At 39.8% G+C, this 576,716-nt stretch overlaps 1 protein-coding gene, 2 long non-coding RNA genes and 1 pseudogene across 14 annotated transcripts; 2 read left to right on the top strand and 2 right to left on the bottom strand.

The window, feature by feature from the left end:
- Positions 1-102,565: 102,565 nt before the first annotated feature.
- Positions 102,566-489,983, top strand: ZMAT4 (zinc finger matrin-type 4). Of its 11 annotated transcripts, none has more exons than XM_054700911.1 (9): positions 102,566-102,673; positions 105,226-105,285; positions 182,277-182,382; positions 243,262-243,351; positions 311,009-311,165; positions 336,763-336,990; positions 365,696-365,792; positions 425,424-425,520; positions 459,745-464,085. In XM_054700911.1, the coding sequence occupies exons 3-8, from the start codon at positions 182,281-182,283 to the stop codon at positions 425,506-425,508; spliced, it is 759 nt and encodes a 252-aa protein (XP_054556886.1). In that variant the 5' UTR covers positions 102,566-102,673; positions 105,226-105,285; positions 182,277-182,280; the 3' UTR covers positions 425,509-425,520; positions 459,745-464,085. The 11 variants fall into 11 exon arrangements, 10 of the variants coding, with proteins under 10 accessions (XP_054556886.1, XP_054556884.1, XP_054556883.1 ...); XR_008553977.1 differs by lacking the exons at positions 102,566-102,673; positions 105,226-105,285 and adding exons at positions 140,904-141,033; positions 489,969-489,983 and having other exon boundaries at positions 459,745-461,709; XM_054700909.1 differs by lacking the exons at positions 102,566-102,673; positions 105,226-105,285 and adding an exon at positions 116,970-117,108.
- LOC119257840 (60S ribosomal protein L23a-like) lies at positions 138,883-139,345 on the bottom strand (annotated as a pseudogene).
- Positions 489,984-545,467: 55,484 nt separating the features above from the next.
- On the top strand, positions 545,468-567,481 carry LOC119256968 (uncharacterized). The gene is made up of 4 exons (XR_005127943.1): positions 545,468-545,602; positions 545,850-545,929; positions 561,634-561,718; positions 566,798-567,481. It is a non-coding gene; the product is annotated as an uncharacterized LOC119256968 (long non-coding RNA).
- LOC129146777 (uncharacterized) lies at positions 551,745-576,475 on the bottom strand. 2 transcript variants are annotated; one of them, XR_008553979.1, is made up of 3 exons: positions 576,371-576,475; positions 573,344-573,480; positions 551,745-551,822 (listed from the first exon to the last, which is right to left on the bottom strand). It is a non-coding gene; the product is annotated as an uncharacterized LOC129146777 (long non-coding RNA). The 2 variants fall into 2 exon arrangements; XR_008553980.1 differs by lacking the exon at positions 551,745-551,822 and adding an exon at positions 568,579-568,602.
- Positions 576,476-576,716: the final 241 nt, after the last annotated feature.

The raw sequence follows: 576,716 nt of genomic DNA, 5'->3' as shown, positions 1-576,716 counted from the left end.
TTTTTTTTTTTAAGATTTATTTATTTATTTATACAAGCACTGGGTACAGTCAGAAGTGCGGGAGGGTGAGAGAATTCACCAGAGCCAGAGCGGGGAGCAGAGCAGGCAGAAGGACTGAAGTACACTGCTGAGGGGAGCAGCGGGCGGCAGGAGAGGTCTGCACGGCATGTGCCCGGTGGCCGGGGAGCAGCCAGGGATCGAACCGGCGCTGCAGAGGCTGCGGGCAGCTTCGCAGCCCAGCGCTCAACCACTGCGCCACCGGGGAGGCCTGCCAGCACCTCTTTATATAATTTTCAGAAGGGGCTGTTGTTGCTGGGCCAGGAGGTACCTACTTCTCCTTTTGCTGGGAGGGGGATGCAACATCATTTCCTGTTGAAAATGCAGGGTATGTTGGGTCCTATAGTTTGCTGATTGCACATGTGTGGCACCTTAAGCCTCCTGACATCACTTAATAGGTTTTCGGTATATTAATTTTCACATTTTCCTTTTCTGATCAAAATAGTTTTTGGAAAGCATTGTTGATCAAGAAGTTTGTCTAAGATTCAATGACCTTTCTATCTCTTTGTGCCAGTAATGACCTTTTCTGGAGGTCATGTGCAAATACACAGATTGGAAACCTATTGTTACAGGGCATGGTGAGGGGCACCCCAAAACCCCTAAACCTACCAGCAACAGACCTCTCCTGCCGCCCGCTGCTCCGCTCAGCAGTGTATTTCAGCGGTCTGCCTGTTCTGCTCCCCACTCTGGCTCTGGTGAATTCTCTCACCCTCCGGGGCTTCTGACTGTACCTAGTGCTTGTATAAATAAATTAATAAATTAAAAAAAATAGCCTGTTTATGAGGAGAAATCTTGGTCCAGGGGGAAAATATATAGACCATGACTAAAACATATCCAAGAGATGGGGGTTAACTGTATGAAATCCAAATGCCAAACCTCAAAAAGTCCATTAAGCAATTTAAAGTGTTCAGGTGTTTTAATCAAGCTACCGTAGACAGAAGAAAAAAGGTGGGCACTTTGAAGCTTTATTAATATTTTCCCACTAATTTTGATCCATGAATGCTATCAGTTTATTGGTGAACCAAGAGTTTAATGAATGTACAGTGGAATGGAAATTTTAACTCCTCCAGTAGGTCTGGGTTGTTACTTGGTCCAAACGAGAGTTTTCTTTTTTTTCCTCTCCATATCAACAATTGTTGAATTTCCAATCTTGTTTTGCTTTATCTGGGTCTAATTGTTGGGCTTCTCTAGCCAGTTCTCTTAGGTTATCATTTGGTGAAATGTCCATTTGGATCAGAATAGAGGCCTGGCTGCCATTGGTTCCTTTGAGAGAAGCATTCCTTGTGGAAATATCAGCAGTGATTTCCTTTAGTATACAGAGAGTCAATTTTAGTTCCAGAATCTTAGTTAATAGCTGAGACAGCAGGTAAAATTATAGTATCCAACAATTCCTGAACATAAGTGCTGTTTTACATCTTATCTCCACTGGAAATGAGGAAGTGATGTTCTTTCCACAACATTCCAAAATCATGAGCTGCATGAAAGTATATCTACAATCAATGCATATGTTGGCATTTTTGTCCTTGGATAGGGTGAAACGTGCATGACTGTGTATAATTTGGCTTGTTAGACTTCAAAAGTCAAAGGCAAAGTTGCCACTTCAATTATGTCAAGGCATGTTGATATTGCACAATAAAAATACTGCCATTTTCACCTTTCAGATAAACCATGAGAAGCCAACATTCCTGAAAGGTGTTCCTTGCAGGTCATCATGAGGGTTCGGAGGTAATCTGTCAGAGGCTGACAGCACGAGGGACTTTGTCGGAAATAGCAGGAAGGAGAGTAGCAAGGTTAAGGTTATTTCAACATGAAAGATTTATATGGGGAGCAGTAAAAAGATTTCATAGGAGGTAAAGCAGCTGACAGAAAATGTTGAGTGTGATAAGAGTTCAGAAGGACTTCTGCAGGAGGTAAAACATGGTCAATGAGGCTGTCACATGATTTCCTCAGTGGAGTTAATCAAAAGATGCAGTGATGGTAGTAGCTCAAAGGTGAGGGGAGTATCCTCTTGCCACAGGGTCCAGTTGTTTGCTATGATACCCTTTGGGTCCATGGTGATCCTTATGTTTTTGATGAGTACTCTAAGGGATCCCCTTACTTTTCATACACAAAAAGAAAGAAGGGATTCTTCCTTTCTTTTAACTTGATAGTTCTGATTAGGGGTTTTGAGGGAACTATTTATTATTTTGATGGGGGGTGCACTGTGAATTTTGCCAACATCAGTAGGCGAATTTGCTCTTAATGAGGATGGTAGCTGGATCAAATGATCAGTGTCTCCAGAATCAGGTCTAGTACAGGGTAAATAAAAAAATGTTTAATGTTCATTGAATTCATTTTGTTGACTATTTTCATTGTTATTATCAACTTCTAGAATTATTTTCCCTTTTTGGGACCAAAATGCCAGCGTGATACTTTTTAAAGAAGTCCTGACCTAATAAATAAATTAGAATAGAAGTACTAAGGAGAGAAATCCCTAAGTAAAAAAGAAATAGGATCAGAGACAGGATCTTTTGAGGTTTATTGGAAATTCTCACTGAACTATTACAGTACTTTGAGATAGTGACTGCTTTATAGCAGTACAGTTGAACACAAAAAATAGCTACCGTGTCAATAAGAACAGAGAGATTCATTCCCAATGTGGAGAGTTGTCTAAGTTGATTATGAGAGAGGATCAGGAAGAGCCCCTGTGTCCCCCACATTTCATCGGGAATCATTGAGATGAATTAGGGAGACATTGGAAAGGCAGAATGGAAGACTGAAGGTGTTTGAAGTGCTTAAATTTCTATCAGTCTCATCTTGATATCCAGGTTCTTTACTATAATAACAGAAATTAATGTGGTTTTTGGTTCTGTATAGGGATTTTTATTTGATGGTTGAAGATTTAGGACTTTTGCAATCTTTTTTTTAAGAAAGTTCATCTTAGGTGCAAGCAAGCTGATTTTTCAAATAAACTAGATTTGGAATTAGTTTCCACTAATTCTTGACTAATAGAGGAAAGTCTCAGTTTATCCTGTTGACAAAAAGCAAAGTTGATGGTTACGCAAGTAACTTGAGCATCAGAAAAAAAGACCTGAACATTCTTTCAAAACAAATTGAAGCTGATTATAATAATCATGAACAGGTCTTTTGTATATAAGTATGATTTTTGTTCCAATCAATAGACTTAGAAAAAGCTGTTGGAATTGTTTGATAAAGTCTATCAGTGAATTTCCTAGTCTCTTGCCAAAAATTAGGGGTTTATCGAAGTCCTTTTCAGGATTTTTCCATCTGGCAAGTTTCATCCAATGTTTGACTTGATCCTCACCAACAAGCATGTGAATTAATTGATATAGGTCCAAAATTTGAATTATTGTGTTGAATTCTTCAAGAAGCCTGTAAGAGTCCTCAGTTACTTTTGGAAACTATGGATTGCAATTCAACCTTATTCCGGGGAACATAGAGCCTCAGAAGGTTAACTTTAAGGGTAGATTTTAGTAATTTCACAGGAAGAAGGAATCAGAGGCTTAGGTGAGAAAGATAGTTAAGTAGACGTCAGGGCTTCCTTGGTGGTGCAAGGGGTTAAGTCTCAACACTATGAAGCTGTCCACAGCCACTGTAGCATGAGTTCAATCCCTGGGCAGGGAGCTAACACACATGGTGAAGCAGACATCACCTGTCTCACCCGTTGCTCCCTTCAGCAGTGTACCTCAGTTGATCCGCCTGTTCTGCTCCCCTCTCTGTCTCTGGTGAATCCTCTAACCCCATTCCCACACCTCTGGCTTACACACCAGCTCTGGGAAGCATAAATAAATAAAATAAATCTTAAAAAAAAAAAGGAGACAGGGCCTCCCTTGGTGGCGCAGCGGTTGAGCGCTGGGCTGCCAAGCTACCCACAGCCTCTGCATCGCTGGTTCGATCCCCAGCTGCCGGGCGAGGGTCCCACATGGCGCGCAGACCTCTCCTGCTGCCCACTGCTCCCCTCAGCAGTGTATTTCGTCGTTCTGCCTGTTCTGTTGCCCGCTCTGGTGAATTCTCTCACCCTTCCGCGCTTCTGACTGTACCCAGTGCTTGTATCAATAAATAAATCTTTTTTTTTTTTTTTAAAAGGAGACATCAAATGGAGAAACTGAGGATATGGGGAATAGGAAGGTGGTTATAATTTGGTAACTTTTATTAAGAGAAAAATAAGGCATAGATAATTGTCTTTTGTATGTTAAATTTTCTAGCAACTTTATCTCATATATAGCATTTATAATTTCTAGAGGTATATGCTTCTTTTTATAGTAATTATTTCAATTTGGGAAAAGAACAATATTAATATTCAAATATCTTAGTTTCTTTTAAAATGAAAAAAGTATATATATTTATGTTCATAATGAATGTTTTAGTAGTTTCTTATTTTTAAATGATTTTTGATAGTCAGTGAATATGTATTACTTTGTGTAACTCTAAGGTTGCAAGTCACCAAAAATTTTAGAAACTGTTTTTAGGTAAATATAACAACATAATAATTCAAAACATAGTTGTTTGGATTGTTAAAACAATGGCTCAATAGGTTAAATTCAAATCTATGAATTTTATAGCCTTAAATATGTAATAGATTTATTTTTAGTTTATTTAGCTAGTAAGTGCTGGTAGAATAAAAATTGTATGCCTGAATTATATTTAGTGCCAACAGCTCTGATACATACCTTTTTTTATTACTCAATACCAAAGTAGTCTTACTTACCAAAGAAACACCAAAATCATGTGAACTTGAAAAGTATTGTGGGCTAATCTCTATATTTCTGAGAATTTTACGAGTATTTTATTTACAAAAATGCTCATTTTTCTTTAAGTCAATTAGACTATAACTCCTATAAGGGATTTTATGAATTAATTTGGCATACCATCTAGAGGACAGAAAATATCACATATATATAATTACATAAACATCAGATAGATGCAAATAGAGATCTTATTACTTTCATTCTAAAATTTTAGCCACAAGTCAGATACAAACACAGTTATATAAAACTCACTAGTTTATATAAGAGTTCTTATCTTTACTCAAATTTATATTTTTATTTAAATTGTGCTTATGGCAGATGGAGCAAGTTAAGGTTATCTGATAATCTATTTTTAATTGCATGTTTTCATTGTTCTGGGATATACAATATCTTTTTCAATAGAATATTTTAAAATAGCTTTTTCTGTTCCCTGAGTTGTTTTTGTTTTTTCTGGCTCTTTTGTTTTTTTTCTGTTTTTAAATTTTGTTCAGAATAACGATGTTTGATTCTCATTATATTCCTGGTGATCTCCAGGTTTTTGTTCATATATAATTTAACTATGGAGCAAGGGGGCTTGTTCTGGTGGTGTATAAGCAGCTTGATTCCTGGCAAAGCTTCTTCTTCCAGGATGGATTCTTATCCTGGGCAAAGCAGAGCTTATAAACTGGCAGATTTTATATTAGCTGAGTAAAGTCAGATAGAGGGCTTCTTCTATCTCCTTTGAAGAAGGGCTTCTTCTGGGTTGCCAATGCTTACATTAGACATCTAACTTCTCCCCCAAATTTATTTGTTTAGTTAGAGAAAGTATAACTTGGAATAAGGTTGTAGTAGTCAAAAACAAAACCAAAACTAAAACTAAACCAAAACCCATAATGATGTAATTGGCAAAATACATATACCAGCACATGCTATAATTTAACTTAAAATATGAATAAGACGATTAATAGTTTACTTAAAACTATGTATTATTCTGTAGTATTTATTTTAATGTTACATACATATTCATTTCAACAAAGGAACAGTGGGACTAGTGAACAGTATTAATTAGTCATATTTAATAGTAAAATAATTAAAAAGTAAATCATTAACAGTTATTGATTCAATGATAATATGTGTAAGAAAATAAATAAAATTTTTGCATCTTTGTATCCTCTGATACAACAATTTATCAGAACTCTTTCTTAGACTATTTATTATTTATCTTTTCATTTTTTTAAAAGATTTATTTATTTTTATACAAGAACTGGGGTACAGGCCAGAGGTATGGGAGGATGAGAGGATTCACCAGACACAGAGCAGGGAGCAGAACAGGCAGACTGATGAAATACATTGCTGAGGGGAGCAGTGGGCGTGACAGGAGAGGTCTGCTGTGCCATGTGGGTTTCTCTCTGGCCGACAGGGAATTGAACACGTGCTGCAGAGGCTTCTACAGCTTCACAGCGCTGTGCTCAACCTTCTGTGCCACTGGGGAGGCCCTATTTATCTTTTCATTTTTTAGGCTATATTATTATGTACTCTGAAGAGACAGAAATAATAATGACATTTTATACATCCCATGATACAGTTGAATATTTTGCATCTTTTTATTTCCTTTTCTTGTAGTACTTCTTTGAACTACTTACACTTCTAGCAGTCTTTTTTAATGTAGTAGTAAAACTAAATACACTCAAACTTCACTGACTGACAGCTGTTCTTATCAAGTCCACATTGTACTGATTTCTCATTTCAGATCAATGTAATGTCGTCAAGCTAAATTTCCTCTTATCAAAGGTATTACGTCTTAGACTAGTTAGGATTCTGCTTCCTAGCAGTAGCAGGTTTTAAGATTTGCAGGAATTAGTTTCTAGTTCTCCATTAATATTCATTCACTTTGTATCACAGACTTCAGAAAGACAGCAATTTGCAAATCAGGATTTTTGCATCTTTAAGTTCATCACAGAGGTTGTCCATATCTAAAATGCCTGTCATTTTTAAACCCTCTGAAGAACCCTGGGTGGTCTGACAAATTCAGTCTCTCCTTCTTAGGAAAAATGGTTTCAAAACCAAAGTAATCTGAACTTGTGAAATCAAAGCAGGATTCTAAATAAATGAGTGTTAGCAAAAAATTGAGAAAGTCCCTTTTAACTTGACTGCTCATTTCTGACCACAAATTTTGAATGCTGAAGTAGTCTTATTTCCAAAAGAGATTCTTCTTTTTATATTTTTTGGTCTATGACTTTTTACTGCAACCTACATATACCATTGAACACTCAGGTATAGTGTTCACAATCATGCCTATAAAAGGCAGATCATTTGCAGATCATCAAACACTTCAGGGGAAGCAGCATGTAAGTCTCTGTTTTATTATAATCCTTTTACAATTTCCATTTTCAATGTATTTCCAAAGAAAAAAGGACAGTCTTCTTGTCCTGCATTTAGAAAATATTATTTTATGACAAATCAACCTTTTAACTTATTTTTGATGGCTGCTAACAATTGCAGCCATCATCTAGGCAAGAGTACAACTCTTATTTTTATAGAAAATCACGAAGTGCTTCTGCATGTTTTAAAGGAAAGGAAAAGTGATCAAAAGCTTTCACTATGAAAGCCTCACTATCACAAGTAAGCAAATCATTTCTTTTTTAAAAAAGTGCTCCATACAAGGTGTGGAGGATATTTATTTATTTGTAAAGATTTATTTATTTATGCATACAAGAACTGGGATATAAGCCAGACGTACAGTGGGCGGGCTGGGGTGGGGTGAGGGGATTCACCAGAGAGAGTGGGGAGCAGAACAGGCACATCTACTGAAATATACTGCTGAGGGGAGCAGCGGGCAAGGCAGGAGAGGTCTGCTGCACCATGTGGGTTACTCCCTGGCTGACTGGGGATCAAACTGGTGCTGCAGTGGCTGTTGATAGCTTGATAGCACTGTCTTTAACCCCTCCTCCACCAGGAAGGCCCTGGAACATTATTTAACAGCTAAGATCTTTTCATTTTCTTTGCTAAGAAATTTATAGATTGAATGGTATATACCAAAATTTACATTTGTGCAGTTTGCCAAGTGTACAGATTGATGAGCAAAGCCAATTTTATTTGGACAAGATTGTTGATTAACATGATTTGAAATGCCTAAAAAAGCTGGAGGAAGAAATTTTTACTTTCTGCAATTCAATGCTTTATTTGATATAAGGTAAGATCACTGGTAAGATCTTACAGAATGAGTGCTAGAGTATAAGGACCCAACACAAGATCTATTGTATTAAAATTTTCCCTTTTGTTTACTTACAGGGCACTTAAGTTGTATCTTGTGAATTGGAATATGTAATTTTCCTACTTTATTGAATTGTATAGCGCTATCAAGGGAGGGCTACAAAAATTGTGTTTGTTTGCATAGTCTTCTCAGGATATAATTCAGCAGCCACTACTTTTATTTGAGCATTTGTTGTTGGAATACAAAAAACTTGATGGACATACAAATACTTGCCTGTCTTGGCCCGGGTATTTGAGGTTCAGTTTTTATAGGAGCTTTCATATCCACAAATCTATCATATTTATATTCTTTTGGTATATTATTCAGTGTGCTCTGTTTTGGGATTCACTTCTTTAATCTAGTTGTATGTATCCTTCCATCTGTTATGAAAACAGCACAGTGCTTAGCCTTCTTGTTAATGATATCAGTGTCTTATCTGTGAATTGTTGTTTTGAGCATACAAACACTTAGAAAACATGATCAAAATATTTACAGTGTGAAAAAGTAAGCCAGCACCATTTCAATGAGCACAATTATTCCAAAGTTAAAGTGAAAATTACAATGCACTTGAGTCATATCACCCCAAGTGCTGAAACAAGGGATGAGCCATGAATGTGAGCTACAACTCATGTTACTAACATAACTAGGAGGAAGTGTTACAGGGCAGGGAGAAGGGCAGCCCAGACTCCACAAACCTGCCTGTTCTAAATAGGTTCTGCCATTGCCGCATAAACACAAAACATGAGTCTTTAATGAAAAGGAACTTTAATACAATTAGTAAAGAATACAGGAAAGGCAAATAATATAGTTTCTAAATCAAACACCCAAAGTTACCCATCCCCTCATGGGTAAAAGTCCACTCAAACAGGATTGGCCCAGAGCAAGGCCCAAAAGACTGCCACAAGTCTAAAGCATCTTTCAGTGGGGACCCACAGAAAAGGATCAGAAACAACCAGACAAGTCTGGGAGGAAAAGAGCAAAATCAAAATCAAGATAAAAGCTGCCATTGTTATGCTCCCCGCGGGTCTCACCTACATCTGTGTCAACCATTCACAACCAAAAGGCAAGTGTAGTTTCTTCATGTGTCTCTCTGCTCTATGTGCCTCCTCCAGGTCTCCTCTGGCTTTCCATCCTGCTTCCTTCTCAATCTCCTCTGCAGCTTCCTCTCTTCTCTTTAGCTCCATCCTCCTTAGGGTGGGGCAGGGAACCTGGAACTTCCGCCTTTCCTAGGGACCACCCTGTTAGAAGAAGTGATGGTGACAGCATCTGTGGGAGGTGAAACTTCTATACCATATCCAATGACACTAAAGTTAGAATTGCTTTCAGCAATTCTGGCACATGGTTGCTACAGTTCCCCCCAACTTCTCACACTCATGGTGGAAAACCATGACTTTTCACACCCAGGGGGATTTCTTAGGATGTGGAATTTCAGTAAAAACACCAGGACAGTGCTGAGCAAGGTGAAGTAGTAGGCACCTTCCCAAGATCTGCTACCTTCGCCATGTCTGTCGGGGAAGGAGAGGCCTAAGGCACCATTGTCCCTGTACAAACTAATTGTTCATTTGACTTTAGGTTCCATTACTCAGCACAGTAGGACCTCACTTACTATTGTTGATAGATTCCTGGAAACTGATGCTAAGTGAAATGATGTATTTATTTATTTATTTATTTGTTTTAAACAGAACCATTTTTACCCTAACTAATTGACATAAAATAAGGGTTAAGTCCCTATAGCATATTTCTAGTCAAAGGAAACATCATCAAACTTCTAAATAAGGACCCCAAACACTTCTAATATAAAACAAGAATTTGTATTCATTCATTTATCTTCCACTTGACTTATTCCATTTCAGAATCACTGTCTTTCCCCTATCCCAGGAGCTCAGTGCACAAGCCAGGACAAACTCAGGACAGGATGCCTTTCCTTGCATCACAGGGAACACACACACACACATCCGCACACGTTGTCACTGGGATGAGTAAGACACGTCACAAACCTCACATGAACATCTTTGGAAAGTAGGAGCAAACAGGAATGACTGGAGAAAACCCATGCAGACATGGGGAGAAGCATGAACTCCACACTGACAGCAGCTTGGGCCAAGATTCAATTTTTTTTCCTCGTCAACATGATAATGATTATTTGCCCTTTGAGTAGACTTAATCCGCAGGAGCTTCAGGTGGAGAAACAGACAGGCTGACTCTCTGAGGCACAGTCTAGGCCAGATGTTCTAATACATCTTAGTTTCTGGACTCTGGTCTCTTAAAAATCATTGGCAACCCAGTGAACTTTACTTATCTGGGTTATAGCTGTCAATATTTATTGTATCAGAAATTGAAGTAAGAAATTTTTTAAATAATTATTTGTTCATTTACTTAAAAATAGCAATAATGTCACTGCATCTTAATATAAAAAGAGCATTTTTTTTCATGAAAAATAGCTTGATTTTTCAGAACAAAACAACTTAGTGAAGGGTAACATTTCTTTATACTTCACATTTTTGAAATATTTTTAATGTCTGGATTAATACAAGGCATCTGGATTTTCACATCTACTGTATTTGATATCCTGGGATATGTTGTTTTGATTGTAGTATACAGAAAAAATTTACACTATACTGACATGTAGCTGGAAAATGGAGGAGTATATATATATATATTTTTTTTTTTTTAAGATTTATTTATTTGTTTATACAAGCACTGGGTACAGTCAGAAGCGTGGGAGAGTGAGAGAATTCACCAGAGTCAGAGCGGAGGGCAGAACAGGCAGACCGATGAAGTACACTGCTAAGGGAAGCAGCGGGCGGCAGGAGAGGTCTGCGCACCATGTGGGACCCTCGCCCAGTGGCCGGGGATCGAACCGGTGCTGAAGAGGCTGCAGGCATCTTCGCAACCCAGTGCTCAACCGCTGCGCCACCCTGGAGGCCCAGTATATATATTTTTAAAAGTGATACAATTGACATAACATTCTATTTGTATATACTGGAAAATAATTACCATAACAAGTCTAATTAATATCCATCATCATTCATAGTTACACAATTATTTTTTGGGGGATGAGGAGAATTTTTAGATGTACTCAGTGACTTGCACAAATGCAATATATGTATGCTGTATCTTATACTATGCTGTATCTTATACCCCCAGGACTTATTTATTTTATAACTGGAATTTTATACCTTTAAATAGTCTTTCTAGATAATTGTGTATATTCTTCTCTTCTACACAAAAGCTTAAAGGTCAAAATTAAAGTAGTAATTTTACTCTTTTAGCATGTAACAATTGTTACAACATTCTTAGTGAATTATTCTTTTTTTTTCCTTGCCAGTGTATGGGAGTGAATAATACAATGACTGCTGGTGTAGCTTGGTATTATTGTCTAGATTCATGATAAGTTCTCTGCATTTTTACTTACCATTACTTTTGTGCTATCAGTGCAAGTGTCAACAAAGTAGAAAAGGCCAATAATGTCTTAGTACTATCATAATCATTAAATAATGATCATATTGACTCTCTGAAATGATCTGGTAGATTTCTAGGGTTTTGAAGCTCATTCTTTAGAACTGCGCATCTATGACCTGTCTTTTTTGATCCAGTTTATTATCAACTGACTACTTCCTTTCATGGCTGTTTTGAATTGTCTTTTGACATAGGTTTATTCCACATTTCTATTTCCAATCCTTTGTCATAGTTGAGTCCCACTGCATCTAGAAAAAACAAGAGTGTGCCTGCCATACCAACACAAGTACTCACATCTCTTTGTAACATTTGCCTCAAGAATCATAAAATTCACAGGCAAAAATTTCAGCTAAGGTATAAAATACTGTTTCACAAGCACGCTCATTTCTTATATAGGTTATTTTAAAAGTTCAACATCAGGAAGTTATCTGTACACATTTATGTGAATTCCATCCGCAGCCAGAATTTTCCCATATGTAAAGTTAAATGGGGCCTACTTAGAATCCTCTCTGTGATTGGTTAGCCCATGAACATGAGGTGGAGAGTTAATCTTCCATTGATTCTGTGTAATAAACAGTTGACTCAACAGGTCTAGAGTATTTAAACTCTACATTTCACAAAGAAGTCTGTCCCATAAATGTTCCTGGGATATAATCTCTAAATTCTTGGAATACCTTGAATGACGAAAATGTCTCTGTTTACCTGGGGTCTTGAACTATTCCAGATAATTTATGCTGGGGGCCTTAGGCCACACAGTATCAGTCTGACCTCTGGAGTGATTGGGGACTGGGAAATTGATCAAGCTTATGTGAATGACCTTCAATAAAAATCCTGTACCCCAATACTCAAGTGAGCCTCCCATTGTGGTAATGTTTACTCATTGTTTGCTGGGGGAACTACACACTGCTTGTAGTATTCCTTGGGGAGAGGACAAGTAGAAGCTCACTAGGTCTCTGTATTGTCTGTCTCTTTAGACCTTTGCCATCATGAACTGTGATAGATTTTCTGAGTATTGTTAATCCTTCTATTAATGGATTCAGCACTAAACCTGGGGGTAGCCTTAGGGACCTTTGACAAAAGTTCCTTTTCTCATTCTGCTGTACCTTAAATTATCTTTTTAAAAAATATTTATTTATGCATACAAGAGCTGGAGTGTAGGTAGTGAGCAGATTCACCAGAGACTGAGTGGGGAGCAGAACAGGCAAATCTACTGAAATGCACTGCTGAGGGGAGCAGCAGGTGAGACAGGAGAGGTCTGTTGCCCCACATGGGTCGCTCCCTGGTGGGGGATCCCACTCATGCTGCAGTGGCTGTGGATAGCTTCATAGTGCTGAGACGTCTTAACCCCTTCTGCCACCAGGGAGGCCCTTGTACCCTAAATTATCTTAATGAGAGAAGACAGGCAAAGGTGCTGCCTACCCTCAAGGAGCTAGTGGTTTAATGAAAGGAGTGGCTAGCACCTATGTAGTACAATACAAGGGACACAGCTCAGGTATACCCAGAGGGTCACATGGCTTAGAAAAGACAGAGAAGACATCTAGCTGGAGTATTCTGATGCAAGGGTAGAAGGGGTAGAAATAAACTCATCAACATTAAACACAATGTTCAAGTTGCATTTGGAAATGGAATCCATTGTCAGCAAAATCCTGAGTCAGAAACTATTGTCTGTAGTTCTCTCTTCCTGACCTTTACTTCCTTCTTGTTTTGTTTTTGCTTGAGTTCTTTGCCATCTGGCTGGCTCTCTATCAAAACAAACATATCTGATGTTTTTTGCACTTTGATAGAAACTCATTCACACCAATAAATTGTGCCTTCTAGGTATTTGCTCATAACTGCCTTTTATGTGTCACTGGGGTCTGGGACTACTCTGGTTCTGGTTAGAGCAATGTCTGGCAACAGCAAGATAATATTTTCAGAGAGGTGGAGATAGACTTCTAATGGCTACTGAACTTCTTGCTGTCAAGGCTGTTGGGAAAATAAATCTGTGCCAGTTTGTTTCGGGACAGAGTTGAGTTAGAAGGAACAGTGGCAACCTCTCCTTTCCGCCTCCAGCCTTCCCCAGTCCTAACGCAACTTATTGCATATCTCAAATCCAGAAGTCCCACATGCACAGAATTCTCTTTGTGTTACCTTCTTGCTCCTTAATCTCTTCTCCCTGTGGGTGACCATGACCTCCAGACAGACTGCCCTCAGTTGAAAACCTGGGTTTCCAATATCTGGGATTTCAAAATATAATCTTAAAATCATGTAGTTTGGGGGAAGCAAGTGAGCTGAGGCAGCTGCTCCATGACAGTGTGTGTGTGTGCTCACACACATGTGAGCATGTGTGTGTGTGCATTTTGTGTGTGTGCACACATGCACATGTGAGCTCTCGTGTGTGTGTGTGTTTGTGAGTGCACACATATGTTGTGGAGATTTACTATGAAAAGATTTTCTGTGCTAAGTAGAAGTTCAAATAGAATACCTCTAAGCTCCCAGTTCAGTATCAATATTCTAATGATAGTTGATGAAATGAGAGCTGGGAGCTACAGGGGAAAGGACGTTGATGTCAATAACAAGTAACAGAGAATAGCAAGAAAACACAACTTTAAAGTTTGGTTTCCTGGGTAAGAATATTATTAATTGCACTCATTTATGAACATGACTGGCCATATCAAGCTACTGACCATTTAATGTGGTAGCAATTATGTAGAATAGTTGACTTGCCACTTTCTTAGTGATGTTCTACTTCATCAAAAAACTCTGCACATATGCTTGCTTTTGATCCTTTCTCCTTTGGACACAGTTCATTGTCTACTTATAACCGAGAGTAAGTGAAAGGGAACATGGCCTGGGAAGACTTGATGGATGCATGTGCCATTTTGGTGCTATTGCGGTTTTTGCATTCCAGAAAGTCTGCAAATTCCACACAGTCGTTCATTCAGTGAATTCTTGCTATGTGCACGCCTGCTATGTGCCCTTGTCCACAGGGAAGGCAGGGGCACGCAGGGACAGAGAAGAGGGGCAGTGTGCTCAGTTCTTGCCTGAAGGAAATTCTCTCGGATGGTGAGGAAGTGGCCACCTGGAGGCCCCTTCAGGGCAACCACCCACCCAGGAGAGACTGTAACTGTTACAGCTGCAGACTCCCACTCACCAGGAGCTGCTGAGGGCCCTCCCTGGCTCTTGCCCCTGGTCCTGCAGGACTGTCCAGACCTACCCCACCTGGGACACACCCCTGTTTAAGCCCACTCTTTGTTTCTTCCTTTAAAAGAAAAATGGACTTTTCTTTGAGTTCATGCTCAAATGCTCCTTTTTCTTATCACTCTTATCCCACTACTTTAGGTCCCCAACTCCATGCTGGTCTCTTTGGAGGGTGGTATTTTGGATGAGAAATTTTTGACTAGGTTTTTAAGTTCTGATCTTAACTCCATAATAACTTTATCTTTTATAGAATAGTCCCTTTGTAAGATTATCACAGTAAATGCCCTGACTCTGTACCTCACTTCAAAATGAAATTGGGTGAAATGTCTGAAAGTCTCCTTTTAGCTGGGAAAGAGGAAGTAGCTCAGGCAGATGAGAGGAAGCTGTGTCAAAGCACCAGCCTCTTGTGGAATGTCTCTATGTGGGACCTCAGAATCTAGGCTGAAATGATAGGGTAGGTCTAGCTGGGCCTGGGTAACATGACTGGTAAACATTTTTTTTCTCAAAAGTTTCAATATGGCAGCATCACAGAGTGGAACAAAGATTTGGAGAGATACCATGATCCAGATAGCAATGGTCCTACTTAATAACTGTGGGAACCTGGAAAACATATCTAATATTGTGCCTCAGTGTTTCACCTTAACATGGTGTATTACTTTCTTAGGGTTGTGATAACAAAGCACCAAAAACTAGGTGGCTCAAGACAGCAGAATTTATTCTCTTGTAGTTCCTGGAGGATGGAAGTCTGGAATCAAGGTGTTGGCAGGGACTTAATTGCTTTGAAGACTCTGGGGAGAATCCTTCCTTGCTTTTTCTAGCTTCTGGGAGCTGCTGGCATTCTGTGGGTTTCCTTATCTGTAGTTGCATCACTCCAGTTCCACAGCCTGCATATCTTCACGCCGTCTTCCCTCTGTGTGTGCCAGCCTCTGTGGCCCAATTTCTTGTTTTCCTGCTGACACTAGTCATATTGGATTAGAGCACACCCTAATGGCCTTATTTGAATCGACTGCTTCTGTAAAGACCTGTTTCCAAATAAGGTCACATTCTGGAGTTTTGGGGGCTAGAAGTTCAATTAACCTTTTGAGGGGACACAATTCAACCATAATACATGGCACAACATTTGCTTTATAGGTAAACATTCAGCACCACTCTGCGCTTCAAAAAGGAGAGATATTTTTATCACTAGGATCATAGAAAGGGTGATTGAAAGTGATTGAACCTGCAACAGTCAGTCATTCATCCATTCATTATTCTACACATGCTTTTTGTGAGGCAACCATGCTGTTGTTGCCAGGGGCTAGCCCTTTTTATTTGTTCCCACTTTGCTCCTGCATTGGTCCAGATCCCCCGAATCCCCTCAGTTCCTGGCAGTGGCACCCTAACTCTTGTGCAATCTTGTTCCTCCCTGTTGGCCCCGGGGCTGTGCCAGGCCTCACTGTATATCCTCAGCTCTGCTGCTAGCACTCTGGCTGCCTTGTCCCAGACCTGCTCTTTCTGCTTCAGTCTTCCTAACTTCCAGGCCTTGCTTATTCCTACCAGGGAATAGGACAGCAATTCATGCAAGTCAACCATGGGGTTAAGCCATGGTTAAGCCAGCTATGGCTCCTTTCTCTAAGCTGGGAGAGTTTGAATCTCTCCTTTTGCCATTCTATGTGAGCTTCATCTGCTGCTCTCCTGGCTTCCATTCTGAGTTTTCCACAACTCATGCTGAACAGTGGCCAGACCCAATCCCTTTGCAGCATCTCAGGTGATTTAGGGATTGGAGGGAGGAGGTTACAGACAGCTACCTATACCTGTGAGAAGTTCCCAATTCCTTTATGTAGGAATCTTCTTCAAGGAAGTAAGGTGGCTTATGGGGAAGAACAAGAGGCCATATCTCTTGGGTGGCATTTCCTTGGAACTTGGATTTTAACAGGACACTTTCCCTGCAGTAGGATCCTCCAGAATTGAGAATTCTATGGAGTCTTGTTGAGTTGTTGCCCCATTATATTCAGGGCTAACATTACCTTCCCAGGGAGCTTATGTTAATGATCCACATACTTCCTTCTAAGCAGTGATTCCCAACCCTGGCTGGGTTGAGGAGTAGAGTCATCTGGAGGTGGGAGCTAAATCCATATTTCTGGGTATATTTGAAAAATGGAAAAATGCAATCAATTGAGACAGGATAATTTTTTCATTAAATGGTGATGCTGGAATGACTAGACATCCATATGCAGAGAGAGAGATGGGACAGGGGGAGAGAGAGAGAACACAGATCTTATACCCTTAACAACAATTAATTCTAAATATATCATAGTCTAAGGTAAAATGCAAAAAACATAGAAATTCTGGAAGATCTAGTGACTTTGAGTTTGGCAATGACTTTCAGATACAACAACAAAAGCACAATCCATAAAAGAAAAAAATTGATAAGTTGGACATTATTAAAATAAAACATTCTGTTCTGCAAAAGACACTGTTCTGAGAATGAAATGACAACAAGCCACAGACTGGGAGAAAATATTTGCAAATGCATATCTGATCATAGGCTGTTATCCAAAATATACAAAGAACTCTTAAAACTCAATAATAAGAAAACAAACAACCCAATTTAGCAGTGGGTAAAACATCTAAAAATACATTTGACCAAAGAAGATATGCAGGTGGAAAATAAATATATGAAAAGATAGTCAACATCATAAGTCATTAAGAAGTTGCAAATTAAGGGCCTCCCTTGCCGCGGACCAACGCAGCGGTAGACTTGCAGGACTGTCTCAGGATTGAGAAACTGTGAGGATGCTCAAGGAATCGGCGCATAAATGACAGACAGACACACAAATGACAAACAGACACACTTCAAGAGTGAAGATCTGAATGTAATTTGCTCAAAATCATCATACACTTTTATACCATTTCCAACAATAGATGATTTCATACAATTTAATTCTTTCTCAGCATAAAATACTTTGTAAGGCATAAGACATCTACTTTGTTATTCATGTTCATGTGATCGCCGTTCCATGACATGGCACAGTAAACAATCTCCAGGTACTGAATCTACACAATCATTTTAGCTTACACCGAACAGCATTCTTTAAGCTAGCTTTTCTTGATTCGTATCCCAAAACCACAATGATCAAAAACATTGATATTTACCTACTGGCACCTTCTACTTTTAGTGATCACGAGCAATATATTTTCTACGTAAGCATTTTGATTTTTATGGTGTTGTCTCATGTGAGAAGTATTATGATTATTATAAAACTACTATTGCCACACACTATTTTCTTTATCATGCATTTCCTGAAACTGATTGTACACATATAAAGAAAAAGCAAAGTAAGTGAAAAAGTAGTATGATTATAGACAGGTTGCTAGGTTGCTACTTATTCTGAAACAATGGCTATCTGATTAATGGTAAAACTGCTTTGTAGGTAATTCCATCAGGCTTGTTTGCAGGTGACGTTCTTAGCAGCCTTGTTTCCATCAAAGGAGGGGTTAATTACTGCGGGCTTGTTGCCTAAATTAGGCTTATAGGCATGTAGACCTTGTTTGATCTGAACGCCAAAGTTTATCATGATGAAGCCCCTCGGGGACTGCGCCTGTCTTAGGTCGTCAGGAGTCACAGACATGAGGCTGGCCAGTGCCTTCTTTAGTCTGCCCCCGATCTTACCCGTCATTGACTGTCCAGTCCAGCGCACAGGGGAAGGGGGTCTTACTCACTTTGATGTGTCTGAGTGAAAGCCTCCCTCTTTCCAGTAAGTTCACTGGCGTTCAGCGGCAGAGGCTGCCGCACTCCCTGGTGGTGCAATGGGTGAAGACGCAACCTATGAAGCTACCCACAGCCACTTCAGCACAAGTTCAATCCCCAGCTGGGGAGCTACCCACATGGCACGGTAGACCTCTCCTGACTTGCCCACTGCTCCCCTCAGCAGTGTATTTCAGTAAATCTGCCTGTTCTGCTCCCCACTCTGTCTCTGGTGAATCCTCTCACCCCCCACATCTCTGGCCTGTACCCCAGCTCTTGTATGCATAAATAAATAAATCTTAAAAAATAAATCAATAAATCAATAGATCAATAAATCAATTTTTAAAAAGAAGAAGTTGCAAATTAAAAAAGATGCACTACATACCTATTGCAATGGTCAAAATCCAAAATATTGACACCAAATGTTTACAGAAGATAGACAGAGTAACAAGAGCTCTCATCCACTGCTGGAGGAAACCCAAACTGGTACGGCAACTTTGGAAGACATTTTGGTATCTCCTTATTAGACAACATATGCTACTCTTACCATATGATCCCAAATAAGTGAAAGACTTAGGTCCATACAAAAACCTGAACATGATTGTTTAGAGCAGCTTTATTCATAGTTACCAGAACTTGAAAGCAATGAAGACGTCCTTCAATAGGTGAATGAGTAAACAAACTGATGTACAGATTATTTGTATTTATTTATTTATTGTTGCCTTTATTATACAATAGGATAGTATTCATTACTACAAATAAATTAGCTATCATGTACTGAAAAGTAATGGAGGAATTTTAAATGCACTATTGATAAGTGAATTAAGTTAATTCATATAATGTATAAATCCTACTAAATAACATCCTGGAAAAGGCAAAATTATGGTGATGATAAAATAATCAGCCATTGCCAGAGGTATGGGAGGAGGGAAAGGTGAGTAAGTAGAATAGAGGAAAATTGTAGGCAGTGAAATTATTCTGTGTGGTACCATAATGGTGGATACATGTCATTAATCAATTTGCCACTCTTGGGAGTGAGGGTTTATTAAATTCAGGAGGCCAAATAACCTGCAAATCTATTCAAATAAAGCAGTCAGGCTCTAGCACCCAGCCCTTCAAAGATAGCAGTGAACTCAGTTGAAGCAATGCTTGCTGAGTTTCTGCCACAGGCCCACACTAATGTGCCTGGTGAATACAGGAATGTAGTCTCTGGGCCTCTGCCTTCTGTCTGGCAGAGGACAAAGGTATACATGACATAATATGGAAACCCCATATCCTTCCTCTACCTCAAAATCATGGCCTTCTGAGGCTAGAACCCTCACTGCATGCTTGGGGAAATAGGCACAGAGAGGCAATTGCTACCACCCACTGTCCCTCAACATGCTGGTCTCCACGATGGTTGCTTTCAGTGTTTCACAGCATTGCCACTTCTTGGGTAGGGAAAGCACAGCTGAGAAAGCCTAAAAACTGCATAAGCCATCTGCACTTGAGGGTTAGAGGGGTTGGGTTGGTCTGCTTTGATTGCATATCTGTGATAGAAGGTACTTAAAGCCAAATTGTTTTTTATTTTCAGATCCCCTTATGGTGAACACAGTTGTCAGAGGAGAGGGTGGAAATGATGAGGCTGCCTTGCCTTACAGAAACTTAAAAATGCTTTAATGAACAGGAATTATTTGCATCTATTGTTCAGAAGCTCCGCAGCCTTTGGTTTCCACTTTGTTCCCTGTTAAATAACTAGAGCAAAAAGGAACATCAGTACTGGGGATAAAGAAACCATTGTGAATTTAGGATCAACCATGTTGGAACTGATATTTTGACTACAGGTAGTTTGAAACCCTGGTTCATCCTGCATGGACAACATCCAATATTCTTGACTTGAACTGTAGCATCTTCCTTTGAGGGAAGAAAGGGAGTTGACACTTTCTACAGAGACAGATGGTTAACCTTGGGATGCCCTAGGGTGTGTGTTTTTTCTGTTATTAAGGCCCTACTAAAGCATTATTTCAGGGGAAGTGCAAAAGGGAAGAAAATGTTTGTGCATATTTTAGGACAATGATGTTTTTTGAAAATTCCAGCAGCCAAGAATGGCCTTGGATTCCACCCAAGGCCAGTATTATTCTTCACCCTCACCCCTGACCCCACAAAGCAGTCCTAATCCTCCAACCTCTCTATGGGAAGCTTAAGAATAGAAGGAAAGCTTTCTGGGAGCTTAGTCTCTTTTCTGTAGCCTGAAAGCTCCAGGCATCAATTTACCGGAAAACTTAACAGTTGAAAGGAAGGTTTTTATTTTTATTTTTTTTTATGTTTTCATGGTAAGACTAGAAAACATCAGTTACTTTGAAGGAAAGTGATGGTTTTGGGGAATATACTTAGAGGATGACCAGTTTTCCTGTCCTAGCACCACATCCTCCCACCAAAAAACACTTCTTTCACATTGTTCTCAGACTTTCTATTGTCTCACCAAAGTCTGCCAGCCTGATGGTATATATTTGGTCCCTGCAAAAATGAAAGTTTAAATGCCGCCAAGGAAATGGGGCACTTTTCACTTTTGTTCTAGTTTGAAAGGCCTGCAGAATAATGAAAAATTCTAAAAATGTTTGTTTGTTTGTGTGTTGATGTCTTATCTATTTTCTGGTCTTCCTTCACCATCTCTTTCCCTTACACTGAAATAACTCTCTAAAGTAGAAAATGTTCAAGTTTTTGATGGGAAGTAATACCAACTGTTGCAGAGATCTTCCATATTTTTCTCATCAAATTGAACCCATGTAGAGTACTAGAAGAGGAATGATAGTCTGGTGTCAGGGAAGAATAAAAAGGCATATATGTCTAGTTTGCCTGAGATTGAGTTAGTTTGGGCATTTTGGCCAAGCATCCAGGTTGCTTTAGTATTTGTTGGATTCCTGTTTTTTAAATGAAACAATGTTTTTCATAGTTCCATTAAAATAAGCCTGGATGGCTCTGGCAGACTTCCTCTTGGTGCCCCCATGATGTGTGACATGCAACTGCAGTGGTGCTCTCCAGAAAATGAGAAGCAATGCCAACTCTGTTTTCTGTTACAGTTGAAAAACACCAACACCTTCCTATTAAGAACTGAGATAAAGGAGCCCACTCAGGAGCTGCAAGGAATCCTCAGGTCTCAAGGTGGGAAAGACACTTGTCACTTCTGAGCCTGTGGACCCCTGGGTGCATCTTTCCCTTTCAATGGGACCTGTGCTTCTGCCTGGATGCAGGAAATCTCCAGGCCACCACTCAGCTTGTGGGAAAACATGAGAAATTATGGGTGTGGAAAAAGAGATTATTACCTCTGTTTTCTCCTCTGTATTTTATAATTTCAGGTCTTTAATCCATTTTGAATTAATTTTGTATATAATATAAGGTATTGTTCTGGTTTTACTCTTGCACATGACTGTTCAGTTTTCTCAGAATTGATGAGACTTTCTCCATTGTATGCTCCTGGCTTTTCTTTCATATATTATATGGGTTGTTTTATTTCTGTATTCTCCATCCCATTGATCTGTGTGCTTGTTTTTATTCTAACACCACACTGTTTGATTACTATAGCTTTGTAGGATAGTTTGAAGTTATGGAGTAAAAAGCCTCTATTTTTGTTCTGTTTTTTCAGGATTTTTTTGTGCTTTTTTTTTTGGTGGTTCCACACAAATTTTAGGATTTCATGTTCTATTTTGGTGAAAAGTAACTTTGGGATCTTAATAGGGATTTTATTGAATATCTATATTGTTTTAGATAGAATGACCATTTTGACATTTGTTTTTTTCCAACTGTAGGTTTTTGATTTTGTAGCTACCTTAAAGTACAGATGTAAGATCTTCTGTATATATTCATCTGTACTGGTGTGATAGTTTGTTCTATGTAAAGATATTTTGTATTTGTTTGTTTTCACTCTTGTCCCATGTTTTATATTTTTAATGTCTAATTTTACATCTTTATGTTATATAATTCCCAGAGTAATTTTTGTAGCTTTAGTTAATTTTACTACTTTCATCTTTAATTCTCACTCTGCTTTATAGATGGTCAGTTCACTACTTTTATTGTGAATATAACTTCTAAAATGATATTTTTTTCTCTTTTGTATGTTTTCTTACTTTTATTTAGTGCTTTTTCTTTTCATTTTAGATGAGTATCTTTGGCATATCTTGTAATGCTGGCTTAGTGGTGATGAACTTCTTTAACGTTTACTTGTCTGGAAAGCTCTTGATATCTCCTTTAATCTGAATGACTAGTCTCAATTCACAGTGACTGTCATTTATCTCGTTCCTCTCTGTTTCTGTTTGCCATGATATTTTCCTCCTGACACCAGGTTGAACTCAGAGACATTAAACTTCCAGATGGAAGGAGGATGGAGCCATGGAACTATTCAAATGTTGCCAGGAAAAGGAGATGGTAATAATATCATATCAAGACTAATGGATGGGTTTGCTATCACACTCTTTTTAGACTACAAATAGTTCTTCAACCCAGCTATTATCCATATTATTCTATGTATCAATAGAGTGAATAATTGACAAATCTTGGTGTTTAGTGCTTGTGGGATTGTATACTGAAGACCACAAGTTCAATGTTTTAAAATAGATTCTGCTGTTTACTGGCAATCAGGATGCATGAAGCACATGTACTCCTGGCTCAATAACTCACTCTTGTTATCTCTAGGTCAAATGCGCTCCATTTTTTTAAAAATGTAAAATTGCATTATAACAATATATATTTCAGGTGTGCATCTTGAAAATCATTATGTATATATACTTTATTAATTTTACCATTAAAAATCCAATTCTAGCTTCCACCATATGATTGCCCTCTTTGTCTTGATTTACTTACTCCCTCTCCCTTTTTTCTGGTTACCACTAATTGGTTTTATAATCCAAAAATTTAATTTTGTTTTAATTAGTTCATCTGTTTTGTTTTTCTATATACCTTTGTATGAGTGAAATCATTCAGTCTTTGTCTTTTTTTGTCTGGCTTATTGTTCTTTTATGTACCTCTATGAAGAAATAGCTTACTTACTTCAGCAAGTGTTGAGGACTATCTTTATCTTTTTCTCTCCAAAATATTTTTTTCTTTTCTTTGGTCAGGAGTATCTTGGAACACAAAGGAGCTTTGTACCAAAGTAACTTCATATATATATATATATATATATATATATATATATATATATATATATATTTGGGATTTGGGGCTAAAATAGTTTATGTTGGGTGTGGGAACCTTGTATAAGGATGTCTGCAGAGCTGCCACTCATGGTAGAAGAGGGACAGATATGTCTCACCCTGTCCCTTTAAGTGTCAAAAAGTCCTCATTTTACCAAGACACACATAAAATACTACTCCTGTGGCCTAAACTGCTGTATTTCCCAAAGTGAACTTGGAGACACTCCAATGATTCATTCAAGACTTTTAAGAATATTCTAAACTGACTTTCAGTGTAGACCAAGAGACATGTTCTTGCTGTGATCAGGCTGAATGGAGCATTGTAATGCCAGTATTGGGAATCAGAAGTGAGTTGGGCCTGCACATTATGGCAAATTTAAGGTAGAAAAGGAAATGCTCCATTTCTTGAAATAGTTTACCACCTTCATTAAATTTCTGTATTTCTGGCATTGGGGAGGATGATGATTATTGTTCAAATGGATTGAGGAGATGATCACTTCCTCTCCTTATAGAAATGAAGCTTGCTTGAGTTATGAACAGAAAGTAGATCAATCAACATCCTGTATTTCCAGTTGAGACAATGAAAGATGAGAAGGGTAAAGTGACTTTCTCAAGGTTACATGCTAAGGGTAGGATATTAAAACTCAATATTTTGTCAGCAGACCAATGTCATATCTACCTCACACTCATATTAGTCTTCTCTTTTAGCTCCAACAATGAAAGATTGCTCACCCTTGATTGCTCACCCTTGATTTGGGTTTGCCTGGATCCTGCCACCTTCCCACTCCTTCCCCCCAGGAGGAAAAATGGCACTTGCATGGTGTTTTGATGGTTTCTAATGTGGGTGCTGGGTCTTCCTGCTCTATTGACTTTCTGGGTTGCTCTTACGCCTATTTTATCATTGCTTTCTTATCTCACTCAGAGGCTCCCAATTTTCTCCGTATCCTAGATAGTCTGTTTTCTCGGGCAATCTCAGATCTTCCATGTCCTCATCAACCACTTAGACCCTGATGGTAGTGAAATTAATATCTCTGGTCAATGTGTCTTCTTTTGGCTTTAGAAGTCTGTGGGACATCAAGTATATTTCCCTGTAGGTGGCTGACTGGCAGACCTACATCTATATCACTTCTCTTTCATAACATTTTATCAGCTCTGTGACAGATACACGAGCTTCTAACTTGGCACATCAGGCCTTCCCTGAACAGACATCAGTCTCATTTTCTAACATTATCTTCTCACCGCCCCTGCTATCTCTGTATGCCATCACCACACCATACCCTTCATCCTCTTCCATCCCGGGGCACATACCAGCTATGGCTTGTGTTTCTCAACTCTTTCTGAAACAATATGTTGAGATCTATAAGGCACAACTGTCCATAACATTTCTAACAAGAAATGCCTCATAGGAAAAGGGGCATGTATGTGCTTAAGGAGTAGGATATTCCAGAACCTAGGTGGGAAAGTATGTGGAGTTGGAGAAAACCCTAGAGACATCTTGTTTATCACCCCCTCCTTCACAGGAGATTTTTTTTTCCTGTGCTGAAAATAGTGTTTAAGGCTGATAAGATACCTCTACATTTTTTTTTTCCATATGAAACAGAGGTGCCATTGTCCTCAGTGGATTTCTGCTCCCTAAGACAAAATGATCTCTCTCTGTCGCCCCTGAGACAGAACTCCATTTGGAGCCTGAAGGTTTCCCTCCTTAATTGATGAGGAACTAATAAAGCGTGCCCTGTTCCTTGGACTACAGCCCTCTAGATGGCAGGATCCTCATATCACTTTTAGCCACATATTAAATTGCAGCCCAGAAGCCAAATCTTCTACTCTCTGCAAACTTAATGGAAAGCTAGGGAAGCAGGCAGCAGCAACAGGTAAATGATGAACAAGAGCCTTTGTGTGCCTGGAGTTATTAAATTTTCATTGGGAGAGTTTCATAAAATGCTCCTGGGCCTTATCTTAGAATAAAAGATTTTGGATCAGGGCAGACCATAGAGGTTATCAGAATCTCCTGCCCAGGTAGAAATCCCATCTACTGTAACACTGATAAATGTTTATATCCAGATTTTTTTTATATATACATCCCCAGTGACAGGGAGCTCACTGTGACTTGAGGCAGCCATTCATTATTAGAAAACAGAAAGCTTATGTTAGCAAGTATCCACTTCATAGTTAGCTAAAAATATAATCTGTTTCTAGAATAAGTTTCTGGATGGAACCCAAAATAAATTTTCTTCATATTCATTTCTTGTGAATCTAACCAGACAGAGTCAGGTAATTCAATTTGAAAGTCTTATGGAAATGGAGGGATTCTGAAACCAGTGTCCATGTACCCTGAGTTTGTCTGGGCAGCAAACATTTTATTTCATTGTCAGACCCAATTTGCAGTAGTGGTCCCTAATCACTTTCCTGTAAGAAGACAGGCAGGGTAATAGTTAGACCCATTTTAGTTAACTATTGTAGAAAAAAACAAGCATAATGACAGAAAAGATACCATAAACACAACCATCCCACATCACTGAGGCTTTAGGTCAGCAAACTTTCTACAAAAGGATTGATGGTAAAATTTTACTGTTTTGTGGACAATACCTTCTCTGTTGCGGTTCTGTTGTAGATTGAATGCAGCCATAGATAATTTGTAAATAGATGGGCACAGAGATTTGAATTTCATTTAATGTCCATGTTATAAAATTTTCTATTTTAAAAACCATTAAAAAAGTTTTAATCATTTAACAGCAAAAATCATCCTTAGCTCATGGGATATATAATAATAGGCAACTGACTGTATTTGATCCACAGACCAATTTGCCAGCTAAGTCAACTAAGCACAACCACTCTCTTCTACTCCAAACTTCTGCTGAAGTCCCTTTCTTACTCAAGGTGCTGTTGATGTTCTCCTGGAAAGACCTGCTGGGGAAGGGATGGGTATTCCATGGTACTAATTCTGGCCTCCATACTCCTGTAGGATAACTCCTGTACTCAGCCAAGGGCAGGGTGGATCACAGCCCAGCCAAACAATGGCTCAGGAGGGTGGAAATTCCTCAGACTAAACTTGGAAAATAATGAAGCATCTAAAGAAGATCATAAAGGTAATTGCTTTTTCATAGGTGATCCACAATATCCTCTCTGCCTTCATAGGCATAGGAGATATCATAGCAATTTCTCCCAGAAATGTTTTCCCCAAATTATTTCTTCTTATTAAAGGAGATTGTGGAAGAAGAAGAAAGGAAATATTGAGCGTATCTTTGGTGCCAATTGGGCACTTTCGCAAGAGTTTCCTAGAGATTACTTATCTCCTTTTAACATTAATAACTTTTTATTGAAGTAACATTGGTTTCTAACATTATATATATTTCAGGCATATTACTGAGTACTACTCCATTGTATATCTATACCACATCTTCTTTATTCATTTCTTTACCAATGGGTAGTTAGGTGGTTTCTAGCCATTGGCTATTGTAAATAACCCAGCAATAAATATGGGGGTGCATGAATCTTTCCATAATCGTATATTTACATCCTTGGAATAAATCCCCAGAAGTGGAATAGCTGGATCAGATGATTTCTAGTCTTCGTTTTTTGAGGAATTTCCATACTGTTTTCCATAGTGGCTATACCAGCTTACATTTCCACCAGCAGTGTATAAGGGTTCACTTTCCCCCACATTTTTGCAAGCACTGGTTATTTCTTGTCTTTTCTATAGTTAACAATTTTTACAGGTGTGAGGTGATATCTCATTGTGGTTTTGATTTGCATTTCCCTAATAATCATTTATTATTTAGTCTTTACTACTTGCCTCTCTCATATTCCACCAAGAAAGATTTCCTGGCTTGAAAGTTTGGATAAGTACATTGGATGCTTATTCCTCCTAGATGCTAGAGCTGCCAACTGTGCACGTCAAAGATCTGAGGGCAGTCAGGAGTTGACTGCTGGCTTAGAAATGAAGCCAGATTCCTCCTGTGGAAGCTGGCTTTGCTGTCAAGGGAGGAAATTGCCCTGGCTTCATCAGCAAACTGCTTTTGATGAAACTGGAGTCCAGCCAATTTCAGGTACTTAAGGGCTCAAATGAAGTTTTACGCCTTTATTTGTTTGTTAGTGTTTTGGCTAAAAAAAATGAAACAGTGAAACTCAGTCATAGTTGACGATACATAAAAGGTTAACTTTCGCCTTAAGATCCTACTAAAATCTGTTTCTTGGCATTGGCCAGGTCTTTTGGAAGACTAAATAGTCCCAAGCTGACTTCAGTATCACTTCTGCCATCTTGAGACTTAAGAAATCAATGATCATGTGATCACATTGATTAACAGCATATTTAATGTTAAGTATATTCACGTGGCATATAAATTGAATTTATTTTTAAGTGAATACTCACTTTCATAAAAAGAAAGCATTCTAGATGTATCTTACAGTGAAAGATCTCTTTAAATTCTTGGTGTGCATAAATTCTATGTTATGAGTAAAATGTGTAATAATTAATATTTGTGAAAGTTGTTTGGTATAAAAATTACTAAGTACTTTCAGACTTAAATAAATAGGGAAATTGACTGATGCATGTATAGGTTTAGGAGACAGGATGGGAGTAATGTAATTTTAGGCAGGATGCTTATGTACTTTTTTTTTTAAGACTTATTTATTTATGCATACAAGAGCTGGGGTACAGGCCAGAGATGCGGGGGGGTGAGAGGATTCACCAGAGACAGAGCAGGGAACAGAACAGGCAGACTGAAATACACTGCTGAGGAGAGCAGCTGGCGAGACAGGAGAGGTCTGCTGCACCGTGAGGGTTTCTTTCTGGCTGATTGGGAATCGAACTCGTGCTGAAGAGGCTGTGGATTGCTTCATACTACGGTTCTTAACCCTTTGTGCCACCAGGGAGGCCCAGGATGAGTATGTACTTTTTTTGAGAAATCAAATGTTTGTGAACATTTAGATAATTATACTAGACAGAATAGAGATTTTATCATATACTTATCTTTAGAAAAGTATATGATTGGTGTTACAACATTAAAAGCATTAAGTCTTGAAAACTATATTTACTTTTTGTCATTTAATTCCTTTTAGACCATAAATTCTTTAAAGACAAAGTACCATTGGACTTTTTTCATATTTCATGAGGAAGTCAAAGCACTTTGTCATATTTATAAACATAAAACTTTGTGAGGAGAAACAAAATTGAAAAATCTCACACTATGAATATGAAGATATATCATCTTTGATCCAAACATAATAAAAATGTAAAATTATGTGCAATAAAATAAAGTGTGAGAGAAAAATGAGATGATCCCTAATATCTTCTTCCTCTACAAACTTGATTGAATGTAAAGTCCCATTTAGCAAACATTTATTGTTCCTTCGCTATAATAGCAAACTTTTTGGTTTTATTAATGATAAATAAACTTTTAATGATAAGAATATACTAATTTACTTTTGAACAATATTCTCAGAATTTCATTCTGTAAGGATATTACAGATTAATTGATATATAATTGGCATATATAACATGATACTAGCTTCAGATGTACAATATAAGGATTCAATATTTGTTTATATTGTAAGATGTTCACCACAAGAAGTCTAGTTAACATCCATCAGTGCATATAGTTACATTTTTATTCTTTTGATGACAACTTTTAAGAGTTAGTGTCTTTCGATATGCAATACAGTATTATTAGCTATAGCCACCACCAATATACCACTGGTACATTACGTCCAGGACTTCTTCATATTTTATAAGTATAAGTTTGAGGGACAGTAGGATTTTTTTTTTTTTAAGATTTATTTATTTATACAAGTGCTGGGTACAGTCAGAAGCGCCGGAGGGTGAGAGAATTCTCCAGAGCCAGAGCGGGAAACAGAACAGGCAGACAGACTGACCATACATTGCTGAGGGGAGCAGTGGGGGGCAGGAGAGGTCTGCGCGCTATGTGGGACCCTCGCCAGGTGGCCGGGGATCGAACCAGCGCTGCAGAGGCTGCGGGCAGTTTCTCAACCCAGCAGCTCAACCGCTGAACCACTGGGGAGGCCCAGCAGTGTTTGTTTTTTTTTTTTTTTTTTTTTTTTTAAGATTTATTTATTCATTTATACAAGAACCGGGGTACAGGCCAGATGTGTGGGAGGGTGAGAGGATTTACCATAAACAGAGTGAGGAACAGAACAGGCAGACTGACGAAATACACTGCTGAGGGGAGCAGCGGATGAGACAGGAGAGGCCTGCTGCGCCATGTGGGACCCTTGCCACCCGGCTGGGATCAAACCAGCGCTGCAGAGACTGTGGAAAGCTTCACAGCGGGGTGCTCAACTGCCTGTGCCACCAGGGGAGGCCCGGGACAGTAGTTTTTGTTGGAGTAATCAGGGACAACTGAGCTTTGTACACTGCCCCCACCCTTGGGGCAGTAGGTGCATTAAGGGACAAACTTCCCCTCCTAAAGCCCACCCCTCCTCTGCCCCCGCCAACATCTGGCACCACCTAAGCTGGAGCACACAATGCTAGTACATCACCATATTAAATCATTTATTAATAATAACATTAAATGAATTAATACTTACTGAGTGACTCACGGTACATGAAAGCTTTATGTCCTTCTTTTATAAACTTTGCTGGTCTAAATTTGAGTGTTTTCTCCTTACTGCCAAGGGTCACTAAAATAGTTTCTTATAGAAAGCCTCTCCCTCCTTCTCCTGGCCTTACCAACTACCTAGGATTTACCTCTCCAGTGACTGTCCCACCTGCCAATAGAAAACAGCTGAAATTTCATTCACAGAATTAAAAAAAAAAAAATGTTCCTGTTAGGTAGCCTGATAAAGGAATAGGAATAAGGCAGTAAGGGTGAGGATTATTTGAGCCTCCAGGTAATAGCTATTTGCCAGGTAACATTTCTATTTTCCCTTTTGGTAAGCACATCCTATTAGCCAGCTATGGAGTTGGCTCTGTGCCAAGCCCAGGATACACTCCTTGACCCAGAAGCTTCTGACTGTGCTGTGTGTGGGTTTGGGTGGTGATCTTCAGAAAAGGGCCCTCTCACACCAGGAAGCAGCATGATAAAGAGCAAGTTTCCCACTAACTTGGGGTGCCCCCTGGTGTTACCGAGACAATTTTAAGGGTGGACATAGTGTTAAACTGCTTAACATAAGGAGAAAGATACTTGCTGTTTAATGCTCAGCCAGTCCTTCCAATTACTTGGAGGGGAGCTTTGTTTGGTGGCTCCAATATGTTCTATACTGGAGAAGTTACCTTTTGAAGAATGGACGAGAAAGTCCGAGGTTCAGGCCTATTAGGCAGATTAACATTAGCTAGAAAGTGAGGACCTGATTTTATATTTACCATATTGATCTTCAGTGTTATTTTCTATTTGTGATATTCATCCACAAACTGTTTTAGGTTTGTCAAAGAAACACGATGCCCCTTTTATCAAAGAAACTTGATGCCTCTTAAATATAACATTTATATTTATTAAATGTAAATACAGCTAAATACATAAATATGTAATGTATTTAAGTTAAATAAAGGAGTCCACTTGTAGAAACATAGCAAGTAACAACACATATGTGGTAAAACTTGTGAATTAGAACTGAAATAACCCAAGTTTGAGACACAGTAAGTTGTAGAAAGTACTCTAGACATGATGTGAATTATTGCATATTGTTCTGTCTTTGAGGGTGTGATCTTAGTCAAATTATTCATGAACTTTTTCAATGGAGGCTAAGAATATTCATTCTTCAAAATTATATGGAAGATTAAATGCACTTTTGAATGTTTAACACTTAACATGTCTTCCTCCTTTGCTTCCCTCCTCCCCAGATTGTACCATGCATAAAATTTCCTTATCTGCAAAGAAGGAAATTTGCTTCCCCTACTCTGCTCCCCCTACTCTCCATTGGGAGAATCTGTAAGACTTAACTCCAGTCAGCTTTGAATTGGTAGACGCCTTTGAGAAGTTTAATGAAAAAGCATCTGGCCTAAGCTTCATGGAAAGACATCCAGGGTCTGGGGATTCCTATTTCTGTTGCAGGTCTCTCCTAACTCCAGTTCAATTCAACATCGGCAGTATCTGTTTCTCCCAGGGCTTTAGACTCATGTGGCTGCACCACTGGCCAAAACATCAGCATGGCCATTAAGTGTCCTGTTTCACTCAGGGCCAAGACCTGTAGGAGTGCTCGTGAATTGGAGCCCAGACTTGGCAGTGGGTTTAGAGACTATTATAAGAAGGTATTGAACAGTCAGAGAAAGGTAAAGAGGAAGTGGAATAATCATGCCTCCTCAGGCAGAGAGAGGAAATGACTCCCTCTGTCCCCTGTACTTTGCTTCCTAATGTAGATTTAATAAGTTGGGCTACTCAAGTGGAAGATGGACCTTTTGGTGGGGGACTTAGAGTGGAAACCATTGGCCCCTATGTTTCAATTTCCCTCTTTATCTTTCTCTCTGTCCTTTGAGCTAGGATACCTATTATCTGGAGGCATTTTTAGTTTTGGAAGATTTGAGGCCATAGTGGGACATAGAAAAAAAGAGAATGGGCTGCCAAGGGCCTTCCTTGGATTCGGTGGCTCACAGGAGATAGGCAGAGGCCATCTTGTCAGGAGTCCTTTATATGAGGTAGTTCTTCAAGCAATGAGGTCAAGCTGTGAAGATGCAGGGCAAAACTTGTGTTGAGGTGCAAAGAAAAGGAATTTATTTTTTCATTTACTCACTTAAAATTGAGTTATCCAAACTCTAGAAGGATGGGCTCACAAAAGGTGAACTTTGTCACAGTGAATTCCTGAGGGGAAATAAAGATTTCCACCATCACACATGGGTTGTAATTGCAACTTCTGAGGATTTGGGACTCAAGAAAACACTATCTTGGACCAATTTCAGTAAGAATCAGAAAATAAAACCAAGATATCTTTCAAGTCTGCATTGGCACTCTGCCTCCCCCGTGAAGTCCTTCGAGGCAGTGCCAGCTCACCATGGCCTCCAAGTTGTACTGTCTTCAGTTCATATTTAACCCACTTGTCATTTGTTGTCTTGTAGAAGAAGCTCATGCTTTGCTACTGATCTTTTGGTTATGTTATTCTTGCTTCCAAAAATTTCACAAATACCTTAAAGAAAGAAAAAGGAAACCAATATTTATTAGGCAATTTCAGGAACCATGTTAAGTTCATTCCACATTCGTCAAGTGTCTTAATCCATATACCAGCTCTGTAATATATTACTTAATGTTTCTAGCTGTAGAAATGAAGTCTCAGAGAAATTGTGACTTGCCTAAGTTCATGCAGGGATGGGTCATGGTTTGATATGAAATAGCAAGCAAGGAATCTTGCATCTAGTTAGATCTTATAAAAGGTTACTAAGGACTGACTACCCTTAAAAAGAAAATAAAACACAGGGACAGGATGTAGTGGGGGAACGCTGGGCAACGTGACAGGAGACGACCTGTGTATTTCCTCCTTTGCTTCTGAATTCAAATCTTTCTTGCTCCCTGAGACACATGATCTTTTGTGACAACCCTGAGACCACCTGTGTCAACATGACTAAGTTGTTTGCTACAGGAAAACTTTCCTGGGAAATTTAATACTACAAATCTGTAAACAACTTCACTATTCTCTTTTTTTTTTTTTTTTTTTTTTTTTTTTTAGAGACAATTGTCTGCTCCCCTGGGCAGACAGCCCACTTATCAAATAAGAATTTACCCGTTAAGACTTGCTTCAGGATTCCAGCTTTGCATGTCCATCACTTCTAAACTATTTTATGACAAAATTTTCTTAATCAGTTCTCTGCTTTAAAAATCCCAACTTTTTCACTTGAGCCTAGAGACCAAAACTCAATAAATATTATCTAACTACCCCCTTCTAAGACATGACTAAGACTCAGTTAAGGTGGTGTCCTCCCTATGGCAATGACTAAATATTAACTCAGTTGAACTTTATTGCCAGGTTTTCTGGTGATATATAGGGGAATTAGATAACTTTCAAGTTTTGGCTTCTTTTTATCTTCATTGTGATAATGGTCTTTGATTGGCTTGTTAGAATAATAGGCTCTGGTGATAACTCCCAAATAACTATTTGAGAAAAGGCACATAAAATGGCTGGTGATGAAGTCTCAGTTTGCTTTCCCCTTCACAAGCTAGGCAAGAGCTGTTAGTTCCTGTTAATGTCGAGTCTTTGTTAAGAATCTAGAATACAGAATAAGTCAAAGGCAGTTTCTACTTTCTCAGAATTGAAATGTTATACACCCAAAGTGTACCCTTTAAAACAAGACTTCTCTTGAAATATTCTGAAGTATATAACACAGTTATTTTTGTATAAAATTTGCATACCTTTTGGTACAAAGGGCTGGAGGAAAGATCTTCAGTACATCTTTTGTTATGAGGAGATATCCTTCATGGGTATAGATGATTGTATGTGGAAACTTGAAAATCAAATATGTTACTTTATTGTCTTAGGTATTTTTAGTTGCAGGGCAGAAAATCTGCTGTAATTGACATGAACAACCACAACAAACTATTAGTGTACAGAACAAGAGGGCTGGTTTCATCCTCAGGCAGGATTATAGTGACCAGGCAGATCCAGGCTTTGCATCCAGACAAGGCAAAAGGGATGTTTTGAGAATAAGAAAATTCCTTCTCCATATGCCCCAGCAGGGGCCCCATCATGTAACCTCATGGCTGAAACTAAACCATATGTTTGCTGCTAACCCAGTATTGTCAGGGAATGGAATTACCAGAATTGGTTCAGACTAAGTAGAATCTTTCCCTGCCAATGGGCTCTCCTTCCACTGAATTGCAGAGGGTAGACTTATAAACAAAATAGGATTCTATTAGCAAGAAAGGACAACTGTGACCTGGGTGAGTAATTCCCAATGTCTGTTAACTATGAAAATTCAGCATAGTATATTCTATATATGCCATATTTATATAACATGTAGTACAAATTCTCATTTGTGAAATTCTTAAGATGATAACAGAAAAGAGGATTACCTAAAAGTTCTAAGCATAAGCTAGATCTTCAGATACTGTCCAGAAGATGTGTATCTATGGCACTATATTAAAAGTATCTGTTAAGTCAAGGTGTTCTAGAGTACAAAGAAAACGGTGTCTCCCCTGGAACCCCAGGCACCTGTAGGGGATGCCAGCCTAAAGGTTTTAATCTTTTCTTTTTTAAAAAAATACCTGAATTCTCTCTCTTTTTAAAAAAGATTTATTTTATTTTTTTAATGCATATAAGAGCTGGGGTACATGCCAGAGGTGCGGGAGTGTGTGTGTGTGTGTGTGTGTGTGTGTGTGTGAGAGAGAGAGGATTCACCAGAGACAGTGTGGGGAACAGAACAGGCAGACTGACTGAAATACACTGCTGAGGGGAGCAGCGGGCGAGTCAGGAGAGGTCTGCTGCACCATGTGGGCAGCTCCCTGGCCAGGGATCGAACTTGTGCTGCAGTGGCTGCTGTTAGCTTTATAGGTTGCGTCTTAACCCATTGCGCCACCAGGGAGGCCCTAAAGGTTTTAATCTTATCTGCAATGTGACAGTCAGAAAAACTAAGTGGATAAAATCCTAAAACAGCCATTGTGACACTGAACAGCTTTCAGAGCTTCTTTCTCAGAATTCTAAAAAAAAAGCCACCCTTGCTGTTCATTTGCTTAGGAGCCCAGAAAAGGGTTAGCAACAAGAACTGGAGAAGAGTCTGTAGTCTTCTCTTGTTCCTATTTTCTATTCTTGGAGTAAATAAAGATGGCAAGGGGAAGTAACAATAAGAATTTTTAAAAGATGCCAAGGGTATCTTTGTTCTCAGTTCGGTCCCCAAATGGCCTGGTATAAAACTATTGCCTCAGGAAACTATTAAGAACCTAATTTAGGATTTTGCAATTCCAACCCAATATATACATCTCCATGGAACTTCCAGAGTATTCCCAGATGATGTTCAAGTCAATAGTGAGGGTAATTACTCCTTCATTCCCTTGCCCCCTTGTGCTCCATCACCCTTGCCTGGAATGACTCTCTATCCAGGTTGGTCACTAATCTTAGGAAATGTAGGCTACAGTGATATCTATATATTTGCCTCTGGCTTATATAAAAATTATATGCAATTTAATGGCATTTTCTACTTTTTAAAGCACTTTCAATTTACATAAAAGTTTTATAAGGTCTCCTGAGGTAGGAGAACTTTCCCAGCTTTATTTGTGAAAATGTCCAGTTCAGAAAAGTAGATGACTTTCCTGGGACATAATTAGATGATTTTGGGGGATGGAGCTGGAGTTTAACTCTTATGACCCCAGTCTTGACAGCAGGTTATATATGAGCCTTTTGTTAATTTAATTTTTACTGCAAGTGGAACCTGTGTTCCCGTTGATAATGATGAAGTAGAGGAAGGTTTTTGGAGCACTGGAGGGTGGGATAAGGCAGAGGAGAAGGGGGAATATAGAGGTATAAGGTCCCTTTGGGATCTTTGGACCCTCCTAAGTATTCTGACACAGAAAATGTCTCTTAACTAAATTAAGCAAGAGTCTCTTTCCCTAGCTTAGAAGAGAACTGAGTGCAATCATTCCGTGTAGCTTCCTTCTTACTACTCCACACATTTTTTTCCAGTTTTATTGAGAAATAATTGCCATACACCACTATAATGTGGTGGCTTGATTTACATATATTGTGAAACGATGACCATAATAGTTTCAGTTAACATCCATCTTCTTTCTCATGTGGACCCAATAAGAAGAATAGAAAGAAAAAAAAAAGGGGACAAGTTCTCCTTGGATGAGTGCTCTAAGGTTATATCCTCTTAACAGTTTTCTTATATATCCTATAGCAGTTCAATATGTTTATATAAGTAAAGCCAAGTTAAGAAATTTCAGGACAAGTTTTGAAGAGAGAGAGAGAGGAGTCTTTTATGTGCTCTTGAGATAGTGGGGGCTGCTAAAATTAGAATCTTTACACATGTTGTGCACAAACTACATAGAGCAAGAGGGGGAGCAAATGATAGTGTCTGTAGCCCCGTCTATACCGTCACTGAAAGGTGGAGACACAACAACTTTCCATCCATGTGTGTAGGTAAGAAACACAATCTGAAACTAAGAAAGGTAACTTTAGAACTAACATTATCCTGAGATGAAAATCATACACAAACATTTGTTATTACAAAGAAACAGAGAATTTAGGACAAAACTCACTTGATGATTTCAATAGACAGAACAATCATTTGACAAAATCCAGTATTTTTTTACGATTGGAAAAAATCACACTCACAAACTAGGAATAAAGAGCTTTCTCAATCAGATAAAACCATCTGTGGAAAATCACAGGTAACAACATACTTAAAAATGAAAGATAAATGCATTTCTTTGTCCCCAAAATCAGGAACAAGACAAGGATGTCTCCATTCATTTTAAACCTTGTGATGGGGGTTCTAGCAGAGCAGTTAGGTAAGAAAAATAAATTAAGTTTGTGTAGACTGAAGAAAAAAAAATAAAACCATATTTATTTAGGGAGATGTCACCAAAATGGTGATAGAAGAAGTTCTGTGCTTTGAAGAACAATTAACTGGAGGGACACAATAGAGTGTCCTGTAGTTCAAGGTAAGGCTGAGGCACCCCTTGTGCACTTCAGAGACCAACACAGACTGCCCCAGGGAGGACACAGAAGAAATTGATACTTCATCAGACAGAAGTGGTGGAGAAAAATCCCTGAAGGCTGAGGACTGGAGCAGGGAACATAGACAATTGGGCTGTTGGCCCAGTCAGGGGCCCCTGGAAGGGCATCATGGAAGCAAATGTCCTTTGTCCAAGGGAAATCATATGCTCCTTGCATTACTCTGAGGGACGTGGGAACTTGACTCCAATGACAAGAGAAACAAAAGCAAAATTAAACAAATGGGTCTATATCTAATTCAAAAGCTTCTATACAATCAAAGAAACTTGCATCAGAAGAAAAAACTTCCTGAGTGGAAGAAGATAATTGCACATTACATCCAACAAGGGATTAATATTAAAAAATATATAGTGAACTCAAAACTCAATAATATAAAAAACAAATAACCTAATTTAAAAAATGAGCAAGGGATCTGAACAGATACTTTCCAAAGAAGACATTCAGATGACCCATAGGCAGATGAAAAGATGTTTATCATCTATTATTAGGGAAATGCAAATTAAAACAATAATGAGATATCAACCCATGCCTGTGAGAGTGGCTATTATTGAAATGAGAAGAAACATTGAAGAGGATGTTGAGATAAAGGAAAGCTTGTACACTGTTGGGAATGTAAATTGGTATAGCAACTATGGAAAGTGGTATCAGATTCATCAAAACAATTAAAAATAGAAATTACCTGTAATCCAGTTATCCCACTTCTGGGTATTTTTCTGGTACCCCCAAAATACAAACACTCTAATTTGAAGAGATATTGCATTTTTTAATGTCAAGAACTGGAAACAACCTAAGTGCCCACTGACTGTCAAATGGTTAAAGAAGATGTGGCACCCACACACAGTGGAGTACTATATAGTTGTAAAGAAAGACAAAATTCTGCCATTTGCAACAACATGCATGGACCTAGAGGGTACTGATGCTTATTGAAATAATTTAGATGGAGAAAGTAAAATACTCAAGTGATATATGAAGAAAACATGAAAAAATAAAGTAAACTTTTGGGCTATAGGACTAATTAGTGGTTACCAGGAGGGAGAGGGCAGGGGTTTGGGCAAAAGGGGACAAAGAGGACAATTGTATGGTGAAGGATAGAAGGAGACTTTTAGAGGGGAACTTAATGCGATACATATACACATGTTGAATGTCAGTGATGCACACCAGAAACATAATCTTCTAATGCAATATTACTTCAATAAAAATTAACTAAAAAGTGACATTCTGTAGAAATGTATGTAAGATGTTTCCATGTGACCTAAGAAACTTCCAGCCATATCTATTTACATATTACATGATCTAGTATAAAGAAAATCCTAGGGAATATACAAAAAGTCATTACAACTAATGAGTTTAACAAGGTCACCGGATGTAAGATCACTGCGGTAGGTGGAATCATAATTCCATTTCCAAAGATGTCCACGTCTGAACTCTCAGAACCTGAGCAGACTGTTAGGCTAGAAGGCAATGACAATTTCAGGTTCAAATGGAATTAAGGTTTCTGTTCATTCTGACATTGATATTAGGATATTTCCCTGAGGTAATTATTGGGTGGGCCCAATGTAATCATAACAGTCTGTCAAAATGGAAAAAGAAGAGATCAGTGTGATGGAATCAGAGAAGGGTAAGACATAATGTTATTGGCTTTGAAGCAGGAGGAAAAGAGGCCATAAACTTAGGAATCAAAAAAGCGTAGAACTGTGGTGCTTTGATTTTTATCTCAGTGAGACCTGAGTTGGACTTATGACCAATAGAACTCTAAGATAATAAATTTCTATTTTTAGCCCCTCCTTCCAAAATGTATTTGTTTTAAGTACCAAGTAATTCATTACAGTAGACAAAGAAAAGTAATGAAATCAATATACAAAAATTAATTGCATTTGTATACACTAGCAATGAACAGTCTATGAAATGAAGAAAATGATTTCATTTATAATTGCTTCAAAAAGAATAAAATGCTTAGAAATATATTTATGAAAAAAGTGTAAGACATAAAATATACTTAAAGAAACGAAAAGACCCTACATGAATGAAAAAAATCCCACACTTAGTGATTAAAAGACAATACTGTTAAAATGGCAAAACATCCAAAATTGATCTATAAATTGAACACAATCCCTGTCAAAATCCTTGCCAGATTTTTTTTTTTTTTTGCAGAAATTGACAAGATGAATCTCAGATTTATTTGGGTATGCAAAGGATCCAGACAAGTCAAAAACAATTTTCAAAAAAATAAAAGTTGGAAGACTCACATATTCCAGTTTCCAAACTTACAACAAAATTACATACAACAGTGTGGTATTTGTGTAAGTATAGACATGTAGATAGTTGAATGTAATTGAGAGTCCAGAAATAAAATCATCTGTTTATGGCCAATTGATTTTTGACAAGAAAGTGAAGATTCAATGGGGAGAAAGAATAGCATTTTAAATAGACGGGACTAGGATAATGAGATATCTACATGGAAAACAATAAAGTTGGACCTCATACTTACATCATTCACAAAAATAGCTCACAATGACTCATTGACCTAAATGTAAGACCTAAAATTATAAAGTTTATAGAGGAAACATATGAGTAATCTTCTTGAACTTCAATTAAGCACTTGTTTCTTAGATATGATATCAAAAGCTCAAGCAACAAAAGAAAAAATAGATAGGGCTTATCAAATTTAACAACTTTTCTATTTCGAAGGGCATCTTTAAGAAACTGAGAAAATAGCTCAAAGAATGGGAGAAAATGTTTGCAAATCATTTATCTGATGTGACTAGTATCCAGAATATATGATAATGTCTTACATCTCAACAATAAGATGTTTAACATCATTATTCATTAGGGAGATGTAAATCAGAACCACAAAGGGACACCATATAACAACAACTAGGATGACTTTAATTAAAAACACAGATAATTGCAAGAGTTAGGTGAGGATGTGGAGAAAATGTGACCCTCATGTATTGATAATGTGAATATAAAATTATGGGTTCACTTTGGAAAATATCTAGGCAGTACCTCAAAAGTTTAAATAAAGAGTAACCACATGTGACCCAACAATTTCACTGCTAGAATTTGAAATAGGATTTCCACACAAAAGAGTTCAAAACATACATTTCCACAAAAACTTGCATATGATTGCCATAGGAACATTATTCATAATATTCCCAAAGTGGAAACAACCCAAATGTCCACTATCTGATGAGTAGATAAACACAATGTTGTATATTGTTTGGCAATAAATAAGAATGAAATACTGATGGATACTTCACCATGGACAAATATTTAAAACATTATGCTTTGTGAAAGAAGCAAGACACAAAAGGCCAATTTAGTTCCATTTATATGAAATGCCCAGAAAAGGTAAATCCTTGGGTTCTGGAATTAGATAGTGATGATGATTGTACAGCTTTGTGAATTTACTAAAACCCACTAGATTGTACACTCCAAGAAGTGAATTTTATTGAATGTGAATTATAGCTCAATAAAGTTGTCACTTAAAAGGTTATCATATACACAGAACAGATTGGTGGTTGCTAGAGGTAGGGAAAAAGAGGGGTGGGCAAAAGGGGTGAAGGAGATCAAAAAGTAGAAATTTCCAGATATAAAATAAATAATGGGATATAGTATACAGGATGGCCACTCGCGTTAATAATACTGTATTGTGTATTTGAACATTGCTAAAAGAGTAAATCTTAAATGTTCTCATTACAAGAAAAAATGTAATTGTGTGGTGATGGATGTTAAATAGATACATTGTGATAATTTCACAATAAATGCAAATATTGAATCAGTATATTATACACCTGAAAGTAATATATCAATTATCTCAATTTAAAAAGTTACCATAGTGAAAACACTATCAGAATTTATAGAATACAATTAGTGACAGATCCATATGCCTCATCTTAGATAGGTGTATCAATACAAATGAAATGCTCAAATTAAATAAACGAAGTCTGAAGCTCAAAAAGTTATATAAAACAAATAGCATAGTAAACCAAAACTAAGCAGAAAAGAGAAATATTGAAGCTAAAAGCACAAATTAATATGTAGAAAATGGAAAAGTAATAAATGATGTCTTACATCTCAACAATAAGATGTTTAGCATCATTATTCATTAGGGAGATGTAAATCAGAACCACAAAGGGACACCATATAACAACAACTAGGATGACTTTAATTAAAAAGACAGATAATTGCAAGAGTTAGGTGAGGATAATAAATTAAATAATAAATTAAATAATAAAATGCTAAGTCTGAATATATAACCCATGAGTTAACCTAATCAGGGGAGAAAAAGAGAAGATGCCTAAATAAACAAAATAAGAAATGAGGAGAGAAATAATAATTGAAAAAGGAAATTGCATATAAATTGTAAAGGTTGTGAATTGCTTTGTTCCTTCCAGCACTTCTGTCTGACCAATGGGGTGTCCAATTCAATTCAATTAGGATACTAATTACTTGGAGTAGGCACAAACCCTACAGATTAAGGATTTAGTTCCACAAGACTGACCCCCTTCCATTTCAGATGCCACTCTTAAATTCTGAGCCCCCCAACAGCTATAAACTCACAGGTTCCCTTGACCCCCTCCTGAGGTTTGATAATCCATTAGAACGATTTATCAAATTCAGGAAGACTTATGTTTATTGGTCTGTTATAAATAGTACAATTTAGGAGTAGACAAAGGGAAGAAGGGCACAGGGAAAGGTTTGGGGTGAGGGTGGCTTGGAGAGTTCATGTCCTTTCTGGGTGCACTACCTTCACAGAGTCTTGATATGTTCTCTTGTCTGGAAGCTCTCTATATCCTGTTTAGGTTACACAGGCACAAAATGGATTAAATCACTGTCCATTGATGATTCACCTCATTCTCCAGAAATTCTCCCCTCCCTGGAGGCTGGGAGATGGGGTGGGGCTGCAATTGCCACTTCCTTAATTATTGAAGTTGTTTCTTGGGGTGACCAACCACATCCTGAAGCTATCTAGAGGCCCCCAGCCTCCAGTCACCTCATTAGCATGCAAAAGATCTGCATATCACTGAGGGGATTCCAAGTGTCTCAGGGGCATTTTGCCAGGGACGTGGATTGAAGACTAAATATGTATTTCTCATTATCTCACAATATCACAGAGGGACTAATAACTCACTTCATGCAAGTAAATTTTAAAACTTAGATGGAATAGATAATTGCCTAAGAAAACACAATTTACCAAAATTGATTTCAATAAAGGTAAACTATTAAATAGACTAATTTCCATCAAAGAAATATAGAAAGTCATCTAAGAACTATGCTATTAAAAAACTTGCCAAGCCCAGATGATTCCAAGGGTGATTTCTATCAAAAGTTTGGAGACCAATATCATACAGATTTATTTAGTTGTTTAAAAAGGATTACTTTCAAATTATTTTTATAAAAGCAATTCAATATTAATACTGCAGGAAACTACCAACTGTAATTACTTAAGAAATGAAGCCAAAATCTTAAGTGGTAGCAAAAAGAATTTCAGATCATCTTAAGAAAATAATGCATGATGACTAAGTGAGATTTATTTCAAAAATATAACAATAGTTTAATATTTGGAAACCTATTAATAAAATTCACTGTATTAATTAATGCACGAAAATCATGTATTTATCTCCACAATGGATATAGGCCTTCAACACAACCCAATAGTTATTCCTTATAAAAATGCACAATAGAAGAGGAACTATAGGGGCTTTAACGCGATGTGTTTGTGTGTGCACATAATTACACTACCAAGCTTAGCAATATACTTTGAGCTTAAAGTAGGATCTTATTGGGAAAATAACAGAGGCTTCTTCACTAAAGTCATGGATAAGACATCATTCCCAATGCTCTATGATATTATGCTGAAAGTATTAGCCAATTCAGATATAATAAAAAATATTGACAAGTTGAACTCCATAAAATTTAAAAATCCCTTTTAGTGTCAAAAACTGCCACAGCAAAAGAACAATTGAGAGAAAATAGTTTCGATGTATTTCATAGGTACTGAACTAATCCTGAGAAACTTAGAAATCAAGGAGGATAAAGGAGCAGAAACTTGGTAGAAGAAGAATGTAAATTAAAACCCCTTTGAGATAGTTCTCACTTATCAATTCAGCAAATCTGCAAAACTCAGTTATCAGCGCACTGTAGCAAGAGTGTGTGGAGAGGAAGCTCACATTGTGCTGGGGGTATAGAGAACAGGACATTCTCTATGGATGGGGAGCTGGAGAACAGCAAACAAAATCACATCTAGATATTTCCCCTGATAATGTAACTTCACTAATGCAAAAACAATATATGCAGAAAGTGATTCATCACAAGTATTTGTGATGGCAAAATGTTGGGAATAAATAAAGCCTGGTTGTCATAGGAGACTGGTTGAATAAATGGCAGTGCATTCACATAATGGAGCCCTGGGATTGCCCAACAGCAGCGAGCAAGATTTCTCGAAACTGGCACCAGCATTTCCAGACTATTTTAATGGGGAAAAGCAAAATGCAGAAGAGTTACTCAGATTTTGTTAACATGCATGCAAAAAATGTGGGGAAATGAAGGTATGTATGTGTATGTGTATTTATTTTTGCAAGAGGAAATACTAGAAAGGTAAAGTGGATCTTAATAACAGTGAACTTCAGTGAAAGACATACTGAGTGAAAGATATATTTGGTTCATTGTTCTTTTAATTTTTTTTGTAAGTTTGAAGTAAAAGATATTGAAAATGAAAAGAAAGCAACAACAATCTCCACCCTTTCCTAATGGGAGCTTGAAAATGTTCAGGCAGAAGTGTCCCTGGGCTTTCCCTTGCTCACTGGTAAGGAAGCAGCACTGCCTGGGCTATTTGCATGTGTTGAAGAGCAAAACATTTTAAAAGAAATCACCTGACGAATGCTTTTGCCACCCTTCACTTGGAATGTTCTTGTTTTTGCTCTCTCCTGTCCTCTGTCTGCCTTCTTCCCTGCCTCCCTCTCTCCTGGCATCCAACATTTAGTGGGTACCTGCCATTTGTCAGGTTGTGCACTAGGTACAGTGCTTTTCTAGGTGAAAGAGACCCAGTTCCTGCCTTTGAGAGGCTCAGTGTCCAGAAAGACAGGGCCAAGCCACAAGAGGCATGTAGTTCTACTGGAGCCCTCAGGGAAAGTAAAAGTGTCCTTTGAGAGCCCAGGCAGCCCATGTCTCCCTACATCCACACTGTCTTGGGCCATCACCCTGATTCTTTGTACCACTGGGGACAAGCATCATCCCCAGGCCTGAATAGCATGTGCAGGCCTTTGCTGACCTCACTGGGGTCTCTGTGCTGCCTTGTGGTCCACAATTTTGCACAAGTTTTCTTGGCTAGGTGAATTGGGACTTATATTCTGTCCTGCAGGCACTGGGCTGGCCCATTCCGCCACTGTGAAGGCATGTGGGAACAGTCTACTTTGTCAAACTGGCTGATTTGAAAGGGGGTTCTGAGATTTCCCTTGCTGCCAGCAAATCCAAGTATCCGGCCTCTTGGAGACTTGCTCTCCTTCATCTGTTGATCATGGACAGGACACAGTACTGCAGTGAGAAATCTTGTATCTTCCCTTCTTCTGATGGTCTATTCTTTCTTCCAGGTGACTGGCCCTGTCTAGGGAAAAATCACTCATATTCTAGATATGCCCATTTGTGGTATGGATGGGATTGGTTTCCCACTGATCTTTGTGTCAAGGAGCTTTTTTAGGGACCTCTGGGGTTTGCTCAGAATATCCCTGTTTTGGTGTGGTGGAACTTTGCAAGTTGGCTTGAGCTTTTTTTGGACAGGCGACTGCAGTTCTGTCCTGCTCCACAAGGTGGCAGGTTTTGCCTGGAAAAGGGGCTCTGTATTGCTCATTGCCCACTCCTCACTCAGAGGCTGGCTTCAATGAATTATGTTCTTTGACAAATATAATTGATATGGATTGCTTCTGTTAATGCATCAGAGACAATATATGCTCTGGATACATCTGGGTGATGTTTATTGCCTTTTCTGTTTAGAAAAAGAAACTAAAACAAGTAAGTCTTTAACCCTTTCAGTGGATCCTTATTAAAATGGATCAGAGAATTATGTTAGAATTCTAGGGCGAGACGAAGGAAATGACTGGCTAGTTACACAACTGAAGCACTTTCCATGAATTGTTTTTCACTGTGACACGGTAAATATTTCAATATTGCCTTGTTTTAAGTAATTCTGTGAGTTTGGAATTGCTTTTCTGTCATTCCTTTGTGTTGGCAAGATGATGCTCCAGATGTGTGACAAAGAACCTCGAAAATGCTGGAATCCCATCTGATCTTTCTCTTTCAGCCTAAAAAAATATTAGAAAGTGCAAGAATCAAGTCAGAAACTCATCATTACCATCATTAAGGTAGTGATCGGTGGGTATTTTCTTATATTAGTGCTTTATTTTTTGAGATCTAAGTCAATTCGTTTTATTAAAAATATCTTTATTAAAAAGGTGCATGATACTAGTTTGAAATCTCATGGACAGATGATGAGTTTACAGATAACAAAACTCAAACACTGAACATGAGCACTTCCTCGCTCCTGCTCTCTAACTCCTCCTTCCCAGTTTCTTGGTCCCTGGCACCTGATTGATCACCTGTTCACATCTCATTGCTGCCGGCCTGGCAGGGAGGTTCTACTCCTGGGGTTTTCAGTTTCCTGACTCAGAAGGCCACAGAGACGCGTTCAGACCAGACGCATTCAGATCACCTAAATGACTCACGGTCAATTACCCAACAGAGGAGGAGGCAGCTGGTAGGGAAGCTTGCCTGGAAGCCATGGCAGGAGAAAGAGGAAAGGCTCTGAGTAGACAGGGAGGCACACTGGGGGAGCTGGGACTCAGCTTCCTGATAGACGGTGTCTTTTGCTCATAGCTGATACAAATCAAGGAGCCTGGCCAGATTTCACTACCCACAGGCTGCCCTAGAAGCAATTTGTGTGGCATTAACTAGTAGAATGCGACGTCTTCAAGAGTTGCTGCCTTTGGGTTCAAAGGCAGTTCCTTGGATTCCAATTCTGTTGCTTTTAATGACTCTACTTAGGGGGATTTTGGAGGACAGGCAGGTCTGAGGTTTCAGCATCTGTCTTGTATGGTCCCTGAATCTCCTGGAAGTAGAGACTAGAAATCTGTCCCTTGCAGGCCTGGTAGGCCCAAGGAAAACCAGACTTGGTTGGTTAGCTCCAGCCCAGACAGTTGAACGTGGCTGGAAAAAAGCATATACCACGAGTACTGATGCACACGACATCCAGGGCCAGTGCACTTCAGTGGGCCTTCCTGCTCCAGGCAATCATGAATCATTTTCTTTTGAAGATGAAGCTTCTTCCTCTCTCTTCAAGTCTTCAAATTTCTCTCCCATCTTTACATTGATAAAGAGGAAGCAGAAGGACAGGAACTTCTAAAGATCACCACCATGTCCACACCTTTCACCACTACATGAACATCTGTCACCACCACATTCATGCCTGTCACCACCACATCCTCGCCTGTCACCACCACATCTTCACCCATACTGTGGATGAGCTGTCTCTGCTCTGTGAACACCCACTCTATGTGGGTCTGTCTTCCTTCACCATCCAAGTTGGTGGCACCAACAATTCTTCCCTTTCTCTCATAAATTACTTATTCTCTCCTGGAGTCTGTCAATCAGCATACCAACATGCTTGCTCCTCTCATTTCAAAAAAGCCAAGGAAAACAAAATTTCCCTTAACACTGCTCTTCCACCAGCTAGCTATGTCTTCAGAATGTTTTTTGCTTCCCCTCCTCTCATTTCTCTTGAACCCTCTTCAACAAGGCTGATCTGCCTCCACAACTCTGTTGAAAGTACTGTTATTAAGGTCCTGGGTGGCCTCCTTGTTGTCAAATCAGGTGGCCAGTGCTCAGTTCATGTGTTAATAGCATTGGCGCAGTCTCCACTCCACTCTCTACGCACACCCCCCTTGCCTCCCAGTTGATTTGCAGGGGAGCACATTCTTTTTTTTTTTTTTTTACTTTTTAAAAATTTATATATATTTTACATCATTGTTCATTTTTAAACAATTTGCTTTTTATTTTTTTTACCCCAGGTGTAGTCCCCATAGTTTCCTTCACCAAAGCACCCATGTACCATTATCTCAGTCCCCTGTGCTCCTCCCTCCTTCCCTCTAATCCCTCTCCCTCCTCCTCCCTGTAGTATGTTTCTGATTTATAATTGCACATTCTTGAACCTCTCCTCCTATCTCACCCCTCCTCGGGCTCTGTTGTTGGCTTCTCTCGGCTCTGTTGTTGAGGTTTGTAGACTCTTCTTTAATACACTCATGCCCATACCTTATGACCTTATGATTCTGGTGGCTTTAATGACCACCTGCATGCTGGCCATCCCCCGCTTGCAACTCCAGGGCACGGACCCCTCCTCTAAACCTCACATGCACTTATCCCACTGCCTTCCCAAACTTACCATCTGGTAGCTGATAGACTCCACAAGCGCAAATGTGCACAAAGGTGAACACTTGAACTTGTTTCAGGAGTGGTTTTTTCCATTTATCTTTATGACAATGCAATTCTTACAGTTACTCAGACCAAAAATCTAGGAGGTATTACTACTCTTCCCTGTGTCTAATCTATCTAATCTATTAGCAATTTCCAATTATTCTACTTTCAAAATATATCCAAAGTCTAGCCAACTTCTAGCACCTCTGCTGCTACCAGCAGTTTCAGGTCATTTTCAGGATCCATCCTTACCCCCTACAGTGTAATACCTTTTTATCAACTGCCACTTCCTTCACCAAAACCTTCTGAAGGTTCCACATTGCCCTAGAGTAAAAGGCAAAATCTACACCAGTGCTTACAGGTCCTGAATGAAAATCTGGCTCCTGATACCTCTTTGACCTCATTTCTCACTATTCTCTCCTCCTGCCAACTCTTTTCATCCAACTATACTGGTCTGCTTGCTCTTCCTCAGACGTGTCAGGTACTTCTTGCTGATGCATTTTGCTCTTATGTTCTGGCTACCTGGAATACTCTTCTCCCAAATACCTCCCTGGTCACCTCCCTCTCCTTCTTCAAATTTCTGCTCAAGCCTCATCTTTACATGGGATCTACCCTGACCCTTCCATTAGTACTGGGTCCTGATGCCCTCCCTATTAGCAACACTTCCTCCCAGGATATTGTTCTATTTTTCTTTTTTCCCCATAGCATCTGCACTATTTATTCATGCTGTATATATTAGGTTCATTGCTTACCTTTTTTTTTCTCCACTAGTTTGAAACTCTGCAAAGGAGTAATCTTCATTTATTTTAAGCAGTCACATATCCCGAGTAACTAGAACAGTGCCTGGCTCATAGTCATCATTCAATAAATATTTGTTGCAGGATGGATGGATGGATGGATGAGCACAAGCTTGTCAGTATATTTACAATTCCATTCTTACCAGGAGGTGGGTTATCACATGCTATTTACTCCCCCTCTGCAGATCCCACCCTGAGAGAAATTCTTCTACAAGTTCCTATTGGTAGAATATCAGGAACACTTACTGAGTGAGACATGGGATTAGACTGATCCAAGCTGCATATTTGCCTCCAGCAGCTGAGCAGGTCTGGGTATTGCTGCATTAGGTTTAGTAGATGACAAGAGGCAGTTGAAAGGAAACTGAGCCCAGAGAGTAGCTTAACTACAGGATTTAGGGAATATGGATACACAGTCGTTTTTAGGACTGTAGCTCTGAATGCCGTTAGTAATGGCTGGAGGTCTCTTCTGTGAGGATATTGCTGGCGTGAGGTGTGAGATGCACTTTCAGACTTTGCTCCAGGAGTGCACAAACTATGGCAATGATCTTGTCATTGCACAGCCAGCTTCTAAAGTAGTGCCTGGCAGCAGATGGTGGCTGGTAAATAATTATCTATGGGGTGCCTGAATGTTGAAGGGGATTTTGTAGCATGGGGCAGATCCCCTTCTACTACCCATTACAGGTCCCTGGATCTACACAGTTCTGGCAGCTTGCCACCTTCCTTCCCTACCTGTCATCTAAAGTTTCCTTTATTCAGTAGATGGTTATACTGTGGCAGTTTGGGCTTCATCTTGTGGCCTGTATGAGTGTCAATCCACGTGTGTGACCCGGCCGTGTTGCTTTCTTAGTCTTTCTTTAGGGCTTGATTTTTATCTTGAATGGCTAGTATGAATCAAGTACTGTTTTGGCACTTGGGGTAAAGTGGGGTAATAATGTTTCCTACCTCATAGTGTTGTTGGGGCTTGCTCACATATTCACAGTGTTTGTTATTCCTGGACACCTGCTCACTGTATTCCTAGTCTCTGTGGATGCAGCACTCACTAAATAAATGTCTAGGGAATCATAATGTCATATACATGTATTTGATGTCAGGCTAAAGAATGCACCTCCATTTTTGTCATAATGACCCTCTTATTCCCACTTTTTTTTAAAATAATTTTCTTTTCTTTTTTTTTTTTTTTTAAAAGATTTATTTATACAAGCACTGGGTACAGTCAGAAGCACGGGAGGGTGAGAGAATTCACCAGAGCCAGAGTGGGGAACAGAACAGGCAGACTGACGAAGTGCACTGCTGAGGGGAGCAGCGGGTGCGGCAGGAGAGGTCTGCACGCCATGTGGGACCCTTGCCAGTGGCCAGGGATTGAACCGGCGCTGCAGAGGTTGCGGACAGCTTTGCAGCCCAGCGCCCAACCGCTGCGCCACTAGGGGAGGCCATTATTCCCACTTTTATATCTTTTGGATGTTTAGACCAACCAGGAACACATTCTGTCTCACCTCAGGGACACTAGTTCCTTCTGGAAAGATGGTAAGCAGCTGCAGCTCTAGTTGAGAGAGTTCTAGTAAACTCCCTGGTGGATTTTGGTCCCAGGACCTTAGCGTCCTATTAAAAGTTGATGAGCACGGGTAGGCGGGAGCCAGTATTTTTACAGAGATGGTGACCTTTGGGCCTTTGACTCCCAAGGGTCCTTCCAATCCACATTGGCCCTGCCTGGAACATGGGCACATTCTCCCTGGACACTGACATCATTGCATTGAGAACTTCTGGAGGGGCTCGAGCAGCAGTGTAGTTAGATGGTCACACGGCGAATGGGAAAGATTCATTTATGCAGAGCCGGCTCCACCTGGACAGGTAAATAACAACTATTACTGTCTGCGGAGGCCTCTGGGCATCTGCTTAGTAACTTAAAGGAAGTGCTTTGGCCAGAGTCCTGAAGAGCAACTGCTTTTGGAAGCAGCTTCTGATGCCACCAGAGACCAGGTAACCAGCAGGAGCGTGGTGGGCAGCTAAATAGTCTAATTTTAGACCCCAATCTGCCATTTACTCATCTTATGACCTTGGGGAAGTCACCTTCCTTTTCTAGTTCTCAAGATTTTCTTACCATCAGAATCCTTTTTTTTTTTTTGTGGGATCCTTGCTGGCGGCCAGGGAACGAACTGGCGCTGCAGAGGCTGCGGGCAGCCTTGCAGCCCAGCGTTCAACCGCTGCGCCACCATGGGAGGCCCATCAAAATCCTATTTTAAAAGATATTTCAAGTGGAAGTCAAGTTTACAGTAATCCAATGTTAAACTGTTCTGAATGAAAAGGGGAGGAATTGGGGGTGCCTAAAGCCAAGCCTATTCAGAATGTCCTCTCAAACTGTGAATGCGGGTTTTGTGGGACACAGTGTGAAACCCCTAGACCAGAGATCATCTTTCTACTCTGAGCACTGGCAATTTTATGAGTTAGAACTACTGTTGGGATTCTTGAGGAATGGCTGTCAAAAGGAGTCGCTGCAGTGGGTGTGGAGAAGGGGGGCAGGCAATGATCTAGAATGGCAGGCAGGATGAGGGAGCTGACCATGGATTCCAAGGAAGAGTGATTCCAGGACTGCAGCCTTCCAGTTTACGGACTGGGTGGCTGACTCTCTCCCATAGCATTCAACCTCTAGGAATCTCTTTTAGTCATCCTGCAGGGCCCCTGCCCTGTCACTGCAGATGCATGAGGCATTCACCAGCTGGCTTTATTGTCTGATATCCCAGCTGGAGACGTGAAGATGAAAATGATGCAGTCCCATTCTTGTGGCACATAGAGTCTGGCAGGAGACTGTCAGAGCAGGTGGGAACAATTTGCAAGTTGTGTTCCATGAGACCTGGGCAAAGGCCACTCAGCTAGAGAAGGGCCCTATGCCCTCTGTCTGGGGGAGGTAGGAGCACCTCACAGAGGAGGGGCTGTCTGAACTGTGAATGAGAGGGAGGCAGGCAAGCTATGGGAGGGTGGTGGGGGTGTGAGCAGACCCTCAGGCAGAAGTGTGGGGGGCTGAGAACACACAGGGCTGCCTGAGGCAGTCCATCTCTAGACACAACTCAGGCATTTAAATCCAGGCTTATATACTTCTCCTGTGGAGCTCATGCTGCAGAAGCAAAAGCTCACTTTGTATAAGCCACAGGTGTAACTGGTGAATGGTTTGTGAACCTCTGTTTGTGAGAGATGATGTTAATGCCTGATTAAAATTATTGGAATCTTTTCATAATGTCCTGTTGGCAGAATAAATATTTATTTCCTTCAGACCCAATCCAAATATTTTTTCTTGGTGCTGTTTGTACATATTTTCTTTTGAAAATATCTAGTGATGAGCCACTCATAGGCTCATCAAAATAGAGTTTCAGGAAGATTCTTCTAGAATGAATGCACTCTGCCCAGGCTCCCTGAGGCAAAGGAAAAAGGGAACTTGGAAGTTTCTCACAGAGATATGTGAGTGAAAGCAGCTATTCCATTTCAGAGACTTTTTAAATCAAAACTTTGTCTTTATCAAACACAAACCCCAGCAGAGCCCATCAGGGCCTGGTTGGAGAGAAGAGCTCCCTAAGAGAGGAAAACTTCCCTTACCTTTCCTGGCTGACCCTCACCTGCCTGAGTGAATCTGTGGCCATCCAGAGCTTGTCCCCTCTCACGCCTTCTGGAGTGGATCAGGGGGCTGCCATCTGGTTTTTATTTCTTCCACAAACAACATCAGCATATGTCATTCACACTTGATAACAATCTTCCCATTTGGCTTTATTCCCTCCAGTTAACAAATATCAAATTGCTCCATCCTTCCTTGCCACCTTCACCTCTGCCCCTCCTTCCCCCTCAATTCCTGCACACATGCAAATTCTAATTGTGTTCATGCCCCATTAGGGAACCTCTTTGGGGAGCTGAGGGTCTTTTCAATCAATAGGAATATTCATGTAGCTCATCAAGATTCCTCCCCAGAAGTTCTCTCTGAAACCCAAGTTGCCCTTCACTCATATCTGATACAACTTATTACTGAACATCACATCTTTGCAGCTGATTCTGTATCTATCTGCTGAAATATATATGAAAAACTATAAATATATATTACATTTTCTTCTTAACAGCCCTATTCTAGCTCCACTTTTTGTCTCCTGGGAATTGATTAATTTTAAATTTTAAAATAATTGTATGACTTGGGGGCAAGGATTTCTGGCACCCCCAGTTACCCAGGGGACTGCAGACCGTGAACAGTGGGCTACAGACTTGGGGCAGAGACAGGCTTTCTTCTTGCTCTTTCCCGGGTGTAGTGCCTGGAGCCAAATGTGTGCTTGGTAGAGATTCAGTCAGTGGGTGGATCAATGTAATCTAGTCGTAATTTAAATCCCTGTGTTGATTGAACAAGATGAGGGGTTGACAGAAGCCCTGTCTCAGGAAGTGGAGTGCTTAGGATTGCAGCCAAGCTTGTGGTGGGGCTTCTAAAAGGAGATCCTCCAGGCTGTGAAAATGCCCTTGTGTGCAGGCCTGGGAACCAAGGAGCAACATGAGGTGATGATGGACAGGAGAGGGCTTGGTACTTCCAAGTAAGAGGAACTTCACCCCGATCTGCAGAGGAGTGGAGGAATTCATGGCCACCTTCCCCTCCAGAGTGGTGGGTGCTTTCTTCTTTGCCACCATCTTCCTGGCATATAGTGTTCATGTCATGCTGGGGAGGAACAGATATTCTCTCTTCATGGGGAGATGAGCCCAGGGTGGCTACTCTGCCCAGCACTTGGCCCAAGCAGACTTGCACTCTGAAGGAGACTGCTTACAGGTCAAGGAAGATCTGGAGTGTCAACTCTTCATGCAGAGGCTTGGAAAATGTTGATTCCACACTCAGGGCCTGGGAGACATTATCAAGCTTTTTCTAGAAACTGCCAGAGAGTAAACAGTCTAGACTTTGTGGCCATACAGTCCCTGTTGCAACTACTCATTTAGTGCAAAAGCAGCCACAGTCCCTACTGTAAACATAAGTGTGTCGTTGTGTGTCAATTATATTTAATTACAAAAGAGGCAACAGCTTGGATTTGACCCATGGCTGTAGTTACCCTCCCCTCCCCTAAACTCATGACTCTGACTTGACAGCTGGATTTTGATGTCTCTGTTCCTGACCATGTTCTCTATTTGCTGAATCCCTGAAATCATGACTTCTGATTCTAGCTGGGTCACCTGCTCCCAACCACTGGCTGTGTCTTCTGTTCAGACTGGACCCTGGCTCTGGTTGGCCCTCCATGGCCCCACTCCTGAGCCAGAGAAGAGTGAAAACAAAGCTAGCTAAGAGCAGTACAAGGGAGAGGGTGGAATTGCTCAAGCAGGAGAATGCCATTGTCCCTCTCTGGGGTGGATTGATGAGGAAGAGAATTCAGCCCAGCTTGTCTTCGGTGGGGCAGCTATTTAGAGCCTCCCCTATGCCCCACCTCACCCCCTCGAGCACAAAACCAACTTTAGTATCAGGTGAGGCGCCAGCGAGACATTTGGAGAACTCTGACCCGGGCTGGCTTACTCTTGAAAGTTTAAAGTGAAATGTCATGTGAAGTCAATAGGGAGCCCCAGAGAAATGCACACTGTTCTGTCAGCTTCTCGCTCTGCCTCTAGCTTGATCTCTTGGGTGTGATCCTTTCTTCACAGGATCGAAGCCTATTGGAATTGAATGGGGCTCTAGAGATCACTGGATCTAATTCTGTTGTGTTTTACTGACAAGTAAATAGAAACTCACTCCACATCACACAGCTAGCTGACAGCAGAACTGAGGTCCCCTGACTCGCATCTGTCCTTGGCGCTGTGCCTACCTTCCTACAATGTTCCCGTCATGGCGCCTCTCCTGAATTTCCTGAGTTGTTCACTTTGTTACTTTGAGAAGAAAAAGCCAACACTTATGAAAAAGACCCTAGGAAATCTCTTACCACACAGCTTACTCCGCTTCCAACTCCTCCAAGCCTTGTGCTCTAAACCTCTCCTCCACCCAGGAAGCCACCTTGGTTCACATTCCTGCAGTAGGTAGAGCATCCTCCGCAGGCAGCTCCTGGTGCTTCTAGAATGAGAGTTCATTAGGGAAAGTAATTATTACATGCCTCAGGCAAAACAAATTCTAGCTTTGCCTCACTCCTCAACCCCTGTGAGTCCTTGGGACACTGAGCCTCCTCATCTATAGTCTTCCCATAAAGTATGCACTCCAGTGGCGTGAGAGGATGGGTATGCTTCCTTTATTTTTTTTTTTTGAAAAGACAAACATGAAATAGAAACAAGAGGACCAAGGAGATCTAATTAAGACTCTGTAAAGCAGGGGCTGGTATCTCTGTGATCTGGCTGGAGTAAGATTGCTATTTTCTTTCTACCCTGTCACTGATATAAATGAGTTCTTAATTCCTCCTTTTGTGAAGAACAGGTTATCATGCTCCTATTCATTAAGTCACTCCAGGGATCTCTAGCAGAGCTTAATGGGAGTTTAAATTAGCAGCCTCTGCCTTCAGTACTTTCGGTGGGGCAAGAAGAGGGAGTCCTGGGAAGAGAAATTAAGTTCTCTGGATTTGGGTGCTGCGGTTCACAGAGGCTATGAGTGACATTGGAGGTCCATCAACCCCTGCTCATTGCCCACGTGGTAGAGTTCAATGGCCTTACTGGGAATTGAAGGCCCTGCTTGCTGTTGTCTTTGCAACATCACTCTCCCCACTCCCCAGACCTCCTCCCTCTGTGCACACTGTGGCTTAGGGTATGCCTCTCTGGCAGCCCCTGCTGTTTCCTGTTTCTGCAATGTCCCTCTCTCCTTCTGCATTCACCTAACAATTTTCAAGACATAACTGAAACATCCTTCTCTTAGGACATATCCAGCCCCCTAGATTTAAACTTTAGATTCCTCCCTTATAATGGCCAGACTCTCTGAAAACACCACTGACTATGCACCATTGCTCGCTGCATTTGACACACAGCGGTTTACTCTTTTCTAGGAGGGAAGAAAAGAATTAGGAAGAAGGAAAGATTTGGAAAGATGAAGGAGGGCAGGGTGGGCATCAAGGAGGAAAGCCCATTTGATAATGGACATTCCTCTGGACCTGGATATTTGGTGAAGAAGTGAGCCAGTGCTCTTTTCATGCCACACTGCACTGCAGTTCTGAGCGCTTTTCTTTCCTTGCATTTGCTGTCCTCCATCAACCTTTAGACTTCACCTTTTCTTTAGACACTCAAGGTGCACCATTTTTTTTTTCTTTACCACCCAACCCCATTTATTGGGTTACTGCACTCTGGGAACAGAATACTTCTTCAGGACCCCTTGGAATATAAGAGTTTGAAACTGGTTGAGATCCCTCACAAGGGCACCTCTTCCCCATCAGTCATGGACAGTTAGAGACTTGTGTGTGCTGCAAGCCTGTCTCTTCCATTTCAGGTACAACCTCTAATATTTGGCAGTGTAGCACCTCAGATGCAGAAAGCTCTTTCACTATTATTATTAAATTTGCTGTGCCTCTTAGCTATGCATTTGAAGTCATCTTTTTCAGAAGTAGATCTGGGAAATATTCCTAGGAAAAACTGGAAAGGGAGAGGCAGAGTGAGACGGGGGAAGGGAGATGCCCGGGAGGGGCCCTGCAGTGGGAATTACTGCTCAAAGTTGCTGGGCTTTCAATCTCCCCAATCAGCTATTCACTAACCAGGAGGCAGTGACTCCCAGGGACCTCAGTTCCCTGGGCCTGAGGATACACTGACGGGGGGCTGAGGGCACCTAGCAATCTAAGTGCAAGTGGTTAGACACAAAAAACACAGAGACAGGGAAAATTTCACAGAGGTAGTCTGGGGGTTCAGTGGAATCTAGTGGGCCACTAACAGTGTCCACTACAAGGTACACCCCAAACCTATATCTCTAAGAACCACTGACCTCGCATAGTTAACCAAGGTCTGCTCTCTTATGTAGGGAAAACCACATCAAAAGAAGGACATTCCTTCAAGATTACACAGTTGTGATTGGCAGAGCTAGGCCTTTGACCTTGGCCCAGGCCCCATGTCTGACATCCAGTCTTCTTTTATCAATATGGTACAAGCAAAAAAAAAAAAAAAAAGTTCTCATTGGAAAAATTTCAATATATTGTTTTTAAATTCAAATCAAACGTTACTTTCAAAAGATTTCTTCTTTTTAAAACACATTTATAGATTTCCATTAAATTTCAAGGTCCCCTAGTGTATACAAGGTCAGAACTTTTGTATGAAATTGAACTGAATAAATGTGATTCAGGTTATCTTTCTGCCTTGCAATCATCCTCTTTGTCCTGTCCCCAACCTTACGACTCTCTGAAACATGGTTAAAAATGACTTGCCTACTCTCCCATAAGACAATGCGTGGGTGAATGGGGAAGAAACCCAGACTCCAAGTTGAATGCCAGAACCATCCCCAAGACTAAGTTTTTAATTTTTAAAGTGCAGGTTTTAAGGGGAAGCGTCATGAAAGTCCTGATAAGGCCTTTGTGTGTGGCATCAAAGAAAAGGGCATTGTGCTTGCAAATTTATCTTACACCACATCTGTGTAAACTTTAAGATCTATCTTGTAAGCCCTCCCAAATTTTGAACATTGGCAAAACCAAAACAGCCCTTCTCCATTGTACTAAATTCTTCAGCCAAGTTTCTCAAGCAAGTAATCTAGCTACAACTCATTTTTTTCTTAATTTCTCTTTCCTTTTTAAAAAATTTCAATTATTTGTTTTTATTGAGGTAACGTTGGTTGACAAGGCTACATGTTTTTTAAGGGTACATTTACAGTCCCCACCATGGGCCTTTCAGGGAACAGAGAATGAGTTTGGCACAAAGAGTTGTCCTTGACTCCCCACCAGCATGAATAACACAACTTAAAATGCAAAAGGCGATTGGGGTGTCATTACCAGCCAGTGTTGACAGTGTTACATCCCTGCTAATAGCATTTTAAAAATGAGGGGTTTTTGCCACTGAAATTCTTCTGTGCACCATTAACAAGTCATATGGAAAAGCAATATAGATATTTGACAAAGAGCAATTAGATTTTACTGCTGGTAGGAGTGAGAAGGATCCCAGCAAGCTGGCAGTGGGCGGAATAGGAGGCTGCGGCATGAGAAAGCTCAGAGATCAACCCCGATCCTAGCCAGCAGTGTAAAGGGAACCCAAGTTGTCTGCGGTGGGGGGAAGCGTGAAGGAGAGTGTGTGTGAGAGACTCGTTGAAAAATTAAGGTTAAGCTAGTGATTGTTGGAGTCAAGTACACCCACAGATCCTTAGGCCAAACTCAGTATCTTTGGGAGATTTCTTATTCCCTGTCCAAGACAGAAAGTGCTTTCATGGGTCTGGGTACTTGATAATGATCCAGCGTGGGCTAATATCCACAGGGACGGGGGATTTATTTTAGAGTGCTCCTGGGATTGTCTTCCTTTTGGGACTTGGATTTCTTTTAGGTGAAAGTGAATGTATGTTATCCTGATGTTTGTTCTCAATCCACTCACAGTTTTGAGAATCCTTAGACATGAGGCCTAAAACCCAGGAAATCTATTGGGATTTAAAACCTACCATCGCTGAAGCTTAAGCAGGGCTTACTAGTAGGGTCCCTTGCAGCCAAGAAAAAGGCCCCAGTATGAAAATCTAGGTTTCATTTTACCTTTAAATTTAAGTTTTTAGAGATGCAGAATTCTTACTAATGCACAATGTATGTCATGTGCCTATATTGCTGAATATAATTGGGAGAACTGTGTTCAGAGTCGATCTGGAGTTTCTTGTTAATTGATTACCTTTGAGGGAGGAAAGGTTTTCTATTATTTAATAGTTTCATTTTTATTGAAAATAAAATTTATGAAATAAAGAATTGGAATCTATAAGGAACCTTGTGGAAGCATCTAAGGTAGTGATATCATCTCCTTGAATTCCTGAAACTCTAGAATTTGAGACTAGAGGCAGGTGAAGGCATTAAGTCAGCTCCTGAAGCCTCCCAGCCTTAAGATATTGTGATGTTGTGAAGTTCATGCAATATTAACTGTTATTATTCTTATTTCTAAAGGTAGGGCCACTAGACAGAACTAAGAACTAAGAAACGTCAGAAAATAATATAATGCATTATACTAAACCTCAGTTTTCTTTTTCAGACAATGGAATAAAAATACCTGCCTGGGGCCTCCCCGGTGGCGCAGCGGTTGAGCGCTGGGTTGCAAAGCTGACCGTGGCCTCTGCAGCGCTGGTTCGATCCCCGGCTGCTCCCCAGCCACCGGAGGAGGGTCCCGCATGGCGCGCAGACCTCTCCTGCCGCCCGCTGCTCCCCTCAGCAGTGTACTTTGGTCCTTCTGCCCGCTCTGCTCCCCGCTCTGGCTCTGGTGGATTCTCTCACCCTCCCGTGCTTCTGACTGTACCCAGTGCTGGTATAAATAAATAAACAAATAAATCTTTAAAAAAAAAAAAAAATACCTGCCTGGCTTCACTCACAGGATTACATTGAGAATTAAAATGAGATAATGTATGTGAAAGTACACATGAGTGATGAGTGCAATGCACACTTAAATTAGTGCAAAACAGCTGACACTCCTTAGCTACATGGAGCTGTGTGTGCTACCCCGACCCCTTCATTACAGACAGGAGCCAATTGGTTTTTCTTTCAAGAGAAAGTGGTGAGGGGCAGGGAAGGTGTTTCCTGGGTGAGGCTGGTGGCCAGCAGCCCCCTGGGTGTGGCTAGTGTGGCTCTGTTCCAGAACCCAGCTGGGTTGGTTGTGTTCTATGTCTCTCTGGTCCAGGGAGTTCTCAGCTGTCTTTGGGAAATGGAAGCCACTTAAATCATCAAATGATTGTGAAAGTCTCTAACAGCATTTGGAGTTTCTGGATTTGGGCTGGCCTGGGGGAGAGTCAAGGTCAAGGTCATAGGAACCCAAGCACTGCCACTCTGGAGAACCAACTGGACTCTTTTTCTAAAGAGGTGGCTCCTAAATTAAGACCTTAATTATACCCAATTATTTCTATGGGATCTGTGTGCAAGCGGTGGAACTTCAGGATGTGCTCTGACTCCTCACATTGCCCACTTTTATATATATTCTCCCTGGCAGGCATGTGGGTCTGAGTCCTAAGATTAGCCCTCCATATAGGTCAGACTCTCACTGCTGAATACCAGACCCTAATTGCATGAGTTCTGTTCTTTTCTGACCCTAGATGGATGAGGAGTGGAATCTGTTGATCTCCTGGGCCCTCCCCACCCTCAGGTGTATGTTTTAAAGGGTCAATGAGTCCCTCACCCACCAGGTTACTTGTTGTGTCAACTAAGTTTCATTTAAGATTTATTTCTTTTTATACATGAACCAGGGTACAGGCCAGAGGTGTGGGAGGGTGAGAGGATTCACCAGAGACAGAGCAGAACAGGCAGACAACAGAAATATACTGCTGAGGGGAGCAGCGGGCGTGACAGGAGAGGTCTGCCGCACCATATGGGATTATCCCCGGCCCGCTGGGATCGAACCCGCACTGCAGAGGCTCTGGACAGCTTCACAGTGCGGCGCTCAAGTCGCTGTGCCACCGGGGAGGCACGTCAACTAAGTTTCTTTTGATTATCAGCAATGAAATAGACTGTCTAGTTTAGGGGCAGGGAGGAGAGAGTGATTAGAAATCTCTAAAAGCTGAAGACTGGTAGCATCCACCAAAGCCTTTCTTCTTTTGTAATAAAGGAGTTGAAGCAGAAGGTGGTGTGACCAAGTTGTTGCCAGTGAGCAGGAGCAGGAGTGTCATGTGGCATATATATTATATATGTGTGGAGAGAGAGAGAGAGAGAGAGAGAGAGAGAGAGAGAGAGAGAGTGAGAGAGAGAGAGAGAGATTCAAGAAACTGGCTGATGATACTTCCACAACCATACTATGTAGCTGTTCTGGATGTTTTTCTAGAGAACTGCCATTTCTGTTTCACTAGAGAACACTAATATGCCATAAGTGATTCTTCCTTCCATCCCAATGCACACTGCACACTGGTCCTGGGGAAGTTTACGCAGCCCTTTCATGGAAAGTAGGAGAGTGGCTGGAGATCAATGGAGGTGACCCTGGAAATGCTCCTTCACCTTCTTATCATGTACAGGAGGTGAGGACCCCTCCCCCCTGCCCCACACACACCATGGGGCAGTCAGGAGCAACCCTAGCAGCCACACTTTGCCAAACTCTGGCTCCTTTGTTTGTTTGCTTTTAATTTACATGCAGAGGATTTAATTAATCAAGTTATTCTTTTAGAGAAATCATACACTGTCAAAATATTAACAAGGATTAAAAAATGGTATGTCATTAAAATAAATGCATTTTGTAAAAAGTTCCTTTTTCAGGGCATCTTATCATTTGTCTTTGCAAGGCACCTTTCCTATTGCTTGTTTTTTTTTCTCATTCTTTTCCATTTTTCTGTCGTAGGAGATGGTCCTAACATACTTGTTACGTGTTCTTTCATTTTGGCTTGTGTTGTTGGAGGGTATGTATCATAGAGTGTGCAAGCATTTTAATGCACACAAATAGAATTTGGTTGTTGCTTTTTTAATATCGAGCAATATGCTTGTAACATTTCTTCCTGTTGATCTGTTGCTTCTAACTGCAGCAAAATAGTCTGTCATTGTGTATCCACCTTATTTATTCCATTCTTCCCCCAGAAATGGGTCCCTAGATTCACTCTAAACTTCCCCCCACAATCAGTGCTGCCATAAATAGCCTTGTGTGGGTACCTTTGAGATTTTCTCTGCAATCTATGCCCAGGAACAGAATTGCTAAACTATCAAGTATCTGAGTGTTTAATCTAAGCACTTCCAGAATGTCCCAGGACGGTGCATTTTCCATACTCTCACCAGCACCACCCAGGGCTCCCATACACTTCACATCCCTGAAAACTACTGGCTTTATTATCCAGCTCATTTGTGCCACGTTGGTAGATGTTAAGAGAGAGAGCCTTGTTGTTTAATTTGCATTTCTTTAATTAGTAATCATCTCTTCATGTACTTGTGCTTTCAGGATTTCCTTTTGTGAACTGTGGGTTCATGGTTATTGACAATTTTCTTTTGGGACTTCTAACATATTCTTGTTGACTTTTTGATTTGCGTGTGTTCTTTGAAGATTTTCAGTACTAGTCCTTTTCAGTGTTAGATGCTGTAACTGGTCAAAGGATCTTATTTATTGGTTTCACTACTGATCTCATTAGAAAAGTCTTGAAGTATTGGGAAGTTGACAAACTTACAGTGTAAGTTTAGATGCTGTAACTGGTTAGATGCTGTAAACTGCTACTGGTCAGTTTATTTTTGGTTACCAAAGCTAACAAATTAAATGGGTATTTCACTTCTGGTCCCAACTGAGACACATAGATCAAGAGTCAGGACACAGATGGTTTGGTTTTGTGAAGAGGTTGTACCTGAGAAAAGTGCTGTCTCTATGGGGAAATAATGTTTGGAGATTTCTACCCCCAAACAAACCAGTAACTTCAAAGAAAGACAGATTTGGAGGTTTATGGCATTGCTAAAACTACCACTTTCAGAAGATAAGGGTCTAAATAGATTGGACAAATTTTAACAACCCTCCTTGTCTTTCTAAATGCATGGATAGATACATTAACCAGACCCCTAATGTTGAATTGTTACCAGCTTCTGACTAGCACAGGTAGTACTGCTATGAACATTTTCATACCTTTCTCCTGCTATTTATGGGCAAATAATTCTTCACAATAGCATTTCTTAAACTGGCCTCAGGATCCCTTTTACATTAAACAATTATTAATAGCTCTCTAAAGAGCTACTGATGATATAAATTATACCTATATTTATTGTATCAATATTAGGGATTAAAATTTAGAAAATTAAAATAAATTTATCAACTCATTTAAAATAACAGTGATACAGGGGGAGGGAATAGCACAAGGGAGTGTGGTGATGGGTCATGGGGGCTATGGTGGTGGGAGAGAAAACAATACTGTCTGAAATTAACAAAAATGTAAGAAAATAAATTAGTTCATAAAAGTTAAAAAAAAATAACAGGGATAATAGGGCAGCAAAAACACTCTGTATGATACCATATGATATTGATGCTTGTCATTATACATTTGTCCAAATCCTGAGAATGAACCCTAATGTAAACTGTGCGCTTTTGGTATCAAGGCAGGTTCTTAGTTGTAACAAATAGTACCTATCTAGCCAGAGATGTTGATGCTAGAGGGGGCTACCATGTGTGGAAGTAAATGGGAAATCTCTGTACCTTTCCCTTGATTTTGTTGTGAACCTCAAACCACTCTAAAATATTAAAGTCCATAAAAAAACAGTAAACCTATTATATGTTTGTATCAATAGTATGTTTTTATAAAACTAAAAAAAAAGCTAGCTCTATTTTCTCAAATAAGAAAATTTAATAAAGAGTGGCATTGCTTTACATTAAAATAACCTGTTTAAAAAAGAGAGCTGAACCCTCATACCTGCTTCTATAATCAATTATTTTTGTATTGGTTGAAGTATGTGAAAATAATCTGTTTTCACTCAGATGTGTAGATGGAAAAGGTGGTAATATTTTACTAGCTTATTCAGATAATGGTGGATATTCTTGATACTGTACCAAAACTTGACAAGTGGCAGATTCTTAAAGGTAAATTGCAATGTGGAATCTGAATGCATATCCGGCATTTTTTAGTTCTCTTTTACACTAAAATGTGTCGGTCTGTTTTACATTTTGACTGGATCCTTTACTCAAATGAGATTTTGTAGTAACACATTATTATTTCATATCAGTTTACTGTGTTATGCAGAAGTTACAAATGTGGGCACATTTCATATAAGATATCAAAGGATCTTATTTATTGGTTTCACTACTGATCTCATTAGAAAAGTCTTGAAGTATTGGGAAGTTGACAAACTTACAGTGGCAGATATAAGATTTTTGAAGTTCCCATTTTTGCTTGAAAGGTTGGATTTTACCATTGGTAACAAAATTAGTTTTCCCCTAATGTGTAAATCTCCATTCATTTTTCAGAAAACTCTCAAATATTCAAGTCTGAATAATCATGGTTTGTCTGTATTTGTTCCAAATAAAAATGGTATTCTGGGAAAAAAGTGGTTAGTTTAGGCCACAATGCAACAATTGTGTAAGCGTTTTCTCAAGACGACCTTCATGCTTCAATATGCAGCCAATATGCAGCCAATATGTTTCAAGTATCTTCCATTTCATCATGTAGAATATTAAAAGATGTTTATCAATGGTTGAGATTTAATAAAATCAACATTGTTTACTTCTTTAAGGATGTTCTTAAATAATAATGACAACTTCTTCTTTACTATGAGTACATGATAGGGAAGAATACACTGAAAAAGGAGACGTGCTACATCTAAGTATTATAATGAGCATAGTTTTGACCTTGCAGGACCACCCAAAGGATTTTTGGGGACTCTTGAGAGTTTGTGGGTCATATGTTGAGCACCACTGCTCTGAGGTGTAGACCTGGAGTGGAATTGTTGGTTACATAGGTATATATATCTTCAAATTTCCTAGATAATGTCAAAATGTTTTCCAAAGTGTTTATAACAATTTCCATTCTTACAAAAGAGTGGATTGTAAAAGCATTCTCATTTTTCTTTGTCCTCACCAGACTTGATGTGGCCAGATTTTTATATTTTGGCCCATATGCTGGACATGCATCAGTACCTTGCGGTGGTTTTCATTGCATTGCCCTATTGAGCTCCCTTCTTTATCTTTATTGGCTATTTTTGTTACTCCTTCATTCAAGTATTTATGTGTTTTGCCCAATTTTTTTTTTTCTTGATTACTTTTTGGGTGGTCTCTAGGCATCTTGGTATAATATGGGTGCTTTCTTCTTTCTCTCTTTCCTGAACTCCTTTAACTTCATTTCCCTTCTTTTTATCCTGAGATCTGTTTTTAGTTTCTTCCTAGTTTTTATAAGTTTATGGCTGCTGGAGTTTTTAGGCAGTCCACATTTTTTCTCCACTATGATCTACTGCTGCACTAACAGTGGAATCTGGCCTGAGTGACTGACAGCTTTCCAGGGGAGTGAGGAAGGGTGAAATCTGCACCCAGTACATTGCCCACCTGTCTTGTGTTGCAGGCTTTTGTTTTCTCTATGGCCTGAGCTCATTGCACAGATTGTATTAATAGTCATGGATGGGTTAAGTTATGGATGGGTAAAATGAAAGCTTTTGATGGAGGGGAGTAAGCAGGAAGAGATTTACAGTAACTGGGGATGTACAAATGGTTGGAGGACTCTGCTACTAGTGAGGAGCTGTATCTCCAATTATGACAGCTACCTTCATCCCAGAGGACTGAAGGATCCTTAGTCTTAGCAAAAGTTTCTATGCCCCGAGAACAGCATGCAAGAGACAAGGCTAAGTCTCCAAGATTCGTCTGTGACTGCTGTGGACAATGTGGATGCAGCACTGAGCATGGCTGCCGGGATGACAGTGGCTTCATACAGGTTCCGGTCCCCTGTAAACCTGGACACTCAGAAATGATGCTAGGGATGGGGTGGGAAATGAAATAGAGAGGAACTTCCTTGCCACCATAGAGAGAGGAGGACTTAAAATCACATTAAAGAGAATGAAGAAATGAGCACTTCTTACACAAAAGTTTGGGGACTGATATTTATGGTCATTCAAATCAAAGCTCTGATTTTACTTCTTATGCATCAATAGTGCTGCCTCTATAAGCTGAAAACACTCCCCTCTGGCCTAAATTAAATTTCCTAACTTCTTACACTGAGAAATATATGAGGCCCATGCCCACATTATCCAGTGTATTTGTGACATGCGTGTGGTCCAGGAATTTCTATTTTGAGTCCCCATATGATTTTTGATGTGGGCAATTTGTTTTATTTACTAGTTTTTTCCTGAGTGTCTGGTGAGGGATAACATTTCATTTGATCCTGCACTAGTATCTGTTGTACAAGGCTGCAGCCAGTATCAAAGATAATGCTTGCAAAGCACGAAGTGTGGCCTAGAGAGCAATTAGTGATCACCTTGATTATGATGCTTACTAGGGAAGGTGATACTTGGGTTTGGTTTGAATGGTTGAGGACAAGTTGGTTAAAGAATGGTGGGGAAATATTTAACATCTGCATGAGCGAGCATGACACACTGGAGGCAGGCCATCCCTCGTGGTGCGTGTCTAAGGGTTGCCGCTGCGAAGATGGGCAAGGATCTGTCTCTGTATGTCAAGGGTTGTAAATGGGAAATGACATGTTTGGCAATTGGATTGGAAGGGAGAGGAATTGGAACTGTGGAGACCAGTGTGTGGCTGTTCTAATAATGCAGGCCCACCTACCTGACAGTGACATCGCCCATTGCCCTGGCAGCTGCCAGATCCACACTCTAGATCTTTCCTTCTTCAGACCTGTCTGGGGTGTCATCTTTGTAATACATTGGTCAGTTATGATTGCGCTGACAGTATCCAGTGAGAGGGAGACCCCATTGCTGGAAATCCATAGAAAGAAAGCTGCCATGCATTGTGAAGTCAGAACCATCAAAACCATCCCTGTGGGGCCTCCCCTGGTGGCGCAGGTGGTCGAGCGCTGCGCTGTGAAGCTGTCCGCAGCCTCTGCAGCACTGGTTCTATCCCAGTCGGCCGGCAAGGGTCCCACATGGCACGGCAGGCCTCTCCTGTCTCGCCCGCTGCTCCCCTTAGCAGTGTGTTTCATCAGTTTGCCTGTTCTGTTTCCCGCTCTGTCTCTGGTGAATCCTCTCACCCTCCTGTGCATCTGGCCTGTACCCTGGTTCTTGTATAAATAAATAAATAAATCTTTAAAACAAACAAACAAAAACATCCCTGTGCACCATGGAGCCCAAGGAGGATTTGAAGCAAGCAGGTTATTCTTTGTTCCTCTCTTTCTAAAGTGGATGGCCCCAGGGTGAATTAAATATCCTTGTCTTGGGGTACAACCATCTAGTCTTAAGGTAAGGGTAGTCTCCTACTTCACTCATAAAATAGGCTGCCAATTATTCAGGAAACTAAACAAAGCTAGTCAGCTCCTAAAAGCTACTAAAGCTACAGTCCTTCTCCCCAGAAGTTTGATGATATTTGCTTCAAGCCTTACACCTGAGACCCATTTTGCTACATGGCTTCTAGGCTCTGATATTTATCGCCTTCGTTTACCACTATCCCCACATCTAGAACAGTGCCTGGCACATCTTAGACACTGAAATATTGGTTGGCTGAAGGAGTGCTTCTGAGGAAGTGACACACAGGCTGCTGAGGCTTATCTTTCAGCTCCCCTCCCTCTTCTGCATCAATCCCTCCCCGCTCCCAGGTCAGCCACAACTTTTAGCACCTCTGTGCCTGCATTTATAAAGAAGCTTGTCTCCCTTAGGTAAAAATAGCAATACTGTCCTCTGACCCTCTAGCTAATATTCTGTCTGCCTTATCTCATTTTCCATTTGCTCCTCAAACTTCTCACATCACCCCCCACTCCAGTGTAAGTAAGAAGTTTCAGCAAGCTCTTGTGTGGCTCCTGCACACTTTATAGCCATTTCCCTAGATTTGCATACAGCCCCATCCTCCTCAAAATTTTCCTCTCTCTGCTGCTCCCCTCAGCAGTGTATTTCAGTCAGTCTGTCTGTTCTGCTACCCACTCTGTCTCTGGTGAATTCTCTCACCCCCCACACCTCTGGCCTGCACCCTGCTCTCTTGTATGCATAAATAAATAAATCTTAAAAAAAAAAAAGTTCCTCTCACAGGGAGGAAATATTGACCTTTGCTGATTTTTCTCCTAATGTTCAGATTATTTTGTCTTGTTCTGCCCCCATCCTGAGTTCTTCAAGTTCTGTTTGACTCCTAAGTTTTGGGGGTTCCCCAGGGCTAGTCCTTAGCACTTTCTACTTTCATCTCCTGGGCTCACAACCTCTCCGCTATGCTGTATGGTTGTCCCCTCCCTAATTCCAGACTGATCACATCTTCCCAGACAGCTCTACCAGAGATGCTATCAAAGCACCCAGAATCTCATCTTGGGGGGGGGTCTATTTCTTTAGATCACCTTGGGAACCAACAACTGTGTCAGTGAGACCCCAAGATTTATTACAGTGGGTTTAATATAGGAAATTGGTGAAAAAGCATCGGAGAATTTTAGAAGCCAAAGGGGAGGGCTAGGGTAACCAGAGGAGGCAGCTGGAGCTTTTAAAGCAAGGGAAGCAGGAGGTGGGGGTTGGTTTGCAGAGCCAGGAGCTTAGGGAGGACTCTGCAGAGCTGAGATCTGATCAGGCGTGGAGAATACAGCCTGTCTGGCGCTGAAAACCTCAGGAGCTTGGAGTAGAAAGAAACCACAGAGCTGGGATTGGCGGGTGCTCTGTTTCTGCAGGGCTACTGCGGGCTGGTTCGAGGAGGAGGAGGAACATCCACTGCCCGCTGGAGCCCTCCGTGGGCAGGCCCGAGGGACACGTCCTCCCCCGCCTCCCATGAAGCATGCGCTCATATGGAGGTGTGAAATTGTAACCCTCAAATTGAATAGTTTGTAAATGATTGGCAAATCAATAAAACTTGAGAAAGAAAAAGAAAATGCTAATCTGATAAAATTGCACACTCACTGTCACAGGCACACTCACTGGTGGGCCTTCCTCATGACCTGACATGGTGCAAGGACCCAGGAGGAGCACTCCAAGTGTTCTGTCACCTTGCCTCTGTCTCCCTCTTTAGTCTCATCTTTGTCCTCCTGGCACCCCATAGTTCACCCATGTGGAATACAGGGGTATCACGCTGCCATCTAATTGTTCCTGAAATGCCTCCTTGCCATCCTATCCCATATCCTGGCTGTCTGGCAAACTCTTACACTTGTTCTTAAACCAGCTGCCATGGTCTTTCCTGAGCAACCCGCCCTGCTCTCCCAGGGCAAATTGCTCATCACTCTCTGGTGTCTCTACCTTGGTGCGTCTCTATCATATGACTTACCACACTGAATCACACATTTTTTTTTAAAGATTTATTTATTTATGCATACAAGAACCCGGGTACAGACCAGAGGTGTGGGGGAGTGAGACGATTCACCAGAGACAGAGTGGGGAGCAGAACAGGCAGACTGACTGAAACACACTGCTGAGGGGAGCAGCGGGTGAGACAGGAGAGGTCTGCTGCACTGTGTGGGTAGCTCCCTGGCTGTGCATCGAACTCCTCCTGCACTGGCTGTGGATAGCTTCGTACGTTGTGTCTTAACCCCTTGTACCACCAGGGAGGCCCTGTATCACACATTTTAATTTCAGTCTGTCTTCCAATATGAATTAGGATTTTGTTCAGCCGCAAGTGATAGGAGACCCCAAGTGATAGTGAAACAAGTGTAGGTGTTTACTCTGAGTCACATAGAAGTCGGCAGTCTAGCTTGGATGGACATTGACTGCTGAGACGTCTACCTGGTTGAGTCACTTTCCTCAACAGAGAGCTGTCACTATCCAAGATGTTTCTTTCAGCCCAGTCTCGTCTCTCAGGTTCAGTTCCAACCTGCTGGGAGGAGAAAAAGAGGGTGAAAGGCACACCTCCCTAGTCTTAGGCCACCTCCCAAACTACACACTTTATTTTCCCGTAGTTGCCATAACAAATGACCACAAGCTGGGTGGCTTAAAACAACAGAAATTTATTCTCTCACAGTTCTGGAGGCCAGAAGTTGAAAAGCAAAGTGTTTGTAGGGAAACACTCTCTCTAAAGGGCCTAAGGATGATCTGTTCTTTGCTGACACTCCTGGGTTTCATGGTTTATAGCTGTGTCTCCCCCATCTCTGCTTCCCTCTTCACATAGCCTTCTTCTTTTTTTTTAAAGATTTATTTATTTATTTATACAGCACTGGGTACAGTCAGAAGTGTGGGAGGGTGAGAGGATTCACCAGAGCCAGAGTGGGGAACAGAACAGGCAGACTGACAAAATACACTGCCGAGGGGAGCAGCGGGTGCCACAGGAGAGGTCTGTCATGCCAGGTGGAACCCTCGCTGGTGGCCGGGGATTGAACTGGCACTGCAGAGACTGCGGGCTGCTTTGCAGCCCAGCACTTAACCGCTGCGCCATGAGGGGAGGCCCCCACATAGCCTTCTTATAAGGATACCAGTCATTGGATTTAGGGCCCAACTTGCTCGGTGTTCACCTCATCTTAACTAATAATATTTGTGTAGATCCTATTTGTGCACAGCTCATCTACAGAGGTGAGCTATTCACCCCAGCACAGGAGTTTTACCTCTTCATTTTGCTAACATGAAACATAGTGTCTAACACATATAGGAACTTAACAAAAAGTTTCCAGAATTGAATCTAAGGGATTACTGGCTTCCAGTGTGTTTGGCTACAGTGCTCTTCAATTAACATTCACTGAGTTCCTTTCTCACAGGGCTGGTTAATCATTTTATGACATTTTCTCATGAAAAATTAGAACCAAATCAGTGTGGGATGACTTCCTGGTGATATTCATACTCATTTAAAATTCATTTTTTTTTCTCAAAATAAAACATGGACGTAGTTTAAAGTAAAGCAATACTTTAAAAATTTTAGAAGAAATTATGACAAAATGGAGCCTTCCCTGTCCCATTCCTCAGCCCTGTCTTCCAGATGCACCTGCTCTGAAATCTTCTGTGTCTTACGGTACTTAATGCCATATTTCTAAGTAACTTGTGTACATTGTCAAAGGTCAGCATTCCTGCAGACCTGCCAGGGCCTCACCACTTCCCTCCTCCGGCAATAGCCCTTCAGTGGCCACTGACCTGCCAAGATTTTTCTCTCTTTGCCCAAGGACTTTCTTCAATGGCTGCCTAACCTGTTCACAGGGCAGGCAGAAGGCTGAGGAAGTCCTCTCAAAGCAGCCCCCAACCTGATGGGACTTGGTGTATAAACTCACACTCCCTCACTCCTCAGATGGGCTGACTCTGAGCATGCGTCACACTTTCCCTAGAGTTTCTCCATACATTTAGGATCTAGTTGCCCCAAGTGGATGTCAGTGACAAAATGGAGGGGGTATTGGGGGTTGGAGAGTCATGCATTCTCTCCACTTTTCTATGGTATTTTATGTATTTTCAAGTGCACACACACATGCACACACACAATCTTCCATTTATTTTTTTTTAAATGTTATGTTAAAATATACACAACATAATAAACTGATCATATTTAACCAGTTTAAAGAGCACAATGCAGTAGCGTTGAGTGTATCCACACTGTTTTATAATCATCACTAGTACCCATCTCCAGAATTTTTCATCATCTCAATCTGAAACTCTGTACTCACTAAACAATAACTTCATTACCCCCACCCCCCAACTCCTGATACCCACTCTGAGAAAGTTTTTGCACTAACCCTTATATCAGCACCCCATTTCTAGGGAAATTCAAGCTAAGATGAACATTGACTGTTGATTTCATGTCATGGTAATTCATCATTTTTTCAACCAGTAAGTATCTACTATGTGGCAACTACCATTCTATAAGGTTTCTATTACATGAACTTAGGAAATGTTATAAGGAAAAACAAAGCATAGTAAGATGATAAGAGTGCTATAGATTAGGGGAACATTATTTTGGATACTTTTAGATAAGTAGAGACTTAAGTAAAATAAGGAATCTATCTAAGGGAACAGTGTTTTAGGAAGAGGGACAGCCAGTGTAAAAGCCCAGACTTGGGATAGACTGGCTTGAGGATCTAGCTATCTTACTGCCCTACCCATACACATGGCTGTGCCCTTTCATGTTTTCAAGACAGTTAAATCACATGTTTTGGATAATTAACATTTGGTTGTTATATTATAAAGCTCATGAAAACATTGTTCACTGCTAAGCCATTAGTGTTCTACAATATATATTTGCTCTTACACATCCTGGTTTTTCCTAGATTTAGAAATTCTTTTCATTTCTTGTTTAGCATCAACCAGGAATTATTAGAGAAGCAAAACCACCAATTAAATTAAATTTTTTTAATCAGTTCTATTATTTTTCTAAAACTTTCCTTTTTTTTTTTTTTAAAGATTTATCTTCATTTATACAAGAACCGGGGTATAGGCCAGATGCGCGGGAGGGTGAGAGGATTCACCAGAGACAGAGCAGGGAACAGAACAGGCAGCAGACTGATGAAATACACTGCTGAGGGGAGCAGCAGGCCAGACAGGAGAGGTCTGCTTGCCATGCTAGTTGCTCCATGGTCGGCAGGGATTGAACCGGCACTGCAGAGCCTGCGGACAGCTTCAGAGCACTGCGCTCAGCCTCCTTCGCCACAAGGGAGGCCCTAAAACTTTCCTTTTTTCTGCATTCTTCTTTAGGCATGGCACTTGACTGTCTTGGGGATTTCTGGATCCAATCTTCCTTTTCCTTGGTTTGGTCCTTTCTGCCTCTTCCTCTTAGTTGTATGCATATGTGTGTGTGTGTGTGTGTGTGTATGTGTGTAACTCTGTGTGCATGTGTGTCTGTATGTGTGTGAAATGCATACATGCATGTACGCCTGCATGCACGCATGTGTGCAGTGTCAAAACTCATCTTTAATAGTGTGACATGACGTGATAAGCCAGGGACCAAGGCCAGTATAACAAAGAATTGAAACACCACACACACACAACAGCAGTAAACAAGCAGAAGGAAACAGGCTAGCTCTTGTCACCAGCAAGCAGATTTGAAGAGATTTATGCAAGGACAGATAGGAAGCAAAAACAGCTCCCGTGCACACAGGATGGGTCCTGAGTGGGTAGCCACATAGTTATGCTCCTGTTTTGGGTCTAGGGGATGAGCTGTGGTGACTATGTAGTTTCTTGGTAGGTCAACGTTGGCCGATGTTCTAGCATAAATTGATTGGTGATAGTGTCATGGGCTTTTTTCATTTTATTGACTTTTCTCTCCTGTTGTGTCTCCTGGGGTCCATATCTCCCAGGACCCAGCCTCTATCCTTTCTGTTATATCTCTAGGGCCTCAGTCCCTGTCTGCCTGCCAAGAGTTAGCCCCTCAGTAACTCCTTGGAAAAAGTACATGGGAGACAGGACATTGTGTCTCCCATGTCTAAAAATTCCTGGGTCTACTCTCAACTTAGCTGATGGTTAGGTGAGATATTTAAATATAGAATGAAAATCATTTTTTCAATTCAAAAGTTTGAAGTCATTGCCCCTTGGTCTTGGGGTGTTATTCTTGAGAAATCTAATGCCATTCAGAACTACAGTTCATTATATGCAATCTTTCTCCTTTCTTTACCTTTCTATTTCTCCTTTTTCTCCGCCTCCTCCTTTTTCTGTCTATCTTTTAATTATCATTTTTACCTCAATGTTGTGAAATTTTATGATTAGGGTTTCTTGCTGTGGGCCTTTTTTCGCTCATTGTATTGGTTATTAAATAGACCCTGTTAATCCACCCTGATTTGAATTTTCCTTTTTAATTTCTTTTATGTCTTTATTAATAGCTTCCTACTTCTTTTTTTCCTGTTCTTTTTCTGCAACTTCGATTAATTTCTATTGGACTGCCTGAGTTGCTCACTGAATTTTCCTATTTGCCTATCTAGAACTCTTTCAGTTTTTTTCTCTCTTTTTCTTTTCTCTTTTCTTTTTCCTATTCCTCCTCCTTTTCATTCTTTTTTAAAAGTTCTTTCTGGGATTTTCCATGATCTTTGTGACTTCCAACTGAGTTTTGAAAATTTTGATGTTTAAAATTTTATTTTATATTTTGCTTATTTAAAGAGATTTAAAATTCTCTAATTTCTCCCCTTTGATACTAGAACATTCTGTTCTTCATGGTTGTAGTATATTCTTATATCTCTCTAAAGATACTGATAAGGCTCCTTGTCAGGAGTGCAGTGGGGGAATTGCAGTTCCCAGGAAGTTAGTGCTGGCCTGGGCAGCCCCCAGTAAAAAAATAATAAGTTACTGATTGTCTTTGGAACTTTTCTTTTGTTTTCCATTCTGTCTCTTTGGTATTTTAAAAAATTCATTTCTTTGTTTTGATCTTCACATTGAATGTTTTCCTTAAAAATCTGTTGATACTTTCCTGTCTGTTCACAGTTTAGATTGAAGAACTTGAGAGTTGATGTAAAGCTCTCAGATTATAGCAGAACATCAACTCACAGGTTTCATTGTTGGGGGTGGGTCTGCAAGTGGGCTTTTTCATGGGAAGACTCTCAAATGTATCTGTACCCTTATTCTGTTTATTGAGGGAATGTTTTCCTATCTTCTGCCCAGAATATATAACTGGCTACTGGTATTTGGAGACTGGATCCAGAAGGAAATGGTGAGGAGTCAAGGGATGAAGCTTTTTTTGTTCTGTAGACATACATCATTTAGTTCCTTTCTTGGGTCTTATAGCTCACCATGCCTGCCAGTGGGCCACGAATGCTCTTTTCTGAAGTCCACGTTATAGGGACATGGAAGGGTGTTATGGACAAAAATCCCCAATCCTCTTCAGGCCCCAAATTCATATGCTGGAACCCTTAAGCTGTGATGTGATGGTTTTTGGAGGTGGGAGTTTGGGGAAGCATTTAGGATTAGATGAAGTCATGTGGGTGGAGCCATGTGGGTGGAGGATTAGTGCCTTAAGAAAACCAGAGAGCTTTCTTCCTTCCTTCCACATAAAGATAAAGCAAGAAAGCAGTCATTTGCAAGAGAGCTCTCACCAGAAAGCCAATTGGCCAGCACCTTCATCTTTAGCCTCCTCTGTAAAAAGTAAGTATTTCTTGCTTTAACCACCCAGTAGATGGCATTTTGTAATGGCAGCCTGAGCCAACTGAGAAAAGGAATCATTCCTTGCTTGTGCAGACTCTGGAGAGGGGATTTGGGAGCCTGATTGTTGGGTACAGAAGCTTTCAGAACTCTGTTCTTTCCCCACCTTCCCCAGAACTCAGTGCCCTCATGCTGATATTACCTGGTCCTTCAGCAAAACTGATAAGCCACCCAGCTTTGTCCTGGTTGCGGTGTACTGCTCTTCCACTCCTGTCTGATTTCCAGAATATTGCAGAATTTCTCTTCTGCTGTAGTTTTTCTCCTCCTCTCAGTTTCTTTGTGGGTTTACTCCTTTGTAATTCCTTCATTATTATAATACAGCTGTTTCATGATGGATCAGATATAGCTGCTCATTTCACGTATTTGTGTGGAGTTTCCTCTTTCACTGGGCTGGTTTGCGCAAGCCGTTGGTGCTCCCTGTGGTTGGCAGGGATGCTAGCTCCAGCAGGAGAGAGGTGATGTTTGAATACAAGCCTTAGAGTACTGCATTTGAAGGTCTGCGCTACCAAGCAAGTTCTAGCTGTGTGTGCCTGGACACATCCTCGCTGTGTCTGATCATGTGGGGATGGGGGTTATGGTAGTACTTACATCAGAGCTAAGTAAGATAATGCTTGCAAAATGCTTTGTTGTTTTGAGCTCAGAGTCAGAGCTCAATAAATTGGAGCAATTGTTAAATTAATATAATTAATGTATAAATGTATTTCTCAGAGATAAAACACCTCTGCAAGTATTATCATCATTACAGCTAAGATTATACCTGATAAGAAAAAGACCTAATTATTGCACAGAAAATACCTAATAATTTCAACCTAGCAAGTTATTTATTAAATTATTTATTTATAATGATCTAATCATATCACTTTATTCTTTGCTATTTATTTGTCTAACTGGTTAGTTAATTATTATGCAGCTACTACATACTCAGCACCATATACCTAAGCCCGATGGGGGCTTACCCCGGAACCCAGGAAGGTGCAGATTTTGTCCCTAGGGAGCTTACAGTTTAGCCAGGGGAACATTAAGGAGCAGTTAAATATTGAGTCATGAACTATTGACTTAATGCCACAGAATCAAGTAGGGTGTTGGGTTAGATTAGGGAAAAGGTGGCTTCGCAGAAGATGCAGCACTGTCTGGGCTTGGAGGAAGAGGCAGGTCCATATATGCACAAGAGAAGGAAGGGCCCTCCAGGTGACAGAGTGGCTATGGCCCCCAGGGAGGGAGGAGAATCTGTGCGTGCAGATAACCAAGTGAAAAGGGCAAGGAAGAGAAAGGGGGGAGGTGAGGTTGGGTATTTGAGGTGAAATCATATGGTGGCTGGCTTAGAAAGGGAGGCCAACAAGCTGGTGGTGCACGTGGCTGACACTGAGCTCCTGCATGGGAGGACGCCAGGGTGAATTTGGTGCAGCAGCCCCTGGTGCTTTATTTCAGTCTCCATCTCACCCTCAGGAGAATGAGAACTCAGAGGGAGAAATCTCCAACCTTGCCTAAGAAGCTGAGCGAGGGGATGGATGAAAAATTAATGTGGGTCATAAATATTCTAAGAGCCAGTGCACCAGATATACTTAAGGATAAAGTTCACTGCTGCAGAGGGAAGCTGCTCCAGCGGGAGAAGGGGCGGTGGGGGGATCTGATTGCCATTGGTGGCTGCTAGTGCCATTCCCAGGGTTGGGGCTCTGGGATCCTTGGAAAGGCTGTCCTCAGTGACCGCCTATTGTAACAGGATTGTCAGTGTCCACTTGGTGAGGGTGGGTGCTGAAAGTCAGTGTTCTAGTTTCCTCTTTGACCCACTAGCACCTCAGAGAAGTGGTGTGAAGATCTTTCACCACAGATGGACAGTGATGAGTTTTTATATCTAATTACCTACCAAGTGACTTCCTTTTAAGAAGGGACACAGACAAGCAAAGGCTAGAGCTAGAGGCTTAACTTTAGTTCACAAGGAACCCTCTCTTTTCACCTCAAGTAGTTCTCCTTGGTGGGTCTCTGGAGTTCATTTCAGGACTATTGGAGTTTTAACTCGGCCTTCTGGAGGTAGGGTGTGAATGAGAGGGGAGGAGGTCAAAGCAGCCAGGCAGGAGAGGGCATGTGCAAGGCTTTGCCCAGTGCTGTGCTGATAAAGGTTTAACAACCAGCTCTTGAGGGTGGTGGGGGTGTCACCTTGATTGGTAACATCTGCTGAGCTGTGTATCCTCACTGTGACCCATCTTGTGCCGCCAGCAGCATGTCATGTAACAAGCACAGTTCCAGAACATTTAGCAATTGACCCTCATAAGCTGGTTGGCACCTTCTCATGCACATCATTGGTTCTGCATCTCTGGAAGTTCAGAAACCCAAAAGGTCATCATGCCTTTTACCATCAGCCACATCAGAACTGGGTATCTTAACTCACTGTGCCTGAGGTGACTGGGATTCTACATTTTTCTTGAAATCTAGAGTAGGTCAGCCTAGGTCAAAATTAAAAGTTAGAAACTGGAAAATCACTTGTGTTTTGGCAGTTGCTTTGGGCTCTGCCATTGGCCCCACACAGTCAGATGGGAGAGAGAAGGGGTGCAGTTGGGGAAGCACAAAGATTACCTTGGAAATGGAGGGGTTGATCTGCTGGCAACTGATCCAGCTCCCCTGCTCATCAGGGAGGTAGAGAACTCCTCTCACCAAGCTTTCTGATATCACCCCTGTGAGCCCTCAGAGGCCTGCTGTTGCGATGGCTGAGCTACATAAAGCGAGCTCCATTAATGGCCAAGCCCTGTGTTTGCTGAGGCACAGGGTCATCTCAGTTTCCCCAACATCCTTGGGAGATGAGTGTAATCTTTTTTTTTAAAGATTTATTTATTTATTTATACAAGCACTGGGTACAGTCAGAAGTGCAGGAGGGTGAGAGGATTCACCAGAGCCAGAGTGGGAACAGAACAGGCAGAAGAAGTACACTGCTGAGGGGAGCAGCGGGTGCGGCAGGAGAGGTCTGTACCCCATGTGGGACCCTCGCCAGTGGCCAGGGATCGAATTGGCGCTGCAGAGGCTGCGGGCAGCTTCGCAGCCCAGCGCTCAACCGCTGCGCCACCAGGGGAGGTCCGTGAGTGTGATCTTTATCCCCACTTTACATTCAAGGAACCTGAGATCTGGGTTAAATAACATGCCCCAGAAGACACAGCTGCTGAGGAACAGAGTTGAGCTGGAGTTTGAAGATGTCCTGTTTGGCTCTAGAACTTGCCTCCTCACCCACAAAATGCATTACAGGTGGAGGATCCAGTCCCCTTCTGAAGCTCCAGACCTTCAGGAGGTCTGGACATGGCCTATACATACACTTCTCATTTCTGGTCATTTGCTGCAGGGGCTCACAGGACCTCCCAGAACTGGTCCTGGAGCCAGATCAGCCAGTTCGTGGGTGCTAGCCCCAGCCCCAGTGCAGTCGGCAAGGAACGTGGAAGCTCAGGTGGGGCAGACACTGAGGATGGACAAGTCAGCAAATGGGGCCATGTGTCACGGGTACAGAGTAAATCCTGCCAAAATGAAGGGACGCCACCTCTGAGAAAGTACTTCCTTTGTGGAACAGTTTATCTTTTTTTTTTTTTAATAGAGGCATGTTTTATTTATTTATTTGTTTGTTTGTGTTTGTTTTTGTTTATACATGCACTGGGTACAGTCAGAAGCGCGGGAGGGTGAGAGAATTCACCAGAGCCAGAGTGGGGAGCAGAGCAGGCGGAAGGACCGAAGTACACTGCTGAGGGGAGCAGCGGGCGGCAGGATTGGTCTGCGCGCCATGTGGGACCCTCCTCCGGTGGCCGGGAGCAGCCGGGGATCGAACCGGCACCGCAGAGGCCGCGGGCAGCTTCGCAACCCAGCGCTCAACCGCTGTGCCACCGGGGAGGCCCGAGGAACAGTTTATCTTTGACCCTCAAGTAAGGACTTCGGATCCTGGGCTCTGACCACAGGACTAGGTGCTCTATAGTGCTGTCAAGCAGACTCAGTGCAGCAGTAACTAATGCAAGATGAGTCCAGCCTAATGAGCTGTAAGACGCCATCCCCAGACCTGCTGCAAAAGGTGAGGATTTTAATGAGTGCGAGAGGATTAGGGACCTAATCAGAACAGAGTGAAGTATGTCAGGGTGCTCCCCCGCCTCAATTCATGGACGATGCAATTTCAAGCAGTCAGTACTTATTATGTAGCCAGATCCTCTATACCCTGGAAAAGGCGACTTCATCAAAATTTCCTTGCTTGATTGGCACGTCCTTTAAGAGCTCCTTCTCCGTGTGCTCTGTGATTATGAGGTGCAATTTGCTGCTTTCTTGTCTTTCTAGCATTCTGTCCTCCCCCACATCAAACATTCCTCACTTTCCATTCTCGGTGTTTTTGCTTACTCTGGAATGACATCTTCAACCTGTTGGGTGTAAACCTTCACACTTCCTTCCTTCAAGAGGTAGTTGGAAGGAAGCCTCCTTCTTTGCTTCAGGTTTCTTCCCAACTCACTCCACCCCTGCTGGATGGACCCTTCCTTTCCCTGACACCCCTTAGAAGATTGTCTGCATATTTCCTATAACATGTCTCCTCTGTATCACATTTATATGCAAGGAAGTTTCTCGAGGGCAGGAGCTATGTGAAACTTATTGTTGGACCCATCACAGAATCTGACTTGGTGCCTGGCACATAATAAGCCCTCAGAAGATACTTGTTGAATAGGATTTTATATTTTATTTTCAGGGCCAATTTACACACCCAAAATTAAACCCAGGCAATGACCTAGATGGGTTGTCTGTAGGGCATGTCAGAGTCTAGCCGTGCAGGGGATCCCAGACACCTAAAGGTGGAGTTGTGTCGAATTCAAGTTTCTTTTCTTGGTCTGTCTTGTAAAAATTGCCTCTGTTGGCTTTGATTTCCACTTTGCTGAGAAGCAGGAAATGTGAGGACCAAGCAGCCAAACTGCAAAGGGGAATGAGAATGTCCACCATCCAAATGCAGCATGTCCAGCTGCAAGAAGAGAATCAACTCCTCATGATAATGCCTGAGGCCCAGAGAGTGATGGGAGAACTCAAGGGGAGAGAGAGAGAGAGAGAGAGAGAGAAATTACCAGGTAATTTAGCTGTTGTTAGCTCTGGGACCCCAGCTAACAAGAAACAAGAAACAGTTTTTTGCAAACTGATTCCCTGATGCCTGCAGCAACTGAAGAGGAGAGACTTGCCTGTTTCTTCCTATACTTGCCTTTGGATTTGAGCCTCTAGGTTTAAATGTGGCTTTGGGATGATGAAGTAAGTTGGAGGAGCTCCAGCCAGCCTCCCTCAGCCCACCCAGAAGAATACCTTCAGCCTTAGAAACCCAGGTTACCATCATGCCTTTTGCCTTTCGCCAAGGGAACTGGGGGTCTTGCCTCCCTGTGACAACATGGCTTGAACACGTCTTGAATACACTGAAGTATTTGGTACCCGTTTTCCATCGCTGCATAGCAAACTGTCATAAGGGCTCTCAGTTTCTGTGGGTCAGGTTCTGGCAGAGCTTAGCACAGCTCTGATCAGGGTTTACAGGCTGCAGTCTGGTGTCAGCTGGAATTGATATTGTCTTTGGGGTTCAAGGTCCTCTTCCAAACTCATAGTTTCTTACCATTATAAGAATGTGGTCCCTATTTTCTTGCTGGATATTATCTGGGGGTCACTCTCCGCTCCTGGATATGCCTCTTGGGGCCTTGTCATGAGACCTCTCCACAAAGCCGCATGGCAGATTGATTTTTCAGGCTTCACCAATTTGGAAGGGAGCAGTGAGTAGCGACCCTGGCTGCTTGGCTCGTTGGTGACATTCACAACCACACAAAGGGTGCACAGAAAAATCTAAGCCTGCTTTCCTAGAGCAGTGACCCACCTATGAATGTGCCTTGACAGCTTTCCTCTTTTGCTGATTTCAATCTCCACCCATCTCTCCCCATCACACTCCCTGGGGCCAGCCCCTAAATTTACTGCTTGCACCCAAATTATTATCTCAGGATCTGCTATTGGGGGAATCCATTCTTTGTGTCCACTTTGCTCTTCTTGAAGCAGCCCTGCTAAACCTTTTTCATTCTCTTCAGGTTTTAGTCACTTGACCTCAACCCAACCCTCCTGGGGAAATGACCCAGCCTGTCTGACTGAGCTGGAAGATGGAGGCTGCTGCTGCTTCCCTCCACGTGTCCTCCCCACTGCTCCCGTCTCCTTTCTAGTGTCCAGAGAAAGAAGTTTCCTCCCGTTGACAGTCATACTTTTTTCTTCTTGTCTCACTTCCTCCCAGGCCACTGGCTCTTCTTTCCACCCACATACAGGCTCAAGTCTCCACTGAAGTAATTCTTTCTCTCGCCCACCTAATGCATCCAACTTGAGCCACCTTCCTCAAAATGCAGTCTGCGCTCCCAGCTTCCACTTTTGCAGTGGCCACAAAGCCACCTGGGTCTTTCCCTCTTTCTCTCTATCCTGCCCGTGTGGCCTCCTCTGACACCAACAGCCTCCTGTTTGCAGGCTCCACGGCCTTTCTGGGTTGGGTTCTCGTTATCTGTTGTCACTGTAGGAACGGAAGCTCCTACTCCTTATTAAAACTCTCTTCTCTTCTGGTCTTCATGAAAGTGATCTTTTCTAGTTTTTCCTTTTCTGACAACTATTTTGACTTTCTTGTCCTTTCCACCCTTACATGAACATCCCCGGCCTCTGCCCCGCTTCCTCTCTCTGGGCTTGCCCTTGGCAGTCCTGCAATGCCAATAACCTGCTGGGCTCCCTGCTGCTGCTGCTCACGCTTCTCACGGCCTCTGCCATTTCACACTCCCCTCCTGGCTTCAACACCCATTCCATCCTGCGTCAGGGATGATTCATTTGGCACTAGTCCATCCTTCGAGAAATGTGGCATCAAGGCAAGCATGCTATCAATGAGTTTCTTCATTTTAAATGAGCCTCCACTTTGTGTGACCAGGTCTCACCCAGCCCCCCCAGGCCCAATGACAACAGGAGCTAAGGTTGCTCAGCTCACTTGCCAGCATGCTGAGGGCTTCTTGGGGACTATATATAGTCTTTCCTTTATCTTCACGATGGTCATGTGAGGTAAGAACTTTGCCCCTACATTTTTCAAATGAGTAAACTGAGGTCTGGACAGTTTAAGTAGTTGACCTGAGTAGACTTCCATCCCCCATCACCTTACCTTTTGCTGTCTACACCACCTTCTTCCTGTTTTATCACCCATCCCATTCCGAAACTCTGCACCATGTCGTCACTGCCTGGCACGTGACTGTGCCACAGACTCCCAGAGTCCAAAATAGACTTCTAGTCACCTCAGTCCAAGGGCTCTCTCCAAACTGCAGCCAGAGTCCCTTGCAGCTGCCCCCCTTGACTCTTCCCTAACTCTGTGATAAGGCTCAGTTTCTTTTCCCGCGATCCTGGTGCTGTCCTCTTCCCTCATCATGCTTCCCTCTCCACAGGGCCCACACGGATGCCTCGCTCCCCGCTCTCCCATGAACAGAGTCATGCGCTCTGTGTCTCTAGACCATGTACATGCTCTTTTTTCCTTCTGAGAATACACAGGGCTCCCTTCCCTGCCCTGAAATGTCTATTGATCCCTTCAAGTCCAGCTTCAATGCCCCTCCATGAACAGTCTTCTTTTGTGAGCCTCTAATCCGCTGTGCTTTCATCTTGTGTGTGCGGATGCTGTTCACACCTCACAGTGCGCTCCTGGAGACTGGGGGCTCTGCAGGCCCCAATTTTGAATCTCTAGGACTGACACTGTGCCTCATTACTGTGAGATGAATGATTATAGAAAGCTAATTTGAAGCTTGTTCCAACATAGTTTTTTATTTGCTCTTGTCAATGAGACTGTGAAGAGCAGAGTCTAAGTGATGGAGAGAAAGGGTAAGTAAGCGAGGAAACAGGAAGACTAGTTGTGTTCTGCCAGGGAAAACTGGGAAGATGACATCATTCCCTGTTATAGTTTGCTCAGGCTGCCATTAGGAAGCACCGGACTGGTGCCTTAAACACTAGATAAGCACTTTTCACCATTTTGGAATTTAGGTGTCCTTGATCTCCGTGTTGTTCTGAGGCCTCGCTCCTTGGCTTGTAGATGGCCGCCCTGCCTGTTTTCCTCACGTGGTCTTCTCTGTGTGCCCTCGTCTCCTCTCTTACAAGCATGCCATTCTTATTGGATCAGGACAGACCTTAATTATCTCATTTTAACATGAACCTCTTTAAAAACATGTATTCATATACAGTCATATTCTGAGGTATTAGGGATTAGGAATTCCACTAAGAATTTGGCGGTGGCATGGGGAACACAGTTAGCACAGTAAGCGCTTCCATCTGGTAGGTAGGCAGGTGATGAAGTTCGCCCTTTGAGTTTTACCATATATTTCCGGTAGGGGGCGTAGCCCTCACCATCTCCACCCCTCTGCCTTTCTAAAGTACCTAGAAGGGCGTATGGCCTTGGGCATCCCCATTCCTCCAGCCTCCTCATAAGTTCAGTGTCTGCCCAGCAGGCCCACGGGTGTCTCAGACTCCAGCTGTCTTGCTTTGAACCGGCGGAGATGCAAGGGGGCCTCTTTGTCCTCTTGCGAGATGCCTCCCTCTCCAAATGTCTTCATAAAGGTGAATCCTCCAAGGTGCTCCTCATCCTGTCTCCCTGCTCACAGCCTCCTGACCGAGCTACCTCTGACTGGCATGCTCCTCCCTCTTTGTTCTGGATTAAGTCTCCTCTTGTTCTCTAATCATTCAGCTGTGAGGCCTTGTCACTCCATGCACACTGCCAGGCTTTGAAAGCAGCAACTGGGAGTCACACCTTTATTCCTCGCAGCCCTGACTCAGCTGGCTCCATGTTAGGCACTCAGTAAATACTAGCTGAGATGAAGCAGAGCATAGAATGCTTCGTCCCATATACTCACCATACAGAATGAAAAAGCAGCTAAGATCTGAGCCCAAACCCTCTGTCTATAATTTTCTCTAGCTTTTCTCTGATTTCCTCCCCCTACCTCCCCTTCAAAAGGCTGAAGTGTGGAGGGAGTGTGAGGGGTCTCCAGGCACATTCCAGGAGGCAGCTCACCCCCTGAGCCCTGGCCCAGCTCCCCCACACTCCCCTTGAACCCTGTCTTCTCTGCATGTCCACCTCATCACACCTTCACAAGGGCCTACACCCTTCCTCTCTCCCTGTCCTGCCTTTCCCAACTCAGGCAAGGGCTGGGACAGAGCCCTGGTAAGTTTTGCTTCTCTGCCCTCAGCCCCACCAGGGGGCAGCAGGACTCGCTTTTCCCAAGTCCTCATGCCTCAGGTCCATATTCAGGTCTACAATGACTTTTCCCAAAATAGGTCTCTGAAACCACAGTCTAGAGTCGAGTACCTTGAAAAATGCGCTCTCTTATAAAATAACTTAGAGAATGCTGCTCCTTGAATGTCCTGTGGGGAATTCACCGTCTAAACAAGCACATTGACGGCTCCGAGAAGCTCCACAGTAAAGAGGCCTATTGATCTGTCCTTAACCAGCTTTCCTGACTTTGTGCTTATACGCTCAACCCCTCCTTCCCTCCCCCCTGCACTTAACAACTTTTAATATTTGGGCACACGTGTGGGACTTGCAGGTTTACAAGTGGCTGGTAGAGGAAGAGGAACACCAGAAGAGGACCTGCCAGCTGTAGTGCTGGGGGGTAGGGTCCACTTCGTCAGCCTGTCTGCAGGCTCTTGGATCGATTTGTGAAATGGAACAGAGCAAGACTCCCAGCTTGCAGCAACTTGGACTATGGCGTGGTCAGAGGCAGGGGGAGAAATGACATTTCAAGTCATGGCCACTGGAGGCCTGGCTGCCTTCCTCCTGGTCTTCCACTGTATTTTTGTCTCCAGCCCTCTCTCCACACCCCCGTCTGCTCCTCTCAGCTCAGCCTGAATAAAGGCCCTGAAACATTAAAGCTCAGCCCATGGCTCAGGTCACCAGAGTCAGGGAAAGTAGAACCCTGAGGCAGCAGTTAGGGTGAGATGCAAGAGCTGTCGGGACCTGTATCAATAGACTGATGTTCTTCTGATGAAATTCCTCCCATGGCCTGAGGCAGAGTAGAAGGGAAACAGCTTGAGTTCTCAGAGCTGTAGCCACCTGCTCTTGAGTATGCGGATTGTATCAGCGGCCTGCAGCTCTAGGAGAAGTCTCTGTTCTCCAGGGAAAGAGCAGAGGCCCCTATTAAGCCAGGACTGTCTTTGGGGTGCATCCTGAAGCACCTCCCTTACTGCCCTCATCCCTCCCAGCCCCATCCTGGTGCAGCGGGTGGGGGTGCTGTGACCCGCAGTTGGGATGGCTGGGGTGCAGACCCCAAACAGGGCACTCCACTGGCTCCCACCTGCAGCTTCAGTGATGTGGCATGTCACGGCACTGTGCTCATGGAAGGGACGGCTCCCCTTGGCTTAATGAGGGGATGCAGAATAGGGAGAGCAGGGAGCACATGGCTGGGGTGGAAAAGGTCCTGAGGAACCCAGCTGAGTAGTAATTACAGAGATAGATTTCCTGCTCTCTTCAATACCTCATAATTAATACAGAAGCTGGAGCAGTATGCCTGGTGAGCAAGCCCAAAGGAGGAGGCGAAACGGTGGTAGGCCTCACCAGACGCCTGGAATACTTCACTCTCCCTCTGAGGTAGGTGCTCTGGGATCTGAGCCAGCCGCAGTCATTTCAACAGCTTGATTGCAAGAGACAGAGAGGCAGGGTACATGGCACGGTGCATGGCACAAATATAGCCCCAAACCTCCCAGGCCTGTGCCTGTTACTCCCACTCGCACATCAGCCTGTATCACCCCTGAGAGCTGCTGGTCTCCCAATGGTGACAGAAGAGGGGTGATGAGAGGGGGTGACTAATTGTGAACATAAAGGCACAGTGACCTCAAGGGGGACTGGCACCGAGGGAAGACTGTAGTGGGAGCAGCTATGTCTGGAGCCTGACGGACGCTGCCTCTGCCACCTGCTGGTCTTGGGGGGCTGGTTATCGACTTTGAAGGAATCGTTCAGTTTCCTTCTGAACCATGATACCTGCACTTATTTGTTTAACAAATGATGTTAATATATCAATACATGCTAAGGTGTATTCTAAGTGCAGCAAGGAAAGCAGTAGGCAGAACATAAGGTCTGTCCTCTTAGGACGCCTCTTACAGGCCAATGTGGGACAATGAACAACTTCACACTTGTATGATATGTCAGGTAGTGATAGTCCTAAGGAGGTGAAGAAAGCAGAGGAAGGGCATGGAGAAGAGTAGAGGAGTGATTCTTCCCTGAAAGATGGTTAACAAAGGTATCTTCACTAATGTGGCGCTTGAACATAAACTAGATGAAACTTATAGACACCAAGGCACAGGGAGAAGTGAGTGCAAAGGTATTGGGGTGAATGCCTGGCAAGTCCATGAAAATGCTTCATGGCTGGTGGGGTGGGGACGAGGGAGAGAGGAGAAGGCAGAGGGGTGTGTGTGTGGGGGGTGTGTTTGTGAGTGCGTGTGAGCATTCTTGTCTGGATTTATTGATGTGATAGAAGGAATTTAGAGAGAAATCTAACCAATGGTTGAAGCAAGGAGAGTTTACTGTGGATCACACAACTGCCCTGAGCCTCACTCTGGGCTCGAGAGGTTGGGGGTCCTGGTTTTATGAGGTTGGTCACCAGGGCCAGGGAACAGGGCATTGGCTGGCCAGGGTTTTGTGCTTTTCAAAGCCAACAAGGGCCAAATTAACTCAATAACAAGACGGTAAAGTGACAAATAAGGACCAGGTTCCAGGACTCTGTAACGTGTATAAGGGTGGGCAGAACATGAGGGTTATTCTGAGTGAGATAGAAAGCCATCTGGGGCCTTGATCAGAGAAAGACATGGCCTGGCATATGTTGTAGAAGCCTCACTCTGGTTTCTTGGTGGAAAATAGATTTTAAGACTAAATGGAGAAGCAGGAAGTCTCTCAAGGTGAGAGTTGGTCAGTGGTGGTTAGGAATGATTAGGATCTGCATGCATTCTGTAGGCAGAACCTATAGAATTTGCTGTTATAAATAGTAGGCTTGTAAATAGTGAGACACAAAAAAATGACCTCAAGAATTTGTCCTGGGCAGTGACTAAAATGGAGTTGTCAAATTTTGACAACTATAGAAGAAGATTTCAGTTGTGGGGCATGGGACTGCAGTCCAGAGTCTGGCTCTAAGTGTGCTAAGTTACAGGTGCATGTTCAACACCCAAGTGGATGTGGTGAGTGGGTAGCTGCTTATGAGAGTTTGGTGCCCAGGGGAGAGGCTAGGGCTGGGAAATAGGCTGGTATCATCAATGTGTAGATTTAAAGATCTAAGGGCTGCATGAGAACCTCAAGAGAGTAAGTGAAGCTAGAGATGAAAGTAATTCTTCAATGTTTAAAAGTCAGTAAAGTGAGAAGGAACCAGCAAGGAGGCTGCAATTTGCTTAAGTAGGATGGGGTGCACAGCACAGAGTGTCCACCAAAACAGCCGCTGTCACATCATGATCGTCACTATTTTTATGGGTAGACTACAGGAAAGTGAAATTTTAAGCAGAAAAAGCAAGAAATCCTCTTTTTTTCTTCTTTTCTCTCTGGTTCTCCATTGCCCAGTCTTGTATTTACTTAATAAAAAAACTTCTGAATGCAGGCCTCTCCTGGTGGTGCAGCGGTTGAGCGCTGGGCTGCCAAGCTGCCCGCAGCCTCTGCAGCTTTGGTTCGATTCCCGGCTCTCGCCGAGGGTCCCACATGGCACGCAGACCTCTGCTGCCGCCCACTGCTCCCCTCAGCAGTGTATTTCGTCAGTCTGCCTGTTCTGTTTCCCGCTCTGTCTCTGGTGAATCCTCTCATCCTCCCGTGCTTCTAACTGTACCCAGTGCTTGTATAAATAAATAAAAATAAATCTTTAAAAAAAAACAACAACAAAACTTCTGAATGCGTTAGAACGGCAAGCCCATAACTCAATCAAAAGCCACCATCTTCAGGCACTCGGTAGGGAGAATGATCACTGAGCTGGGTCATCACAAGGAGCCAGGAATCTGACTATGCTTTCCCCTCTTACAGACCCAGGGTATGACCTGAGGCCTGACAGTTCATCCCTCCCGTCACTGAGGAGGATGGCGACTTCCGTTCAGGTGAGAATGCTGATCACGTCATCAGTGCTTTTACTCAGGTAGCATCTCTGCTATTTGCTTTTCTTGTTTCCAACACATATGGAGCCTATCTTCAATTATTAAAGAAAGATAATGTTTCTCCTGCCTCCTTTCTGAGACTCTGACCTTGAATTGATAGCTATTATATACTCACTGGTGCTGGCAGCGAAGTGCCATTGAGGTCTGACTGTCGAGGGTCCAGCCTGTGAAACCTGTGGAGCTCATTGGATCACTAGACGCCAGTGACTTAAACCATATAGTTTATTTCCTTTCATGATTATCTTCCTTGAAATGGGTTTTAGGAATCATGCCCTGGCTTTAAACATCCTTGACAGTCATGCAAAGTTCACTGCTGCATTGCAGACCTATTGCTTCAGACACCATCTTTTTTTTTTTTTTTTTTTTTTATATTTTTATTTTTTTTTTTTTTGAAATACTTCTTTTTTTTTTTTAATTAATTTATTTATTTATACAAGCACTGGGTACAGTCAGAAGCACCGGAGGGTGAGAGAATTCACCAGAGCCAGAGCGGGGAGCAGAGCAGGCAGAAGAACCGAAGTACACTGCTGAGGGGAGCAGCGGGCGGCAGGAGAGGTCTGCGCGCCATGTGGGACCCTCCTCTGGTGGCCGGGGAGCAGCCGGGGATCGAACTGGCGCTGCAGAGGCTGCGGGCAGCTTCGCAACCCAGCGCTCAACCGCTGCGCCACAGGGGAGGCCCAGACACCATCTTATGTTATTGTGGGAAGGCCGTTTCAAATGTTTTTTGTGGAGCACAAATCTATAGGATATTAATAAAAGAATTTATTACAGGGAAACTTAGTAAGTTTAGAAAACAAAAACAGGGGTCTTATTAAAGAGGGCTTACTAACAAGTATTATGGATTTCTAGAAAGGGGTAATATCTGCAAGATTTCCCATTTCATTGATCAAAGGATCCTACTTCAGTGGCACCTCTCTTGCAGTGAGTGCTCCGGAGAGTCTCTGGATGCTTTGTGCTCAGTCAGACCTGTGCCGCAGGCCGAGCCGTGGGAAGGCACACAGAGGAGGCTGCATAAGCAATTGATAGAGGAGTCTGCAGATATATTATCTGCATATGATCAGCTGATTCTCGATGCGCAGTGATCTTGGGTACCTGGGGTCCCAGGAGGCTACGCAAATCCGGGCTGTATCAGACAGCAGATACTTGTTATTTATGGGGCTTAGTTTAGAATAATTTAGTATCAGGAAAGGGGGTAGATCCTTGTGAGAGCTTGCTACCTAGCTTGCTACCACTAAGAGTTTCCCCCTCCTCCCTGATAGTTGGGGTCTCCCTCTTTCACTTCTAAACTTGAAAATCCCATTAATTCTCAAATTCCAGTCTCTGAAGCTCTAAGGACACTCTGCAGGGAAAGCTCTGCTTCTCCTTTTCACCCCACAGATCGACATGTATAGGTGTGTGTGCAGATTGCGTGCCCTCCTATTGATGCAAGGTTAATTATTTAGAAGCTAATGATTTCATTTTAAAGTGGGAATTGAAATATATTTTGCTAATGCTTCCAAAGTTGGGGAAGGAGGAGGGAGGAAGAGGGCAGATCAATGGATAAATATGATTGTCAGCTCTGGGTCCAGCCTTCTTCCCAAGGCTACATCTTCAGCCAGAAGGAACAGCAAGACAATCGATATCACACACATCCTAAGAGAACCACATTGGCCAGGCCCAGTCAGCACAGGAGCTTTGAGATGGGCAGGTGGTCCTGTAGGGAGATCCAGGGGAAAGCTTAACTCTTTGCTGTGCTGCCTCTACCTTCACAATTGGAGCTAAATTAATTTTTTTTTAATATTTATTTTATATAATTCTTAAATCATTTTTCATCTTTGCACAATGTGTGCATTTTCATTTTGGTTATATCCCCATACAATTGTACCCCGCCCCCCTCTTTTACTCTAGTTCTTTCTCTCCCCGTGGTGCTACATTACTTTGACTCTTAGAATTCTTTCTATAGTCAAGAGCTCTTGGAAATACGAAATCCCTGGGACAGGGATTTCTGTATCATGCCCTGTATCAGGATCAGAGCTGATTGCAGGTATTGATTTAGGGACAGGATGGCATAGACACCCAGTTCCCAGTGTGTATACCCCCAAGGCCAGGAAAGTGGGGGTGGCAGTTTAAGAAAAACCTCTGGGGCTGTTGGAGTGTGGATCAAAGCTCTCTCGGGGGGGTTGACATACACTCCCACCCTCTTCTCATTTGGTGTTTGAGAGCTGAGCACCATGAGTTTAGCTCACGTGTCATGACCTGTGGTCCCATCCCAACCACATAGAGGTGGGAGGAGAGAGAGGGATGTGCTTAGACTCAGCCCAGTTTGCTCTCCAGTCCATGGCCCAGGAGGAGGTAGAGTTTGTCCCCTTTAGAGGGGACCTAAGGCAGGTAACTAAAGACCAGTAAGAGAGGAAGACTATAATATTCTCTCTGACGGAACCCCCAGCACCAAGGAACACAACTGGAGGCAACCCTCTCCTCCCCTCCTTCCCACTCCCAGATACCCACAGCATCTGGGAATTCTTTTGTGGGGTTCCATCAACTCCCTGAGTTGAAAGCAGAGACCTGCATCCTGAGGTGCAGCCACCTTCAACTTCTCAAAACACGGGTGTTTATCAGGAGGCTCAGACTCCTTGGTCTTGCTCTGTCTGCAGAGGGTGACTGCACAGCAGGAAGGTGCACACAGGGCACATGCACAGCTCAAGGACCTAGAGCTGGGAGCCAGCCAACTGGTGACAGCATGGGAGCCAGCCCCAGAATGTGGTTCTCATGTGGTGAAGACCCTCTTCGGGCTTGCATGCAGCCTGGGAAGGGCTGTCTGTGCTGGGAGCCTCCTGGCTCAGTGCCACCCTGCTATGGCTGGCTGGTAGAGGCTGCCTTAGGGTAACATTTCTCAGAGCAGTAAGGTGGTCCCACCCCCACTTTACAAAGCTCCTTAGAAACTCTTTCTAGAGAAAACAAATGTATGTGTGGAGGGGGATATAGATGGAATCTGGGAGAAGGTGAAGCTTCAAACTTGGAGTAGATGAATACTTACAGAGCTTGCTTTGTAGCTCCACCTTGCATTCTCAAGAAGGGTCTAGTAATAATCTGCTGGAGACCCCATGGTCCCACAGGTCTCCTGAGGCTGATTGGGGCAGTGGTGATCCATCATCCTGTGGGTGGGGAGCATGAGTCACAGTTGACTGGGGCCATCACCACAGCAGGAGGATTGGGGTACCAGCAAGAGTCTGAGATGGGAGCGGTCCCCCAGCACCCCACCCTCCACCACCCTCCTCTTTAGAGTCACAGGACTACATTCACAGCAGATGCTCAATAATTGCTCACAAAACAGATCCGATATTGAATGCAGCAGAAAAGGGTCTGATTGGGGACAAAGCAGAAGAAGGCAGGAACATGATTTTTCTGTCTTTACAGTTTGGTTCAGGGCGGTCCCAGAAACCGCTGATGTTGGCTTTACATTATCCTTAGGGGGCACTGAATGACCCCATATGACCCAGCAATATTTAGAAACTCTACTGTTGGTGCAAGGAGAGAACAGAACCTCTTTTCAGTTGGGAAGTTCAATTATTCAGGAAGGCCCGAGCTCCTCCAGAAGGCCGGGGTGCACAGGGAGGCCTGTCACCCCATCAGTCTCACTCCAGGCTCAGTGCCACACAGGAGCCCTGCCTGCGAGAGTCTCCCGCCCAGGTCTGACATTCACATTCCCCTGCTGTGTGGGTGACATGGAGCCTCTCCTCAGAGTGCTTGAGCTCTAGGGTGCTTTCCCATGACAAAACTCATAATTAGAGTTCAGCAACAGCCTATTTCTTCCAACAGAATCTGTGTCTGATTCAGTCGAAGGTTTGCTTTGAGGCAGAGCCTGTTGCAAGCACCCTTTCAGCTGCCATCAGGGGCTGGCACTGTGGGTTCTGTGAATTGACTTTTGTCCTGAAGAAGCTTGTTGCTATCTGCATATGTAAACAAATGCTTATGCAGGTATAGATGCTGGTCTATCTTTCTTGGGAAACATGGTTTTCCACAGTGTCAGGCTGCGAAGACAGACATGTCATTATTCTGAAAGTCCTGTGGGGGCAGCTATCACACAGCATTACTCCGCTGCCCACGGCCTGTACAGAACAGCGCAATGGAGAAAGCTCCCAGGAGCACAAGCCACAGGGGGATGGGGGCGAATCCTGCTGCATTTTACATGTCTCCTAAGGGAAGAGCTTCTAAAAAGATGAGCTCAAGTAGGTGTCACTGTGGTCGAAATATGGTTTGGTTCATTCATCCCTTCAAGAAGCATTTATCCTACCAGGCAAGTAGGGAGAGACACAAACGTCTTCAGCGTTTGCAGGGGTATGGGGGAAGCAGCTGCATAAATTTGTCATTTTAAAACAGCATGATAGTGCTATAAAAGAACTGTTTTGTTCTTTCAATCATTCAATCATCCATTCATCCATAGCAACAGCAAAAGTTTTAACCTATAGAATGGGATTCCCCAGACTTGGGCCACTGACAGACCAGGTGGGGAGACAGGGATATGAGCCACCAAGTATAGCGATTACAAGCCAGAAGGCATGGTTTATCAGTGGAGAGGGACATGGGATGAGCAGAGGAATTGCGCAGAGAGGGGTTTATTCCAACCACCAAGATCAATTTTATCACCTGTGGTGGTGAGGTTTGTGTTGATTCCTCTCGGTGCTGCTGCATCCTTTCCTGGAACATTGCTTCCTTTCCAGAAGTGTGAAGACTTCTTTCTGCATGCTGTGTCTCAGGGTCACCCAGAGGGTAGCTCTGCCATCTGCCGGTATGGTCTGCTCACTTGCGGGCCTTTCAGCCCCACTCCTGGGGGGAGGAGTCACAGCTGTGTCTCTACGGCAACTTGGCCTGATTCAATCACAGGGTGAAGGCAGGAGGAAGGTCAAGTTCCTGATAAATTATACATTGCAGAGTTACTTATTCCTGAAGTCGCATTCCCTGTACATTTCTAAATCCAGGGACCTGGTGCTTCCTACAGAGCCATTTTGGTTAGAGAGGAGATAGCCATTCTAGTCCCCTGGCCAGGCTCTAGGGATGATGACATTTGCTCAGTCAAGGAGCAGGACTTTGCTTCATCAGGAAAAGAGCTCCTCTAGGCACTGAAAAGTTTCTGAATACCAACATCTTGAACGCAGCAATAATATCTGGGTAGCAGACAGGACACAACACAACAGAAGCTTATGCCTAATAAGCATAGATAGGTGTTCAACTTCACTATCCATCAAAGAAGTGCAAAATATAAACCTGCAATTTTTTTCTCTTCAAATTGATAAAAAGTTAAAAAGAAAAAAACCCATGCAATTTGCTACTGAGGATGTAGGGAAAAGATGATTTCTTCTTCTGCTGCCAGTGAGGATATATATTGGGGCAATTTGTGTATCAACCTTAAAGTGTTCCTAGTCTTTGAGTCAGTAACTTTAATTTTAGGATCTTAGCATAAGCAATAATCAAATTTATGTACAAGATTTATGTTCAAGAATATTTATCTCAGTCATTATGGTAATTGAAAAAAATATTAGAACTGACCTAGATGTCCCACAATAGGGGGCTGGTTAAATAATTGATGGCACAACTGAAGGATGGAAAACTGTTCATTCATTAAAAATGATTTTCTCAGACATCCAAGGAATCCAAATAGGAAAAGAAGAAGTCAAACTATCACTATTTGCAGATGATATGATAATATACATAGAGAACCCCAAAAAGTCCACAGAAAAACTAATTCAACTCATCAATCAGTTCAGTAAAGTGGCAGGATACAAAATCAACACGCAAAAGTCAGTAGCCTTCCTATACACAAACAATAAATCTGAAGAAGAAGAAATCAAAAAAACCATCCCTTTTTATTATTGAAACACAAAAAATCAAATATTTGGGAATAAATCTAACAAAAGAGGTAAAGGACCTATACAAAGAAAACTATAAAACACTGTTAAAAGAAATAGAAGAAGACACAAAGAAATGGAAAGACATCCCCTGCTCATGGATTGGAAGAATAAACGTTATTAAAATGGCCATCCTACCAAAAGCAATAATACAGATTCAATGCTATTCCAATCAAAATTTCAATGTCATTCTTCAAAGAAATAAAACAATTATTGATGAAATTCATATGAAATCACCAAAAACCCCGAATAGCCAAAGCTCTCCTGAAAAAAAAAGAAGGGAATGGAGGCATCACACTCCCAGACTTCAAACTATACTACAAAGCCATAATCATCAAAACTGCATGGTATTGGAACAAGAACAGACACACAGACCAATGGAATCGAATAGAAAATCCAGAAATAAACCCACAGATTTATGGTCAACTAATCTTTGACAAAGGAGCAAAGACTATGCATTGGAGCAAAGAAAGTTTGTTCAATAAATGGTGCTGGGAAAACTGGGTTGCTACATGCAAAAGAATGAAGCTTGACCACTACCTCACACCATACACAAAAATCAGCTCAAAATGGATTAAAGAACTAGACATAAGACCTGAAACCATAAAATATATAGAAGGAAATATAGGCGAAACACTACGTGATTTGCACATCAAAGACATCTTTACAGACACATCACCCAAAGCAGTAATAGAGAAGGCAAAGATCAACAGCTGGGACTACATCAAATTAAAGAGCTTCTGCACAGCAAAAGAGACAATAACAAAAACAAAGAGAAACCCCACCGACTGGGAGAACATTTTTGCACACAACACTAATAATAAAGGACTGATCACAAAAATCTGCAAAGAGCTGATGAGATTCAACAACAACAAAGAAAATAATCCCGTCAAAAAATGGGCAGAAGAGCTAAAAAAAAACTTCTCTGAAGAGGAAATGCAAATGGCCAACAGGCATATGAAAAAATGTTCAACATCACTTGTAATCAGGGAAATGCAAATCAAAACTACCATGAGATACCATCTTACACCAGTGAGAATGGCACATATTAAAAAAACTAGCAAGAACAAATGTTGGCGAGGGTGTGGAGAAAAAGGAACTCTTCTGCACTGCTGGTGGGAGTGCAAACTGGTCCAACCACTATGGAGAGCTGTGTGGAGATTTCTGGACCTACTAAACATAGAGCTTCCATATGATCCAACAATTCCACTCCTAGGTATTTACCCAAAGGACACAGAAACATCCATTCCAAAGAGCACCTGCACCCCTATGTTTATAGCAGCACTATTTACAATAGCTAAGCTTTGGAAACAGCCCAAATGCCCAAAATTAGATGACTGGATCAAGAAGATGTGGTACATATACACCATGGAATATTACTCAGCATTCAAAAAGATAAACACATGCAATATGCAGCAACATGGATGGAGCTGGAAGGGATCATGCTCAGCGAAATAAGCCAAAAAGAAAAAGAAAAATACCGGATGGTCTCACTCATAGCAGGAATCTAGAAAACTTAAATAAGGGACCAGGAAAATGAGTAATTATAAGAAAGTGAAAATCAAAATCAACAAAAAACTATGAACCAGAGACACTTTTTGGGGGGTTGGGGGCGGGAGGGGAGGGATTGGGGTCAGAACTGGGGGGTTGCAATTGTATGGGGGATATAAAAATAAAATTTATTATTTAAAAAAATAAAAAAAAAATAAAATGCATAACCAAAAAAAAATAAATAAATTAAAAAAAATGATTTTCTCTCTAATAATAAGAGATGATGAACATCATCCCACGTGCCTATTGACCATCTGCATGTCTTCTTTGAAAAAGTGTCTATTAGATCTTCTGCCTATTTTTTATTGAGTTATATTATTTTGTTGTTGACTTTTATCAGTCCTATATGTTTTGATATTAACCCCTTTGTCAGAGATATGATGTGTAAATATGCCCTCCCATTTAGTGGGTGTCTTTCCATTTTACTGCAGGTTTCTTTTGCTGCACAGATGATTTTTAGCTTGATATGGTCCCATTTTTTAAGTTTTGCTGTTGTTTCCCTTGCTCTGGGAATTAATTCCCTGAACATATCTCTAAGGTCTATGTCAAGGAGTTTAATGCCTATGTTTTTCACTATGCATTTTTTGATTTCAGATTTTATATTCAGGTATTTAAGAAATAACACCTCACTCCTGTGAGAATGGCTGTTATCTAAAAGAAGAGAACCAGGTGTTTTTAAGGACGTGGAGAGAAGCAAACCCTTGTACAGCGTTAATACAAATGTAAATTGGAAATTCCTCAAATATTAAAAAGATAAATTTCATGTGATCCAATTATCCCACTTTTGCATATTTACCACCCCAAAATTTAAAAAAAAACACATTAATTTGAAGCTATATATGTACCCACATTTTTATTGAAGCACCCTTTATAAGAGTTAGAAACCCTACCTGCATATAGACTGACAGATAAAGAAGATGTGGCATGTTTACACTATGGAATACTATCCAGCTATAAAAAAAGATGAAATCTTGCTATTTGCAACAACATGGATAGTCTTAGAGGGTATTATGCTTAGTGAAGTAATTCAGATGGAGAAAGACAAACACCATATGATTTCACGCATATGTGGTACACTGAGAAAACAAACAAATGGAACTAAGAAAACAAAACAAACTTGGATTGTAAGACCAACGAATGGTTACTAGAAGAGAAGGGGAAAGTGGGGTGGGTAAATTGGGCACAAGTAGCCAACTGTATGGTGAAAGATGGAATTGGACATTAAGTGAACTTAATGTAGTATACACAGATGGTGATTTTAAATGAGGCACACCTGACACTTAAATAATATTATAAGGCAATGTTACCTCAATAAAAATTAAAATTAATCCCACAGGGGAGAAGGAGGGAGAGGGGCCAGAAGGAAAGAGGGTGGGAGGGGCTCAGGGGACTGAGGTGATGGTGCACAGGTGCATTGGTGAAGGAAATTCTATGGGGACTACACCTGAGGGGGGGCAAACATTGTTTAAAAATGAGTAATGATGTAAGCTATATATTAAAATAAAAAATTAAAATTAAAAAAGGATTTTCTCAAAATATATTTAGTGATAGAAGGAATAGTAAAAAATCAGGGCATGACATACTAGGCGGAGCATTTCAATTTTGTTAAAATTTTAACAATACAAGGAAACAGTGATTAAAATAACATGGGTATGTGGTTATGGGGGCCTTTTCCCCTTAATACTTTTCTATCTTTTGTATTTACAATAGATTATTACATAGTCTCTCTGAACCTCAGTTTACTGCTCTGTAAAATGGGGCTCATCAGGCCTATTTGCATATGGTTGCTTCGGTCAGTCACTATATTCGAATGTACAATGTGACTAGCCCATCGTAATACTCAGTGAATGATTATAACATCATTGGTTTCAATTTACAATGACACACCCCAGAAACTGAGCATTACCATTACTGAGGTTGTTTTCCCACCCTCTGCTGTTATTAATATAAAAGGGTTAATTGAAAAATCTGTCATTTTTAGTGAAGCTCAGTATTAACCATTTTTTCTTACAAGGATTGATGAAACTTGGATTTTTTTTTTTAAATAATCTTCATTTTCACTCAGATTAGAGTTGTCCTCATTCAAAATCCAGGTTCCTATGATATCCAGTTCCTTAAGAACCATGTTACTCGGATTATTCTGTGCCAAGAAGATGCCAACTGTGTATTTACTAGAGAGAATTGTAGTCTCTGAGGTTGTAGTAGCTCAAAGTTCTGTTTGAAGTAGAGTTATCCACAATTAAATAGAGGTGGTGGCTTTCTTTTAATGGCCTCTGCAAAATGCCTGTTCCTTTCCACTCTAAGATTCCTTTATAGCACTCTTTCTCTTTCTGTGGTCTCATGTGTTTTCTTGGTGCCCATCTTCTTATGAGGCTGAGATTTAAATTCTGAACATTTTGGTGGGAAAAATAACATCTAGATGGGGTCAGGGTTGCAAAAGATCCCTACTAAGCAAACATAAAAATTGAGCAAAATCCTTACCCAGTTAGACACTGTTTATCATCCCTTCTGCCTGATACAACCTAGAATTATATTGTTACTGATTCACACCTATCAATTGTGAAGGTTTAGCTAATGGGATTATTTTGGGACTTTGAGTAGGTGCCCAGAACAGGGCTTAAGGCTTAGGTAAGTGGCACTGTGTCTTTTTTATGTACAAATATTGGGGGTTTCTTCCTTCCTCTCTCCATTGGTCTATCCCTCCTTCCCTTCCTTCTTTCTAATCTAATTGGCTTTATCACATAGCTCATGAATGGCAACATCCCATCTAGTTAGTAGGAAGGAGCTCTCCATCTTCTTTTCAAAGTAACACATTCCCAAGCCATCTGATTCACATGGAGGGAAAAAACCACTGCCACTAGCCAAAATGATTAGAAAAATTTGGAGGCTACAAAGGAGAGGGATGTGGTGGTGAAGCACTATATTATATATCAACATATGAATATGAGCTCTTGACTGGAGAAGACATGCAATCTCATAAAAATGTCATGCATCTAATGGAATGAAACAGCTAACTCACCCCAAGTGGCACACCCCAGATCTCTGCATGGACCATCTAAAGATGGCTCCCTTATATACTCCCTGTTGGAAGAGAATGAAGAGGAGCATGAATATCACAACTGTTTGGTTGCATAAATTGTGCTTAAGTTCTAGATTCAGACAGTTAAGACTATATAAATGGCATATGCAGGTAGGCAGGATTTGTGGGTTTGTGTGTGTATTACAGATGGAGCTTCCCTCTCCAGGAAGCTCTGATCACCAGCACCTTAAATTTTGGAATCCAGTTGGGATCCCTTACTAAGAGATGAGATGACTTTCAAACCCTGCTATTTGTCTCTAAAATTGGTATATTCACCAACTTCCTGTTTTCCAGGGAGTTAGTGGACTTGGGATGTTCTAAAAATCAGTCATGTCCACAAGTGGCATTATTACCTCTGGCGTAAGTGTCTACTCTTCTTTTCATTTGAGGGAAAAAAAGTCCAATTTCTTGTGGATGCTACCTGCTTAGGAGATGTTTATTTGTAATTGAATTACAGAGGTTTTATTTTATAAATGATGTTTATTTTGGCCTATTTATGAAATAATTTATTCTCATTGTAGGGAATTTAAAAATACTGGGAAATTAAAATGAAAACAAATTTCATCCTTAATCTCATCACATAGGAGGTAATCACTTTTAGTATTTTGTTGAGTTTGCTTTTTTTTAAAGATTTATTTATGCATACAAGAACCGGGGTATAGGCCATAGGTGCAGGGGTGGGGTGAGAGGATTCACCAGAGACAGAGTGGGGAGCAGAACAGGAGGATCTACTGAAACACACAGGTGAGGGGAGAGACAGGAGAGGTCTGCTGCACCATGTGGATTAGCTCCCTAGCTGGAGATTGAACTCATGCCGCAGAGGCTGGTGATAGCTTGATAGCGCTGAGACTTTAACCCCTGTCCACCAGGGAGGGCCCCTTTAGTGAGTTTGCTTTTTTATAGCACACTAGATAACTATGTAAACACACACACACACACACACACACACACACACACACACACACACACGGCTTTCTGATGGGCCATTTCCTTCATAGGGAAATAAGATGTCCCATAAAGTATGACTTTAGTTACTCCCCTGTGTATTAGGAAGGGGAAATTACGTCAGTTGCATTTGTTGTCTTCCAGAAAATTGTTCTTGCCACACAGTACCCAAAATGAAGATGGCATTATTATCTGTTGATGACTCTAAACCAATTGGTTGCCATTTTCCTAAATCTGGATGTATATAAGATCCAGGGAAAGTTTATGCAATATTTCATTAAAGACTTCAGTTAGTTGGCTCAGTCTTGTATCCCTGATCAAACTATCTCACTCTTTTAGACCCAATGCAGATTATCTAGGAATTTTTGGTGTGGTGGTGATGTGTGATATCCCATATGATATGCTTCTTCCTAACTTTTTTCTTACTCTTTCACTTTGTATACTCATTTTCTTTAATCCCTTCAATGTTGTGGTCTCCAGGATGTAACTTCCCTCCCTATCAAATAATCCAATGCTTTTTCCTCAGATCCTTTCTTATGTCTTCACATTTTCATATTTAATCTATCATCTTAATTGTGTGTAACTCTTCCACTTACCTCTGCTCCAGAAGTTGGAATAACTCAAGGCACCCTCCCATAAGACAGAGGGAAATTCTCTGCATGGGTTGTAGGGCAGACAATAGGATATGTACAGATAGGTGGCTGGTTTTGGGGAGGGGATTCCAACCTTGGCTGCTGCTGACTTTCTTCCATAATATCAAAACTAAAATTCATCCCACTCTCATGGAAATTACTAGTCCCTATAAATTTCTGATTCTTCATTTTAATATAACTTTGACCCTTTGTCTTTCCATGTCATATTTGAGGCCTTTATGAGACTATACATTCTGTTCCTGCCTGCCTGAAATTCATTAAAGACATCTTTACAACTTTAACTGGCAATGGAGAACTCCTTCATTTTTCTCTAATGACAAGAGACAAATCCCTTTGACCCTAGGGTAGAGCTGAGCAAGACTGTGATTTTGGAAAAATGTAAAAAAAATGAAGTTCCTTCTGTTACAAGCGTGTGTGATGAGTGAACATTGCTGATGTGTGGCTGCTCTTTCTTCTTTTCCTGCCTTGGTAGACCTGTCTTTTAGGTATGGGGTGCAGAACTGGGGCAAGAGGAGGAAGGGGAGGACTAGAGGTGAGTGGACTGGCAGAGGAGAATAGGTGTGAGAATTCCTTAAGAGGAAGTATGGGAGTAGCTATTGTGGTAAGAAGAGTGGTCAAAGAAAACGGAGAATTAAAAATTCTGGGGTCTATAAATCCCCTTTAAAGTCTCTAAGGAAAAATTTGAGTTATTTTACAGTTACTTTTTGGTTGCCAGACTTTGCAGTAAGAAAAAAATTTAAATTAAATTTACTTAAATTTATGCAGTATCTCCATTTTGTTAGGTGTTATTTTTAAAGGCAGGTGTCTTAATAGTTATCATGGACCATAATTTAATCAATTCCCTACCTTTGGACAGTTAATTTTAATTATTTTGTTGTTTAAAAGTATACCTATGATCAATAGCTTTGTCTATAATTCTCATAATGATTTTTCCCCCCTCAGGATAATTGATGGCAGCTGTTGTAGCAACCAGCCTAAAAATCTCAGTAACAAAGTGGGTTGAAGTTTGTTTTTTTTTAAAGATTTATTTATTTATGCATAAAAGAACTGGGGTACAGGCCAGAGGTGTCGGGGGTGAGAGGATTCACCAGAGACAGAGTGGGGAAGAGAACAGGCAGACTGACTAAAATGCATTGCTGAGGGGAGCAGTGGGCGTGCCAGGAGAGGTCTGCTGCACCATGTGGTTTCTCCCTGGCAGGGGGATCGAACTAGTGCTGCAGAGACTATGGACAGCTTCAAAGGTTGCATCTTAACCCCTTGCACCACCAGGGAGGCCCGAAGTTTTGTTTTTTTTTGTTCACCAGACTGCTGAGATGGGGATCCCCATAGGTACCAGGAATGAGTCCTTCCCTGTTGAGGCTCCAACCTCCCCAGGTCTTGAGGGCCATGCTCTGGGTCCTCTGATCTGGAAGGCAGGGAAAAGGGCATTCGGAGAAAGCACACCCATTCCTTGTCTCCTCAGCCCAGTGAGAGCACACGTATTTCTCATCATCCTCTCATGGGGATCCTTCACATGGTTCCTTCCAGATGCCGGGAGGCTGTGGAAGGAACTCTAGCTGTGGGCAGAGGAGGAAGAATGGATATCAGTTAACAACTTGCCAAGACCCTACCAATTTACTTTCAGAAGCGGAGGCCATCTGAGAAAGGACTTACACCTGCTTCAGAAGTCCCCTATGTCTGAATTCCAGGTCCCCAACTCCCTCTGACCTCTGATGCTGCCTTATTTTCCCAGGGACAGAGCAAAGCTGTAGTTGAGCCCATGGGTGTTTCCAGGTGTCTGATCCTGACTGAAGGAGGCTCCCTGTCCTTGTGAAATGTGACTAAATATCACCAACTCCGACTGGGAGGAAGAGTGAGGAGCGGGGAGGCGGTGTCAGGAGAAATGCTCTGACATTTCAAACTCAACTGCTTTTCTAGCCCCTGGTAATGGCTTCAGTAACTTCACAGCTGATCCCTACGATTGAGCATCAGGACTATTAAATGCTAATTGAGTTGAAAAGCTTCCCCCTCACGCTCTAAAACTCTCAGGCAATAAAGGGCTCCTGGCCAGTGTCCCGGGTTGTGTACTGGGAACAATGTGGTCAGCGGCCCCGTCCACCCTTGCTGCTATTCATCTTCCCAGTCTTGGCACAGTGGGCTTGCTATACACAGGCGTTTTCTTTCTTAGCAGAATGCCCACTGCTATGGCTAAAGCAATACTCTGGAGTGAGCTGTTTGCCCTCAAAATTGTTGGGGCCGCAGTTCCGAAACTCGCAGGACTCTAATGTGGGGCTGGATGTCCCTCGGCTCTGTTTTTTTCAGATCTGCGTATTTGGCAATCCTGTGGCTTGAAATTTTCCTGGAGGGAATTTCAGGGGATGTCCCCAGGATCAATGTAATTATTTCTTGCGGCCTGGAGAAAGATCTTCTGTGACCTCTGGTTTCCATACTCTCCTTCCCCATTCTCTGTTTTTAAAATTCTCTATTTGCCATCTCCCCACCCCCCTTTCACCTAGCTACCCGTTCCCAAGAGATGTGGAAATTGGGGCTCAGAGGCAAGATTTAGGGAGAATATTAGTATTTTATACTTGTTATGAAAATGGATAAACTGTCATCAAATTGACGAGGTAGCAGTGTCCTCGCTTCCAGTCCCATACCTTCAGCCTCCTATTCTGAGAAGAAGGCTCCTGCCATATTTTTGAAAATACCAAGTTAGGCATTAGGATCACTCGGTTTGACAGCGCAGGAGGAGTGACTGCTGCTGAAATTCTCCCTGAACCCCTGCCTTTGGCAACCATGCAATTTCCTCCTGGGAGCATGGCGTGGCCCTATTCCTGTAGCACCTCTAAAATCCCACCAACAGCTACACCTGTGCTTCTGGATCTCATTAAAGACATGGACAGCGACCCTAATACCTACCTCTTACTGTGTGCTGACGCAGGAAGGGGGCTTTGCCACACAGTGACAGTAAATTAGTTTGTCCAGTCTTACTGTTTGCCAGACAGTGTTTTTATGTGTGTTTATTAATTTAGTCTTTCACAGCACTGTGCCTTACGACCTATTAATATGCCCATTTCACTGAAGTGGGAATTGAAGTTCAGAGTGGTTTAGTATTGAGGAAAGTCTATATTTTATTTCCCAAATTAATATATACTGTATAATATAGGTATTTCCCACTTTTTGAAAATTCACACTGCTGCACATCTTTTGACAAAAACCCTACATCAGTACCTGTTTTCCGGAACAGAAAGAAATCCAAAGAGGAATTTCACTTTTACGACAAAGTCGAAAAGCGAAACGGGCTTAAGCGTTGTTTTGCAGCCTTGTGGACGCAGCGCTCGCCAGCAAGCAAGTCCCGCCAAGCTCCTTCCCTGACATCCCTTACCCAGGCTGCGTATGTATCATATCATTCCTGCTTTACTATGTGTTACTGTGATTTTAGGTCTTATGTGCTATTTGGTATGGTTTCATAGGTGATTTTTTGGAATCAGATGCTCAAAATATTTTCCATATTAATTAATGGATATTGCTTCTTCCCTTTGCGCCATTTCAACTTTCAAAGGTTACATAGGAATTCTCTAGTTTTGGATGGGGTGGGGGTGGGGAACTTTATGCCATTTATCATGTAGAGTGAATTATATACTCTACATTTTAGGTATATTTATTTTATGTATAAATATATGCATAAAACAGTGCATTTTAAAATGATTTTTACAAACATTTTGCAAGGGAGCTGTTATTACTCTTCTCTTATGGATAAGAAAGTGGAGACTTTAACAGCCTGAGAAATTCATGTTATGTCACCACATCACAACTAACAAGTCATTGAAGAAAGTCTGAATCCAAGTACAATAATCCTTTTTTGCAAAAAAAACATCGATGTACTTTTCTGCTCTAAAACATATTTTGGTCAGATGATTAAGTAACTCTCCCTCACTTTGTTACTAACACAGAAAATAAGACATCAGTGCTTTACTAGGAATTACCAAAAGGTAGAATCAAGCAGAAACAATGAGAGTTAGATAACACATCCGCTGGCTGAATCCGCCCTAGATAAACAGGCCTGCTTTTCAGAAGCCTCTCTGGGGAGGGATGGTCTGGGTTGGGGTGATAGCACATCGGGGCCCCAGTGCCTTTCAGACTAGAGAACAAAGGTCACCTCACAAATTATGTACATTGACAGCAAGTGAATAATTCTTTCCTTGAAACATGACAAACATTATGTCTAAACAGGCTATATTGAGTACTGTCCCATTATTGTCTTTTGAAAAATCCTATAATGGGACAGTACTTAATATAGCCAGTTTAGACATAATGTTTGTCATGTTTTAAGTTTTGGTTAAATGTAGTTTGAACCAGAAGCAACACTGGGTTAAGATAATGGTGTAACTTGGGATGTGTATGAATACAAACCTTGCTAATTAAAAAGAGATACGCAGATAAGAGTCTATTCCTTTGATAAACCTGGCTTTAGGAGAAAGGTTGATCAGGGAACCATTTTATTTAAGTGAAGAGAAAGTTCCAAGCATTAGTTAGCAGTTGGTAATCCCTAATTTGTGGGCTAATGTTGAAGCAAGTTAATAAAAGGAGCTTAGGGAAAGATCAGAGTGATGTTTCATAGAATTCTGGAGCAAGAGTGACCCTGGAGAGCATCTAGTTCAATGATCTCATTATAAAAATGCAGGCACTGAGGCTAGCAAAGGCGGGCAACCTCCCTATAGTTACAGCTATATAGTTATGCACAAAAATCATGTAAATATTATTTTTTGCATAGTTGTGTGGATGGGGAGCAGGAAAAGTGAGAAACATTTACATTTCTAGTCTTTGGCCAGATCTTCCTAATACCATTTGCCTAGTTCTATTTGGCACTATAGTCCCCTGATTCCGCACCCCCCCCCAAATATTGAACATTTTTAAATTAGCTGTAAAGAATAAAGTCTCATTAAAGGAAAAAAATGAAGTTAAGGATTTTAACATTATTTTATTTATTTCTAAAAATAATATGTGATGTGATATAAAATCTACAAGCTATAAAAGGTTAGACAGTTAGACAGGCTACAGTCAGACAGCTGACCCTCCTGAGGGTTCCCTGCCATAGTTTCCTCTGAGTATCCTGCACATGTGCAAATATGCACTTCCCTTTTCTTTCTGTTTTACACAAATGTCAGCACACTACTCATGGTGTCCTTCATCTTGCTTTCATTATTTAGCAACATACCTTGGGGACTGCTAACTTGTCAGTGCCAATCCAGTCGCTTCTTTCTTTTTTTAAAATGTATTGTTTTAAATTATATTATATTTTATTTTATAACATTGTTCGTTTTTAAACAATATTTGCTTCCCCCCACCCCTTCAGGTGTAGTCCCCATAGAATTTCCTTCCTCAATGCACCCGTGCACCATCACCTCAGTCTCCATTGCTCCTCCCTCCCTCCCTCTGATCCCTCTCCCTCCTCCTCCCCTGCAGTAGGTTTCACTTATAGCAGGAATATAGGGGAACCAAATAAGACATCAGTGTAAAGAAAATAACAACAGGACAAAACACAACAAAGCAAAAATGCTTCTTTCTATTTAAATGGCTGTGGAATCTTTTATTGTCTGGAAGTACTAGAATTTATTTAACACATTTAGGTCATGTTCTGTCTTGTGCTATTTCAAACAAGCTGTGATAAATATCTTTGTACATATATTATTTCATCCATGTGGGAATGTAACTGTGATATAAATTCCTAGAAATGAAATTATGAAGACAATGGAAACGTTTCTTTTATTTTGTTGATACTGTCAATTTTCTATACCATTAACAAAGAATGGGGTGCCTGTTTTTCCAAACTGTAGCCAACACTTGACCTTATCAAGTTTTCTTTTTCTTTTTTTTTATTTAATCAGGCTAGGTGAAATTATGAGAGGTAAAAAATATCTGATTGTATTTTTTTTTTGTGTTCAGACTCAGGTTGAACATTCCTGTTTGGAGCATATATGGTCTCTTTGGATACAAACACATACTGTGAGTTTTATACTTTAGGAAATATTTATTTCTATTTCATTTAAACATTTTTTTTTTCAGGAATCGATGGTGAATTTTATTAGTACTTATTGGAATCTAATTATCATATGATGCTTTCTCATTTGTTTGTTGATTCTTTCAACATATAAGTATCTGCTGTGTCCCAGGGAATATTGCCATTACAGGGAATATAGTAATGAATAGAAAAGACATGTCTCCACTTGTTTATAATAATCTATTCTATCTTGATATAATAATGTAAATTATGTTCATCAGTTTTCTAATGTCAAATCATTCTTTCTATAGTAAATTTCATTTTTGAACATATTACTTATACTTTTTTAAAAAGATTTATTTTATTTATTTTTGCATACAAGAACTGGGGTGTAGGCCAGAGGTGCTGTGTGTGTGTATGGGGGGGAGGTGAGAGGATTCACCAGGGACAGAGTAGAGAGCAGAACAGGTGGATCTACTAAAATACACTGCTGAGGGGAGCAGCAGGTGAGACAGGAGAGGTCTGCTGCGCCATGTGGGTCACCTCCCTGGCCAGGGATCCAACTTGTGCTGCAGTGGCTGGGGATAGCTTCATAGTGCTGAGACTTAACCGCTTGTGCCACCAGGGAGGCCCCCCAAACATATTACTTATACTTTTTATCTTATATTCTATTTAAGATTTTAACTTTGACATTAATAAGTGAAATTAGCCTATATTTTGTATGTGCTTTTTGATATTTTGTTATTATTTTTATCAATATAAATTTGTCTTTATAGAAAGATTTGGATGATTTCCTTCTATTTTAATGTGCTTTTGGTCAGTTTCAATTACATCAGATGTGTCTTCTCAGGTCTGTGGTCATATTCCTCTGTAAAACCAGCTGGGGCTAGTATCTCTTAGAGTTGTGGTTCTTTGACATTACCTGTATTTTTTTTATGGTAACTGGTCTGTTTGGATATACTATCTCATCTACTTTACACTTTAGTTTCTTACATTTTTAGTGTGTCTGGGTTTTCAAATTTATTTGCATAAAAATGAACAAAATTTTCTCTTTAGATCATTTTAACTTCTATAGCTGAGGTTATTTCTTCTTTTGAATAATTGTGTTTCTGTTGCTTATTTAGGTGAGTTAGAGGTATATTAATTTCATTGTTTGCTTTTGCCAAAATACCATTTAATTATGTACTAGGTCTTCCATTTATTGTTTCCTAATTTATTAATTTTTGGTTTTATTTTAATTAATTTTTGTTTCTGTTTTGGTATATTATTTTTGTTATTCCTGACTTATTTGTAGTATGTGTAATTAATTTTTCAGTCTTTTTTTGGTTATTAATATACTTATTTAAGACATTCTTTTTTAATACATTCTTAAAGAATTTTCTATAAAGCACTGTATTAGTTGTTTCCAATAGTTTCTATTATGTAGTGTTTTAATAGTTTTAATAGTTTTTAATCAGGACTACTGATGCCAAACTGACAAATGTCCCTGTAATGCTAGAGCCAATAACATGATCTTGAAGATTTCTGATAAGAGTAATAAAAATTAAGACTTATAAATTTATTTGAAATAATTTTCTACTCCTATTTAGGAGACTGAAACCAGGTCTGATTAAACTAAGTTTGATAATTTTCAAAAGTACCAAATTGCATAATAGTTTGATTTCCTTATTATTTGGTTCCTAAACACTGTCTTTTGAATTAAAACTTGTGTTGAAAAAATTAACATTTTTTTCACTAAGCCATTCTTTAAAAAAAGAAGAGAAAATCACTATGGTCTCCAAAAGCCCTTTAAAATAATAATTTTAAGAAAAGCTGGCTATGCTATAATTTATAGGGAAGAAACCATAATTTAATTTTTATCAGTGTATTTTCATCAAGCACAATTTACCTGAACGATAGTAAATAGTCCAGGAAACCCCCCCCCCCCACACACACACTCATGTAGTAACATTACTCAGGCTCAAAATAATATTTACTGAGAACTATTTTATATTCAGCTCAGCACTGATGAATTCAGACACATTAGCTCATGTAATAATCCTCTTAATATTGGTTTAAGCTAGGCATTGATATACCTTTCTTTTAAAGTTATGGAAATTAAACCACCGGGAAGGTTCTTTGCTCTGGGTAGGAAAGGACATAACAGGGAATCAACATTAGATCTTCTGATATTTAAACAGCTCTCATCAGATTAAAGAGAATGCACCAAATAAGGGTTAGCTGTCTATATATCTTCCCCAATATTCTCTGAAAATGACCATTATGTCAGTCTAACAGATGTGTCATTTCTATTATAAACGTTTATTGAACACCTACTTTCTACACAACCCCTCTCACACAGTGATTTCCCAATGGAAGAGGTACTGTGCCTCCTGGAATGTCTGCTCATTTAGCAAAGGGGCAGGTTGTAGGGCTTGGTAGGGCTGAGTACACACCAGGAATCAGAGAAGGAGGTCACTCAAGGAGAAGAGTGCAGATCTGGAATTCTGGAAGATGGTCCAAAGGTTGACAGTACAATTAGAAGCCACAAAAGGACGGAATATAACAGGAACAAAGGGAGGTTGCAAATAGTGTCAGACATAATTTTTGCAATGTATACATGGCGGGGGTTTCATTTTTTATTTTTTTGTTTTAATGTTCTGTCTTTGAAAATTAGTGAGCTTAATGGTGACAACAGAAGGAAGAAAAAAGAGAGGCAAAATAAGAGGAAGGGAAGCATAGATGGTTTAGAGAAGCCACAAACAATTGCCACTGAATAGGTATATTGTGATGTCATCCATTCCATTCCTTTATTTTCAGGCAGAATTATACTCAGACTTTTTTGTTAAGGTGAAAAAACATAGCTATGCACAGAATTATGCTCTCCAAAATTTGGTGCTAAAGTTCTGACCCTCAATTTGACTGCAGAAGATAAGACCTTCCTGGAAGTAACTAAAGATAAATAAGGCCATAAAGGACTCTGATCCAGTAAGCTTAGTTTCTTTACAAGAAGAGGCAACAGAGAGCTCTCTCTTCCTCTTCCCCAGGCAGAAGGTAGCCTCTGCAGATCAGGAAGAGAGCTCTCACAGGAACTTAACCCTTCTGATTTTGAGCTGGGACTTCCAGGCCCCAGAATTGTGAGAAAATGTATTTCTATATTTTAAGTTACCCAATATATGGTATTTTTTAAGGCCACCCATATTGAGTAGCACAAACACTATTTAAGAATAGCTTCCCAAACTGGGAATTCTCACTAGTCTTTCAGCAGTGGTGACCTTAATCATCATCAATATAGTATAAAGGTGAGGTAAGGGGATAGTATAAAGGTGAGGTAAGGGATCGTCCAAAGAACTATGAAAACTACTGTTAATCACATGCATTGCACCATCCCAAGGCAGTTTTAGGGAGTTTCAGGGCCCCCTTAGAATTTGGTGAAGGTATTGGAAGAGATAATTGGAAAAGTTGAGGGTAACTCTATGTAGAGTTCCTTGTGTGTAGGGGAACTTTCCAAGATTTGATGTTTAGGAGGCATTTCTACTCGTTAAATGTGAAATCAAGAAAGGAAATCATATCCTCCTGCAAACATATATGTTGTTGCAGTAAATGAAAGGTCATGTTAAATGGGGGAAAAGCTTAGGCCAATGCTATAATTAATCCATCCATTCATTCTTTAACAAATATTTATGGAACCCTAGTATATAACAGGCCCTCTGTTCTGATCAGGTCAGGAAGCTCCTTGCATAGATTCCTCAATTTCTGTCATCATTATATCTCGGTAAAGATGCATTCTTTTTGTTGATCATCTTGGCTTTTAGAACGTCCTGTTGGTCAGGACTCTGATAAACTTTTGTTTATGATCCCTCTCTTTCCCTGCCTCTCAAGACCTTCAGTCTCAGGATAAAAAGATTAGCAGTATTTTCTCAAGCTAGTCTTGGAGAAGCTCTACATTTAGTTTATAACCTTAGGAAATAATTCCCTAGTCAGTGAAAATGGAGAATCCCCGTTGGCCCTTTCTGTGCAACTGACTATCAGCTTTATGAAAAACGTCCATTTATGAATCTGCAACATTTGTGCTCTTATCTCACAGACTGGGTCATTGCACTGTGCCTATTACCGGGGTGGAAGGACTATATTTCTTTACACAAATGCTGTTCTCAATGGGGCCAAAAGGGAAGCACTATGAAAGGAGCACCAGTTCACAGAAGCTGTAGATCACTGAAGCCTAGCAGCGCCTTGAAAGTTGGAAGAAAAGATTAAAGGCCACTCCTAATCATAGCAGTGACATTGCTAAAAATACATTGGCATATCCCTCCTTTTCCAACCCTCCAAAGTCTTGGGCTGTGTTTTAAGAAGCTTGTGTCACTTTTAAAGCTTTCCTCCGGAAGTCTAAGCCCTTCTTAATAATTCTTTAATAACTGAAAAACAGAATTGGATTCTGAAACCCCTTCACTCAGATATTTTGTAAAACTGATGTTAAGAAGACTTAAGTTGAGATGTTGGCACTATCATTCTTTTCTTCATTTGCCACCCTGGTTGATCCTACAACCTCCTCAGACATACGTGCTGCATGTTTAGCAGTGGGACTGATTTAAGTGAATTGCAGCACCAAGGAGTTGTTTGCTCAGTGGGGCCATTGTGCTCTGACTTTGGCCTCAGAGCCATTGTGCTCTGAGGGCAGAGTGACCTCACGAACACCTTTTAAAAGTCTGGGATCTCTAAAAAACTAAACACTTTCTCTTTTCTCTAAGCAATATAGGCAAAGAGGGTAGAATCTAATGTATTCAATTTGGTTAGATGTGAAAACATCTCCTTTTCTTTAAATGGATCAATGATCAGTTTATGTTGGAATATAATGAGAAAGAAGAGAATTTTTGGAACATTTATTGTAAAGGTCTAATACTATAAACTGAAAAGGAAAGTGGAGGGACAGGGAGATAAAGAGAGAAAGAATGATGGGGAGAGGATAGAAGGATCAGAGGAAGTGAACCACTGGAGTTGAGAAGTCAGAGGAAACTTGAGGGAACATGGAGGCCTCACCTTCAAGAAAACTTTCATTTAAACCCTTCCAACAAGGGGGGAGGGGACTTTCCTCTTTCCCAAGATCCCCAGAAGAGCTTGCACTGCTTTCCAGTCCACACCCCAGGACTGTCTCTTCGTGGCCATAGGGCAAAATCCAGGCCCTCTGCCCTGGTCTCTGTGAGGATCAGAAATAACTGGTCATTCTCCACTTCACAACAGGAAGAGAGCTTGTTTAAAGTAGGCCCTCTGCTTTTATGATCATAAAATGAAGTCAAAAGGTAAAGTATCAGGTTCCCTGAATAAACTAGGTGGTAAAATAGAATAATTTTTTATTGAGGAGTGAGGGCTTTTTTAGTGGGGGGTGGCAGAGACATCCCTGTGGTGGGTGTGAGGGGTGGGGTCAAAAGTTTATCTATATGTCTAGAGAAAACAGAACAGTTAGATAACCCAAATCCTGATTGTTACGAGCAATTAATTTGTACATAAGCATTTTTTGTATCTTAAACTTTGAAATAAAAACTTAAGGTGATATCTAAGAAAAAAGGGGGCAACTCATATACTGCAAACCCTTGGTGAGCGAGCTGTTCTTGAGACCTGCCTTTTCCAGATACTTGACACTGTCCAAGAGTGTACTAAATAAACATAATCTCATATTGCTTTAACAATTTTGGGGTATTGCTGTATCAACTGTTGATTGCGGTTGCATTATAATGCAAACCATTGGTTACACCATGGTAACTGGAAATGTGTACAGTCCATTTCTAGCCAGAAGAACTCTTAGTATTAACCATTCCTGAGCACACATAGAATACAGGTTGTTCAAAAACACTATTGCGATTTTTCCATCAATTATCTTTCAACAATGACAGTGACCACCTAGAGATCCCCTTCCCTTATTTTCTTCTTTAAATCTAACTCCTTTCCATTTTCTACTTCTATTATTCCTCCTGTATCCCCTTTTAATTTTAAAAGGGGGAAATTTTTTTTTGATAGAAATTACTCCCTTCAAATGCTTCTTTATAGTAATAGGTCAATGTTTCCCTGCTAAGAGTTATCAATTTTCCTAGGCAATTTAGATGCATTGTTAGGCTAAAATCTACCCTTCTGTTGTCAGTAAAACTTCTTCCTTGCTGGAGAAAGAACAAGGAGTAGGGAGTCCTCTCCACCACTTTTAGATTCTTTCAGATCTGTGCATGTGATGATCAAGTTTGTCCAAGATGGGACACTTCATTCTCTCCTGAATATCTGAATAGGCTAACAGGCCTTAGACTAGATGTTGCCTGAAAGGTCCCCCCTCTTCCTGGAGCAGACCATTTGCTCCAGTTGTGAATGCAGTACATCTGCCCACTTTGTCATTAACTGCTCGTTGTTGGCATTTCTAAGTATTTGTCCAGCACTGTCCTCACTGGTATGGGATTTCATTGAGGATTTGGGCAACTATAGGGTGGTGTTAAGGCTACTATAGAAACTTAGCACACAGTAGCAACTCTGAAGATGACCATATGGAAACAATAATGAAAACATAATTAAGAATGCAACTAATTTTAACTCGTGTGGTACAGAAATTAAAATGGCCAGACAGAATAATAAGGGAAAGAGAGAAGGTTGAGATTGAGAGATGGCTGCCATCTCACCTGGAGAGGACAAGTAAAAAACGTGAGCAACCAGACAAAGGGTAGGACGTGGAATGAGCTTGCTCATGAGAGGGATGTGATGGGCGTAGGGTCATGGGGATGAGGGTATAAGAGATTAAACTGGGATGGATCAGATTTCACCTAACTCTGGAAGCCAGGCAGGGGAAGACTAAGAGACTTCAGGCCTATGTTTCCCAGACCTTAGAAAATATATATGGAGTATCTTCCTGAAAGTAAGTGTTGTACAAATATTTGGGGCAAATCAGTTTTTAACTCCTGTACTAAAACAAACATGGATATATTTGGAGTAGGATGCAAAATTGGCATGACTTCAGTGATAAAATTTGCATATATGAAGAAATTTTGGCTGTAGCTGATCACTTGGAGGAAACTTCCACACCTCCCATTACTCTCCTCTGGTAGTAGCACAGTGGTGGGAGAGTTTGTGAATTTCCTCAGGCAATAGGAAATGAAACTGCACTGGCCAAAGCTGTGCTCTGTGCCTGGAGCATCTTCTCTGCCCCTCTGAGCAACTTCTGGTTCCTCTCCAAGAGTTGATCTGACATCTGGCTGTGATTATGTATCATGTTGATATGGGCCTCTGCCAAGACATTGTTGCTTAATATCAAGTGGTAGGACATTTGTCTAGTCCTTTGTAGGTTGGTTTGCCATCCTTCTTTCAACAGCACTAGAAATAATTACTATTGTCCTAATTTGCAAATAAGGACATGATGTGTGGCTGGTATTAAAACATGTTTGTTGAGGTCTTTCAAGAAGACTTCTGTATTAGAACATGGGTCCTGCCAGGGAGGGGACCCAGTGTTTTGTTCTTGTGTTCTTGTGTTCATATTTTTATTCTGGAAGGGGGCTTTATGCCACATGTGAGCTGCCAGCCTCATACATGGAAGGCATGCTGACCTTTTTAATTCAGTTCTCCAGCTGCTATCAATTGGTGCATTGCTGGGCAATATTTAATGACAGCTTTCAGCTCCATACATTGTTTTATTGAAATAACATTGTATTACAACATATCTGTTTCAGGTGTGTATCATTATAAACCAACAGTATATACTATATTCTATTCATCGCCATACAATTGCCCCTTTTCTGCCCAATTTAATCCATCTTCTTGCCCCCTTCTCTTCTGGTAACAACCAATTTGGTCTTATAGTCTGAAATTTTGTTTTTGTTTTATTTGTTTTATTTATTTGTTTTGTTTCCTTATGTTTCACATGAGTGAAATCATACAGTGGTTGTCTTTCCCCATTTGACTTATTTTACTAAGCATAATAATACCCTTAGATCCATTCATCTTGATACAAATGACAGGATTTCATCTTATTTTTTTTAATTTTTTTTCTTATTTTTTAAGGCCCAGTAATATTCTATTGTATATATTACCACATCTTCTTTATCCAATCGTTTATTGATGGAAACTTAGGTTGTTTCCAGCTCCTGGCTCTTGTGAACAATTCTATAATGAACCTGGGAGTTTATATGGCTCTTCAAATGACTATTTTGTATATTTGGGGTAAATACCCAGATGTGGGTAACTGAATCATATGGAATTGCTATTTTTAATTATTTGAGGAGCCTCCATACTATTTTCAATATTGACTGTACCAATTTACATTCTAACTTACACTCTACAAGGTTCCCTTCTTCCCATGCCTTTCAGATAATAGCCATTCTCATAGACGTGAAGTGATATCCCGTTCTTGTTTTGATCCCATTTATCTACTGAAGAATTTAACTGAAGAAATATGGAATTTGGGTGGGCAATTTAGTTTTGAAATTCTGTCTGTCTCTGTCTTTTTCTTTCGGTTTATAAACAACTCTGGCTGTAATAAATTTAATCATGATTTGTACCAACAGAATCACCTGATTTTATTTTGCAGCGTATTTTAAATGATAAAATATTCCTCACTGTCTTCAGGCCTTATGAAGCCCTGTCTATTTTAATACCAACTTTCTGAAGACTCATTAGTAATTAATGAAATCATTAAAAGTGGTCCTTGGTGACTGACACCTTCCTGGCAACTACAATGCCCTCTTGTACATGCTGAAAATGTCACTGGCTTCGAAGGTTTGATTTGGGGGGTGGAGTGGTGGGTGGGAGGGGAGGAAATTGGATTACTTGAAGTTTCACAACAGACATCAGCTAGAACAGAAAGCTGTGAGTATGTTCCTCCAAGTTTCTCTACTTAGGAAGCTGTGCTGGGAGAAGTTTTCTGAAAAACCATCCAATGCTGGTTTGAAGAAAACCTGCTGATACCATGTTTTCACTGAAATGCTATTGTATGGCTCAACTCAATTAGTAAAGATGTAGTGTTGAACGTCACCCTCTTTTTTTTTTCCTCTTGTTTTCACACATTTTCTTCTTTCTTGGCATTGCCCAGATTTATTCTCCTCTTCTCCCTTTTAGGAACAGAATTTGGCATAAATAAGTAACTGAGAAAATCGTATAAACAGTAGAGTAAATGCACGGTTTCTCCAGCCTCCCACTGTAGGTCAGGGTAATTTGTTGTACCAAGTGGTTACCCACAAGAAAGATGGTAGTTCTGTGGCTGCTGTTTAATTTGTTTTAATAAAGAAACCTACATTCTTTCCTTAATTACTCAAAATGGAACATGACCCCCCTCCCCCAAAGTCTTGCAAACCGCTAATGCTCCGAAACTGTTAAATCAAAATGGACTACTTTGCCAGAGCACTGCCCACAAAATGGAATTGGGTACATTTCATACCCCAATGAATTTAAATTGTATGGAGCTGATATTTAATACAAATGCAACTACCAGTGGAATCTGCATACTTAATATGCATTCTCTAACTCAGAATTAAGCAGTTGATCTATGGGACACAAAGGGATCATCCCTCTCTCAAAGAGAATATTTTATGACCAGGCAGTTTAAAAGGCACTGACATAAACAACTGTTTGCAGTTTTCTCTCTCATCTTCAAAAGGCAAAGAGTACATGGAAGGACATGCTGTTTTAGACAAAGCATTTTAGAAAATTGCTTGCAATGTTTTGCTTTTCCTTTGAGGACAAGTGAACCTTTGATAGGTGTTTAGGAAGAGTTCTTTAATTTATTTCTCTTAGTTTTGGGGGGAGGGCAACAGAATACTGTGAAGGCACAAAAACGAAGCCTGCTTCCTCTTGGAAGTGGAAATCTTACTGCTTAAATCATAAAAGTGCTATTTACGGTTTTTACACCATGAATGAACTTGCCATATTATCTGGGACAGAGTCAATTTAAAATGAATAGTTAAGTTCAATTTCATCATTGTACCTTTGTAAGAATTTCACCTAGACAAATGAATGAATAGAAAACATACATTTTGCTTGTCCCAGATTTGATTCCTAATATATGTCACTTTTCTTTTAGCCATGAGGTTAGTTGGAAAGTCATGATGGAATTGTTTTAAAATTTTGAGTGTATGCCTTATACATAAAATGTGCATCCCACATCTTTTCATTTCCTTCAAATGCTTGAGGGAGGAGGAAGGCATCGAGTGAAGACCTGCCTCTTTTTCCAGAGAACAGAGGCCCTGAGAGCATGACAGGACCTCCCTAGTTACAGCAGTCACACTGTTCCTAGATTTGTCCCTTCTGGACTCCAGGTGGTGGCCCACCCCACCGTGTGCAGCTGGGTGAGCAATCACAATGGAAAGATGATTCCATGAGACTCAGAACCATGCACACTTTATGTTTTGAATTAGGTTTTATTAGTCAGCCCACACATTGAGTGCTAGGTGCTGTCTGTGGAGTTATAAAGATATATATATATATATGGTACTGGCTCTGTCCCTGCAGAGCTTGCAATGTATTTCGGGAAGCCAGGCATGTGCATGTGAAGCAGAAGCTCACTGTACAAGGCAGTAGCAAACATGGCATTCGCTTCTGAGGATGCAGGTGGTGATAAGGACTGCAGATGTTCAAGGCCATGGGGGAGGTCAGCACAGAACTGGACCGAAGGCCTGGACTGAGAATTAGGCAGAGCCCTGTAGGAGAAAGGTGAAGGGTTAGTTTTTAACTAATCTGGAACTTGATATTCCTAGAGCTTTTGGAATTCTTTTTTTCTCTGAAAAATTTTAGCCACTAAATGTCATTTCCATATGGTGAGAAAAATATATTGGGGGGGGGGGAGGAGGTTAAAACTTGTGCATGATTCCTTGTTGAAGCATTTAAGTTGGTCCCACCTCTTTCTTCCCTGCCTATGGCTGGTGATGTAAGTCTGTGCAATTAATATAAGCCAGGTCAGAATAGCAAAAATGAGGGTCTGTTAGAATTATTTAGCTCTGGAATGCTGTCTGTGTGGACTGCCCAGTGGGAACAGTGAGACATTCCAGACTTTCACTGACTTTAGGAACAGCTCATTGGAGACTCTGAATAGGGTGCGAAGGGAAATTGTCTGCTTGGCCTGGGGGCTTAGATGAACCATGAAGGAAAGAATGGATAAACTCCAGTGGAGGTACATAATATGTCGCCCCAAATCATCTAAAATGACCTTCATGTGCCCTCCAGAGTGGCCCCGGGAAAAACATCACTATACTCCTTCAGCCCTTACCTTGCTCTGCTTCCCAGAGCCTGTCTGATACAGGCAGAAACCCCACCGTTAGATTTCTCTCTGCCCTCAGGAACATTCACCAGTTGGGAAAAAATACGGCCAGAAAATTGTTGCTATGGGTTCTGTTTTGTGGAAGTTAAAATGCTGGAGCAAGAATCTGATTGCTTGATAGCTCCATTTCTCTCCTGCCCCAACCCCCATTCTCACACGCTCCCTCTCGCCCACCCCCACCCCCACTATATCTCCTCTCCCCCCTTCCCTCCACTGGACTCCCAGTTCTGCCCCCGTGCAGGGCTGGAGGAGAGCCTTACAGGTTGTCAATGAAACATGGAATTATTTCCTTTGATGGCTTAGATAATAGTAGGAGCCAAAGCAATGAGTGAGGTCGGCTGAAACCAATGCAGCCCTGCCCGGGACTGCAGAGCCAATCGCAAGAGCAGAGGGCGGGGCGTCGGCGCCAGCAGATAATTGCTAAGTGCATCGCTAGCACAGTTGGTCCGAGCTGCTGAAAGGTCTGGTTGCAGAGACACAACGCGTAATCCTCAGCGAGCTCCATCCCGGCAGCATCCTTCCACGGCTCGGCAGGGCAGCGAGCCTCGGGCACCAGCCCCTCCACCCCGCGGAAAAGGTACTCCCGCCTGCGTCCCGGGGGATCCTGCTCTTCCTTTCTAGGTGGCTTGCAGTTCAGCTTCTGTAGAGGGATTGCTCAAAGAACTGAAAAGTTTAGGGGAGGAGATGTGACAAAGGTGGGGAACCACCGTCTTTTGTTGGGAGGAAAACAAGCTGACAATTTGGAAAACTTCTGCGCTGTCCAGAATGGGGCTTGTTTACTACTCGCTCAATGAGCTGGACTCAGGTCTGTGGAAATAGGTCTGGTTTGGGGTTAGAGTGTCTGCAGGGTTGGGGTGTAGATTCAGGCTTGCTAGGTGGAGGGAGTTGGACCCCCATGGGCTGGCTCCTGCCCACCGTCCCTGGGAGGCTGAGAAACGTGATTGGTTGGTTGGATTTTCCGCCATAGGGTCTGCCCCCTTTCCATACCTTGACCTGCCTTCCCCAACTATTGTGACCTTCAATTTGAATCCTTCCCCAAAACTTCTGTCTTCTTGTCCCTCCTACCCCCTACCCACTGTCTCAGTTCCTTTTATTTGGCGAAAGGGAAAATTGCCTGGGGTTTGGGCAACTGTCCTGTTTGACCTGATGTGCATCTCCGAATCACACAATTTGGTGAGAAATCAACAGAACAGTTCTCAGAGGAAAAGAAATCACTTAATTGATTAGTTCCCGAAAACTCTGGAAGACTTTCCAGGTTTCCTGTGTACTGAAATAAAGGGGAGGGAGCGCTGTTTTATCCCGCATGAAGGTTACACCTTGACCCGAGGAGGGCGGCTGGTGCTGAGCTTGCAGCTGCTCTGGAAGGTGGAGGTGGTGGGCCCAGCGGCTCCCCAGGACTGGCTCTGTCTAGGTGCGCAGGTACCCCTGTCCAGAGGTTGGGGAGCCACGATCCACACTCTTTGATGACTGTTCTTCAAAGAAAATTGCTCCTCATGGCAGGCACCTGGTTCAGCCTGCAGCACCTTGAGCATCCTAAATTGTGGGACCACGAGAGCCTCCCTTGCTCTAAGACCCACTCTCGGTCCTGGTGCAAACTCCTTTTCCTGAGCCGCTACTGATGGAGGTGTTAGAGAGGTGAGTCTCCTAGAAAGCAGGGTCCCCATGGTAGGGGGGAGGTGTTGTGCTTGGTTTTGGACTTCCTTCCTGCATTTGTGCAGGCAGCTCCTATTTTAGTGCCATGCAGCCTTTTCCAGGTGTGGACAGGCTGGATACCTGAAGCTGCCAGCTGGGGCTGATCTTACAAATCCCGAGGCTTTGAGGCTTTCAGGTGGGTTTCCTTCACTGCTTTCTTTCTTAGACCCGCAACTATAAAGTTCGATGCCTAGTCCTGGTGAGAAGTGACTGTCCTGGGAGGGAACCACCAGCAACACCTTTTCTCTGTGACACTCTTCCTGCTGAGGTGCAGGTGACAGCCTTGATTCTCTGGCTTCAGAAGTCACTTTCACTTTTTAATTCTTATTTTCTTTAACCCCCACAACAGGTTCTCCTCCACCTCTATTAAGCAGCTATTTTGGGTGGGAGCTGCTAGAGTGGAGGCTCTACTCATAATGGTTCAAAAACCAGCTGCCAGACTTTTTTTTTTTGGTCAGGATTCAGTCAGTTTTCTCCTCTGCACATGCTGTCTGACAGTAAACAAAACAAACTTGCAGCCCCACAAATGATAATGCCTTTGTGCTTGAGAGTCTGGAGTAGATGCTGAACTTTAACTGGCTGTTAGGCCTGTTTGGTCCAAACACTTGTCTTCTGTGTCTGTTTAGGGCATGTGGCTCCCAAAGAGCCTGGGAGAGGTGGCACCCAGCAGGTGGGCTCTAGAATGGGGGCCCCTTGGTGTCCCTGAAGCCCATAATAAAACTAGAAGTTGCTTTTGAGTTCAAGGAATGCCTAGAACCAGGCACAGGTACCAGAATTGGGGATCCCTTCAATCGATGCTGACCTGCTGGATTTCTAGCGTTGTAGAGGACGTTAAAAGTAAGGCTTTTAAACTAGCTCCTGAATGGTGACTCATGCAGAGAGGAAAAAAGGCGGGGTGGGGGGGTGAGGAGTGTTGGAAAGTACAAGTGGGGCATGCTGGAGCACTTGCTTCTCCTCCCTCTCCCTCCTCCTCCTCCTTCCTCTTCCTTGTAGTTCCCCATTTGGAACAGAGATCATTAAAATAACAACTTTAGACTAAAAAAAGGATAATGGGAGCTGAAGAATAATTGATGGAAGGGAAAACATCATCGCTGCCACTTCACCTGGGATGGGGCATTAAACCCAGGGTCCAGCCCTTGTGTTGGGATCCAAATTGAAGAATTTCATTCTTGGTTTTAGGCTGATTCGTTCCGTGCGGGGCTGGTGCCAATGTGTGTGTGAAGGGATGATGCTAGTTGCGCAGGAATTAGCTGCTCATTCCTTCATCAAGCATGTAGCTTTACCCAGGACCCGGGACAAGCACCATCTGTAGATTTTTGTGTTTTCTCCCCTCCACAATTTGCCAACTAGGATTTCTCTCATTTAACTACTGCACTTTGAAGGGATTGCCTCCTGTTTCCACAAGCCCCAGGTGACTTACCTGGCAAGTAGAAGTTCCTAACTGACTTTTTGTTCCTCCACCTCTAATCTCCTTCCCCTTAATCCCCTTTCATCATAAACACATCAGTGAATAATCTCCTTGCTAACCTGCTCTGCTCTTGTCATTCTGTACTGACTTAGCTGTTAAAACTGTCCCCTGAAATAGGATGGAAAACATTATCTATTTTATCAGAGAACAGCCTTTTACTCTTCTATTTTCAAATTTAATTTTGCGGCTTTGGGAAAATCAAATAAATATGTTAATCATGTTGCGTGTTTTTGTAAATGATGTGAAATATCTTCTTTTTCTTTTGTGTATGTGTGAATCCCCCCGTTATTCTGGGGGTATGTCTGCAAGCTTGAGATTGTCTGGAGCATCCCCTGAAAGTTGGAGAGGTTGGAACATGATGCTTCTGTTTATTCAAGATAGGAAATTGGGGGGAAGGCTGTTTCAAGGTCTCAGCTCTGAAAAGTATTTATCACACTCTGCTATTTACCCCTTTCATTCGTCACTTAGGAAAATTGGTAGCCGAAATTAGGAGTAAATAGTTTACCTGACTCAGTTTTCCTTATGCTCACCTGCCTTGTCCTCTTACCCAACCTGAAGCAGGTACCTAAACAAACTTACTTATCTAATCTATGCCTCCTCACTTCGTCCCTTTCAGCTCTTCCTTCCTGTCCTTTAAGGGCAACCTAGTAGTTGATAATACTTTTGACACCCTTGTTCATCTTCCTTCTGAAACAGTTAATTAGGGGAAATCAGGAATTCTGGAAATCACATGGAGTTGGCCCTGTGGGAGCAGTGAGGTAACCTTTTCCCCATGCACCATTCTCTGCACACCTCACAAGAGCCTGTGGTTGGTGCAGCTACCCTGCATGAGGAAGGCAGAAGAGGTGTTTTGAGCCCAGGTCTGTTAGAGGCACAGGAAGTTCTGCCAGGCTCAGTCCTTGCCCCTCCACTATCCTGAGGCCCACTCACTCTCAACTCCATGCATGGTACTGACCTTGGAAACATTAGCCCAAAATGACATGTCTGTTGTTCTTCTAGTTTCTTTGTTCTCCGTTCTTTGATCATTCCTACATCTCTCTGTTGAAAATTGGAAAAGATCTACTTGTTCATACTAAGGTGTGAACTGCTAGCTCAGAGGTATTAAGTTCTTAATGGAAATCAAAAATGTTCATAGTAGAGTTTTAGACATCTGCTAGTGGGACTGGATAGGAAGTGTGTGGGAAATTGTAGCCCTTTGTTTTTTAGGTAAGCCTGGTCCTATCTTGTGTCCAGGATACCCTGCAGTCACTCAGGATATTGTGGTAGCAATATTTGTCTGCCCCTGGTCTAGTACTTGATCCCTCTAATTTGACCTTGGGGATTACATTTATTTGCCCTTTTTGCCTTTTAGTTCCTCACTAGGTGATTGGACTATTTCTCTTAAATCCTTTCTAACTTAACCTCCTCTCTGGATTTGCCACCGGTGTCTGAGCTCCGGCTGGGGATCCCACAGCTCTAGAAGGACTTGGAGCTTGCAGAGTGTAGTCCTGTGCGGGCCACAGTGGGAGTGGTGCTCACACAGCTAGACTCCATGAAAGCAGCTCGGGAGGAGTGGTGGATGTTATGCCAGAAGAAAAACAGGCTGAGGGGTGATGTAATAACTGATTTTGGTTTAGGAGGGGATGTTATATGGAGGATGGCGACCAGCTGTTCTCCATCTCCAGTAAGGATTGAACGAGAGAAAATAGACAGAAATTGCAGCAGATGGACTTAGATTAGGTATGAGGAAGAATTTTCCATCAGCAAGAGTTGTTAAAAAGGGAAGGTTGTGGCGCCTCCGGGATAATCTTCAGGGAAGGGGAAGCAGGAGATTCAGCTGAAGGAGGTGGCAGGGGCTGCGAGGAGGTGAAAGACAGGGCCAGCTAGTCCAGAAATGCCGGCCCTTGCCCCACAAGGGACAATTTTTAAAATTTCTCCCAAACCTCACCTTCACTTGGGGGCTGTCAAAGTGGCAGAGATTCAAAGCCCTTGGGAAGGGAGGGGTAGGCTCGCAGCCAAGCTGCCCACTGCAGGGATGTGGCCTTAACCTGCAACCCTGTCTCCATCTCTCCTTGAAGGTGTGCCACGAGAGTCTAGTCTTTCATTTATAATGTGGCAAATAGGCCCAGGGATGCTAACAGGCCTTGGCGTCATCACACAGTGACCCGATGGCAGAACTGGGACTAGAATCAAGTTCCTGTATCACCCCAGTCAGTGTTTTTTGCTCTCGCTCATTTTTTTTTTTTCTCTTTCAAAATTGAATAGACAGTTTGCTTTTCTAGGCTCCTAATTTTTCTCTAACCAAATGGCAGAGACAGGGACACCTGCAGTTAAGCAGTATTTACTGAGTGCCCATTACCACCACCCGTGCGCTTTACTCCAGCTTCTCTGATTTTACAGCAAGCACTCTGGTCCCAGCCAGTGGCGGAGAGGGGCTGCTGGGGTATGGTGGCAAGGCCGGGGTGGTAGAAGGCACCCCAGAAACTGGAACAAAGGGAAGGTGAAGTAGAACCGGTAGATCCAGGGAGGGAGGGTGATGTGAAAAACATATAGGGCTATTTAATCCGAACCTCTAAGAGACTTTAGATAGCTAGTTCAGAGTCCTCTCTGGATAATGAAATAAATGACTAGAACATTCATAGACTCTAAACAGGACATGTCACGAGTTACCTTTACAAAACAAAACAAAATTTTGAATTTCATTCAGATTCTCATTTCTGAGAGAAGCTTTGCTATGTGGGGCCGAAATTCTGCATTCCTTCTGGCCAGACTTGATTCATCCTAGGCAGACACATCTTCTGGGCCTGCTTGGAGCCTCGTGGCCAAAGCGGTAGAGAAGCCCAAAGGGTGCCATCTGCAGCACAGGAGTGGGCTGTTCTCAGGGCTCAGGTCCCGGGTCTTGATGGGGTGGGGAAGGAGCAGCCCCGAGAGAATGAGGCAGAAGATGTGGAGGGCTTTGCTTTGCGGGAATTTGAGCCAAGATGAATTGGTGCAGTAAGTTCCACAAATAAATACCTAATTAGGAAGAGCAGGCTTGTGGCCACTGAGAAAAAGGAGGAAAACTTGGTTTGTGCAGGGTTAGCTGGGGTCAGTGGTGAGTGCCTGGTGGTGTGTCTCTGTGCTGACAGATGCCTGGGCCTTTGTGGGCCCACAAGCATAGGGGTCTAGCAGAAAGGAGATAGTGGTGTCCTCCTGTGAGAACCGGCATAGAAACAGAGACCCTGCATGCCAGAGGTAGTTAAGTGGGATGTCTTTCCAGGGGCGACTGAGACATGAGGATTAGAGTAGCCAGAGGGGAAGGTGGGCACCAGGGACTGGGTTACCAGGTGTGAGACAGACTTGAAGAATGGAGAAAGTGTGGGGTGATGAGAGAGGAGGAGCAGGATAGGCTGAACAAGGATAGGATGCCAGGACTGCCAGTTCTGTTTGCAGAAGGAGCCCATGACTCACGGAGAGAACCTCGAAAAATGTCAGGTGGGCAGGCCAAGCCAGGTTGCCTCAGCTCCCACCCTGCATCCTCCTTGCTCTCATCACTCAGAGTGAAATTCAGGTGACTTCGCCTGTGTGCCCTCAATCTTGATGCCACAGACTGCACTAGAATACCATGAGGTGCAGTGAGCATGACAGTTACATATTCTGGATGCAGGGTGCACATTACCCCCAGTGGAGGTGGTCAGAGGAGGGGGTCCTGGAGAGAGGAAAACCAGAGAGGGACTGGAGGAATAAATAAGGTCCTCTCAGGTGGATGGGGTTGCTCCATGTGTCAGAGCTGTGAGTAATATTTGGGTGTCTCTGCTCCTGAGCACATGAGATTTTATTTTTGAGGGGAGAAGCATATTGTGGGTGCTCCCAGGTAGGGAGGACCAGCTGGCCAAATAGAGCAGCAGAAGGGTTTCAGGCAGGAAATGACACAGTCACATTTGCATTTAGGAAAAATGAATTATGAAGTCGAGACTGGAGCTGAGGCTTAGGAGGGGTTGGCTTGGCTTGGAGAAACTGGTTCTGAAGCAATTTGCTGCTGTCCAGGTGAGAAGTATCAGGGCCTGAAGGAAAACAGTGGCAGGGGAGAGGAGGCGGGGATAGCATTAAAGAGAGATGCTTCGACCCTACAAGTTTCACCAGATCAGGCAAAAATGAAGAGGGGTTGAGCATCCACAGGAGGAAGTGACGGGTGACAAGGAATGAGGTGGGAGTGGCTGTGTCCCCCGCCAAAGGCAGGATAGGAGCAAATGAGTTTAAATAAAAGAACACTAGCTAGACATTAGCATTAATGCTTTAATGAGGAGCTGTTAAACATGGGGTGAGGACTAATTCTCTCTTTCATAAAGTATTAAAAAATTAGTCTGTCCCCTGATTAAAAAAAAAAAAAAGTGGGCAAAGGACATGAATAGATAGTTTAAACCCAAAGAAAAGAAACACAAATGTGCAAGAAAATATGCAAAAGTGTCCAATCTCATTAATAATTAAAATATGAAATTAAAAATATCATTACCCCCCTGCTGGATGAGCACCAATGAAAATGATAATATCCAGCATCATTAAGAGTGCAGGAAACAGACATTTTCATATTTAGCTGGTGGGAAGAGAATATGCAAACATGGGTGATATGTCTCAAAAACATACCTTTGAACCAGTAAGCAGTACCTTTTCTAGGAATTTATCCTAAGAAATTATCGGAGCTGTACAAAGTAGTTCTAATCAAGGATATCCCTTACAGCATTATTCACGATAACAAAATATTATATGGGGGGATAAAATCTAATATGGCTCATCCATAAAATGGAAATCGAGGAAACTATTAAAATTGCATTGAATAATATATAAGAATTTGGGAAAATGCAAATCTGTGTTAAATAAATAAAGGTTTAAAAGTAAATACAGTAAATACAATTTTGTAAAAAATTGTAAGTAGTCACAAAAATAGAATGAAATAGAGTAATATATCAATGAGGTAACACTGATTTTTTTTTTTAAATTATGCATACAAGAGCTGGGGTGCAGGCCAGAGGTATGGGGAGGTGAGAGGATTCACCAGAGACAGAGTGGGGAGCAGAACAGGACGATTGATAGAAATATACAGCTGAGGGGAGTAGCAGGTGAGACAGGAGAGGTCTGCGCCATGTGGGTCACCTCCCTGACCAGGAATTGAACTGTAGTTGCTGCGGATAGCTTCATAGTGAAAGAGACTTAACCCCTTGCACCACCAGGGAGGCCCCAAGGTAGCACTGATTTTCTCTGGGTTTTAGGAAATAGGTGATTTTTTTATTTTGTTAAACTTTTCTGTATTCCCCACATTTCTTGCAGTAAGCATACTATTTTACAATCAGAAAAATAGGCTCTTTAAATCTGTCACACCACAGCATATGAGCAGTGCCCATATCTGTGAAGGGTGTCAGGCCCTGTGTTCCTCGGTGAAGAGCAGAGCAGGGTCCGGTGTTCTCATCCATTTAGTGAGAGGTGAAATGGGCACAGGAAATGCAGCAGGTGCTGCTCTGCATCAGTTGGGGGTGAAGTCTAAGATGTTGGGGAGGCAGGCTCTCTGTACAGGGATGTTGATCATGGCCACAGCCTTGTTGTTCCCCAACCCTACAGTGTCAGCCCTGGCTTAGTGTTACAGGTAGTGTAATTACGTCATCTTCTACATCTGATTTCACGAGGCTCAGGGCAGCTGTAACTTGGCCAGGAGCTCAAAGCTAGTGAGCGGCAGGACCACGTACCAGGGAGCTTTGGTGTCAGCACCCAGGCCCTTTCCAGAGAGGGCTGCTCTGTAGGGCTCCCCGTGCTTTTGAGGATGACTGGCAGATTTCTACCTGGAAGGTGCCGAGCCACCCTCCCTGTGTCCCAGACGCCATGCCTTGTGCTTAATTTGCTTATTAACTAAGACCAAAGGAATGCATCGATAGCTATCACATTTAGAGAAGGGACTTTGGGTGCTGCAGTCTCTCCAGAGGCAACCTCCTGGTTCTGCCTCCTAAGTATCTCATTTGTGGCTGCTTTTCTCAAATGCATTTGCTTCCCGCTGTGCTTCCCTTTGTTGCATAAACTCTGGGCAGCCTGAGAGTCCTGCTCTGTCTGAAAGTCACAGCTGGTTGACTCCATGATGGCTCCTGGCCCACCTGGGGGCCCTGGGGTGCCTTCCCTCCACAGTGCCCAGGTGGCAGTTCTGATGGGCATGTCTTCAGGGCAGACTTAATTGGGAAGAGTGGACAGGCCTGCTGGTAGGGAGGGAGGGCAGGATGAGGACAACTGCAGGCCACGTGGCTGATTTGCTGCTCTATTTATTTTAATAGCAACCCACATTTATATGATGTTTGGTATTCACGAGCCTCCGAGGTTGGTAGGGAAGGTGTTCTTATCCCCACTTTGTAGAAGAGGACACCAACAGTTGGAAGGACAAAGTCACTCACCTCAGTTTGTAGGAGCAGAAGAACTGGCATGGAAGGACACAGATTTTCTACCTGCAAATACTGCCCTACCTTGTGATCAGCAAGCGCCTCTCTGTGTCCGGGGTGAAGAAGCAAGGTGGGGCTTAGTGTCTGCTTGACAGACACTTGAGGATTTACAGTGGCACACATGGGGTGACTTCTGGTGTAACAGTGCTCTCACTGAGTTCCTGATGTAAGGCCAAGTGCAGGTCCTGCAGGTGGGGTTCAGGGAGGCTCCTGGAGCAGGAGGCCCTGAGTTCTGAGCACTGGAGGAGGAGGGTGATGTGAATGGAGAAGGGGATGTTCTTGGTGCCGGTGGAGGTCTGGAGCCCAGAGCTGGCATGAGGGTCATTTGCCTGAGTGGGAGTTAGGGGTCAGAAGGGTGAGCAGGAGAGGGTGTCCTGTCATTCAGGCTATGTTCATTTTCAGAATTCCCTTCTGTTTAACCAGCTGGGGCCAGTGTGGCTGTGAGGGAGTGAGTAGGGAGGCACTCAGGGAAGAGCGAGCAAGTTGGAGGGTCTTGGGTGGATTCTCTCTCCCAGAGTGTTTCTCTTAGTTTTGTTCCTGCTGAAAATGAAATTTACCCAGTAGGATTCCAGGAAGAGAGAATTTGAATGGTTCCTATTCTGCCAGCCCTCCCCTGCTTGTCTCTTACTTAGGGTTTTCAGGATGTGGGAAGAGGAAGGAAAAATGAAGAGGCAAAAAGGAAAAGGAAAAAAAGGGGGGCGCAAAGTGGAGAGTTAAGTCGGGGCTTGAGAAGCACATTTGGACGGGAGGGGGCAGCCGATGGCACATCAACCAAATCAGTGTGTAACCTCTTTTAAAGTTGTCATTGTAGACTTTGAAGTGTGATAAAACACAAATAAAAAATCTGAGACTATTCTTTATGTTAAAATTTGTAAGCCTTTGGCCATCACTTTTAGTAGAGAGGAAATTGATTGTGGAGCTGGGAAGTGCATCTGCCTCCAGCCTGACCCTTCTTTCTACTCCTTCCTGATTTCCAGGAGATGCTGCAGAGGACCTGGGGGGCCACTGGCAGGGCTGCCCCTTTGTCCCTGACAGTATGTTTGCTTGTCTGTCCCCTGGATCGGGTAAGCAGGGGTCACCGCGGCTCTAGGGCTGGGCGGCCTCTGCACTAGGGCGCTGCTCTTGGACTTTTCTATGATGGAATATGCTTCTCTTCCCATCCTTCAGTTTCCTTAATAGGAACAGAGCCTCTGAAATACTATGTGTTCATTTATTTGTTGCTCAAATATTGAGAATTGACAAGCACACTTGTAAGCTTTGAGAATACAGGAGTGGACACAACTGACCCAGCGCCAGCCTCTCAGGATCTATTTTAGTGGGTGGAGAGAAATGGAAATAAATGAGTAAACACGTGGGAGGGATGACAAGCACGATGGGGAAAGTGAAGGTGAGTGAGGAGAGTGTGGTGTGGAGTGTGACCTTGAGGGACCAGAGAACAAGGGCCTTGCAGGGTGACCCCTGTGGCTGTTTGGGGATGGGGGACAGCATTCCTGCTCTGGAGAGGCCTTCAGGCAGACACTTGAGGTGTCAGGTGTAGGAACAAAGCCAGGCTGCATTTCCTTAACCCACTGGGAAGTTTAGCTCAAAGGAGTAACGGTCTGTGATTTAGAAGGAGAACTGGTGTCCTCGTGGTGGGAGCACACCCCAGGGGAGCTGGTGCAGCCAGGAGGCAGTGATCCTGGTGTGTGTGTGGTGGAGGGCGGCATGGAGAGAGAATGGTCATATTTTGAAGGTGGAACTAACAGGATTTGCTGATAGGGCAAATGTGGGATTTGACCAAGAAATAAGGGTTCCAGGATGACTTTTAAGACTTTCAGTGTGCGATGGAAAAGACTGGTAGGAGCAAACTGGGGGAACCCTGGAAAGGAGGAGTTAGTTTCGGGACCTGTTAGATTTCTAAATGAGGTGCTTACTGGTCATTCTGGCCCTGGGCTGAGCACTGAACATCAGCAGCATCTAGGCCTTTCATGGCCTAGCGAGAGCGCCTGTGATGGAGCAGGAGGCAGTGGCTGCATGGGTGGGCGGGGGAGAGGTGCTGCAGAGAGCGCCGCAAACTAGTTTATGGAGGAGTGTGGTTGTAAAGGGGTGCAAAGAAACAAAAGGTTTACCGTAGGAGTGTGTGGGGTCAAAAGAAGTATTTTTCTCTTAAAATGGAAAATAACTGGATGTTTGCTTGCTGATGGAAGTGATTCAGTTGAGAGAGCACAAGGTGAGACGGGGAGGCCTTGAGGAGGGAGAGGACCGGGGCCTGGTGAACAGAAGCAGGTGTGACCTCAACTGGCCTCGGGGACAGCTGTGGGAGGGAAGGCGTGGGGTGGGTGGGGGTGGGTGGGAAGGACTTTCTTCTGTTGCTTCATTTTCTCAGCAGCTAGGAAGGAAGATCAGGATCGTGGAGATACGTGCCCCTTGGACTCAGAAGGAGAGAGCTGGGAGAGAACGACAGGCGTTCTGAGTCTCTAAATCAAAAGAAAAAGTTTCTTGCCAATGCTATCACTTGAACTTTTCACCATAAAAGGAGCCCTGTAAATTCTGATAAGTTAGGACTGAATTAATAAGGACACCAAGAAGGAGTGGATTAAGAGTTCTCAGGATCTGACTGATCCAGAGCTGCCTATCCAGTAGGTTTTTGTTTGGTTATAGTTTAAAAATTTTGATATGGCATTATATTAGCTTCAGGTGTACACCATAATGACTATATATGTATAATGATATATAATGAATATATATAATGAATATATATAATGAATATATATAATGACATTATATTTAATGTCTATATTTTATATATATGTATATATATATATGTATATATTATGGAAATGGTCACAATAACTCTAGTTAACATCTGTTACCACACAGTTACAATTTGTTTTTTCTTTTGGGTACAGTTTATTTTGAAGAAATGAAATTCTTTGCTTGGGATTACTAACAGCCCTCCTGATGATTACTTGTGTGAGGGTTGAGTGAGGCTCACTGAATTTTCGCCCCCTCCCCTCCTAAAGGTTTGTTTAGAAGATTTTCTAATTTTTTCTTTTTTTAACATCTTACTGTGGGACCTCCCTGGTGATGCAGCGGTTAAAGTCTTAGCACTATCAAGCTATCACCAGCCATTGCAGCACCAGTTCAGTCCCCGGCCAGGCAGCTACCCACATGGGGCAGCAGACCTCTCCTGTCTCTCCTGCTGCTCCCCTCAGCAGTGTATTTCAGTAGATCTGCCTGTTGTGCTCCCCACTCTGTCTTTGGTAAATCCTCTCACCCCCACACCTCTGGCCTACACCCCAGTTCTTGTATGCATAAATAAAATAAATCTAAAAAAAAAAAAAACAAATTAAAAAACCCATCTTACTATGAGGGAGGAGGGACCAAGAGGAAGATTCTTCTCTTCAATTTGTACCTTAAGACATTGTCCTGGGGAGAAGAGATCTACCCAAGGCCACATGATCTGGAGGTGGGGTGGAGCTCATGGTGTAGGACTGAACTCTTTGCTCTTCTCCTCTCTGACATCCCCGGAAGGAAGGCGGGAGGTGGAGAAGAGAGCTCCTAGGGTGGTTCTCTATTCCAAGCTGCTGGGACGAGGGAAATGCTGATATAAACCATGAAGAAGCACAGCACTTCCTTTGTTCTGTTTAGATGTCCATGGGGAAAGGAAAGGAAAACAGACCAGAGAGCAAGTGGTGCTGTAGGGAAGGAAAATGACTTGGGGTTTTGGAAAAGAACAACATTAGTCACTAGCCCAGCAGAAAAACAGGGTGGACGGCTTCATGCAGAGACTGCAGAGAGAGAGAGAGAGAGAGAGAGAGAGAGAGAGAGAGAGAGAGAGAGAGAGAGAGAGAGTGTGTGTGTGGTGGTGGGGGGATGGGGATGGTCCCTGGGCCTGGAGGAAGCAGAGGGTTTTTTGGGGAAGCTCCATAAGTGTGCCTAGAGACCAGGGTGTCAGTACACTGTCCATATAGCCCAGTTCTATGTCCATTCCAGAACTGGGGGTGTCTAGGACTTGTGATTAGCCCTGGACCTGTCAGATTAGCTAAGAGGGACCTCTTGGATGGCAAAGAGTCCAAAGCAGTGTGCTTACCTAGGGAATGAGGTCATTTTTAGGTGTGATAAAGGCAAAAAGGTGGTTCAATGCTGATCTTTTCCACAAACTTATTCCCAGTGGTCTTTTGAGATAAGAGAATATGGTGGCACAGAGGGGTAGGGATCCAGAGCTTTCCTGACTGGAGGTATCTTCACAGCCCTGGTTGTAGAGTCCATGTGGCATCTCCAAACCTCAGTTTTCCCAGATCTAAAATACCCAATGTCTACTATCTTTTTTTATTTTTGGAATAAATAGTGTGTTAGCTGTGAACTATGCAGCATAGTGCCTATAATAATTCAAGTACCTGAACATCTGTGGTAATTGATAGGATGCTGGTTCTCTCTCAGGATGGGTCAGGCTAGGCCAGGTTAGTGGGCTGGGGCAAGGAACAAGCTGACCCTAGATTCTATGTGGTTCTGCTGCTCTGATCCTAGAGTGCTTAGTTAGAAGGTGGGAATACCCTTTTCTGGGTTTTGGAGCTCATGCAGTTCCTCCCAAATATTGCTGGTCAAGGTATCAGAGAAAAGCAAGGTAACATTGCCAAGGAATGTGGTGCCTTCAACAAATAAATCCAAGGAAGGAAACTCTGAAATCTGCAAGAACCATAATATTGAGAGAGATTTAAAGGGGCCCAAAAATCCCTGCATTGCTTAGAACAGCAGGAACATAGATTTCTCTTACTAATCAAGTGATTTGTGGGAAAATCCTATCCATCTCTCTAACCTGAGCTGAATCAAGCAAATGATCGCTGCAAGTTGCAGAGTGAGCTCTGAGGCAGGCGGAAGGCTGGTTTATGATCCTGCAGAACTTTTCTGCAGCATGAATTCCTGGGTGAGCAGGTGAATTCCAAGTCAAAACTCCCCTTTTTCTAGCCTCTGTTTTAACTGTCAGTGCCAGGCTCTTTGTTGGGTGGAAGGATGTTCTCTGACCTGGGATATCTGGATATCCTTCCCATTTATTTGGGAAGTAGTGCTTGAGCTCCACAGCTATGCTTCTGGGCTCTCATCTTTTGAGGGGATTCCACTAATAAACCAGGGTTGGGATGGGAGGGGATTGGGGGGGGAATGTGCACACATTTCCTCAGATCACCCTAAAGAGTGATCATGGCCTGGCTGGACACTTAAACATGACATTATTATGGGAGGCAGGAGGCATTCATCTCTCTGTCTAGAGAGAACACAATGGATTTCTAACCCGACTTCCTATCAGGAAAGGGAGGGATGCTCTAATAAAACAGGCCCTGGTGAGAGCTGTGCTCCCAGCTGGTCATTTCAAGGGATCCTAAGTTTTGCTTCTTTCACTATGAATGGTTATTTCCCAATTGAGATTTAATTAAATTCCAGAACCTTCTGAGTAATCTCAAGAGGACTTAGATGAAGATGGTTTAAACTCTTCGATATAGAAGGGGAGACATGGTGTCTCACACACTGTGTGGGGGGACAATGGGGGATTGAAGCAAAGAGGACTTAGGGGGCTGATGTTATGAATCTTGGGTGTTAAAACCCCCAAATTGCTGAGGACTCTTTCTACACAGAAAATAAATTTACTAAAATTCAGAGAAAGAGAAATGAAAGGCCTTAAAATACTTAGAAAACTGTTTGGCTCCATGAATAAGGAACTTAGTAGAATAGTGAGCTGGGACTGTGGAGTCAGTGTTGAGACCTGACTTTTGAGAGTTGGTTGTTTGACCTTGTGAAAGTCACTGAATTGAACCTCAGTTTCTCTCTCAGTAGAGTAAGGATGAGAGGGCTTAACTTTGAGGGGTGTCATGTTGTGGGGAAGGTGATAAATTCAAGTCAAGCACTTACCACCAATAACAATTTCAGTAATAACAATAATAAAGATGCTAATTAAAATGGAAATGAGGTTGCCACTTTCCCAGCAATAAAATTCTTGACAGTTGAAAATGACATTGCTCAGTGTCATAGGAATATGGTAGAATAATAGAATGGTCTGTTAATAGGACTGTAATGTGCAACCTTTCTGGAAAGCAAGGTTTTGGAGGGTTTCTGTAGGATTTTATTCTAAGGAAATAATCAGAAAGATAGGGAAACATGTGAACAAAATTGTTCACTGTGTTGCTATTTCTTTCTAAAAAACTGGAATCAATCTTTGAAAGCAGGGAACAAGTATGGTTCATCCAACCAGTGGAGTATTAGGCAGTCATACAAAATATTTGAAGAATGTTAATAATGTGAAACAGTGTTCATGAAAGTGTATGTGAAAGACCTTCTAGATTGGCTAGTGAAGTATTTAATATGCATATAATATGTAATGAAATATATATGAATAATATACATGTATATGTAAAATATGCTAATATGTTAATATAGTGGATAGTGAACTTCTGGATGATTTTTGCTTTCTCTATTTTTTTGATAGTTTCCTTTTTTTAATGTCAAGTTTTATCAATTTTTATCATAAAAGTTTAAAAATGAACATGGAATCTAGTTTCTTTAGTGGATCAGGTTCTTGCCCTATTTGGGAAGTATTTCTCTGTGCATTAAATCTGGCATGCATTGCATGGACACTTGTGGGAAGGTTTTGTAAAATCCTCCTCTTATTTCTCCCTGACCAATGTGGAAGAAACAAATGTTTGGGGGATAGGACTAAATATTTTGGAACAAAGAGGTAGCAGTGGGTGTATTGTGAAGTCAGCGCCAAGCACAGCACATAGACTGCCCTGAAATCCTTTAGCTTCTCAGAAGCTGTGGATCTACTAACCATGCAAGTTTGTCACCATCAAAGCCACAGCTGGGCACAGCTGCCCTGTGTCTCCAAGGACATCATTGGAAAGCCAGGAACAAATTTTTTAAAAGAAAACAGCAGCCCTGCCTAAACAGTGCTCACAGAACATGGGGCCTGGTGGTGCCAGGGAGGATATAGGGAGACAGTGGGCAGAGGAGATGTGTCCCAGGGCAGGCATTCTCACAAAATATAGTCACCTCCAAACCCAGACCCACTGTGCAGGGCGAGGAATATGGCAATTCTCTAATGCATTATGTACGTAGATGGAGCTGGCTCTTTGACTGAAATCATTGTTTCGTTCAACAAACACCTTGCAAATTTGTGTAATATCTTGGGCCCAGTGCTGGAAAATCCCTAGTGATTAAAGTAGAGGCCTAAAGCTGTGAGGACCTTGCTCTTGTTTGAATGCTGAACAACTTAGTTCTGATAGGTTTTCAAAATCTGAATTTTAAAAAGCATATTGGCTTTACCTAAAGTAGGACACACTTTAGGCCTGCAAAATATTGTAGTAATAGTGAGTTTTCTCTTTTAGTGCAGCTGTTCCAAGTGTTATATAAGTTTAAATATTTCCCCTTAATTCCATCCTTTTTTTAATGACATCTCTGGGAAATAGGGCAAGGAGGGGTGCCATCTGCCTTCAAATGAAGAGCTGGTAGAGGGGCATTTCGGGATGTAATTTTGCTGAAAATGTGGTAAGGTAGCTGACAACTTCTGATCAGTGGGGTTCCCCATAATGATTGATCTCGATGGCCAGGGGCTACTTGAAGGCCGTTTGCTGAGGACACGCTGTGTGTTCTCTGCCCTCTGAAAACCAGTCATTCATGCCAGAACTTATTAAAATTTGATAGTACAGTGACTATTGTGTTTTTCTTTCATTACATTCAGTGCCAGAGTCAGGTTCCCCAAGTTTCTTGGAGGCACACAGTTATGTTTAGCAAATGTAAATTGTAACTTTGTAAAGATGCAGCCTTCCACTATGTAATATGTTGTGACTTGGGTTCTTCCTCTCTGCCTTGGAATGTGCCCAGATGTTTTGCTTCTTTTAAAGATCTGATATGGCCATGGCTGACTCTATAAATAGTACCAAACATCAGCTATAATGCTGGCATGATGCTGAGTTTTTTTTTCCCTTCCACCCACTAAAAATCTTGGGAGAAAATTCTCTCCTTCATTCCCCTCCCTCCCTATATATACACGTGCGCACACTCACACACACACACATCCACACGCACACTCACACACTCACACACACACACTCATATATTTAGGCAGTAAAAATCTCGATGTGTTCAAACACATATGTGCTTTTGTTTCTTTTTGTTTTTTAGGAATTGGGTTAAAAGGAGTTAAAGAGCTTTCAACAGTAAGAGCAACCAAAATGATTTCCTCAACTATCTACTATGTCCTGGCACAGTGCTAAATGAAATTAGTCCCTATCATCAAAACCCACAGTCCAGCAGGAGAGCTGCTTTATCAGTAGCTAATTACGCCTGGCTTCCTGGGCTTAAAATGGGACAAGATACCTTTTATAAAATTCCTGGGGATTTTTAATCATTGTGGAAAGGATCTCTAACAGCTGTATTGGTTTACTAGGACTGTGATAACAAAGTGCCACAGACCGAGTGGCTTAAACAACAGAAATTTGTTGTCTTCCATTTCTGGAGACTAGAAACCCTCCATCAAGGTGGCAGCAGCATAGGCTCCTTCTGAATCCATGCGGGAGGCTGATGACCATCATTCTCTGTGCATCTCCGCATCTTCTCTCTGTGTCTGTCCACCTTCATCAGAAGAAAGCCGGTCTTGTTGGATTAGAGTGACCTCATTTTAACTTAAATACCTTTGTTAAGCCCTTGTTGCCAAATAAGGCCATGTTCTGAGGTGCTAGGGGTTGGGACTTCACATACAAATGAATTCAAATTCACACAATATTTTTTATTTATTTATTTATTTTTTTTTTGGTGGGGGATGGATATAATTCAGTCCATAACAACAGTCTTTCAAGTTTTACTTCTACCTCTGGAAATAAGTGTCCTTATACCATCCCAGGTTGATAACAATTCTCTCCCTCCCTTCATTAAGGAGGGACTTAACTCAGCTCACATTACCTTGAATGTAATTCTCCTTGCCCCGCACCCCCAGCATCTCCAAGCCCATTTCCTCCTTTCTGGGGTGAATGGCGAGTGGCTGCCCAGACATGACACAGCCATCTTCTCTCTTCCACCTGGCACTTGGCTGCTCCATGTATAGAATCTTCTAATGCAGCTTGACCTGTGGGCACCTGCAAGGAAGGCCTTGGAAGAGATTTTGCTCTTCTCATGGGTATGCAGGAGAGTGGATCAAGGTCTCCTCACACTCGCCTGTGGCCTCCCTCACCTGCCACCTCTGGGCAGCGTCACCAGTCCAAAGTAGAGGCAGTGTGGCAGGGGCTTATCTATAGACAGCTCTCTACCACCCGCATCCCAGGAAGGAACCCTAACTCAGACCCTGCCCACATCCTTGTCCATGCATATCGGCCTGTTCCCCAATGTTTTTCCTAACTTGGGTAGCCCACAGGAGACATCTAGTGTTTTCACTATGAATGGAAGCCCCCAATGTGCTGGGCTGACATTCAATTCTTTTCAGACACACATTTCTTTTTATCTAGTGGGTTATAAGCACCTGTGCTCATTACGTATTTCTTTTTAACCTAACTCCTAATCAGCAGGTTTTATATGCTCCTTAGTCTCTGGATCAATGTTTCATGTTTTTTCTACCTGCTTGTGACCATCACACCTGAGGATGGAGCCAGGCAGATGCGTGACCCAGAGGCACGTTTGTGTTAAATATATCTGTGTGGACGAGAGGTTTATGTGTCTGATGGGAGCTGACTCGAGCAGGGAGCCAAGGGGTGAGTTATGTTTACTCAAGGAACCTGGAGTTCCCACCCTAGGGAGAGCTGGAAACCTGAAGGTCAGGCACAGAAGGAAGAATCTGGCTTTATTCCTGGCAGTTCTGCTACCTTCCTTTGAGGCCATGGTGGAGGCCCCACGTTTGTGTAACACACTAACATGGATGGGAACAAATGCAGCATGCGGAGGGCCGGCAGGTATGTGTTCTTGTCCTTGGTGCTTTCATCAGCCCTGCTCCTGACATTCTGAGTTACACTATGTGCCACAGATGGAAAATCCAGCAGGAAAACGGGATGAGGGGGAGACATTTTTCTTTTACTGAATTATGAATATGGATACCACCACCTTCTCTGGCTGTGCTTAAGAGAAGCCATTTCTGAAGCTACCACCTGCTATAGTCCAGTCAACTCTGGCCAAAAGTTCTAATTAGGGAAGCCCTTGAGATATTGATCAGATAAAAGTACTAGAAAAAAGTCCCAGTAGCCAGAACCGTTCAGGCACAAAAGTGTAACTATTAAAATATTGTGTTTATGGGGCCTCCCTTGGTGGCGCAGCGGTTGAGCGCTGGGCTGCGAGGCTGCCTGCAGCCTGTGCAGCGCCAGTTCATTTCCGGCCACCGGCGAGGGTCCCACAAAAAAAAAAAAAAAAATTATGTTGGGTATGACTAGCTGCCCTGGGAAAGGCTAAAGGAAGAAATGCCAAGTGTAATGCAAATTTTTATCATTTTTACCTGGGGGTGGAATGAAGGAAAAATATAATTTAGGGGAAGACTCTTAACCTGGGAGTGGCAGTCATGGACCCCCCAGTAATGAGATTTGAGTGGGTGATTCAGTACAACCTCAAGTAGGAAACTGCTAAGGTGAGTGCTGACTTACACTCCCACTCTGGGAGCTTTCTGCACTCATTACACTTATTCCTTTCAAAACAAACAAGTTTGTGCCCTTAAATGCTGTCGATCTTATCCCCTCACACCCATCCATTGTGCCCTCACTACATTTTTATTTTTGACTTTTTTTAGATTCCACATTCAAGTCTTTCTTTGTCTGACTTATCTCTCTTAGCATAATGTGCTCAAGGTCCATCTATGTTATCATAAACGGAAGGATAGCTTTTTTATAGCTGAGTTATATTCCATTGTATATGTTTGCCACATCTTTTCTATCCATTCATCCATTGGTAAGCATTTGGGTTGTTTTCAGTTCTTGGATATTGTGAATAATGCTGCAATAAATACCAGAGTCTATATATCTTAGTGAAATCCTGTTTGTATTTCCTTTGGGCATATAACCAGAAATTAAATCTTTGAATTATATGGTGGATCTATTTTTAAATTTTTAAGGAACCACATTGTTATCCATAAGTGGCTGCATTAATTTGCATTCCTACCAACGATGTATGAGGGCTCCTTTTCACCACATTCTTGCTAGCACCTATTGTTTCTAGTCTTGGTGATAGCCATTCTAACAGATGCGAGGTTGTCTCTATAATATACACTATAGTGAATATAGACAATGATATTGTACTATAGTAACATAATGTAATTAACATCACATTAATGGCAATCACATTACAGTATATAAATATGTCAAAGTAATATCCTGTATTCCTTAAATTTACAAAATGTAATACATAAAATTTATCAATTTTTTAAATAAAAGATTATCCCTTAATACACACACATGCACACACAAACACACACTTTAACCAGTACCTTCCCTTCCACACCTATCGCCTTTAGGGTGAGCCCAGAATATAGCTCTGGCTCTTTCAAAACGTTCTTCTCTTCAAGGTAATCTTGATGGCTAGATATGATGGGTGCTTGCATTACAGTTGCCTGCACTGGGTCAGATCCATCTGTCTCTGGAAGGCCACCTGAGCAAAGGCATTTAATGTTATATCTCCTGTGTGTTCAGAACAGTGCCAAGGTCACAAAAGAGGTCCAAGACATTTTACCCTCCCCATGTGTGGAGTTGAAAGACCTGACTAGAGCTTTAACCTAATATAGATGAGGAGACAGAATATATATCAAATATATATCAAATGATCAGAAAACAAGGAAGCATTCAGTGGAGTGCAGGGGGTGCAATGAACATGCAGAGGAGGGGGTGATCGCAGAATAGTGGTCAGAGAACCCTGCAAGTGCAAGGAACCATCGGGCTAGGACTGCATTAGTCTTTAGGAAGTAAAAGCAGGGGAAGGAACAAGGGATCCTGTGTAGGACTGATGGTGACAGGTGGAACATGGAAATCATCTGATGTCTCTTCACCATCACACTATAAGGTTTGATGATGCTTTTGCAAAATAGTCTCAATTTGTGTTTCTATGAAGCAGAAGCAACTGAAGGGAAATGATGCTTTGTACTCCTTAAAAAGTCCTTAGCAGCTTCCAACAACAGAATCCTTTCTCTGACCATCAAGCTTAAGGTTCTAGTCAGCTCTTCCAACTCAACGCTCGATCAGCTTCCTGCCATTGCCTCGCCTGTGCCTAATTGGGCCACCACACACTTCTCTGTGAGCTCTCTGTTGGTCTAGGACACATTGTTCCCCTCTACCTGAATGTCCTTACTTCAACTCTGCAGGTTCAAATCCTACCCATTCTCCAAGTTTCAGTTCAAATGCCTTGTTATCTATGATGTAATGATTCGCGCAAAGGCCCTGAGGTGCAAGTGTGCCTGATGTATTCCAGGAACAAGAATGCCGGTATTGCAGTGGTGCAAGAAAGAAAGGGAGAGAGAAGGTAACATTAGTGAAATAATGTAGGGCATCACTTAGGGCCTTCTGGGCCATTTTAATAACTGAGGAAGACAAGGAGTCATAGGAGGATTTTGAGAAGAGTGATTGATAGATTCACTTTTTAAAAAATTCTCTGGATACTATATTTAGAATAGACTGAAGGTGAAGACGGGTAGAGGCAGGAAATCTGTAAAGAGGCTACTGCAATAGTCCAGGTGGTTGGAAGAAATGAGAATACAGCTACATTCGATATATTTTGAATTTTTATTTTGTTATGGCAAAATAATTATATTTAGAATTAACCAGCTGGACTCTGTTTAGATAATCTTAATTTTGTTGTGAACATCCAAAGCATCATAGTCAAGAGCCAGTGCAACATATACCTTCTTCTCTCTGTCAGGTCTGATCAGGGTGTTGACCTTGGCCATGTCAGAGTTACAGAGTTTCTTCACAGCCCGTTTGATCTGGTGCTTGTTAGCCTTGACATCCAGTGATCACAAGTGTGTAGTTGTCTTCTGTCTTCTTTGTGGCTAACTCAGTGAGCAGAGGGAACTTGATGAAGGCACAGTAGTCAAGCTTGTCTCTCCTGGGAGTGCTCTTCCAAGATTATTTGGGCTGCCTATGGAGTTGCAGTGCCTTGGGCCTCCAAAAGGTGGGTGAAATGCAGATTTTTTTTTCCCTGTGGCTGCCTGTCAGCACTGCTTTCTTGGCCTTCAAAACTTTTGATGTGGCTTTAGCTTTGGGAGGGGTGGGGGCTTCTTTCTTTACTGTCAGTGCCATCTTTGTGAAAATCTGAATTTTATTTTTAATGGGTAGATGGGAGAAAGCAAGGAATCAAAAATGTCTGCAAGGATTTTGACCTGAACAACAGGAAGTCTAGAGTTGCCAACCCCAGAGATAGGAAAGGTTATGTAGGGGCAGCTGGCAAGTGAGGAGACTTCAACTGACCCTCATTGGACTGGAAACTACTTCGGAATAGGTGCATCCTATGGTTCATGTTTGTTGTCTTCTTAGGGACTTATGAATTATAACTGATGGCTGTATCATGTTTCAGGGCTATTATGATTGTGAAGAACTTTGCTCCGGGAGAATATCAATTAATTTTTTGATGATTGTTTAGGTCAGAGCTTGATATCTGGATGCTTCCCCAGCTGGGTATTTTTGCTTCTTTGACACCATCCAGAGGTTCAGTGACAGGTCTCCAGTGTAGCAGGGGTAGTTTGATGAGGATTTGATCTTAGGTGGCTTAATCTCATGAGTCACCCGGGCACTTGATAGAGGCACAGAGTATTTTGTTGGAACTAATCTTTTCTCTTCCAGTCATTATCACACCTAATGAAAATGATTAATTGGTGTTAATTGGTATGCCAACACAGTGTGAGTACTGTTAAAAATTAAATGTTCCTTTTAGATTTTGGTGAGATTAGAGTGGGGGTAGGGAGGAGAGGAAGGTGTGTTTGTCTTTACATTTGACCTCAGACTTCAGAGATTTCTAGCTAGAATCCCACATTATTGGTGGAGACATTTAGTAGAAAGGATACCCAAGCTAGCATAGGGGACTACGTAGTTTAAATATTCTCAGTGGAGTATTATAAGAGTGTGTTGACACTGAACCTGCCTGTGTCAATGTCTTCACAAGAGGGAATTCTACTCCACAGGAACTTACAGAGCACTTACTCCATGCTGGCCACAAGCCAGGCACAGGGGAAATTAAGGACACCTGCCACACCTGTCTTTAATACACAGTGTATTAGCGGCAGATGTATGCATAGTGATGGGTAGAGTTGGATCTTGAAGAGGTAGAGGTCAGCTGGACCTGGAGGGGATTTCTAGAGGAGATGGTGGTTGAGTTGTGTGGAAAAGATTGTGCAATGGTTGCTCAGATGAAATAAGAAGGGCATCCCAGGCAGATGGGAGCTGTGCAATGGAAGATGAAGCCGAAGAGGTGGACTCTGATTATGAACAACCTTGTAGACCATAATAAGGAGTTTGATTTTAATAAGCAACAGATAGTTATGAAAGGTTTTTAAGCAGATGAATTATATAAATTAATGACTTGATCCCTGGAGTAGTATGAAAGGGGAGTTAGTGGTATGAAAGAGGTAGGATTCTAGAGTCAGAGAAACTGAAGGATTTTATAGTAACCCAGACAAGAAATGATGGTGATTTGGATTAGGGCATTAATGGCAGAAACCTGTGAGAGGTATTGGTACATTTCTGCACCTAGATTACTTTTGATTCCTAAAACTACTCTGTAATGATAATGATGCCACTTACTAAAACCTGAACTTTTTCCTCACTTCATTTTTCCAGCTACCCTATGAGGTAGGGACCGTTATGAACTCATCCTATAGCTAAGGGAAATTGAAGCCCGGATTTGACCCAGACCAAGCTGCCCAAGGTCTCACATCAGCAGGAATTCCACAATACATGCCCTTAACCAGCCACTGCTTTTGCCTCCAGCATAGGTAAGATCCATTTCATGGATGAAGAGACTGTGTGGAAGAGAGGTCTTTGAGCGTGAGAGAGAGGGAAGAGTCTAGGTCAGCTTCTAGTTTGGGGACTCTTAGAATTAGGCACTGTCTGCAGTAGCCATTAACACGAAGAAAAGGCCTGTGGGTATGTGCTGTGTGCTTGAGCGTGTGTACCTGTAGGGAACAGACTTTTGATACAGGAGAATGCAATTCAATTTCCATGCTGTCATCAAATGTCTCCACCTTTCCTGATCTGAACGCAAGAACAGTAGCTTTGTGGTGAGTTAACTTCCCTCACACAATTAATGTCCCCTTGCCACTTATCTCAGTGTTTGAGGGTGAAACTGTCGATGTGGAATTGATATGGTCAAAAGAAACAAAAGGTGAAAACTATGGAGAGGACTGGTGTTCTCTAAAAGTCTGCATTTCCTAATTCCTGGTGAAGTTAAACTATTTTAAGACCTTCTGGGACTACTTTGTTAGGGTGGCCTGTTTGACTGCATTCTGTGTACAGGGATGTGGCTAATGGCAGAGGCTCTCTGGATGGATCTTCCTTTGTCAATAGACTTACTCATCCAGGTGAGACTGAGAGAACAGCCTTGTGAATGAGAAAGGCTTTTGTCCAGTGACAGCTCTAGGGCCTTCCCTATAAAATTTAGGATCTTTGGACCATTTTGGGGCCTGTCATTCCCCGAAGCAAAAACTCGTGGTGGACATTCCTCTGATATACTGGGGAATCCCTGCACTAAGAGGCCATCAGGAGGGCTTATGAATTTGGAAACATCTACCCAGTGACAAGGAAAGGTCATAGCAACAAATTTCAGTGACTCATTTGCATCTTGGATAATGTTCTAAAATAGCTTTATTTCTGAGAGCCAGTAAATACTGATAAGTGGGCATTTTTGTAGACAGAAAAACAAATAAGGAGCAATATTAACATTATCTTTTCTGTGCACATGTACGATGCAGCCTGGGAAGGCTGATTCAGGGCTGGGCTGCCAGTCAGGTGACATGGGCATTTCACAGATGGGCCAGCTGCAGCTGTCCCCTCTGTTTCTCTGAAGGTTTCTTCATCTAAATCTCTCTGTCACCTTGCATGGAGGATTTTTTTTAATCTCTTGAGACTTCAGAGATTGAGGCTTATTGGTACTGACAGCCCCTGATTATTTAAAATCCTGGAGGCCACTATTTCTGCGGTGCTGGTGCACAGAAAGTTCACCGGGTGGCCCCTGCTGGCTGCTTTGTGGTTGTGGTCTGTTAAGAGCCACATGGTCCCTCCTCTCCCCATGAAATTCTAAAGCAGCTAACAAAAACTAAAACCCAACAAAATCCCCTTCACTCTCTACCCTCCCTGTTGCCACAGACAATATCCCTCTCCTCAAGTGCAGACCGAGTTCTCTGACAATAGTCTTATAATTTTTTAAAGGTTTATTTATGCATACAAGAGCTGGGGTATAGGCCAGAGGTTTGAGGGGGCAGGGTGAGAGGATCATCAGAAACAGAGTGGGGAGCAGAACAGCCAGGTCCACTGAAATACACTGCTGAGGAGAGCAGCAGGCAAGACAGGAGAGGTCTGCTGCGCCATGTGGATCAACTCTCTGACCGGGCATCAAACTCGTGTTGCAGTAGTTGCAGACTGCTTCATAGTGTTGACGCTTAATCTCTTGAGCCATGAGGGAGGCCCTTAATCTTATAATTTTAAGCAGCAGAAATGTTCAGTTTACTCCAGGAGTTACTCAAGGCAGTGGGGCGAAGAGCTGTGGGGTGGAGTACATACTGTCACCACTGCCTGTAAGCCACTCTGCCCCCCTCTGCACCTGCACTGGCCCCGCAAGACCAGGCCAGAGGCCTGCCTCCCAGGAGAGGGGATTTGAGAGCTCACTATGGCATCCCAGGGTGGGAAGGCCTGGGGGGCTGGATGGGAGGAGTGGGGGAATCACTGTGTCCTAGTAACAGTCATACCTTGTGACAGGACTTGAGTCCAGAGGAAAGATGTTTCCACCAGCACCAAGACAACCCCTCTGTGCTTCTTCTCAAGCTGGGAAACCCTTAGGGTGCTCTGTGGGGCATGCCCTTAAGAGATCCTCAATTTGGGGTGTCTTGCCTGCCTTAAACTGTGTCCTCCTCACTGTTTGTGTATGTGTGTGTGTGTGTGTGAATGAATGTGAACATGTCCATGCATTAAGGTGGTGCAGGTCCTAGGGGGTGGGGAGGCTAACAGGACCTCCCTAGTGTGATTCCAGGCGTCTGGAGCTTGCTCTCTATTTCTAGAAGAAACCTTCCTTGTGGACTGACTGTTGTAGTGATCAGACTCCCCAAATTTGCTTAAATGGACCCTGATTTCTAATATTCTGTGCTGCTTTGAAATCATGCCACATAGTTTCCCCTGAAAGACCAAAATTGAGATGAATTTCTTTCATATTAAGTTTTAATCTAAACTAAAAACACATATATTTGGGAGTAGTAGATCACAAGCCCTTATTGTCATTGTAGACTCATCAGGAGGCAGTTTATCAAATCCTTTCCTGAGAGTGTTCCTTTAAGGCAGTAGGAAGGGCAAGAGGGGTCTGGCCTGGCAGTGGGGGGGCAGGCTTCCCTGCAGAGGAGCAGAGGCCCTCCATGGGAAGCAGTGTGGCTGTGAGGATGGATTTGTCCATGCCTCAGCATTGTCTCCGGCTGCCTGTTGGGCCTGATTCAGCCTTGGGAAGACCAAGTCTTTGTTGGCCATGTGTTTTTTGTTTTTTTTTTTTTTTAAAGATTTATTTATTTATTTATACAAGCACTGGGTACAGTCAGAAGTGCGGGAGGGTGAGAGAATTCACTGGAGCCAGAGCGGGGAACAGAACAGGCAGACTGATGAAATACACTGCTGAGGGGAGCAGCGGGCATGGCAGGAGAGGTCTGTCACGCCATGTGGGACCCTCACCGGTGCCCGGGGATTGACTATTGGCCGGTGCTGCAGAGGCTGTGGGCAGCTTCACGGCCCAGCGCTCAACTGCTGCACCACCAGGTGAGGCCCTGGCCATGTTGTTTTTTGCCCTATGTCCTGGTCAGGAAACTTGCCCATGTCTTTTTCCACTACCTTCTTGCTTCCACTTCTCCCAGACCTCCATGAGGTTTGAGAATTCTCTATTATAACTTCATGGCTTTGATAGTTTTAGATATAAAGTTGGAGCAATACAGTGATCTTTTCTCTACAGACCCTGGCTCATTCTGTGTTCATTCCTCCCATGCCATTTCCTTTGGACATTTCTTAAGAGTGGATGTAGCAGGGTGGTATGAAAGGAGATGAGAAAGACCTCATTCTACAGAAGAAAAAGGGAAGGTGGAATAAAAAGTGCTAGGGAGTTTTTAAAAATTGTTGTACTCCTATAGAAGAGGAAGGAGTGTTTCAAGAAATTGCACCTTTCTTTCATTCTCTCTACCTGGCCTATATCACCTTTAACCAAATGATGTAGCAATTCTTGAAAACTAGAAATTTGTGCCTGGCATCTCTGTGGGCCCGCAAGGCATCAGCTACTTCTTTATCTGACAGTGTAATGATAATGCACTTCCTGTGAAGTATTCTGATTCTCTTGGGCATGGAAAATGTTTCAAGTGAAATTTCTCCCTCATCATTTGACCTCCTTGGAAAGTCACAGAAAGGTCATGGACTTGTTTTACAAATAGGGGAGCTGATGAAGAGAGATGGGTGACACTTGTATGCAGATGACTCTGTGGACAAAATATGCAGATGTTTCAACCAGCAAAGGACCTCCTTGGGGAGAGTGTCTCTCAAGATGCTGCTTTGATCCAGTAGCCTCTTCCTTAGAATGGAAAGAAAGTCTCTGCTTACTTTGCAAGATCACAATTTAGACTTATTTCTGCAACTTATTTTTAAGATCCACAGTTGTAAATTTGACCTTATTTAATCACTCCGTGAATTCATTGTTGCTCAACATTTTTTTTCCCCGAGCATCTTTTATGTTTCTGGTGTTTATAGGGACAAATACATACTAGAAATATTCTGTAGCTTGTAAAATCCCTTTCCAGCATTTGAGAACATAAGACATACAAAAAAGAATAATGCAGAGGTCTTCAGTAGCACAAGAAAGACACAAACAAAATAAATAATTCACTTCAACCAAAGGATAATCTTCCCTCCCAGAAATAACTAGACTTCTTAATTCTTATCTTCTGTGAAATTAGAAAGATCTTCAAGGGTGGTAATGAAGAGATTAGGTGATGAGACCCATGAGAACTTGGTGAGAGGCCTGCATTGTCTGAGTCAGAGAAGAAAACACACAGGGGTCAGGGCACAGAGGACGTTCAGTAAGTGGCCACACATCTTTCTTCAGTTTGCTTAAAAAAAGACTGTCAGCAATAACTCTGGCTTTTATTATCACATCAGATTATATAAGGAATTGTATGCATGTTATTCACTCACATTTTTATTACTGAGAACCATGTGTCACTTACCATCCCAGGCACTGAGGGGAATAAAGCAAAGTCCCTGCCCTGATTGAGATTGGGGATCATCTCATTTTGACCTTATAATAACCCTGGGAGAGATATAATTTTATTCTTCTCTTGTAGATGATGAAATCGGGTCTAAAATAAGTTAAGTAGTTTAGCCAAATTCAGGCATAGTAATTGGCAGGCTGGAGGTTTAAATCCAAGTTGGCCTAACACCGAAGTCCAATATTGTATTTCTTCCCTACAGGCAAAAAAGTAATCCCCTAGATGTCAGTAGAAAGGCAACAGACAATGGTCAGTTAGTAAATATTTATGGGAGGCTTATATGCTCAGCTAATACCATGTAAGACAGTGGTATTATGCAGCATGAACGTGTTGCAAAGTTTGATAAGAATAGAATTTCCTTGTGAAGGTGAAGTTTAAGCCAGTTTTAGAAGGTTGATGAGACTATATATGGCTAAGGGGAGGGCCTTCTGGTGAAAGGCAATAATAAAAACATTAAGTGAATGGAGGTAGAAAAGGCAGGATAGGATGTGTGTCAGGTGGTGAAATGAGTAATGGTGTTTAAGGTCAAGAGTTCAGGTTGGGGAGCCAGGATAAATGGGGTTGGGGAGGTGGACAAGCTTATTCTGTTGGACTTTGAAATCAGAGAGCACACTTCAACTTGGGTGTAATAGGTAGAATGTGGAACTTAAGGAGACAGCTCCCTAAAAACAGTGGTGTCAAGGTCATGAATGTGGAGGGGGTGTGCAGAATATGTTGTACAAGCAGGATGAAGTTGGGAGGCCGAGGATGGGCCTGCTTTTGGTGGTGATGAAGAGTGATGGACAAATGGTTTTTACATGCTTATTAAAGTGAGCATCGAGCTGTCCAGATCACCCAGTGAGCTTTAGGGGCAAGAAGGGTTTCTAATGATTTTTGCTGGAAGATTGGTGGTGGCTGGAACAACAGGTCCAATAACCTTGGACTCTCTTCTGCTTTAATAATTCTAACCCAAACATTTTGTTTCTGTGTTCTTGTCCTTAGCCCTATTGAACCCTCATGATGTCCAAGCACAGTCTCGAATTAGTGGGGTTTCTTGATCCTAATTTCAGGGCAGGGAGGTTTTGTGTCTTGAGAAAACCTCTGGGGTAAACCCACAGAATGAAGGCACAGGCCATGTGCCAGGATTTGTTCCCTGCTTATGCATCTGTAGCAGAGCAGTTGCTTCTGCAGACAGAGTTCTAGGAGCTATGGGCACAAAAGCGGGTGGCTTGTTCTTATAAGAGTCTCCAAGCTGCTGTGGTCTACAGTCGTTTTGCTTACTGATATCCACGGCTCTCTTGATTTTGTCTGATGTTATTATTTTGAATCAGGAGATTTATAAATGTAAATTTAAGTGGAATTAAATTTTTTTTTTTTTTTTTTTTTTTGTGGGACCCTTGCTGGCGGCCTGGGAATGAACCGGCACTGCAGAGGCTGCGGGCAGCCTTGCAGCCCAGCACTCAACCGCTGCGTCACCAGGGGAGGCCTTGGAATTAATTTTTTATATCAACACACTTGCAAATCAGAACAAACCATTTGTTCATTCTCCATTCAACAAAGATATTAAACTACATTATCATATATTACATAAACATATTCCAGACATTGTGCTAGCCTCTGGGGTATGCCCCAGTGATCCCTACTGTCATGGATCTTACAGTTTAGTAGGCAGAGACAAACAGGACAAATAGGAAAATTCTGTAATGTTTCATAAGATGTTTGGTGCAGGGTAGAAAAATAACATAGCATGAGAATGACCTAAGGACTACCAGGGGGAGGGAGCAGGAGAGGAATGGAAACCACATACATGTAGGTGACAGTTGCACCAGACTCACAAGAAGAGACAGAGCAAGTTATGTTAATGTCTGACCAGAACCTTCCAAGTAGAGATGCAGTGTGTGCAAAGGCCCTGAGGTAGTGTGAGCCTTTGTGTGTTTGAGTGTATAAGGAGGCCAGTGTGCTGGGATCTGAGGAACTGGCTACAGTGACAGGTTACAGTGATTCAAAGAGCGGTCAAGAGGGGGAAAAGGTGTGCTTTGCCACCACTGTAAGAACTTCAGCTTTTACTCTGAGAGAAATGAGAACCTACTGGGGATGCCTGAGCAATGAAATCATAGGATCTAACTTATTTATCAGGATCTCTCCAATGCTTCTTTGAGAATAGAAAAGGGGTAGGAGAGGACCCAGAGGGACCAGGGAGAATATCATCACGTAGGTGAGAGGTCATGCTGCCTTCTGCACTAATTGTGGTGATGGAGAAGAGCTGGATTTATGGAAGAGTTAAAGGAAGTTCTAACAAAGAAAGACTTTGTTAGAAAGACTTTGTTAGAAATCTGTTCCAATCTAGCACTTACAAACCACTGTGTTTACACTGTCCTGAGGGTGCTGTCTAAATGCTGACCAGAGGAAGAGCATATAATCTCGTTTTCTGTTTGTGTGCCCTATGTGTATTTTTAAAATATGTGTGCATGCACATGTGTGCATGTGTGTGTACACACGTGCATGCATGTGGTCTTTCCTGTTGGATACCCACAGCCACAGCACTGAATCCATTTACCAAATCTATTATCTCTGGACTTCCCAGGGTCTCACCAGCCACTCACACACCAGAGAGAAGCAAAGTCTCCCCCTTGCCTTGGGCAAAGCATTTTAGTTGCATATTTTGCAGGTGTTGCCCTCCTCTTAATTATCCATCCACTTCCTTTCCCAACCCCCCTTTTTTTTGGAAGTCATAAAAAAAAGATAAAACAGCCAGATGTGAGCCCAGTCTCATCAGTAATCCATAAAACACCAAGCACACCCTACTCATCTCTCATGCTTTATGAAAAGTTAAAATTAAATCAGGGCAGTGTTATTAAGCTAAGTGATTTTTGCTGCATTCGGATGAATTCCTGTGTGTGCCACATCGTTTGTTGGAAATGTGCCTGGGGTTCCAGTGGGCTCAGAATGCACATCCACTAGCTATTAGTGGAAATAGATCTGCTTACAATGGGGCACCTGAGCTTCCCCAGCCCCAGGACACCATCACTATATGTATGTTGAACCCGCATGCCCACAGCCCAGGATGGTCGGGTGCCCACTGACCCTTAAAAGCAGGAAGGGAGACAGGACAACAGCAAAGGCCCTCAGCAACAGACACTGAGCCAGTGCATGGATGGATCTGAATTACAGAGGAAAAATTTCTTTCTGGGAGCCCTGCAAGATCAGGAAAGGCAGTGGGCAGTAGTGTATTCTGTAAGCATAGTGTTCTGTGGGTGCCGTGAAACAGAATTGTTGATTGATGCTTTCAGTCATGAGACATTGGGAGCAGCAATCTGGCTTGGAGCATGGTAAGTCCATATCTGAGATGGCTCCTGTTGGGGATGACGTGATCTTGTACCCACACACTTGCTTTCTTTCCTCTTGAGATCCTGGAATCTTAGTGGGTTTGGCATTTGGAAATCCAAGCATTTGTTGGAAAGACCAGATTGATGTTCAGCAAACCAGTAGGATGACAAAGTGTAGTCCTTAGCGCTCAGACCTTTATGTTCTACCTGGGCAGTAAACGCAGCAGAAGATGGAGTCAAAGGGTGAGTCTGAGTCTCAGCTTTACAAACTGAAGCTGTGGGGCCTTCAGGAGCCTTATGTTCTAAGTTGTAGTTTCTGTCTGAGTCCCAGGAAAATAATGTGATGCTTCCTAAGACTGTTGTTGGGGAGTCATGTACATCACCCAACTGCTTCAGAGTGGAAAAGATGCTGTTTCCTCATGGACCTCAGAGGAGAGGTGCTTGGGTCATTGACTGGGGAGTAGATTCCCTCAGTCAGACAGGCCCTGCTCTCCTAAGGCTCCATAGCACTGCAGGCGGAAATGGTGGAGGAGCCTATCTGAAGAGGGCTTTTCTGAGGGATATCATACCTGGTGTGTGTTGGCATGTTTATTCTGCTTTCATGACTCCCCTTTTTGTCTTGGACTTTTTATCTCAAAACATTGTATGAATCTCAGAAGTGGGAAAAAGTGGCATTTGTCATTCTTTGTTGTAGGTCATTGAGATCTTATGAATTCAGAAAAAGGCTGATTCTTACAGCCCTCGCCATAGCTGAGAGAACGCCACATACAAAAAGACACTTTTTTTTTCACCCAGGAATCTTGCATGAGAATTTGCCACTACAATTTAATTTCACATTTTTGCCTGACCCGCTTCAGAATTCATTCAGTAAAATTCTGTGTTGTGTGCAATGTCACTCTTTTATTTAAAGAACTGACTTTCCAAATAGAGGGCGAATTTCAATAAGCGTTTCAATAAAAGTGCTCAGGATTTTATATTTTTAGGAACTCGGTACTTCATAAATATTGGAATCTCATATCATCCAAATCAGCCTCAGCGCATTTTCAATTTCTGATGTGTTGTGACATGTAGTTCAGTTTTTTTGAGAAATATAATTTGGTAGACTTTTTACAGCCATCTCCTAACATGCTAGAGGCTGTCTGTATTTTTGTTCAAATTCAATTTATGCCATCACAGTACCCTAAAAACCAGTCACTTGGGCAAGTCATAACCCCACTGTATTCCCAGAGAAAAGATTTTAGAATTGAATCATTGTACCATCTCTGTGACCTGGGGTGGTGGTGTCCCCACCAGCTCTGTGGAGGCCCCCAGGCCTCTCCAGGTAAGCATGACACCTGACCTCTTTTGTTCTTGCCACTGAGGTTCCTCAGGCATCATCTGAGCCATCAGACTCATTCTCTCCCACCTATCTAGGGAGGGCTTGAGCATGTCAGCACAGTTTCTCATCCTGGGGCTGCCTCGCCTAACACCCCACAATTAGAGATTCTTTTTTTTTTTTTTTTCATTTCTTTCCAACTTCTTGTGAAATGCAAATACTTCTAGGTATCTAAGATTTTAGTGATGTGTGCCACCTGTGGAAATCCATATATCCAGTGTAGTAGTGGGAGAAGGGGAAATGTTGAAAGGAAAAATGAATCTCAAGGGCCTCCCCGGTGGCGCAGCGGTTGAGCGCTGGGTTGCGAAGCTGCCCGCGGCCTCTGCAGTGCCGGTTCGATCCCCGGCTGCTCCCCGCCACCGGAGGAGGGTCCCCCATGGCGCGCAGACCTCTCCTGCCGCCCGCTGCTCCCCCTCAGCAGTGTGCTTCGGTCCTTCTGCCTGCTCTGCTCCCCGCTCTGGCTCTGGTGAATTCTCTCACCCTCCCGCGCTTCTGACTGTACCCAGTGCATGTATAAACAAAACAAAACAAACAAACAAATAAATAAATAAAACATGCCTCTATTAAAAAAAAATGAATCTCAACATGAAACATTTTCTGCTGATTTTCAGAATACTGATAAATAGGCAAATGCCTTTCTATCCAGGTGACATGGGCCAGATTTCCCGAGCCTGAGGCAACGCAACTCTGGTTTACTTCATTCAAGCAAAAGTCAGATGCATTCACTTACTGGGAAAGGAATTCAGAGGGTTGTTAAATCAAGGCATTCAATTCTATGCCCTGCACACACATTGACTGGGTGTCTTCTATATGTTGGATATTATGCTAAATAAAATGTGGAGGTAAATAAAATAAGAATAAAATCTATTTTCATTTTCTAGAACTTTATAATCTAATTGATGAGCAAATAATAGCACAGGCTAATTATTTTATGTAGGTAAATACAGCAATACAAGTATTAGTGTGTGTGTGTGTGTGTGTGTGCGTGCAATCTTTTAATGAATACTAGATCATATCATGAGTATTGGTGACAGATAACTTCATTTAGGTTTCTGAGATAAATTAATGATTTTTACAAGGTCTTCCAAAATAGGTATCTAATAAGTGTATACTCTGATTTATTTTTTTCCTGGGTGGATTTCATCTAATCTTTTGCTTCAATGACTGCCACTTTATGTTTTTTTCTCAAATCTTTATCTTCAGTTCAGTTCTTGCTCTGAGTTGCTTTATTTTGTCATATTTGATTGTCTACTGAGCTCCTCTACTTGGGTGCTCCATAGGAATTTAAACTTTGCCAGTTTAACTTGACCCCGTCTGCATCCCCACTGCCAGCCTCTCTTTGCCTCTCCTCCTGGTTGTCGTGTGCCACAGCAAATGGCAGCACCAGTCAGCTCAATTGCCAGGTCATGGTTCTTGACTGCTTGTGTTCCTTTAAATCATGTCTTTCAAAGAATTCCTGACACATGCAGATCCTACTTCTTGTTAATTCCTTTCATGCCTCCATTTTTGTCTTGATTCTCTTCTAATTCTAGAGCAGCCTGCTGTAACCTTTCTCATGGTGTTATACATACACTCACAACTCACTCACTCTCCCACTTCCAATCTTGGTTCTTTCCAAAAGCGTTCCATATTGCAGTAAGAATAATAAAAATCTCATCACCTCATTTCTCTACTTAAGGTTCCTTAGGTCTGCATTGGTGTTGGATGGAGTCCAGACTCGTTCATCAAACTTAACCTGTCACTCTCTAGCTCTTCGTGCTTTATTTTCCAAAATCAGCTCTTGCTACCATCCTGCAAATGATCTTTGTATCATGTGAATGACTTTCTGTTCCTTGAATGCATCATCTGTTTCCAACTCTCACTCCTTTGCACAGCTCTCCCTTCAGCCTGGGATAGTCCTCTCAGTCCTAATTCATCCAACACATAAATCAAAGCACTTAGTACATGCCAGGTCCTGGACTGAGTGCTGGCAAACACTGCTGACATGGTCCTCCCCTCATGGGGTTTTGAACGAGTCAGCAGCCAACATTAAATTTAATATGTAAATGCGAGGGGTGATAAGTGAGGACAGAGCAGGGACTGTAAGAGTGTGAGAAGGGCCTAATTTCAATTGTGAGGGGTGTAAGGGAGGACTTCCTCAGAGGAGCAGAGAGACCTGAGGCTTGCACCCCTTTGGGGTCTTTCTCTCACCATTCCTCCAGGAAGCTTCTCCAGGCTTTCCCAGTTGTGGGATTAATGGCCTCCTGAGGGCTCACTCTAGCACCGCACACTTCCCTGCTGGATTATTTGTCCTGTTCTATGGAAATGACCTCTCTGTCTCTAGTTCTGTGATGGCAGGTCTAGAGTCTGATTTGTTGTGTCTCTGATTTCCAGCCCACAGTAGTAGCTCCTCATGTGTATCTATTGTCTGTTTCGATGCAGTTGGAAGCTCTTCATGGAAATGTGAGACACCGGTTTATAGTTTGTGTTCTCTGCCAACATTCTTCATGGACACTAAAGATTTGGGAGCCGTTATCCTAACAATCAAGGGGTTGACCCTCCTCTCCAGGGCTGCATGCAACCCTGTCTTTACAGAGCTTCATGTGTGGCCCTGGAAGCAAGTAGGACAAGATAGTGCTGTTGTTCAGCTGTGTCAGTATCCTTTGAAAGGACCTTAGGTGATACTGGAGATTGCAGTAAAGTGAAAATATGTCTTAGTTGATTAATTAAACCTGTAAACTCTGGGGGTGGGTGGGGATTGTGGCAATGACCCAAGTGAACACTGACTCATGACTGGGTTCAGTTTGGCTGCGGGTCCTCTGATGGATCCCCCTGCCTCACCCAGGCTGGTACTAAAACCATGCCAACTATCAGTTTTTATTTTTTATTATCATTATTTTTTTGATTGGAAGTGCTCAAGGTAAAAGGTTTTATGGAAAGGCCATTTCCAAACACTCACTGAGTATAAGCAAATATGACGATTTATATTTTCAGATGTGAAAACTGAGGTCGAAACAATCTGTGATTTGCCCCAGGCACAGATCCCAGAGCTGATTAGTCCTAGATCCATCTGGCCACAAAGTCTTTATTCTCTTTGCTATACAGCATAGAATGTTGCTACCTCTCAGTAAACAGAATTAGCTTTCTCTTGCTTCAGACTAACCTCAGCCTTTTTTAGGGGGGGGAATTTTGAGGTTGTTTGAGTAACAAGGCTGAAAAGTAGATGTGGAGATGTTGAAGAAAGGGCTTCTGGGACATCCCTGCTCTGAAATTAGAAATACTGTGATCCTGCCTATCCTTATAATCGGCTTAGCCCTAGTGATGTAACGGGTTCACAGCTGCACAGGAGCTTGGCTACATTGCAGGACGACTTACATTCCTCACCACTGCAATTACTATGGGCCGTCTCTCACACAAACACACAGCATTGGTTTTGAAACCTGGTAGGACATGTATAGACGGATGGCAGAGTTATTGCATTTTACCTTGAGCTACTGCTGTTAATCAGAGTTGTTTTGGTTATGTTAAAAGCCCACTGAAGGCAATAGCTGGACCTATAATTTTCTTTGTCTGATAATTAACTTAGAATCTTTAAGAATTGTGTGTGTGTGTGTGTGTGCACGCGTGCGTGTGGGTGTGTGTGTGTTGCTAGACTCTAGCAGCCACTGTTCAGAATTTAAAGAGGTTGAGGATGTAGATTTTCATGCTTGTGGGGGAGGGGAGTAGAGAGGAAAATGGTGTCCCTTTTCTTTCTGTGCAGTTGTGTCACCTGGTTGTCTCTTCCTCCTCTGATGAGGGTGGGGTAGACTTCATCCCTGCCAGAAAGAACTCCCTGCACTGACTTCCCCAAGCTTTTGAAGCTGGAGGGAAGAAAGGAGGCCTTGAAGGCAGGCATGTGACCCTACTGAGTATTTTGCATAAATCTAATATCCCAGGAAAACACAATCCTTTTGAAGTTGCTGAGGTCAGGAATGGCCAGGCAGGCCAGGCCCAGCTGGGGAGGAAACAGCATTTGCATAGTGTTTATTCTGTGGTCAAGGCAATTACAAAGGCTCTTTTTGGACCTCAGGAGTACCCCTCACCCCCCAATTTAGTTTTGTACAAGCAAAATGCATCTTAATGATAAGAGGATCCCAGGATGTGACACGATTCACCCGGCTGCTGGTATTGATGATAAATGAGGTCATCCTGCAGGGCCACCTTCTGTCCCACAGGGAAGGTAAATGGCAAAGACCCATGTCCAGTGAGTGTGGAGAGATGTCACACCTTTGATCCTGTTGACAAAGAGGACAAGGGACAGGTTGTGAGTGTGGTGAAGAACAGAATGAAAGCTGTGAGGAGGCAGAATTTCCAATGACAGGGGTTTGCTAATACCTTGAAAACTGGCTGAACTCTTCCTGGGTGGAGTGGACAAGATGAACTCAGAGGTGTGGGGATTTCTTCCTGTTTCATCTCTGATGCTGGCCTTTCATGGAACCTAACATCTTCTAATTAGTTACTCCTCCAGGTCGAAGCATTGAATCAAAGACTTCCAGAGATAAAACTATCTTCTCAGGCGGAGGTAACATTTTCACCTTGTCATCATTCACCAGTTCTTCTATAGACTTGCTTATTAAATCTGTCAATCTTAGAATCCAGAGGGAAGAGACAAAATGAACACTAATATCAGTGCCCAAAAGCAGCACCTAGTAACTGAGGTTCTATTCACCCCAAGACCTTGTCCTAAGGGGATTTCAAGGTGATTGTGACCTAATCGAAGGCAAAAGTCAAGTATTGAAAAATATGAAAAGTAAGTTTTGTAAGCAGTGAAAATATGTTAATTTCCCTATGTTAATTTCCCCAATTAGTGAAAAATTCCTTCTTCTTGTCTGTCCAGTTGAGCCCTAGAGTCATCTCTGACTTCCCTTTCTCTAGGTTTATCATCTGAAACAATCATTGAAATATATTTTGAAGTGTCCAGCAAAATGCATAGTTCTTCACTATAGAATTCAGTGAGTTTTGACAAGTTTGTATTATGTAACACATAGCCATATAAAAGTATGAAGTTCTTTATCACCCTGGAAATTTGCTGCTGTCCTTTCTATGACCAACCGCCAGAGGCAGTCATTGTTCTGATTTCTCTCATATAGAGTAGTCTTGAGTATCTTTGAGCTTTGTATAAGTGGAATCATATATTATGTACTCTCTTATGTCTAGCTTCTTTGCCTCACATATTTCTGGAGATTTTTCCTCATACAGGTAGTTCATTGCTTTTTATTGTAGAGTAATAATATTCCATTGTCTGAATATACCAAAATTTGGTTATTCTCCTATTGATGGGTATGTGGAATATTGCCAATATTTTACTTTAATAAGCAAAGTTGTTTTGTATAGTCTTATGAGATGTTTTCATCTCTCTTGGTTTAATATTTAGAAGTGAAATATTTGTATCACAAATATGTGTATATCTAAATACATATAAAACACATATACCATGTTAACAAATTTGCTAAACAGTTTTCTAAAGTGGATGTACCATCTTCCTTCCCACTGCAATGCATGAGAATTCAAAGGATGGTCTCATCCCCAGTGTTTGGTATTGTCAGTCTTTAAAATTGTAGTCATTTTAGTGGATATCAAGGAATCACATGTAATATTAACCACTAAGTTCCAATGAAAATTTCATGACATTGTATCCTAGATCTTATTTATTTGTATTCACTTATTTATAATCATCTATCCCTGACTTGATTAACTCATCTGAACTAAGTGTTGATCTCTTCAGTTCTCTTCCTGCAAGCCATCACACTGCTAGTATTGTCCTGCTGACTTTCTCATCACTTCAGAAATTCTCACCTGTAATGACTAACACTAATATCAGGATTTTTTAAACTTTGAATTGATTCTGATTGTAGTGAACTCTTCTTCAGAGCAGAACTCATCTGGTTGAAGGAAGATAGGGACCTGCTTAATCATCATCCCCGTTTGTCCTCTCTGTCCAGAGCAGCTCCTGAAGTACCTTTCTGAATCCCATGTATTCCTTGGTGTGTACATTGGAAACTGCCATTTGACAAGGCCCTCCTAATGTGCCCTGGAGCAACAACTCCCACAGATCCCTTACATTCCTTTCCAGGCACATCTTCATGCTTAGAGTCTTCTGAAAGCAAATACTATTTGAAGCCATACCCTTTAGGCCTGTGCTATCTCCTGTCCTTGGAAAATGCTTGTCAGTCAGGAAAATATGACATTCTTTGTGCTAAGGTACTCAAGCATCCATCCTTTATGAAAATATGTGGGGTTGATGTCTCCCTGGTTTGTACTCCCACTTTCCCTTGTGATGATCTTGCCAGTCTGCAGTAGTCTTAAGCATCATTATATGCCAGTACCCAGACGTCTGATCTTCAATTTCCTTTACTTCTTGGTCTCACCCTACTTTGCTTATATCCTTATGTCTAACCTGCTATCTCACATTATCTTCACCAATTTCCATGCTTTCTCACAATTCTCCTAGGATGGTACACATACTGTACTGTGCAAACATCTTTCCCCACATCTTTGCCTATAATTTCCTCCCTCATCTGCATACCTTCTTTGTCTTTTTTCCCCAATCCTGCACATCTTGTATTGGCTTCTCAATTTTGCTTCCTCCATAAGCCATGCCAGTACACCTAATCTCGGTGTGAACTCCTTCTTCTTGATTTATACTTATTTCTAAATTCCCTTGTAACTTATGTCTTTCCTGAAGGCCAACCTTTAAGATGCTCACCATCTATTTGGAGCGTTAAGACAAATGCAAATGAAAGGATAGGAACAGCATGATCCAGATCATGTCCTACTTAGACTGTGGGGACTAAGATTCAGTGGGCATTATGCACTATTTAGAGCATGTGGGTCTTGTGGGAGGAATAACCAGGTGGAACTCCTCTTTATAAAGTGGTAGTGAACTTCATGATAGCACTGAATGCTGAAAGGATAGAGCTATCCATGTGAGTCATGGGCAGACCTGAAAGATGAGTTTTACTGCCATCAATATTTGTCACTGGGTCAATTCTGTTTGGGAAAATGCTCCAGCCTCTATGACAGTGGGTTTTGCTTCCATCAAGCGCCATTGGTTCTGTGGTGGAGGACTGTGGTTCCCCACCCCTACTGAGCCTGTGGATTTTATCTCTGCTGAAAGTGTCCCTGGCCCTCTGCTTGGAATCATCTGAGCCTAGCAGTTAGAGCCTGAGGGGTTTTGAATCATTTGGCAGTAGGGCCGTCAATGCTGGGAGCAGAAAAACCCATAACCACCTTTAGTGGCTCCGTTAGGATTCAGGACATCCTGGCTCTGTGGGGTGAAACACCATGGCTTGTCAGAAAGATAATGTAGCTCCAATGGCTTCTGGTCTGGACAAACTATTTAGAGAGAGCCTAAGTTCAGTGGGCAGGTGGCCAATTTTTGAAGTCTAGTGTCATTTGAAATGAACACAAACAGCAGGTGATAGAGGAAAATCGTGAATGCCGCTGTGTTCAATTAGCTGTGGGAGTTTCAGCTATTGTTGGTGTGCAGTATTCATTGGATATAAATTTCATCTCAAAAAATGCCCGGTTTGTCTTTGATGTTTGATCTACTATTAAGCCACATTTATTATTTTTAATAATTAGCCCTTTTGAAGCATTCTACAATCATGCCTTTCCCTTCTTTTTCTTACCCACGTGTAGAAATTGGCCACTATTGGTATCTGGCCAATGTCTTTTTGTCTTCTATACTGTTTTAATTTTCAGAAACTATTTTCACACACCTTGCTGTCATGCCTCCTCCCTGCCTGTTCTGGTTCCAGCCACCCAGCAGTCTCTGGGCTAAGGACATATCTTCAGAATCCACACCAAGTTGATTGCTAAGAGTTAGGGGACAGAGAAATCCTGAGACCTGAGCTGGACTGCCAAAGGACTAACCTTCTGGAATCCCCTGCCTACCTAATTCATCTGACTCTTCTAGGTCTACAGTCTGATTGCCCTTGGCCCTTGAATTCTCACTGTAATCTCTATTTTGTTATCTAAAATATCCTTATAGTCTTCAAGTTTTTTTTTATTTTTTATTTATTTGTTTTATTTGCTTATAGTTGCTTACATAACTATATCTTAAACTCCAAGGTCTTTATTTCTTTTGTGCTCTCAGCCTTAGTATTCATAGGAGTTTAGAACTGGGTTTATAGACAGTTGATATTTCAATTATTACACTTCAATAAAAGTGCACATCACAACAGATTGAACACAGCCACAAATACTGAAAAATAGCTGTCTTCTAAGTCAGATATAAAAGAAGTTTGCAAAAATATGAAACTGCCATTCTTCACAGTTTTTAATATACTTAAAAAATAAATCATTTATTTAAAAATAATTTTATAGAACAAATTCCATAGTTCAAAGAGTTCTGTATATTCTCACTTAGTTTTCTCTAATGTTAACATCTTAAATTAACAAGGTATATTTGCCAAAACTAAGACATAAATATTTACAAATATTAACATAATTGTTAACATTAGTATTCAATTTTAACTAAACTATAGACTTTATTTGGATTTCATTATTTTTTTTTACTAGTGTTCTTTTTCATTTCCAGAATGCAGTCTAGGATATCATATTACATTTAGAATGTAGCTAATTTAATACATATATATGTGAACATGGATGTTTTATTATTATTTTAGAATGAATTAAAAAATATTTAAAAAATTTTCTCCACTTTTATTTCTGTAATTACTGACAGAATAAGTCATATAAGCAAAAGTCCTTTAGGATTTTCAACAATTTTCAAGGGTGTAAAGGGATCCTGAGAACAAAAATTTTGAGAACTGCAGATCTAGAATATTCTATAAGAGTAGAACATTTATATTTGTAAACTGTAGTCTGTAAGGGTAATTATGAGGCTAAAGTTTTATTTAATATTTCTAGATGGTTAATTATCTCCCTTCCCCCAAAGCGATTTATAAACATCCAGGAGTATGCAAAACTAAATTCAGTGAGAAAGAACTTTGAGACAGCACTGGATTAAATCACATGGCCTAGTCAGACTATAGATTAGAAGCACCTCATGTGCACTTGGCAACAATCCAGTCCCTGGGGCTACCGCTCTCAGTAAGACACAGGTGTCTCTCTAAAGAGCGTACGTTCTTGGGGGGAAGTTAGACAATAATTACATAGAGAAATGACATTGCTTTATGTACTGGAACATGCTCTAAAACAGAGAAAATAGTGTGGTGTGGTAAAGAGTGATGTCAACCAGAGAGGGTGGGAGGGTGCGTGTGTCAGGGGGCTTGGTCTTAGTTGCCTAAAGGTGGCCTGATGAAAGTCTGGTGGATGGAAAGCAGGCTGGAGCAGGTGGAGGAGGCGTGTGGGAGTGATGTGACTGGAGAGGCAGGACCAGATCAGTAGGACTCAAGGGCCTGTAGGGGATTTGGCAAGATGATGGCTGAGAGTGCAGTTAGATACTTTGCAGTAGCCCAGATAAGAGATAAAGGTATCTTTTTCCTGGTCCCTTATTTGTGTTTTCTAAATTCCCGCTATGAGTGAGACCATCTGGTATTTTTCTTTTTCTTTCTGGCTTATTTCGCTAGCATGATCCCTTCCAGCGCCATCCATGTTGCTGCAAATTGCATGAGTTTATCTTTTTTTTGATTGCTATGTAATATTCCATTGTGTATATGTACCACATCTTCTTGATCCAGTCATCTATTTTTGGCATTTGGGTTGTTTCCATAGCTTAGCTATTGTAAATAGTGCTGCTATGAACATAGGGGTGCAGCTGTCCTTATCATAAAGAAAATATCAAAATCAACAAGCAACTATAAATCAGAGACATACTACTGGGGGGGAGGAGAGGCGGGATTAGGGTCAAAATAAGGGGGGTGCAATTGTATGGGGAATATAACCAAAATGAAAATGCATGCATTGTGCAAAAATGAAAAATGATGTAGGAATTATATAAAATAAAATAAACATTAAAGAATATAAAAAAATAAATAAAACCCACCCAGAAAGGGGCGAGGGGAGAGATAAAGGTGGCTTGGCATCCAGACGTTACTTCTGAAGATTGTAAGATATTGTCATTTTTGAGTTAGAATCAGCATGTCTTGCTAACAGATTGGGTATGAGTGAGAAGGAAGGAGCAGTCAAGGAGGGATCTTAGGTTCTGTCCAGAATAGCTGGGTGCCATATACTGTGATGGTGAGTCCTTGAGACAGTGAATTCACACATGGTATTCAGTTGGGTTTAGGTTGGGCACACACACATGCACACACATGCGCACACACACACACTCACTCACACACACAGTGTTTATTTTTCTCTTGTCATAGTGCTTGGGAAGCAGAGATGGAATGAGTAATGCCATCTGGGTGAATATCGTCTCTTCCCACCCCATTTTCAGGGCTACATTGAGGATAACCAAGGTACAGGAGAACATCTGGGAATCGGGCTGTTTCTCAGGAGACAGGTGCTATGATTGGGTAACTATGTTGTGATTTTTTGGAATCCAAGAGATATAAATACAGAATCTTTTATCTCTTTCTCTTGGGAAGCTTGGAGCATTTTATCTTACTCCTCCTTCCTGTATCTGTGGGAGAATGGTGGGTGGAGGAATGTCATTACTTATAAATATATTACGAGTAAATAATGAAAGTACTCAGAAAAGCAGAAAAGCAGACTATTGCTTGTGGAGTGTCTGGTCATGTTAGTTTGGTTTAAAGATAACAACAGAGCTGCCGTGTGCTGAATGTGCTCTGTGGTCAGTCATGGCCAGTGCAGATTGAGGGAGATGCTGGCCAGCCTAGCTTCTTCCTCCCACATCTCCTCCCCCCCACCCCATCTCAAGTCTAGATTTGCAGACTGGGCTCTCTTGCTCTCTAAGCAGCTGTGCAGGCCAGCCTGGCAACTTGTGATGCCAGCCGTGGTAGTCGCCACCAGCCTGCTTGGCAGCAGCTTGTCTTCCCTGTAGGATGTGCCATCTGCCAGGAACAGAGAGCAGTGACCTGCAGGGGACCCCTGTGTTCCCCTTGATGGTGAGTTCTGGAGTCCTTTCCAAAGCAGATTCTTTGGGACTGACTGGATGATGCAGGGGCTAACTCTGTTTCTATGGGGTCAGGAGCCGTAGTGAAGGAGTTTTTGAATTGAGGAAGGGAATGGATGAAGAATAATGCAATCTCCTGCCCCCACCCCTGCCAAAGCAGTAATATTATTGGTAGTGATAAAGATAATAGTAGTTACCATTTATTTAATCCCTGCTGTGACCCCAAGAATTTCTAGGTGCTTTATATTCTTTGTTCTCCTCAAAACGGTATGAAGTGGATGTTATCCCTATTTCATAGATGAATAAATGAAGGCTTAGAGATTAAATGTCTCCCCCAAGCTATATAAACAGCAGTGTCCCCAGAGTCTGATCTTCTCTTATGCATGTATTACTGCCTCGCTCACCTTCGGCTTGTCTCTGAAAAGTTCAGTTGCCTTAGATTCCCCCAAAGAACTCAAAATAATCACTCTCCTCCTGGGTGGTGGCAGCGGTGGTGGGAGCCTCAATTCAAACATTGTATTGTATTCTGTGTCTGGAATACTTAGGTAGAAAACTGGACAGGATCCACACTGGCCCCTGCTGTAGAGTCTGGGGTCAGAGCAAAAAGTGTCACTTCCACTTGGATGAGACTTTACATCTTCAGGGCGACCTTCTTTCTTAATGCCAGGTGTTGCTTGGGGACAGAATTCTTTTCCTTCAAGAGTCACTGTGTACCTGTCCCCTTGTTGCTCTGGGCTGTCAGATTTCATTTCCCTCTATTAGACCAGCATCTTTTCCCAGGATGGCTGGCAGCACACGAAGGTAGACAGAAGGGGCGCTGAAATCCACAGCTCCAGCGGATAAACCTCTTCTTGTCAGATTACCCACTGATAGAATGCTGCCTATTCTTACCATTCTGTGGAAAAGGCTGGGGCTTACATTAGAGGCCATATTATGTGTGCCTTTTTTTTTTTTTTTTTTTAAAGATTTACTTATTTGTTTATACAAGAACCGGGGTACAGTCAGAAGCGCGGGAGGGTGAGAGAATTCACCAGAGCGGGGACCAGAACAGGCAAACCAACAAAATACACTGCTGAGGGGAGCAGCAGGCGCAGCAGGAGAGGTCTGTTCACCTTGTGGGACCCTTGCCGGTGGCCTGGGATCAAACTGGTGCTGCAGAGGCTGGGGGCAGCTTTGCAGCCCAGCGTTCAACCACTGCACCACCAGGGGAGGCCCTCATGTATGCTCTTGAGAAAAATTCCACATGACCTGTGAGTAGGTTAGCACTCTCCGGAGGTCAAGAAGAAGTGGTCTCTGGTGTTCCTGGCAGAGCCCTGCAGGCACTACTTGATTTTAAGTAGGCTCAGCTTGCACCTGGGGGAGGGGCTTAGCTTCCATGTGGAGGTGACTCCAGGGAAAACTCTAAGGAGAGATGTCACCTCTGCAGGTGCCTTCATTTGCCTTACAACCCCATTACAGAGAATATGGAAGTTATGAGGGGAAGAATGTTTTTCTTGCAGTTGCCAGTGGAGTGGAGCTCCTTGGGAAAGTGGTCTGTGGAGTGTGAGGCCGCTGGGCTGCCCAGCCCTGCAGGTGCACTTTGGGAGGTGTGCACCAGCTCTCCTTGCAGAGAGGAAGGTGCAGATGTCCCCCAAACACCCTTTGCCCTCGTACATCTGTCCTTTCTTCCATGTCCTTCCTCAGTTCCCCTTACTTTGACTAAGAGACTTTATTGCTTTGGGAACCAGCCAAGCTTGCTCTTTCTCTGGAGTCACAGGAGGGCATGAGCAGTGCAGTCAACACTGACATCACGCAGAGAACTGTGGCTGGTGGAGCATTTTCATCTAGAACATTTAATTTTCACAACATGTAGTGTGATAAGCAGGGTAAATACGACTATACCCATTTTAGAGATGGAGAGACTGAAAGTCAGAGAGGCTGTTTCCTCTGAGGTGACTGAATTGCCTCCATTTCTTTCACATAAGGAATTGGGAAAGCAAGAAAAAACACCAAGCAGAATAATCTGAACTTACACGTTAAGTTTTTTTTTCTGTAAAATAAAGGCCTACATTTCTACCCATGAAAGATGGAAGGGACAGCATTAGCTCTCCTGAGAGTATTTTCCCAGTGGTGGTTTGGATTCATCCTACCAAGTCCATGCGTCTTGGCCACGCTTGCCCCTGCGTTTCCCACTCAGTCTCTACCCAGAGAGAAGCAGGACCCACAGAGAAATGCAGAGGCCAAGAGTGAGTGAGCGAGTGGAACATCACTGTCTTTGTTAACAGTTTTAACCATTTATCAAAGGAAATGAAAAACAAATGTTGCAGTGATATTAATTAATCTGCATGGAGGAGGTGATCAAATACTCAGTGACTTTAATTATGGAATCCAGAGGCAGCAGCTCAAAGGCAGCCCCAGGGAGGTCTGTGGCTGCTGAAGGCTGACCCAGGGAGCCCTCTCCTCTGCAGAACAGGCCTCCATGCTCCCCAAACCTGAGCTCCAGGACCTGTGTTCTCCCTTCAGCTCCAAGAAGGACATCTGGGAACAGGGAGAATCCATCTCCCTGGGGTGGGGGGCGGTGGCGTGGGAGGTGGAGATGGGGCTGAGTTAGGTCAGGCTAACTGGACAACGGATTTAGGAGAGAGCAATAGTAAAAGGCTATAAGAACAAAAGTCGAGTATTATTTGGACAGCCCATTTAGAAGAAAGCTCACAAATAGTTCTGTCTCCCTAGTCTCAGCTAGAGTCGCCGGTGTACAGACTATTTAGTGTAGCTTTGACAGACCCGGCTGCTCTTTCTCTAATGCCTCAAGAGATGCTCTTTGGGGTTTGAAAGAAACTGTAGTCCAAACCTTGGAATTCTGGGATTCATAGGCTAGGAGAGGCGTTGCTTCCTCCCTGGTGGAACCCACATGTCAGCTGGCTGTTCCCTTCCCTTCTTTTGACATCTTGTCTCCTTCTGGGGCTGTCCTAATTGATGCTCAGCTCTATGCTGTCTCCTTGTTAAATCCATTTTCACCCTCAGTGTCCCTTCTAATCTTAGTTTGTTTTTTTTTTTCTTTTAAACTAGTAAGTGCATTATTTAGCCTTCAAGGGTGAAACCTTTCATAACAGGCTTTTTGCGTTTCCCCGGACAGTGAACACAGATTTTCACCATGTTCTCCCTGGTCTCTTGGGATTGTCTTAGTATCTGGACTATCTTGCCTGAACACGAGCAACTGTCTTGCCTGCAGTCAAAGTACAGGATGCTCCTGTTTTTTCCAGAAGCTGCCATAACCTGCAAGTCTGATAGAGCATTTCACCAATGACAGCAAAGGCCGTATTATCTCTCAGAAGCAGCAAAGTTGCCTGGCAGGGAGTGTCAGGGAGAGACCAGAAACCTGAGGGCAGTGTGTTTGTAATTGCCTGGAGATACCCATTAATAATTTTTTACTCTTCATCTCTTCTGTGGGCAAGCAATGGTGTGTCGAATCTCAGAACGAGAGTATTTACTCCAGAGAAAAAAGCTCTTGAAAATAATAATGAAGATGCTGAAAATGGTCTTTTTGGAACTATTTGACCATATTGATTTGGGAACAGGTCCAGAGGATTCACACACTTCTTTTAGAAGGAGATCCTCATCGTAGGGAAATGAGGGGCTGAATTAAGTGAACAGTGAGGTTTTAAGGACTTGGAGATGTGCTATGTAGTAGAGATTGGTATTCTGCTCAGAGCCTCACGCAGCACCTGCAATCATGTTAACTGGGATTGAATCTAAAACAGCCCTTCCTCGGTGCATGGGGCATTTGGTATCTTTGCTTTTGTCTTATCGACACTGTTTATAACACTGAGGCCCCCTTTGTGCCCCCTCCTGGAAGAGTCCTGTTATTTCCACTCACACCAGTGCCCTGCCCCTTCCCCAGACCACGTGTTGTAAGGCAAGTCTCAAGTGCTATGGGCCTCAGTTTCATTGGCAGATGTGAGATAAACATCCTTTCACCACCCCCTCTCCCGAGTAAGTTTAAGACATGGTGATGCTATATGGGATCAATTTGGGAAGTTAGAAAGCTTTGTTGCTAATGCAAGGTAAAAACTTATTTCATTCAACAGTTCTGTTTTCTTTACCAGTTTCCCCTTCATCACTTTTCAGTGGTCTTGTCTGTTGGTTGTAACCTTGGGCGTTTTGCGGAGGCCCCCAGGCTGAACAGTAGAAGTTGTTCAGTGTCAATTAGGAGGGCTTTTGCTGAATTGTTCCAATTGCAGTCGTTTTGAATCATGGTTTTCTAGATGAGATGAGTTCACAGCCTATAAACCAGAGGGGGAAAAAGAAAGGGACAGAGCCTGGAAATGAGTTCTCTAGCCTGTGGGATTTATCTTCTAATCATGCCCCCAATTGCCCACCCAACTAAAGATCAAAGTTGGTGGCAAATCCATTCAACCAATGTTCATTTCACTGATAGCTCTTGGGGTGTCTCTGTTGGAACTGTGTGTCACCACGATGTGTTGCTCACTTGCAGGGACAAATTCCCCCCAAAGGAAGGCAAGGAGCAGCCAGGGTGTGGGGCTTGAGTCCACAGAGCAGCAGTTATTGAATAAATAATGCTTTTCTGTGGAATAATCATTGTGGGTGTTGAAGGCTAGAGCAGTGCTAGTCCTAGCAGTGCTAGGACCTAGAGATAAAAGCATGCAATATTTAGAACTTGCTGCTGTTTCTTTGAAAAGATCAGGGGCAGGGAGAGTTTTAGTCCAGTGGTTAGAGGGCATGTCTGTGCCCTTCATAAGCCTTCCATCCTTGGAAACCCAGGGATCACCATATTTGTCTGTCCCACAACTCCCTCCTAAATCTGTTCATTTTTCTCTAGCATATAAATGCCACCTTGCAAGGAGCTGACACAGGGCCCATGAGGCCTCTGATGCAGTAGCACCTGGTAAATTATACATTTGTGGCCCTTGTCAAGAGGCGGTGGGGTGAGTAGTGTCTGGAGAGGGCACCCCCATGAAATGTGTCGGAACGAAGGGTCTGGTTCCAATTTACAACTGAGGTCCTACAGGGGGTCTTGGAGTCAGTTCACCTTCACGCAGAGGAAAGGGGAGAAGGAAACTCAAATTAGTTCCTGGTTTTACCTTTCTGCTTGGGACTCAAATGTCAGAGCTGCAGATGCTTTGGAGGAGCCTTTTAAAAATGTACTTTATAATATTCTGTGAGCCTCTGGTCGACTGAAGACCAGCCAAGGACCAGCCATTTCAGAGTTCCATAATCATTACCTTCCTCTTGCAGAGATTTAAAGTGGATTAAGTGATTAGAAGAGCCTAATTGCTTATGAACTCCCTCTATGACACTAGCAGGTGAAGGTGGCTTATAAATTGCTGCTTTTTCCTGATCCCCCAGTCAAGTGCATCAATCCACGCAGGATCTGTGATAAACCCAAGCAGGCAGCAACTGAGCTGTCTTTGCCTTTTCTGACCACGAGATCTGGAATTTTGGCAGAGCATCACATAATTTTTCCTCAGGTGGAGAAAAAAGCAAAACTAGAATATTTTAATAAGGAATTTAATAGGAGACCCTTAAAGCAAAAGCTGAAACGACAGTTTGATTTAAGAGCTCTGGAAAGATGGCTGGAACTGGAGTCAGGAGATGTGGATGGCCCTACTTACATGCATGATCTGGCCCTGACAGTTGCCCTTCCCTTGACATGTCACGTGGGCTTTTGGAGACTCAATAACTACCTCCTTCAGTCATGGGAAAATCATTAAATGGAGTTTCTGAATGTGGCATAAAATGTTTGGTCTGAGCATTTGTTTCCTAGCATTACTGTAACAAAGTGTCACAAACTAGGTGACTTAACAGAAACGTGTTCTCTTAAGCCTCTCAAGAGGCTGAAAGTCTAAAATCAATGTGTTGGCAGCACGTTGCTTTCTCTGAAGCTTCCAGAGCATTCTTCCTTACTTTTTCCAGCTTCTGGCGGTTGCTGGTAACCCTTGACTTGTTGCTGCAGCCTGGTAATCTCTGCTTCTGCCTCACATAGCCTTCTCCCCCATTTATTTGTGTCCAAGTTTCCCTTTTTTATAAGGACATGAGTTGTTGGATTAGCACCCATCCTAATCCATCTTCATTACATCTGCGAAGACCTTTTTCCAAATAAGACCACATTCCCGAGTCCTGGGAGCTAGAACTTCAGCATATCTTTTTAGAGAGACACAATTCCACCCCAAAACAGTAAATATTGACTCTGAAAGTGAGTATCTAGTAGCATTCTTTCCAACCATCCCACAGATAAGGGCTCAATGGCGGGGGAAGCTAAATGAAGGCTGGGGATAGCTCTGGCCCAGGCCAGAGGTGCACTTGGTGGGAAGTGGGGGATTTGGGGACTCACAACTCACAACTCTCACAGCACCCTGGGGTGCTGCTGCCCCTCGAGTACGTTGGCTCTATTCCATAGTGTCACCTCCTGCTCCAGCTGTTCCAGTGAGGCGGGGCCACTGGTGGGGGAGGGAAGACTATGTAGACTTCATCTTCCAGACCCCTTCCTAACCACGAAGGCCTTGTGTTCTAATCAGTGTGGAGCTTCTTGATTGGTTCTGAGACACTGGAAGTGTGTTGCCCACACCAGTCCAGAGCATCCCTGAGTTGATCTTTGGGTTGTTTTCTTTGGAAACATCTTTTAAGAATTTTAAGAATAAGACTCAGAGTAGAAACAAAAAAAAGTCTTTTTAGATTTGGTTTGCACAATAGCACATTCTATTTTTGCTTTTGCAGCACCAGTTAATATACTTAGAAAGGTCTGGGTACTTAGTACAGACAAGAGAGTTCCTGCCCCCAAGGGCCCAGTGTCCATGGGGGAGCACACTTTTGCAGTGGCTTATCTCAGCGTACTTAGGGAGCTAAGAGATCCTAGGAAGGAACCCATAACCCAGGTGAGGAAAGTAGGGGTAACAACGGAGGGACGGTGCTTCACACATGGACTGGCAGGATGATGGACAAGAAAAAACATGTTTAGCATTTAGCAAGGAGGCAAGAGCAAGCAGGGGACATCATCAGCAGTGGTGTGGCAAGCTTCCACATGACTGGCGTTAGTTGGCAATGCAGCTGGACAGGAGGTCTTGCCTGGGCTTCTGATGCCTTTGGAAGTTAGCAGTTCAGGTTTCAAACTGGTTCTCACCAGAAACTGTAAGCGCAGCTAAGGTCCTGGAGGAAAGCCAGCTAGTCAGTGGGGCCAGCCCCTCTTTTGGTGTGTTTCCTGCAGATGCACATTGTAACGTACTGTTCTGCCCTAGGCTTGTACTGACTAAGGGTCGAATGACATCTCCAAGGGACATCTCTTACCGTCAGACAATGTGTCTATGGTGTTGCTGTACTTCTAGTCCCCTGACACCAGTGTCCAGTGGGGTTCAATTGTACAGTTTCCACTTTGTGGGGCTCCACAGAAAATTAGCCAAGGAACTCTCCTGGGTGCCAGGTGGCTTGAAATATCTCATTAGGTATAGCTGTGTGGGAAGAAACCATATTTTTAGCAGTGGGTAGGAAGTGTTACTGAAATATGACTTATTTGACATTATGGAACTTGGAATCATCAGTTCAAGTCAGATGGTATGATAGTAACTGTAACCACATTGGAGACCATAGATCAAAAGAATGGGAAATGGATTCAGCACCAGCATAGCACTCTCACTAGCTCGCACTCTGTCTCATGCATATTACTAAGTAGTACTGAACAAATCTCAGGATGCAACATTATCAGAAACAATTCCTTTCTTAGTTATGCACACATGTTGCTTTCAGAATAAGTTTATGAACTTCTGGAAGTTTCTGGGATTTGGGGTGGGAGTTGATCCAGTTTCCCCATAAAGGTTTTAGCAGGTTGCTAATTTCTGAGGCAGTGAGGATCATGGGGTGGGGGTCGGGGGTAACCAAGTGAGGTTTGCTTCATGAGGAGGCAAGTGAGAAGAAATGCAACAGTGACGGTTTGCCAGGGGACAGACTCTGTTCAGCTTAGTGCTCAGGTTTTTCCTCACAATGGTTCTTGGGATGGAGGCCTATGGAAGAGAGGAACTAAGAGAGATTTGAAAGAGAGAAATTTTGGGCTGCCGTGCAAGTGGGGCAAGCCCAGTCAACCCCATGAGGAGTTCTGGACCTGAAATGGTCAGAAGTACAAAGGCTGAGCTCCTTCATCCTCAGATACTTCAGTGGGGGTCCCCTAGGTAGGGGTGTGACCCTGGGTATGTTGGCTTTCTACAGCAAGGGCCATTGCCAAAGGGGTGGGAAGCTGAAGGCTGGATGCCAGTTATGGTCCAGAAGTTGGGATAAATCTTCCCTCAAAAGGGCACTTGGCCATGCACCTCCTTGTTCGTTACAAGAAGTTCCAAGCACACATCTCAATGTGGGACCAGACCACTCAGTTAGCAAGTCACAGCCCAAAGCCTGGGAGAATGGTCTATTATTTTTGGTTGGTGAGAAACAGGAATTGCTGCTTGTAATTGGAATTGCCTGATTAGTGCTCAGTTTTAGATGAAATCAGTTCTGAAAAGAGAAATTTAAACTCTGACCTTAACATCGTCACATGTTCTGGTCTCTGGGCTTTATCATTCCTCACAAATGCTTATGGTAAAACTTGAGTGTGGCAGAGGAGTAGAGCTACACCTCAGTCCAGATGACTGCTCCTCCTCCCTTCAGCCCCTGCTCACCAGCCTTCCTGGGATCCAGCCTGGGCGTCTACAGCATTGGCTCTCACCAGTTGAAGTCAAAGCATCTGGTTTCCCAAACTTTATTATTATTTTTTAAATATTAATTTTCTTTATTTATGCATAGAAGAACTGGGGTATAGGCCAGAGGTATGGGAGGCTGAGCAGACTCACCAGAGACACAGTGGGGAGCAGAGCAGGCAGATTGATGGAAATACACTGCTGAGTGGGTGAGAAAGGAAATGTCTACTGTGCTGTCTGCTGACCTGGGATCGAACTCATGCTGCAGTGGCTGCTGATAGCTTGACAGTGCTGAGACTTAACCATTTGTGCCACCAGGGAGGCCCCCCAAAAAACAAACAAACACACACACACACACAAAACTTTAAAACAGTGGTTTTAGATGCTCTCTATCTAAAATAATTCCTCAAAGGAAGACAGGTAACATTCTTGACTAGGCATTGAGGTGTAGGGAAAGAAGGCTGTTTGAGGAGGTAGGTATTTCTGCCTTTGCTTATCCAGTGATTACTGGAAAGTCCCAGAATCTTCCTGGGTGTCTTTCCTGCATTCCCTGTGAATGTGAAGGGATTGGCTTAGGTGATCTGTATGGTTTTTTCTAGAGCTGTGATTTCCTTCCTTTCCCTCTTCACAGTGGGATATGGTCTCTTACTCTTTCTTATTCACTCAGTTCTGGATTGTCCAAGTTCCATGGCCTGTTACTTCTGCCTTGCCTAAAATTTCATTCCCTTTTCCACTGCCAGCCAAATTGTGTGTGGTCCCCTTTTCTTTGTGGACCCTTCCATCATCTGCCCTCCCCCCTGGGCACCCTTCCTCCTTCCCAGCAAGTGGACAAGGTAGGGAGGAGGAAGGCAATGGTGGTCCATTTATTTGAAGTCCATTAGGCCTTATTTTAGTTGTGCAGGACTGGCAAGGGAGCTGGTAGGGGAGCTGGTGATTTACAGGGGCAGGGTTACTATTGAAACAATTGTGATGGGGAGGATGAGGTGTAGCATTTGGAGGGTACCACCACACCTGTACTTGTTATGCCAACTCTTTTCCCAAAGTCAGAAATTGCTCAGCTAGGAGACACATCTGCATTGATATAGTTTCATTTCCTAGGACCTGTCTAACTCCTGCTCACCTCAGCTAAAAAGGCAGGAATTGATTCAGGGCAAGAATTCGAAAGTTTAACTACATTAAGAATGGAGTGGAGAGCTGTGTGCTTCCTCCCCACATCAGGGCTGTTGCCAGAGAGCCAAGCTGTCATTCCTGGCGAGGTGACAAGACCCTGGGGCTCTGATGGGAAGCACTTGCTCATTACCTGGCATCCCAGTGGTCATGACCAGCTGCTCAGTTTGCCCCCTCACAAGATGGCAAAGCAGATTTCACAATACACCAGCACCAGCATGCCAGGGGGTGAGAAGGATGAATATGCACAAAGCCAGAGAGAAATAGATTAGCCTTCCTAGATGGTGCTACTGATATTTGAGAGGGGCTTCTGGTTAATTTCCTCAGTGTACTCCTGGTTAGTGCCCCAGCACCATCAGCCTGGTCCCAACATGATGTTGTGCTTTTCCATAAATTGCTTGATCTTAGACCCTCTAAAACTGCCACATTCCATTTAATTGAGGAAGAGATTGATATTGCTCTGAGTGTTCTCTGTGAGGTCTGAGCTATTTAATGTCATTACCCAGAGCGCCAAGCAAAAGAAACAGTGTCAGGATTCTAATCTCTTGAGTTTAACACCCTTTAACAGGAAGTCTCTGCCTTTTTCCACCTCTCTCACAAAAGGAGGAAAGAAGTTTAACTAAGTAAAAAACACTTTTGTGTAATTTGCTTCCAGTCATGTCAAGCTACTGATGTTTAGGTTAGTTAGGTTAATGCTAAATAAACCTTGGAAGCATAGTAGCTTGGTGAATTACAAGTTTATTTTTCAATCACATCAAGTTTAGTGGTGTGGGACATGGAACTCTGTTCCATGCAGTCATCTGAAACCTGGGCTTTCAGAGACCCTGTCTTCTTTAACTCGTGACTTCCTGTTTGACCAGGATATATCAGCATCCATCCCAGAAAACAGTGAGCAGATAGAAGCTCATGGAGCAACACTTAATGGTGGGGTACAGAGCTGTACACATTACTTTGCCCAGATTCCATTGGCCAGAACTCAGTGCAGGTCACAGAACCTGCAAGAAAGGATGAGAAATGCAGCTCAATTTTCCTGTAATTTGGGGAAAGAGAAAAAAAATAAAGCAAACAAGCTCTATCTTTGTTGTAGGGAGTATGGAGGATTCATTTCTCCCATCTCTCATCATTGGTATCTTCATGGTGTCCATCGTCTCTCTGTGAATCTTTTTCATTTACCATCTGTAGTAACAGAATAAGCACCCACACAGTACCTTCCAAAGCAAAGTTAAGATCAGGTAACAACTTAAAGCTAGTCATGTGATTCTCATTCTGCCCTTCTGAAAAGAAGCAATCATTCTGAGTCGCTCTTCATTTTTCATCCAACATTTTTAAAGTTGTGGCTTTTCTACCTGTGTCCCCCATATATATGCTTTTATTTTAGTTGTTCTTGACTTGATATAAAGGAGTTCATGTATGTGCTTTTTGACTTTTTCTTCATGTGCACACGGAATTGCTATGATTCACTCATATTCCACTGTGTTTCCATGCTCATTCTTGTTGTGACTATACCGCAACTGATTCATCCACTTTCCTGTAGATGTGCACTTGGGCTGATAGCAGGTTTTGTTATTTGAACACTGCTGCTATCATCATCCATTACGTGGCTCCTGTTATACATGAGCTAGAGATTTTCTTGCTTATAAACTAAGAGTGCAACTTGTGGGTTGTTTAGCTTGATGAAAGAGTACTTAACCTTCAACTTAGCCTTCTGTGAAAAATGGATAAAAGGTGTGTCCACACCTTTCCCAACACTTGATATAGTCAGGTATTTTAATTTTTACTAATTCCTTCATTGTTTACTAATGAGTGCAATATTCATTAGTTTTGCTTAGTTTCCCATGGTAGCTAAATTCCCTGAGCTATTATTACTTCTAATACTTCTTGCTGCCTCCAAGGCAATAGGTGGCATTAAATTACAAATCAACTCTGAAATCTATAAAGAAGTTCTGATTGAAAGATATTGCAAAAGGGGTGGCCCCCATGCAGGCTTTTGTCAGTTTGTAGGCATGTGACTAGTGCCCTGCCCTAACTCTATAACATTTTAATTCCTCCCGCCTTAGCCAGCCCAGATACTTTTACCTGGACCCCAAGGTTTGCTGATTTTAAGAAACGCTGGAGATAAATCCAGACAGAATAGGATGCCCAGAGTAGCCAGGTCAAGATAGCATGTTGTAGTGGAGAATGAGTTGAAAATGTCTTCTTGGTGATTGACAGACCACGAAGCAGTTTTGGAATATGGATTAAAATAAAAGTAATGGTTTCCCCTACAGCAGCCGTGCCTGCCCCTGCAGCTGGATGTGGGTGCAGAACTGTGCCTCCAAGCCCTGGATGTGATAGTCTCATTTAAATCTGCCCTCAATCTGTCTGGCTTATTAGGGGCAGTCTTGTGAAGATAAATCATGTAAACAAGTTACAGTAATGGAATACTTATTTATAAATTGTATTTTCAAAGACTTGCATCCACTGTTACAGAGAAAAGTCTTGTTGTCTTTCAGCTTGTTAAGAAAATCCACCCGATTTTAGCAAGCATCTGCTCTACACAGTTAGCTCAGACATGAATTGGAGGATCCACCTTGACTTTCCTCTTTTGGCTGGTGGGGGAGGCCAGGAGTCTATGCTTTAAAGTGTACTGGCTTTTCCACCTGGGTGCATAGCCCTTTACTTTGATAGAATGAGCAACAGCAAACAGAAGGTCAATGTTTAGTTTTTTTTTTTTAGTTTTTTTTTTATTTATACAAGAACTGGGGTACAGGCCAGATGTGTGGGAAGGTGAGAGGATTCACCAGAGACAGAGCGGGGAATACAACAGGCAGACTAATGAAATATACTGCTGAGAGGAGCAGTGGGCGAGACAGGAGAGGTCTACCACGCCATGTGGGATTTTCCCAAGCGGCCAGGATTGAACCTGCACCGCAGAGGCTGTGGACAGCTTCACAGTACGCCACTCAACTGCCTGTGCCACCAGGGAGACCCAGAAGGACAATGTTTTACTCACCTGTGTTCTCTCCTGCCCTCCCCTCCTCTTTGTGGGCTACTGATCTTTTTGTTTCTCTCTGCCATGGTTTTCCCCCCATGACAGGGGCTCTGTTTTTACTCTGATATGAAATGATGAACCAGTGGAAAATCCAAGGTTTCCATCCACCTCCAAGAGTACAGAAAGGTGAAGGAAAATTCTTCTGACCTGCTGTGATCAGTGAAGGTGCTGGAATTTACCCAATAATGTCCTACAAGAGCAAATGCTGTTTTCCTCGACAGGAGCATTCCATCACATGCCCAGCCCCATCAGCCTGGTGCAGTTGTGTGGCTGCTCCTTACTGCCAGCTCCTTGGGTCCTCCCCAAAGTCCTTTTGGAGACCCAGACAGAGCTGCTTGCATCTTCTGGAATACCTCCTCACTCCATCTGCTTTTGAGCACATCCTATCTCTCCTGTTAGGTGGAGGCAAAAGTCCAACACTGAAATCTTAGTAAGGATTTTAGGGTCATGGGGCAAGTAGAGATTCTGGATGACGTGTGAGAGAACCAACCATCATCTACCAGCTGGTGTGAATATTTTGTTTATATGTAGAAGGAGCTAGGAGTTCTGTTTTTTTAATGCAGAATGGTGTGTCTGGGTCCTAGTACATGAGCCTTCTCTATGCAATCCAAACTTTGAATGTCTTTTTCACTGCCATATGCCTTGCGTCTAGAGCAGCTCCATGCACACAGTAGATGCTCAATAAAAATGTTTCATAAAGTAAGGAGGAATCCTAATGAGGCTTTATAATGTCCGGACCTGGGGTGAGGCCATGTGATGAATTCCAGAGAAAAAAGAGAGGCTAGTGTAGTCTAAAGCCTTGAGCACCATGCATGCTCCCCCTGACCCCCACCTACTTGTACACTCAGATGAAGGAAAAAGGATCAGAGAGGGCTAGGTGCCAGGGATAGGACAGGAATACCTCCTTGGGGTGGCAGAGGCATCTGGCTCACAGAGGTTGGCCAAGGCTGGGACACCTGTGGTTCTCCTACCCAGACATTCAGGCTAACCTGTGTCATATATAACTGAGGTTGACAGTGGCTGAAATTCAATGGCCCTGGACTAAGGGTGAGTGTGTGCCCAGCAGTGGCAGATGTCTCTGAGTCAGGAATCATGGAGCCTGGTTTTACAAGTGAAGAAAATGGTGCCATTAAAAAGCAATTATTGAAGTGGTGTGAGTCAGCGATGCAGCTCCTGGTGGTGCCAAGCAGGAGAAGGGAGTGGTGTGGGGAGTTTTCTCTTTCAGTTTCTCTCCTTTTAAAACAAAGCTCAGGCTAGAAAGCAGAGATTGCACCTGTATTTGGGTGAAGTGTGGGGAGGGGTCTGGCCTGCCAAGTCCCTTTATCTGAGCAACATCAGGAAAGGGGGAGGCAGCACAAGGCCAGAAGAAAGGACTCCATCCTGAGGAACAGGGAGCCCAAAAGGTCTTCAAGCTGGTGGTGTGTGTGTGTGTGTGTGTGTGTATATATATATATATATATATATATATATATATATATATATATAAATTTTATTTTAAATTATTTGTCATTGTCATTTATATATTTATACAACCTTGGGGCTACATATTTACACCTCCATGGATGCACATGATTCCCTCAGCTGGTGGTGGTTTTGTCCTTCCCCCGATATCAGCTACTTCACAGCGGTGTTCCTGGTTCTCCAGTCTGGCCACCTATGGGTGTTGGGGAGTTAAAGGAACTGTGGTGTGGAGTCAGAGGCCACAGGAGCTGGAATCAGGCATCTACTTTATCCGTGCTGCTCCCTGACCCTTTTCTCTCTCTGGCATGATTTCATGGCAGACCAGTGTGCTTTCATTTGTGGAGTACTTCTCAGAGTTCTTTTCTGCTATGACTGCTTGGTCTGCTGCCAAGGCAACCAGCCGTGCTTTCCCCACCTTCACGTGGAGGGCAATGTGCAGGGAACAGGGTGGACCTGCTTCCAGTCCTTCCTCTGAGGCTCCCAAGTGGGGGGTGGCTGGTCACTCTGGAGATGCCTGCTGATGCCCAGGTCTACAAATCTTTTCCCTTTTTTTTTTTTTGCTTGTATTTTGCAGACAAGGTGTATGTACTTGCCCCAGGAGAAGGGTCTGAAAGTGTAACAGTGTGACCATGAAAGTGCTAGAAGTAACAGGTTTAGGGGTTCTCTTGCAAGTAGGATAAAAACTCCAAAAGATGACATGGGAGCAGACCAAGACATATTTGTTTGTTTATTTTATTTTTGTGCTGATAGTGGACCAGCCCTAGTTCTATCTTTCCCTCTTGGAAGCAGAGTTTGACCTGCTCCAATATGGATAAAATAAAGCAGGAAAAAATTCCACAATATTGTAGAGATTTGCTTGAATCTATGACTGCATGTGAATAGTTTATCATTTCACATGCATCACCAGGGAAAAGTTCATTTTAACAGGCAGCATTTTTAGGGCAACCATTCAGCTGTTCAAAACTGAAGGAGACAGAAATTCAGTGTGTCTGCTTTGGCTACTGGGATGCAGAAGGCCAGCGCTGCCAAGAGTGTGGCCTCAGGAGTCAAGTTCTTTAGTGGTGGAGAGGATGGACATGTGCAATAGAGTGGGCAATTCTGGGTTAAAGAGGAGCCAGTAGACTGGGCAGACGGGTGCTGTGGTTTTCCAGGAGTTCAGGCCAGTGTGAGAGCAAAAGTAGGTGTTGAATCCAGGGATGCATGCTGTCACATAAGCACAGACTGCGGAGGTACAGCAGAAGTGGGTTAGACTGTATGGTAGATGCCAGTGCATGCCGTCCTGGTTTAGATAAACACAGGAAGGAGTCTGTGCCCTGAGGTCAGTTACAGCCTCCAAGGTTTTGCCTGGACAGTTGGAGGTCTCCAGGCCACAACATATGAATTCTAAGCAGGATGTCTGCTCTCTAATTTCATTTTAAATGTCTTTTATGGCTCTCCCCAGATTGAGACAGTAGGGGAATGGATGAATGGCTCACTGAGCACTGAGTTCCATGACAGGGAGGCAGCCCAGAGTGAGGGCTCTAGGCCTGTCACCTTTGGGAAGTTACATAACTCTTAAACTTCAGTTTCTTCATCTAAAAATTCGGATAGGTGCTCCTTCTTCCAGAAAATGAAGTCAGGTGGTAAGGCCCTTAGCACTAAGCCTCACCCAAAAATCCTTTATAACTTTACAGTAGTCAAGTAAAATATTTGTTTCTTCTGGGTCTAGGCCTTTTAGGGAGGTCACGTGCTGCTGGGAACACCTTTCAAGGAGCTATGACCTCTGATATGGAAGAGTTCATAAAATCATAGAAAGTGACAGTTGGAAATTCAACAGTCTTCCCCTAAAGACAAGAGTAACCCTTTGATTGAGATTGGCATGGGTCTTAAATCCTAATTTTATTATTTTTTTAAGATTTATTTATTTATGCATACAAGAGCTGGGGTACAGATCAGAGGTATGGAGGGTGAGAGGATCCACCAGAGACAGAGTGGGGAACAAAACAGGCAGATCAGCTGAAACACACTGCTGAGGGGAGTAGCGGGCGAGAGAGGAGAGGTCTGCTGTGTCATGGGGGTTGCTCCCTGGCTGACCAGGGATCGAACTCATGCTGCAGTGGCTGTGGACAGGTCATAGGTTGCATCTTAACCCCTTGTGCCACCAGGGAGACCCCTTAAATCCTAATTTTAAAGGATGAGTGAGAGAAGAGTGTAGGTAGAGGGTAGTATGAACAGGTCTCTGCTTTAATGATTTTTTTACTTCATGATGGTGCACAAACAATAGGCATTTAGAAGAAACTGCAATTTGAATTTTGAATTAGGGCATTTGTTTTTCACTTTCAGTATTCAATATATTACCTGAGATAGTCAACACTTTGTTATAAAACAGGCTGTGTTAGATGATGTCGCCCAGCTGCTGGCTAACATAAGTGTTCTGAGTGCATTTTAGGTGGTCTAAGCTGTGATGTTCACTAGGTAGGAGCTTTAAATGCATTTTCGGCTAATGATCGTATTTTCAGCTTACAATAGATTTATTGGGATGTAATGCCATCATGAGTCAAAGGCGATCTGTAAGTTATTAGATCTTAGAGATGAGGTTTGTAGTGCAAATGCCCAAAACTATGATGGAAGGGCACCTACAGGTGGGGGACATCAAGCCCAAGAAGCTAGAGTAAGGAGAGGCCACCTGGGGAGTGTGACAGCCATGACCACCACAGTGAGTGGCTGTGGGTCCAGAGAGCTGGTCCACATCCAGGCATTGGATGCCATGTGCTTTCATTTGTCTTCCCAAGGCAGCAGGTCACAATAAGAGGGTGAGAGAATGGGGGGGAGGGCAGAGTTCTTATTAAAGTGTTCATCTGCAAGTATCAGCATCTACTGAGAGCAAAAATAGACGTTAAACACTTAAGAACGGGGTCTTTACAGGCATAAGTCCTGAGTATTAGCTGGCAGTGGAATTCAGTGGAAATGAGTCATGTTTGTTGATGATGTTGTTAATATAAAAGAGAAGTCTATGATGGCAATAAAAGCTATGATTTCAGCACACTGAATTATCTTCCCCTCTAGGCTGTAAAGTGGTTCCATTTATTTATCTTCTTAAATATTTACAAATTCCCTCAGAAAATAAGAATAAAGATAATACAAAATTAATAATATGTAATGGTGGCAATATCCATTTTTGAGTGACTACCATAGCCCATGGTCTTTGTCAGATGCTTCTTTTCTACATCATCTCTAATCATCACAATAATCCCTTGAGGACATTTCTTCCTGTTTTACAAATCATGAAGCTAAGGCTCAGGGAGGGTATGTAACTTGCTGAACAGACTCATTGGTGAGTGACCAAACCTAGATTAGAATTAATGCCTCTTCATCTAAAGAACTCTATATGGGTTTGGGATCATCATGTCAGGAGTTATTTTAACACTATTAGAAATGGAATGGAATGAAGAAATTTTCCATGAAATCTGAAATTTCTTTCAGACTCCTGTCTTCCCCTACTCTTGTCGCTCTTCTCAAAATATTCCAAGGATTTAGAGTACAGCACAATCACCATTTTCTCAGGATGGGACTCATCACACATGAGCTCTGATGCGACAGAAGAGCTGACCAATAAGTGATCAAGGTCCTTCCCAGTCTGCACTGGCTCCTGATTCAGAACCATGGACAAGGCTATAGACAGGCAGTCTGATTTTCCTTTCTTTTTCTTACCAGCTCTCCTGTACTTTGGAAAGCCAGTGAAGCTGAGAATCCTAAAGAGTCAGAGGAGGGAAGCAAATGACAGCCTTTCCTCTTAGGAATTCCACTCTTTACACCATAAATCAGACCGTCTGGTTGTCTAAAGTGACCTACACAGAGCTCTCTTCTAGAGAAAAGGCCTCTTGCACAAACCAGGTTGACACTTGCTCACTAATTGCCTCCCACTGGAATTGAACTTATCCAGGTATTCCCCTCAGGCCTTGTGGATTTCAGAGGGGGGTCTTTATTGCTATTTTACTGCATATAGGCTTATTCAAATCAATATTCTTATATAAAACAGTGGAAAAAAACCATGGTATTCTCTTCTTCCTTTGATTTTTTTTTTTTTTTTTTTTTAGTATACACATTTTATATTCTGCCTTTAAAGCTATTTCTGTTGCACAGCTGCTTTACCGAGACTCAGACTCCTACGGGCCCAACTTGGTCCGACACGTACCTTGAATATCCTTTCACAGTGTTTGATTTCTGCAGTCGGTTGTATAATGAGGAAGGAGTGTGCAGTGAGTTTGGAGATTCCTATTAACCAGGTCACCCATGAATCTATTTTTGTGCACTTCTTTATTAGAAATAGCAGGGAACACGATAATATTTAAACACAACTACTTATAGGAACTTGGCTTCAAAAATACACCGTAATACATTTCTTTTCCCATTTGACATTTCAAAATGTTGTACTACATTTTCCCATCATCAAAACATTTCTTCTCCATTTTCATTCAGGATGTGAGGGGAGACTGTTACAAATGACAGTGGCTATTTTGTATGGTCATTTGGATTTGTGATCCTCTGTCCTGGTTAGACCACATAGGAAGTGCTTTGTTCTCTTCTTGGTACTGCCTTTGAAGATGGCCCAGAAAGAAATGTATGATAAGGCAGGGGAGGGGGTGGAAATACTTGGAAGAGGGAGCTATCTTTAAATACTTGAGTGAGCATAGCATTTGAAAAAGAGAGTAGAATTGATCTGTGTTGTACCCAAAGACAGAATCAGTGGGTGACAGAAAAGCTATAGTGGGACAGATCTGTTTGTCTAAAAACTACCTAACAACTGGAGTTGCCAGACTCTCTGGAATGGGTTCCATGTGAGGTAGTGAGCCTCCAGGCACTGTAGGACTCCAGCCTGATGAGGCTGTCTGCCACAAGTGATACTTTCAGAAATAACAGGTCACTTCAAGTGTGAGAGTCTGTGACTCTTTCTGCCTGACAAGTACCCATTGGCACTTGGGCATAAAAAAAAGAGGCACCCATTTTTCTTGAGAGCAGTAACTATGAATCCTTCTGAGTCTCTGAATGTAAGTGTGCTAATGGCCATTACAACCACAGTCAAGGATAGAAAGTGAGTTGTTTGTAGTTACTGAGGCAAGCATTATTATTTCCAAGGCAGATATTTTACTTTGTGGCCCACCTATTCAGATGGCTTCAAAAATCATTTAAAATGGATCCCAAGCCTTCATTTTATTGCATTGGTCAAGAGTTGGCTAACTTCTTGCCTAGGTCAAGATATCATTAAGGTGATAATGACCCATTTCCAGTGAAGAGATTTTCTGAGTTTACATATAGCACTTCTATATTTCTCCTTTTGCTCTTTATAATTCTCTAAGACAGCAAATATTGTCATCTCAGTTTTTATAGGAAGAAAATGGTGACTTAATAACCTACCCAGCATCACATGACTGATCTCATTAGACCTGGAATGGATCAGGGGTGTGGAAATTGGACTCGTGCAAGCTAGGCAGCATTTATGGTGATGTCAGTAATCACAATGTGAAATCACAGTCTCATGTGTAAAATGAGGGTGTTGGATTAAGACAAATGCCAAAGTGCCCACACATCCCTCTTGTTTGAGGCGATTTTGCCTTGCCTCTCCATGGGCATGCTGTCTGGCACAATCCTTACTTTGCGCTTGGCAGGTAGGAGGTAAAACAGAGTGGGGGCTGTGGGTTTCAGGAAAACATTCTCAGGTGTGTTTCCAGGGTGGTGACAGTGCCCTTCAGCTGCTCTAAGATACCTTTGTGACTAATTGCTTCTGTGAGCTTGCATCCTGTGGCTGTGCTTTGATTCAGGGCTTGGCAGTGGGGATATTACCATTGTGGGCCCAGTTGTGGTGTGGAACAGTGGAGGTGGCCTTTATGAATTTCAACAACCCTAAATGTAGATGAGTCAGTCAGCAGGGAGAGTGCGGGCTCCTCACTTTACACAGTACAAACTTGCAAGGAAAGTTATAGTTTAGCCTGGTTTTATTTTTAAATTCTCTCAGCATAACCATTATAGTCTAAACTAGGTTTTATATTCCTTTAAGGCTTTTGACAAAGCTAACTTCTTCCCATGTACTACAAAAGTAATACGTGTTCTTTGTAGAAAACTTAAAGAAAATTACCTAAGCAATTGCCTATAATTTCCCAAAGATAACTGCTATTAAAAGTGTGTTAGAATTTTCTGGAATGTTTTTCTATGTATCTGTACCTATTTTTAAATAAATCTAGTATAATACTGTATATACAGATTTCGTAAACCTCTTATTAATGGTAAGTGGTTTCCTATTTCACTAAATATTCTTTTTAAGAAGGGTTTTATTTGAATTTGTATTTGGAGCCACATAGTATTCTAGTGTGGGATGTACCTTTGTTCATGTAACCTCTTTCTATTGTTGTATATATTGGATACTTAGAATATTTTGTTCATATAAATCATGTGAAAATATACTCTTGCATAAATCCTTGACAATGCATCAGATATGTGATTTATTAAAAAGAGAAAAAGTAAAGCTGAATTTCCATTTTTATGGTACAGTAACCACACTGGGTGTTTAGCAGAGAATCATTAACTCTCTGCCTGCTCAGGTTAATTGATATGGTAACACCAAAGGGTTGGGGAGTTCCTTCCACCATTGCTGTCCTCAGATCTGTTTTGGTGTTCCTAACTTCTTCACACTACGTTTCCTGTACAAACATCACAACAAGTGGACTCATTTTTCTTTTCTTCTCTGTTGATTCTCGTTTAGCCTGATGAAGTCGTCCGATATTGATCAGGACTTATTTACAGACAGTTACTGCAAGGTGTGCAGTGCACAGCTGATTTCTGAATCTCAGCGTGTGGCCCATTACGAGGTAAGGACGGTTACTTTCACTCCATGTTTTCAAATGGAAGAAAGACATGGTTGTAGGGTTGACAGTGTCCCTCCTGGATGTAGGGCAAATTTTAAGAACTACGGGACTTAAGCTTACATAGTCTGAGATCAGACCAGGACAAGCATGTATGTATGGGATTGGGTGAGAGGACCCTGGGGACATTATTGTTAGGCCCTTGCTGCTTCGAAGATTTTGTTTTCTTCTTTATTCTTCAACTGCTACAGACTTGTGGGCTTTCTTTATTTGTGAGATCTGTCATTGCTCATCCTTGAAGTTCCCCTAAGGGACACAGGGCAGCATGCATTAGTGCCAGCTCCTCTTGCCTTGTGCGACTTTGCAGATAAGCTCAGTTGCTCTTTGTTAATCACTGTAGAAAACATGGCGGCATCAGTGACTCAGCACCAATTTCTTCCCCCAGATGGCTGCTGCCCTAAATGTGTTTGTCAGCATAAAGACTTCTCAAAGTTAGAACAAAGTTGTAAAGCCAGACACTTTTGAAGGACATAGTTCAGTAGCTTTGGATCTTTAGGATGGAAGAATATGTGGCCACCTTTTGATCCTCTGTTAGAAGAGAGAGTGAAAGGAAAGATGTTGATGAGTTTCTGAAAAGGGAACACAGCGCCATAGTGGAGTAGAGGGGCAGCTGGGGGCCCCAAGTGCTGAGTGCTGCCTGGCGTGTTTTCTGTTCAAGAGAACATATACCAGAGGGAGCATGAGTTTTCAAGTGTAATAACTTGTAAGTAATTTTAGATTGAAGGGCTTAGCCAGCAATTTTCTTTTTGTCTGACGAGTCTGACAAATGCCAGTTGTCACTGTCACTCACCAAAGTCCTCTGAGACTCAGATTCCTCTTTGCACAATGACAATAATAATAATAACATGCACACATAGAGATCAGAAGCACAATCAGCCGACCCTGCACATCCTCAGGGTTTTCTGGTGACCTGCGGAGACCTATTGAAATAGAATGTGCGTATATGCTTTGGAAGCGTTAAAGTGCGCCAAACAGGCAAAATTATATTGTTTTTCATGATTAACTCTGTTTCAGCAATATTTTGAAGAAGGCAAGTATAACTTGGTCTTCAGAGAAAACTTTTAAAAATCAGCATCTGTGAGAAAAAGTTACCATATTCTTTTGTCAATCGACAACTGAATGTTAGAAGTAAATGTGAAGTCAAAAGAATGATCTAACATGGAAGAAATTCATCTTTTAAAATTAAGAACTTTCTAATTTCTGAGGATATTGCTCATCAACACATAAGGTTTAAAATTAATATAATTTTCCATAGCTAAGAAAATCAGGGGATTCATCATGACTTGGAAAATTCATAGCCTCCTATTAGTCCTTTATGATCTTCCTTTATTAGACTTTTTGTGTTCATTTTTAATCATCTTACTCTATTCTTGAGGAATGAAATGGAGTTGTAGTTTTTTGAATCTTTCCTAATTCCTGAAGTTGCCTGTGTATTATAAATGGTCGGTGAACATTAGTTTGCAAAGATGTCCTGATATCACTGTCCAGCACTGCTATATTACCTGGGCTAGAAAAATCATGTCAGAACTCTGAAAATGACAACTCTTTTTTTAAATACAAAAAAAAAGTTTAACTGCTCAATGAAGAGTTTAGTTATTTGAACTCCTATTTCCCTGTTGCCACACTGTATCTTTGCTGTGGCATCATTTAATTGTTTAGAGGATGTGTTAGCATTTGTTGCATATGACATAGATGAGCTGGGAAATAAAGCAATGACAATATACCTGCGATTAGCAGTGTCACATATCATCAAAACAACCTTGGATACATTCCCACTTAATGTGGATGGGAACCCTGAATAAAATGTCGCTCTTGTCTCCAGGTAGAGGGGGGCCACTTCTTCAGTGAAAATGAGTAGCTCCCTTCTAGCTGGACCACTGCTGTGATGTGACAAGGGCAGGAATGAGGACACCTTCTGTCTTCTTGGTCTTTCTGCTTACCCCGGGAGACTTCCACACTATTTTTCCATCTCTAAGAGGATGGTTTACAGTAGGTGATCTCCAAGGTCATTTGAAAACTGATATTCTGATTCTACTACCTACCCCCTCCCTTAACACCCACCTCTGTTGAAATTGCATGAATAGTGGGCTCTGTGAGTGTACAACCCCATGCATTTCATTGTAATTGTTTTCACTTATTCTCAATACTCTACTACAATTTATTGTTTCAGTGTGATTTTATCCTCTGATTCAACCAGGTAATATTCCCACTGCCCCTTGGGGCAAATCAGTGAGAATTCTCTGTGTACTCTCTGTATGTCCAACTCTAATCATGTTAGTTACTTTAGAGGATTCTGAAGCTACTTGAGAAATAGTATCTGCTCCCTAAATGCTCATAGGTTTCCTTGGGAGGAAGAGCCTGGGTTAGTTCAGTGTGCTATAAATATGCATGTGATATGGAGAACGTGAACTGTAGAATTCCCCTCCTAGGGAGCTGCTGATCTAATTTGATATAAACAGTGCTCATTTTTCTGCCCGTTTGGCTTTCTGGTGTGTGCTATGTTATGCTGTTAACGTTTTAGATCTTTGCATGTTCTAAATTCAAAAGAGTGAGTCATCACCAACAGCTATTATGGTCAAAAATGATTTGTTGGGAGTTTGTGAATTATCTAGGTCTTCACGAATAGGTTAGGTTTAGAGATTACTGGTTTAGAGATTACCCGCAGCTTTGCAGCCCAGCACTCAACTGTTGTGCCACCAGGGGAGGCCCTGGAATGAGAAGTCTTGACATCTACAAGGGGCATTGAGGAGGCCAGTCCAGCTGTACTGTGTGGAGAATTTGTACTGTGGAGGGAGGCCAGTAGAAGCACATACAGTTAGGGTGTGGCCAAGGTGTGAAGAAAAGGGGCTTTGGACTGTTAATATGCTCCTAATTATTTAAGAGCATAAAATTATCATTGAACATTTATGAAAGGTAATTTGTTGTTGGTGTAGTGTTGGGGAAAAGAACAGGTTTTTTGATATGACTTTTGCTATGAGACTAATATATGAGTCCTCTGAAATAGGAGGAAAAAAAACACAACAGATGGATTAATACCTAATAGCTCATGCTCCATTTGAAAGGCTAAACATTTATACAAGAGCATAGCAAAACCCTGCATGTGTCTAATGGACCAAACTTTCCATGCTCTACTTTAAAAATTTGTTTTTGGCTATGAAGTTCTGAGATGGAAAAAATGGGAAAATCAAGACTTTATTTTTCTTCCTTGCTAGACATAAATAACATGCTAATGTTTCAGTGGGAAATATAATTAGGTGTTGTATCTGCTCACTAGATGAATAGTCCGAATCAGTCCAACAAGTAGACACACAGACATAGAAGGAAGCAGAAAACTTTGAAATGAAAGAGCCTGAATTGTTATGGAGCTTAGAAATAGTTTCCCAGTGAGGCCACTTGAATAGTTTGCTGTAGTTTTAAATGGCAAAAGAGTGATTTTCTACAAAGAGAAAAAGTTGTTGCAGAGGGCGCTTTTCTGGCATGTGGGAAGCAGAGGAGGTATACATGGAAGATCATGAGACATGAAATCAAAATGACAGAAAGATCATTTTTTTTTTAGTAAAGCTAAAGAAGATGAATGAATCAGCCATAAATGTGCCAGCCCCTATTTCTTGCTCCTGCTTGTGAACCCTGATATCACTGGTTGCTGTGCCATGTGTCTCATTAATTGCTTCTTATGAAATCAGCAGCTCAGATTTCCTGGCACTTCCAAATAAGACTGTGAGCTTCCTGAGGACAGGCAGAATTCACACATTGAGTTTTTCATTTATTTCCATACCACCTACTCTAGAACTTTGCCTGTGGTTGGAGTTCATTGATACAGGATAATGGAGAGGGTTGGAGTGGGGACTGGGGGACAGAAGTGGGGCCAGTTTAAAGGCAACATTGAGGGGTATCTATGTGGGGAATCAATATGTTCCCAGAAGATGGTCATCAAGCTGTCGGTGATGGTCTGATAGTGATATGAAAAAACACTCCCTAAACTGAGGGAAAATCTTTAAACCTCTCTAAATCTTGAAGTAATGTTAGTTCTGGTAAATGAACCCCATTACCACTCAGGCTGGCAGAACCTAGTATTATTGTCACATCAGTGTGGGCACAGGTGCATTGGACCTCCATAAATGCATGCTGGAGCAGATGTTTCTTGTTTCAGATGTTTGGATTCCCCTTCCACAGAACTTTTGCCTTCCCTGGCTTCTGTTTACATGAGGAGACAGTCAAAGGGCACTCTTTTGATTCTTGTAGGCCCAGAAGTAGATGGTATGTAAGTCCTTGGAGGGTAGAGGCAAAAAGGTAAAAATTAAGGTCTCAAATATGTGCTGATTGAACTTTTTTTTGTAGCTTAATAAATTATTTTTTATTTAATATATATTTTATATCCTTCTTCCTTTTTGTACAGTGTGTGCTTTCTCCCCATAGAAGCCCACCACCAATTCACCCATGCACCGTCACCATAGTCTCTTGTGCTCTTCCCTGCTATGATCACTTTCCCTCCCCCTCCCCTGCAGAATGTCTCTGATTTATATTTGCCTGTTAATTTTGTTTTTTAATGTATTAAAAATATTTTTTCCTGATCCCCTTTTGATTGAACTTTTATGACTTTCTGATGCTTCTAATGCTTTTATTGCCTCCTTCCCCTTAGTCTGTCACAACTTCTTCTCAACTTTTCCTCTCTAATTGCTTGAGTAAGCATATGGGCTGGGCAAGCCCCTTCCAGTGTATGAGATTGTGGGTCCATGTTATGTTTCTGCTCCCATTGGTCCTTCAGGCACTGTGTACCTCACTTGAGTATCATCAGGGCTTACTGGGCCCACACCTATTCTGGGTATTACAGGTGATATGCTTCTGGAGATGCGGGTACTTACTGCCTGGGGACAATACAAGATCTTTATAGCATTATAGACCTTTGTTCCTGTGAACATGCCTTCTTGGCACCATACTTTGAAAATCAGTATTTCACTCTTTAAGTCTCTTGAAGTAATGACATGCTTAATTTCTCTTAGACACTAATAAAATTTCTGGTGTATTTGCCCAGGTTAAAGCAATTCTGACATTCTCATAATGTCAGAAGAATTCAACCTCTCCCTGATTATTTGATGGTCTTAAACTTGTTTCTGGATCATTTCATTGATGATTCTTGAGCTGCTAAAATATTTGTAACCTTTTAAATTTTTATGTTTTATTTTAACAGGTCCATTCATTTTATCTTTTATCAGTTTTTTTTTTTGTCAAAATAGTTACCTGGAACACAAAATTATTAGAGAGGACAGTGAAGTTAACAGCAATAGGCTAAAAAGCACTCTCTACCTGGGACAACACAGACATTGGCTAAGAATAAGTGTCAGATGGTGTGCATGCTTAGTGCTCCTTGGTTAGATTAAATGAGCTGTGGGTGACATGAGCTGTCATCGTTGAGGGCCTATGATGTCACTCAGTGGATTTTAGCAGTCATGTTGATTTCCACTGGCTAGAACTCAATCATGGGGTCCCATTACAACTTCAGGGAAAGTTGTAATGTATTTCAGGTGTGAAGAAAAATGGAATGAGTTCAACAAACACATAGGTTTCTCTCCACCAGAGTCTACCCCTCTGATCACCAAACATTAATTTCATTTTCCTTTAGTACATAAAATGCCTTCTCCAGGGTGATAACCTCAAGTCTTACCTGGGCACTGTGTACAGCTCAAATTTCAGCCTCTCTGGGCAGGGAGTGGGCATCTCCATTAGTTGAGGATATAATTTCTTTGGTTCAGTAACTTAGAGTAAAAAAGAAATGTTATTTCATCCCCTTCTACTCCTTGGAGTGGTGGACAGTGCTAACATTTCCCATTCAGAAAAAGGAAAAGACGACCAAGAGGACTGACTCATAATGTTCAACTGCAAAGTTTTACTAGGTCTTCAACAAACAATATCTTTAAATGTCACCACTCACTTTTTGGTGACATGAGATATACAGCAAATGACTTTTCCAACTAAGTCAAATTTCTGGAATAATTCTGTTACATATTATTTATATCTGCTAATGTTTTTATAGGTCTTTTTTTTTTAAACAAGTTTTTTTATTTTTTTTAAGATTCACTTAGTTATTTATACAAGCACTGGGGACAGTCAGAAGTGTGGGAGGGTGAGAGAATTCACCAGAACCAGAACGGGGAACAGAACAGGCAGAGTGAAGAAATACACTGCTAAGGGGAGCAGCGAATGCGGCAGGAGAGATCTGTCGTGCCATGTGGGTCCCTCGCTGGAGGCCGGGGATCGAACTGGTGCTGCAGAGGCTGCGGGCAGCTTCGCAGCCCAGCGCTCAACTGCTGCGCCACCAGGGGTGGCCCTATAGGTCTTTGATTCTTTCATAAAAAACCTGACTCAAAATCAGTAGCAATTATTAATAACAAACAACATACCCTCAAGTTTTTGGTTTTCAGTCCTTTTCTTCACTTGTTCTAGAACAGAAATACCCAGTTCTCATAAAACTATAAGTTGAGTACAGAGAAGCTCTGCCTTCCATAGTTTTCTCGACAATAGTTTTGCCAACATTTTACCACTGTATAGCCAGGATCTGCTGTATCTCACCTCTTCCCACTTACTATGCATCTGCTACTGTGCAATGCTAAATATTTCTGTTATAGAGGAACCCCAATTTATTTGTAAAACAAGGTAGGATAACTGTGGTAACAATCTCAACATCTTAGAAATAATTTTTTTTCTTTGCTTACATAATGTCCTAGTGCATTAGTAGGGGGAGATTTTGTGTGATATGATTATTTTAGACTGAAGCTGACAGAGGTTCCACTGTCTATGCTCCTGATGTTGCAAAATTTCAAAATCCAGATGGTATCTAGGGGACTGATGGGCAATGTGGGTGATTGTGCAGATATTTTAGGGGCCAGACCTGGAAGAGGCAACATCATATCCACCCACACTCCCCTGACCAGAAGTCATCAGGCATTTTCTCCTCACTGTAGAAGAAGCTGGGAATGTGTCTGTGCTGAGTGCCCAGGAGGAAAATGCAACCATTTGATGAGCACTTAGCATTTCCTATGTGCACTGTATGTACATGGCACTCTAGGGGACATGGTGTTAGGGTCTGCTGTAGAGACACTGGCGATCGGGAGTGGGAGTGGAGAAGAAAGAGGAAAGACTGTGCTTCCATAAGCATGCACAGGAACAGATTCCCACAAGTACATGTGTGGAGGTGGCCATGAAGTTGTTACCTGTTTAATTGATCAAAAACAGATTTTCCAGTTGAAATTTGGAGCTTTTTTTTTTTTACTGAGTGGCTGAGTGGCAGAGTGGCATGTCTAATTTGTTGGCTTCCTTTTTGTACCTGTCTTTTGGGGCCAACCATCTTATTTCCTAGACCTTGTGACCTTTGTGTCCTTCAGGGGGTGAAGGGCCTCTCTCCTCCATGTGGCCTACAACCTCCCAAGGAGGCTCTCCAACTGTGCACTGGGGTTGAGGACATATTGGTTTCTCTGTGGATGTTTGAGAGAAATCTTTGTTCACTCTTCTCCTCCAAGAAAAGTCATTTCTCAGGAAAGGTCATTTCTATTCCTGTTTTCTGCTTGGCTTTTGCCACTAAATTCATGGTTACATCTATCAGCTAGACAGAATTCTGTTCTATGCCTTGTTGGTACACTTTTCCTGTGTTTATTTTATCATTTTCTTTCTCCTGTTTTATTTTCAATCTGTATCTCTCAATTATTTATCTTATCCTTTTGCATTAGCTATAGATATTTTTTTGGTATGTCTTCTTAAAGACTTTGATGAAAAGGTAGAGTATAAAATATATAAATGGCTAATATTTTATTTAACATTTTATTCACTTTTTGAAGAGTCAGTAAACTCATGTGAATTAACACACAAAAAGTATAAAAGACTATGTGATGTGAAAATTCTTCCACTGTTCCATAACTACTCAACTTTCCTTTTTTGGATAATCAATATGACCAAATTTCTTTGAAATGTTCTTGTATATAAATAGAATTTAATCTTTTCCTCTTATATATTTTTCATAAATGACCCCATGTTTTACTCTACATTTTATATTTGTTTTAGTTGTGGCATAGGTTCTCATTATGAATGTATCATAATTTGCAAATAAATAGACATTGAAATACATGCACATATTCTTAAGATACTCCTCTGTTCTTGGGCACTTAGGTTGTTTCCATAACTTGGCTATTGCATATAGTGTGGTGATGAACATAGGTATGCAGGCCTCACTTCATAGTAGTGATTTTCCATTCTTTGAGAAGATACCTAGGAGTAGACTTAGTGGATCGTCTGGTAGCTCTATCTTTAATAATTTGAGAAACCTCTATGCTGTTTTCCATATGAGCTAAACCAGTCTGTCTTCCCACTAAAAGTGTCCAGGTTTGTTTTCCTCCATGTCACCAATACTTGTTGTTTCTGTTCTTTTTAATATGGGCCATTCTTTTTTTTTTTTTTTTCCATAGAAAAGAGCTTTAATAAATTTAGTGTGCATAGCATAGAGAGAGAAAAGAAGAAAGGATATTAGTTTCTAATAAAACACCCAACATTACCCATCCCCTTTTAGGTGAATGCCCACAGGATTCACCTAAACAGGATTGGCCCAAAGTGGGGACACAGAGGCCCAAAAGGTTGCCACAGGTCTAAGGTGCCTTCTGGTGGGGACCCATAGGAAAGAGGCAAAAGTGACCAGGCAAGTCTGGAGGGAAAAGGGTAAAATCAAAATAGCAGTCAATCTAAGGGCTGCCATTGTCAGCCTCCCCAAGAGTCTCTCGCCCATATCTCTTCCAAGTGTCTCCTTCCATGTTCCCCAACTCCTTGGTGCAAATCCAAGGCTGAGAAGCAAGTATGACTTCTTCATTTGCCTTCTCCAAGTCTTTTCTCCCAAGTCCTGTTTAGCTCCTCCTCCCTGCTCAGCTCCACCCTTTTTTTTTTAAATAATAAATTTTATTTTTATATTCCCCATACAATTGCAACCCCCCATTCTGACCCAATCCCTCCCCTCCCGCCCCCGCCCCCCTAAAAGTGTCTCTGGTTCATAGTTTTTTGTTGATTTTGATTTTCACTTTCTTATATTCATTTTCCTGGTCCCTTATTTAAGTTTTCTAGATCCCTGCTATGAGTGAGACCATCCGGTATTTTTCTTTTTCTTTTTGGCTTATTTCGCTGAGCATGATCCCTTCCAGTGCCATCCATGTTGCTGCAAATTGCATGTGCTTATCTTTTTTGAATGCTGAGTAATATTCCATGGTATATATGTACCACATCTTCTTGATCCAGTCATCTATTTTTGGGCATTTGGGCTGTTTCCAAAGCTTAGCTATTGTAAATAGTGCTGCTATAAACATAGGGGTGCAGGTGTTCTTTGGAATTGATGTTTCTGTGTCCTTTGGGTAAATACCTAGGAGTGGAATTGCTGGATCATATGGAAGCTCTATGTTTAGTAGGTCCAGAAATCTCCACACAGCTCTCCACAGTGGTTGGACCAGTTTGCACTCCCACCAACAGTGCAGAAGAGTTCCTTTTTCTCCACACCCTCGCCAACATTTGTTGTTGCTAGTTTTTTTAATATGTGCCATTCTCACTGGTGTAAGATGGTATCTCATGGTAGTTTTGATTTGCATTTCCCTGATTACAAGTGATGTTGAACATTTTTCATATGCCTGTTGGCCATTTGCATTTCCTCTTCAGAGAACTTTCTTTTTAGCTCTTTTGCCCATTTTTTGACGGGATTATTTTCTTTGTTGTTGTTGAGTCTCATCAGCTCTTTGCAGATTTTTGTGATCAGTCCTTTATCATTATTGTTGGGTGCAAAAATGTTCTCCCAGTTGGTGGGGTTCTCTTTGTTTTTGTTATTGTCTCTTTTGCTGTGCAGAAGGTCTTTAATTTGATGTAGTCCCAGCTGTTTATCTTTGCCTTCATTATCACTGCTTTGGGTGATGTGTCTGTAAAGATGTCTTTGATGTGCAAATCACGTAGTGTTTCGCCTATATTTCCTTCTATATATTTTATGGTTTCAGGTCTTATGTCTAGTTCTTTAATCCATTTTGAGTTGATTTTTGTGTATGGTGTGAGGTAGTGGTCAAGCTTCATCCTTTTGCATGCAGCGACCCAGTTTTCCCAGCACCATTTATTGAACAAACTTTCTTTGTTCCAATGCATAGTCTTTGCTCCTTTGTCAAAGATTAGTTGACCATAAATCTGTGGGTTTATTTCTGGATTTTCTATTCGATTCCATTGGTCTGTATGTCTGTTCTTGTTCCAATACCATGCAGTTTTAATGATTATGGCTTTGTAGTAGAGTTTGAAGTCTGGGAGTGTGATGCCTCCATTCCCTTCTTTTTTTTTCAGGAGAGCTTTGGCTATTCGGGGTTTTTTGTGATTCCATATGAATTTCATCAATAATTGTTCTATTTCTTTGAAGAATGACATTGAAATTTTGATTGGAATAGCATTGAATCTGTATATTGCTTTTGGTAGGATGGCCATTTTAATAATGTTTATTCTTCCAATCCATGAGCAGGGGATGTCTTTCCATTTCTTTGTGTCTTCTTCTATTTCTTTTAACAGTGTTTTATAGTTTTCTTTGTATAGGTCCTTTACCTCTTTTGTTAGATTTATTCCCAAATATTTGATTTTTTTGTTTCAATAAAAAAAGGGATGGTTTTTTTGATTTCTTCTTCTTCAGATTTATTGTTTGTGTATAGGAAGGCTACTGACTTTTGCGTGTTGATTTTGTATCCTGCCACTTTACTGAACTGATTGATGAGTTGAATTAGTTTTTCTGTGGAGTTTTGGGTTCTCTATGTATATTATCATATCATCTGCAAATAGTGATAGTTTGACTTCTTCTTTTCCTATTTGGATTCCTTGGATGTCTTTCTCTTGTCTTATTGCTCTGGCTAGGACTTCCAGTATTATATTGAAAAGCAGTGGTGAGAGTGGACATCCTTGTCTTGTTCCAGATCTTAATGGAATTGCTTTCAGCTTTTCACCATTGAGAATGATACTGGCTGTTGGCTTGTCATAGATGGCCTTTATGATGTTGAGGTATGTTCCTTGTATCCCAAGAATTTCAAGGGCTTTTATCATGAATGGGTGTTGCACTTTGTCGAAAGCTTTCTCAGCATCTATTGATATTATCATATGGTTTTTATATTTCTTTTTGTTGATGTGTTGGATAACGTTGATTGATTTTCGGATGTTAAACCATCCTTGTGTCCCTGGAATGAATCCTACTTGGTCGTGGTGAATTATCTTATGGATACATTGTTGGATTCTGATAGCTAAAATTTTATTGAGGATTTTTGCATCAGTGTTCATTAGGGAGATTGGCCTGTAGTTTTCCTTTTTTGTGTTGTCCTTGTTCGGTTTTGGTATTAGTGTAATGTTGGCTTCATAGAACGTGTTTGGTATTGTCCCTTCCTTCTCAATTTTTTGGAAGAGTTTGTGAAGGATAGGCACTAATTCGTCTCTGAATGTTTGGTAGAATTCATTTGTAAATCCATCAGGTCCTGGGCTTTTGTTTTTGCAGAGGTTTTTGATTACCATTTCAATTTCGCTGCTTGTAATTGGTCTGTTTAGGTGTTCTATTTCTTCTTTATCTAGCTTTGGGTGATTGTAGAGTTGTAGGAATTTGTCCATCTCCTCTAGATTGTTAAACTTGTTTCCATATAACTGTTCATAGTAGTTACTGATTATTCTTTTGATTTCTGCTGTGTCCGTTGTGATTTCTCCTCTTTCATTTATGATTCTGTGTATTTGTGCTTTCTCCCTTTTTCCTTTGTGAGCCTGGCTAGGGGTTTGTCTATTTTATTTATTTTTTCAAAGAACCAGCTCTTGGTTTCATTGATCTTTTGGATTGTTTTTTTAGTTTCAATTTCATTTATTTCTGCTTTGGTTTTTATTATTTCTTTTCTTCTACTGGTTTTGGGGTTTTTTTGTTGTTCTTTTTCTAGATCTTTGAGCTTCGAGATTAGGTTGTTCTTTGAGTTCTTTCTTGTTTCTTGATGTGAGCTTCTATTGCTATATATTTTCCTCTTATTACTGCTTTTGCCGCATCCCATACATTTAGGATATTGGTGTCCTCCTTGTCGTTCAATTCAAAGAATTTTTTAATTTCTTCTTTGATCTCCTCATTAGTCCAGTGGTCTTCCAGTAGTGTGGTTTTATCTCCATGAGGTAGGATAGTTCCTTGCCTTCTTTTTATGGTTTATTTCTAGTTTGATGCCTTCATGGTCAGAAAAGATGGTGGATATGATTTCAATCTTGGTGTATCTGTTGATGTTTGTCTTGTGCCCCAGTATGTGATCGATCCTGGAGAATGATCCGTGTGCGCTTGAGAAAAATGTGTACTCCATTTTTTTGGGGTTTGGTGTTCTATAGATGTCTGTTAAGCCCAATTGCTCTAGGTCCTTATTTAGAGCTTTGGTTTCTTTACTTATTTTTTGTCTTGTTGATCTATCCATTGTTGATAGTGGTGTGTTGAAGTCTCCCACTACGTATGTGTTTTCTCTGATGTGTGTTTTCAGAGAGGACAACAGTTGTCTGATATATTTTGGTGCTCCTTCGTTTGGTGAGTATATGTTAATGAGCGTTATTTCTTCTTGAAGTATTGTCCCCTTGATCATAATGTAGTGACCATTGGGGTCTCTTTTTATCTTTTTGAGTTTGAAATCTGTTTTATCTGATATAAGTATAGCTGTTCCTGCTTTCTTTTTTGGTCCATTTGCTTGTAGGATTGTTTTCCATCCTTTAACTTTGAGCCTATTTTTATCTTTTGTGTTAAATGTGTTTATTTTTTAGCTAAATGTGTTTCCTGGAGACAGCAAAAGGTTGGGTTTTGTTTCTTAATCCAGGCTGCAACTCTGCGTCTTTTTATTGAAGAGTTTAGTCCATTTACATTTAGAGTTAATATTGATATGTTAGCATCTGTATTTGCCATTGTTTGTTTTTCCTTTGATTTTATTTATTTATTCTTTTAATAACTTTTTTTTTTTTTGGCCTTCTTTCATTGTTATTCGTCCCTCTGAGGTTCTGGCTTTAGGACTCCTTGTAGTATTTTTTGGAGTGGGGGTTTAGTTGTAATGAAATTCCGGAGTTTCTGTTTGTCTGAGAAGGTCCATATTCTTTCTTCAAAGAGGAAGGAGAGCTTTGCGGGATAGAGTATTCTTGGTTGGCATCTGTTTTCTTGGAGTATGTTGACTATGTCCCTCCACTCTCTCCTTGTAATATGGGCCATTCTTACAGATGTGAGATGGGATCACAGTGTGGTTCTGATTTGCGTTTCCCTCATCAGCATTCCTTCACGTGCCTGTTTGCCATCTGTATGTCTTCTTTTGAGAAGTCTTTATCTAGCTCTTCTGCCCAGTTTTTGATTGGGCTATTTGTTTTCTTGTTGAGTTGTATGAGTTCTTTGTAGATTTTGTATATTAACTTCTTGTCAGATGCATGAGATACAAACATTTCTCCCATTAAGTAGGGCATCTTTTTGTTTTGATGCAGTTTTCTTTTGCTGTGCAGAAGTATTTTGGTTTGATATAGTCCCATTTGCTTTTGCTTTTGTTTCCCCTGCTGTTGTACAATGAAATACTACTCAGCTATAAAAAATGATGAAATCATGCCATCTGTGATAGTGTGGATGAAATTGGAAGGAATTATGGTCACTCAAATGAATCAGAAGGAGAAAGACAAATGCCAGATGATTTCATACATATGTGGAATATAGAGGAATGAAACTAAGACAAAACTAAACCAAATGGTCCCCCACACCCCATAGAAATCTGACTGTAGAATTGAGGCTACTAGTAGGGAAGAACTAGGGGTGAGGATCAAAGGGGGATGAGGACCCAATGAACTATGGTGGAGGATTTTGGATACTCTGGTAGTGTGTGTGATGTGTTAACATACATCTGAGGAGGTATGAACCTATACAATTAAATAGTACAATAAAAAGAAATACTTGTTGAATTGATTGATAATTCCTTGATGGCCTTGACAAAACCCTTGTAGAAACAAGATTTTGTCCCTGTGAGCATTTGTTAAGTAAAGTACATATTGGTTGCTTTTCAAATCCTGATTGCATATTGATTGGTTATTGACAGTGACAGTTTTTCTTCCAGTTTTCCATCCTCAGCATTCACTTGAGAACATATATTTTGCTAACTTCCAGTCACTAAGCCATCTGGGCTTGTTGATTTTTTTTAAAACAAGAAATTAGCAGACAAGGGATTCTTAAAGGCTAATGACATAAGTAAGTGGACTTGAAAATTGGTCTAAGCCATTGTCTTTGCCTGCATTTCTTTTGTTGCTTGAAGAAGCTGTTGAGGACCCCTTGTACTCTTTCTCCTCTGTGATTTGAGGGCTGAATTAACTTAGGTTTTTACCAAGAAGATTTAATTTTGAGAATTTTCTTAACTTTGAAATTCATCTCTTTCTCCAAGCATCATATAATGATGTAAATGGCCTAGTCAGGCAGTGCCTGTGCCACCTTCTCATTGTCCTGGCAGTGCCTCCTACTCCATACACCTTACCCCTCACCCTCTCTTTCAGCTATCCTAGGCTCTAGGAGACTGACTTCGTTACCACTGTGGCAGGTGCCAGAAAGTGTATTATGTTCAGTCTCTGCTGATTCAACTATAGAAATAGTCCTACTTTTACCTTGAAAAACCTATAGGCAGTTTGGAAGTTTTAGATATTACTAAGACCAAATGAAGAAAAATAGAACAAAATTCCTTTCTATCACTGCCACAAATACCTCCTCTGGGCCTCCAGATGACCTGTTATGACCTGGTAGTCATGACCTTGACCTGATTCTGGCCGTTTCCCTACCTTCTAGTACAAGAAATTCCACCCTTTTATTTTTTCACCAATTTCATGTAGCTCTTGACTTAGAGTTAATAAGTTTATATTCTGGAAACTGTCCTTTCCCAGGTCTTGCCCTCTTCCTCCCCAGTTTTTGGTAGCCCTAAAGCCAGCCCCCAAGTTTAACTTGGGGAGCCCTACATGATGTTGTCACTTGCTTTAAAGACCCAAAGTCACATCTTCCTTTTCCATTTCATTGAAAGATTCATCTCCTCCTCAGGGCAGGAAGAGTGGGCCTTGCTGTGAAAAGTGCAGTTGGGGTACACAGTGTCAGAAAACCCATGTTGTGAGTACAGCTCTAACCAAGCCGCTGAGCTCTCCAGAGTGCAGTTTGTTCTGTAACATGGTAAAGCCAGGGTGGGCTTTCCTTTTATTCTCACTCTTCATATCCACCCCCCACCCCCCACTCCATATCCTCATGGATAACTGTTTTATTGGGGTTGATAAGTTTTTTATTTATATATGTTCTTTAAACTGTGTGTCCCTTTGTGGGCATGTATAATTTCAAGTAAATTTTATCTTAAAAAAGTCTCAGACTTACAGAAAAGTTGCAAACATGGTGTAGGAGATTTCTGTATACCCTGACCCAGTTCTCGTGTTGTTACCATCTTGCATTACTATAGTACATTTGTTACAGCTAATGAACCAGTATTGATACGTTGTTTTTATTATATAACAGACATTATAAAGTATGAAGTCTGTACTTTTCCTTATTCAGGTTTTTGTAGTTTTACACATTGTCCTTTTTCTCTTCTAGGATTCCATGCAGGGTTTCACATTGCATGTGACCCTCATGTCTCCTTAGACTCTGTTAGACTGAGATGTTTTCTCAAACTTTCCTTGTTTTTGATGACTTTGATAATGTTGAGGATTGCTGGTCAAATATTTATTTGAGTGATCCTCATGGAGTTTTGTTTGATGATTTTTTTTCATGATTAATCTGAGGCTATGCATTCTTGGTGGGTGGGGTAGGGGAGAAGAACCCAGTTCATCTGTCCTCATCTCATCATATCAAGGGTCCAGTTCTCAATATGACTCATCATTGTTAATGTTGACCTTGATCTCCCCACCTGAGGGAGTATTTATCAGGTTTTTCCAAGATAAAGTTACTCCTTCCCCCCCCACCCCCAACATTGTTCTCTTTGGAGGGAAGTCATTATGCATTGTATAGGCATTACTTTTTAATGTATACAAATGGCATTTTGATGTGACTCTCATTCTTTTCTTTAAATTTTTTATTGAGGTAATGTTGGCTTACAACACTGTAAATGATTCAGAGGTATATGTTCATACCTCTTTAGATAGATGCTACCACACCACCCCCAGCACCAAGGCACTCATTGTCTTCTGCAATGGTCCACGAGACCCCTTCCTCCCTTTGCTCTCCACCCTCTAACCTACCCCTCTGATAGCCTCAATTCTGTAATCAGATTTCTACGGTTGGTTTTGGCATAGTTTTGTCTGTTCTGTATTTTTGTTTCTCTATATTACACATATAAGTCTTTTTTTTTTTTAAGATTCATCTATACACACAAGAACTGGGGTACAGACAAGAGGGGTGGGGTGAGAGGATTCATCATAGACAGAGTGGGGAACAGAACTGAAATATACTGCTGAGGAGAACAGTGGGCAAGTGAGGAGAGATCTGCTGCGCCATGTGGGTAGCTCCCCGCCTGGGGATTGAACTCGAGCTGCAGTGGCTGCAGACAACCCCTTGTGCCACCAGGGAGGCCCGGTTTTCCCCTTCTGATATATTTTGCTTAGCATAATCCCTCCAGTTCCATTCATGTTGTCATAAATGACAAGAGTTTTAAATTTAAAAGAGTTTTAAATTTAATTTAAAGTTTTAAATTAAATTAAACAGACCAATTACAAGCAGCGAAATTGAAATGGTAATTAAAAACCTCCCCAAAAACAAAAGCCCAGGACCTGATGGATTTACAAATGAATTCTACCAAACATTCAGAGACGAATTAGTGCCTATCCTTCACAAACTCTTCCAAAAAATTGAGAAGGAAGGACAATACCAAACACGTCTATGAAGCCAATATTACACTAATACCAAAACCGAATAAGGACAACACAAAAAAGGAAAACTATAGGCCAATCTCCCTAATGAACACTGATGCAAAAATCCTCAATAAAATTTTAGCTATCAGAATCCAACAATGTATCCATAAGATGATTCACCACGACCAAGTTGGATTCATTCCAGGGGCACAAGGATGGTTTAACATCCGAAAATCAATCAACGTTATCCAACACATCAACAAAAAGAAATATAAAAACCATATGATAATATCAATAGATGCTGAGAAAGCTTTCGACAAAGTGCAACACCCATTCATGATAAAAGCCCTTGAAATTCTTGGGATACAAGGAACATACCTCAACATCATAAAGGCCATCTATGACAAGCCAACAGCCAGTATCATTCTCAATGGTGAAAAGCTGAAAGCAATTCCATTAAGATCTGGAACAAGACAAGGATGTCCACTCTCACCACTGCTTTTCAATATAATACTGGAAGTCCTAGCCAGAGCAATAAGACAAGAGAAAGACATCCAAGGAATCCAAATAGGAAAAGAAGAAGTCAAACTATCACTATTTGCAGATGATATGATAATATACATAGAGAACCCCAAAATCTCCACAGAAAAACTAATTCAACTCATCAATCAATTCAGTAAAGTGGCAGGATACAAAATCAACACGCAAAAGTCAGTAGCCTTCCTATACACAAACAATAAATCTGAAGAAGAAGAAATCAAAAAAACCACCCCTTTTATTATCGAAACAAAAAAAATCAAATATTTGGGAATAAATCTAACAAAAGAGGTAAAGGACCTATACAAAGAAAACTATAAAACACTGTTAAAAGAAATAGAAGAAGACACAAAGAAATGGAAAGACATCCCCTGCTCATGGATTGGAAGAATAAACATTATTAAAATGGCCATCCTATCAAAAGCAATATACAGATTCAATGCTATTCCAATCAAAATCTCAATGGCATTCTTCAAAGAAATAGAACAATTATTGATGAAATTCATATGGAATCACCAAAAACCCCGAATAGCCAAAAAGTACTGAAAAAAAAGAAGGAAATGGAGCATCACACTCCCAGACTTCAAACTATACTACAAAGCCATAATCATCAAAACTGCATGGTATTGGAACAAGAACAGACATACAGACCAATGGAATCAAATAGAAAAATCCAGAAATAAACCCACAGATTTATGGTCAACTAATCTTTGACAAAGGAGCAAAGACTATGCATTGGAGCAAAGAAAGTTGTTCAATAGATGGTGCTGGGAAAACTGGGTCGCTACATGCAAAAGAATGAAGCTTGACCACTACCTCACACCATACACAAAAATCAACTCAAAATGGATTAAAGAACTAGACATAAGACCTGAAACCATAAAATACATAGAAGGAAAATATAGGCGAAACACTACGGGATTTGCACATCAAAGACATCTTTACAGACACATCACCCAAAGCAGTGATAGTGAAGAGAAAGATAAACAGCTGGGACTACATCAAATTAAAGAGCTTCTGCACAGCAAAAGAGACAATAACAAAAACAAAGAGAAACCCACAAACTGGGAGAACATTTTTGCACCCAACACTAATGATAAAGGACTGATCACAAAAATCTGCAAGAGCTGATGAGACTCAGCAACAACAAAGAAAATAATCCAGTCAAAAATGGGCAGAAGAGCTAAAAAGAAACTTCTCTGAAGAGGAATGCAAATGCCAACAGACATATGAAAAATGTTCAACATCACTTGTAATCAGGGAAATGCAAATCAAAACTACCATGAGATACCATCTCACACCAGTGAGAATGGCACATATAAAAAAAACTAGCAACAACAAATGTTGGCGAGGATGTGGAGAAAAAGGAACTCTTGTGCACTGTTGTGGAGTGCAAACTGTCCACCACTGTGAAGAGCTGTGTGGAGATTTCTGGACCTACTAAACATAGAGCTTCCATATGATCCAGCAATTCCACTCCTAGGTATTTACCCAAAGGACACAGAAACATCAATTCCAAAGAGCACCTGCACTCCTTATGTATAGCAGCACTGTTTACAATAGCTAAGCTTTGGAAACAACCCAAATGCCCAAAAATAGATGACTGGATCAAGAAGATGTGGTACATATATACCATGGAATATTACTCAGCATTCAAAAAGATAAACACATGCAATTTGCAGCAACATGGATGCACTGGAAGGATCATGCTCAGCGAAATAAGCCAAAAGAAAAAGAAAAATACCGCATGGTCTCACTCATAGCAGGAATCTAGAAAAACTTAAATAAGGGACCAGGAAAATGAATATAAGAAAGTGAAAATCAAAATCAACAAAAACTATGAACCAGAGACACTTTTTGGGGGTGGCGGGCGGGAGGGAAGGATTGGGGTCAGAATGGGGCGTTTCAATTGTATGGGGAATATAAAAATAAAATTTAATATTTGAAAAAAAAAAAAAAGAAAGAAATAGAGATTTGACACATTGGAAAAAAAAAATAAATAAAAAAATAAATTTTAAAGAGCTTTATTTTTTTAAGTAGCTAAATAGTATCTCATTATGTATATATCCCATATCTTCCTAATCTGCTCATCTCACTCTTATCTTGCTATTTCATTCAGCACAATGTTTCTAAGAGCCAGCCTTGCTTCTCTACATCTGTCTAATCTCTTGCTTCTAACGGTTGCACAACACTGCATAGCGAGCATCTATCATATTTTGACTTTCTCATTGCTACAAGGATGGATAACTTAGATTGTTTCCAGTGTTCTTCTAACCCAAGCGATGCTGTGACAAACCTTTTCCTAAATAACCTTTGTAGGAATTTCTCTGAGATGGATAAGCAGACAGAGTAGAAATTGTGCATCATTTCTTAGTTTGACTAAGCCTTGCTCAGTAGAAGGCTGGTACATGAGAGTCCCCATATCCATAACTCTGCTCATAATGAACTTTGTTCAGCTTTCTGATTTAAGAACTGAGCTGATATTTAATATTTTAAATTGCATTCTTTTTTAAAAATTTAAACAACTTTTCATAAACTATTAGCTCTTTTATTTCATTTTTATGATTTCTATTCCTAACTTTCATTTGCTTTTCTGTTGATTGGTTGTGTTTTCTCTTTTGATGTCTTCATATATTCCTGTTGAATTGAGACTTTGTAGATCTTTTCCCAGTCTGTTACCTTGTTTTATCTGTTCATGATGCCCTTTGTTAATTGTGTTTAGACTTGTTAGTTTTTATAATACAGTTAATAACATTTTTGCCTTAGAGTTTATAAAATACTCATTAATACAGCATAAAAACATTAAGTGTACTTAATATACAATAATACTTCTGTTTGACAACTTTTTTTTCATACTCACATCTTTTAACTCTATTCAAGTCTACCTTTACATATATTGTATAAGGTAGGATTCAGTTTGGTTTACTTTCATACAGCGAACCAGTTTTCCTATCATCATGTACAGCCCATTCTTTACCCAAAATTTGTGCTGTCATCCTTACCATATACTAATTTTTCAATGAGTCCTTCACATAAATCTCTTTAGTCCATTCATGATTCTGTTTGTCCATACTGTGTTTAATTCCTATGCCTTGGTATTATGTCTTAATATCTGAGAGCAGTAAGTCACATCTCTTTCCTCTTCTATTGTAGAGTTACCTTTGATATTTGGGCAGTGTTTAATAATGCTTGAATAAATAATTTCGGTTGGAATTTTTGGAATTCCATCAAACTTAATAATTAAATTTGAAGAGAATTGATGTTGTTATACTATCAAATCATTTTGAAGTTATTCTTTTATTCAAGTTTAAATAATTTTTCCACTAAAATTTCAGAGAAATATAACTTAATAAACACATAATACAAGAATGCACATATAATTATTGTTTAATTTGGTCCTTAGTGATATATTTATACTTTGCTATAGTTCTGCCAAAGATCATTCAACTAAATTGTGACCATGTTGAGGACAAGGGCCATAACTTTCATTTCTTTTCCCTCCGTACTGTATCCCAGTATAGAGGGCCGTAAGGAATAACACAATTGACATCCAGGATCAACATACTATTGAAGATTTTTTTCTGGCCTCCTCTTTTACATTTCTCTTTCTTTCCCCCTCTCACTTTAGTGATTGCTTTCCCCTTCCATCTGTTTTTCTTGACACCTCCCCTGGGTGAGAATGTGAATCTGGCCATGTAATAGGAGCTTACACCTACCTCGTCTTATACAGCAAGGCTGAGCACTTTTTTTTTTTTTGCACTTTGGTGTATTTCCTCTTGGGGACGAACAATGTAACTTAAAACTCAGCCCTGTCAATAAGTCAAGGTGAGTTTTCGGCTTTATACAGCTGCATTCCCAACCATTAGAAAGATGTTAACATTTATTGCCAAGCTGTCTCTTAAATATCCTGTAATAAAAAGCTAAAATATGCTGTCTTTTTTCCTTTCAATTTCAGCCCTAAGCTGCATTTTCATTACCACATTTTCTTTGCAAAGTGCTATAACAGTCTTCATTGAAACCTTTATTGTTTCAGGTGCTCCCATAGTGGTCTCCTTTGAGCTAAAGAAAAAAAAAATTATTCTCTTAAAAGAAGGAAAAGGAAAGTGTTATAGTGGATCCTCTTTATTTTCGTAGTGTCACATCTAACGCCTGTCCTATTGAGCTTTTCAATCTGCTTTTCAATCTATGTAATTGTGATGATGCAGAGATCTGATTTGACCTGTACTATATCCAAGTCCATATAAAAATAAGCTGTATGATAATGAGATTTTTCTAGTTTAAAAGATATTTTAATCTGATTGTGTCACCATGCAAGGAATTAATCAAGTCATTTTCCTTGGAACTGTGTGTTGTGTGAACACATTACTACGATGGAAAGAAATAATTAAAATTATAATGCTGAATAAGCTGAGGGTACAAAAAAACCTTGTACCCTTTGCTGCTACTACTTCAAGAACTCAAATGTCTTTGGAATGACTTGGTATGCCTGAGATAAGATACTGCTGAGTGGTATTTATGGACTGATCAATATTCTGATTCTCTTGAAGAGGAAACAAAGTTTTGAAGTTAATCTTATGTCACTGGGTCTCCATGGCATTTAGAATTTTTCATGAAATGTTTTCTGAATAAAGGAATATGAAGTAATGTTTACCACCTAAGCACTTTGCAGATCAAAATATATTTGCTCAGAAAAGCAGTCTTGTAGCTAAAATATTAATGTGGCAGAGGTACACATTCTCTGTTTAATAAAAATAAAGAGCCACATTGGATTTTAAGGTCCAGAGCTACTCTTTAAATCTTTAATGACCTGTCACACCTACCGTACAACCTGCTTCACTATCATTCAACATCCTCAGCCTTTTAGGGTTAATTACAGAATTCAAGAGAGTGTTATACACTCCCCTGGGAATGTTATCTGAGAAACAGCAAGTCTCTTCTGCTTGTTTTTGGGACAGTGGTGTACAGGACACACAGGTTAATTTTCCTATATTTAGGTCAGCTCTGAGCAGAATACTTGAGAGATGGGTGACTTGCAGCTGTTCCTGAGTATTTTCCTCCAAGTTAGGGGTGTTATGACAAATACCCTGATGTTTACCTGCATTTATTCTCCAACATATTTTTTGAACCTCAACGTCCTGTAAATGCACCCTAATGCATTCCATTTTCTTTCTCTGCAGGGATCCCTAGCTGAAGAAGACAAAGATATGGCACTTGTTTTAGGTAGGGAGTGAAGAAAAAGGGGCAGGAATGATAACCATACAAATGAGAAAGGTAGCTTGAGAGATGCATAGCAACGTGCCATTCATCACGGAGATTTAAGATGACTTGTTTAGAAAGAAAATGCAATTTGACTTGTTCTCTATTTAATGAAATGTGAAAATAATAAAAAAGAAATCTGCCCCTGTTTTTTTCCTGTAGGCTAGATTTGTGTATATAATATATTTAATAATTGAAAAGAGGAAATGTGATTGCTTAATATCCAGAACAAAGCCCCGATTATGGCAGCACATCTCTGAAAATTAAGGCTCTTCAAGGTCACACTTCAGAAAGCCTTGCTTTTTTGGGTTTGGATGTTTGTCATGTGTGGTATCCTGGAAGTAGTGATTCATGTCTTCAGGAAATAGTTATTTTTAATGCACTGAATTAAACTAAAAAAGAAAGAAAGGAAAGCCCTGATAGTTAGATGCTAGTTATTTAATTCCTGGATGCTTAGAGGTTTGTAACTCTAAGAGCTCCAGTGAATTTTCACATGCTGTCGGTTAAATACCTGCAAGACATGTTGAAAGGTGTTTCTTGAGTGGGGTTCATGGATGTAATTGTGGGATTCCAGAAATTCTTCTAGATTTCATTTTTTTAAATTATAATTTCTAATGCATGTATTTTACCAGGTATAAGGATGAAAGTTTCACCTTTCCTATGATTTCAAAATAATGTTTTTCTATTCCATGTGTAAGTGAAACCATCTGATAATCATATTTTTCCTTCTGACTTACTTCACTTAGCATTAACCCTCCCAGCTTCATCCATGTTGCCACAAATTACAATAAATGTATACAGATATATTTTATACGATATGACTTTAGTTTATTAAATTATTGTTTCTCAGCCAGAAGTCATTAGATCCTTGAGAGTTTTGTTCTTCCAGACTAGATATAATATCTTTGTATTTGAGAAAGTCTGGTTTAAAATAATACTGTATATTGGAGCCCACTTCCAATCCCTCCTTCTGGGACTTAATTTTTTAAGTATTTAATGAATTAAGAGATTTTTTTAAATTGAGCTAATAGGTTTACAAATCTGTAAATTTGTTTGTTATGCAGATTCATACCTCAGTATCTGTATGTACCACCCCACGTTCACCGTCAAACCTAGTTTCCATCCATCACCATCCAGTGAATCCCCTCCTCGCATTCTATCATCAATCTAATCTGTCATTTTAATAATCTGAATCATTGACTGACCCACTTTGGAGATCATTGGCACAAGCAATTTAAAAAAAAAATTTCAAGTCCAATTTTTAAAGTTGCTTTTGTGCCAGTAATCTTCAAGTGAGTCATCCAAAGCAGATTATTAAGATCATCACTAGATTGATTGATTTAATGATTGAGTCATCCATTTCTTGGTATGTTGGTGGTATTAAATTTTTGAAAGTTGCCTTTTGTGTATTCAAATTGAAAGCCGTTTAGTGGAGCCCTCGCTGGTAAAGGAGACAAGATTGAAAATTTGGAATAGGAACAAAAACCAACAACTTTGTTTCCCTTGTCTAATTCTTTGTTCTCTGTCCAAATAAATTAAATGTGTTTATCTCTGTCCATGTATAAGAGAGAGTAAGAGTTTTTGATTATCTTTCTCTGTTTCTAGCAACAGAAATAGACACAAGAAGAGATAAGCTTGACTAGATACTAAGGACAATGCCTGCTGGGAACATGTCCTATTCACAGTCAACTGAGGAGAGCTGATATGAAAAAGCCCTTCAAATGGTTGAAATAGTTTAGAAACTTAGAGTGTAGGAGGGGAGTTGGTGGAGGGAGGTTTGTGCACTAAAACTGCTTATTATTTTAGCTACTATTTTATTCACTGATAAAACATTGTGTTGGCCCAGGATGAAGTCCTGGAAAATAAAGTTGAGAAACAGTAGTGACTGTAGTAAAGGTAGGGAAAAATTAATCTCGTCAGACTGCTGCTTCGGGTAAGCAAGTACAAATTATTTGCTTTGTCAATGAAGTTTTCCTCTATCAGAGCCAACAGAAGTTGCAAGTGTTGGGAACTAGCAGGGCCATCAGTGGGGACCTCTGTGTGGATTTATGCAGCATATGGAAACTCAAGGCAGCCCTTAAAGGCAAAATCAGTCAGGGAATGGAAATATTTATTGGCTTCTAAGTGTTATTTTCTGCTTTTCAGCAGTGTCTTCTTTCACAGAACTTGAAAGCAAGGCTTGAAAAATAAGATGTCCTACTCACCCTCGGCTGTCATATACCCTGGTATAAGGACCTTGGATTAGGGCCATACAGGTTGGCACCATTTTATCCCACTGTAGGACTTGATAAATATTTGCCAAGTGTGGAGGGTGAGGACACTAGAAAGTTCTTCCTGGGAAGTGTGCTGGGTCTTAATCTGCAGATAAGGTCTCTGAGCATAGTTACCCCAGTTCATTGTCGAGGCAAGTTCTCTGAAGACTTGGACTAAAGAGAGAGAGGAGGAAAGGAATGAGCAAGGGTATCCCTCAGGCTGACTGAGCCTTCCTTTCCCAGGTTGTTTGGAGTATAGTAGTTCACCTTATTTGTGGGAATATGTTCAACGATGATGCTAGCAAGTGCCTGAAAACATGGGTATTAATGATCCCTATATATACTGTTTTTATTTTTCATATACACAGCATACCTATGATGAAGTTTAATTTATGAATTAGGCACGCCAAGAGAGTGGCAACAATAGCTAATAATAAAATAGAACAATTTTAACAATATATTATAATCAAAGTTATGTAACGGGTATATGCCCTTGTGTGTTTCCCTCTCCCTCCCTCCATCCCCACCCCACACACACATGTTCACATACTGACACCCTCACAAAACACCTTTTTGGACATAATAAGTTCAGACAGGTAGACCAAGGGAAATTGGAGCCGTGGATATGGGGGAACGCTTGTATACTATGTCAACAGTCAACACCCTGCAGAAGGTGAAGACTGGAGCCGCTAGTGCTGCCTTCTGGTAGGAATTCACCTCTAAGGCACCTGCCTGTACCCTGGCTGCCTGTTCTAGTGTATTTACTGGTAGACCCATGTCCAAGTGGAGGATGCTGCGCTGAAGGGTGCAGGGCTGGCCGACTGACTGTGCCTGATGCGCCTCTCTACCCAAGGTCTTCTTCTTTTTTTTTTTTTTTTTTTGAGGGGGGGGGCTAGGTAACTTTTATTTATCTCATTTAATTCTTTTGCTGTTTATTTTTTTATTTAAATATTTTATTTTATATAATTCTTACATCTTTTTTTCATGTTTGCACAATGTATGCATTTTCATTTTGGTTATATTCCCCATACAATTGCACCTCCCCCCTTATTTTGACTCTATTCCTTCCTTTCCCAAGGTCTTCTTTATGGAAATGGCTTTCTTTTTACAGAGGACTGGGCACTGTGCCAGCTCTTATAGGAATCCTCTCAGAATATTCTTTTAATGACTCTTGAGGTGTCACTATCATGATTTTGCATTTGTCCTTTGAGAAATGGTGGTTCAGAGATATTATGTATTGGCTCAGCTGTAATACCTGGGCTCTGTTTTTTAGGAAATGCACCAAATGCTGCCTTCCTTGGTCTTGTTACAGTCCCCTTTTGTCTGTCAGTACAGAAGGGACAATTCCCTGAGCCTACACTGCCCTGCGTATGTGCCAGGCCCTGAGCCTGGGGCCCTGGAACACAGATGAACAGCATTGCTTCCCTCACTGCGTGGGGGTGCCTGGTGGCTGGGATAAAAGCCTGCTTGTTCTCACTTCCGGAGCTGAAGGGTCAGGTCACAGCCACTCTGATGGGCGAATCTTTAGGTTGGGTGGATTATCAGGCTGAAGTCCCTGAGAGGTGAGCAGGGCTCAGCAGAGTGAGTTTTCTGCAGTTAGCTATGAAGAAAGGGGATTATAGGCTTAGGGTACAAAAGCTAGAAGTCAGAGGCATGGGGACAGCTTGGCTATGTTGGGGTGCAGAGGGGGGAAAGTGAGCTGACCATGTCCAGACCAAGCTCCTGCTTGGGGCCCCTGGAAGTGGAGTCAAGGTGAACAGGCCAGCTCAGGAGGAGAGTGGTCACTGAGGCAGGGGACAGCTGGCAGAGCACAGCTGGTGCCTGCTTGACCCGAAGCACTCAGCATCTTCCCTGATATCCAAAAAGAGGAGAGAAAACAAGGTGACCTTTGACTGAAATGGGAAAAGAAATTTCAGGTCGGATTGCATGAAGAAGCAAAAGGAAATACTGTGGAAAATGCTTCAGATTTACAAATCCAGGCACTTTTACCTCCCCCAGGCCAGGGTAGCATCTGTGTGGGGCAAGGCAAGGGCGATGCTATTCTAATTAGTGCACTGAAGGCAAAACTATAGGTCTCTGCAGTTTGAAACCTTTTCCCTTCTTTCTTCTCTTGTTAAATACCACCTAGACAGTGACAAAAGACTGGGTGAATTTCAGGGGTTGCTGGGGACGGGGTGGGCAACTTTGTGAATTGCCGATGTAAGCACTTGCTCTTCACCACCTTTTCCTCCCGTGCTGAGCAGTACGGAAGGAATCATCAGAGACGGAGTATCTCTTGTTGGCCCCTTCAGTGCTGCTCTGAGTAAATGGCTCAAGGGCCATTTCTCTGAAAGGAAGACATACAGTTGGGCAGGACAGGCAGCAGTGGGGTGCTTTCTGCATCCTGATCCTCTGTTGTGTGCTCTCTCTGTGCCTGCGTGCTCTGCTCTAAATGTGGCTTTCGCAGTAATTTAAGTATGGTGTGGAAACTTCTGCTTTCTTTTTAGTCTCTCAAACCCCGGGCAGCCAGCCAGAGAGTAGAGCCTGAGGTTGTGCTAGTGAAGTGGGAGCACAGCCTAAACCTCTCCATCTCACACATCCAAATGACTATTGAGGGCTTGGAGTGATTAGTATTCCATTGTGTATACATACGATGGCCAGACCTACAGGGAGAAATCTTATATTGTCAGAAGATTAACAAAGATGTAAAACAACAGTCCTTCATTAATTAAAAAAGAAAAAAGACTTTGAATGTAAAGGAAGAGATGGAATGCCCAACATGGAAAACTTCAAGTCCGGTCTGTATTTGTAAGCGCTTCTTTTGCTTTTCACATCCTTTTTGTCATAGGTAGGACACAGACCTGTCTAGGTAGTGTCTTGTGTCAACTCTAAGTGGCTTGTGGTGATAGTTAATGGAATATAAAACACTATTTTTTGATGCTCAGGAATGCCACCCATTTGCAATCTGCAGACAGAAAATGTTTCTTATAAAGTATGGGGAAATTTTTATATGCAACGTTACTGTAATGGATTATATAAAACTAATCTGGACAGAAAGTTTATACCCTGAGTCCCAGAGTAGCAGACCTTTAAATCAATACTCCACTACACTGATGAGAACAGTTTCCCAATTGATGTATCAATGCAGCCTTCAAAGCAAAAAGGAAAGCCCCTGGGGAAGAAGCAGGTATGACACTAAATTCTCCCCTCCGCCTAGAGACAGCAAGGCTTAGAATTGAATTTCTGTAACTGTAAATTCAAAAGCTAACTATGTTGCTTAGAAATTGCACTAGAAAGCAGTCTCATGGTCTGGTGATCATGGTATTTCATAAGGATACCTTTGAATGCCTGATGGGAAAGATCTAGTGGAATATTGATCCATGCCTTCAGGTGCTAGTTGCATAAGGGCGTCTTTGCAGGAATGTAATGTAGGGACAGTGTAACCACTGACCATAACTCTGATAGATTGCCCCCTGGTCAGGTAGATTGATGTGCATGACTGTACATAGGTTAGGGGTATCAAGGGAAGGGTTAACTCCAGAGTAGATGTGTGATTGGATAAGGGTCTGTGAGTGGTGACCATTATGACAGGGCCGTAAAATGCAATTGCTGATGAGACTATATTGAGCAATTGGGGACTTATTAGTGAAACCATCTGATCCTGAACTTTCATTTTTGGAGAGACTTTTGATTGCTGATTCAATTTCCTTGCTTGTAATTGGTCTGTTCAAATTTTCTATGTCTTCCTGATTCAGTTTGGGAGGTTGCATGATTCTAGTAATTTGTCCATTTCTCCTAGATTTTCCAATTTGTTTGCATAGAAATGTTCATGGTAATCTCTTATGATCCTTTGTATTTCTGTGACATCTGTTGTAAATTCTGTTTCATTTCTGATTCTATTTATTAGCATTTTCTTTTTTCCTTAATGAGTCTAACAGACATTTGTCTACTTTATTTTTTCAAAGAAACAGCTTTTCATTTCATTAATCTTTTGAACTGTCTTTTGATTTCTATTTCATTTATTTCTGCACTAATTTTTATTGCCTTCTTTCTAGTGGTTCTTGACTTAATTTGTTCTTTTCCTATTTCCTTAAAGTATAAGTTTAGATTATCTAATGTGTTTTTTCTTATTTCTTGATGTGGGCATGCAATGCTATAAGCTTCCATCTTAGTACTACTTTTACTGTTTCCCATTGGTTCTGGTAGCTCATGTCTTCATTTTCATTTATCTTCAATATTTTTTAATTTCTCTTTTGATGTCCTCATTAACCCAGTAATCATTCAGTAGCATGTTGTTTGGTTGCCACATATTCTAGGATTTTCCTGCTCTCTTTTTGTGGTTGATTTCTAGTTTGATACCATTGTGACCTAGAGATACCTTGATAGGTTTGGTTTAGTTTCTAAATGGAGACAACATATTTCTGCATCTCTACTCTCCCTATTCTTAGTTTCTAGGGTTTCCTACTTGTCCTTTCCTGTCAGGAGAATGAATTTCTATTTGCCAAGAACGCCTAATCTCCCCTGTATTCCATCTTCAGGTTCTTATGCTTCCACTAACACAACCATTGTCATACAATAGTACAACACCTAAGTGATGACAGCAAGCCATCTGGTATCCAGCTGACATAGAGACCCAAGAAAGAGGCAACAGAGGTCACAGGGAACTGATCTTCTCAGAATGGTGGAAACCTTTGTCCATAAGGAAAGGGAGAGTTGGAAGGACAGAGGACAGTATATCTGTACGATGCTACCATGTGGCTTCCTAGTCCAGACAGCTATACCTTGATAAAGGACATGCATTTTCTTTCACAGTTGTCTTTCTCCATTACCTTAGCTTGTCAACAGTGAAGCATTAAAAACCCAAGCAAACTACTCCAGAAGAAACTGGACATAGAAACCTGATTATTGATACCTCACAGAAAGTGCCTGGGATCATTTTATTGGTGAAATACTTTGTGAAACAGTATATCTGTATTTCCTTTCCAGCCACCACAGATTTGAATTAATATCCATATTAACTCAAATGTAGACATGTAGTGCTCTATAGCATGTTGAGTAAAAACATTTCTGAAGTACTTGAGGTCCAAATCAGAGCAGATCCCAATGCCTCTAAGTGTCAAATGAGTCTCTTCAGTTTATGGTGCCAATGATTATTTCTCATCCAGGCTGTCGAGGGTAGTTACCTCCAAGACCTCCTGATAAAGCTGACAAGTTTCATTATCCCAGTACTATACATGGTATATACTGACATGAGGGGACCAATGGATTTTATTTAATGATAATTATGTTTTAGTTAAAAAATTGTTATAAGTAAAAATTGCCTTTTGACCTCTCCTAAATCAACCCACAAATAACTAATTTCAAGGGAAATTCTTTTCAGTGGAAGTGGACATTGTGTTAACTGAATGAGAAGACAGGAGAATGGAGAGAACCATCCCCCGCCCCCCCAAGCCATAGGTAGAAGCTTGCAATTGTCCTTGAGGCATGTATAGATTTGGGACAGAAAAGACATGAATATGAGCTTTTACCATGATGGCAAATGGAGGGACAAGTCTGTCACACTTTTCCTGAAGAAGTTGACAGTAGAAATCTGGATAGGTTATAACTATTGATGTCACATCTCAGGGTACCCCTCAACCTTAAGAAAGCTCAGAGCTGAAAAAAATGACCTAGAGTAAAACAAGTGGCTATGACTTTTGCAGAACTGCTGATTTAAAAACATTGGGGACATTTCTTGTCATGAGCTACTCATTTTATTTGGAAATCTCTGCAAGTGTTGGACTTTTAGGCATGACTTGGAGATAAGATTAACCATCACCAAAGCGTTTGAAACATCCCAAATGGAAAATTTGTAATGCTTGAAAGGAAGCAGCAAATTCGTGAAAGAATTGCAAGGCTGTTGTTAAGTCATGCTATCAGGAAAGAAAGGTCAATCTTAGGCAGACTGGAAAATTGACAGGGCATGTCTTTAGGACTTATCTGTGCCCCTTAAAGGCCCATTCAGCAGACTCAGCGAGGCTCCTCCCTCAGTTTAGCCTGTCCTGACTGACTTTCCTCTACATCTCACTAATTGGTGATGAAAAGCAAGGTGTTCTTTATTTTTTTATTGTCTTGTTTTTAGAGCAGTTTTAGATTTCAAAAAAAAAAAAAATTAGCAGAAGCCAGAGTTCTCATAGACTCTGTCATCCCACAGTTTCTCCTTGATTAACATCTTGCATTAGTTTGGTATATTGTTACAATATAGGCATCTGTATTCACATATCATTATCACCCAAAGTCAGTTTATCATAGGGTTTCCTCTGTGTTATATATTTTATGGGTTTTCAGAAGTGTATGAGACTTGCATCTACTGTTATAGTATCATACAGAATAATTTCATTGTCCTAAACATCACTTGTGTTCCACCTATGTATCCCTCCCTCCATCTAAAGTGCACGTCTCCACTAATATTTTTTTTCATTTTCATAGTTTTGCCCTTTCCAGAATATCCTATAGTTGAAATCATACTGAATGTAGCTTCTTCAGATTGGCTTCTTGCACTTAGTAATATGCATTTAAGTGTTCTCTGTGTCTTTTCATGACTTCATAGACGATTTATTTTTGTCTTTGAATAAAATTGCCATATAGGGATATACCATAGTTTGTCTATTCACTCACCTATTGAAGGTTAACTTGGTTGCTAATGGTAAACTTTTTTTGCTTTGTTTTGAAGTAACTTTGGATTACAACACTGTATATGATTCAAAGGTATAGATTCACACCCCTTCAAATGTATGTTACCATACCACCGAGGCACGCACATTCCTTTCCACCATAGTCCATTGGATCTCCCCAGTATTCTGTACCCTCCCTCCCTCTCTGGCAGTCTCAATTCTAAAGTCTGATTTCTAGGGTTGGTTATTGGTTTGGTTCTCTCTGACTCTTTGTTTTATTTTTCTATATTACACATTAGTAAAGTCTTCTGGTATTTGTCTTCTACCTCCTGACTTATTTTGCTTAGCTTATCCCCTCCAGTTCCATCCATTTTGTCCCAAATGGCAAAAGTTCAACTTTTTTTCACTTGAGTAGTATTGCGTAGTGTATATATGCCACATCTTCCCAGTCCTAATCCACTCATCTGTCTTTGGGCCCTTAAGTTGTTTCCATAATTGACTATTGTAAATCATCCTGTAATGAACACAGGAGTGCATCTATTCCTTCAAATTAATGTTTTTTGCATTCTTTGGGTAGATATCCAGGAGTGGAATTGCTGGATTGTATGGAAGATATGTTTTTAGTATTTTGAGAAATTGCCATACTGTTTTCCATAAGAATGGACCAGTCAATATTCCTACCAAAAGGATGTGAGGGGTTCCTTTTTCTCACTGTCCTCACCAACACTTGTTGGTACTGGTCTTTTTTGATATGAACCATTCTCACAGGTGTTAGATATTATCTTATTGTGGTTTTGCTTTATATTTCCCTGGTGATTAGTGAAAAGGAGCATTTCTTTTCATGTGCCTGTTGATCATTTGTATGTTTTCTTGGAGAATGTTTCTAATCTTTAAATTACCAATTTTAACAATTCAGATGTAGAAGAAAGTTACTAATTCGGGAAAATCAAATGTTAACAGTATACTATTTAAAAGACAATTTTTTTTAACAACAGTTTTAGATTTACATCAAATTTGAGAGTAAAGTGCAAATGTTCCCTACATACCCACTTGTCCCCATACAGACATAATCTCCCCCATTATCAACATCAATCACTGGAGTGGTGCTTTTTTAACCAAGGATGAAGCTACATTGATACATCATAACCACTTAAAATGCCTAGATTACTGTAGAGTTTATTCTGGATGTACGTTCAGTGATTTTGGATAAATGCATAATGACATTTATCCATCTTTATCATATCATATAGAGTACTTTCACTACCCTAAAATTCTCTTTCCTTCCAATTACTCACCCCTGGTAACTACTGCTTTTTTATTTTTTATTTTTTTATTTTATTTTTATTTTTTTAATATTTATTTATTTATATAAGCACTGGGTACAGTCAGAGGCGTGGGAGGGTGAGAGAATTCACCAGAGGCAGAGCAGAGAACAGAACAGGCAGACCGACGAAATACACTGCTGGGTGGAGCAGTGGGCGCGGCAGGTGAGGTCTGTGTACCATGTGGGACCCTCGCTGGTGGCCAGGGATCGAACTGACACTGCAAAAGCTGCGGGCAGCTTCGCAGCCCAGCACTCAACCGCTGCACCACCAGGGAAAGCCCACTACTGCTTTTTTAAAAAACGTTATTTTGTCTTTTCCAGATTATCATATAGTTGAAATCATGTAATTTGTAGCACTTTCAGATTGACTTCTCTCACTTGTTAACATTCATTTAAGTTACCCCTATGTCTTTTTATGTCTTGATAGTCCATTTCTTTTTAGCACTGAATAATAATTCATTGTCTGGATGCTCTAGTTTTATTCATTCACCTACTAAGGGACATCTTGGTTGCTTCCATATTTAGATAATTGTTAATGAAATGCTGTAAACATTCACAGACAGGTTTTTATGTGGCTATGTTTTCAATTTAAAAAAATCAAGATGAAGATGAACTATCCTGCTCAAACTCTTTAAAAAAAATCAAGAAAAAAGAAATTCTTCCAAACAAATTTCATGAAGCCAACACTATGCTAATACCAAAACCAAACAAAGAAAAATATAGAGCAATCTCCCTAATGAACACAGAGCAAAAATCCTCAACAGAGTCTTAGCACCAGATCCAACAACAAATAAGAAATGTTTATCATTACTTATTAGGGAAATAACAAATCAAAACCATGATAAGATACCACCTCACTCCCATGAGAATGGCCATATATAAAAAACAAAAAACCACAGAAACAACAAATGCTGGTGAGGGTGTGGAGAAAAAGGAACCCTCTTACACTGTTAGTGGGAACGTGGACTGATCCAGGCCCTATGAAAAGAAGTGTGAAATTTCCTTAAAAGACTAAAATGTATCTACCATAAAACCCAGCATTTCTACTCCTAGATATGTACCCAAAGAACACAAAAATACTAATTTGAAAGGAAACTTTGTTTATAGCAGCACTGTTTACAATAGCCAAGATATGGAAACAACCCAAATATCCCAGAACAAATGAATGGATCAAGAAAATGCATGTGGTGTATACACACACACATATATACACATACACATGCACACACACAATAGAATACGACTCAGTGATCAAAAACGATAAGCTCATGTCATTGTGGCAACATGACTGGAACTGGAAGGGATTATTCTAAGTGAAGTGAGCTAGAAGGAGAAAGATAAATATCAGATGGTATCATTTACATGTGGAATACAGAGAAACAAAATGAAGGATCAGAAAAAGACAAACTTTAAAACCAGCTCTTGAAAACTGACTATAAATATGAGGCATCCAGGAGGGGAGGAGGTGGGGAGGGAGGGAGGGAGAGGAGAAAACAGTGAGGAGAGCACATGGACTATGGTGATTGACTATGGGTGCTTTGGTGGTGGGAAAACTGGTGACCACACCTGAAAGCTGGGAGTGGGGGCGGGTAAAACCTATATTGTGAAAAAAACAAGGATGGAAAATAATAGTATGTCGTTAATTAAAAAAAAAAAAAAAGATGTTTGCCTAGGAAATTGAGGTATCTGTTGCTTTATGGAATATTTCTGCACCAATTTGGGTGACTGGTGCTCCAGAGCTGGCCCAGTCTAGGAGGTGGAACAACAGAAGTGAAGAGATTGCTGGCAGAGAGTTTAAGCCTCCCTAGGGCCTATGGTTGCCCAAGCTGATGGGGAAAGTCTGCAAGGACCTTTCTTCTAGGTCAGTTCCTCAGCCAGATATTTCCCAGCAGCTCGGGCTAACACTTATCTCTCAGCAGTGTTCTACCTTTGATCTGCAGGTTCAACCTGTATTTTTCCCAGCGGTACAGGCAGGAGCAGAGTGATCAGGGAGCTATATGGTCAGACTGTAGACAGGCTGCAGTCCCAGCAGTGGACACAGGCAGATGAGGGGCAGGTGCTTCTTGGTGTCTGTGAGAATCATTTGTAAAGATTGCTTTCCTTGCAAACCTGCCTCAATCCTCTCTTGGGACTTGTGACCTCTGTAGAGAATTGAAAACAGGGTCTCTTCCTAGCAACTACCAAGAACAGGATTTTCCCTGGAGATGTAAGTACCTGCTGCCAGGACCTGTGCTATTTAAATTTTGCTGAGAGTCAGTAAGCACCCTAGGTAAAAGTAGTAATAGCAATGGCCCCAGGTGATGATGGGATAACTGTTTTTCATCACACAGCTGTTGTAGAGAGGAATACCACAAGCAAAGGGCTCCAAGTGGATCTCATTCTGCTGACAGTTTTCACTGGAAGGCCCGTCCCAAAGACTAATTCCAGTTGCCTGTATCAACTTGTGTTGTCAAGCAAATAGTCACTGTTTTCTGACAAGCATTGTCCTGAAGTTGTAAAGACTCTTTGATGACCTCAGGCAACCCTAATAACAAGGGTGCAGGGTGTTTCATCCTCTTGCTGTGACTCCTTGGTTGATGTCTAGCTGTTGGCATCTGCCCTTGATTGTGTATATCTGGGGTTCTCTGCTTTCCAGAGTCCTATCCTTCTCCACAGGAAGACCCATTGTTTTTCCACACTTGGTCATGTGTATGCCCTTCTCTAATGCAGTTGGCATCTAGTAGGCTCCCAGATATGGGTATGAGCCCTTCAGTCACCACACACACACACACAAAAAAAATAGTTTTTATATCACAGCTGCTCTGTCCTCTGGTGGGTCTAGCTGCCCTGGTGACATTCCAAGCAAAATTATATATATTTTTTTTACTTTTGCTGGGTTACTCTTCCCTGTGAAAAATGCTGATCATCTCCTACCTCTGCCCCCTCCCCCCAATCCCAGGACTGTTGTCTTTGCCTGTGTGCTTTTTTTTGTTGTTTGATAGATGGAGGTGAGTCTGGTATCTTTAATATTTCACCCTCCTGACAGAACTCCTTGGCAAATATTATGTCTTGTATCCTGTAGTCTTAATATAAGGACAAAGCCTCAAGTTAAGGAAAGAAAGATGTTTAGCTAAAGTGATAGTAATTAACTTAGTGTTAAACAAAATGAAGAGAGGGATATGCCACAAATGATGGAAAAGAACAAAATCTAAGGGAAAAATCTAAATGCAACTGAACTAGGTAATTTGCCTGAAGAAGAGTTCAAAGCAACGGAGTTAGCAATGCTTACTGAAAATAAGGAGAACAATCAGTGATCAAAATGAGAATGACAACAAGGACATAGAAGGTTTCAAACAGAAATAATAGAGCTACAGAATACAATAGCTGAACTGAAATATAGAAGGGCTCCACAGTAGACAAGCAGCAGCAGCAGAGTGAATCAGTGAGCTGGAACACAGGGCAGTGAAAAACATCTAAGCAGACCAGGAACAAGAAAAAAGAATTATAAAAATATGAAAATAGCATAATAGCTTCACAGGTTAACATGAGGAGAAACGGGACACAGAAGAAGAGAGAAGGAAAGGGGTAGAAACATTTGACAAAATAATAGCTGAGAATTTCCCTACCTTGGGGAAAGAAACATCCAGATTCAGGAAGCTAAAAGAGTTACAAACAAAATAAACCAAAGTGAACATACTCCAAGACATAATTACAGTAGTAAAAACTTAAGATAAGGAGAAAATACTGAAAGCATCTGAAGAACATTAAATCACCTCAATGGGAACCATCTTAAAATTATCTGCAGATTTCTCATCTGGAATCTCGCAGGATAGAGGGAATGACTTGATGTATTTACAGTACTGAAGCAAAAAAGTTTTCAACTTTGCTCTGTCGTGATAGACTATCACTCAGAAATGGAGGGGGGATAAAGGACTTTACAGACAAAGTTTAAAGGAATTTATTACCACTAAACTGATCTTACAAGAAATAATAAAGGGACATCTATAAAACACAAATTTAACTTAGAAGTAGCAAGACATCAAAAATACATGTGGTGCAGGTAGGGAAGTAATAATGTGGACCTCTAGAATGAGCCTAATATCAATCTAACAGATTATAGTTATGGAAGTTTACATGAAAACCTTAGTAACCTCAAAACTGAGATCCATATAAGAAATTGGAAAGGGAATTCAAAGATAAATAAAAATAAAAGAAGAAAATTAACAAAACTGACAAATACAAACTACAACACTTCCCCCCCCAAAAAAAACAGGTAAAGCCATATTATATATATTTTAATAATTATCCTAAGTTTTAATAGGTTGAATTCACATCTGAAGATACAAAGTGGCTGAATAGATCAAAATTCAAAAGCTAATTGTCTGCTGTGTACAGGAACTCATCATAGCTTTAAAGGCAAATACAACCTTAAGGTACAAGATTAGAAGACAAACTACAAATGGTAAGCAAAAAAGTCAGGTTCATCCATATTTATATCAGATAAAGTAAATTTTCAGCTAGACAAGATATGACAGGGATGGATATATTAGAATGGTTAACTGCTTAATACAACAAGAAGTTAAGCACATCAATATATGTGCACCACATAATGGAGCATCAAAATACATAAAGCAATTATTAATTGAATAAATGAGTGACATTGATAGCAACAAAATGATAGGATGTTTTTATGGTCTACTTACTACAACGGACAGCTCAAAACAGACAGAACAAATAAGGACATAATAATCATAAATGACAAACTAGACCAGATGGCCTTAATAGATATTCACAGAATAGTCTACCCCCAAATAACAGAATTTACTTTTTTCTCAAGTGCACGTAGAACTTCTTGATGATAGGCCATATGTTGGGATACCAAACAACTGTCAATAAACTTACAAAGATTGAAATCATATCAAGTATTTGTTCCTATCAACTATAACTCACCACAAAAATAAAATTGGACAAACCTCAAATACATGGACATAACATACTTCTCAATAACCAATGGAAAATTAAAGCAGAAATTAAAAAAATACTTAGAGACAAATGTAAACAAAGACATATGGGATGAGTAGAGGTGGTACTAAGAGGGAAGTTAATGGCAATACAGGCCTACATCAAGAAACAAGAAAAAGTATCAGACAATTTAACCTTACACCTAAAGTGGCATAAAGAAAAACAGAATTTAGTACAAGGAAGGAAATACTAAAAATCGGTGTAAATAAAATCAAAACAAAAGATGACACAGATCAGTGAAGCCAGGAGTTGGTTCTTTGTAAAGAACCAAACACAAATTCGAGCATAACTGACAAACTATTAGCTATGCTTACAAAGAAAAGAAGAGAGAAAAAGGAGTAGAACAGAAATGGGGGAGAAAAACTTATAACAGGCATCATAGAAAACCACAGGATCCTAAGAGACTACTCTGAACAATTACATGCCAATAAATGGAACAATAGTTTACCAAGACTGAACCAGGAAGAGAAAACTTGAATATAAATATGTAATTATTTTTAAATCAATTTCTGATTATTTGTTGCCAGTACACATGCAATTGATTTTTGAATAGCAGATTTAAGTTGCGAAACATTACTGACTCAATTCTAGAATTAATTCTAGAATCTTAAAGATTGTATTCTCTAATTATATGATTATGTTCTTTGTGAATGAAAACAGTCTTATTTTTTCATTTTGGACATAAATGAAAACCATTCAAATGAGAACAAAAAAGCCTATTTACTTGGAGACTGGGAAGTATGGAAGTCAGCTACTGTCACCTTTGTTTGGTAGAGACTCATAAGCAGGCAGAAGAGTGGGAAAACTTCATAGCAGAAAAACAGTAGGGATTCAGGGTGATGCTGATAGGAGGCTGATGGCACGGGAAAGCTCTAGATGGCCTGACTAGAAATGGGCATTCAATGTGACTTGGTTGGGACAGATATTTGGTTCTCCTGTTGGTTCTAAGTTGGAAGCAGATTCTTATTCTGCATAGAATAAGAATTCTTATTCTATGTTCATGAGGGATATTAGTTTGTGGTTTTCCTTTTTGGTAATATTTTTGGTTTTGATGTCAGAATATAGCTATACCCATAGAATGAATCTGGGACTATTACCTCCTCTTCACTTTTCTGGAAGAATTTGTGTACAATTGGTGTTATTTTTTAAAGTTTTCAGAGAATTTCCCAGTGAAATCATCTGAATGTGATATTTCCTTTGTGGGAATTTTTTTTTAAAGATTTATTTATGCATATAAGAACTGGGGTGTAGGCCAGAGTTGCGGGAAGGTAAGAGGATTCACCAGAGACAGAGTGGAGAACAGAACAGGCAGATTGACTGAAATACACTGCTGAGGGGAGCAGTGAGTGAGACAGGAAAGGTCTGCACCACGTAGGTAGCTCCCTGACCTGGATACTCTTTTTTTTTTTTTTAATAATAAATTTTATTTTTATATTCCCCATACAATTGCAACCCCCCCATTCTGACCCCAATCCCTCCCCTCCCGCCCCCCACGCCCCCAAAAAGTGTCTCTGATTCATAGTTTTTTGTTGATTTTGATTTTCACTTTCTTATATTCATTTTCCTGGTCCCTAATTTAAGTTTTCTAGATTCCTGCTATGAGTGAGACCATCCGGTATTTTTCTTTTTCTTTCTGGCTTATTTCGCTGAGCATGATCCCTTCCAGCGCCATCCATGTTGCTGCAAATTGTATGTGTTTATCTTTTTTGAATGCTGAGTAATATTCCATGGAGTATATGTACCACATCTTCTTGATCCAGTCATCTATTTTTGGGCATTTGGGGTGTTTCCAAAGCTTAGCTATTGTAAACAGTGCTGCTATAAACATAGGGGTGCAGGTGTTCTTTGGAATTGATGTTTCTGTGTCCTTTGGGTAAATACCTAGGAGTGGAATTGCTGGATCATATGGAAGCTCAATGTTTAGTAGGTCCAGAAATCTCCACACAGCTCTCCATAGTGGTTGGACCAGTTTGCACTCCCACCAACAGTGCAGGAGAGTTCCTTTTTCTCCACACCCTCGCCAACATTTGTTGTTGCTAGTTTTTTTAATATGTGCCATTCTCACTGGTGTAAGATGGTATCTCATGGTAGTTTTGATTTGCATTTCCCTGATGACAAGTGATGTTGAACATTTTTTCATATGCCAGTTGGCCATTTGCATTTCCTCTTCAGAGAAGTTTCTTTTTAGCTCTTCTGCCCATTTTTTGACTGGATTATTTTCTTTGTTGTTGTTGAGTGCTGCAGTGGCTGCTGATAGCTTCATAGTCCTGAGACTTAACCCTTTGTGCTACCAGGGAGGCCCTTTGTGGGAAAATTTTTAACTACAAATTCAATTTACTTAATTGATAGGCTATTTGGGTTATATATTTATTTCTTTTTTGATACATATAAGTCCTTATGAAAGAATCAAAAGCTCAATAACTATACAGCTTTACCTAAAGCTCAACCCCAACTGGGAGGGAGGGAGAGATAAGGGCAGGGGACAGGCCCTTTAGGGCCAGAGGTGGGGAGGGCTGGAAGGGCTGCCTGGGATCCCAGGCCTGTGGACTGGAGCTGGTGACTTCTATCAGGCGAAGGGCTCCTGGCCAGGCAGGTGGCAGGTGGGAGGTGCAGCTTAGTGACATTGGTGACCGCTGGGTGTATTTTTTTTTTTTTTTTTTTTTTATAAATTTGGATATCCTCTTTTTTTTTTTTTTTTTTTTCTTTTCAAGATTTTTTTTAATTTATTTATACAAGCACTGGGTACAGTCAGAAGCGCGGGAGGGTGAGAGAATTCACCAGAGCCAGAGCGGGGAGCAGAGCAGGCAGAAGGACCGAAGTACACTGCTGAGGGGAGCAGCGGGCGGCAGGAGAGGTCTGCGCGCCATGTGGGACCCTCCTCCGGTGGCCGGGGAGCAGCCGGGGATTGAACCAGCACTGCAGAGGCTGCGGGCAGCTTCGCAACCCAGCGCTCAACCGCTGCGCCACCGGGGAGGCCCTTTTTTTTTTTTTTTGATTAAGGTTTGGTCATTTGTATTTTTAAAGGATTTAAAAAAATTAAGTTTTAGAATTTATTGGCATAAAGTTGTGCATAATATTTTCTCATTATTTTAATATCTTTATCATCTGCAGTGATGGCACCTCTGTCCTTGGTTTTGGTGATTTGTTTTTCTATCTTTTGCTCATCATCAACTAAAGGTTTAACAATTTTATAAACATTCTCAAAGAACCAGCTTTTTTTCATTGACTTTTCTCTATTTTTGTTTCCTACATTTTATATTTCCAAATTGATATTTATTTTTCCTCTCTTCTACTTTCATTAGGATTAATTTACTTCTCTTTATAGTTTTTGAGGTAAAAGCTGAAGTTATTGATTTGGGATCTTTCTAATATATGCATCTAGTGCTCTAAATTTGCAGTGGCATTTTCAAAGTCTCTATATAATGAATCAGTGTTAGCATTGATTGGGACATTAAAATTTGTCATGTTTTACCTTAGCAGTTTATAAGTTGGGGGCCATAAATTAGTCAGCACTCAAAGTTAATATATATTTCTCCATTAGTGTGTCAACAGCTTCTCTTGTGGAAACAGTGTTGGAATTTAATCTATATATTCAGAGATAGACTCTCACTTTCCTTTTGTTTTAATCTTTGTAGCAGATTTCAAAATTACATCCTATTGATACCTACTCATCCTTGGACTTGGAATAGCCTTTAGTGAAGTGTAACTCCAATTTTCTTCTATTAGCACAACCTGTGTTTGTGTATCTTTGTACTAGAGCCCAGACCCTTGAGGAAGAGGGATGCCATTAAACATACCAAAGGCAAAAGAAAATAAGGAAATGCATGGCTGAAAAAGTGTAGCAAGTGTATTGTGGCCAATAAATTGGGAGATACAGGGAGTGAATGTGAAGGATAATGAATGATTATTCATGGAAGGTGATTTTGAGATTTCACACACACACAAAAAAAATAACTAGAAAGTGCCTGTTGACTTTTCCTGCTTTTGGTGACATCTCTTTTGGTTGTAATTACTCAATGAAAATAATGCATCTAAATCTATTTGGCAGGTGACTTGTGATGGTGGTTTTGATCATTGTCAATGTATAATATGCATCAAAGATTTGGAGAATAAATGAATGAATAAATGCTTGTCATGTAATTGTATGTACTGTTTATCTGCTGGCATCAATGACCTATTAACTGCTGCCATAGCTGAAATACTCTGTACGTGTGCGTGTGTTTAGAGTTGTTTTAATCTTGTAAGAGTAGAAAATTATTAGAACTCCAACATTAATTTCCTCCCTTATCTTGGCCCAGCTTTATAAATTCACTCTCAACTGAGAGGAATAAGATTTGAAATACTAGGAATTCGATTTAAATGTGACTTAGAATCAACATATCACCCTTGTTGAAGTCCAAAAGAAAGGGCTGTGTGGCGGAGAACAGATGGTTGCATTTAAGGCACTAATTTCTGCTGGATTCCTAATTGAGCAAAGAAGAAAGAAACCCACAGCCTCAGCCTCCCCTTGACTGCTGTGTTTTGTCTTGCAAACCAAACACAACTGTAGTGGCTATTGGGGAGCTGACGACAGACAAACCCTCTATCCTTTAAAAAAAAGTCATGATTTTCCACCCTTTTCATCAGTTTTCAAAATTTTAGTACACTTATATGAAATAGCAAATCAGTCAGCAGGTATAAAGAAGTAGGTGGCAGGCTCGCTGGAAATCTAGTTAAGAGCAAGTAGCAGGAGGGAAAGGGCTATGCATGGTGCTGCATACTCATGTGATGCCCAGTGTTAGGATGATGACATTATTATTTTCCTAGGATGAGCAAATGTCCTTCTGAATGCATGATTATACTGGTTAAACACTTTCAGTAGTCCTGAGCTAACTTTGTACATGCATATTTATCTGTGGACTGACTTTTGAGAAGAGATTCTGAATCAGAATTAGATTGTCAAGAATGATGAGGGTAAAGAAGAAATTACAGAGTGCTGACCATGTACTTGAGATAGACAAGCAGAACTGAGTTTGACAGACAATTCTGTTTCCTTTGCTTTAACTTCAGTCTTCAGACAGTGAGACTAATTATTATGCTCTATGTAATAATTTAAAGTTGAGACATTTTTGGACACCTACTATATATCCTGCTTTGTTAGAATTGGAAGATTCATACATTACTCTTTGCCAAAGTGGTTGTGGTTTGGGGCTACATGAGGTATGCTGGGAGGTATTAGAGATGTGTGAGCTACACTGGGGAGTATTTTATAAATTGCTCAAATGAAAATAATAAGAGGCTAAGATATATGGTAAAGGCAGTGAGAGCTGTAAGAGGCTAGAAGAGAATGGCATTTGTATGTGGAGCAATTGTGGAAGTCTTCATAGAGGACCAGTCAGAATAGACACATGAGGGTTATTATATGTGAGCATATAAATGGAGGACAAACATCCCAGGAATTGAGAAGAGAATCATTACACACTTAATGGCAGAAGTAGACATTTGGTGAACTTATGATTGAATGGAGGAATTACCCTGTGATATGGCATTACAGTTAAAACTTCGTTTTGGTAGTTAGAAACTTGGGTTCAAGTCCTAGCTCTGGAGAACCTACGAGTTGAGTAGCCTTGTAGAAGTTAACTTTGATTTAACTTCAGGTGCAGAGGGATAAGTTAATCATAATTCATTTTCAATATTCTTCCATGCAAACTGTCTCTCTGATTTACTTGTCTATTATATTTACTTCTATCCACACCCTGGGAAGGACTTGACTTTGGGCAGGGAAGTTCTCTGTAGCTCAGGGGATTCTTCCAAAGGGTGGCCTGTGAAGACTGCCTGCTGACATTATTCTCTGTAGCAGAGGCAACAAGTTCTCCACTGACAGGGATCTGGGCTGAGTATGATCATGTGCATCAGACTAACTGAACTCTCCTACAAGTTAATAATGGGGTATCTATTGATTTTGTTAATTTTTCTAGATAAATGTTTTTATTGTTTGTGAATAATGAGGTTTTTTCTTCTCCCTTCCTATTCTTAGATTTCTTTTTTCTTTTTCTCTGCCATGTTCGTGAGACATTCCAGTGTTACGTTTGGCAGTAACAGCGACAATGGGCATATTTCTTGTTACTAGTCTTTAAAGAAATACAAGCAATATTTCTCTATTCAGTGTATTTTTTTATATTACATAAAATAAATAATAGTTCTTTCTAGTTCACTAAAGTTTCTAAAAATGTATATGTTGGTGCTGGATTTTCTCATATGATTTTTCTGTATTTGTCTGTATTGAGATTTTTTTTTTCCTTCCCTTGCCTTATTCATGTAGTGAGTAGCCCTGGTTTATTTTGATGCTGAGTCATGCTTGGACTTCTTAGATAATTCATGATTGAGAATGATTTTTTTTTTTAAAAAAACAATGTTGCATTCTGTTTGCTGATCTTACTTAGGTTTTGGCATTTAAATAAATTGTTTCATTAGAGCAATTTTAGATTCACAGAAAAATTGAGAGAGAGAGAGGTACAGAAATTTCTCATATGCATGTTTTCCCTCTACATACACCACTTCCCTTATTATCTGCATCCCCCATCAGAGTGATACCTTTATTATAACTGATTACCTATATCATCATTACCCAAATTCTGTAGCTTTCCTTAGGGTTCATTCTTGGTGTTGTATAGTTTATGGCTTTGTACAAATGTATACTGACATGTATCCACCATTATAGTATCATGAAGAGCATATTCAGTTGTAGAAGTTCTCTTGCTCCTTATCCATCATCCCCCCTCCCTAAATCCTAGCAACCAATGGTCTTTTACTGTCTCCATAGTTAGCCTTTTCAGAATGTCTTATAGTTGGAATTGGAGATTATGGCTTTTTCATATGGGCTTCTCTCACTTAGTAGAATGCATTTAAGTTTCCTTAGTATCTTTTCATGTCTTAATAGCTCATTTCTTTTTAACAATGAGTAATATTCTGGTAAGTGGATATAGCAGTTTATTCATTTACCTACTGAAGGACATATTGGTCGCTTCCATGTTTTGGCAATAATGAATAAAACTGCCGTTAATATCCTATGAATCATTTAGTATGGACATGAGATTTCAATTTTTTTATACACAAGCAAGATGGATTTTTTTTTCTGATTATCAAAGAGAAATTAAGTTAAACCATACAAAATTTCCAATATTTGACCATTTTTGCTTGCAAAAATAGCAGTTTCATATGATTCAACTTTCATGTATGTATGGTATATTATATCAATGGATTTTATCTGTTAAACCAATGGTTATGGTGGGTCTCTCACTTGGTTATGGTGTATCTAATATTTTTATTTTTTATGATTTCATTATTGTCTTTATATTGGTAACATCTTCTTAACTCTTCAAATTCTTATCCTTATTTTAAATTTGTGGTCAGTATATTCCAGTAGATTTGCTTTACTTCATTTTGTGCCTAGTCGCCTACAAGATTGCTGATGTTTCACATGAAGATAGAAATGTTGACAAGGGAGGTAGGCCTTAGAGGGAATGTGATGATTTTTACTTTGGAAGTTCTGAGTTTTAGTGGCAGAGTAGAATAGCTAAGGGAAATGTTTGAAGGTGGTTAGGAACAGAATGGAAATTGGAAGGGAGGGGGCCTCCCTGGTGGCACAAGGGGTTAAGCAATGCACTATGAAGCAACCCGAAGCCTCTGCAGCACGAGTTCGATTCCTGGCTGCCTGGGGAGCAACCCACATGGAGCAGCAGACCTCTCCTGTCTCGCCCACTCCCCTCAGCAGTATATTTCAGTCAATCCACCTGTTCTGTTCCCCACTCTGTTTCTGGTGAATCCTTTCACCCCCCCCCCACCAACATCTCTGGCTTGTGCCACAGCTCTTGTATGCATAAATAAATAAATCTTAAAAAAAAAAAAGAAATTAGAAGGGAGAAAGAGAGACTATGAGAAGGAAAACTGGTGGTTATACAATTTGGGATCTGGATGGTATCAGAACAGAGGCTTAGCCATGACCAGACTTCTTTCAAGCTCTGTACTTTTCAGCCTGTCTTTGCAGTCCCTGGGAGATCAGCCTTCAGACTGTTGGCTTCCTAAATGTGTTTCACACTGAAGGACAGTTCAGTTGAGCTGGGGATAGCTCATTCCGTCTCAGTTGCCATAGAAGGGGAGAGTAGCAGATTAGAAAGGAGGGGCAGTGGAGCCATGGTTTTCAAAAATCCTCTTGCTTTCTCAGTACTTGGGGGAGTTGGTGAACACCTAAATCTCAGGCCCTTGCCCCTAGCAGTTGTTATTACTAGGTCTGAAGCATTCCTTTTTAAAGGAATGCTTATGATTCTGAATCAGGTGTCCCAGGGACCAAACTCTGTGAAAGAGTGGCGGAAAAAGACTGTTTCAGTTTTCCCAGCACCGTTCATTGAGTAATCTGTCCATGTTCCATTGCATATTCTTTGCTCCTTTGTCAAAGATTAGTTGTTCATAGAAGTGTGGCTTTATTTCTGGGCTCTCTATTTGGTTCTGTGTATCTGTTTTTGTTCTAATACCAAAATGTTTTAATTATTATGGCTTTGTAGTATAGCTTGAAGTTGGGAAGGGTGATACCTCCTTTCTCCTTTGTTTTCATCAGTAGGGCTTTGGCTAGAAGGAATTATGCTCAGTGAAATAAGCCAGAAGGAAAAAGGAAAAATATCGGGTGGTTTCACTTGTAACAGGAATATAGGGGAACCAAATAAGAGATCAGTGTAAAGAAAATAATAACAGTACAAAACACAACAAAGCAAAACCAGACAATTATAAATCAGAGACATATGCATGGGAGGCGGAGGGAGAGGGATCATAGGGAGGGATGGAGGAGCACAGGGGACTGAGGTGATGGTGCATGGGTGCCTTGGGGAAGGAAATTCTATGGGGACTCAATCTGAGGGGGTGGGGGAAAGCAAATATTGTTTAAAAATAATTAAAAAAAAAAAAAAAGACTGCTCCAGCTCTGGTCTGTTTCATAGGGAGCAATGAATGAGGTGGGACCCAGGAACTGCTGCAGTGCCTTCTCTGCCATCCACGGTAGGGAGCGCTCCGAAGAGACCCTTGACATGTAAACTTCTGCCTCATGTAGGCTGTGTTTCTTTTCCCTCTAGCTGAGAGAAAGGAGTGACATAGGGACTCTGGGAACTTCTGGGAAGTATCTCCTGAATAAAGCTATCTTCTACTGAACACATGTATGTGTCTGAACCACCTGGCTCAGAAAAGATGAATTATTTCAGAAATTCCCTATTTTTCTTTAATTGTGCTTTCAATTCAAAGCATTCTGCAAAGAAGCTAAAATCTGGGACTCTGAGTAGGCAAGTAGATAAACTGAAAAGCAGGTGGCAATGGAGCTGCAGGTGATAGCAGAGTTGCAGCTGGCAGCCACTTGCATGTTTCTACTTAAGGTCTGTAGAGTTGTGTTAAACAAAACAAATATTGTTGGAAAGTAAAATATGCTTCAGAGTACTTGAATCTCTGGGGAATTCTGAAAGATGGGGTTCAAAAGGAAAAAAATTTTTCCCTACCATTAGATGAAATAAAACTGTTGATGGACAGACTGAAGGGCACCCTGGAATCCCCAAAACTGCACACTCTTAAGAAATTCTGCCAGTCAATTTTGAAAGCAAAGCATATTCTTTATAAGAGTGTGATATCTTTAATAGAATGCTTGTGCATAGACAGGATAGATAAGAGAGATAGAAGATCATTTCCTAATGAAACACCCAAAGTTACCCATTCACTCAAGGGGAAATAAATGTGCATCCAGAGTTGATCCAAAATGATGCCACTGAGGCCAGTGAGTTTGCCACAAGCCTAAGGCACCTTCTGGTGGGGAACCATAGGAAAGAGCCAGAGGGGGCGAGGGAAGTCTGGGATGAAAGAAGTAAAATTAAAGTACAAATCAAGATAAAGCCTGCCACTGTCAGCCTCCCTATGTGTCTCTTACACATGTGTCTTTCTGAAGTGTCTCTACATTTCTTGACTCCATATGTGTCCTCCAAGTCCCACAAGTCCCTGGTGCAAATCCAAAGCTGAGAAGCAAGAGGGCCCTTCTCCACATGTCTCTCCCCAATTGTCTCCCCTTCCTGTGTCTCTTCTGTGTTTCTCCAAGTGTTCTATAGTTTCTCCTGTCTGCTCAGCTCCATTCCTCATTAGATGGGGCAGGGAGCACGGAACCTCCCTTTCTGTAACAGATGCCTCTGTCACAAAATTATTAACCTATTTTTCTTTAGCCCTGAGGATTGTCAGCCCCACCCAACTTTATTTTTTTTTAACGATTCATTTATTTATGCATTCAAGAACTGGGGTACAGGCCGGAGGTATGGGAGTCGAGAGGATTCACCAGAGCAGAGCGGGGAACAGAACAGGCAGACTGACTGAAATGCATGCTTAGGGGAGCAGTGGGTGAGACAGGAGAGGTCTACTGCACCATGTGGGTATCCCTGGCTGGCCAGGGATCAAACTCAGGCTGCAGAGGCTGCGAATAGCTTCACAATGCTGTGCTTAACCCCTTGTACCACCAGGGCCCACCCCCCCCCCAACTTTAACCAGAAAATTTTGTGAGGAAAATCTAGTCCCAGCATGGACTGGTGGGGGAGGGAGGCTGAAGTGAGAGGGAAGAAGAGCAGGCAGAAATGGGAATGCTATTTTGTGCATGTTGTTTTACACTGAAAAATGTTCCTAATAAATTCATTGACTACCATTTTCAGATTATAAAGTTATATGTATGTACCTACAAGTATTCTTGAAATGGAATGAACATAAAATCTATGGAAATGAGGTTATATTTCAATTGTACCAGAGGAATCTGACTTTAAAAATATAATTTTTTTTGTAAGTTAGGGAATCTCTTTGTTTGACAAATATTCCACTACCTTGTTAGCCTTTGTATTTTTTCCTACTGCTGTGTGTAAAGCGAGGTCCATTTAAGTTCTATAGGCCAGTCACCTATTTTTATTTCAGATTTATTGAGGTATAATTGGCAATTAAATTTCTAAGATATTTAAAGTACTTATCATAGTGCTTTGATATTCAGATATATTGTAGAAGGATTCCCCCATGTAGTTAATAACATATCCATCATTATCTCACATGGTGTATGTATCTGTATGTGCGTGTGAATGTAATTTCTACTCTCTTAAGAAATTTCAATTATACAATACAGTGTTATCAAGTATAGCCACAATGTTTTATGTTATGTCCTCAGACCTTATTCATCTTACAGCTGAAAATTTATGCTCTTTTACCCACTTTTCCCTACTTTGCCAATGTGTAGTCCCTGACAGCCACTTTTCTACTCTCATTGCTCTAAGTTTTACCCTTTAAATTAGTTTAGATTCTGCATATAAGTGACACCATGTATTACTTGTCTTTGTATTTTCATTTTACTAAAACATAATCCCTTCAAGTTCCATCTGTTGAAAATGACAGCATTTTCTTATTTCTCCTGGGTAAATAATATTCCATTGTATGTGTGTGTATTTCACATTTTCTTTATCCATTCATTTGCTCACAGACACTTAGGTTGTTTCCTTATCTTGGTGAATGTGAATAAGCCACAGTGTATATGGGAGAACAGGCATTTTTTCAATATCCTATTTTCATTTCTTCAGATATATACCATGCAGTGGAAATTATGGCTCAAAAGGTGGTTCTATTTTTGATTTTTTGAGCCCCTCCCATACCTTTTTTCATAGTGGCTGCACCAATTTACATTCCTAGGAACAGTGCAAACTTTGCTCCACATCCTTCCCTTGTTATACTTGTCTTTTTAATGACTGTCATTTTAACAGTGACGTGATACCTCATTGTGATTTTGATTTGCATTTCCCTTAGCCCCTTTTCTTGTACCTGTTAGCCATTTGGATGTCTTCCTTGGGAAACATGTCTATTCAGTTCCTTTGCCAATTTTTTAATTAAACTGTCTTTTGGCTATTGAGTTGTATGATATGAGTTCTTTATTTGTTTGGATACTAACTCCCTTAGTAGAAAATTTTGCAAATGTTTCCTTCCACTCTGTAGGATGGCTTTCATTTTGCTGATAACTCTCTGCTGCACACAAATTTTCAATAGAAAGAAGGAAATAACAGCGATCAGTACATAAATAAGTGAAATGGAGACTAAAAAGATAACAGAAAATATCAATGAAACTAAGAACTGTTTATTTTTTATTTTTTTAAAGATTTATTTATTTATGCATACAAGAGGTGGGGTATAGGCCAGAGCTGTCGGTGGTGAGAGGATCTACCAGAGACAGAGTGGGGGACAGAAGCAGGCAGACTGACTGAAATACACTGCTGAGGAGAGCAGCAGGTGTGACAGGAGAGGACTGCTGTGCCATGTGGGTTGCTCCCTGGCTGGGATGGAACTCGTTCTGCATACGCTGCAGACTGCTTCATAGTGAGGTGCTTAACCCCTTGCGCTACCAGGGAGGCCCAGAACTGTTAATTTTTAAATTGTATTATTATTTTTAATTGTGGTAACATTGGTTTATATCACTGTATATGCCACTGTAACAGTGGTTTATATCACTGGGGGGATAGGTTCACACCTTTTCAAATGTTTGTTACCATAGCACACCCCCCCACCAAATCTTCCACCGCCATAATCTTCATAGTTCACTAGGTGCCTTCTCCTTTGTTCCTGGGCCTCACACATCTCCCTGGTAGCCTCAATTCTACGGAGAGGTCTCTAGAGTTTGTTTAAGTTTAGTTTTGTTTCTTCCTTTGTTTTGTTTCTTTCTATTCCACGTGAGTGAAATCATCTAGTGTTCTGACTTATTTCACTTATTTCACTGATTTATTCTGTTTACCATAATCCCTTCCGATTCCATCCATGTTGTCACAAATGGCAACATTTCACCTTTTTATAGCTGAGTAATAGTCATTGTGTCCATATACTACATCTTCTTAGTCCACTAATCTATTGCTGGGCATTTAGGTTGTTTCCATAGTTTGCTTGGATATGAACATTGCAGTATATATACCCCTTTGAATGAGTGTTTTGTATTCTCTGAGTAGATAACCTAGAAAAGGAGTTGCTGCATAATATGGAAGATCTAATTTAATACTTTGAAGACCCTCCATATCACCTTCTGTAGGGACTGGGCCAGTGTGTATTCCCACCAACAGTGAGAGGTGAGGATGTATGAGAGTTCCTCGTTCTCCAAACCCTCACCAACTCATGTTGTTTCTGTCTTTGTTTGTTTGTTTTGATATGGGTCAGTCTCACAGGTGTGAGGTGATAGTTCATTGTGGTTTTTATTTTCATATCCTGGATAAATGATGATGAGCATTTCTTCATGTGCCTGTTGGCCATCTGTATGTCTTTTTTTGAGACATGTCTAAGTAGAGCTTTTTAATTTGGGTGATCTGTTTTAGTTTTGTTGAATTGTATTATATATCTTGAATGTTAGCCCCTCATTGAATGTATGATTTGTAAATACTCCCATTTAGTAGAATATCTTTTGGTTTTAATGTTATTTTCCTTTGCTGCATGCAAATGATGAAACTCTACCCCCCCATATGATACCATATACAAAAAATCAGCTCACAAATATATTAAAGACTTGAATGTAAACCCCAAACCATAAATTCCTAATAGAAAGCAAAGGGGGGGGGTGGCGTAAGCTCTTTGATATAAGTCTTGCCGTAATTTTTTGTATATGACACCAAAAGTGAACAAGTGTAAAAATGAACAAGTGGGACTATGTCAAGCTAAAAAGCTGCTGCTCACCTGGTTATTTGTGTAGTTAATTAACAATAAGGAAATCACTCTATGCATAATTTTTATTTTTATTTTTTTTTTTTTAACTTTTTTTTTTTTTTAAATAGAGGCATGTTTATTTATTTATTAATTATATTTGTTTGTTTGTTTTGTTTATACATGCACTGGGTACAGTCAGAAGCGCGGGAGGGTGAGAGAATTCACCAGAGCCACAGTGGGGAGCAGAGCAGGCAGAAGGACTGAAGTACACTGCTGAGGGGAGCAGCGGGTGGCAGGAGAGGTCTGCGCACCATGTGGGATCCTCCTCCGGTGGCCGGGGAACAGCCGGGGATCGAACCGGCGCCGCAGAGGCCGCGGGCAGCTTCGCAACCCAGCGCTCAACCGCTGCGCCACCGGGGAGGCCCTATGCATAATTTTTAAAGGTACATTGTGGGGATAGATCAACATTATGAAAAAAATGAGAAATGGAGGATTCAGTTAACAGCACAGAGTTAAATTTGAGAATAATTATATGGTATACATCAAAGTATATAAAATAATAGGGTAAAAAGAGGATCTAATATGCAGATGTTACACACAAAGACTCCCCGTGTGAGCCCGGTGGCTGTGTCTCACCGCGCTGGTCTGGAGGCTGGCCCTGCCTTGCCTAACTGGCCACTCACCTCACAGCTTTACCTTGTTTTCTCCACAGACTCAGGACCATCCCGAGTAAATAAGGACTCCAAATAGGTGGAGGCCACACCAATGGCGTTCATCTTGGAAATTTTCACACAGTGATGATTTTGTAAAGGCCTGATTTTTTTCTTATTCCAGCCACGAATTTTATAGGCGAAACCAGGAGACTTTGGGAAATGGTAGTCTGGGATAGGATTGTGTTGTTTAAGCTTTCACATTTCAGAAGGATTTGTTGGCTTTATTGCTTCAAATAACCCAGTCTTCTGTGACTTTAATCACTGATCACACTGGCTTTATTTTTTCTCTCATCTCCAACTTGAACTTCTTTACAAGGAGCTTCTGGGGAAATATAACTTTTCCCCAAACACAAAAGTGGGACCTAGGTCAGGTGTATCACATTATTTTTCCTCCATTGGTCTTTTATTTCTCATGTGATTCTACTTAAAATGCACAGACATTATAAAGACTGATTTAGTTCTGTCCTCATACCACAGAAAAATGGTTCTTCCATGATTTGGTGGTACTATAATATCTTGAGTTGCAAGACTTTGACCTAAATTTGTAATGCATTGATGTGGTCACTTGTATAAGCAGACAGAAGTGCAGATTTAGTGCAAATATGTTTACACCGTTGTGACTATGGCACATTCTACCATATACACTCTCTGCAACAAAAATTCCTGTTTTTGTAATATTTAAGATAAGCATTTCTCCTTTCAAATACTCTTTAAAAATATATCAGAAAAACAAAGTGACCTAATTCTAGAAAATTTGAGGCTACCATTTTGCTTTTGAAAAGTGGACTGATCATTATGTATAAGAAGACAACCCAAGGGGATGCCTAGTTTAGATGGTGGCTCATGTCCTGGTGTCTTTAGCTTCCATACCACAGATGGGTGTAAATAGGCATTTATTTTCTCAATGTTCCGGAAGTCTAAGGTCAAGACACCGGTATGGTTAGTTTCTGGTGAAGCCTCTCCTCGGGGCTGACGGTTACCTCATGTCTGTAAAGAGAAAGGTGTCTGGTGTTCTTCCTCATCTAAAAAGGACATCAGTCCTATTCATCCTAGCCTCATCTGTCTATCCCCACTCAACCTATTTACTTCCATAAAGACCCACTCTCCAGTTATAGTCATTTTGAGGGGTGGGGGTTAGAGTTTTAGCACGTGAATGTGGGGAAGGAGTACAGTTCCGCCCATCTCTCTGCACATGCCCAGGATCGCGTGATTAACAACGAAAAGGCAGATTACCCTCACCTAGAGAATGTCTAACCCCAGATGAGATGTCTTTACTGAGCCAGCAGTTCATAAGTTGGGATTCTTGGAAATGGTGGAGGGTTAATTCTGCCTTTTCCAAAATCTCTTCCTTATCAAGCTGGAGCTGCATGGACCATGTGTCCATAGCAGCGTTGACTCCCTTTGCCTCTGGACTTTGGTGCCAGTTGCCTCAGTTTCCTGAGAGTTTATGCTCCAAGCTCCGTCTTCATCCCTTCACCTGCTGAGAGTGTTTCCTCCAATGTGCACACTCTGCAAAATGCCTGCAGGAGTTGTTGCCTAGGACTCTGTGGTCTGCAGGCTCCCTGCCTCTCTCTGACCTGGACTGCAGCAGTGGGATGTAGAGATGAAAGTAGATGGGTGATGGGGCTGACTTCACTTTTAGGTTGGGAGGGAATCTGTAGCAATTATGTACACAACACTTTCACACAGTCATTTTATTGAATCAGAGGTCTCGGATTCTTATTCTAGGGTTGCTTCATTCTTCTATTTATGCTTTCAATCTACAAGCCTTAATTGAGCTCCAACTGTGTGTTAGACATGGTGATAGATGCCTGGAAGACAGTGGTGAACAAAGGAGATATAATCCCTGTTCCCTGAGAATTTATAAGTTGTGGCATGTTGCACATGTCCCTTGGTCTTTCTGGGGCTTATTTTCCTGATCGTAAGGTAGAATGATTAGAGTGGTAAATCATCCATGTTGGAATGAATCTTTAAAGTTGTGATTTTTCCCTCTAATTGCTGGGATGTTTCAATTCCTTAAGGAATTTAGAAAATTAAAACAAAAGCATAGGAAAAATTTAAATCCCTTAGGATCCATGACATAAGTGTTAACCCTTTGATATTTCTTCCTAGATTTTGGCCTTTTCTGTGCATGCTCTTATGTACAGACATATATATGTTTAAAAAAATTGGCATTATTTTTATTCTGGTTTGAAACTGGCATTTTCTTAGAATTATTTCAGGAATGTTTTTCATGTCATTTTATGTTATTATGCTTGTTAATGACAGTTTGGTGATCTATCATAAAATTTATTCCTCTTGTTTAGGACATTTTACTTATTTTCTCATTTTCACTATCATAAGTAAATGTCAATACATGCTTACTTAAAATAATAGTAGGGTTATTGGATCAAACAAGCTTTTGCCTCTTGAATATACATTGTGAAATTTCCATCCAGGAAGCTTTTAATCAGTTTACATGTCTCTTAGTTATGCACAAGAGTCTAAATTTTCTGTATATTTACCCACATAGATATGTATATTTTACAAATCTTTGCCAGCTTAATAGTGGAAATGTGTTTTTATTTTAGTTAAATATTATAAGGTAGACTTTGAATTATCTTTTCATTTGCCTTTGAGCTGTCTGTATTTACACAATTCCTACTTATATTCATTGCCCATTTTAATATTATTTTTTCCTATAGGTTTGTTAAAAGTTTTAAACTGTTTTCTTTCACAGAGTGTGATGTATTTCCTGCTTTGTGGTGTTATATATATTTTATATTAAAAACATGTATTTTTTGATAGCCATGTCTCTCAGTTCTGCTTTTGCTTTGTTGTTTAGAAAACTTTCTAATCACAAAGTTAGGTATATTTTCCTAGTTCCAAATTATTGTGTTTATTTTGGGATGCTTTAGTCTATTATATTTATTTGTCTATTTATTCTGACACTAAAGCCACAGTACTTGTTCTGGTCTTTAGTATGTAATCTCCAGTGTCATTTTCCCCCACTTCTTTATCCTGTTCTTCTGCATTCTGGGAAGTGTCTACCTTGATATTCATACAGATCTGAAGTATAGATTCTGTTCCTGAACAGCTGTGAAAGATTTTCAAAATGAATCTGATATTTTTAATGTATTATAGTGGATCTTTTTCTCAATCAAAATATGTGCCATTTAAAACCAAGTTCTACTTATTATAATAGATATTTTTCAAAGAATTGCTTGATGTCTCTTCCTTTAGAGTTTTTCCTATCTTTTGTATTATTGAATTTTCCTATGTTTGCCATGAGTCTTTGGCAGATCAGAAAATTATTAAGCATGTGACTTATCTGCAGTGTGTGGCTTGACCTTGGATTCTTTCCTAGTCCTACTGAATCCTTTTAGGATCTTCCAATCTGACTTCAGCTATCTACTTGAGTTACAGACCATTTCAGCAGCCTAGCCAGGAGATCTGGAACCTGGACCTTGGGCAGCTCCAGCCAAAGTTCTATTGCTTATTTCTAGGGGATGGTTTTTCTTCCTAGATTTTCAGTTGGTCCATGTTCAACTCTAGGTGCTGGGAGTTTCTATATCCAATTTCCTTCCTGGGATAGTAAGGAAAAGCACATCCCTTTGGGAAAAAATTCTACTCATAAGAATGAATCTCTAACACTTGTGGATTTATGTATTTGACCTTAACTTCCTAATGAAGAATGCTTTAGCTTTTCCAGGGCTCAGTTCTAGAACCCTCAACCTTGGAATGTCAGTGAGGATGCCTCCTCTTTCTCCCTGAAAGATGGACCCCTGTCTCATTCAGTCAATCATCCTTGTGCTCCCTGGGGAAGTTAGACTCCAGTACTCATTCTTTACTCTAATCTGCTCCTCTTTGCTCTCAAACTTGGTGGCACATGAGAATCACTGTTCTGTAACTATCATTCTGTTTTCCCTTTTTCATACATTCTGACTTATTTTAACTCTTTTCTGGAAGTGATATAATTAGATACTCATGAAAAATTAAGGTGGTGAAGACTTAACTAGGAAATCAGAAAGGGATCTTAAAGTTTATTTGAAATAACACCTTTTCTGCCAGCCTCACAACAATGATTTGAGGATAAAATGAGATGATAGATGTGAAAGGGTGAAAGGACTTTAAAGACTGTTTAGAGCTTTATGCAAATACAAAGTTGTTTTGTTATCTCCACATTTTATGATACCAGAAATCAGTAGCTTTGTTGGAAGCAAATTTGAGTTGTGAATTTTTTTTTAAAGGAATATGTGATAATGGAAGATGACTATTTGGGTGAAGCACAAAGCCATTCTATTTCCATGTGCTTTGTTCCTGTCTTCCACAGCAGTAAACCTGAAATAGAGGTTTGCCTTGTTCTTTATCCCCCCCAAAGAAAAGAACTGAAAAGAACTGGCCCACATTTCCACTTTAGACCATTTCTCTGAGTGCCAAGAGATTGTTTCGGCAAAAGAAACTAATCTGCAGATAGCTCTGACCCCACACAATGCCTGGCATCAGGGCAAGGATTTTAATTAAAATGGAAGAGTTGGTAATTTCTGGTCTATCTGGGAAGCTTAAAGTTGATGTAGTTTGAATGAAAAGAATGACTTTTGCTTAAAATGCAAATATTAATGTAAGAAAAAGTCTGGAATTGGCTCTCAGTGCAATTGAAAGAGATTGTAATTTCTTTTTCATGTCTCTCCCCTTAGAGAAATGATCTTTTTCCCTCCTGAAACTCTGTGATATATACATCTAACATATAGAGTAGTATTAATAATTTTTTTTCCTCCTTAACTACCCTTTCAGTTGGCAGTTTGTCTTGAAACTGTGCAAATTTTTGGTATTAAACATCTTTGAAAAATTCATGGGAGTTTGCTGTTATTTGCTTTTATCTGGATGACATAAGCCAGTTTCAGAAATAGTTTTTCTTCCAGGGTTTCTTTTCATTTTGGTTTTGGAACAGTATTTGCCAGCAGACCCCATGGTCTTAATGACACAGTAAGCAAAAGTGTCCATATCTACCATGGGATTTGTCTGGACCAAAATAAATTTTTAAGCTTCGAAGTAACATGTTTTACTCTTAGTTTAAGCAGGTTCATCTCATTACCAAGTATTGCAATGATGAAAGTGTGTATTTTGAATATTGATAAGACATTAACAAGAGTAGATGTCAATATGATCAATTTTGCCACTATATGTTAAGCAGTGATGCCTTTTACTAATTAATAATCACTGTGAGAAGCAAAAAGTGGACAAAATGAGGACTTCTAATAGCTTGAGCATTATTAACTTATTTTTTTTTATGTTAAAGAAAAATTTGTGGTAGGACTAAAAAATTAAAATCATCCATCTTCCCACTACGTAATAAATCATGCTTTCTTTTTTCTATTACCTTCCCACATCTTATTGATATATGTACAAATATTTATGTAATTGTAATTTCAGTATGCAAGCATTTTTGAGCTTAACATTTTTCATTCAACATTCATTACTTAGAAAGTGTTTTTTCCCCCATCTCCATACATAAAGCTGCTTTACCCAGTCTCCCGTTGTAGAACATGTAGCAGAATTTATTTATTCAGTTATTTTTTGGTTTCTATTTACATAATGCTGCAATGAACATCTTTACCCAAATTGAATTTTTTTACTTTTTGCAGGGAAACTTTTTGTTTTGTTTTGTTTGTAAGAATGAATGGAAAGTAGTGAAATTACTGTGCCAAATTTCCAGCACTTTCTGGTAGTTGAAGGCTTGGGAGGAGCCAGGTGCAGGAAGACACTGTAGGTGACTCAGATTGCCCCTCTCTATGAAAGTGGTGAGTTTGTAAGGAAGAAAGGAGAGGACTCCTCAGCAGAGTGCCACCCCAGTGCCGCCGGCTCCAGGACAGAAGCAAGACCAGCTTTAGAATGCTCGGGGACATTTTGCTACCAACCCCTTTCCTTTTGTTAAACAACATCATTTGGAAGTGACTTTGGGTTTGAATCAGACTAACTGCAAGGGTGAATCCACCCTCCTTACTGAGAAGTGGACTGTCTTTGGGGTTTTTATTGACAGTGCTCCTAACAGTGTTGGCTTGTGGGTGTGGAAGATTTAGCTCTGACCAGGGAAGTCTAGAAAAAAGTGGTAGGAAGGGCAAGGGATGTCAGACAGAAGGGATAATGTAAATGAAGAGGTGGAATGCCTCTGAACCACCTTCACTTTGCAAACAGGAGGGTTTTCCAAAACTATTTCTTTTACCCACCCAGAAGGACAAAGATGTTAGCTGGAGTTTAGTCAGTACTTCTTTCATCAAAACTGGAGTCTGGGGAAGCAGAAGGAGAATAGCAGACTTTTTTAAAGAACAAAATCACTATTAAGTCTCAATTCCCAAAATCTCTCATCACTAATGACCTCATAACAGAGCTTATCATTTATTTCCCTTTTCTTTTCAGCTAATGGGTTCTTACTAGTTTTGTCAAACTGCAATTAAATAAATCAGTGAACTTCACCTTTTCTAGCAAGACTCTTTTTAAAAGAAACAATATTTTAGGAAAAAGAAAAACTGCAACTACCACAAAAACAGACCACATTATGAGATTTCCAATTTTGTCCAATTTTGTCCAATTGTTCTCCGGGACACCCAGTCTTAGAACAGACTGCAGGAGCTGTGATAAGAAGTTCTTCTATGGTAACAAATGCAAAATTGAAAACCCATTTCAGCCGCATTTGAGCTCAAATAGTTATCACTCTGTCTTTTCACCAATTACCTGTCTGTATACTTTTCACCAGCTCAGGCACTATGGCCATGTTCAGTGTCTTGTAGGCTTTTAAATAATATTTTTCTTTTTTTTTCTGTAACAGTTATTCAACCCCACATCTAACCCTTTACCTCCAAAAAACCAACAAAACTATAGAAAATATATATAGATTTTAGTAATCAATATACTTATCTGTAGAATGAAAAAAAAAATGATAGGTTGCACTGCATTGTTCTCAAAAGCATACAGAAGCTGAACAAAATACAATGAAATCATCTGACACAAGCCCATGAAGGTCTTTATTTTTCTGTTCTACCAATCTTCCAGGCAAACAAGACACCAAGTAACCCTTGGTTAAAACTTACTGTGCAGCCTAGAAATGGCTACAGATATATTTCAAAATCACACTTTAGTACTTTCACACATCTGAAATATTTTTCATATTCTATTAGCACTTTTAAAACCATTTAAAGACTTTAAAAATGTTCAGTGCCTGTCTAGAAACGTGGTTTCTTGCTGTAGGCACAATAAAGGAATTAAAGTATTGAGTGAAGAAGGCCAGACAGAAGAGATTTACAATATAGTCTGTAAACAAGATGCAATTTATTGTGTTTTCTGAAAATCACTTTGCCTTTGTAGCTAATCCATGAAGGTAAACCATCATCCAGGAGACTGGCTAGAATCAACTGTAAATCAAGGCAAAGTGGAACCTGGAAAAGAAAGAAAAAGTCTCCAAAGAAGGGAGGGAATGAGATTGGAATTAGGTGGCAATCAATTCAGGGAGGATTTATTTAATAGAGACCATATTTGAACCAAAATTAAGAATTGGTTCAATCAATAGGAGAATAGGTTATACATTACATAGATTGCTGTTGGTCTATCTCATTTGATTTTGATGGTAATCCTACTAAATACAATGATGTCCATTTTGTACCTGGAGAAAATGAAGCTCATTTGGTTATAAACAAATTAGTGTAAATTAGTGTTTAGTATCATACAGCTAGAAAGTTGTGGAGCTGGAACCAGGGTTCCAAACTTCTATTTCACTAGTGTCTTTTCACTTAGCCATTCTGCCATTCTATCTATCATTCAGGTACTAACTTGAAAGTTAGAGCTGTAGTATTCTTTAAATGGTGAGGGGTGGGGACTCAGTTCAGCAAAGGAGTAGGAGAAAAGATGGAACTGAGAAGCGGTCAGTTTTGCCATGTTGGGAATAGACTAGTCAGTGCAGGCAGAAGTCCATGGTCTGGTTAATCCTGCAAGGGTTGAGGCTTCATTTGTTCATCCAGTCTGCTTACTTGCATATAGCTTGGACTTTGATTAGTCTTCAGACTCACATACATCAGGGTTTTGTTTGCTTGTGATAGTTGAGTTTGGAAATTCTCTTTTGATAGCTTTGTAATGAGGCATAGGTATGGACTGCTGAAGGAAAGGCTTCCTTGGAGGTGCTCTATGTGCCCAGTTCCCACGGAGGCACTGTCTCCAGTTCTGCAGTAGGAACAAGAGAGACAGCAAGTGACCTAGCTTTTTATCACAGTTGATTCTCATATTATTCCCTCTGCTGGCCTATTTTTATTTTTGAGGATCATGAGATATAATATCCACATAAGGCTGAAAGATCCCAATGCTTTTTATCTTTGTTATTGCACCATGTTTTCTAATCCCAAAATTATATTGACCTAATAACCTTGGGAAAGTCACTTTCTCTAGGTGAACCCATTCTGCAGAACCTCTGGAAGCCTGTGAAAGGGTTTCCTAAGGAAAGTATTTTGCATTTGCAGTCACTGACTATGTGTTCAAGGATTTAAATTGCCTTTTCTTTCACAGTGTCTGCTTTTGCTTTTCCTTCCCAGAGTCGAAAACATGCAAGCAAAGTCCGACTGTATTACATGCTTCATCCCCGGGACGGTGGGTGCCCTGCCAAGAGGCTCCGGTCAGAAAATGTGAGTATCCGACACCATGTGATAACCTGAAACAGTTTGTTCTGTTGGCAAATAACTTTGCAGGCCTAGGAATAGTTGTCATGCCTAGCTTAGCTGAAAAATGGAGTAGAAGTAGTTCTTAAATATTACAGGAAATATTACATGTAAGCAAGTCTTTTTTTTTTTTCCCCCTTCCTGGGCTTACCAGTCTAGCAGTGGAGGGTTTTTTGATGCTATTGCACCAAGACCATGCAGAGAAAGAATGCGTGAAATTCTGGGACACAGAGAAGCTGAGGGAAGGGAGGTAGGAGCCATCAGAGATGGAGAGTAGGAAGCCAGGATCTGAAGGCAAAGCTGTCAGGAATATCAGATGCTTTGCATTTTAGATAATTCATTTTTCCCTTTGGTGTGTAAAGCAGAATGCCAATTTGTTCCTTATAATGAAGACTGTGTACATCTTGCAAATGAAAATACTTGGGTTTTTGTTCTGCGTCCCCTCTCCCAGAGGGAATATTTATTTGGAAAGGCAAATGATGATTAGAAAGTTGCTTTGAGGGTGTAAAGTCAGAGCAAAGGGTTTACTTCAGCCAGGCAAAGACTGATGAAATAAATATTCCTTCCTCCCGCAGGGTTTACTTTTCCTAATGAAGGGAATATTCATATCCCTCCTTTGCAGAATCCCTCCTTGATAAACACTGCGGATTATATAGAAATCCCTCTTCTTTTGAATTCTGAGGAGGCTGCAGGCATAGAGTTATATACCCCCTGCCATCACATGTGTTTATCATCCTGATTTTTTGCTACTGTATAGAAGCTAGTCTTTTTATTAAAAATTAATATATAATCATTGAAAAAACATGATTAAATTGTACTTGTGTATTCTTCATAGATAAAAAAGAACAAGAGGCCTACATGTGACCACAGGTAGTGAGTGTCAGTTGGTGCTGTTAGTGAGTACCAAATGTGCTCCTTAGCATCCCCCATATGAACTACTCATATACAGGCTAATCTGGAACACTTTGGGGTTCTCTTTAGTGTCTTGGTGAAAAAGCCCTTAGAGCTTATTGAAAGCAAAGATGTCATGGAAACTTTACCAGCTGCTAAGAAGTGGGACTGAGTCTAGTTCTGCCAGTTCTTAGCTGTCAGACAAATAATTGAGGACAAATAATTGATCTCATTGAATCTCAGTTTCTTCAGTAAAGATATGATTTCCTTACTGGGCTTTTGTGGGTATGACATTAAATGATAGGTAATGAATACATGATAAATATATGCCAGGCACTGAGGAAACAAAGAGAAAGGACCCACAGAATTGCCTTAAACAACTCTTATAGTGGGGAGGCTAGTGTGGTATAAAAATAGCTATAATGCCAGTGTGGGTGTTTATTAACATCTGCACAAAGTCCCATGGAGACAAAGGGCAAGTGAGTCATGCTAGGGTGATCCGATTAGGGAAGATGTTACTGAAGAGTTGGCATTTGAGCTGGGGTCTTGGGTTTAAAGTTACTGTCCGAGAGAGTGGTGGTGGGAGTGAGGAAGGACAGGGCACTTTAAAGTGCATTTCTATCAAAAGAACTTTTTAAACCACAGGAGAGATGACCCAAGCCATTTTTAAGTAATTGCCCCATCCTACAGCGATGGTGGGGCCATGTTTCCATAGGTATCTATTAGTAGAGAGATTAGTTTCTTCCCCTTGGAATTATCCAGGAAGGGTATCTGTATCCTTCATTCAATGGTATCTTATCCTAGCAGTCAGAAACAATAAGTTGCATTGACACTTGAAAATTGGCTCTTAGGACACAGATCGTATTTTATCCACTCACATTCTAATCATGAGTGGTCCACTTTTTTGAGCCCCTGGGGAGGACTCAATCAGAGCAAGCACAAGGAGGCACTGGGGCTCCATCTGTTGTTACTTGAGGATGAAAACTTGCCACTCTTGTCAGATATGTGGTTTACCCCATTCAGACCAGTTTTACCGGTCGCCTTGATGTCAGTTTATGGAGGGGAAGATTTTTTTTATTTTAGAGCAGGAGTCCTTGCCAGGATTCTTTACCAAAGACGCCCTTGAAAACCTTTCTGTATGTTATTTCCTGGGTTTTAGAAACTTTCATCTATTAATGATTTATTTAATTATTTCCTATACCTTATTAATTATAGGAAAATAGTAAACAGGAAAAGCAACAGAATCTTGTTGAAAGAGACAACTGGTCCTATTATTAAATGGTGATCTATAATTTCTATTGGGTGTTTGATATATTGGATGTAACACAGAATTTACCTCTATTCCCTCTTCAAAACTCTGAGGGTTGATGTTGATGATTGTTTGGACCAACTTTCTTTTATAGTCTCACACTTAAGGATCACATGGACAATAGGCAGGCTATATATAGAACATAACTTTAATTTACAAGTGGCAGCAAGCTCAGAAACGCTGTCCATTTTTCTATAGTAACCAGCCCAGGAAACCAGGAAAATAGGTCAGACATACAGGCAATCAGACTAATCCAGTAACTATCCAAGAACAATCCAGGTACAGTAACAATCCAGGAAGCTATACGATAACTCATAATAGGCCCAAAATGACTGGAACTTGACTAAGAACTGATCATTTCTCTACTATTTGTCCCTGCTTCCAACTTAGAAACAACCATAGAAAGCTGAATGTGTACCCCAACCACTGACAAAGAGGATGTCACTTCTAGTTGGTCCACCTGCAGCCTTAGGGAATTCCCAAGTCTCTCCTTATCCCCCTGTAAAGAGTTACCGTGCCTCTGCCTGCGAATGAGTCTTCTCAAGTGCGAGTGATGTAACTGACTTCCTTGCTGTAGAAAATTCTAAGCAATTTCCTTATCCTTATTTGGTTGGTCTTCATTTATTTCAATAGAGTTATAAAATGGGGATAATAATAGATAATAATAATATGCATAGGTTTATCATAAGCTCCAATGGAGACTCATTTATTTAGTGTTTGCTTTCAAAGCACTTATTGCATGCATTATTATTATTGATCCTTTCTCCACCAACTCCCTGCGTTCTTGGAAGGATGTAGCACTTTGTTCCACTTGCCCCTCTATTCCTGCCCATCCTCCCACCTGCCTTGCTTTGAGGAGGCTGTGACAGGCTTACGTCCCAATGCTAGCTGATTGTCGAGTTTTGTGACTTCTCTGAGAGACCCATCAAATGATTGGATTCTGAAAATGGAAAAAATTGGTTCCTGATTTTGCACACCCTGACCACGCATGAGACTTGGGCCCACAGTGATCCCTAAAATTGATGGGACTGATGAGGAATGGCACCTTCCCTCCCCTTCCTTTGCCCACTGGGAATACACGGCAACTCCAAATTTACTTACAGAGGAACAGAAGTGTTAATTATTATCCCTCAGGTTCTATTGTTATTTCTGATCTAGGTCAGTTGACCTTTTTGCTGCTGTTCTTTGAAAACTTAAATTCATTTCTACTTCATATCCTGGCATTGCCAGTTTTTAAAATTTCTCCTTCATGTGCTTTACTCTTTAGAACCTTCATTTGGAACTTCTAATTTTTTTCCCTAAAATTTTAGAGGAAGACATTTTCCCCTTGAGGCTACTGAGCAAAATTGAATGGGAAATAAATTGTTATAGTTGATTGCCTTAGAGAAATTTTCAGTAATCCCATGAGCATTAGAGTCAAAAAGGATTTGTGATATCATTCAGTACATTGAGAGTCTTAGTTTTTCACCAGTGGCCGTTGTTATTATCATCTCACTCATGGATCACATGCTTTGAAAAATAATTGTCTATTTGGGAAGCAGCACTTTTAAGTCAAAAGGTGATTTAGGTTTACTTTTATTTTTATTCTGTGAAGATAAGTAACTGCCAAGCCAAATCTCAAGTCAGTATTAAGTAAATAGTGTTTTTACTTGCAGTGAATATAATTCCTTCTAAGTGGAGGAACCTGACATTTGGTCAGTGTGATTAGGCTTATCATTCCTAAATATTTATATGATTTCCCATAGGTCTTGTACAAGCAGCATAGCTAGAGAAACCACCCCCCGCCCCCATCACTTCCTCAGGTCATGGGCATCCTGGTTCTTAGGTTCTAGGGCTCAAACTAATTCAATCCCCACTTATTGCAAAGCTGGGAATAAGTCCAAAGAAGGACCCAAATTGGTTAGACCTGACTTGAGACCTTCTCTAATTCTCTAAATCTTATTCCAAGACTTATTCCACATATCCTGAAATTGTGTCTTATTTTTAGGCATTGAATCCATTGTTGGGTCCAGAGCCAGCACACTGCTGTTCTGGGGCAAAGTAATAATAGTAACTGGCACTTATCAGGCGCTTCCCACTTAAGATCTAAATGCTTTACATACATTAACACATTTAATTTTCACCACTCTTGTATAAAGCAGGAACTATCATTATCCCCACTTTACAGAGAAGCAAACTGAAATAGATTAAGTAGCTTGACTCCGGTCACACAGCTGGTAAGTGGTAGAGACATAAAGCAGAATTCAAGAAAATTTCCTCTGGCAAACCTGGTCATCATCACTTCCTGAGACAGGAGGGAAGTGTCTCTTAAGGGCTGGGAGCACAGAGAAAAGCATGGGACCTTCCCAGCAGAGATAGGAGTTAGTATGAATCATGTCTGTTAATACCATGTTGTGGGCACCACTGTGAACAACACCCAGGGTACCATCCGGCACAGCAGAGGGTCCCCAGCTTCTGCTGGTAGGATGGGATGACCGAGGTTTCCTGGGGAAAGTGACACTGAGCTGATTCCTGCTGGATAGATGTGGGTGAGCCAAGTGGAGGAGGTGGGGAACGAGCCAATGTGAGCAATATCTTTAGGGAAACAAAATTCAGAGGTATTTCTATAGAATAAAGTGCCCGTGGGTGGCTGTGTTAGTTTCCTAGGGCAGCTGTAACAAATGACCACAGACTGGGTAGCTTAAAATAACAGAAATTCGTCCTTTCACAGTTCTGGAGGTTACAAGTCTGAAGTTAAGGTGTCGGCAGGGCCTCTCTCTGGGGGCTGTGATTGAGAATCAGGTCCGCGCTTCCCTCCTGGCTGCTGCTGTGGCTGGCAGCTTGGTGATGCAGCTGCATGGCACCAGTTTACCCCCCTCTTCACACGTCCTCTTGCTGCATAGCTCTGGTATTCTCTCCTCCTCTAAGGACACAAGTCACTGGATTCCTAGCCCACGATTGTCTAGTGTGGCCTCATTGTAACTAATCTGCAAAGATCCCATTTCTGCATTATTTCGCATGTCTAAGATGGATATACATTTTGTGCAATCCAAGCATTGAGGTTGGAATGGTGGACAAAGGTTTAAACCTAAACAAAGGTGTGTAATATTGGTGTTTATTGTACTTGTAAAAAATGCTGTATTCTTGAGTAGTCTGGGACTAAATTCTTGGGGAATTCTCAAAGATAGGTGCATTTACCGACTGCTTTCAGCTAGAAGTAGGGATTCTGAAAGCTAGAAGTAGGGATTCTGTCCCTAGCTCTGCCACATACTGCTTTTACAGCTTTATTTTGGACTTTGGAAACCTTACTTGCCAGAGTTTTAACCAGGGACTATAATCATGTACCTGCCTGGTTCTCAGAGGTGTTAAGAGGTACAAGTAAAAACTTCCTGTTTGTGAAATTACATGATGACTTCGAAGTGTATTTAAACTATTCTTCCATGGAATTTTTTTATTCTTTATATATTGTTTCCATATACTTCAATAGTACAATATACTCCTGGCTTCTGTGCAGTGCAGAATGCTTGTAATTTCTATAGTTCAGTTAGGGGCAGGCCTTTTAGTCTCATCTGGAAAACCTGACAAACAATTAGGAAATCAATATGAGTTAGAATGTATTTATGTGTATTAAGTCAGGAGTCAGAAAATAGCCATTGTCCAGATGTTGCCACTGCCTGTTCTTGTGAGGATTGCAACCTAAGAATGTTGGTTATACTTTGAAGGACTTGGGGAAAAAAAAGAATATTTTGTGACATGAAAATTACATGGAATTCAAATTTGAATGTCCATAAATAAAGGCTTATTGGAACATAGACACTCTCCATCCTTTACATATTGCCTGGGAATCCTTTCATTCCACAACCACAGAATCGAGTTGATGAAAGAGATTCTATGTCCCACAAAGACTAACATATTTTCTCTCTGGCTCTGCATGGAAATGTTTTCCACCTTCTCTGTGAAGTGGGGAGAGAAGGAAGAGAGATGTGTGTCTACCTGCTCATAATGTTCCCTTCAGGACTCCTAGACATCCTTTGTTCTTGCTAGAGTGTTTGATTTTAGTGCAGGAATCTGAAAGTTCTGCCCAATAGGAAGTATCATTCCAAACCCCTGAGCTGGAATCAGCATTGCTGTTCTTGTGCTTTGTTTCTTTCAATACAGATAGCTTGAAATTTATAAGCTTTTGTTGGAAGAATTTTTCCCAAGCCTGCAAACTCTGGAAACAATGAGGATGGTTTTTTCCTCATGCCATCTCTACAATAAAAGCAAAAATTCTGAATTTTCCTGATTTTGAGTATTCTTCATTGTCACTATAAATCAATGACAGATCTGAAGTCTAATATTTTTCTCTCTAAATTGTTTCCAAAAATGGAATAAAAACTGTTGCAATACAAATATGCAGATAATAATTTAAATGGAAAAAAAAAGGTCTCTTCACTGATATGAATGTGCAGGATGGGACTTTAGCTATCATGGCTTTCTAGACCTAGGCCTAGGTATCTAGGTTCTGAAGCTGATTTATTTTAAAAAAATTATACAATATATAAAATGTATATTTATGATAATGTGTGTTTATATATACATATATAGATATATTTATATCCAGATAAGAGGAAACTCGGATCCCATGGAAAGACAGCTATAAAAGTAGTTTTATTAAAACAGTGGGAGTTGTATTATGGGTCTTTGATTACTAGAAAGCCTCCCTCCTGTGCCCTGGAATTCCATTATTCTTTTGTTGACCTATCACTATATATTTCCTTATGTTAGCAGACCACTTATCAAGCCCTTTTCATGTATCAGAATTTATGCTAAATACTAGGTAAGTTTTTCATTTGAACTTTACTATGTAAGTAGGAATCGTGATTGCCTTCAATTAAGAAGATGTCAAAACTGAAGCTTAACTCAAGTATCTTCTCCAAAATCTCACACCTTAAAAGTGATAAAGGATTCAAACACAATACAGTGTCACTTCAGAACCTGAGATCTGTGTTACTAAATGTTGTTCATTCATTCTTTCATTGAAGACATATTAATTCACTGCCTACCAAGAGTCAGGTACTGTGTTGATTGTTGCAAATTTAATGGTTAATGAAACAGATATAGTTTCACTTTGCAGTGCTTACAGGATAGTGGGGGAATGGATTTTTTAATTTTTTTTAAATCATACATATATTATAAAAATTGAGGAATGCGATGGGAAAGCAAAGAATGGGGAAATCATAAGTCTTGGGGATCAGAGAATGCTTCCTCGAACAAGTGATGCTTGAACTCTGCTGGAAAGATGAGTTCTTTGATCCAGTCACAAAGGTTAGGGGCAGGAGAAATTCAGCCAGAGGGCACAGCATGTGCAAGCACCCTATAGTCAGAGAAATCAGGCCACACCAGTGTGGCTGGTGTTCAGAGACAGAAACAGGCAGCGATGTGAAATGTAGAGAACAGCTTTATGAAAAGAAGAATAAATGTGAGCTGTCAAGTAACAGGTTTTCAACAGTCCACTGAAAGAGATGATTGTGATGCCAGCAGTAAAAAAAAAAAAAAAAAAAAAAAAAAAGAGTAATAAATAGATTTGAGGGATAATTGTGTAGTTAAAAATGGATGAATTGGAAAATCAGTGTGAAAGAGGAGGAGGTTTCTGAATAACTTCCAGGTTTAGGACTTTCACAGCTGGATAGGCCTCTCTCTTAGAGTCACAGAACTCAGAGAGCAGCAAGATCTGAAAATCAGGGCGGAACATGAGGAAAACCCTTCCTCTAGGTTTTTCCCTATTAATCCAGGGTGAGCTGCCCTAAATTTGCACACAGGTGAGTTTGCCTCCAGTCAAGGAGAAGGGAGAAGCAAGGCAGAAAGTTGTCCTGTGAGCCTCTTCCTAGTCTGCCTTGCTTCTTGAGTGATGGCCAATCTATGAAGAGGGCCCCACAGAGTTGTGGGCTACAGACATCCAGATGGCAGGTGTGCTGAGACCCAGAGTCAGGAGAGTATGTTGGGGAGTTCAAGGCTGTCACCAGGGAGAGAGAGGTTAGAGAGAGGGCAGACCCAGAACCCTGGTTTCCTGAATTGTCAGTAGGAAGTTGAAGGACTTCCAAAGAGAAACACAGGAGTTGGCAGAGGTTACATACATGCTTCCAGGAGGACTAAGAAGAGTGTTATTTAAGGAGTTGGAACAGGGCCTCCTGGGTGGCCTAGGTGCTGAGTCTCAGTGCTATCACCACCACAGCCTGAGATGGATCCCTGGCCAGGGAGCTGACCCACATATGGGGCACCAGACTTTTCCTGTCTCCCCTCAGCAGTATATTTCAGTAGATCCACCTGTTCTGCTCCCCACTCTGTCTCTGGGGAATCCTCTCACCCCACCCCACCTCTGACCCATACCCTAGTTCTTTTTTTTTTTAATAAATTTTATTGTTATATTCCCCATACAATTGCAGCCCCCCCATTCTGACCCCAATCCCTCCCCTCCCACCCCCGCCCCCCTAAAAGTGTCTCTGGTTCATAGTTTTTGTTGATTTTGATTTTCACTTTCTTATAGTTATTCATTTTCCTGGTCCCTTATTTAAGTTTTCTAGATTCCTGCTATGAGTGAGACCATCCGGTATTTTTCTTTTTCTTTTTGGCTTATTTCGCTGAGCATGATCCCTTCCAGCGCCATCCATGTTGCTGCAAATTGCATGTGTTTATCTTTTTTGAATGCTGAGTAATATTCCATGGTATATATGTACCACATCTTCTTGATCCAGTCATCTACTTTTGGGCATTTGGGTTGTTTCCAAAGCTTAGCTATTGTAAACAGTGCTGCTATAAACATAGGGGTGCAGGTGTTCTTTGGAATTGATGTTTCTGTGTCCTTTGGGTAAATACCTAGGAGTGGAATTGCTGGATCATATGGAAGCTCTATGTTTAGTAGGTCCAGAAATCTCCATACAGCTTTCCACAGTGGTTGGACCAGTTTGCACTCCCACCAACAGTGCAGAAGAGTTCCTTTTTCTCCACACCCTCGCCAACATTTGTTGTTGCTAGTTTTTTTAATATGTGCCATTCTCACTGGTGTAAGATGGTATCTCATGGTAGTTTTGATTTGCATTTCCCTGATGACAAGTGATGTTGAACATTTTTTCATATGCCTGTTGGCCATTTGCATTTCCTCTTCAGAGAAGTTTCTTTTTAGCTCTTCTGCCCATTTTTTGACTGGATTATTTTCTTTGTTGTTGTTGAGTCTCATCAGCTCTTTGCAGATTTTTGTGATCAGTCCTTTATCATTAGTGTTGGGTGCAAAAATGTTCTCCCAGTTGGTGGGGTTTCTCTTTGTTTTTGTTATTGTCTCTTTTGCTGTGCAAAAGCTCTTTAATTTGATGTAGTCCCAGCTGTTTATCTTTGCCTTCACTATCACTGCTTTGGGTGATGTGTCTGTAAAGATGTCTTTGATGTGCAAATCACGTAGTGTTTCGCCTATATTTCCTTCTATATATTTTATGGTTTCAGGTCTTATGTCTAGTTCTTTAATCCATTTTGAGCTGATTTTTGTGTATGGTGTGAGGTAGTGGTCAAGCTTCATTCTTTTGCATGTAGCAACCCAGTTTTCCCAGCACCATTTATTGAACAAACTTTCTTTGCTCCAATGCATAGTCTTTGCTCCTTTGTCAAAGATTAGTTGACCATAAATCTGTGGGTTTATTTCTGGATTTTCTATTCGATTCCATTGGTCTGTATGTCTGTTCTTGTTCCAATACCATGCAGTTTTGATGATTATGGCTTTGTAGTATAGTTTGAAGTCTGGGAGTCTGATGCCTCCATTCCCTTCTTTTTTTTTCAGGAGAGCTTTGGCTATTCGGGTTTTTGGTGATTCCATATGAATTTCATCAATAATTGTTCTATTTCTTTGAAGAATGACATTGAAATTTTGATTGGAATAGCATTGAATCTGTATATTGCTTTTGGTAGGATGGCCATTTTAATAATGTTTATTCTTCCAATCCATGAGCAGGGGATGTCTCTCCATTTCTTTGTGTCTTCTTCTATTTCTTTTAACAGTGTTTTATAGTTTTCTTTGTATAGGTCCTTTACCTCTTTTGTTAGATTTATTCCCAAATATTTGATTTTTTTTGTTTCAATAACAAAAGGGATGGTCTTTTTGATTTCTTCTTCTTCAGATTTATTGTTTGTGTATAGGAAGGCTACTGACTTTTGCGTGTTGATTTTGTATCCTGCCACTTTACTGAACTGATTGATGAGTTGAATTAGCTTTTCTGTGGAGTTTTTGGGTTCTCTATGTATAATATCATATCGTCTGCAAATAGTGATAGTTTGACTTCTTCTTTTCCTATTTGGATTCCTTGGATGTCTTTCTCTTGTCTTATTGCCCTGGCTAGGACTTCCAGTATTATATTGAAAAGCAATGGTGAGAGTGGACATCCTTGTCTTGTTCCAGATCTTAATGGAATTGCTTTCAGCTTTTCACCATTGAGAATGATACTGGCTGTTGGCTTGTCATAGATGGCCTTTATGATGTTGAGGTATGTTCCTTGTATCCCAAGAACTTCAAGGGCTTTTATCATGAATGGGTGTTGCACTTTGTCGAAAGCTTTCTCAGCATCTATTGATATTATCATATGGTTTTTATATTTCTTTTTGTTGATGTGTTGGATAACGTTGATTGATTTTCGGATGTTAAACCATCCTTGTGCCCCTGGAATGAATCCAACTTGGTCGTGGTGAATTATCTTATGGATACATTGTTGGATTCTGATAGCTAAAATTTTATTGAGGATTTTTGCATCAGTGTTCATTAGGGAGATTGGCCTGTAGTTTTCCTTTTTTGTGTTGTCCTTGTTCGGTTTTGGTATTAGTGTAATGTTGGCTTCATAAAACGTGTTTGGTATTGTCCCTTCCTTCTCAATTTTTTGGAAGAGTTTGTGAAGGATAGGCACTAATTCGTCTCTGAATGTTTGGTAGAATTCATTTGTAAATCCATCAGGTCCTGGGCTTTTGTTTTTGGGGAGGTTTTTGATTACCATTTCAATTTCGCTAATTGTAATTGGTCTGTTTAGGTGTTCTATTTCTTCTTTATCTAGCTTTGGGTGATTGTAGAGTTGTAGGAATTTGTCCATCTCCTCTAGATTGTTAAACTTGTTTCCATATAACTGTTCATAGTAGTTACTGATTATTCTTTTGATTTCTGCTGTGTCCGTTGTGATTTCTCCTCTTTCATTGATGATCCTGTTTATTTGTGCTTTCTCCCTTTTTTCCTTTGTGAGCCTGGCTAGGGGTTTGTCTATTTTATTGATTTTTTCAAAAAACCAGCTCTTGGTTTCATTGATCTTTTGGATTGTTTTTTTAGTTTCAATTTCATTTATTTCTGCTTTGGTTTTTATTATTTCTTTTCTTCTACTGGTTTTGGGGTTTTTTTGTTGTTCTTTTTCTAGATCTTTGAGCTTCGAGATGAGGTTGTTTCTTTGCGTTCTTTCTTGTTTCTTGATGTGAGCTTCTATTGCTATATATTTTCCTCTTATTACTGCTTTTGCTGCATCCCATACATTTAGGATATTAGTGTCCTCCTTGTCGTTCAATTCAAAAAATTTTTTAATTTCTTCTTTGATCTCCTCATTAGTCCAATGGTCTTCCAGTAGTGTGGTTTTTAATCTCCATGAGGTAGGAAAGTTCCTTGCCTTCTTTTTATGGTTTATTTCTAGTTTGATGCCTTCATGGTCAGAAAAGATGGTTGATATGATTTCAATCTTGGTGTATCTGTTGATGTTTGTCTTGTGCCCCAGTATGTGATCGATCCTGGAGAATGATCCGTGTGCGCTTGAGAAAAATGTGTACTCCGTTTTTTTGGGGTTTAGTGTTCTATAGATGTCTGTTAAGCCTAATTGCTCTAGGTCCTTATTTAGAGCTTTGGTTTCTTTACTTATTTTTTGACTTGTTGATCTATCCATTGTTGATAGTGGTGTGTTGAAGTCTCCCACTACGTATGTGTTTTCTCTGATGTCTGTTTTCAGAGAGGACAACAGTTGTCTGATATATTTTGGTGCTCCTTCGTTTGGTGAGTATATGTTAATGAGTGTTATTTCTTCTTGAAGTATTGTCCCCTTGATCATAATGTAGTGACCATTGGGGTCTCTTTTTATCTTTTTGAGTTTGAAATCTGTTTTATCTGATATAAGTATAGCTGTTCCTGCTTTCTTTTTTGGTCCATTTGCTTGTAGGATTGTTTTCCATCCTTTAACTTTGAGCCTATTTTTATCTTTTGCCATACCCTAGTTCTTATATGAAAAGAAATTATTTAATTAACTAAATAAAAAAAATTGGGACAACTCAGATGAGGTCTTGGGACCTAGGTCCATCTTGTTCTTCATGAATTTAACAGAGATGGTAGGATGCAGGTTACACAGTTTTAGACTAATGGGGCCAGGGGCACTGCTTTATTCATCTTTGTGCCCTCAGCACTTCACACAGGTGGATTCCATAAATGATTGCTCCTATTTTCATAATAAGATATATGTTGAGATATCATGTGTGAGACATCATGTTTTTTCATGAAAATAATTATGGTTTAAAATAATAGTTTTAGCAAAAATTATCACTTGTGTAGAAAGTCTTACAGAACATTACTCTAAAATCCTATTTTAGTTATACATCCATCAAAGTGCCTTTATTAAAAGAGTACTTGTAAATTGAATTTAAGACAATCTCAAGGTTGTGAACACCGTTTCCAGAAGAATCTTCACCAAGTTCTTGGCCCTGTGTAGATCATCTTCAAGTGGAAATAACCTGAAGAAGGAGAGAGGCAGATTCTTGGAGGGTGGACTCCCTAGGTCACCCCAGCAGTTGCTTCTGGTCTGGGACCATCTTACCCCTGGCACACCACTCACTTATTTGCTGCCTTCCACTGGCTGCCTCTGCTACTAATGTCTGCCTTCTCCTGTCTGCCCGGGAGGCTTAATGATTTCACCACAACTTAAGGCTGTTCACGTGAGAGCTGTTTGCCCTCACACTGAGGTTGATGTTCTTCCTGGGTCCCAACCTGTTTCTGCCATAAGAAAAAGAAGCATGTTGAAGTTCTTTTCTGGGGAACGTTTTGCACAGTCTCTGGTGGGAAGATTGAGCACACCTGTGGGGCAATCTTGAGACTTGGAGTAGTATAGGGCATATTTTTTAGCATGTGGCTTTACTTTTGTTTCACATTGTTTAAGACCATTCTGATGACCACAGACTGCAAAGTGTTACCTAATAACCAGTCTCCAACTTTAGCTCTGAAATGTTGATTGGTATGTTTGTTTTTCTTTTTGGGTGGGGAGTGGGTGGGGCTCACTGAGGTGCATATGAATCTTGAGGCAGTTTGGTGCCTCACTCACCTGTGGTTCCAGGTTCCTCAGCTCCCTTCCCTTCCTGCCCTGGTTCCTCTTTCCAGGCATCTGCATCCCAAGCATACCTTTTTGGTCTCAACATTTCTTGTTAGATTTCTTTGCTTTCTATGTTAGGATTTCATAAATCATAAGTTTGTATTCCTCCTAAATCCCAGCTCTTATCTGAAAGTTTTTGTCATTCACTTATCTTTCCTTATGTATCTGGGTCCATTTATCTCAGCCTCTTCCAAGGCTGCAGGGAGGGGTCTGAAAGGATTCACCTCCCTGGCTTCCTTTGTCCTGCAAAGCACAGTGCATCTTTACTCACAAGGCTATGTCATAAATCATGCCTGCTGTCTTCCTGCTAAGTGACCCCTTGTGCCATTCTGTTTCTCCTTAGTGACCTCTGGGCATTCCTCATGCTCAGAATATTATTCTTACAGAGTGAGTAAGTCTGTTTCTATCGCTACATTTTGACTTGTGAGTCTTTGGCTTTGCTTAGGTTGATGTGTTCTTTTAGGAATATATGTATTTTTTTCTCCTTGCCTTAGAACCAGCCAAGGGTTGTGACATTAGAAACAAGATACATTTATAACTTCATGTGACCTGATTTTGGTGCAGGTACTGCTGAGACAGTGATGAATGACTCCAGATAAACGCCAGAAAAAAAATGCATTCATAAAATAGGGATGATGCACTGAGTTCCACTAGTTTGCAATAAAATGTCTTTTTGGACTTGGATCCAGCAAACCTCTCTTGTGCACCTGCCCTGTGTTGCAGCTGCACTGGGAGCTCTGCATATGTTATCTTATGTAACTCAGAACATTTCATCGTGTGAACATTACTGTGCCTGTTTTACAAATGAGATAAAGAAGGTTCACAGGGCAGTAGAAGCACACACAGGATCAAAGCTGAGGTCATCTAATTTTAGTACCCTTCTCATCCTGCCACCTTCCTGTGACAGCCTTTGAGGCATTGCATTTCTCTCCTTTTAATTTTTTTCTGTGTTTTTTAACTTACTGAAATACCATTGGTTTATAATACAATTTACAGAAACATTTCTTCACACTGTGACAAGTGTATATACTGCCACCACCAAAGATCTAGATGATGTCCACACTAGCCAATCCATCTACTCCAAAATCCCTCCCACCCCACCCATTTCCCCTCCAGTAAACACCATTCTGCTCTCTACATCTACAGGTTTATTTTTGTTTTGCTTAGTATGTTACTTTGCTGCTTTATATTTGTCTTTCTCCATCTGACTTATTTCACTTAGCATAATCCCCTCATGTCCCATCCACATTTGTCACAAATGGCATGATTTCATCTTTTTTAAATCAGTGAGTAGCATTTCATTGTGTATATATCCACATTTTCTTTACTCATTCATTTACTGGTAGGCACTTTAGTTTGCTTCCATGTCTTGGCAATTGCGAATAGTGCTGCAGAAACACAGACCCCTGGGTCACTTGTCATCCTGGCTTGATGAGCAGTAGGGTTGTGTATGCTTTTCACTGGTCTCTGGTTGTGGTTTAAAAAGGATGAATGATGGTATCTGCATATTCTGCCATATTGATAATATCAAGTGCATTCCTTTATTTTTTCGAAAAAGTGCACTTTCACTCCTGGCTCAGTCATTTCATATATCATTGACATTAGGAAGACTAGGATGCTGTAGAACATTCTTTTTTTTTTTTTTTCGAGATTTATTTATTTATCTATACAAGCACTGGGTACAGTCAGAAGCGCGGGAGGGTGAGAGAACTCACCAGAGTGGGGAACAGAACAGGCAGACCGATGAAATACAGTGCTGAGGGGAGCAGTGGGTGCGGCAGGAGAGGTCTGCCCACCATGTGGGACCCACGGCCAGGGATCAAACCAGCGCTGCAGAGGCTGCGGGCAGCTTCACAGCCCTGCTCTCAACTGCTGCACCACTGGGGAGGCCCAATATAGAACATTGTTTATGGGACTGGCTCAAGGAATTTTTCCACTCAGAGCATACAGTTTGTGGGGGCAGTGTTCACTGGGTCACCTTGCTCATTTCCTTTTTTCCAGGGGTTGATGACTTTCCAGACTTACGAAAATCAGAGGGCTCAGATGTCCTGGTGCCCTCAGATGGGGGCATACACTTTGCAAGTTTCCTTGAGGTTGAGTCTGGCCTCCAAATCCTGCTATAGCTTGGTGACTTTGGTGCACTTCTTTAATTTTTTGAAGACTTCATTTTTTCGTCAGAAAAAATTCTAGGACAACTGTAAAGAATAAATATGATCATGTGAGCATCAGGCAGAAAGCACAGGACATGGTAAACATTTGCTGGTCAAAAATTACATCTCTCTCCTTTCTAATGGATTGGGGAATGAAGAACTCTTTCTAATGCCATATTTGATAGACAGAAAACATACTATAGACTGATTAGCATAAGCTAGTGGGGAATTTTAGTGGCCTGGTTTCCAGAACTAAATGTTGCTGAAAGATCCCTTTCTGTGGAAGCTCTAACTAACTGCCAAGGAACTGGCAACACTGAGAAAAAATATTACAGTGTTCAATAACATTCTTGCTTTAAACCTAAACTAATACAAAGAGTGAAAACTACAGTGTTGGCATTTGCACATCAGAGCTTTGCTTGGAGGAACACGTACGTCTTATCACACCTTGGCTGTTATCCAGCTCCAATATTTAAGTCTAGCCAGAAGAGAGAGATTTGGACCAGCTCCAGGTGACAACTTGCACACCCCTCAGGCACGTGCACGTGCAGTTGCTTGTATTCCCCTCCCTTCTGCTCAGAATGCCTTAGACAGTCATGGCACAGTGATTTTAATAGATATTAAAAATGCGTCTGCTTAAGCGTGTCATCTTGAAATGCCATAGAAATTCTCTGTGGAAGCATATGTGAGTGAACGTGGTGTGGGGCCATTACCTGATTGCAGTAGGAACCGTTCCTCTTGATCTGTGACATTGTGTAGCCAAATAGTCTTGTAATCATGTATAATTCGTCTATTAGCTTTGTCTTTTTGCCAACCACAGTGAAAAGGAAAACCACATAGAAAAGGAGATTATTTTTATTGTGAATTCCGGTTGGGAAAAGGCATTTTTCTTCAAAGTTATTAACTTGGTTTTACAGCTAACCTTTAAAGGAATGTCTATGACTTCAGATACTTAAGAGCTCAGCAAATATTATCCTCCATATAATTTAAATGGTCATTATAAATTATGGCTGTAAGCACTGACTGTGTATCACCAGACACAATGTTGTCTTTCAAATTTTTGCTATTTTATTGTAAAAGAAAAAAAAAGTCTTGTTTCATCAGTGTATTGAGTGATGGTTGACCTTTTCTTATTAAATTTCCTCTTCACATTTCAACTGTACATAATCCTAGAAGGTCACTGGTTGGCATTAGATATCCCAGAAATGAATGGTCATGATGTTATATCCTGGAATTGACAAATTCTTTTTTTGAGCTCTCATTATCCATATTATCCAGTGTTGTGATGAGGGGTGAAAAATTCAAGATGGAATCATGACCTGAAATTTCCTCAACACCAAGAAATAAGGACGGTTAAGTGTGTCTGTCCTGCCCATACCTTGTATTTTCATGTGTTATTTTGTTTTTTTGGGGGGTGAGCATTGGAACTCAGATACTGTCCTGGCAGCAGGTGTCTGGTTCATATATAGTGATTCAGATAGGAGAAAAAGGAAATGAGATAGAAAAAATAGTTTTATCAAGGTAAAAATAAGATTAAATTGTCACCAAGGAATATCTGAGACAGAAAGTTATTGTAAGATTTCTCTGTGCAAGTCCTACCATCTAGTCATGAAACAGAAAGCCTGTAGTCCTGTTCTATTTCAAAAAAGGCTGAGAGACCTTGGATGAGTCACTAAATCTTTTTGGATTTTTCTTCCTCTGGACTAACTGATCACTTGCTTTTCAATTTTAATAACATATGATTTAAATACTCCCTAGGAAACCAATATTATGATTAATAAATAAGCTGAATTGATGGACTATTAAAATTTAAAGTGTTTCTTATGCTTTAGAATTTAGTAATTTCCCACTAATACTCACTTTGTGGATATTCCAGACGTGTAGCATGTGGTGAGTGAACCAGGCCCAGGGAAGGTTTCTGCCTTGGTGGGTCCTGTCAATGAATGGACTTGGTGCTAGGAGAGCTCATTCAAAAGATATAGCCTGTCTTGGAACTGAAGGAAGATTTCTCTGGACAGTTTTTCCTGAGTGGCATATGAAGGGTGCATTAACTGGTTAGAGAGTTAAGAGAAAATCATACCAGGGGGATGGGCCAGCATTTATGGAAGTTTGGGGAGGGAAAGAAAGAGGACAAGCAAGGCTAAAGCAGAACAAACAGGGTGATGATAGTAGAGCCTAGGATGATCACTAAGTAGGTTATAGACCTCTCAGGTCTTTCGGGTAAGGGTGTATAATTTATCATCTTAACTGGGAGACTTCTGAGACTAAAAAGGTACTATTAGTAAAGAAATTGTAACAATGGGTGTAGCCCAGTATATGTGACCAAAAACTTTATTTAAAGCCTCTTAAAGAAAAAATTGTCTTTGAGGGCATTAACAAGCTGTTGATAAATTTTAGTGATTAGATTTGGATTTCAAACAATTGTAATATGGAGAAAGATGGACAAAGGCCCCAGAGGGGGTAGTGTGTGTCTTGTCAGGCACCTCTTGTGGAGGTCCATGGGTCTGGACTAAGGTAGAAGAGGTGGAAGCCAGAAGTGAATAGATGACAAATAAAACTTGTCATCAATATCAGTGACAGAGAACTGATTGCAGTAAAGATCACACTTTGCTTCCACATGCTTTTATCCATGCCTTTGCTATTATCCTCCCAGCCTGACTCAGGGCTTGCGTAGGCCCTTTGCTTTGGCCAGCGGAATCTTTGCAAATGTACACAAGCAGAGAATGAAATGTGTGTGTGCATTGCAGCTAGAGCATGCTGCTCTTGGACTCTACAACCCATCTGGGCCAGCTGACTGGAGGATGAGAGAGCTTGTGGGGAAAAGGTGTGGTTTTCCCAAGGAGATTATCATAAACCACAAAAACCAGCCAACGCTGGCCAACTAATCAGCCTGTTGCAAATGCAGAGAGCAGGTTGATCTGACTAGGAACAGGCAAAACAATTAGCTTAGCCCTGCTGGAATTGCTGACCTGCTAAAGCAATGGCTAGATAAATAGCCGCTGTTTTAAGCCACAAAGTGTGGATTTGTTTGTTATATAGGATTTGATACAAAAACTGTTCATCTCTGGAAGAGGACCAGATTTGGGTAAACCAGTTTAGACTACTTTAAGGAGTAATAAGCACGTTTAGAAGGTAATGACATGGAACAAGAGTGGAAATACATATCTGGAGCTCAGAGGAGAGGAGAGACGTGGATGGAAGACATACATTTGTGTGTGATCTGTATGGTTGAGAACCTGTAGGGAAAGAGTGTGAGAAGAGAAGAGAGAAGGGGAGAGAGGACACAAGAGAGGGGACAGGGGAGAAGATAGAGGAGAAAGGAAAGAAAAAAAGGGGAAGGGAGGAGAGTCTAGATACCTATAGTTGGGAAGATGATAAGGTCACAAAGGAGACATGGCATAGAATAAAAAGGCAGAATAGGAGGAGAAGTAGGAGCATGTTGTATAAGGGAAGTTTACATGATTACTATAAAGTAGTGAGGTAAAATAATTTATAAGAGAAAAACGTGCATTTTCTTACTGTCTATTTAAATAAAATAGTACTGAATAGTCCACTTCTGTTTTACAAGGAGAGGAATTAAGTGATGAGCACTATCAAATATCAAGTGTTCCTTTGCTTTCTTAGCTCCTGGCTCATGGAGTTGAAGGACAGTGGTTTTGATGACCTTTGAGACAGGCACAGGATAAACTCATTCTCTGACTAGAAATGGGGGTGTTGCCTGGACTCTCTGGCTTTCACCACTGTGGAAGAAGAAGCCTGTTGTACTTTCTGCAGCTTTGTTCTCTCTCAGGGTAACTGCGTTTGGTTCTCAGAATGTTCTCACCTCTCTTCCAAAACCATGACTTGGGAAAGGACCTTAGAAGCTCATCCCTACGAAGATATAAATGACTGCTATGCCTAAGTCTTCTGTTTTGCTCAGAACACTAAATCTTAAATATGAAGAAATATCTGTGTATTCTGGTAAATGTAGTTACATGAATGTGGGGAAGATATTTAATGCATTTACTTGGATTAGTGCCCTGCAGTTTGCTTTTCTACATTGAAAGTATTCAGTAGTCACAAATTTGTAGATTTTGGGGTGTTTTCAGTCTAGAATAATCACACCTCAGTGGACTTACCTGCCCTGTTATAAAATTTGCTTCCCCTCCTATATGTGCTTTAATGACTTAATGATATCAAGCTTTTTCCATTTTCCCAAACTAAAAGCCACTGAGTTACATCTGAACAGCTCAGCTACCGCTTCCAGAGCCTGGGGATTCTGACTGGCTGACCCTGTTCCTCTTTTCTGTTCCTCCTGCTGTTTTGGAACCAGATCAAGCCTTCATCACCTTCCTCTTAGCTTGATGCCTCTGCCTCCTGACCCTTGTTCTAAATATGTCATTTTTTTTTCTATCCCAGCCTAGAAATTTCATCACCAGAATTGCTCTTCCTCAGTCTAGATCTGACTTTATCTCCATCCTGTGTTGATACATTGTTTTTTAGGATAAAACCTAAACTACTTGAGAGAGTACCCACCCAATTAGACTTGCCTCACATGTTATTTTTGTTTGAAGTTAAATAGGGAGACCAAGCTAAGAATTTCGCTCTGTCGTCATTCCTAGCCAAACGTGGTGTTCTTTGCTTTACATCTCTACATGAACATATGGTTCTTGAAGCATGTCCAAAGGGACCTATATCCAAGGTGGTCGTTGCTCAGTTTTTCAGTTGGAAGGATATTTGTGCATTAAATCTCAACAGATCCAGGCGCCTACACTGGAGAAGCCTGTTGGAAGTGGGGGGAAGGACCTGAACCATATATTCTTTCATTTAGGCCAGAAAATATTGGACCCATAGACACATCTTAGCACATTTCTTGCACTTCATTTGGGACACTGATGAGCAGAGTGTCTCTGATATTTCATAAAAACATAAAAGTAATGGAGCATGATGGGGACCTGGGGACCTGCAAATGGATCATGTCCCCTTGACTGCTCTGCTTACCCTGACCCCACTTCCTAGCTCCCAGTGATGAGCAGAATTAACTTCTATCCTTGCTGGTTAGGGACCTAGAGCCCTTGAACCCCAGACAGGAGACACAGTCAGTAATTCAATACCTTCTTCTCACAACAAAGAAATATCATAACATGCAGTGCAGGGAATCAGCTGTCATGTTGGGGATTTCCTCCAAGGGTCCCTTGATAGGCCTTCACTGTCATCCCAGTCAAGCTTCTGGGCTCAGCTCCTGGCATTCATCCAGGCAAACCTAAGATCATGTCAAGTCAGATATTCCTCACTCCTCGAAACCGTTTTTCTTTCTTTTTTATTTTTAAGCTGTTATCCCTCGCAGTAATGAAAGCCTTCTCCCCTTTTATTCACCTAGAGGAGCTCATTCTCCATGGTCCAACTTGAACAGCACCTGCCCATGTAGACCACTATGACCTGTGACCCCCTCAGCGTTCTGTATTTTCAGAGAGAAAGAGAGAATGAGAATATGAATCTTCTGTGTTCCAAGGGCTTCCTCTCTCCTTGATTAGGACCCAAAGGGTAGAGATTGTATTAACAGCTATGCTCCCTTTACAGCATTCAGACTTCAAATCCTCTTACATGTAGGGACTTACTGTATGACTGTATGTGGTCTGAGTGAATATATGCATGAGAGAAGATCACTTGGGTTTTAGCCAGACCTCTGTCAGCACAGAGCACCATTCCCTTTAAAGTGGACTTCTTGGCCCCAAGAAATGCTGTGGGCACCCTCAGCCAGGGCAACTTTGATTCATTGCCTGGGCCTTCTGCCTAACATCTTGGGACCATTAGGAAATAATCAGGAAGGAAACTCCCTGTACAACTGTCATCTTGGGTTACTGATTTCAGGTGTTAAATGAAATGACCAAATTAAACAAGTGTTTTAAAGCCCTGAATTCCTGTTGAATAGAGAAAATAGCTCACTTATTCAAAGCCTCTTGTCAAATATACCTGCCTTTGGCAGATAGAACCCAGGCTGCTTGTTTGGTCAAATAACTATATTATGTTCCTTTCAGATTATAAAATGATGTACAGCGATTATTAGTTTCTTCCTCTCCTCTCCCCTCTCCTTTTCTTGAAAATGTCACTCCAAGACATTGTATAGATTCTCTCCAGTTTCTTTGATATATCTGGAAATTATTCCTGTGATCTATGCATGCACATATGTAGTAGATAATATTTTTCTATGTATGCACATATGCATTTTTCTATGTATGCACATATGTAGTGATAATATTTATATATAAACTATAAAATTTATTTGTGAACTATATATAAACTCTATACACACATGTTTTTTGGTAGAAATGGGATCACATGACAAATAATGTGTCCTGCTTTTTTGTGCAATAAAAGAACTTAGTTAAATTCCTATATTAACATTCTTTTAAATATTATAGTGACTATTCTATATTTTATTTCATCAGTCTTTCCTTAATAAAAATTTATGGCCAGTAAAATTTTAACTATATTTTTATTCAATTATCTAGGTATTTATTTAGAATTAAGGTCTTCCAGGAACACTGCTGTATTAAAATGTATTCACATTGAATAGCTTTTTGATACATATAGCCATATTGTCCAACAGATTGTACTGATAAATGTTCCCATTCTCAGTGTACTTAGTGTCCATTTTACCTCATCCTCACAAATAATTGATATTATTCATTTTTCTAATCATTGCTAATTTGGCAGGTAAAATAGATTTTAATTATTAGGTTGATAGTGGCTTTAATTACTAGTAAGGTTGATTACCATGTCTTATGATTATGTCCACCTTTTCTAAATTTTTGTAATTTTTTGTAAATGGTATCTTATGTCATTTATCCATTTTGTTCTCTCCAAAGTTCATTTGAGGGAAATTCATGTGTGTGAGCGTGCACGTGTCTTTCTGTCAAAAGCCAGTACTGTTCAAATGAGGTTTTGATAAAGGGGAGGTAACCAAAACCAACTGAAAATGAATCTGCCAGAATGTATGAAATATGTTAGAGACGAAATGAAAATTTGGGAGAGTACTTTTGAATTTGAGGTCCCTATAAACCAACTAGCACGTTTGCACAGAAGTGTAGCATGAATTTTTAACTGAGGATCCATAAACTTCAAAGGGATTTGTGGATAGAAGTCTAGAGATTTGTGAACTTACATGTGAAAGAAATTACATCTTTATGTGCACTGTTTTCAAATTTAGAATTCCTTTGAATTATGCTAGCAGCAAACCATAGTAATATTAGCTGTTCTTGACATCTGATGCCAATAAAAACCACCAATGTTTTAAAATCACATTATTGTTGTTGAAGATAACTTGCAATGTCTGTTATGTTCATCATTACTAAGAAATGAAACTAGATGTTGTGATTTTATAAGAAGGCATATATGCTCTCTTGTTTTTATAACAAAAACATTATTTTGTTAGTTGCATTTCTCTACAAACAGTTCCTTTTGTAATCCCGTGCATATTCTTTTATGCACCTAAAACTATTATTTCTGAAGAGGTCAATAGGTTTCATCAGATTATCAAAGACATTCAAGGTACATATAGGTTTAGTATTGCTGAAGTTAAGAGACTGTTAAAGTTACTAGGAGATTCTAACTTGCTCCTTGATGAGAACTCAGAGTTCCTTCCTCTCTTTATATCCTTTTCTGGGATACCTCTCTTGGCCTCTAGGAGCTTTTTTAGATGTTATATCAAATTTATTAACATCCACCCACATTCCACTTTGGATACATATTATTATAAAAATTGAAAGCATTATTATAATTTTATTTCTAAAATTACTTGGTTATAAGAATCTAATTTACAACAGATGCAATTTCTTGACAACCATTGTGCTTACTCAGGAGTTCTTGTAAAGCGGGAAAATCTAATATCCAAATTGTTTTCTGAGTCTGATGAAATTTTCATGAGCACTAAATTTAATGATTAATGAAATTGACATAATGATATGTTTTATGTACATTTAATTAAACATAGCAATTTTGCAGAGTTTCCCATATTTTGGGGCCAAATCTTTTTTAAATCTGTTTTTTTTTTTGGTAGACTCTGGAAGGCACCTAGGCCCTGAGGCACCATGCTTGTACTGCCTAAATGATTAAATACTCCCAAGGGAGAATTGGCATCTTCCACACTCAGCCTTTCACAGAACACATCTTCCACCTCCTTCTCTTGAAAACTCCATTCTCTAACCATGTAGAGGGCACCTCACTGCCATCACCTCAAAGGGTCCAGGTAGCTATTTCTCCCTTACTGTGAGGGTTTGAAGTAGAGTAAGCACATTCCCAGCTTCTTGCTTCTCCACTCTTCTGAAAAACCTCCTCCTACGTCAAGCTTCATTCTATCCACATGTATCATCCCTAGTTTTCCTTGAACTGCATCTGTGTTTTTTTTTTTCTTCTTTCAAAGACTTATTTACTTATTAATGCATAGAAGAACTGGGGTGTAGGCCAGAGGTATGGGGGGGGGGTTGAGAGGATTCACTAGAGACAAAGTAGGGAGCAGAACAGGCACATCCACTGAAATATACACTGCTAAGGGGAGCAGCAGGTGAGACAGGAGAGGTCTGTTGCGCTGTATGTGGGCTAGCTCCCTGGCCCGGGATTGAACTCAGGCTGTAGTGGTGATAGCGCTGAGACTCTACACCTAAACCACCAGGGAGGCCCCTGCATCTATTGGTTTTATTCTATTTGGTCTTTGATTGTTCAGTCTACAGTCTCCCAGCTGCTGACCAAATACCACTTGGAACAACTTTCACATTCTGCCTTTTCACCTTAAAGTTTTGTGACAAGCTTCCCACTTTGTTCAGCATGTGTCTCCAGCTTCCAAATGATACATAGTCATTTCTCAAGAAATATGTTTCTTGAGAATGAGAGAATGATCTTTGTCTTCATTCTAATTCAGGTCCCCATTCCCATAGTGACACTTCTTTGTTACCAGGCTCTAGCCTCTCTTCAAGTATAAAATGCGGTATATAACTGTCTAATCATAACTTCCTATTCCTCTAGCTCTCTGACTCCTAATATTTTTAGCCCTCTCCTGCACCGGTATTTAGCCAGCACCCTCAGTGTCCCATCTGTGGTAGTGACAATGGAAGTGAAGTCAGGATTAGGATTGCCAGCTGCAGCCAGTGTGGCACCCAATTTCATGTGCCCTCTTTTTTTTTTAAAAGATTTATTTATTTATTTGTTTGTTTGTTTGTTTATTTATTTATGCAAGAACCGGGGTACAGGCCAGATGTGTGGGAGGGTGAGAGGATTCACCAGAGACAGAGTGGGGAACAGAACAGGCAGACTGACGAAATACACTGCTGAGGGGAGCAGCGGGCGTGACAGGAGAGGTCTGCTGTGCCATGTGGGACCCTCACTGGCTGGCTGAGATCGAGCTGGTACTGCAGAAGCTGTGGACAGCTTCACAGCACTACGCTCAACCACCTGCACCACCAGGGGAGGCCCGTCATGTGTCCTCTTTCATGTGACTCTGAAGTAGGTACTAATCTCGCCACTAAAAAAATTAAAATGAGGATTAAATTACTTGCTTAATATTATACAGTTTGAAGGGCATGGAGTAGAGACTTTATGCCATTCCTTATAATCTACATATATATATCTAGTAAAATCTCTCTTCTCTCTCTCTCTCTGTAAATAGTTACATGGATTTATCACTAGTCCCCCTTTCATCCCCCCTTCCTTAGGCACATTTACTCTACATTCTCATTCATCTCGTTTCATTCCCATCCATATACCAATGGACAACACAGGAACATTGGTCGCTAATGCTCAGCCAAAGGGGTGTTTTACTCCTTTCACCCCTGATCTGAGCATATGACACCAATGACTACTACTATATTTTTAAAAATAACTTCTGTTCTTTCAAATTCTATGACTTTCTCCCTTCTGTTTTTCAGTTGTCTTTTCATTCTCTTTTGATGGCTTGCCTTCCGGTAAACTCTTAATTCTGATACACTTAGAGATTTCATCCTTGGTTGCCATCTCTTCTCTCTGAAAATGTTCACTCTATTCTTGTCCTGGCTTTAATCATTGCACTGCTACCCATTTCAGACCTGCTTTCTCCCTACAGTCCTCATGCTCAATGGATCCCTCCATCTGATCCCATCAGATCTAAACTCATTCCCTGTATTTCCACTCTCTGTCAACAAGTATGTGTTATCTGTTGTATTTGCTTGGCTGCTCTGACCTCTGTGTCCTCTAATCCCTACCTCTCTAGTTTCCAAGCCCTGCCTTGCTTCATGCCCACCTGTTTTCCACACAGATGGCAGAGGACCCTGCCAAATTGCAAAAGCCATTCCTTCATGATTTCTCTCTTTTCATGCTATCACCCACATCTTACCCCATTTTCTTTCTTGAAGGTCTGAACAGCCAGAGGTAGATGCTCTATCACATTTCTGCTGCTCTTTATTATAGCTTCATTTGTATATACACTGATGTTTTCCCCCTCTTTTCTATGTGTTTTCATCCAAAATTCACCTGGGATACTTTACGTGTAAGAAGATCGGATTTCCAGCTTTATCTCAGCTATCAATGTACTGTGTGACCTGGAACAAGTCACTCAGACTATCTGTGCAAGTTTCTTTTTCCGTGAAAGGAAGATGCTTTCCAGGTTCCCTTTCGGGCATGCTGTTCTGGGGGTTCAAGTTTTGTGGTGTTTTCATTAGTTAAATGTCCATATGCTTTTTGTCTGCACTCTCTTACTACACAGACATTGACCTCAGTGCTCTAGCAGGACTATTACAATATGCCGAGTACTGTGCGTGCTTTGCAAATGGTGATGGTGGTTGCATAAATGCCCATTCTCTGTGACAAGGGTTGGAAAAGTGGCTGTAACACAAAATGGATTTCCCCTGATTTTACAGTGGGTTAAATTCCTGAAGCCAGCTCTCAAACATTTTTATCTGGTTTCTAACTCATATCCTGTAGTTTAGTAATTTTTAAAAATCTGGCACTGGCTGAAAATGAACTTTCCTAGATTAATATCTTTTTCAGATAATTGGCTATTCCTCTTGTGAGCACCAGAAATGAATATTTAACCATCTTGATGGAAATCCTTATAAAGTGGATGGAACATTATCTTTTCTTCTATAAACAGAAAATACTGAAAATAACTTAAATTCCCTGCATGACTAAAGCCATCTATTTTATGCCTTTATTACAAAGATATTTATTAAACACCAAATAGGTGCCAAGCACTGTGCTAAGCATTGTACTTACTATCTTTATTCCAGGATTTATTGCCAACAAAGATCCCTTTCGATGGCTCCACTTATACAACTTGATGGTTTTGCTGTTATATATTAAATCTGGAATTTTGAGCCGTGACAAGGTAGTGTTTCTGCCTAGAATATCAGATTTGGTGAGCAATTCAGATTGTCACATGCTCAGTCAGTAAAATGCTGAGTCAGCTGGGCCTGCAACCAGCCCCATTTAGCCGTGGGCATTCTCCCAAGAAAGAGTTGCAAATAGTTTATGTTCTTCCACAATCAAACTCAACAGGCTCTGTAATTTTTAGGTCACACTAGATACTGATTTTATTGCACTACTTGCAAGGAAAAGGGATACAGAGGCCATATGATATGCTTAGGGTATTTTATTTAAATCCTTGCACATTTATTTAATTACAAAACAGTAAACATGTGTTGCAAAATTCAAACAAGAAAGCATTATTGTGAAAAATGTGATTTCTCTGTTAATGCCTTTAAAGATTTCTTCAGTTGCAGACATTTCAGATTTCTCTTGGTATTTTCAGGGTTGGCCTGAGGCTCTCTAGCTTTATGGAATACTTATGTTCTGGAGAACTCTCTGTATAATATAGAGTCCTACTTCCCCTTTGACTTTAATTATAAACCTGGACATGCTTTTCTATGGAGGGTGGAGAGAATAGACTGGTGAGTGCTTTCTCATCAGAGAGAAGATGGTTGATTATGGTCTTTCGGAGAGTTGGAGCCTGCGGGCCAGCCCCTCCTGTTCTTTTTGTCCCCCTTAGTAGTGCCTTTCTCACTCAGGCACTTTCTTAAGTGGCCATTTTTTCTTTATGTGAAAATCATCAAAGTCTACATTCAAATATTCTGGATTTTGTTTTATTTTGCTTTCATACAGTTGATATGACTCAGATGCCAATAAAAGATATTTCACAAAGTGGATCTTAAAATTGGGGCCAAGAACTTTTTGTAGGGGTCATGTGAAACTGTGTGAGTGTGGTTTTGGTCACTATGACTGGGTCTGCTAGCCTTAAGTAGGAGAGGGTCTGGGATCCTAGATGTTTTGCAATGGATAGGGCGATATTTTACAGGTAAAAATAGTCCCATCTAAAATGCCAAAAGTGTGTCTGTAAGAAATAAACATTTTATTTATTTATTTATTTTTAAAGACTGATTTATTTATGCATACAAGAACTGGAGTACAGGCCAGAGGTGTGGGAGTTGGGGGTGTTAAGAGGATTCACCTGAGACAGAGTAGGGAACAGAACAGGCAGACTGACTGAAATGCACTGCTGAGGGGAGTAGCGGGCGATTCAGGAGAGGTCTGCTGCACCATGTGGGTTGCTCCCTGGCTGCCCGGGGATTGAACTTGTGCTGCAGAGACTGTGGATTGCTTCATAGTGCTGTGCTTAACCCCTTGTGCCACCAGGGAGGCCCCAAGAATTAAACATTTTATATTGATGTTTATTAGTTGATTGATTAATACAAAAAATATTTACTGAGCATCTCCTATCTGCTGACTCTGTTCTAGGTATTGAGAATACAGCCAGCACACAAAGTTCCCCTCCTTGTGAGGTAAAATATTTAGTGTTATAACAGACTGGTGTGTTCTTGGTTTCAATAGTTTGTTTAAGGTTACTTTATTTTGAGTGTGGAGTTGGATAATAATTGCCCAAATGGCCTAATGTAAAAGGGAACTGAGTCCTTTTTTTTTTCCTTGGAGTGACTTAAAATTCTAATTCCAATAATCTGTACAGTTGAGAGAAACTAGGGCAGAAAAATCCATAAGACAGAAATATAAACCATGTTAATTTTTGGAATTAGGACTTGGTTTTATGTTCTTAAAAACAATAAACACCATAATTTTGCAAATTATGACTCTTAAGTTACGAGTCACAGCAAACCTGAAAATCAAGTGTTTTGAAATGTCCACTACTTTTATTAAATATGAAAATTATTAGCAATTATCACATCCTAATATTCATGTAACAATGATAATATCTCAATAAGAGTATTGACTGTGACAGGAAAGGGGGACATGTAAAAATTTACAGTTTCTTAAAAAGTGTACTTTGTTTTACTTATTATAAAATCTACTTAAAATCAAATATAATAATATAATTAAAGGTGTACCTCCTTTAAAATTTTTAAGATAATTCTAGAAAGTTGTATGTAAATGAAAGTTTGCTTTCAAAATAGCTTTTTGTAGGTTAATTTTATTTTCAGAAGTGTTTCATCTTCTTCCTTGATCAATTTGCTGCTCTTTCATCCTTTCTTTCCAAGGCCCACAACTTGGTGTGGATTTCCTACCTGAACTCAACGTATTCTCAGCTGAAATCATTATCATACTGAAATAATTTCCCCTTCCCAACTACTGTTGTCTGACAGGGAGTGTCACTATTTTTTTAACCACCCAAACTCAATCACTCAGTTAGACTCAGCCCCATTCCTGTGTGTTCCAAGGCTAACGTCATAAAGTAATGCTCATGAAGCCTCTTCAAGGTGTAGCTTGCCCTGCATAGAAAACCTTGGTAACATGGAACACTGTTAAATACATCATTTTACTCAGGCTGCCAGAAAATAAAACCTCACTGGACACATTTCTGACTTTAAATTTCAGAAGGGTCCCCTCAAAGCAAGTGATTAGTACATACCTATGCCTAGAGAGGTTATACCTTTTGGTGCAGCAGACACTAATGAGAGGTCTAGTCAGTAATCACATCTGTACTCCAATAGGAACAATACTTGGTTCTCTGTGCAGCTTTGTGTGCAGCTGAATATAAGAATGGACAATGGGTTTTCATGTCTCCATTTCTTCCTTACAAAGAGTTGATGAATAACCTTTATGGGCCAGGCCATAGGAATCATTTCTGAGATGATCTTGCTAGAGCTTTTTCTCTCAATCTCCTACTGTTTTGCTCCAAAGAGACTGGTTTATCTTTCTATGTCCAGACCTTTATTAATAACTCACTCTTGGTTTGGTCCCATGCAAAATATGTCTTCAATGACTGTTTTCTTAACCCTGGCAGTGGCACCATGATGTGACAGTTCTATACCTTCAACCCATTTTATGTTGGGCATCACCCTTATGCCAGTGATAATGGTGCCATTGAAAAATTCTGGGGAGGAAGAACCCCCTCCTGCTTGGAACCCTCGCTGACAATCCCTAGTTTGGGCAGCACCAGGATATCTTGTGTTGCACAACTGAGCCAACTGCAGGTGACAGCGCAGGTAAATTTATAACTTACATGTACTGCATGTATAACTTGACATGAGTTCAGGATCCATCACTTCTCCTCCAGACTGTGGTGGCACATTTTTATTTGATCATGCGGCTCTCTGTCATTTTTTTTTTTTTTTAGAGAAGATGCTAAGTATTTCAGAAGCAAATGTTGTTCTCATTAAATAAGCATTAATCTTGTTCTTTGTCTTTGTGGAAAGGTTCATGACTCCTGATTGCCTAACCAATCCATCACACATCCCTCACCTAGCATTTAGGATTCTTTTTAATTTGACTCCAACTTACCTTTATAATTCTATTGCCAACCCCCTCTCTTTTGCTAAAAATCTGCACCCACACAAATTGATTCCTTTGCCATGCCCCATACTCATCTTACGATGTCCCATCCTCATCGTTCGCTCACTCCTTTATGCATATTTAGATTGCCTATCTTTTCTAACTTAAAATCCTGCTACCTGAATCTCTCATCTAGGCAGCCATCTTCTTTGTGAAGCTTTCCTCAAATTTCCTTCTGAAAGTGGCATTTCTATCATTTTAATGTTATAGCATCTTGTTTTCATCTGTCACCTCCTGTCACCTCCTGGAATGAATCAGTGAATGAATGAATATAGTTGTTGAATAAATAGAAAATCCTTTATTGAAGCAAATAACTTCCTGCTAATTTAGACATGTTCTAAGGTCGCCTTTCACAACTAATATCTCTTAAAATGGAAAGCTTAAAGTAGTTATCTGGAATCCATGTATATGTCATTCCAAATGAAATCTGAAAGGAGAGCCTAAGGCGCCACAGAGCGGAGTGATTCTCTTTTGCCTGTTTGTGAAATTGCCTTGACACAACTCGTAATAGGCTACTACTGCCCAACAAATCCAAAAGCTTCCCCATTTCAGCAACTTGTTAACAGGCACTTGAAAAACTCTAGTTAATTCTGTAGAATATACAGAATTCACTTTGAAGTGCATAATATTATTAACACACGTCTGTGAATTAGCATTATGACTAGGCATGCATTGCAAATTAGGTGCAGTTACCCTCTTTCTGACAACATTTTTTAAAATGTAGAACATAATGGAGTTTCAATGCATTTTGAACTGGAAGTGAAATATACTAGAGTCTTGATTTTTTAAAGCCTGTCCAAACTTAATGAAAGTCCAAGAATGGAGTCTATTCTGTTCTCAGCCCCTTTAATAACTTTTCTTCATGAGTATAGATTCAGAGCTCTTACAAAAGTGTGTCAATTTATTTCAAGTGTTAAGAAAAAAAAATGTTTTAAGTTAAAAGCATAGAGGACATGTTCAATGTGTGCCTGACGGGAGTGTCTGGTGCCAGGTCTGCATTCTTCTTCCTACGACTGAGGCAACTAGGCTGGCCCTTTGGGGAAGAGATGATAAATATCTATCCGACAACTGCTGAATATGGCATCCATCCTAACTGCATCAAGACCTTTCCTGACATCAAGGACATTGATGCATACTTAGAATTGTTGATGCATACTTAGAATTGTTATTAAACTGTCCTTCCTCCTCTGCCCAAGATTCCTCTTGGTGACTTAACTGCCACTAGGTTAGGGATCCATACTTGCCCATCCTCATGCTTCCTGGGCATAAGAGCCCTGCACAGAAATCTATCCCCAAGACTTAGGTCCTGATCTCTCTGACCTTCTGTCTCAAAGCCAGCTACTTCCTTGCTGCTGGACCTTCTGAGGGACGCAGTCCAGGAACCTCTCTGTCTGCTCTCCAGCTCTATCTAATGCCAATTGCATTCCCATGTCTACTCTCTCTCACTTGCTGGCCCTGCCTGCCTCCCAGTTGCTGCTTGGGTCTTATCAGCACCCTTATCTTTGAGCCAGGTCTATTTGCTTTTCTTTCAGGGGGAGCTTGTTCCCCAGGGTTTTCCTAGATCCTTGCAAGACTCCTGCCAGGTATATATCTTCATGTACACACTTTGGTGTGAACTCTTATCAGGGAACACAACCTGGAAACTTTTAAAAAGCCACACAGAGAAAATATACAATAAGTACAATAAGTACAATATATATATAAATAAGTATTTTAAAGACAATGAAGAATAAGTGTTGTGAATGTGTTAAATTAGGTAAATAATATGCATGCACATATAAAACTATTTTTGTATGATGCAATCCTAATAGCTATATGCCCATCTTTCAAATGAGGGACATATTTTATATCAACTCATCTTAAATCTGGTTTTCCTTTTATATATTTTTGTTGAAATTTTACATGTTAAATCATTTGTAAAAATAAAGTAGAGAATGCCAATCTGTTTTACCTCTCAGTGTTATTCAAACAGAAATAAGACTTGCATTTTCTCAGTATTTTTAATGAAACCAGCCCTTTAGGTCTAGGAATGATTTTGTTCTGAATGTGTTCATGAATATGGGCTTCGGTTCATGGATAACATGATAAATATTCAATTTACATTTCTGTTAGGGATTATCTTTTTTTTGTTTTAGTTTAAGTTAAAACCAATGTACTCAGATCATATAAAATTCGAATTGAAACTTTTATGAATCACAAGTGGGTACATTTTAAACAGAATGTGGTTCTTCAAAGATATTAGGTCTTATACCCTGACAATAATGTTCTAAATTATTTTGTTCAATATGTTCAAACTATTTTGAACATATTGAACCTTCAAGAAAAAAAGTACAAAAAACACTAACATGCACTAGCTAAAAGTTTTTTAGCTAAAACTTTTTTGTTGTTGTTGTTTTTGCTTATTGATTGGTTATTTAGTATTTAATTGGAACATGTTGATAGTTAAATGTGATGTGAATTTATTTTATTATTTAACTTGGCTGAATAGTAAAAGTTTATAAAACTGATATTTTTTAGACTATAATTCAAAACCGGTATGTATACGTGTTTGTGTCTATTTAGAGCAAAACACTGTATTTTCTAAAATGTCAGTAGTGCCAGAGCTTAGAAACACTGCTTCTGCAGAGAGCAGAGGGTCCTGAGTGTCTAGAGCATGGTAAACCCAAAAATAAAGTCTGTGGCCACCCACTGATCAGAAACACCAGCATTGATGTTATCTGAACAAGAAATAAACTTTAGCTCTGTTAAATCATTGAAGTTTTAAGGTTTGTTTATTTGAGTGGTTAGCAATACTTTACCTAATATACCAGACATTAAAATGTTGATACTCAGAGTAATATCTATTGCAGTGTCCTTAGCTGGAATCATGAGTGAAATTTACCTTAAGTCTTAATCTATGCTTCCTTTAGACCCTTTTTCTGATCTTACCTCAGGGGCATTGTCAGTTTTGTAACATACTGGATTTCCCTTCTTGTTTCAAATCGTAGGGAGGAGGTTGCAATATTATTTTTACCAGCATCTGTCCAGGAACATTTGGGTTGTAATTCTATAGGCTGCCCTTCTATCTTTAATGTTTTCCTTCCTTTATTTTCCACCAACACCAATTCTCATAACTACTTATTTTCCCTTTGGTAGCTAGGTATTTTTTTTAAAAAGGTTAGTTCATATTTTTGTGTGCATATAAAAGTGCAGATTATAAATATAAAAACATATAAATAAAACATGTATTCAAATACCAGTGTTCCTTTATTCAAAGTTTTGAATTAATAATGTTTTTTGTTTCTCAAATGTTGAAGAGATTTTCATCTTGTCTTAACCTTTTAAGATCCAGAGAGATCAAATGACATTCCCAAGTTCATAGTGATAACTCATGTAACTATTTCTATCTTTTAAATAGAAAGTGCTCTCTGCACTATGTGTAATGTTCTAAACTCTATGCATAATGTTTGACTTGCTCATTACTAACTGGAAATACTCATGAATTTTTCTTCTAGTGGTTAAAGTGGATTTATGCAGTGTTTTTGCAGTTTTGTTGGTTGCTTACTCAATATCTGTCTTTGCTTTCCTTTTCCTTCTGAGTGAGGCTCTGTTTCTTTTACATATTTACCCTTCTCAGTTCAGCCATAAGCTTCAGGTAAGAGAGAGTCCATCCCAGTACCTTTGGCTGCTTACCTACGGTAGTTAGTGGTGCTGTGTCCTTTTCAGCTAGTAGATTAATACAGGAGCAGGTGGTGTTCTCCTGGCTACTGAGGTACAGAAAAGAGAGCTGAGTTATGGGGAGTTTCACTCAGTCTTAAGAGACATAGGGAAAATTGTTCTCCAGGAGGTTTCTATGCCAGCCTGAGCTGATTAGAATTCTAGCAGCCATCTTGGGGTCTTAGGAGAGGTAGCCCGAAGCACATACTACACAGGCCAGAAAGATAAAAAGAGCCTGGGTACTTGTTGAACTTTCAAGCCACTAACAAATCTAACCTTAGAGCTATGTTACCTTTCAATACCTTGAGGTGTCACTATGAATTTAGGTATATCATTTGATCTCCCTGGTACTTAAACCAGTTGATTTGGTGTTTTCTTTTACTTGCTATGAAAAGTATGCCTTTTGGATGGTCAAGGATGGATTTGGCATTTGTATTGTTCCTGCTGGGAATCAGTGTGAAATCTGGGCTTGTAAACTAGAGACTGTAAGGCCTTTACCTTACTTAGAACACATGCTAAGAAGTAAATTCTTTAGTCCAAGCACCTGAGACAGTGGTTGTCAACCTTCTTCTGTAAAGGATCAGAAGTAGGTCGTGGAGGCATCATGAGCCAGCTGGTTTCTGTTGCACACACCCTGCTCTGTACTTTCAGGGCAGAAGCTGTCCACACCCAGCAAAATCATGCAATTGTGAACCAGGAAAATGTATACAAAAAGCAGGCTGTTAGTAAGATTTGGACTGTGGGCCATAGTTTGTCGACCTCTGAGAAATGATGAATACATTCTCAGTTAGCCCTGCACAGCCAGGACTGCTGGGGCATGGAGCAGCTAGCATACCAGTGGCCTGACTCTTGTTTTTCTCTCCTTTAACTCATTATCTGTCTTCTGGTGAAAGTTCCATCTGTAGCAATATGGTAAAAAGGCTAAAAGTCAAGAGTGAAAATTGAGAAACAAGATATATATATATATATATATATATATATATATATATAAAACTAACATATATATACACACACAAGATATATATATATATATAACTGACATATATATATTATATATATATATAAAACTGCCTTAATCAGTTACTCAATAGTTGATATATTGACTACCATTTTAGAAATCATTTGTCTAGAAAAGCACATAAACTTGATGCTACTGAAGTGAGAAAAACATCTGTGGAAGGTTTCCTCCAGCCCATCTGCTCTAGTATAAAATATCTGACCAAATAAAGGCCTACAGAAAATGCAGGTACATCTGGGTTATCTGTACAAGAATGCTGTTCAAATTAAAGAAATGAGAAAAGCTTTATTCCTAAAAGTGCTAGTCTGTAACATTTAGCCAGCCTAATATTTGAGATAATGATGAACTCTCCAAAACAAAATGGGATAATAGAAATCAGATAAAAGATTGATCGAGGAGAGTACCTGTGATGAATATCTATGGTGAGAAAAAAGTAAGATTAGAAAAGCGGCATAGAAATTGGAGCATCCTGGCTTAGATGATAGAATGATAAGTAATATAAGAATTATACAATTGTGGGGCCTCCCTGGTGGCACAAGGGTTTAACATGCAACCTATGATGCTATTCACAGCCACTGCAGCAAGTTTGATCCCTGGATGGTCAGGGAGCAACCCACATGGTGCAGCAGATGGTTCCTGACTTGCCCGCTGCTCCCCTCAGCAGTGTATTTTAGTCTGTCTGCCTGTCCTGCTCCCCACTCTGTCTCTGGTGAATCCTCTCACCCCCCGCATATCTGGCCTGTACTGCAGCTCTTGTATGCATAAATAAATAAATCTGAAAAGAAATTATATAATTGTGCACAGCATGTTCAGAAAAATGTTCATTAATTTTACAAAGTCCTTCTCTTATATCTCTCCTTGTTTCTTTAAGTGCCACACTGCCTCTGAAAGTAAGTGGAAATGAATTGATTTTATAGTAGGTCCTTTAAGTACCTGGTCCCAGAAGGCGACCTTCCCAGTGATGGGCTTGATGAGCCTCCTGTGTCCACCCTCAGGTTCAGCAAAGCCTAAGCACCTACCACTAAACATCTCAATTTCAAGCTCTTTGCACCCATTCAGAGAAGAAACATATATTGTATCCCACTGGTGCATGCTCCCAGAAACCTTTCTGCCAGCTCCTTAGTGGATTCTGATTAATATAAACATGCACAAAAGGAAGCAGAACAAAAAAGCTGCTCCCTTAAGAAGACCTTATATTAGCTCAGTTTCTAATTTGGTTCTCTCTGCCTTTTGGGGGATGAGACATGAATCTCTCTATCTTTTCTATATCATTCTCTCCACAGTCTGATTGCTGCTTTGCAATTAATTGAAAAACCCATGCTTTTAAGTTGCTGCCAGGTGACTTAGCAGGAATAAACACACTTACAGGTGCCTCGGGAAGCGCAACTATAATGCCTGGTAATTTCGAAATTACTTCCTCCTGAGTGTGCTCCCTGCAGTTGGCCCCTAACTAGGCAGCATTCTAGTGCAAAGTGGTTCACTTGCAAGTCAGGTAGTGATGGAAAGGAGCCATTATTCCAACTTTATTAGTGGAAATATAGACAGGTTAATAAACAAATGTAATCTTGACTTCTGATTCTTTGCTTAATAAAATGAATTATTGGGTGAGCATGGGGAGCTAATGGCATCAGGGACTGCCTCAGCCCAGGTCCTGAATCTCTTTTAGTCCCACACACTTTATCTCCTCCCTCAAATACTCTGCTCTGAATTTCTTCCCCTTACAGATCGTGCCATCCCTTCTCATCTTCACATTTCACATATGCTTAGCAAAGTCTTACACTTCAAAACCCAGTTTAAATAAATGCCCTCTGTGAAGGTCCCCAACAATCTCAAGAACAGCTATTCTCTCTGCTGTGTCTCCCTTTGTGACTGCGGCATATCACAGTGTATTGAAATCCACAAATGCAGTTTTGTATCATTCTCTCTCCTTTCACCATTAGTACCAGAAGGTCAGAGACTATAATCATTTTTGATGCCTGGCACACAGTAGGTTAATTTATTTATTAAATAAATGTGAATGAGTCGGACAACTGAAAAGCTAGCTATCATCTTAAACCATTGTCTAACAACATACTTATGTACAAAACCAGAGAGAACAAAGTTAAACCTGTTTTGGAACACCAACTGACAAAGTACCTATTTGCGAATTAATAAGCTTCAAATCCTACTAAAGGCATTGAAAGTGATTCTATATCCTGACTTCCTGTGTGCCCTGTGTGTATCATAGATATAAATCTGGTTTCTTGAATGGTTTTGTTATCCCTTCCTTGCCCGTCGTTTTGGGTTATATTACCAAATGAAATCCCAGAGTATTGTCAGCTTACCTGTTTTCACACAGTGCTTATCCCAGGGCAATTCTGTTGGGCAGAGAATGAGAAGAAAGCACCGGAAAATGGCCTTTGTATAGAGAAATCAAAGTTCAGAGGAAATAACAATCCCGAGGACAGAGGAAAACTGAAAGGCTAAGTAGGGCAACTAATCTGGCTCTTGGGGGAACTACCATAGTGGGGCACAAGGTAAAGGGGTGTTTCCCATGGGAATTTTAGGGGGCAATTTTGCACAGTGGGAGGGCACAGGTGTCATGCATCACAGTGCATTTTCAGATGTGACATTTTCAGGATGTGTCCCAGAACATATAGGGTACCTCCCTACCTCCATCTGCAACCTCTTTCTTCAAAATAAAGGACAAAAATCCAGTGCTGACCCCTCCTCTATTGTCAGCAAATGCATTGCCAATCAATGATTCACACTTTAATCTGTTGCCTGGAATTTGGAAAAGCAGATTAGAGCCCCCTGGCCCACGGATCCTTGTTCGCCAATGTGTGCACTTCGGAGGAAGAGACTCAACATGCCATTTTATTTATTTATTTTTTTTAAGATTTACTTATTTATACAAGCACTGGGTACAGTCAGAAGTGTGGGAGGGTAAGAGAATTCACCAGATCCAGCGAGGGGAACAGAACAGGCAGACTGACGAAATACACTGCTGAGGGGAGCAGCAGGCGAGACTGGAAAGGTCTGTCATGCCATGTGGGACCCTCGCTGGTGGCCGGGGATCGAACCGGCACTGCAGAGGCTGAAGGCAGCTTCGCAGCCTAGCGCTTAACCGATGCGCCACCAGGGGAGGCCCCAACATGCCATTTTAACTGTACCTAGCCAGGCTTTACAATGTGATTTCTATGAGAAGGTGTATGTGGGCCTTTGTCCCCTTTCTGTCCTGACTGAGGAAGTTTCCAAGTACTTGGTATTCAAAAGCAAAGCTCTGAGGATCAGTTTCTCACTTATTATTTATTTCTTTTTTTAAAGATTTATTTATTTATTTATACAAGCACTGGGTACAGTCAGAAGCACAGGAGAGTGAGAGAATTCACTAGAGCCAGAGAGGGGAACAGAACAGGCAGACCGACGAAATACACTGCTGAAGGGAGCAGCGGGTGGCAGGAGAGGTCTGCACGCCATGTGGGACCCACGCCAGTGGCCAGAGATCGAACCAGCGCTGCAGAGGCTGCGGGCAGCTTTGCAACCCAGCGCTCAACCGCTGTACCACCGGGGAGGCCCCAGTTTCTCACTTTTTAAAGAAGTCAGCTTCTGTTATGCTTTCAGAGAAGCTGTTTCTCCATTCAGTCTGCTCTGAGTGCAGATGCATTGGCAGGGTCAGTAAGTGGGGAAGAAATGGCCTTGGTGGTAGGGCAGGTCCTGTGATGCTTTGGAAACCCTTTCCTTATATGTGGGTCATTCTTGTGTTGAAAGAATATATATGAGGACCTAGGAAGGCAGGTTTGTGAGTATGTGGGTGTGTGCCTATCCTGTGGATGTGTGAGCAGGTCATGTGCATGCATGCGGGTGTGCCTATGTGCTCACAGGCAGATAGATGTAAACAGTCTCCTTTCATTGCATGTAGAGTCCCATGGTTTTGTTGATGCTTCATTCAATCCTTTACGTTTCTGAATTTTCTCCTGCTCAAGGGCAGGGAGGGTCATTCATGTTTCAAGTCTGGTCTTTCCCCCTAGAGGTGTCATCACGTAGTTTTATTTTTGTGCATCACAGAAAAAACAAAGAAACAAAAATGATTACTACATTTTTAGAGAATAATTTGAATATGACTTTATTATATTTGATGACATTTTACTGAATGACACATTGAGGGCTCTTATTAAGGAAAAGCAGAGTGCTACAATAATTAATCCCAAGCATAAGATGAGAGGAGGGAAAGTGGCTTTAAGACATCTGTGAGCCTACTGTGTACTTGCATGGTTATAAATATGAAAGCTCTACCCATTAAGATGCTTTAACCTAAGAGCTCTAAAATGCAGACACATGGTTTGGCTTTAAGATAACACTTTATGGTTCAGGAAACCTCTACCCTTGGTGTCACCTTAAGGTTTAAAAATAGCTTTCTTATGACATTTACTGTTCTGCCCCTGAGTCTATCTCTCCACCTCCCTTTCCCTCATTTTGATCGTGCTATCAGAAGACAGGGATTTCTAAAAGTGTCTGACAATCCTGAAATTGTATCTGGCCGAGATCTAGCTGTCCACTGATGTCACCCTCCCGTCATCCTTTTCCTGAGATTCAAATCGATGATGATAGCAGGGAGAACATTGATGCAGATATTTTTCTGACCTCAGAACAATATTGTATGTACCCAAAGCTGTCATAACACTGCCTAGAAATTGTTTTTTTTTTAAATTTTATTAGGAAAAGTTGGGGGACACTTACCCTGAATGGTCCTCCAATGCTAGAACCTTTCATACTCAGTGACCGTGGTGATTGATGCAATCAATAGAGACAGCAACCACCTGGATGAGATGACTTTCTTTTGGATCATTTGTGGTGTTGGCGTTTTCAAACAGATTTTTGAGGCTAAATACCATGGCTGAGAAGTGATAAAAGAGTATTGAGCTGCAAACATTCAGTATTGTTTTATTTTTTATTATTTTTTTAAAGATTTATTTATTTTTACACAAGAGCTGGGGTACAGGCCAGAGGCGTGGGAGGGTGAGAAGATCCACCAGAGAGAGAGTGGGGAAAAGAACAGGCAGACGATGGAAACACATTGCTGAGGGGAGCAGCGGGCAAGACATGAGCGGTCTGCTGTGCCATGTGGGTATCTTCCTGGCTGGCTGGGAATTGAACCCGTGCTGCAGGGGCTACGGACAGCTTCATAGCGCTGCGCTCAACCCGCTTCGCCACCAGGGTGGCCCATTCAGTATCCTTTTAGAATTAGGGAAAGGTGAGTCCTTTATTGTCCAAATTCATGGGGTATGTATTGTAGATGGTCTCTTGACCTTATTGTGAAGGACATACCAGAATTGTCTCCAGGTCTTACCATCTAACTGGAATTAACCTGGAGGAAGAAATATGGGGGCTGCTGAAAAGAATGGGGATTTGTACCATTTGGCTCATGGGGGAGCTGTGCATAACATGGCTTTGAGCCCCTTCAGGTGACTCACTATTGGGATGCCAATATCCCTCTGCTTTCTGTACTGTCTTTACATTTAAGTCCTAACAACTCTCGTGTGAATGTATTAATCTAAAAAAGAAAAAAGGAAAAACAGTACCTTAGAAACAAACATTTAAGAGAACCCCCAGGTTTTTTTCTGGATGTGACCCTCTTCAATTCTGGGTGCCCAGAAATCCTAGGTGTCTGCAAGAATCAGAGTAAATATCTATTTCTTTTCTAAGGATTCTGGAACTCCGTGATTACACCACAGTTAAACGTTAGAAAATGTATGTATGTCCGAAATTTCAAGAAAGAATTTAGAAATTGTCACTTGAATTCATAGGAATGTGAGAAAATTGCTTCCCCTCAGGAAGCCATCCTGCACCTCCAGAACCTGGAATACAGAGCAGCCTGAAAACCAAGGTCTAGACGGGGCTGTTTGCAAACTTTATGTTTTGTGAAAGGTTTTTGCCTGTTTTCCTCTCCATGTGTCTATTTCTCTCACAGTTGTATAGGTGAGTCTAGAGAGAAAATGATGTGGGAGGGACTGGTGAGCAGGTAATTGATTGCACAGTAACTATTGTAAAGAGGATTCTAGCCAAGGAGTCATGGGTGATTCTGTTTTTCACACTTTTGCCTAGCCCTTCTTCATACTATAGTCTTTGAATAAACTGACCATTTTTTAAGGCATTTTATATATTTTTTATTTTTTGTTAATTTTTTATATATATATTTTACATCATTTTTCATTTTGTACAATGTATGCATTTTAACCTTTGTTATCGTCACTGTGAAATTCCCACCACCCTTGTTTTGATCCTATTCCCTTCTCCCCCACTCCATCCCGTAGTGTGTCTCTGGTTTATAGTTTGCTTGTTGATTTTGATTTTTACATTATTATAATTAGTCTTTTTCCTGATCCCTTATTTAGGTTTTCTAGATTCCTGCTATGAGTGAGACCATCTGGTATTTTTCTTTTTCTTTCTGGCTTGCTTCACTGAGCATGATCCCTTCCAGCTCCATCCATGTTGCTGCAAATTGCATGAGTTTATCTTTTTGATTGCTGAGTAATATTCCATTGTGTATATGTACCACATCTTCTTGATCCAGTCATCTATTTTTGGGCATTTGGGTTGTTTCCATTGCTTATCTATTGTAAATAGTGCTGCAGTAAACATAGGGGTGCAGGTGTCCTTTTGAATTAATGCTTTTTTGTCCTTTGGGTAAATACCTAGGAGTGGGATTGCTGGATCATATGGAAGCTCCATTTTTAACAGATTGAGGAACCTCCACACATAAACTGATCATTTTTAAAGAAAATAATTCCTGTTCTCTAAACTATTTGCCGTTCTACCTGTGCTGACAATATTGTCACAAATAGTTGCCCCCACAACTCTCTGACTTACTTTTACCTTCAGGATTAGGAATCAGTAGGACTTGGTTAGATTTCCCAGGTCATTTGTACCCAAAATAGATTTCTTGCACCACCCTAAGGCCCACCGCAGAGGGTGCCAACATCTGGGCAAGGCCAGGCTAACTTCTGAGACAGGCTAGTGAGGGTGCATGATGGGTCCCTTTATGTTTACAACAGAATTCCTACTCATCATGAAACTCAGGATGCTGTGCTAGTCAATGAACAGCAACTTAGCTGTTGATTATAGCCATTTATAAATGACTATTCTACTTGAAGATATAGTCCAGAATTTGGCAATAAAGGAATAAAAGAGTACTGAAAAACAAAATGCTATCTGCAATGTGGCGTCCTAGATTGAATCCTGAAACAGAAAAAGAATATGATTGGAAAAACTGGTAAAATTCAATAAAATCTGGCATTTATTTGACAATAGTAATTAGTGTACTTGTCACAGTTACTCAGTTTGCAGAATGTGTCAGGATCACATGAGATATTAACAGTAGGGAGCAGAGTGAAGGGTATATGGAAAGACTACTATCATCACGACTTCTATAAATTTAAAATTGTTCCAAAATAAAAAAGCTTGTTTAAAAAATAAAGGGAACACACCATCCAGGCTCACAGTAACCTTACTTTGCTAAACTAGGTCCCTGTTTGATGTTGAAAGATTCTCTGAAATTTTAATCATGGGAGTTTTTTAAGGAATACATATTTTTACTGAATGCTTCATTTTGCATATTTCATGTTAGAAGGTATTTCTTTTGTATGGCTTGCTTAGTTAAATTGACACAGAAAGACTAGTGAATCTGTGATTTGTTCTGACCTTTTTGTATAGTCTGCAGCAGAGACCAAGTACATATTAAATGGTAAATGAGAATCTAAGAAAACCTTCCATCTGGCCCCTTCAAATTGGAACTTAAGGGCCTGCAGTGTGTGCAAGGCTTAATAGCAAAAGGATGATTCCACCCTACTGGGAAAAGATGGTATTACTGAGCAATCAAAGATAAAATTACAGGATTATAAAAGAGATACAGAATGTTTCACTAGTCTCCTTGTTAAAAGAAAGTGCTCAGAACTTTTCATAGGACAATGTTTTATATCCAGAGAGATTAACTTACCAGTGAAACAATTTCACAGTGATAGGTAGGCTAACTGTTGGGGAATAAGAAAAAGTTGAGCTGTGTGTGGGCTCCCCATGCTGCGCTAGAGAAACTGTTGGTGACAGAACTGCAGCCCTTCTAACCAGCTGGCAGCATAAATGAGCCCAGGTAGACGAGGTCCTATTATTAGAAAACTCCCTAAAACAAAAGCAGTAATGAAAATCTCCTGAAAGTGGCTAGACTTTTGACCCCAAGTCACATTGTTTTCCCTTTAAATAGAGAAAGACTCCAAGAGAGCAATTTCAGAAGATTTAGGGCATTCTTTAGAGGACGGTCACCTGGAAGGCTTTTTTCCCGTGCTCAGAATTTATGATGCAGCTTAGAACTTGCATTTCCAACAAGTTCTTGGGTGATGCTAATGTTTCAGATCCAGGTAATGTAATTTGAGAACTTAGATTTTCCTGAGTTTTTATGGTGAATTGAATTTTTTATTATTACTTTAAAACTCTGCATTAGTTTGTACCTTTTTTTTTTTTTTAGATTTATTTATTTATACACAAACTGGGGTACAGGCCAGATGCGCGGGAGGGTGAGAGGAGTCATCAGAGACAGAACGGGGATCAGAACAGGCAGACTGACAAAATACACTGCTGAGGGGAGCAGCGGGCACAACAGGAGAGGTCTGCCATGCCATGTGGGACCCTCGCCGGCGGGCCGGGATGGAACGGGCGCTGCAGAGGCTGCGGACAGCTTCACAGCCCTGCGCTCAACTGCCTGCGCCACCAGGGGAGGCCCCATTTGTGCCTTTTCTTAAGTTCTGATCCCTTCATTTTTTTTCCCTCGATGCTGTAATGACAAAGATGACAGTGGGGGGTGGGAGTGAACTGTGTTTCTGATTATCTTCTCTGGAGATCACTGAGGATGGAAGTGTATTTGGGGTAGTAAAGACATCAAACACAGGTACTTGTAGATTTCGGCAGGAAACCTGTTTCACTTCCTTGGTAGTTTTCTTCACTACTAGTGTGGTTTCACATGCAGCTTATTTGCAAGTTGTGTGCGTACTTGAGTTGGCCCACATGGGAACCTGGGCAGGGAACCCAGCCAACTGCAGTGGGTCACACTGGTGGCCCCACTTCCAGATCCTCATCTGGAAGTTGGGTTTCTTCCCAAAAAGCTAAAGGGAATTTCCTGTACAAATGCAGGATCTCTCCCCTTTTAACTGTAAACCTGAGATAGTGAGAATACAGATATGCTCCCTCTTTCTTTTAAAAATTATGTTTCTTTTTAAAAGTAATAATAAAAGAAAAAAGTCAATATGAAATATTTTGACAATATGAAATATTTAGACAATTAATTGTCTAAAGACAGGCAAGATATAAATTTTATGACATCATCTGTAGTATATTTCCAGTTTTTGTTTTCATCTTCTCTCCCTATTGTCTTTGTGAATAAATACATGCATGCATATGCAAATATTTTTGTATGTGGTAGTTGAGGTGTCTTTCTTTTCTCAAAATTTCATATTACACCACTTTGCTTTTAGAAAACACCTATATCGGTATCTATTTCCAGTCATTGAAAGAAATCTAAAGAGAATTTTTGCTTTTGTGATCAAAGGGTAGAAGCAAAAATAACATTCAGCATTGGTTGTGCAGCAGCTGTTCTAGATGGAATGTGAACCCCTGGCAGTGAGAACAACCCCCACTAACTCCTTCCTGCCCCAGACCTCCTTTATACGTGCTCTGTGCCTATCACATCATTCTTCTTTTGCTATCTATTAGTGTGATGTTAGATTTTATTTTTTTTTCTTTTTAAAAGATCTTTGAAAATTTATTCATGCATAGAACTAGGGTATAGGCCAGAGGTTTGGGGGGTGAGAGGATTCACCAGAGACAGACTGGGGAGTAGAACAGGCAGACTGACTGAAATATACTGCTGAGAGGAGCAGCGGGCCAGGCAGGAGAGGTCTGCTGTGCCATGTGGGTAGCTCCCTGGCTGGATGGAACTCATGTTGCAGTGGCTGGCGATAGCTTGATAGTAGAGAGACTTTAACCCCTGCACCACCAGGGAGGCCCCATGTTAGGTTTTATATATTATTTGGGATGATTTGGTAGGTTGTTTTAGGGGCCTGGGAATGCTCAGAAGTGTTTCCATATAAATTCGTAATATTGCTTATTCACTTTATGTCAGCTTGCCTTATAAATGCTTTCATGGAATCACTACTTTCAGACAGCAGTGGAAACTTAACATGTGAGCCATGGTAGCTGTTGTCTGTATGTGGCTTTGCATTGCATGTTGCATAAAATCAATGTGTTGGCTGTGATTTGTTAGTTCCTGTGTGATTTACATCCCACGCCCAGTGACTTCTCTGACTACATAACCTATTCTTTTACTCTGCTGCAACTATGCCTGTTCTCCTCACTCATCTATGAATGCACAGGCCACCTTTCTATTTGCTGTTCATTTCCTTCACTAGAACACTCTTTCTCCAGATGTAGCTACACTAGCATTTCTTCACTTCTTTTAAGCCTTTATTCAAAAATTCCCTCCACGGTGAGGACCTCTTGGACCACTTTAAAATTTCAGACATTTCTTTCTGTAAACTTCACATTGCCTTTTCATTTTTTTCCTCTGTAGTAATCACGGCTAACATAATACATATTTTATTTATTTTAATTATTACCAGCTTCCCCAAGTAGAAAATAAATTCCACAACAGGGCTCATCACACCTGGGTTATTCTCTGCCAAAGAATTCAATCCCCAGGACAGTGGCTGGTAAAGAGTTGATGCTCCATAAACACCTGTTTAAAACTTGATTACAGCATGCATGGAACTGGAGGGGATTATGCTAAGTGAAATAAGTCAGAAGGAAAAAGATAGATACTAGATGATTTATTTCATAGGTAGAATATAGAAAAACAAAACAATGACACTGGCAAAAGTAAATTAAAATAAAACCTAGAAATAGGACTGAAGAACTGAAGCTGTTAGAGTGGGTGGGAATGGGAATAAAGAGCGGTGGGGGTCCGGTGGTCTACAGTGAAGAATGTATGGGTGCTGTGGTGATGGGTGTGGTGTGGTAACATACATCTGAGGAAGTATGACTTTATTCCCCTAAATCATATACAGTGTTGTAAACCAATGTTACTTCCATCATCATCATCATCATCATCATCATCATCATCATCATCATAATAATAATAAAAAATAAGAATGTTGAATGAGTTTAGAACATCAATAACTATATTTCATATCCATTAATATCATCTTCATGATTTTAATAGCTTTGTTTTCATTTAATGACTTTTTATTTGCACTAATACCTAAATGTACCAGTTTGTTAAATGCTAGTTAGTTAATATATCACAGTTTGTTAAAATATTATCCTCTATTAATCTCAGTATGTATTTTTACTTTTTTGCTGTTGTAATCAGCATCTTAGCAAATAGACTTGTATGTATTTGCTCAAATTGCTGATAATTTCCTTAGATTAAATTTCCTGAAAGAAAATTTCTGGGTCAAGAAGAATATTTCTTTAAGGTTTTTGAGACAGCTTCATTAACCACTCCAGAAAGGATGTATCTTTCTTGAAGCAGTAACTTAGAATGGTCATTTTGTTTACCATGGACTATGGGATTTAAAAAAAAAAGTTCCCAATTTTTAGAACAAGGGTAAGAAATAGTAACTCATTAAAATTTTTGTTTCTTAGATTACTGGTAAATAATTTAAAAAAATAAAAAATATTATTATTGGACAAATACATTTCCTTTATACATTTTAAGTTTATGTTCTCTGCTTAATTTAGGGGGGAGTGATCAACTTTCTTTTAGAGCTCTGCAAGAACTCTTTATATAGATCAACATTTTAAAAATGCACATGATTAATATTCTTTGCCATTTGTTTTTAAATGTCTTCATGGTATTTCTTAATATACAGAACATTTTAATGTTAATGGAACAGGATATGCACATCTTTTCTGTTTCAAACTATTTTTCACTTTATGCTTAAAATTTTTAACCCATCCTAATAATGTATGATTATTTTTATGTATTTCTTCAAGTTATTTTGTGGCTTTATTATTTTTTCCAAATTGCTTTTTAATCTTTCAGTTTGATTTATTGAATAATCTAATTTTTCTTACTAACCTGAAGAATCCCCTTATTCTACATTATTTTGAATATGTCCTTTGGTTATTTCTGTTCATATTTCATTTTATTCAACTGCAACTTTCTGCCACAGAAGCCCACTTAAAAATTATTAGTTTTATATAGTTTTTTAAATATTTAGTGCTAAGTCACTCATTTTAATTTTCAAAATTATCTAAGCTATTTACTATCTTTTTTCTGGCACGAGAAATTCAGGATAATTTTTTTTTCCAACCTTCTGTGGTTAAACTTCCATTGAATTTGTAGATAAATTTGAGAAGAACTAGCTAATCTGGCCAGAATTTGTCCTTTTCTTAGAGTCATTACTAGATGTGGCTTGACATGCGTAACTCTTGACCAACTTCCAGTTTCTGAAAGTTCTTTAACTTCACAGTAAAGGTCTGATTCTTTGGTTAGCATCTTTTCTTACCCTGCTGCCTGATTTTCCAACATGAGGAGTCAATCCTTCACATTTAAGTGACAATTGCCAGCATCTGAGACTGCTGTTTTCCTACTAGCCTATCCATTTCTGCTGTTGAGATAGGAAGCTACATCTACCAGCATATAATGTATTAGTTGCATCTCTCTGCACAGCTGATAACTAGGAATCACTGTCACAGAATGGATGTAGAAAAATGACAAGTAATAAGAGTTTTATTAGTTCAGGAAGTCATATGATAAAGGATGTCCAGTATTTTTGTTGGTACAAATCTGGCCCGGGGGGACAGTGAGATGTAGATGTTTGCTTGTTTATTTTAGGGACCTTCCTTTCTGAAATACACCCTGGGTAGGTTTATAATAAAAAAAATATCTTATTCTTAAATATAGCTCTTGCTCTAGGTCAGGTACCTTTTTAAGTACTTTCCATATATAAGTTCATTTAATCCTTGCTATTACTCTATGAGGGAAATCCTATTATTATTCTAGTTTTACAGCTTATCTCAATTGAACTTTTTATGCCTTACAGCAGATAGAAATTCACTTTAAATTCTGGCATTAGGTGGTCTATCAAATTAATTTTTAGTGTGCATTTTATCCTTTTCAGTCTTCATTAATATTTTAGAGCTATACTTAGGGAGACACTTAGGGCTGTTAGCCAGGTGAATTTTAAAATGAAATTCTTGGGCCTCCCCGGTGGCGCAGCGGTTGAGTGCTGGGTTGCGAAGCCGCCTGCGACCTCAGCGGCGCCGGTTCGATCCCCGGCTGCTCCCCGGCCACCAGAGGAGGGTCCCACATGGCGCGCAGACCTCTCCTGCCGCCCGCTGCTCCCCTCAGCAGTGTACTTCGGTCCTTCTGCCTGCTCTGCTCCCAGCTCTGGCTCTGGTGAATTCTCTCACCCTCCCGCGCTTCTGACTGTACCCAGTGCATGTATGAACAAAAAAACAAACAAATAAATAAATAACACATGCCTCTATAAAATTAAAAAAAAAATAAAATAAAATAAAATGAAATTCTTTTTTTTTTAATTCTTTATTATAAAATAAAACAGGTACAAAATTCTCCCCCCCCCCAAAAAAAAAGATGTCACTTAATAAATTTGAAGACACACACCCTTGTAATAACTTCCCAGGTAAAGAAATGAGTCTTGGCAGTCATCCCAGGAGCTACTCTGTTTGTCCTACTCCTACCCTGACTTTTTGTTCCACTAAAATTACATGCTATTCTTTTCTAGAAGATTTTTTGAGGTTTTACATAGTGTCATTGCAAATATTGTCTCCCTAATTACCATAGCTAGTCACACCCAATTTTTAAAAGCATGTTTGAGTCTGTGGGTTTCTTCATTCCCTTCTTTTCCATAGAATTTTCCCTGTTTTTTAAAAAAGCAAACTTGGGTGCATTTTCCATTCAGAGTTTTCTAAAGTTTGCCTTTGCTGATTGTGTATTTATGGTTCCATTTAACTCTTTCTTATGCTCTTTCTATTTCCTGTAAATTGGTATATGTATCCAGAGAATTTATAGAATTTGAGATTGATGCATTTAACAAGACCACAGATGGTGTTGAATTCTTTTATCCAAAGACACATGATATCTGATTGTCTCTTTTTATGATATTAACAACTCTTGATGTTTAATGCATAGATCCATTGATTCCTTGGAGTTTGAGAATTTGTTTTTTTTTCTATAATTTCCTTTTCATGGATTAGTAGGAATATTTTGGAACAAGCATTTTTCTTCATTAAATGTTTGTTTTTTCTAGAAAAGGCAGATAAATTGCTTTATTTTGCTCCTGTGTTCACCAACTTTACATTAAGGAATTGGTTCCCTATCATTCTGCAGAGAGAACCAAATATGCTTTTTAAGAAATAATATTATGGATGCATAGATTTAGTATATTTGATACATTTTGATCAATTACATTATCATCCTTTTCATGTTCAAATTGTCCCGCTTTTGCTAGTGGGGATCTGTTCAGGTTTACTCCCGAGATCTCATGTCATGACTGCAGTAGTCTTTGATAACTTTCTTCTTACCTGGCATCATAAACTATTCCAGGCTTATCTTATATACTTCCTGGAGTCAGCTTTTTTTTTTTCCCCCCTGAAAAGATTGAGTTTCTTTTACTCTTCAGTGAAATGGTGTTTCATGATGGCTAGGGTTTCTGAATGTGATGTTGTTGTATTATTTTTAAGTCTCTTCAGTGGGAAGAAGTTTATATATATATATATATATATATATATATATATATATATATATAACTTACTATCTTACATGTGTTCTTCTGTTTTCTCTTTTTCCGTATTATATATCTGATGTTCCCAAATTCAATGTTCCCAAAACATTGAAATGAAAAGATTAGAATAGTCTGTAATTACTCATTTATTCTATCCAATATGACACATATAACATTCTGAGAATAACCATATTCATACTATCTTACTAATAAATTGACTAATAAATGAAAACATTTGCAGTTATGGGTCTTCCTGGTGGCGCAGCGGTTGAGTGCTGGGTTGCGAAGCTGCCCACAGCCTCTGCAGTGCTGGTTCGATCCCCGGCCACCGGGCAAGGGTCCCACATGGTGCACAGACCTCTCCTGCCGCCCGCTGCTCCCCTCAGCAGTGTACGTAGGTCCTTCTGCCTGTTCTGCTTCCTGCTCTGGTGAATTCTCTCACCCTCCTGCACTTCTGACTGTACCCAGTGCTTGTATAAATAGATAAATCTTTAAAAAAAAAATTTGCAGGTATGTTCTCCCCATTTCTAAATAGTTATATTTAAATGTCTTTTTTTTTCCTATAAGTCACTAGATCTATCATGCCACCACTTATTATTGTATTGATATCTCTTTAGTCATTTTGGTTATTTGAATCTTATATTCCAGTAGATACAAGAAGGGTTCATGAGAATAAAGTTACCTGAGTTCTTGCCAGTTATCATTTTGAACAATTTATATATTTAGATGTCAGTTTTGTTGGATATAATAATAAATAGGGGGCCTCCCCTGTGGTGCAGCGGTTTAGCGCTGGTTTGCGAAGCTGCCCGCAGCCTCTGCAGCGCCAGTTCAATCCCCGGCCACCGGCGAGGGTCCCACATGGCGCGCAGACCTCTCCTGCCGCCCGCTGCTCCCCTCAGCAGTGCACTTCGGTCCTTCTGCCTGTTCTGCTCTCCCCTCTGGCTCTGGTGAATTCTCTCACCCTCCCGTGCTTCTGACTGTACCCAGTGCATGTATAAATAAATAAATCTTTAAAAAAAAAAAAAGAATAAATAGGGTAACTTTTCTTTTCCTGAGAATGTAAGAGATGCTACTCCATTTGTTTTTGGAACCAAACATTGCATTTGAACAGTCTGCTGATAATCTAATTTTGTTTCCTTATAAATAAATTATTAGGGGCTCAAATATTTTTAAAAAAATTTATTTTAAAGTTTATTAATTTCATAGACTATATTTTAGTATTGGTTGTTCTGGATCAACATTCAATAATTGTGCTAACTTACAAAAACATACATACTGAATCAACATTCAGAGTCTGTAATTTCTTTAATTTGAATTTTAAGAGACAGCAATATATTTGCTTTGTAATCTCATTTTGATTTTCTATTTCAAGGTCTCTAATTATTCATATATTGGGCCACCTTTGTCTTTCTTCAATTTGTCATTTTCTATTGACTCTCTTAGCATCTCTTCTTTTAAATGTTTTCCTTCATTTTACTTTCTCTTTCTCTTAGAGAATTGTCCATTGTAATTATTCATCTTGTTTCTTCTAGTTTATTCTTCATTGTAGAAGTGGTTTATTCTTTTATTTCTAAATATTTTTATAGTTCTTCCACCTATTTTGGGAATTTGCTAGTTCATATTTATTATGTCCTTTCATATTGTATCGTATTCTTAGTTTCTTGTTTGGTTTGAAATACAGGGTTAACTAAAATAAAATGTACATTGTATATTATATATTATTATACATATGATATATATTATGTATAACACACTTTCCGTAATATTTTCAGATTACAAAGCATGCTTTCATACATTGCATTCTTTTATCCTGACTTTTTTTCTTATGAATACACAAATAGGATTGATTTTTATTTACCACCTACCATGGGAAAACTTTCAGATTTGAAAATTATAAGTGGCATCCAGTACACTTAAATCCAAAGCTTATGTCAGCATCTTTTGAATCCAGATCTGTCCCTTTATAATTTAATACTGTTTTTTTGTTTCATACCACATCATATGAAACACTGTCCATGATCCAGGAATGATACCTTTTTAACCCAAGTAATTAGTATCCCATTAGGTACTAAAAGATATATGCTAAATGGTGTTAGGTGTTAGGAAAAGGTCTAAATAAAGTGCTGTGGGACTTCTTTTACAAAGAATGAAATTTCTTTGTAGTGGGGAGTATTGGAGAAGATTCGATGAAGGAAATAGCGTTTGAATGACACTTGCATTCAGAAAGTCTAGGGAAATTGTGATTGGAAAGACATGGAGGAATGTACTCATAGCTGAAAGATAGGGAAAATTCATACATTGGTTCATTTTTCCCTTCCTATACTCAGTTCAACCATTTTTTTAAATTACTATGCTATGTGCTTGATGCTGTGATAGGATAGACATAGAATGAAAGAAGCCTGATCTCATCAGGAGACTTAAACTTGATATAACACTTAATGGACTGTCTTCACTTACTGGCAACATCAGACAAGGGCAAGCAGCCATATAATGGAGAGCAGGGAAATTTAAAGCTGGGATGTCAAGCCATTCTTTTGGCAGGCTCCTTGGTGTTCCTCACCTTGAAGAAATTAGTTTACTTGGAGCATATTATGTATGAAAATCAGTGGTGGGAGAAAAGCTAGAAAAGTGTCTTGAAAGTTAGATTTTTAGCAGTCTTTATATGTCATGATAAGGAATTTATTTTTAGGTGGTAAAAAGATCTTGAAAGTTTTTGATAAGACTGATCTAAGATGCCAGTGGCGTTTAATGGAAATAGCGCCCCCTTGAGTTTAGTTAGACAAGGATTCAAAAATCAGATCCACCACATTCTGTGAGTATGACACTTTGGAGGACTCATTTAAATGCTCTGAGGATTTTTCTCCCCCTCATCTATAAATGTGGGAATGTATTCATTTATTGTTTCACTGATTCCTTCACTTATCTGTACATTTTTTAACTTAACTAACATTTAATCATTGTTCCCTATGTTCTAAAGTCATAGTGTCCCAACTTAGTAGCCACATAGAAACATTTAGCACTTAATTAAATATTAATTATGGCGTTAATATTAATTAAAATTATCTGTAATTGTGAAATAAACCCCAGATTTCAAAGACAGTATGACAAAAGGCATATAAAATACCTCATTAATAATCTTTATGTTGAATGCATGTTGGAAGGAAAAGAATTTGGATATAATGTGATAAATAAAATATGCTTTCAAAAATTAATTCCACAGGTTCTTTTTGTTTTTTTAATACAATTAGAATACAAATTTGAATACAATTAGAATACAAATACAAAAATCTAATTGTATTTGAATACAAATACAATTAGATTTTCTAAAATCTATTAGAAAATTTAAATGTGACCTCATTTGTAACTTGTACAAAAGGACAGTGCTGTTTTAGATATGGTTGTTTAGTAGTGAATAATTTAGTAGTAGGAGACAGTAAATAAGAAAATTTGACTATCTAAGTCATAATTTTAGAATGTAAATTAAGAGCTGTGAAGAATGTAAATGTATTATTGCATTGTAATGCAATAGAGAGGAATTCTGGCTGGAACAGGAGGGATAAGGGAAAAGTAGATAAAAATGGGTTGAGAGAGAATTAGATAATTTGGAGATATAATTCAAGAATAAGGATTTTTCAGGTTTTGCTGATGGAGTGAGTTTAGAGGATAGAGGGAAGGCAAAAAAGGAATAAATGCTAAGCCTATTTTAGGATTACTATGAAAACAGTGTGATAAAATACATAAGATACCTAAAACAATGTGTGACACGTCTGACTCTCAGAAAATGGTAGTTGTGCTGATACTGTGGCATCTGAGGGTGTGAATGATGATGGGGAATCGTGCTGCTTGGAGGGAGGATCTGTCTGGCATGGGTATCATTCCAATTTTAAGCTTGCCTCATCTCTATCCAATCTCAACATGATGTCTCAAATGGAAAATACATTTTTTTCTTTGATAGTTTTTGAGCTTTTCAGAGCATTTAGACATTTGTCTTCCTCTCTTCTCGCCCAACTCCCACAGCACCTTTGTTCGCTCTGGCACAGCTACTCATTTGTGACATGTTTGTTAGTTACTTCTCTTTGTTAGTGGGGCTTATCTAACTTATGTGTTTGCTTTCTCTCAGGAGTCCTGGCTAATTTCTCCCTTCTGGGGTCTTGTAAGTGCTGTTACCATCTGCTTAAATATTTCTTCAATGACTGAAAAACAAATACCAAAGGCACACAGAGAATTCTACATCCGTCCTGAGTAGAAGTCTTCCTTCTCTCTTTCCTTTGCAAAATAATAATAATAATAATAACCATTTTCCCCAATACCAGGGAAATGGAGGGCTTGTAGACAGTGGGTGGATGGTTTCTGTCCTGGTGACAGGGCATATATCTCTCTAGTTGTTGGTACAATAAAAAGCTGGCAAGAGCTACAATGTAGATTCATCAAATGTAGACAGTGCAGCCTCTCCATGGAATGTCTGAACACCCACTGCCTACAGAAAGACATGTCCCTTTGGGGTTGGCAAGTGCACACTGTCACATGTCATTGCCACTAGAGCCATTTCAGTGTTGGGGATGAATTTGATGTCACTTGACCTTTCCTTCAAATCAAATCAATCATGTTAATGAAAGACATGGGAAAGATTATTGTATGTGGAAACAGATTTATGTGACCAAGTTAGAATTGGCTAATGGATGCTCACTTGAAGTCTTTCATTCAGCAACTACATATTTCATCTTCATAGAGTCTCTTCTTTGTATCCAGACCCATGGCCAGCTCTGGAGCTGAGTGAGGGAGGGTAACTAAAGTTCTTTGAGATGTTTTTTGATACACTCTTAAGAAAACACTGGTAAAACAAACATCAAGATCTAATCAAAACTCATGGCACAGACATTAAGTACTGGGAGAGGTCAGAGTGAAAATGTGGATGAAATTTGCAGAAATCCTGAAAGGACTCTGGATTAAATAGATCTTGGCATCTGGATGTGATTTGAATAGTTTAGGAGGAAAGAGAACACTATGACCTAAATGGAGTGGAACAGGATGCAAGACAACAGAGGAGACAAGCTTGCTGGGATCTTGCCGTCAGGAAGTGTGACTTGTAGCGCTTTCGGTCCCAATTAAGTGTGAGAGGAGACGGGACGGTCATTTCTGCTTACTGCCTCATTTCAAACTTCAATTACACACTATCAGCGGTGACATGCAAACAGCATTTATTGAACATTTCATCTTACTACAGCGTGTGTGCTGAGAGGAACAACTATTCCTGCCTCCAGCAGGGGTGTCAGACGGCTCTTGTCTTTAGCCATAGCTTAGTAGCCTCTACAGGTAGACTTTTAGTGTAGTCATGAGATGCCTTTATTTTATTTATTGTTGTACTTACCGCAATGTTTTCAAGAAAATGGCCACTTTAAAGAGGTGCTGCTTCTCAGTAATTAACCTGAGAACAAGAGCCGTGCAGCAATAGTGGCAATGGTTTATGTCATTATGGCCCAGTCTATACTTGACATCAAAAGTGTCTGCTCCATATTATTATTATTGTTATTACTAATATTGTGATTATTAATTTTTATTGTCTTTTTTAATTAAAGCAACATTGGTTTATAACACTATATGATTTGGGGGTATAGGTTCACAGGACTTCAAATGTAGGTTACCTCATTGCACCTACCACCCAAGCACCATAACCTTCTACCACAGTCCATTGGGTACCCACCCCCGTGTACTCCCTACAACCACCTTTCCCATCTAGTAGATGCTATTCTATAATAAGATTTCTAGAGTTTTTCATGTAGTTTTTGTTTCTTTGTGTCTTTTTTTAAAATTTTTTAATTTTCTTTTTAAAAAGATTTATTTATCTATACAAGCACTGGGTACAGTCAGAAGTGCAGGAGAGTGAGAGAATTCACCAGAGCGGGGAGCAGAACAGGCAGAAGGACCAAAGTACACTGCTGAGGGGATCAGTGGGCACGGTAGGAGAGGTCTGTGTGCCATGTGGGACCCTTGCCGGCGGCCCGGGGATCGAACCGGCACTGTAGAGGCTGCAGGCAACTTAGCAGCCCAGCGCTCAACCATTGTACCACCAAGGGAGGCCCCTGTTTTGTGTCTTTATAGTTTACATATGAGTAAAATCATTTGGCATTTCTTTCTCCTTCTGATTAATTTCACTTAATGTGATCCCCTCCTGTTCCATCCATGAAATGTCTTTAGCCCAAATGAACTTAAGTAATCACAATGCCAAGGATGTCCAGCAAGTGCTCTGAGGAATTCCATAAACTACACCTATACATGAATAAAATAATCCTCATTATGTCTTCCTTTCTCAATGTGTTTGCCTCTAAGTGAGGATACCCAAAAAAAGTTATGGCTTTAATGTTAGTATTTCTTTAAACTTTTGAAATAATTGAAATGCCTCCCTTGGTGTGGGTTTTTTTTTGTTTTTTGTTTTGTTTTTTTGCTAATAACATATTTATTGAGATACAATTCATGTATTATCCAATTCACCTATTTGAAGTGTATTTGTGCTATGTGAGGGTTTTCAGTATACACAGTTGTATAACTATCACCATGATTAACTTTAGAACATTATCATCGAAAAGAAATCCTGTACCTGTTAGCAGTTCTCCCCATTTTCCCGCACCTCTACCTCTATATCCCCCTACTCCTAGACAATTGGTGATATGCTATCTATAACATTTCCTATTCTGAAAATTTCATGTAAAAGAAATCATATAACATCGTCTATTGCGTCCAGCTCCTCTCACTCAGCACAAAGTTTTCTGGATTCCCCTATATTGTAGCATAGAGCAATACCTCATTGTTTTTACTGCTGACAATATATGCCAGTGTATGAATATAATGTATTTTATTTATTCATTTTCAGTTGATGGACAATTGTGGTGTTTCCACTTTGGGCCTATTATAAAGTATACTGCTATAAATATTTACATGCAAGTTTTATGTGGACATATATTTTTATTTCCCCTTAATGAAATATGCATTCAATTATCTTTTTTTTTTCCCCATTGCAGTTATGTTCTATGAAGTTACCACCAACCCTGAATTAGTAAACTGTAAGCCATTGCTCCTAGGGGAATACAGTGCTAAGTTCCTGTGAGCCACTGGATATCAATCTTTTGTCAACCCATCAAAACATAACCTTACCTTGTTTTGTGCATGCTTTGTTAACAGATTCCTTATTTAATGTATATTTCTTAAAAGTACTTTTTTGGGGGTTCTTTACAATAAAATACTAAGAAGAGTTTTAACATTTTCTTGACACTGAGCAGTATGGTGAATTTCTTTGGCTTTTAGCCTCACAACAATGCTGTCCATATTTTTAATTTTGATTGCTATCTCATGAATCTACAAATGTTGCCTCCTTTCCATATTTTCCCATATCTTTATCAATCATGCACTATAGATGTCGCTGTCCCACTTGCAGGAGCAATCTCAAATATGTATCAATGAATTTCCTCTTCTTTGTTCTGGATGTACTGTATTGTTGATTAACATTGAACTCCAGCCATAATCACTATTACTCATGCCTGAATGAGGCTTATCTTACAAGGGCATCTTCTCCATTGTAACTTTCTTGTGCTTGGGAACATTAGATAGCACTTCAGCATTATCCTTGGGGATCATTTTAAGCAGTAAAATCACCAAAAAATGTAGAAAAATGCAAAAGAATGTGACACTAAGTAGACCATGAAAAAAAAAAAAAGTCATTTACAGGATGAGTGGTGAAACAGGACAACAGAGCATCCCATTGTTCAATCCCAGCTGAGAACATGAATGTCAGGTGACTCAAATTTTTTCCACTATCAGTGTGGTGAATTACCACAAAGCAACAGGTATTGATTTGGGGACTACAAATAAATATTTGCAAGTAGGTAAATTTGGAGATATATATGTGTGTATAACAAAGATTGACTGTACCTAGAAGTAGAACTGCTGAGTCACACAGTAACTCTGTGTTCAAACATAGTAGGAACTGCCAGATGGTTTTCTGATGTGGCTATGTGATTTTACATTCTCACCAGTAGTGTATGAAGGTCACTATTTCTCTTCATCCTTGCTAATGCTTTTATTACCCATCTTTCTTATTCTAGTCCTAGTGCTTATAAAGTGGTTTGACTTGCATTTTCCTGATAGCTAATGAAGTCAAGCATCTTTTCATGTTCTTATTTGTGCTTTTTTTTTTTTTGTAGTAATATCTACTGAAATCCTATGCTCATTTTTAACTTTGTATAAATTTCAATAATAATATTGGGGACTTTGATACTGTACTTTCTATATTGGTTAAAATAACTAAGAAGAAGATTAAGGATAGAAAAGATTTAAGCAACTCAACCTAATAGACCTCCATATAATTGTGTATTTTTCCCTTCAGTTCTATCAGTTTTTGCTTCTTTATTTTGGGACTACATAGTATATTTGCAGATACATAAACTATCATGTCTTTCTAATGATTTGCACTTTGTTAATTATAAATAGGCAATCTTTATCTCTAGTAATAATTTTCCCTTAATGTTTATTTTGTCTGCTTTTAGTATAATCACTATAGTCTTATTATGAATGCTATTTTTTTAAAGATTTATTTATTTATGCATGGAGGAACTGGGGTACAGGCCAGAGGTGTGGTGGGTGAGAGGATTCACCAGAGACATGGTGGGGAGCAGAACAGGCAGATTGACTGAAATGAACTGCTGAGGGGAGCAGTGGGCGAGCCAGGAGGTGTGCTGCGCCATGTGGGTATCTCCCTGGCCAGGGATCAAACTCATGCTGCAGTGGCTGTGGATAGCTTCACAGGTTGCATCTTAACCCCTTGTGCCACCAGGGAGGCCCTGTTATTAATGTTATTTGCCTGGTATATCTTTGCATCCTTTTATCCAGTTGTGTCATTAAATCTACAGTGATTCTCCTCTGGGCAACAGACAGATTGCTCATATTTTCTTTTCATCCAGTCTTGCCATTTCTATTTTCATTAGGTTGTATATGCTTTCAGTTAGTATTACTGTTGCTGTGGTTGGATTTATGGCTATCATTTTACCTTTTATTTTCTTTATGAATTATGCTCTTTTTGTTCTCTTATTTTGCCTTTACCATTTTCTTTTGCATTAAGAGACTATTTTTCCCACAATATTTTAATTCCTTTAGCTATTTTTTCAATGTATTTTTTTGGATTTTTTTTTATTTAGTGATGGCTCTAAGGCTTGACATATACATCTTAGCTTATTGGAATCTACTTACAATTCAAGTTAATTTTAGCCAGACAAAAATGTTGCTCTTATATAGTTGGCTTCTCTCTTCCTCCTTTTTGTGCTACTATTGTTATACATATTACACCCATGTATATTACAAAGTCAGCAATATATTGTTTAAATTTTTACTTTATACAATTTCGTATCTTTTAAAGAACCTGAGAGAAGAAATAAGAGCAGTTGTATATTTCAGTGTCTGTTACATTAACCTTATTATTAAATTTCTTGGGTCTCAATTTGTTTCTGTGGATTTGAGTTACAATCTGGTATCATTTCTTTACTCCAATACAACCTGTTCCTGCCTATTTTCTTTGTGTTATCTTTATCAAATACATTTCTACATATATTAACTCAATTATGCATATGCATGGATTTTATGCATCTAGATTTAAAGTATTTACAGCTGTTATAGGGCAGCCCCAATATTGAACAGTTTGCCTGGCTGTGGGTCCTCACCCGCGCGCTTACAAGGGACTTATGAATACTCCACTACAGGCATACACAAAAGGTTAATAAAAGGCTTATTTACAAGGGAAAAGGAAATAAGGAAAATGTACAACTCAGGGAGAAAATAGGGAAATAAAGTCTTTAATGCGTCCTACCCGATCCACCGACCTGGAAACCCAAAGGCACCCTCAGCACTGGCCAGACGCTGCGAGCTGGCGGAGAGCCAAAATGGGGGAACCCCTCCAAAGCCCACGTGTCTGCCTTATATCAACCTGGCTGCTTAACCCCACCCTCAGGTCCCAGCCGCCTTCCCTTTGGTGGTGATGGGATTTGGAGTTCCCAGTGTCTTTGGCTTTGGCCTGGGGTGGGGGTGGAGTCCACAAAGCCTGTATGGAATTAGCTTTAGGACATCCTTTTCCCCCTAACACAATGAGAAAGAAGAAATATGGATATATATTATCTCTTATAATTACATAATTACCTTTATTGGTGCTTTTAAAGAAAATTTTAATTATTCTCTGATATGACTTGCTTTCAACTTGAATAACTTCCTTTAGTGTTTCTTGTAAGATGGATCTGCTAGTAACAAATCCTAAATATATTATCTCTCAGTTTTTGTTAATCTGAATGTCATTATTCAGCTTCATATTTAAAAGGTAGCTTTGCTAAATATAAGGCTTTTGGTTGATGGATTTTTTTTCCTCTCAGTACTGTGTATCATGTCATCCCACATCTGGTCTCTATCAATTCTCATAAAAATTCAGTTGTCAGCCTTATTGTGGTTTCCTTGTATATGCTGAACTGTTTTTCTCTGCTGAGTTAAAAATTTCCCTTTGTTTTGGCTATTGGTCCTTTTATTATGAACCATTTAGGTATAAATCATTTTGTGTTTAAATTACTTGAATGTTATTGAACTTGTTGGATATGTAGAAAAATGTCTTTCTTCAAATTTGAGATGTTTTCAGTCATTACTTTGAGTATTTTTTTCTGCTCTGTCTCTTTTCTTCTGGTACTATCATTTAATGTATTTGCTGTTGTACTTAATAGTCCCCCACATTTCTCTGAGGATCTGTTCAATTTTCTTCATTCTTCTCTTGTCTGGATTGTATAATCACTACTGGTCTATATTCAAGTTCACTTGTTCTTTCTTTTGACAGTTAAAATCTATTCTAAGTCCCCCTAGTGAATGTTTCATTTAGTTATTACACTTTTTAACTCCAGAATTTTCATTTGATTATTTTTATAATTTCCATTTCTTTATTGATGTCTTCCATTTAATTAACATCAGCATATATTATGTTACTTATTTAAGCATGATATCCTTTTATTATTTGGTCACACTTATAATTGTTTGAAGTCTTTGAAGTTACTTTGAAATCTTTGCCTTTTAAACTTAACATCAGTGTCTTTAAGCTTTATTTATTTATGCATACAAGAGCTGGGGTGCATGTCAGAGATGCAGGGGAGGGGTGAGAGGATTCACCAGAGACAGAGTGGGGAGAAGAACAAGCAGATCAACGGAAATACACTCCTGAGGGGAGCAGCAGGCGAGTCAGAAGAGGTCTGCTGCACCATGTGGGTTGCTCCCTGGCTGGCCAGGGGATTGAACTGCAGAGGCTGTGGATTGCTTCATACTGCAGTGCGTTACCCCTTGCGCCACCAGGGAGGCCCTTTAACATATTTTCAGGTAATATATTGTGCCAATATTTGATATTGATTTACCTTTTCTCTAGGGCTTGTTAGTAGGGCCATTTGCTTATTTATTTGTCAAATGTCCTAGCTATTTTAATAATATCTACTTTTTCACTATGGGCAGCAACTGTCATTGTTCAGAGGTGCAGCTTTAGTCATGAGTTTAGTCTCTTTGAGATTTAAAACCACAGTGGTTCTAGCAGGACCCTTTGACTATCTCTTTGTGTGATCTTTTCAATTAAGTTGCTGCCACTGCTGTCCTTATACCCAGCTTTTCAACTCTACTAATTGTGGAAGATTGTTCTATTGTTTCTGCCAATGCCCTGGGGTATAAATATTCACCAGTCTGATCTAGTACATGCAATCCTTTTGTAGTTTAATTTTGAAGTTTGTTATGACTCCAGGAATGCTCTCCTTAATTGTCTCCCTAGTTGTCCCTGGTAAACTAGTTGGCCTATGGTTTAGCTTGCAGCTCTAATGGGATTATCATCTTTCCATGAATTGTTTACCACCAAAGTCTCCATTGTTTGTGAGAAGACCCTGAGGCTTAAATCTTCTCACACTCTATTGAAAATAAGGTCAGTTTCATTTGGGAGAGTTTAGAAGCTCTTTGTTCTTATGGTCATCTTCTTCCCTTCTGTTGTGGGAAGAGTCTCTGTGCCACTGCTCTGTAGTTGTGGATGAGGACAGTGCTCTGTGTATCTCAGAGTGACAGCTCTACTTTATTAACTGGGCTGGGATGGAAGCCTCTAATTTCCATAGCTTGACTCTACTAATATGGAACTTTTATGCTAAAAGTGAGCTGGGGCAAGGGCAATCAGAATTCCAATATTCTTGGCCTGTTGTGCTGGGGTAAACCTTATGCCTATAAGTGGGTGGGGGAAGAGAGTGCCTGATATATTAGCTACATTGCCAGGAATTTAATTTCTGTATCTTGGAGCAGAAGAGGATGTGATCATGCTGATGACATATCCCTTGAATGGTTGATAGGAGAGGGAATCCTATTTTCTTTACTATACCCTACTAAAGTAGAGCTCTCATTATGCTGAACAGGGGATTTGTAGGGAGGGATAGGGTTGTGACTGAAGTGGTATAGGCTCTTGCTATTCTTACTGAGAGTTACTAAATTTACCCGAATAAATATTTCTTTTTTTTTTTAAGATTTATTTATTTATTTATACAAGCACTGGGTATAGTCAGAAGCGTGGGAGGGTGAGAAAATTCACCAGAGCCAGAGTGGGGAGCAGAGCAGGCAGAAGGACCAAAGTACACTGCTGAGGGGAGCAGTGGGCGGCAGGAGAGGTCTGTGCGCCATGCGGGACCCTCCTCCAGTGGCCGGGTTGCAGCCTGGGATCGAACCGGTGACGTAGAGGCTGCGGGCAGCTTCCCAACCCAGCTCTCAACCGCTGCACCACCGGAGAGGCCCTGAATAAATATTTCTTAATTTGATGATGTTTACTCTTAGCATACTTTCCATAGATTTTGAAGAATATGATATGTTATAATTTTCAGAAGTTATGATTATTTTGCTGGGGAGCAGTTTCATAGAGCTCTGACTCTAACTTACTGGAAATGAAACTCTCTTAGGCTTTATATACACTTACAGTAAAAAAAAATCAAAGAAATTTCTTAATTTCAAGTAAAATATCTTACAAAATTTCTTATGAGAAAAGAAAAGGCCTTTCATGACTAGATTTCTGGCCAGATACACTTTCTGAAAAATTACTAACTTTGAAAAATTCTTTGAACAAGTCGCCTTAGGAAACTCCACAATCATTTTTTTTTTCCTTTTGCCAATGAGGATATTATATAACTAGGATATTCATTCCTAGTCCGGGAACCAAAACGAAACTATGAAACCAAGGGATACCGGGGAACCCCCAAACTGCTAAGGGGAAATAATCCTTTCTGCCCAGACTCAGGGTTTGGTCATCTATCCACAAAGACAAAGGAATCAGACTCTTAGTGGTGCAAAAATCTTTAATTGATGTGAAGTTTAAAGGACATAGAGAGGGAGTGAAGAAAGGGTTTCAAATGACAGACTGCTCATCAAACTCCAAATATCACCCATCCCTCTCATGGGCAAATGCCCAACCAACAAGCTGGACACAGAGTACGGTGGCTGAGGCCCAAAAGCTTTTCAGAAATCCAAGGCATCTCCCAGTGAGGGACCATGATAAAAGTGTTAGGTAGGTTCCAGAGAGCTGGGACGGAAGACAAGATTCAAATTTCACGAAGCGTCATATAATCCATTATGAAATCAATATGATATTTGCCATCTTCTTTCCTGCCTATAAACACAATAAGATTACAGAAATGGTCTTTTCACATATCTCTCCTTCCCCATTCCACCATGTATATATACTATACACATATACTTTGCTCTTTCCTCCTTCCCAACTGTCCGTCATTCAGGAATTCCAGTTCGTGGCATACTGGGAATTACAATCCAAGACCTCTGAGATGTTGTCAGTGTAGAAGTGGGGGTAGGGAAATGGTGCCCATTCCTATAGCCTCAGTGACATTCCCTCTCCTTTTGCAGTGACACATCCTATAACAATTACACTGACAAAACTTCAGTATGACTGAAGTTATGTCTCCAGTTTAAACCCATTTTTTCAGATAACCTTAGGTTTCTCCCTCATTTACTTGATAGCTTGAGGGCTATTCTCAACTATTTAAGCCAGAAAATTTAAATGTATTCATTGAAGTCAGTTCATCAAACTTTATGGCGTATCTATGCTGGGTCATCTATTGCTCTGGGTGCAGTGAGAGATACCAATAAAGAGGATATGATGTGTAGTTGCAAGGAACCATTAATTTGGGATTCAGATAGTCAAGAATACAATCTGAATTTACATTCTCACACTTGGCAGGCATTTGGTTAATATTGAGATTCTCTCTGGTAGTTTTATCTGCACCAAGTTGATTAGTATAGTCAGAATGCATGGTATTTACAATTACATCATGTTACAGTGACTCCTTTAGTGAAATACCCCATAAACATGTGTTGATGTCCTCAGAGGCTACCTGGCTTCTCAACACACACACCCTCTATTGTCAAATGCCTGTACTTTCTCTGTCCCTCCTCTATAACTATAGCATAACTACAGACATGATAATTGTTTTGTATAACAATTGGTTGTCATATTATTCTTTGATTTTTCTATATGATGATGTGAATGACTTTGTCCAGAATAGACATCTAAGAATACATATTAACACTGCCATCATGAAAACTAACTAAATACTGCAAACATGTTGTACTTAAACCCTCAAGTTAGTTTATAAATTGTTAGTAGTTTGGGTTTTTTTACTGGCCATCTTCCTATAAGTCTGAAGGATTTTGGCTTGCAATTAGAACTCCTTTCCTCTTTGACTCTTACATCATATAATTTATTAACCTCACAAATCAATTCTCAGCTCCACTCAGTAAGCATTTGAAGGTCCACTAACGTGGTAAGCATTGTGCTAATTCTGAGTCTTCGGTCTCCTTGATCTTAAAGAAGTTTTGTAGTCTCATGAAAGAAACAGATATGAAAACAAGTAAATGTAATAATTCTCTGTCCTATTATAAAGTAAATATCAAGACACATAAAGGACCTAATGCTGACTCAAACTACTGGAGGAACAGTAGAAGTAGTCAGAAGATACTTTAGTTCAAGGAAATGATGATTGAATTAAGCCATAAAGGTAGACTCTGAAAAGATTAGGCAAGAAGTGCTAAAGAAAAGCATTCCAGGCATGAGAAAGACTTTAAGATGAAGATCCATACACAGGCTTAGTTTACATGATTTTTTTTTTTTAACTCACAATTAGGAGAGTGAGTCCAGTACAGGACTTTATTTCCTTGATTGTAGTATTTTCATTTTATTTTCTGTCTTCCTCCCTCAATTCTCTTGAAGTTGTTCATAATAAGGACTAGTCATATTCATCTAATATATTTAGTAGATTCTTCAATGTTGTCGAATTATTGAATTCCTAAGTCCACTTTTTATTATCCAGTTAAGGGCAATTCTTTGCCCTGAAATCTAGTTCTGAATGTAAATCCTATAATGACCACGGCCCCTGTATCTGGGCCTCTATTTTTTCCTTAGATACATCTCCAAGATAGATTTCTAGGGAGTAGGGATTGGTTCCTGTGGTCAGGATTGGCTGATCCTTTTTTAGGAAGTGACCTTTGGGATGCACAGATTTCTAAAGAGGTATGTAGATTGTGTGTTAAACTTTGGCTTATGATAATGTGCCCAATCTTAGGAATAACATGTTTTGACCTGTATCTTGCATAATAGGTAAAATAAGTGATTTGATCACCTACCTTTACCTTGACAACATTGTTTTTTTTAAATCTAGGATAAATATCCTGTAATATATAATGGGAAAGTTCCAGTTTGGGTCTTTCATCCCTACTGAGCTACCCTTTCATCATTTCTACACTTGGGCAATTCAGTAACTCCCTGATTTGTCATTTCCTGGTACTCCTGTGCTCTGTCCCTTCCCGGGGATTCAGTGGTATCTCCTAGGCTTAGTTGGAGAGGTAGGCTGGGGAAGTCAGCTCTCTCCTTTATGTCTTGGTCCCATTAGTCTCCACAGTAAATCACACCATGGTGTAAAAATGTTTATACCCTTTCTGACTTTTTTATTTTACTGAGAAGAAAGGTCAAAGCACCTGGTCTTTAACCCTCAGCAAGGTACACTCTGGTAGACACAGTCTCAGTGCCTACCCAGGTGTTTTACCTGAAGGTTTGTCCCTCTCTAAGAAGCCCTTCTTTGGGTCTTTCTTCCCCTCTGGGTAAGTCTCATCTTTCTCCATAGGACCCATTACCTCTTACTTCCCCCCACCAACCTTGGTACTTGTTAAATCTCAGTCACTAACTGTAGTATAAAGAGGGGGGACTCTAAGATGTAATATTCTACAGTCAAAATAATAAAAGGCAGTAGGTGAGGCTGTAACTCCAAATCAACAAAATCTCTTTTGAGAAGTCTTTCTTTTCCCTATCCGTGAAATTCAGATTAGCCTTTTGGAGCATAGGAAAGGGCTCTTTTCTTCATTATCTCTCTCTCTCCTCCCCCCTCTCCCTCCAATCCTCCCAAGGAACAAGAGTCATTATCAGCGATATTACCCACTAATGACTTAAAGAGGAAGGAGTTAGTTTTCTAACTGCAACATAATTTGTAAGGCAGCACTCTCTCCAGATGTCCGGATATCTTATTAGGCAGAAAGATATATAATTCCTCTTCTCCCTCCCATCCTCACCCTCATGCTCCTCCCCATCCCATTTTAAAGGGCACTATGGGTTGGCTAGGAATAAGAGAAAGGCCCTTGTGGAGCCAGATACTCATTCAAGACTGCTCTTAACCCCACATGCCTTGCTATTGGAGTTCCATTAAGGAATAGATTAACTCCTTATCTGAGACTCTGTTTTTCCTCCAATTTCTAACTCAGCAGGAGGGGAGTCAGTGGATTCATCTTCCCTTTGCATAATATAGGTAATTGATGATCTGTGTGCACAATAGCCAGGTGAAATGTACTAATGAAGGATTTTTTTTTCTAAATTATGATTCACTTTCATTAAGACTTCCATAGGAATAAAAGTCAAACTGGATTTAAACATTTTATGTGGCATGTAACAAATCACCTTTTCTAAATAAAAGGGAAATTACCCAAATTCTCCTAGAAAATTCAGCTGGCATGGTCATCATAGCTTTATTATATATACTCAATTTAATTATGAAGAGTGTTCACTTCTTTAAAGAAATATTACTAAAAAGAAATCCTTGACCATGTGACCATGTATCCTGGTGAGGCTAAAATTGGTCAAGGCAGAGCTGGATGCCAAATGATAATTTCTATTAAATAATTCAGACCGTCTGAACTCTGATATTTTACTTACTTTAATGAGTATAATGATGCAATTAGAGACTGCTCTCCCCTTGATGCCAGATACATATGTCCTAGTCTAATTGTAAGCCCCATTTTTCGTTGGGTAGCTCATGCCTCACATCATCCTATATTCCCTGTGCCTGGAGTAGTAGCCTCTGAACAAATGGTGATAGGAGTCAGTCACTGAGTAAGTCTTGATGATCATCATCATGAAGAAAAACAAGATTTCAGAGAAAACACTAGAAATTTCAATCAGAAAGTCCGTGATAAATCTCATGTACAGCAAAATGGAATGGGGAAAGAGAAATCTAGGACTTTGGTTCTCTCTAATACTGTTTTTTCTTTCTTCCTTGCAGGGCAATGATGCTGATATGGTGGATAAAAACAAGTGTTGCACGCTATGTAACATGTCTTTTACGTCTGCTGTGGTGGCTGATTCACATTATCAAGGCAAAATCCATGCCAAAAGGTTAAAACTGTTGCTAGGAGAGAAAACCCCATTAAAGACTGCAGGTATGTATGTGAACAACAGTATTTGGGAGACACTCAGCTCCGTGCTGGTTCCCAGCCTCATGCCTATTCCACTAAACATGCTCGCTCTTCAGAGGTAGCTGCCTGAATGGGAGTCTAATGGTGGCTGTCCTTCAAACCTAAAGGGCTGGGCAGGTAGACCAGCAGATCTTGCTCTCATAAAACCCTCAGATCTGGTTGCAGGTGCTCTTTCTCTCAATCTGACTCCTTCAGATTAGTAATTCAGCAGTTTGCAGATTCTAAAAGGCTGGTTACATCTGCCAGATGTCTGTCATATTTATTACATATTATGCAAGATATTATATCTATTATGTAATGAACACTTGCTGCTCTTCCCTTGTTTGTCTGTAATTTGCATGGGTAAGGGAATATGTGTTGTTTACCTTGGGTAGCTTCTCAACTGATGCCTGCATAATTCAAGATATTACCTGGCTCTTATCTTGATGGAAATAGGGAGGAGAAAAGCTGTAGTCATTAAAAACACTTTTGTTTGCAGGTAACTGCATTCTTTTTCTAAGATGTAGTTCCTGTTATCTTCCTAGGGGATCAAGCTTACTAGCTTAAAATGCTTTAAGACTAATAACAGACCATTTAACCTTGTAATGGCATAGCCAAAAATATTCTTCAGAAGTCTATCAAATAATGAAACTACAATATGGTTATAATTTAATCAAGATAGACAATCTGGGCAAGGTATCACTGTGACAAAGACTTTACCAGACTAGGTTCAGGTCTGAAGAAGTGGGGAGTATATTTCATGATGTCTGCTCTAATGCAATTAAACTTTAGCAGAGCATTTTATCTTGTTGTCTAATGAATTGTGCATAAATCGTGGGTGTAATTATTTTTTAAATGGTATTTTGGAAATTGGAAGGAGTCTAAAACAATGCTTGACTTTTATCCTCATCAGTGTTTTTCTTAAGGAAAATGTCATCTTTTACCTAGAGAATAGCAAAGATTCTTTTCACTGTATTTTTCTACTTAGTTTAACTAGAGAATATTGTTTTTGTAAAGGTGGCTGTGACATTCAAACATAGGACAGGGTTGCAAAACACATGAAATCTGGAGACAGGCCCAGCTTATTTGGGGCATACTCTAAGTATGGCATTTGATAGGCAGTGACTCGTTGAAATCCCTCGTTCCTGCTCTCTTAAAGGTTCAGTGTGCTCACCTTGTACTCTGTTCCCCATCAAACCTCTTAAAATAGACACTTCAAAGAAACAGTAACTGGGAAGTTTTTACCTGTTTTCCATGAATGAGTAACTAGCTCATTTGTTCTCTCTGCCTAAGCAGAGTATAGCTGTTAAATTTAATTTTGGAGGTAGTGATGGAAGAGGAAGGACTATGTCTTTGTTTATCACATCAATTAGCAAATGGAAGAGGTATTGTTTCTGGAAAAAAAAAATATCATCACATGGTAAAAATTGTTCATTGTGAATTTAAATACATCCTCAAGACTGGTTAAAAGTATAAGTTTTCTTTCCTGAATTCAAATACCCACAGAGCTGGTAAATATAACTTGAGGGTAATTTGTTAGTTGCCATTTGTGTAGCCCAATGGAAAAAATTGTAAGTGCTTAAATTACATCCTTTACTCAATGACTGTCATGGCTGTCCATGAAGCTGATACAGTTCTTACTGTGACAGAAATCGGGTTGCTGTTTAAACAAAAAGGCAGTGAGAATGGGGAGGAGCAAATAGCACTAAGAGCAGTGGTTTGTACTGGGGGGAAGGAGATTTAGTTGCCTTGTGCCAGCAGCTCCATTTCTCATCTATTTCAGGGTTTCCAGGCTTCACATCCTTCTTCTGCAGCTTTTCCTCATCCGTTCTTTCTGAAAGCTGCTTTCAGCACAAAGGACCTTAGAAAGTGGCAAAACCAGATAGAATTGGGGGGGGGGGCTAGAAAACTAACTTGGGCCCCAGGCTTAGGATGGTATCAACCCAGTTGCTGGCAGGGAGCAGAGAAAATAATGTATCTTGCTAGAGGGATGAGTCATTAGGTACAAGTAGAAGCAGAGGGAGGCACTGGGGGATTTGGCACAAGATAAGGCTTTGAGGGCCTGGTAAGAGGCTGGAACCTAGTACTGAAGTCTGGGTGCAGAGAACGTGCAGAGATGGAGTCAAGATTTTGGCAGGAAAGTCAGACAAGTGGTAGCAAGGCCCTGGTTGCAGGCCTGGGGTTTTGGGAAAGAAAAGGCTATTGAGAGAGCAGCAGGGTACCATCTTTTAGGAAAAGTACTGGGCTGGAAATCAAGTATAACAAACAAATCAAGGATCTGATTCCCAATCCTGGGATATGGGTGGAAGCTTGGTCTCAAGCACAAATTCACTCATTACAAGAACAGGATAAAGATCAAGAGGCACCAGGAAAGAATAGCCAGGCCACGGGTCTCTGACCTACCAAGTACAGCACCTTCAGAATGTGAACAGTCAGGGTTTCCTGCCATCATCTCTGCTGCCTTCTGCCAATCCCAGAAGCAATTCTTGAAGGACTTCACCTGAAGCTATGGTTACCCTGTGCACGTCTGGTACTACTCTGCCTAATCAACCAGGTTGACTGGAAATTGTTTCCATAATGAAAACAAATGGAAAAAAAAAAAAACACATATAAAATTCAACCAACCCTACTCAGGTATGCTACTTAAGCAGCCTCTCCATGAATAGCAGGCTCTTGAACTGTAGTGATCTCTGGGAAAGAATAATTGAAGCACAACTTATTGCTTCTAACTACTCCATCTGATGAGGGTGAGCAATTGGTGTCTGTGAATCATTGCCTTTCCTCCTACTCAAGATGCACTGTAATCAAGCTTTAACTGGAGCTCCTGAAGAATTAGTTGCAGATGGAGTTGCTTCTCCACATGGGTGCATATTTACTGGGATTTTTGAAATGCCTATTAGAGATGTGATGGAACAAAAACCAGTTCTACTTCTTCTAGGTTAATGTGTTGAAGAAACTTGATCCTGTCATGTTCTTCTAGATTCTACTTCATAATCTCACAGCCACAGTAGAAGATTTCTCTGTAAGATGAAAGCATGAGGAGGATTCTAGATCCATCCTGTACCTCTAGATCAGCAGATGTCAGTATATGGATCCTGCCTTTATTAAGACTAGCTTGAGGCTACCATGGGCCTGTCATTTGCCATACTGTGAGAAGGATTTAGAGGGGATAAAGAAGATAGAAGCCAGGAATATGAAGGGCATGAAGACCCTCTCTGGAGGAAGAGTAAACAGAGATTGTTTAAGCATTAATAAATGATTACTTGGAGGTAGAACTTTGGAAGGCTAACACAGAAAAGAGAGATTCATATTGTGTATGTGAATATGCACAGGTGTGCATACATACATGTGTGTGCCTGGATGTCACAGATATAAACAATGAGTGGGTAGGCATAACAGCAGGAAGGGCAGGTTTTCTGATCCAGCAGACGGTGTAAAGGAGGAGTCCAGTCCTGGAGCCCTGAGTAGCTTTTGCAGGCTTTTATTGGGATATACCATGTACACAACAGGCAGGAGTGCTAGGGGGCCGGGAGGCTGGCAGGCCTCCCAGGCCCCAGCAAGTCTTCACTCTATCTGGGTTCTCTGGCCTTCTCTCATGTCCTCTCTCTTCTCTGCTTCTCTGCTTCTCCTGCTCCTTCTGCTCTACTCTCTGCTTCTGGCATCCCTGTAACACTGTCCTTATAAACCCAGTCTTAGCCCAGGTGAATCCCATCTACATGTGCCCACACCCTATTCCAGGTGCCCGCCATCAGGCATGCATTTGGGACCACAGGATTCCATCATCTATCCCAATGGCGGGAGGGCAGAAAAGCCTGATACTTTTACCTTACCCTACAGTAGGGAATTAGGGAGTTAGATCTGAACTGAAGATAAGAGAAAGGTTATTAATAGTTCAAGATATTGGAGTTCTGTGATGAAACAAAAGTGGAAAAGAATATGTAAAACCCAACCAACTGGATCTAGATGCCAGACAGAAGCAATTCCTCTGTCCAGGTGTGCTGCTTCTGCTGTTTCTCCACAACAATAGGTTTTTGAACTGGTAGAACACAAGGCTATGGGGTTATGAAGGACAGGTGACTAATCACCTGGCAGGACAATACCTGAAGCCACCCAGCATGATACTGTTATAGAGCAACCCCGATATTAAAGGAGTTCCTGGCTGTGGGTCCTCACCCGCGCGCTTTAAAGGGACTTATGAATACTCTACTACAGACACACGCAAAAGGGTTAATAAAAGGTTTATTTACAAGAGAAAAAGAAATAAGGAAAATATACAACTCAGGGAGAAAATAGGGAAATAAAGTCTTTAATGTGTCCTACCCGATCCGACGACCTGGAAACCCAAAGTCACTCTCAGAGCTGGCCGGAAGCTGCGAGCTGGCGGAGAGCCAAAATGGAGAGCCTCCCAAAGCCCACGTGTCTGCCTTTTGTATCCACCTGGCTGCTTATCCCCACCCTCAGGTCCCAGCCACCTTCCCTTTGGTGGTAATGGGATTTGGAGTTCCCAGTGTCTTTGGCTTTGACCTGGGGTGGGGGTGGAGTCCACAAAGCCTGTATGAAATTTGCTTTGGGACATCCTTTTCCCCCTAACAATACCATTAGCCTAGGTGATGCTTAAGGTCCCTAGATTATATGGTCAACCTAGGTGACACTTAAAGTCCTTCCAACCCTGAGATTTTTAAGCCCTATGCTACTTACAGGGCTGACCTGCTAACATAATTTGCAGCATGAAGACTGGCCTGGGAGTCAGGAGATAGGAACTCAGCCTTCCTTCTGCCCTAACTGTATAATCTTTGATAGGTTGATTGTCTTTTTCAACCTCAGCTTTCTTATCTTTCATTTAATTCTAATACCAAGAGCAATTATCTCATTGGCCTGTATACAGAGCAAATGATAGATGTAAAAGTGCTTTCAAATGTGGTAGTTGCTGTGTTAGTCACAGGTGAGCATTTGGTAAGTAAGTTCTTTTGGGGGCAAAGTCTGACATGTTTCATCTCTCATAGCCTCCGATTTCCTAATTAACACAGTTTGTTCGAATACTACCTTGGTAGTAGAAAAAGGAGCCAGCCCAGCATGTTGTGTCTCCTTGAAGACAAACCTTTGTGGTGTGAGTTTTGTGAGGCAGGGCCTGACACTGCTGTGCTCACAGTGAGGTAGTGCTGGTGGTCGTGGGAAGGAGTGTGAATTGGGGACAGGGGATGACCTGCTTGAGAAGACAAACAGGCTCTGGACTTTAAGGTGTCCCATTGGGAGGAGAGACACAGTCACAGGTTGGAGGCAAGACCCTGGATCTGGGATTGGGAACTGCTGTGTATTTTCACACTTATTTTGTTTTCTCCTGTCCATGGCTGTTCTACTGGGTGAGTCTACCTTGACAATTGGTTTGTAATGCTTCTCACAGAAACACATCTGCATACTCATTCTGTATCTGCCACATTCCCTTACACAAGTTTGATGGTCATGTTCTTCTTAATGACAGTGACAGAAAAATGTACCTGTTGTTCAAGCCCTGCTTGAGCTGAAGTACAAGGAAATTCTATGGGGACTCAATCTGAGGGGGTGGGAGGAAGCAAATATTGTTTAAAAATAAAAAAAATTACAGAAAGACAGAAGAATACCTTAAATTCATGAATATTTAAAATGATTTTTAATTAAAAATGAAGATGGAATTATTTTCTTTTACAAGACATTTCTATTGTTACCATTTCATAGGAATTTCCCATAAAACAGAAAAATAAGTAAAAAAAAAGTATTGTGCTTGCTTTGAAAAATGTAAACCCATACAAAAAAGATTATTAGACTGAGTTCCTGAAGGTCATGAAGAAAATACTAAAGGAAAACATCACTTAACTGATTTTAACAATTTTTAAGAGAATGTGAATTATTTACATGAAATCTGAAAGGTAAAAGTAACTTTAAACTACAGGCATTCAATATTGTCTACCATTAATCAAAGTGAAAATTTAAGATTATCCATAATCTAAATCATAATATATTGTATTTAGGATTTATAAGAAAATTCATTTGTATTTGTGGCCATGATGTGACTTATCAAAAACCCATTTAGTTTCTATATTCCTCAGACTTGCATTGATTGTGAGGAGGTGTTGTACATATTACTTTGAGTGGGTTATAAGGATGGAGAGAAGAAGGACCTATTCAACCTACATTAGACTTGGCAAGAACATAAAAGACACCTTGATTGTGACAGGTTGGGATTGTTGTAGAAAAGCCTAATCTAACCTGATTGATACGTTGTCTCTTAAAGCTGCTGCTTCACATATTAGCTTTTATGAATACATCTATCATCCTTAGCAAAGTTGGATATTGAGTACTCTCTTTTATACAATTCCTAGACCTCACTGGTTTGACAGGTAATGGTATCAAATTTAGCAATAACCTTTCTTTCATTTTTGACTCTTTAGAGTTTGAAGTTGCCCTAGTGCTATTGGAAGATTTATAGAGAACAATTCTCCAGAGCCATTGTGCCCTTACCTATCTGTTGATGCACATAAGAACATTTTTTGACATAGAGTAGGAAGTTAATAAATATATATTGGTTAAGTTTCAATTAGAAGCATAAGATAGAATTATGATAGGAATTTAAATAGCTACAGTTTTATTTTAAAATTAAGTTACATTGGTTATTTAAATATCAGTTACATAAGATAATCAAAGACAATGGTTTTCCAGCATTATGGGAAGTGCCATGCTTGTACACTTGTTTGATTAAAAAAAAACAAAAACAAAAAAGCACAACTCCATTTCTCCTGATAAATGAATCACAGAATAATGTAAAGTACAAATACAGGTTCTAAAGTCATTCTCAGATTTTATGTCCTGGCTATGCCCATATGACCTTTTTCAAGCTATTTTAACTCCTTAGGCCTCATTTTCACATTTATAAAATTATAGTATTATTTGCATTATAGAATTATTATAAAAAAGGAGATGTATACTAAATAATTAATATAGTACCTGCCATGCAATTAAGTATAGAATGAGCGTACTATTGTATGATTGTCATTATTTATGGGTTCTATATTCTATATCACTGTAAAGGCAGGAATGGACACAAGGCAGGTTTTCTGATCCCATGCAGACCGGGTAAAGGAGGAGTCAGAGTCCTCAGTAGGTTTTTTTGCAGGTCTTTTATTGGGGTTTACCAGGCATATGGCAGGCAGGGGTGCTGGGAGGCTGGCAGGCTTCCCAGCCCCCAGCAAGTCTTCACTCTATCTGGGTTCTGCTGCTTCTCTTTCGGCTTCTGCTTCGGCTTCTGCTGCTGCTGCTGCTGCTGCTGCTGCTGGTGTCCCCTTGACGCTGCCCTTAAAAAGCACAGTCTTAGCTCAGCTGAATCCCATCTACCTATGCCCACACCCTATTCCAGGTGCCCGCCATCAGGCATGCATTCAGGACAAGGATCCATCATCTATCCTGATGGCGGAAGGGCAGAAAAGCCTGATATTTTCTTTACCCTACAGTCCACCCCCTCAGGGTTTTCTGCCATACAGTCTATACATATATATACAATTTTCTAAGCAAACAAACAATGCAGCCATGGCCCACAAAAGCAAATACATCAAATATAACAAAATACAATATAACAAAATACAACAGAACACAAATAAGTCCAGGCAGGGCACCAACCTAGTGCAAAAGACAATTATTGGTACCAGCAGATGAGCCACCAAATCGGCTGCCGAAGGCACTGCTCATACGAGGGAGGGGAATCACTCACGGCATCTACTATATCACACCAGGAGCCGTCAGGCTTCCTGGCCTTCTCTAGTCTCGGCTACAAGGCACACACAGCATCCACCCCCAGGATGCACTAGCTCTGGGATTGGCAATTTTATTCTGTTGGGGGTAATCACCATTCCTAAGGGTTTCTGTCTACAGTCACTCCAACACTCGGCCTTCATGGCCACCCATGCGACTCGCAGACCCCTGCACTCAAGCCAACCCACTGCACAAGCACATGGGTTGGGGATCCAAACTTTGCATTCGGCTTGGGCTCCACCCCAAGCCATGTTCCCCACCCGTCCCCCAAGGACAGGTTCCTCAGCTCCTCACCCTCGCTCAAGAATGAGCAGGGCATCACCCACAGGTGATTTTACGAGACTCACAGGGCTTCAGCATACTAAGGCTGCTTAACAGCCACTCAGGGCTTCTCAACTTAGCATCAGTACCAGCTTTTGCCTTCTCAGTTGGCTTTTCTCCTCCACCTGGCTGCTGGGCATGCACAGGCTGCTTTTGGCCATCAAGGCCCACTGGCCACCCCCAGATTCTCAAAAAAAACATCACCTGCCAAGGTCCTCCGCCTTCTGGCGGGATTGTCAGTCCAAGTTCATCAGTTCATCAGTCCATCAGTTGAAGTCCATTGGCCTCTCCTTGCATCAGCAACGGCCTGCTGCCTCAGGGGTCATTGGCTGGTCCTTTCCGGTGTTGTTGGCTGGTCCTCTCAGGCATCTCCTCCATGCGAGGTCTCGTCCCACAGCTCCGGACCGTATCCACCTTCTGTGCCGCCATGGCATCTCCAGCGTCATCACAGGCAAAGTCTGTTCTCCTTTAGTCCCTCCAGGTCTTCGGAGGGCTCCAATACCTGTCTACATGGATCCTGCCGACTTACGCCAATTGTAAGGGCAGGACAGGACACAGTGCAGGTTTTCTGATCCCATGCAGACCGGGTAAAGGAGGAGTCAGAGTCCTCAGTAGGTTTTTTTGCAGGTCTTTTATTGGGGTTTACCAGGCATATGGCAGGCAGGGGTGCTGGCTGGGGGGCTGGGAGGCTGGCAGGCTTCCCAGCCCCCAGCAAGTCTTCACTCTATCTGGGTTCTGCTGCTTCTCGGCTTCTCTTTCGGCTTCTGCTTTGGCTTCTACTGCTGCTGCTGCTGCTGCTGCTGGCGTCCCCTTGACGCCGCCTTAAAAAGCACAGTCTTAGCTCAGCTGAATCCCATCTACCTATGCCCACACCCTATTCCAGGTGCCCGCCATCAGGCATGCATTCAGGACAAGGATCCATCATCTATCCTGATGGCGGAAGGGCAGAAAAGCCTGACATTTTCTTTACCCTACAATCACCTACTCACTAAAATTTAGTTGTAACTACAAAATCAACATGCATGACACTTCAGTGACTCTTTGTAGACATGGGCAGGTGGTCCAAGTTTGGAGTTGCCCCACGTGCATGTTCTCAGCTGAGGTCAACTATAGGACACTCTGAATTCTTGCATCAGCTCTCACACTGCAAACAAGTATCCCTTTTACAATCTATTTAGTGTCATGTTTTTCCTATTTTTGTGCTTTTTATTGGTGATTTTGCCATTTAAAGTGACCCCCAAGTGTAGTGCTGAAGTGCTGTCTAGGGTTCCTAAGAGCAAGATTGTTGGGCTATGACTAATGGGGAAAAGTCATAGTTTATATAAACTTCACTATATATAGTGTTATTGGTTTTAAGTAAGTGTTAATGAATCAAAAGTATATATTAAATAAGAAATCTTGAAACAGAAGCACACATAAAACCTAGTTCTAAGTTATGCCTCACTAAATGACATTTCAGCCAACAATGGACCACATATACAATGGTGGTGCCAATAGACTGTACTATATGACTTAAGTGTGTTGCTGTACCATTTAGGTTTAATTGTGGTAGTGTTTAATTATACTCTGTGACAGGTGCATAATGAAAAAATTGCCTATTGAACTCAGTCCTTAGCACATAACCATAGTGTTAAGCAGCATATGACTGTGTATTGATCGGTTGATCTAAGTGTTGTGATCACAGGTTCACAGGAAACTAACCTTCAGTGTCCCTTAGGAGCATCAGTTCATTATTTGCTAATTCAGTGTCTGTGGAGACTTTGTAGAACATAACTATTATGAATCACAAGAATGGATTACTTACATAGCATTCATATTCATTATATACATATGTACAAAATGTTTTCAAAAGTCATCTCTCAACAAAGAAACAAAGATACACAATATTTTAAAGATCCTGGGTATGGTAACACTCTAGATGAGAAGGCTGAATCTAACCTAATAATGAAATAAATTATCAGAATTGATAATTATAAAGACATTATATTAGAAACACTGTTTCATTTAATATTCATAAAACACAAAGTATAAGGTTATGATTTTTCTAACCATTTGCTGATAAAGAAACTGAGATTGAGCAGGGTAAAGTAATTTGTCTGATATTTCACAGTCAAATATACAGTCCTGGAACATGAGCCCAGGACTGCTGAAAACACATTCTGAGGCCTTTCCTGAATCTCTAGGTGGCCTAAGTAATGCTTCAGAAAGTAACGTACAGGTTTTTGCTTACCTAATGAACAGCACAGTTCAAATCTCAAGCCTTCTCAGTAAGATTATGAGAAGCAGCAAAACCATAGATGTAGATATTTATAAACTTTAAATCAAATATTTCTCATTTGTAGTAACAATGGACAAAGTGGGAGAAGGAACAGATAAGCAATGATCTTGTCTACTCTGCTTGCCTTATTATACATGTAGTCATCATATTTATTACTCTTCTTCTGAAATCTTGGTGCTCTTTTTTCCTTCCTCATTTCTGTTTAAAAAACAAGAGAGACAGCTTCAGAACTTCTTCATAAATTTCTATGCCAGAACAGAATTGCTTATTTGAGTTCTCTGTGAATGAATGAAGATCAAGGTATTCTAGAACTGTTTGAAAGTTACATAAATTCAAATTTTGGATAATATATATTCTCCAGGTTCAATCAGCACCTTGTATTTGCATGTAAGATTTTATAACCATAGCACTTCCATCATCGAAATCAGTTTATTTGGTTTGCCTGGAATAACCTGTCTAGGAACTTGTTTTAATACATGCAAAACAATAGTTTGTCAAACTGGCAGATCCTCATAGAAGTGCATTTTCCTTGAAACTAGGAATACTGCGTGTTCTAAGGCATCCTCTCTAGATCCCTGCATTACGTCTTTGGCTTTTCTAATGCCTATAAATACAGATGGATAGGATTACAGAGCTGTAAGATATTTACCAATCATTATCTCAATCATCTCATTTTCCCAATGGGAAACCAAGGCTGAGAGAAGTGAAATTCTTTGCCCAGAGTAATCCAACTGGTTGATGGCAAAGAGATTTCTCTTCGCTTGCAGTAACTTTCCATGGTGACAAGCCTTCGGGAACAATCATACCAATCAGGTCACTGGCCACCTACAGTCAATAGGGTTTAAATCTATTAGCAGTGTGAAGTGAATTAAATTCCTTTGGCCACCCCCATTGTACACTGGAACATATGAGGCTTTGGACAATTAGATCAAGGCTACTGTCTTTTTATTTTATACTTGATGACCAATAAAACAAAGCATCATTGATTGCATAGAAGTAAACATTTTAACAATGAGGCCACTATCTAGGTGATTTTCACAAATCTTTTTAAACATTATAAACTCACTTTTCTCTTTTGGATTATCAAATAGTGGTATGAGGCAGCTGATGATTTCAGCGGCTTTTATGTGTTTATACCTTTGTTCCAGAAAGTGTTTTTAATACATTTTTATGAAGTAATATAGTAGAACAAAAAAATGATCAATTTCCTGGGCCTCCCTGGTGGCGCAGGGAGTTAAGCGCTGCACTATGAAGCAATCTGCAGCTTCTGCAGCATGAGTTCAATTCTCAGCTGGCCAGGGAGCAACCCACATGGTGAGGCAGACCTCTCCTGTCTTGCCCGCTGTTCCATTCAGCAGTGTACTTCAGTCTGCCTGTTCTGTTCCCCACTCTGTCTCTGGTGAATCCTCTCAAACCCCACACCCCACATCTCTGGCCTGTTCCCAGCTCTTGTATGCATAAATAAATAAATCTTTTAAAAAATGATCAATTTTCTTGTGCTTTCTCTGAACTGTCAATAGAAGATATGATCAGGACTCGGAAACTCTATAAAGAATGCATTACTATTCTGAAAAAACTATCAGTACAAGATTTTCTGGCAAATAACTTTAAATCATCTATTAAAGACAAGAATCCTAAAACTGTCTAGACTGAAGTTGAGAAGGCACTTTATAAAGCAAGTATCCCATCTGAAATAATTGGTAGTAAATATTCCAACTTTATTTTCATCCTTCAATTATCGACATATATTTAAATGTCAACCTCAAAAATCTTGCTTAATACTTACTTTGGTTTATATCATAATCAAATTCATTAAGTTTGAATTACTGGATGACACTCAAATACCATAAGTATATTCATTTATAATTTAAAAATAAGTTTAAAATACTTCTGTCCTTTAGTTCCAAAGATTAGAACCCTTTGTCATTGTTTGACAAGGGACCCTTCTCCTTTTTAGGGCCACACAAGTGATGTGGATATTCTGTCAGCCTGTGGGCTCCAGCTACTATTTTGTGATCACCCAGGAAGCCTCTGTGTGCTGGGCCTCCTTAGGCTGAAGGTAAAGACCCAGGGCTTCCCAAGAGGTGGGCCTTATTCACCTGTCCCTCTGGAGGTTGACATATTCTTTTCAGTTAGTCACCTCCACCATCCCTGGGCTTCATCCCCTCTGAGACAAGCTAGTTTAGGAAAAAGAAGACCAAGGATCCATATGGACACTCCTGGGGGACACATCAATTTTGGGAACTCTCTTTTCATACTTGCAATCTTCTCTTTTTCTCTGGTCCCTAAAATGTCTGTTATTTTCCTGACATTGGGCACACCTCTGCTGGACACCCACAACCCTTTGTCTGTTAAGCAGCCCAGAATAAATCCGTCTGTTCACTCTCTCCTGGCAATTGGGAAGTGAAACTTCAGGGCTTAGCTCTCATTTTGGAATGCAATGGAAAAGCAACTCTCATTTTAATGAAGTGAGTACAAAGCAAAATGAGACAGTTACTTTCTTATTAGGTTATTCTGCTATATAAATTGTCATATGATGTAGATGCAGAGCAAGTTCATCTGTGTGAAAACAGGAAGATGACACTTCAGGTTTTCATATTCCATTGACAGCTTTCAGAAAAGCTCAAGTGTAGGATATCCTGCGAAGTGATTATCTTCATTTGTCTGCTGAGCACATGGTAGTTTGTGGTTCATATTCTAAATCTATCTGAGATTTTCAAGAGGATTTTGGCCACATTGAGGTATCATGAATTACAAAGATGAAGTTAAAATTCCCCAACTAAACCTTTGCATTTCCTTTCTAAGCAGCCATTCTTACTGTTTCTGATACTGGTGGGAGATATGAGCTGGGAGTTTCCAGTGCAGTCCTCAAAACTAACCGATAGGAGGACTTTGGAAGTCAAGAATCCTTAGTCATTTAAAGATAGGATGACTGTTCTGTGCCACCTGTTGAGATCACTTAACTGAGAAGCAGGAGACTGGGGTTAAAGCTCCTCATGAATTCTTGCATAATTATATCTTGATTGTGCTAATCATTAGTCTTTCATTTTGCTTTTCGGTCAATGGAGCAGATGAAATCTTCATATCTGGACATTTCATTTTCAGTTAGCAAAACTAATATATCAAAAATGTGGATGGGCTAGAAAGGCAAGAACTAATGCCAGCATGAATATTTTAGTTGATCTTTCTTAACACAGAGGAGAGGTTATTTTTAGTCAAAATAAGTCAGAAAGAAAGATATCCATATATTTCATTAACCTGGATGATTTAATATTCAAGATTTTGGGGTTTTTAAAAATGTTATGTTTCATCTGGAGACTAGATGAGTTATCCCTAGAAATTCATAGACTGTTGAGTTATTATCCATCTCTATTTCCAGCAAGATGCCATTTGACTCCAAGTCCCATCGTCTGGTAATGCACCGTCACTGGGTATTAGTGATGCTCACATTCGGCAGAACCCCCTCAGTTGCTCATCCAGGTACAGTGAATATGTCTTAATGTCAGGCAAGACTTCCTAACCCTCCTCTCTTTTAATGACCCACTCTTCCAGCTTCAGTCTCTTTCCATTTTCTCATAGCTTTGGAAAATAGCTGGCCCTCAGTCAGTCCAAATTCTGTAATCTTCTGTGTATTTCAAGTGTTATTAAATTGTACTTCAGCTCCTAGTTCTCTGGCTAAGTAATTCCAAATCCTTTAACCATGACTCATGTACCTTTCTTCCTGAAGGTGGCTCTTATATATGTGTCCTATTATTGTATATCTTGTTTACTATAATAACAGCAAACTTATAATCAGTATATGAACATTTCCCTACCAGTAGATAAACTTTTCTGATTTACTCTTCCTAAACAGTATCCTTGCCTCATGCTTGCCTCCTTCCCAGTGTTTGCTCGGTTAGCCTCTCTATCAGTTTGGCAGGACTAATGTCAGTGTATGATACATATAGAATAGGAGTTAGGAGATTGGGTTTTTGTCTTAGTTTTCTTTATGGCCAGGACTCTAGAAAACTAACTTGCAAGCAGACACGGTGAATCCTTACAATATGGATATGAGATCAAGTCATTATCCCCCTTTAATTTGGGAAATATTCTCCAACCTATTCTGGGTTGTGGTTTTATTTTAAAGCCCTTATTATTTTCTCTATATCTGTTAGCTCATGATTTTTTATTTTTAGAAAGCACATGGATTTCTGTACAATTAATGCAACTTAATAAAATAGTTCTGTGAAATTAGATCAAAATATTTCCATTTCAGTGTTTGAGTTCCATGAAGACTGGGGTGGTGCCGTATGTCTAATGTGGAACACAGTGCTGGCACTTAAGAGTTGAACGAATGAAACATGAAAACAAAAGTGCTCGGTAAGATTGGGGTGAGAGTGAGTCTGTGCCAAATGCCACCCTCCATTACAGTGGTCCCCTGTTTGGCTGCCCATTGGAACCATCTGCAAAGCCTTAAAACCCACCATTACTCAGTCCCACCTCATAAGTCAGAGGTAATTGGCCTGGGTTGGGATCTAGAGTTCATAGATATTTAAACCTCTCTCATATGATTCTAATCCTCACCAAGGATGAGGACCACGGACTCCTAATTCAGCTTTCCAAATTTAATTTGCATAGGAGCTACATGAGGTTCTCATAAATGCAGAATCGCATCTGGGAGTCCAGAGTGGAGACTGAGATTGGTATAGACACCATAGACTTCCAGGTGATCTTGAAGTTCTTGATTGGTGGCAAGACTTCACTGGCACATTTGTCCTAAAAATTCTTCAGTGGAAATCATTTAAATTCTCTCATGTACTCTCTTTGACTGTGTCTGTGCAGCAACAATGAAGTGTGCATGTGTGACCAACCCTTAGGTAAGCAAATGGTTATGGATGATATGTCTAAATAATTTAGGCTGTGTGTAGGTAGGCTTTGTTCCCCTAGAGTCTGAATCAACCTATTGATTATCCAGCATTTACCTGCAAAGTCTGATCTAGATTAAAACCTCTTCCTTACTCTGCCCACCAGCCTCATTACTCACTATGAAAAGCCCTGGATAAGGCAGTGGTCTTTAAACTGCTAGGCTTGGGAGCCTTCCTGTTCAAGCATTTGATTCTCTGAATCTTTTGCTCCCACTGTTGGGAGGACTGACACATTGGTCTCTTAGTCTGACTTCAAGCAGTTCGAGGGTTGCTTTGAGGTTCATAGACTGAACTCAAAATGATACCAAACTTTCAGATTTAGCAGTTTTTAAATGGCAGTTCATATAAAAACCTTGATTTCTAGATCAAATCAAAGAAAACACATGTATAGCTGGTATTCATCATTTTCAGTACAAGAAATCCAGGATTTGTACCGTGCAAACTGTGGATTATTGAGACCAATTTTATTTTTAAGGATATATGCTTAAAGTAACTTAAAACTGATGTTAGACAGAGAAAGCACACCTTTTGGGGAAGGTGTGCTGACTGAAGGCAGAAGAGTTAGGTGCATACATTGTTCTCAGGGAACAATACCAGCAGTTATCTGCCTAAAATGACTTCTAAAGTTTCAGCATGCTTCCAGTTCAGGCCAAAAGGCCTTCCTCTCTCTGTGTCTTCCCTCTAAACTTAGCCTACACTTTATCTCTGCTGCGCTTCTGGCACTGATCACTTTTCTCATCTTCGAATCGTCTATAAATATTCATAGGGTATAAGAAATGAACCAGGAAGCTGGCTCTGCCGTTGAATAGCTGATACTGCTGGATAAGTTAATCATTCCCACCCCTGAGCAGGGAGTACAGATTAGATGAAGCCAGGGAATGATGGCAAAACAAAAAGAACAAAAGCAACTATCCACTCCCAAGTTTAAGTTTGTCATCCCTCCACCCCTCTCACAATGCTGCCTCTCATCTCCCTCTAGTCACCGCTCTAAGGATGGCCCCTTTGGAGGGACAGTAGGGGCAACCTTAAGTCACTGAATCTCTTTTGGGGAAAATCCACTGTGCCCTCTGGGACTTTTTCTCTTGTCTGAGGTTTATGAAGGAAGGCATTTCTAGTGGTATCTAGTTAGCAGGTCATTAATTTTTGCCCAAACAATAAGCAAAGAATATAGTATAGTATGATGTGATACTATGATATTTAGTGTCTAAACAATTTGGTAAGAGTTTATGTCTTCATAAAAACTTGATAATTTGGGGCCTCCCCTGGTGGTGCAGGCAGTTGAGTGCAGCGCTATGAAGCTGTCCGCAGCCTCTGCAGTGCTGGTTGATCCCTGCTGGCCTCCGAGCAACCCACATGGCCTCAGAGCAACCCACATGGTGAGCAGACCTCTCCTGTCTCGCCCGCTGCTCCCCTCAGCAGTGTATTTCATCCGTCTTCCTGTTCTGTTCCCCGCTGTCTCTGGTGAAGCCTCTCACCCTCCCTCACATCTGGAGTGTACCTTGGTTCTTGTATAAATAAATAAAAAATAAATCTTAAAAAAAAAAAACAAACCAAAAAACCCAAACTTGAGAATTTGAAAAAAAAAAATGCACATATTGAAAGAAAAATACAATATTTGTTCAGCACCCTGAAAAATCACGTATTAATGCACATTTTTGTCTTTGGGCACTTCATATCTTCCCAAACCTTAGAATTAGATCAAGCATTGCCACCTTTATTTCCCATTCTTTATTGGTTGGCTGGAGATACATCGCAGCCTCCAAAAATCCTGTTTTGCTGACATGTGAAGTTATTCAAAGAATTGTAGCATCTAATGTTGAAATGATGAGCAATGGGTTCCCTGCTGTGTAATTAGACATCATCATACTTTCCTCAGAATTTTAAAGTATGGCTCTCCTTTATGTTTGTTGCACCATCCAGGGGTACTTTTGTGTAGAATTTGGGAACTCTGGCCATAACCAAAGATTTTGACACAGCATAGAAAAAGTAAAACAATTTAACTAAATGACATTTGAAGGTCAAAGCCATGAGTGTGTTAGACTACGCTATACCAGGTGTTATAAGGTCAGTCTCAGTGGAGAGGATGCTATTATTGACTTCAGTCTCAATCATTACATCATAGTAGCAGAACTTCCTGAAGTAAAAGCGTGATTCTTTCTCTTACATACATAGCTTTATGGAGAATAAGCTGTTTCCCTACTTAACAAGAGTTTGTTCAACACATACTATGTGCTAGATGTGGTTCTGGCATCCGGGATATAACAAGATTAGACACTTGCCCCTGTGGAACTTCGATACTTTCCTCTTGTTTTCATTGCATAGACACATGTAGAGCATTGCAGCCTTTGGATTATTTTGTCAAACAATATGTGAAAGTTATAAAAAAGATTTTTATCTCCTCTAAAGTTCTATTTAATGGCTTATTTTCAAAGATTAGGATTCTGGAGAAAACAGGCATACTTAAGATATTTAGAACCTAATCAGTGACTGAAACTAGAGGGAATTATTCTATATTAATGAAAATCAATGATCTATGAATACTATATTAATGAAGACTGATGATAAATGAATGTAGTGTGGGTGAGGAAGCAATTCTTGCTAATAGGCTGATTATACTTAGAGTGTTGATACAAAATTGAATTGGTAGAATGGTTCTGTTAAGTCATCCTCATCTTTGTTTATTCTCAGAAAGTGTTTAATGGCACAGATTTGGAACATGGATGCTTTATACTGTTCTTTCATTTCCTTCATGGCACAGAAGAAATAGTGCATAGATTTTTTTTTTTTTCATATCATAGTCTTGGATAACAGTATTCACATCCAAATATATCCTAGGAGAAGAAAGAAGATATTTTGTCTTATCTATGTAATTAGAGACACTTTTGGATCTGCTATGCAGTGGAAAAACAGTTTTCCCTGATTTTTTTTGGAAAATAGAGGGAGCTGGGTTTTTTCATTGTATTTGGCATGAGTCTGCTTTCTCCCAACCTATTCTTTCTCAAATCAACAATAAATTAATAAATAAATCTCTGCAAATGAAATCTTCAGAGATTTAATTTAAAACCTGATTAGTATACCACAAGACCCCTAAGCAGTGTTTTGTAGACTTTGAATTAAAACAAGTTACTGTGAAATGCGGCCTATATATAAGTTGTAAAGTAAAAATGTTTTCCCTCTGCATCAAGAAGTATATATCCATGGATATAAAACAAATCACCCATAATCCACCACTTAGTGATTACCATTGCAAAGATTTTGATTTGTAGCCTGCTAGTCTCTCTCTATATACTTTTATATGTATATGTATAATTTAGTAATAAGTAATTTGGTTTGTACCCTACCTATAAGCCACATCCTCTAGTTTACATTATGTCCTGGACATTTTCCCAGTTACTAAATATTTTTTCCTAAAATATACTCTTTTTTTTTTGAAACTTTGATTTTGTCTTATTTTTTTATAAATTATTTTATATAATTCTTACATCATTTTTAATTTTTGCATAATGTATGCATTTTCATTTTGGTTTTATTTCCCATACAGTTCCCACCCCACTTATTCTGACCCTAATCCCTTTTCTTCTCCCCCCAACCCCCACTGTAGTGTGTCTCTGGTCTATAGTTGCTTGTTGATTTTGATTTTTACTTTATTGCAATTAGTCTTTTTCCTGGTCCCTTATTTAGGTTTTCTAAATTCCTGCTATAAGTGACAACATCCAGTATTTTTCTTTTTCTTTCTGGCTTCTTTCGCTGAGCATGAGCCCTTCCAGCTCCATCCACGGTGCTGCAAATTGCATCATTATCTTTTTTGATTGCTGAGTAATAATATTCCATTGTGTATATGTACCACATCTTCTTGATCCAGTCATCTATTTTTGGGCATTTGGGCTGTTTCCAAAGCTTAGCTATTGTAAATAGTGCTGCTATAAACATAGGGGTGCAGGTGCCCTTTGGAATTAAAGGAATTTGGAATTCTGTGTCCTTTGGGTAAATACCTAGGAGTGTAATTGCTGGATCATGTGGAAGCTCCATCTTTAGTAGGTTAAGAAATCTCCACACTGCTTTCCATAGTGGTTGGACCATTTTGCACTCCCACCAGCAGTGCAGGAGAGTTCCTTTTTCTCCACATCCTCGCCAACATTTGTTGTTGCTAGTTTTTTTTTTAAATATGTGCCATTCTCACTGTTGTAAGATGGTATCTCATTGTAGTTTTGATTTGCATTTCCCTGATAACAAGTGATGTTGAACATTTTTTCATATGCCTGTTGGCCATTTGCATTTCCTCTATGGAGAAGTATTTTTTTTTAAGATTTTTATTTATTTATACAAGAACCAGGGTATAGGCCAGATGCACGGAAGGGTGAGAGGATTCACCAGAGACAGAGCAGGGAACAGAACAGGCAGACTGATGAAACACACTGCTGAGGGGAGCAGTGGGCGAGACAGGAGAGGTCTGCTTCGCCATGTGGGATTCTTGCCCGCCAGCTGGGATTGAAGCTGCGCTGCAGAGGCTGCGGACAGGTTCATAGTGCAGCGCTCAACCACCTGCGCCACCAGGGAGGCCCTGGAGAAGTTTCTTTTTAAATGTTCTGCCCATTTTTAAAACATATTCTTGATGGCTGCATGGAATTTCAGAATAGATTTTTACAAATTATTTTATATCTAACTTGTTTTTATTTTTTTAAAGAAATTTTTTATACATACAAGAACCGGGGTATAGGCCAGAGTTTTGGGGGGTGAGAGGATTCACCAGAGACAGAGCAGGGAACAGAACAGGCAGATCGACTGAAATATTCTGCTGAGGGGAGCAGTGGGCGAGTCACAAGAGGTCTGCTGCGCCATGTGGGTTACCTCCCTGGCCAGGGATCAAACTTGTGCTGTAGTGGCTGCAGTGAGCTTCATAGGTTACGTCTTAACCCCTTGCGCCACCAGGGAGGCTCCTTTTTAATCCTATAAAGTAAGTTTAATGAAACTGTCAAAGGATTAAATTTTAGGAATCATAAGCAAGTTTCTAAAACATGAAAATCCCCTGAGTTGATATTAACTGAGATTTACTAGTACTTTCCTTAATGTTTTCACCACATGCTCATTGAGTATCTACCATCTACACAAGAGGCACTGTCCTCTGTGAGGAACACAAAGGAAATATAAGTTCTGAGCTCCAACTTTGCACAGTTTGCATCAAACTGAGATGCTTGACTGCAGAAGACGTTGGGCTGTTTGGAGCCTGAGCTGCCCATCTGCCTGACTGCTGCCTCTTTAGCCGGCATTGACCAGTCCAGTTGAATTCAACTGTTAACAGCATTTGCACATGGAGTGATAGTTGCTGAAGAATTCCTACTGTTATCAATATCATTTTGGGTAGGAAAAAAAGGGGAAAAAAGAAAGGCACTTTATCATAGGTGCTGAAAACCAGAAAAGTTATTTTAGAGAAAAAGCTTATTTCCAGGCAATTCCCACTGAGAGCAGATGTTGAAACCCAGGAATTGTGTTCTGCCTCTACAGTTAACCTGGTTGTTTACTTGGCCAATTGCTCCCTGAGCATCATTGGAAACCAATGATGCAGCGTGGGGTTGGTTTTGAGTCAGAAGATCTGGTCTTTTTCATTTCCTTTGTTGCTTATTAACGAGCCAGGGGGCTCTTTTAATTGGTTTATCTCCCTGCGTTTGAAGCTGCCCCACTGACCAAACAAGTTTTAGAGGCAGCTTAAATGAGAAAATACTTGGAATGGAATTATATCGCACAACATACCTAACTCAGAAGAATTGTGTGATATTAACACAATGTCACACAACTTGAGAGAATTAATATTATGGAGAAAAACGTCTTGGTTGAAAAAACTTACTTTAAAATGAATAAATCCTATAATTGTTTTCAAAACTCCCCCAAAATCTTTGTGAAAATGGTTTAATTTTTGTGATCTGAAAGTTAAGGAAGCTGCAGGAATGAGTGAGAAGAAGAGAGAAAAGGAGAAAGGGAGGAAGGGTAGAGAGAGCACATGTGAGACAGCAGGAGCAGGAGCCCAGGGGAAGTCTGTGAGTTCCCACATGAGGGTGTTGACGGACACCTGTCTGGAAGGCAGACTGGCAGGTGTACCATTGTTTGCTGGTGGTGTTATCCTCCATCTCTGGCTGAGGTCACCCACTCTGTCCTTGGGGATCTGACAAGTAAAGCTTTGAGATCTATGGGCAGAGCCTGTATGTTTGGTTTAAAAACCACATGCTCTAGCATCTGGAACAATTATTTTCAAAGTTTTCACTAATTTCTACTTCTCCAGTGTGATGTTAGTCATATCTGATCCCAGAAGCTAAAGTGACTAACTCATTCCAGTTTGCCCAGGACTAGTTTAGTCCTGAAAGCCCCAGGCCTGGGAATCCTTCTAGTTTTAGGCAAGCTGAGACAATTGGTAGCATGCCAGGAACTAGAGTAAGCGCTGGGATGCCATGATAAGTGCTTCAGAATAAATGATTCCTGTTCGAAAATGTAATTTCCAGAATGATATATAAATTTACACTCACTGAAATGTATAGAATAAGGTTACCCCTGAAAACAGATTGAGGTTTGAGAAAATAGTGGCTTTCAATATATCAGCTAAATCCAAATGAAGAAGGGAGATTTGTCTACATTTGAACATGTTGTCCTTCAACAATATAGTCTGCATCCAACTGTCACTCATTTGCTTATATTGATATTGATTAGTACAAACCTAGCTACCCAAGCCCTAAATGACACAGTTTAGTAGAAATAAGAAAACCCATGACTACTAACTTACTTTCCTCAGTTTTGATGCTAAGAGCAATCATTCGGTCATCCAGTCATTCAGGAAAAAAAGTATGAAATGTACACATTGTGTCTGCCACCAGCAAGGTGCTGGCACCAGGGAGACGCTGGTTAGTACACAGTGTCACAGCTGGAGGAAGTGTTCTAATGGAGGCACACACAAGATGCTCTGGAAATATATTTGTCCTTAAGATTAACTGTGGTGATTCTGCCAGGAAGAAATTAATATAGGAAATAGAAATAAATATAGGACAGATTTCATACACACACGTAAGCGAGTGCATGCACGCACACACACACATAATTTTAAGCTATTACTCAAGACAACTTACCCAACAGTCTACAAATAGCTGTAGAAAACCCGCTCCTTGAAAAATATTATGCAAGGCATAAATGAGATTGAAAAATATTTCAGTGTATGGTGATCCTTAGAAATCACGTTTTGGATGTTGACTTCCTGAAACTGTTTCAAGGATTAGAAAAATTTGAGTTTATTTAGTTTATTTTAATTACTCTGAACTGGCTACAGAAGCTGTGATCTTTTGTACAAAATATATGCAAATGCATATTTTGAGCCCTAAATCTGCCAAATGCATTTTGAAAACAGAAATTTTAGAGTGTTAGATATGTGATAAGTTACATATACCATATATTACGTTTCTATGGTTTTAAGGTAGTGATCCATGATAAGAGATATTAATAATTTCATTGGTGTGTGTATGCATGTTTATATTAACATAAGTAGTCTTGGTATATTCAGGCCAGGTTTTGATGAAGAATGAATCATAAGAAAATTTTGAAATTTAGGAGGTTTTGAATTTTTCTGACTTGAAATAAAGTTGTGGGCATGTACTTGAGAACACATCAAATACAAAGGTATCAAGTATTAAATATTATCATGATGATTCAGTATTTTGTACACATACACACATACACACACACCTTGATACTTCTTGCTTAACTTGTTCAGACCTCACAGAGAAGATGATGTCAAGAATCATTCTGCAGAATATGTGTTTAGTTATCTGGGGAGGGCAGATTCAGATTGAAAACCATTAATTTTGATGAATTAACTGTTAATTTTAAGTTGTATAAGGGAGGTAGATTCAGTATCGAGCTAATCTTTTTACAATTAGAATAAAAACATAAAATATAAAATTAATATAAAAACAAGCTGTATATTGGCTATCATGGTTTCTTAAAAATATGTTTTTAAATCAAAGGATATAATCTACCCTATTTTGTTTTCAATTTTTCTTTTTAGAATAATATACTTTGCCAAAGAAATTTGAGTGTTATGGTACATGTACACACAAAGATTTAATATACAGCCTGGAAACTGCTCTCTTCCCATATAACCTCATTACTTGGCATCCACTCAAGAAATAAAAGAGAGAGAACTTTTACACTTCATTCCACTGCTGCACTGTGGTTTAACTGTTGGTTTTAAAAGAGATGTTGGCCCTGAATTTTAACCTTGTTGAAACCAGCGCCCTGAGACATATGCTGAAGATCACATGCTCGGTGAGGGTGGAAGTCAACACAACCTGGTTTTCTGACTTTAATTCAAGACGGATTCCACTAATCTCATATTACTACCTTTGGTTGCCTTTATATAGAATATGAACTGGGTTCAGATTGTTGGAGATGATTAGAAACAGTAGTGTAATATAAATCAAATTTTGGGACTATACATAGGATAGGTTATTAGAGGAAAAGCTATAATATAGATGTGGCATCAAAGTACTTACGTGAAAGATCAGGTCATTTTACTCGGTAAATACTCTATTGTGCATCTCTTCTGCCAGAATATGGGGTACAAGGTATCAATTAATAAAATGGATTTTGAAATCTGTTTTTAGTGTCTCATTTAGAGAAAAGTAAATTATGCTTTAAGCGTCAACATTCAGTTAGATTGCAAACATTTGATATGTTTTCCACTGTCATCAAAAAACAATGTGGCTATAAATCCTGAGAAATTGATAGGTGCAGAAAACTTTGGAATCAAGATTCAATTTCCTTGAGATAAGTGGATAGAAGTTCTCTCACATACAAGTAGTCTGTAATCAATCTATGGCTTTTATTAGCATTTCTAACAGCAGAATGATACTGGATGTCTACTAGGATGGGATGGGCCACATTTCAGCTGTGTTTTCACATGGTGATTTATGACTGAATCAGGTAATGAGGCTTTTAAGAGATGTATTATTTCTATAAGTCCCAATAGAAATAATACCATTAAATTTCATGCAAACTAGCTAAAATCCCCTATCTGATGAAATGTCAGAATAGAGAGGAAAATATTCTCTTGAGATATTGTCACAATACAGGCATGTCTTGAATGAATGTCATTTAGCAAGTATTTATTTCCATCAGATATTTAATCCAAAAAAGCAAAATAGACTTAAAAGTTATTGAACCATTGTGGGGTTAAGTGGCACCTTATCTTGTTATTGATCTTTTCCTTGGAATGACCCTATTCTACATGGTCTGACCACAATGTGCACATCACAGAGGCAAAGAACAAGTACTGCTGTATTGTATTATGGCTAATGGGCCATGTGAGAATTTATGTTTCTTTTTCTTCTCCAAAGCGGTTGGATCAGAATACTCCCCCAACAAAATTAAACCCTGCATAAAATATAAATATGACTTAGGTATTGACCAAAAAATACCCCAAAATCTTGCTAATTTAAAAGTTTGAAAAGAGACATTATTGGCACTGAAAGGGACACTGGCCTTAGTATTAAGGATTTGGTTTGGGGTTCTGCCTTTAAAAACTAGGTATCACCTTATCACACCTTTAGTAAATCAGTCGGTGTCTCTGAAGTTCATCATCTCAGATGAGACAGTAATCCTAGTCATAGTTATTGTAAGGATGAAAGCAACTTGTATGTTGTAATGCCTAAAAATGTAATTTTTACTTGGTTAGTAAACGCCTTCAAGTTGAGTTCTTTTTTTTCCTCGCACCAAAAATAACTTAAGTTCACAATGGAATGTGTTAAATTAATAGCTGGGAATGTGCAATCTCAAAATAGTGATACATGTCTTTTCAGTTTAGAGATGCAACATCTGTTCCTATAATGTCTGTCTTAGGGTATTTAAAAAAAATACACTTTCAATGTCAATTTTAGCAGTTATAGGTTAAAAATAAGCTATCACACTAAACAGAAGTAACTGACAAAAAAAAGCATGATTTCGTCAGCTGGTACAATCCATGTCACTGAAAGATATGCTGCTATCCCTTGTGGGCAGAGCTCTTATTTATTGGTTATTTCCATTTATAACCCAGAGATGTCTAATTCATTCAGATCTTTCATGTCATGAGACTGTTCAATGTTTACTTCAAGTTTGGACTTCGATTTAATTAATAGATTGCTCATTTTCCTTCAAGAGATTATTTTTAGGAGGGCTTTCTTCGAAGGATGGTCTCACCCGAACTGTCAGGTAGATGTGGAGGACAGGTATGCTCAGTACCATAGTAACCTGGCTAGTGGTTTTCTCTCTTGCTTTTTCTTCACAGCAGCACCCCTGAACTCTCTGAAGCCTGCAAGGGTAGACACTGCTCCTGTGGTCTCATCTCCCTATCAAAGAAGAGATTCAGACAGATACTGTGGGCTCTGTGCAGCCTGGTTTAATAATCCCCTGATGGCCCAGCAGCATTATGATGGCAAGAAACACAAAAAGAATGCAGCAAGGGTCGCTTTATTAGAGCAACTTGGGACCACCCTGGATATGGGGGAATTGAGAGGTAAGAGAAACCCTTCTAATTTCTGCCATTGAAATGGACTTTCAAAAAAAGAATTGTTTTTCACAAATTGGGCAAATTCTCTGCTTTAATTATTAAGGATGACTGGTGTCATCCAAAAGGGGTAGAAGGAAAAGGAAGAACAGAGAACTAGCTCAATTTTCATAAGCTCCTTTGTTTCTAATTGTAGGCTATTTCCATTTTTTTTTTTTTTATTGACCATGTTCAGGTCAAAACCACCCATCCAAGAAGCAGGTCTTTTACCTTCTTCTTCATCTTTAAACATCTTCTCTAATGAATGTTTTCGTGGATGAGCAATATGGGAGAAGATGATAAAAAGGCCAAGTTGCATTAGGTTATTTTAAACTTTTGTACTTTCTACAGAATCGGTCTAAACAAAGTAATACATTAATCTACTTAACTGGCTTAAAGCAAGTCCCAGGCTTTTTTTTTTTTTTGATTATTGTTACTGAAATACCATTATTTTATACCCATGCTAGTGTGTTGGCAATATAGGCTTAACCCCCTCAGGTGTTGTCACCACAGCACTCCTGCCACTGAAGCATCCATAGCTTTTCACCATAATCCATTGTGAACCCCTATCCCCTTGTTTTCACTCCTCTCCCTCTCCCCCTCTAAGGCCAAAGATTGTGGTCAGTTTTCAAGTTTATCTGACCCTTTGTTAGGTTTCTCTCTATTCCACATATAAGTGACACCATGTGGTGTTTATCTTATACCTTCTGGCTTATTTCACTTCGTATAAGCCCTTCCAACTCCATCCTTGAAGCTACAAATGGCATGAGTATTTTTGATTGCTGAATAGTATTCCATGGTGTATATATATACACTACATCTTTTGATACACTCGTCTGTTTTTGGGCCCTTAGGTTGTTTCCATGTCTTGGGGAATTGAGGTGAGATGGTGCTGTGTGTAACTGTGCAGTTAATCCCTGGCTCCCCTGGCCCCACCCCTGTCAGTTATTTTCTCCACTGATGGAAAACTTGCATGCTTTGAGTCATGTGAGTTTTCACAGAAGTTGCTGAGCAGAAACTTGGAAACCATAGGGTGAGGGGCAGCTCTGTGGGTTCCTTGGGAAACTATCTACCAATGTGTAGAGCATAATGGAATATTTCATCATCAACTGTTATTTAGGTATTTTTTGATCACATCCACATTTTTGATAAATTTGATGGTGGCTCTGTAAAAGTGAAACAATGTCACAGGCTGTATTTTTCTGAGAGAGGCATTTTATTTCAGAAAAATAGCTCTTCAAAGGATGCTATTGATATATACCTCAGATGCTGTATGGTCTGTTCAGGAAATCATCATTCATAATAGCTACAATAACAAAATTTTACAAATCAATTTTTGAGAATGCGACTTGGGTTTAAACTGGGTTCTGCATGTACAATTCTTATTGTACAAGAATAACAAATTTTATTATCCTAACCTGGCTGTGAGCCTCCAAGAGGATAAATGACCTAGTGCAATTCCAGACCAAATAAGCAGAATACCCTGCTTTGTGAACTGAGAAGAGGGACAGGCCAGTTCTGATTGTGGTATTTGGGGAAGACCACCAAGAAAAGAGACTTGAATTGGAAGTAGAAACATGATTAGCACTTCAGCAGGTAAAAAGGCATTCTGGGTCATCAGAACCATCCATTCATCCATCCACCCATCCATCCATCCATCCATCCATCCATACATACATATATATAGGGTTTTATATATATATATATATATATAAAAATCATATACTATAGCTAGATAGACAGATAGATAGATACTCAGAGAGGCAGGGAAATACATGCTGTAGCAAATCAACACATTATCATAAAAGAGTCCTATAATGTAGTACAAATTTCAGATTGGAGGTCAATTAATACATCCATAGAGATTTATTAAAGATTGTTTTATCCAAGATACTTGATTTAAATAAAGGCAAATAATATTAGATAGAATGTATTTTGTCTATGTTTTCTAGTATAAAAATATGGGATTTAATATTTCAACATGTTAGATAATCTTATTCCAAAGACTTTTGAATCATTGGATGGAACTATTGCTTTTTGGATTTCTTATGTTTTCAGTCGATTGTCTTGTTAAAAAATACAAGAACAGTCTCTCCATAGCTAAAGATCTACTCGAAACTTGCTGTTACTGTCAGATAACAAGTTGTCTTAGTGACTCCTTCACAGCAGGGCACCGAAGGAGAAAAATAAGGGTTTATTTATGTTGTGTGCTAGCTATTATGACTTGTAGAAGAATTATTCCTAGAGCACATTCTTCTTGTCTATTTTGAATTATCAGTGTTGCATCTTTTATGTACAACTACATTTTAATGACTTGGGAGTCTGAATTCTGTACCATTTGAGCAGCCTGTCTTTTATGCAGAAGACAAAAAGGGCTGTTCTTTGACTTGCTAACTCAACGTGACTATGACTCAGTAGCACATGAAATGTGATTAGCATTGAACACAATGTCCTTGAAACCAACCTTTTCACCCACCCCAGGTGACATCTTGATATCTATTTATTCAGGAATTAAAGATCATAAAAGCTTGAGGAATAAAGTAATGATGACAACCCAGCATATTTTAACACACACACACATACACACACACACACACACACAAACACACACACACTTCTCTATTTCTGAAATGCTTATAGTGCACTATCAATCATTAATAAAGAAAAAATGCTCATCAGGCACATTTATAATGCAGGCATACCTATTACTTAAAAAAATGGCATCAAGCAGCTGGAGCACAATATGGCAGCATTACAGGCTTTCTCTCTTAGCACTGCTCAGTTTTTAAGCACTCCACATTTACTTAGTTATAATGGGTTTCTTGATTTTCTGTCTTTCACTCTACCTCACCTCCCATGTATTGTTAGTGCCTTTAAAGCAGACGTCTATGTCTCTTTTGTTCATTGATGTGTTCAAAACACCTAGAACAGTGACAGACACGTAATAGTAGTTTCTGAACAAATGAATAGAGAAATCAAAATTAAAAAATGAACTAAAATGCTATATTCTTAACATAGCAGTCATTTTCATTTCTAAAAGTTTCTTTTAGAATAATTTTCATAAGAAATTATGATCTTTTTCATCTAATTTTTGAAAAATGATATATAGTTAACATGTTATGAAATGTAGAGGTTGTGCACAGTATAGTTAATGCAAATGCCTGTATGACCCACATCACTATGAAGATACATAACTTCTCCAACAGACAAACCCTCCGTGTCTCTCCCAAGTCAATCCCAACTCCCACCCCAGGGAAGCACTATTTTTTGTATTTCACCATTGATTAGTTCTTATAATTCTAAAACTTCATGTGAATGGAATAGAAAATATGTGGGATTTTGTGTGTGTCTAGCGTCTTTTGGATAGCATGTATTTTGTATTAATTTGTTGGAGAGTAATAGTAGTAATACTACTATTGCTGAGTAGTATTCTACTATACAAAAATTCCATAATTTGTCTAGTCATTCTTCTTTTGATTTTTGCAGGTCTGTTTTGAATAAAGCTTTCATAAATTTATTTTTGTCAGCATATGTTTTACTTCTCTTGGTAAATACCTAGGAGTAGAATTTCCAGGTCAAAGTGATATGTGTTTTTAAGTATATAAGAAACTGCCAATTTTTCCCTCAAAGTAGTGGCTTATTTTATATTCCTCAAAAATATAAATTCTATATCCTCACCAAAATTTTTTTCAGTCTTTTAAATCTTTAACCATTCTTGTGTAGGAGTATATTTCATGATGGATTTAATTTTCTTATCCATGTTGACTGATGTTGACACCTTTATTTTAAATGTGCTTCTCAGTTAATGATCCTTTTTGAAGTTATCTGTTCATGTTTTTTGCCGATTATTAAATTTGATTGTCTTTCTATTATTGAGTGGTAAGTAGGAAGCTTTCAAATAATAATAATAATACAAATTAGTTATCAGAGACATGCTTTCTGACTGTTTATCCTAATCTGTGATTTGGCTACTCCTTTCTTAAATAATTTCTGGTAAGTAGACATTATTAAATTGGAGGTGTAATTTATCTTACTTTTTTCTTTTATAATCATTGCTTTTTATGTCCCATCTAAAAAATTCTTTACTATACCATGAGTAAAGATAATCTTGAATTTTTTTCTTCTTTAAATTTCATTGTTTTAACTTTTGCATGTAGGATTATAACATCTCAAATTAATTTCTGCTTATGGTATAAGGTAGGAGCTGAAATCCATTTTGTTTTTATACATCTATCCACTTACAGAAAATTTGTTGAAAATGTTTTCTTCATTTAATTTTCTTGGCACACATTTACCAAAAATTCACTGATAATGTGATTCTATTTCTGTACAATCTATTGTGTTTTACTGTTTTCTCTTTTTTTTAAATGAACTTTTATGATTTCCCATTGGTTTATAACACCCTATAAATTCTGGGAGTACAGCTTCATAATTCTATGTGTATATATGCTTCACTACCCAAACTCCTGGTACTGCCCCCACCATTGATTTCTTTGTTTTCATGTCAGTATAGCATTGTACTGATTTTTCTTCATTACTGGAATCTTGAAATCATCTATTACATGTTCCCCAGCTTTGTTCTTTCTAAAGATGTTTGACTGTTGTAAATTATTTCTATATAAACATGATACAGAATTTACGTAAATTCTAGGAAAAATTATGACTGTGGTTCATATAACTTTGAGAACTATTGATTTCATATTCTTTGGATAGATATTATAAGAGGGATTGCTTCATCCTGTGGTAGTTCTAGTCTAAGTTTTGTGAGGAACCTTTTACACTGTTTTCCAAAATGGTTGCACCAATTCACTTTCCCACCAATAGTATCCAAGGGTTCCTTTTTCGCTACACCATTGCCAACACTTGTTAGTGGTCTTTTTGATGTAAGGTGTTCTCACAGGTGTGATATGATATCTTATGGCTTTGATTTGCATTTTTTCTAATAAAAAATGATTAATGTACATGTTGACTATCTGCATGTCCTTTTCTGAAAATTGACTAGTCAGTCTTTTGCCTATTGTTAAATTGAGTTTTTGTTATGTTAATTTAGTTCTTATACACCTAGTATATTAACCCCTTATTAGATGTATGATATGTAAATATCTTCACCCATTCAGTAGGATCTCTTTTTATTCTGATAATATTTTCTCTCACTGTACATAAGCTCTCAGTTCTGTTACATTGATTCATGCATGTATTTTTATTCCAATATCATACTACTTTAATTATGATCATTTTGTAAATGTACTTTGATGGTAGAGAATATGCCTCTATTTTTCTTTTCCCAAAATACTTTAATCATTCAGTCTTTTGTGATTCCATATAAATATTAGGTTTTTTCTGTTTCTTTATAAAATATCATTGGAATTTTGATAGGGATTACATCGAATCTGTCTATGGTTTTTATAAAGTGGTCATGTTGACTATATTAATTTTCCCCATTCATGAAAATGGATTATCTTCCCATCTCTTTATATCTGGTTCTGTGTCTTTTAACAGTATCTCACAGTTTTCATTGAATGGGCCATTTATTTTCTTTGTAAACTTTATTTCTATGTATTTGTTTTGGGTGCAATTATTTATGGGGTTGTTTTCTTAATTTCTTTTGCTTCTCATTTGTTATTTGCAAATAGGAATGTAACATTTTTGTAGGTAGGTTTTTTTTTTTACCTCCCACTTTACCATATTCATTTGTTTTGTTTTTTTTTTTAATAGAGGCATGTTTTATTTATTTGTTTGTTTGTTTGTTTGTTTATACATGCACTGGGTACAGTCAGAAGCGCGGGAGGGTGAGAGAATTCACCAGAGCCAGAGCGGGGAGCAGAGCAGGCAGAAGGACCGAAGTACACTGCTGAGGGGAGCAGCGGGCGGCAGGAGAGGTCTGCGCCATGTGGGACCCTCCTCCGGTGTCCGGGGAGCAGCCGGGGATTGAACCGGGTGCCACAGAGGCTGCGGGCAGCTTCGCAGCCCAGCGCTCAACCGCTGTGCCACCGGGGAGGCCTGCATATTCATTTGTTTTTAATAGTTTTGTGGCATCTTTAGGAATTTCTATATTTAGATTACCATATCATCTGCAAGAAATAATATATTTAATTCTTACTTTCTTACTGATATGATACCTTTTATTTCTTGTTGTGGTTTAATTACCCTGGCTGTGATTAATTGAACAGAAGTTGTGAGTTGATGACTTTGTCTTATTCCTGATCTTAAACAGCTTTCAGTTTTTCTTCATTAAGTAGGATATTTACTGTGAGTTTGTAGCATATGGCCTTTATTATGTTGAAGTATGCTTCTGTCCACTTTTTGCTAAGAGATTTTATCATAAATGACTGATGAATCTTGTCAAATGCTTTCTCTGCATTTATTTACGTAATCATGTGATTTTTGTTTTCCTTTTGTTGATGTAGCATCTTACATTAATGGATTTGCATATTTTGAACCGTCCTTGCATCCCTGAAATAAATCCCACTAGATCATATTGTGTGATCCTTTTAATGCATAATTGAATTTTATTTTCTAGTATTCTGTTAAGAATTTTTGGATTTGTGTTTTTTCAAAGATATTGGTCTATAATTTTCTGTTTTTGTGATATCCTTTTCTGGATTTGGGTGCCAAGGTAGTGCTGGCTTCATAGAATATGTTTGGAAGTGTTCCCTCTTCTTCAGTTTTTGGGAAGTGTTTGAGAAGAATAGGCATAACTATCCACTGTTAAACTCATTTGGTTCTGGGGTTTCGTTTTTTAAGAGATTTTCAATTACTATTTCAATTTTCATAATTATGATTAGTTTATTTAAATTTTCTATTATCTTCCTGGTTCAGGTTGATAAGTTGTATAGTTCTAAGAACACATCTGTTTCTTCAAGCTTACAGCATTGCTGTATAATTGTTCATAGTAATTTCTTATGATCCTTTGTATTCTTTGGTATCTATTATATTTTGTCCTCTCTCATTTCTTATTCTATTTACTAGAATTGTCTTCTTACCTTTGTGAAACTTGCTAGAGTTTTGTCAGTTATGTTTTGGCCTTATTCTTTTATAGGTTGTTTTAGGTATAAGGTTAAACTCTGAGATTTTTCTTGTTTCTTGATGTAGGTATTTTTTTTTCCTGCATCCCATAGGTCCTGATAAATTGTATCTTTATTTTAAGTTGTTTCCAAGTATTTTATAATGTTTGCTTCAACTTCCTCATTGATCCAATGGTTATTGAGAAACATGTTTAATTTCCACATTTAAATTTTTTCAGTTTTTTTCTTGTGATTGATTTCTAGTTTATAGCATTATGATCAGAAAAAAAAAATACTTGGTATGAGTTCAATCTTCCTAAGTTTATTGACAATTGTTTTATATCCCAACATATGGTCTATCCTTGAAAATGTTCCATGTGCCTTTGAAAAAAATCTTTATTCTTCTGTATTTTAGTAGAATGTTCTACAAATGTCTATTAAGTCCATCTGGTCTAATTCATCCTTTTAAGGCTATCCTTCCCTTATTTATCCTCTCTCTGGTTGTTATGTCCATGATTGTCCATGATTGTACGTGGGCTGTTAAAATCTCATATTATGTTATTCTAATTGTGTTAATAATCACTTTATGTATTTTGATGCTTGATCATTTGATTTGCACATATTAATGTGCTATATCTTCTTGTATTAAACCCTTAATCATTATAATGTCCATTTCTGTCTCTTATTACCTTTTTTTAGCTTATATTTTATCTGATTTATGTTTGGTTGTACATGCCTTTTGTAGGATTGTCTTCCAACCTTTTACTTTGAGCTAAGATGAATTTCCTTGAAGTATAAGATGATTTTTCTTTTTTTATTTATTATCCCACTGTATGAATTCAGACCATTAATATTTAAGGTAATTATTTGCTGTGATTTTTATTATTTATTATTTTGATATTTTGTACTTTGTTTTTGATATTTGGATTTCTTTTTTGTGTTAACATCTTCCTTTTGTGTTATATTTGAATTCCTTTTCTTTTTTTTTTACATGTTTCTTTTATGTATTTTTGTTTTAAGGTTATGAGTTTTATGTGTAGGGTTCTATAGTTATAATCTATTTGATAGATTGATCAAACCTATTGTTGTAATGGTCTACATTTTTACTCTCCTTCCTCACCACTCATGCTGTGTTTTTTTGGTGGCTTCCTGCTTTTAGATAGGATTTTTTTTTTCTTTTTATGGGAATCCCTTTAGTATCTCCTACAGCATCAATTTATTGGTGATGAATTCCTTTAATTTTTGTTTATTTGTAAAACTCTATCAGTCTTTCTATTCTGATATCAGGGCAAGGTATTCTTGGTTGAAAATTCTTTTCTTGGGCCTCCCCTGGTGGCGCAGGCCATTGAGCACAGGGCTGTGAAGCTCTCTGCAGCGCCTGTTGGATCCCGGCCAGCCAGCGAGGGTCCCACATGGCGCTGCAGACATCTCCTGTCTCGCCCGCTGCTCCCCTCAGCAGTGCATTTCGTCATCTGCCTGTTCTGTCCCCCACTCTGACTCTGGTGAATTCTCTCGCCCTCCCGTGTATCTGGTCTGTACCCCAGTTCTTGTATAAATAAATAAATAAATAAATAAATAAATAAATAAATAAATAAATCTTTAAAAAAAAAAGAAAATTCTTTTAGCATCTTAAATATATAATGTTATTCCCTCTGGGCTTAAAGCTTTCTGCAAAGAAATCCACAGATAATATTATATAGATTCTTTTATAGATAATTTGTTATTCTTTAGATATTTTGGTATTTTCACCTTATTGTTCGCTTTCCCATTTTAATTATAATACATCTTTCCTCTGTCTGTTTGTGTTTTGTTTGGAACTTTTTCAGTTTTCAGAATCAGATTATTTCTTTTCCCAAATCATCACCTATCATCTCTTCAAATAAGGTTTCTCCCATTTCTTCACTCTTTTCTTTATGATGTATATGTTGTTTCTCTCTGTGTTATATTTTTTAGAGATAACTTTTTTTTAAAGATTTATTTATTTATGCATGCAAGAGCTGGTGTACAGGCCAGAGATGCGACAGGTGAGAGGATCCACCAGAGACAGAGTGGGGAACAGAACAGGCAGACTGACTGAAGCACACTGCTAAGGGTTGCTCCCTGGCCAGCTGGGGATCGAACTCGAACTCCTGCTGCAGAGGCTGTGGATTCCTTCATAGTGCGGTGCTTAACCCCTTGCTTCACCAGGGAGGCCTCTGTGTTATATCTTAAGGCTGTTGTGCTGTTTTTGTTATTTTTTTCTTTTTTTGCTGATCTGTTTCTGTTTGTGTATTTTCTACTGCTCTGTGCTCTAGTTCTTTAATTCTATCACCTGCCCCAGTGACATTCCAGAAGAAATTGTTACTGTCTTTCCTACCATCTCTAACATTGTCACTTTTCTCCATGGAAATGCTGACCCTCCAGTTATCTGATTTTTTTTTTTTCACGGATTGCTGTCTTTATCTGTATGTTATTTTGCTCCATTTGTCAGAAAAAGGCGTGCCTAATGTCTTTAAAATTCTTATCTTGCCAGAATTCATCATGGGGTTTTTTTATTGAGCTATGTTACCATTTTTGTCTTCCTTTGCTTCAAGTGGCAAGTTTTAGAAAGGAAAATATTCTTGTAGATTAATAAAGAATTTTTAATAGAATTGACTTAAATAGTTATTTATATGCATAACCTGGTTCCTGACTCAACCTTAGCATTATTTGTTCCAGAAACAGATGACACCTGCCTTCAAAAATTTAATTTAATAAGAAAATCATTGCTTCTTTCTGAAAATTGAGTCTAATGTACAAAATAATGTCATTGAATTATGGAACTATAAAATTCAATGGTAAAAAATACTTTAGAGGTTTTCTTTATAGTTTAAATTCTTCTTGCCAGCATACAACACAGATATAAGATAGCTTCTTATTTAGAAACAGTGGCAGTATAAATTACAAAATTATGGCTAGGTAGAGATAGAATATTCATTTTGCAGATCTTTATCATTTATCCTTTTAAAAGTTTTAGGGAAAAAATGCAGACTTATTTCATTGTTTCAGAGGAAACTAGATTATTCTTGCATAATTCTCATATAAAAAAATAATTCATTGGAAAATTTAATATTTTTTTCTGAACAGCATAAGCTGATAGTGCTAGAAAGAATACCAAACATCTGGAGCCTCGAGAAATAAAGTGCCTCTCTCCCCCTAAGTTACAGTTGGATTCACAACTTTTTATTATGGGTGTACGTATTTCCAGTGGCTCATCATTGCCTGACTAGAACTCTGAATAGTGAACTCTTTTGCTTAAAAACAGTTGAGTTTGGGGACATGTATTTTTAAATGTGTAGAATTTGCTTTGAACTCAAGTATGGAGTGGATATAGTCAACACTCCTATTTCTGGAAATGAATTATTTGCAAAGTGCATTTTATATCTTTAATAAAGGAGTTTTCCCCACATTCATGATTCTATCCCAGCAGAAGTGAATATAGAACAGCAAAGAATTCATATTCATTCTTCACAGGAGCTTGGGATTGAGAAGCAAAGTTCTGTGAAAAGAAAACATACTCCTAAGGAGGCCACTAGAATTTATAACTCCCTGGATAATACAGTTTCTGCTTTTATTAGTGGGAACAGGGATTAATTTCAGGGGATACAAGAAGCTTATCTAGGACTTCAAATCATAAAGTAGTATGTGAATCAGAATGAAAAGACTTACCTCAGAAATGATCACAACACTGGAATGAAAGGTTTTTGCTTTTGAATTATTTCTGTCATGAGCATTTGGGTGGCAGTGAGTGGGCTGGCTGCCTCATATCTTTTCCACTTAATCTTGGCCTGACCCAAGTTGCCTATGCAGAGGGACTTGGACACTGCATCTGCTTCAAGGCCAATGGGAGGAAAGCCACTCCAGGTTTCAATATGAAAAGTTTTTTTTTTTAGGGATTTATTTATTTATGAATACAAAAGCTGGGGTACAGGCCAGAGGTGTGGGGGGTGAGAGGATTCACCAGAGTCTAAGTAGGGAACAGAAGAGGCAGACTGACTGACATACACTGCTGAGGGGAGCAGTGGGTGAGACAGGAGAGGTCTGAAGTGCCAGGGCGGCCGGGATTGAACCCGTGTTGCAGAGGCTGTGGAGAACTTCACAGCCCTATGCTCAGCCACCTGCACCACCAGGATAGGCCTGAGGGCAGGGCTTTTAAAGCCACCATAATTAGTCAGAAATCAGGTGGGCAGCTAATCTGTATGGCAAATACTGTGCAGCCACACCCTTGCCATATTTAAAGTGAAAAGCATCTCACCCATAGGAGGAATTAATATAGTAAACAAGCCCATCAAATCAAGGATTTGTTTTTTAACCAAAATCTAGCAAAGACTTCTATCTATCATCTCTAGAACCAAGCCAACAGAGTATAATTTTATTGATGTGCAACACCCAAGACTTGGACTTGGGTAGATGGGACGGCAGGGACAGAGTATGCTTTCCCCTCTGAAGGTTGCCTGAGAATTCCAAGTGATTTCTAAACATTCCTGTCTCTGTCCAACAATCATATATCCTTAGTAGGTAACCAAATAAATTGGAGTTAACAGCTTGATTGTAGGCTTCCAATCTTCATGTGAAATGATGGAAGTGGAAGTTCTGCTCAGGTGACATGAGGTCAAGGTTTTAGGGAAAAAAAGCTTGTTAATTTTACTTATTTCTTCTCCGACCCATTTCTTTCTTTCTTCATTTCTTGTTTTCTATTCATTCCACTAGTACTGAAGTACTGTGTACTAGGCACAAAGTGTTGGCAAAGCTATGGTGAATGACAGAAAGCTCCTATCTTGAGAAGAAGATGGGACATAAAGAAGCAAATAATTTTTAGCTTGTGACAAGTGCTAAAGGGAAAGAAGTGGAGTGGTGTGATAATGAGATGTGAGGTTGATTCCTTTAAATGTCATGGTCAGTGACAACCTTTCAGAGAAGCTGACCTTTTGCACCATGACCTGAAAGAGAGGAAGTATCCAGACAGATGGCACCTGCTCTTTTCAAGCAGAGTTGCAAACACCCAATTGAAGGATGAAGTTGGCATATTTGAGGACTAATGGAAGGCAGACTACCTGCAGGTAATAAGAGGGGTAGTAAGTGAGGCAGATTTTTGATAGTCACATTGCATAGATCCTAATAAGTCATTGTAAGACATTTTGATTTATTCTCAGTGAACCTAAGTCTCATCCCCTCTTACTTGTGATTCCAAATGCTCTGCATTTTCTCTACATTTCCATTCTGTGTTACTTGCCCTCCTCTCTGTCCAAAAGCTGGTCCTGTTTGTGGAATCCAGAACAGAATTCACCTATTATGTAATTTCTTCATTCAGGGCCACATTTCTCAAACTGGTAGCAGATTTTTTGGGTAGCAGAATGTTCCAGTAAGGGAGCTAGAATTCATTCATGGTTGGCAGGATCAAAGCAAAAACCTGGGATGCCTTCAGTACTGAAGGACAAGAACAAGTGATTTAGATCTCTTTAATAATGTTGGCAGTGGTTGGATAGGAGGACAGAAATTTCTCAAGGAGAATAGAAATTTCTTGACAATTATTGAATAGAGGAGGAAATCAAACTCAAGAATATAACATGTTGACTCCTGCAGAATAGCAGGAGTGGTAAAAGGGAAAACACTAGTTGCATTCAGAAATTTAGGGAGAGGGAGAGTTTATTCAGAGAAAATGGACCTACAAGTGTTCATTCAAATTTTCTTACCAGAACAGAGGATTTGGGACCCTGATTAAACTCATCTAATTGGGCAAATAAAAGAGCCAGACAGCTCGAGTTTGGAGATGTCAAGGTGGATGTGGGAATAGAGAAGTGGGTCACCCAGATTTTGTGATCAGAGGTATCAGGCAAGCCATGAAAACAACTGGAGAGTATCCAGATTAGGAAGCTGAGTGGGATGAAGCTGTAGGCAAAGGCACAGGGGCAGGCTACAGCTGAGTCCTTGAAAGGAGCTGTGTGGAGCTTAAGGCCAGGTTTGGATGTAACAGGGGAAGCAGCTACAGAAATAAAGAATCAGATCTTGGTGGTTGTGCTTCCATTTAACCTTGAAGGTAGATCTAAAGATTTCTGGTAGGAAAATTACATAATGATATTTGTGTTTTTGAGAAATGTCCACACATGCAAGAATGTGGAGGTTGGATTAGAAAGGAGCTAGATAGGAGGCAGAGAGATGTGTTAGGAGACTATTAATTTAATCCCTGAGAAATTATGCCAGCTTTAAAGAAAGCCATTGTCTTGGGCAGATAAGGGAACAAAATGAGAGGAAAAAAAACATCACTGAATGTGAAATTCACTAGGACTTGGTAGATATGTTGTTTCTCCAGAGTCTGTTGACACTGCCTCTTTTTGATGGAGGGAGGGTCTGTCCACCCTTTATTCTTCACTAGCCGTGCCCTGAATCCAGATGCTGTCCACCTTTTTCTGAAGCATGAATTCCAGTGCTAGGTACTTGATGTTATCAGCCATAATATATTTAACCCAGTTCTTGGTCTGTCAAAGTTTCTTGATACCAAACTCTGTTTTATTCTTTGTATCACCCAGAGTATCCACAACATTGTATTGTTGATAAAAGATCCTGAATGAATGGCTCGTGGTTTGAGTGGTCTCATTCCGATAACCAATGCAAAGACTACACTGCACATTCTCTAATTTCTATGATGCAGTCAAAATGATAGGTCTTAAATGGATGATTCATCATTTCCCAGTGCTGAATACTTGATAATAAAATTACTGTGTCAAGTAAGCTGTGCTTTTATTATATTTACTAAATTAAAACAAAAGAATTAGTTCGCTTTATATTAATATTTTCAGTCTCTGAAAGCTGTATGTATTTTATGTAGTTAGAAATCAGCAGCAAATAGGAGCTGTAAGCAGATATGGTAATTATAGAACACAATTCTAAATTGAATGGTAGGGAAAGAGGTGCCAGAAGAAAATACTCAGCTTAGATTACACCTGGTTATTTTTGCATTATTATTTTTAATGTGTTTTGACACCTCAGCTGTTGCATATAGACTCTCTCTGATCTTCAGAGCCGACAATTTGGGTTAGATAATTAAACTACTTAAATGTCTCATGTTCCTGTCATATTATTGGAGTGGGAAAATAGTGTGATATAGAAGAGATCATTTTCATTCATTCATCCATCTATCCATCCAATCACTCACACTTACATGTATCTATTATGTTCCATGCTCTATACCTGAAGGTGTAGAGAATGTGGAAATGCTTTTGACTTTACTCTCAAAGGGTTTAAAGTCCGGGAAAGGAGAATTAAGCAAGAGGATATCTTTATTGAAGTAGCAGGACACAAAATATGAAAAAAATAGGAACTTAGGAGCCTGCTCTGCACACTGCTTTGGGAATTGAGAATAGTAAAAAAATACCTTCCAATTTGGAGTTAGCAGCAGAACATATGGAAATTGGCAACCACATTCTTTAGAGCAGAGAACTCATCTTGACTAAAACGTGGAGAATGGGAATGTGTGAGCCATTAGCAATCAGTACAGTGGTATTAGCCATGTAGTTGAGCTAAAGCTGGGAAGACAGATTAGAACCAAATTATAAACAGCCTTGCATGTCAGGCAAAGCTGAACTTTGATAGCCACTTTTTTTTTTTTTTTAGTAGGAAGATGGATCTAATATGCATTTTGAGAGGATTACTGTGTTGAAGTACATTTGGAGTGGAGAGAGTCAGAAAGCCAGGAAGTCTGATAGAATGAATGTAAGGTCTACAGGGTGACCTGGAAAAATGTAGGTTTGGTGGGGGGCAGGGAGAAGTGGAACATGTGAAAGATGTATTTCTGTTTGCATTATTCAGCATATTTTTCCCATCAGCAAAACAAAATGAAGCCAGAGCATTGGAATTTTCAAAGACACCTTGGCAAAGCCTTGGGAACACTAATAAGCAAATATAAATTTAATGTGTAATATGAGTAATAACTTAAATTTCTGTTCAATCTCAAGTCCAACAAGAAATTCAGTTGATGAACACTCACAGTAGTCTATTTACATCCTGTAGGGCAATTCCTTTCTTCAGCTGCAAGAGATTTTTGCTCATTATTGTTATTAATGAAGCTAATAAATGGGACACTGTCTAAAGAAACTTGGTTAACTCTTCATCATCACTGACTAGCTTCCAAAAAAGATGAGCTTGTCTTTTAAAATGGAATCATTCTGCCTCTCTGTATGCATTGTGGGCAAACTCATTAAGTAGAGAGCTAGAAACCTACTTGGATTGCTAATTTCAGAGTTGACTAATGCATTGGAAACAGTCCTGTGATATATGGAATCAGTGTCCTTGGTTGTGAGATGTTGACCTAAAAAAGGGCCAAAGCAACATCAAAACACAGCCACCCAAATCCAGGTCACTCACTGGTTCTTAGGTTGCCTGTTTTGGCTACATTGAGGCTGTTATCAATAAAATACGAAGCTGCTAAACAGTTTGTGTTTTCTACTTAGTGCTCTAAGGCCCTTCATTTGTATTGATTGAAGGTATCTGTTGCTTAGTTTAAGCTCAAGAACAAGGATCATATTCTGCAAGAGCTCAACACAGTGTTTTCCTAAGAATCAAAGAACATATATCCATTATGTTGGCTCTTAAATAGTTGTGGACTTTGTTGGTCTCAGGCATTCATTTGACAAAATAAGGGATGCTTATAATAGGATGAAAAATCAGGGAAAACCTGTCCTACAACAAATGAGAAATTTTTGTTTCTAAAATTATAGCTTTAAGTACATGGTAAAAAAAGAGGTTACACTGTTTTTATTTTAAAGCTGCTACAGAGAGATCTAATTTTCTACAGTACATGGGATACTTCAAAGTTGATTGTGAACTGAAATTAAGATGTATGAAACAAATGTTAGGTTTATTCTAACTACAACATAGCTACTCATCCATTTGCTTGCTACCTACCTTTGAATAGTAATTGGCATTGTGATAAACCCTGGGATATACAGATGACCTTGACCTGGATTATAAAAGATGTGCTCACCCCTTCAAAAAGTCCACAGTATTGTGATTTCTCTGGCAAGTGAATTACTGTGAAAAGCTTTTAACCTGAAGATCTCTAGTGTGTTTTGTGTGTATAAATGCATAGAGATAGGGGTAAGAAGCAAATAGAAGTGTAGTCCTTTCTATACTTTTGATCTATTTTTTCAAACACATTCTGCTCTTGGCAGTTACCATCTCATGTAAATGTTTCCCCAAGAAAATGGGGATTTTATAGTGGAGGTCGAGGCAAGGGAGGAAACAGCAGGCATCCTGATAAATTGTGTCTGGAACCTTTATATGGCTGTATGCCCAGCACCAAAATTGCTACATAAAAATGGAGACTCTAATCCTATAGTTGCTTGGCTTTCATAGTCACCTGAAAGAAAGATCTCTTTATTTATTCATCCAATGACCATTCAACAAATACTTACTAGGTGATTATTTTTTTTATAGAGATCATACTCAATGCTGGGAGGGCAACAGCAAGGCATGGTTCTCGCTTTCAGGAAACTTCTATGCCAGTAGGTAATGCAAACATTTTATCATTTAAAGGCTGTGTTTAACATCCTCAAGTGATTTACATGTCTTTACTGTAAGAAATAGGAAAATTTCTTCTAAAATCTTGGAAAAACAAATTTAACTCAAAAATATACAACAATGAAGCTAAAGATTTCTTTAGAAATGTGGAGGCTGGTGGTGTGCTGCCAATAGAAATGTTATTTACCACAACAGATCTTTTATTTGGAAGGTATGCATGATGCCTACATTAGCTAAGTGGGTTCTTAGACCTGAATAATGTACGAAAATATGCCATATCTTGAATTTGGAGTCTATTTTTACAAAATGTGACAAATAATGATACATTTACTGAAATAGCTAATGGACCAGTGAAGTGGTAGCATAGCTTTTCACAGATACCAGCTGGCAAACTGTTAAATGATTTGAAATGAGTTATCAAGCACTGCTGTTTTGTAAATAAGAGTCTTGATTTCTTTTGCCATTACATGTGAAAGAGAGGATTCTACTGCTCAGTATGAATGCTTTTGAGGGGCCCTGTGATTTCACAAAGTCCTGGTGAGCCTTAAGGTTCAGTATAGTGGACTCAGCAGAGTCAGAAACCCTAGTGTTGATTCCTGTTTAAGTTACTAACTAGCTGTGGTAACTTGATGAGTCATTTCACCTCTTTGGACCTTAGTTTCCCCTGTATAAAATGAAGTTGTTAGACTATGTCATTCTCGTCTCTTCTAGTCTAGTTTCCATCTAGTTGGTCTGAATCACCGTGGGAACTTTACTGTCCATGTGCTTGGAATATGGACAGCTGCACCTCCAGAATAGAAATTGGTGTATCAGATCGTCTAAGTTCAGTCTTAATGATGAGCAGAACTTGGGACCATAGGAAGAGTTTTATTTTGTCCCCTCCTTACTCTTTTTGAACACCTGTGGACTTCTGCAGTTCAGGGACAATGTAAGGACTCAATTCTGATATATGATCATAGAAAAAAAGCCTTTTATTATAATTTGGCTGTGTCTAGAGAAACCATATCTCAACTTGCAGTCCTAAGCAAACCAACACAAGAGAAAAGTGGAGACACCTCAACTTCTTCCCTTCAAACCTGAGAACTTGTTGTTAACCCCCAAAGGTCAATGCCAGCTTCTTTCTTACTTCCTCATCTCATCTCTGTTCCTCAGCACTCTCTCAGTTTCAAGTGTACATCTCTAAGTGTCCTATTTTCAAGCTCTCAGACATGAAAGTTCATTAGTCAGTGTTCGCTGGTCTCTGCAACATACCTCCACACACACCTGTACTCACATATACATACATTATTGCTGATCATGATGGCAGAATAGTTCCTATAAGATCAGTCCTCTTCTTGACAGTATTATAGGCTATGGACATAATTCATCCACTTGAAGGCAATGTAAAACAGTCAAAAATAAGCAGGAACTTGACAGGAGTGAATACTTAGAAAAATGAAACAAACTTTAGTGACTTACCTAATTTTATGGTTCCTGTAAACCTAATCAGCCACAAGTTGTTTGACTAAAATTCAGATAAAACCCTACAGTCTTAACTTGCTTGAAGAGCCAGAGGAAGGAGTTTTGAGAGACCACAGTACTAGAAAGTGAAAGGAAAATTCAAGGGGAAAAAGAAGCTACCAAGGGAAGGTTTCAAATTGTTTATATATATTGTTTATATACTATGTCCAAATTTATTTCAGATGTCTAAATGACATGAGATCAACTCCAAATAGCTGAGCTGAGGCTAAAAACACTGAGCAGAAATTTCACCTGCTGTCCCCACCCCTACACATTTACAACACTAGGGAGACAGAGTTTGCAGTTTGAGTTTAGCTAAGTTCACTGCCTACTTTCAAAATCGGTATTCTTTATTTTTATTTTTTTAAGATTTATCATACAAGAGCTGGGGTACAGGCCAGAGATGTGGGGGGTGAAAGGATTCACCAGAGACATTGGGGAACAGAACAAGCAGATTGACCAAAGTACACTGCTGAGGGGAGTAGCGGGCGAGTCAGGAGAGGTCTGCTGCGCCATGTGGGTTGCTCCCTGGCTGGCCGGGGATTGAACTTGTGCTGCAGAGGCTGCAGATTGCTTCATAGTGCAGTGCTTAACCCCTTGCACCACCAGGGAGGCCCCCAAATCAGTATTCTTTAGAGGGATATAATAGAGTCCAGAGTTTACACAAGGTATCAGTTCATAATGTCCAGATGCAACAGTAAATTAATATATCTCCATATGAAGAACTGGGAAAATTTGATCCATGCTCAAGAGGAAAAGCAATCAATGAAAACTGATAGTGAGATGAATGAGCTAATGAATATGCCTGGTGACAGAAAGGAAAATATACTTACAGTGAGATAGAAAATAAAATATTTAATCAATAATAGAAATGAAAAAATGTTGTGGGAATTTCAGATCTGAAAAGTGAAATATTCAAATTAACAAATTCACTGACTGTGTTTTTAAACACCAATTTGATTTGACAAAAGCACCCATGAAGCTGTAGTTAAATCAATAGAAACTACCTAATCTGAAGAACACAAGAAAAAACATTAAAAAAAAAAACATAGAAATAGTATGTAAGACCATGTCAAAATCTCTAAAATATGTTAAAGAAACATATTTATATATTTAAGAAGCTCATAAACACCACATAGGATGCATTCAAACAAACCACACCTCCACCGTAGTCAAACTGCTGAAAACAAAAGATAAAGAGAAAATCTTAAAAGCCACCAGAGAAAAAAATACATTACCTAGATAGCATTGGCAATGTAAATTGTAGCTGATTTCTCATTAAAACAAAAAAAATTAGATCCAGTGAAACTCTTCAAAGTGCTGAAAGGAAAACAACACAACCAGTGGTGTCAACCAGTGAAAATATTCTTCAAGTATAGAGGTATAATAAAGCATTTTCAAATAAACAAAAACTAAAGAATGTGTTGCCAACAGATCTACAGGCACCGGAAAAAGTGCTAAAGAAGTTCTTCAGGCTATACAGAAATACCAGATGGGAAATCAGGTCTTTAAAAAGGAACACAAAAATCACCAGGAATGATAAATATGTGGATTAGTGTAAAAACCTTTTTTCTTTAACTTCTTTAAAATACATGATTCTTTTTGATATCCCTTAAAATATCAAGATATAGTTTACAAGCCATTAAATTCACCATTTTAAGTTATACAATTTAGTGGTTTGTGTATTCACGAGTTGTACGACCATGAACAGGGTCAATTTTACAATGTGTCATCACCCTGATAAAGCCCTGTGCCCATTTGTCACCTCAAAGGGCGACTACATTGGAACTGCTGGGGATGAAAGAAATTAAAATCCAGTTAGTGACAGTCCCAGAGGGACTGTACCAAAAAGGTACAGCCCTGATCTATGGGCAATCTCATATTTATTTAGAACCAGGTTCAGAGAAAGTAGACAAGTATGTGGAGGAACCTACATGTGTTGGGGGTACATTATCTGGGATGCATCATAGGCTGGTAAAGCTAGGGTGGAGCATCGAGGGGGCTCCCTAGTTCACAGTACTCAAAGCATACTATCTCTGTTCCCTATCCTTACCTGTCTGCTAATCTGTACAAGTAAGCTAATTCTAGCTGATCTTGCTATTCTGGCCATATCTGCCTGCTGTTTTCAGCAGATATTGGTTTCCCAGTATGTTCCTCATACATGCCTCCTGCCTGACTGTCTAGCTTGACCAGCAGGAACTCTGGGCACCAAGACAATGACCCTGAGAACAAGGAGGCCTGGGGATTCCACACCACTCTGCCCTTAACACAGTCCTTTACAAACATTAATATACATTCTCTCTCTCTGAATTTGCCAGTTCTAAACATCTATAAATGGAATCATAGTATATGTCTTTTGTGTCTGACATCTGGCTTGGTATTTTTAACTTTCATCCACATTGTAGCAGGTGTCTGTACATCATGCATTTTTATTGCAGAATAGTGCTACTTTGTGTGGGTCACCTTTTGTTTAGCCATTAGATAATTGATAGACATTTGGGTTGTTTCCACATCTTGACAGTTATGAATAAAATTGTTTTGAACATTCAAGTAAACTTTTTTTTTGTGGATATATATTTTCAGTTCTCTTGAATATGTGCTTAGGTGTGGAATTGCTGGATATGTGTTAACTCTGTGTTTAGCTTTTTAAGAAACTAGAAACCTGATTCAGAAGTTGCTGCAGCATTTTGCATTCCTATCAACTGGTATGAGTATTCCAATTTCTCGACATCCTTGCCAGCAGTTATTATTGTCTATCTTCTTGATACTGTCCTAGTGTGTGTGAAGTGGTATCCCATTATGGATTTTTTTTTTCCTGATGACTATTGACATTAAACATCTTTCCTTGTGTTTATTAGACATTCATATGTATTTTTGGAGAAATATCTATGTATATCCTTTGCCAAGTTTTAAGTTTTTTTTTTCATCTTTACATTGTGAGAGTTCTTTGTAGGGTTTGAATACTAAACTCTAATATGATTTATACTTTTTCCTCCCATCTATGGATTATCTTCAGTTTCTTAATATAATCCTTTGAACACAAAATTTGAAAATTTTGATTGTTTAATTTATATTTCTTTATTGTTTGCATTTTTGGTACCATACAAGGAAACACTGTCTAATCCAAATGTCATAAGATTTACACAAAAATTTTCTTCTATGAATTTTATACTTTTAGCTGTTAAATTTAGCTTTTCGATTTCCATTTTGCATTAAATTTGTGTGCATGGCTTAAGGTAGGAGTCCTGTTTCATTCTTTTTTTTAAAAAAAAAAAGATTCATTTATTTATGCATACAAGAGCTGGGGTACAGGCCAGAGATGCAGGGGGTGAGAGGATTCACCAGAGACAGATTGGGGAACAAAACAGGCAGATTGACAAGTACACTGCTGAGGGGAGCAGCGGGCAAGGCAATAGAGGTCTGCTGTGCCATGTGGGTTGCTACCTGGGCAGCCAGGGATTGAACTTGAGCTGCAGAGGCTGCAGATTGCTTCATACTGTGGTGCTTAACCCCTTGAGCCACCAGGGAGGCCCATCCTGTTTCATTCTGTTGCATGTGAATATCCAGTTGTACCAACAACATTTTTCAAAAATACTACTTCCGTATTGAATTCTCCTGGCACCTTGCTGAAAATCAATTAACCATAAAATTATGGGTTTATTTATGGGCTATCAGTTCTATTCCATTGATGTAGTTATCTGTCTTTATTCAAACAGCATTCTACAGCACAGTCTTGATTACTATAACATTGAAATAAGTTTTGAAACCAAGAAAGGTCAGTGCTCCAACTTCATTTCTTATTTCCAAGACTATTTGGCTAGTCTGAATACCATTCATTCCCTTACCCTTTAAGGTCAGTTTGTTGATATCTCTAAAAATATCATCATTTATTTAATAGGTCTTTTGTTGAATTTGTAGATCAATTTGAGAAATATTGTTATTTAAATTCCTCCAGTCCAGCAACCCAAGATAACTATCCACTTATTTAGATCTTTCACAATTTCTTTCAATATTTTTATAGTTTCAGTATTAAAATATTTTGTAGTTCACCCATTTTGTTAAGTCATATTCTTCTTCATGTAAGTATAAGTGTATTAATCATTACAAGTATTTAGAAAGATATGTTACATTGATACTATATCTTACATTTTTGTAGAACTCATTATTAATTCAATATTTTCCTTGCTACAGGTCTATTGTACTCTTTTTTTTTTTCTTGAGTCAGCTTGGGTATCTCGTGTCTATAATTTATCTATTTTAACTATATTATTTCTATAAATATAATTTAACTATGTCATTTATTGGTATGCAATTGTGTATAGTATTTACTTATAATCCTTTTAATTTCAGATCACTAGTGGTGACCTCATTTTCTTTTTTTTTTTTTTTTTTTTTTTTTTTTAAATATTAAATTTTATTTTTATATTCCCCCATACAATTGCAAACGCCCCATTCTGACCCCAATCCTTCCCCTCCCGCCCCCCACCCCCCAAAAAGTGTCTCTGGTTCATAGTTTTTTGTTGATTTTGATTTTCACTTTCTTATATTCATTTTCCTGGTCCCTTAATTAAGTTTTCTAGATTCCTGCTATGAGTGAGACCATCCGGTATTTTTCTTTTTCTTTTTGGCTTATTTCGCTGAGCATGATCCCTTCCAGTGCCATCCATGTTGCTGCAAATTGCATGTGTTTATCTTTTTTGAATGCTGAGTAATATTCCATGGTATATATGTACCACATCTTCTTGATCCAGTCATCTATTTTTGGGCATTTGGGTTGTTTCCAAAGCTTAGCTATTGTAAACAGTGCTGCTATAAACATAGGAGTGCAGGTGCTCTTTGGAATTGATGTTTCTGTGTCCTTTGGGTAAATACCTAGGAGTGGAATTGCTGGATCATATGGAAGCTCTATGTTTAGTAGGTCCAGAAATCTCCACACAGCTCTCCATAGTGGTTGGACCAGTTTGCACTCCCACCAACAGTGCACAAGAGTTCCTTTTTCTCCACATCCTCGCCAACATTTGTTGTTGCTAGTTTTTTTAATATGTGCCATTCTCACTGGTGTGAGATGGTATCTCATGGTAGTTTTGATTTGCATTTCCCTGATTACAAGTGATGTTGAACATTTTTTCATATGTCTGTTGGCCATTTGCATTTCCTCTTCAGAGAAGTTTCTTTTTAGCTCTTCTGCCCATTTTTTGACTGGATTATTTTCTTTGTTGTTGCTGAGTCTCATCAGCTCTTTGCAGATTTTTGTGATCAGTCCTTTATCATTAGTGTTGGGTGCAAAAATGTTCTCCCAGTTGGTGGGGTTTCTCTTTGTTTTTGTTATTGTCTCTTTTGCTGTGCAGAAGCTCTTTAATTTGATGTAGTCCCAGCTGTTTATCTTTCTCTTCACTATCACTGCTTTGGGTGATGTGTCTGTAAAGATGTCTTTGATGTGCAAATCCCGTAGTGTTTCGCCTATATTTCCTTCTATGTATTTTATGGTTTCAGGTCTTATGTCTAGTTCTTTAATCCATTTTGAGTTGATTTTTGTGTATGGTGTGAGGTAGTGGTCAAGCTTCATTCTTTTGCATGTAGCGACCCAGTTTTCCCAGCACCATTTATTGAACAAACTTTCTTTGCTCCAATGCATAGTCTTTGCTCCTTTGTCAAAGATTAGTTGACCATAAATCTGTGGGTTTATTTCTGGATTTTCTATTCGATTCCATTGGTCTGTATGTCTGTTCTTGTTCCAATACCATGCAGTTTTGATGATTATGGCTTTGTAGTATAGTTTGAAGTCTGGGAGTGTGATGCCTCCATTTCCTTCTTTTTTTTTCAGTAGAGCTTTGGCTATTCGGGGTTTTTGGTGATTCCATATGAATTTCATCAATAGTTGTTCTATTTCTTTGAAGAATGCCATTGAGATTTTGATTGGAATAGCATTGAATCTGTATATTGCTTTTGGTAGGATGGCCATTTTAATAATGTTTATTCTTCCAATCCATGAGCAGGGGATGTCTTTCCATTTCTTTGTGTCTTCTTCTATTTCTTTTAACAGTGTTTTATAGTTTTCTTTGTATAGGTCCTTTACCTCTTTTGTTAGATTTATTCCCAAATATTTGATTTTTTTTGTTTCGATAATAAAAGGGGTGTTTTTTTTGATTTCTTCTTCTTCAGATTTATTGTTTGTGTATAGGAAGGCTACTGACTTTTGCGTGTTGATTTTGTATCCTGCCACTTTACTGAATTGATTGATGAGTTGAATTAGTTTTTCTGTGGAGATTTTGGGGTTCTCTATGTATATTATCATATCATCTGCAAATAGTGATAGTTTGACTTCTTCTTTTCCAATTTGGATTCCTTGGATGTCTTTCTCTTGTCTTATTGCTCTGGCTAGGACTTCCAGTATTATATTGAAAAGCAGTGGTGAGAGTGGACATCCTTGTCTTGTTCCAGATCTTAATGGAATTGCTTTCAATGGTGACCTCATTTTCATTCCTGATTTTAGTAAATTGTGAGTTCTCTCTTTCTTTTTTTCATTTAGAATTTTTTTTAAATGCATGTGATAAGATAAACTTCCAAACAAATATCTACAGATCCAAGGAATTAAGTTAGAAACCATTTCATATTCCACTTACCTAATAATAACCAAAATATCCCAGACACATGGAAATTTTTCCCTTGGTCAACCTATAATAGCTACAGGTTTGTCAATTCTATTGATAAGCAAAGAACCAGAATTTGGTTTGCTATATTCTTTTTTATTTATTTCTCCTCTAATGTTTATTATCTACTTCTCTTTACCTTCTTTGGATTTATGTTGCTCTTTTTTCTATTGATAGTTCTTCATATAGAAGTTCAGGTGGCCTTATTTTTTTTTCATGTACGCGTTCATAATTCTAAATTGCTACTTAAGTGTTGTTTTAGCTTCATCCAAAGTTTTGATAATTATATTTGCATTTTTATTATATCAGTGTATTTTTCTCCCTTTTGACTTCTCCTTAGACCCATTGTTTGTTTAGGAATGTATAATTTAATCTCTATATTTTGGGGGGGTTTCTCATATTTCTTTTTATTATTCATTTCTAAATTTATTCTGTTAAAGCTAGAGAATATGCTTAGCATGATAGCAAACCTTTTAAGTTTATTGAGTCATATTTATGATTTCATATATTGTCTATCCGAGAGAATGGACTATACGCACTTGAGAAGGATATTCTGCAGTTGATGAGTATTCTGTATATGTCTGTTAGTTTGATGTTGTTTATTGTGTTGTTAAGTCTTCAGTTTCTTTGTTGATCTTTTGCCCAGTTGTTCAAAAGTAGAATACTGAAGTCTCCAATTATTAAACTTGAATTGACTCTGTCTTCAAATCTGTCAGTTTTTCCTTTATATAATTTGGCAGTTCTTTTATATATATAAACATATATATAAGCATATATATATATAATTTAACCATGTATATAAAATATGTTGATGATTGTTACATAAATTTTGATGAATTTACTATGTTATCATTACATAATACCCTTCTTTGGCTTTAAAACATATGTATATTAAATAAAAGTCAGAATTATAGCATAAATACTAGAATTGTAAGATTCTTAACACTTTATGGGAAGTGATAGAATATTAATTCTAAATTGAACAAAAAGTTAAAGTATATGTATGGTCAAAATTCCTGAGAGAGGGCCTCCCCTGGTGGCGCAGGCATTTGAGCACAGCACTGTGAAGCTGTTTGCAGCCTCTGCAGCGCAGGTTTGATCCCAGCAGGCCAGCGAGGGTCCAACATGGCACGGCAGACCTCTCCTGTCATGCCCGCTGCTCCCTTCAGCAGTGGATTTCATCAGTCTGCCTGTTCTGTTCCCCGCTCTGTCTCTGGTGAATCCCCTCATCCTCCCATGCATCTGGCCTGTATCCCGGATCTTGTATAAATAAATAAACCTTAAAAAAAAAATCCTGAGAGAAACCACCAAAAATACAGAGAAGTACAGCTAAAAAGATAATAGATAAATTGAATGGTATACTAAAAGTCTAAGTTAAATAATGAAAAATATGAAAGCAAGGACAGTAAAACAATGAATGTGAAGAACAGGAAGCCTGTAGTAAAAATGAAGTCCTAAATCTAACCATTTCAATATTATACTAAATATAAATGTATAAACAACTTTAATTAAAAGCAGACTTTTCAGAACTGATAAAATTCAAGATCTAACTAAACCAGTAAGGACATAAGTATTATTCTTTTTTAATGGAGACATTTATCTCTTTGTGTGAATTTAGTACAGAGGGGATGATTATTTATCATGGTATGAATAACTCTCAGTAAGAAATTTGTGATTCTGTTGGTAAAAGAAGTGTGTTATTTCTTAAACATTACCCTGTTATATTACTGTTACATCCTATATATGTATTCCTCCAGTTAACTGTATACATGCAACATTATATACTTTATGATGATTTAAGGGTGTTCACAGGTAATTTGAATGCATTTTTTTCTTATGAAAATGGCACCTCTCTTGAGTTGTCACTCATTGTATTTACTACATTTCCCTGGTGTGAATTGTTACTCAGTGCTAGAAATCTTACTTGCCAAGCTTGGAACATACCACTTGTATCTCAATCAGGTATTTCCTTTGGTACTTTTATCTTAAGGTTCTCTATAACCATACATTGGGCTAAAGAAAATTCTTTACCCCAGCAAGAATATGACTGGATATGAAGTTCATCTTTTATTGATTTTTTTAATTTAAATTAAGACCCTTACTATAATAGAACTAAATTTCCTGTTTTTTCTTTCTGACTGTATACATTCATTTCTCTAATCTCTTAAAGTCTCTTAAACACAATATTCATTATCTCATGACTCTCCCTCAAGCCTTGTGTCCCTTCAAATACTGTTTACTTAGTAAAGTTAGGTGACACCATGGTAGACTGTTATCCTCAACATATATCAAGCATACATACTGCAATTATGATGGATAAGTATTGGTAATAATTAACCTTGACACTTGATCCATAACATTATGATCACACTATACTCTTTGGAAGATAATCACTGTACACAGCCCACACTTAAAGAGTGAGGATTGATTTTCTACCTTCTTCAGCGTGAACCATCTATATATATTATTTGGAATTCTGTTTGGGAGATTTGTCTATTTTCCTTGTTTATTCAATAATTATATCAGTATTACCTCATGGATTTACTTTTTTAATATTTTTGATTATAACTCATTTGTACTCCATTTTGTTGTTCTAGATTTAAGCTTTAAACACTTTTTTAACGCCTATATCCCTTTGATAAACTCCCATTATTGTGGGGGGGATTGGTTTGCTTGCTCTCCCTTACTTTCTTATACAACAAGATGTTTCAGGTTAATTTTGTTCATTCCTTGCCTTAATCTTAGAATCAGCCATTGATGAAAGGTGTCCTGGTTCTTTTTTCCTCCCACCCCAGAATGGCATGTGAAACCAAGATCTGGGTGCTAAGTTCTTTGCTTATTTTCATTTTTTTTCCTCCCTTTTATTGATCTAGTAAAATTTTTTTCTATTTCAAAATTTTTTTTTCTTTTAAAATTCAGTCTATGCCCTTTGGATCATCATTCCTCTACCATAAGAGTCTCCTAAATGGTTTCGCTCTTTAATCTATTTCCCATTTGGCAAATAGAGAGATTTTTATAAAATACAAATCTCATTAGGAAATTACCCTGGTTAAAAACCTTCATAAGCTCAGTATTGCCCTCAGGAGAAAGTTTAAACTTAATATTATTGGAAAGGATTGTGGTATCTGGTTCCCATTTTCCTCTCCAACATCACTTCTAAAAACTCTCAACCGCAGTTTACTCTCTATCCATACTGAAATCATTTTTTTTTCTTATGAGTCTTTGTATAGTTCTATTCCTGGAACACTACCTTTACTCCTGTCTTTTAGCACATGTGCGTGTGCGCGCACACACACTTTATTGGGTAGATTCTCTCCCTAGATGAGCATCTTCCAGGCATCTTTCTAAAGTGCTTCCAGTCTAGACTCCCTTCTTAGGTTTCCCCACAGGATCCTACTCTGTGGTTTCCTATTGCAACACTCATCACAATGTCAGCCATCACCTTTTCACATCTTTTCCCTTTAGACTGTGAGGGAATAATAGGGACTTTGTACCTTTGTTCCATTACTGTATTATCAAAACTTAACCCTGTTGCTTGATATTTGTTACTAAATGGAATTAACTGAGTTTATAGGGGTGATCCTATTTGGTCAAAAGTGGAAATATGGGCAGCTGAGAGTTGATTTCCTTAGTCTTCTGGAAATTCACTAAGAAAGTATTCATTTAGTGAGTCAATAAGTGAGCCTGAGGATGCTAGTCTCAAAGATAAAGTGGTCACTGGCATTGCCAAAGGAATATGCTTTCCCAAGTGTTAAATATACATATTTATTTTTGTGGACAGAATGTCCTTTAGTGTGTGAGCCATCTCCTTCATAGTGGGGAGAAGAAGTGAATAGCTAATATAACCTGTTTATTGTTACTCACAAGACAGAGTTCCTGACCTCCTTTGTTTTTCATTTCCAATTGGAAACAGAAGGCAGAGTACAGCTTCTGAACTGCTCAAGATGAGTTTTTATCTAATGTGTGGGCATATGCTTGGTTCAACAGACTGGGAAACCAGCCATGAAGAAATGGACAGAAATTCTAAAGCTGCCAAGAATTTACACCTGCACCTCATGGCTAAGGCTAGAGCATGGTCTCAAAGGTATTTCCAAGTAAATTCTAAAACTTCCACACTTTCACAATGACAGCTCCACATTCACAAAAGCAGTAAAACCAGGACAAGTGGATAAGGTTTGGCATAACACACCCACACCCCTTTTTACCTGGAGAAAACTTTAATATCTTTTAAATATCCTTCCTTGGGAAACTAGGACAGTCATTTTGCTCTCATGAAATAAGTCCTGGATGTAAGGTTTCCAGAACTACCAGAAAGGAAATGTTGTTTACCCCTTGTGAACATATGTACAGCAATGCTCTTGCTCTAAATCTGATAGTCTATTATAAACATTGTCTCCACCCCATTTGTCTTAACTCAGATTAGCATTAGTAAAGGAAATAGAAATAATATTATTAGCTCTCTGCTAACAGCTTTTCCAGGACAGAAGCTGAAATATACTGTCAGGTTTCTCTCACAAGGAAGAACATATTAGAGTGTAAGGTTTGGAAGAAAAGTCTTTTATTTTGTTACTAAATGGAATTAACTGAGTTTATAGGGATGATCCCATTTGGTTAAAAGTGGAAATATTGACAGCCGACAAAGGAAAGTAGTTGATTTCCTTAGTCTTCTGGAAATTCATATGGATTGTAAAGCCCCACATCATGATAATTGGAATGACCAAATGTTTATTTTTTTTCCCTGTTCTTTGTCTTTGATAGCCCAGGTGACTATTTTTTGAGTTCCTATATTCTTTAATGCTCATGTGCTATGACTGTGGGCCATTTGGTACAGATGTGCTTTGTTTATGGCTACTCAGGTTGCCAGATAAAATATAGGATGCTCAGTTAAATCTGGATTCTAGATAAATAACAAATAATTTTAGCATAAGTATGTAATAAGTGTGCAATATTTGGATATTCATACACTAATGTTGTTTATCCACAATTCAAATTTAATCATGCGTTCTCTATTTTTATTTGCTAAAGTTGGTCAAGTTAATGCCATGCCTAATTCTTCAGGCTAAAATAGCTTTAAAATTTTTAATTTTAATGAAATGAAGAGTAAGAGGTCATCTCAAAGGAGAAATGGGTTTGCTTCAGTTTTGCAACATCACTTTGGCCCTCTCAGATTACAAACTGTATAGTCATAATTTTTGAAAAGAATAGTCATAAGTACTATATCTTAAATAATTAATTTCTGTACAAATTATTGAGATGTTCAAAGTATGTGAAAAGTCACCTAAGGAAAGTAAATGTGTTCTACATTAATTTTGATTTCTATTAAAAAACAAAATTCAACTATGTAAATTTTAAAGATCTTATTGGCTTTATTTAATGATTCATGAAGTAAGCAATATCCATTCTAGATGACAGAAGGTAGTTCCATGGTGCTATACAAGGCAAAATATTTTATTGGCAGAAAGGAGTGGTAACAAGGAAGTTATACTAGACAAAATTGAGAACTGGTTGTTGCAAAGTTACTTTTCTTTTAGAAAATGTCAGTCTAGTTACCTAACCAGAGCAAATCAGGCAATTTCTGATTTACTGGGTTAAGATTCCCTTTCTGGGAGAGCCAGACATAATCCTCTTTGTTTACTTAATATATGTGACTCCATTTGGGACCAGTTTTGTTTTTAACACCTTTTTAATTTATACTGAAACACCAGTGTCTCAACTGTCGTATCTTTTCTTTTGAAGGATTTTTAATGTCACTTTTGTACACTACTAACCTTTCTTCCACTTTTCTCGTCAGATAGGTTATTTTATGCCACTTAGACACAGATCTCTGGAGATATTGGAGTTATCTGACACATTTACAGAATGATTCTCTTATTGGTATTGAGTTCATGTTAGCCACTATGAATATTGTTTATGAATATTGAGGAAGTCATGTATATTCTGTTTTGTAGCTGCTACAGTATATATACTATACTTTTTTTTAAAGTAAACTAAATTGACAAGACATTTCATATTTTTCCAAACAAGAACTTTCCAGAAACACCAGGACAGGACTCTACTATTGTTATAGAGCAACCCCGATTATGGAATTTGCTTTGGGACATCCTTTTCCCCCTAACACTATAACTTTAACACTACTTGGCAGTAAACCAAACCTAGATATTTTTAGAAATGCTTTTGTCATTTCCTCATTAGGAGACACTGATTTCATCTTTGTAATAAGTACTTACAGATAAAGGTAAGGGGTGGGATAATGATGTAGCCTCTGCTCGGTCAAGAAGTTGGCATTGTTGGAGCACTTCATAACCGTGTCTTTCAAGTATCACTTAATATATGCTTATATTGGATTCTACTGAGCCTCTTGCCTAGCCTTCACATCCCCATGACCTTTTTCATCAACATTAAGATGGATCTAAAGGAAAGGGAGAGGTCAGGGGAAAGAGAGGAAGAGGAACTTGTGTTAGCTTCTCACATTTTCCTTTTTTTTTTATTAAAACTTCCATCTCACCTGAGTTCTTTCCTGGATCTTTCTTTGGTGTAACAGTGCACAAATACACACACACACATATGTGTATATATACAAATGAATGTGTGTATATATGTATATGTGTGGTATGTATGTGTGTACATATGTATGTGTGTATAGATAGATAGATAGATAGATAGATAGATAGATAGATAGATAGATAGAACTGTTTGTTAGTTTGAGATAAACAATTGCCCTCGAAGCTATAAGTTTAGACCCAGGCAAGCAGGGACCCAAATACATATTTTTAAAATATTTTTTGGTGCGTGTGTATGTTTGTGTTTGTGTTCTTGCCTTCTGTCACTCACTTCCCCTCCCCATTTTGATTTTCTGCAGAAAAACTTATTGGGGAAAATGCAACTTTAGCTTGGCTGAACTTAAGAGATACAGGATTTTGTCTTTCCCCTTTTCTGTGAAGGGTTAGAAACCCCCTATAACAGAGAAAAGTGGACATTCTAAAGTTCAGCAATTGTTACCCAGGCAGTAGCTTTGTATAAGCACAGGGTCCCTCCATAACTAGGGGACTCAGTGCTGCCTGTGCATTAGTCCTGGCTAGTTTGCCATCTCACGAACTAACTCCAAACTCATTCAAAATCCTATAGGACACTTGACTAGTGTATGATTGGCATATCCCCAGTTTTCATAACTAGACCTGAGGCTGTACAAAGTAGCCACAGACAAGAAATATTAAGACATAGTAAAGTTGAATGTAAGAATTCTCTCTAGTGAATGGTCAGCCAATGTTTTTCTCTCTTGTTTGTGGCAAGATTCTCTGCCATCTTTAGGCTGTGCTTAACTTGACGGAGCAGGACCTGCCACCTAGTGACAGCCGCTCACTGCCAGCATCAAGTGTAGTCATTATTCCGTTGTTGTATAATGACTTAGTACTTATGCATTAGAATGATCACAACTATATAACTCTAATTGATTACAACTATGAACCCATAAAAGCTTTTATATTGCACTTAATATTTATAATGTGCTTTCTATTTGGTATTTTTTATTCTTCCAAATATGACCTCATATATTCACTCAGTATTTCCCTATTTAATAAAAACCTAAACAGTGCATATATTAATCTCTGACCCTCTGCTCATGTTCCATTTTCTACAAAGCACCACATGCTTTTTCTGAGGCTGTCATATATAGACAGAGTTCAAAAAATGAAAAATTGAACAATAGGTGAAGTTTGACCTGAATGTTTCCACTTGCTCCTTTTGATGCTTGTTTATCCTCACAGTCTCTATGCCTAATCTTCTCTTCTTCCTTGCTGTGCCTGCAAATCTCTACCCTATATTCCTTGTAAAAGATACATTCTCCTGTCTAATAAACAATTTTGAACTCTAGAAGGGACTCTTTCTGGATTTCCTCTCCTAATGGAAATGCTTTTTAATCCTTACTTTATCTGTTCAATGAAAGACTCTGTCTCCCATTAAACAAGCATAGACAGTAAAATCCTGTTGTCATTGTTGGCATGAAACTCTTCCAAGACCCACAAATTGTAGCATCTTGCTAAGTGTCACTTTACTCACTGACCTCCCAGGTATTGGCACATAGTGTCATGTTAAGTCTGGGAAGGACCCCTCTGCTTACCACACTTGAGTGATTCAGATGTTCTTCAAAGACTTGCCCAAGATGTCGACTTAGTCTGAATTGTCTCAGTGACCATTTTTCTGTGTAGCTTCTACTGCAGGAAATGACCCATATAATCCAATGAGCCAGTGGGTGAGATTGATGTCCCTAAAAACCTCGATCTCAATCTCACTCTCTCTCCCTCTCTCACTGAGACAGGAGCGGTGGATGAATAACCTTAAGGAATTGCATGTCAGCACCTTATTTAAACTCACTAATCCAAACATTGGTTGATTCAGACTTGAATGTAGAAATCACACATCCCCTTTGAAGAGGAGATGTCAGCCTCTTCAAGTCTGAGTCAGCCTCATCGTCACATTTCTGATTTGGTGCTCAGCAGTTCCCATGATAACTATTGACTTTTATTGTCTCTGTAAAATTGGTCCCATCCTGAGGATAATCTGAAAATTATATTATTTTATTTTGGTTATATTACTGTAGTATTCCTTCCAACACTTGCTATTTGGCTGAGAAATGTACCTTCAAGACAGAAGACATTTCATGAGGTCTGTGTACCCCCATGGGAATTGCAAAATTGTTTTTTTATGAAATCTATTTCATTAATTTTTTTTTATATTTCAAATTCAGACTGTCTTCCTCTTTTTGGAAACTTTTGAAGGTGGTTATTTTTTCAGGAACAACACTACAGCTAAAGAAGCAATTGCTTTTTAAGGCTATCTAGCTATGCATTTGGCAGCTTTCAGATCAGAAAAAGGTACTGTGACTCCCTCTGGAGGGAGGCGTTTGTTAAAAAAGATGAAAGGTTTTCATTAAAATACTTGGCAATTGCATCTTAAGAATTCGGTGAAATTAAGATTGATCTTAGTGTTCCAATCCCTCATAAAAGATTTCTCAATACCCCAAATGTACCTGTTAGACTGATCCTTGATTATCTGAGACACAAGCTTTCCCCTGCCCATTGATCCATTGTCAGTGGTTCCTTGTTGGTCCTCACAGCTCCACTGTTTAATTACAAGCTCCTCTAGGCTGTGTCACTTGTGATTGTCCTGCTGTTTTTCTCCTCTTAAAGTCCCAGAAACTAGCAGCACAGCAAATTATCCTCCTTTTCTAAGTTGTTTATTTTCCTGAAAGAATAATAGAAGGCAGTCAAAGAAATGTGACGGCATTTAAAGTTGACCTTCTGAACACAAAAAAAAGAAGAAAAAATCCATTGTAAGGCAATTTTGATTGTGTTTGTTAGAATAAATTGAGTACAGGCTTTAAAAAAAATGATGGATATGTGCAGGACTTTATGTCAGAGATGCTGTTTTTTCCCAAACTGAGAGCTTTTGTGCTTGATACTTCAACTCTGACTGCTTGGAGGAGTCACTTTTTCAGTTGCAGTCAGTTCTGTGAGTACAAACATGTTTCTCAAAAAGAAAAGGCATACAAAGCATGTGTGTGTGTGCATGTGTGTGTGTGCACGTGTGTGTGTGTGTATGTTTACACACTCAATATTTTAAGAAATTTACCCAGGTCCATTAAATGAAAAAGGACCTGATTATGTCGTAATCAGAAATGTATTGTAATAAGCACAGCCTTTTGGATATTTCCTTGATTTTGATTGCTGGGCTTACAGTTTTATAACATCTTACAGCAGATTGCTAAGAAGTTTACTCCAATGTCTAATCCTTAGTAAGGGAACTTGGTACTGACACTTTCTGATAGGTAGCAATGGGACTCAGAATGGCAGAACTCAATTTTTGTCTTGAAATTCTAGTTTATTTGACCCAATAGGCTTTGCATTTTAAACAGAACACATTTATAAAGGCTACGTCTATTAGCCACTCACCCTATAATCCCAAATATTTTCAGGAATCTTTTCATGGTCATGACACCAAAGTTAAGGAGAAAGTCATTGAAAATGCAGAAGTGATTTTACAAGGTCACAGAATTAGTGAAGGATATAGCAAATAGAAATCTGGTTCTCTTTCTGGAACACTGCAGGCACTCTTCAGTGGGAATTACTTTAAATAAATATTAAGTGTGCCTCTATTACCAGGAAATAGGGATTTTGATTGCTTTTGTGAGAGGATGGGATAATTTTGAAACATAGTATGAGCTCAAGTGTATGTATGTGACTTTGTATCTTGTTTGATGGGGTGGGGTGTTCTTTAAAGAGAAAGAAGTTAAGAACACATAGGAGGGCCTCCCCGGTGGCACAGCGGTTGAGCGCTGGGTTACGAAGCTGCCCGCGGCCTCTGCGGTGCGGATTCGATCCCAGGCTGCTCCCCTGCCACCAGAGGAGGGTCCCACATGATGCGCAGACCTCTCCTGCTGCCCACTGCTCCCCTCAGCAGTGGTCCCACATGGTGCGCAGACCTCTCCCGCGCCCGCTGCTCCCCTCAGCAGTGTACTTCGGTCCTTCTGCCTGCTCTGCTCCCCTCTCTGGCTCTGGTGAATTCTCTGACCCTCCCGCGCTTCTGACTGTACCCAGTGCATGTATAAACAAAACAAACAAATAAATAAATAAATAAACATGCCTCTATTAAAAAAAAAACAAAACACATAGGAGGCAGCAGGAAAGAAAAGTATGTAGATAAAGTAAGGTAGAAGGAAGATAGAAAATTTTCCCTAACCTAGTCTCTCCACTTGTGTTCAGCAACCTGAAGAAGCAATGATGAATCATTTCCAAAGCTAGCGTTTATTTTTTGGTGCCTTAGCTAAGTGGGCCTCTCAAATATTATCCAAAGGAAAATGGTTTGTTCAAGGTTGAAAGAGAAAACTTGGGAACATTGTTGTTCATCAAATTGGAATTTAGTTTTGTGTGTTAGTAGCTGAGTAACTTAAAGATGGACCACTGGGAAATCGCTGCCATTACCTGTGAGAAGATCATCCGTCATCTAAATAGGGAGACAGACTAGAGACATATGACTGGACTCCAGAAATATCACTAGGAAATCCCTGTAAATGTATCTGAGTTAATATATAACAAGTAATGTACAAGGTACTGAAGGGATGTGGAGATGACAGAATCTGCAGATTGCAAAATAAATCAGCCACTGGTATCTTTTCTATAAACATGTGGATGACTTCATTCCTACGATGCTTTTACACACAGGTGTATTGTCTGAGATTATTGGTGTTTGAAATGCTTGGGTTTTTGTTTATTTGTAAAGCGATCAGAAGGCAATATGAATGCAAAGCAGATACTTGAACTTAAAATCCAAATAACTCCTCCAGATAGGAAAACTTTACCTGCAACTAGGGTACATGTCTACCCAAGTCCACCTGCACAGAATTAAAATTTCTGGAGTCTCTCAATTGTGTGTAGAATGACTGTTTGATATACATATTACGCCATGGCTTACTTTTAAATATCTGGGTAAATTTAAGAATGAGGAAATAATCGCTTGGTGTTCTGAGGAGTGTTTCTGGGCTGTGAAAGATGATATTTTGGAGATCACAACAAATAGAAAGTACTGGAAAAAAATGCATATTCATTCAACTATGTTTAGATGCATAGAGAAATGAAACTTGTTTATCTAAATCTGTAGGGTCTTTTTAATGCACCTCTAACTGCTGGTGGATCAAAAAGAAATTAATTCTGTAATGATTTTAAAACTTAGTTTTATTGGATATTTAAACAAATCTTTTCATTAAAACTTCATCTGTAGAGTATGTGCTCATACCTCTTCTTTTATGTATACTACTACCCATCTCAGGAAATCATGCTAATCAATGAGTTTTTTGGTTTTTTTTGGATTTATTTAGTTATTTATACAAGAATCGGGGTACAGGCCAGATGCGCAGGAGGGTGAGAGGATTCACCAGAGACAGAGCGGGGAGCAGAACAGGCAGACTGAAGAAATACACTGCTGAGGGGAGCAGCAGGCGAGACAGGAGAGGTCTGCTCGCCATGTGGGACCCTCGCCGCCCGTGCTGCAGAGGCTGCGGACAGCTTCACAGTGCAGTGCTCAACCGCCTGCGCCACTAGGGGAGGCCCTAATCAATGAGTTTTATAGATTTTTTAAAAGTCTTTTTTCTCTCTTTCATTTTATCATTTGATAATATAAAAGTATTAACCTAACAGAAATAAGGGAGTAATGAAAGAAAACACTGCATCTCTATAGTGGGTCCATGGGTGGCCCCAAAAGATGTAACCATCCAGAAACTATAATGTGACCTCATTTGAGATAAAGATGTAGCAGATGTTGCAAAGTAAGGTCTCAAGATGAGATCATCTTGGATTAAGGTGAGTCTTCAATCCAGTGATGAATGTAAGAGGAAAAGGGAAAAAATAGAAACACAAAGAAAAAGGCCACGTGAAAACTAGGCATAGATTGACATGATATAAGTTGTAGGCAAAGACCCACCAAACAGTGAAAGAGGCAAAAAGGATTCTCTTTATATACTCACGGAGAGTGGGACTTTGCAGACACCTTGATTTCCAACTCTGACCTCCAAACTATGAGAAAATGAATTTCTGTTATTTGAAGTCATGCAGGTCATAAAAATTTGTTGTGGCAGCCCTAAGAAACTAATACAATCACATACAATCTTACCATAGTAACCCACTGGCTATGTGTCTCCTTTCTGTATTTCTCAGATACACACATATTTAATATAGTAGAGTTATGGTGTAGAGTCCATTTTTTTTTCAGTTCAAGGGCAAAAGGAGCTTTTACTTAATGAGCCTATTCAACGGGCCAGTCAGACTAGATAGTTGCCACCAACGTGGGACCAAATTTCACCTCAGAAAATGACTCCATGAATATATCCACAGATATCTGCATACAAAATATGTGCTTTAATAGGACTGAAGGTGGGACTCCCCTGGTGGTGCAGGCGGTTGAGCACTGCACTGTGAAGCTATCCACAGCCTCTGCAGCGCCCGTTCGATCCCGGCTGACCTGCGAGGGACCCACATGGTGCGGCAGAGCTCTCCTGTCTGGCCCACTGCTCCCCTCAGCAGTGTATTTCGTCAGTCTGCCTGTTCTGTTCCCCACTCTGTCTCTGGTGAATCCTCTCACCCTCTCGCGGATCTGGCCTGTACCCCAGTTCTTATATGAATAAATAAATCTTAAAAAAAAATAGGACTGGGCCTCCCCGGTGGCGCAGCCGTTGAGCGCTGGGTTGCGAAGCTGCCCGTAGCCTCTGTAGCACTGGTTTCAATCCCTGGCTGCTCCCCAGCCACCGGAGGAGGATCCCTTATGGCGAGCAGACCTCTGCTGCCGCCCGCTGCTCCCCTCAGCAGTGTACTTCGGTCCTTCTGCCTGCTCTGCTCCCCGCTCTGGCTCTGGTGAATTCTCTCACCCACCCGCACTTCTGACTGTACCCAGTGCTTGTATAAATAAATAAACAAACAAACAAACAAATAAATAAATCTTTTAAAAAAATAGGACTGAAGGTTAGTGATGCTATTGTTGAGCTGGTATGGCTTAGTTCTCTTATACTCAACACACATGTGAGGCATTTAACACTGTCCCTCATTTCCCCTCCACTCTACCATTGCCTATTGTGCCTTACTTTCTAAGCCTATTTTCTTCTGATAACTTGCCCTCTTCCATGATAATGTATACACTCAGAAACAAAGTTTTCCCTAACTAAATATCATAGCCCAGCTTTATTTATCTCTCACTCAAAACACTGTCATAGGCACTACAGATGCACAAAGATAAATTAGGCTCATATTTTAACCTGTACTTACTTTTTAGGAAGCACACAGGATTTACAGAATATAAATATCCAAACAGAGTCTAGAACAATGGTGGCTCACAAGATTAAAGGTAGGTCTCACAATGTCTCTGTTTGAATATTGGGTCTCCAATTATTTGGTTGTGTGAGTTTGGGCAAAAAGCAATCTTTCTAAACCTCATCTTGAAAATGGAACTCATACAGTTGTCTCCTACCTAAGTTTGAGGTTTTGAGAAGATAATCCACTAAAAGGGATCAGTTCTGAACTGGCAGGGAATATTTTTGCAATGAATGTTAGCTATTGTTTTCTAGTTATGGATGTAACTTTGAAAGATAGGATAGGCATCTGAAGTGCAAATAAAAATGCTATGAATTTTTCAGTACAAGTAGCATCTACTTTTGTTTAATGAAGAATGAAAATATTTGTGTAGAAGATGGAATTTTGTCCAGACAAGAGAATTTGGGTAAATGTGGCTGAAGATTGGATATCATTCCAGGTAGAGGAACCAACATGAGTAATTTGAAACTTTATATAGAGCAGCAAATTGATAAATAGACATTGAGAGGAAGTAGAAGAAATTAAAATTGAAAAGGAAGGCTGAGTGTAAGACTTTCTGAAGTAAACAGATCTACATGATTTTCCAGAGAAATGCAATCTTTATTTCCAATGTATAGTATATATTTATAGCTATATATTTGAATTTTAAGTAGTAGTGAGTCTGCAAAGTGTTGATTTGAGGTGGCATTTTCCCTAGTGGCTATGCCTTATTTTCATTTTCTCTAAATCTCAGATGAATTCAGAAGTAATATTTACTTTCTCTGAGCTTATTAATACCTTTTCAAATTTCAACCTCCCTGCTTCAAATTAGTAGTCATATTCTTTTGAGGCTCATTCCTTCCAGCTACCTATTTCTAGATGTTCTTGTCACCCCCTCCAGAAATTCTTCCTTTCCATCCAAAATTTCATGCTCAGACCACAGCTTTCTAAACATAAGTTTCTTAATTCTACTCTGTTTTTCCATGTGATTTTGTAATATAACAGATGAGAGGGCTGAGACCTCCAGCTTCACCATTTATTTGCAGTATGACCTTGGATAATTTACCCACCTTTTCTGAGCTTATTATAGAAATAGTCATAGGTTATACTTTATGATGTTATTAAGAAATGTAGTAATACTTGCGAAAAGCTTAGCATAATACTTAGTGTATAATAAGCTTTCCAAAAATTTCATTATTCAATGTTAAGATTTTTAGTCCTTTTGACCCGTGTATTATTGTCTTCTCAACTCTTTCCTGTCTTCATTTCATTTCTTATTTAACCTAGATATCAATATCTCTTTACCTTCCATACATCACTGATTAGCACCCTGTCCTCTTGTCTTGTTGTGGAGCTATTCAGGAGTCCTCACGTTCTTTCCTGTGATCAGGATTTCAAGATTCTAGTGGAGAAACTTAAACCTTGGGTCATTATAAATTAACAAAATCCTTCCTTAGCTCTTAACTCAGACCTCATCCTCCTCTGTATCTCCATATAATATTTTTTCCCATTCTCTAGGAACAGACAAAATGTATACTTTCTTTGAAGTCTCTTTCTAACCTCTACATTCTCTCTCAGCAGGTGGCTTCTGCTGCTACCACAAAATCAGAATTGAAACCTTTAAGCAGTAAATGAGTTGACCTCATGCTTTTGCCTCTAGAGACTTTCTTTTAGCTTTCTCCCTATCCTCTCAGATAATTCTCTAAGAAATGGGACTATATCAATCATAAAATCTTAATAACAGATTTACCTGTTGACCATTTACCACAAAGAATACTTATTGCTATATACCAAAAAAAAAAAAAAAAAAGATGCTTTTCTCATGAGATTTAAAGTCTGAATAAGCAAGGAATAATTCAATATGAAAAATCATTTTTGAGGGCCTCCCTGATGGTGCAAAGGATTAAGTCTCAGCACTATGAAGCTGTCAGTAGGCACTGCAACATGAGTTCGATCCCCGGCCAGGGAGCTAAACGCACATCGTGCAGCAGACCTCTCCTGTCTCGCCTGCTGCTCCCTCATCAGTGTATTTCAGTGGATTTGCCTATTCTGCTCCCCACTCTGTCTCTGGTGAGTCTTTTTACCAACCCCCCCCTACACCTCTGACCTACACCTCATCTCTTGTGTGCTTAAATAAATAAAATACATCTTTTAAAAAAATCATTTTTGAAAGCAGTTAAATCTTGCAGGTGTAAGATATTTTAATTATATGTCCTGCTTATAACTGAAAAAATTTTAATGGTAAATTATAATTTTAAAGTTATAAATTAATTATAAATTAATAAATGTAAAATTGTAATTCAAATGATAAGTTGAGTTATAATATTATTTGTTAATGTCATTGAATATTAATTTTAGAAGTATGTATGTCTTTCTGGTCCATGAAAACAGTAAATAATGAGTCTTCTCTCTCTCAGTATTCATTTTTTCTTTCTTCCATAGCTCTTCATTCTGTCTTCTTTTCCCCTTCCCGACCCATTGCTAGCCATGCCTCCCACCTTGTCCTTGTAAATGCACCACATCCACATAGTTACTCATGCCTAAAACCTTGACAATTCATTACTGATTCCTTTCTTTCCCTCCATTCTCACATTTGATCCAGCCATAAATTCAGTTATCTCTGCTCAAGAATTACCCATAATCTGGCCTTTTTAAATGAACTTTAACTCTGACTTTCCTAGTTTAAGCCATTTTAATTCTTCCATATTGTGGCCACACACAGCCTCCTTAATGTCCTTCCTCCTCCACAGTGTAGTCAGTCACATTCCTTGAGCATACATGACGTTGTCACATGCCCTTGCTAAAGTATCCTTAGTGATTTCCCATTACAACCAGAATAAAATCAGATGTTAACAGAGCCTAGAATAGAGCTTGTTAACAGGACCTGTTAACGGAACCCATGCAATCTGGCTCCTTCGCCTTCCTCAGCCCCTCCATCTCTCCAACTTCCCTCCTTCACTGTGCTCTAACTGTTGATTTTCTTTCTCTCCACTGGATACATCAAGATTGTTCCTCTCTCGGGGCCTTTGATTTTCTGTTCGTACTGCTTAGAATTCTGTTCCCTAAGTCGTCACATGGCTGCTACCTTCTCATCACTCAAGTTGCAACAAAAATGTCACCTTTGCAGAGAATCGTATCTCATTACTCTAGGTGAGGCAACTCCTTCCCATCATGCGCATCCCATGATCTTATTTCAACTCTTCAGAGCTCTTGGTAGCATGTGTTTAACATCTGTTCCTCTGCATCATATTGGAAGCTCCTTGGGGTAGGGGCTCTGTTCACTATCTTCGTGGCCACATCCTCAGTGACTTTGCCAGTGTATGGTCTGTGAACAGCGCAAGTCGGCATCTGTTGATTAACTCACCACTAGATTCAAGCAACTCTTGAATGTTTTGCCTCTTCAGCAACTGGGTGAATGATGGTAGTTATTCTCATAGCAAAGTATCTTTTTAATTAGTTCATTCCCTTTTTTCCAACATAGGCAGGAAGGAAATGTATATTGAGGCGTGACAGGAATCTATGAGACCAGTGAAATATATTCACAGCTAGTCCATCAAATATTCCCTTGTTCAACAAACATTTTTTAAGTATTAAAGGTATATCTTCTTGACTTCTTGGCTCCTCTTTTAAATAATTTGCAAATTAGTAAAAATGAAAATAAAATCGTGCTAGGCATTTACTGGTATTTTCTTGCATACCAAGCCTGCAAAGAAAATAACATTAGTCTTGGTTTTTGGAATCACAGAAGAATGCTTCTAGCAGTTATGGATGTCCCTAAAGCACCCTCTGAATCTATATTTTCATCACTACATTATGTTGTTCTTGGGCCACATTGTGCCATCAGGAAGCCAAGCCCGAGATGAATAGCCACTAACTTTCAGCTTCTTCCTTTGGTTTCATGAGGGGACATTTTCTCTGTCTTCATTGTATCCTGTGCTGCCTTCTCCAGTCTTCATTCAGCTTAGTGGTTAGCAATGTCCTTGCTAGACCCTTAGCTAGACAAAGTTTCCCTGAGGCCCCAGATGCTGATTGATTTGTCTTGGTGTCTGAATCCATGACACAGAATCTAACACATAGACAGGAGGCAATAAATGTTTGTCAAATAAAGTAAATGTGACCTCTTAGAATCCTAACATTTGAAGTGAGCTTAAATGCCCTCTTTAGCAAACAAGGCACACAACTCAAAGAAGTGAGAAAATTGGTTCAAGATCACCCAGTTAGTGGGAATGTTTAGAATAGAAATGATTCTTGGACCAGTGTTCTCTCTATAATCCCATATCAGCCATGCCAGGTCCCTGGAGAACTCAACCATAACCCTGGGAGGACCTTCTCTTAAGTGTGTCAGAAGACAGGTATTTGGGACATGAGTCTGTCCCAGTATCCTTAAATCATTCACCACACACAGTCATTCTCTCTTTGGGCATATGTAAGTGCAAACTCTGGATGTTTGTTTCATTTGTTTCTGTTGTTTAAATAGTAGCCCTATTAATTGGTTAGTGAAAAGAATGACCAGATTATTTATCAGTTGGACTTTCTATAGTGTTTTCATGTTGTGCAATCTCACCAAAGTGCAATTTAAACATGCTAAACACTTGGAACTGACTCTTACTTCTACTAAGCTTAGGATAACTGTTATTCTGGTAAATGGGAGTGGGATTTCAATTTTTACTAAAGCTAAGTGAAAGATTCAATATTTATAGTTCCTTTTAAATAAATCCCATGACTCTATAACTGATGTGTTAACTCTGACGTAACTGACAGAGGAACGCCATGGTGAGTTTTTTCAATATGCCATTTGTCCTACCTTGAACAATTCATAGATGACATCAAAGAACCAGTAGAATAATTATATCTTAGATTCTGAGTGACATCCAGAGGTCTGGTCTGAGCCTTTCATTTTTCAAAGGGAAAACATGCAAAACATCAAGGAAGCGTGTAATGTTTTCCTGATTCCCCGCTCCATTCACCAGAGACTGTAAAAGTGAGGCCTCTAGACCTCCGCTTTCAGATGTGGTACAAAACATGCCCGAGGAGTCGATTCCATTATCTTAATGATGTCACATCATGTCACTGCTGTTGCTATTCCTTAAGTTCTAACCTCGGGCTATAAATTCCCAGCCTGCCTTGTAGCACCAGGGTGAATCTGTTTCCCCCATCCTTATTATCTATTTCAACTTCTGAACTCCAAACTTTTGCAGATTAACAGCTGCTCAAACCTGAACTCACTTCAAAGCACTAGAAGTTGAATTATATCCTACTTTGAATACTGGTTTGGGACTGTCTCAGTCGCTCGTGTCTGTATTCAGCCTTCAATGCAATAAGTTTTTGCCTTGCATAAGTTTTCTGACATTTTCCCATCTCTCTTCCCAGCGGAGTTTCCTAGACAGGTTGGCCTGGTATGTGTCTGCCAGTCTGCTGAACACAGGCAGACTATCTAGCACTGAGTAACTTTCTTAGAGTCCCTGCAGCCCTGCCCTGTGAGAACTGAGACTAGAATCACAGTGTCTTTCTTTCCTTCAACTCTCTGTCCTCTGCTGTGCACCACCCACTCATATTAGCTAGAAAGACAGAGACCGGAAATGGTAGATATCACTCCTCTAATAAAATTACTCAGACCTCAATTTTGTGCAACAGCACATTGCTAATATCAGAGTATAAATAATCCCATCAAGACTTTGCTAGTATTCCAAATGGGCTGGATGCATTGGAAATGAATAAGCAGCAGGGGATATATAATCAAATGCCTCTGCTGAAAAATAATGCACAGTACAGGCTCAAAAGAAGCTCATGCAACAGAAAGGCTTGTCTGAGAAAACACTAAAATATAAACAGATCTTCTGAACATTTTTGTACTAGTTCTCATATAGATTGCGTTAGGCACTGTAATTGCAGAATTATAACCTATCAGAGCCATTTGTTATGTGATGACTCAAATAGAAGCAATAGGAAACCAAGTAGCTACATTAAGAACTTAATAATAAAATCTGTAAAAGAAACAGTGGGATGGAGGAATGTTGAACAATCTGTGTTATAATAGTGTAGGGGAGGTTTTACATCGGGAGCATCTCCAAATCTAAAACTGGTCTGTCTGGCTTTTGAGTAAAATCCTTGCTTCATTATGTAATAGGGTTTCTAGATCTTATAGGAAGGATCCTGAGACCAGGGTTGATCCCTTACCCTGGGTAGCAAAGACCTTACTTTGTCCTGGTGCTGTCCCCTGTGGCCTTCAGCCCTGCCTGCTCCAGGATGGAGGGAGTCCCTGGTAAGTTTTCCACATCAGCCTTTGCTCCAACATAGACCCTCTTGTCTCTCATATTGTGCAGACTTTTATTTTTCACTTTAAAGTTTGCCTCTGCCGTGACCTTTCAGGATGGAGAGTGGCAGAGGGGAAATTATCACAAGATGGGTCTATACTCAAGCCAGCTAGCAAACCTAGCCTGCTACATTTCTAAAGAAGCTGACAAACTTTCATATCTTGGGATTTCTCCATCCTCTTGAGAGTTAGTGAAAAAATTCTAAATTTATATTCCGTTTCAAATACCCTTCAAATGCTGGGCTTTTGATTGGCTAATGCCTTAATATTTATGGAATGAATGTTTCTACTCTGAATTTTTCTCATGAGTAATTGATTTGGAGAAACTAGATTTATGTTGGGCAACTCTATGCTTCAAGTCTCAATGGCCATGGTCGATCCCTTGGCAAAGCACATGTACTTGGGTTGTTCATGCTGCACCTGGTCTAGGATGATCGCCATACTCTCTTCTGGTATGTACTTCTTTATCCAGGAAAGCATAGAAACCGATTCACCGTCTATCCCTCTGATTCAAATACCAGCAATGCAGAGCTGAGGCTAAGAAATGGGTGAGATAAAAGTCTTCCCTAACAAGAGCTCTTCACTAGATGTTGCTCTCTCCAGGTGCCTGCTTCTCTCTGGCATCTGTCTAGTACCTGAACTTTGTGCTGGCTGAAGACTCTCCCTGTTGATACCCCAGTCACAGAGAAAAAGTTTCTGTAGCTGTGTCTCCCCAGTCTCCCCTCCTCGCTAACTCCATCTGGGCCCTTCTCCATCAGGGTCTGCTTACAGGCCCACCTGTGTGCTCTGCCTGATGCCAGCCTGAATCCTTGCACCGACGCAGCATAATCATTGAAGGTGCCAAGTGCACACCACCCTGTGGAGAAGCACGAATTATTGTACTTTTATTATTTTTTGGTTTTTCTCTTCCTTTGTCCTACATGCACCTCCCTGAACTTGGAGACTATGGAGAGTTTGATTGGGTATGCAAGCCATTTGCACTTGGAGCCAACCTCACTGGTGCTCAGTCCATATTATCCCCATCAATGCACGTCAGTTTGACTCAACACTGTTACCAGCATCTCTTTGCCTGAGGACATTCTCTGGTCACTAGAGCCCACTTTGCTGCCCCTAGGGCAGGCTGAAAGTATCAGAGAATTAGTATCCCTGCTCCTCCCCCCAGCAGCCTACCCTCAATGACTGTGGAAGGCATATCTGACCCTTGCGCCTCCACACCCCAGGTGGGATTATTCCCTTACATTGTATATTACACTGGCTTCCCAAGTCCCTAGTAGGATTCAACCTTGTTCATAGAGCTAACTTATTGGAAAGCAAATTTTCATTACTGTTTTCCTCATCTTTCTAGTTTCTCCACTATCCCATTAGGATTTCCTGTAATTGCCTCCAGATAAACTTCTTGCACTTGATTCCATGTTTAGGTCACTTCTGGAGAAACACGAACTGAGACACTGGTCAAACAGTCCCACTAGTGATGTGAGGTAGGAAGCTGTTTCCAGGTTAATCGTGGTTGGCCTGTGTGAGTCAGTCCCTGCTTTCTTCTTTCCATCTTTATTATGGATCTAACTCATTTTGTTTTTCTTTCCTACTTATAGGAAAGAGGTGATAGGCTCAATAAAAATGACCTCATAATTGAACTTTTTCATTAACCAAATGAATTAGCAGTTTAGCTTTAGAAATATTAAAAGGCAGTTAAATACTTTGAACTAAGTAGTATCTGATTTTCTGTCAACACAAATAATGTCCTCTTAAAAGATATTTAAACCATGGTTCCATTTTTTAAATCTGGAGCATCGGTTAGACACTATGAAATATATTTGGTGTCAGGAAGTATTATTTATACCTGCTTTTTTCCCAGACCCTCTGACAGAATTGTTTGCAAGCGTTTAGTCTCTTGGAGCGGTGGTGTGGAAGATAAATACCAATGACTCCTGCGGGACCCCGTTACAAATGAAAACAGTGCCTCATATTGCCTTTGTCCTGGATATCCCAGGACAGAGTTCTTTTCTTTTTCTTATAATTGAACTGATATTGATTTGGTGGTGTGTCTACTACAGTGGCAATACTTGATGGCAGTATCCTAATATTACTTCAATTAAAAAATGTAATTAAAAAAATTAAAAGGCAAGTGGATTAAGTACCAGAAAAATTTTAAAATGCCCTTTAATACTGAAATTGAAAAGTCATAGTAAGACGGTATTTGTCCTAGTGTTTGCTAGGTGTTAAAGTGCACACACAGTCCAAATCTAGTATGTGTGATTTAAAATGTAGAAAGTAGTGCTTTTAATTCCAATCGTCCAGCCAGCTATGATCATACCTTCTAAAGGTTGAGAGTGGGTAGAATTTGAGAGAATATGCCAGTGATCTTATTTGTGCGATGAGCCTTATTTATTTTACTTTTAATATTACAACAATTGTTTACAATTGTTATGATAGGTCATTGGGAGGAGTTTCCTTTCAGAAAAGACAATCATTTGGCTGATCTCAGGCTCCCTCAGTGAATTGCATAGTTAGTACATAGTTTGTGTCTGTGGCTGTAATTCATGGCACGTTATCTTGCCCACAATGATATAATCTTTCTTTGTGTGGCTTTTCTTCTGAATTATATGTAAGGTCATTGCTGGTGGGAACCGTGATTCACAAATACTTGCTCAAAGAATAGTCATAATATTTTTGATTCTTATTTTCCACTTGATTTTTTAGCTTTGTAAACATTTTGTAATTCCTAAAATCCAAATTGTGGTGTCAGTTTGGGTAGTGATCAAGGAGTCTATAACACTTAGACTGCATTATTAAATGTGGTCTCTGCTACCAAAATTATAACTATTTTCTAGATAATATTTAGCTTAAACTGTTGGAAATTCCAGTATTCAATTTAGAGTGTACATTAGATTCATCCTATCCTAAATACCCAAACCTAGACTCTAGCCCTGGAAACTCAGATACATGAGGCAGACATGGGGCACTATAATATGTGTTTTAAAGAAACTTCTTGTATATATCAAGGTTTTACAAATGCTGACCCATAATCTTGCTATTAACTGTCCCTAAACTCTACTGTTAAAAAATTGGTATGGGGAACACTCTGTGTATTATTGAATTGTTGGTAAAATATATGTACTATGAAGGATGTAATTCCTTACATTGCTCCGTGATGCTTGTGTAAAGGTAATAATGACATTATGGAAAAACTCTTGCCAAAGCTCAGAATCCAATGATACTTACGATAATTTTTCCTTGATAAATTTACTTCCAATTATTATTTTTTTAAAGATTTATTTATTTATACATACAAGAACTGGGGTATAAACCAGAGGCGTGAGGGGGTGAGAGGATTTACCAGAGACAGAGTGGGGAACAGAACAGGCAGATAGATTGAAATACACTCCTGAAGGGAACAGTGGGAGAGCCAGGAGAGGTCTGCTGCACCACGTGGATAGCTCTCTGGCCAGGGATAGAACTTGTGCTGCAGTGTCTGCAGATAGCTTCATAGGTTGCATCTTAACCCTTGTGCCACCAGGGAGGGCCTCCAATTATTATTCACCGTGAGACCTATTATGTTTCTTTCTTCACTCTGGTTGCTAGAAAACTGAAAGCCAAAGTTCATAAAATTACTGAAACTTTCCCCCAACAGACTTTTAAACTGTAAATATTATTTTTGTTTTAAAAACTGATGCAGGAAGACAAATCAGTCCAGTTCTTTTTTTAAATTATTATTGTAATGAGGCTTTTATATAAAGTTGCATGAGAAAATTTTTTTAAATTATGTTTTTATTGAGGTAATACTGGTTTACATTGCTTATGTTTTGTAAGTCTAGGATTTCCCCCCCTGCTGGTGATGTTACCATAGCACTCCATCATGCATGAAAGCATTTTTAGAAGTTTTCCTAGTCCTGATTCTCTAGAAAACAGAGCTTAAGGCAAAGATTAGATGCCAGTGTTTTGTTGCTAGATACAAATCCATAGTAGAGCAGAATATGAGATAAAAATAGAGAGGGTTTAAAGAAGGATAAGAAGCAATAAAAATTGATACATTGCTGTTACAGTGCTTGGGAACAGGCACTTAGTATGACACAAGGCTGTCTCTTAGTATGTGGTATGCCCCTGTCTGTATTGGGGAGACTTATTTTACACGAGTCCATATCAGGGAGAACTAGTGAGAATTCTTGTGTTTATTTCCATTCCATCCATGTTTTTCTTTGGGGCAAAATTTGCCCCATGGAAACCTAACTAATATTTCCAGGTTGTGTCACCTAAACCCATGGCCTGCAGTGTGATGTTTCCTTCAAGTTCAGAAGTGGTTGGAGGAGCCAATAACTCAGTGCATGTACCTGGCCTACCACTTTTATAAGCCAAGTGATGTGCTGGGCCCTGATAAAGGGCATCCATTGCAGGAAACTGGCCAGCTGAGGAAATTCCAAGATGACACATCTGATTTGCGTTTGATACCAACACAAGTAGATAAGGAAATAGGGAGCAGGTTAAAGTGTGGGGCGGGAAGAAGGCAGGAGGGAATGAAAATCCATAACTGAATAGGGTAAGCAAATGCAAGAAAGTTGGAGAAAGGTTTAAGCTTATTTAACCAATTCATATGGACTGGTAAAGAATTTCTAGCTTAGAGAGTAATTGGGTAGAAATACAGCTGACTGGACTATGGGAAAGAAGACAAACATTTATGGGAAGATAAGAAGATTGAGTAGGCTGAGGATGTGAAGACAATTCGAGATATATTAAGTCCACCTAACTGCAGGTCACTCTGGTGATGATACCAGTTGACTATTAGGTATGTGAGTGTGTGACTGAGGATTGACTTTAGACATCAGGTGATAACTGAAGTTCTTGAGTGGATTCAGCCAGTGATAAGATAGGAGCAAGAAGAAAAGTGGACTAAGCACAGAGACAAGAGATATCAACTGTAAGAAATGGATATTGTGTGTGCACGGAAGCAAACTTAGAAAGGGTTGACGCAAATATAAAATTAGATAATGTGAATGGATGTCTTTAGTAACTAATATGGAATAGAACCTTCATTCCCTGCCTACTGTTTGTGTTGAGGCAGAAATAAATATTGGGATTTGTACTATTGTCCCTGAGCAGTGGCTATCATTTAGCACAAGAGAGAGAGAATATGAATGAGGATTTAATGAGTATCCATAATAGATCACTAACTGTACTAGGTACTTTACATATGTTGCTTCATTCATTTCTTTACAATAACTGTGAAGTCAGTGGTATTACTGTTACTCTTGCAAAGCAGGAAAGGGACCTCAGTGTAGTATTATAGTAAGTATGGTGTTAAGAGTAGGACTTTGTGTTTGTTTGAACCCAAAGACTTCCACTATGCTAGACAACTTCCACCTTTCATAACAATTGGGATTTGATCATAGAAATTCTTGCTGAAAATCAGCTCTCTAGATTGTGGGGAGAGTTCCAGATCTTATTACTTGCAGTTTAATGCAGCACTGCAGCTGTTTGTCTGTAAAACTAAAATAGATGATAGTAAAATTTTATTTTCAAACTCTCTTGAGAAGTCCATTTGAACATCTGAAACTTTTACTTTTCATTTTTACTAATCTTCCTTTTTTACTCCCATCTTCACTCTCCCAGGTTTACTAATCACCCAGAATAATGAACATTGTAAAGTATTTCTTTTAGGAGGGGGTCCTATGTTGGTATAGGATAGGGCAGAATAATGTTTTTCTAAATGCAATTACATGCAACAGACAATAAGTTGAAGTGTGAATTTCAGGTCAGATTTATTCCACAGATAATATGTAATCATTCTAGGCAGATATAATTAATAATGACACAAGAATGTTATTTAAATGGCCCACAACCCAAATAATGCTGTCATTGACACATGGGACCTGTATGTTACTATTAATAAATTTTACACATTTGAATTGAATATGTTTATGCTAAAATAAAAGTGCACAGTAAAATAAACTGTTCCATGGTCCATTAAAACTACTTTTAAGGAAAACTACCACATCTTTTGCATTTGCAAAAGGCCCTTTCAAATTAAGCACAGACCACTGTTTTCAGAACTCAAAAGAAAATGCAGATGCCACCCCAGGACTTCTGGAATGTGATAATTGTATGTTTGTTATGTGGTGATGAAAAGAAACCTCTGTGTTAGCTGTCATCCACATGAATTAAGCCCAGCTGAATAATGCACAAGGGCAAATTTGGTTATTCACTTTGAGAATAGAAGAAATTTAGTGTAGGACCACCTGGGCTTCACATATCACCTGCTGTCTCTATTGCCCATCTCTTATCACTCCTTTCTGCTATTTATAGAACCTGCAAATTTGAATCAAAGATATACCCAAAGATTCAAGAGTGTAGGAGACACCATCTCATTCCTATTTACAGTCTCAAGGAAAACGTGGCAAATGTACAAATATCAAATTCTTATTTCTGTATAAAATTTAGGCACTTTTCCCAAGCAGAAAAGATAACAGAATTAAATTGTATTCATCCCATTTATGAAAGAGATTGTTCCTGCTTTCATCCAAATGAAGCAGACGACTCATTTTCCTTTAAGTGCTTTAACTGGCAATCAAGCGTTCCAGACAGATGCAATGAAAAAAAAAAAAGTATATGATTTGGTGGATCATCCACTTGATTAGGATATTTCTGTGTGATTTTGCTTGGATGTTCCCCCATGATATAAATGCCAAGCCTACATATTTGCCTCACACAAACCACTTTTGTTCTGTAATAGATGTCTACCTAAGGCAGGATGTTTTTACAAAGGTTGCCTATTTGATATAAGATAAAAGATAAATATCACCCAGGTGTTTTTGTGCATGTGAAAAATATCTTCAGTGTTATTTTAATTTATTCATCTGTGCTTCTGTGAATAATTTCTCACTTTCCTGGACTTGTATAAAATGGAAGCTTTCCAAGTTCTGGATTCAATAATCAGTGGGGATTTATTTGTGGATTCTTTATAGTTTTATTTGTTTTCAAGGATTGGTATTATTGGAAAATACTCTTATTTGTTTTTATTCTTTAGACAAACTATGTAGTGATTGCCAATTTGAATATGTTAAAATTGTAGCGTATCAGTCTTCTCACAACTCATGGCTAGATGCTGCCTCACCTTGGACCTGGTTAGCTATGTCAGGACAGAGTAATGTGGCTAGGGCTGGATCTGGCCAATGACAGCAAATTCTGTAACCCACATTCTTTCTCTGCTGGGCTCTGTGGGCTCAGCTGGGACATGAAGTTTCTTTTTAAAGACAAATAAATGAGTGTAAAGGACTTAAAGATGAGGTAGCCAAAAATCCGAAGTTACAACAAAAGGTTGGAAGGATGACTGAAAAAAGGGTCCTGAATCAGCTATTCATCAAGCAATCAAAAAAGTGAACCTCGGTAAGAAGATAATTGAGAAGAATCCAGAAAGAAATCTGACTGCAGTTTTGCAATAGTGAAGGTGTGTGCATGTGATTTGGCTAAATTCAAAAGGATGAGAGCTGGTTAGACTGGACAATATTAGGTCCTAACAATGTTTCTGGAGAATAAATTCTTACCAAAAGTGAAAATATAGTCACCCAGCCTTAAGCAATGTTCAGCATGTTACTGTTAATGAAACACACTGCAGAGAATCCCAAAGTTAAGTCAGGGAATGTTCCAGTGGGTAGGTGGAATGTGAGTATGAGATTTAGAGGTAAAGAAGAAACTCCAATAAATTAAAATAGTAACACTCAAAATGTAGTTCATCGTCCCTTGCTGGTTTGAGAGTTGATTTTTATGGTCTTGTAATGAGACAAGTATAGAAATTGAGAATAAACATTTAGAAAAATTTTACCAATACTTTATAGAGTAATTTGAAGACTGTTGAATCTGATAATAAAACATTGAGCTTGTGTTTTACATGTTTTTAATTTTATTTTCCTAATTTAATTTTTATTGGATTTTGTAAAATTATGGCCTAAAATATATTGAAAACTGAACATCATTAAAAATGAAATAATGTCACCCTCCACAACAGATATTTTGAGAAAGCACTTACTATGTAAAAGGAAAAAATAGAACTCAGAGGTTCCTCAATTTCTTGTCTTCTACCTTTGTCACCCTTTTATAGTTTTCTGTATCTACCTCTATCTCCTGGGAACTTTGAAAACCTCTTAAATCACAAAACATAATGTTTTTTGTAAAATACTAGACTGATGGTAACCAAGAAAGCAGATTGAGATTTAAGGGAAGAATTTCTGCCACAGTCGAAACCACAAGGACATATATGAACTTTCTCTTATCCTATGACAACTGAAAATACTCAAACAATAAGGGATGCCAAAAGTAAAAGTTGTTTTAAAATTGAGAAAATGGAGATAAGTCTTACACTCCTTCCAGTCAATGTTAGCTTCCTGATGTTAAATTTCTCACTTATAGATAGAAAAGTAGATTTTGCTTTTTTTCCCCTAAACACACTTGGTCAGAGGAACAAAAGTTACTTATTTTCTTCCCTGTCAGATTTCTATAACTCAGGAGAGGACAGAGCAACTTGCTTGTTGCCATGGGACTGCTTCTCCAGGACAAAGACCCAAACATCATCCTCAAGTTGAGAGCTCTTAGGTTCAAAGTAAGATGACCCCACCTAAGATGGCAAGCCATCATATGAGATGTTTTCCTATTCTTACCAAAGAGAAGAAACTCTCCCTTTGATAGAGAGAAGGAATATACTAGAAATGCCCTTTGTTGGTGAAATTTTTCAATTTAACATTGGAAATGTAGCTCATAACCTCCTTGAAAGTCAACATAGAAAACATTTAAATCTATATTTGTGTGTTTAATACATATATACATACATGTTATGTGTACATATTTGCATGTGTATTATAGATATGTGTGCACTTGACAGAAACAATCATACTGATAAGTAATTTTATTTTATTTTTTTTTTTATTTTTTTTTTTTAAATATTAAATTTTATTTTTATATTCCCCCATACAATTGCAAACGCCCCATTCTGACCCCAATCCTTCCCCTCCCGCCCCCACCCCCCAAAAAGTGTCTCTGGTTCATAGTTTTTTGTTGATTTTGATTTTCACTTTCTTATATTCATTTTCCTGGTCCCTTATTTAAGTTTTCTAGATTCCTGCTATGAGTGAGACCATCCGGTATTTTTCTTTTTCTTTTTGGCTTATTTCGCTGAGCATGATCCCTTCCAGTGCCATCCATGTTGCTGCAAATTGCATGTGTTTATCTTTTTTGAATGCTGAGTAATATTCCATGGTATATATGTACCACATCTTCTTGATCCAGTCATCTATTTTTGGGCATTTGGGTTGTTTCCAAAGCTTAGCTATTGTAAACAGTGCTGCTATAAACATAGGAGTGCAGGTGCTCTTTGGAATTGATGTTTCTGTGTCCTTTGGGTAAATACCTAGGAGTGGAATTGCTGGATCATATGGAAGCTCTATGTTTAGTAGGTCCAGAAATCTCCACACAGCTCTCCATAGTGGTTGGACCAGTTTGCACTCCCACCAACAGTGCACAAGAGTTCCTTTTTCTCCACATCCTCGCCAACATTTGTTGTTGCTAGTTTTTTTAATATGTGCCATTCTCACTGGTGTGAGATGGTATCTCATGGTAGTTTTGATTTGCATTTCCCTGATTACAAGTGATGTTGAACATTTTTTCATATGTCTGTTGGCCATTTGCATTTCCTCTTCAGAGAAGTTTTTTTTTAGCTCTTCTGCCCATTTTTTGACTGGATTATTTTCTTTGTTGTTGCTGAGTCTCATCAGCTCTTTGCAGATTTTTGTGATCAGTCCTTTATCATTAGTGTTGGGTGCAAAAATGTTCTCCCAGTTGGTGGGGTTTCTCTTTGTCTTTGTTATTGTCTCTTTTGCTGTGCAGAAGCTCTTTAATTTGATGTAGTCCCAGCTGTTTATCTTTCTCTTCACTATCACTGCTTTGGGTGATGTGTCTGTAAAGATGTCTTTGATGTGCAAATCCCGTAGTGTTTCGCCTATATTTCCTTCTATGTATTTTATGGTTTCAGGTCTTATGTCTAGTTCTTTAATCCATTTTGAGTTGATTTTTGTGTATGGTGTGAGGTAGTGGTCAAGCTTCATTCTTTTGCATGTAGCGACCCAGTTTTCCCAGCACCATTTATTGAACAAACTTTCTTTGCTCCAATGCATAGTCTTTGCTCCTTTGTCAAAGATTAGTTGACCATAAATCTGTGGGTTTATTTCTGGATTTTCTATTCGATTCCATTGGTCTGTATGTCTGTTCTTGTTCCAATACCATGCAGTTTTGATGATTATGGCTTTGTAGTATAGTTTGAAGTCTGGGAGTGTGATGCCTCCATTTCCTTCTTTTTTTTTCAGTAGAGCTTTGGCTATTCGGGGTTTTTGGTGATTCCATATGAATTTCATCAATAATTGTTCTATTTCTTTGAAGAATGCCATTGAGATTTTGATTGGAATAGCATTGAATCTGTATATTGCTTTTGGTAGGATGGCCATTTTAATAATGTTTATTCTTCCAATCCATGAGCAGGGGATGTCTTTCCATTTCTTTGTGTCTTCTTCTATTTCTTTTAACAGTGTTTTATAGTTTTCTTTGTATAGGTCCTTTACCTCTTTTGTTAGATTTATTCCCAAATATTTGATTTTTTTTGTTTCGATAATAAAAGGGGTGGTTTTTTTGATTTCTTCTTCTTCAGATTTATTGTTTGTGTATAGGAAGGCTACTGACTTTTGCGTGTTGATTTTGTATCCTGCCACTTTACTGAATTGATTGATGAGTTGAATTAGTTTTTCTGTGGAGATTTTGGGGTTCTCTATGTATATTATCATATCATCTGCAAATAGTGATAGTTTGACTTCTTCTTTTCCTATTTGGATTCCTTGGATGTCTTTCTCTTGTCTTATTGCTCTGGCTAGGACTTCCAGTATTATATTGAAAAGCAGTGGTGAGAGTGGACATCCTTGTCTTGTTCCAGATCTTAATGGAATTGCTTTCAGCTTTTCACCATTGAGAATGATACTGGCTGTTGGCTTGTCATAGATGGCCTTTATGATGTTGAGGTATGTTCCTTGTATCCCAAGAATTTCAAGGGCTTTTATCATGAATGGGTGTTGCACTTTGTCAAAAGCTTTCTCAGCATCTATTGATATTATCATATGGTTTTTATATTTCTTTTTGTTGATGTGTTGGATAACGTTGATTGATTTTCGGATGTTAAACCATCCTTGTGCCCCTGGAATGAATCCAACTTGGTCGTGGTGAATTATCTTATGGATACATTGTTGGATTCTGATAGCTAAAATTTTATTGAGGATTTTTGCATCAGTGTTCATTAGGGAGATTGGCCTATAGTTTTCCTTTTTTGTGTTGTCCTTATTCGGTTTTGGTATTAGTGTAATATTGGCTTCATAGAACGTGTTTGGTATTGTCCCTTCCTTCTCAATTTTTTGGAAGAGTTTGTGAAGGATAGGCACTAATTCGTCACTGAATGTTTGGTAGAATTCATTTGTAAATCCATCAGGTCCTGGGCTTTTGTTTTTGGGGAGGTTTTTAATTACCATTTCAATTTCGCTGCTTGTAATTGGTCTGTTTAGGTGTTCTATTTCTTCTTTATCTAGCGTTGGGTGATTGTAGAGTTGTAGGAATTTGTCCATCTCCTCTAGATTGTTAAACTTGTTTCCATATAACTGTTCATAGTAGTTACTGATTATTCTTTTGGTTTCTGCTGTGTCCGTTGTGATTTCTCCTCTTTCATTTATGATTCTGTGTATTTGTGCTTTCTCCCTTTTTTCCTTTGTGAGCCTGGCTAGGGGTTTGTCTATTTTATTTATTTTTTCAAAGAACCAGCTCTTGGTTTCATTGATCTTTTGGATTGTTTTTTTAGTTTCAATTTCATTTATTTCTGCTTTGGTTTTTATTATTTCTTTTCTTCTACTGGTTCTGGGGTTTTTTTGTTGTTCTTTTTCTAGATCTTTGAGCTTCGAGATTAGGTTGTTTCTTTGAGTTCTTTCTTGTTTTTTGATGTGAGCTTCTATTGCTATATATTTTCCTCTTATTACTGCTTTTGCTGCATCCCATACATTTAGGATATTGGTGTCCTCCTTGTCATTCAATTCAAAGAATTTTTTAATTTCTTCTTTGATCTCCTCGTTAGTCCAGTGGTCTTCCAGTAGTGTGGCTTTTAATCTCCATGAGGTAGGATAGTTCCTTGCCTTCTTTTTATGATTTATTTCTAGTTTGATGCCTTCGTGGTCAGAAAAGATGGTTGGTATGATTTCAATCTTGGTGTATCTGTTGATGTTTGTCTTGTGCCCCAGTATGTGATCGATCCTGGAGAATGATCCGTGTGCGCTTGAGAAAAATGTGTACTCCGTTTTTTTTGGGTTTAGTGTTCTATAGATGTCTGTTAAGCCCAAATGCTCTAGGTCCTTATTTAGAGCTTTAGTTTCTTTACTTATTTTTTGTCTTGTTGATCTATCCATTGTTGATAGTGGTGTGTTGAAGTCTCCCACTACATATGTGTTTTCTCTGATGTCTGTTTTCAGAGAGGACAACAGTTGTCTGATATATTTTGGTGCTCTTTCGTTTGGTGAGTATATGTTAATGAGTGTTATTTCTTCTTGAAGTATTGTCCCCTTAATCATAATGTAGTGACCATTGGGGTCTCTTTTTATTTTTTTGAGTTTGAAGTCTGTTTTATCTGATATAAGTATAGCTGTTCCTGCTTTCTTTTTTGGCCCATTTGCTTGTAGGATTGTTTTCCATCCTTTGACTTTGGGCCTATTTTTATCTTTTGTAGCTAAATGTGTTTCCTGGAGACAGCAAAAGGTTGGGTTTTGTTTCTTAATCCAGGCTGCAACTCTGTGTCTTTTTATTGAAGAGTTTAGTCCATTTACATTTAGAGTTAATATTGATATGTTAGCATCTGTATTTGCCATTATGTTTGTCTTTCCTTTGATTTTATTTATTTATTCTTTTAATAACTTTTTTTTTTTTTTGGTCTTCTTTCGTTGTTATTCGTCCCTCTGAGGTTCTGGCTTTAGGATTCCTTGTAGTATTTTTTGGAGTGGGGGTTTAGTCGCAATGAAATTCCGGAGTTTCTCTTTGTCTGGGAAGGTCCATATTCTTTCTTCATGGAGGAAAGAGAGCTTTGCGGGATAGAGTATTCTTGGTTGGCATCTGTTTTCATGGAGTCTGTTGACTATGTCCCTCCACTCTCTCCTTGCCCGTAGTGTTTCTTCAGAGAAGTCTGATGTCAGCCTGATTGGTTTTCCTTTGAATGTTATCTGTTTCTTCCCTCTTGTCAGCTTCATTATTTTTTCCTTGTCCTGGATTCTTGGGAGCTTTACTATTATGTGTCTTGCTGTGTTTTTCCTTTCGTCGTGGAAGTTTGGTGTTCTTCTTGCTTCTTGTATATCAATTTTCAGCTCCTTCTTCTCATTTGGGAAGTTCTCTTCAATTATATCCATGAATATTTTCTCTGTTCCTACATCTCTCTCCTCTCCTTCTGGAATTCCTATAACTCTTATATTTCCTTTCCTCATGGAGTCAGATAGTTCCCGAAGTCTTTCTTCATTCTTTTTCCTTCGTACTTCTCTTTCCTTTTCTGTTTTGGTTCTTTTTATTTCTGTGTCTTCAAGATTACTTATTCGTTCTTCCATTTCATCTATTCTGCTTTCATTGCTTTTCCCAGAGTTCTTTAGTTCCTCCATTAATTCTTTGATCTCCTGCATTTCTCTTACTTCCCTCTTTAGGGACTCAATTTCCTTCTTCTGATCTATCACTTTTTTAATTATGGCAATTTTAAATTCTCTTTCTGGAAGGCTCAGAAGTTCTTCCAAGTCGCTGTCGTTGCAATCTGGGGAGTGGTTTTCTTTTTGTGGTGTGCTTCTTTCCTGAGGCGTTTTTAGGTTGCGTGTGGTTCTTCTACTCCCTACTGTCTGTTTTCTAATTTGTCGTATGCGTTGGGACACTGTGTTGCTCGGACTGACTGACATCTTGGGTGAACTTCTCCGCTCCCCTCTGGCTCTTCCAGGAGCCATCTCTGTCTTCTGGGGGAGCTTTCTGCTGGTTTTAGGCAGTTTTTACTGAAGAAATGTCCCTGTTCTCAAATGGCGAAGCGGGATGCAGTCCCTGCGCCTCCGGTTTCAGGCACACTCTTCTGCGCACCCGGTCTGCCCCGGACGTGGGTGCCTGCTCCCTCTGTGGGCTCAGACTGCTGGTCGGAAGGGGCCTGGCGTGGAATAACTTCCTGGCTGGCCACTGGGTCCTCCAGAAACCTTCTGCCCTTTTCAAGCAGTCTTAAGAAATGTCCTGTTTTATAGGGTGTTAGTGACTTTTTTTTTTCCTGGTCGCTAGGTGGCGCCAGAGATCTCTCCTATTGTCCTTGGGGGGCTGTTTTTCGCCTCCCCCCACCCCATGGGACAGAGAACAGAGCGGGAATGGTAGGGTACACCTCAACAGCTTTGGGGTGCTGTGTCTGCCTTGTGCCCCACAGTCGTGGAGAAACCACGCCCCGAATTTTCGTGCCCCGGGTCTCAGTTCAAAGCCCTCAGTTCCAGGACGCGGGCTGTAGCCCAGTTCAGTGGCGCGGGAATGGCGCCTTTTGCACCGCTCCCGTGCCTGGGCGCCTGGTTCCTGCTCACTCAGGGAGGGACCTTCACCTCAGTGAGGACCTCCGTGCGTCTCCCCGCAAGCCTAGGTCGTCTCCCCGCAAGCCTAGGTCGCAGGCGCGGGGACCTGGGCAGCCGCGATCCAGGTCTGCACTTGCTTTTCAAGCGCGCCGAGAGTGCCGCTTTCCCGCGCCAGCTTACCGGCAGCCCGGGCTGTGTGCCCGTCTCCCGGAGTCTTTGTTCTTCTCTAATGGTGTCCGGAGCCGTTCGCTCACCGCCGCGGCGGATCCTGCAGGGTTCGCCTCAGCTCCCGTTCACGGGGTGTGGTGGCTGCAATAGTTCCTTTCCACTCACGGTCCCGCTTGCTGCGTCGTTTGTTCTTGTGGGCCGTTTTGATTTGTTGTTTCCTCCTCTCTGCCGGTCAGAGAGTGCCGCCTCTGTGGGCGGGGGAGGGGAGCAGGGTTCTGCGCTTCCCTCCCTTCTAGTCCTCTTTTATGGCCAGTTTCTTCTTCGGGCAGTTCGCTGGCGTCACCCGTTTATCTTCCGTGTCCCAGTTCTCACTGGGACCTGCCGCTTTTCCTCCCTATTAACTTTTTTTAATGGGAGATCTTACTCGCAGCGTCTCCTCGCCCTGATAAGTAATTTTAGACCTAAGTTGAATACCTACTATGTACCAAGCTTTACATTGGAAATACATAAATGAAGCAGATGTTCCCATTTTTCCAAGTGTTTTCACCAGTGTACAGGAGACCTGAATATTAGATAATTAACGTGCAATGGGGAAATATAAGAGAAAGCATGGAAGAAATTTCAGTGAATGAATTTTAGGTAGAGGCCAATGTCAGACATTTGTAAAGGTACAGGAAATATCAAATTTAAACTTTTGATTGATTTGACTGTGTCTAGTTATATTATTGAAATAACTGTTTTCCAGTCAAATTTTCTCACTTAATTGTAACTATAGCTAAAGATCAGTCATTTTATACTGACTGATTTGGAAAACTCCTATAACCACCCATATAAATACCCGCTGATAGTTATATTTGGAAATAGCTTAAATGTTGAAGAAACATTTTGTAGCTATTGGGATTTTATCTTACTGAATTGTAAATCTAAAACCTTATTTTCCTGTAAATGTTCACATAGAATTCCAAGATAACTTTAGATGCCCAATAAAAATAAACACTGAGCATTACTTTCATGTTTAAAATAAGCATATCACTTTTTGGCATATGAAAAAAAAATCTGAAATTGCCTGTGTTCTTTCTTCCCAATCTATGTGCAATCCCGTATCATAAAACTCAGGGACCTCTGAAAATATATATACTCTTTGTCTCTTTAAATACTTCCTTTTGAAGAGGCAGGTTAAAATCTTGGTGGAAGAAAAGCACTATAGTTCCTCTTGAATCCCTTTCCTCATCCACAAACACTGGTTTTAAATAAGCGTGAGATTCAAATAATAGCTCCATGAATTTTCCCATCCAAAAAGGACCATTTGGATTAAGTACTTTTTCAGAATCCAAATTGTCTATATTACCTCTTACTAGTAATTTATTTGATTTGTTTACCCATTCACCATGCAAACATTTACTGAGAACCTCTATATGTCAAGCAGCCCTTTGTGCTATGTCAACAAAATGACAATAAATGCCTAATTGAATGTTAGATTTTAATGAATGTCAAAGAATTATTTTTAAATATATATAGTATGTTAGATGTTGCTAAAGGTTATGGAAAAAGATGAGAGAAAAATATAAAAGGCACAGGATGAGGAGATTTACAATTGACTGCAGTAGCCCCAGTGGAGTTCTTAGAGTAGGTGACACTTGGATGAAGACCTGAAGGACCCTAGGGTGAGCCAGCCCAGATGTAGGGCAGACAGCCAACTTTAAGGAAAATGTCTGAGGTAGGAGGATTTAGAGCAAATAGGAAAAAGGAGGTCCAGTCAGAGACCCGAGTGCCAGTGTGAGGCCTCTGTGATGACTTCAAATGGAAGGTATTCAGACACATGCTACCACCTGGAAGAAAATTGAGGATGTGATTCTCTCTGAAATAAGACACAGAAGGACACACAACAAATAACTATGCTTCACATATATGAGGCATCTGGTCAAATTCTTAGAGAATGTAGAGTGGTGGGGTTGGGGGGTAGAGAGAGGGAGGGGACATGGTTTAAAAGGTGCAGAGTTTCAGTTTTATAAGATAAAAGTTTCCTGGACAGATGGTGGTGATGGTTCCATAACAATGTGAAAATACTTAATGCACTGAGCAGTGCACTTAAAATGATTAAGATGGCAAATTGCATGTGTATCTTATCACAAGTTTTAAGTGTTTTATCTGAGGTCTTTCATTAACAGCTACCAGAGTTGGGATTCAAAACTCTTTACTTGGCCTCAAGCTGGAATTTCTTGTATTATTCTGGTTCTTCCTTACCTTCCCCACCCTCTGCTTACCTGTATGAGAGCTGAGACAGGAAGGCAGAATGTCAACTGCTTAGCCACAGCTAAACATGCATGTGAGCTATGCCCACCAATGACTGCAAGGCATTGTCAGTATTGATAGGCAGGTTCCATGTAAATTTTAGTGAGTAGAAGTCAGTGTGCAAATATAAATCTATCAAATAATGTATATAATGCAGCAATATCTATATCTAACAATATATATTGATTATATATTTTGTATGTATTTCATAATTATATATGTAAATTATGTAGGCACTCCAAGGTCTACTGGGGAGTCAGTTCGAGCAGTTGGAATAAAAGCGCCACTGTCACTAGAGCCGCTGCCAGCTCAGTGTTTATAAGGACCTCTGGTATCAAGAAAGACTGTTAATAGAAGAATAAAACAGGCCTTCAGATGGATCCTTCTGTGTGCTCCTTAAAATAAAAGGATGCAATTACATGTCTTCCAATATACCCTTCTGCCTTTTCCTTTTTATTTAACTTATGAACTCAGATAATTACCTATTCAATCACTCAATTTAAGAATAAAACAGGCAAAGTATATTGAGAACCACTGTGTCAACAGCTTTCTAATCAGCAGTTCATGTAATGTCATATCTTCTAAGTTTTCAAAAAAAAATTTAGAATGAAGAATAATTTTCAATTCAACTCTATGCCAACCAAACATACATGATGACTAGTATATAAGAAAGCATTTGACCTGTCAAAAAAATGTGTATAAATAGCATCTGTAGAGAAGGTAGCTTGCCAGAATAATTTGAATATGCCTCAGGATACTAAAAATGAGAACTCTTTCTGGAATACTAAATTATGAAATCTCCCTCTCGTGAGTTTGGTCTTTATTTTTGTCCAAAGCAAAGGATCATTGTGATTAAAAATAATTATAGCCTACACTTACTGAGCTCTTGGTCCCTTTCCAAATTGATCACTTTTATTAATGGTTTTAATTTCATAGAAACACTCTGAGGTAGTTACAGTTATCTCTATTTCATACTTAAAGAAATGGAGGCATGACAGAGTTAAATAACAAGTGTGGAGTGAGAAAAGAAAAATATAGTTTCTCTGATGATTGATATTTTACTCTTTCATGTTTTATGTTTCCCATATTCCCTGGGCCTAATATACTTGAGAATTATTATTGAGTCACAGTCCTTTTTTAGATTTTTTGGAATACTTTGTTTTTTCCAAAACCAACAGTTTCTTTTATTTATAAATTGTAGATTTTGCTATTCTCTGTTACATTATAAATCAAACAAAATCAAGTGTGTTTCTATAAATAGGTAAGGTCACTGTGATAATGGGATTAAGTAGGGAGGTCTCCTGCCATGTGTCCCAGAAAAAGTCACTTCTAAAAGTCACAGTGGTGCCACATATGCCAGGATGTCTGTGTCAGACTGCCCAGTGGGAGGCAGAGCAGGCAGCTGTATGGACACTGTTTTCATAAAGCTCTCCCAACCCATCTGGACAAGCCTGAAATTTCACCCTTTTTTAAAAAAAGATTTATTTATTTATTTTATACAAGAACCGGGGTACAGGCCAGATGTGCAGGAGGGTGAGAGGATTCACCAGAGACAGAGCGGGGAATAGAACAGGCAGACTGATGAAATACACTGCTGAGGGGAGCAGCGGGCGTGACAGGAGAGGTCTGCTGCGCCATGTGGGACCCTCGCCGGTTGGCTGGGATCCAACTGGTGCTGCAGAGGCTGTGGACAGCTTCACAGCGTGGCGCTCAACTGCCTGCACCACCAGGGGAGGCCTTTTTTTTTTTTTTTTAAGATTGATTTATTTATACATACAAGAACTGGGATACAGACCAGAAGTGGGGGCAGGGGTGAGAGGATACACCAGAGACAGAGTGGGGAGCAGAACAGGCAGACTGACTGAAATACACTGCTGAGGGGAGCAGCGGGCAAGTCAGGAGAGGTCTCCTGCACCATGTGGGTCACCTCCCTGGCTGGGGATTGAACTCATGCTACAGTTGCTGCAGATAGCTTCATAGTGCTGCATCTTAATCCCTTGCGCCACCAGGTAGGCCCTGAAATTTCACCTTTAAAGGTGTTTTCTCCCAGTATAGAAGTCTTCTTAATTTCAGCCACCTCTATTAAAAGGTCAGTACTGCAGGGAAACAGCATATTGCCTGACGTGACTTAACACAGAGTATGGCAGGCTGTGTACTGAAGCCAAGATAAAGACCTGGCCCTATGAAATAGATGTCTCTAGTCAGGCAAGGGGAATTAACAAAAGAGCTAGGAAACTAAAGATTATTTTCACGTATAACAGACTGTTGTAGAGCAACCCCAATACAAAACGGGGTGCCTGACTGTGGGTCCTCACCCGCGCGCTTAAAAGGACTTATCAATGCTCTACTGCAGGCACACGTGAAAGGTTAATAAAAGGTTTATTTACAAGGGAAGGGGAAATGAGGAGATGTACAGCTCAGGGAGAAAAGTGGGAGACAAAGTTTTAAATGAGTCCTACCCGATCCGCCGATCAGGAATCCCAAAATGGCGCTCTCAGAGTTGGCCGCCAGCCAGGAGCGGTGAAGTCAGGAGGCGAGCGATCGCGAGCCAGAGAGAGCCCAAGGCCCACGTGTTTGGTTTTTTATATCCAACCTGGCTGCCCAACTCCACCCTCAGGTCCCAGCCACCCTCCCTTGGTGGTGATGGGATTTGTCTTTCCCAGAGTCTTGATGGCTTTAGTCTGGAGTGGGGGTGGAGTCCACAAAGCCTGTATGGGATTAACTCAGGACATCACTTCCCCCTAACAATTCCCCCCTTTCACTTTTTGCCACCATTTCCATGGTGATGAAGATCAAACATATGGATGCTGGGATACAGTCTCAGATGAAAGTTTTCCAGGGTTCCAGTCTGAAAGAAAACGAATCCCTCCAGGTAGTGTCCATTGTGGAAAGCAAAAGTCCTCCATTCCTGGAAAAACAGTTCATCAGTCCCAGCCGAAAGAAAACATCTGGAGGCATTAGCCAGAACAAGACAGCAGATATGTCAAAATCACAGGAAAAAAAGTTAAAATGGTTCAACTTATGCAAAAATGAATTCTCTCAACCTTGATCCCAAACTTTAACAGCATAGCAAAAGTTTGCAAATTAAGTCTACTTTTAAACCATTTTGCCTATTTTTGCATAAAATCACAGGGCAGAAGAACTAAGCAGCAATTTTAGCTGGCTTTGTTGAAATACTCCATATAGGATCAGAGCGAACCATTGGCATCCGGTCGATGTAGGCTTCAGGTACAAAGTTAGTCTCATCAGACTCCACCTGGGCTTTCCTCTTCTTGAGGGTACCAGGGACTTTTCGTTGGCCGGGTTGTCCAGTCCTGCCAATGGAGGCAAGCTTCCTCACCTTTTTGGAGGTCTCTGGAACCCTACGAACAAAGCAAACAGGTTCTCCTCTTCTTGGTTCAGCTCTGTTTCAACTTTCTGGAGGAGCTCCACACAAAGCCACACAATGAAACTTATGTCCAATTTTTTTCAGTTTAAACAAAATCCCTATGGAAGTTATGCAAAAACAGACTCTGAGATAAGTAGTAAAAGATTACTACCACTATTTTTATGCTGTGTTGGTATCAAGGGGAGAGAAAATGCAAACACAAGTTAGCTTTGTTGGGGAAAAAAATTACAACCTTGCTGCAGATCCTGGTCACCAAAACAAGAGAACTTTGTGGATTTAGAACAAAATGCAAAAAAAGCATGAGTATTATGTCAAGGAAAACTTAGTAAATATGAGGTGTATTTCCAAGTCTATTCAGTCCTTAGTAGAAAAGTTTTACTCTCAACAGTTCCATCAATAGGAATCTGTTGAGACCTTTTCTCCCTATATTTTCAGAAACAATTCCTGTAGATATTAAACAATTGAAGTATACAATATTACAAGGTGACAATCATCATTGACAATTTACATCCATATCAGGTCAAGGTGTTATTACCCGATTTCCCAAGTGACAATGCTTCCCTTCTAGTTTTACTCTACTAGGTGAGCCAAATAGAACAAATTCATCTAATGCCTTTCCCAGGAGGAAAGGGAGAAACTTTGTGGAGTGTCTCAGGAGCTCTACTGAGGTTCCACAAAATTTCCTTGCATCAGCCAAATGACAGGCTACCAAATTTGCACTTGAATTTAGATTTCTGGGAAGCTTTGCCATAAATATCAGAAAAATAACAGAAACAACAATGTTCAATCTCTATGAAGGCACCGGCTTAGTTCAGTAGCACAATGTTGACAATGAAACCATAACCTTTAGTTTTTCTCATAACTGGAGACTCTTTTTTTTTTTTTTTCACGTCTATGGGCACCATGTATACCAATTTGTCAATCACTGGAGGTCAAGACAAGGACACAAGGAAAGGACATACAGACATACAACATATAGACACAAAGAGCTCTTTAGTTATCATTTATCACGCGTGGGATATCTCATGCAACTGCAGTTTCACTCATTGGCCAAAGTAACAAAAAGAAAGCAGAGAAAAAAATCTCAAAGGTAAAAAAAGCAAAAAGTTAAAAAAAAATAACAAAATCAAAATCAAGATTGAAAACCTTTCTGTGTAAAAAAAAATAGTGGCAGCATATACATGATCCTAGATGTTATTTCACGTCTCCTAAACTTTGAAAGGAAGAAGATTGGTTAGAGCATGTTAGTTTTCTCAGGGTTTCTTCAGGAAAAAAAAATGAGTCCTTGGGTATCCTGTAACAATAACTGGAAAAGAAGTCAGTAATATTCAAGTTTTTGTCTGTTTCTTAAACAAATACCTCAAGTCCTCAATGGGTTCACAAGACCAATGGGACTTCATCTCCGGGTCAGTTCCTCCTGGGGCTTTCTTAACTCTGGAATGATGTACCCAGGGTTTTATGCCTGCAAGTTTCAGAGAAGTATGTGTGCTCAACAAGACATCATAGGGACCAGTCCATTTTTCTGACAGCTGGTTTTGAGCATCCCCACTCTGACAAGTCTTCAGTAAGACCTGATCTCCAGGTTTGAAGGGATGCAATGGTTGATCAGGAGGCATAGAGATCCTTGAGGTTGCAAAGTTATGAATCACTGCCAGAACCTCCTGGATGTGTTTCACATATTGCGTGATCCGGCAATCTTGTGTTATTTCTGGACTGGCTTTCAGAACTGAGGCCTGAAAAGGTCTTCCAAACACAATCTCAAAGGGGCTTAATTGTAGCCCACTTCTAGGTGCCACTCTTATGCGGAGGAGGGCAAGGGATAGTACCTGGTCCCAACGAAGTTGTGTTTCTTGGCACAGTTTTGCCAAGGTTTTCTTCAAGGTGTGGTTCATCTTTTCTGTTTGCCCGGAAGACTGCGGTCTCCATGCAGCATGCAATTTCCAGTTTATCTGTAACGCACTGCTCACTGCATGGGTGACGTCAGAGACAAATGCCGGCCCATTATCACTCTGGATAGAGTCCGGCAACCCAAAGCGAGGAATTATCTCTTTCAGTAGCTGTTTGGCAACCTCGGAAGCTTTTTCCATCTTTGTGGGAAATGCTTCCACCCATCCCGAGAACGTGTCGACAAAAACCAAGAGATATTTGAAATTGCCTGTTGTTCTAGGCATTTGTGTAAAGTCCACCTGCCAGTCCTCAAAAGGACACTTGCCCCGATAATGAACCCCAATGGCTTTAGGGTGGGAGTCAGTCTTGGGGTTATTCCTGGCACATAATTCACAACCTCTGGTGATCCGTTGTGCTATTTTGTGTAAATACGGGCCCTTCAAATATGGGCGCACTGTTTCTAATAAGGCATCTCTCCCATAGTGAGATCCCTCGTGAAGATGTTTTAGCACCGGATATACCAGGGCCTCCGGGAGGAGTATCATCCCATGAGAGTTTACTCTCCAAGTAGAGCTGGGATCAAACTCAGTAAATCCCCATGCACGAGCTCTCTCCTCATCCCGCTTTGTGTATTCAGGAGCATACTGAGTCAGGTCCACAAGAGGGATGAGTGCACCCTGGAGGGCAGAATGGGCAGAATGGGCAGCGACCTTAGCCACCCGATCGGCTGCCCTGTTGCCCTTTGCCATGTCAGACCCACCCTTTTGGTGGCCAGGACAATGCATCACGGCAACAGCTGATGGTAAAGCTACTGCCTTTAACAGGGCCAGGATTTCTAATGGATGTTTGACGTCCTTGTTACTGGCAGTAAGAAGTCCCCGCTCCTTCCAAATGGCCCCATGCATGTGGAGAATCATAAAAGAGTACTTGGAGTCAGTAAATATATTGACTCTTTTACCTTTCGAGAGTTCCAATGCACGGGTCAGGGCTATTAATTCAGCTTTTTGCGCTGATGTACCTGCCGGAAGAGCCTTGGCCTCCACGGTGTTCTGGACTGTCACCACTGCATATCCAGCACATCGACGGCCTTGGTCCATGAAGCTGCTGCCATCTGTAAATAGCTCCCACTCTGGGTCTGGCAGAGGCTGGTCAGTTAGATCTGGTCGGCTGGCATACACTGTGTCTATGGTTTCTAAACAATTGTGGATTAAAGTGTCATCCTCAGGTCCATCTGCATTACTTGGAAGCAGTGTGGCGGGATTCAGGGAGTTAGAAACCTGCAGCTTCACATTAGGATTGTATAACAGAGCTGCTTGATATTTTCCCATTCGCCCGGCAGTCAACCAAAGTCCACCCTTCTGCTCCAGCAATGTCAAGACCTGATGTGGCACACACACAGTGATGGGCTGACCCAATGTAAACTTCTCCGCCTCGTGTAGGAGGTCACAAGTGGCAGCTACAGCACGCAAACATGGAGGCCATCCCTTAGTGGTGTGGTCCAATTGTTTGGACAGATATGCAACGGGCTGCATTTCTGGTCCCAACAATTGGATTAGTACTCCAAGGCCAACACCCTGTCTCTCATGTACATAAAGTTTGAATGGCTTCCTAAGATCTGGAAGACCTAATGCTGGTGCTGAAATCAACTTTACTTTTATTTCTTCAAAGGCCTTTTGACATTCTGAGGTCCAAGACAAAGGTTCAGAGTCCAGGCCTTTGAGAGCATCGTACAAGGGTTTTGCTATTAATCCAAAATTAGGAATCCAAATCCTGCAAAACCCAGCCATACCCAAAAATCCACGCAACTGTCGCCGGTTGCTGGGGACTTTAAGGGCTGAAATTACTTGTTTCCTTTCTGTCATCAAGCTCCGTCTGCCTTTCCTAATTTCAAACCCCAAATACGTCACCGTTTGTTTACAGATCTGTGCCTTTTGGGGTGACACCTTATAGCCACATTCTGCCAGATGGTTCAGTACCACTATGGTATTTTCCAGACAAGATTTGTAGTCTGGACTTGCAATCAATAAATCATCTACGTATTGCAACAAGACACCCTGGTTTAATTGAACCTTCCTGAGATCCCTGGCCAGTATTTCCCCAAAAATAGTTGGGGAGTTCTTAAACCCCTGTGGAAGCACAGTCCAGCAATACTGGAGAGTGCTCTTGGACTTAGGGTCTTGCCACTCGAAGGCAAAAAGCGGTTGATCCTGGACATCTATTGGGATATAGAAAAAGGCATCCTTCAGGTCTAATACCGAAAACCACCCAAAGTCACCAGGTATGGCAGTTAATAAGGTGTAGGGATTAGGCACAGTGGGATGTAAATCCCGAACAATGTCATTAATGGCCCTTAAATCTTGGACAAAACGGTACTCGCCTGTATGGGGTTTCTTCACTGGCAGAATCGGAGTGTTGTACAGTGAGCGACAGGGCCGAATGAGTCCAGATTGAAGGAACCTTTCCAATACTGGCTCAATTCCCCTCAAGGCTTCCTACTTTAAGGGGTATTGCTTCCTCCTCGGGTTCTGCTCCCCTCTATCACTTCTATTTTTACAGGCTCAGCATTTTTTGCACGTCCTGGGGTTCCATCAGCCCATACCCATTTACTTACTCTTTCAACAATTTCTGGAGGTAAAATTTCACCTTTCGGTGGAACATCTTGAGTAAGTAACATCTGGAACCGCAGAGCATGCTCTGGAGGCACCTGTAGGTGAAGCCTCTGATGTTTTGGTGAGAATATAATTCGTGCGTTGAGCTTACTTAAAAGGTCACGACCAAGGAGAGGGATTGGACACTCTTCCATGTATAGGAAGCTGTGCTGGAGCTGTGTGGTGCCTAGCTGGCACTCCAAAGGTTGCAGGAAGGGTGTCTGTTGTGACTTCCCTGTAACCCCAATGACTGCTGCAGTCTTTTTGCTCATTTTAGTTAATTCGAATTCAAAACTGAGTATGTCGCTCCAGTGTCCACCAAGAAATCAATGAGACGATCCCCCACAGCGAGTGTTACCCGGGGCTCTGAGGGAGTTATTCTAATGGGCTTCTCTAGATCTAGTGGAGCCCCCGGGCACCCCTATTCTGCATCTGAACTTTCTCCATGAACTATCATCTGTCTCCTCTCCTCTGCACTTGGTTCTAGATTCCTTCTACTCTGTCTATATTCCCTCCTATCTTCACCTGAGGCTCTACCCTGTGCTGTCATTTGTCTCCTGTCCTCTGTACTGGGCTCTCGATTCCTTCTCTGTCTGTATTCCCTGTCATCATCTGAGCCTCCACTCTGTGCTAACATTTGTCTTCTTTCCTCTCTCCTTGGTTCCTGGTTCTGTGTGCTCCTTCTATATTCCCTCCTGTAACCCCTACGTGAATCATCATGTCTTGGGGTTCTCAGTCTTCTATCCTACCTTCTATAATTATTGCGTCTGCCGCTTCCCTGTAACCTGGGACAACTGTACTTCCAATGTCCCTCTTCCCTACAGAAAGCACACTGATTTCTTCCTAGGGGTTCACGTCTCTGTCCATTATTGTTTCCCTGAAACCCTGTTCTGTGTTCTCTTTGTAAAAAAACAGTCGCAGGTTTCGGTCTCCTGTCCTCTCTATTATTATAAACCCTAAATGCCAGGTCCACTACCTGGGACGGACTCATCTCAGTGACACCGTCCACCTTAGCTAACTTTTTCTTTATGTCTGGGGCACTATGGGTAATGAAAGCCATAGTGATCAGACGAGCATTTTCTGGGACATCTGGGTTTATATCCATGTGGTTAGTGTACGTTTGAATAATCCTCTCAAGGAACTCTGACGGATCCTCATTAGCTCCTTGCTCGAGTTGCAATATTTTGTTAAAGTTTTTTTGTTTGGGGATCCCCTGCTGCAGTCCTACCAATAAGCATTTTTTATACAGATCCAACATCGCCGTTCCTCCATTGTTAGGGTCCCATCCAGGATCTCTCTCTGGGACAACAACCTCCGGCTCTGGGGACTGCCTATCCTGTTGGTGGAGACGGTCAGCCTCCTCCCTGGCTTTCCTGAATACCATCCTCTGCTCATCCAGCGTTAATAAAGTATGCAGCATGGACTGTATATCTGCCCAGTTAGGGCGGTGGGAGACAAAGATAGAGGCAAACAAGTTCGCCATCCTCTTAGGAGCCTGCCGGTACGAGGGAACAGAGCTCCTCCAATTTAGGAGGTCCGCAGTACTGAACGGATGGTGCGACCAAAAGTACCCAGCAGGTCTCCCATGTTCATTTAAGCCACCCATTGGCATCTGGCGAAGGGGAAACTGCCCTGCCTCAGGTTGATCCTTCCTGCCAAAATGGGTGCCGAGTCTAGTGTGGGGAGGAGACGCCATTTTAGTGTCCTCCCCAGAGGGCAGTGGAGGCTGTGCAGCCTCAGGGGTCTGCACGGGAGGTGCTTTGTCACGTGGAAGAGGATTTTGTCCTGATGTATTTAAAGTATTTAAAATATGATGCTCCTCCTCTTCTAACTCTGCTCGCTGGCTGTCCTCATGGAAAGGGGAAGGTCTATCCTTTCTCTGCACCATTAGCCTAGCCTTCGCCTCCGCCATATCTAATTTATGGAGGGCGGCCTGCATCTGGTCCTGCATACCTTTAAAAGCTGACTCAAAAGTCCGATTTTGTTGTTGCACTTGATACAGCATGCTTTGATAAGCTGACTCAAAAACGTTACGATTTTCATCCCTTATACTCTTAATCGTTAAATCAAAAGCCTGATTTTGTTGTTGTATGGCCACGTTAAAAGCCTGAATTTGTTGTTGCATGGCTATGTTAAGAGCCTGAATGTGTTGTTGCACATTCTCAGTATGTGAAGTAGAACTTCTACCTCTCACAGAAACAAGAATGTAGCAAATGGCGCTTACACATATTACCAAAAAACCACCCAGAAGCACAGTCTGTAAAGGGATGGCTTGTAAACCACCCATGTATGTATACAATAGTAAAATCACGTGCCATACACCAGGCTTCATCAAATTATTTATATTAATGAAACTGGTGGTGATATTTAATGGAAGAAGACTACTCAAATTCAAGGCCGGAAGGAAACTGAAAGAACACAGGCTAGGGATGAAACTGTATAGGCTCATAGTTGAGGCCATATTTGAGTCAAAACACACCCACAAGGGCTGTACGCACAGGGAAAAAAACAGACTTTTCAGGACTAGAGACAAATATTACACTGCTAGTCCTGCAGAACTAGTGCGCTTATGGTGACCAATGCAAGGAATGTTACTTTGGGCTGGTCAACCGCGGGTGTAACTTGGAAACCACACCGGGTGCCAAACTGTTGTAGAGCAACCCTGATACAAAATGGGGTGCCTGACTGTGGGTCCTCACCTGCGCGCTTAAAAGGACTTATCAATGCTCTACTGCAGGCACACGTGAAAGGTTAATAAAAGGTTTATTTACAAGGGAAGGGGAAATGAGGAGATGTACAGCTCTGGGAGAAAAGTGGGAGACAAAGTTTTAAATGAGTCCTACCCGATCCGCCGATCAGGAATCCCAAAATGGCGCTCTCAGAGTTGGCCGCCAGCCAGGAACGGTGAAGTCAGGAGGCGAGCGATCGTGAGCCAGAGAGAGCCCAAGGCCCACGTGTTTGGTTTTTATATCCAACCTGGCTGCCCAACTCCACCCTCAGGTCCCAGCCACCCTCCCTTGGTGGTGATGGGATTTGTCTTTCCCAGAGTCTTGATGGCTTTAGTCTGGAGTGGGGGTGGAGTCCACAAAGCCTGTATGGGATTAACTCAGGACATCACTTCCCCCTAACAAGACAACTTGTGTGTTAAGGAGCGAGAGAAAAAGGGGGCAGGGCTGGGAGAGAGGAGTGGGGGGTTAACCCGATCTTATTTATAAAGTGACTCAAAGAATATATAATCAGTATTAGGACCTTTTTTTTTTTTTTTTTTTTTTTTTTTGCTGTTCTTATTTCACCTTTGAAGGCTTCTTGGACTAGATCTGTTGAAAATCACCTAAATGTTTCTCCTGCTTCCTAGGGTTTTTTGATCTACTAGGCAGTTAGAAAGTTCTAAAGGAGTTTTGAATATACATTCATAGTTCTAACAGATGACTAAAAAAGTTGACAATCACTCTGTCCTCAGACACACAATTCTTTGGCAGTTGTGGACCTATCACTACTGCTGAGGAGATCTCAGGGAATTCACAGGACATCAAAATCTCTAGCCCTTGGGAAGAAATGAGATGACCTGAAAGAGACTCCACTGCAGGGCACAGAGGGAAGGGAAGAAAGGCACACACTTTCTCCCAACCCTAATTGCAAACAACTTCCCATCTTCACTTTAACCCATTGTTGCACTTGATCCCCTAATTTACAATTTCATGTTAGGAGTAAAATCCAATTTATGTGAAAAGCAATCATAATTAAAAACTGTTCTAGAGAAAAAAAACTGTTCTAGAAAAAAATATTTTTATGAATGCATTTTAAATAAATTGCCCTGCCATGTTATTAGTTCCTTGTAGCCATGGATAACTATTGCATTGCCATAGGGCCCAAAAGAAAAAGCTTATATCAAGTTCTGTGAATTTCCATTTATATCACATCAGCATCCAGATCCGGAAGATGGTATCCTGCCCTTATGTTGTTATTTAATATATGGTTAAAATCACTGGAGTACAATTCAAGTGAATAGATTGCTTCAGAGTAGGTTTATTTATTTTTGTTTTCTTTAACATTCCATTCAAATCACAAGAACAAAACAAAAGCCAGCTCAAAAGCTTTGGTTTGCTTACAGTTTGCTAATGGCAATCATAACAGAGATAACCTCCAAGGCTGAAAATCAAGGTTGTATGGGGACTGAGTTCCTCAAAGTATAGAAATGTACCATCTATCCTCTGTCATATAGGATATAGCTGAACTTCCCAATAAAAAAAATCTATAAATGTTTAAAATGAACTACACTGTCCCTTTTGAATCCTCCCTGTAGGGTAACAATTTCCTAATCCTTTCTTGGGTCAGGCATCCTACATGGCTAAAATTGTCTTGTAATTACTGAGAATAAATTTATCCCGTAGATTTAGGTTTTGTTTGTTTGGAAATAGTTTTTGTAGATGCAAAACCATTTGCTTGCTGATTCCATTTTCAAGGCTTTGCATATATATACTATTTAAATAGAAAAAGAATTGTTTTAAAAATGTGTGTTCTTTGTTTAATTGACTGGTACACTGCAGTCTATGCCTGGAGGCAATAGGATGCACTCAGAGAGCTAAGCATTTAAACATCCTGACATGGTAATGACAGCAGTGTGGAGGAATACATGATTTCTTTTTTTTTTTTAAGATTTATTTTATTTATGCATACAGGAACTGGGGTGTAGGCCAGAGGTGCAGGGGGTAAGAGAATTCACCAGAGACAGAGTGGGGAGCAGAGCAAGCAGATCTACTGAAATACACTGCAGAGGGGAGCAGTGGGCCAGATGGGAGAGGTCTGAAGCTCCATGCAGGTTATCTTCCTGGCTGGGATCAAACTCCTGCTGGCCATTGCTTGATAGTGCTGAGACTTTAATCCCTGAGCCACCAGGGATGCCTAATACATGATTTCATTAACTGAAGCTGCAACAAACTGATCTTAGTGAGGATTCCTTAGCTAAAACTCACAGGGAAGTCTAAGAATGGCCATACAGGCATGGTCTGGTAAAACGTAATGGTTTTCAAGGTCTATTACATGGGGTGTAGGAAGTGTTATGCTTGGCGTTTTATAGGAAACTCACCCTTGGCCCCAATTTCAACTAGACCAAGTATATATTTTCTATTTTACATATTAATTTTTTAAAAACCTAAGTGCGGCTCTTTTTTAAAACTTTTTTTTTTTTTAGGTAAAGCTAGTTTATATTTGCTTTGGGGGTTATAGGTTTAAGCCTCTACAAATGTATGTTTTCACAGCATGCCCATCACCAGTATCCCAATAATCCCCACCATGTTCCATTAACTCCATTCCCACCCTACCTCTGTTGCCTTCTGGTTGCTTCAGTTTTACAGTCAGATATAAAGGGTTTATTATAAGTTCAGTTTTGACCAACCATTTGTCTCTCTATATTCCACATTCAAGTGAGACCATTCACTATATGTGTTTCTCCTGACTTATTTTGCTTAGCGTTATCCTCTCCAGTTCCACCTGTGATGTTGTAAATGGCAGGAGTTTATGTTTTTTTTAATACCTGAAATACATACCATTGTGTGTGTGTGTGTTTGTGTGTGTGTGTACGTGTATTGTTTGGTTCTTTTTTCTTCCCCCAGATTCACTCATCTGTGCTTGTGTACTTGGGCTGTTTCTATATAGGACTGCTATGGGCAACAGAGTACATAGATTTCTTCAAATTAGTGTTTTTAATTTCTTTAGGTAGATACTTAGGAGTGGAATTGTAGCTTCATATCATAGGTCTAATTTTAATCTTTTGAGGAACCACCATACTGTTTTCCACTGGGGCTGGACCAGTCTACATTGCCCCCAACAGTATAAGATGTTTCCTTTTCTCCATATCCTCACCAGCACTTATTTCTGGTCTTTTTGATGTGAAACATTCTCATGGGTATAAGATGGTATCTCATTGTGTAGTTTTTAATGTTACTATCTTTGAAATCATAAATAAATTCCAATATGGCTTTCCCATATATAATATTGTTATATTAGTAGTTCTGTGACTTTATTGTCTTTGAGCCATGCCTTCCTCACATGTAAGATGGACTCATAGTGTTTATAAGGAGGTTTTGAGGGTTAAATATGGTAATAATGACTCCATATTTGTAGAAAAACTTTGTTCTTTTACCTTCCAAATATCACCTAATTCTGTACCATTTAGAGTTTAAGTAAAAATCACCATGATTGATGTAGGATAAGGAACTTATCATAAGAATTGGTTTGCATGCAATTTTGAGATCTGGTGAGGCAGTCCATACAGCTGTTTCTTCTGCACCTAATGTTCGACCTGAAGTCAGAATGGCCAGCAGTCAGAAAAGACAGATGGCCCTTAGATTGGGAAGCGCAACAGCAAACTGCACTCTGAAAGGAAAGAATGGAATCCATGAGGATACAGTGAGTCTGTCTTTTTTCCTGAGTCATGGTGCCTCCAACCTCAATGATATAGGTGACCTGCAGTGTGGGTTGGATTCTTACAACAGATTCCTGTATACACATCCAGCCAAGGATTCAGCAGCACTGAAGTTGAAATCAGTGGAAGCTGAAGATGCTTATGGGTCTGGCTCTACCCCTGCATAAATGTGAGATAGCAGACCAGCTACATTGTGTAACCAAGGAGCAGTAATTGCTCCTCCACTCTCCACCATGCTCTTCTCTCTTTTTTTTTAAAAGATTTATTTATACTAGAATTGGGGCACAGATCAGAGGCTCGGGAGGATGAGAGACTATACCAGAGACAGAACGGGGAGCAGAATAGGCAGACAGCCCAAAGACACTTCTGAGGGGAGCAGCGGGAGGGACAGGAGAGGTCTACTGTGCCATGTGGGTTTCTCCCTGGCTGGCCGGGAATCAAATCCACGCTGCAGAGACTGTGGACAGCTTCACAGTGTGGCACTCAACCTGCTGTACCACTGGGGAGACCCCCACCATGCTCCTCTCTTTACTAACATTATTTCTATAGATAATGTAAGTATCCCTACAGCTTAAACTACCATATATATGGTGATGACTCCCTTGTCTATCAGAATATCCCTTGCCTTTATTTTCTACGATCCATGTTGACATGCTAGAGTTGGAAAGGCACATGAATGAAATAGTGTGCCACTAGCATTCTACCCTCCCTAGTGACAGACTTAGCAATCTTTCTTCATCAGCAGGAGTGAGGGGTTGTACTCTTTTCATAGCACACTGGTAATCATTATCAAGCAATCCAAATATACATGAGCTGTATTGTATTTTCTGTGCCTAGGAGAATAGGTAGAATTTATTGAAATGGATCTTACTGGTCATAAACAATAACATCTAAGTAATCAAGTATGAAAGTCAAGGAAATGAAGATTTGAGTTTGCAGAAACCTGTGTGGAAAAGACTTAGAATTGACTGATGGCAGGTTCAATGTAAGTATAGATTTCAATGGTCCACATAGATTATAATGGTTGCCAAATACACATATACAAACACACATGTATACTCAAAACTTTAAAGATATGAAAATAGGGCTGTGACAATCCTATTCTGCTTTGTACTGCCAAAACCACAACAGGGACTTGGGCTTAAGTTTAAGAATGCCATCAAGAAACAGAAAATGCGATCCAGAAAGTAATGTTAGAGATGAAACTGGGAACTCAAGCCCATATTATAATGAAAAACCAAAGAACCATATCAAAGTACCAGTGGACTTATAGGCTTGGTCAACAGAGTTTTAGGGAATGCAATCACTTTTGAATATTGATTTATTTAAAGAAATACAAATGAACTTATGTACAAAAGAGAGCTCAGGCCAGTAGGCAGAATTCTGCCAAATTTGAGAAAGCCTCCAAATGCAAGAAATTTCATGTCACTAGTGGAATTCAGGTAGACACAAACAATTCAGATTGTTAAAAATTTTATGCATATCTCATGGGGTTTTGGACTCAACCAGTGGTTTTTCCAGAAATGTTCACCTCAGAGAATGTTAAAAAAATATGAACTTCTAGGCTTCACTCTAAATTTACTAAATTACAATCACTGGGATAAAGTCTGGAATTTGTATTTTTAACAATTCCCACTTGACTCTCTAGTGACCAGTGTGAGAAGTATTACAATAGATGATCTCTAAAGAGTTGTGACCATTCCTGTCATCTGTCACAGAGACATATGCATAGTGGTTAGAACATAGACTCCTGAACATAATAGGCATAAAACCTGGCATTGTCTCCCACTAGTTCTGTGATTTTGAGTTAACTTCAATTTCCTGTCAGGATAATGACAGAGTCTGCTCATTGGGTGTTGTGAAAAGTAAATGAGTAAATGAAAAAATGGGCAAAGTAAGTACAATAGTGCTTGCATATGGCACATATTATATAAGTGTAAAGTTTTTTTATACTGGAAGATGACAATTTCATTTATAGGACAGTTTGATTAATGGATGCTTAAGAAGCAGAGGAGAGAGAAATAATTCAAAACCAAATACCTTATTGTTTTTACTTCTATCTTATTAATCATCTTTCAAAATAGTTCTAACTTTAATAAGCATTATATTATAAGGCATGTAAATATTTCTTTGAGTGTTGCAAGGTTAACAAAGCATAAATATGAATATGACATTTGCTTTCTAGTGATACAAAGCAATAGAATTATTATCAATAGAATTTTAGGGAGTGAATGAGGATAAAAAAGAAACTGACTAAACTAAAGTTTCTAATTTATTGAGAAATATATCTAACATTTTTGTTTAGATAAATTGAAAAGGACAGATCTTGGGCATACAATCTGAAGTATTTTGGTAAATGAATCTTCCTTGCCATTACCATCCCAATGAAGACACAGTACATTTCCATTACTCTAGAAAATTTCCAGGTACCCATTTCAGTCAGTCCCGATCCTTAGAAGATAACACCAGTCTAAATTCTGTCATTACAGACTAGCTTTGCAGTTCTTCAGCCTGGAAGAAGGAGAGCACACAGAATGTGCCTCTTTGTGTCTGACTTATTTGTCTACACATTATTTTTTTGAGACTCATTTATTTTGTTGCATCAATCAGTAATTTGTTTCCAACTATTATTCCATTCTATGAATTTTTATAATTTGCTTATCAATTCTTGTGTGAATGAACATCTAGATTGGTTTGAGTTTTCTTGCCGTTAGGAATAAAGACATTATGAACATTTTTGTATAAGTCATTTCATTATGATAAGATTTGTGTTTCTTAGGTAACTTAGGAATAGAAATGGTGAAATACATGTTTAACTTTATAAGAAACACAGTTTCCCCCTTAAGTAGTTGTATCATTCTCAAAACTCTTCAGGAATTTCGGTTGTTCCACATGGTCATTTACATTTGGTATTGTTTCATATGATGTTAGCATTTGTAATTGGAGTGAGGATGGCATTTGATAGGTTTTTAATTTGGATTTCCTTGATGACAAATGATATTGAAACTTTTTATGTGTATCATTTTTATATTTTCTTTTATGAGGTGTCTGATTCAGTATTTTGTCCCTTGAAGAAATTGGATTTTTATGTTATTGTATATTATTTATGTTATTTACATTGTTTAATATTTGTTTTCTTAGACAGAAGCTTTGACTTTTTTGTAAAATTGAATTTATCACATTTTTTATGTTTAATACATTTTGTTTCCTAAAAAAAATCTGTGTCTGAAGTTCATGAAGATACTCTATATTTTCCAAAAGTTTTATAATTTTAACTTTTAAATTAAAATCTATATTCAATCCGAACTTCAATATGTGTTGTTATGTAGAAATCAATGTTTCTTTTTTTCTGTTTCAAAGACTTCCGCAGTTGCAGTACCATTTGCTGAAAATCTTTCTTTCCCCATTGAATTGCATTGGTAGTTTTGTTAGTAAAATGACTTTGTGTAAGTTTTGTTTTGAACACTAACTTCTCTTTCATTAATGTAAGTTTACCATCATTATACTAATGCAACACTGATGTGATGACTTCAATTTTGTACCAAATCTTGAAATCTTCCTGTGTCAGTGAGTCCTCAAGACACTTTTTTAAATATGTTTTGACCATTCTAGATACTGAGATTTCCACATAAGTTAAAAATCCCAGTTATCTATTTCTACAAAGACACTTTTAGAATTTTGAGAAAGCACTGAATCTATAGGAAAACTCATGTCTTAACAATATGGAATTTTTTAGTTCATGAATATGGTACATATGTTCATAATTTCTCTCAACAATGTTCTATACTTTTAGTCTTGTACATGATTTAAATAAATTTGTCCTTAAATGTTTTAAAATGAGTTTTATACTCTTATAATCACAATTCAAAAATTTTCATTTTCCAGTTGTTTGTAATTATTTTTAAATATAATTGATTTTTCCCATTGACTTGTATGCTTTGACCTTATCTAATTCACTCATTCCAGTAGTCATTTTGTAAATCCCTTAGAATCTTTTATATAAGTAATCACCTCTCTCCAATACAATGTTGAGTGACATTTTTGACTATTACCCTAGCTTAAGAAACCTCAATACTTTACATTGTATCATCTGTAGTTTTCTGACAGATACTGTTTTTTCCTAGAATTTATTTTTAGATTTAAATAATTTGTAAGTAGAAATTTATTAAGTAGAAAGTAAATTTAAATTTATAAGTATTTTAATTCTTCACAATTCTGTGTATTCTACAAATTTAAATAGCAAATGTTGGTATTACAAGGCAACTTAGAATCTCCATAGTATATTTTCTATTAACAATATTTTTACAGTAAAACTTTGATGTTCAATGTGTTAAATTAGATATTATATGCTCTTCTTAGCTTTCATAAATAATCTATATCATCTTATAAGTGTCTTAATTTTAAAGAAGATAACATACATGTAAAAACATTTCTTAAGATTTTATTAAATTTAATGGCAGATCCAGACAGGGTTTTAGAATAGTTTTAGTGGAAATAGCAAGCATATATTGGAATCCTTGGACTCTGAAGATGGATTTCTAAAAGAGGTTGACAATTTTTATTTTTAAACATAAGTATTTTCATAAACCTGGCTCTAGAAATTTCTTTAACTAGTTATGTTGTTCTAGTTAAAGTCCTAGTGACTGATGCTGTTTTTTAAATTAAGGATATTCTCTTCCAGTTTTGCTGAGAATTTTGAATGGATGTTGAAATTTGTCACATGCTCTTTTTTACATGTGTTAAGATTGCATTGTTTTCTCCTTTTGTCTATTAATATAGCAATTTATTATTTGATTTTCAAATGTTAAACCAATCTCACTTCTGGGGATACACAAACTTAACTATAATATAACCTATATGTGTAATATGTACACACATATATCTATATTGCATTTCTGATATGCTGGTTTTTAAAGGATTTTTGTCATGTTCATACAAATATGTTTTGCAATTTTATTTTCCTTTTAGGTCTGTTAATTTTTTTTTGAAGATTTATTTATTTATGCATGCAAGAGCTGGAGGACAGGCCAGAGATGCAGCGGGGGTGAGAGGATTCACCAGAGACAGAGCGGGGAACAGAACAGGCAGACTGACTGAAATACACTGCTGAGGGGAGCAGAGGGTGAGACAGGAGAGGCCTGCTGCACCATGTGGGTTGCTCCCCGGCTGGCAGGGATTGAACTCCTGCTGCAGAGGCTGCAGATTGCTTCATAGTGTAGTGCTTAACCCCTTGCACCACCAGGGAGGTCCGAGCCTATTAATTTTTTATAGTGTGTGATACTGGTTCAAAAATAATTAAGCATATTTCTTCTCCTCTGTTTTCTGAAAGAAAAAAAAAAAAAAGTCATATAACCAGGGCCTCCCCTGGTGGCACAGGAGGTTGAGTGCAGTGCCATGAAGCTGTCCGCAGCCTCTGCAGTGCAGGTTCAATCCCGGCAGGCATGCCGGCCAGAGAGATTCCCACATGGCCCAGCAGACCTCACCTGTCTCACCCTCCTGCTCCCCTCAGCAGTGTATTTCAGTCAATCCGCCTGTTTTGTTCTCTGCTCTGTCTCTGGTGAATTCTCTCACCCTCTCACCCTCACCAACTGGGCCTGTACCCCAGTTCTTATATGTATGAATAAATAAATTTTTTTAAAAAGTCATAAATCAAAATCATGCAATCCTTAAGTGTGATAGAGTCATCAATGAAACATTCTGAGTCTAGAGTTTTCTTTGTGGAAACTTTTAGACAGCAAACTTAATTTTACTAATAAGTACATGACTGACCTGATTTTCTATTTCTAACACAATATTTTCTATTGTGTTAGTTTTGGTAGGTTAAAATTTTAAAGACAGTACCTATGTCATATACTTTGTCAGTTTTCTTTGTGTAAAATATTTTATAATACTCTTTTCCTTTTAAAACGTCTGTTACTAATACCACTTTCATTTTGGTAATTTATGTTTCTTTTCTTTTTTTAGTCTCAAATTTGCTGTCAGGTAATATTAATACTTCTACTAAACCCTTGTAAGAAGCATATTTAGTTTGGCTATTTTTTTTTCTGTACTTTGTTTCTAGTTCCTTCATTTATATTTCATTGATTTCTAATATCTAGTTATCTCTTCCCCTTTTTTGATTTTGATTTAATTTTCTTGCCTTTTTCTAGTTTCCGATGACTTATATTTTGATGACTGATTCTAAAACTTTCTTTCATTCTATTATAAAACTGCAAACTTCCCACAAAAAATTATTGAACCTAAACTTTCTGATACATTTTCATTATATAAAGTGCTTTTATTATTCAGCTCAAAATATTTTCTAATTTCCCTTTGGGTTTTTTCTTTGATCACAGGTTATTTGGAAGTATTTTGGTCTTTTTATAACTATTGTTACTCTTTATTTCTACTTTAATACAATTATGCTTGAAAAAATTGTCCTTTAAAATGTATTTGTTTTAAATTCAATAACATGTTTAATGGCTCAGCATTTTCTCTATCTTAGCATACTTTCCATATTTGAAAAAAAGTATATATTTTGCAGCTGGTGATTGGAGTGCTCTATAAACACCATTTAGTACAAAATAGTTGGTAGTTTTCTTTAGCTATCTTAAGCTTTACTGATTCTTTTGTCTTATTGTAATATCAATTACAGTAATTGTAATATCAGTAATTATAATCTCAGTAATATCAATTACTGAAAGAGAGTGGTAAAATCTGCTATTATTATGAACTTGTCTATTTCTTCCTTCAGGTCTTTCAATTTTTGCCTTATGTATTCTTAAGCTTTGTTAAGAGCTTAACTACCTTTAGAATTGTTAGGTTGTCCTGTGGATTTCTCCCTTTATCATTATAAACCATCCTCTAATCTGATGATATTTCTTGTTTGTAAGTCTATTTTGCCTGCTATTAACATAGGTACTTCTACTTCCTTATGCTTATAACTAATGTGTGGTATATCTTTTTCCATCATTTTATTTTCTACCTGTAAGTGTATAAAGCATGTCTCCTGAAGACAGTAAATACTTCAAACCTGTTTTCTAGCCAGTCTGACAATTTCTTCCTTTTGAGTTCATAGTTTTACATGTAATGTAATTGTTGATATGATTTGGTTGAGCTTTATCACTTGGACATTTGTTTTGATTTCTTTCATCTGCTTTCTATTTTTCCTATTCCTCTTTTTCTGCCTTCTTTTGGGTTAATCAAATACTCTTTATTGTCCTATTTTATTACTTTGTAGGCTTGTTAGCTTTGTATCTTTGTATTTGTTTCTAGGGAAAAAACGTATACATCCTTAAATTATTGCTATTTATTTAAAATTAACATCTGTCATCACAAGTAAAATATAATGCTTTTGCAACAGTACTATTATACTCCTATTCATGTTGTGCTACTGTTGTCATGTATTTTATATGTATATACATTATAAACACCACAGTATTATAATATACAATGTTAGTTTTCACTTTAAATTATTAGCTATCTTCAAATAAATTTAGATGAATAAAAAAAGATATAGATCCACATATTAAAACTTACTGTGTTCTTCATTTTGTCCTGCACGTATGAGTTTACAGCTGGTATCATTTTCCACTCACCTGAACTTTATAACTGCATTTTTTGTTATGCAGGTCAGTTAGAAAACTATTTTTAGTTTTTGTTTATGAAGAGTGTTCTTATTTAACTTTCAGTTTTGAAGGATATTTTTGCTGGATATAGAATTCTGAGTTAATGGTTACTTTGTTTTATTTGTTTTTTCTCTCACCACTTTTTGTTTCTTGAACAGTCCAAGCCCATTTATATCCTGGGCCTATATAGCTGCTCATACTCTTCCTTGACAACTCTTGAATCCGTTCTTCACATCACAGCTGAATTCTAATTGCTGTGCTTTCATTTCCTTCTTCTGTGAAAACTCTGCTGACCTCTCTGTCCAAAATTTTGCTTCTTCCCTGTTTCTCTTTCATTATTGTGTTTCTATCCTATGCAACACTTTCACAATATTTATGTTTTTATTTGTTTACTTGTTTCTTGTCTTTTTACATGACTAGTTCCATAAGCTAATTTATTCTATTTTATTCCCTGCTACATTCTTGGCATTCAGCAATATAACTGGCACCATAATTAAGGCATAATGATGTTTCTCTAACTAGAATGCATGCAGCTGAATTCACAGGGACATCTAAAGTCTGGCTTTGCTACACTTGAAGACACATTGCCTAGTTTTATAATACTAAACTGTTTAGCATCTATTTACACACTGTGGTAGGACAATATAAATACAAAAGTCACACATCTTCCAAAGTTTTACCAGATTCTCTGAATTAGAAATAATCTCTTCTTCTAGTCCCTATACCATTCTGCTTCATCCTGACTGATACTTTTATGATATAACTTGCACTGTTGCTGTTTATGTACTTAATTTCTCTCTCAACTCCAGTGTCAGCTCCTTGCAGGCAGGGATGATATTTCCTAATACATATTGGTAGTCCACAAATAACTTTCATGTCTACAAAGGTCTTAGGATGTTCTTAACATGGTATTACTCTGAAAATGAATTAAATATGAAAGTTAATATTATTGTTTAATAAGATTCTCTAGTTCTCTAAATAAAAAAGAGTCGTATAATACCAAAGTAATTAGGATTTCAACTAAGTATTAATAAAGGAGTGTGTTTCCACCAAGGACACTGTGTTATGTGTGGGGGAGGAAGACTCTGCCCCTTCTCTGCCTTTGTTCTTGTTTGCATGCACTGCCTTCTAGTTTATGTTCCCTGTAGTTTGCATCACAATAAAATGCCAAATATTTCCTGCCCACGCCACTGTTTGGCTGCAGAACATGAGAACTGTAATGGAAAGCAGCAGATCAGAATGTTTTTTAGATTTGTTGGTGATCTTTAAAATGCCCATCTTAAGAAAAAAATATTTATGGCTGTTACCAAGCTAGAGCTCCCTTTGTTCTGTGATCTTTGATTAGTCTGTAGTCTGAAGAGGACCTACATAAATAGTGGTTACCATTTTTTTAAGACAAGATTGATTTGGAGAATTGTGGAGAGAATAAAGCCTGAAGCTTGTTTTTGTATTCTGATTCCATGCATAAAAGGAAAATGGAGCAGCCCTGGATAAATATTCAAACAACTCACAAGCTGGTTGCCATAATTTATAGCCTCTGGACTTGGGGACTAGGTAATCTTTCTGAATCATGCACACCTGTGAAATAGAAAGCCAATGTAAGCACAGTTCTTCTTTACCAAATAGCGTTTTTTGAAAGACTTGGTATTTTTCTGACAAATTCAAGTTACCAAAAGAAATTTGAGTCTGTGGGCAGTATTTTTTTTTAAATGTGTGTGTATTTGGGGGTGGGAATTATGAGCCTGAAAATTTTGTTGATCCCAGACTCTATTAAAAGCCTATAAAATCTTCAGATGCTATGCCTAGGAATCTGCATTTTAGAATAATCACCAGAGGATGCACCCATGTTTGGAATTTTGAGAATGATTGCTTATGGTGGTAGACATACAACAGTCATCTATTTCATCTCTGAAATATCTATGCCTGGAAAGTTTTGAGTCCCTTAGATTGCTACCCAAGAATATACCAGAAATAGGTGATTTCATTTTTGTTTTCCAATTACTGAATTGACTCTTAATTGAACAGTTAAGTAGGGTCATCTCCAATTATGTGATTGGGTTATTTTTTTTATTTTTGTTGAGGTGTATGTTTTTCTGTGTGTGAGAGAGAGAGACAGAGAGATAGCAAGATAGAGATAGAGAGACAGAGAGAGGAAAGAGGGAGAGAGGGAGAGGTTCTTTTCTGCTTTTGGTATCAGAATAATGTTGGCTGCATAAAACATGTTTGAAAGCATAGTCTGTTCCTCAAAGTTTTGTTCGAGTTTGAGAAGGATAGATTTAGTTTCATTTTGGTGAAGGTAGAACTCACTAGTGAAACCATCTGGTACTGGCCTTTTTTATAGGGAAGGGAGAGATTTATAGGGAGGGGAAAATACTCAGGTATTTTCCTTGCTTGTAATTGGTCTGTTCAGGTTTTCTATTTCTTCCGATTCAATCTTGGGAGGTTGTATATTCGTAAGAATTTGACCATTTCTTCTAGGTTATCCAATTCTTTGACATAAAGATGTTCATGGTAGTCTCTTATGGTCCTTTATCTTTCTGAGATGTCTCTTATAATTTCTCCTTTGTTTCTGATTCCAGTTATTAGAGTTTTCTAATTTTTTTTTTTTTTACTCAGTGAGTCTAGCTAGAAGTTTCCCTACTTTTCTTTTCAAAGAACAAGTTTTTGGTTTCATTTCTCTTTTCATATTGTTTTTTTAAATTTATATTTAATTTATTTCACTCTTAGATTTATTATTTATTTCTTACTAGTGGCTCTTGGTTGCATTTATTCTCCTTTTTCTAGTTTCTTAAGGTGTGAGATTTGACTTTTTATTTGAGGTCTGTCATGTTTCTTGACAGGCCTGTATTGGAACTCTCAGTACAATATGGCAATCTCTAAGAAACTTTTTACCTGTTTATTTCCTCTCCAATCTCCTTTGTAAACTGGTTGTCGATGGTCAGCTTAGGTATGGAAGCTGATTCTAGACCATTTTTTTGGAATGTGGTTGTAGTTGGCATCTGTGTTTCAAGTCTTCATCTGGGTTATTGGAACACAAAGGTCTCCATTTTAATATCTCTAGAATTATGATAATAGTTAACTTTTGTTGCTTACTTATTATATGCCAGGCAGTCTCTCATGCATGCTTTATCTCACATAGTCCTTGCTATAAACCTATAAAGTATCAGTAGTTCAGAGAAGTGAATACTTTATATAAAGTCACATTTGTAGCAAGATTAAAGGCTCTTCCAATACTGTGCATTGTTTTCATCTTAGTAAAGTAGGAAAATGCTAGATCTTAGAAAAAAAATATTATGCATTCACTTTGGAGGGGAAATTCTGCACTATTTTAATATCCTGGCTTTATATTGGTAAAACAGAAATTTGTAATAAACTAGTAACAACTAAGACTTTTTAGGCATTTTAAACTATCTTATTTACTTAGTTGATATAATAACCCACTGGTGTGAATGAGCTTGTCTCTATTTAGTAGATGGGGAAACTGAGGTGAGGAACAAATGATTATTTCCTGTAGATCATATTGTCATGATTAATAGGGTACAAGAGCTAAACCCAAAGTTCAAATCATGAGTCTGAGTTTACTTTTTCTTTACTGGGACATTCTAGCAAAAAGGAATATACTCCACCGTGGGTCTGTGACTTGAGGCAAATGTTTAAAATCCTTTGGTTAAAGCTGCTTTCTAACATATTTCACTCTAGATGAGTCAATATTACAGATTGAGGTATTTTACAAAAGTTCTTGAAAGCAAAGAGCATCTTATCCATCATGGAGTCCCTAGTGTCAAGTCCAAAGGATACTCTGTAAATGAATGAACTATATAAAAACAAATGAATGAAAACCTTAGATTTTCTTGTGGGAAAGTAAGTTTTCATGTGAATTAAATCATTATAGTATCCTTTTCCTGGGTATTTACATTTATTTTACATTATGCTTCTTTTTCTTTTACTGAGGTACCATTGGTTTATAATACTCAACATAATTCAAGGTAGAGGATTACACCTTTTCAAATGTATGGTAGCAGATTACACCCACCACCAATGCATTCCAAATCCTTGACCATCATCATTTTTTTAAGATAATCCTGAAAAACTAACCCAAATGAATGTTTAAAGTTGAATTTCTGGTGCTGCCATTGGAGTAGTGGTAGAAGAACAATTGGGACAGATTTTTTTTTTTTTTTGAAGTCTCAAGTCCATTGCAGAAATGATAGTCCCACATGGTTATATGCCTTAAAGAAAAAGAACGCTTCTCTGTTTGAGCTGTAAAATGTCCAGAAACATTTTACCTCCAATCAAGGAAAAATATACTAATAATTTTAATCATCCAGAAATAAAGCAGGCTGCTTCTAACATCTCACACTCCTACTTCTGCAAGGGACCTATAGGTTGGACTCTGGATGGAGGAATTGAAGTGTTGGTGGTGGTTTGGATCAGATGGTCTCTCCTAATGCTCAATCCCTGAACTCTTATCTTAGAGAGTATAGGATTCATTCAAGTGGTTGATGACAAGACTGCAGCTAACTAGTCTCTGTTGTCCACAGGTCTGAGGCGCAATTACAGATGTACAATCTGCAGTGTCTCCCTAAACTCAATAGAACAGTATCACGCCCATCTGAAAGGATCTAAACACCAGACCAAGTAGGTACTTTCATAATTTCACCCTTTAGTCCTTTTGACTATAATTTTTAGTGTGATGAAGTATTTTACTTATTTCAAAACAAGTGAATGGATGCTACATTTCTGTAACGCCAATGTTCCTTGATATTTCTGCTGCTTAGGCCTCTAGTGATTGCTTTGCACTATGTAAAGAATGGCTTCTTCTCCTTTTTTTTTTTTTTTTTGGCATGAGTAGTGATTGACTTTTTTCTTCTTTTTAATTTTTTTCTTATTTTTCAAGGATGGTTCTGCACACTTTTTCAAACTTCAGGAATTTTTTTAGCTCTATACTAAGTGTTTTTAAATATACAATATTTACAGATAATATTATTATCTCTTTGTAGGATGTGTCAGACTTTGGCATTATGAGGATAAATTCTATTAATGCCTTTTACCACTTACCATGACTGGATAAATATTGTCAATTAGCATAGAGATCTAACAAATCTTCTAATATATTAAGTCATTCATATACATAACTATTTCCAATAAAAGGGAAACTTATTGAATTTTTTTAATCAAAAATTTTCATAACTTTAAGCTGGAAAAAAAGCCAGTGAGTTATAATTTCACTTTTATTTATACCGTGCATTTCTTTAAAAACCAATGACAGCTTTTGGGGCATTTCTAAATTAGCTGCTAGGACTGCTAATAAAATTCTCTTAAAATTAGAAAAAGCAAAGAGTATTTCAAAAATATGTAATTTTCCTGAGCATAATTGTTTCATTTCTCTCATATTCGTTAGGAGAATCATTTTACAGATTTTACTGTATCAAGCCCTCATGAGTAATGAAATATTCATTCAACAGACATTTATTGAGCACCCACTGCGTGTAAGACTCTGAAGTATGAACTAGGGAAGAAAAGAGGAATCCTATGTAGGTCTTCCTCTGTGGAGCTCCCTCCCAGTCCAGGAAAGTAAACAAAGCACTTGTTCCCTAATACAACACAAAGTGTGTACATGGAGCTCAGAGGACCAGGAGGGAGCAGCCAGCCAGGCTTCTCAGGGAAATTGTGCAAAGGCTGAGCACGTATAGATGAGGTTGCAGTCTGATTGTGCTGTTAGTCTAACCAAGATGCTTACTTGATACATTCGGAAGCCTTTATAAACATTTTTTGATTAAATGTAATATGTGCTTTTTAAAAATGAGTAATGATTTTCCAGGCAGGGATATGAAGATGGAACATTCCAGGCAAGGAAATGTCTTTGCAAAAATATTGTCAGGACAAAGGTCACATGGGATCAGAGTTTGAGGACAAAATGTAACCCAGAGTTATTACTGACTCTCAGTCTCCCTCAGTATTTGATGTCTCATGAGTTAAAACCACTTTCACTAGTTGCTTTACACTGATCTGCCTTGGAGGCCTTTTTAATCAAGGTAATTCTTCAAAAAGAATAGTTTCCATGATTTGTTATGGAGTACCAAGAGCACGTGTATTGGACACTCACCACACTCTCTCCTAGTATTTCATCATCTTTCCACAAGCATATGTTTTTAGAGGCACGGTATTCATTCTAATTATCATGCATCTGGTACAGACAGAAACATTACAAGTAGTTGCAACAATAAATGATAATCTTTTGGGAACATTTATTAATCTCATTAAATAGAAAAAGTAGACAATCATGACTTTAAGGGGCATGAATCATTAATAGCTAATAACTTAACAAATAACTGATACGTATTGTATCTCCAGCTTCAGGAGGATATCTGTCTCTTCATTTATTCATGTAACATTTCATGTGCCAGAGTCTGAGTTATGCATTTTCACATCAATTATCTCATTTAATCCTTTTCATTGCCTTTAAGATGAAATATCATTATTGACACACTATTGTATATGAGAAAGCTAAGACTAAAGAGACTGAGTGATTGACTCTTGCCCACAAATGACAGTGCCAGGACTGAACCTGGCAGTGTGTGACCCTTGCCTCTGCTTATCCATCTGACCCAGTAACCCCAGACACTGAGGAAGAGGTGTGCACATGGAAAGTGCCGTGATGGATGCTGAGAAAGAGGGCATCGCTTCCCTGATATGATTTAATAAATACATGTGATGCCAGAAGGGTACATCTCCTGCTCTGCTGACTTCTTTACTCCAAACAAGACATAATATGTTCTAGGTGGGAGCACAAGCTTTGCTTTCTAAAATGAGGGCAATGTGAAAAAAAGAAATGCAATCCATCCTAATATTCATTCATCAAAAAGGTTAAGAAAGATTTACCAATTCCTAACAAAAATGATCCAAATTAAAGGGAAATTAAAAAATAATGTCAGTAATGAAAGATATCCTATAGGTATTAAAAATAAACTTAGAGAATAGCATGGACAATCTTATATCAAATATGTTTTTTAAGTGTAGATAAAATAAAGTCATTAACAACTTACTAAAACTAATATAAGAAGAAATTCTTTAAAAAACACCAATAGCATGCTATTAAAGAAATTCAATTCCTAGTAAAAAACTCCCCGGTATAAATCCCTAGGCCCAGATCATTTCACCAGTAAATTCTTTCTGATGTGCAAGCAAGAAATAAAAGCAATCTGCCACAAACTTGTTCAGGGATAAGATAGAGGGGAGACCTCTCAACTTGCCTAATGAGGTCAGCATAACCTTAATACCAAGTCTGAGAAAATTATGGAACAATCTGTTTCATAAACAAAGACACAAACACACACATACACAATATCCAAATTAGGTATAGTGATGCTCCCTTATCCACAGGGATATATTCAAAACCCCCAATAGATACCTAAAACTGCAGATATATTTTTCCTATATACACATACCCATGATAAAGTTCAAATAAAATTAGGCACAGAAAAAGATTAGCAACAATAATAATCAAATAGGACACAATGTATATAATGAAAGATGTGACTGTGGCCTCTCAAAATATCTTATGTATTATTTTCAGACAGTGGTTGACCACAGGCCACTTAAAGTGTGGAAAGCTAAACCATGGATGGGATGGGGTGGAGGGGAAGCTTATACTATGAGGACAGAGAAACAGGCATGTGGAACAGGCCTGTTCCGGGTATTTTCTCATTTTTTGTCTTTGAGATAATTAAAAACATCCAAATATGAATATGGATTTGCCCAGGTCTCCTTTTAATTTTTGTTTTCTGCTTTTATATTTTAAAGATATATGAATGGATATTTATAAATATAGGATTTTTTATATATTCCTGTTGAATAGACCCTTTTAATCGCCATTTGTCATCAGGAAATATCCTTTCTGTTACTAGTAATACTTTCCTCAACTGTATCAGCTCTTGAAAGTTTTCAACATAAATATTAAGGTGACAGTAATTTTCAAGGTCTTGTATGTGTATTTTTAGTAATCATTTCCAGAGAAGTGTTGAGATGAGTCAATATTATTAAATTGTGTAGTGGAGAGAACACTGAATTGTGAGTCAGGAGATTTTATTTCTAGTGCAACCCTGTCACTGAGTGACCTTGGACTCTGAAAATCTTCTTTGAATCTCAGTCTGCTAATGGATAAGTGATTCCTTGCCATGCTTTGCTCATGGTCCTGGGGTTCTTTCCTACTGATCCCGAATTGAGTCATAGAATTCTTTTCAATATAGGTCCTAGTAACATTTTATGAGAGCTGTTAGTTGCTTTGTATAATCGGGTGAGTAATGCTCCTCCCCAAATTACTAACATACAAAATCTCAGAGCATGGCCTTATTTGAAAATAGGTTGTTTGAAGATATAAACAGTGAAGGATCGGAAGATTAAATCATTCTGGGTTTAGGGTGGGTTTTAAATCCAAACCTGCAATATCTTTATGTGAGGAAGTGAAGGAAGCTTTGGATGTACAGAAGAGAAGGCTATATGAACAGAGAGGCAGCAGTTAAGGTTATGTTTTCACAAGGCAAGGAACTGCAGAAACTATCAGGATCTAGAAGAAGCAAGGTTTCTTTAAAACTTTTTGAAGGAGGGTGCCCTGCTGATATCCTGATTTCTCATCTCTGCCCTCTAGAACTATGAAGGAACAGATTTATATTGTTTGAAGCCATCTAATTTGCAGGACTTGTTTTAGGATCACCTTAGGGCTTTAATATAGTGTGAAATTTGTTTGCCTTGTTCCACAAATAATCCCTTCATTACATTTCACTGGGCAAATGCTTAATAGTAAGCATTTGAGTAGTGATGATGGTGATGATAGTGATGAAATCACAACTGATAATTAGAGTGAAAGTTCTGTGTGATAGGAATATAGTAACAATTTAAAATGCTTTGAAAGTGTTATAATATCAGATATATACGGTGTCTCTGTTATTTGGTAAGTATTTGCATCTCTAATTTATAGGCTAGACTTGTCAGGGACTTGTCTGAGACCCCATCAAATATTGGTGGGTAGATCTAAAAGAAAAAAATAGTTTGTCTTCTGTTATTATTATTGCCATTATAAAAATTTCTTAAATTATGTTGTTATTGACTTATTGCTCTTTGCAAGTAGTAAAGAGGCTTTTTTCCCTTTTCTTGATAAATGGTATAAATAACATAATTGCAGTGAAATCTTGCTCCATTGTTAAATAGCAAGAGAAATATTAAGGATCTAATGTGATTAAAGATTTAGAAATACAAATTCTCAGGACTTCCAGGGAATTTAGTCTGTCAATTAGTACAAATAATTAAAATGAAATTTAAAGACATAGGAGTACATGCTATAGACTAATGAGCAATTCCCCCATAATGTACTTAAATTTAAGCTCAGGGAACATTCCAGACCTTGGGACATTATATTACCTATAAATAAAGGATATGAAAGTTTTCATTACTTACTTTGATACTTCAGTTGCTTGAAAATGAGACACAAGTGTCTAAGAGAATAAATCAGATTAACCTAAATTAACATTAATTTCTAATTTTCTTCTTCCTTTGAGAAGAATGGTGATGCCGTTCCTTTTTCATCATTTTTTCCAACTTGTATGAATTCTCCAGACAAAGACCTTATATTATCATTTCCTTAATATATTAATTTATTTGTAAAATGATTGAAAGGATATTGAGACTAATTTTCAGGGGCAGAATATATTTACTTTAAATTCTATGGGATTCAGTTCCTGCATTCGGGATAGTACTTAATTATCTTAGGAATGAACAATAATAAATAAAAATAATTTTGCAAGGTATGCTAATCACCACAAGCTTTTGTATTTATAATAAATAAAAGTAGCTTAAAGACTCAAGAAGATGTTCTCTTTTGAAACAAGCAAACCAACGACAAATCAATGCATGAACTTTTCAAAGGCTAACAATACAGATATCCTTTGTGGAATTTTCAATGTACTTAACTGGAATTAAACACTACATACAACAACCACTGGGATTGGCACTTGGAATTGTACTATTTCAGGAAAGAAAGTTTTCTTAAAAATCTATCATCAGCAAAGTTCTGAATGAAAAGGGCATAGGAAAGTACTGGAAATACAGCTGTCCTTTCCCAGCATGCCAAGTTATTTCTCTTCAGCTGATAATCATTTGTAGGCTTCTTGAAAAGACTTGAGATAAAAAATAAAATCTAGAACCAAAAACTACGCTTTTGCTCACCGCACTTTATGATTCTGGGTATGCAAATAGGAAGTGGGGTTTTGAAGTGTCCTCAAATCTTTCTAGCCAGGAGCAACCCTATGTACTGGAAACAGGACCTGCTGCAGCAGCAGGGATGAGGATGTGGCAAGGTATAGGGGTCAAAAGATGTTCTCTATTTAGCCTGGTTTTCAAGTCTACTACTGTCAATATCCTGCCTTGACTGAGGAAGGCCTCTGATGAAACAAAAAACTACATAGCTGTTTCTATATATATAGCACTAATGCTCAGGCAATTCTAATAACTCTATTTTTCCTAAGTCTCATTTGCATGTTTTTGCTATGCATGCCATACCTAGGGATACATTATATTTACAATATGTGAATAGATGAGGTCTTTTGCAGGCTTGAAAAGAACTAAATGGGGACCACTTTCATTCTTTCATATTACTTCTGGAATAACTAATGGCACCTAATATCCTTTAACTTGCTCATATGAAAATGTTCTAAGTTTTGATTTGCTGATAATCATTTGTGGGCATCCTAACCCCTTCCTTCTTGAGGGACTTGTAATCATTATTTTGTCTTGCTTGAAATTGGCATGATTTATGACTGTCTCTAGAGTGCTTCTGAACTGATGATTTAATGTCTCACGTATAATTGTGAATCCCATTGAACACCTCGATGTTCTTTATCATGCTGCTTCAGATAGTCATCCAGGACCAGTCACCAATGTGGAAGGACTTGGCATGCCTTGGTTCTAAGATGCTCATTTGCAACAAGAAAGAAAATAATTGGAAAGAGGATGGTGAACCCAGCAGGCCTTGTCTGGGAGGCAGAAAGTCAAACTTCAGCCTTGCTTCTCATACTTTGTGTGCCTTTTAACAGCTTCCAAAAATTATTTTTAAATAAAAATATTTTTAAATAAATAAAATTTAAATAATTTTAAATAAATAATTTAAATAAATAACTGTTGAGCTTCAGTTTAAATATAATAAAATGAGTAGATTTCAAATATGATGAGTTTTAACACTCACGTATACCATGTAACCACCAACCAAATCAAGACTTAGAACATTTTCATAACCACCCAAAGTTCTCCTGAGACCCTTTACAGCCAACTCTACCCCCAACCAACTCTTTCTAATTTCTATCACTGGAGCTTAGCTTTTCCTGTTCTAGAAGTTAAAGGAATAATATAGCGTATGCATTTTTTTTTTTTTTGATCTGTCTCCTTCAACTCAACTAATGCTTTTGAGATTCACTCACATTGTTGCATTATCAGTACTTCTAGTCTATGGTAGCTGGGGGTTCTACACAGTTGATTTAAAACAACCAGGACAGAAAATGCATACACACTATATAATTAGGCCCAGCACTATTGTGTCTGTCCTGAAAATGTATATATGCTTTGCCCTTGCTGTTACACTCTAAACAATGCAGTATAACAATTATCTCCATAGCCTTTACATTATATTAGATACTATAGGTAATCCAGAGGTGATTTAAAATATATGGGAAGATGTGACAGGTTATATGCAAATGTTACTCCATTTTATACAAGGGACTTGAATATCTGTGGATTTTTGTATCTTTGAGGGACCTGGAACCAATCCTTCATGGATACAGAGGGATAACTCTAGTTATTTCTTTCCCTGTGTTCTCACTGAGTTTCACTGTCCTCATTTGAACATTGAGGGGTTGGAATATAGGATAATCAAATTCTTTATAAGTTCTAACATTCTCTGATTTTATGACTTCAAGGTTCACTCCTTTAACTTTTTCATATTTTTCACCATCCTGATTATATGGAGCTCATTTTTCTTTCCCATTTGCATTTTTAATTTTACCACTATAAAAATATATGCATCCTTTCTATTCAGTCATCTATATGCAATGGCTCATGCTAGATTTTGGCTAATATGAGAAATAACTGATTATATCTAACTTTGAGTCATGGTACTTGAAAAATATTCCACCTCTCAGAATTGGAAGGGTTTTCTCCAAACGAAATGATGTTCATGCATAGGGTGACACGACTTTAAATGTTAAACCCTGTTATTTAAGTTAGAACTTAATGATCAATACTTTGAAGACTTTTTAAAATTTTTCTTCTCTAGATGTGGTACATATACACCATGGAATATTACTCAGCATTCAAAAAAGATAAACACATGCAATTTGCAGCAACATGGATGGAGCTGGAAGGGATCATGCTCAGTGAAATAAGCCAGAAAGAAAAAGAAAAATACCAGGTGGTCTCACTCATAGCAGGAGTCTAGAAAACTTAAATAAGGGACCAGAAAAAAGAATATAAGAAAGAAAATATCAAAATAAACATAAAACTATGAACCAGAGACACTCTATGGGGGGTGGGGGGTGGGGAAAGGAGGGTTTGGGGTCAAAATAAGGGGGTTGTAATTGTATGGGAATATAAAAATAAAATTTAAATAAATAAATAAATTTTTTCTTCTCTGAGTTAGTATTTTCTAGACATTCTACTTTATATTGAGAATAGCCAGATCTATGGAGTAACCAGAATCTGGACCTCGGTTCAAATATAAATTTATGAGTTGTTTATGGTCATATCTAGCTATCATTCTTAACAGTCCTTAACAGCAAATAGGAAATGTGTGTGTTTTCTATAGCTTTTAGGGTCACAGAAATATCTCAGTCCATTTCATGCTGAGTCGTCAAATACAAATCAAAATCTATAAAGTTAGCTTTCAGCAATGGTGATATTTCAAGCTCAGGATACAATTAGTTCAAAGTTCTACCCACAGCCCTGGTGCCATTATACTTTTCAGAGATATATCTGTCTATTCTCTTCCTTATTTAAGTGCCCTTTCTTCTAAAGACACCTAACAGGATAACCTAACATGTGCACTTTACTTTTTTTTATTTCTAAAACTGGCTACTGAATTTATTTCCGCTCTGAAAAAAAAAAAATTGTAATAGCATGAAATAGATGTTTCAAACTTCTAATTTTATTTCTTAGATAATGGATAACACTTAAATAATAATTCAGTTTTTTAACATCCTTTCAGTGCTAAGTAAGATAAAATATAGGCTATGATTTTCGTGGCCAGACAACTTACTCATTTAGAATGTAGGTATCCTTGAGAAGCTATATCAGAAAGGTCACTAAGTCTGTGTCATAAATTGATTTATCTGGGTTTTAAAGAGTTTCTCATTTAAAATCTAGCTTTAGGTCAGTATAATTCCTCAGGGCAACTGAGTATGGGGAGCTTCATATTTTCCCACTGCTTCCATTTCTAGAAGGTTTTGAAACCAATTGTATAGATATCTATTTCTTAGTCTTGAGCCACATGCCATAATTGTATTATTGCATATTATATAAGAGTCCTGAAGGAAACAATGTGCTTCCCATAGAAAGGAGAAACCAGGTCAAAGTGTAATCTGAAAGTATGTAAGCTTTCATGTTAGCCAGAGAATCTAAAAGCCAACTTCTACTGTTCCCTTTTGAAAAGTGATGGGAAATGGAGCAGACTCTCAACACTTATGTCACCACAGTCTGTGAAAAAAAAAAAAAATCAGTGCAAATAAGAGATTTACCAGTGCTTTTCATTATATGTGCACATTGAAGGGGCAGCTTTCATCTCAAATTTAACTCTCAAGAAATCCAGAAGCAAAGTAACTTAACTAGTCAATTGTCTAGAACATGAAAGTATTATTTCTAAAGTGTTTATTTCTGTAGGTAGAATTTAGTCCATTGTGATCTGGAGATTTTCAGTGAGACTTGTCATTTGGCAGTGACAGAAGAACATTCATTGACTGGGGTCAAGAGTGAGAAATAATTATGAAATGACCCACTGTGTGCTAAGCTTTAAATCACTTAGTAGAGAATGACAAATTAATAAGTTATATTTTAATCCTTAAATTTCTGATATAATTTTTAAGTAAGTGCCTGAACACTCAAGCTTTATGATTCTAGAGGGAGATTTTTGGGTCCATTGACCATACAAGTGTACTCATGCTTCCTCTCAGTGGTGATCAGCGGTCACTCTGAGAAGCTGTGAATGGAGTTGGGTTACTGAGCATAACTTTGACTAGTTGTGCCTCCAAGCATGGCATTGTCACCCAGCATATAAATATTTGTTGCAGTTTTCAGTGCTCATTGCAGCCTGGAACCTGAGTTTGGGGGGTAGGGGTGCTGGAGGAGATAAGTTCAGGATCCAGGTCTAGGGAAGAGGAAGAAGCACCAAGGACATGCTTACAGTTTTGCTCATGGGAAGTCAGAAACTTCTAACACCGTACCCAAAAACTACTTTCTTCACTCAAAAATTCCTATTTTCTTTCAAGAGTTCTCATTACTCAGGTAGGATAATTTAAATCTATAATACCAATCAGATATGCCATTGCTATTAAGTGAGTGATGAAAATTATATTATGATTATGTGAAATTTGTGATCAAAGAATAGTGATCAGAAATTTTTATCTGTCCAACTTCTATTGAAAACAAATCTAGTTATTCTTTCTCCCTTTATGTCTATAACACTATTTATGGTGTATGGTTCTAGTAATTTATAGTAAATGATTCATTCCTATAAGAAAGTGTGCAGATAAGGAGTATGACTAAAAGTCAGGTTTTCATAACAAGAACTGCTTTATTGTTCTAAAGTAATTGTTTTAAAAATATTCATGCAGGTAACTTTCCTTTCAACCTTGAAGTAGGATTATTCCTGCATCTTTTGACTAAAATATCTCATCCTATGCTACAATGAATAATCAACAATTGAGTCTTTCTTTTCTCAACTGTTTAATTAGGGTTGAGGCCAACACAGGATTTGAATGACTAAAGTCAATGAATATCATGAATATTATTCCAAAATGTTCTCTGCTAATTGTGAGTAATATCTCCATCTTTTGTAAGAGAAAATGACAGCCTGTAACTTTGGGCCCTCTATTGATAGGATTTTAGGGAACAGCTTTCTTTTATCAAAGTGATATATTTTCCCCTCATACTAGCTACTAGCTAACAGTCAAATATTTTTCACAGAGAAAAAAAAAATCTATTTTTCTACTTTCCTGTGGAAGTCCCATGGATAATTGCACAGTGAGATGTGCAAATGACAGATATCAGACTCATAGCTGTGTGAAATTTACATGGAAGAGGCTGAGGTAGAAAGTAAAGGGGACATTGCATTGGATATGAGAAGAGTAGGGGGACACTGGGACTAGCAAGCTCACACTTGACCTGTTTGAGCCCAAGATGAGGCAAACTTGAAGAAATAATGCCCTTCCTTTGTTGCATCAGGCAACACCACATTGACAAAGACATGGGAATCATGGAGCAGGTTACATAATGCAGGATGCTGTTTGAGAACAAAATCCTGGCTGTTTTTATTGATAGAATAATCATACAGCATCAGCTAGGTGGGTTAGGAGGACAAGGAGAAAAGTATGAATGAAACTTAGGAATGTCATCTAGGGCTTGGGGGGACATGAGTCTGCTGACCATGTTATCAGCTTGATGACCAAGTGTTGTAATTGAAACCAGACCCCAGAGACCCCCTGGCCATGGTCCTAATCTGATCAACAAGGCATTCCACTGATCAGCTTCTGGGGCCCCTTGTCATATGTCCGTCATCAGCCCCCCGGGTGTTCCTGGTCATACCTCGTGATGTGTGCATACCCTTCCCAGAGAGAGCAAGCTTTCTGTTCTTGATTTATTTGAAGGGCACTTTGTAAGGTTTGGCTCATATGACTGTTTGACTGGGCAGTTCTGACCTTTGTATAGGAATGCTGAACTGCAGGTAACCATAATGGTGACTGAACAGGCCACTTAAGACCCACATTCCATGTACTCTGGATACATTAAAAAGACAAGCAAAAAATATGTAATTTAATGAGTTCAATATTTTCTTCCAGAAAAAAAAAATTCTAGACTGCTTCCCCTCAAAATTTTGTCCTTTATAATTTCTTTGGCTTTTCTAGCTTATTATTTACAAAACAAAGGTTTCAAAATTTCTGGAACAACTGTAGATGTACTGGCCTCACAACTCACCCATGTTTACCCTTTTGAAGGAAAGATAAGGAATAAGTAGCTATATTATCATTTTTAATCAGAGAAATACTGGTAAGCAGTAAATGTTTAGCCTCTGAGAATCTGGAATAAGATAGTAGAGAAGACTGGATGGAACCACTAGATGGAAGGCCAGTGGTTTTGTTTGTAGGAGGTCTGACCATGGGCATCAAAGGTAGGGGCTAAAAGGGGCTTAGAAGCCCTATTCTGTTTCCTCTTCCTTCCTGAGCTTTGACAGTCACAGGACAGCTAGCTATCTTTAAGGACAGAGCCACTGGGTTATAATAAATCACATCCTTATCATCTACTTTTGTGTGTATTGGTCTGCTCAAGAGAGTTGGTGGTAGAGAGATGCAGTGTCAAGTCATGAAGAATCACACAAATATAAAGATTTTTTAAGTCAGTGCCAAGTCAAATTTTAAAATCTAGTTTAAAATATTTCTTTTTCTTATAGATTTTTCACTTTAAAATTATTTCCCCTACTAGTAGTACTCAAAGAAGATGAATTATGTCTATTACTTTTGGATTTAGACAGAGATGTAGTTATGACTTCCTGGCATGGTCCTCTTTTTGTTGAGCCCTTATGCTTGGAATGATTCAATTTCATTCTGTGTATTTATGTCTAACTAAATTTGAGATATTACAAAGATATAGAATCAGCCAATAGTGTGATCCTGACCTTCTAGAAGGCTAGAATTTAATTGAGGAGACTACATTAAAATACAAACATAATAAAGCACTTAAATACTGCTATATGAGAGTGATTTTATATAATATCATGCAAGGTGTTGAAAGAAGGGTAAGAGTCATGCAGATATGAATAGTGAGAGCAGTGTAACAGGATGAGAGGATCCTGGGCTGGGGAATTAGGATGAATTTATTTTGGCTTGGGCTGAGTTTAACTGGTTATTTAGGAAGATTCAGGTAGAGATGCCAGAGGGCACTTAGTTTTATGGGACTTGAATTCAGAAACTAGGTGGTAGTTGGAGATATAGATTTGAGAGTCATCAGCTCGTAGGATATTGTTGAAGTTGATGAGATGATAATAGAGACCATTGAAGGAGAGTATATAGAGAAGAACAATGGAGATAAACATCCATTCATACACACATACAGTGTCTGCACATGCGTGCGCACGCGCACACACACACACACACACACACACACACCTACTTGGAATGAAAACAGAAAAGAGAAATCAACACATTCTTCTCATAATGATATATATAACATGTTTTTTTTTCTAAGTAGGAGGAAAAGAGGTCAGACTAGTACTTTACAAACCAAGCAAGCATAACATTTCAGAAAGGAAAGTAACACGGAAGATAGTAATTAAATGCCAGAAAGAATCAGGAATAGAACTAAACAATTCCACAGGATTTGTCAATTGGGGAGTGTTTTTTGATTTTTATCAGGGGAGTCTTGCTGTAGTTTCAAGCCCTAGATGACCATGATGGCTCCAGTAAGTGTGAAGGGAGGTGTTACCAGTGGAAGAGGGAGAATGACTTGCAGCCAAGTAGGTGGTAGCAGTGAGCAGGGGTGTTGTTACAGGGAAAGCAGGTAGAAAGGCTTCTGCATAAGAAGTCAAAATTAAGTACTGAATCCCACTTAAAAATAAATAGAATGTAGGACCTCCCTGGTGGCACAAGGGGTTAAGCCCAGCAGTGGGAAGCTATCCACAGCCTCTGCAGCATGAGTTTGATTCCCAGCCAGGGAGCTACCCACATGGCACAGCAGACCTCTCCTGACTTGCCCGCTGCTCCTCAGCAGTGTATTTCAGTAGATCTTCCTGTTCTGTTCCCCACTATGTCTCTGGTGAATCCTCTCATCCCTCACCCCTGCACCTTCTGCCTGTACCCCTAGTTCTTATATGCATAAATAAATAAATCTTTTAAAAATGAAGCAAACCCCCTTTTTTAAATAAATGAATAAATCTTTTTTTTAAAATGAAGCAAACCCCCCTTTTTTAAATAAATAGAATGTGGAACTTCATACAACAGCTCTGTTTATTGGAAATGGCCATGTAACATCAAAAGTGCTATGTACTGACCTTCTTCCCTGGTCCCTGCTATTCTCTAGGACTCCAAGAAATCATTTGATTATCATTTCCTGGTAGCTGATAGGACAACAGAGCAAATGTGCAAGGCGTCTAACTTTCTCCAGTCTAGGAAAGGAAAGACATATTGATAGAGTGGGGTGAACTTAAGTAAGCTAAATAGTTATTTTTATGGCCTTGAAGTAATGGTAATTTATCCTAGAGGGAACAATCTGTAAATAGTTGGAAAACACATCTGGTATACATATATGGTGCCATGACTTAAAATGGAGATTTTTGGAATCAACTAAGAAGGTGAAAGCTAAAACCTGGGGAGTAGTTGTGTCCTCTAAAGTCGAGAAAGGGGCAGAAAGAGGATTACCTTGGGCATTGTCTGAACTAGAGTTCAACAAGAGAAACAAAACCACTAGGAGCTACCTTTTCCTCCAACACCTCTATAACATAAATGTGGATATGCAACTGATGTTTGACATTAAGAAATCATAAGATCCCCTTTGTATTGGACACTGGAGCTTGAAGTCTGAAGGAAAGGCTGTTAGAAAGAGAAGATGAGTATAAAATGGAGAAGAACAAGGACAAGGACAAATTTATGAGTGTGAACTGGAACCTATGAGAATGGACAGGAACCCATATTAGTGCTCACCACCTTCAGTTTCAATGAAGGGAGCATTCTGAGTGTGGTAGAACCTTATAAGTGTAAGGTGCAAAAATGCTGACCTGCCAGGTTTAAAAAGACAAACAGAAACAGATAGGAGAAGTGACCTCTAGGAAACATTTTCAGTCTAGCCATGTTATTAACATGCTATATGAAAACCACCAGAGTGCACGAACAAGGCTGCTAAATAACAATATAAGGTAGAATAGGTAAATGCCAAGTGAAAGATCAAAGCATTAAGTTTTGAGCTATTTTTTGTCTCTGAAAAAACTGAAATAAATCCAAGATATAGTAACTTCAGAGGTTCTCAATTTTCTTGGGCAGATGAACTTGTTATAGTAATGAATAAAATCCAGAATCTCTTTGCTTTAGAGACATACAAAATTGCAAATGAAATATCTTTTTAAAATGGAACTATATGCCTTTAATTAAAATATTCTAAAATCACATGTGCACAACAATATCTACCTAAGAATGAATTAATTCTAAAGAATTAAAATACTACCTGGAAAATCCATGGTTTCATCTGTATACTAAGATTAACTTGAGGGTAGTGACAATGATTTGTTTTCTCATTGATGAGTAAAGGAAGAAAACAACATTTTCTGCTAGTGCTATGACTTAGGGATTTATTGCTGAGTTTTCATGGATAACGGAGCATCTGTGGTTGGAAGTATTATTATTTTTGTAATTTGTTTAGAAAAACGAGTTATGATGCAATGTCCAATTTTCCTTGGTGAAATTGTCTATTTTACTTTCAATAAATACATTTAAAGTTTGACAGGATTATGGAAGATCATTGCAAAGAAAATAGCTTAGTCACTTTGTGAATGAGTAGAACTGGAAACTTATTAGGTGACACACATGTTGGCAGTGACAGGAAGCCATCTACTGAAGTTGGCACAAGGACAAGAATTAGTTGGAGAGTGAGACAGACTTCAGGGAACAAAATGTATGAAACTTAAAACAAACATTAAGTCCTTGCCCAGTCCCAGACCTCCTCTGCAGGTTTTGGGGAAGATAATCACACAAGTCTGGTCACAAAGAATCTTATAGGAATCATTCCTAGGTGCTGTATTCTTTTCTACTCTATACTCTCCCAAAGAAATCTAATCCAATACATATTATGTCCTACCCAATATATGCATATGAATGTGTATATATATGTATACACACATACATGCAAATGTATTATATATACACATACACATATATGGAAGCTTCTGTCAACTCCAACCCTGCCCTTTCCTGCTACTTAGGTGTTCAACAACCATCTCAAACTAATATGATTAAAATAGTAACCTTGATTTCCCTCTATGACCTATTTCCTCCCCCAATCTCACCAATCTCTAAATGATACTACCATTTTCCATTTGCTCATGGCAAAAGTCTAGAACTTAACCTTGATTCTTTTCTTTTCCTGTAGCTCCTGAAGCTACTCTGTCTCTTGTTCTCCACTATTAACACCCTAGCCCAAGCCTCTGGGTCATTTTGCCTGGATTCCTTGCAGCAGCCTCCTAACTTGCTCCCCAAGGGCACATTCACTTTTTAAAAAGCCATTCCTCACATAGCAGTCAGAGTAAACTTTCAAAAATATACCCAACTCATATTTTCCTGCACTGAAAATCCACTGAAGGTTTCCCATTGTACTGAGAAGAGAATCCAAACTCCTTATACTGGCTCACAGAGCCCCAGGTGACCTGACCTTTGCCCACTTTCTGTGTTAGCTCAGACCCCTCTCTCCCTGTTCTTCGTGCTCTGGGCATACTGACTGACCTTCATTCTGATTTTCAAAGAGCCAACTGCATTTTTCTCCTTTACCTTGTGTTTCCAACAGGTATTGGAATCTTTTCATAATGTGTTTTTCCATCAATCATTACATAACTAGCTCCTACTTGTCAACCAATTCTCAGCTTACTATCTCCTAAGTATTCTCTGCAACATCAATCTATTTTAATTTTCTACTTAGCACTTGCACCCCCTTCTGATATTTGTCTGCCTATACATCTATCAATCCATCCATGCATTAGCTAATACAGTAGAAGTTTTAGAAAATCAGGGATTTTTTAGGTCTTATTCACTATTGTATCTCCAGTACTAGAAAGCATGTACTACATTCTGGGAAGAGCACAAGTGTCTATGGTGATGGTGCATGGGTAAATTGGTGATGGAAATTCTATGGGGACTATACCTGATGTAAAATATATATAAAGAAATTAATTATAAAATAAAGACAATCAGAGGCAGATAATTTTAATATATGATGGGAAAGACCTCATCAGGGAAAACAGAGAGTGCTATGTATGCACAAAACAGGGGCAGCCAATCTAGGCTGTGTAAAGACTGCCTGAAAGAGGTTGTTGATAGTTGATATACAGCAAATTTAAGGAAGTCAATCTAAGAAGTGACATCACCCATTAGTAAATGTTGATTTATATATTTAGAAAAGAGCTTAGAGTAAAGAGGAAGAGAAATAGGCCTGAGAGCTAGGAAGTGTGTGTGTATGTGTTTGTGTGTGTGTTTGTGTGTGTATATGTGTGAGTGAGAGACAGAGAGAGAGAGAACTTTCTATAGGTAAAGGAGTCACATTGAAATGATTATAAAAATAGAAACAGAGAAAAGAACTAAGATATTAATAAGGTTGACTGGGAAGAGGTGGTGAACATCAATATTTGGAGGATGGTTGTAGTATTAGATGGAGTGAGCATTAAGCAAGTTACCTAAAGTTTTAATAGCTGTACAAGACAAAGAAAGGAATGGGTGGAAGTGAGCTGTGTAAGATAATTCCAGACTTCAAACTCAAGAATTGGACGGATGGTGGGGCATCACCTGACAGAAGGAGGAAAAGCTGATTTGGGAGAAACAGGAAAATTAGGAGTTCAATTTTATTCATGTTAAATTTAAGATGTCTATGAAATATTTAGTAAGATTTATTAATAAAAGTGGATGTAAGAGTTGGGAGTACAGTTCTGGGACTCTTCATATAGGTGGTAGTTAAAATGAACATGAGTCCTACTGAATAAAATAAAAAAATATATAGAGTGAGAAGAGAGGCAAACAAGAATGAAAGCCTGGAAAAGAACAAAACTTAATTGTGGGTGAAAGAAGGTATTTTATGAAGGAGATAAAAAAGAAATTTTTATAAAGGTAGGAGAATTTGTAGATAATGTCTCAGAACACAAGGAAGATTTTTAAGTGGAAGTGAAATCTGGCAAGAGAATGTCTGATAACTATGTATCTGGTATAGAAATGGGCTGTTTTGATGACCTTAAGGTTTATGGAGTCATTGGGAGAAAAGATACATTGAGATGTGTTAAGGGGTACCTGTGAGGTGAGGAAAGGAATAAGAGGATAAGAGTATTGGGGGCCTCCCTGGTGGCACAAGGGGTTAAGTCTCAGCACTATCAAGCTATCTGCAGCCACTGCAGCATGATTTCTATCCCTGGGCCAGGGAGATACCCACATGGTGTGGCAGACCTCTCCTGTCTCGCCTGCTGCTCCCCTCAGCAGTGTATTTCAGTCAGTCTGCCTGTTTTGCTCCCCACTCTGTCTCTGGTGAATCCTCTCAGTCCCCATCCCCCAATCCCCTTCCCCACACTTCTGGCTTATACCCAAGTTCTTGTATGCATAAATAAAATAATCTTTTTTTAAAAAAGGGTGTCATTGGGTAACTTAACTTTGCATAGAATGGGAGAGACCCTAGAGAAGATAGGAGAGAGAGCTTAAGCCTTAAATGAGATCCCGTTCTTCAGTGAAGGAGGCACCTGCACTCACACTGCAGGAAGAATGAAATGGATCATAGATACAGTATTATAGGCGAGGAGGCTGGGGTGTTTGTTGCATGAGATCAGTCATATCAGTGGAGTAGGAATGCTGCTCATCTATTGAAAATGAAGGCGAGGAGCCTGGAGGAGAAACCACCATGTACCTTTTATAGTGAAGAACATGGATGCTAAAATTAGAGCTACTAGTTGTCATCCAACTTACTAGTTATATAGCACTGGGAAAGTAGCTTGACCTGTCTGGGTTTCATATTCTTCATCTTTAAATTGGGGATAACAGTACCTTATCATGGATGTTTAAGAACCAAATAAGATTATCACCATAAAGTTAAGCACAGTGTTTAGCCTGGACAAGTTCTCAATAAATGTCAGCTACTATTATTGTTGTTAATCTTCAGGACTGTAAAGACTATCTGAGATGGTCAGTAAATACTGACCATTCTCATTCTGGAATGAGAGTCAACCATGATTTTTGAACTTTTTTTAGCATTTCTTAATTAAGTCCTGTTATTTCCTATTAATCTCAAAATATCAGAATGTTCAACTTCTTTCTGTATTAACTATTGCTGGTAAACAAACAAACAAACAAACAAATGAAAAAAAACCTCCAGGGCCTCCCTGGTGGCACAGGCCATTGAGTGCAGCACTGTGAAGCTGTCAGCAGCCTTTGTGGTGCAAGTTTCATCCCCTCTGGCCAAGGAAATGCCCACATGGTGAGCAGACATCTCCTGTCTCCCCCGCTGCTCCCCTCAGCAGTGTATTTTGTTAACCTGTCTGTTCTGTTTCCTGTTCTGTCTCTGGTGAATACTCTCACCCTCCACAGGCCTCTGGCCTGTACCCCAGTTCTTGTATAAATAAATAAATAAATCTTAAAAAAAAAAAAAAGAAAGAAACTAAAGCATGTGAAAAATAAAAGCTTAAAAAAAAAAAAATGCTCCAAACTAAGTTGCTTAAAATAACAAATACTGGGCCTCCTTTGGTGGCGCAGTGGTTGAGCACTGGGCTGCGAAACTGCCTGCAGCCTCTGCAGCACCGGTTCAATCCCCGGCCGCCCGCGAGGGTCCCACATGGCGTGACAGACCTCTCCTGCCACGATGACTGCTCCCCTCAGCAGTGTATTTTGTCAGTCTGCCTGTTCTGTTCCCCACTCTGGCTCTGGTGAATTCTCTTACCCTCCCGTGCTTCTGACTGTACCCAGTGCTTGTATAAATAAATAAATAAATAAATCTTAAAAAAAAAAATACTTTTTTTTATTTTATATATTTTTACATCATTTTTCATTTTTTGCACAATGTATGCATTTTCATCTTGGTTATATTCCCCATACCATTGCCACCCCCCTTATTTTGACCCTAATTCCTCCTCCTCTCCCTCCCCGTGTGTCTTTGGTTTATAGTTGCTTGTTGATTTTGATTTTTACTTTATTATAATTAGTCTTTTTCCTGGTCCCTTATTTAGGTTTTCTAAATTCCTGCTATGAGTGACACCATCTGGTATTTTTCTTCTTTCCGTCTGATTTTGCTGAGCATGAGCCCTCCAGCTCCATCCATGTTGCTGCAAATGACATGAGTTTATCTTTTTTGATTGCTGAGTAATTTTCCATTGTGTATATGCACTACATCTTCTTGATCCAGTCATCTGTTTTTGGGCATTTGGGTTGTTTCCATAGCTTAGCTTATATAAATTAGCTAAATACCTTAGCTATTGTAAACAGTGCTGCTATAAACATAGGGGTGCAGGTGCTCTTTGGAATTGATGTTTCTGTGTCCTTTGGGTAAATACCTAGGAGTGGAATTGCTGGATCATATGGAAGCTCTATGTTTAGTAGGTCCAGAAATCTCCACACAGCTCTCCATAGTGGTTGGACCAGGTTGCACTCCCACCAACAGTGCAGGAGAGTTCCTTTTTCTCCATATCCTCGCCAACATTTGTTGTTGCTAGTTTTCTTAATATGTGCCATTCTCACTGGTGTAAGATGGTATCTCATTGTAGTTTTGATTTGCATTTCCCTGGTTACAAGTGATGCTGAGCATTTTTTCATATGCCTATTGGCCATTAAATAACAAATATCTCACAGTTTCTGTGAATCAGGAATAATGCCAACTCTGGGTTGAAGTCACCCAAAGTCACCACTGGTCCCAAAGGCTCTACAGCTAACTTCTTCCAAAGTGAGAAATTCAAGAGAAAGAACTAGACAGAAGACATATGACTTGTGTTATCAAATCTTCAAAATCACACACATTTAACTCATTTTTTTCTATTTATTAGAATTAAGTCAAGTCCAGCCACACTAAAAGGGGTGATGGGATGAAGATGAAGCTCCTCCTCTGGAAAGTATGAAAGAGTCTGTGGACCACCACACTTCTTTTTTTTTTTTTAAAGATTTGTTTATTTTTATACAAGAGCTGGGGTACAGACCAGAGATGCAGGAGGATGAGAGGATTCACCAGAGACAGAATGGGGAGCAGAACAGGCAGATGACAGAAATACACTGCTGAGGGGAGCAGCAGGTGCTACAGGAGAGGTCTGTGGCACCATGTGAGATTCTCCCCGGCCAGCTGGCTGGAATCGAGCCTGCACTGTTGAGGCTACGGACAGCTTCACAGCATGGCACTCAACCCGCTGTGCCACCAGGGAAGCCTAAAGCCACCACACTTCTTTATAGTCAAAGTCAAAGAGTAGATCTCTGGGACCCTCTTGGATAGCAGCAGAATAGGCAGCTGCCTGCTGGTGATCCCTTCAGCATGGGAATATTCCTCTTCTTCCAGAAGATCAAACTAACCTGCTTGCTCAAATTCTCCCAATAGAAGTTTATGTATTTTTTGCCTTTGTCCTGAAGCACTGTCTCCTTTCAAATATAACAACTCTGGCAAGATCAAGCCCAGTGTCTGGCACAAGTAGGAGTTTAGTAAATATCAGCTCAATGGATTAACAAATCCCTGATGCTAATAATTTATTGAATCTTTTCCAGAAGACATTATTGAACAGTAGAAGATGAAGTGAGAATTTGGAGAGTAGAGACAGGATGGGGGCAAGGGACCATGTGGACTAAGGACAGAGAAGTAGGCACTGAGGGCACAGCTTCACAGGTGCACACATTCACAGAGGGCTAGCCCTTGGGCCCAAAAGTTCCAGGAACCTCTCCCAAACAATGGCAGCAGCAGCAGAACTTGATTTGGTGGCAACAAATGACCTAAAGAATGGGAGCAGTACTAGGGAAATTTCTCAGAACCTACAAAAGAAGAGCTTCCCTCAGAACCGGAGTTGGTAAGAAAGACTGAGAGAATAAGTGGGTTCCGCAAGAGTAAGAAAGGGTTATTATGATGAACCTTACCAAGTACATTTTAATTTTGGGGAAATATCAAGTTGCAAATTCATCTCAGACGTTTAAAATGCATCAGATGCCACCACAGCCCTGCCTGCCGAGTCCACCAGCATTTATTGAGCAGCGACCATGTGTCAGATGTTGTTATATGGTGCACATGTTTAGTAGCTTTCAGTCCTCACAAACACTGCATGTAAAGTTTTATTATTTTTCTTTTATAGGAGATTAGAGTTCTGGGAGGTCATGTTCCTTGTTCAAAGATACAGTAAGCTAAGGGAAAAACTGGAATTTGCATCCTACTTTTAAAACTTTATTATACCACTTCTTAAAATGAGAAATTGCAAATTTAGATACATAATGGATTAACGACCACTTCTTAAAATATAGAATCTCCCTTAATTAAAGACTAGGATGGGGTACCTAGTCTACCTCATTTCATTAAAAGTACTTATCTTAGCTTTGACGATAGGGTTTTTACTATAGTAGCACTTAGAATGGTGCTGATGATATTCTTTTAGGGTCTCCTCTGCAAATTCATGTCTTTCCCATCCAGATATAAGGCTGTATGTTCTTCAACAACAAATTTACCACTTCCTTCAAACATCCAGGCTATACCCAGTGCACCTTCTTTTGTACCGAACTATTAATAACATAACCACTAAAACAGTCAAACATACCAAAATTCAAAATTTCAAATACTTGACAACTGTACTTTTAATTGAATGACAACAGGACCACTTAGATCTTTCTTATGACCTTCATCTATTAAATTTTGCTCATTCTCTATTAGTCACTTAAAACATTTCCTCTTCCTCCCTTGTGTTTACCATGACCTTGGATTTCTATCCCTGACTCTAGTTTCATGTCATTCATTTGTACTTTACTTGATTAGTAAACTTCATTCATTCTTTCAACACAAATGTATTGAGTATCCACTATGTACTGTGCACTTTCCTAGTTGCTGATGAACCATTTTGGGTTGTGGGCCAACTGCTGTGCTCAGTTTTATGGGTACAGGGATGTTAAGATGACATCACTCTCACAAATAAATGCAGCATAAAAGGAGGTATAACAGCATTTCAAGTAGGATGCAGTGGAGACATGAGTCTCTAATGTTAACCGTGCTATTGTATAATTGTGCTATATATACAATATACTGTTGTTGTATATATTGTTTTATCTAGTGATTGTAAGATACCTCATAGAGGAGTGACATGTCAGATGAAAAGTAGACTTTACCAGATGGTCACTGTGTTAGTCTGGACCAGGTCTTCTGAGATGCAGATGCCAAAAGAGGATTAAATGTGCAAGAACTTTACTGAGGAGAAGCAATTGAGAGAGAAAATTTAAAGTGACCTGGGAGAAGCAGAGAACTGTCAGACCACATATCAGACCCCAAAGGAAGGAGAGGAAGGAGGAAAATCAAGTGTCAGTATCCTAGACTCTGGGTGGTCCAAGAAAGCAGTCCATGGTAGATGGGGCCAGAATTGACCTCAGAAGAAATCCCTGCCTTCCAAGGGCCTCCCTGGTGGCACAAAGAGTTAAGATGCAGCACTGCGAAGCTATCCACAGCCACTGCAGCACGGGTTCGATCCCCGGCCTGGAGGTGACCCACATGGCACAGCAGATCTCTCCTCTCTCACCCGATGCTATTTTGTTCCTTCCTGCTTCTCAGCCCCCTTCTCTTGGCTTAGGCACACTGGCTCCTTGCTCCTCCTTGGAAACCTCAGAATAGTCCTGACCTAACAGCTTTTGCATTTGCTGCTCCCTGGACCTGCTCCCTCCAAGGTCAACTTGCAACTCCCTGGCACACACAAATGGCAATTTTCCTTACCATCATCCACAAAATGGTCACTCTTGTTCCCATATCCTCTATTTCTCCTGTCCTGTTCTTTCTTCATAGTTCTATCTATCACCTTCCAATGTACTTTGTAACTTACTAATTTTCATTCATGGCCAGTCTCCCCATATTAAATATAAGGTGTAGATTTTGCCACTTTGAGTTCCTGCTGTATTCTTAGCACATTGAAACAGTGCCTGACTCTAAAGGTGCAAATGTTAACATCCCATTCAGAAGTGAGGTTTCTGGATTGAGAAAGCTGATTAAAATTCCCTAAGTCATATAATTAGTAAATAGCAAAGCTTCAGTTCAAATCCAGACCTGTGTGGTCTCAAGATCCACATCCCTTTCACCACACTGATTTCCTTTCTTTCTAAATAGCCAGTTCAATACTGTCAGACAATTAGGGAGGTGCTTCTGCCCGGGGGGTTGCCACTCTGAATTTTGGCCAGGGATTCTGATCACAAGAAATCTGTGTGAGAGGCCAAGAAAGAAAAGAAATAACCCCAGCCACAAAACCATGGTGGTTTTCACATTCACAGGAGTTAAATGCCCGGTGCTGTATGAGCTCACTGGAACCTCCTTCCTGACACCGGGCTGCATTGGGCAGGCACCCAAACTGGGAATACGGGTGACACATGTGAGCCAACCAGGGTTCCGTTCAGATTGCGCACACAGATGTCTAATTGGAGTTTGCTGTTTATTCACATAAGCTGCCTCACTGTTCAGAAACGGGAGTTAATCAAAATACTGCAAATGCTGCACCTTGAGAATTGTCACTCCTTATCATGATTACATTTCCATATATTTTTCATGTTAGTTGGTGTGTATTCTGCATTAAATTTTTAAAAAAATAAAAATTATATCCTACTCAGACAAGCCTCTGGTAACAAGATGTGTCTGAATCTGTTCAGAGGATCTGGCAGGCGCAGCACTGAGCCCTACCTTGGTGCAGCTTTATGAGCTGCACATAACCTACATTTCTGTAGCGATCGTCCTGGAGCGGAGCACTTGCTGCAGTGGTGGAGAGCTAGGCTCCTCTTCTAACTTCCCTTCCTTGTCTGTCATCAGGGAGTAAAGGTCACTGCCTGGGAGCAGATAATTATGCTGCCTCAGGAATTGGTGCTTCCCTCTGAGGACCGTTGGAACATAATTCATTTCTTCGGTCTTTCTTCTCAAGTATTAACAAAATCAACAAAAAAGGATTTTCTTCTCCACCAGGACATGCCAGTCCTGCATGAGAGCAGTCGGCATGAATTTTAATCAGTGTCTGTTTTTCAGCCCTGAATTTTCCATACATAATCAATTTCCTTTTGTCTATTAATTGAAAGTGAGTATATATAGAGCTTGAGAATTGATGGGTCTTGATATCTAGGATAGTCAAAGTGGCATTTGGGCACATTGAGAGCTGAGTTGGGGTCTGTTTTTCATGGAGCCCAAATATATATGTGGTATAGTAGAGAAGGATTTTTGTTCTCTTTAAAGTGATTCCACCTGTGGTTCTGGAAATAGGTCAGTGAATGCTGTAAATTGATTTACACAAGAAGGAATCCGATTTTCTCTATTTTTTCTAGCAATGAACTTATATAGAAGTGAGATGCATGTGGGTTCTCCTTACCTCGGCCTTCCTTTTAACTGTGTCTTGGGGTTTTACTTTGCTTTGTTTTTCGTCAGCTACTCTACCTCTCTTACCATTTGGAGGTGTGTGAAGGAGGTTATATGCAAGGAGTAGATCTACTTAGGTGACTCCTGACATTGACCCTGGAACTTCTGCATCAAAGGAACCCTTGGTGAAGGCACCTGGCCTTGGATACATGCACTGTTTTGTTTTGTTTCCTTTACTAGATATTAGGGAGGGGTAGCAGCATTTCAGAGGACTTCTGGGAACAAAGCAAATCATTCTTTGGTGGTTTTTCTCCTGCTTGATATTCATAATAGCATTTGTCCTCCCATTTACTAATTATATTACTTTGTCAGGGTTGTCATAACAAAGTACCACAAACTGAGTGACTTAAACCACAGAAATTTGTTCTATCACAGGAAGGCTCTGTTGCAGTTCTCTGCCCTCACTTCCACTAGTCCATTGGTTTGTGGCAGCCAAACCCCAACCCTCATATGGTGTTTCCCCTCTTCACATTCCTCTTTGTTCCAATGTCCCCTTTCAATGATGAGAGGTCATATTGGATTAGAGGACCACCTGCCTGTAGTCTCACCTCAGCTAATTGCATCTGCAATGACTATTTCCAAATCAGCTCACATTTTGAGGTACTGGGGATTGGAAACTTTGCATATGAATTTGGGGGTAAGGGAGAGAATTCAATCTGTAACTCTGACCATTAGTAATCTGTTGTTGCTTAACAAACTGCACCTAAACTTAGTGACTTAAAAGAACATTTATTATCACACAGTACCTGTGGGTGGAGAATCCAGGATGGCTTGCCTGGGTTTTCCAGCTCTTGATTTCTCTTAGGGCTTCAATCAAGACTCTACTACAGATGAACCAGTGTCCAATGTCACTCAAATGACTGGGTAGAACTTGGCACCTCAAAATTGTAGCAATGAGAGTCTCAATCCCTTGAAAACTACTGGCCAGAGGCATTTCTGGGTATGGGCATCTCATAACATATAGTTCACAAGCTGAACAAGCCACCAAAAGGGGGTGTGGGAATAAGACAGAAATCTCAACCATTTATGTTCTGTTTGTTAATAACAAAGTGCCAGCTGTGGCCTAGGCTCTACGGGAGTTCTTCACCCCAGGACTTGGATACCAGGGTGCAGGGATCTTTGGAAGCCATTTCAGCAGCAGTTTACCTTGGTCTGCTCTCTGAGTCATGCATCCTTCTTCATGAAAGTGAGTGCATGTTTGCGCCCAAGAATTACACTTGGCTTCCATCCTGCCTGTAAAGTTTCTGGGGTCTCCTGGCATCTTTTCATTTTGCACTGTCTCTATTCCTTTCCATCAGTGTTTTTGCTAATATCATTTTCTCAAAAGCTTTGTGGGATCTCTGTGAATCTTGTTGGAGTTCACTGCTTTAGGAAAAAATCCACACCCACAAATCTCTTTGAGAAAAGCCTTTCTCTAACTGTGGAGATGACTGAGACTATGCCCTTGCACTTCCTAGTGGTACTGTCCCTGGGGGTCCCTCAGGAAGACCTGAGCCACATTCTCAACCTCTTTAAAGGTCCCTGTGTGAGATGACACCAGCCTGAACTTGGAATCTTTTTGAAATCTTAACCAGGGGTTATGCAGCTTTATCTCTAGAACACATTTTCCTGACAGCCATTTCTGAAGGCCACTTCCTGGAAGCCATTTCTTAATTTTAGCATTTGTTGCTGTCCAGAGAGACCGACAATTTTCGAAATCATCAAGCCTTGATTTCCTTTTGTTTAACAGTTCTTCCTTCAATTGATCAGACAGTAAGAGGAAGCCAGATGGCACCTTTAACACTTTGCTTGAAAATCTCAGATCACCAAGTTCATTAGTGCTGATCAAGTTGAGGTGGTAATATATTTTAACAGCCTCTCCCATGTATACATGAAACCTTCCCTGTGCATCTCTGCTCTTCTTCGTTCCTCCACCACTGTTTTTCTTGCCCTTTGCTGTTCTTTACTGCCAAAAATGTAGCCAACATTTTTAGTATCTCCCAGGCAGACAAATATCTTATTTCCAATAGTTCAAATATATTAGATTCAAACCTTTGAACACTTGGAGTCCATAGTGCTACAGATTTATCATGTAAGCAAATTGCTATTAATGCTATAGTTAGCTAATATAATATCCCTGCTACATGATCTCAATTAAAATGCATAAAATAGCCTTTAAGGAGCAGTCAAGTCTTATTATCATGTAAAGTTATAATTTGCATTTGAATAGCTTTACCATAAAATTTACAATTTACAAAAGGCTTTCATTAACCCATATATTTCTCACAAAAGTCCTATATAACAGATGTCTTATCTCCAATTTAGAGATAAGGGGACTGGGACTCAGAAAGGTAAGCCATTTGCTATTGGTTAAATGATTTAGATGGTGTCAAGGGACTCCAACTCTGCACCAATATATCTCATTCTGCATCATGAATGTCCTACCGGGGCAGTATGGAGGGTAGAGTGATTTAGAGTGGGCTGGAAAATTTAGTGGATGGTTCCTAGATGTGACTGAATTGTCTCCAGTTATTGCATTTGCCTGCCATAGATGCTGCAGGCACTGCTGCCCTTGGTAGAAAGTGTTTTGTTTTGGTCTGCACCAGGGTGCCCTGGATGATGCCTCTCTAGATCATTGTCTCCCAGAGACTGTCCCTGAGTTCATACTCACTTTCTCACCCTCTCCCTTGGCCTATCAGCACATTTATAAAATAGAGTTTGTCTCTGTTTGCAAAATGTTCTGACAGCTTTCAGTAGTGTACTTGGACAGCTGCTGAAAGTTTTGGCTGTGTTTGTCATTGGTGCTGGTTAGGAAATAAACTCTGAGCCTGAAGGCAAAAAAAGCCAGTATAGAATCTCTCTCTCTGTGAATTTGTCATTTTAGAGTTTCTGATAATTTAGGTGGGCTGACAGAAAACGGCTGACTTTGGAATTGAATGACTTCACGGATCGAGTCTGTTACAGTGACCTTGGTCAGGGCACAGTGTTTCAGCATGTTGAAAGTGAAGGGGATCTAGATTATGCCTCATTCTATTTCTCCATTGAATAGATGTGGAACTTGAGGTTTGGGAAGATGAAGTGCCACTGGGAATGTAGTCATTACATAGAGCCCTGGATACTACTTTAGTGCTCTTTCTGAGTTCACCTCTTGTCACCTAATGTTTTGGGAGTTTGACAATAACATAATTGACAAATATCTTGTTATTTGAAAGTTTAAATTTGTTATTTGCAAATAGTTTGTATAATGAACATGGCATTATGATATTAGTCATACTCTTACTACCAACAGACCAACCCAGGAACCAAGGTCCTCCCGGATCCCCAGGGGCTCCTGTATTGGCACAAACGCCACTTCCTCCTTCAGCTTCCTGCTTCTCCTCTATCCTATCCCACCATATTTTCCAGTTTCCTTTTCAACAGTCTTCCTCACACAATGTTTATTTTTAGTCTTTGTTACTTCACTCCCCAGTCCTTCCCTTCTCTTCTCTCTGACCTCACCAAGGACTCCAACACGTGCTTCTGCCAACTCTTGCCTTTGTTTCTACTGCTCTTCTTCACCACTTTCAGCTTCCGTCTGCCCAGGGTCAGTTTGGGGGAGTGGCTTCCCACATTTGTAATTGCTAAACTGGGCATAATAGGAATCAACTGGTATCGCTGGCCTCCAGATTAGTAAAAGACATATAGCCCAGGATATTTGCACATGAGCTGGGGTGAAAAACTATATCAAGAGTCTAGACATTTGCCCCTCGCCTGCTCCCTCAGCTTAGGGTCACTAAAATGTCTAAGAGACAACAGATTATTTTAATATAAGAGTGGTCAATCTCTGTATCAAATATGTATAATATTTTTCTCCATTTCACTTTATTTAAGGAGAAATTTAAAGGATTTTGCATGGCTATCAACTTTTTTATAGAGCTCTGATTTACATTTCAAAACATATCTGATTTCATTTTCTTTTGATGGCTTAGTCTAACACTCTCTATTAGAACACCTTGAGATGGTGGAAATATACTGTAGCTACTCTAAACACACTATAATGGAGGAATGGAGTCCCCCGAATAAAGGAACTCAGGATGTATGAGAGTGCATGATGCCTCAGGAATGCTGAGTGTGGGTGGATGTGTCAGGAGCTCCATCAAACTCTCTCCTCTGTAAAATGGATGGTGGATTTCCCTACATGGTCCCTGGTGTCCCTTCTGCCTCTAACATTTCATTATTTTGTGATTTTATGATAAATGTTTTGCAAAGCAAATGAATACAGTAAACAAGATTATAAAGAGAATATTTGCTTTCTTGAAGGAATAAATTGTTCACAAGTACCTCAAGAGCATTCATTTGCATATAAACAATGAAAATTCCATATAAGCAGAGGAGCCTTGTTTTTTCTTAGGTGTTTTGGTAAATTAATAACAAACAGTTCTTGTCAACTTCCATAGTCTATGTGTATTAGGAAATGATAGAGCTGCATTCATTTTAAATATTCTATACTTTTGAATATTCATAATTTCTTGAATGTCACATTATGTGATTTTTCTCTGAATTAGCCTGAATTTTCTTCAATTACTTCTCAATTCATGGTAGTTATAGGAGTGTTTTTCTAGAAGGATTTGGATTAATTCATTGTGTGTTACCCAGATGTCATAGATGACAATTGAATCCCATTTCATTTCCTGTTGTCTTGGGTTAGCTTCAGACAACCCAACAGATTTTGCAAAAACCTGTTAGGATCCACTGTCCTACCTGCAATTTAATTCCAAATGTTTTGTGGACTTTTTGCATCTTTCTTCTCCAATAACTCGGTGTGTTTCTCCTCCCTCCCCAATATCAATCAGAGACTATATAAATATAGTAGTTGCACTAATAATAAACACTTTGCAAGTATTTATTTGTGTAGACAAATATGAAAGATTTGGGCATAACACAGAGAAACACCCAGCACAGAATAAAGCTGTCATCTTGGTTCCATTCCCTCCATGCCCCATCCCTGCCTCTATGATCTCTTTCTTTTCCCCCCAATCCTTCTCTTTCCCCTGCCAGTCACTCTTCTCAGAGGCAAAGTACATTGCACCCATTGTCTTAAGCACAGCAGCTCCCAATCACTTCCTGTACTTTGGGCATTTTCTTGTACTTTTGTTCCCCACTCCCAAGTGGCTGCTCAAAATACTTTTCAGAATACATTTTGTTAGGTAAGTTCAAGAAAGGATGTCTTGAGAAAATATTCTGCCATTAGGAGGGATGTGAGGAGCTGAACAAGTAAAAGGTACAGGATGAGTTCCCAGGCAGAAAGAAGAGCCTGTGCAAGCTATAGACACATGTCATGGCTTAGCATGTCCAGAAACTTCTGGTAAATCTTTGCGATTGGGAGCTAAGAGTAATTATGGGGAGTGACTGATAAAAGGATGGGGCTGGAGGGGAAGGCAAAGGTCAAGCACAGATGACCTTCGTGTGTTATAAAACAATGTTTGTGTTTTCTCCATTCGGTGATGATAACCTAGTGCAGCATGGCAGCCCAAGTGATGAAGCAGCAGAATTTGCAGAGATGCAGATAGAAAATTGGTGTAACGTCAAAGACCTGGGCTAGCTGATCATGGGGACTGCAGAGGACATGACATATTTCAGAGTGAAATAGGAAATAAGATTTGTGATTAATTAGTGGGTAAGGGGAAAAAAGCAACAAGGCTAGAAAAACCCTAAGTTTCTACCTTATTTGTTAGAGAATGCAAGCAAAGAAAGTATAGAAATTAGGAGATGTTTAGTTTTAGAAATATAACTTAATTTCATTTATCCTTGTACTATCTTAATAAATTGAGAAAGATAACAGGTCATTGGTGTACAGCAAGCAGTTAGAACACGTTCAAAGTTGTAACTGGGCCTCTCCAGTGGTGCAGCGGTTGAGCGCTGGGCTGCGAAGCTGCCTGTAGCCTCTGCAGCGCTGGTTTGATCCCCGGCCACCAGCGAGGGTCCCACATGGCACGCAGACCTCTTCTGCCGCCCGTTGTTCCCCTCAGCAGTGTCTTTGGTCCCTCTGCCTGTTCTGCTCCCCGCTCTGGCTCTGGTGAAATCTCGTGCTTCTGACTGTTCCCAGTGCTTGTATAAATAAATAAATAAATCTTTAAAAAAAAAAAAAAAACACTAAGTTGTAACTATTTAGCAGCATGCTTTTGGAAAATGTCTGGGACAAACTCCCCTTCATGTAACAAATTCTGGCCACATTATTTTACACAAGCATTGGTTTGCAATTTTTCTTTTCATGTCACTGTAACTTGCCACTTGGCTGTCAGATACAATGCTTGACAATGGCTGAGGATGTTCTGCTTTGTTTTTTTGTTTTGTTTTTTTTTTTTAATTGGATTATCAAGCCATTATAATTCAGGGTGGAATAAATGAACCATTTAATATTTCTTTAGTTGTTGCCTTCAAACTCACTTGGTCAGAACTGTTCTCTCTAGCCCTTTCCCCGTGATGCTATCTTAGGAGAACGGCATAACATTTGTGGTCGTTTGCAATGATGACAGTTTAATTTCAGTATTTTTTTTTTAGATTTATTTATTTATGCATACAAGAGCTGGGGTACAGACCAGAGATGTAGGGGGTAGAGGATTCACCACAGCGTGGGGAACAGAACAGGCAGACTGACTGAAATACACTGCTGAGGGGAGCAGCGGGCGAGACAGGGGAGGTCTGCTGCACCATGTGGGCCACTCTCTGGCCGGCTGGCTGGGAACTGAAATGTTGCAGAGGCTGTGGATTGCTTCATAGTGCGGTGCTTAACCCCTTGCACCACCAGAGAGGCCCTAATTTCAGTATTTTAGACTCCTTTTAAGTATTCAGAAGTCCTTTCCAGACTACAAAAGACTTTCTTCTCATGCCCAGTCCAAAGCATCCCCTCTCTAGATCTTCTAGTTCAGAATGGGGAAAATGGTGGGCAATACAACGGAGCTGTTTTTCTTAGCTGATCCGGCAGGTATGATTCCCATCTGACTGGGGGTGTGGAAGGCCAGGCCTTTTCTGCAGGTCACCATGTTCCTCTGTGCAGCAAGAGCTCTGGCAGGGAGTGGTGTTTACTTTCCTGACATGGAAACTTCTCATTCTGGACGGCAATGAAATTAACCATTTCCCATCATTCTCCATTTTTTGAACTGCATTCTAACCCCATAGCCCCATGAAATTCCTGGTAACCTTCAGTTACATTTTTTTTTTTTCTAGAAGTGAAATAAGGACAGGTTGTCATCATTTTTATGATGCTATCCATCAAAAATAAAGTGATCTCTGAGTGTGATTGGTATGTATACTAGGAATTTGAAATTGTCTCTTGAAATCAAATCAAATTTAAGATGCTGAGAATAAGGACTGTCCCACACCACAAATGGAAACTATGTAATGTATTCTTTCTCCCTATGACTTTCTTCAATTTTCTATTTAAAGAAATTTATGAAAATACATGAATTATGCAACTTATCTCTCAGATAAAAAGGAATTTTCTTTTTGGATTGGGTGACTGCATATTTATTAATAGCAGTAAAATTTTCCATGTTCTTTTGTATCAAATGAGATGCTGACTAAAATATGAGAGTGCCTTTCCAGCAATAATAACAGTAACGGATGAATAATTATAAAAGCTATAAGGAATCAAAAGGCATTTTGATTTGTTATTACTTCCAGGGGTTCAGAAAAGATCTGACTAATTATTCTAACTATAAAAAGAAAGAGTGTGGTATTTTTCCTCATTATAGGATTAAGTTCTTAATATTCCACTTTTACTATAAGTAAAAAAATTATAGTAAAATAAAATTCTCCTAGTTTCCTCTAACGATATATTCATGACTAAAGGCTGCTTAACTGCAGTGTGTTTCGTCACCTTCTTATTACATGGCAATGCTGCACTTCAAACTAATTTTAATTTAAAAGGTATTCATCTTTGCAGTTATAACAATGACATTACACTTGTTTGCTCAGTGAAAACTCCCAATCATTATGTCCCATTAATTCATGAAGATGACAAAGACTGTAGAATTTCCATAGGTCATGAGCGGACATTGGCAAACATTGAATACACCATATTAGAAGATGATTTTTCTTTTAGTGACAATGACTGTGCCTTTTAGTGACAATGACTGTGACTACCAGGGTTATACCAAGGCCAACTTCCAAAGCTATTTACAAAAAAAAAAAAAATGCATGTGGTATCCCTCGTTTTTGTCTGAATTAGACCAACAGCATTCAAATTCCTTTCGAGATTCTAAGACTATTCTATGTTAGTACTTTTTCTTAGAAAGTAAACTTTAAAGCTAGGCTGTGTTTCTCTAGTTAGTGATAGAGTTTTCCTTTGTACCTTGTGAATTTTCATCTACAATATTTGCACTAAGACATTTAAACCTTGGTGATGAGGGATAGGAACAACTACACAAGTATTCTAACCTGCTCCAGAACTAATTACCAGCTGCTAGAAGATGCTGCTTTGACAGCCTCATTGAGTCAGAAGACATCATCAATAGCATGAGTGAAATCCCCTCAGATAATGTCCACAGGTAATTTTGTCTTCTGATTCTGATCTTTCACAGGGCTTAGCTGTTTAACCTTTGTGCCATTAACTTAGCCAATTTGAGCCTCAGTGTTCTCACCTTTAGAAAGAGGAAAAAATGCAATCCACATTCAAGATGGTTTTCGGCTTAAATTACAATGGAAAGTAAATGTGAATTCTTGACACATAGCATGTATACTCTAAGTGGTAGTGTCTTCTTACCATAAAGGAAAACAAGACTACAGCCCTTTAAAAGTTGGTTCTATGTTTGGTTTAAATCAGTACTTTTTGAGAGTAAAACCAGAAGCAGTTTTTCTTAAGAGGGAAAATATAGAATGAATTGAGAATGAATTTGTAATATTGAAATCTAAAGTTATAAAGTCATTCTTCCTTCCCCACAAGGGGCTTTTACTAGTAGTTATAATCAAAACTTAAAGATGGGTATATACAGTATTCCTTAAATAAGAATCCCTTTATTATTTTCATTTTAAAAACCTTTGGAATTAATTAATTTAATTAATTAATTTGGAATTAATTAATTTGGAATTAACTTAGTATCTGAAATGGCAGTATAATATTATATATTTTCCTCTGCCTACATACAGATATATTGATAATTGAGTTATATACACAGATTATTTAGAACTTAAAAGATTCACCATATAAACTCAGATTTATTTTAATTTCATGGCTAAAGTGATGTGAAGGGTGGGAAGGGAAAAGAGAGAGAGAGAGAGAGAGAGAGAGAGGTAATTATGAAAGAAGGTAAGACTGTGTTTCCTTCTGTCTTATAGCCTGAAGAATAAGTAGTGAAAACATCAATCAAGAGATGTGAAAAAAAACCAGGATTTCTCTGCCGCGGAGAATTGCTTATCAACCACCAGAGGAGGATTCTTTCTTAGACAATGAACATTTCTTATGAGGATTCACAGATTAACATATGACTAATCTTAGCTTTGGAAAATGAATGAGCTTGCTTTCTTTCTTTTTGATTTTATGGTAAGTTATAATATTTGGATGGATTTTTAAAATTCTTTCCTGATCATATATTTAGCACAAGTTCTAAGTTATAATCCTATAGCAAACAGTGGGAACATCATTCAAGACAATGGAACAATCTTAATTTTCCATTCATTCTAGATTTCTTCCACATAGAGTTTATTCTATGAAATCTTTGATGATTGTGATATAAACCACCTCTATTCAGATTATTTTTTCATCATATAGAACTTGATTGGTGGCAACTTCCATAGAACCAGATAAATCTCTCTTAGTAGAAGATACATAATGGACACAAATACCAAAACTTCTCATTTCACCATCTAAATGTGAACCAGGTTTGCTCTCTGAACCATCAGAATGAAGAAGGTAAATAAAGAGAGAATCCTCATCCATTTTTTCTAATCATTCAAAGAACAGTTTCTCAAGGTTAAGCCAAGTCCTCATTGCAAGCTGCCAAAATAATAGCTTAGGAAAAGAATTAGTTTGCCTGCATGATGATCCTCTTAGGCAAAAACGTTTTAACAGCAGTTGACCTTGATGAAATGTTTTCCCAAAAGAAGAGGGATAAATCCCAGAATGAGTTGGAAATAAATGAGTATTTCTTATGAAGTTGACCTGAATGGTGGACTGTAATGTTGGGCACTGATGAATTGGAAAGAAGGGAGCAAATTCTGAAGAAATGACAGTCTTGGATACAGTGAGATTCCTTATTTCCTCTGTTCTTCGCTGAAGTCTTCTTGCTTGTCAAGATTCAATCACTTTGGAAAGAACACAACTGGTCAGTATGGCAGACCTGTAAACTTACTCACTAATGGAGAACGTTTCTGAGTGTAAATGGTAAAACTCTTTTTCTAGGTTTCATTCTTCTCCATTGTGACTGGATTTGATGTTCCTGCAGGCTGCCTACAAAGCCAGACATTTAACGTCTATTCATGATGCTTTGCGTGTCCAGCTGGCATCTGGCTGGCGTTGCGCTTTGACCATTGTGACCACAGGCACTTGATCTCCTGGTGTCAGGATTTTCTGAATGTCTATTGTTTTTCCACAGAGAACTGCGGTGGTTACAACTCAGTAAGCAATAAATGAAGCAACTTAGAAATGCACAGTGTTGTTATTAAGGTATTTGAAATGTGGCTCCATTCCCTTGGGGAGGACTCCATCAGAAGGGACCAGGGTTGCCTGTCTCTAGTGCCTGCAGAGGGAAGGAGTCACCCAGCCACAAGCTGTCCCAGGAGGGGAGTTGGGTTGGATGGGAAGCAGCCAACCTGTTTTGCTGTTTGGAAAGCACACTAGAGAGCTACAAACCTCCAATGATGACTTTTCTTTGAATGTGTAAAATAAGGCTTTATTTGTCAATTCTGCTGTAAAATAAGCACTGTCAAGTAAAAGAAAAGAAAAGAAAAAAATGTCTTTGTTTCTACTTGTATTGAGTGAGTAAAGTTATACTCTCACATATCTTTTAAACAACCTGACAGAGACAAGTCTATGAACATAGATGTCTTTTGCTTTACAGAAAGACCATGGCCCACTCTCTAAAGATAAAATTAAAGAAAAAATAATTAGCTAAATACACAAGTATTTCAGAGTTCTAGATTTAAATACCACTGCTCATTGGCCAACTGTCAAGTGAATACCCTGCCAGAGGGTTTTCTTGGTTATCAATTTTCTTTCTTTATTTTTGCCTGTGCAGACAAGGGAAATCATCAGTCCAGTGTACTGTGGAGGTGCCAATTTTGAGCTTTAAGCAATAAGGGCCTGTGAGTATGCTTTAACTGGGGAAAGTCTTAAATGCAAAGAACTGTATTTAGGAAGCTGGCTGGTGGTGGTGGTGTTTTTTTGTATGAATGTTTGTTAAATTAGGTTCTATTTTACTGTCTAATTTTCATGAACAATTGGGAGTGAGAATGAAAAGTAAATACTTGCAAAGCTAAATTAATTTTGGTGGCAGAGAAGTGACCCACACAGATCTGGAGGCCATTATGGGGCTGTTCTGGAAGGGACACCTGACTACCACAGAGATGTTGGGAGAGAAGAGGAAAAATTCAGGGAATTCCTATAAATCTTAGTACAGGGAAATGAGGGAAAAAACTCTGAAAGAGTGAGACTATTCCATGAATGATATTTAATGTGTATATACTTGTAGTAATGTCAACTAAACTAACCAAGTACTGCCCATTTGAAGTTTTGTTCCAATGAGGGAAAAATGATTCAAAATTAACATAATGCACATGACTCATAGCCTCCTTATAGTAAAGTGACATTTTTGTATTTAATAGGATCCTTGCTTAGTGGGCAAAATAGTCTATATCTTCTTATAGAGAAGACTCCTACAGTCCTGGTCATGCAATTCATTCAGCTTGTGAAGAGTTTTTCTTTTAAAGAATAGAGAGGTAAGCTTTAGGATAGCACCTGTGCCAGTAGCCACAAATGTCATGGTAGTGAAACCGAATTAATGAGCTTTCATTATATATCGTCTCTGCAGCCCAGTGCACTGATAAATATGATCATAAAGCAATCTGCTAAGTAGAGAAAACTACAGTGATCCCTTTCGCTGATAAAAGTAGCAATAAAACACTCATCTGTGATTGCTTAACCACAAAAGCATAGGATTTGTTTTCTACTTGCCTCTTAGATGACATATAAACATAAATTGAAACTGCAAGAGGTTTTTTTCCCTAACTTTTCTATTGAAGTGAGCTAATTAGACCAATCAGCAAAGATAGGAAAAAGATGAGATAAATGACAAATGCTAATACTTTCATTTCCATAAGGAAATTTAAGCCCTGGGGCAGGGATCCGGAGAGGAAGTGGGGGTCCACATCTCTTCCAAAGTTCATCATTGAAAGGGATATTTCCAGTAAGATATTAGAACTCCAGTAAGAAGATAGCTTTCTAAACTGTCAAGTAATAATAGACCTAGCCTCTCTACATTCCATCCAAACTAAATAGTCATTGTTTGCCCAACTTGTTCAGGTAATTGATTGTTCTTTTGTGACCAGATAGGAAGGGTCTAATCAATACATTATTGTAGGGACACATTTTTTTCCCCATTTTCTGCTTCTTACCTAATTTATTCATACTGAAGCCGTGCTTAAACTACCTCAGGTTTGTGGTGTGATCTAGCTAATTAATAAATGGCAAGTATATAAATCTCTGTATAAGTGCTGCCTTAGTTTGTTTTCTAGCTTATGATATGCATGTCAAATTAAATATCTGGATATTTCATTGTAATATTCATGTTGCTAAATTTGATTTTAATTTAATATATAAATATGTTAATGGAAAATGAAATACTCAGAGTCTCAGCATGAATTGAGAGCATCAAGCTCAAGTCTGGTAAATATGGTACCTCAGGAAACAAAAGGGTACTTAGAAGCAAAACCAACCTATTTTGTTAAGGAGATTTTAAAGCACTCATTCTCAAAGGGGAAGTCAATATTTATTTTCAAGAATTGGTTAAGTAATTTTGTATTGTAATAGTTAAAATGCCAAAAATCTATCAGTGATTTGGATTTACAGATTAGAGGGGATTTAGCATTATGCCTGTGATAATGCAACCCTTTATTCCTTCATATGTTGAGCAAAAAATGGAGGGAAGAATCACAGCTAGTCCATATAGCTGAAAACCTATAAGAGCTAAACATCTGCCTTGATTTGAATATTCCTAGGAAAATATCAAACACTGTTTTTAAAAGGATATCGAAAGAGAAAGGAATGGAATTGATATCTAATCTTCTTGGTAACATCATCTGAAGGCTCTGTAGCAACTAGTTAAAAAGTAATTTTACTGCTGCCTTTACTTTGCTGCCATTTTGTCCTATATGATTAATTACTCCTTAGTCATTATTCTGAGTAGCAGTTTTATTTGCTAATTTGAAATGCCTCAACTTAATTAGCAATTCATTTTGACCTTTAAAAACTACATTCTATAATCTTCAAGTTATATGAGTGAAGCAGGGGGAAAAAATCTCATTTTACCTAGCCCCCCACTTTCGGCTACCATTAGCAGGTTACATTGTTTCTGAAGAACAGACGATTGTCCTGTGACAAGCTAGCAAGTATGATTGACCAAAGTCCAGCTTCAAATTTCCTCTACGGATGGTTTTAATTTAAGAAAATTAAAGTAATATATAATGTAGTACATTTGACTGGTAAATTTATTCATTTTTTAATTAATGAAAAAAAAGTGTAATCACTACACACAATAATGAATTCCCCTATTGCATCCATGCTATTTTGAGAACTCTCAGCACATTTTCTGCTTGGATTGTTGTTCTTCAAATGATTAATAGTCTGAATATAAGACCGCCAACAATGAGCAAGATAAGATTTTCTTATGATGGCTGACTCAGTGTCCAAATATTTTGCTTTGAAATCAAAATTTTTATTATGTATTCTCTGATTTCTTGAAGTTATCTTCACAGCTCAGTGGTGTGTTAATCAAGGTATATAGCAACATTGCTGCTAATGTTTTTATTGCCGATTGTTCAAAATCCTGACATGTTGAGTCAAAACCCTATGTCCTATGGGTCCAATTTTTTTGCTGTAAATAGTCTCCAAGAAGCTCAGAATGGTAGAATGTGATAACCTTTCTAATAACAGTTCCAAGAAAGGTATGAATACTAAATATGCGTAAGCAAGATAGTATTTTATCAAAACTATAACCTCCTTGGTTGAGTTTGAGACTAATGGAACAAAGGGCATTGTATAAGGAAAACAACCAACAGCAATTCTTATTCTAGATAGAACTGTCAGCATCAACAAGAACATACCTGCTAACGAAAAGACAACCCTTGCCTTCTAGGTGTCCATAGTTGACTTTTGGAACATTAATTAGTGGTTTAAGTTTTCCCTTCTTTTTCTTCTCTTTTTTTTTTAAAAAATATATTTTCTTTTTATTATATTTTTATTGAATTTTTTGAGGTAACTTTGGTTTATAACACTGTAGGTGACTTAGAGGTACAGTCTCACACTTCAGATGTATCTTGTTAGAGCTACTTTGTGCCTTTCATGTTTGTTGGCCATGAGGAGCTCTTGTTCAGCACTCTGGAATGGCTTGTCCTTCTCTTCACCACTCCTTTGCTTAACTAGAGCATGCTGCTATTAAAAAAGTGATAGGTGGGCAGCAAATATATGGGGGTATTTGCCATTTCAAAGACATTTTTTAAGCAAGTCAGTTTCTACTTTTGACTAAATATATTTTTAAAACTTCTATCTTTAGTCTCCCTTTCTTTCTGATTTAAGTTGTTGCCAACACTAAGTTCATCACCTACCTCTTCATGGAAGCTACCACCTGTGGGTGTTCTGGGTATTCCTTAGGCTACAGAGTTTAATTGTGATGAAAGCTAATCAGTTGCCCTCCAGGGTGGTGATACAGCAAGTGTTCCACCTGGAGGCTTGTAATGCCATTTTTGACAATTTTTTCTTTCATCATTTTGAGGAGTAAATCAACTAAGTAATTTTGTTTCTAGTCACTGTTTCAGAAACTGCTCACCTTCCCAGGTGAATGATGAGCCTCCTGTCATTTTTGGACCAGAACTCATTTTTTGTCTAGTAATACATGCCTTAGTTACTATAGGGCATTTTCTGTGTAGATGGTGAGTGCAAGGCAGAATACATGACCTACCTTTATGAAATATCAGTTATTCTCTGACATTGCTGGAATTTAAAGAGAACAAGCCATTTTTCCTTTACAATTATCTTTTTCATTCAAAGGTCTTCTGAGAATACAGACACCCCCTAAAAAAGAAAAACCGAAACTAAAACCAGTTTATCTTTTTTCACAAGCTCAGGTAACTCCATTTGTGATAAGTACTATGTGCTATGTTTACTATAAAATCATATATTCACTTAGTAGTTATTTGATTTCAGGGTTCCAGATAAAGGATATGTTATAGGGAAAATGATACTGGGATGAAACAAACAAATAAACAAACAAAACCACTGGATTTAGAATATGGTCCTGCCATTTATTTGTTCTTTGGTTTGGGGCAAGTTATATCATTTTTTCTGAACTTTAGTTTCTTCATGTTTAAAGTGGAGTAATGATACTTTTCTCATAAAGCTGTAAAATGTAAGCACATTAACTCTTTGCATGTTTTTTCTTCTCCCTTCTTCCCTGCCATCCAACTAGCTAATCATTGTTCAGTGTAAAATAGAACTATTCAGTGTGAGTGCTGGAAGATACCTATAAGATTCTCTTGCTCATCTCTTTCATTTTGATCATTCTCCTTTTTAGAAATTTGTGAAGAAATAGAACTGTATAAGGGAAAAGATCACTGCTAGTATAACTCTACTAGGAAAAAGTTTCCCTGAAGACCAGAAACCAAAGTCAATGAGAATTCCCAGGAGACACGTTTGTCTTACTTCTGCAGCACTCTTACCTCCATCCCAGGCTCAAGCAGTCCTGTCAGCTCCTCCCCTCAACCCTTTATGCCAGGATTTATGGGTTTTCACATAGTAAGGTCTTCACATTTGCTGCCAGTCAGCAGAGCTTGTGATATGTTCCACTCCAGCATGGATGAGAGGTACAGTTCCTCAAGGTATTTCCAGAGGCAAACCAGAGTTGGGCATATGTGTTTATAGATCATTTGTACATGCTATATATGTGTGCACAGATATAAATATCAGTCTGTTCCAACGTGACCTATTCATTTCTACATTTTTTTCTATTTGTTGATAAGATGCAAGATGAATAGCACAGCTGTGGATTATTCTGCTTTGTTCCTTTGTCTCATGATAGCAGCCATTTAACTGTAAAAATGAAGCTGGATTTATGACTGCCAGCCTGTTTGAGTGGTAATAAATGTCACACAGACATTGCTGAGTCATAAACTTTGTGAGTTTGAGCCTAACCCACTCCATAAATCAGTTTACTACATGAGACCCCCACCCCAGAAATGTAGCTTACTACAAATCGTAGTTAGAACGCAGTTGTCTAAATAAGCTTGACCCTTGGCACTTTGAGTTTTCACTGTTATCTGATTAGAATTTCATGTTTGCTGAGAAATTTACCTGTGATTCAAGTCTTCGACATCATGGATGCTTGGGAAGCAGGCATGTATTGGTGTGTAGCCAGAAACTCATCACTGTGGGTGGAGGATTGAAGTCCTGTGGGGAGGAGGGAGCCAGCCTACATCTTACCAATGCTGTTGGGGCCACAGCAGGTGTAGGAGGCCCATTTGACACAGTCCCTGATCCAAAAAGAGCTGTGCCTGGTGAGGTGGGAGGTCTGGGACTATATGGTCACCTTCTACATATAGCCTGAGCTCTTAGACTAGATTTTCAAACAATAGCACATGCTGTCTCCCTTTACACTTTTCCTTCTCTGTGTGTCCAATTGCCCACTGCTTCAAAACCTGGCTCCTTAATCCCCTTTCCTGGAGGAGTTCCTACAGAGAAGTCATGTTAATTTCACTAGCTCCTTCAGGCTTCATGACCCTACAGACTCCTTCCTTGAAGGATCCTGCACTCCTGGTTAGCTCTCTGCATCAGCCATGCTTAGGTTAAAATCTGTCTGCCTTATATGCCATTGGGACCTTGAGGACCTTGACAGTCCCAGTGGAGGTAAAAGAGAAATTGATATGTCTGCACACATAATTTTTTGAAAACTAGTTTCACTGGTTTAATTATCTGAAGGGGTTTTAAAAAATCATTTCCAGAAATGATCATGAATGTCATTTGAAACTCTGTGACTTAGGAGGCATCAAGATATAGCAGCAAGAAAGTTGAAATGTTGACGTTTGAAGTGTCATCAATGCTCTTCCAACACACACACGTACACACATACACATACATACACATATTTATAAATACATACCCCGCTACTTCTCTCCAGGTCCAGCTTTGTTGGGTAAAACAGGGAATGGATAGGGACTAGATGGTTTCAATTACTATATAAAAATATGAAGTAACTGGAATATTAAATAAAGTGACTATGCATGTTTGCTACTGTGCACTATAATGAGACAATAGCTCTGCTTCAAGAATAACTTCAGTATTTTGGATTGTGAATTAAATCAGCTAAAAAAAAAAAGCTGAATGCAGCCAAATCTCATGAAGCAACACTGATGCTGCTACATCATTAAATGGAGTTTTCAGTGACTATGCCCAGAATATAACACTATCATAAACTCCCAAATATGTCCAGAGAGTATCTAGACATTTTACTCCGTATCTGGGGTGGTAAAGGATAAGGCCATGGTACCAAATGCATATACCCCTCATATGATATGGTCTTTGAATTGTTCATGCTTCATTTTCTTGAACATGCTGTTGTCCAATATGCCCATTTCTTCAGCTTATAGTGAAAAAACAACATTAATTTTATAACTCAATATGTCAAATAATTTTAACAATTAAAACTAAAGAAAATATTAAAACCAAAATAAAATCAATGTGTGCTCAAGGGCAGCAGAAGAAAAAGTCTGATCCCAGTTACAGGGATAGTGAAGCTATTCTGCAGCCTATGTGTTGTCAAAAACGCAGGTGTGTAGCCACCATCAATCATTTCCAAGAGTCATCCCATTACCTCCTCCTGCCACAGCCCAAACAGAATGTTCTGTTACTGCTCCCAGGCTCCTGAGTCAGAAAGAAGCAGCACAAACCAGCAAGCTCTTTGAAAAGAAACAAGGTAGCATTTTCAGCAGGGTTGTAGGAAATGTCTGTATGAGAAACAGAAGAGGCTAGGCGGTCACGCATAGCATTGAGGCTGCAGTGAGAGGGACAGGGGAGCAGGGCATGTTTCTCATTCCCGAAAATAGCACTGCTGCTGCTGATTTTAGGTTCTGGCTCTCTGCAATCGATCCCATTCTAATCAGATCAGATCGACTATTGAAAGCCCCAAATCCTTGTCTGCTGCTGTGGAGAATGCCCGCCCACTCCATGCTGGATGGGACAAAGGGAACAATGGAAATAGGCTTTGGAACATAGCAAACAGGAGACAAGAATTGCTCGGGTAATAATGCCAGCACCAAGTAGCATGAATGCTCTCTGCAGGGATAAAACTCTCGTGTGAAATAATGGTTGTTACGATGGAGAATGTAAATAACAGGGAGAGTTCAAATTGAGTATTTGACAACACTGAAATCCTGTGAGCGTGCATTGCATGTTTATTATTTGAGAGCTTTATTTAAACGAGGGCTGTAAAAGCTTCAAACAAAACCCTTGTATCACTTAGTAGGGGAAAGATTTTCTCTGTTCCTCACAGTCAGAAATGACAGGTGCTGTCTCCCGTGTAGGGAGGTGGAGAGGAAGTCCCTTGGAAGAGGATGTTTTAGGTGATTACTTAAGCCAATTTGCTCCTAAAATGACAAGATTGGCAAACTGCCCATTATCATATTGGCATATCGAATGATAATAATGTTCCCTAGGAATATCAAGGCACTATATTTGTTTCCATTTCCTGAGCAGAAGGAAGGAGGGTTGGAGGGGGGACTGGTTTCTGCAAAGCTGTTATAACTATGCAAAGCTCTAGATTCTTGGGGGACTGGGAAGCAAAAGAAGGGTACCAGGAAAGAGAATGTAGACAAAATCAGTGCTTTAGGAAAGGGGAAAAGTACGAGTCTTCAGAGATTGCCTAGTCTAAAGAGAATAAGTTGAAAACTGAACGTTGTCAGTGTCTTGCAAACTGGGGACAACCAATGGTATGGAGATGCCTGTGGGTGACCCTCTAAGGCACCCCCCCCCACCTCTCCTTTGTGGTCTCCCCTAAGGTCCATAAAAGGCTCAGGCATAGAGTTCTAATTCCAATTCAGCCATCAACTCAGACTGTGGGAAAGGTGTCTGATTTGAGTCTGCTTTCCTTGCCTGCATGATGTAGGCTTGATGTGAGGTGACCTCTCCGGTCCTTGGTCAGGACAATTCATTTCAGCCAATGTTGCTTGCTATTCTCTGAATGCATCAGAAAGACTACCTTCTCTGTAAAATAAACCAAGAGGGAGCACTCACTCCCCTGGAACTTCACTTTTGCCCCACATGTACACACTCTTCAGTACAAGATCTTTTAGAAAAGTTGCTGCTGAGGAGACCTCATTGTTACTGACCACAGCTGGACTGCAGTGGAAACCTATTTCAGTGTGGCTTTGCCTTGTGATCGGAGTTGGCACATCTTGGGTACCCTCCCAAGCAAGCCACCCGGGAACTCAGCATCCTCAGCAAAGACAAGGAAGCCACTGAGTCTGGGCAGAGACGGAGGAGACCAACCAGATGGCACAGATTCACCACAGCAAGAATGTGTGAAGAGCCATTAAGCAATTTCCAGACGACCTTGCCACCTCAGGTGTTATTTGGGAAAGTGTTCCTATCCACTGATAGGACAGGGCCTGAACACAGACACATGGAAAACTAGTAGGTCAAAAGTTGCTAGAGAGAAGCTGTAGAGAGAGCCTGGGATTGAGCCATCAGGTAAAAGACACATCAAGAGTGAAGTTCCAGCTAAAAGGGTAACTGAGCTTCTGGAGCTGACCATGACTGCTCAGCTGGTACTTGGCGGGGAGGCACTAAAAGGGTACCCAAACTGGAGCAGCTTGCAGGGATGTGGTGGGTACAAACTGCCGGCTCAGACTGAGCAGCAGCTGAGCAGGGGTGAGCTTCAAGAGCAGACACAGATGTGAGATGAAGTCTGAAAATGGAACAGCACACAGCCTCATCAGAGGTGCCAAATGGCAGCGCCAAATGGCAGCACCAAAAAGGCTAAATGAGTCACATGGAGAGCAGGGGCCCCAAGCCTGGATCCAGTTGTCCCAAAATGCACAAAATTCTGCCATATAGTTGCAAGACTCCAAATGTATTCAAATTTATTTCTCTATGTGTTTCTGAGGGGAGTCTAGGCCCTGAAACTTAGGGGGACTTTGCCTACAACTGCTTCTGACAAGGTCCATTATTGGTAGGTAGGTTGGTCAGATTAGCCAAGGTGCTCAGAAGCCCAACTACAGGGATCGTGCTGCTACCACAGGGTCAGCCTCCATGGGCACAAAGGTGCTCTGCAATGCAGTGAGGAATTAGGAGAGGAACAGGTAGACAGTGGCTGTTCTTCTGTGCTAACTTAGGCTCGTCAATAAAAATTCAAGTTAATACCAACAGATAGGCCTCTTTTGTGGCTGGAATCCTGAGCTATTGTAAGTCTTATTTCAATGTATTCCAGAGACTAAATATGCAGTATAGAAACATAAAGGTCAAGGAAAAGCTGTGTTTGACGCACAAACTTACAGTTCTAATTCAAATGCTTTTGCTGATCACAAAATTGGCATTTGAATTTATGTACATAAAAAATGTAACTGCTTATTCTACTGAGGGACCAACTGATCTATACTAGAGTATTGTGAGGCTCTCAGAGATGTATCTCAAATGCTGTGTATTTGATTATGCTCTGATATGTTCTGTATTGATATGTTCTGTATTGATATGTTCTGGTCACACACACACACACACAAAAATAACTTGTCATGTTAACTTTCTCTGGTAGTTGGTGAAATATTCCAGGCCAGTTTAATCCATCAATAGGAGTTGGCCAATATCCTATAGATCTTAAGCTTTAACTTCTTTTTAAAAAATTTATCCTTTTTCCTTTTGTAAAACTTCCCCCCAAATTTGGGGAAATAGATAAAATCAAATAACTTTATGGATAGAATAGTTAGTTCACATTTTCTCAGGAAGCTATAGATCATCCACAAGCACTTGCAATAAGCAATGAGGAAAATCTGTTAAATTTAGTAACTTTAGTGAAAGGAAATTAGATAGACATCATTAATCCTCCACACACACAAAAAAAATTAAGCTAACATGACTTTTACAAGAGACTGAAGGCAAAAAACATAACTTCCATCCATTTGTTGTTGGAGTAAATACCTTCTAGGCCATCAGGCCTGTACGATGGATGCTAAATGCTGGGAAGTATCTAACAGAAAGATAACTAAGACACGACTTTTGAATTTGGCCAGAATCCCTTCAAATGAACCTGAGAAGGAGGGAGCCCGCCACCCTCAGGATCCTGCTGGAAGGCAGGTGCCAGCGGGAACCCTGCTGCCTCCAGCTGCAGACTTTTTGGAACATACTACTCAGCACCCCTGAACAAAGTGAGAAAGGAGAGAAAAAGGAGAGACAATTTGCCCAACATCCCTGCTAAACAGAGGCAGATTGCAGATCAAAACCAGGCGTTGTAAATTCTGGTACTTCGTGTTTCCACAGGAGAGCTCAGACTGGGGCAGGAAGGCGCTCCCAACCCTACATGGTGTCTCTGTCCAGAGTTGTGTGCACACTGCAAATGTGCTGATGATCCTGAACGTACGGTGGATCAACTATCCAGCTTTTCCTGGTTATTGCTGATGTGCAATATGCTTTGCAGGTGGCACCGTGCATTCCTCCTTTGTGTATCATTGTGGCAACCCAAGCACCAGCAGTGCAGTATTTGTCATTTCAAAAAAACTACTTTTAAATTTTCATGAATAAATCTTTACTTTTCCCCATCCTATCCGAACTTCTTTTATTAGTGCCTTCAACTCTCTGCTCTGGTCATTTATTGGAACTGTGGAACTTAATGGTTTTTGTAAAACACTTCAATACAAAATCCAAATACAACCAAACCAATTAATCAAACAAAGAAAACTACTGGGCTAGAGTGTGTAACATTGTAGGGTAAGGTAAAAAATCAGGCTTTTCTGCCCTCCCGCCATCAGGATAGATGACGGATCCTTGCGGTCCTGAATGCATGCTTGATGACGGGCACCTGGAGTAGGGTGTGGGCGTATGTAGATGGGATTCACCTGGACGAAGACTGCGCTTTTAAGGGCGGCATCGCGGGGACACCAGCAGAAGCCAAGAATGAACAGAAGCCGAGAGAAGAAGAGACGCAGAGAGAATGCCAGAGAGAGCCCAGATAGAGTGAGGATTTGCTGCCAGCCTCCCGGCCCCCCAGTACCCCTGCCTGCCATGTGCCTGGTAAATCTAAATAAAAGACCTGCAAAAGCCACTGAGGACTCTGACTCCTCCTTTACCCGGTCTGCTGGATCATAAAACCTGCACTGTGTCCTGTCCTGCCTTTACAAACATAAAACTGCGTTTTGGAGATGGCAACCATAACTGAAGATTTTTTTGCCCTGACATGTAGTCCTGCTTGTTCCTCTGAACATTATTATTTGACAGTAATCAGAAAAGCTTCAGTGGCTGACTTGTAGCAAACACAAAATAGTTCCTGAGTTCTTTCTTAGCTTTTCAGTGAACTGAGCGATTCCAAATTACCCTACCTGGGACCAGGGTCCCATGAAGTGGTATGAGACTGCATCCTGAATGCTTTCATTCCCAATCTACCTGAGCAGAGCCTGAACCTTGTCCCCCAATCAGCAAGAAAGTAAGAGATCAGGAGAGAAATTCCTTCCCATCCATCCTCAGCCTCTCCCCTTTGCCCAAATAAACACTCCTATGGACACACTGAGTCCCACCCACCTTCTCATCCACCCACTGTCCTCGACCTCTTGGGCGTTCTGAGACTCTATCACCCTCCCCCGCAAAGGGTATGAAGGAGGGAGGGACTGCTCCATAACAGCCATCTGAGTGCAGGCCAGCTCTGGCCTTGATTCCTGCCAACTCCCTTGCTGTGGACAGAATTGAAAGCCTGATCTCAGCTCTGCCCTTGGTTTTCTTTCTTTTTAAAAATACTGTCATTTATTTCCAGGACTTCACCTCAATATTGTTATACAAGATTAGATCCTTGATTTGCACATCTGTAATTTAGAAATGATAATACCTATTTTAAAGTAGAATTGTGAAGAATAAGAGTAAAACAGAATTTAGAAATGTACTTATCACTATCTTCTTACCAAAGGTATTTCAAAATGACTTAGTGTTTAAGTATCACAGTTATTATACATTTATTATGGATTATATTTCTAATATTCCGAACTTCAACTTGATTGTTACTTTGTACTTCATTTTCTATTAAGATTGCCTCACTCTTTCATTTTAATTTATCTGATTTATTTTTGCTCACTTCACACCACCCTACCCTACCACATATGCCTTTTCAGTGTCCTGTTTCATCTTATTTTAGAAGTGTCCATTGTAAAAGCATGTTACTACTGGATTTACTTTTCTTTGTTTTAATCCTTGGACAGCATGTTTTTTACAGTTGAAATAAACTATTACAGATGTCTGCATTCTCAGAACATTTAATCTGAGGTCATTTTGCTCTGTGTTTTGTATGTTTCTTTCTCTTACTTATATGTTCGGTGACTCCTTTCTTCTAGTAATTTTTAGATTGGATAAAACATAAATTTTAGAATGGTTACCTTTTATCTCAGAATATTCTCAAAACTGTACTTCCTTAATTTTTGATATAAAAAATTAAGCAGCATTTAATTCTCCCCAACATGAATTTAAGAAACGATCAGCATGGTATAGGTGAGAATACTCCATCCTCTTAGACCTCTGTCAGAAAACCCTAGCACCATAAATATTTTTTTCAATCATGTTCTGAGAGCTGATGTAGAGGAGTAAGATCAATCTAGTCTGAGTTTTATTGACAAATGTTTGAGCACACAGTTGTTTTGTTTTTTTGTTTTTTTTTTTTTCCATGTAATAAGAAGGTGAGATTTGGACAGTTTGGGATTAGTGCAGCCTTCAAGGGTGTTTTCAAGACTCCAGATTCTAACTGTCCTTAAGCTGTTATATTTGTGTTCTGTCCTGATTTTTGATCTAAGGATAGACAGATTATTATTACTCTCAAGGTGCTCACAGAGTAGCATGTAAGAGGATAAAACATGGCCACAGAATCATTGACACTGCCCTTGTGCTTGAATCTGGACTGGCTTTGGCCACTAGAACATGACAGGTGCTGGTTTTAAGTCCAGGCCTTAGAGATTGGCTGCTCTCAGTTCCTTTCTATCACAGAGCTCATTACCACCAAGTGAGAAGTCTGGCCAGGGGAGGCCAGGGAGAGACCATGAAGCCACATGGGGAGGAAGAGGTGCCCAGTGGAGCTCAGCATCCAGTGCAGGCACGTGAGTGAAACTGACTATACTTGCCACGCAGACCGGCTGCCACTGAACCAAGAGAGCCGGTAGATACCATGCGGAGCCAAGCGTTTGTTCATTATGTCCTGACCAATTATGCTTGAGACAAAATAAAATGATGATTTTAAACCACTTTGATTGAAAATAGTTTGCTACAGAGAAATAGATTACCAAAAGAAAGTGTAGATCAAGTGACGATTATAAAACAATACAAAAGTGCCTTGGTATGGGCCTACCCGGTGGCGCAGTGGTTGAGTGCTGGGTTGCGAAGCTGCCCGCAGCTTCTGCAACACCAGTTAGATCCCCAGCCACTGGGAAAGGGTCCCACATGGCTCGCAGACCTCTCCTGCCGTCCGCTGCTCCCCTCAGAGGTGTACTTTGTCAGTCTGCCTGCTCTGCTCTGCTCTCCGCTCTGCCTCTGGTGAATTCTCTCACCCTCCTGCACTTCTGACTGTACCCAGTGCTTGTATAAGTAAAATTTAAAAAAAAAAAAAACCTCATAAAAAAAAAAAGTGCCCTGGTAGCACTTTTGTGCCCAGGAGAACACATTTCAGTGGTGAATTAAACAACTGTAACAAAAGGCCACTTTTCCAAATCAACTAACCCCAAATTAAAAATTTATATGTACTTTTTAAACATTTATTTATGTAATTATTAGCAGGATCTCTTTCTGTGATAAGTGTCAGAAATCTATTTCAAGTAGCATAAGCCAAAAGAGAACTAGATTTCTGGACTCAGAAGAAGAAATTCCAAGGTAGGACTCAGAGGCCAGGGGATGCCAAGGAGTCCAGTTCTGGAGGGGCAGCCTCTGCACAGCCTCTCCTCCTTAATCCCCACCCAGCTTTTGTCATCTATATCCTTCTCTACCTGCTTCACACTTTTGACAAGGTGTTTGCATGGGGATGTGAAGTGGTCTGTTGACAGTCCCACTGGAATAACTCCTTTCCCACTTTTGTTGTGTGGTCAAAGGACTGAGCAGGCCAGGCTCAGTTCATTCCTATGGTCTGAGGTTGGGCAGGTGGAGTTTGGGGATGAAGGAGAATAGAATAAGGTTAGAATATTTCTTAGGAGTTCTCACTCTGTTATGGAGTAACTGTCCTGGAACTTACACATTCAGAAGGGCTTCCAGAAAAAAAAAAAAATTGAAAATAAGCAAAATTCAGTGTATTACAGGAAATCACTACTTCAAAGACAAAGGTTATTAAGGTATGTTAAAATTATGATTATTATGTTCCTGTTAAGTGTAAAGCACGTTGTGGATTCTAAGTAAGATTAAAATGAAGGGTCTGACCTTAGGAATCTTCTGGTCTAGTTTTATCATGATACATAAAATTTTTATATTTTTAATAGTCACAAAAGATATAACTATGAAAATTATAGCCTAGTATGGACCAATTTCTGAATTTTGTTAGAAATGTAGTTTTATGAAGAACTCAAAATGTAATTACCTTGACTAATCTGTGAAAGAAATGCTGATAGATAATAGCATTTATGTTTTACCAAAGAAAAAAATTGATATTATTTATAGAAAATTGAACAATGAGAGAATGCTGACATCCTTTCAAACATACAAGTATTTTAATTTCCTGAATAAACTATTACTTTAAAATATTTTTATAATTTTAAGATGGATTCTGTTCTATACACTCAGTAAAATATTGATGACAAGTGAAGGCTCTATTGCTGTTGTGTGTGCACACAGTTGACTCAAGTGTGCTATGAAGGTAATTTTCTAAAATATTTACTTTGATCTACTTTCATATGTCATTCACATTTCTTTGGGATTTGGGGGAAAAGGTTTATCTGAAACTCCTGGAGTTTTTAAAAACTCTTGAAATATATTTTTTTTTCCTGCAAGCTATGTCTAATTTGGTTTCTTTTGACTCATTTTACCAGCTCTCAATGACCCTCTGTCAACTTGAACTCTGGGTCTGTTTTATATTTAAGATTGTTTTTCTCTGGTTATGTATTGGATTATTGCTTCTTTCCCATTTATTCATCTTAAGTTTAGTTTTTTCATGTCTGCATTTTTTTTTAAATCTACAATCAAGTGAAACTTTGAAAACTCAGGCTCCATACTGCTGCTTTGATTTTTTACAATATTGATTTTGTCTTTAGGGAACTCTGATGCATACTGTAGTTCTGTGGTTGCATTTTAGTTGTTTATAATCTTTCCTGTTTCTGCTACCAACTATTTTTTATCTCTTCCAGATTTTCAGCAACCTATTTTTCCATCTCAATTTGTTGTCTCAACAGCTAATCTTTCAACTTTCTTTTTATAGAGTGTTTCTATTCTTGATTATTGAACTTTTAAGCAATATTAAGCAAGAGATTTCAAAATATATTTTTGTGTCCTGGGCTCGATGATGAAAAATAAGTGTTTGCTCTTTTATGTCTCAAAATAATTTTTCTGAGCCTAATGTTTATTTTCTTTTTATTGCCACTCATCTTTGAGTAGGCAAAAGCTCTTAGGACGTATAATTTGCCCTTAAAAAGAACAGTATTCCCTAGCTCCCTTGTTTTCCTCTGTTTGAATTTATATGTTAGATATCAAACAGGAGGATCAATTGAAGTGAAGAATCCTTAGCCACATTTCTCGTGCTTAGCATTTATTTGTCTAATGAATATCCTCTAGACCTCCACTGTTCAATGCACTAGCCATTAGCCACAGGCAGCTCTAAATGAATTAAAATTAAATAAACTTTAGTGTGTCTTTTTCTTTGTGCTAGCCACACTTCAAGCATTCATTAGCCACTGTCACTAGCCACTGCGTGCAGATGTGGGATCTACTCATGACTCCAGAAAGTTCAATTTGGTAATGCTGCATGAGTCAGAGATTCTGAGAGTCTAAATAAAACTGTACAGTTAACTAACTATGGAAAGTCTAATTTATTTCTGTAAAATTAAAACATTCTGTATTTTTTTCTCTCATGATACAGAAAGTAAAAAACTGTAATCCTTAATGAGTCTCAGTCTCATTGTCCCTGTATCTATCACTGTTTATAATATCCTTAATATTGTAATATGCCAGGAATTCCCATTTATCAAATTCCCACAGTGGTCATTACTTATAGAGAGGAAACACGTTTTTTCATTATATAAAGAGTACAGTCTTTGGGACTGAATAAATCTACATTCCTTTAGGATGGAATGTGAGTGGAAGCAGTAGATTAAATGACTCTGCCTCAGTTTTCTGATCTGTAAAATGGAACTAATGATTCTTGCCTTAAAAGATACTTAGCAGGTAGATACCATAGTTGTCATTCAACAAATAGTGAAAATGATAGTTGTTGTTTCTCAAAGACACATAGAGAGTTGATATTAAAGTGGACCTTTTTCTAGTTTTGTGCTCACTCCTTTTTTTTCTTGACTTATCTAAATCATGCCTTACAGGAGTTCTACTCTAGGGGTGTTGGTGGTTGTACCCTTGAAAATTGGTGAGGAAGTCAGAACTGGAAGCAAGGTAGAGTTGACAAACCAATTTATGACTTGCTTCATGCTACCCTTTTGTTTTATACAGAACCTCAGAATATACTCAAAAGACTCATATTCACTGACCTACTGAGAATTTACCATGTGAAGGTTGAGCTATTGTCTGACTTTGAGAAGGAGTACCAAATCGTCCTATAGTTATAAGCATTAGGACAACCCTGCTTTCTCTTTTGTTTCGATATTAAAAACTGATGTCACTACCGCTTGTCAGGTAGAGGAAGTATACAGATAAAAATTTAGTACTGGTGAGAATAGATGCAGATTTGGATATAAGAATTCTACCATGGAAATTCACCCCTTTAACCTCAAACACAGAGAAATCAAGGCAAATCCTCCCAGGTCATATGGTCTCTTTAGCAACTATACAGTTCTGCAATTGAAGCATAAAACAGCCATTTTCAATGCATAAATAAATGTGGGGCTCTGCTCAATAAAATTTATTTACAAAGACTTAAATTTAAACTCCATATCATTTTCATATAACATGAAAAATTATTCTTCTACAGATATTTTTTAACCTTTTAAAAATGTGAAAATCTTTCTCAGCTCATAGGCTCTACAAAAACTCCTATGGGCCAGATTTGGAATATTGGCCACCTCCTTTTAAATCACAGAGTAGGGGGTAGAAAAAATTCAGAGACTGGGTGCCACAGACAAATGTGAAGTAATGGAGTATATTTCCAGCCCTGCCACCCCCTTCCCTGGTTTACACGCTCTTCTGTTACAGATACACCTCCATGAAGGGGAGGTACCATTTTTCTTGCCTCCACTTTTTCCTTCAGCCGCCTTTGATTACAGGCATTCCTGTGTAAAGAACTAGGCTTCCTGAGCAGGGGTGCTCATGTAAACTGGGGCAGAGCTGAGAAGACAGGTAAAGCTATATAACATGAAGCAGGTGGGCTCTTGCTTCTCCAGCTTTGATTTACACCTAGGGGCTTGGGGAGACTTGCAAGGAGACATCTAGGGGAGAGATATGTAGAGATACTTGAAAGAGATGTGGGTGAGAGACATCTAGGAAGGCTGTCCTTAGCAGAGATGACAGCCATTATCTTGATTTGTTCTTTGATTTTGTTCATTTTATCCCAGACCTGCCTTATTACATTTTTGCTGTTTCCAACCAAAAGGTATCTTAGACTTGTGGCAAGTTTTCAGTCCTCAGAGACCCTGCTTCAATCAACTCTGTTTGGGTAGGCATTTGCCCATGAGGTGATGGTAATTTGGGGGATTTTATGGGGAATCTATTATTAGGAATATCCTTTCTTTTTTTCTATTAAACATCTTTCACACCAACAGTCTGTTTCCTTTGGCTTTGTGCAATAGATGACAGATTCCCTTTTTTTTTTTTTTTTTTTGGTGGGACCCTTGCTGGTGGCTGGGGATCGAACTGGCGCTGCAGAGGCTGCCACCAGGGGAGGCCCCAGATTCCCTTTTCAAGCATGCACCCTCTAAGAGTTTGGGTCCCTGAGTAGCCCTCATTCATGCACTAACATTTCTTCTCAGGCTTTCTGCATTCATTTGGGTCTTCAGAGAATGTAACAGAGCAAGGGCTTATTGCCTAACATACATAGAAATCAATTTCTATGGCACCAGTTTCAAAAGAATAAAAGGTAATTTTCACAAAGTCAGGTTTTACAAACCCAATTCTGAGGATTTCTGTTAACAAACCCCTTTTCCTGAATTTTCAAGCAATCCCTTTTCTTTATTCTTCTTAGCTCCATGGTAAGCATGAACTTTGACTTAAGGTCAAGTGCTTCTGCACATGCTCTGGTGGTGTGACTCATGGACAATTGTCAGGTCTTGCTGTCTCTGAAATCAAGCTTGTAAGATAGTTAAACAGTCTCAACTATTTTGGCCAATGACAGATCAGCCATGGTTTTAAGAATTCACAGTGGCTTTTAGGTTACCAGGAACCTTCAAATGATATACCCCATAAATATGCCTTCCATACCCTGCTTCCAGTCTTCATTTTTCCAGCACAGAGGGTGGGGTGGATGGGGTGGTAGTAACTAGAACTTAGTAGGAAATCAATCTGCTTTGAATAATTCACACTGTCAGATTTTTTCATTTGTGTAAATCTCTTCTTTAAAAATTCAAAATCACTTTTGAATTAGAATAATGAGTTGAAAATCATTAGAACACTGTCAGATTTACCCTGCTTACTTTTGGTCCTTCTGCAGCCTCTGACATTTCCTCATAAAGCAAGCCAAAACAAAAGCAGTCCATGACTGACACCCCATTTTAGAAAAATTTCCTACCTGGTCACTGGACTCTCCAGTGCCTACTCCAGTGCCCTTTCTGAAAGACCTGTAGATATGTCTCTCCATTGTAATAAAGAAAGGAAAAAGAAAGCAACAACAACAAAAGAAACTGCAGGCTCAAAATGACATCTTCCTGCCGGCTCCATCAAGACTTAATACCTAACCTAATTGCAGTTTCAGCCTTTCCCAAAAGTTAAATCTTAAACCTTTCTTTAAAAAAAAAAAAGGGATGTATTTATTTGTGCATACAAGAGCTGGGGTGTTGGGCAGATGTGCAGGGAGTGAGAAGATTCACCAGAGGCAGAGTGGGGAGTAGAAGAGGTGGATCTATTGAAACATACTGCTGAGGAGAACAATGGGTGAGACAGGAGAGGTCTGCTGTGCCATGTTTCAATCTGAGGTTTTCTGGTTGGCATTAGCGAGGTATCTGCAGGGTAAGAACCCCACCACACATACCCGCCCACACACACACACACAAACCCCAGTCTTTCCCTTTAGGAAGTGTCTTTGCCTAAAGTAATCCTTCTTTGTTGTTTTGTTTTGTTTTTGCTAATGATCTTGTCCTACCCTTTTGCTGGTTATATAAACCTTTGATTTTTGAATAACTTTTTTTCACTGGCTTTCTACTTGCTGGATGGGATGATGTCATAAATCATTTAATAAAGCCAATTAGATCTTTAAAATTAAGTGGATTTTTTGATATTTAACATTGTCTTGTTCACATAGTCAGACTGGCTGGACTCAGAGTGCCCAAGAGCTTGTCTTGTCTAGATTTCCAAGCTCTGCGAGACTCCTAGGACAGACATAGGGGCTCCAGAGTGCAAAGGCCCTGGCTCAGCAGCATTAAGGCAGATCAGAAATTGAGCAGCATTTTCTGACTGTACCCAGCCCCAGCTTCTCCAGAGAACTGGGACACCCTACCTTCCCATTCCTGAAATACCAGCTGGCAGTTTATTCTGGCAGGCTAAGGGGGTGAAGTCTTCAAAGTTAGTCCTGTCTTAAGAGCCCAAGCCATGGAAAACCAATAAAAGAATAAGAGCTTGTGTTCCAGTTTTACTAGTACTATTAAATAAATAAATAAAGTACAACAAAGTCACTTAAACCCTGTGGTCCTAGACAGTCTATAAAATTAGGAACTGGATTAGATCGGTGTTTCTCCATTTGGAGCAGGGAAGCAGGAGTGGTGGCAACTCAGAAATACACTTGAATGCCCTGAGGATCATGCTCTCAATAAAATGCATCCTCCCTTACTCCCAATTGTTTGGTGGACAGGCTGTCCTAACAAACTCCACAAATAGGTTTTATGGACTCCACCTCCACCCCAGACCAAAGATATCCAAGACACCAAGAATTACAAATCCCACAATGTCATCATCACCAAAGAGAGGATTGCTGGGAACTGAGGGTGAAGTTAATCAGCCAGGTTTGGGCCTTGGGGGTCTCTTGGTTTTTCGCTGGCTCTCAGCCTGCTATTAGGATTCCAGCTCAGGGGAACTGGTAGGACACATTCACAAATTTATCTCCCTCTTTTTCCCCCTGAGTTATTCATTTCTTCATTTCCCCTTCTTTCGTAAATAAACCTTTTATTAACCTTTTTGTGTGTGCCTGCACTTGAGTATTATTATAAGTCCCTTTCAAGTGCAGGTGAGAACCCACACTCAGGCAGCCCATTTCATATCGGGGTTGCCCTGTAACAAAATGACAGTTTGGATGGAGTATAGGCAGATGTGAAATTTGAAAAGCTTTGCCAGGCACTGAGATAAGAAAATTCCAACCCAGGTGAAAAGCCCTAGGCTAAATCCCCCTGAGGACCCCTTGGGTTCTGCATGTCAGTGATTTTTGTGAAAGGAATGAAGTAGACAGTGTTATTGCTCTGTTCTTCCTTAATAATCTGCTGTTCATTAATGGAACGCTTAGTTTGAAACAATGTAACACTGAAAAACATAGTTTATATTGATTTGTTTTTTAACAAATCAGTTTTTAGGCAGTTGATTCCCTGAAGCCTCTCCCCTTTGAAATGACACTATGTGGGTTGGCACTGTTCTGGCTATCCTTTTCTCTCTGCCTCTTGAGCAGGAACATGTTGGTGTCCGGCAAAGGCATCCCAATGAGAAGTTACATACCTTGGAAGTAGCACATTGAATCTAAGACAAGGTCCATTTTGATGGACCAGCTGGTGGTCAGGGCAAGCCTGGCTTCTGGCAGCAAGAGTGGACTCCTTGGTGGTATTCATTCAGATTCTTTTCTTACACTATGTCATTGCTGGCCCTTGTAAGACATTCCTGGTCTCTTGCTGGTTTTCTGATAAGAGCAAGATATTTTACTAACAGATTCATGTAAGTTCTGTTCTGTGGGATGTGTCACACAGTTAACGCCTCATTGAATGGCCAGTGCTCTCCACTAGAGTGTAAGCTCCAAGTGAGTAGGGACTTTGGCCATCATGTTCTATTCTGTCTAGCATAGTGCCCAGCATGCTGTGGAATCTTAATAAAAAACTTGTTGCATATGGATGCTACCTTGTTTAAAGATTCTTTGCTTGTAAATACTTTCCCTCAAAGGACAGTTTTTCTCCAAACCACATGAGTCTAGAAAGCTTAATAATTCCCTTGTTCCGTAATTCCTTGCTCAGCTCAATCCTATGGAATCTCCCAGTGCTCCAAGCCCCCATTCCTGTGGGAATGCTAAGAGGGAGTGCTACCCCTGAGTTGTTTTTTTCATCTTCTGTCCTCCTTTTTCTTTCCTTCCTCCATCATTTTTCATCCCCCAGATTTCGTGTGGTTTCTGGCATCACAGACTCAGCAATGATGTCTAACTTCTCTAAGTGGGCAAGTGCCCAAAAGTGTTTCAGGGATTTGAAAGCCTGATATCACTCTATAATAGTGAATAAATGAAGGGGCTGTTGCTTTACGGTGGACCAAAAAGGTCTGGGGTAGGCCAGAAAAAGGAGAATGGGAATCACAACCAATGAGATTGCTCACATCTGAGATTTTCTGTCCTTGGACCACTTCACCCTCCAGTCCCTGTAGCCTCAGCAGCTAAGGCTAATGTGTTGCTGTCAGTCCTTAAGCACGTAGAGCTTTTCAGGGCTGGCAGGGCAAGTAAAAGTCCTGCTGAAGGAATGAAAGAAGACACAGGACTCTTTAGAAGTACTTCACTCATTGAGAGGAAGTCAACAAAAATGAGGATAAGAACATTTTAAAGCAAGTTGACTTGTATTTATCTGTATTTATCCAAGTTCACAGGGCTCTTAGCAGGTTGCAAATTAATACTTCAGGCCAGATTCTGGATAAGCCACAGGAGACCGACAAGAATCTACAAGCCTGGAAACTGAGAAAGCCTAATGGATCAGCTGTCACTTCCTCTATGTGGCTGGCAGAGTTTGTGTCAAACCATTTCTCCACATTATCAAAGTCATGGAGTATTTTACATCTCTCAATAACACTCACGATTTGGCAGGCTGAAGCATGCCTCTTTCCCTGCCAATTTGCAAGATTGTGTCTTTGCTGGTAGCCCAGCACAGTCCTGGTTTCTTCTCTTTCCTCGGGCAGTAAGAAAATAGTAGGCAAGATACAGAATAGACCTTTCCATATTGGCGAGGAAAAGATAAACGGCAGATTTGGGGAACTGAAAGGGACTTCTGAGCAGGAGTGAACCAACAGGGGAGAAAGGGGCTGGTTTGAGCACCCCCTCCAAAAGTGGACAACAAGGGAGTACATTATCTAGAGAGAATTTCTGAAAGATTCATAAGGAACAATAGCCTGCCTTTTGTTATCCATTTACTGGTAACACCAAACAGTGCTCCTTCCGCTGGTACAGCCTGTTTCCTCAGCCTCTCTTGAGGTGCAGTTGCTCCAGAGCGATTAAATCCAAATTTCTCATTTACTGATGGGGGAATGAGACCCAGGTATCTTGCCACTGACCCTTAGCTAGAGGGGCTCACAGAGCCAAGGTCTCTTTGCTGCCCCCCACAAAGAGTCCCTCCTTATTATGCTGCCTGACCCCAGGGTGAGGCCACTGGGTGAACTTAATCAGTGGACAAAATTGAATCATACTAAACAAATTAAGAATCTAAAAATCCTGGAAGAAAGCCCAGTAACTTCCCTCAGCACCTGCCTTGTTTACAAACCATATTTGAGAATTTTCAGTCTTAAAGCTATTTTATTTCTATCCTATGCCTGATTTATATAAAATAGTTTTTCTTGCCATGTTAAAAAACAACTATTTTCATGCATTCATTTACATTTTAAAATCGTTGTGAGACTTCTGATTTTCTTTGTGATTGTGTAGTAGTTGATTACAAAGTCAGGTGTGCAAAGAAAATCATATATTTTTAATTAAAGAGTCAGCTTAATTGAGACTCAGTTTTCGTCCCACCAAGCAGATAGGAGACTCAGCTCAGAGATTTAGGGGATCTCCTATTTCATGGTTTCAACCATAGCCTCTTCTGTGGGTTGAGTCCACCCTGTGGGGTGTCCTCTGCTTTCTCGCTCCACATTCAGCACCTTGACCTCTTCTCCAGCAAAGGGAATGCCATTCTTTTCCATTGTATTTAGTAGGCATTCAGTTACTGCATTTCTTGACATTTTGTATTTATTATAACCTGTGATTCTTTTTATTTTGAATCGAATTATTTCTCTCCTGGGTTTTAGGATCAGAAACATGTTATTTAAGGCCCAACTGGAAAAGGAATTAATCCAAGGAAATGAATCCACAAGCCAAGAGAAATGCGAACGTGGGAGTAACTTGACCAACACCCAAGTCAGGAGGGATTTTATATTTGATTTATCCACAAGAGGACATTGAATTCATTACCCTGACTGTCATATCTCCCTGAGTTATTTCCTATTCTGACCTCCCTCTACCCACATCATCTGCCTTTCATAGAAAAGTTAAATAATTTGTTTATGCCAGATCTTTGCCTTCACTCACTACCTCCACATGACAAGCATTTGTCAAATGCCAAGTCTTTCTCCACCTGCTTTGCAGACATGTAGAGAAGGAATAATGAAGAGGCAGGCAGGCACACAGAGGTAGAAGGAATGGAAAAACAGGTGTGCTTGGTGTGGTTACGTGGTCAGGTGATACAGAGAACAAGGTCAGGGCCTAAGAGTTTGACATTCAGACTCATTCCCTGAGATGTGTTTCAGAAAGTGAAAAGAATAACTCAAATCCCTTCTGTCCCTGTGCTGCTTAACAATTTACATAACATTCTCACATAAATAACCTCCTTTATTCTTCACATAGCTCTGTGAGGCAGGTGCTTTACAGATAAAGAAACTGGATTTTAGCAGAAAGTGACCTGGCCTGGATCATTCATTAGATCATTAGCAAAGCAGGGCTCAACTAGCAGACCTCTTTCTCTTATGCTTTAAGATTTGGAGCCTATTACAGTGGGAGAAAAACAGGTTTTGGAATCAGCAGTACCTTGACTCAAATCGGAGCACCTACAAGTTCTGTTACTTTGAGGAAATTCTTTAATAATATGCTGTTGGGAATTGACCTCATTTTTCCAAGCTTTGTGAAGACTATAAGTTAGTATAAAGAAATCCCACAGCACAATGTTTCCTCTTGAAAGGGGCTGAATCTCTAAGAATAGGAAGCCCCACATTTATGCTAGGAAATAGAGACAGACAATTATAAGCAGGTAAACAGACACAGATTTAATAAGAAGCTTTTAGTTATCCAGGCTCTATTTCCTACCTTTTCAAATGAATTTAGGAAGTTTTAGCCTAAGATAAACTTGAAATCCTTGCCTAGCAGCATGTCACAGCCTGAGATGACAGAACAAGTTGTTCTTGTAACAGACATTCCCATTAAATGAGGTGATCATGTGCCTCTCACCCCCATTTGCATACAACTTCCTTGGACTAGCTTCTGAAAACTAGGGGCATAGCTGAGTGGCCAAGCAAAGCTGTGTAACAGGGAAGGTGGGCCCTGGAGAGATGAGTAGAAGGAGGGCTGCTTGCTTCTCGCCTTTGAAAGTGCACCAGGGATTTGGGGGACTTGGTGGAGCCACGTGGAGTAGAAACATAAAGACACTTGGAAGAGACACATGGCGAGGCTGACAGTAGCAGCCATTACCTTTATTTGTACTTTGATTTTGCCTTGTCCCAGACTTGTCTGGCCCCTTTCTCTCTTTCCCTATGGTTCCCCGCCAGGAGGTGCTTTAGACTTGTGGCAAACTTTCAGGCATCCGTGGCTCCACTTTGGGCTGGCCCTCTTTGTCTGGGCATTTACCCACACGGGCATGGGTAACTTTGTGTGTTTTCTTGGGAAACTGCTATCCTTTTTTTCCCCTTTCTATCCACACTAATCTATTACAGCTGCTTTACACCAATAGTATGTTTTGTCTTTGCGCTCACGGATGGCTGGACCCCATTAAAGCATGGAAGTTTGGGGGGCCTGGGGTATTCCGCATTCACATGATAACACTCCTTCAAACTTCGTGCTTTATAGTGAAAGCTGCTTTGCATACATGTGTAGTATGTAGTTCTGTGGTAGGATTCGGAATTCAGGAGATTTTATTGCTGTGTGGTCATATGTTTGAACAAGCTGCTTAACAGTATTTGGAATGGAATGGTTTGTTTCAATCCCATTTTGGAGACTGGCAGGTAGTTTCTCTGAAAACTCCAGGTTAAGTTGAATATTGCTTTGATCTTGGTTAGAACAGTAACAGATATCTGAGGAGAAGAGGAGAAAGTTAATTAAAAGTGTTCCCAACCGGGCCTCCCCTGGTGGTGCAGTGGTTGAGTGCTGGGCTGCGAAGCTGCCTGCAGCCTCTGCAGTGCCGGTTCGATCCCCGGCCACCGGCGAGCGTCCCACATGGCATGGCAGACCTCTCCTGTCACACCTGCTGCTCCCCTCAGCAATGTATTTCATCAGTCTGCCTGTTCTGTTCCCTGTTCTGGCTCTGGTGAATTCTCTCACCTTCCCACGCTTCTGACTGTACTCAGTGCTTGTATAAATAAATAAATAAATTGTTAAAAAAAAAAAAAGTGCTCCCAACCTCGGTGAGGACAAGACGGTTGGGCAGTTTCAGGCCAGGGCTGCACAAGCATATCTCTAGTTGTGGGGCCTGGGGTCTCATGCTCACATATGAAGTTTCCTTCATGTGGGGAAGCCAGAGCTCCTGGCTTCTGCTCCTTCATTTGCTTTGTCAAAGTGGAGGTGCAATAAGTATCTGACTGGAAAATTTGGAAGGATAAATTGCTTTGCTTGCTTCATCTGCTTCCACAGTCCACTGTTTACTCCCAGGGATAGTCTTCCCTCACAGGGCAACAGGTGTGACTCAGGGGATGGAAGGCGGCCCTGGCACAGTATGGCCATTACCAAGTATTAAGTCTGCCACATTCAGGCCAAAATATCAGGAAGCTTATATTTTTCAGCATTAAAACACAGGATGATAAACATGTGTTATTTATTGTATTTTCTGAAGACTACCACTCTTGTGTATTAGGTCAGGGCTATCTTTAGCCCTGACCCTAAAAGGAACACCTTAAGGGTCTATGGGAGCCTTGGGAATGAACTGTTAAATGGATATAATAATTTGGGAGTGGGACAGAAGAAGAAACCCGTATCTGTCTTTAGTGACGTATCTTTGGACATAACTGACCACACACATGCTCATTTATATAATTTATATTGGAAATAACTATACCAAACTGAAGTAGTTGAGGACCCAAGTGCCATTGCTAAGTCTGCATTCTGCTAAAGAGGTCAAAGTTGTGGATCCAAAATCCATTACATTTAGTTATCCCTATAGAAGTCAAAACCTCTGTTTTGCCAGTCTATGACTATGTGGGGCTTTATACAACTCAGAGTGGTTATGTAAATGTACTTTATTGGTCACCAGGAAAGCCTCATGAAATTGTATAAATGGAACCACACAAAACCATCCCACCAGGAGAAATACAGCTCAAAGTATGTTGTATGAATAAAAAAATCAGAACTGATCACTGCATTGAATGTATTCAGTGTCATAGCAGCCTGATAGTTTGCACACACCACTGTTCAAATTGAATATTTATTTCTTAAGAAAATATTTATTATTACTTTCTGTGGAGGTGAGTGCTCTAGTAGAAATCAATAAGGAAAAGGTAAGGTTCCCAATGAAATTTATCTACCAGCTTAGACTTGTAGAAGCATGGAAAATGAAGTAAATTGAGAAGTAAATATAAAATTACCAAAATAGAAGAGTAGGCAGTAAATGCTAGGAAAGTTCCTCTTAGGCTGGGCTGCTAATGGAAGTTAAGAGAAGAGGTGAGCAGGATTCAGTAAGTGGGGTCAGGCTGGTGAGAGCAACAGTGAGGGAGTGTCCAGGTGGAAACCACTGTCCGAACAGTGGGCACAGCATGGGCAGAAGATGTAAGATGAAAATTAGCAGGCATTATTACAGCAAGTTGACTAATCTCAGTGGAGATAGTTTTATTTGACTAAATGAGAGATCAGGTTAGAAAAAATGGGCTTGAATGCTGAATTAAAGGATTTAGACTCTATTCTGTAATAAAACCAAGTCCTTGAGGACTTTTAGAAAGGGGTGTAACATAATTTAAAAATACAGAATGTTAAACTTTAAGAAAATGAATCTGGTACTACACATAATAGATTAATGGGAGAGAAGCTGGAGAGAAGGAAGCTGTTAAGTGGATGATAGATTAGTTGAAACAATAAGAGCTAAACTAGCATGGTTGTATAAGGTTTGGGAAAGATAGGAAAGATACTAACAATAGAATGGAGGCAAAATTTTTAGGACTTAATAATTACTTAGCTATAAGAAGGTTAAGGGTGGATGTCAAATCTAACAAAGCTTTCGGATGAGATGCTTGAGAAATATCAGTAAAGATTCATCACCCTATCACCCTGGGAAGTGCATTTGGAAGCATTTCAGTTCAAACAGGTGGCACTTTGCTCAGCTACTGCCTGCAGGTGCCCTGGCCTCGCTCTGCTTGGCTGAAGGCTAACCAGGTCTGCCTTATGCAGACTCAGTCCTGCCCACGTCTTTTGCTGTGGGGAACTCAGACATCTTTCTCTCCAGGGGGGCAGCCTCCTCAGAACCCCTTCTCCTAGGGGCCATGGCTGCAGTTTCATGGCTGCTCCCTAAGTTTCCACTTTGAGTGACCAGGTCCCCTAACTTTCTTTCCTAAAATAAAATTGCAATATTTCTATTCCAGGTCTCAGGTTCCTATGGGGGTGGGAACACATTTTGAGATCAAGCTCACATCAATGAACTCTTTACCAATTTCTGCTGCATTTTATTCCCAGACTGTATCTTGTTTCTGGCTTATTCTGCCTCATCTGGACTTACCACTTTGATTGCAATTCTGATACCTTCTGGATATTAAGAACAGCTTCCCCTCAACCTTTTGTCCCCACCTACATGAGCCCCCTTAACGAGGGATGCTAGTTTGGGGTGGATTTGACTTTGCATCAGCCCTTAGCACAGGTGAGTCTTTCTTCTTCTCCTGAGATTATTAATCCTTCCTCTGACTGATTGCCCCTTGTCTCTTTTGGTATCAGAATCAAATCACTGTCGCCTATACATCTTGTGAGATGCATGACTGTGGCTATTCTCTTAGTTTGCCAAAATCAAGGCGAGTGGTGATAGCGTGACATACATTTCAAAATGTTCAGGAGGGAGCTCAACATAAGATATCAGGAGGTCAGAGCCTGACATCAGGCTCAGGAGTCCTCCCGATAGCCAGACACGTCATTACAGTCACCACAAAAGGAAAGATAGACATGTACAAGTGAATCAGGAGAAAACTCTTAACAGCAAAACTTTACATCGAAAACCATCCCACAACTTGCTCTCTTAAAAAATAAAACACACACGCTGGTGAAAAGCAGCTGTGTTTTAGAGAGGACAGAACTTTGTTCCTACCTCAATTAATTTTGAGAAAAAGATTTTAAAATGAGCAGAGGATAAAAGACTGAATACCGAGAAGTCATAACACTAGAGAAATAGAAGAGAAGATGGCGTAGATGGAGGAGAACAGGGTCTGGCGCAGAGAGTGAGTGGGTGGTGGGAGGTGACAAATCCTTCAAAGTGAGGATGCAGTCAGCCCTGCTTCTCTCTGCCAGGAGCAGTTGCTTCTTTTCCATTCCTGCAGCCTTCTTCAGTGAAAAGTTTGTGATAGCAAATTAAAAGTTTGTGAAAACCTTTGGTCTTGTATGTTTATCCTTGTACAGAAGGTTTGGTGGGAGCACTTCTCAGCTTGGCCATGATAATGAGAGAATGAGAGATTGATGAGTTTTCTTGGTGGGCACCGTGGCCATGGAGGCTTTCATGCTTATGCGCCTGTATCCACAGGACTAAATCTCACCGAGCAGGAAAAAAGAACAAGCGACACATTTCCAATTCAATATCAAACAAAAATATATCATGGCCTTGAGCCAGTAGATATTCTGAGACCAGCCTTTTTCCCAGTCCCTTAAAAGTAACCTGCTGGAAGTCTTTTTTTAAGTGCTGTACTATTCAGCACTATTCAACCTCTGAGATGAAGGACTTGCCATTTAATGGGAAGCTACTTTTCAGTGTAGAGATGTTGCACTAAGGCCTTAGCTTAGCTCTTCTCCAGAGATTCTCATTGCTTCTTAATAAAATAGACCTGCAAATTCTATTGAGAGTATGAAGGTAGATAAATATGCAGATTTGAGGAGTAAAAGACTATTTCTCACCCCCCCAGGACACAGGACACATTATGATGAAAAGCCAAAAGAAAACATCTGAATCTCTCACAGGCATTAGGAGTTTCTGTTGAAAAATTGCGGAGAATAATTAGGATTAAATAGTTTTTGAGCTATTTAATTAAGCTGTGAATGAAAGAAGGTTCGAGTGTGCTGAGGAAATTAATAGGTCATGGGGTCTGGAACTAAACATGGCACCCTAAGTTGTAAGCCCCGGTGCACTTTCTTCTAGGAAATGGTAAAACTCCACAGAATATTGTGCCTGCGTTCCAGCCACTCTGCACTATTTGAGAGCTGAAGCTGAGGCATTTGATGGATGAGTATGGGCAAGTGGATCATATTGAAGACCAAAAGACATGAACGTGAGTTCAAGTGCTGTCTCTAGTCTTAACTGCGTGATTCTGTGCAAAGTGCCAAAATTCTCTGAATCTCAGTTTTCTTTTCTGGAAAGTGACTATGTTTACATGTGCCTTAAGATTGTCACAAAACTTGACTCAGTGATACATAAGATAAGTCTGGTAAATGTGCAAGCACCAGGAGAAGGCAAGGCATTCAGATAGCACAGCATGGGCAAATGCCCAAGGCAGAAAAACCTGGAAATTCCTGCTGTCTCAACCAAATTCATGCTCAAGTTCTTTCACTTTGCAAAAAGGCTTTAGCATTTCATTGACTTTTCCTGGTTTTAATGTGTGGGAGTTTATTGGGTACACACATAATTACATAGATCTTTTGAGAGGGTAACTTTCTATCTCTACACTTACTCACATGTGCACTTGTCTGTATGTATCTCGGTGTACATGCCTGGGAGACACAATTAATTAAGACAGAGGAGAGGAAGGAGATATTTTTGCCTGTCACATATATATTGATATTCTTTGTGAAGTTTTTAAGTTTCCTTTCAGTGAGAGAGGACAGAAAGGAGCTCTGCTTCTGTAGCAAACCAAGAGACAGGATTATTGCTTGCAGTCAATGTAAAAACAACTACCCATCCAGCATGAAATCCTATCAGGATTTCATCAGGACAGGCTTCCCACAGCTTCCCATTTCATCAGAATTTTGGGCTTCTAGAGGTCATGCATTGGTATATTTTTTTTTAATCATGAAGAGGAAAGATGGGCAAAGAGAGACACACCCCCAGTGTTCCCAAGGGCTGCCCCCCTCTACCATCCTGCCCACTTTCAGTAATCTCATTGTCTACACTTACCTTGTGTGCCCACATGTAAGCTGCTGAGTTTTAAAAGCATTGAAGGTACAAGTTGCAGGGACAGATTGAGGATATCTGTGTTTGCTGAGATTTGCATCATGAAATCAAAGCTGTTGGATACAAACATTAGTTGACTTAATAAAGTGGCTATTTTGATTTTTATCTAAAGGTTAAAAAAAGCATCAAGTTAAAGAAATAACTAAGTCATAAGCCAAAACTGGATCTTAAAGTGGATAAAAATCTCTCAGATTCCCACATTAGGGACATTTATCTTGTTTGTTGAGATAAGAGTTTGTTAATGACAGTTTTTTTTTGCTGAATGTCTTTATTATTCTTCCATTTTTTTTCTCCAGTTGTTTTACTTTCTCTGCTTGCTATCATGCTAAGTAAGTTACACTGAATTCAAAGTTTTGGGTAGTTCTATTTTTAAAAGAGATATGGGCCGTTCTAGGACCTCCCTTCTGATTATCAGGCAAACACAGAGAAGCTTCATTTTGGGTACAGCCACCAAAATGGCAAATGACTATACTGATTGCTTCCAGTATTTGCTGAGTAGAAACACTGATTCATGAGTAGTGAAATAGCAACATTACTCAGAAAAAAAATGCAAGTAGATCTTGTGGTTCATAGGAATGTATTGACACAAAAACACTTTGTTTCTTGTAATCAGGAGGAAAACCCACAATCACTGTTTTCTTTTTAAAAAATAATTGTAGCTTGTCAGAGTTTCAAGAATGGTCAGGGCTAAGATAATGCTAAGGCAGAGACCCATGGTGGGAGCAGGGGGTGAAGAATGGTGTCAGGTCTTTGTTAAGTCAAAGAATTTTGTCATTCTCAGGCTCAGGCATGTGAGCACAAACCATGAAATGGGACCTTAGTGACCAGGATGGGCTCAGACAGAGATGCTGACATTCATTCTGGGGCCCCATTTGGTCAAGATGGCAAGTCTATGAAGTGTTCAAGGCACAGTGTCCCCTGATTTGTGACAAAGATGCACCGCACGAAGGGAAGAATTTGGAGGCTGAGATATCCCTCTTCACAGGCTCTGTGCTCCCTTCTCTAATTCAGTCTTTTAGAATCATATATTTGAGGGTGACGAAACCAGCACAAAAGAAACTATTAACGAGCTATTAATGACAGCATATGAACGTGATGAGTAAGATAACGAAAGTTACACGGTTAAGCAAAATGCAAAGGAACTCCATTGTAAGAAGGTTTCTGCCATAAAATTTGAACCTTATGGATCAGATTATATGTACTGAGATCTTTTCATTTTTGTTGGATGAAATTTTAAGTGATCTCTCTTTTGCCACTCTTTTGCATCTCCTACCTTCCTTCTCATTCTGGAAATCTCCCAAATTCCACTGCCAAATGCCTACTTCATCTCAGTTAGGCACTGAGAAATTGCTTGCAGATCCTGGCCTATTTTCTTTCCTCCAAGATCAAGTCAAAACAAACGGTAGTCTTGGTGAATCTAGCCAGAAGGGCAAGATTTCGTCCTATAAATAGGGAAGGTCATACCACCAAAGTCATTTTATCACTACAGTCATTCTGCTTTTGCTTAAATGAGACCCAAATATTTTGAGGTAGAATAAAGAATACTGAAGTTAATGAAGGAAGGACCCCCAACCTCTTTTTATCTCATTATAAACACTGCTTAGAAATATAAACATCGTTACACAAGAATTTAATTTTCCCCACTTTGCTTTCCAAATCGGTGGTAATGTTCTGGTCCCCAATGCTCAATTTGGAAAGATTCAATGAACCTGTGCACTGAAAATGAATATCACCACAATCAGATCCTGAGCCATCCTGAAGCTGTTAAACCTCAATATATATGTTTTTAATATTAGTTGATGTGGATTTAATATAAACCAAGTATCCTAGTTAATTAAACGTGTTGCTAGGAATATTTTCAAAGCTTAATTTAAAGTCATATTCAATGGCCTTGGGCACCATTTTCACATCACTGGAGTATTATCTGTTCATCTTGGATGAGTAATAAACACTAGGAAAGAGACAGTGAATAGTATGTGTTTTCCTCACTTTCCCAATATTAGCTATTTACAACACAAAACAAAAACACTGAATCTTTAGGAGTTATCTTCCTGGTAACCCAGTCTTCTCTATTTGTCTCTCTCTGTCTCTCTGTCTCTCTCTCTGTCTTTCTTTCTCTGTCTCACTCTCTCAGAATCATAAGAATAAGAAGTATCCTCCAACAAAGCAAATCTGAAAAGCACAATTATTGTGGCTGGGCAATAGAGATTTTGTTTCTCAGAATATAATTGGCAATATTTGGAGGCCATTTTTATGGTTTTGATGGTGATGAGGGAAGTGGTTTTTGTGACATTTAATGGATAAAACACAGAGATGTTGCTCAACACTCTAAAGACACAATACAACCTCCTGCAATAGAGGATTAGCCTATTAAAAATGTCAATAATCCTGAGGTTAAGGAACTCTTCTCAGGAAATGATTTGCTAATTCTCAGATATCCCAGATACATTAAACGCAGCATCTTAGAAAATAAATGTCCCTGTTCCTGAAGTGTGGACACCCACATGGATTTCCACATATGCACATGTGCCTGATTTGGTCCTTCAAGGAGCAACTCTAGCACAACTTTCTTCACTGGCTTTCCCTGGTGTTCCTGTGCAAAGGAATATCTTCTACCCCTGTGTTTATAGACAGGCAACTACTGCAACATAGCGTACACCAAACCCACTTTATTCATCTTAATTAACCAAAATAAATACATGTCTAAATCTTCTCAGCTATAACTCTCCACTTAGACCATATGCTCCTCTTCTTTCTTGCCTGACAAGATATGTGTCTCTCCAGAAAACAATATAGAGCTAGCTTTGAATAAGGGCTCAGTGCATACTTGCTAGTGGATGGAGTGAATGGTGTTTACTTACCTGTATTTATCTATTTGTTTAGATTTACAATCATTTGCCTCCTTAAATAAAGGGAAAAAAAAACAAAGATAAAGATCAAGTCACAATAAAAAAATTGAAAAGTTAGCCACAACACAGGTTATTTTCTGTGCTTCTGTCAACTGGAGGGGAGGTTCCAATGATCGCTGCCTTAAGTTCTATTAATATGCTATAACAACTCAACAAAACTCAGGGAAACACTTATGTCCACCAGTTTATTGAAGGATATGAATAAGGATACAGCTCAACAGTCAGATGAGAGAGATGCACTGGGCAAGGTGTATGGGTAGGCGTGCAGAGCTCTGTGCCTTCTCTACATATGCCACTTTCCCATACCTCCCCATGTTTACCAACAAGGAAAGTTTCTCTAAAACCTGTACTTCTGGGATTTCATGACGTGATTGAGCACTAAGTTCACTTTCAGCTCAATATTTTCTCAAAAAAATGGTGAGTGGGTTGAAAAGTGCCACCTTCTAACTAGCCCCCATTCTGTCATCACCCAGGATCCCACCCAGATGTCCTCCATAGAACAAATGACACTATCACCAGGAAACTATAGGATTTCGGGAACCCTCTATTAAGAATCAGGACTGAGACCAACATATAATAGAAATATCTCACAGATGGATTAGTAGAAATGTTTAAGTAAATAATAAAGCAAAGGTGTTTCTTGATGGAGGGGGGGCTAAGGAAACAAAAATCAAAAGGTTAAAAACACATGGTAAAGACAAGTAGCTGTTACTGGTTTGGTCAAATTGAGCTGTCGGATGAACTGGGTGAGGTCACAGCTAAAATATATTGAGGTTAGATGGTGAAGAGCCTTGTATGTCATGCCAGGGTTTTGGCTTTTGTCTACAGTGTTGAAGGAGGGAAGTCTGTTCCCTTCTTAAACAGACACTGTGGATGGTGACAGGAGGGTTTGCACCTGCAGAAAGCATTTGGCAGTTGAGGGGGAGTTTGATGGGTGAAGGGGATACAATCCAACCAAGAAACATCAGCTTGTTTAAATAGATACTGAATCCACAGGTCTAGATGTTATTCTTCTCCAAGCAAGGGGGAAACAGCCAAAAATGGACAATGGGGACATAGATGCAATGTTCCCAGCAACACTTTTTGGCACTGGCATGCCAATCAGAGGGCTCCTTTCATTTCCTGTGGCAGGACTTCATGAGGATGTGTACCTTTCTGCTATGGTGGCCAAGTGGTAAACAGAAGTCTCCAGAACCCATGGTGATTTCTGTCAATCACCCCTTGTTTCCCAACTTCCGTGACAGAGCTAATAAGGGAAAACAGGAGTAACAGGGCCTCAATTGCTGTGAGAAAATGTAGGAACAAATAAGTCCATAGAACAGTGCTATCAAGCCACTGCAGCATCAATTCGATCCCCAGTGGGTCAGGGCACTAACCCACATGGCACAGCAGACCTCTCCTGACTCGCCCACTGCTCCCCTCAGCAGTGTAATTCAGTAGATCCACCTGTTCTGCTCCCCACTCACTCTGGTGAATCTTCTCACCTCCCGCATAACTCTGGCCTACACCCCAGTTCTTGTATGCATAAATAAAAAAACAAACAAACAAATAAATAAATAAATCTTTTAAAAAATCATAGATATGGATGAGAAGCTGGCTTTGAACCTAGTCTCTCACTTTTAATAATTAGGCTTTCTTCCAACAAATGTGGCAATGTCTTGTTAGCTTTTCTCTTGTCATTGAGAAGAAATTCCTTACTTCCTCTTTTACCTTCCCACCTCCTTGTTTTAGAGATAGGGGTTTGTTGGGGTTTTTTGTTTGTTTTGTTATTTTTCAATTATAAAGTGATAGCACCTTAGGTGGGAAATTCAGAATAAACATGAATCATCTGAATTCTAGAGGCAATTACTGGTAATATATGAAAGTGGATGTTATACTCTGATGAAGATTTCATATTTGTCATGAGCCCATGGTTAATTTAATATTTTTATATTTTGCTAAAAAAAAAAAAAAAACTATCACTAAATAGGGTGTATGAATTAGAATGGAAAATGATCCCAGCTATCGCAAACCCTTAGCTACCTTCGTTCAGATGATCTGACACCAGGCAATGATGAGTGAGTCCCAACAAGACATGTACCAACTCACAGCATGGGGCATAGTGTATCTTTAGGTGTGTTATTTAGTAAATAGATTGCATTGAGTGGATCTTCTACAAGAAAATGTAAACTGTTGACTTTCCAATCCAGGCTGTTGGATGGAAAGCAGTAGTTCTTTAAGGCAATGACTGCCTGGTCACTGCCTGGTGAATGCCATGTGGCCATTCACTATAATGTTAAATACCATAGACCCACTTTATACTGGCAGCCATTTTTCTTTATTGTCAGTGCAGTCTGAATAGCAGACATATGAGGAATTGGTCTTCATGTGCTAAATGGGACTCTTTTCATCCAGTAACTAATAGATTTGGGAGAATATGTTTCCCCACTGTTCCTGGTGATAACTAAAGTCGAATCATCATTCATTCAGGTCAAATTATTTTCCTGTTAGACATAAAATCGCTAAATGAGATCCACTGGAATCAAGATGAGTTATTGCTCTCTTGGTTTATTGAATAGGAAATACTCTGGTTCAGTCAATTCTCAGAAGCTCTAAGGAACTGTGAACAGCTGTTGTGTATGACCCGCTCTGGGGATCAGCAAGAGGGCAGCTACTTAGAGCATGACTCAGAAATTGCTCCCATATAACCTCTTAATTTGATTTGCCTAGAATTTTTGCTTTAATGGCACAAGATGTCCCATATTTAATGCCAAGAGGAAGGGGGGAAAGGAGATATTATGAAGAAGGCAGAAAGAGGGGTTTTGTGCCCATACTGTGTCTCTCCTCCTCACCTAGTTCTTAAAAATCAGTAGACTAAGCTACAAAGAATGCCCAGACATTGTCAACATCAAGATGCAATTCAGCACCATTTTTTCTAGACTCACCCTCCTGACTTTGTCTATTATCTGCTTGCTCTTTAGCTCCATGGCATGGTGATTCTTGGTCTCTTCCCTCTGTTTTGCTATCTGATTCTGGATGTTTTCGTTGAAAAGCTATTGAAATCCTTTTATGGTGAACTGAATTTTGTCTTCTTGCTCTTCTCTATTCTCCAATCCTTGGTGGAAAACAATTCACCCTAACACTAAATCCTATAAGCTGCACTCTGGGGATATTTCCCTCAAACCCAATTTTACCAGATCACCCATCATGGTAGTGGGAAGTACTGCACACTGAGTTTTCACCACTCAATTATCAGAAATCATCTCACTCTTATTTACGTGAAATAACTGACCTCATCCCAACCATTACTTAAATATCTTTGGAAAATTACAAAATACTGTCCCAACTATCAATTTTTCCCTACCCTTGGAATCTGGAAGGAGGGTACAAGTCAAAACTCTGAAATTCCGCTTTTGACTCTTACCAAACCCCAGAAGATGATGTGGCCTGTACTGCAGTGAGGCTCAGAGGGAAAGACCCCAGGAGTGTGCATCTTAATTAACAATAGGAAATGTGCCTCTAGCTTCTTTTCAAGGCAGCAGCAGCTCCTGTCTTGGATGATTGTTGAGTTTAAAAACCCAAAGTTTCAAAATGCTACACTCACTTTTCATTAAGAAAGGGTATGGTGCCAGGAAAGCAGGGTGGCACCCAGTCAGCAAGTAGCCTGGAGACTTCAGTCCTGCCAGACAGTCAGGAGGGTGCTGGCCAGGTCAGGTTTCTACTACCCTCATATCCCTTTTCCCCATCACTGCCTTCTGGCCTCTAGCCAGGAGGATGACTATTCTGCTAGACTGAAATAAGACTGGAACAATGGAGATGGGAGGAGGTATGTATTGCAATAGTATTTAAGAAATAGGATTGATCAGAGCCTGGTGACTTCCTGGGAACTTTGGGTAAGAAAGCTGGGGGAACAAACTGATTCCTAGATTGCTAGATTGAATGAGAGCTCATCATGGAATACAAAAGGAGCAAGTTTGGAGAACAAGGAAATTTGTTTTGTCATCCATTCATTGTTTTAACAATTATTGTCTATTTCTGTATCATCTAGTTGTTGAGGATCCATAAGCAAACTAAACAGACAACCCCCACTATCATGAATTTTATATCCTAATGGATGGAACAGAAAATAAACAAGAAAAATGAGCAAACTATAGATTATGTGTTATGCTGAGGACTACGAAGAAAAATTGTTGGCGAGGACAGAGAGGGAGAGCTGGATGGAGGAAAGCACTAATGGAGCAGTGACATTTGAACACATATCCGAAGAAGATGAGAGAATGACTTGGGCAGGATGGGTGCGGGACTAGGAAAGGGGAGGTTCAAGGTCTCCTTGTGGAGGTGTGTGTGACCTATTGAGGAGGTCGAGGGAGGACATGGCCACTGAAGGTGGTGAGTGGGAGAGGAGTAGGAGAGGAGGTCCAGGTAATATTGGGCCTCTCACCCACAAGGACCCATGTACTTCTGTAAGGATTTTGACTTTATGAGGGGAAAGTAGGGGAAAGTATGAGGGGAAAGTAGCAGAACTTGGGAGGATTTTGTGCAGAGTACTTAAATCTGGCTGATAAAGATTGTGAGATTCATGCTGATTTCAGAGGCATTAATGCTAAAGAAAAAATAAACATATGTCTCAGAATGGATGAACTCATTATGTTTTAGAAGGATCTCTCCAGATGTTATGTTGATATGAGACTGTGGAGAGGCAGGCGCAGAAGCAGAAAACCTGTTGAGAGACTTCACAAATACCCAGGGGACAATGACAGTGGCATGGACAGGATCACAAAGGAGCAGTTTTGAAGATAAGAGGTGGTCAGGTTTTGAAATACTTTCAAGGTCAAAGAGACACCACTGGCTGATGGATTTGTTTTAGAACAGGAGGGATAAATGAGTAGAGAACAATTTCAAGATTTATTATATTTAAGTGCCCCAAAATACAGAGTTTTACTGAAGTTAAGAGATAGAGAAATATCAAAAGGTGAAAGAAAATAGGCACACACACACACACACACAAACACAACAGAAATACTTTGGAGCTAAGTCTCTCATTCTCTTCCTCAGAATCTTCAAAGTTTTTATTTAAAGACAAGAAATTCTTCAAACCTTTCAATAAGGTCCTCTTTGAGAATCCAATGAAATCTAGGGATATCACATCCCCCAATGCATATGAGTCTATGTGGACAATATTATATATAGTCTTAGGGATTTTACAGATCCTCTGAAGTCTTCCATGGAATCATATCAGGGACCTCTCTTTATGGTGATAGTAAGCATAGTCAGAGCAACATTTTTTGAACATTTACAAGGCAATCTGCTAAAGGCATTATATGCATTATTTCACTTATTCCTCGTAAGATACACACACACTCACACACACACACACACAAAAAAAAAAAAAACTATTGCTATCTTGTGACCCTATTGAAGAGAAGAAAAATGAGCCTCTAAAAGCAAGGTCATAAATTAATTAGTGGCAGAGCCAAAGTGACTCAAGATTCACAGTCACAGTTCCCAATCCCTATGGCCTTTGCCTTTAATTTTTATTTTGAAACAGCTTTAGATTTATGATGAGCAGTAAAGACAGTGCAGAGACTCCTTATGTATCCTTCACCTGGCTTCCCGTTATGTTGACATGTCACCTGATCATACTAGACTTCTCCATACAACAAAAAATGGTATCAATCAGATTAACTTAAGAGATGAACAACTGCTAGATAAACAGACATAAGAATAAGACCATTGTCTTGATTTGCTGGCAAAAAAGTCCATTCAGTTCAATTGTCTGTGAAGTTTCACTGGATGACATTAGGGTCTTTGGGAGTCACCCAGATGACTTTGCAATATTAAGAAAAGTTTTGAATGAGATTCAGTATTCTTTTTAAAGCATTAGTAAAACTGGGCCTCCCTGGTGGTGCAGACCGTTTACTGCCGCACTGGGAAGCTGTTGGCAGCCTCTTCAGCATGGGTTCCATCCCAGTCGGCTGACGAGAATCCCACATGGTACGGCAGACCTCTTCTGTCTCACCCGCTGCTCCCCTCAGCAGTGTATTTCGTCAGTCTACCTGTTCTGTTCCCCACTCTGTCTCTAATGAATCTCACCCTCCCACGCATCTGGTCTGTACCCTGGTTCTTGTATAAATAAATAAATCTTAAAAAAAAAGGATTAGTAAAACTACCAGAACTTTTTTCTTCTAATAGTACTATTGGGGGTCCCATGATAGGAAGGGACTTTTGAGCATCTGGAATGGAAAGTGTAATATTAGAGATGCTTTAGAGTATAGTGGTTAAATGTGTGGACTCTGGAATCAGAGTGCCTGGGTCCCTTTGTTATGTTACTCATCATCATTGTGACTCTTTTTCCTCACCCACCAAATGAGAAGAACAGTGCTCCTCCCTCAAAGTCTTGCTGAGATTAACTCAGCAAATATTTACGTCTCTGAAAATGCATAAAGTTGATTAGTAGAGTTGGGGCCTATGAGATTCCCACCAATACTTGCTTAATTCTCATGAAATTTATCATATCTCATGATATCCCTCTTCTCTTCAATGTCATATGTAAAAATATTTCTAACCTCATCAAAAACTGGAAGTCCTTTTGTCCTTTTTCTGTCAGGTGTCCAATAATTTAGTACATGCTTCCTCAGCAGTTTCTAATCTGCCAAAAAAAAAAAAAAACTAGGTACTTAAGTTTTATGACCTCTACACCAGATACTACCTCTAACTTTCCTTAAGCCCCTCCATTTCCTAATCTCAGAGACATTTTATTCCTATAACACTTCCCTTTTTTATTTATTTAAAACATAGTTTAAATTCCTGGAACCCACTACTGTAGCTACCCTGTCTGATCTTCACCCATTCTGAAACCATAAGCTTTATGTTTTGAGTAATTGAAGCACAGTTGGCATGGCTAACTTATTTTCTGTCAACCCATTAGCCTAAAGAAAATGAGTCTGCTTCTGATGTGGTTTGGATTCTTTCCCCCAAACTTATCGTATCACTTACAGATCTTACTTTCTGGAGTAATACAAACATTGAAAAAACAGCTCTCTATGGGATATTTACTATCTCTCAGTATAAATTGAAAATTGCCATTATTTTAAATAATCTCTTCTCTACAAGTCATACGGGAGAGAAATGTAGAGGATAAAGGAAACCAAGAACTATGTCCTGCTATGTAATTTTTGTCCCTGGCTAAGCCTGGATATGCCACGTGTGAGCAAAAGGGAAGATGCTTGAACTGCACATTTTCATTTCATAGGATTTAAGGAAACCTCTAGAACAGGACTGGTTTGAAAAATTGGCAGAGTGACTTGCTTCCTAAAAGAAAGAAAGCAAGGGGCTTCTCTTATACTGATTTATTTAAAGAAGCTAAATTTTTCCAGTATTCTAACCCCAGGGAATCTCAAATCTAGGTATAACTGAAAGAAAAAGTTATAATCTTCACTTTGCACAAGGTCTTCTTATTCATAAATAGGAAGCTTAGCTTCAGAAAATATATCAGTGTATGAATTAAAAATCCATTAAGCAGCAAAAACCAGAAAAGTTGACTAAGATTCGTACAAGCCATGAGATAGCTAGCTATTAGAATGATATAGAGATAGATATGTTCTTACTAATTAATCTCTAAGAAGTTGATTTATAGAGTTGTACAGCAATGCCAACATGGAACTGGTAGATTTTTATGTGATTTTCTAGGATTCCAATAATATTGCCATGTGTCTGGCTCAACTCCAACTGTTAAGTTTTCACATGATTGTACGCTAAAGTTAGACTTAGGGGGGTGACCAGGACAGTGAGGAGAGAAAGAGAAAGAGAGAGAGAGAAAGCGAGAGAGAGAGAGAGAGAGAGAGAGAGAGAGAGAGAGAGAATCTTTTCTGATCCTCTCATTTCATCCGGGCAATAAAGGGAAATCTTTTCTAGAAACTCCCAGAACATTTCACCTCATATCTCACTGGACTGGTCTGACTGAGCCAATGCTACCCCTAATCAATCACTGGCTGAAGAATGGGATCCTAGTGCTTGTCTAAGAACAACCACAGTTCAGCTCCTGAGACCTGGCATCTTGCCTCCTGAACAAAACTGAGCATTGTTAACAGAGAGAATGGAGACAAATGACAGTGTTTGCTATGGCCACAAAGGCAGGCCTCATTGTCAGCTCATGCATTCATACATAATGCTGGGGCAACTTTTTTGGCAGTGAAGTTGTTAAATATCTGGGAAATTACACTTAAATAAAAGGACTTTGGGAATTATCTATTTTAAATTCTTGCCTGCACCCCTAAAAGAATATCATTGTTGATCTCAATCATAGTGTGTATCATACTATAGAAAAATAAACAGTGAGCTGCATGCAGATTTTCCCAGTATCTTTTATGATTTGGTACATAAAAGACACTCAGGAAATCTTTTCTGCTTGAATTGGTGGAATGAATCTTCATTAAATAGGTGAACACACTAAGGCCCACAGAAGAGAAACAACAGGACCAGTGTCACTGAACCAGCCATGGACCACAACTTGATTCTTCTGACTTGTGGTTGATCTTCAGTCTCACATATTACTTGTCCAAAGAAGGCATGTAAGAATTTTTTGGTGTACCCGAAACAGCAACTGCTCTGGGAAAAAAATGATGAACGTAAAACCGAAGAGGGAGTTTCTCTCATGTAGGATTGCCTGGGAAGCTCAGGAGAGAATTAAAATAATCAGCACTTAGGAGAAAGAAATGCCCCTAGGAAGCTGAAAGTACAGAGACCCTGCAATTTGGGAGTCAGATGTCTCTTGTATGAGGAGCTCCATCCCCAGTTCCAGCCTTTACCACACTCTGCAGGAAGATCCGAGCTGCACTGCCTGGTCAGCCTCCTGACACTGGTGTTGACCTTCCTGTTTGTTTGGTTTTTTTTTTAATGACTTGGTTATGTGACTTTCTAACTGTCCTCCTATGTCCCGGGGTAGTGGGTTAAGGATGAGGACACTTCACACAGCCCTGTGTCTTTTCTTTTTCTTTTTTCTTTTCTTTTCTTTTCTTTTCTTTTCTTTTCTTTTCTTTTCTTTTCTTTTCTTTTCTTTTCTTTTTTTTTTTTTAAAGATTTATTTGTTTATACAAGCACTGGGTACAGTCAGAAGCACGGGAGGGTGAGAGAATTCACCAGAGCCAGAGCAGGGAGCAGAACAGGCAGACTGACAAAATACGCTGCCTAGGGGAGCAGTGGGCCTGGCAGGAGAGGTCTGCACGCCATGTAGGACCCTCACCGGTGGCCAGGGAATGAACCGGCGCTGCAGAGGCTGCGGGCAGCTTTGCAGCCCAGTGCTCAACCACTGTGCCACCAAGGGAGGCCCCCTGTGTCTTTTCTAACTGTTGCCTATTGGCAGAATGGCATTTGTTTTATGGTAGCATAGACAATTAGCATATCTAATATGCCATTGGAGCAGTCACAGCCTGTTATGGGAGAAAGTGGGACTGATTTAAGCTTGTGATTTGTTTTCTTTATGACAAAGAGAGTGTAGAAGACAACTCCTTTTCACTTTCTGGAGATACTAGTTATCCTTAATTGCTAGGTGGAGACAGACCTTCATTTAAAAATCTTTTCCCAAATGGGAATACGTATATTTCTAACTTAAAGTTTCCCTAAGTAGTTATGTGCCTTAAGTTTTTCCATCTCCTACTTTGACTCCTTAATGGGCTTTGTTGAAACCATTAAACCATTTTCAGAATGTGAGTTCCAAGAAGGCAGAGACTGGTTCTTATTCAGCTCCAGATCCTTAGTTGTTTGAGCCTTAGTACCTGTACATTAAATATTTGTTGAATGAATGAAAATCCTTTAAATGGATTGTCTTCATTGTGACCCCAGATAAAGTTGACAAGAGGTGGGCCTAGTCTCACTCATTATTTCCTTGCTGTCTTCATTCCAAACAATCCTGGAAAATCATAAGGAGACAGAAGTCAATGTCGGAAGCATCATATTGTTGTTGGAATCAAGTGTGGGGTGGAATTAGCACTCCCGGTGGGTGCAGGTAGATTTATAGAGAAAGATCGGTGTCCTGAAGTCTCAGGTCTAGCTGGACATCTGAATAGTGAATGATTTGATACTTTTCACCCTCATTTCAAATAATGGCATGGCTAATTAAAACCAAATTGCAAGTGCACAGGCCCCAACAGCTATGTTTGTGCACTCAGGGGTTTGAGATATTCCCTACCTTGTCCAAAGGATTTGATGCATGGTTTGCTCCCTCTTCCTCTTCTTTTCCATACTAATTTCTTCTCATTTTGAGGCAGCCAAGCTCTAGCATTTGTGAGGTAAAACTGGCACCAAATTTCTCTTCAGTGTGCTTCCAGGTGCCACACATTCCTTAGAGGGAGAGCCTCCCAGATTTCCTGTCCACCCAGATTTCTGGAGACAAGAGGTGATGACAACCACAGATAAAAGAGCCTCAGACTCTAGAAAGACTATTAGCTCCATTCAGAATTCTTTCTCATCCGCCTGTGGCACTGAGCAGTAAGAGCACTGGCAGAAGGAGATGCTGCTCGTGCTATCCCAGCACAGACTCAGGGAAAATAGGGAAAATATTTTCCATTGGGTTTTCAGATGAATGCTATCAAGCTGTCAATGAACAGACCCTCCCGTTGCTTTTGAGTCACATCAAAGAGCCTTAGCCAAGGGTCCCAGCAAGCCAGTCCCTAGGAAGGTCTCACATGCAGTGGGCAGTTTGGGGCTGATCTTGGCCGGGATCAGCACTTTGCTTTCCATTTCCCCAGTTAACACTTGTTAGAAATTATAAAAACAAAATTTATCCCAGAAAACAAAACAAACAAACAAAAAAAAACCTAACCAGAACAATTACTGTGGGAGAAAGTAAGCTGTCTGAGCTACACACAACCTGCCTCCCAGCCCTCAAAAGCTGATGGCTTCGCAGACCAGTTCTTCAGCACCTTTAAGGAAAATACTATACTATTTTAACTGTTTCAGAACATGGGGAAAAAGGAAAAGTTCAAACTGATTTTATATAGAGCCAGCATAGCATTGATAACAAAATCTGAAAAGGCATGGCTAACAGCACACACCTATCAATCTAAATTATGACTATGCATTTACTGTAAAAACCCAAAATTCTCAAATAAAACACTGGTACCTAAAATCAATAAGCATATTAGATTAGTATATTATGTTAAGAAAAGTCAAGACTTTCATATTATAAAATCTATCATTAGTCAAATGTCAATAGGTTATTTGACTGTATTACCTTGGGTGGGATATGAGGGAGGTCAAGACAGAGAAGTGGGAGAGTTTTACAGTTTTTTGAGTCACATTTCCCTGGAGAGCACACAGCAAGCTCACAGGACTGGGGTGGGAGCACAGGGGAGGGCATGCGGCAGAGGGGGAGGGACAGCTGTAGACATTGCCTTCATAGTGTTTTCCACAGGATGAGGTGGTGGGGCAAGGTGAGCAGGACTAGGATGGGCTACTTGGAATAACTTTGCTAGCTCTGTTTTGGGCAAAGCTGGTACCCATCCCTGGGGCAATTTTCAGATGTGTGATGGCCTATAGTGTGAAACCCCAATAAGAGATGGTGGGGTGTGGACTAAACCATCTGCTCAAGAGGAGTTGACTAGCATCTAGCCAGGGCCTTCAAACAGAGTCAAGAGAGCATTTTAAAACTATATTATATAAATAACAGAAAATAACAAAATTTCAACATATATTTAAAAGAAATGTAATAAAATTTAATAGAATATACTCTTCCTAATTAAAAACAAACTTTATAAAAAGGAATAAAAATAGTAAGAAAAAATATTAATAGTTAATACTAATATTTAAATTTTTCTTTGACATAATTTTATGTACAATAATTAGCATCAGACTTTATGAAAATACTAATAGAGTTTTCCATTAGGGTAGAAATGAGATAAAGACATCTATTATCAGTGTGTTTTTAATAATATTCTGAATTATTATGTTATATGAAGAAAAGAAAGAAAGAAGTGGAAATTTAAAATGGAAATTATTTGCAGAGGATGGAACTGGACACTTAGAAAATCCAAGATAATTATTAAAATATTAGAAAATATAAGAAATTTTAATAAAGAGACTAGTTACAAAATCAGTATGCAAAAACATATACCTATTACTAATCAGTTACCAAGTATAATAGAAAAACTATGACATTTAAAGTAGCAACATCAAATTTAGGTGAAATAGCTAGGAATTAAGTTAGTAAGAAATATATAGTCTTGCAATACAGAATATATTGAATTCAACTAAAATCACAAAACACTATTAAAAAGTATGTATGTTAAAATAAGAAAATTAACTAATGTAAAAATTCTTTATACATGTTCTGTATTCTACAAATTCAATATTTCAGTCTCAAAGCAAGATATGAGTTTTGGAGAAATTTGATAAAATTATATTTTCAAAGTTACATGCAAAAATACTCATATCTTTTTCAAAACTGTGATTAAACTTTACCAGAAACTTAAACATATTGGCACAAGAGTAAATGGGTAAATAGACCAATCAATCTAATGTGATAGTAAGTAATAGGCTGTAATATAAATGAGGATATTGTGGATGGTAAGGATAGAAATGAGGAAAAGGGCCTCCCCGGTGGCGCAGTGGTTGAGTGCTGGGCTGCAAAGCTGCCCGCAGCCTCTGCAGTGCCAGTTAGATCCCCGGCCGCTGGTGAGGGTCCCACATGGTGCGACAGACCTCTCCTGCCGTGCCCGCTACTCCGCTCAGCAGTGTATTTCCTCAGTCTGCCTGTTCTGTTCCCTGCCCTGGCTCTGGTGAATTCTCTCACCCTCCCGCACTTCTGACTGTAACCAGTGCTTGTATAAACAAACAAACAAACAAACAAATAAATAAATAAATAAATCTTTAAAGAAAAAATGTTTGATTCCTAAAAGATAAAAAATTTCAAAAATAAGCAAAATCATAAAACAAGGGACAACCTGGGGAAATATTATAATATTTTAGTAAAGGATTACTTTTACTTACATATATAAAGAAAATTACATACCTTTTTTTTAAAGATTTGTTTATTTATGCATGCAAGAGTTGGGGTACAGGCCAGAGATGGGGGGTGGGTGGTAAGAGGATTCACCAGAACAGAGTGGGGAGCAGAACAGGCAGATTGACTAAAATATACCGCGTGCTCGCTTCGGCAGCACATATGCTAAAATTGACTGAAATACACTGCTGAGGGGAGCAGCAGGAGAGTCAGGAGAGGTCGGCTGCTCCATGTGGGTTGCTCCCTGACTGGCTAGGAATGGGACTTGTGCTGCAGTGGCTGCCGATAGCTTCATAGGTTTCATCTTTTTTTTTTTTTTTTGCTTTTTCTGATTTTATTTTATTTTTTTATAATAAATTTTATTTTTATATTCCCCATACAATTGCAACCCCCTTATTTTGACCCCAATCCCTCCCCTTCCGCCCCCTAACCCCCATAGAGTGTCTCTGGTTCATAGTTTTTTGTTGATTTTGATTTTCACTTTCTTATAGTTATTCATTTTCCTGGTCCCTTATTTAAGTTTTCTAGATTCCTGCTATGAGTGAGACCATCCGGTATTTTTCTTTTTCTTTCTGGCTTATTTCGCTGAGCATGATCCCTTCCAGCTCCATCCATGTTGCTGCAAATTGCATGTGTTTATCTTTTTTGAATGCTGAGTAATATTCCATGGTGTATATGTACCACATCTTCTTGATCCAGTCATCTATTTTTGGGCATTTGGGTTGTTTCATCTTAACCCTTGAGCCACCAGGGAGGTCCCTTACATACCTTATATGAGACTTATGACATAGATGAATAGAAAAATAGATGGGAGGGTATGGGTATGTAGGTAGATAGATAGATAGAACAAACTATTAAAAAATGGGAGTTCAATAATTTTATTTCTAAAACATATTCTGAAGGTATAGTTACACAAGTATGCAGTTATGTTTTAACAATAAAATAGTTGTAGGGTTATTTTTAATGGAAATGGAGGGGGAAAAGAACAGGGGTAAGGAAAGAATGATGGGAAGAAAGGGAATGGGGAGGGGGAAGGAAGAAAGAGAAAAATTATTTAAAAGGCATCTATCAATATCTAGAATTGACTCTAGAGAATTAAATTTTTTCCCAGAAAAATCTATTATTTCTTTCATCTTAAATCCAAATGTATTACCTGAAAGGCTTGAGATTTTTTTTCTCTCCTTTCTGTAATCTTTTTAAAAATTTGTTTGTTTTATTTATTTTTATTAAGGTGACATTGGTTTACACAACATAATTCAAAAGTATAGATTCACACCTTTTCAGATATATGTTACCACACCACATCCACCACCAAGGCTTTGGGTTTTATAGAGTTTTTGATAATGTTTTTATTCACCACACCCACATTGTATTACAAAGGATTTAAAGCAACCTTAAACAATATGTTGGATATAGTGAAATAGAGCATATAACATGTCACATCAGATTTTGAGATGCTGATTCTCATTCTCACTGACCATAGCAAATTGGAAATTATAAATTTATGTAATTTATATATTATATAATTTATATTATTATATTATATATTATTATTAAGTTCTGAGTTTCCTGGTGGCCCAAGTGAAAAGATAAGAACATAGAAAATTTCACGTTATAAAAGTTTATTTTTCAAATATTCAGCAAAGATTTTTCTTGCTCTTGAGTTGTGAGGAACTATCTTACATGAATTTCTGATTGCTTATTTTTGATGGCAGGGAACACTGAGCGATGTAGCATACTGCATTTTCAACAATATCCCTTCAATATATACTGACACAGATTAAAATTGAAGGAACTATTCCAGATAGTTCTAAAATTATTTTCAAATGCCACTGTTGTATTCCTAGCAGAATGATTTATATAGAAACAATTTAAGCCCTGAGAATAAACAAAGTGCAATGGTGTAGACAAAGAGCCATGTCTTGGATGCAGAATACTGAGGTTGAAATCTTAGCTCCAACACTTAATATTTGTGTGATCTATGGAATTTTAATTAACCTCTTTATGTCTCAGTTACTTTTCTTATAAAATAAGGATAAAAATAATAGCTACTTACGGGGTCGTGATGACTAAGCTACTTAACATATGTAAAGTGTTAGAATAATACATAATACATAGGAAGATTCAAAATAGTATTAGCAAGAGCATGATATATTCCACCATGTTTATGCTGAATCATATTCAAAATGCAAAAAATTAGGAAAAATGTATTTGTCAAGATGAATAATTGTTTCTTCTAATCTTTGTACATTAAAAAAAGTTGAATTCTAGATAACAACTATGTAAATGGTTATCCACATTAATTCACATGTTGTCTCTCTGTTATCCTTCTATAAATCCTTTACTTCTGAGTGCTCTTTGTGGGGAGGAAGTGTCTGGAGAGCTAAGTGTAGAAAAGCATTTCTATTATGACAGGAACAGTTTAGTTGGCACATTTAAAACATGACCTTTCTATTTCTGTGTTCAGGATTCAGAAGAGTTTCAGAGTGAAGTACCAAGAAGAAGCTCTTTATAGAGACAGGGTAACTTTGTTACTTTAAGAATAACTGTCCAGTGTATGTTGGAAGAGTCTTCCCTGCCAAAGGATTTCTGTGTCAAAGACTAATTTCAGATTAGGGAGTGGTCTAGACTTGTGACCTGAAAACTCAGGTCAGCCCACCTGTGAACTGCATGGTTCCAATGGGGTTTGGAAACTGCAGGACTAAGATGATGAGACACATCTGGATAGAAATGTGAACCATTCTACCATTTCTCAATGATGCAGAGGCAGGGTTCCTTAGAGCAATTAAAAAAAATCAATCCCCCCCCGCCCCAAAGAAGCCTAATACAGTCCCTAAAGATAATGATTTAATTGGCCTGGTTTACAGTTTTCAAGCAACCCCTGAGTTTCTTGTATGACCACACCCCTCATTCCATCCTTAGCACCCCTCCCATGACTATCCAAGTTCAGTCTTCTACAGCTTCTCAGTTGACTGCTGAAATAACAACCCCATGACTTTCTCTGCCCTTACATTTGCCCTTTGAGCTATAGCATTAATAGAACCACCAGAGTAACTTGTCTAAAACATAATTTGACCATATCATTTTCTAATTGTAAATATACCCTGGCTTTGAGTCATCTATATTGTGAACGCCAAGCTCCTACCAGGCACTACACAAATTCCTCACCCTGGCCCTTATTCCCTATTCCTCCCTGTTTACACGTTAACCTCCAAAGAAACAAAGTCTTGTGGTTCTTTAAATATACTATGTGAGTTTCCTCTTCCAGCCCTGCATGTGTAATTCCCACTTCAGGGTGTACATTTCCTGTCTCTCTTTCCCTGACTGTTACCTGTTTACCATCAAGATTCAGCTCAACTGTCTTTTCAATGTCTCCTGCTCCTACTTCTCTCATAAATCTAATACATAATATTGACTATTAGTTTGTGTCTATATTATCTTCTGGAATATAAATCAGCATTTTCGATATACTTAGTGCATTGCTTAGTGCCTAATATTTTCTGAAAAGACGAAAATAGGGCTGTTCACTTAAAATAAGGGGGTCAAGTTACTTCATCAAATCCTATCACAATGTCTGAATGAAATACCACTTGAGACCTCCCATCTTCTCTTCCTCAATTTCAAGCAAGTTACTGAAGTCTAATTACTTTTTCTTCGTACCTTAGAATATGCAGCTTATGGGCTCTATAAAAGGATACATATGCTGTAAATTGAGTGTGTTGGGGTCATTTTGTACACCCATTAGCCAGGGTGCAGTTATTATTGCTGCACAACAAACTACCACAAACTTAATGATGTAAAACAATAACAACTTTATTGTGCTTATCAATTCCAAGGGCCAGAAATTCAGACAGGGCACGGCGGATTGCCTTACCTCTTCTCTCTCAGTGATGTCTGGTCCTTAACTGGAGTGTATACATAGCAGGGGGCTGGGATCTTCATTCATGTGTCTAGACTTAACCGACATCATTTGAAAATGTGAAATGCCTGCACTGATGTCTCTTGTAGCTGAGTTTGTCACTGCATAGTCCCTGGGTTTCTCCAGGGAGCCTCCCCAAGAGAATCAGGTGGGGGTTGCATGGGCTTCTGTGACTTACCACAGGGACTCATTTCTGCCATACTCAACTGGGTGAAGCAATAGTAACTTCCAGAGCCTGATCCTCTGAGGACACTAATAAAGCCCGGCTTCTAGATATCTAAGTCAATGTCTAGATCCATTTATGGGACCGCTCACAGTGAGATCCAAGCCCTCGCTGGTGTTCCTCTTAGGGTGTTCCTGCAAGGGAGGGATGATTCATTTCTCATTGACCTGGCCTGCAGGGAGAGGTGGAGTTATGCATTCATATAAAAGAACGCTTCTCAGTTTCAAGGTCCTGGGACTTCTTTGTTTTAGGGGTACCCCCTCCCTTTAAGATTATTGTTCTAGGGAAAAACATGATCTTCTGTGATATATCTCAGGGCCTGTCTGAGAAGAATATGCTAGAGGCTATTACTCCTATGTTTCAAACAGTAACTTTCCACAATCTTATTCTTTTCTCTCTCCTTTTTTGTAATCTGACAAGTTTCTTTGAGTGTTGGAGAAACAGCATATTGCCTTAAGGGACAAGATATTTCCTATAATGCAGGCTTCACTCTAGTACTAGAAACACCACATTTTAGGATCTGTCCCTTATCAGTTAATAGAGTTGAACAGCCAAGATAGCTGGGAGCTTCTGCGCCCAGCCTTGCTCCTCAGAGCTGACCTTGTGTTTTCAGTCTCTGCTCATGCCCTTTCAACATCGTCACTACTCACCATCCTTTCCTCAGGGCCCGGTACTTGTCCCTTCCTCACCCAGAGGTGGGTTTCCTCTGCACAGAGCTGGCACATCATCCCAACCCAAGGGAGGGTGAAATACAGGAGACCTTCTTTAAAAACCAGCGCTCCATGCCCTCTTGGAAAAATTTCAGGCTGCTTCACAATTTCCCAAACAGCCTTCCTTATGAGATTTCTTAGATTCTCTTTACTGCCAAAAGTGCAGCTGCTCTGTGTCACCTATCCCTCCGGGCTGACCTCCCAAAAGACCACCATGGCAAAGCCCACTTGTCGGCAGTTTCCTCCTCCCCAACATTCATCCTTCTCCAGTGCCACATGGATGATTTTTCTACCTGCTTCTGGGAAAATAAAGAGTTTACTCCTAACAGAAACTCCAGTGCACCAGGAGGACAGACGTCATAGAGCATAGGGTGTCAGCCATTTTGTTATGGGAAAGTTTGGGTTTGTTTTGATTTTGTTAGTTTGTTTTTTCCCTGTTGGCTTCTGTCTTCATAGATAAAGTCCTTCTTCTGAGCAGGCCTGCTCCCTGGGCTGTTTTGCTTGAAGGGAAATGGAGACAACTAAAAATGTGGGTAGCAATTTTTAGCACCAAAGTTAGTAGATTTGTCCCATGGTAATTGGCTCCCGCTGCTGAGGTTGGTGGGGCCTGTGGTGTAGTGACTGTGGGACTCCAGACCCCTGCTTCCCTTTTCAAATAGGATCACCCCAAGGGCAGCAAAGCTGCTGCCTTTTGTCAAGCTCTCCTTGTGCATCCTTTATAGATAAGTGGGCTGAAGTTTCTGCCATATGGGCTGCTAATGGTGCAGCTGCCGCAACAGAGAAGCAACTCAGGGCTGAGGGAGATGGGTGTGCTGAACAAATGGTGCCTGTCCCAGGGAGCAGCACACTGTTTGTCTGGGATGCTCCCTGGGGCTTAAGTACATATTAATGGAAGCCAAACAGCATGTCTGAGAAATCTTACCTGCTGCAGACCCATGCCTGCCTGCTCTGAGCCCAAAGTGGCACACACATTTCATGCCACCCTCCTTGGGACAAGGTGTTTAGGCTATTGGGGGTTAGGGGACTTATAAACATGGAAATTCAGAACAACCTGAGTTCAGGAAGGTGAATTAACTTTTCTGAGATTCCGTTTCCTTATTTGTAAATTTAGGGTACCAATACCCATCTTGGAGGGCTGTGCCGATTTGAGAAAATATATGTCAAGCATTTTGCACGAAGTCTGTAAACAGAGCATAGAGCTTTGCATCAGAAAACCTGGGAAATAATCCTGGCTCTCCCACCTACTGACTGTGTGACCTTGGGGAAGACCCAAACCCTTAAGATCTCAGTTTGCTCCTCTGTAGAATAGCTTAGCAAGCATTTCTTAATTGATTGTTATTAGAGTAAAAGGCGATTTATCAACATAGGAAAGGAACTAGCACATATTAGAGGTGTGAAAATTCCAGTTTCCCCTTCCTTTGTTCTCAGCTGCATGCTCTCACTCATCTGTGCAGGAAATGATTTCCCCCACCGCCATGCCCAATTTATCAAGGCCAACGAGGACTTGCCTGGCAGGACCTTGCTGAGGATTCCATGCATCCAGTTCACAATTGCAGTAGGAATGGATTTTCCGCCTGAGGTGGCAAGAAGAAAAGGTGCATTAATGTGGAGCCTTCAAACTATGTGTTCACAAAGACCAATAACCATCCCTGAGAGGCGCAAGTCCAGGATTTATATAGGTGATAAGTCATAGATTTACCTCATTCTTTCCAAACCACCACAATGAGCTCAAAAGAGAAGGTGTTAATTCCCTCTTTTAAAAAATATAGGCCCTATAAAATAGCACGTTAGCTATTCCTGAAGGAGGACACATTTGATGAGAGAGGAAATAGGTAAAGTCAAAAGGGAAAGAAAACAAAGAGAAAATCAAGGACTGCAGCTAAAACAGAATGTTGCACAAAGAGTTCAGGCCCTTGGAGGTAGGTGAATCCACATGGCAGAAAAGGGAAGATGACAGGAAAAGAGCAAGGAAGCAGGTCAGACATCTCTTGTATTCTCCTCACCTCTTGCTTAGGTGGCCGGGGCTGAATTAGAGACAGGTCATCCCCGTCAAGGGTTCTTGATTCAGTGTGTTGGGAAGCAGTCTGCTAGCTGCCCTGAGGGGATTGATTGGACTGGGACAGAGAAAATCTCAGGTGTTCCCTGAGGTTTTGTGTCACTGATAGAGGAGGTTGAATGTAAGAAAGATAAAAGAATTCTGTGGCTGAACTTCAAAGCAAGATGGTTACATGATGTTTGAAAAGGGGGTCTGGGTAATGACACTGACCCAAGACACTGATGAATCTTAGTCTGAGGCCTCCCAGGATTGTCATATCAAAGTCAGATCTCTAACACCCTACTCAAGGTCAGAGTTCCAAGGGCACAGGTCACCTTGGAGCGTGTCATGCTGTTATTTACATTTGATGTTTCAGTGTACCTAAGACTCAGCAGTAAAGAAAGCTGCAGGAATTATTGCTTATAATTTTTTCACATGGAAAAGGCAAGTATAGGCATTTATTAGAATCATAGAGTATTAAAAACTAAAGAGATCTTGTTTGTATATGCTTACCAAAGACATTTGCAATGGCTCACCATAAACAGGGAGGTCCCGTATATACTGAAGCTGTTATCACAACCTGTAAAGGTGAAAGGGACAGAAGAGAGAAACAAAAACAAACCCAAACCCCAAACTCCTCTTTAAAATCCCCAGCAACTAGAGTTTTAGCCTTCCTAGCAACCAAGACAAAGGAAAACAAATGACCTTCAAGATCACCTAATCCAACCCCCTCATTTTATGGATTAGGAAATAAAGGTCTATATTATTTTTAAAAGCTTTTCATCAATGAAATGTATTTCTGTAGTCTCTGTAGCTAAGCATGGAATTATTTCCACTTTAATGTTTCAGATTGATTTTTTCCAATGGGCTTTTTCATGAGCCACTGCTGACCTCTCCGAAACCAATTACGCATCAGAGTAGAGCAGAATATTACATGAAAAGTTAACCTACAAGGAACAATGACTGTTGGCACAACAAGAAAACAGTGCCTTTCCTGTGACTACCATGCTCCTGACCATCAGCAAACCACCTATTCTAGAAGCCCTCTCAGCTTTCTTTAGTCAAATTACCCCCAAAGTCTTTGATCCTTTCATATTTCTCACTCCACTGTCCTGGTTTTACCCTAGTTTTCCGCTTTCATTTGCAGTTACTGGGCTTAAGGCAAAGTGACAGGGGCCCCACAAGCATCAGGGCTTGATATTTATTACCTGCTGAAATGTACCCCAGAGTTTGAGAGTCATTAAGGGGGTCATCTGGCAAGTCAAACTCCTGGGTAGCACACCAGACAATGAATATTGTGTCTGGGTAGTTTTTGATGGGTGATTATTGGACTGTTAGAGTCCTGAAGTCTCTGAGGCAAAAGAGAGGAAATCCTGTTGGCAAGGAGCCCTCTTGTACCATTGAGGTGATGGGACTGTGACCCTTGGAAGCCGGGACTGTGATCCTTGGAAGCCAGCATTCTGAAGGACACTCTGGAGTAAGCAGGTTCTCCTCATCTTCCGTGTCTGCGTATACCCAAGTCACAGTATCAGGTTTGCTCTGTCTCATTGACAACAACCAGCTCTGTGTGGCTGAAAAATCCTCCACATAGATGGAACTTGGCAACCTTTCTGCTCAACCCATGTCAGTCACCACCAGACAGTTTAATGTTCTCTGTAGCATGAACTAGATTCTAAGCCTTTGTCTGTACCTTCACAAGTGGCCACTACCTTGAAATTTTTGTTTGATTGCCATGATTTTCTTTATAATCTTACCATATGTTTCTATCTCTAAATAGTTTAGTGTGGTTTTGCATGATTTTTAACTGTCCATAAATGCAATCATTACATATATGTACGTGTGTGCAAATATATATATATATATATATATAAATTTTTTAAATTCAACACTTCATTCTGGGATTCTGTCATATTGTTGATTATAGCTATAATGCATTTATTTACTGTTTTAATTTTTAATTGAAGTAACATTCCATTATAATGTTATATACGTTTCAGGTGTGCATTATTCTAAATCACCAGTATGTACTATATTAATTTTACTACTAAAAGTCCAATTCTATCCTTCACAATATGATTAACTTCTTTTACCTGATATATCCAACCTAATCCTCCTTCTGGTCTGGTAACCACTAATTTAGTCTTATAGTGTAAAACTTTATTTTTGTTTTATTTAGTTCACATATTTGTTTTGTTTCTTTATGTACTATGTATGAGTAAAGTCATAGGTCTTTGTGTCTCTCAGTCTTATTTCACAAAACATTATACCTTTAGTTTTATCCATGTTGTTGCAAACGGCAAAGGCTCATCTCTTTTTTTTTTTTTTAAAGATTGATTTATTTATTTATACAAGAACCAGAGTACAGGTCAGAGGTGTGGGAGGGTGAGAGAATTCACCAGAGACAGAGTTGGGAGCAGAACAGGCATACGGGACCTAAGACACTGCTGAGGGGAACAGCGGGCAAGGCAGGAGAGGTCTGCCACGTCATGTGGGTTTCTCCCTGGCCGGCGAGGAATCGAACCGGTGCTATAGAAAGCTGTGGACAGCTTCGCAGCGCAGCGCTCAACTGCTGCACCACCGGGGAGGCCCAAGGGCTCATCTCTTTTTATAGCTGAGTAATACTCTGTTGTATATTATAACACATCTTTTTGATCCAGTCATCTATTAATGGGTACCTCTGTTGCTTTCAACTCTTGGGTATTTTAAATAATGTTTCATAATGTATTTGTTTTAAGTTTGTGTGCATGTACCTTCTTTTTTCTTCCTGCTATTGGTAGACACTTATGTTCCTAGATAGCTTATTTGATATTACAAACAATTCTGATATGAATATTCTTGGACGTGTGTCCTTATGCATAGGAGCATAGGTTTTTTTAGGGTTTATAACCAGGAGAACTCTGTCATAGTTTCTATGCAGTTCCATAATTACTAGGTAAGTACAAATTGTTCTTTAAAGTGTTTTTACTAATACACAGTTCTATTAATGTGCTTAGGTATAGTTTTTCCATAATTTCTCCAAAACTTGATGTTATTAGACTTTACTATGTGCCATTAATAATGACTATGAAACAGCATCTCTTCAAATTATATTTTTTCCTGATTAGTGATAATGTTTGGATTACAAATCCACCTTAAGGATTTGATCAATGTTTACTCTTCATTTTACTCTTATATTAATCATGTTTTATGTTGAAGTTCATGACAGATTTCTTTAATCAATTAATGAGAAAACCAACAAAATAGTGAGGCTATTCAAAGAGAATTCAAGAGAGTGAAGAATGTGTCGTCTGATGCTTGATGAGATGGTTAATTTCTATATAAAATTAGTTTATATCCTACAGCACAGTAAAATTTCAATTTTGGTATTTAACTCTAATTATGCATAAACCTTTGCCATCCCCTAAATAAAAACATTATTGCATTCCTATGATAAATATTTGCACTGATATAAGTTTTGACTATGATATCATCTGCACGTAGAGTCAAAAGCTGCTCTAAACTATGGTAAATAGCAAGTGAAACAAAGAAAAACATTCCAAGAGAAGTTGGCACTATTTTTATGTAAAGAACCACATAGTAACTATTTGGTCTTTCCAAAGGCCTTGGGTATTCCTTATAAGTACTCATCTCTGTCATTAAGCAGCCATCAACAATATGGAAAAGAAGCAAAATGGCTGTTCCCTGTAAGTGCTATTTATTTATTAAAAAATGGGGACTTCACTATTTAACCTGTAGGCATAATTTTCTGACTCATGACATAGAGAATCAGATAATCCATGTATGATTCTCCTGGAAAATGTTCAAAATGCACTGAAAGAACAGCCAGTCATCCCTTTGTCTATTTTTACTGGTTTGCTATTTTTCTTAACATTTTCACCCTTGATCATAATAATCTCCAAAAATTATTTTTTATCATAAAATGAGATATTCTAATTTTCTTTGGACCTAATTAACACAGTTGCAGTAAGTAGTATTAATTTATGTATAGTTATCTCTTAACATTTTTATCAATCTAAAACTTTTTGGTGTTAAGCAATTTGTAAGGCCAGACAATTAGCTTCATCTGAAGAAACTCAATAGTTTCTACTAGTTCAGAGATGTTTTTCATTGTTCTTATTTTTTAATTTAAGACCAGGGAATCAGCCCAAAGTAGTAATTTCTCTCAGTTCTACGTGCAATACTAATAAATATGTGTGAAATTCTCTCCCTTTTACTCAGGTTCTTGGTCATCCAGGAAATATCTTCCTTTACTACTTATAAGAACTGGAAGTTTTAAACCAGGGCATCAACAAACTTTCTGTAATGGGCCAGATTGCAAATGTTTTAAGTTTTGAGTGTCCTAAGGTGTCTGTTGCAACTACTTACCCTACTGCTGTAGTACAAAAGCACCAAAAAACAATATATATTTGTTTCTGGTGTTCTAGTTAGTATGTATGTGTTCTAATAAAATTCTATTTATAATACCTTAGTTAATGGGCTAGCATTAGCCCATCGGTCAAAGTTGCAGTTTGCTAGTCTCTCCTTTAAACCATGGAATAGGTATTAGCCTAGATTTCATGTCAGGTAGCGTAGAAGATAAAGAACAGGCTAATATTACGAGACAAATTCGTCTCTTTTTTTTTTTTTAAAGATTTATTTTTATGCAAGAACCAGGGTACAAGCCAGATGTGCGGGAGGGTTAGAAGATTCACCAGAGATAGAGAGGGGAACAGAACAGGCAGACCGATGGAAACACACTGCTGAGGGGAGCAGCAGGCAAGACAGAAGAGGTTTGCTCCCCATGTGGGTTGCTCCAAGGCCGGCAGGGATCGAACCGGCACTGCAGAGGCTGCGGACAGCTTCACAGCGCTGCACTCAACTGCCTGCGCCACCAGGGAGGCCCAAATTTGTCATTTTTAACAGAGAGAAACCTAATTCTAATTTTCCATCAATGTAGTATTTGATACTAAAGGAATCACGGCTCTAAAAAATATTTTGTGTAAATTTATCAAAACTGAGCCACGTTTAACATATTTCATTGTTTCTTTTCAGACTCATTATATGTATATACTATACTATAATTCAAGGCAAATAATATTCCCTTCTTCTAAAGAAGTCAGACTTCACTCTTCATTATCTTCTTTCACATTTTAGAATAGCCATTTTATTTTAAACAAAACTATGCTCTTTTTTCACTGAAGTAAGCAAAAACATATGTACTTGCCTTGCATTCTAAGTTGTAGTACCTTTATGCTATTATCGATCCTAGGAGAGTCTCATTTATGTATGTGAATTATAAGTTTTTCTTACAGTATGTGTAGAGGCACGACAGGCACAGAGCAAGTTTTCTGATCTAGCAGTCGGGTAAAGGAGGAGTCCTGGAGCCCTCAGTGGCTTTCTCAGGCTTTTATTGAGCTTTACATGTATTGCAGCAGCCAGGTACATGGCAGGCAGGGGTGCCAGGGCAAGTCATCACTCTGGGCTTCTCTCTCTCTTCTGGCTTTCTTTCTCCCCTTCTCTCTCCTGCTTCTGCTTCTCTTGGTGACTCTCTCAATACTCCTCCCATGGCCCTCAGAAGTAAGTGAGATAGCTTGCAAGAATGTAACAAGTGCAGGTGCCCCATCAGGCAGGGCAATCCTAATGGTGGGAGGGAAGAAAAGCCTGAAAAAACATTTACCATACAGTGTATAACATCTATTTTACAAAGAAAACTAGGCACTAGGTGACTACTGTCATGTACAAAAATTTTAACAGAGCTGCAAAACTCATTTATACATATAGCTTGACCCACCTGTAATAATATTTTTTTTCCTTTTTAAAGTGGTAAATGAATAATTTTGTTAACATTACCCAGGGAACTAGTCATTCTATACTGCATAAAAATAAGATAAAAAACAAAAACTAAAAATCTGTCTATTGATCTATCTAACTTCACTTTTTTGGTAGTAGTGTACTTTACTTAGAAATGAACCATAATTCATACTGGTAAAATCATAGAAATACATATAGCTCTTTTGAAAGCAAATTTATCACATCAATTTGATTTGCTCAAGGATTCATTTTTATAACATGAGCTTATCTTCTGATTTAGTAGTTTCGTTTTTTTTTTTTAAGGTTTATTTCTATATTTATATATTATACAAGCACTGGGTACAGTCAGAGGTGCAGGAGGGTGAGAGAATTCACCAGAGCTAGAGCAGGGAACAGAACAGGCAGACTGATGAAGTACACTGCTGAGGGAAGCCATGTGGGACCCTCACCGGAGGCCGAGGATCGAACCCGTGCTGCGGAGGCTGCGGGCAGCTTCGCAGCCCAGTGCTCAACCGCTGCGCCACCAGGGGAGGCCCTAATTTAGTAGTTTCTATGAGAAGTTTTTATTTTAACTTAAATGGTGGTTTAGTTAAGGCATAAAAAGTCCAGTGTCTTTGTTTTCTGGGAATTGTGGGAATGTTAGATTTAAGTAAGTTCTCATTTGTGTCCATAAACCAATGAAAACAAAGGTCATTTATATAAAGGACTTATAATTTGATGTATTAATATATTCTGTATGTTAGTTATATATTATATGTTATACCACGAGAAGCAAAAGCTTTTCTTAATTATGGACATAGAAAGTTTGCAGTTTATGCTTTACAACTGCAGCCGTATGACAAAGTAACAGAAAAAAAATGCACCAACATACCATTCTCAAAAATCTATTCTCCTTTTCAGTTGAATTAAGTCATTTTCTTGCACAACACATAAACAAAAAGAATCAAAGAAACCAAATTCCCTCTTATCTCTCACCCAGCGAGACTAGATTTCTATCTCTGCCTGACAGAGATTACCTAAATGTCACACCATATACCAACCCACCAATCGTTCATTTGTTGCTACCACTGGGAAATTTCTTAGGCGACATGTGCAAATTAAAACAAAAGCCCAAGTCAGCTAAGACAAAGAAACAAGGATGAAAATAAAAATAGAGTTAAGAAGAAAAAACAGGAAGGGGGGCGGGTAGGAGAGTGGGAAGAGTGAGCCAAGGAAAGAAACAAAGAAAGAATAAAGAAACAAAGAAAATAAAACTTGAAGTTCCTCTGAGGATTCATCCTAGAAGCAAAAATAAAAGTCATATTTCTGTTTAAACAGTCCATAGTTTAATTAGTTGTAGAACCTAAGCCAAGTGGACATCTCAGTAGGACCTCCAGAAGTATCAAATATAATTTTCAGAAAGCTAAAAATCATGCCTCTCATGCAAACATAAAATAAGCATGTGTTAAAGATTTATGTAACTCATTAATGATAGAACCAGCTAGAAGATAAGGCTGGTTCTCTAATCTGCATTTAAATATTTATTAGCTCATTTCCCTTCTCAGAACCTTCAGTAAACCCTTATTTTCTTTGGTTTTTTGCATCTGATTGGCATGGGAAATCAAAAAAACATAAAGGAAATCTTGGATCTCAGGAAAAGCAACTTTTCACAGTAAATTTTCTACTTCCTTATCAAATCTTTTGACTCCAAATCCAGAATTCTTTCTACTGGACTGTAGCTATCTCTGTCAAGACATGATCCTTGTCTTTTAGGAGCTGGAGAAAACTTTGCAAACATGAACAGTGAACAAATAAGGATCCCAGCACAGAAATTCAGAGGTCGCTGTGGACTGACTTGCTCATAACAATTCATGGAACAGGCAGGAACTGAATGGTTCTGAAAGTTAAATGCCATTTAATTAGAGATAGTCAGCAGAAATAAACATGGCAGGATTTCATTTGCAATATATTTGGAGGGGTAATTAAGAAAAGGTGAAAATGATTTTTCAACTGACAATCAAAAAGTGTTTGTCTATCTCTCACTAATAGGTTTTAACTTTGTCCAGAATGATGACTGAATTATAAAATTATGAATCCTGCAGGTCCATAGTATCTACATCTTATTTATGTTATGAAAGTTCCAAACATGAATAAGTGGTATATTAATTCATATGCCCTTCCTCCCCAAAGTGAAATAATGTCATATATCAGCTCTATGGAATATAAGAAAAATATTTTTGAAACTTGAACAATGAAAAAGAAAAAAGGAGAGGGGGAGAAAAAGAGAACAGAGTCGAAACTGACTTTTCTGCAAAACTCTTAAAAACAATATGTAGGGCCTCCCCGGTGGCGCAGCGGTTGAGCGCTGGGTTGCAAAGCTGCCCGCAGCCTCTGCAGCGCCGGTTCGATCCCCGGCTGCTCCCCAGCCACTGGAGGAGGGCCCTGCATGGTGTGCAGACCTCTCCTGCCGCCCGCTGCTCCCCTCAGCAGTGTACTTCGGTGCTTCTGCCTGTTCTGCTCCCTGCTCTGGCTCTGGTGAATTCTCTCACCCTCCCACGCTTCTGACTGTACCCAGTGCTTGTATAAATAAATAAATCTTTAAAAACAAACAAACAAACAAAAAAACAATATGTAGCTTAGTGCTCAGCAAAATTTGAATCAGAAACAGTAGATTCTTAATTTCAAGGTATGTCTAGAATTACTTTGGACTCAAGGCAATGCTATAAACTTGAGAAAACTTAATGACATCAATTCTTTGATGGGATCAGAAAAGATGAACATGAAATACTTAACATGAGGAAGAAGAATGAGTGCTGGTATAGAATTCAGTTGTTGATGAGGGAAACTTTCTTTTTTTGTTTTCACCTTTATGGAAGAAAGAGAAGTATGGCTTTCAGAAAAGCCCCCTGTGGAATCACCTGTAAAAGCTGTAAAACACCTGTAAAAAAGTCCCCTGTAAAACACCTCTGAAAAATATAGAATTTCTCTTTACAATGAAAAGTTGGCAAGTAGGTCCAGAAAATTATTTTTCTAAGACTATAATACAGACATAATTTGAGAGTTCTTGCCATTAAAACATGAGGCTTATATTTATATTTCATATTATAGTTCTACTGTCAAGTCAAAGTGTAGGCATTCTAGCTATTTCATTTTTATTGCTAATTGTATCTATAATCCCCAATGTATGTTCATATGGCATAATTCATATGAAACATATGAATTGATTAATGACTTATGGAGACCTTTTAAGGATAGCTGTCCTATGACCTCAGAATACTCTGATTCAATAGCTTTAGAATAGGAAATCAGCATGATTTTTAAATACTCTTTAGAATTTCTGATGATCAACATATTTAGGGACCATCCATTACTGGGGAGCACTGGGAACAGAAGTAAGGATATAGATTAGTCTGCTTACCTTGGAACGTGCATTCCAGAGGATTCCAGCAATATATTTTAGAGGTAGGAAAGCAGTAGGAAAACAGATCAAGGGAGAGGAGGTGAGGTAAATGTTTTATATGAATGAGAGAAAACTTTAAATGATGTGAGGAGCTTATATCTTAGGCAGTAACGAAGATAGCTGAGAGATCTTTCAGTTAGGCTCAAAAAGCCAAGATCAAAAGTTCTGATAACTTCCTCAGGCCTCTTAAGACAGAGCTATGGCCTGGTAAGACAAGTTGCAAGTGGTGATGACTAAAATTTCCACTTCATTCTCAAGAAAAAGGGGCAGCAGCTATGTTGGCTGAATGCAGTGAAAATTCCCTGGCCTGCAGGTCATGGTTCCATAGCAAATGATGGTTGGTAAAGCATTCATTCCTACATGCACACAATGCCTTTCTGAAAATAGGCCAGGTTTGGAAAAAATGTTCTTAAGTAAGAAAATTTGTTTTTACTGATATCATTTAGTAATTTAAGACCTTATGTACCTTAATTGATTTTTCTCTTTACAGGGATATGAGAAATGAAAAGTGAGTGAAGTAGGTGTTACTGCAGTGGGATGGAGGCATTAACTAAGAAAACAAGGCCTCCTTGTGCCTTGTAGTGGGTTGAAACATGTCCCACACTCAAGGTATGTCTGTGTCCTAACACCCAGAAGCTGCAAATGTGACTTTATTTGGAAAGGTCTTTGTAGATGTAGTCAAGCTAAAGCTTGCAAGATGAGATCATATTGCATATGAGGATGGGGCCTAATCCAATGGCAAGTCATTTTATCAGAGAAACATAAAAGAGAAGCAGAGATGAGTAGGCCATGTGATGACCAACTAAGGAGGAGAAAGACAAATGCCAGATGACTTCACTCATGCGTGGAATATAGAGAAACAAAACAAAGGAACAGACAAAATTGAAGTAAAACAAGTCCTAGAAATCAGACTGTAGAATTTCTACCAGAAAGAGAGAGCAAGATTGGGGTGCAGAAGACAGAGGAGGTACAATAGGCTTTAGTAGAGGATTTTGGGTCCCTTGGTGGTAATGTGGTGTGGTAACATATATCTAAAGAGGTGTGAACCTATACCCATAAATCATATACAGTGTTGTAAATCAATGTTACCTCAATTAAAGTACAGAGAAATCAAAGCAAAATAAAAATAAATTGGAGTTACAGAATTACAAGTCATAATCCAAGGAATGCCTGGAACCACTAGAAACTAGAGGAGATGAGAAAGATTTCTCACCTACAGCCTCTAAAGGCAGCAACAGCTCTTTCAAAACCTTGACTTTGGACTTCTTGCCTCCAAAACAGTAAGAGAACCAATCTCAGTTGTTTTAAGTCGCTCAGTTTGCAGTCATTTGTTCTAGCAGGCCTAGGAAACTCTACACATCTCTGTGATAATGGAGTGAAGAGGTACTCTTCTGTTGTTTTGTGCAAGGTGTATGGATGGAAAAGGAAAAAGAGGTGAGGCCTATCAGGAGCTAAGCAAAGGTCTCAAATTTTTGGCAATGGCAGGTGATGGAGATAATGATGGAGGGGAGAGTTCCAGGAATCATGCTGGGAAATGGAATGTCATGTTCACAGGCTAGCCATGCAGCCCAGAAAAGTGAGCAACTAGAATGAAAATGTTAGGGGAAAAGGATGTCCTGAGCAAACTTCACACAGTCTTTGTGGACTCTGCCCCCACTCCAGACTGGAGCCATTTAAACACTGGGAACTACAAATCCCACAAACACCCAAGGGAGGGTTGCAAGGACCTGAGGGTGGAGTTAAGCAGCCATGTTTCTTTTGTTTGGGTATATAACCAGGCTTGTGGCCAGGGGACACCCTCCTGGCCCTGCGCACTTGGCTTTTCGCCACCTCTCAGCGGGTCATTGGGATTCCAGGTCAGCGGAATGGGTAGGATGCATTTACAAATTTATCTCCCTCTTTTCCCCGCTAAGTTATTCCTCATTTCCCCTTCCCTTGTAAATAAACCTTTTATTAACCTTTTGTGTGTGCCTGCAGTGTAGCATTAATAATTCCCCTTTAAGCATGTAGGTGAGGACCCACATTCAAGCAACCTGTTTCATATCGGGGTTGCTCTGTTACAAAAACAGTGACAGAGGAAATAGCAACTGGCAGCTTTAGGGAATTTCAGTGGCCAATTGAATGGCCAAATCTGTTCTGAATTATATGCTGGGAATCAAGGATTCATATCCAACACCCCATGAATCTTCTGATGTGAGCTATTATTGCACCCCTTGTCTCGAACAGCAAGAGGGTGGCACCAGATTACTCTCTCATGTTTATTCATTTAATATCAAGTGCCAGTTTTTCCTTAATTATCCTTGGATGGCTTCACTATGAAAACAAAGCCAAAATGCTTCCTAAGGAGAGAATTGCTACAAAAAGAAAGGTGGCTTGGGAGAAGTCTACATTTTTGGAAGTTCATTCACCCTTTCTCCTGTGTAGAGTGAGGAAAAGTACATTCTTCAAATGGTCATATTAGAAAGATAAAGGTTCATGAGAGAGGGCAATATCTTCAAATTTATGTTTATGTAGAAGGAGAATGAACAAAAGGATTTCTGCTAGTTAATATCTTGAGCAGAATTTAATACTAAAGGTTTAAGGAATCTCTTCTGCTTACTCATTTACTTCCATTTGCTAAAGTAGAAACAATATGCATAGACAAAGAAACTTTGTAAAATGGTTTCTTTTCATAATTATTTTTTCTCCAGTTTGCTTACATAGCTTCCAGGAGCAGACTTCTTGAGACACATATTAATCATCTAAAAAATATGTAATTAAAAGAGTCATTTAGTTTGGGTAAGCCACACCACTTCCTGTGTTGTTTTGTTCAGAACTTCAGCTGCTGTTGCCAATATGAATGATGCAAAAACTCAACAGGCAAGGCCAGCACTAAAGAGGGGTGTTTCAGAAACTCTGTTGCAGGTGTTGATCCCTGCTGATTTCACAACTATTTGCTGTTGACCGATTGTATGAGTGCCTAGAAATCAGCAAGATTTAAAAAACTTTTGCCCTTGTAGGCAGAATCTGTGCACCTGCCTTTCTTTCTGCCCCTATTCTGGGCCAGGGTCAAATATCAGCCTCTTTCAATCTCATCAGACTTGCACATATTGACAGTTTAAAGCCTATGGAGAATGCCCTCCCTAGGAGCCCAGATTTTCTCCATCCTTCCAAGCACAGCACCATCCTGTAGTTCCCAGGAAGCCTTCGTAATGCCATGCTTCACAGAAAACCCTTTCCAATCATCATATTTCACAACAATCATATTTCCTTGTGAAGTTTCCAGTGTTTCACTCTATACCACTCATTGAGATGGTGCATATGAGTTATTTTGGAACTTAGCTAATTAGCATTTTAAGAAAAACTTTGACTTCACTAAGCACTTAACATAAGTTTTACATTTTAATCATAAAAAAAACTCTTTGCAGCAAGTCCTATGATTTTATTTTCTAACTTCAAGACAATGAAAATTAAAATGATTTGCTCAGGATTACACATGGAGGATTCCAACCTGGGTTACTCACGCAATTATTCGTTCACAAATATGATATTCCATTAATTTTAAGATGCATATTTTGGGTTTCAGTTTTATCATCTTTAAAACTGGGATGTATGTTTAAGGACACTGTTTTTGTTTCTTAAGAGTACAAACTATAATGGCATTTCTTATGATATTGTTAGCTTAACTGGAATATTGAATTTAATAAGGGTTTACCATATGCCAGTAGCTGAGCCTGGCCTTAGAAATAAATGTAAACAACTGTAGGGTCAGGACAGGACACAGAGCAGGTTTTCTGATCCCATGCAGACTGAGTGAAGGAGGAGTCAGAGTCCTCAGTGGTTTTGCAGGTTTTTATTGGGATTACCAGGTACATGGCAGGCAGGGGTGCTGGGGAGCCAGTAGGCTGGCAGGCCTCCCATCCCCCAGCAGGTCTTCACTCTGGGCTCTCCGGCCTTCTCTGCTTCTCTCTCAGCTTCTGCTTTCGGCTTCTTCTGGCATCCCTGTGACGTCACCCTTAAAAGCCAAGTCTCAGCCCAGGTGAATCCCATCTACCCATACCCACACCCTATTCCAGGTGCCTGCCATCAGGCATGCATTCAGGACCGCAAGGATCCATCATCTATCCTGATGGCGGGAGGGCAGAAAAGCCTGACATTTTTCCTTACCCTACAACAACACAATCATATTTCCTTGTGAAGTTTCCAGTGTTTCACTCTGCACCACTCTACCACCCAACCCTAGCCTGTTGTAAATTGTTTTCTATTTTGTCCCATGTGTTAGAGGCAATAGTTTTAACAAGATTACAAGCCACTAGAGGGACTGTGTCTCGCCAAGTTGCCTCCCCTGCTTGCAACCCATGATACCTTTCCAGTGTTTTGTTTTGATGCTTATATTGACTTTGCACAGCAAGTAGAAGGGGTCTCAGGTGGTAGAATCATTTTATTGATCCATATTTTTAAAATATTTTCTCTAGCACTTGGGCAATCACAATCGGGCCAGCAATATGGAGACACTAACATCTCTGCAGTTTTACTGCACTATAATTTGTCAATATTTAGGATCTGATGCCTTGGGAGCATAGGAGTAGCTAATAGGTAGATCGCCTCCCCCACATAAACATCCCTGAAGCAATGCCATCACTCTGCCAAAAGCAACACAAAAGTAAAATTGACAGACTGTTTGTTTACAGCAAATTTGGTATTAGCAGCTGCCATAGGATCAAATGCAGTGAGGTTCTGAGAAATAGTGCTGTTGAGAAACTTGAGCTTTAGCTTAGCTTCCCTCCTAACTGGCTATCAGTCTCTGAACCTCCATTTACTCTTCTCTAAGATGAGTGTATTAGACTGGATGATCTTCCAATACCTCCTGCCTTTCACAGTATAACAAGTGGAGACCAGCTAAAACTTGGTTTTATTTTTCCACCATGTGTGTCCAGTTATGGGTTACCATTCAGCAGATGCTGACCCCTAATTAAAGGGATGTGACAACAGTTGGGTAAGAACTAAGAACAAGAGCTGGAAAGTTCCATGTCAGCAGTCATGGCTTTCACAATAATTGCAATTATCACTGTAGGGGCATGAGGCAGAGGAGGCTGGTGATTAACACAACTATGACCAGCTGTGTCCTGGTGCAGGCTGGAGAGCATGAGTAAACCAGGAAGGCTTACGGTGAACAAATAGCGACTATTACAAACATCCACGGACAGTCTCTGTGCCTGTTTTCCTACCCAAGCCATGTCTCCTGGTGAAATAAGTGACTGATGAGAACAAACAGCAAATCCATCTTCCAAAACAGTGCCATCACCAGGACTTCAGGGGAAGTAATTTCTGATCATTAGAACTGAACTACAGGTTTGCAATTTGTAGGATAAGTGAAAAAGTATCAGGCTTTTCTGCCCTCCCACCATTAGGATTGATGATGGATCCTTGAGATCCTGAATGCATGCCTGATGGCGGGCACCTGGAGTAGGGTGTGGGAATAGGTAGATGAGATTCACCTGGGCTAAGATTGAGCTTATAAGGGTCGTGTCACAAGGACGCCAGCAGAGGGCAGAACCATGAGAGAAGCAGAGACCACCAGAGAATGCCAGAGAGCCCAGAAAGAGTGAAGACTTGCTGGGGTCTGGGAGGCTGGCACCCCTTGCCAGTCGTGTACCTGGTAAATCCCAATAAAAGCCTGAAAAGCCACTGAGGGCTCCAGGACTCTCTCCTCCTTTACCCCGTCTGCTCGGGTCATAGAGAAACTGCTCCGTGTCTTCCCGCCATTATACAATTTTACTTTCTTTTTGTTTATTTTAACTTTTTGAAGCGAGAAAGCACTTGCATGTCTATGCTTTTGTTTAAAGTTGTATTTTTTGGAAATAAACAGTTTTTTGTACATTGCAAGACTACATTTTCTTTATCCAAATACTAAGCTCTGAGAATCAAGAAGTTGGAAGGGACTTCTAAGATGCTGTGTTCCAAATGATGTGTTTTAGGAATGTGGCAAGATGACCTGCCCAAGGTTAGTTCTTGAACCACATCCTTCATTCTCAGTTCAGTCTTCTCTCCAGTCCATATCCTGGAGCTCGTGACTGTGTGAAGTGATCAGGTAAAGAGTTCTATAACCAAATGCCCCATTTTCCTGAATATGCCCTCATTCTCTCATGAGGCAATAAACTGGGAAATAGTTTGCCCAAGGTCAGTAGTGGCAGGGATGAAGCATTAGAATATCCTCAAGCCTTTTTTTGTTTTTGCTTTGGTTTATCTTTTATGGTTTTTTTTTTTTTTTTGGATTTTAATGTGTGATGGTCTTTATTTACAACTTTATTGACAAAAAAGAGGAGTGAAAAGTTTAAAACAATTTAACACAGGGCATGGCAGCTGATCCTGTCAGATTCATTTTAAATGTCCATCTAATTGTCAAGATATACAATAGTGAATCTGTGTATGCAGTTTCCTTTATGAAGTACAGTGCTCTTATTTTAGGCATCCTTTTAAACATATAAATGCAAAGTAAATGAATCACTCATTAAAACTGCATTAATGGAGGGTATTTAATTTTAAATTTGTTGTAAAAAAATTCACCTTTTATGTTCTTGAGTTAGAAAGAGAAGTGATCTTGTGTTGGAAACTATACCAGACATGACATCATGGCATCAGATGCCCAGGTTCTGTCTGGTTCCAGATTTTTCATTTACCAGCTAAGCAATATAGGACAGCAGAAAGCTCCAGGTATGGAGAGTGAATGGAGTCTAGTGAGCCTTTTACAGTGCCTGCCATAAACATACACACAAAAATTTCTGGTAGTCCTCAGTACATCATGTGAAAATATAGATTTTCCCATCTTTGTTTTCTGTCTCTGTCTTTTTTAATAAAAATGAAATATATGACAATTTTAGCTCAATCAGATATTAGTCACTAAAGGATTCATTTCTTCCCCCTTTTAATAGGAACAATAGTAGATACATGCAAAAATACTGTTATAATTAAAGAAAATGATGTTTGTAGCATACAGTAGTCGTTGCTCAATAAATGTATTTTTTCCTCTGTAATCTTGCATAATTCGTTTATTTTTTGCTGTCTCTATTTCCTCATCAAAGGAAATGAAATGATAATAACCAGACACAAAGTAAAAATTAAATGTGCTAAAATATGTGAAAATTCTATGTGTGGAAATGAAAGGCATTTGGGGCTATAAATTCTGGATATATTGCTATATAGTCATATATAAATTGACTTAACTGATGCCTCCTTCACAATAAGATGCCATATACACTCATTAGAATGGATGAAATTATTTTTCAGTTATTCCGTGAAAACAACAAATGCTAACATTGTTTGGCAGGAAAGTAAAATGGTACACTCTGGAAAAACAATTTGGCAGTTTTTTATAAAACTTAGTATGCAATTACCATATGAACCAGCAATTACACTCTGAGGCATTTATCCCAGAGAAATTAAAGCTTATATTTTTGCAAAAAAAATCTGTGTATGAATGTTCCTAGCAGCTTTATTCATAATAGGCAAAATCTAGAAAGAACTCACATGTCTTCAAAGGGTGATTGGTTAAACAAATTTGACATCTGTGCAATGAACTACTATGCAGCAGTAAAAAGGAAAAAAACTATTGATACACAGACCAACTTGGATGAATTAGTAGAAGGATATGCTGAGCAAAAAAAGGCCAATTGTAAAAGATTATGCCCTTTTTTAGTAGATGGTTAGCATTTATTAAAATGAAGTATTTTAATAAAATTTTATTATTTACCATTTATTTGCAAAATGGTAACATTTCAGGAGTATAGCTTCATATATTGACATGTACCCATGCTTCACTCACCCTTCACCAAAGTTCCAGTGCCAGTACCCTATCACATGGTCCCTCCATCCCCTGCTCTCTGTCCCCTTCCCTCTGGTAACCACTATATTTCTCCATAGTCTAAAGCATTTTTGAAGTGATGATTCATAGAACTGGAGGACAGATTCAAGATTGAAGAGGGGGTTGGGAGGGAGTTAGGTGTGGCTATAAAGAAACAGCATGAAGAGGGATCCTTGAGGTGCTGGGACTGGTTTGTACCTTGACTGTGGTGACTGATACCTGAAGTTACAAATGTGATATAATTGCATATACCTACACACACATGCATACACACAGAGACACAAGAACAACTCAGTAGCAACCCCTAATCAATAGATTGTATCAAAGTCAATATCCTGGTGATGACAATGTACGCTAGTTCTCCAAGAGTTTACCATGGGAAAACCAGGCAAAAGATGCATAGGATCTGAACAGTTTGTCACAACTCTGCATAAAACACAAATTTTCTCAACCTAAAAAGTTTAATTAAAAAAGATACAGTACCTATGATACGAAAAGACAGGCTACTTTTATAAAACACACATACTAAGAGTTGGAGGGACCCACTGTCAGCCAGATTTGGTAGTATATAGCAGAATCCTCTCCAGCTAATTTAGAAACCAAGAATTTAACACCACAAATGAAGCACCTGTGAAGTCAATGGAAAGGCCGCCAGCACAGGCTCTACCATGAGTTTCCAGCATAACCACAGATAATACTGTAGGACATGACATTATCGGTGACCACATCAGGACACTGTTGTAACAACTTTTGACTCAAGAGCCACTACTTCGGTTGCTCTCACACCAGCAACATGGGTACTCTGCGCCAGGCATGGACTGAACATGATGGGAGGTTGTGCTGCTGCCTTCCCTGATTCAGCAACTGTGCCTCTGTCCCCAGAAACCACAGACCCAGCAGAAATACCAACTCCATCTCATTTCGACCTTCCAAACATCACACTGTGGTTTGGCTTGGGAGCAGGTGCACCCCTTGGGAAACCAAAGGTTTAAGGAGTCTTAGAAACAGGGACTTTCTAACTCCAGCTTCTAAAGTGAAGTCAAACTTGCCACAGGAATTTGATTGGAGTTTGAGAAGTCATGCTGCAGTCCCTGCCACAGACATGGAAATTTCTGGTACATCTCGATGTCATATGATGTTTTTTTTTTTTCTTTCCCTATTTCATTCTCTCATGTATTTGTTAATAACAAAGAAAATGTATGACAATATTATAAACAAGATCAAAAAGTTTGTGTACATTTGGAAAACCAAACCAAATAAATGTTCCATGAGCAAGTTTGGGGGGATGGAGGTGAGGCCATAGAGCTTGGGCCCCTCTAAAGTAGCTTTAGAGTCCAAAGCTTATGTTTCTCTGATAACTAGCCATCTCAGTCCAGAAAGCTTTAAGTCCAGGGCTGAAAACTAAAATGTCTACAACAAAAGGTAATATAAATGAGTGAAAATAGCCTGGTAAGACAATACAGAATTGTGAGAAATATGGCAAATATGCCCCATCTGAAGTGAGAAGTTCAAATTCTGTTCCAGGTGGAAATTCAGACCCAGGATTACCCAATCCTCTGGTTTCTTTTAAAGGCAAAGTGGGAAATATGATTTATATGGAAGAAACGATGATTTTAAATGTTGTTATCAATATATTTAAATCTTAGCTTCTACTGGTGGCAACAGAGAAAGCAACTCTTTGACAGTGTGTTCAGCCATATTGCTTGGGGGCATCATTACTGGAAGCTCAAATGGAAATATCTTAACTAACACCATGAAGTCCAAACAGAATACCTGTAGTGTGCCCAGAGAGCCATTAAATATGGATGCCCTGCCATAAACCTTTGCTGTTTCTGCACCTCTGCCTCCAAAGTTCTAGAAGATACTTTTCAGAACAACTTTTACTCCACTGGCAGAAACCCAATCAAGCCAATGTGTGCAGTAACTATGATATGAACTCATGGAGTCTGGAGACTTTTCCAAGAACACCCCTTGATGGTGATTCAGCAGGACTTGCTTTGTTTCCATCTCTTCTAGCAGGATCATAACAACTGGCAAGTCAGGTGACCTGGCACAAGGGATGAGGGACTTAGTCTCCAAGGTTTTGGTCATGCTGAACTCAATCCTTATAGCTCCGTCTTCAATATATTTTTAAGAGGAAGCATAAAAAGAAGGATAGAGGATGGACTGCAGAGAGTAGAATAAGAAATCCACAAGAAGTAAAAAAAAAAAAATCCACAAGAACTGCCATGACTTTTCTAATAACAGAAAACATTTCGCAGTTTTCTATGTTTCAGGCATTGTCCAAAGCATCTTGCTCTGTCCTCACAACAGCCTATGTAGCTGTTATTCTCATTCATGTTAAAGATGAGAAAACTGAGATCCAGAAATCAGGCAATGCAATGGGTTCAGCCTACCCAGCACTAGAGATCCAGCCCCTTCTAATCTGAGCAGCTCTGGCAATGGCCAACATTGCTCTTAGCACCATGGAACTGCAGCCCTTCCTGCTGCTGCTGCTTATTAGCACAGCCCCACAGTTCCTACCTCACATCTGGGCTGTCTCTAAGCTCCCACCCGGGTTCCCTGTGGTCTCCAAGTAGCGAGACCAGATGCATGGAAAAACTATTAAGAAGTTCAAAGGTAGTGGTGAACTTTAAGCAACAAAAGGAAAAAAGATGCAGATAAACTCTGCTGCCCACAGAATGTAATTGGATACCATTTTGTAAAGATACCAAGCAAGACTAGGAATTTATCGTAGGCGAAGTTGTCACCAGCCCAGCCATGTAAGTCCTTGTATTTGTTCTTTTCCTTCTCCTGCTGCACTTCTTTTTCCCTTACTCATGTTTCAGTGGGATTGTTTCCCAGTTAAATGTGAGTGCATAATCTTTTGCCTTATGCCCTGGGTTCTAGGGAACCAAGCTAAAACAAACCAAGCTACTCTTCCAAGGTTTTGTGGCAGGTGAGTACCACTGCCAGGATTAGAATCCAAGTCTGTTCCCAGCATGTGTGCTATTTAACTACTCAATATTCTATCTCCAAATAAAAAAATAAAACCTTGGGTTACAAAGTTAATGTCATCTTTAAAAATAACCTCTTGATATATGCCAAGTGAATTCCTGCTGTTTCCAAACTTTCTCCAAACTTCAAAATCTAACCTTAACTTATCTCTGGGTTGTGTGCTGAAAGTTTCTGTATAAACTGCTAAATTTATTTATTCCATATCTCCCAACTAAGTGATGTCAGCTCATAGAGGACAAGATTTACTTGACTATAGTGAGAAATTTCATGAAACATGCAGTATGAAAGTCATTAAACATAAAATCTTTAAACAGAAAAACCACATAGTGCGGAGTATAGGTTTGTTTCAGTTGGCAAATAATCTCAATTTCTCTCCAAAAACTACTTAGTGTGTTCTCCTTATGAACCAGGTACAAGGTCAGGTACAAATATATAAAGTTGGATAAAACACAGTCCTTATGCTCAGAGACCTTCTAGTGGGGAAGACATATGTCAAGAGACAAGTTTAGCAGTGTGATAAAAAGCTAAACTTGCATTTTCCCTCATGTTTTATTTTTAAAGAGACCTTTAGCTTTATTTCCTCAATTGAAAAACTTCAGACAAAAAGATAATGATTTTGTTTTGAAAGGCATGACAGGCCAGATCTGTGTAAGGTAGAAGAAGCCTTGGAAGGATGCCTCAGAGGAGCAGCAGAAGCACAATATTTTGGATCTCATCCATAGGCAAAGGTACATTCAACTACCAGCCTGGTAATAGATGTGACATCTAGCGCATTTTTGTTCCTTTTTGGGCTTTTCAAAACATTTTACCTATTTTAGGTCTCTAAGTCTTACAAAAGTAGAAAAAAGTAGGTAGTATTCTGTCTTCCTCACTATGTAGGGGAGAACCTGGGGCACAGAGAGGTTAAAGAGGTGTGGTCCAAGCATATAAAAGAAGCAGGTGTGGAAAGTTTGATGCAGTCACCCTGAGCTGACACACAGTCCATCTGCTCTCAGATCAGATAGTCCCCTGCTCATAACCTTCAGTGGTTGGGAAACTTCTAGCTTCTCATCAGAATGATGTCTGACTTTCTTTTTAAAATTATTCCACAACCCTTTGGAAATAATGTTGCATTTCTTCATCTATGATCTCTTGAGTTGATGAAGATGATAATACTCAAAGTAGGAAGCTTTTGAGAAGGGGAGCACTGTTAAGCATTAAACCAGGATAAAAGGAAGAACCAGAGCTGTTCAAAGTAAACCAAGCTATATAGTTGCCTGAATATATGCCATTTACTCCCAAAAAGAAGCAGTAGATTTGGTCCGTATTGGACATAGAATGCTCAGGCAGGAAATCTCAGTTAAATATTATAGTCAATAGCAGAAATCAAGGGTTCCTTAGAATGGAATCCTTCAAAGCCTTCCATTTCTTTAAAGACCGTTTTTCAAAATTCTTATATGTCAAAAATATCCCTCAATAGCTGTACCTGACTACTTTCCTATCTCATCAGCTTCCTCCTACTTCTCCAGGTCCTGAGTTCTGATGACTGGATTATGTCACATTTTCCATTATTCTTTCCACAACTCTAGGCCATGCACATGCTGTTGCCTTTCCTTAGAATGCCATTTATTTTGTTGTGAAAATGGTAAGTTTCTTTGCAACTTTGAGGAACTGACTCAAAATTGACCAATTTTTAAAAATTTCATGAGAATATAAGTCCCTTGCATAAAAGGGCCCAAGTCATACAGATTATAAGCAGTAGAGTCAGGCAGTTTGCTTGGCTATAATTGACCCCAAAGTCAGGTGACCTGACTTACAAAGAATTAGGAGGAAGGAATTTTTCAGGCAGGAAAGAGTATAGAGATGGGGTGGAAGAATATTTCAGGCCAAGGGAACAAATTAGGAGATGTCAGGCTATTTAGAAACATCATGATGGAAAAGGACAAGAAACCAGGACACACAAGAGATGAGGTTGGTGAGACTGTGCAGAGACCTATGACCTGTACTAACACACCTCACAGAGATGGTAGATTCAGCCAAGTGTTGATTGTTCCTACTTTACAAATTTAGTTCATGTCTCAGCAGAATTTCTTAGAGTGTCAGATTGCTCCTAAGACAGAACTATCAAAGCTCTCTTGTATACTATAAAAAAGAAAATAGTCTCTCAATCTCTGTTATTGCTTTGATTAGAAAAAAAGTTATTAACCTTTCAAAAACTTACCATGTTTTTTTTTTTTTAGATTTTGGTCAAGATTCCACATTTATCTTGAAAAAAATGCTAGTTTTTGCACTATTTTTAATTGAAGGGCTGTAGGGCAAATTCAATTAAGCTGTGGTATATGAACTGAAACTTGCAATATATTAAAAATATTCTATTGCACAGTTAACCAATTACCCAGTTTCTAATTTGTGTCCTATTGTCATTCCAAATTTATACTCGTACCCAGAAGATATACTCATAAGAAATGACTGAAGGCTTCAGCAACCACAAAAATGTCCCAAATGCATTTGGACTTACTTACAGTTGATCTGTCTAAAATGATACCAATCCTAACTGATACTTAAAGAATCACAAAGTTGGGGGCATCCCTGGTGACCTAGGGGTTAAGTCTCAGATATATCACCTTTACAGCCTGAGTTCGATCCCAGCAAGGGAGCTAACCCATATATGGCACAGCAGACTTCTCCTGTCTCACCCACTGCTCCCTTTAGGAGTGTATTTCAGTAAAAATTCACCTGTTCTACAAAGAAAATAATCCAGTCAAAAAATGGGCAGAAGAGCTAAGAAGAAACTTCTCCAAAGAGGAAATGCAAATGGCCAGCAGGCATCTGAAAAAATGTTCAACATCACTTGTAATCAGGGAAATGCAAATCAAAACTACAATGAGATACCATCTTACACCAGTGTGAATGGCACATATTAAAAAAACTAGCAACAGCAAATGTTGGCAAGAATGTGGAGAAAAAGGAACTCTCCTGCACTGTTGGTGGGAGTGCAAACTGGTCCAGCCACTATGGAGAGTTGTGTGGAGATTCCTCAACCTACTAAAGATAGAGCTTTCATATGATCCAGCAATTCCACTCCTAGGTATTTACCCAAAGGACACAGAAACATCAATTCCAAAGAGCACCTGCACCCCTGTGTTTATAACAGCACTGTTTACAATAGCTAAGCTTTGGAAACAACCCAAATGCCCAAAAATAGATGACTGGATCAAGAAGATGTGGTACATATACACCATGGAATATTACTCAGCTATCAAAAAAGATAAACTCATGCAGTTTGCAGCAACATGGATGGAGCTAGAAGGGATCATGCTCAGCAAAATAAGCCAGAAAGAAAAAGAAAAATACTGGATGGTCTCACTCATAGCAGAAATTTAGAAAATCTAAATAAGGGACCAGGAAAAAGACTAATTTTAATAAAGTAAAAATCAAAATCAAGCAACTATAAACCAGAGACACACTATCGAGGGCGGGTGGGGGTGGGGATAGGAAGGATTAGGGTCAAAATAAGGGGGAGGAGCCTCCCTTGGTGGCACAGCAGTTGAGCGATGGGCTGCGAATCTGCCCACAGCCTCTGCAGCACCGCTTCAATCCCTCACCACCGGCAAGGGTCCCACATGGCACACAGACCTCTCCTACCCTGTCCACTGCTCCCCTCAGCAGTGTATTTCGTCGGTCTGCCTGTTCTGTTCCCCGCTCTGGCTCTGGTGAATTCTCTCACCCTTCCTTGCTTCTGACTGTACCCAGTGCTTGCATAAATAAATAAACAAATCTTTAAAAAAAAATAAGGGGGAGTACAATTGTATGGGGACTATAACCAAAATGAAAATGCATACATTGTGCAAAAATGAAAAATGATGTAAGAATTATATAAAATAAAATATTTAAAAAAATTCACCTGTTCTACATCCCATTCTGTCTCTGGCCTACACCCTAGTTCCTCTATACAAAAAAATAATCACAAAGCTGGAAGATTTGTGAGATCTTCTTTAAAATCTTCCTCTTATAGATGAGCAAACTGAGGCTCAAACAGGCTGAACTGTTCATCAAAAATAACAGAACTAAGATTAGAAACCAATGATCCTGAGCATCAACTGTCTTAGCACTGTTGGTTGACTCCCTACCTGTGTTCTTGAGTGGCATTCACTTTTTAGAGGTCCTGAAATGAAGATTCCAGTGTTTTAGGCTGCCAGAGTAGTGAAGGAGAGACTATCTATTGAAGCTGTCACAGCTTTATTCTGATCCTGGCTCTTTCCTTCCTAGCTCCTTACAATTTCCACTGTCTATGTCACTGGGGTTATACTTTATTGCCACCAACCAGAACAAGATTTAGCCCTGTCCCATGCAACATATTCCCAGAGTGCCTTCCAGAACAACTCTCCACAAAGTCCCACCCAGGAAGATGGAGTGTGGTGTGAACTCAGAAGATGGAGCAAAGCAAATATGAGGCTGGCGATCTGATTTGAGTCACTCTGTGTACTGGCAATACCAAAATGCACTTCAAGCTAAATTGGAATTATCTATTAGCAATTGTTTTTCATTAACTACAGCTGTCGGCCTCTTGTTAGCAAAGCCAGAGCCAAGCTAGTGAACAGCTGCTTCATATCCCCACACAATTGTTAGGGCAAATGTCCATAAATCATTATGCAAATTTGCTACTGTGACTGTGTTGATATAATGCTTCTCAATTGTACTGAATTCCATGTCTCAGGAGGATTGTAGGCAGGTATATTCACCCTTATCCAGAAGAATGTTTTGTAGGAATGACAAGGACGATCTCATAACATGGAGGACCCCATTAAATCTTCCCCTGCTTTATAAATATTATTGCAATGACATCTTTTTAATTAAAATAAAGTTTTGATAAAAAGAACACAACACTGGTAATTCCATCATTCAACATAACACTTCCATTTTTGCCTAGTTGCTTTCCAAGCTTGACATTTTTTAAATTATTACAAATTTGCCCTTTTGCAATTTTGCTTTCCAAATACATAATAAAATGTTCATTATTTCTAGTTTTTATTCTTATTTTAAATACATATAATATTTTATCACCTTGATAAATTAATATAGCAATTTCTCCTTTAACTTTGTCACTACTGTAAGTTATTGCCATAAATATATTTATGCATTTTCTTGACTTATAAAATTATTCTTTAGGACAATATTTCATGTTTGAACTAAGGATGTGAATATTTTTATGGCAGTTGTTTGCCCTATTTTATGGATTCCTAAAGGTGCTGCACTAATTTGCAATGCCATCAACAGTAAATGAATGTGCTAGTTTTCCAGAAATCTTAACTGTCTTCATTTCATTTACTTATTTTTAAAATTGTTGCTAATTTACTGTGTTGTCAAATACCCAGGTTACTATATGGTATTTGCTTCATCATTTGATTGACTCATTTAAATAGCCAATATCTATCAAGTGAACATCTTGTTAAGAGTTGGGGAAATAAAGATGGATGAAGTCTAAATCTAGTGCCCTAAAAAGACTACCACATCTAAGTTAGTAGCATAGCACATGTATACTGGAATATACATGAATAGTTCAACCAAGAATAATGGTTGAACTATTCAGAAGACACTGTGAGAACATGGAGAGGGTCACTAAACTTGAGTCAGAGGTATAAAAATAGACTTCAGAAGAGAAATGACAAATGGGGGACACAGGTATCCCAGAAAAAGAATCTGAAAGATAGGATGGGCAAAGACATGGATAAAGGCATGAATGGGAAAATCAGCTTGGAAGAAGCGTGATCTAGTCTAGCTGGAAATATCCTGAGAATCAGTGTCATATGCCAAGAGCCTGTGAAACTGGAGATGGTTCCCACCTCAGGGCTCTGACACTTGGCACCAGAGCACTACTTGTGGGCAGTGCAAGTGGCAGCATTGTACTGCCCACCACCAGTGCCCCCCAACCCCCTGGGATTCAGGCTGCAGACAGAGGACAGCAGTGATTGCAGGTGCCAGCGGTTCCCCTATCAAGCCATCCCAGGGCTTGCAGCTCCTCCTTCAGAGCTGCAGGGAGGAGCATGGGGCCACACAGGCCAACTCCAACACTGTGGCTCCCTCCAGCCGCAGGCAGTAGAAAGGGTGCATGGGTCATAGAATGGAGTGATCAGGTGTCAGCTATGAGTTGATTGGTAAATGGTCCAATCAACCATAGGACTGAAAATGGTCCAATCAGAATTGTAGTTGGGGAACCTGAAAGAGGTTATAAGGAAGGGCAGGCATGCACTTGGGATTCTCTGACTTGTGGCTCCTGGCCTTAGAAGAGAGGCACTTGCATTTTCAAACTCTCTCAGAAAAACTGTCCCTGTTCAAGAAAGAAGAAAGAGCAGCATCTAGTAGCCAATCTCTGAAGGAAGAAGAGAAACCAAAAAGCTGCACAGAGGCTGGGCTGCCTCTACTACTACCTGAAAAGAGCACCAGAGGCCCTAGGCCTGGTGCCTCAAAGAGCTGTTTGTTGGTGTTGTGGGCCAACAGCTTACAAAGAGCTGTAGTGGTAGTGACTGGGTGACCAGTGCTTTGTGTCTGGGTCACCTCTGAGAGCTGTAAATTGTGCAGCACTGCCTCCTGGTGCTGCTGTCTCTGATGCTGTCCATCCCGACCTTCAGTCTATGGCCAGGGCAGCTGTAGTCATCTCAGTGGCCCTGCCTGAGGTAAGTTGGACCCTGGCCTGCTGCCGGCCAGCTGCCATGAGCTGCTGGCCCTCATTGGCAGGATAGTACCATCTCAAATGAGTGGCTTTTTTTTTTAGGACTTCTGGACATTCTAGACATTACCTGGGGTAAGATAGCTGGCCACCTGTGGCCTTGAAAACTTATTGTTTCTCTGTTTGTTAAATAAACCCCATTGTTGTTGTTCTTTGAGCCTGAGTGGTCTTGCAATTGTGCATGACTCTATTGCCCACTGTCCCTTGGATGGCTAGAGCCCCACAGGGCCCCTCTGTAGCAGTCTTTGTCATGAACTGCATAGAGTTAAATGATGAGAGAAGAGACAGACATGTTAGTCAGCACTATTTTGGCTTCCAGTGTCATAAATGTCAAGTAGAAATAGCTTAAGCAAGAAAGAGGAGAAAGAGAAGAAGGAGGGTAGAGAATTACTTGTTATAAAGAGCTCTGATATCTCAGCCATGCAAGGACAGCAATATGTTCAGGTCTTAGGAAAAACTATAATCAGAAAGAAAACTTAAACCCTAACAGGCACTTCTCTCTCATCTGTTTCTGGAGTCGTTCTCTCTTATCTCTTATTTGTCTCTCCTTACATACATTCTCAGCTTTTTCAACTTATGTTGCAGAAAATTCAATCACCAGTAGCTTTACAACATGCAGTTTAAACATCCAAACAAAGATAAGCTCATTCTCTTGTTCCCAGTTCAAGAGTTTCCAAGGAATTCCTCTGATTGTCCTAGCAAGGGTCAAAGACCCATGAAACAAGTTACTGAGATTATGAAGGCAGGGCCTCAGCATTCCATATGAACATGGAAACTACCCTGGAAAATGTGAAAGTCTCAATGGGAAGTGACTATTCCAAAAGTGTGATAGATGGGTATTGAGATGCTAGGAAAAGGAAACAAATATATCAATTATTACTAAAGAGAAAGTCAAGATCGAGTACCATCATGAATGATGTTGAATAACACACCAAAGAATGTCAATTTTTTATAAGCAATAGTTTAATTTGGGCCAAGCCATGCATCTTCTACTCTCACATATCTCTAAACTCCTGTTTGTTCTGGTTGATGATTTGATTTGCATTATTCAAATTTGGGGAATTGGTGGAAAAAAATAAAGGAATTGAATGTCCCCTAAGTGTTCAATGTTGGCTGAACAGCTACCACCTCTTCCTGATTTGTAGAATTTTTTATTTGGGACATGCCTTGACCTTGAAAAAGACCTTGTGGGGTTCACATACCTTAGCCTCTGTCTACACACTTTAACTGAGAGACTTGGAGCTGGACCAGAATCATTCCAAGGGCTCACTGCAATTTCTGATCTCGTAGGCTCCTTTTCAACCTCTGTCTTTAGCTGGAGCAAGGCTATTCTTTTCCTTTTTTTTCTAAATTCATTCATTTTTAGTACTTTGCAAATAAATGTAAAGCATAAGTTCACTTTTATTTAAGTAGTGGTTTACAAAATATAAGGCAAAATCTGGAAAGATTTTGAGCAGAACTCTGAGATAAGCAGATTTTTTCTTTTTAATGTTAGAAGGATCACTCTGGCAGCTGCAGAGGATGGATTGCTGTGGATTGAGGTTTGAGGCAGCAACACCAGTTAGGAAGATTGTTCTATTAATCCAAGTGAGAAATGATGAAAGCTGGAACTACAACAATGCTAGTAGAGACAGTGATGGGGAGATAGGTATTAAATATTGATAAGACTTGATGAATCATTTAGAGAACTTTTTGTAGCAAATAATAGGAAAATAAATAATCCAAAGTAGCTTCAACAATAAATAAATTCATTTGCAAAGCAAACATTAAGTCTGGAAAGAGGATAGACTTCAGAATTGCTTATGGTGATTCTAGTCTCTGTGCACATGAATTCTGTCCTCACTTTTTTATATTGATTTTATTCTCAAGATGGTAATAAGATGGGAACAGCAATTCTAGATCTACTATCCATATATGAAATCATTTAAAGACAGGATCATTTCCAGAAATTTGCCAAGTAACTACCTAAACAATCTAGAAGTCCAATGCACTATCCTTTGCCCCACAGAGTCAGGCTGCCCAGTAAAATAAGGACACATTTTCCCAGAAGATTCTAGTAAACTTCTTAAATCATTAGCCTGAATTGAGTCATGTTCCCATTCCTGAATCAATCATTGGTAAGGGGAATGAGGGATTTTCTATGAGGCCAATCAGGAACATTTCTGAAGTTGATGCTGGAATTCACTTCCTCCGGAACAAGTGGACAGTAGGATAAATGGGTGATAGGGAAAGGTAAAAGGAATATGAACAAAATCAAGAGTTTTCTAGAAACGGGATGGTGAATTAGATGAGTAGTAGGCCACAAACATTATTCAATAGAGTTAGTAATTGTTTTGCAATAAGGAATAGCAATCATGATATTCAGGTTTAATGAGCCAGGTAAGATTTACCAGGGTAAGAAATTAAAGAGGATAAACAGGTTTGGACAGAAGATGAGTTTTGAAGGGCATGAGGCATATCCAACCAAATATATCAAGCAGGCAGCTGAACATAAGAGTTTGAAGCTAAGGAAAGGGTTTGCATTAACAAGATGTATATAGAAGTTATATAGCCTGCAGGTACACACTGAGGTCATCCTTGGATAAGATTAACCAAAGAAATGTGCAGCAAGCATGAGGAGAACAAAGATATGAATTCATCTCTGGAAAGGCCAAAGTAGAAAGATGGGAATTAACTTACATTTGCATATCAAAGAAGTGTTTCTTGAATTTGGATAGCTGTTGCAATGAAAATTTCTACAAAACTAAATGATTTCTAAGCTTCATTTGACAGCTCATTATTTTTAAAGCAACATTTTCCCGCAACAAAATTCACTTACACTAAAGAGTATGGAAATGACTTTGGAGCGAATAGCAATGGAATTTGACCTCAAGTAATAAATACTTCATGGATTGTAGTAAAAGGGTTTGGAAACCTTTTATGATACAAACAATCAGCTGTGGTTAATAGGCTAGATGGCTTTTCTTGGCGTGAAGAAATGTTTGGTGAAGTAGTTGTTTCTAACTTTGCTGTTAGCTGTGATAAATTAACTTTGACAATCTTACCAGGGGGGCCTTAGCAAAAGCTCAAAGAAGATTAAGGTCAAATCCAATTGAAAATATCGGGACCTCACTTTACCAAATTGAAAGTGAAATAACAAACATATGTGGGGGAACAAATCATCCGAGTTTGCTCGTTTTCTGGGAGTTGTGAAGACAGGGCAGTCCCACAGCGCTGAATGGAGAACCACGCCCTTCCAGACACGCATGCTCAGACTTGGGACACAAAGCTTTCTCGACTTGCAGGAGCCGGAGTGGGGCCTGCAAAACTCAAATGGAGAGGAAGTTAAGCAGTCTAGCCTAACTTCAGAGCCTGTTAATTTCCTGTTCAGAGGACATTCTCAGATACGTGAAAAGGATCTCATGGTAGGTTTTTCCTAAGCCAAGGAGAAAAAGTGACTTCAGTGCTAGATGGAAGCAAGCAAAGGGGCAGCCCTCGGGGATGTAGGAAAAGCTTAAAGGTGAAGGCTTTCTGGTTCTTACTCAGCTTAAAAATAGAACCACTTAACTGCTTAAGAAAGGAGAGCTGTGGAAATAGGGCCTGGCTGCAAAATTCAGTGAACTCTGGGCTTTCCCTTCCATTTCTGTAATTTTGTGTTTCTGTCCTTGACAGGCACCGAGCTGTAGAGTAGGAGAAATGAACTGGAAGAAATGGATGTCACCACAGCTCAGATGCTTGTGACATGTGACCTGGTATGTGCCGCTTGCCTTGTATGTGCCATTTTCTCAATTTTGAAGCTAAATGGGTAGGATGAGGACTCTCAAGGAGAGTCACTGGGTGACTAAAAGCATGTCACCCAAATTCAAATTCTGAGTTAACAGCCTCTATGACTCTAGGTCATCTAGCCTCTGCTGTTTAGGTGCCACAGCTGTGAAAAGGATTTAGTGCCTCAACAGTGCCCCGAACAGTGCCTGGTCCATAGTGAAATCACCTAAGTGTTGGCTACTTTTAGTCCAGCTCTAAATTTATATAAATCTTTAATTCTAGGATGAGCACTTAGCATGATTCTTTTAGTCCATGACAATATTCTGAGGAATTAAAAGTTCTTATATAGATATGGACACATCTTGGGAATATTTCATAGCCAGAAGCTAGTGTTGTTAAGCTGCATTTTATTACTTTTAAATATTTCTAAACCCTTTTAGGAAATGTTGTTTTCAAAATAAGGTAAGGGATTTCAATTAGGCTTTGCAATATCTTGTAAAACTGTACCCTGAAGGTTCTTTCTCCCTTGTATTAATTGGAGCTATATTAGAATTAATTACCAAAGGAGATGGATGAGAGCCCATTGGCTGCTTGGTGGGAACAGTCACTGCCCCTGTCTCAGTAACCTCCATGCCCCAAAGTGAGGTCCTCTAATTGCAGGGGAAGGAGAGGGAAAAAATAATTCATTACTGAAGGAAATAGTGCTACTTAAACCTTCATACCAAAAGGAAAAGTGGCATCTGGGGTTCTGCCATTCATTTCTTCTCCCCCTACCTTTATTTAGCAAAGCTTTAAGTGTGTAATTACTTGTGGTTATATGTCAAAATGTTGTCCAGTTATTTCCTTCTGATTTTGTAGAGCTACATTGGGGTCAGCAATTTTGGCAACTAGTTTGACAGATTTGGTTTTCCACTAGGGAAAACCCTATTTGCTCCCAGGGCATGGTGAAACCAACACTAGACTGACTTGTGGGCAGTGGAGACAGAACAATAACTCCTTGCCTTTCGACCTGATTTTTATTAAACATTTACTAAACATTTGTGTGATGAGGTGTATTTGGCGACATTTATTTGGAAAGTTTTTCAATTAATATTTCTATTAATATTCAGGAAAGATTTTTATGATAATTCACTTCTACTGTCCAAAGGAGATTTCATGCTGTGAAGAAAGCTCAGCAAATGGGATTATAGCATGCATTATCCTGACCTGAAACTTAGATTCTGACTTCTTCCTCTGAAATTAGCATTCAAAATTCTATCTGATTCATCTTAGATTTGTACTTGCAGCATGCAGGTATTTAATTTATAATTTTAATTTGCTCTTGAGAGCCCTCTGGGAGGCAGGACCAAGTAACATTTCACCGGTTATCTAAATTTCTGTGGAAACTTGAGTTCAATGGCATTATAATTCCTATTGATTGCAATAATATTTCAATGTTTTTTTCAATTGGTTTGATAAGTGGTTGTCCATCTCTTCTTAATCCAATCTAGTTAAGACTTGGAGATGAGTAGGAGGAAAGAAGGTAAAAGAGGAAAGCCTGGGACTTGGACCAGTATCTAGTTTCAGTGTCAAAGTCAATTAGTGATCAAAGAATGGCATTGTTACCCAGCAGGCTCAAGGTCCCCTATGTCAGGACCCTGCCACAGGACTCCCAGGAAAAGATGGTTGGCAGTGGTTCAGTGTGGACTACTCATTTGGAAAAGACCTAGCCAGGAATTAGTATTCTAAGAAAACAGAATTCTCAGAAGAGATACTTGCAAGAGTTAGCAAGTATCAGGTCACCATCAATTGACTGAGTTCAAGACAGAGCCTGGTTCTGCAGTGACTGGCAGGAGATTACACATGGGTGGCCTATATCCAGGAATCCAAAGACAATGGATACCTGGGTACTCAGGGTTCAACTGAGAGCCATAGGCCCACATCTTAGGGCAGTTGGCTAAAGTCCACTCTCACTCCAAGTTAGGAACAAATCACTTAACTTAGAACTCTTTTATGTCTGGTTCAGAATCTCAGGATATAGGAAGAATAATCTTAGAATTTAAACAACTTCTCTTAATCCCCATAGTTGGGAAGAATATAATATGGTAACCCCCAAGAATAGCTTTTCTGAAACCATCAACCTCTTGAAGAATAAATGTAGGCCCAGAAATTATAAGTTTTAATGGTCAAGTATGAAGGGAACAGTGAGATCTTCAGATAAATATGGATACCACACCTCTGGAAGCCTGAAAATGTGTGAGGGACTGGATTTCAATTTCCTCACTTATTACACTTCTCCTCTGACCACTTCATAGCATTTACTCTGATTGAAGCACTGTGCTAAGTGCAACTCTATGCCCGCATGTGCATATTCCTCATAATAGACCTAAGACTTAAGTGGTGTTGCTTCATCTTATGGATGAGCAAAATGAGTCTTAGAAAAGTAATCAACTTGCCCAATCACAAAGCAAGTGAGAGGTAAGGTGAATCTTAAAGGTCTAGTGCATAGTCTATTGTAAAGCTATATCATGTGTAGAATAAATAGTGAGGGTGTTACCGTGCATAGTGTGTATAGTGAAGACTATATCATGTCTAGAGTATATACGAAGGCACTAGCACCTGTAGGGTAGACAATATAGCTAACAGAACGCAGGAGTGCAAGAAGACAGAGCTCCAAGAGGCAGATTTTCCCTTAGTAAACTTTTTTAAGTCATAGATCTTCCATTCTTTTTAGAAAATGTTTGTAGAGACTCTTCTGTGCCCCAAGCACTGTTTTAGCAAATAAAACAGGCAAAGATTCCTGTTCTCATAAAGCTAAATTACAACACACGGTAAACACATGATAAACAATACACTTAATAAATACATTACAAAATATAATGCAAACTTTTGCTACAAATTACTAAGTAATATAAAAGTAAATCTAATAAAAACAAACATTAGTTGTTATTATGTGATAAATCCAATGAGGGGAATAAAAAGGGCAAGGAAGGGACATGGGGAATGTAGGAGGTGGGTAAGCAGCTATTCATAATGAGCTGACCTAGGAAATATGAAAGTCTTATAACCTGGAATTTTTGAAGAACAGCAGGTGACCCAAGTGGCTGGAGTGGGTTGATGACAAAGAATAACAGACACACAAGTCAGGAAGGATTCTTAGGCTGCCGCAAGGTTTTTGACTAATTTGGTGAGAAGTAGGTAGTCACTGCAGAGTCCTGTGCTAAGGGGTGACACAATCCAAGGTTACATTTTAAAAGGATTGCTCTGGCTGCCATACTGAAAATAGACAGGGAGACCAGAGTGGAAGCAAGGAGAGCCATTCTATCGAGGCCATTACAGTATCCAGAGAAGAGATTCTGGATTTATTTTAAGGGTTGAACCAGCAAGTTTTCTTGATGGATTTTGTTGTAAGATGTGAGAGGGGAGGAGTCAAAGAGCTCCAGGGATTTGGGGATGAGCATTTGAAATGATAGTGTTTGTCTCCTCTAAGATGGGGAAGAAAATGAAACCTGCAGGCTTGAGGTCAATATTAGTTGCTCCCAAGGGGACACTTTAGGCTTAAAATTATTATGAGATCCCCAAATGAGGTTTAAAATAGCCCATGTGGACTATGGATGACCCTGGAGATTAGGAGGGAAGTCTGAGCTGTGGATACAGGTCTAGGAGCCATCAGCTCACAGTGGTGCTATCAGACAAGCTCCTGCAGGAACCAGTGATGCATTCTCAAGGTTCAATTGAAAAGAATTTAATAAAAGGGCAACGTATAGAGATGTCGGCAGATCTAAAGGGATTTATAAGGGATGGCAGAAGTGGAAAGAAATTACTACTTCTATGTTTGAGTAAGAGAAATGGAGAGGCGATGGCATGCCTGAAGCTCAGTGAGAGGTAGAGCCAGGAAAACTCCTCCTGCAGCTGCCAGCTCTGTTAGTCATTAACCAGCCAGCCAGGGGTCCTGGGCAATGTTGTCTGCAGCCTCCTGGGCCACAAAGTGGGGCACAGAAAGGTAGAGACAAAGTGGAGGAGCAATCTCACAGATTATGTATAAAGCCTGAGGTTATATTAAATCTTTAAAGGAATGAGAATAGTAACAAGAGGACAAAGAACTGAGCTTGGGGTTCTTCATCCTTAAGAGGTTTGGAAGAGGGAGAATTCACAAAGGATACTACAAAAATAGTAGCTTGTGACATAAGACAAACAGCAGAAAGTGTGGAGTCCTGGAAGTCACGAGAACATTTATCAAGGGAGAGGGTGTGATCAGTGTGTGGAATGCAGCTGATATGTCACGTGAGGCGCAGACTGAGAAGAACCCTGTGGGTTTAACACCATGGGAATCATTGCTGTCCTGGACAAGTTATTTGGATGGAGTCGGGGTGGGGGGCAAACACCAAGGGTATTGGGAAGGGGTATTGGGGAGAACAGGATGAGAGAAATTTTTGCTAGCAAGATATACAATTACTTCAGGAGTTTTGCTGCAATTCGGGAGCATCACAATGGTACAGAAAGTAGGGAAGAAATAGGATCAAGAGAAATATTTTTGATAAGAATAAATAATTTGCTTCCATGATAATGGGAGAGGAAGTAATTAATGATTCAGGTGGAGGAGGGGAACATTCCTAGAGTGAGGATGTGTCTTAGCTTATGTTTCTTTGGTGGAAGAGGTCATACTCTTGTTCCTACCATCTGTGACAGGCTCTTTGGAGAGAGAATGTGACACCATGGGAATAGATGACACCTTTTTCCAGCATTAGCACTTTTACCTCCCCCCACCTGACTTTTAGGGCACCCATAATATTCTTTCAAGGGTAGAAATAGCCAGTTTCTTGGCATCCGCTAGGCACCAGACACTGTACTTCATAAATATTAGTTCAAATCTTCACAACAACTCAGAACTCTACCTCTAATTTCCAAAATAGCCTTCAGTGTCTTAATTAGGTTAAGAAAGTAGCTCACAGGAGGCAGAACCAACATGCAAATCCTGGTCTTTAGGACAAAGCACTTATTCCATTGTGTCTCCCTGGCCAACCTCATATTTTATTTTTCTATTTTGCTATCAGTTTTTTTTTTTTTTTGTCTTCATTCTCTGTGGACTCTTATCATTGTCTGTTCCTTGTTTTCCAAAATTTCTACCTCCTCATCCCAGCCATTCCCGCCTCATCAAAAATCAGCTCCGATAACATTTACACCTTTGAACAACAAAGTTCCCCAACAACAAAGTTACCCAAACAAGAAGTATCATTCCCCTTCCAAAACAGGACCTTCTTGCAAAGAAAGCATTTCTTCCCATTCCTCAATGAATCTGTACTGGTGGACTGAGAGGCATGGCAAATGTTGATGGAAAGAATAGATTTCTAGAAGCTCCTGAAATCTAGCTGTGAAGGCCATTATTTATGCCCCTGACAGACTGTTTTATCTGTTCATGTTGTTTGCTTAGACCACAACTTCTTTCATTTCAGTCCTGAAAAATTCATGACCTTGACAACTTGGAAGGCCCACGCTGAACTGTTTACCTAGTTTGATCAGTACTATTGTCCAGCCTGTTCTGAATAATCCTCTCTCTCTCTAATTCTTTTTATTTCTCCTAACTCTTTTTCTTTTTCCTATTGTCTCTTTTTCTTGCTCTGTCTCTGCTTCATACACACACAAAGGCACACACAAGCACACAAACACATACACAAACACACACTGCACTTGCTTGGAACCTGGGCTGGATTTACAGGATGGAGTGACCTGCCACTGTTGCTAATAGGTTGGATCAATATTACAAAATGTGCCACATCCTTCTTCATTTTCTCATCATGCAGCAGTCGATAGTCTTACCTCGCCTGTAAACCTTTCTCAAAGGTTCCACACTTTTCATTTCCCCTTGTTGTTTTCTGGGTTGTGTTTGCTCAATCCAAGATCCTGGGGACAGAAAAGAAGAAACTGATCCTAAATTTTCCAAGTTTGACTGATTTGTGCTCACTCTGATTTTACCTGCACAGCACACTCACATGTTCACAGACACTCAGTTTTGTATGAATGAGCATGTGTGTGTGAGAGAGTGAGAGGGCATATGTGTACATGGTATTTCTTAAATATAAGATCAATCACATTTTTTTTTTTTTACCTTCGGGGAACTTATCTACCCAAGGAGGAACAGAGTGCAGAAGGATTTATTCTTCCCTATAAATTAATGTCATATGAGAAAACTTTGCTCTAATGACTTGCTGCAGCAGGCAGCTGGAGCGAGCAAATAACATGACATGGTTTCCAATGATGCTTCTCAGCCCAAGTTTATGGTGCTTGCTTTGGATACCAAAGCTGTATGCTCTGATCAAGGTCTTGTGGGATATGTATCTGACCTTAGGCAGAACAAGTAACTGTCGATATGTTACTGTTTGAGGGGCTAGAATGTTCCCTCTACCCCAATAAAAATGGTACTTCTCTGAGCCCATCACAATAAGTCAAACTCCTGAGTGAATATCTACATAGGGTTAGATATTGAAGACCTAACAGGTAAACAGAGTGTGTGTAATTAAGAAAGAGCATGTTGGTGGTAGGGGTGTAATATAAATCTATTCATGCCTGATTGTGAATTATACTATTAGGCATCTATAAAGTTCTGAAGGAATGGGGGCCAGGAAGGGTTTGGCATGTAAAATAATGATGCTTTAAATATATTCACATATCTGGCAACTTCTCCTCTTACCTTACCTGGCAAAAGGCATTCTGTGGATGTCATTAAGTTAAGAACCTAGATCTGAAATAGAAACCTAGCCTGGATTATTGAGGTGGATCTAGTGAAATTGTTACGGAGCAACCCCGATATAAAACGGGTTGCCTGGCTGTGGGTCCTCACCCGCACACTTAAAAGGGACTTATTAATACGCCACTACAGGTACACACAAAAGGTTAATAAAAGGTTTATTTACAAGGGAAAGGGAATTAAGGAAATGTACAACTCGGGGAGAAAACAGGGAAATAAAGTCTTTAATGCGTCCTACCCGATCTGCCGACCTGGAAACCCAAAAAGCACTCTCCGAGCTGGCCAGACGCTGCGAGCTGGCGGGGAGCCAAAATGGGGGAACCCCTCCAAAACCCACGTGTCTGGTTTTTCCAAACCTGGCTGCTTAACCCCACCCTCATGTTCCAGCCACCTTCCCTTTGGTGGTGATGGGATTTGGAGTTCCCAGTGTCTTTGGCTTTGGCCTGGGGTGGGGGTGGAGTCCACAAAGCCTGTATGGAATTAGCTTTAGGACATCCTTTTCCCCCTAACAAAATTACACAAATTGTAAAAGCAGAAAGGGCAGGCAAAGAAGGAATGTCATGGTAGAAACAAGAAAAAAATGAATTGCTTGAGAAGGACTCATCCTTTCTTTGCTGGCCTTGACCATGGAGGATAGGAGCCATGAACCAAGGCATACTGGTGGTCTGAAGAAGCCAGAAAAGACAGAAAAGTAGATGCTTCCTCAGAATATCCAGAAAAGCATTTAAACCTGCTGACATATTGATTTTATTCCACTGAAATCTGTGTTGGGCATAAAACCTATAGAACTGTCAGGTAATAAATCTGTGTCATTTTTAAGCAACTGAATCTGTGGTTATTTGTTATGGTAGCAATAGGGAACTAATACCAAAAAAAAAAAAAAAAAAAAAATTGAAAGAGAAGAGAGTCCAGACATCTGAAGTATGGAAAAGAATCTGGGAGGGCAAGGTAGGTTGATGAATTGAGCCCTGGGAAGACAGGAGACAAGACTGAGGAATTTAGGGGGAGAAATAAGAGATGAGACAAATAAGAATGAGGACAAGGATGACTCTCTCTTGGGGGTCTCTGGTGCCATTCAGGCTGCAGGTACATCTCAGAGTCCTGTCTTGTGGGGTTGCTGAAGGAGGTGAAGAGGGCATGCTCTGAGGCTTCTAGCTGAGTACAGAGAGAAGGAACCAGAGAATAGGTCACACCCTGGCTGCCTGAAGCTTCTCTTCCAGAGCATCAAAGGCTCCCCACGTGGGACTCCCATGTGATGATGGCTGTCAGATGTAGGCCAGAAAGGACTTTCTCTCACCCCCCAGCAAGAGACTCAGCCATTCCAGTGATCAGATCTTATGGCATGTGATGTGAAGCTTGTCAAGTACAGGGTCACAGATAGAAATGATGAAGTGGGGAGCCAAAGAAGGAGGGGAGCAAGGTAGATTACTGTTTTCAGATAGCAACCTGTATTTTGCAACCTGGCTGGTATAGAAAAAATTAACTTTCAGAAACATATTGCATCTTTTTTTGGATTGCTGCAGCCAAAATGTGCTGGCATATAATTTTCAATGACAAAGACACACAATGTCAGCTTCCAGGGGAAATTTTACTTCCTTTTGTTCCCAGATCTTAAATACTGCCAGCAGAGTGGACACTTGGTGCTAGGCAGTAGATAATGATCAACCGACCTAGCTATGTTGATCTCTCTAGAAATTCTCTTCCCAGCAGACCCAAGTCTGCTGAACTGATATGAAAATTATAAGGAAGCGGGGGTGCTGTGTGTATTTCATAGTGAAAAGAGGCTTGCCATCTCCAAGAGAAAGGAGGAAGCTCCTCTCTTTCTCCTTAAAAGTGTCAGAAATATATAACATCTGAGTGAGAAACTATATGGCATGAGTGAGAAACTGTACGTCATGAGTCTTTCCAGTGACTGGTTTGGTAGGCTGTTGCCAGGGAGTATCCCTCACCCTTATTGCAATACTCCTGAAATGTCTGAACTATGGACAATCATTCTTATCACAATATAACATTAAGGAGTAAAAAGACACACAATGCCAGAAATACCGACTGCAAACAGGCGATTGATTGCTGGTTTAATTTGGCCATGAAACCCATTTACTCATCCATCTTCAATGCTGATGTATTCCTTTTCCAGATGGGCATTTGAAGAGGAGATGCACTTGATTTGGTTTTTAGCTCCCAGCTCTACTCTCAGGACCCCCATAGGACTTTGTACTCGCTTACCTCCTCCCTTCCACTGGGTTAATAACCCCCTCCATCCTCCGGCTTTCTGGGCACCTAATATGCCCCGAATGTTATTCTTGGGCAGAAAAACCCTCTCAGGCACGCCTTGGGGAGGTCCTGCAGCTGTCACCCTCAAGAATCTATGACCCACATAGTGATTCTCCAATGCTTCACTGACACTTTCTCATAACACTAAACCCTCACTCTACACCCAGGAGATGAGAAAGCTCATTTCCTGGAACTCTGCCACCTATTGTATTTCTCTATTTCTACTCTATTCCTGCTATTTATCTTTTGCTTACCAGAATGATAGTTTCAATCTCTAAAGGCCTCCCTGTAGTACTTTCTGTACCTTTAGTTTACAAATTATTTAGTTCAGCTACTGAGGATGTTCAAAGACATGGTCATTCTCTGCAGCCTGGGCTGCCACCGTGGTGACGGTGATCTGCATTCTCCTTTCTTTTGTGCCCAAAGGTTTGGGAAATTAAATATGTTTGGGCAAAGTGCTTATTTTTGGGGATTCATAATCTATTACACTGAGCAGTTAGAATATAGTGGGATGGAAAATTGGGGCACAGGAGAAAGAATAGAGAGAGACGAAGAGGAGATGGTGGAGGAGGAGGACGAGGGAAGGATAAGCAGAAGACAAGGAGGAGAAGCACAGGGAGTTCTAATAAAATAAATCATAGTAGTTTTGATTTACTATGATTTGTCTTACACCAGTGAGAATGGCACATATTAATTTAAAAAACTAGCAACAACAAATGCTGGCGAGGGTGTGGAGAAAAAGGAACTCTCCTGCACTGCTGGTGGGAGTGCAAACTGGTCCAACCACTATGGAGAGCTGTGTGGAGATTTCTGGACCTACTAAACATAGAGCTTCTATATGATCCAGCAATTCCACTCCTAGGTATTTACCCAAAGGACACAGAAACATCCATTCCAAAGAGCACCTGCACCCCTATGTTTATAGCAGCACTGTTTACAATAGCTAAGCTTTGGAAACAACCCAAATGCCCAAAAATAGATGACTGGATCAAGAAGATGTGGTACATATACACCATGGAATATTACTCAGTATTCAAAAAAGATAAACACATGCAATTTGCAGCAACATGGATGACGCTGGAAGGGATCATGCTCAGCGAAATAAGCCAGAAAGAAAAAGAAAAATACCGGATGGTCTCACTCATAGCAGGAATTTAGAAAACCTAAATAAGGGACCAGGAAAATGAATAACTGTAAGAAAGTGAAAATCAAAATCAACAAAAAACTATGAACCAGAGACACTTTTTGGGGGGTGGGGGGCAGGAGGGGAGGGACTGGGGTCAGAATGGGGGGGTTGAAACTGTATGGGGAATATAAAAATAAAATTTATTATTTAAAAAAAAAATCATAAACCAAGTCTCATGAAGAAAGTCATGTTAGAAGGATAAGTAGCAACCAAATGTAATTCCTCATGGCAAGCTCTTGTTGGCTGATGATAAGTGGGAGCAATGCATATGCCTGGTGTCTGCCAACAAGGTTAGGTTTGTACCACACAGGTCACCTTGCTGTGCTCTGTGGACGTGGCAGAGAAGGGAGACAACAGAGAAGGCAGAGCCCTGTGCAGTGATGTTAGCAGGGGTTTTCAGCAGGAGGATATGGAGGTCCTCCCTGCAAGCTGCTTGTAACGACTATTTCCTTCCCCCTCACCCCACCTCTCTGTACCCTTTCTTTGTTCTAACTGGAATGCAAGACTGCAGAAAACCCCAAATATCATAATCAAACAGGCCTTTCAAGTATGTAGGGAACTGATGGGTAAATGAAGCACTATAAGAAAAGCCATGGAAAATAGACATTGATCCAAACTTGGAGGTGAAGTGTGTGAAATTGTTTATAAATTGTCTGGATAATTGTAGGCATTGAAGTGGGACGCTAGTGCTTCCATCCACTCTTGTTTTTTATACAGCTTTAATTAACTTTCAGACAGGAAATAGCACTCTTCAGAGTGAGGCAGGGCTGGATTCAAATCCTACCTTCAATATGTAGAGGTCTGATTTTAGAGTAGTCATATTTGCATCAAGTTGCAATTTTTATATCTCTGAAACGAGGATAATGTTTCCTTGAGGTATTAGAATAGGGCTTCAGTGAGTTCAGATATGCAAAGCACAAAGGATAGCATATACTAAGTGCCTGTTCAATGGCAGTCTTGGATCTTGTTAGAAATAGGACCTGGGGCCTCCCTGGTGACCCAAGGGTTAAAACACAGCACTATGAAGCTAGCCTCAGCTACTGCAGCAGAGTTCAATTCCCACCCAGGGTGGTGACCCACATGGTGCAGCAAACCTCTCCTGACTCGCCTGCTGCTCCGCTCAGCAGTGTGTTTCAATCAATCCACCTGTTCTGCTCCCCACTCAGTCTCTGGGGAATCCTCTCACACCCCCCACCCCTCTGGTCTGTACCCCAGTTCTTATATGAATCAATAAATCTTTAAAAAGAAATAGGACCTTAAATCTTGAAATCTTCCGTTACTTCAGTGTGAACTATGTCATGTTCTTCCCCAAGTTTGTGCTTTCTGTCTAACTGTATAAGTTTGAAGGTACCTGTGCTGGAGATCTCAGGTTCACCCTTTTCCCCTGCCTGAGATCCTTTCCCCAAGCTGTACCTCTCTGTCCCTGTCCTGAGATGCTCATCCATAAGGATAATATCAACAGGCTCCCCTGCACTTTGCTTCCAGTTGGGATGCTGGGCAGATCAGAGGAAAATGGGGCATGAGCTTAGGGTGTTTAATCCCTGGCTCCTTCCTGGATGAGCAACCTGGACTGGCAGCCTCCATTCTCAGAAGATCAGTGTACCCCTCACTGTTGTCTGCTCTACAGGTATTGCCCTCTTGATTCTTACAACTGTTTTCTTCCCTATCCTTTTGAACCTAACCCCTCATGGTTCCTCATGGTTGCTATGCACTCTAGCAATCCCTTTGTAATGAGACCCCTCAAATTATCCTAATCAATAAGTCATCTGTTTCCTGTATGAACTTGAACTTATTCAGTGTCAATATGTCACCTGATGGGGCCTCCCCTGGTGGCGCAGGTGGTTGAGCGCCACACTGTGAAGCTGTCCACAGCCTCTGCAGTGTGGGTTCGATCCCAGCCGGCCAGTGAGAATCCCACATGGTGCAGCAGACCTCTCCTGTCTTGCCCGCTGCTCCCCTTAGCAGTATGTTTCGTCAGTCTGCCTGTTCTGTTCCCCGCTCTATCTCTGGTGAATCTTCTCACCCTCCTGCACATTTGGCCTGTACCCCAGCACTTGTAGAAATAAAAAATTAATCTTTAAAAAAAGAAAAAGTATAAAAAAAAATCTCACCTGATGATCAAATCAAAAATCTACAAGTCATTGTAATCTATTCTCCCTTGTGCCCCTAATTCCCATCAGTCATTCAGTCCTGTCAGACATACAACCCTAATAGTTCTGGAAGTTGGCATTTCCTTTCTATGCCCAGTGATCATCTTATCAGCTGAGATCTTGATTACTTGATTGATTGGGTTGACAGCTGTTAATTAAGTGTTTTTCCCTGCTTCCATTTTACCACCTCTTCAATCCACCCTTTCCATCCCCAACAGGATTGTATGCAGCCTCTTTCCCAGATCTCCAGCACTAAAGGGCAGTGTCCAAACTTCTCATCAGGACCCCAAGAAACATTATGAAACTGCACATGATCCACATCCCACTTCCTCCTCCTTCCTCTTCTCCTCCTGCTCCCAGCTGCCTCCTCTCAGGCCACATATGCACGCTGCCATCCAGCCATTTGTGGTACCATCACATGCAGATGCAGTGGTAAAATCTTGCATGCAAGAACAGGAATAGCAAGAGGAAGCAATAATTTAAATGGTGTCTCTGGCTCCTGTTGTGCTAGAAGAGCATTTGTTCTGAGATGTGCCCAGAGACAGAGCTGAAAACATGCTCAGTCCCCTCCTTATGCTCTTCACTCCTTCCCTTTTCTAGTGTGAGTACACCATTCAGCCTAGGATTTGAAGATATATATATATATATATATATATATATATATATATTTTGCTGAACATGACTTCAAAACTCAAGCCAACTTTTTCATTTGTTGCTTAAATCAAATAGCATGATCTTGTTTCAATATTGGGAAACAATCTCTGTTGAATTTAGTAAGAAATGATATGTCAGTCTGCTGAGGCATTTTAAAGAGTATTCTGACTAATGCAATCTTCCCTCCGTGAGCTGGTGAGATACTTGTGGCTTTAGAGTTCCCACACTCCTTTATACCAAGGTGCATTATCCATGCTACTCATCTGCCTGAAGCATTCTCCCCACATTTTTCTTACTAGATAAAGCTTACCCATTTCTCCTAACTCAGCACAAGGCAGGTAGGTATTTCCTTCCATCCCTGAAAACCCTTTATAAATACTGCAGTTTCAGTGGTCATCATTTTTTTGTTGTAACTGGTTACTGGCCTACCTCTTCACTGCTCTGTGAACCCCTTGAGGGCAGAGTGAGTTTGAATGTGAGTCCCTTGTGCATTTTGCTCTTCCTATCACCTGTCATTTGAACTACTAGGCTTCCTCTATGGATCATGCCACCTCCATAGAGTAATGTTTGTAGCAAGGTGAAGAGCAGTGGTTTTTATAGAATAGGTCTGCTACTTCTGTGCCGTGGTCTGAGACATGAATCTATCAGGGAATCACTAAGCTTTTTGCCAACATATTATAAGATATGGCTTTGTTGTGAGGTCAAGCCCTGTGTGGCATTCTGATTTATAATATATATATATATATGTATCTTGACATATATGTATTCTGATTTATAATAAGATATATATATCTTGCCATATGTGTGTGTGTGTGTGAGATGAAGGTCAAGATATCTTGACCTTCATCATCATTTTGGCAGAGTTCTTAAAATCCTTGGAACTTCCTAATGATAAGAATTATAAAGATGTCTAGTGTTAAAAAAAATAATAACAGTACAAAACACAACAAAGCAAAAACAGACAATTATAAACCAGAGACATCCTGCAGGGGAGGAGGAGGGAGAGGGGTGAGAGGGATGAGAGGAGGAGCTCAAGGGACTGTGGTGATGGTGCACAGGTGCCTTGGGGAAGGAGATTCTATGGGGACTCAATCTGAGGGGGTGGGGGGAAGAAAATATGGTCTAAAAATGTTAAATGTTAAAATAAAAAAATTATAAAGATGTCGTTTCTTAAGTTAATGAGGTGACTTTTAGAAAACACCTAAGGACTAAGGATGGGGGCTGGTTGCCAGAACAGTCTACCAGGTTGGAGCTTTCATTCCTATCCTCCTGGGAAAAGAGAAAGGCTGGCAACTGAAGCAATCACCAGTGGCGAATGATTTAATCATTCATGCCTGTGTAATAAAACTTCCATTAAAAAACCTAAAAGCACAGGGTTCAGGTAGGTGAACACATGGAGATTTGAGTCGCATAGTTTCCTCAGAGAGAAGGTGAAGTCTCCTTGTCATTACCCTATACCTTGCCCTATGCATCTCTTTCATCTGATTTTTGTGGCTTATAGCTGTTGTAATAAATACAATAAGTAAAATGCTTCCCCGGACTCTGTAGGCCACTCTAGCAAATTGACCAAACCTAAGGAGGAGGTTGTGGGAACCTCTGATTCATAGCCAGTTGGTTAGACTTGGGTCTGACATCTGAAGTGGAGGAGGGGTACAGGAGATAATCTTGTCGGACTGAACCCTTTACCTGTGGTATCTGATGTTTTCTCCAGGAAGGTAGTGTCAGAATTAAATTGTAGGACTCCTACTCGTGTTGGGAGAGTGGTGGTTGGGAGAGTTGCTTTGCGGGGCAGGAGAACAAACTCTCTCTCTCTCTCTCTTTGTCTCTCTGTCTCTCTCTCTCTCTCTCTCTTTCTCTCTCTCCCTCCCTCCATCCCTCCCTCCTTCCCTCTCCTCCCTCTCTCTCCTCCCACTCCCCCTCACACACACATCTCTCTCTCTCCCTCCTCCTCCCTCTCTCACACACCTCTCTCTCTCTCTCTCTCTCTCTCTCTCTCTCTCTCTCTCTCTCTCTCACACACACACACACACACACACACACACTGGAATTGGCACCAAACCCTCAGAGTGACTGACTGGAGTGACCAATCACCTACAATTTTGAGGTTTTTGCAAGCTCAGTCAGTAACATCAGATAGCTTCACCAGTTGCTAAAATAGGACTTTACTAGAATTTTGCCTTGTTGCTAAATAAGAGTCCAGGCATATTCAAAGGATTTAATTGAATAAGTTTGATAAAGGGACTTTATAGAGGTCTACACAGGGTTATTGGACTAAAAAGAAATCCTGAAACACCCAGGGACTAGCAAGACCTTAAGTGTGAACACTCTTAGGATGAGTAGGAAGAAGCTGTTACTGATTTCCAGCAAGAACTGAGGCCATGGAAGTAGGGTTCTGCCCCGCAGCAGGGCTGGCTGTTGATAGGAAAGGAGCAAGAAACATAAATATCCCTTTCTCACTTCTTTCCAATTCTGCCAGTGCCTCCAAATGGATGAACGCAAATGGAATCTCAAAGGCAATGGTTTACTAGATGGCTAGTTCATGAGACCCAGGATTGGGAAGGAACAGAGAACAATGAATTTGGAGGTCCAAAAATAATAGCAAATTTTCACATTGGAATAATTTTTGTAAATACTGCACACTAACTAATTGTGCCACTGGAGCATGGCATTGGAATAACCTGAATTGTCAATTTTTCTCTTCAGTGTGGACTGGAAAAGTTTTGTTTGCATGTGGGCAGATTTGTGCAGCACCCATTCTGGTTCCTATGTTGAAGCCCTGACCCCCAAGGTAGGTTTGCCAGGTAATAAAAATTTGTTTCCAGTTACTTCAAGGGTCATTTTATATAGTGACTCTGTAATGCCAAGTTTGGGGGGTGGCACATTCGGTCTTTGCTCTCTTCTTCTATCCATTCAGGTTCCTTCTGAAGCCCTTCCCCCCATCATAATGCCTCTGTGAGCCACAGCCCTTTGTTTGGCACATGAAATTCCTTATTCTGTTATTGATTTTATCATGTTGTGGGAATTCTGCAAAGTGGTCTCAGGTTCCAGATATACTTCACATTCATATACCTCACAGGAAAATAGATGTTCCTATTTTGCTGGGTTCCCCTCAGTAGACATGGGTTGCAGAGATCTGTCACTCATCTCTTATTTCAGAGTCTCCAGACCTTCCCAAGTTCCCAGTTACCTCTTTTCAAAGACTTAGACATCTCCAATATGAAATTAGCTTTGCTTCCTTTCTGATTCTTTCTCTCCCCAGAACCAAAAGAATCATTTATAGTCTAGACATATTCATTTTTCTATGTTCTACCAAAGTCAATACTTAGCTTCCTATCTTGGTTTGACTGTGCCATTCATTCTTCCTTGAAACAATAAAAGAAGAAATAAAACAATAGGAAATTCGGAGTGGCAGGAAGAGGAAGCATTACCTACTCCAAAATACCATCCTTCAACTCCTGAGACTTGTAATTTCATAAGAAAGTCTGGGAGTCTCAGAAGTCACTATTCAAATATTGTCAGGACACAGAGCAAGGCCTTGATGACTGCTTTACAGAGCTTCTTCTAGACACAAAACAACACACCAGTTTCATTAACTGCCCATTTGACCCTGAACCTCAGTTCGGTCCTGCTTTCTGCAGACAGTGAGGGTGGAACACAAGAGCAGCATTATTCATTTCTCACAGCTGGGAGACAGAAACCGAGGGGAAATGTGGATTTCAGGATAATGTTTGGAATCTTTTCCCAGTCTGAACTGGAGAAAGGAACAGAGGCTGAGTCATGAACAACTAACCAGAGGCAACTGAATGCTTCAGAGTTAGAAGATGGGTCAGCCTACACAGCACCTGGGAAGCTGAGGTCAAAGCACTGAGAGGAATATTCAGACAGGCACTGCGTCTAGGAACATCCAATTTGGCAGGCAGAATTGTCATGAGAAGCCAAAGGTCAGGGTCAGTGGCCATAAGAAGATTTATATCAAGAGGAATGTGTGTTGAATGGCACACAGAATACTGAGTAATCTGTCTTTTGGGCCTGCTGGGCAGTATTCTAAAGACCCAACTTGAGGGTCCAAAACAGAAAAGCATTGACACTGTAATTAACACAATATTTCCTAATGCTTTTGATAAACACTCCCTGCTCCATCTAAACATCTGTGAATGGAAAAAAATATTTTGTGAAATAATGTATATTATTTTAAATTTATATGATATTTTTTATTTTGTAATTTTGTAATTTTAATTTATATATCAAGAGTATGGAAATAAGCATGCATTGTTCTTATGAGGAGATAAAGGTATATCTAGATATATATCTCTAGATATATAAAGACATATTTCTAGCCTCAGCTCAGAGACATTTTATCTTTTTTCTTTTAAGAGTGATCTGAAAGGATAATTTTACAGAGAAACCCCCAAAGTTGTGAAATACATTTAGCATTTCCTGGATGTAAAGTATTAAGCAGACACATAAGAACTTTCCAAAAATCTATGCCCACTTTGAGATGAGGGGTTTTCAAATGAAGGCTAAATGGCTTTTTACCAAGTTGCTCAGTGGGAGGTCTTACTTTGGTGAATTCACTGCATCCATGAGATCCAGGTTTTATCACTGTCCTAGAGTCAGATGCAAGTGGGGACAGTGACTTACACTAATCAAATTAAAATCAAAGCACATCAGGAGACTGAATGCTTATAGGACACAATGAAAATGATTTTGATCCAGTGAAAGAAATTTTATGTCCCCTGCTAGGGACAGTTCCTTCCTAGAGAGGTCAAAATACCATCTCTCAAGTTGCAAGGTAAGCACAGAATCACAGCAAAGGGGGTGGAGAGTCTGGGAGGGTTCTATCCAGGCCATGGTGTGGTATGATGAATCATTCCTAACCCTTTGTGACAGAATGCCTCTCTAGCAATTAAATTAAGGTTGTCTTGCAGATTCAGTGTGTTCTTAGCTTGGACAAGGCTGGAAAAATACTGCCAAGTTTTGTTCAGTTGAGCTACACTTTCTGTGATTCAGACTGTCCCTTTGTGTTCAGGTATTACAGTACAACTGATTTGACTCAATATTAACTATTCTCTTGTGTGTCTGAGACACAGCTCACCTTGTGTGCAGCTGAGGACAATGCAAATCCTTTGATCGCATGCTTAGAAACTGTCACTTATTCATTCATCTAGATTTCTAAATATTATTCGTGAATTCTTAGTTGAACCTTGGAAGTTAATCTTTTTCCCTTATCTCCAACTTCATAGAGGACAGCTCATACCTCAGACCTACACTCACAGCTTAAAGCTCCACTAGAAAGATAACAAATGACAGACTAAACTTTAGTGTCATCAAAGGTTATGTTTTGGGAAAAGAGAAACTATCTGTATGTCATCTATCATATATAGGTAAGATATCAGACATCATTTATATTCCACTATAATCAGAGGGCACCTTTTAAGATTTGAAAGGAGTTTCATCTGAGAAAAATTCTTTAACAAATTATCTAACAATAAATTTCCCAAGTAAGTGATATAGGTTGAAAATATAAGAGGCATACAAAGAACTCAATAAATTATTGGGGAACCATTAGAGATTATTTAAGGGAGCATGGAGTTTGGAGGTCATCCTCCCACCACATAAATCCCAGGTTCTGGTCCAGGAAGTGACACTGGACCAAGGTGTCCAATATAGAAAAGCAATTTTTGCTTTTTCTCCTCAACTCATAGGCAGTTGCAGAACCTGTATCCTAAAAAAACAGAGAAGTTTTACTGCAGAAATAGTTTCAAAAACAATCTAGGACAAGGAGGAGGGAGAACTTGAACTGTAGTACAATTGTAACAGAGACCCTGGCCAGTTCTGTGAGAGAATGGATCTAGGATGGTCCTTCTCAGATGTCTAGAGTCCCAGCCATGGGAATGGGATATAACCTTGTCTAAATTGACTTTCTTTAACTGAGGACAAATCCTATAAAGACACTCAAGGGAGAGTCTTTAGCCACTAACATTCCTAGAAAATGTGGAAATGAATGTCTCAGTCATAGATGGTGCACCAGAACTTCCAACCACAGCTATCAACCATTTAACAGCATGTAGTCATGCAAGTTGGAGATCGATGGCATGAACATTGTTAGCATTGAGATATTGCTGTTCTGTTTTTTTCTAAATAAATTTCTAAGAGATAGCAGTATTGAGTAAGAGATATCATTCCCAGACCATTTCACCATAAAGGCAGTATGTTTCCTGTGCTAAGCCACCTCCATCCACAAAAAAGGAGCCAACACGTAACACTGCCTAACACAGCCTCTTCCATCACCCCATATTTGTGGAGGCAATATGGTACAGGACAAGTGATGGGTGGCTGCTTACTGGGGAGAGAGAGGGACAGTGATAGGGAGGGCAGGAAACACACTTTGTAACTATGCCCCTGAATCTGGTGGGACTATATGAATGGGATGCTAGTCGTTTGATCATAGCCCTGGCACAAAGATAACCTCAGAATATCTAATAACTTTATCACTGATGGCCTATCTCCTTGATCTTGATGCCAGATGTCCTTACTGTAGCAGCTCCTTCACCTCTTTCCCTCTCTTATGTCAAACCACAATTGACAAATGACAAGAAATGTATTGGAATGAAGGTTTAGATGACTCAGTCATTGTGCCTTCTCTCTAGCACACACCCTTCCGCAAAATATTTAGCTGAAATCATTTGCAATCAGCTATAATGCAGATAAGGCATCGGTCATACTCCTGGCAGCACACCACAGAAGAGAAGGGAAATTCTGGAAGATGTGAGGAGACTGAGAGTTAACTGCCCAGTGTTTCTTTTGATTTTCCTTTTTGCTAAAAGAAACCCAATTTTATTTTGAGTGACCATATACTCAGCTAAAAGACTACATTTCCCATGCTCCCATGTACTTAGATGTTGTTATAGGACAGGGAGAGGGGCAGCCCAAACCCCCGCAAACCTGCCTATTCTAAATGGGTTCTGCCATCCGCCGCATCAACACAAAACATAGGAGACTTTAATGGGAAGGAACTTTAATTAAACTAGGAAACAATACAGGTAAGGCAAAGAGTCTAGTTTCTAAATGAAGCATACAGAGTTACCCGTCCCCTCGTGGGTAAAACTCCATCCATATGGGATCGGCCCAGAACAAGGCCCCAAAGCCTGCCACAAGTCTAAAGCATCTTCCAGTGGGGACCCACAGAAAAGGGTCACAAACAACCAGACAAGCCCGGAAGGAAAAGAGCAAAATCAACATCAAGATAAAAGCTGCCATTGTCACCTCCCCACGGGTCTCACCCACATCTGTGTCACCCAGTCCACGACCAAAAGACAAGCACAGTTTCTTCACGTGTCTCTAGGCTCCATGCGCCTCCTCCAGGTCTCCTGGCTCCATCCTGATTCCTTCCTCAGTCTCTTCTGCCGCTTCTCCTCTTCCTGCTCAGCTCCACCCTCCCTTGGGCGGGGCAGGGAACCTCCCCCTTTCCTGGGGACCACCCTGTTACAATGTGACTAAATTAATGTAAATAACAGTCAGTGGGGAAAAACACAGAGGAAAGACTTTTTAATCAGGTTGAGTCAATTCACAGACTACTTTTTATTCAGCACCTCTCTCTTTTGTTCCTCTTACTGGAGCTTGAACATAATAACCAGGGGATCAGATATTTTGGACATGAGTTAACATTGAGAATGATGGAGCAGAAAGGTAAAGACCCTTGTCCCTTAAAAACGCTAGAGCTGTTGTGCCAATCCTAGACCACCTACTTCCTGTAAATGAGGGAGAAATGAACCTCTATCTTCTCTATCTTGTTTAGAACATTTTTTTGGATTTTCTGTTATATGCACCCAAAACAAATCCTAACTGACACAGAATTTGCTTCCAGAAACAAGGCACTAGAAACAACAGAATTCAAAATACCAACCTGGCTGAATGGAGGCAGTTTGGAAGCAGATATTAAGAATTCAGACATCATCGCCTGAGAACCCTGCTGCCCTTGTTACTGCAGTAGTGAAGCATTTTGTCAATCTGTTTACTACTGTACCTTGGCAATCAGACTGCATGCTGACCAAAGTTGAAGTGTCGGGAAAATGATATGAAAATTAAAAACCCTGATATGTGCTAGTCTCTTCCTGCTGTTCTCTGCAGATTCCTTCAAGAGAAAAAGGAGCTCACATTAGAGCTAGCCATACTAAAAGCACAGATGGAGAGAAAAACCAACTTACTAAGGAAGATACTCCTACCTACAGTCTGCAATCTGGATTGAATAGGACACTCATAGTTTAGGTCTTGCAGTATTGAAAAAGTATCTAGAGCAATATTGAAAAAGCCAAATGCATTTGTGCCCCAAACTGAAACAGTTACCAGCAGTAGCTGTAAAATTGCTGTCTTTACAAGAGATAAGACTGATATCCTTTCATAGAAAATTAAGAACTTGCTAACAAATAGAGGATTACAGGTATTATATTTCTGTCCAAGCACATTGTATCAGATGCCTCAAGGAAGTGATTGTCTATTTGAGAAGGCAAAGCTTAGTAAAGCCCAGAGGCCAGTAAATAAAGATGAGACCTTTCAGCCTAAAAGCTCTTTCTAGCCTTTGCCTGTAATTTGCATACAACTGAATAGAAGCAACAAAATTGGAAACTTGCTTAACTTTAAATAATGCAAAATAATAATCATTATAAACTTAAACATGGTCAACAACACCCTTCAAAACAATCCTTGAGTCCTAAAACCTTGGACTAGCAGCACTTGCACTAGCATATTTTACATGGGTCATGGAGGGTGATGAGTAATGGCAAGACTTCTAGCATTCAAGGGCAGAGACAGCCAAAGAGACGGACAAAGGAGAGAGTATTTTCAGGGAGAAGAACTGAGTCTACCTGATTAACCAACTCATCATGTATTCCATTGAAATCTTCCATGGAGAAGGCTGGGAATTCTTGCTATTCTTACTTAAAAGGATTGGATAATTGCTGTGCATCAGTGTTTCCTGTTCTCTGGTTTTGTATATATGTTAGTATTGATTACAATCACCACGTTTCTTCCCCATCATGGTGCACTTGTTCTTTGGGAAGAAATAACTTGCTTTTGAGTTTATGTGTTACTAGACCACAAGAAGGAAAAAAAAAAAAAACACTTTAATATGGTAGAAATGACTGTGTAGCGTCCAGATAGCCTTAGTCTTGAGGTGACTATAGTAATTTGATAAAAATTTAGAATTGATGCTTCTAGAGAGTTGACGGTTGTATGTTCTTCATGGATATTGGGGAGCAAAGGGGCAGACCATACCAGAAAGTTAACTTCCTAACTATATCTACTCCTCCCTTCTTTCTAACAGAACTTGATTATTCTTTGAGCATGTCCCTGATTTATTTTATATTTTTTTAAGAGTCATGTATTTTTATTTATTTATTTATTTGTTTATTTATGCATGCACTGGGTACAGTCAGAAGCGCGGGAGGGTGAGAGAATTCACCAGAGCCAGAGCGGGGAGCAGAGCAGGCAGAAGGACCAAAGTACACTGCTGAGGGGAGCAGCGGGCGGCAGGAGAGGTCTGCGCACCATGTGGGACCCTCTGCTGGTGGCTGGGGAGCAGCCGGGGATCGAACCGGCGCGGCAGAGGCCGCGGGCAGCTTTGCAACCCAGCGCTCAACTGCTGTGCCACCGGGGAGGCCCAAGAGAGTGTCCCTGATTTAAAAGAAAGAATAAATGAAGGTAAAAATCAAACAGATAACTTTTAACATACTCCCTTAGAACTAGAGATGGTAATGAGGGTCTTTCAGGAAAGCTCATTAAATGGGGATGATTCCTCTGAGAAGTGTGCTTTAATTTTTTGCATTCCCTCTTTTTCTTTTTTACTGCCAAAAGCATAGAGCTAATCATTGGAGCTCTGCCAATCAGCTCAGACAAAAAAACCAAACTTGACTAGGAAGTTGTGCTCTAAAATGGTGGAGTATAAAGATGGAAGGAGCCTGGCTCCTCCTATCATGATATATTAGCCTTTATCTGGTGCCAGTTGTTTTATTATTATTTTTTTAATAGAGAAAATGTCATTTGTGTTTTCTGTTATCTTCAGATTAATTGACTCTTATTCCAGTGCCTGGGATAAGAAGAGCCTTAACACTTCAGAAGTCATTGTTTGTTTGTATTGCAATATCATAATATTTAAAGTTACTGCTCATATTATATCCATAAGGACAATTTAGTAATCACAGAACTTCCTTGGCCATTCCCTGAGAGTGGAGATTCCCAAAGTCATGTTTAGGAAAAGCTAGAAAACAAATTACATGGGGTATGACCTCTGAGGAAAAGCGTGCTTTGTTTTGACTCAAGTTCTGCCCAACAACAAGAGTGTTTATAACTGTATCCAAATATACAAGAGACAGAAAGAGATTAGGGACGTTTATGTTTGAACTAGCTTGCTAGATGTCTACAGACTAGCTATGTGGTCATTTTATTTGTCACATAGAAAGAGTAGTATTGTTTTCATTGATTAAGAGTGTAAATCTCATGCTCTAGTAAAGGGAAAATTCTCAAGGCTTTTCCAGTTTATGACCATGTGGGAATAACTATAGCTTGTTACCTGATTTATTTTTCCAAAGGTGCTAGGGATTCTACTGCTATAACAAATCACCACCAATTTACTGGTGATAAACAGCACCCATTTATTCTCAGAGTTCTAAAGGTCAGAAGTCATAAAATGGGTCATCAGGGATCTGTTTCTTCTGATGCTAGGGAAGAATTCTATTTCCTTTCAGAGCTTTCTGGATTCCTTGGCTTGTGAATCTGTCCTCCATATTTAAAGCCTGTATGTGACATCTTCTAATCTTTCTTACCCTCTGCTCCCATCTTCACATTGCTTCTCTCTGACTCTTTACAGTCTCCCTTTTATGAAGATCCATGTGATGATGTTGGACCCACTTGGAAAATCTAAAATAATGTTCCCCACCTCAAGATTCCTTACATAATCACAACTACAAATTCTCTTTTGCCATATATAGTGTCACATTCATGGTTCCAGAGATTAGGACATGACCTTTTCTGTGAAAGTCAAGGTTCAGCCACCTAACAGCAAGGCAAACTGGTATCCTCTTGAGAGTTCATGTTGCCCTATGTTTCCATATCCCTAAATATCTCCCTCTGCAACTCTACCAAATTGTCCCATTTTTTGCCATTAAAATTTTCATCAAGAGACCTCTATGAAAATAAATGTATCACTTCTAGTATTAAAGCATAAAGCTGTCAGCTTTTCTTTGGATTCCCTGTCAAGCCGTACCTACCTTGGAGATGATGAGAAATTGTCTGTAGGCCAATTAAATTTTACTAGGGGAAAAGTTATATTGACAGTGTGTGCTTGCACAGGGTACTTCTGTGGAGGCCTTCAATGAGGTGCAGATATGGTTGGGAGACAGCTGGAGGTACTTCATAACCTTGAGTAGTGGATGTATATAAACACAATGCTCAAAAAGACAAAGAGGGTTTGACTAGTTTGCATTCCCACTAGCAGTATAGAAGAGTTCCATTTTCACCACATCCTCACCAACATTTGTAGTTGCTAGTTTTTTTAATATGTGACATTCTCACTGGTGTAAGGTGGTATCTCATTGTGGTTTTGATTTGCATTCCCCTGGTTATGAGGGATGTTGAACATATTTTCATATGCCTGTTGTCCATTTGCATTTTCTCTTTGGAGAAGTGTTTTTTAAGTTCTTCTGCTCCTAAGGATCTACCCAAAGGACATAAAAACATTAATTCAAAAGAATACATGCACCCCTATATTTCTTTTATTAAAGATTTATTTATTTTATACAAGAATCAGGGTACAGGCCAGATGCACGGGAGGGTGAGAGGATCCACCAGAGACAGAGAGGGGGAACTGAACAGTCAGACTGACTGAAATACACTGCTGAGGGGACAGTGGGTGCAACAGAAGAGGTCTGCCGTGCCATGTGGGACCCTCGCTGGCCTGCCGGGAATGCCGGCGCTGCAAAGGCTGAGGACAGCTTCACAGCGCAGTGCTCAACTGCCTGCGCCACCAGGCGAGACTCCCACCCCTATATTTATTGCAGCACTATTTATATTAGGTAAGACTTGGAATCAAACAAAATGCTCAAAATTAGATGACTAGATCAAGAAGATGTGGTATATATACACAGTGGAATATTATACAGCAATCAAAAAGATAAATTAATGCCTTTCGCAGCAACGTGGATGGAGCTTGAAGGGATTATGTTCAGTGAAATAAGTCAGAAGGAAAAAGAAAACACTGCATGGTTTCACTTATAGGAGGAATATAGGGGAATCAAGGAAAAAATAGTAACAAAAAAACAAAGCAAGAATAAACAGATGACTATAAATCAGACATTCTGTAGGGGAGAAGGAAGGAAAGGTATCAAAACGAGGGTGGGAAGAGCACAAGGGCCTATGGTGATGGTACACAGGTGAGTTGGTGGTGGAAATTCTATGGGGACTACACCTGAGAAAAGAAAGCAAACATAGTAAGAAAAAAATAGCTTGAAAAAAATGAAAAAAAAAAAAAAAAAAAGTAAAGAGTGTATTTGATACTCTGCAAAGAAAGTGGAATCTTCTTTTGTTCAAGAGTGTCTAGGGATAGGTCCACTGAAAATAGCTAACATGAGTGAAGTGTTTATTATATGCCATTGTAATAGATTAAATATTGGTCCTAATGTTAGGGGGGAAAAGGATGTCCTAAAGCTAATTTCATACAGGCTTTGTGGAATCCACCCCCACCCCAGGCCAAAGCCAAAGACACTGGGAATTCCAAATCCCATCACCACCAAAGGGAAGGTGGCTGGGACCTGAGGGTGGGCTTAAGCAGCCAGGTTGATATAAGGCAGACATGTGGGCTTTGGAGGGGTCCCCCATTTTGGCTCTCCACCAGCTCGCAGTGTCCGGCCAGCTCTGAGAGTGCCTTTGGGTTTCCGGGTCGGTGGATCGGGTAGGACGCATTAAAGACTTTATTTCCCTATTTTCTCCCTGAGTTGTACATTTTCCTTATTTCCTTTTCCCTTGTAAATCAACCTTTTATTAACCTTTTGTGTGTGCCTGTAGTGGAGTATTAATAAGTCCCTTTTAAGCGCGCGGGTGAGGACCCACAACCAGGCAACCCGTTCAATATCAGGGCTGCCCTATAACATTAATTCTTCATATTTTCTACTATTCAAATCCATGTCTGCAACCATGTAACTTTGCAACAAAGGCAGAATATATTTCCTTAGTCCTTGAATTTGTCCTTATCCACATGACTTATTTGACCAAAGGATGTCACCAGATAAGAAAGAAGCAGAGGTTTAACATGCTTGCTTGCCTGGGCTTGCCCTCTGCCATGGGAATAGACTATGCTTACTTAGTCCACTGACCCAAGGAGGGGAAGAGATTTGTAGCACATTGTCAGTGCAGCCTGCAGCAACTTAGACTTGCCCTCTTGATCTGACATCAGAGAAATAAATGTTTATTATTGTATGCCACAGAGACTTTTGTGATAGTTTAGGTCAGCTTGCTTATTTCCTGAGTCAGTCAAGAATTGTTCTAAGTGTTTTAGATGTGTTGAGGCATCTAAATTTTACTTGAATTTTATAAAGTAGATATTATTCTCCGTATTTGGTAGATGAGAAAACTTAAGAATTGAGTCATTAAGAAACTGGCTCAAGGGGCCTCCCCGGAGGCGCAGCGGTTGAGCGCTGGGTTGCGAAGCTGCCCGCAGCCTCTGCAGCGCCGGTTCGATCCCCAGCTGCTCCCCAGCCACCGGAGGATGGTCCCACATGGTGCGCAGACCTCTCCTGCCGCCCGCTGCGCCCCCAGCAGTGTACTTCGGTCCTTCTGCCTGCTCTGCTCCCTGCTCTGGCTCTGGTGAATTCTCTCACCTTCCCACACTTCTGACTGTACCCAGTGCTTGTATAAATAAATAAAAAATCTTAAAAAAAAAAAAAAAACTGGCTCAAGGGGCCACCCCTGGTGGCACAGGTGGTTGAGCGCAGCGCTGTGAACCTGCCTGCAGTCTCTGCAGCATAGGTTTAATCTCAGCTGGCCAGCGAGAATCCCACATGGCACTGTAGACCTTTCCTGGCTTGCCTGCTACTCCCCTCAGCAGTGTATTTCAGTTAGTCTGCCTGTTCTGCTCCCAGCTCTGTCTCTGATGAATCCTCTCACCCTCCCATGCATCTGGCCTGTACTCCAGTTCTTGTATGCATAAATAAATAAATCTTTTTTTTTTTTTTAAAGAAACTGGCTCGAGCTCATATAACTAATAAGTGTTGGAGCTACAATTTAAATTTGCACAGTGTGTCAATTGAGTTCTTAACTACAGGACTGCACATGGGTCATAACAAAAAGCATGCATTTCCTTTTTTCTCTCCTTTACTCTGTATGACCCATTTCCAATCTGTTCTAAAACATTGGGGATTCTTACCTTTTTGTAGATGAGTTAGATAAATCCACTGGATAGGGGTGCTGGATTCTGATATCATCAACAAGGAATTCAAGATTGCCCAAATAGAGAGAAATCTTTCCTTTGCCAATCAGTTGCTCACACTTTCAAGGCCTGATCTGGTAAAGAATATACTGGTAAAGCAAGGATATGTACACACAAATCAATGCATGGTGTGACCGACTGCTAAGGGACACCTATTTTCAAAAGGACTAGCAATTTAAATAATACCTTATTTCTTTGCCTCAAATCCCTGTAGAAGTTCATTCATTTTAGAAACTCTTGGGAGCTGAGTGCATAGGAGGTTGATATAACCATAGGGGGTAAGCAGTCATCTATAAATGAGACTCTAGGAACCAAACCTTTGAACATGGGTACTGAGGAATGAGATTTTCATGAAGCAAAGAACTGACAGAGATTAAAAGGAGTGTCAAGAAAAGTTGGATGTTCCTAGATAAAAAATAGGAGACCAAAAAGAAGCAAAATATTTGAGAATTGCCAATAAAGAACAATAAAAAGGATTATGTCAGAATTTCTTTAATTTTGTGACATATGTGTCATCTATATTTTGCCTGGTTGTTAGTAGTAGTAAAAAATAATAAGTCAAGTTGATAATGTTGTGGCAATAACCAAGGGAGTAGAGAGCCAGGAAACTCTATCTGCTGCTCAGTCTTGGGTGATGTTAATGGTGAGAGTGGTGAGGGTGGTTGTGGTGGTTGATGACCTCTATCATCATTTATTGTATTAATTTCCTTATGGTATTACTGAGTTTGATTTTTCAAAATAATCATGTAAAGGAGACACTAATGTTTTATCTCTTTTACCGTTGCAGGGTATGAGACTCAGAGAGGTTAAATTATTCTCTGATAGTGGAAATAACGTTCACAAATAAAAAATTTGACTTATTATTGCCTTTTAACAAAGAAACTGCTGAAAACAATTGCTCACCATTTTGTAAAGGAAAGGATACGTGACAGATTCCCTTGGAATTTCAGTGATAGATAAAGAGGCAGAAAGGAAAGTTGTGATACATGCAAAAAAGTATAACACATTAAGCTCTTGACAGCCACATCTCCCTGACTGGTCCAAGATAAGTGTTTAGGGATTCAGTCTTCTGTGGCCTTTACCACATTTTTTCCAGCCTACCCAACAGAATCTCTATCCTGTACCTTCTGGGAACATTGCCTTTTTGCTTTTCAGAATGCATCCTCATATAGCGCAAGGGCTGTCCAGGGCTGGCAAAGGACAAGTACTGCAATAGGGACTGGAGAAGCATCTGTAAGCCCAGGAGCCAGAGCAGGGAGTTCTTTCCATGACAGCAGGAAGGATCAAGACAACAGGGGCAGATTAAGCCAAAAGCATCTGAGAAAAATGCAATATAAAGGAGCCTGAGGTATATATAAAAGTCAACTTTTGGAAGCAGAAAATCAAGACCAAGAAAAATAGATTAAGGGCAAACTGTATAAGCAACCTAGATGGTTGTCTTGAATGTAGTTTGGTGCTTGAAACTGGCATCTGTAAACCTGGAGACATTATACATGAATGTGTTGGTTCTGCATTAAGTGCCAAGTTTCAGTTGGCACTGCTGGAATTGGAATCAAGCTTAAATCCTGCTCTGTTTGATGGTGGCCTAAACTCTGGTTTCACAGCTTGCCATTCCCTGTCTCAGGAAGTGTTTCCTTAAACCACTAGCTGCTAACTGGAATTCAGCCCTAAAAGAAACTGGTCACCAGGAAACACAATGCAATCATTATATCTGATCATAAGGATCTATAATTTTCATTTGTGCTGTAACCTCTTTTCAACCAATACCATCAGTTTGTACTCTCAGATACCAACACACCCCATATGACCCCTTTCTTTCTACTGCTCCCAGCATCCATTGCCTGGGTCCAGGCCTGTCCTCATATCGGGCCCCCCAGTTTCCATTTCTGTCCCTTCTAGTTATAGGCATATCATATATGCAGAAGGAAATCTTTCTCAAACAGTGGAGATTTCTTTGAAGATAATTGAAGTTAACAGAATTAACTGCTGTCTAGGGTACCAACCAGAAATTTACTTCTCTCAAATTTATTGCCCACCCCTTCCCTGCTCTGGCTTATATTTCAAAAGTTGGCTCATGAAAACTCTATCTCTGAGGTGCTCTTGTTAATTAGTTGAGTCCAGCTAATGGAAGTCAATGCCAGGACAGTGGAGGGTCTTTCCCTCACTTTCGATGCATCTATGGAAGTGACTTTGTCTCCTCCATGGTACCAATGCCTTTTAATTAATCCCCCTCTGAGGGCTGCAGCTCCTAAGCTCCGGTAACACTGTTCCCTCCTGTGTCTCTTCAGCTCTAAGAATGATAATGGTTCACCGCTATTATTAAATCTCTTTAATATTGCCACACAATTTCCTCTTTGAATTTTCAGCTCCTTCAATATCTCTTTCACTAGCTTCTACATACTTTCCAGGATTTCTACTGCCCTGGAGGCCACATCTACCTCAACCCAAATTTTCCAAATGGGGATTGGTCTGGGCCACCTTCTTGCTGTATAAGTGGTCTATAAATGCCTTGTTTTCAGGAATTTGTTTCCTTGTGATTCAAATACTGACATAAAATATCTTCATCACAATAAAAATGCAAAGTACAAAGTTGCTGTTCTGCACCATATCACAGAGGATGTGGAGACATTATTCAAATGTGTTCAGGACAATTGCTGCACATGCACTTGCAGGCTGATGGGGACTTAAAAATAGCACAGTCCATTAAAAGGGGGGAAAAGAAAGACTCTTTGGTAACAAAATAAGTGACTGTTGTCTTTGTCCCTGTTTCATACAGACACCAGCCCCCTAGCCAGACTCTTTGCAGAGTTGCAGTTTTCTAGGAAATGTAAGGATAAGCGGTAATTATAAGGACAGAAAGAAGAAACAAAGCCAGGGACAGAAGAATTTAGGACCACACAGCCCCTTTTGCTGCCTGCGGTCTTCTCGGCCACCTGCACAACTGAGCTGCCATCGCATGGTTACCTGGGATTGCTGGTGCTGCACTAAACAAAACTGCTACAGATGGTATTGAACAGAAAGGATCACTGAGGTGCTATGAAGAAAGTTCAAATTGCAGTGACTTGGAGATTTTTTTTTTTTATCTTAGTCCTTTGCATCACAAATGGAGAACTCAGATCCAGAACTTAGAACTTGCCAAGGTCTCTCAGTTATGGTAAGAACTAGAACTTAGGGCCCCAGATCAGTGTTCTTTAGACTCAAATTTAGTGCAGTGTTGAGTCTACGGAAAGGCATATTTAATAAGTTGTATTTCAGTTCTTCTTTTCCACTTACATCAATAAAAAGATAGATAGATAGATAGATAGATAGA

This window comes from Talpa occidentalis, unplaced genomic scaffold (assembly GCF_014898055.3).
Source record: "Talpa occidentalis isolate TD23 unplaced genomic scaffold, MPIMG_talOcc4v2.1 talOcc4.4, whole genome shotgun sequence".
Taxonomy (NCBI): domain Eukaryota; kingdom Metazoa; phylum Chordata; class Mammalia; order Eulipotyphla; family Talpidae; genus Talpa; species Talpa occidentalis.
The sequence above is the reverse complement of the archived record's forward strand: the minus strand, read 5'-3'. Positions and strand labels throughout refer to the sequence as shown.

Coding starts and splice junctions, on each gene's coding strand:
- ZMAT4 (XM_054700905.1), top strand. CDS start 140,996: ATGCCCTTAACCAGCCACTGCTTTTGCCTCCAGCATAG. Junction 243,352..311,008: donor AGAGGCTCCGGTCAGAAAAT/GTGAGTATCCGA, acceptor TCTTCCTTGCAG/GGCAATGATGCTGATATGGT. Junction 311,166..336,762: donor AACCCCATTAAAGACTGCAG/GTATGTATGTGA, acceptor TTTTCTTCACAG/CAGCACCCCTGAACTCTCTG.